General features: G+C 39.2%; 3 protein-coding genes and 1 pseudogene across 7 annotated transcripts; 2 read left to right on the forward strand and 2 right to left on the reverse strand.

The window, feature by feature from the left end:
- The first annotated feature begins 28,053 nt into the window (after nucleotides 1-28,053).
- On the forward strand, nucleotides 28,054-34,005 carry MARCKS (myristoylated alanine rich protein kinase C substrate). Its single transcript, XM_079939856.1, has 2 exons — nucleotides 28,054-28,527; nucleotides 30,326-34,005. Exons 1-2 carry the CDS (start codon nucleotides 28,426-28,428, stop codon nucleotides 31,226-31,228), a joined length of 1,005 nt encoding a protein of 334 aa, XP_079795982.1. The 5' UTR covers nucleotides 28,054-28,425; the 3' UTR covers nucleotides 31,229-34,005.
- Nucleotides 34,006-92,468: 58,463 nt separating this feature from the next.
- HDAC2 (histone deacetylase 2) lies at nucleotides 92,469-123,576 on the reverse strand. Its single transcript, XM_079938632.1, has 14 exons — nucleotides 123,263-123,576; nucleotides 112,615-112,727; nucleotides 111,500-111,617; nucleotides 109,507-109,581; nucleotides 108,894-109,032; nucleotides 106,751-106,892; nucleotides 102,872-102,964; nucleotides 102,682-102,790; nucleotides 98,856-98,996; nucleotides 98,502-98,610; nucleotides 97,713-97,843; nucleotides 96,611-96,766; nucleotides 93,912-93,969; nucleotides 92,469-92,826 (listed from the first exon to the last, which is right to left on the reverse strand). The coding sequence occupies exons 1-14, from the start codon at nucleotides 123,312-123,314 to the stop codon at nucleotides 92,796-92,798; spliced, it is 1,467 nt and encodes a 488-aa protein (XP_079794758.1). The 5' UTR covers nucleotides 123,315-123,576; the 3' UTR covers nucleotides 92,469-92,795.
- Nucleotides 123,577-182,493: 58,917 nt separating this feature from the next.
- Nucleotides 182,494-184,534, forward strand: LOC307195380 (sentrin-specific protease 2-like; annotated as a pseudogene). The gene is made up of 2 exons: nucleotides 182,494-183,033; nucleotides 183,249-184,534. The product of its transcript is annotated as a sentrin-specific protease 2-like (transcript).
- An 11,922-nt stretch (nucleotides 184,535-196,456) lies between these two features.
- HS3ST5 (heparan sulfate-glucosamine 3-sulfotransferase 5) lies at nucleotides 196,457-486,056 on the reverse strand. Of its 4 annotated transcripts, none has more exons than XM_079939649.1 (5): nucleotides 485,943-486,056; nucleotides 379,673-379,867; nucleotides 314,936-315,048; nucleotides 201,205-201,343; nucleotides 196,457-197,699 (listed from the first exon to the last, which is right to left on the reverse strand). In XM_079939649.1, the coding sequence occupies exons 4-5, from the start codon at nucleotides 201,309-201,311 to the stop codon at nucleotides 196,769-196,771; spliced, it is 1,038 nt and encodes a 345-aa protein (XP_079795775.1). In that variant the 5' UTR covers nucleotides 201,312-201,343; nucleotides 314,936-315,048; nucleotides 379,673-379,867; nucleotides 485,943-486,056; the 3' UTR covers nucleotides 196,457-196,768. The 4 variants fall into 4 exon arrangements, with proteins under 4 accessions (XP_079795775.1, XP_079795776.1, XP_079795774.1 ...); XM_079939650.1 differs by lacking the exon at nucleotides 485,943-486,056 and adding an exon at nucleotides 407,707-407,913; XM_079939648.1 differs by lacking the exon at nucleotides 485,943-486,056 and adding an exon at nucleotides 391,818-392,242.
- Between the last annotated feature and the right edge of the window lie 1,531 nt (nucleotides 486,057-487,587).

A 487,587-nucleotide genomic window follows, 5' to 3' on the forward strand; every position in this document is an offset into this window, starting at 1 on the left:
TCCTGCCAACAAGGAGCGTACAACAAAGGCAAGTAGCTGGACAACTCTATTTTATCTGTATTTACTTCCTAACCCCTGACCTCCCTCCTAAGCTTCAGTCCTGTCCTTTTAACAAGCTGCTTTAATTCCTGCCTCCTCTGCACCCACATAGTCTAATGCATTTCTCGAGCTGAAATGCCTAAAGCTGAATGCATTATTTTCCCTCTAAAATTGATTTTCCAATTTGTATAAATGGTATCACTATTTTTTATATAAATGAATGTATTTATTTATTTATGGCTGCATTGGGTCTTCGTTGCTGCACGCCAGCTTTCCTCTAGTTGCAGCGAGCAGGGGCTGCTCTTCGTTGCAGTGTGCAGGCTTCTCATTGCGGTGGCTTCTCTTGTTGCAGAGCATGGGCTCTAGGCTCACGGGCTTCAGTAGTTGTGGCACGCAGCCTCAGTAGTTGTGGCTCACAGGCTCAGGAGTTGTGGTGCCTGGGTTTAGTTGCTCCGCAGCATGTGGGATCTCCCCAGACCAGGGCTGGAACCCACGTCCCCTGCACTGGCAGGCGGATTCTTAACCACTACGCCATCAGGGAAGTCATGGTATCACTATTTTCAAAGTCATCCAAACACAAGACTTTGTAGTCAGTTTTTATTCCACCCTTTTCCTTATCCTCAAACTCAATCACATCTTCCTATTGATCCTTGCTTCATACTCTTTGGAGTCCACTCTTCTGCTCTAGTCTCACTGCCTCATGCCTTTATATCTGTGCCCAGGCGCTCACATACTCTCACGTACTCTTGCACTAGTAACAAATTTGTCTAATACCCCCAGTTTCTAGGCTGTCTCGCTACCTTGCATACTACCTGAGGAATCTTCCTAAAATACCTCTTTGATCTTGTCACTCACTTGCTCAAAAATTTTTGAGTAGTAGCCTTTGCCCTCAGAAGAATCTTGTTGCCTTAGCTTGGCATTTGCAATGTCCCATCCTCTAGTGGCTACTGTCTGTCATGTCCCCTGGCTCCCCAAAGATGTATTGTTTCCATACATGCCAGTTGTTAATGCCTTTCCACTACTTGGAATGTCTTCACCCCAACTCCACCTGTTACCACCTTGACTACTTCCAAATGTCTTTCCCTGCTCGTCAATTCACCTCTTAATTCCCTAAGCATTTATTACATGCAGCACTATATGTCCATATAACATCATATACTGTCTTATACTATTGTTATTTTTCTACATGTCTCCTATTACATATCTGTCTGTGAAATACAAGGGGATGTGCTAGGCAGTTTAAGTATTTAATGATATATAAGAACTATAGTATAAGAAAGAAACATGTACACAAGTAACATTAATATGTATCATTATGTGGTAAGTACTATAAGAAAGTTAGAAAGTAGGAAACCAGAGCAAAGAGAGATTACCTGCAACTGAGAGTATCAGGTAAAAAAAATTCATGGAGCATTAGACCTGAACCCTAAAATTAGGATAGCATTCTATGGTATCTTAGACATACTAGGTTCTCCAAGAATATGTGCTGACTGAATAACAATGAATGAAGTAATTAATGAATAATGAAAATGGACACCAAGTACAAGGTGATTTATCAGAAATTACCCACGAATTTAATGACAAAGATTAGAAAAGCTTATCTAAATGTCTCATGAGCAGTTATCAATCCAATAGACATTCCAGCCTTTTGTGTTTCCTTAAACTACAAGTCTGCCCAGATCTTGCATCACGATCTACTAGAGGTATGTGACATAGTTGTGTCATTCCAGAGGTGGGCAGTATCTGAGAGCCCGTGGAATGATGGATACAGGCATGCCTTTCCAGTGCCTGTAACTCTACGCTGCTCTTGGAAATCTCTTCTTTCCAGGGGGAGGAAGATATTCTAGTTTTAATCTTTCTGAGAGCAGGAGACCTTAAGGGCAGCTTCACAGACGTACCACTTGTCCTATTTATAATAAGTCCCATGTAGACACTTTCCATGTTACAGTTGGGGAAATAAAGGTGTCAAACATAAGGGAATTGCCCAAAGTCACAGAGCAAACCAGTAGCAAGTAGACATATCTGCAGAGGGCTGGGGTATCCTGTCCCAAGTCCAGTGGGTCACAAGAGCCCATGAGTAGTCCAATTTTGACTACTTAGAGCAGCCAGAACTAGTCCCAGGGCTTTGTTTGACAGTGGGACCTTTTGGCGACCCCAGTCTCTTTATGCATTAGCTGACTGTATCAACTCTCCTGCCCGCCATGTACTGAGCTTCCCACCTCCACAGGCACTGACATTACAGGTTCCTAAAGAGGAGGTTATAAACATTAATCAAGAGAGTGAAGTTCATGCCTGAGAATGTTATGACAATCAAAGTAACACATAAGACAGAAATTGCTTCCAGTGAATAAGGAGACATCTTTTCTCTGCATGAAGCCTCTGCCTGCAATGTAATTTCCTGTAGAGGTGGCAGCATGAAGGAAAGAGTAGAAAAGCAAACGAATATGGTTCTTTATAATGAATACACTGAAGAGGCCTTATAAAAGTAAATAAAGTCCCTATAAAACACTAGGAAATTTCTTTGAAAATAGCCCATAAACTGGCCATAAATGTTACTTCAGCCTGAAAGTCAAGGCATGAATATAATTAGGACTCACTAAAAGAATCCAGACCAAGGGTGAGGACGGGTCTAAGTACTGCACAGTGTGAAGGGAGCAACTGGAGAGTGGTCAGGTAGGAATGTTAATTGCCTCTTGAACAGACCCCTGAGGAGATTCTGCAGGCCCTCTCCATTCTTTTGAGGGGGGGGTGGGGTGAGGCCCAGGGATGGGGATGAGAAGTTAACCATAAAAATTTCACTGCTGGACTAAGTTCCTGGCTCTGTACAGTCATGAGCAGTTGTGATTATTCCCAGACTTGAAATATTTCTTTTTTTTTTAAATTTATATATTTATTTGTTTTTATTTTTAGCTGTGTTGGGTCTTCGTTGCCGTGCGCGGGCTTTCTCTAGTTGCGGCAAGCGGGGGCTTCTTTTGTTGCAGAGCACGGGCTCTAGGCACGTGGGCTCAGTAGTTGTGGCTCGCGGGCTCTAGAGCACAGGCTCAGTAGTTGTGGCACACAGGCTTAGCTGCTCCACGGCATGTGGGATATTCCAGGACCAGGGCTCGAACCCGCGTTCCCTGCATTGGCAGGCAGATTCTTAACCACTGTGCCACCAGGGAAGCCCGGAATATTTCTTGAGTATTGATAAGCCTAAAGAAATAGGAAAGGTACAGACAGTGGTTCCAAAAGTCCTTGAATTTTTATAAATCTAGTAACTACGAATTTAAAATAATTATGTTGGCTCCTCTTAATGGTATGTTTTTAAGGCATGTTTATATTAATAGCTCATGTTTCTATAGCTTTTAAGGGTCTACAAATGATTTTTACCTACATTACCTAATTTGAACCTCCCATCAAGCATGTAAGGTATTACAGTGTGTGAAAGTACAGGCTTAAGGAATTTTGATCTCTCACTAAAGAAATCTTTGGGAACCTACTTCTCCCTGATGCTATACATTGAGTGCGTGGAAAGTCTACAAGTTCTGTTGGAGAACCATGCCTGTGCAGAGTGAAATAAAAGACATAAGGTGATATATATATACGTATATACATACTCACACACACATATACATACATATATATGCATAATTTCAGTATACATGTGTATATAAGATAAACCAGTTTTTTTTACAGTAAAATGGATGTAGGAATTGTTAATATTTAGGATCCAAAAAAATCTGTGAAATTCAGCAATTCTTGTGATATTCAGTAAACATATACGTGTACTGTGGAAACAACTGGACATACGTATTAACAAACTTCAGAAATGAAACACAGACAGAAAAAGAATTCACTAAGTTCTTAATGAGAGTATCATTTATACACACATTTTTCCAAAAATGAAAAAGTACCGATCTTCAGACTTTTCACTGAATGAGAGCATGATGTATATGTGGTATGGCTTAAAGAATTACAGAGATCGCTAATAATTACTTTTATTTGTCCCTTGCTGCATTAAATGATTAATGGAGCACCCCCAGAGACACCTGGGTACAGCTTGGAGGCATGGCTACCAAGAACTAAGTCCAAAACCTACCTCTCTTACTAGGTAAGTGATTTTGAGTAAGATTCTTAACATGTTTGGGCATCAGTTTATACACCTACGAAATGAGGGTAATGATCTAAGACTTACCTCACCAAGAGGCTTGAAAGATTTTTTAAAAAAGCAATATATGTGAATGTACTTTGTAAAGTGTGAAGCAATACAGAAATATGAGTGGATTTTCTTATTTCCCTTTTTAAATTCAGCCTTCCATATTGGTAGTTTGTTTTTTTTTTAAAGTTTTATAGACTTAGCTTGTAGCAAATATTGTATGTGAGTGTGGTAATTTTTGAAGCCATAGAAAGCTGTGCTCACCGTTATAACCTCTTATTGAACATGTAGGATAATTTCTACAGTGATTGGCTGGGATCAATTTCAAAATGATCACAAGATTCTCTAAGTCCCCTATTCAAGCCCTTTTCACTGTTCCTCCCATCAAGAGATAGAGTCTATATTTTCATCTTTGAATCTGGGCTTTGCTGTATGATTTGCTTTGGCCAATGGGATATTAGAAAATATGACACAACAGAGACTTGAAAAAGGCACACTGGTGTTTGTGTTCTTTTGCTGTTGGGATCTTATGAACAAGTCCAGACCTGCTAGCCTGCTGGATGATGCCATGTGGAGAAAGGCCTAAGGCATTTCAATCGTCCAGGCCACCCAGATGAGGCCCCATACATGTGAGTGGGTGACGCCATCCTAAACCTTCCAACCTCAACCAGGCCAGCCCATCAAAAAAGGAGAAGGAATAAATGCTGTTTTCTTAAACAAGTAAGTTTTACAGTGGTTTGTTATGTAGCAAAAGCTAACTGATGCCTTGGCCTGAAGTGGTTGCCATATCTACAGAAATTTCCAGAAACTTCTCTTCAGTGACTTGTTTAGGGAATAACTATTCCTATGCTCAAAAGACCTCTAAGACTTTAAAACACTATATTTGTTTGCAGTTATCATGTTATCTGAAAAAAGTTACTCAACTAATGGAACCAAGGGACCAAGCAAATCCTTTAAGACTCAGAATCCCTAAAGATGACCCAGGAAGTAAACAGTAGTTTGGTTAAGTTTTTTAAAACCAATTGCAAACATGTTATCAGAGACCCCCTTAGCTGACATTTTTCTTCAACTAAACCCTGACATTGACACTTTACGCCACCCTCCTCGCCCACTCCTCACTTACCCTTGTCCCTAGCATAGCAAAATTCTGAGCAGCTCCCTCCAGCCTATCTAAATTTTCTTATTTCTGAATTGTGGATGATCCTGACTGACATACATTAGTGAGTGTAAATAAGAAATCCTTTTTAACAAAACAAAGCCTAAAGTATCTATAATCAGATCATATTCAGAATTATATCACAAAGTTGTAAGATTTTCTGAGTAAATGCAATGCAATAAACATGCCCCAGTGATAACTCCATGAAAAACCAAGAAGAAAAATAATAAATCACGGAATCAACAAAATAAGAAGGAATGTGGAAATATGGTTATGTTAGGATATCAGGTCTAGAGCAATAGACTGAAAACATATTATTTTCCAAAGATGATATAATTTAGATTACACTAAAAAGAAACACATGGTGGGACTTTTTAATCACACACACACCAAAAAAAATTCTTTAAGTCACCTCAACAAAATCAAAAACAGGGAATAGACAAAGGTAGTAAAATACTGAGTACATGAGACAAAATTTCAACTGGATATGGAGATATAATATAATTAAATAAGGACACATAGTTATGACAGTACAGACTATTCCCCTTGCCCAATTAGCAACCATCAATATCAAATTTATCTGGATTAAGTTCCAGGAAAATGAGTCAAATAACACTAATCAGGTTGTAATGGTGAATTAATAACCAGAGACCTATAACAGTAATAGAGGTCAATAAAGTTTTATTGTACCCTGTGGAATTGCATAAATTACTATGTCGTTCTAAAGTTTCATATCAAAAGTAACTCTATAATAACTGGACCACTGTATAAAAATATTTAGCCAGTATTTATTCAGCTCCTACTATGTGTAAATCGACGATTATAAGGAGTTTCTTTGTACAATTTGGGTTCCAAATGTTTATTTTGGTCCCGTTATTTTGAAGTTGGACCATATTTTATCCCCAAGCAGTACTATAAATGGTAAGCAGTTTCCCAAATCAGTTCACAGAAGCTCATTTATCCCCTTATGTACATTTAACTCTCATTAGTACTCCAGCTACCAGACAATGCATGACAGCATTTCAGTTGAATAAGAGATGCTGCGTTACATCCTCTGGTCTCACCTCTTCCCACAACCCAAACCACATCAAACTATCAAAGTTGCCATGAATATGCCATGTTTTAACACCTCCATCACTTTTGCACAGGCTATTTCTTTTATCTAAAATACTACCTCCAACAACCAATACCTTCACACACACACACACACACACACACACACACACACACACACACACTTAACTGTCTCGCAATCTTCAAAATATACTTCAAGGCTAGACTCAAATATCATGCTGCCTCTGTGAAGCCTTAATGGCTCCCCAAAGCTGAGTCAGACAACTATCTCAACTGTTTTTTATAAATATGTATAAAATCATTCCATTATAGCCTCTAAGAAACTGACCGATAATTTATCTGTTTATGCATTTGTTTTCCACTAGACTGTGAGCTTCTCAACACATTCTATATGTTATTCTCCTTTATCGTCTCAAGGTTCAGCACAATACCTGGAAGTTAACAGGTACATAATAAATGGTGAATAAAGAATAAATGGATGAATAAATGAATAACGGAAAGAAAACTGAAGTAAGGATCAGAGTGTCAAAATTATCCTTTCTGGTCTGCCACCAACTACCTGAGCAACCTAAGAGCAATAAGCCTTCTGAATCCAATTTCTTCTTCTGTTAAATAAGAGGGTTGGATTCAATCATCTAAAGTTCTCTCAAATGGTAGCAATAAAAAAGAAATAACATTATTTGAGCTCCTCCTAAATGTGAGACGTTGGCTCAGCGCTTTACACACACAGTAACACTAATCTTTACAACACTCTTTACAATAGTACCAGAAGTGGATACTATTTATACCCATTCTGTAGATAAGAAAAACAAGACTCAGTTTAAGTAACTTAAGGCTCCCATAGATAATGAGAATAAAGTTAGGATTCATGCCCAGGTCTGTCTGGCTCCAAAGCCCATAAGACACTGGTAACAGAGTATGTTGGCATCTTGTAGGCATATTGTAAGTGTTAAGATTATCTACTCATTTTTGCATACAAGTGGAGGATTATCTATCCACTTTCGTATACAAGATTTCCATGTCATCTAGGAATAATGATAATTCAGCCATTCTGTTCTGGGCTGCTAAGTGCATAAACCACACCAGTCATCACTGAAATCCACTTGAGATGCTGGCAATCAACTCTTCCCTACACCAAATTGAAGCTCACAGGATTTTCTCAATTCCCAGCCGAATAAAACCTCTACTAATACGTTTTATGAATGGTAAAACCTCATTAAAATGTTGATGTCATCAAAGAAGCGGGATATCTGTTTAGAGTCTCTCTGTAGTAGAGAGAAAAGATCCATCACTGAGCCCAAGGCGTAGTAAGTTTCTGAATAACAGTATTTCACTATATATATATACACATATATATATACATATATACACATATACACATATATATATATACATGCAAGTTATTATTTACACTGAGTCATTCTCTACTTTTTGGAAACAAAAGATATATGTTTTAAGAACAGGAAATATGACTTTTTCATATCCTATTATCAGCATACTATGAATTTAATGTGTAATTAGGTATTTATACCTAATCATACTTTGCTCTTTATGTTCATAAACTTAGTCCCCAAATCTCTTGAAACATGTAAAATATCTGTTCAGTATTCTTTTTCATTTGCTTTCACAATTACATGGGGTGGAAATTTTTGGAAAAATAACTACCAACATCTCTTCAGAAATTATCTCTGGAAACTGGGATTATGGGAAACTTTCACTCTTTATATTATTAATTTTTGGAATTATTTTAATTGCTACAAAGATCATGTATTGGTTTTGTAATTAGAAAAAAGCAAATATATAATCTCAATCTTTAATAATAGCCTCAACAAATTTTTATTACTTAAATTTTACTAGAAACAATCTTCACGATAAACCAGAATGTTTAGATTTAGTTTTACCCCCGGACGACTTAACAACTCTTAGCATTAGAAGATGAAGTCTGTTCAGATGTGCAGAGTATTATCTAATAACTGACCTTGAATGAGTATCTAGGGATTGACAACATCTCACCAGAATGCCATGTAGTACTAAGTCACAAAATGCCTTTAATTTAAAATCACCTCAAAAGCATACTCAAACATTTGGCAGCGGGAGTACTATGAGCCCATGAGGGAAATGCTCTAATCCTTCAACATAAGGACCCCAGGTCATGTTCTTCATTTAAGCGTGCATCACCTCTTAATCTTGACAGCAAAATCCTCACCAAAATTTTGGCAAGCACACTGGGAATGATGCTGCCAAACAGGCCTCATTACTGATCAGTCTGGTTTCCTCTCTGCTGAAACATGAAGCTATCTAACAAAAACTGATTGATGCAAATCACAAACAGATTTTCTCAGAATTTGGTTCTTTTGTTTATGAGCAGAAGGAAGAAGAATTACCCTATAGTTACCTCTGTCTGCTGACCAACACTATATATCAGATGTTGGCAAACTATGGGTCAAATCTGGCTGTCCCCAACCCCCGCCTGTTTTTATACGGCCCACAAACTAAGAAATGTCTTTTAAATTGTTGCATAAAAATCAAAAGAAGAACCATGCTTCAGGACATGTGAAAATTATATATAATTCAAATTTCAGTGTCTATAAATTAAATGTTATTGGAACACAGCCCACTCATTTGTTTAGGTATTGTCTGTGGCTGCTTTTGTGTGACAACAAAGTTGAGTAATTTCATGGCCCTCTGTAGTGGGTTCAACAGAAACAAAATATTCATGTCAGCCTGGACCCTCACAATGTGGTCTTATGCGGTAATAGGGTCTTAGTAGATCAAATTAAGTTAAGATGAGGTCATACAGGAATAGAGGAGACCCTAAGTCCAATGACTGGTGTCCTTATAAGAAGAAAAGACAAAGAAATACACGGAAGGAATCTCGTGGAGATAGAAACTGAGATTGGAGTGAGGCATTTACTAGCCCAGGAACACCAAGGATTGCCAGCAATGACCAGAAGCTCAAAAAGAGGCATGAATAGTTTCTTCCTCAGAGCCTCCAAACTGTAAGAGAATAAATTTCTGTTGTTTTCAAACACTAACAGAAATGAATTTCTGTTGTTTAGTGGTATGTTCAGTGGCAGCCTAGGAAACTAATATATCTGACCCTTTCCATAAAAATGTTGCTGATTCTTGGTACAGAAGATTGTGCCCTGGAAGAAAATTCCTACAGGCTAAGTTACCACGGGCCAACCACCGAGGACAAAACTGGGCTTAGAAAGGGCATAAAAGCACTTAGAGACAGCAGGGCAATTAGAAGAGAGGGCAGTTCTTATCACATATACTCGTATTATAGTTTTTCTTAATCCCAGAGAAGAAAAGAATACTAATCATTTATTTCAAGTGTTTATCACACACCTACGTCACAGTGCATGAATTTCAATAATGGTACTTCAACTTAGAAGTTCATGAGCACCTCATGGTTCTGTTTTCTGTGAGCATAACAGGAAGTCAATGTTTTAGTGTGTGAGGCCAATGATCAAAGGTAGGGGTTGAGGGGAGGGGTCGGTTAGCTGACTCTCACTAAAGAATGATCCACCATAACTGTACTCAAATCGGGTGCAGTGAGAATGCCATCCCTTCCAGGTTCTAGGAAGCTCTGTTGCCATCACGACAGAGTCTGACAGCAGTACTTTAAAATCTTTAAACTCAGAAGCATTAAATAGGGACTTCCCTGGTGGTCCAGTGGGTAAGACTCCATGCTCCCAACGCAGGGATCCCAGGTTCGATCCCTAGTCAGGGAACTAGATCCCACATGCATACACAACTAAGAGTTTGCATGTCGCTACTAAGAAGTCCGCGTGCTGCAACTAAGAAGTCCGCATGACACAACTAAAAGATCTCACATGCTGCAACTAAGACCCAGTGTAGCCAAAATAAATAAATAAATATATAAATAAATATTTTTAAAAACCTGGAATGTTGCAAAAAAAAGAAGCATTAAATAAATACATGTTGATTGATTTATTGAATATCCATTTTTATTTTTTTCCAGAATACCTTAACTGATTTATTTTACTATATTTTCTTTTCAATGTATATACAAAAAATGATATGTAAATAAGAAACTATGTCTATATAAGTCTAAGAAAGCTGTTTTGATATGCACACTTAAATGAAAAGCTAAGTAATGAGAATATTGTGTCAAAATTTAACTGGCAATTTTCTTTCAATCTTAATGGTACATAAAATAATGGTTCAGCTTATAACTAGTAGCATCTTAGATTCAGTGAACTAAGGTAAAAACACTCCCTGGTTTGTTACAAGAAATAAATGAGACAGTGTATGGGAGAATACCTGGCATGCAGCAATCATCCAACACATACTAATTGAATCTCATTCAGAATTGGCAGTCAGAGACTCTTAGAGATAGAAGTGACCTCAAAGGTCATTCTCCCGGAAGGGTTATTTCTTCTGCCAGTTACTCTGGTGCCAAGTGTGTCCACAGACCACTTTGAGGAGTCTCTCAAATGTAGCCATCACGACATCAACCCCCTGGCCACGTTTGCTTGGGGCAGAGCCTGGAGCAACTCCTAAACCAGGATAACCATCTGTCTCTAGGCTGGTGCTGACCTGATGCTAGAGCTCGGTACAACAGATGTGCTCTATGGGTAGTGACTGACTCTCTAGAAGATCCCCTGACTTGGGGCATTTGAGATGCATAGACTCAGCCAATAGTAGAGTGGAGAGAAATCCAGGGGACCCGCCAGACAGTAAAAGCTTTGAGCAAGAAGAAGTACAAAAAAGCAGTGCCCAACAGAAGACCTAAATAGACATTTTTCCAAAGAAGACATACAAATGGCCAATAGGCATGTGAAAAGATGCTGAACATCACCAACCAACCATCAGGGAAATGCAAATCAAACCCACAGTGAGATATCACCCCATGCTCATCAGAATGGCCATCATCAAAAGACCACAGATGACAGATGCTGGCAAAGATGTGGAAAAGGGAACCCCTGTACACTGCTGGTGGGAAGGCAAATTGGTGTAGCCACCATGGAAAACAGCATGGAGGCTCCTCAAAAAATCAAAAATAGAACTACCATATGATCCAGCAATCCCAATCCTGGGCATACATCCAAAGAAAAGGAAAACACTAATTCAAAAAGATACATGCACCCCAAGGCCCACAGCAGCACTATCCACAACAGGTAAGACATGGAAGCAACCCAAGCAACCATCAACAGATGAATGGATAAAGAAGATACGGTGCACGCACGCACGCACACACACACACACACACACACACACGTGTATATGAGTGTATATACATATATATGCGTATGGAATATCACTCAGTCATAAAAAAGAATGAAATTCTGCCATCTGCAACAACATGGATGGACCTGGAGGGTATCACACCCAGTGAAGTAAATCAGATGGACAAAGACAAACACTTTACGTTATCACCTATATGTGGAATCCCAAAAAAATAAAACAAATAAATGAATATAGCAAAACAGAAACAGATACAGAGAACAAACAGGTGGTCACCAGTGGGGAGAGGGAAGGGGGAGGGGGAAGGTAGGGGGAGGGGGATGAAGAGGTACAAACTACTATGTATAAAACAAATAAGCTACAAGGATATATTGTACAGCACAGGGAATATAGCCAATATTTTACAATAACTTTAAATGGAATATTCATTTCTATTAATTGGTAATGTCTAAAGAAGATTCAGGTTCTTAGTGAACTTCTATCATACTTGGTTACAAGAAATTCCATTACTGGTGCTCTACTGGATATAAACACCCAGTATGAGGGTAATAAAATACTTCTTTCTCAATAATCACCTAATTATTGTGCAACTTGAATTTATTCAACTCAAGACTAAATTTGTATTCTCTTGGCCTAACTATTCAAATAAAGGATGAAACATACCTAGTGAGAGAAAGATGAAACATAATATATAATTGTAATATAAAAATACCCATGGTGATGGTTATGGAAGTCTGGTAACTCTGTGCCCAGGATACCAAACAACTCAAAAGGAAACTTAAATTTCAGTTAAGAAGCCAGTTATAATTTGCCTTGCATGCCAGAGAACTTCAAAGACCTTGCTGATTCTTATACCAACCATCATGATTTTTCAAGTGGAGTAGCTGAAGGTTCAAATTTGGTTTGATGAACCCCTTGCTTCTCCTTGGCTAAGAAAGAAACAAAATTGCCAACGAGGCAAGTTACATGATGCAAATCTCTTCCAAATGTTCTTTGGCAGAGAAAACAGGGGTCAGCCAAAGAAGCATCAATTCCTCTGTGAAAAGCTGGGGCACTGGTATCCTGAGAGGGCTACTTCCACCTCCTGTCTGGGTACTAGATCCCAAGCGCTCTCATTCCAGGTATGGCTGCCTCATGAAACAGTGGAGGTTTACCTGACTGAGCTTGAGGGTTTCATGTGAGCAGCAATGAGAACAAGGAACAAATAGTAGAGATATTGAAGCTGACATGTAATTATTATAAACATTTTCGTTTTCAAAATGAAATACTTTTTTTAAAAAATAATAAATTTCCTAAAAAATAATAATAATAAATTTCCTGTCAAGAGGACCTGGACGAAAGACAGCAAAACAAAGAACAGAAATAGTATTTAATGTACTGGATCACTTTCTGCACCATGCTTTCCCAGGCTCGATTTCACCAGAGAAGAGCCACAGACACCAAAATTCAGAGCCAAAAAATTCTGTGAGACCCCTGTGTAGAGTGATATAAGAGTTTCACTAAAATACAATACTTCTTTAAGTCCCATCATTCGCTTGTGGGACACTCCACTTGGCTTCTGCATAACAGGTATCAAGGAAGGTTCATAGCTGACTCATTATCAAGGTAGGAGCCACCCCTAAAAACAAGGATGTCAGAATCCTCATCCTCACATACGGCTTCATGAAGACACCAAGACCCTCTCCAGTATTTGATGAGTATCTCCACAAGCACTGCAAATTCAGGTACCTCCTGAACCAAGACAAACCATATTTTCTTTATTTTATTTTGTGATCTTTACCTCAACTGGCCTCCACTCTGGGCAACCTGGATCCCTTCATCTTTGATCCTTTCAGTCAGTGCCTTTCCTACCCTTTCTGTATTTAGAACAAGCCAGATTTTTATCATCTACTAAATCTATATTTGACTGGATCAACATTTAAATGGGCTGCCTACACTACACATTTCAAATTTTTATTGTTACATTTGATCTAATCTAATAGGCATAACTGTATTTTACTTAAGGCCCTGTGCTTAAAAATATAGAAAAATGATACAGAGGTAGTTAAATCTTTCAGAGTTCTTCTCCTTGTGATATGGAATTAGCAATACATACCTACTTATTCTAGAGAAACTGCTGGAGAATTTTGTATAATCAAGGGATACAATACATCAGGCTTCCTCCTGACTATCCACCTGAGAAATTGTTGGGATGCATCACTAAGCCAGAATCTACCCATTTACTTCCACTTAAGTATTTGATAAGAGAACTCTAGTATCGCTTTTATTTAGTGATATTTGCAGATTTATCCTAGTGTCAAAGCACTTGATGATAGAGTCATGCTGTACTGATAATTGCTGAAACTACGACTATGCTTTTGCAACCATAATAAATAAAAGACAAATGCTAAGCTTAATTATAATGTTTTTCAATTTTATGAATGTGATGACATTTTATAGCTTTATTTTATAGGTGAAGTTTGAGATTAATATTTAAGAAATTTTGCTGAGGTTTCACTTATGTGAGGACTTTAAAGAAATATTAGTTTAAAAATAAATCCCAGAGACTTCCCTGGTGGTCCAGTGGTCAAGACTCTGTGCTTCCAATGCAGTGGGCGCAGGTTCAATCCCTGGTTGGGGAACTAAGATCCCACATGCTGCGCGGCACAGCCCAAAATAAATAAATAAACAAATCCCCAAATTCTAGCAATGTAAGTATTACTCCAATTTAAGAAATTTTAACCTTATAAGAGTCTATTGTTCCAATTTCTTATGATTCAGAGACTTATGAGATTATTTTCTTCAGTCAGATTCATTATTCAACATGAAGGTACGTTTAAATTTGGGCTAGACATCAACCCTGAATCACATGATACTGGTGGCACTGCATAGCAAGAGCACAGTTTGAATGTGATGTCTAATCTTCCATGAAGTTCTAAGATTCTTGCTCTGTAAGGGAAAGGGCACTTTTAAACGCAATTTCCAGGCCCTTGAGAGTACTTTTGCTGCTTATTTTCAGTGTGATCTAAGCAAAATCACTTCACCTTTCCAAACCTTGGTATCTTTCCCATCATTGAAATGGTACCAGTGCTTGCTTCACAGAGCCTAGACCCAAAACTAAGTTTATTTGATCGTAGAACTCTTAACTGCTACACCAAGCAGAATGAATGATGCTTCCTGCCTCCTGGTATACACACATTTCACATTTTGTAATCATGATGATGATGAAAATCACTGTGAGGATCATAATTGTTATAAATATGATTCTCGTTTAATATTTTTTTCAAAATTGGAGAAAAAAGCAAAAACTGCAAAAATAAAATTTGTATATAGATAACAAAATACTGCCCAAAGAAATTCAGTGCATAAATAAATTATTAATAGATTGCTGCTAACAAGATTTTTAATTAGCACTCAGGGAAAATAAAGAGCGAGAACCTGAAGATACTCATTACTCTACCTGGGCTTTCTATGAGAAGGGTGGGATTAAAAAAAATCTATTGCAGATTTTTCAAATTGTGGTTTTATTCTGACACCTCTCTGCTGGCTAAGCCTCAGATGAAGAGATGTGCAAGGAAGGAGGGCAAAACGCCGACTTATATTAAACAGCTCGGTTTTGTAGCATATTTCAGGAAAAGCACAGATTGAGAAAAGACAGTTATAAGAAAAGCAAAATGTGGAGATATAGCATTTGCTTAATCATGTAAAAGTCTAAACATTAACTAAAATTAACATTAATTAAGAAATATAATCCCACCTCCCTCATGAGAGCAGCTGGCTTACTGGAAGAAAAAGACAACTACCAATTCTACTACCTTCTAGCACCTTCTCTAGTCTCTAGTCAGCTTCTCTCAGAATTCCTTCAGGAATTCTGCCCAAGAGAGAAGTCAAGATATGGGTTCACTGCAAATCCTTACTTAAACGAGTACTTAATAACAGCTCTACTGATATATGTTTGCTTATTTCCCTTTTACTTCAAAATCTCTTCTGAGGTTTTCCCTGATTCCCCCTTATTCCAAGAAGAAAAAGAACCCCCGCATTTATCGAGGACTTACTAAGTGCTGGCTCCCAGGCTATATAACATGTATTATATACACATGTAATAACATGTATATATAATACATGTATTATATATACATGCAATAACAAGTATTTTACATACATGTAACAACATGTATTATCTCAAAACATTTCTCTTATCTCCTGCCTATTTTCATTCAAATCCCAACAGAAAACCTCTCACACAGTACATCTTAAAACAACAATAATACATTACCCTAAAAACTCATTAAGATATGAATTTTTATCCATATCTTGCAAAGGGCTCAGAGAACCTCAGTCAACTGTCTAAGGTCACAACATAGCTACCAAGTGTTTGAACCTGAAATTGAACCTATGTCCTCAAATACCACAGTCCCACTACACCACGGCTGCTTCACCCCAAGAGTGGCACACTCTCTAAAGACGAGTATTAATTTTAAAGACAGCCAAAAGCACAGTGAATAAAATTATATTTTGAAAGTTAATTGAACATTTTTTCATGTACCTAGAAGGTGTTAGTATTATTAAAGTCAGTGATCAAAGTGGTATACAGTTTATAGTAATAAAAATTATCATCATAAAACACAGTTATAAAATACTGAGGCAGAGTTTCTTGTGTGGCTTGTGAGGCCTGACCCAAAGAGGAATGTTCCCCAAACTGATTTAAAGATTGGCACTTGTCTGATGGGTGTTCTGACAAAGTGATCATTTCAAAGGATAGCTGCTTGTTCCTATGAGTGCTGATACAATGACAATGAAAATCAATGTTCTCAACTTCCTATTGTACCCCATGCATACTACACTATAATAATCATATGTGATATATAATATAGATAATGTAAATATAAATAATATATAATGTAATATATATATTCATACAGTGACATAAACTACATCTTAATATATTTTATGAAATCATCCTGAAGACTCATTAAGGACTTAAAAAAGAATTAAGTTGAAAGATACGGACATAAAAACATAAGTAGACGTTTGCCTATCTGGTGTCAAATAATGTTTTACTGTTTTCTACCATTAAATTGAATGAATCAAGTGAAAATCGAATTCTTTTCAAAAAAGTAGTGATGAAGTCTAAAGTCTAAAATATAACAATTCTGTCTTGCTTATTATGGGATACTCTCAAGAAACCACAATTATCATAACATGGATTTTGTAAATTCAAAAGTTGCAGATAGTTTTTGCCATCGAGTGAAAAGAATATAAAACAAATACAGGGGGAAATATTACCTGTTTTAGGCAATTAATGGACACTGTGTAGTTTAAATTCACTAAAAGTAGTTAGGACGTTTAAAGTATGGTGGGGGAAAAAAAAAGACAGGAGATCCAGCCAAGGAAATTAAGTGTTAGTGTGAGAAAATGAAATGTTACAGACATGAAAAAATATTTTCATCAGGAAGGAAAAACTGGTCTTGTCTACATAATCAGGAGGAAATGTCTATGATTTACCAGTTGCTGTTTTCTCTTCTCTCCCTCTTAGGGGGTTTTTGCCTCTTCTGGTGCAATGGTTCTTGTGGTTGGGTCAAACATACGAGACTGGAAAAGGACATGAGAAGTTCAAAGTCAGGACTCTCTCTTTGACAAAAAGGGAGATCAGTCCACCATCTCCTTGAAATCTGCTCCTTTTTCACCCCTAAGAAGAGAAGCCGGTGGAGAACTGGCTTCCTAAATTGTTTTAAATTATGAAATACCTTGAAGAAGAAGTTCTTCAACCTTCTCTCTATAAAGAATATTTAATGGGGCTATACTAACAACTTGTAATTACTAGTTCTTTGCCAGGAGGTGGATGAAACAATTACAGGGAAGCGTTTAATAAATTGTCCCTCAATGACCCAAACTACTCCTCTGCCTGGAGATTATGGGGACAGATTATAAAGTATTTTGGAAGTCAGGAAAGGAGGGTTAGATCCCAGGCAACTGAAAGTCAGTTTTTGATCAAGGGAGTTAGAGGGGAGATATTTGTGGCATAGAATGTCCTAGAGAGGGGAGAAACTACCTAGGAGGTAATTCAGGCAGAACGCATCGAAAACCTTGATTTCAATTTTAGCACTGGTTGAGAAAATACCAAAGTTGTTTGAAAGGAAAAAATCAACATAATTTGACAAAGCTGATCCATGGGGTGTTCTGAGCTGTAATAAATCATACGATGAGAATTCCAGTACTTTCCTTACTACTGAATTATTTTTATATTTTGTAAAGTCTAACAAATGGTAATTTTAAAGAGAGAAAAGGTAACATAAGGAAAAATGTGTCCAAGATGTGAAAGAGAGATGTGGAGATGGAAAGAAAAGTTTATGAGCTGGCCAAACAGACAAAGCTTCAGGCTTTGTTTTAGTTTGTTTTAGTTTTTAATTCTTTTTGTTTGTCTTTTTTTTAATCGATGTAATTGCCATATTAGCATTGTATTAGTTTGTGTACAATGTAAGGATTTAATATATGTATATATTGTGTAGAGTGGCCACTGAAACCTAAAGGGGGTCCTATATCTGGTTCTATTCTTAGCCTGGAAAGTGAGGGAGAAAAATGAGTCCAAAATGTCTCCAAGAAAGCTAAAGAAATCCTTTCAGAATGTGATGCTGGTTTGGGTGGGAAAATGATAACCTGAGTTTGAGGGAGTGGTGAGAAATAGACACACAGCAATGCCCAGTAAGGAGACAGCAGAAAATACAGATCTGGAATTTGGGGTAGCAGTTAGGACAGGTATTTCTGATTTTAATGTCACTGGCATAAAAGTAGTATTTGAAGCAATGAGAAAAAAACTCGAAATCAATTAGAAACACAGCATGATTATTCTTTTATTAAGTATTAAGGTGGAATAGGAGTGGGAAAAGGCTACACAAGGGCAGAGACAGCAGGATGGGACAGTGAGAAAGTCCCTGTTTGTCCCCGCCGACCACAAGACACTGGCTGGTCTGAGCAGCTATAGTTAGGACTTGAAGCAAATTATTTAACTCTCTTATCATTGGGAATTAACTTAATTGATGACTTAATTTACTGTGGGTATTAAATGAAACATATGTAAAATTGCTTTAAATTTTAAAACCTACAACCACAATGTAAATCAAATTCCAACTGCAGACTTAATGGAAGAATGTCCCATTGTCATCACCCCTACATTCTCTGCTGTGATTTTCTTTCTTTGCAGGAATACTTACAGTCTTCCTACAGTGGTCCTGCACCTTCTCATCTCTGATCTCACCTCCCATCTCATATCTTGATTTCCTTCCCAACTGTAACTTCCTCTTTCTAATTCTACACTCTGTTTTACCTACATTCCAATGGCTTCACTCTGCCCTCAGCCAGACTCACACTTCTGCCTCCAGAAAAGATAGAGGTGAGATCTGAGTGCAACTTAACCATGTTTTTATTTAATTACACCAATATCTGATTTGCAATAACTATATTCTGGATAGAGTTACTAAGGATGTTTCCAGGTTCAAGAATCTTATCTGTCAGATTTTGTGTGCGTGTGCGTGTGTGATTTTCTGAATGCTAATTCTCATTTTATGGACGTGGCCCTAAATACTTCTCTCACAATGCATAAATGAAGTTGAATGCCTTTTGGTTAATTTCTAGTGTCTCTTGGGCATTTTTGTAACCTCCAGGAGAACTGGAAACAGCCAGTAAAATTCTTACTTTAAGACAGCATGGTATCCAGGGAAACAGTGCCACAAGCTTTGGAAACACCAAGAGCTGGATTCAGAACCCAACCCAGCCCAGACCACTTAAAAGCAGCAAAAAATTGAACATGTTATGTAACCTCTGCAGGACTTGATTTGTGAAGACATAGGAAGCAATGGTTTCTACCTTATAAAATTACTCTGCGGATTCAGAGTAATCCTATCTCTGAATCCGCGGAGACAGGATTCTGCGGAGCTATCGTAGGGAAAGCACTATCACCCAGTGCTTGGTATAAAGTAGGTGCTTAATAAATATCGGTTGAAAAAATGAATGTCATCATCCTTCCCAATCATCCCATCAGAAAGCCTAACAGAGTGCTAAAGGCACTGAAATGTCCATCACACTGGAGGGGGCCTTAATGAAGTCTGGTTTAGCAGCAGCTTAATAAAAACTTGTCAATTTATTGGCTGCAACAAGTGATTTCTAAAGGTTAACATATCCTTTTTTAAAAACTCCATTATCATTTGGAATAAAGATAAATGTTTGATATGATTTTATACTTTAATTTCTTGAGCCATAGAATAGTTCAAGTATCTCAGGGATTTAATCTACTTTTTAATATCAGAAAGTATTTATGACTTTATTTTTATTTTTTTATAAATTTATTTTGGGCTGTGCTTGGTCTTCATTGCTGCTTGCAGGCTTTCTCTAGTTGTGGCAAGCGGGGGCTACTCTTCGTTGTGGTGTGCAGGCTTCTCATTGCGGTGGCTTCTCTTGTTGTGGAGCACGGGCTCTAGGTGCACGGGCTTCAGTAGTTGCGGCACGCCAGCTCCGTAGTTGTGGCTTGCGGGCTCTAGAGCGCAGGCTCAGTAGTTGTGGCTCACGGGCTTAGCTGCTCCACGGCATGTGGGATATTCCCAGACCAGGAATCGAACCTATGTCCCCTGCATTGGCAGGCAGATTCTTAACCACTGCACCACCAGGGAAGCCCCATGACTTTCAAATAACAATGAAAAATGAACCTTTGCATGGTTCCTATTATGTCACACTGAAAATTCAACTTTTTTTCCATGTGAATTTTCTACTCTCATTTCTGGCTGACTAGTTAGATAACTCTATAAGACTAGGAACCATATCCTTTTAATGTAAACTTTGATTGTTTTTCTTTATTTACTTGCCTGTTACCTCTGGAAACAAAGATGGGAAGGGAATTATCTCCCTCTCCCAACTCAGCTCTTTCAAAAGCTGATACGGAAAGTTTTCAGCCTGTCCCTTAGAGGGTAAATACTGCAAATTCTAGAAAATGCTACTGTAGATAAGCTTTGATTCAAAATTTCTGGAGAAAACTTTTTCTTTAAAATTTTGGGGGTTTTCCTGCTTTTTTTTTTAACCTTTCTCTAATCTAGAGTGTATCTTACCCTTTGGGACTTTTTCAAATATATAAACTCTTACTAAGTCGATCAATACGCCTGAAGAGCAGTAATTAAAAATATACTCAAGCTTCTAGTGGTTTTGTAGTAATCACCTAAGTATCCGGAGGGGATCTAACATTCCAGAAGCTTCATTCCTATTCTAGGTATTAGTCCTTGAGCCTTCAGATCAGATAATCAGTGACTCTGATGTTTCCTAACCATGAAAGAATCTTTAATTTGAGTGCAATTGGATAGTTAATAAAGAACACTAAAGCAAGTTTAAAGTTAAAATTTCAGTACATGGTACCAATTAAAAAATTAATAAAGCTCCTACTATGACAGCCCACTTTGCTGTTACAACCACTTGAGATTTTATTAGATTCCTAAAATCAGATAGCCCTCAACACACAATGGTTAACACACTAGTTGAATTTCACTTCCCAAATCTTGCTGAACATCAATTTCCAAATCTATAAAATGGGGATAATGATTCAAGTCCATGGGTTTGTTGTAAGGGTGAAACACAAGCCTAGCACAGGCTCACATGGTGCAGTGCCTAGCACCCAGCAGGTTCTCTTCCCTTTTCCATTCTGTTTATACATATCTGTACAAAATCATACAGGATTAACTGAAATGGAGTTTATAAAAGAAGACCTAGTTTACTCTATATTTTTGTGCAGATATTGACTGTATAGGCATAATACAAATTGGATAGCAACATTATTCATAATAGCCAAGAGGTGGAAACAACCTAAATGTCCATCAACAGATGAATGGATAAAGAAGATGTGGTACGTTTATATAATGGAATACTACTCAACCATAAAAAAGAACAAAATAATGCCATTTGCAACAATATGGATGCAACTACAGATAATCATACTAAGTGAAGTCAGTCAGAAAGAGAAAGACAGGGACTTCCCTAGTGGTGCAGTGGCTAAGAATCCGCCTGCCAATGCAGGAGACATGGGTTCAATCCCTGGTCCGGGAAGATCCCACATGCCATGGAGTAACTAAGTCTGTGCGCCACAACTACTGAGCCTGCGTGCCACAACTACTGAAGCCCGTGTGCCTAGAGCCCGTCTCTTGAGCTTCACAACAAGAGAAGCCACCACAATGAGAAGCCCGTGCATCGCAATGAAGAGTAGCCCCCCACTTGCCGCAACTAGAGAAAGCCCGCGTGCAGCAACAAAGACCCAAAACAGCCAAAAATAAATAAATTTTTAAAAAAAGAAAGACAAATACCATATGATATCACTTATATGTGGAATCTTAAAATATGACACAAATGAACCTATCTATGAAACAGAATCAGGGACACAGCGAATAGCCTGGTGGTTGCCAAGGGGGTGGGGGATTGGTGAGGGTTGGACTGGGAGTTTGGGATTAGCAGATGCAAACTGGTATATATAGAATGGATAAACAGCAAGGTCCTACTGTATAGCACAGTAAACTATATTCAATATCCTGTGATAAACCATAATGGAAAAGAATATGAAAAAGAATGCATATATATGTATAACTGAGTCACTTTGCTGTACAGCAGTAAGTAACACAACACTGTAAATCAACTATACTTCAATTTTAAAAAACTGGGTATAGGCTGGGAAAGTGAATAGCTGGTAATCTTAAAGAGGACTGTAATAGATACTATTTTTCACTTAAGAATTTATTTGAGAGAGAAACTCTGATATACTGGCTAAGCATCATTGGGATTTATCAACCTCAAATGGGTGCTCATTATTGCTCTAAAATCTTACTATGCCCAAAAGTCTCAATCCTATGCTTCCCCATTATTATTCCATACCTTCTATAATATAATCACACCCCGACTTCTCTTCCTCGCCCTTAGCTGATGAATTTCAAAGGCAAGTAGAAACCATCAGGAGGGAGTTCTCTCATCTTCCAGCCATGTCAATCTTGACCATCCTCTTCTTCCCCTGTTACAGGAAAGGAGTAGAGTCTTTCAAAAGTCAGTATCTCAGCATGTGCCCTACATCTCCATTCCCTCCTGCATTCTTAGGGACCTCATTCCATTCACTATTCTTTTTCTCTCTTATATCTGTAACATTTTCCTTTCTACTGGATTAATTTCCAGAGTAGTTAACTTTGCTCTAATATCTTCCGTCCAAGACAACACAAACCCAAACAAAAAACATTACACCTTCCCTTTCCAGCTACTTCCCTGTCTCTCTACACCCTCTACCCAGCCAAGCTTCATGAAGAAGGGACTATTTATGCTGTCATCTTCTTCACCTCCCATTTACTCTTTAACACACTAAATCTGCATTCCACTCTCAACATAGGATAAAAACTGCTCTGCAGCCCATAACTAGTAACTTCTGTATTCTGTATACAGAATGCTGTTCTATAACCAGCAACAGCCAATGGAAACTTTTCAGTCTTTATTTGACTTCTCAACAGCATTTGACAAAACTAACCACTCCTTCTTGAGACACTGTCTTCACTGATTTTCCAGACAGGACATTGTCCTGGTTTTCTGTCTCCTCCTTGGAGGTTCCTTCTCAGTTTTCTTTGCCAGCTAGCCTTCTTTTCTACCCAACCTCTCTCTTTTTTTCTATTCACTGATTTTTATTTTACTTTATTACTTTATGTTATATTATGTTATACTTTATTAAGGTATAATTGACAAATATCTGCCCAGCCTCTTAAGGCAGAAGGTATTTAGAGTTATTTAGGTATTTAGGTATTTCTGCACTCTCTCTGTATACTTTCATGACTTGGCTTCAGAAAATAATGACATCTGGAATGATCATATATCTATATTTGCATTCCAAATCAGTCTTTGAGCTCCAGACTCCTACACCTGCACATTTAACTTTTCTACTAGAACATTTTATAGGCACCCAAAAATATGGCCAAACCAATCTCTTGACATTCCCCCCAAACCCATTTGAACTCTTCCCTCCTCAGGGGCTTTCCTCCATCTGAATACAATTTTCCACCACTTTACCTGGTTAATGCTTACTTATCCTTTAGGTTTCCTCTTAAAATGTCACTCCTTTAAAAGGCCCTCTGAAACCCTCTTAACTAAATTAGACCATCTTATAGCACCCTACATTTCCCTTCAGAACACATATGATTATTTATAATGACTTATCTATTTGTGATCTTTTTGTTCAACTCTGATTTCTCCTTCTCTTGCTAGGTTAGGTGCACCTGACCGATTCCCTCACCTCCTCAAATCTGCTCAAAGTTTATCTTCTCAGTGAGGCCTTCCCTGACCTCCTATATAGAATTTCAACCCTGCACTCATATCCCCCTAACTTTGCCCCCACCCCAACACTTACGTACTACTAGTATTCCATATAATCTGCTTACTTACATTTATGAAAGTTTGTTTTCTCCCTACTCTAGAATGTAAGCTCCATAAAGATTTCTTGTCTCTTTTGTTCACTGATATGTTCCATATACCTAGCACATGATAGGAAATCAATAAATACCTGTTGAATGAATGACGGGCTGTGTTTGCTTTGCTCCACACTGTATTCCACATTAATCAATTTCTGTGGAATTAAAGTTCAGGTAATATAAAACCTAAGATGAAAAACGGAGCACCACACCATTAACACAGTGCGATCTTGTACTTTGTGAATGAATGAATGTTGAATGAATGCTTTCAAATGAAAAAAGTATATTTAATTTGGAATCTAGAACGTGGCCCGCATCTTTGTTATTGTTTTTTTGTTTGTTTGCTTTCTTCTAAGCACACAGTTAATCCCATCCTTTGTACTCTTTGTTCATATTCTAAGAAATTTTAAGAGATAATAACGCGAAGTGGAAGTTACATGAGAGGACAGACATGTTCATCCTCTTCCCTGGTGTCAACTGATGTCTAGTCCCTTCCTAGTACTTAGCAGGAGCCGAAGAAATAATTTAGTTATGAATAACCAACCTATCCAACGAATCTGTGCCATCAAGGGAAGGTTAGTGAGCGCCGGGAGCAGTGGAAGAAGCCGGAGATGTGGAATCATCAAGGGGGTGAGCTCTATCCCTGGCTCTACCAACTGACATAATCTGGCAACTTCCCCGGGACTGTTTCTTCATCTGGTAAGAGACTAGATGAAACTAGATAATCCAATTCACCTAAAGCAACCTACTAAAATGCAAACTCCTAGGGAATTCCTTGGCGGTCCAGTGGTTAGGGCTCCAGGCTTCCACTACAGGGAAGTGGTTCAATCCCTGGTTGGGGAACTAAGATCCTGCGAGCCACGCGGCCAGAAAAAGAAAGTAAGCTCCTGGAGGCCAAAGATTGCATTGCATCTCTCTTGTTCACTGATGGGAAAACAAGGCCTTGAGGGATACAGCAGGCCCTCGAGGAATTTGTGGAACTATCTAAAAATTCCCTTCTACTGCTAACATTTTAAGGAAAAAATAACTTTGAGGTATCCTAAATAAATCATTCTTTTTCTAGAGAAAACCATATACAGATTGTCATCCTCTTAGAAATACCCTAGTGCGTGGTGAAAAGAGAATAAATGACTGTTTCCTCCTGGTGAGATGGCTACAGGCATTTACCAGTTTTACATTTTCACTATGACCACTTGGGTTCTTTAGTCATATATATATATAATCATATTTATATACTTAGAACTTGATTTGAAACCTTTAGTTCGGGGTGTAAGAACACCGAACTCCTGAGGAACTATGTACTTACACTGTACAACTTCCTACTGGTTCCAGTCTTGTTTGGAGGTCCTTCCCAGTCGTTATGTAGTTTCCGAGACAGAGTGACCTCTTCCCATTTCCCAGCCCCTTCCTTCCTCACCTCCGCCTTCACCCGCCTCGCGCATTCGCAGCTTCCCCCCGGCTGGCCCGACGCCGGGAGAGTTTGAGGAGAGGTTGACCCAGCGCCCCCCGCCCCCGCTGCCACCCCCCGGCAGAGCCCCGCAAACCGCCTCCCCCTGCCAGTTACTGGGGACTGTCGGCTTTCCAACCTACGCTAAAAATGCGCTCTCTTATCGAAAGAAAACCAACTTTACTACCCTAAACGAGGGACCGCTCGTGGGTAATCAATCTACGTGTTTACACTTGTTTTCTAGCCCCGGAGGAGCTGAGGGAATTGATTGGCTCCGTCGAGCTCGCGACGTCCACGCCCCGCCGGGACTCCGCCCCCTCGTGCGGCCATCTGCTTCGCTGTCTGTCTCTCTGTCTCTCGCTCTGCGTCTCTTTCTCTTCCACCACCTCCCTGCCCACCCCCCGTCGGCTCCGCCCCTTCCCACTCCCCCCAGCCTGGGGCTCCGAATCCTCCATGGCCGTTGCCAAGGAGACAAGCCGATACCAGGCAAATAGGCATTCGAGAAAGAAAAAGACGGGAAAGCTACACCGCAGCCTGGTAACAAAGGAGCAATAAAAGCAGCCCCCAAATGGAGGGCTAAGAACACGTCAGGAGAAAATCCAAAAGCGAGCTAGCAATCGCCCCAAGTTTAACCGGGAGGGGGATGCAAAGGAAGGGGCATGATTCACGTTGGGGGTAGGGGGAAATCAACAGCTTAAAAGAGCTTTTGAGAATCGCCTGGATGGTGGTTTTGGATCAGCCCAGTTGGCTTTTCAAGTTGGAACGACGCTAATACAAGGGATTCGTAACCATCGCGGCGGCTGGGGTCTTGGGCCAGGCCAGCGGGCTCCCTTAGGGTGATAACAAGTTTGGCAAGATACACTTCTACGGAAACGTCTTAACGTCGGCTCTGGGGAATATGACTTCGTGATTGAATAATGACGCATCTGAAGAAGTGGACAGTGAGAAGACGAAGCTTCATGTAACGATCTGCAGCTTGGTGATTTTCAAAGCAGTACTTGAACAAAGAGTTATTGGCTTGAATCAACCGTCTTTTTCACTCAGAGTGTGACCCATTTCCCTACAATGAGCAGGAAAATAAAACTTTGAGAATTCAGAGCCAGCACCGGGAGAAGTGAACCATTCCTCCGACTGCTTCTCACCTCCATAAGCTAAAGATTATTCATTTGAGGATCACTAAATGTAAACGAGAAAAAGTAGTCTGATTTGGACACGAGTGAAAACTTTGGGAGCAAAAATGTAGGTGGTAGGAGAATGCTTATAAGGGTGTATCCTTGATTTTTGCCTCTCCCCCCTCCCCCTCCATTCTTTAAATCAGTGCGCTGTCTTTCGCGCACAAGTAGCGTCTGGTACTTCGGTGGCAAGGGGTGCAGATGGAGGTACACTGGTAGACCTTTTTTCTAACCCAAGTTAGACTTGGAGCGTTCAGGGATGTTCTTGCTATCTCTCAATATGTAATTTCTCCTTAGAACTGTTAATAGTCAATCCGGTTGTTCAGAGTTTCGTCGCGGCTGCCTCCCTCCCTTCCAGGAGCCCACTCGATTGCGTGCACATTCACACATGTTCAGGAAGAAAAGAGTCCCTCCGAAGCTGGCAGTAGGCTGAAAAAGATTCATATCGACGCGAATTGCATCCCAACTGTAAATATGGATTCGTACACTCTAGGCTGTGTCTCATTTCACCACCGAGGAAAAACTGTCATTTCATACAATGATAAAATGCAGACCTTTCCGATCTTTTGTACATGGCCCTCACTTTATATTGTTGGGGGGAAAATCACTAATTGGGAAGGGGGAGGGCGGGGGGTTGATGAGCGCCGCAGGCCAATCTCGAAATATTTTATTTCATGCCAGTGTGGGATAGAGAAGGGAGTGTGGCTTCGTCTGCGTGCTGCTTTTGCATTTTCTACATCTGGCCTACAGACCTAATTCTAACTCGCGATCTCGTTTGATGAAATTCGATCTTCTTGGTTTAAATACCTTTCAATTTGGGGCTAATTCACATTTGCAACCGTTAGAAAAACAAACCCTGTGCAGTATCTGTGAAACCAATATGGAACACAGAGACAGAAAACATGCTGCACACATATCCCCACCATTGTCTTAAAAACTCGCATACATACACACATACACAGAAACACACGGGAAAGATGGGGGAGGGGAGGGAGGGGAGGGAGACAGACACGGATATAGACCGACCAGAGTCAAAGCGAGTCAAGTTAACGCTTTCTCCGCCCCCATCCACAAGTACCACCCCTCCCGCGTTAATTAATTACAAACAAAGCAAGCCAATCAAGTAATGCATTAGTATTTTCAAGCAGAGGGAGGCGAGAGGCATGTATTTTTTAATTGATTTATTTATTTGGAGGACATTAATTCTCGGTCTGAGGCTGATTTTCAAACCGTTTGCAAAGCGCGGCTCCATTGTTCGCCGGGCGCACAGGCCCCGCCCCCTGCTTTGTGTGCGGCGCGCGGATTGGCCGGCGCGCGCGGGGGCCGCGTCAGCGCCCGCGAGCCCATTCATCTGTGCACTTGGGCGTTGGACCCCGCATCTTATTAGCAACCAGGGAGATTTCTCCATTTTCCTCTTGTCTACAGTGCGGCTACAAATCTGGGATTTTTTTATTACTTCTTTTTTTAAAAAACTACACTTGGGCTCCTTTTTTTGTGCTCGACTTTTCCACCCTTTTTCCCTCCCTCCTGCGCTGCTGCTTTTTGATCTCTTCGACTAAAATTTTTTTATCCGGAGTGTATTTAATCGGTTCTGTTCTGTCCTCTTCACCACCCCCACTCCCCCCTCCCTCCGGTGTGTGTGCCGCTGCTGCTGCCGCCGCCGCTACTGCTTGCCCCGTCGTTACACCAACCCGAAGCTCTTTGTTCCCCCCTTGGATCTGTTGAGTTTCTTTGTTGAAGAAGCCAGCATGGGTGCCCAATTCTCCAAGACCGCTGCGAAGGGAGAAGCCGCCGCGGAGAGGCCTGGAGAGGCGGCTGTGGCCTCGTCGCCTTCTAAAGCGAATGGGCAGGTAAATTCTACCTGTGGTTCTGGTTATTTCTTTGGTGTCTTTCTCTAGTCCCGACGCTTCCCCTTCCCTTCTGGTCGTGCCCGAAGCGCCTTCGGCGGAGAGGACCGTGACCAGATTCCAGTCTGAAAGTTGAATGGAAATCGATAGCTTAAATTGTCAATTTCTTATAGGTGGGGTCTCCCCCCACTCCAAACTAGTGGTTCCCGGAGAATCCTGGTGAATTCTTGTGTAGACGGGAGGAATGAATGATAAATCGTCTAAAATGGCGTGTTTGGAGCTTGGCAGAACGTGACTAGCTAGGTGCTACCCCACACCCCCGCACCCAGCCAGGTTGCATTTGTGTTTAGTGGGCACAAAGGTATTTGAGTGTCTCTCGTGTTTGTTGTCGAGACTGGGTCGCCTTCAAGATTTCTGAACTGGTGTGATTGTGTATGTGGGTAGGGAAGGGCGGGGGGAGGGCGAATAGGGATGGCGGTGGAGAAAGGCGAGGAGGGAAGAAGGGCTGTCTTATTGTATGCCGAGGCGGCGTGCCCCGGGTTCTTGGAAAGGTTGCTGGCTGGCTGGCTGGAGCTGGGCAGAAGGGTTTCACTACCTTTCGGTGGGCTTTTCCCACTGTTCTAAATCTTTATTCGTAGTTGTCTCTGGAATTACACACCCATCTGACTTTTAAATGGTCTCCCTAGTGTGGGAAGACTGTGGGTCCTTGAAGAACCTGTCCAGATGGTCAACCAGAGGCAGTTCTTGTGTTTCGGTCGAGATTGTTGCTGTGCGTGCCGCCTGGACCACTGCGGGGGCTGCCCCTGCGATGCCCGAACCCAGGAGGATGGCTACGGTTGGGTGGGCCCGAGAGGTCGGCCAAGGGTGGCTGCTTCGCAAACACCGGGCACCCACCACGCCTCTTTTCCTAGAGCAGAGGCCGTGTTGCTTCGGCGGCAAGCTCTGCCAAGAGGCTTTGAACCCGTTAAAAATGCAAAACGAGCCGCCTGGGCGCGCCCGGGCTTCGCAGAATCACTGGCGAAGGTGGGCGTGGAAGAAGAGGCGAGACCTCTGAAATAATCGGTTTCCCCCTGCCTTGTTAGTTTTATCCAGACTAGGATGCCACCTGAGCTTTGTTTGCGGACTCCGCGCTGCGCTATCCGGGCTTGGGGGCGCCTTGGCTAGCGGGCAGGGCCCGACCCGGCAGGGCGGGGTGGCCCGGCCGCCCCGCCCCTCCGCGCCCGCCTGCGCCCCGCTCCGCGCCGTGGAGCCGCAGCGCCCCCTGCCGACCCCAGGCCCTTGGCGGGCGTAGGGCCTTTGCGCGCGCAGCCCAGGCACTTCTGGCTGGAACGCTGGGATCCCCCTGGGAGTTCTTGGTGTTTTGAAGGCGCCTTTAGAGTTTAGGGAGAAAGGGGGATGTGTAACCTAGGTGCAGATCACCCGCTCCGGCTCTGTGCCTCCCTCCAAAGGGCGTTTGGCGTATCATATATTACGTGACTCCTTTATCCCAAAGCCCTTGAGGCAAAGGTTGGAATGGGTTACCCTTTGCTTTCCACGTTTCAGACTCGGCCCTTTTAAGGCCTCGGGGGCATTTATTGCGTAGTCGAGGCTTCCTCAGTTCCTTTAGACATCCCAAACAGCACTACCCCCAGGTCTTCGAGGAACTCTCCTCTGGGCATCCAATACCGCCTCCCCATGAAGGAGAAGGTCTCCAAAACCAGAGGGGCCCCGGGGGACGCCAGTCCCTCCCGGTCCTGGAGTGGGGGCGGGGATGACAGGCCCAGGCCCCCTTCAGTGACCTCCCGCTTTCTCTGCCCCGCAGGAAAATGGCCACGTGAAGGTAAACGGCGACGCTTCTCCCGCGGCCGCCGAGCCCGGCGCCAAGGAGGAGCTGCAGGCTAACGGCAGCGCCCCGGCCGCCGACAAGGAGGAGCCCGCGGCCGCCGGGAGCGGGGCGGCGTCGCCAGCCGCGGCCGAGAAAGATGAGCTGGCCGCCGCCGCCCCCGAGGCTGGGGCCAGCCCTGCGGAGAAGGAGGCCCCCGCGGAGGGCGAGGCCGTCGAGCCCGGCTCGCCCACGGCCGCGGAGGGGGAGGCCGCGTCAGCCGCCTCCTCGACGTCTTCGCCCAAGGCCGAGGACGGGGCCACGCCCTCGCCCAGCAACGAGACCCCGAAAAAAAAAAAGAAGCGCTTTTCCTTCAAGAAGTCTTTCAAGCTGAGCGGCTTCTCCTTCAAGAAGAACAAGAAGGAAGCGGGAGAGGGCGGTGAAGCCGAAGGCACCGCCGGCGCCTCCGCCGAAGGCGGCAAGGACGAGGCCGCCGGGGGCGCCGCTGCGGCCGCCGGCGAGGCTGCGGGCGCGGCCTCCGGGGAGCCGGCGGCGGCGCCGAGCGAGGAGGCGGCCGCGGGCGAGCAGGGGGCGGCGGGGGGCGACCCGCAGGAGGCCAAGCCCGAGGAGGCCGCCGTCGCGCCCGAGAAGCCGTCCGCTAGCGAGGAGGCCAAGGCCGCCGAGGAGCCCAGCAAGGCAGAGGAGAAGACCGAGGAGGCCGGGGCCAGCGCGGCCACCTGCGAGGCGCCCTCGGCCGCGGGGCCCGGCGCGCCCCCGGAGCAGGAGGCGGCCCCCGCGGAGGAGGCGGCGGCCGCTGCGGCGTCGTCAGCCTGCGCAGCTCCCTCACAGGAGGCCCAGCCCGAGTGCAGTCCAGAAGCCCCCCCAGCGGAGGCGGCAGAGTAAAAGGGCAAGATTTTTTGAGATAATCGAAGAACTTTTCTCACCCCCCCGTTTGTTTGTTGGAGTGGTGCCAGGTACTGGTTTTGGAGAACTTGTCTACAACCAGGGATTGATTTTAAAGATGTCTTTTCTTACTTTACTTTTTTTTAAGCAGCAAATTTTGTTTTTAACCACCTACCCACAGATCCCATCTCAGATCATTCTGTTACCACCATTCCAACAGGTCGAGGAGAGCTTAGTTACCTTCCTCTGCCTTGTTTCTCTTTTATTTTTATTTTTTGCATCAGTATTAATGTTTTTTGCATACTTTGCATCTTTATTCAAAAATGTAAACTTTCTTTGTCAATCTATGGACATGCCCATATATGAAGGAGATGGGTGGGTCAAAAAGGGATATCCGATGAAGTGATAGGAGCCACGATGGAGAAATTTAGTGGTGCATAGCATTGCCAAGACAATGTACCACTAGAAAGGATGGTGTAAAGGCTTAGTCTTTTTTTTTTTTTAAAGAAAAGTTATTACGATGTATTTTGTGAGGCAGGTTTACAACACTACAAGTCTTGATTAAGAAGGAAAGTGGAAAAAAAGAAAAAAACACCAATACCCAGATTTTTAAAAAGATCATAGTCTTAGGAGTTCATTTAAACCATAGGAACTTTTCACTTATCTCATGTTAGCTGTACCAGTCAGTGATTAAGTAGAACTACAAGTTGTATAGGCTTTATTGTTTATTGCTGGTTTATGACCTTAATAAAGTGTAATTATGTATTACCAGCAGGGTGTTTTTAACTGTGACTATTGTATAAAAACAAATCTTGATATCCAGAAGCACATGAAGTTTGCAACTTTCCACCCTGCCCATTTTTGTAAAACTGCAGTCATCTTGGACCTTTTAAACACAAATTTTAAACTCAACCAAGCTGTGATAAGTGGAATGGTTACTGTTTATACTGTGGTATGTTTTTGATTACAGCAGACAATGCTTTCTTTTCCAGTCGTCTTTGAGAATAAGGAAAAAATCTTCAGATGCAATGGTTTTGTGTAGCATCTTGTCTATCATGTTTTGTAAATACTGGAGAAGCTTTGACCAATTTGACTTAGAGATGGAATGTAACTTTGCTTACAAAAATTGCTATTAAACTCCTGCTTAAGGTGTTCTAATTTTCTGTGAGCACACTAAAAGCGAAAAATAAATGTGAATAAAATGTACAAATTTGTTGTGTTTCTTTATGTTTGATAAAATACTGAGACTTTGAGGTTCTAGTTTCATTTTGAAGAAGATCTCGCATGCCATCAAGAGTAAATTTTCTTGTGGTTTTTAATCTGAAGTTTTCAAACTGGGAAATTTGTAATCAGTAGTATCAGATTACGTACAGGACTATTTTACAGCATTCCATGTCAAATCTGTTACCATTTATCTGCATTTAGTTTTCATTTAAAAATTGAACAATTATTTTTATTGTAGTTAATAGCATGTCAGGATGAATCACTTAATACAAAAGTGGTATGACCCAAAGACTCTTTAAATGTCTTATGTGAAAATGTCATAAAACTACATTTTTTGTTGTTGTTGTCATGCAGATCCCAAAACAAATTTATACTGAGTGAGAGTCTATTTAATCCAAACTGCAGGTGGGTCATGAAAAGTGACCGAATGTGTTTCAAAAACCGATGGTGTATTACCTGCCATTGTAATTGCTTAGTGCTTGGCTAATTTCCAAATTATAGCTTAGAGTACGCATTATACTTAGGAAAACAAGCTTATGTAAAGAAGTAATGGTGGTGAATGGACGACTTTGTCAGTTTATGGGCCTTTAGTACTTGCCTCAATTCAATAGTTGCAAGCATTTTTTTTTTTAAATGAAAGTAGTGTGTTAGCATCTTGTTATTCAAAGGAAAAGATAGAGAATAAATTTCCTTGTATAGTAATAATCCTTACTAGTTTACCTTCTTTGCTCTTTACCATCTGTAACTGGATTTATTTTCTTCACTGGACCCTAAACTGAATGGAATTTTAAGATAAAGATGGGTATCAAATATCATTATTTCACTAAATGCAAAGAAAAGCGTTTATGCACACCTGCTTTGCTGTTTTTGAGCAGTGTGCCTTGTAGGGTTCACAATAAGTCAGTAGTGAACCACGTTTGTAATAATGTCAAATCTTAAACTCATTAGAAAAATAAGTTAGCTTTTGACATACGGTTTTAATTGGAATAATGGATTATAAATAATAGTTCATGACCTCTTTACCCTCCCCACTATTACCCTCCCCACTAATAAAATCAAATAACACTTGGAGGAGTGTGTAATTTTAGTTGGTGTTTCTTGATCTTGGAGGATGTTTGAAAGTTAAAAGTCAAGTCTGGTAACCCAAGGACCGCTGTATGGGGTCTTCCACCTTACCAACTTCTCAAATACCCACTTGGACAAGTATAGCACTTGGTATGTGGTAGGACTCAGAAAAAAAATAGATTTTAAAAAGTAACTCCTGAGTAGTCAAAAATACTATGTAGCAAACTATATTACTAGGTTTGTTGTTTTAACAGCTGGAATTTATTAAGATGCTTACTTTGACTTTAATCATTGCCTAAAACACTTTGGGTGGTATTGATGGAGTGGTGGGTTTTCCACCAAATGATTAAGTGAAATTTGACATATATCCTTTCATCCAAAGTTTTGTACATCACATTGTTTTCTAATGGAAAAATGTTAATATGGCTTTTTGTATTACTAAAATAGCTTTGAGATTAAGGAAAAATAAATAACTCTTGTACAGTTCAGTATTGTCTATTAAATCTGTTTTGGCAGTATGTATAATGGCATTTGCTATGGTTATAAAATAATTCCTCTGGATTATAATAATCATTTGATCCAATTCCTATTGCTTGTAAAATAAAGTTTTACCAGTTGATATAATCAAGCTTGCTAAAATAGGATTTTTTACAAATTTAATTTTAAAATGCAAGTTTTAGAGAAATTTTTAAAATCTTAAGTGTTGATGGTAAGTATAACTTATTCAATTTAAGGAATTTAGAAGGTATGCTTGACATCATACTTAGGATATAAAATTATATCCATTGAAGGTGAGTTACAATGCTCACAAGTCAAATAAAAATTTTAATGATAGAACTTGATAATATGTTTGAGAAACAATGTAATTTATTTATATTTCCCCTCATATGAATATAAACTTAATAAAACTGCAGTTAAGGTTAAGGATTTGGGGGAAGGGTGCTTTTTGCTTTTATATATTTTAGGTAGGTCCAACTGGGAGGGGCATGTAGTTTAACATAGCCCAAGTTAGCTTTGAAAATTAAAAAATTAGTTAAGTAACAGGGCTATTAGCTTTTATCTTTCCTTTAATCATTCACTGTGCAAATTGAGCATTTTTTTCCCTCTCCACTTCCCAGCTATATGAAAGTGCTTAAAGCAGGGTGTAGCAAACAGGAATTTTAAAATGCTTTCAGATGCTCCAGTCCCTGCTGGGTATTCAAGTTCTAGCACTCCTTTAAATTACACCCAACAATGCTATTTTAAAAATGGAAAATAAATACTTCTAAAAGATGTGAATGTTAACCATGTTTTATGTTCCTGAAAAAGTGATAAATTCCTGATCCTGAAGTACTCCTATCTATAGTTCTTCCTCTCAACTGTTCAACATCAACTTTAAAACAAACCAAAATTTCTATTCCATCATAAGATCTAGCAGCTGAAAGTACGTAAAATAATTCCTTCAAAATTTTTAGAAACTATCCTGATAATCTCAATTCTAGTGTGTTTTTTTTCTTTTAATAAATTTATTTATTTTATTTTTGGCTGCGTTGGGTCTTTGTTGCTGCGCGGGCTTTCTCTAGTTGCAGAGAGCGGGGGCTACTCTTTGTTGCACTGCGCAGGGTTCTCTCATTGCAGTGGCTTCTCTCGTTGCGGAGCATGGGCTCTAGGCGCGCGGGCTTCAGTAGTTGTGGCACGGGGCTCAGTAGTTGTGGTTCGCGGGCTCTAGAGCGCAGGCTCAGTAGTTGTGCACGGGCTTAGCTGCTCCGCGGCATATGAGATCTTCCCGGACCAGGGCTCGAATCCATGTTCCCTGCATTGGCAGGTGGATTCCTAACCGCTGCGCCACCGGGGAAGTCCTCAGTTCTAGTGTCTTGATAAAATTAGAGCATAACGCTTTTTCGTACTACTAGTAAATGCGAAATGAGAATATCTTTGTCAATTGATCCTTTTACAATTTCTCTCATTTCCAGGGAAAGGTGAAAGGCAACAGGATTACTCATCACTTAAAATTTCAATGAATATAACATTTCAGTTGAATTTGTTAAGTTGGCATTACAGATTGTCTTCCTAAGAAGTGGGCAAGTGTTCCTTAGTTTTGAAATGTGTGTTATGGACTGGATAAAGTGCTAGAATTCTGTACCTGTGTAAATTAGTGGGGGTGAGAAAAGGAAAGGGATCCTTGGGGACAGTTATAAATCAGAAGTCTAAGAAAGCCTTCAAAACAAGTCTTAATTCAAATGACACATACCTGCATTTTGGGAAAGCACCATCCAATAAAAATATAATTCTAGCCACATATGTAATTTTAAACTTTTTCAGTAACCATAATTTTTTAAAAATGAGGAACAGATTAAATTAACTTCAATAATCTATATATCCAAGATATTTGAACATGTAATAAATATAAAAATTACTGAGATAGTTTATATATTTTTTCTTACTAAGTCTTTGAAATTCAGTGATTTTAGACTAATAGCACATCTCAATTTGGACCAGCCACATTCCAAATGCTTACTGGCCACATGTGGCTACCATATTGGAGGGCACATGTCTGGAGAATTAAGGTGTGAGAGTCAAGGAATGATTAGAAGTGTTGGGCTACAGACTATTTGCAAAGTGTAGCTTTGTAATTAATTCCATGAGTTTCAAGGGCTTAGCTTTTGAGTCAACATTTGTTTCTCTACTCAACATCAAGTTTTTTCTAGATTTCAAACCATTTTAAACAGTTAATATGGCATTGATGTTACAAATAAACATGGTTAGATTCTTGAAAGAACTTGTTATGGGCTATATTGTCCCCCCCAAAATTCATGTTGAAGCTCTAACCTCCAGTACCTTAGAATGTGACTGTATTTGGAGACAGGGTCTTTAAAGAGGTGATTAAGTTCAAATAAGGGTGTTAGGGTCAGCCCTAATTTAATGTGACTGATGTCCTTAAAAGAAGAAAATAATTGGACATACTGAGAGACACCAGAGGCACATGTGTATAGAAAAAAGACCATGTGAGGACACGACAAAAGGTGGCCATCTGCAAGTCAAGGAGAGGGTCTTCAGAAGACGTCAGACCTCTCAGCTCCTTGATTTTAGACTTCTAGCCTCCAGAACTGTATTTGTTATGGCAGCCCTAGCAAACAAAAACAGGACTCCAGGGTAAGAATGGAAAGATTGTCTGTCCTTAGCTGAAGTTGTAAAGAATTTTACAGGCTTGCTTTTTCTCCTCCTTCAGTGGAAGAGAGACTACTTTCTAGCTTGAGATTTTTATCATTATTATTATTGTTTTACCCTAGAAAAGAGAAACAACAGTTTTAAAATTAGAAAGATAGATTACATCTCTATCTTAATTCTTTATTAATAAGTTGGTGGGGAAAATCTCTGAAACATGAATAGTAAAAAAATATTGTCTAAAAATACAATGTAGTGTTATGTCTGAATTTATCCATCTCTTTGTATTTTCCTTGCGATTTATTTGTGCAAGAAACTGAGTTATTTGTCCTATAATTTCCAGTGTGAATTTTGCCAATTGCACCTCATGCTGTCATTTAATACATTCCTTCCTCTTTTCTGTACTTCTTGTATTTTCTGTAAATTGATCAATAGATCTAGAGGCTTGATCAGATTCAGGTTCAAAGGACTATATCATAGGTGATGGTATATATTTCTATCAGAAGGCACATATGCCTGGTTGTTTTTCTTTTTGTGATGTTTGAAGTCATTGATCTTTGCTTAAATCCATTAATTTAACTTAGAGTTGTAAAATGGCATTACTCTAATTGTCTTTCCTTTTTCTATTATTTGTGCAGCTACTCTATAAAAAGAAACTTTCCTTTATCAACCATTTTGTTGTTCTGAGGTACATTTCTTTATGGAAAGGCAAAATAAATATTTGATTCTTTCCCTCTATTTACCAATTTTCGGAATAATGAGTTGGTTCCTTAATATCCTCCAAAGGTGACCAATGATGGTATTTGTTGTTTAATATCCTTACACATTCATCGATTTAAGCTTACTTGATATAAGCAATGTAAATGATGCTCTGATTGATTCATGGTAGATTATCTTTTAAATTTACAGAATTCAATAAATGAAATCAGTTTAAATTTTATTAAGATGCTACATGGGAATGTGCAAAACACAAATGGAACTCGATATTTACTCAAATTAATTGGATTTACATATTTAAATGTGGGCATGCCCATAAATTTTAGTTGAGGTGTCATGTCGAGAAGACTTCTGTTTACATAATTTCAAAGAAATAGGAAGCATTGCAATTTTTTCTCTTACCCAATGATTACTGCTGGGTAATCATTTTAAATGTCATCAAAATCTATGAACTTAACACTTTACTCCATGTAGTAAGAAAAATGTCTGGAAATTTACAAGATTGAGGAGCCTCAGCAATCACTAGTCATGGAGACATACATTTTAGCACTTGATGAAGCGGTACCCTAAATAGAACATGTTGGTCGGCAGGCATTACTAATTTCCCCGGCAGAATACTAAAACATCTGTGATGGAGCATAGGTCAGTGAAACTGGCAATTTTTAAAGAAAAATTATACTCATTGTAGAGCCCAGAGCCCCATATGGCAGGATTAATTGGCTGCTTTTATACAGAAATTTTGAGGAAGTTGAATTTAAGTACCGTAAGGTAATATTCTCTTTTAAGGAAACTACCAACTAGAGCTACTTATTTTAAAGTTTTTAAAAAATTGGCAAGCACTGGATGAGGCAATTGAGTATTTAAAATACATAACATTTCAACAGAGATGAGAACACAGTGAAATTATAAAGGAAAAGAAGCCTAAGGACTTGGTCAGGTCATATTACCAAATATTAATTTTTAACTAGAAAAATTAATTATCTTGACAATGTCATTTTCCTCCCATTTCTGGGGCACTATTATAGTTTTAGTATTGGAATAAACTGATACAAATAATGTCTTATTTTCTTTTTAACATATATGTTTTGATATGTTAAAAACATAAGTTATTGGTAGAAATTTTGGAATTAGAATTTTAAAAATTTTAATGAGAATTAAAAAAAATTATTGGTATATACCTTCTAAATTTAAATTTTCATTTGATCCAGAAATGAAATTTATTAGCACTCCAATGATGTATTTATTTCAAACAAAAAAATATGCAAATACTAGAGTTTCTTCTCAAAACTATAATGAAAGTTGTCATTAGTATCTCTTGAGAAAATCTATATTTTCAACATTCTTACACAGAGCACAATGATTTTTCATGTTTTTTTTTTAAATTTAATTATTTTTTTTATACAGTAGGTTCTGATTACTTACCTATTTTATACATATTAGTGTATATATGTCAACCCAATCTCCCAATTCATCCCACCACCACCCACCCACCCCCACTTTCCCCGCTTGGTGTCCATACGTTTGTTTTCTACATCTGTGTCTCTATTTCTGCTTTGCAAACTGGTTCATCTGTACCATTTTTCTAGGTTCGACATATATGCATTAATATACGATATTTGTTTTTCTTTCTGACTTACTTCACTCTGTATGACAGTCTCTAGGTCCATCCACGTCCCTACAAATAACCCAATTTCATTCCTTTTTATGGCTGAGTAATATTCCATTGTATATATGTACCACATCTTTTTCATCCATTTGTCTGTCGATGGACATTTAGGTTGCTTCCAAGACATGACTATTGTAAATACTGCTGCAATGAACATTGGGGTGCATGTATCTTTTTGAATTATGGTTTTCTCTGGGTATATGCCCAGTAGTGGGATTGCTGGGTCATATGGTAATTCTATTTATAGTTTTTTAAGAAACCTCTGTACTGTTCTCCATAGTGGCTGTATCAATTTACATTACCACCAACAGTGCAAGAGGGTTCCCTTTTCTCCACACCCTCTCCAGCATTTGTTGTTTGTAGATTTTCTGATGATGCCCATTCTAACTGGTGTGAGGTGATACCTCATTGTAGTTTTTATTTGCATTTCTCTAATGATTAGTGATGTTGAGCAGCTTTTCATGTGCCTCTTGGCCATCTGTATGTCTTCTTTGGAGAGATGTCTATTTAGGTCTTCTGCCCATTTTTGGATTGGGTTGTTTGTTTTTTTAATATTGAGCTGCATGAGCTGTTTATATATTTTGGAGATTAATCCTTTGTCCATTGATTCGTTTACAAATATTTTCTCCTATTCTGAGGGTTTTCTTTTCATCTGGTTTATAGTTTCCTTTGATGTGCAAAAGCTTTTAAGTTTCATTAGGTCCCATTTGTTTATTTTTGGTTTTATTTCCATTACTCTAGGAGGTGGGTAAAAAAGCAATCTTGCTGTGATTTATTGCAAAGTGTGTTCTTCCTATGTTTTATTCCAAGAGTTTTATAGTGCCCGGTCTTACATTTAGGTCTTTAATCTGTTTTGAGTTTATTTTTGTGTATGGTGTTAGAGAGTATTTTAATTTCATTCTTTTACATGTAATTGTCCAGTCTTCCCAACATCACTTATTGAAGAGACTATCTTCTCTCCATTATATATCCTTGCCTCCTTTGTCATAGATTAGCTAAGAATAGGTGCGTGGGTTTATCTCTGGGCTTTCTATCCTGTTCCATTGATCTATATTCCTGTTTATGTGCCAGTATCATATTGTCTTAATTACTGTAGCTTTGTAGTATAGTCTGAAGTCAGGGAGTCTGATTCCTCCAGCTCCATTTTTTTCTCTCAAGATTGCTTTGGCTATTCAGGGTCTTCTGTGTCTCCATACAAATTTTAAGATTTTTTGTTCTAGTTCTGTAAAAAACACCATTGGTAATTTGATAGGGATTGCACTGAATCTGTAGATTGCTTTGAGTAGTAGAGTCATTTTCACAATATTGATACTTCCAATCCAAGAACATGGTATATCTCTCCATCTGTTTGTGTCATCTTTGATTTCTTTCATCAGTGTCTTATAGTTTTCTGAGTACAGGTCTTTTACCTACTTAGGTAGGTTTATTCCTAGGTATTTTATTCTTTTTGCAATGGTGAATGGGATTGTTTCCTTAATTTCTCCTTCTGATCTTTTGTTGTTAGTTTACAGGAATGCAAGAGATTTCTGTGCATTAGTTTTGTATCCTGCAAGTTTACCAAATTCATTGATTAGCTCTAGTAGTTGACTGGTGGCATCTTAAGATTCTCTATGTATAGTATCATGTCATCTGCAAACAGTGATAGTTTTATGTCTTCTTTTCCAATTTGGATTCTTTTTTTTCTTTGTCTTCTCTGAATGCCGTGGCTAGGACTTCCAAATCTATGTTGAATAATAGTGGCGAGAGTGGACATCCTTGTCTTGTTCCTGATCTTAGAGGAACTGCTTTCAAGTTTTCACCATTGAGAATGATGTTTCCTGTGGGTTTGTCATATATGGCCTTTATTATGTTGAAATAAGTTCCCTCTACGCCCATTTTTTGGAGAGTTTTTATCATAAATAGGTGTTGAATTTTGTCAAAAGCTTTTTCTGCATCTATTGAGTTGATCATATGGTTTTTATTCTTCAATTTGTTAAAATGGTGTATCACACTGATTGATTTGCATATATTGAAGAATCCTTGCATCCCTGGGATAAATCCCACTTGATCATGGTGTATGAGCCTCTTAATGTGTTGTTGGACTCTGTTTGCCAGTATTTTGTTGAGGATTTTTGCATCTATATTCATCAGTGATATTGCTCTAATTTCCTTTTTTTGTAGTATCTTTGTCTAGTTTTGGTATCAGGGTGATGGTGGCCTTGTAGAATGAGTTTGGGAGTGTTCCTTCCTCTGCAATTTTTTTGAAGAGTTTGAGAAGGATGGGTGTTAGCTCTTCTCTAAAGGTTAGATAGAATTCACCTGTGAAGCCATCTGGTCCTGGACTTTTGTTTTTTGGAAAAATTTTAATCACAGTTCCAACATCATTACTTGTGATTGGTCTGTTCATATTTTCTATTTCTTCCTGGTTCAGTCTTGGAAGGTTATACCTTTCTAAGAATTTGTCCATTTCTTCCAGGTTGTCCATTTTATTGGCATAGAGTTGCTTGTAGTAGTCTCTTAGGATGCTTTGTATTTCTGCCATGTCTGTTGTAACTTCTCCTTTTTCATTTCTAATTTTATTGATTTGAGTCCTCTCCCTCTTTTTCTTGATGAGTCTGGCTAAAGGTTTATCAAATTTACTTAGCTTCTCAAAGAACCAGCTTTTAGCTTTATTGATCTTTGCTATTGTTTTCTTTGTTTCTATTTCATTTATTTCTGCTCTGATCTTTGTGATTTCTTTCCTTCTACTAACTTTGGATTTTGTTTGTTCTCCTTTCTCTAGTTCCTTTAGGTGTAAGGTTAGATTGTTTATTTGAGATTTTTCTTGTTTCTTGAGGTAGGATTGTATTGCTATAAAATTCCCTCTTCAAACTGCTTTAGCTGTATACCATAGGTTTTGGATTGTCATGCTTTTGTTGTCGTGTGTCTCTAGGTATTTTTTTATTTCCTCTTTGATTTCTTCAGTGATCTTTTGATTATTTAGTAATGTATTGTTTAGCCTCCATGTGTTTATGTTTTTTAGGTTTTTTTCCCCTGTCATTTATTTCTAATATCATAGTGTTGTGGTCGGAAAAGATGCTTGATATGATTTCAATTTTCTTAAATTTACCGAGGCTTGATTTGTGATCCAAGATGTGATCTATCCTGGAGAATGTTCCATGTGCACTTGAGAAAAAAGTGTAACCTGCTGTTTTTGAATGGAATGTCCTATAAATATCAGTTAAGTCCATCTTATTTAATGTGTCATTTAAAGCTTGTGTTTCCTTATTAATTTTCCATCTGGATAATCTGTCCATTGGTGTAGGTGAGGTGTTAAAGTCCCCCACTATTATTGTGTTACTATTTCCTCTTTTATAGCTGTTAGCATTTGCCTTTTGTATTGAGGTGCTTCTATGTTGGTTGCATACATATTTATAATTGTTATATCTTCTTCTTGGGTTGATCCCTTGATCATTATGTGGTGTCTTTCCTTGTCTCTTGTAACATTCTTTATTTTAAAGTCTATTTTATCTGATATGAGTATTGCTACTACAGCTTTCTTTTGATTTCCATTTGCATGGAATATCTTTTTCCATCCCCTCACTTTCAGTCTATATGTGTCCCTTGATCTGAAGTGGGTCTCTTGTAGACAGCATATATATGGGTCTTGTTTTTGTATCCATTCAGCAAACCTGTGTCTTTTGGTTGGAGTGTTTAATCCATTCACATTTAAGGTAATTATCAATATGTATGTTCCTGTTACAATTTCCTTAATTGTTTTGGTTTTGTCTTTGTATGTCTTTTTCTTCTCTTGTGTTTCCCACTTAGAGAAGTTCCTTTAGCATTTGTTGTAGAGCTGGTTTGGTGATGCTGAATTCTCTTAGCTTTTGCTTGTCTGTAAAGCTTTTGATTTCTCCATCAAATCTGAATGAGATCCTTGCTGAGTAGAGTAATCTTGGTTGTAGGTTCTTCCCTTTCATCACTTTAAATATATCATGCCACTCCCTCCTGGCTTGTAGAGTTTCTGCTGAGAATCAGCTGTTAACCTTATGGGAGTTCCCCTGTATATTATTTGTCATTTTTCCCTTGTTGCTTTTAATAACTTTTCTTTGCCTTTAATTTTTGTCAATTTGATTACTATGTGTCTTGGTATGTTTCTTCTCTGGGTTTATCCTGCGTGGGACTCTCTGCACTTCCTGGACTTGGGTGGCTATTTCCTTTCCCATGTTAGGGAAGTTTTCAACTATAATCTCTTCAAGTGGGTCATCTTCACTACCATTATTCTGAATTCTTTTTCTGGAAGGTTGCCTATCTCCACTTCATTTAATTGTTTTTATGGAGTTTTATCTTGTTCCTTAATCTGGTACATAGTCCTCTGCCTTTTCATTTTGTCTATCTTTCTGTAAATGTGGTTTTCACTCCACAGGCTACAGGATTGTAGTTCTTCTTGCTTCTGATGTCTGCCCTCTGGTGGATGAGGCTATCTAAGAGGCTTATGCAAGCTTCCTGATGGGAGGGACTAGTGATGTGTAGAGCTGGGTGTTGCTCTGGTGGGCACAGCTCAGTAAAACTTTAATCTATGGACTTCCCTGGTGGCACAGAGGTTAAGAATCTGCCTGCCAATGCAGAGGACATGGGTTTGATCCCTGCTCTGATCCCACATGCCACAGAGCAACTAAGCCTGTGCTCCACAACTACTGAGCCTGTGCTCTAGAGCCCACAAGCCACAACTACTGAGTCTGCTTGCTTAGAGCCCGTGCTCCGCAACAAGAGAAGCCACCACAATGTGAAGTCCGCACACCGAAACAAAGAGTAGCCCCTGCTCGCCACAACTAAAGAAAGCCTGCGCACAGCAACAAAGACCCAACACAGGCAAAAATAAATAATAAGTAAATTAATTAATTTAAAAAAACCCTTTAATCTGCTTGTCTCCTGATGGGGGGGGCTGAGTTCACTCCCTGTTGGTTGTTTGGCCTGAGGTGACCCAGCACTCAACCCTAGAAGCTCTTTGGTGGAGCTAATGGTGGACTCCAGGAGGGCTCAGGCCAAGGAGTATTTCCCAGAACTTCTGCTGCCAGTGTCCTTGTCCCTGCGGTGAGCCACAGCTGCCCCACCCCACCCCACTTCTGCAGGAAACCTTCCAACACTAGCAGGTAGGTCTGGTTCAGTCTCTTATGGCATCATTGCTCCTTCCCCCTGGGTTGGTGCACACACTACTTTGTGTGTGCCCTCCAAGAGTGGAGTCTCTGTTTCTCCCAGTCCTATCAAATCCTGCAACCAAACCCTGCTAGCCTTCACAGTCTGATTCTCTGGAAATTCCTCCTCCTGTTGCCGGACCCCCAGGTTGGGAAGCCTTATGTGGGGCTCAGAACCTTCAGTCCAGTGGGTGGACTTCTGTGGTATAGTTGTTCTCCAATTTGTGAGTCACCCACCCAGCAGTTATGGGATTTAATTTTATTGTGATTGCACCCCTCCTACCATCTCATTGCAGCTTCTCCTTTGTCTTTGGATGTGGGGTGTCTTTTTTGGTGAGTTTCAGTGTCTTCCTTTTGATGATTGTTTACCAGTTAGTTGTGATTCCAGTGCTCTCGCAAGAGGGAGTGAGCACACGTCCTTCTACTCTGCCATCTTGAACCACTCTGATTTTTCATGCTTATGAATGTTTAGTGGACAAAGAAGTATTTAGTACAGTTAGTAAAAAATATAGTCATAGTAACAGCAAATGAAGACTAGCTCTTTTGAAACATTTCTGCCATATCTTAAAACACAGAATAAACATTTATTGAGAAAATAAAAAGTTTTGATATTTTTTGGTTTAGATCAAGAAGGCTCATTACAACTAGTTGCTCATAAAGCATACGTCCTCCCTAATTTCTTACTGTCCTGCCTACCGATTTTGTTATCAAAAGTATATTTACAAGTAATACATATGTAGTCAATATATTAATTTATATACATATAATAAATTAATAATAGCAAGCATACAAATATTCTTACTATTATTAATAAGTCTAATATAAATCTAATATATATATAACTCAGGCATAAATCAGAAAGTGTGCTTGCTAATATTAATTTTTTTTTGGTGGTACGCACGCCTCTCACCGTTGTGGCCTCTCCCGTTGCGGAGCACAGGCTCCGGACGCACAAGCTCAGTGGCCATGGCTCACGGGCCCAGCCACTCCGCGGCATGTGGGATGCTCCCGGACCGGGACACGAACCCGTGTCCCCTGCATCAGCAGGCGGACTCTCAACCACTGCACCACCAGGGAAGCCCTTCAGTCTTAATTTCATCCAAGTTTGGGAGGCATTTCATGAGATGCTAGGAATGCTCGTTCCCACGTCAGGTGAGGAGTTCATTGATAGGTAACTCAATGTGCTATTACTGGACTTGGCCCTGTTAACAGCAGCCAAAAGCCTCTGGACCGACTGTCTTACTAGTGTGTTATGGTTCAGGAGATGTTTCCTGTTTGTTGCCTCTTCCCATATTTCGAGTTTTACTATCATGATCATTGATCTCATAGAACTATATATTTGCTCAATCATTTCAAATCACCTAATCATGATTAATTTTATCAGAAGCTCAGTCACACATTTGGTAGTGCAAGAAACAATAATCTTGTAAAATAGGCAGAATACAAGCAATATAGCAAGTAACATTAATAAGGACATAAATAAGAATTTAAGCTAAGAATTCCATTAGGTGAGGCCCAGTATCTCCCCAGGTCATCTGACCCAGTCTGTTCTGCATCAGTCACTAACTTTAAGGGAAATGATATATTGGCATTGTATATAAAATTCACCAAAGACATGCATGTTTGAGGCAACTAGTGGGTCATCGTAACCCCTCACAGGATTGAGAAAGGAAGGTTACCTTTTAAAGAGTGACATGGCTGGTGCCAGAAGAAGAAAAATTGATCTTTACGCTTGAGCAGGTATCTCTGCCATTGGGAAGGTCTGGTTTATCATAATGCAGATGCACAGTGCATACCAGAAGGGAGGGAGGAGGTCCAAATGGGCAGAGAAAAGAATTTCATGTTTAAAGTTTTCTTGTCTTTCCTTAAAGTATGATTTTTATTTCATCAGATATATTTAGTGGAGAGCAGGAAATTTAAAATCTATTCCTAAAAAATCTATCATTTTGACAGTGATTATATTCATTATGTGATTGAAGCTCAGAAAACAGAACTGACGACCTGCACTGAGAGAGAATGATCCAGGGTGGCTTTTATGCTAAGGCTTGAAGAGTGAAAAGGCGGCCTGAAAATATTGGTAGGCTGCAGTAAGAAGAAATTGAGAGGGGTCAATGCTGATGGTTTCTATTTTTTATGTGAAAGAGGAGGCAAGGTCATCTCTTGAATATGAATTTTTCAGGGTAAGAGGGAAGGCTTAGAGAGAATGAAAAATTTTGGCAGCATTTCCATAGGAAATGAGTAAGACAAGCAAGAACAAGTAGATGAGCCAGGTCAAAAAAAGACCTGAGCTTGCAATCCTGCCATCAACACAGTGATGAGATTTTTCTCTGCTGACTCAGATACAGAGAAAACAGATAATGAACTGATCCAGGATTGAAGATGGATGAGACAGGTGTGGGAGAAGGACAAGAGAATATGGAAGGACTCTGGTGTGAGAGATGTAAAAGCGATGGACCCTGCAATCCTGGACAGGAATTCAGAAGAAATGGGAGACAATGAGAAGTGAGCAGTGTGGAGAGGACCCAGAATGGGAGTAAGGGTGGTGAAGTTAGACAAGTAGAAGACAATTTGATTCGTGGTTTGAAGTCAAAGATTTCAAACACAGGACGATTCTGGATAAAGGTACAATCCAAGGAATGACGGACCGTGGGGTTCTGCTTCTACTGTTGGTTGTTAGAAATGTATTGCCACTGTTTTATTTGGGGGTATTACTATGTGACTGATAATGTAAATTGGATAAGTCCACTTAGAACACTGACGCATGGTTAGAGTGACCATATTTTTTAAACTAAAAACCATATCTTTTAAACTAAAAACAAATGGTTTAACAATGTCCCCTACTTTTTGGTAATTTGTTAATAATATATTTACATGAAAAGACAACACAGTATACAACATACACAGTATTTGGGTACCATGTTAGAAAACCCAGGAATCACAGTTTATGTAGACACTACAGACGTAACTTTTATTTTTTTAAAAAAACTTATTGGGCTTCCCTTGTGGTGCAGTGGTTGAGAGTCCGCCTGCCGATGCAGGGGACACGGGTTCATGTCCCGGTCTGGGAAGATCCCACATGCCGCAGAGCGGCTGGGCCCGTGAGCCATGGCCGCTGAGCTTGCGCGTCCGGAGCCTGTGCTCCGCAACGGGAGAGGCCACAACAGTGAGAGGCCCGTGTACCGAAAAAAAAAAAAAATTATTGAATTATTTACTTACTTATTTTTGGCTGTGTTGGGTCTTAGTTGCTGTGTGTGGGCTTTACTCTAGCTGTGGCGAGTGGGGGCTAATCTTTGCTGCGGTGCGTGTGCTTCTCATTGTGGTGGCTTCTCTTGCTGTGGAACACGGGCTCTAGGTGCACGGACTTCAGTAGTTGTGGCACATGGGCTCAGTAGTTGTGGCTCGCGGGCTCTGGAGCGCAGGCTCAGTAGTTGTGGCGCACGGGCTTAGTTGCTCCGTGGCATGTGAGATCTTCCCGGACCAGGGCTCAAACCCATGTCCCCTCCATTGGCAGGTGGATTCTTCACCACTGTGCCACAAGGGAAGCCCTACAGATGTAACTTTTAAAATGACAAATGACGATGCAAGAAAATTAAATACTTCCAAACATGTTTAAAATGCAAAAATTTTGAGTTAAACTGTAAAAACTTCTTGAGAGAGGAGACCCTTTATTAACTCAGTGTATTCCAATACTTCTTTTGAAACCTTGTTCCCCTCAAGCTCTACCACTGTGTAGAACTGTGCAGGTCAATAGTAAGAGATAAATAATACTTCTTGTTTATGGGTGTATTCTTTCTTGTTCTATGTCCAAAGAACAAGACTACTTCCCTGCTCAAATTCCAAATTCCTTAGGAAAACAGAAGCTGCAACAAAACCACACCAGTAATTTCCACTCACATGTCAGTTTAAAAACAACTTGGGAAAGGTCAGCCTATTCGACTTCCTTCTATTGTTGAGTTTACCCAGTTCCTGATTATATTACAGTGTGGTGGTGATTTTTAAAGGTGATTCCTTTATCTGTTTCAGTTTTCTGAGCAACATAAATTAGCCAGGAACATTCTTTTCATCCCGAATACTACACGTCTTGGGAAGAGATTCGCTGTGATAAAAGCCATTATCTCCAGTGGCCTTTGCAAGAACATCTATGACACTTGAGTGGAAACCCATTCAAGAGCTGAGGTGCAAGGGGGTCCAGGAAAGGTCACCAGTGACACAAAGAGGCCACTAGTGTGCACTGTATCTCAATTCAAAGGCCAAGGACGCTCCTGGGCAGTTTAAGCACTAACATTTACACTTATTGCAAATATGGTTTTAGCCTTCAAACTGCGGTTTCAGTTTGTTTAGACTTCTATCGCTTTGAAGTTATTAGCTTTGCCCAATTATCTGAAAATACACATTTATACCATGTAGTGGTTGAGTGAGAATGACATGTAGAAAATTGTTTCTAAGGAAGTCTTTTAGCCTATCTTTTGAAAAATTCAGAATACTGTATTATTTTTATATTTGTAATTTTATCGATTTTTGTTTTACTTTTCAACTACCAATTCTAGTCTAACATTTTCTACGCAATCTCTATGTTTTTAGTTCCTTTTAAAATGCTGCACAGACATCTCAGAGTTAAAGTGAAATTCAAAGTATTCAACATGAAAAAGGAATATCAAGGGCACCGTTTGCAAAACAGACAATCAAACAAAAAAACAGGGTGGGAGCAGTCTGGGAGGAGCTGGTGCCAGGCTAGGAACGTTTAGAGCATCATTTCTTTCTCTGATGATGAGTGTGTTAACAAGCCTGCTTTTAGACTTGCAATAACACTGCTTACCAGGAGAATGTTCTGAAGGCAATTAAGTTACATGCATCATCAGTGTTTAGAAATTTGGCTACCAAACAAGTAAGCTCAAATTGGGGATAGGAGTGGGGACCAGTGGGTAAGAGCACATGTTCTGCTCTGTTGAATTCTAATGGCATGACCTTGGGTAACCTACTAACCTCTCCGGGCCTCAGGTTCCTCACCTGTAAAATGAGAATAATGGAATTACCTCTTAGGGTTGTTGTGAGGATTAAATGAGGTAATAAAATATGTAAAAGTACAATATTACAACCAGTGCCTGGTACAGAGCAAGTGCTCAGATATCATGGGGAATTCTCTACCCAGTTTTAAAGTCAGGTTTGGTTTCTAGGCAAGCCCTTAAAATGGCAGAAGTTTTAAAAAAATGTCCTTTTCTAGAGGTGAAAAAAATAAGAAGACCAAAGAGTCTTGAATACTATGAAAGGATAGTGAAAAAGCAGAGTGATAATTAAGCATTTTGTTCATAACAATAAGGAAACAGGTTTAATTTACAGCAGGAGTGGCTAGGCTTCCAGTTTGTAGACTTCCTGCCACATTGCACTGTAAGATACTGCTGAGCTGGAAATTACAAAGCAAAGCTACTTGATTTTAGTCATCATGGTATTAATAAACTTTGAAGCTTCCCTGCATCCTTTTGATTGGATGTAGAGTGCAGTGATTTAACATAAACATACTACTACCTACAGGAAAAGAGCTGGATTCTAACACTGTTAGGACCATTTAACGGGGAGAATCATTTCATCAAGGGAGTTTTGTTAGCAATTCAGTAACTAAACTCCCTTGGTTGGGTTCCAAGACCAATGATAAGGATAGGGAGGCTGGCTTTAGAGCACAGTGTTCATGGTGATGTTTAAGGCCTAGGAATATTCCATTTGAATTACAGTGGAAAGCAACAGTGTTTGACATCTAATAATCCATTTAATTTGTTAGCAATCTCAGTTTAAATCATTGTATAGATGATCTCTGTGGCATGCTATTTTTATTACAGAATTTTGGTTTTTGTGGAGTTTGTAAAGTTTTAAGACATTAATTTTTTTTAATATTTACTATTTCATTTTTTTACACAAAATATTACAAAATTTAAAACTATTTTCTAAACCAAATTTAGTCCAGAACATATGTTTAAAAGCACTGGTAAAAAATGATATTTTAAAAAGCAAACATGGGGCTTCCCTGGTGGCACAGTGGTTGAGAGTCCACCTGCCGATTCAGGAGACACAGGTTCGTGCCCCAGTCCGGGAGGATCCCACATGCCACGGAGCGGCTGCGCCCGTGAGCCATGGCCGCTGAGCCTGTACGTCCGGAGCCTGTGCTCCGCAACAGGAGAGGCCACAACAGTGAGAGGCCCGCGTACCGAAAAAAGAAAGCAAACATGAAGAAAATCTAGAGAAAAGCTGGAATACCACATTGTCATAATGATTAAGTTTTAGCTCAAAGTGATTTTAAAGACCAGTTTATTTGCTCACCCCTCCTCCTGTTATAGACAGACTGTCTTGCTGCTCAGTCATGATGTGAATGGTCTCCTTGAATTGTATGATGCAGACCTGTATGGCCAGAGTGGTACCCTGGTAACAGATAAGAAAATAGAAGTGAAAGTACCTGCCCAGGTTCTTGAGAAGCTTGGTTTCTTATTGGCTTCTAGGGCTCTTTCCAAACTCTATAGTATTGAAATAAAATTTGACCTGCTAATTCACATAATATATCAGGACACATTGTTCAGTTAAAATCAGTAGAGATAACAAACCTGATCTAAATCTTTACAAACTCATGCTTCACAGGGGACTGAATTTTTTGGAAACAATTGAAAAATGTACCCACAAGAAGAAGATTGAACAGAGTAGAGAAAATAGTGTATAACTGTTTGGATAGCAGCAGTGTCAAACCTATTTAAAAAAATTAGCAGTCCCCTCTGGGTAGAAGGTGGGCAGGGAATCACATGGCAGAAGCCCAGGCCTGGACCCCTTTGGCAGCACAAAGCTCCACTCAACCGCCAGGTGCCGTGGTGTATCGTGATGCTCTACATGGTTTTCCATCTCACCATTTTAATTTTATGGGGTCATGGTTCAGGTGGTCTCACAGAAGCAGGGATTCTTCGGAGATCCTATAAAATATAGAAAAGAGAAGTCACTCAGGGAGAGCTGCAGGAATTGGGGGGAATTGGGAGAGTGTGTAGCCCAAGCAAGAATAAGACTAAGGCGATCACTTTTGCATTGGGGGAAATGTATCTAACTCAGGTGTTATGTCACTCACATGCTCTGGATATCAAAAGAGATAGAAGCACATGTGAATAGACACTTTCAGCTTAATTGTTTTCTATCCTGGTAAATGATTCAAACCACAGTCATTGTGATTCAACCTTCTTATATTTGCCCTTGAAGGACAGGAAGTGTCACTTACTTCTGTGGTATTCCTCACAACATAGAGCGTATGACAGGGGTAAGACAGAGTTTTATTAAATTTGTCCTGGATTACTAAGGGAAGGGAAGGGAAAGGAGAAGAAGATCCCTAGTTTTCTAGGTTGTTATTCATTCTTGCCAATATGCCATGTATGTGCCTTCTGATTTGTCAAAGCTTGTTAACTGGGTGTGAGCCTATATTTTCATTCAGTCCACAAAGACTCACTCTAAATCACAACGTATGCCAGTAGAAAAAAAAACAAAACCAAAAAAACCCAAAACAAAACAAGCCCCCAGGCTGGCTGGCATTGAAAGTGCTGGCAGACAGAAGCAGTAATCTGTTGGTAATTTTATAAGGTTTCTGTGCTGATTGCCATTTGGGCGGTGTCCACAGTCACTGATGAGGCATTCACATACTCACAGCTGCCCTGGGCGCAAGACAACATCTGCACAAAAACAGACAAGGATTATTCTGACAATTAAAAGAGCTGTTTACTGCTAATGCTATTGTCACGATCTACTACAAGAATTTCAATTAAATGAAAATCAAATGCGGCCCTCAGAGGCCATATGGCGCAGTGAGGGAAGGACCCCACTTCCACAGTCAAGAAGCCCCCATTCCTGCCCTGGCACTGCCAACGCCTCGCTATGAAAGACAATGCTCAGCTGACACGTGCCCAGGCCTAAGCCAGGGTCTTTAGACTCAGAAAGAAAGGACCTGCTGCTTCAGGAATGCAAAGAAACTGAGAAAAATAAAGCCCATCTTAGATGGAGAAGAACAGACACACCAGATAGGACAGAAAGGAAGAACCAGGCTCAAAGAGAAAAATGGTGCCAAGTAAGGTAATAATAATTCTTATTATTTAGTGCCTACAGTATGCCAAGTACTTAAAAAAGATTCTTCATATATTTATGGGAATGTGAAATGAGTTGACCACAATCCTTTCAAACTTCTTTCATGTACATCACTCAGCAGTTGTATTGCAATGCCAAGGGGCGAAGCACTTTTCAAATATTATTTCTAACTTATAAAACAAGCTTTAACCAGAAAGTATAAGTTGTGTTTGTTGAAGAAACTGACACTCAGAGGTTGAGTTACCTGGGGCCACACAGCCCGTGTGGCTCTTCCCTGTTATGAGAGATTTGGCCAAAGCTTTCAGATGACTCAAGCTGCCCAGGGTAAAGGGGGCCCAGGAAGTGGGGAGATTCCTAGTCTGAGATGTTCTCACTTGGTGGAAGACTGCCTCCTAGTCTTAAAAAAGCTCACAGTGAGAAGAGTGCTAAAAAAAGAAAGAAGAGAGGAGAAAAAGCAGGAATCTGAGAGAAGAAAGGTAACAAAGAAGGGGAAAGGTAGAAAGAAAAATATAAGAAAGTAAGAAATAAAGGGAAAAGCTAAGTCGGATCATCATAGTAAATGGGATCTAGATAAGGACTCTATTTTCTGCAAAGTCATAAAATGTCGATTCCCTATGTTTTGACACCGGGTACAGGGGCCTGTTTTCACCAGATGTGACAATTGCTTCAAAGAGAGCCTCCGACTGGGAGCAAGTGACTTTGACAAGTCAAGGAGAATCAAAATGGACACTCCACACTGCAGAAAACACATTTTTTTTAAAGGCATAGATCTACTCTATACAGTTATTTTAACAAGTTCAGGCTAGCTTTGATCATACATTATTATAACCTTGACACTAGATGTATTATAAAATTTCATGTAAAACAAGTGTTTAATGGCAGGGGGGCCATGAAACAATTCTAGGATATTAAATTATTTTCAGAGAAGCAGGATGAGCACATGAGTGTATGATTATCTTCTATGTTTGCCATTAATAGTGTCAGATTCATCCGCCTACTCACAAAGACCTGCAAATGGGATAAGTGAATATGGAATAATACGCCACAATTATAATAATAATTATATATATATATAAAATTATATATAATTATATTATTATAAATAATTATAATAATAATAATAACTAATATTTAGTAAACCCATTCTTTCTTAGCATAGCCTTCCCCAATCAATTTACTTAAAATTGTACCCCTAATATTCTCTCCTCTATCCCCATTATTTTTTTCAATAGCATTCTTGGACACTCTAAAATTTCACCTTATTTGTTATTTCCTGTCTCCCCTCAGAGAACGTAAAATTCCTGGGGCCAGGGTTGCTGTTTTGTTCACTGCTGTATCTCCAGTGCTGGGTTCAGGGCCTGCACAAGATAGAGCCTGATTAGTATTAGTTGAATGGATGCATGAACAAACCGGTGTTATATTTCAAGAAGTATACTTTTGCTTTAAATTCATTATCTTGCTTGATTGTCGTATAATTCTAAGGTAGGAAATGAGTCTTCAGAGAGTTTGAGTTAGTTGCTCAAAGTCTCACAGGTAGGAATTATCAGGTCAGAGCTTGAGGAAGGCCTTCTGATTCTAAAATCCTTAAACAAATACACTATGGAATGATAGCTCATGGGTGTGTGTGGGTGTGTGTGTGTGTGTGTGTGTGTGTGTGTGTGTGTGTGTGTGTGTGTGTGTTTGATCCCTGCAGTTAGATTGTTTAACAAGACTTTCTCATTTAAAAACTCAGTTGTATTCAACCAAAAGATGATGACAAGACAAAATGGAACAGTTAAACGATATAAATAAATGTTAAGCTTTCTCCAGTTTCTGCCAAAAAGAGAATTGCTTGTGGGAGTGAAAAAAAAAAAAGACCATAAATTTCAACATCAGTGAAATTCTCCTTTCTTCACATTTTTTCATAGTATGTTATACACATAAAAATCCAACTCACCATCTTCCCTTAAATTAAGCTAAATATGTAGGCATCATCTTTTCTCAGAGTGCTACATAGCGTCTTACATTATGAATCTTCGTTCATCACGCCCTTCAGAGTAAGAGAACATTTGATTTTCATTTCCCATCCAGACCAACTATTTTCAGCTCTCTGCTCTTAACTCCTTTCAAAGTCGGGACACACTATAAATATGTCCACTTTGGATTCTGAGATGGTGTCAAGCATTCCTGGGCCACACACTGGAGACCTAAGGGTAGAGAAATGGAAACAATAAAGTGTAAAATACAGCATGTTCGAATTATGATGGCGTTGTCCATAGAGTAGCTATTTAAGTTTTTCTTTTCTTTTTCTAGTCTCTCAAGCTGAATTTAAACTTTCCATGTATGAATTCTGCCCTGAAATCAGAGGAAACATTATGGCACCATTCAGAGCCAGGAGAACTGGATTCAAATCCCAATTCTGCCACTGGTTGGCTCTGTGGCCTTGAACAAGTCAGAACTCATTTCCTCAGCTGGGAAGTGAAGAATTGTGCCCGGCTGCTTCTGTGAAGATTGTAATTAGATAGAGCGTGTGAAGGACTTTGCAAACATTAAAGTGCTTCATAAATGTTCACAGTTTACTCAAGAAATTTTTATTACACATTGGATGGAATAAGAAAGGATAATTGAAGGGATACAGTTCTTTGTTTATTGCTTTATTCTATAATGCAGATAGGATACAATTCATATTTATGGCCATTTCAGTAAAAAGGAAAACCGATTTGTCGAAATTAACCTACATTAAACAAAATAAACCTATTATAATATTTTCTCTATGGTAAAGTCAGATTTAATTAGCAAGAAGTAATTTTTTTTCTGCAGATATATTTCTTATTTATTTTTGTATTATATTTTTATTGAATGGTTCAAAAACTAGAAGTTCAAAAATATATGCAACAAGGAGTATCCTTCCTATCTTTGTCCCCAAATTGCCCAGTGCCTACACCCCTCTAATAGGTAACCTCTATATGAGTGCCTCATATATCATTTTGGACTGTCTTTATGACTATGTAAGCTTTAGGTCTTTTTTTTTTTTTTGCAATAACATGAACTTCTTTTGGTTTAGGGTGGGAGGAGAGGCGATAGGAACTAACCCTTCTAAGCAATGCCATAATCTGCTCAGGGTTTCGGTGGCAGAATCAGGTTAGATTTAATCTATTTGATTACAAAGCTGGTATGTGGCCCAGTGTATCAGACTGGAGAGGGCTGGAGTTAGAGGTCACAGAAGTACAAAGTGAAGGTAGAAAAAACTTTAAAGGGGAGCAGGAAGAAGGTAGGAATCTATTTTGTCTCTATCCAGGGAAAGGGTCCCAGTCCAGGGGTGCCAGGAAGTGACTGATGAGTGTGTGCTCACCTGCAAAGAGGCTCCCATCCTCAGCCTGAGCTGAGGCACTGTGTGCCCTGGGCTCCCCTAATACGCGTCGCCATGGCTCACAATGAAGGCCCAAGGTCAGCAGGGGGGTGTGAGCTCACTGGACCATGTTTATTCACCTGAAGGCAGGGAGAGCAAGTGCCGCTTCCAGGAGAATTTTTCTTCCAGGTGAAACCGCACAGTCTATCTCACCCCTTTACTGTGCATGGCCTGAGACTGGAGAAAGGTCAGTAAGTGACCCTCAAATGAGAGGCTTCCTCTGCTACGGTTGCATTTTTGAGGAGCCTGCTAAGGGGTGAACACCCAGAGGAGTGCAGAACACTGGGTGCTCAGACATCTATTTCCATCACCTTGCAATACGCATTGGAAACACTTGGCCTAATGAGTAACCTCTGAGGTCAGCCTTCAGCTAATTAGCTTGGTCTTTGAGATTCTGAGATGACATATTTTGTCAGAAAGTTCTTGGAACTTGGGAAAATTTGTTTATAAATGGTTGGCCTGATTTTTTTTTTCGAACATTGTATTTTATAACATTTATAACATTATATAACATTTATAACATTTCGAACATTGTATTTTACAAACACACACATACAAATCACACACACACACAAACTATCTATTACAAACCAGCAACAGAATTGGAGGGGGGATTTGCGTCTGAGATGTGTGATTCTTCCCATCGGCCCTCAGCCACTCCAAAATAACTCAAGAAATCTAGTTTGAATTTCAAAGACGTTTCTAAAGTTGTGTTTTTGCTGCATTTTGTTATCCTAAAAATTCTTTTAACTTTTCTTGATTTTTTTCCTGTGTAATTGTTTTCACGTGCTTCTATTGTCTTAAATCTGCAAAGTAACACTCAGAAAGCTCCATTAGTTGATCTGTCCCAGAAGAGCTGCTCAACTCGAAATGTCTTGGAGTCACGGAGTCATGGCTTTGTGTTTTCTCTTCTTTTCTTTCTTCGTTAATTTTATGCTGAGCTTCACCGCATGTCCTCACCAAAAAATTGGATAAAGAGAAAGATGCCACGGACGTTCAACTTGTTTGTATCTATCAAAGCTATTTTAGGATTTAAACAATTAGTTCTATGAGGTATACATATGCAGAAGAAGAAAGAAAAATGCTAGAGTGTGCTACACAGTTAGAATTCAAAAGTTTATGATGTCTCAGCAAAACATAGAGCTTGAACAGAATCTCAAATATGATTCTTCCTTGCCTCTGAATTGTTGATCAAATATTCAATTCATGTGCAAAGTGATGTCAACACATCGATAGTCATTGCAGCACTATGTTTCCAGCAAAAGATTAGAAAAACTTAAACACCTCTAGGTGACTGTTTAACAAACTATGGTACACCATTTTCGACCCACCTGTGACCACTCTAGATCCCGGTGGGGCCGGAGAGACCCTGTCAGACCTGTTTCGTGGTCTGAGCCCCTCCCCGCCCACCTTCCATCCCTTGCCCCTTCTCAGCCCCATCCAGACCCACGGCCCTCTTGCTGTTCTCTAGCACCTCAGGGATGCTGTTACCTCAGGGCCTTGGACTCACTGTTCTCCACCTGGAATCCTTTCCCCGGAGGTCTGCCTGCTCAGAGGTCTCTTCTCCACTGAGCCCTTTTCTGAGCTCTCTTTACAAAAACAACAATGTCCTCCCCTGCAACTCCTGTACTCCCTGCTCCATCCTGTTTTATTTTGTTCCTCAACACATACATCTCTAACTTTTGTTATGTTTACTGTCTGACTCTTTCCATTAGAATATGAGATTCATGAAGGCGAGAACTTGCTTACATTGTTTCTGGGTTTTCCAGCTCCCAAATCGGGGCCTGGAGAAGCGTAAGCATCCAGTAAACACCAGTAGCAGAAGCACCACAAAGTACCCCAAGTCCAGATGCTCCCAAACAACAAAATCGATTATAATTTAAACTTTCCATCAGGTATTTGTTATTGCATAGACACTCTCATAAGCTCCAGTTCTTCATATACTCTGTGTTTACGGAATCACTTGACATAAACACTTGGATTAAACATATGGCCTGTGCGCGCACCGGGTGAGAGCCCTTACAGCACAGCCACTTGACCGTTCAGCCCCACTTCCCCATTCCATAAGTAGTATTGTTTGTCTTGTATCTACAGTCTCAATTCACAGAGTGTTTTCATTTCTCCACGGACACCAAATGTTCAAGTTGGCTCTAAAAACACTTTTATTTTCCTCCCAAATTGGTTAAACGACTGAGACGTTATAGGTTTTTCTTTTCTTTCTCTCTCTTAGTTATCTAATTTTTTTCAGGAACATCACCCTCAAGGCTATTACACATAAAATATTTTTATAAAGTCCATTGATTTGACTCATAAAATCGCACTGGCATTTCACTCAGAGGGTTGAAAACACTGTTGAAGGATTGTTGTGGCAGAATTCTTATTCTGTGGATTGAATTCATCTGTCATTCTGATTCTAAGCACTCAAGAAAGTCATGTAATATTTTACATATTTTATGTTAGATATATTATGTGCCATACATACATATATTAGATATATTAGATTCTTCTATATGTCATATGATAGTTTAAAAAGTGTTTTATTATAGAAAGTTCCAGATATATATAAAGTAGACAAAATATCAATAGTATAAGTAATGCCAGGGCTTCCCTGGTGGCGCAGTGGTTAAGAATCTGCCTGCCAATGCAGGGGACACAGGTTCGAGCCCTGGTCCGGGAAGATCCCACATGCCATGGAGCAACTAAGCCCGTGCACCACAACTACTGAGCCTGCACTCAAGAGGCCGCAAGCCACAACTACTGAGCCCACATGCTACAACTATTGAAGCCCGTGCGCCTAGAGCCCATGCTCCGTGACAAGAGAAGCCACAGCAATAAGAAGCCCGCGCACCGCAACGAAGAGTAGCCCCTGCTCGCCGCAACTAGAGAAAGCCACGCACAGCAGCAAAGAGCCCAAAAAAGCAGCCCAAAATAATCAATAAATAAATTTATATATATATGTAAAAAATAAGTAATGCCATGTATGCATCACCTAACTTTCATAATTATCAACTCCTGGCTTATCCTATTTCATCTATACCCTCACATACTTTCTCTCCTCCAGATTATTTTGAAGAAAATGCCAGACATTACATTATTTCATCTGTAAATACTTAAGTCTAGATATTTAAAAGACGAGGCCTCTTATAAGGTAATTAGAAACCTTTAAACAAATTCAATTCCTGAAGGCAAAGGGAAATTACTGATGGTCAGATTTTAACATTGGGAAAATCACAGCTTTACTGGATTTCTTTTTGTTTGCTATCTATATTAAATTTTTTTTTTTTATTTTGGACAAACCATGTAATGTCTGACTGGAAATGTCTAGAAAGGGGTAATAATCATAACTCCCTTCTATGAAAATAAAAACATAGAAGCATCAGAGAAATAGGATTTTTATTCTTTCTTTAGTTAATCTTCTGATTTTATCCTAGGATGAAAAATGTCTTACATTTCAAGTATCTATTCCTACTTCAGTTATGCCCAGGCCTGAGAAAAGACACGGTAAGAGAATCAACCACAACAGGTCTTCCTTGGCTCGCTTGTGTTTCCCTAGCTGTTATATATGCCATGTGCCTGGCAGATAGCGGAGGCTTAATAAATATTTGTTGAATGAATAAATTACTTTAACAGTGTAAGTTAAGGAATGCTTATCATAGTTGCAACTTTTTAATAAAAGGTCCAAACCACTTGAGGGTGGCAGTATCACTAGGTCTAACTGGGTGTCTACTCCAGCAGACGCCAGCCCCAGCTTCCTCTCCTCTTTCCTCCTTTCTCTTTGTTCTCTCCTCTCTTTTCTTTCAGCAATTTCATATCTCATCATTTACATTGTCTCCGTCTTTTGAAATCTTTAATAGGTTGCCTGACTTGGTATTTTGCATTCATTTTCTTATTTAAAAAAACAGTTGAAAATAATAAGAAATTGCCATAGTTGCTATCATTCATGTTTATTCCCATCAAAAGTGGAGACAGAGCTTCCCTAGTGGCACAGTGGTTGAGAGTCTGCCTGCCGATGCAGAGGACACGGGTTTGTGTCCCGGTCCGGGAAGATCCCACCTGCCGCAGAGCGGCTGGGCCTGTGAGCCATGGCCACTGAGCCTGCGCGTCCGGAGCCTGTGCTCCGCAACGGGACAGACCACAACAGTGAGAGGCCCGCGCAAAAAAAAAAAAAAAAAAAGTGGAGGCAACAGTTTGATATAATTTTCTCTCAGAATAGCCAGCTGGAAATCCATGAACTTGAGCTTGAGCTAGCTAGTTACCTTCCCTTCCTAACTGCTTATCGTGTGGACTTGGGGCTTGCTTAGACAGCTCCCACAATTGTGTACGGCAATTCTCTTTCTGTAGACATACATATCCTACTGGTTCTGCTTCTCTGGATGAACCCTGACTGATACAGGCAGTTTCCACAACATAGGTCTTAACTGGAATATTCTGTATCCCTTCTCCTTCTAAAGTTCTGTTCACTCAGTGCTTTCTTGCTTTCTTCATTGCAATTTCTGGAGCAAATCAACCCATAGCTGTCTGATGACCCTTCATATTCTAGCTGTACATTAGATACCATAGTCCTGTTAAGTCTGAAAATCATGGGAATTTAGCCCATGTCTTTTAGTTATCCCAATATTGGCATCTTCATAACTAATATTTTCTAGCAAATGAGATTTCTGGCCATTGTTTAAATAACTCCCTTGCAGGCGGTGGTCTCACTTGTAGGGTCTCCTCCTCTTTAATCTGCAGTCCTTAATGCTGCCAGTTGGGTTTTTCTAACATGTGCACTTGACCATGTCACCCCCTGGCTTGAAAAAGCACCAAACACCTTTCACAGAATCAAACATGCAGGCCAGAATGGCATTCCAGAACCTTGTTTTTGAGACTCAGGTACCAGCATAATAATGAGGCACAGCACTAAACATAGGTCAAATTGAGTATTTATATTAAATAATAAAAATGTTTGTTTTTCTGCACTTTCTCTCTCCCTGTAGAAGGTAAGGAATCTATACATTTTCCTTTAGTCAGTGTTCAACTCTTCTGCTTTTGTCTAAGGTGAGGTCTGCTGTTGAAGAGTTTACTTTCATTAGGAAGTCAGGAAGGCATATATACCTGGACAGAGAAAAGATGGATTGATGGTGGGGTTCAGATTTACCAACAAATGAGACCAGGTAGCAAGAGGAAGTTCTACCAAATTGCTCCTCCCAGCTCCCAGGTCTCCAGGCTTAAAACCCTGTGAATCACTGCTCTCTCCCAAACCGCAATATTGCGGATACTGCAAGGTTTGGGAGGAAGCTGACCAGAATGTCTGCTCCAAAGGAGATTTCCACTTTTTGCATTGCAGGCCTTTGCTGTTATCCAAAGTTGGCTAGAAGTTTTGGAGTCATGGTTAACCCTCTGCACAGCTGTTCTTTATTTTTTTTATTACCACCATAGATTCAATCACAAGAGAAAAAGGAAGTTTATTATTTCGAATAGTTTCTTTAAATCTGAAAAACCAGGAAATAAGCCTGCAGTCATAAAAACATGTAAATTCAATCATAGCACCTCAGTCAGGCAAAACATCAGGCTCGCGAGCCAAGCAATCTTAGCCCCAGTCCCTGCTCAGCCACCCTCTCCGAACACCCCATAGGATCCATGATTTAAAGCCAAACCGAGCTGAGTCACTTACTTAGCTCTGCGTGCCAGAGTGAAGAGGAATTAGTGGTGGGTGGGCTGTGGAGGGTTTCAGCTGACAGCAAAAACCCTTTCTCACATATGAATGCCAGCAAGATGGCTGCAGATCTTAGTTTTCAGACAAACGTTCTACCTGAAATAAAAAAGCGGGAAAATATTTTGGCTTCTAAAATTGACTGTTTTGTTTTGTTTGGGCCGCCCCAGGCCACATGCGGGATCTTAGTTCCCCCACCAGGGATGAACCCGCGTCCCCTGCAGTGGGAGTGCAGAGTCCTAACCACTGGACTGCCAGGGAAGTCCCAAAATTGATTGATTTTAATAATAAAGCCCTATGCTTAGATTTTTCTACAATAATATGAGATTCTCAGGGTAACTGACTTCAATTTCCTTGATGTCAATGCTCCTGACTCTGATTTCCCGGGTCACAGCATCAGGAACGAGACCACGTGGAGAAGAACGTCCTGTGGTTGCCGGCCTCCATCAGTCCCCACTGGACCCCAACCCTGCAGCGCCCTGCTCCACCTCCTGTGCTCTGACCTGGTTCCAGCATGGCGTGCATCCTCTGGAAGCATCCCGAATGCTGCTGCCGCTGTGCCCGTGCCCAACCCCATCCCCGCTCTGCTGCTTTGTGGCTGTCACTGACGTGGTCACGCTGCTGCCCCTAACCAGTTACGCAACCCTTTACCTGTCCTTGGGATTTGTTACTGCCACCCTGACGGCCATTCCTAGGGGACTCCTTTTTTTTTTTTAAACCCCACATTTGTTTATTTGTTTATTTTTTTGGCTGTGTTGGGTCTTCGTTTCTCTGCGAGGGCTTTCCCTAGTTGTGATGAGCGGGGGCCACTCTTAATCGCGGTGCGCGGGCCTCTCACTGTTGCGGCCTCTCTTGTTGCGGAGCACGGGCTCCAGACGCGCAGGCTCAGTAGTTGTGGCTCACGGGCCTAGTTGCTCCGTGGCACGTGGGATCTTCCCAGACCAGGGCTCGAACCCGTGTCCCTTGCATTGGCAGGCAGATTCTCAACCATTGCGCCACCAGGGAAGCCCGGGGACTCCTTTTTTTTGATAAACTCATAGATTTAAACAGAGTTAATGTGCTTCCATTTATTTCAGTTACTATTTTTATTGATATTCAAACGAGAGCCCCTGCAAGTTAGTTCCTGACTCCCTTTGACACAGTCAGAGAGGTGGTCAATAGTGTCATTCTTTTCACATATGACCAGATGTTAAAGATTCCTCTTGAGCAGACCTGGAGCCAGGTATTTCTCTAAGGAGCCCTCCTCCTTCAGGGTTCCTAATCTCTGTGTTAGGGATGCATGTTCCTAAGAGGTTGTTCATTGGCCTCTTCGGGAAACAAAGCTCGGAGATTAGAGATGGCCAGATGATAGATGATAGGTAGATAAACAGGTAGATGTAGACGAAATATTGCAAGTTGATACTAATGTTTCCAGTGCAAATTCTAGTTCAGGACCATAGGGCTTTGATCTGGTCTTGTCTATCTCACATCTGTATCTCCTTTCATACCCCAAATCCTGGTTCCCAGCAACACCTACATAATTACTTATTTGTTTTACCCCCACAAAACGTATCCAACAGTCTCAGAATGACAATAGCAACAATATAATTATTGAAAATTTTGAAGTTTTTTTGTTTTTGTTTTTTCCGCAGTTGCTTCTGAGCTAAGGATATATATATCCCACTTGGGATCTAGAGTTAACTCCCATGTTTTAAAGTCACTTGAAATATTTCCTCCCTGAGGGGATGTGCCATCAACCCCCAATACATAAGTTCAAATTTTCATATTGTTTTGTTTTAGTGATCATGTGAGCATTTAATTCATTGACAATATATCCTCGAGATCTTCTCATAGGGTTATATAGAGATAATAGTCTTCATTTCTTTTTATCGTATGGACGTAACCATAGCTGATTGTCCCCTTTTGATCAACATTTGAGTTGTTTCCAAAAAACAAATAGTGATCCAGTGAATAATCTTGTGCATACATCTTCCCATACTTGCCAGTGCATCTTTGGGATAGAGTAGAAACTGGAATACTAAGTCAAAAAATGGTCAGTAGAACATCTTTTGACCTGAATAATCACAGCAGTACTCCTATGCTTTAAGGATAGAATGATGCTACCTATTCCCCAAGCTCAGGGAATGGAGAGATGAGCCTTTGGCTTCTGATATAAGTTAACAGTTGTCTCTCCCAGAAGACTCATTAAGTCTTCAGACCAGTAGAATTTCTGGAAGTACATCCAAACATGCCCTGCTGGAACTAAATTCCTATTACTAGTACTCAGAACAGGTCTGGAACATCATCATGTACCCAGGTGGAAACACATCTTATACATGTATAAAAGAAATCATGGGGCTTCCCTGGTGGCACAGTGGTTGAGAGTCCACCTGCCGATGCAGGGGACACGGGTTCGTGCCCCGGTCCGGGAAGATCCCACATGCTGCGGAGCAGCTGGGCCCGTGAGCCATGGCCGCTGAGCCTGCGCGTCTGGAGCCTGTGCTCCGCAATGGAAGAGGCCACAACTGTGAGAGAGAGAAGAAATCATGAAGAGTCAAAATAGATCTCAAAATTTCTTTCCACCATACAAGTTCTAAGTATGTCACATGAAGTGACCTTTTCCTCCAACATTAGAACATATCACTCTTGGTTGAGCACCAGGTGGACAGTCTCCTGTTGGAAGCTCAGTCTAAGTAATCTGCCATTGAGAGAACTAGAAGGTACAATTACCAGCTCTTATCATTAATGGTTGAATTTGGGTAATTGAAATGCACATTTTATGAGATTCCAATGATGTCAAATATAGGCATTTTTGTTGTTGCAGCTGTTATACTTAAATAATCACAACAGTGAACTCTACTTTTCAGCTTCTTGTAAGCCAATCACTGGGCAATAGTTACAACTTCTTTAGACTACTTTCTGCTGCAAGCACACAGTCAAAAATAGAAGAGCTGCAGGGGAGAAAGAGGAATATTTTATTATTACATTGGAGAGGGAAATGCAGTCACATTTGTCACATTAAAACTGCATCTCTCTTATGCAGCTTTCTTAAACAGATATGAATATATCACATGTAGAGAGAGGTAGATACGTATTTCCATTTTATAACTAGATAGATCTTAAATTGTCTTAAATTTCAGTTGTAACTTCTACCACTTTGAAAAAGTACTGCCTTGACCATCGTCTTTGCAACAAAGGCTTCTACCACCAACAGTTCACTGGATTCCCCAAGAATCATTTCAGGACACTCCATTTAAAAGACCCATTTCTGGGGCTTCCCTGGCAGTCCCGTGGTTAGGGCTCCCCGTTTCCACTGCAGGGGGCATGGGTTCGATCCCTGGTCAGGGAACTGAGGTCCTGCATGCCGCGTGGTGAGGCCAAAAATGACGATAAAATAAAATAAAAATCATAATAAATAAATAGAAGACACCTTTCGACCAGTGTAAGAATCCAGTCGTGCCTAGTGATCCCTGAGTGATATATAGGACTAATCCTTGCCAGGTGATTGTTTCCAGAAAAAAATTCAAGTTAGAGTACCAGGTGGAAAAAAAAATGTAAAGGAAAATGTTAAGACAGGTGGGCCCAAGCCTGGGCCCTCCCTGCGGCACGTGCAAGGAGCCTGCAGAGAAATCACCTCATTGCATCTTATTTAGACCTAGAAGCAGCCTGTAAATTCCCTGGGATATAAAATTACCTGTTTAGCTTGGCCAGCTGCCCATTCCCTTTGCTTTCCCATCCTGGGCCCATTGTTTTATAAAGGTGTCCCCACCTTCCCTTCCAGGGTCACATAGGTGACATGTGAGCTCACATGGCTGGTGTGACTTGTCACAGCCCAGAGTAGAAAGTGCCAGAGCAGATAGCAGTTATCAGGTGAGAGCAGCTGAATCCACTGAACAAGTCCTTAGCAGAGGCTTTTTTTTTTTTTAATCTGAGCATTTTATCTCCCCACTCCCACTTGTTAATGAATTCTGCCTATTTGGAGTTCTGGAAAACATGAACAAAACGAGTTAAGTCAAAAGAAAGTTACCCCCTTTTGTAAAACAGTGGGAAATACCACCCAAGAGTGAAGGAGTCTTTACTTTTTGAAAGACTGTGAGCTACTGACCTTTTTGGATTCTTGATCTACGCTATCTTTTCTTCTTTCTCTCTAATACCTAAACTTATTTATCTTTTGGTACGGAAGACCACGTGATAAGGCCAGGCTGATATTCTTTCACACCCTAAAGGTCCTAAAGTTGTCTCTAGAAACAAATGTTGAGCAAAACGGTCCATGAGAAAGTTCTTATTATCTACTGTTCAGTCAAAGTAACACCATGCATAAAGTTGACCATGAAAGGTCATAAAGTAAAAGTGCACTGAAGAAATGACTCCAGAAAATCAGTACAATCTGTTCAGGGAATGGCATTTTCATAAAAAGGAAACTCACTGAATACATCTAAGAATTTGTGAAAATATTCTGAGTGTGTGCAGTAATATTTCCCTAGAAAAATGGTTTTATGTAGATTTCAATCATATTCTAACTCAAATACCTATATAAATATCAGCTTCAATATGAATTGTCACTGAGGTATTACTTTTTGCTTTTATTGCGGATTAGTCTATTAATCATGTATTAACCTTGTTTATACTTTTTAAAGATAAAATATTAGCTATTACCTTTGAAAATTGAGTTGATAATTAGACTCTGGCAATAAAATTAACCTGCAGTTGTGTCATAAAAAAAAAATTCTGAGCGGATCACAAAAGTTCTCCTAGGAACTCTCACTACCTCCCCTTCACCCCGGCAGCTCCCCAGGAAAGTAACTCTTGGTGTCGATCTTGCGATTAGAGGGATATTAATTTTTTAATGATCTTGACAGATTTGGGGAGGGCTGTACAGCTGGGTGCTCAGCGAGCAGGGGTGGCTGCTCTGCAACGTGCTGTAGGCAGGGCGGCCCAGGACCTGGAAGCTCTGACCGAATTCTGCACATTCACGCCACGGCCCCTCCCCCTCCCCCCACCCTCTCCTGCAGAACAAGTGACCTCGCTCGGATCCTGTTTGTGCTTTACTTCCTTCCTGCACCAAAGCGGTTTGCCCCTGAGCTTACCCGCTGATCCCTTTGGAGTTGCCTAGCTGGCTTTTCCTCCTTCTTGTCCTTTTCTCTTGTGCATTTGTTTTCTCACAGTGAGCACTCACTGACGCCCCGGCTCCACTGACTGAATTACAGGAAACCAGCCAAGGCATTCTCTCCTTTCTGTTCCTAGAGAGTTAGAAAGCCTGGGAATGGGTTTGGCAAGAAGGTTCCTTGTACCCTCAACCTTGCTTGCCTCCAGTGCTGCCCACTTCTTCCCAGTGACAAGCACAAAAACCTGCATGCATTGCCCTCTGGGGAGCTTCAGATTCACCTACGTCCCCCAGGCCAGAGGGCATCACCAGGAGCCTTGTTGCAGAAGGAGGGACCCAAAGGTTGTTGAAAAAGAGACCCGGAGATCCCCAGCGCAGGCTTCTCTTCCAGCTGCTTCGGTGGGGCCTGCCAGCCCCCTCCTCTACCTTTAGCCTCCTTCCTGCCAGCGCCTTTGTTTATCGGAGGCATCAAGTTCCCACTGGGAAGCCTGAAAGAGTGACTGGTGGTTCTAGCTCTTTATCTCTCAATGTCGTCTTCTTTCCTTCTCAAAGATAACTGGACGTTTGTTTGTTACTGATTTTCTTGGGATGAGGTCAGTGGACTTTATTCTCCCCAAGAATGTTTGTGCTACAGAAACACAGGTAGCAGTGCAGAAGGATGAAAGGAATCAGTTCGGGACCCCTGGCACTGGTGTCCCTCCAAACTTAGCTTCACCCAAACATGCCAAAACCATTTCCTTCCAGGCTTTTCACACTTACAGGACCCATGGTAAGTCTTTAACTTTTAGGTGAAAATGACCTTTAAAGAAATAAAAGAGAGCTTCCCTGGTGGTGCAGCGTATAAGAATCCGCCTGCCAATGCAGGGGACATGGGTTCGATCCCTGGTCCGGGAAGATCCCACATGCTGCAGAGCAACTAAGACTGCGAGCCACAACTTCTGAAGCCCGCCTGCCTAGAGCCCGCGAGCCACAACTAGAGAAAGCCCGCGTGCAGCAACGAAGACCCAACACAGCCAAAAATAAATAAATAAATAAAAATTAAAAACAAAACAAAAAAAACATGTAGCACTGTGATGTACATAATGTGATAGGAAAGTGGTACAGCTACACTGGGATGTGCTAGTGGTTTAAAAAAAAAAAGAAAAGAGCTTCAAAAGCTGAACTAAAGGAAAGAACAGCACACTGAACACTTAGCCTAAAATCGGAGTGAAAAAGCAGAAGGTCCAAAGTTATTTGATGGGTATTCTGTATCCTACCTGCTTACAACTTTATACTTGCCCACCCCAAGTCTTAAATCAGCCTCCAATCTCATTTTAAAAGGGTCATCAGGGTTACAAAACCATGTCCTCCAGTGCCCCCATCCAATTCCTATGGCCATCTGTTAAGCATCTGAGAATTTAAACATCTCTCCAGAGCAAGTATATCAGGAATTCCCAGCCCCCACTTTATATGACACCTAAATGATGACAGTAAATGAATGACAATATGTTCCATATCCCACATGGACAAGTTTGGACTTCCTCACAACATGGCAGCCTCAGGAAGGCAGGCTGCTTATATAGAAGCTGAAGTTTACAAGAGCAAGTATTCCAGCAAGCAAGTTGGAAATATCGTCACTGCCTTTTTTGAACTTGCCTTGGAAGTTACATAGCATCACAGTCAGAAAAGCCTGCCCAGTTTTAGAGGGAGGGAGCATAGCTCCCACCTCTTGATGAGAAGAGGGTAAAAGGATTTGTGGATGTACTAAACAATACTGACTGACCATCTCTTTTGTCTTGCAATTAAGTTTTTCTTACCCTGATCTTTTCCAGTTCTTCTGATTGGTCTAGCTTCAGGCGTTTTCCACATTGAAAATGTTAGCAGGTGAGGTAGCTGGTCTCCAGAGATGGCCCCTGAACCACGCCTCCCAGTATTGTGCTCCTGTGTAGCCCACTCTCACACTGAATCTGGGCTGCAACTCTGGGTGTGATTTCCCAAGAAGCCTTGCTGCTTCTACCAGGGTCTTTTGAAATGCCTATTCTGGGGAAATTCAGCCACCATGTAGGAAGTCTGACCTGAGACCACCATGCTTTGAGGAAGTCCCATGTAGTCACATGGAGGAACCGCATGAAGAGAACAAAATGCTTGGCGAGCCGCTAGAGATTTCAGCTGTCCCAGCCTGGATGGCCAGACACGTAAGTGAGGACGCCGTCTTGGATGTTCAGCCTGGTTGAGCATTTAGATGACTCCAGCTGAGCCACCATCTGACTGCAAACGCACTTGAGACTCCAAGCAAGAACCATACAGCTAGGTCTAGTCAGCCCCCAGAAGCTTGAGAGATAATAATAAATTGTCACTTTAAGCCACTAAGTTTGAGATGGCTTTTTACATAGCAGTAGAACACCAGGTTCTATTCATGCTGCCTCAGAATGTCTCCCCAATCTGGTTCTCTTAGGCAGACCTTCAGCTTCATATATTTGCTAAGGCAAAGCTTGCTGTCTGGTCAGAACAAGGACTCATGCCTTTAAAGAAGTTGTTCTTGGATGTGATACCAGACGTGCTCTCAAGGAACCATGAAATAAAGGTCAGTACAGAGAAAAAGTACCATGAGAACTTAGGAAAGAGAGGGAGAGAAATATTCCAGACTGGGACTGCTGGGTCTGAAGAGGAGGTGGTATTAAATAGGATCTTGAATGCCGAGTGGGAATTTGTGGCTTTGTTTTGTAGAAGTAGGGAGCTACTAAAGGTTTCTGAGCAGAAAGGTGATGTGATAAAAAAATTTGTTTCATGAAAATTAGTCTGAGAGCCATGTATAAAGTAAATTGCATTTAGGAGACACTAGACAGGAGTGGCCTGTGACGGTGGGGAGGCCAAGAAAAAAACTATCATGACCATCCAGGGCAGAACAACGAGCTCTTGCACTTGCCTGTGGCACTGAGCACCGGTAAAAGAAGTAGTTTTAGGGAACATTCCAGAGGTTGATATGACCCTGAAACACTACATATTTCATACATGTATCATATGTGAAATGGTAAAATTATGATACCAATTCTCCCATCCGTGAAAAAATGAAAACAAAATAAATAATTTGAAAACTTTCCTTTTGAATAAATGTGGTATTTAAAAGAGAGTACCTTTAAAAAGTAGTTTATGGGGCTTCCCTGGTGGCGCAGTGGTTGAGAGTCCGCCTGCTGATGCAGGGGACACGGGTTCGTGCCCGGGTCCGGGAAGATCCCATATGCTGCGGAGCGGCTAGGCCTGTGAGCTATGGCCGCTGAGCCTGCGCGTCCGGAGCCTGTGCTCCACAACGGGAGAGGCCACAGCAGTGAGAGGCCCGCGTACTGCAAAAAAAAAAAAAAAAAAGTTTATGTTCTGGAAAAAAAAGAGAAGGTAAATTAGATCCATAACTTTATGTGTCATCAGAGATTACACTTTTGGACATTTCTAGACAACATTTCTAATATATTCACATGGATTTACAATTCTTGTCACTTATCCATCCTTTTGGAACGTTAGCAATGAAAGAAGCCTCAAAGAACAAAGAAAAAAAATCAGTGCAACATCATTACGAGTTTTAAAACCCACATTGGAGACCTCCCTGGTGGCGCAGTGGTTAAGAATCCACCTGCCAATGCAGGAAACACGAGTTCCAGCCCTGGTCCGGGAAGATCCCACATGCCGCGGAGCAACTAAGCCCACGTGCTGCAACTACTGAGCCTGGGCGACATAGAGCCTGTGCTCCGTAACAAGAGAAGCCACCACAATGAGAAGCCCAGGCACCGCAACAAAGATTAACCCTCGCTCGCCACAACTAGAAAAAACCCGTGCGCAACAACGAAGACCCAACACAGCCAAAAAGAAAGAAAGAAAGAAAGAAGTGTATTTAAAAAAAAAAAAAAAACCCACATTGGCTGTTGGTGGCACAATGTGGTTGCTCCATTTTTTTAAAGTATGAGCTCCCTCTAGTGGCCAAAATAGTCTTTACTGCCTGATCAAATCTGCACCAGGCATTTATATTTAAATAATTTTAATGGTAAAGTTTAACTTCTAGAACTGAATTTGCACTTTAAAACTTTTCTTTGCTTTGTGCTGAGTAGGCTCCATAATATTAGCGGTGAATCTCAACATCTACTATTATTGTTACAATTTATAATTATCAGTTTTCAATAATGTGTTTATTGAGTTTCAGACCACACCAAAATGCAATTATCACCTAATTAATGTACAAGCTAATTTACTATACATGTTCCCAGGAAGTGAGGTCATCACTTATCACTCTATAAAATGTCCTCATAGATGAACCTATATCCTCTTAAAACTAGTTCAAGTTGAAACTATTCTAGAAATATATACTTCCCAACCAAATCCCATCATTCCTTACAGGGAAGGATCACCCTCAGTGGATTCCACTGAATCACCTCTCCCACTAGGGGACAGAGTCAGACAAAAGCCTCCGAGAAGAGGGATTTGGAGGGGTTGGGGGAGTGAAAAGGAAGACTAATACTGAGTGTCTGCTGTGCGTCAGGTGTTAGGTTATATGCTTTATAACTGCTGTCTCATTTGAAGCCCTAGAGGGATGTCATCCATTCCTCTCCTATTTAACACAAATTTTCCAAATTCTTGCGTCAGAATAGGGCATAGAAGAAAAGTAGACATCATCTCTGCCTTTATGGTATGCAGAGCCAAGTGGGAGGACCAAAAAGGAAGCAGATGAGTGTACTCACTGGAGAATCCTGCCGAGATAAAAGTGAGGCCTCGGTGATGGCATTGCTGCCGGCGGTTCACCTCTACCTAATGTATTGGGGGAACGTGACAGCCCCGATCAAGGTGATGCCAGGAGAAGTTAACACCAACAAAAGTAATTACGAGGCCAGCTCTGCACATGCCTCCCTCTTTGAAGCTAACAATGGCTGGAGTTGTGTGTTTGAAGCAAAAGCGTGAACACCAGAAGTGGTTTGGTAGCCAGTTATGATGAGCATAACACAGCTCGCTTTGGGAGTGAGCCTTGCGAATGGGCAGAGTGGGCAGCTTTCCCATTCAAAGGCTGCCCAGCCTTAGATCCTGACCTTAAGATCCAACCCAGCTGTCCCATCCTGGCACTATTACTCAGTGGAATTGCATCTTCTAGCCAGCTAGGACCTAAAGTGAACAGGAAAGACAAAAATTGTGTGTAGTCAAAATTACTCTCGAAAACTACCTTAAATTATCCGTAAACTGATCCATATAAACATGGTTTTGTATATACAACCCAGTATAGTGAATCTTATAAACCCTGCAGTGTAAGACCCACTGAGCTAAACTAGGAAAAGCACAAAATTAGAGCCTATAAGCAGAGGTCTGGGTGTCCAGCCCATTCCTCCTTTAAAGTCATCTGAGCCCGACCCTCTCCTCCTGATTTCCATGATGCTTATTCCTCTCATGCTGTCTTTAAAGCTACTTTGTTTTCTCCCGGTTTTATTGAGGTATAATTTACGCATAATAAAATTCACCCATTTTAAGTGTATAGTTGATGAATGTTGAAATTGTACACAGTCTTATAATCACCACCGCAATCAGATATAAAACATTTCTGTCATCCCAGCTTTCCTTGTGTCCTTTGAAGTCAACCCCCTCCTCCAAACCCTGGCCAAAGGCAACCTTTGGTCCTTTCGTTGCTAATAGCTTTGCCCTTTCTAGCATTTCATGTAAGTGGAATCCTAGAATATGTAGTCATTTTACATGGCTTCTTTCAATTAGGATAAAGTTTTTGAGGTTCCTCCCTGCTGTTCGTATCAGCAGTTTGTTCCTGTTTTTGTACTTAGTGTTGATCACTGCCCAGCTTCACAGAAGGGCAAATGACAATGAATTTTCAAAGACTCCTCTGCAGTCCAGGAAAACACAAGGTATAACAGACCTCACTGGCCTTAATGAGGAGGCCTGAGATGAGTTTAATTACTGAGCCATGCAATGCGTATCCCAAATGCTCTGTGAGATTCACAGCTTGTAAGAGACAATGTGAATATAGATGAGCGTGGACATGGCATCAATAAGACATGTCGAAGCTATTCATCACTCTGAAGTTTCATTAAAGCTGTAAAGAAACTGCTCCCTCCCTCAGGACTGGTCGGGTATCTTGCTGTGCTCCCGAGAAGGCAGCTTCTACTGACCTGAAAGAGCAGGTAAGAGAGTGGCAGTGCGTCTTTTCTTCTGCTTCCAGCTCCCTGGCTGCCTGGATCACTGCCTGGGTCATCTGTGGACCGAAGGTGACATGGTTCTCCAGGAGGCTGGAGAGCACAGGTGGATAAATGCCAAAGCCGGTAGGGACTCCCCTAGAATGAGGCAGGTGGAGGTGAGCTAAGGAGGAAAGGGAGCTTGAGGAGTGGGTCTAGGAGGAAGGGTGGGGGTTATTTATGTGGAAGGTATGGATAGTAAAGTCATGATTAATGATTCTGAGAGAGAGACAGCCAGAGAGAAACTACTGCAAGCACACCACCCAGGACAACCCAGGACCTATGTTGTCAAGGGTGTCCTCCCCATGTGCAGTGCATTTGTCAATAGGAAACTTTGTGCAAAGGTCCCAAAGCAATACCTTAGAAGTACTATCTCATCTTGCATTTAGAAAGATCTAGACATGGAAATGTGGCAGTGACTGTAGTGGGTATAATGAACCCCATTGGGAGGCCTGGGTCTTAGCTCCTGCAGTACTGGTTCTCTTCAAATAAGGCTTGAGGAATTTTCTCCCCCCTTAGGTGTTTGTTATTATCTTATTTTAAAAGTAATAATAGCTTGCACAGTACAGAAAAGAACAGTGAAAGATGAATGCCCATCAGTAGTACATTGCAGTGATTAAGAGCCCAAGATCTGGTAAAAATCCCAGCTCTGTCACTTTCTACCTTTAAGGTGACAAGCAAGTCACTTAATCACTTTGTGCCTCGATCTATGGAAAGAATAATGATAATAATAGTATTTGCCTCTATAATGTTGTGGAGGAGAAAGAATGTAAGTATATGCCATGCTTAGCCTGAAGCTGAGCAAAAGGAAGCTTTCAATAAACTATAGTTGTAATTATCATTGTTGTTTCTATTATTATTATTGTTGCTCTTGTTGTTATAATGACTGTAGCCTTATCTTCCACTTCCTATATTTAGTCTGTTAACAAATCTTCCAGTGTAAAATCTAATCTCCTCCTTGGCCCAGACCTTTATCATCTTGATTGAAAATATATACACCTGTTGGTCCCCAGCCTCATTATTTTGCATCCCAGAGCTTTGACCAAGTGTATCCAAAGGTAAGTAAGTGTGTGGTAAATATACCTGTCATTTACATTATCAGACAGCGTATTTGTTTCCTAGAATCCTGATATGAAAACACACAGCATTGCTAAAAACGTTAAATGTAATAAAACTCAATATAGCTGCACTAATCTGTGCTTTCTAAATTTACTGACAGAAGTGCAGAAAGTAGGCTGGAATGGCTTTTGTACAATTTCCGTATCACACTAACCTAAATTCAAACAGTGTGTTTAGATAAAAATATTGCTCCCTCCAAAGAGGTTCCCAACTTTGCAGAGAAAAACACTTCCGTGTGGTACGTTACTTACGCAATGAATGCCTTGCTTTCTGGAGGAGAAACGATGCAAGCACATCACAGCCATATTCTCCAGAAGTAAAGATTCTCTGGCACCAAGTCACATCCAAGGAGGGGTCCCCGAGCCATGGGACAAATGGCACCAGCAGTTTAGCACCACCAGCCACCTCGGTGGGGTCAGAAGATAGAGGGGTCCTTGTGTGATGGGTGTTGACTCCCTGTTGTGGCCAGGCTGGCTGCGATGGAGTGGTAGAAGGCAGGCAGGAGAGAAACCAGAAGCACAAATAACAGATGGCTGGCCAAAGCGCCAGGGACTTCGAAGAAAGTATTTGCCTAGGAGGCTGTTCCTTAGAGAGATATTGAGGGTTGTTAAATGTATCCTGTTGTTAGGGAAATTAGAATTGTTTTCTCTTCTTGGTTGGAAAGACCAAGAAGAAAAGCAGTACTCTTAAGAAGTACGGTTTATCAATGATAAGATTAGAAAACACGCTTCGTTCCAAAATTTACATTGAATTTCCTTCCTCATCCCATATGCAACCTTGTGGACTTAAGGTGGTAAGTCCTCAGGGTCACCTGTATACCTCTCTGTCTGCTCCCCCTGCTAAGTAGGAAGATATTTGAAGTCACATCTGTGTCTGCTTCATTTCTGGAGTGCACAGGCCAGTGTCACACACTTTGTAGGTAACCCAGTAGATACTGATTGGATTAATGTTTAATAAAATGAAGCCATCAGCTCTGGTGTTATCATCATCCTTATTTCAATTCACTGACTTTTGCACCAAGGCCAAATACATTATCATCTTTACGCTTTGTTAAAGCCATCTATGTAAAGTTGGCAGAAATTGAAATCTTCCAATAAACTAGAGTTAGCAGTAATAGTCTCTATGTATATTTTGTGTTTTCAACCCCAGATCTCAAAGCATTTTAGGAAGAAACATTACTATTACATGTTTTTTTTTGGTTTGGTTTGGTTTTTTAGTAAAAAAAGAAAAATGATCATGAAAAATGAATGCAATCTATATAATAGTCAATAAGAAGTTAGTAAATAAATTCTGGAAATTGAAGAAAAGACATACTATGCAGTCATTAAAATTATAATGTAGCTCTATATTTATTAACAATGCTATCCTTGGAAAAATTTTTATTTAAAAAAAAGCAGTTTAAAGTATGTATGATGGAATACCTTTTTTGGGTAAAACTATGTATGACTATATGTGTAAAAATATGTATGAGTGTGTGTTTGTAAATAGGAAAATAATTTCCTCTAGGGTGGGGGGGGTTTACATTTTATATATTACTATATTTTCTGTTTTTATAATAATGGAAAAGTATTACTTTACACTCACAAGATGCTAGTTTAAAAGGATATGTCGAAAAAAATATTTTTAAAGAAAATATTTTTAATTACTCAAAATCTTAAAGAAAATATTTTTAATTACTCAAAATCTCATCACCAATAATTATTCAAAAACTTTTTTATACCATTTGTATGGATTAGCTAATGTTTCGTTACAAAGTACTTCAAAACTCAGTGCCTTAAAACGCTGATCTATTATTACAGCACGTGAGTCTGTTGGACACCTGAGCACTGCCTGATCTAGGCTGAGTTTGGCTGCTGTTATGAGCCAAGTCGTGTCCTCCAAAAATTCATATTTTGAAGTGCTAACCCCTAGTGCCTCAGAATGTGACTGTATTTGGAGACAGGGCCTTTAAAGTAGCAATCAAGTTAAAATTAGGTCATTATGGTGGGCCCGAATCCAATTTGATTGGTGTCCTAACAAGAAGAGGCGATTTGGACATAGACACACATAGAGAACACCACGTGAACGTGAAGACGGCCATCTACAACCCCAGAAGAGAGGCCTTGGAAGAAACCAACCCTGCCAGCATCTGATTTCAGACTTCTAACCTCCAGAACTGTGGGAAAATAAATTTCTGTTTAAGCCACCTGGTATGTGGTACTTAGTTATGACAGCCCTGGAAACTAATACAGCAGGTATGAGTTGGGCTCCAGGTACAAGTGAGCTGGGAGCTCTGCCCTGGGCTGGGTTTGACAAGGGTACTTTAGCTGGGGCGACTCACCTCCACATGCCTAAATTCCTACTTCTGGCACCTGTGGCTAGCCCTGGGCATATCTTTCTTGTGGATGGCAGGAACACAAGAGAGAAAATGGAAATATGCAAAATCTTTTGAGCCCTAATCTTGGAGCTAGCAAACTATTGATGCTGCTTCATCCATTGACCAAAGAAATCCAAATGACTAAGCCCAGGGTAGAGAATTAATGCAATCTAGATAACTGTCAATAAGAAGTATGATGAAACTTCAAAGCTTTTGCACAGCAAAGGAAACCATAAACAAGACCAAAAGACAACCCTCAGAATGGGAGAAAATATTTGCAAATGAAGCCACTGACAAAGGATTAATCTCCAAAATTTACAAGCAGCTCATGCAGCTCAATAACAAAAAAGCAAACAACCCAAGCCAAAAATGGGCAGAAGACCTAAATAGACATTTCTCCAAAGAAGATATACAGACTGCCAACAAACACATGAAAGAATGCTCAACATCATTAATCATTAGAGAAATGCAAATCAAAACTACAATGAGATATCATCTCACACCAGTCAGAATGGCCATCATCAAAAAAATCTAGAAGCAATAAATGCTGGAGAGGGTGTGGAGAAAAGGGAACACTCTTGCACTGCTGGTGGGAATGTGAATTGGTTCAGCCACTATGGAGAACAGTATGGAGGTTCCTTAAAAAACTACAAATAGAACTACCATATGACCCAGCAATCCCACTACTGGGCATATACCCTGAGAAAACCAAAATTCAAAAAGAGTCATGTACCAAAATGTTCAATGCAGTTCTATTTACAATAGCCCGGAGATGGAAACAACCTAAGTGCCCAACATCGGATGAACGGATAAAGATGTGGCACATATATACAATGGAATATTACTCAGCCATAAAAAGAAACGAAATTGAGCTATTTGTAATGAGGTGGATAGACCTAGAGTCTGTCATACAGAGTGAAGTAAGTCAGAAAGAGAAAGACAAATACTGTATGCTAACACATATATATGGAATTTAAGAAAAAAAATGTCATGAAGAACCTAGGGGTAAGACAGGAATAAAGACGCAGACCTACTGGAGAACGGACTTGAGGACATGGGGAGGGAGAAGGGTGAGCCGTGACAGGGCGAGAGTCATGGACATATATACACTACCAAACGTAGTAAGGTAGATAGCTAGTGGGAAGCAGCCGTATGGCACAGGGATATTGGCTCAGTGCTTTGTGACAGCCTGGAGGGGTGGGATAGGGAGGGTGGGAGGGAGGGAGACACAAGAGGGAAGACATATGGGAACATATGTATATGTATAACTGATTCACTTTGTTATAAAGCAGAAACTAACACACCATTGTAAAGCAATTATACCCCAATAAAGATGTTAAAAAATAAATAAATAAATAAAAAAGAAGTATGCCTACTGTGGGAGAGAACTGCAAAGAGGCACAGCAAAGTGCTCGGATATGGAGGAGGGAAAGTGGGGCAGGGGCAACTGGGGCCAATGATGTAATCTATGTTAGTATCTTAGATGTTCACATATGTTTATATTGCAGCAGTCTTAGACCGTGTACTATATCTATATATTTCTAATTTTACTTACATTTAATCTTATTCCACATTTGAATAGGATTGTTAATTTTAAACTTTATTAGATGAAAATACACCATATTAAACACACTCTTTTTATTAATTGAGACTACAGAGGTACATAGTCAATTGCACAGTACATTAGTGAGGAAGTAGTATAAAAAAATCAGGTTGAAAATTTGTTTCTAAAACATCAGTCAATAAAATTGACACATAAATCAACCAATATAAAAGTTTAATCTAAATGGAAAGTTTATAACAGCACAGTATAATGTTTCATACATAGGGAGTACTCTATATATTTGTTGAATAGATTCTATGTAAATTTATTTTGAATGTGAAAACTGTTGCTAAAACAACACATTCAAAATGTTAAAACTCTCATTTGTTGAAACAAAGAAAAAAAATACATACAAAATACTGACAACAGTATTGACTCTAAAATGTTACAATTTGGTATCCACCATCATCTTTCTAGTTAGAAACACATGGAAGTATTTTATGGACATGTTAAAACTTTTTTATTCACTTGGATGGAAGATTGGCTAAAATTTAGCCATCCTGATAGCCATTTTTTAAAAACTATGATCCTATTTCTGCACTCCAAAAACACTTTTATGTTTATGCAAAAGGAATGCGAGAAATCTTCGAGAATTTTGTTTTCTGAAGAGTGATAAACCTCATTTTCCTAAAAGGATAAAGGATGAGAAAACTTTATTGAAGTTTCCTTTCTAAGAGAAAGTAAATCTTGGCTCCAAGTTCATTTTCCAAATCAGGAAGCAGAAATTTTTTCTTAGGATAGCATTGAACTTGAGAAATAGAAAAAATATATATTTTCCAGTGGTTAATTATTTTTATAATTTGGTTCTAAAAACATTACCACTACACATATTTCTAAAAAGATTTTAGTGTCTTATGTAATCAGGAATGCAGTCACTTAAAAAACATGTGGAAATTGCAGAGCTAAATAGCGGACATATATTTATTACATTTGGTACATGCCCATACTCTAGGGATAGCTAAATGTGTGTATAGTACTCCTTTGTCTCCTCTTAGAAACCCCTCCAGAGCTCTGTTATGAATTATATTGTTTAAATATGTCCACATTCAGTTTCGGGGAGTTATTCCCAAGCCGGTTTCAAATTGAACACATGTTGCATCTGTTTTCTGTTTGTGAATACTGAATGCTTGGCACTTTAATTGGGATATTTTTCTTTAGAATGAAATAATTTCAAATATTCGCTGAATCAAAACATCAGTTTCCTTTTCCAGTTTCCATCGTGGATTGTTGGTAGGTTTCCCAGACCTGGTCTCCTGTGCAGTAGGGAGGGACCCACCTCCCCTTTGCATGTAAGGGGGAACAGAGGAGAGAGCAGGCAATGTCCAGACCACTGGATCATCTCTTCTGCACGTCCCATGCCTCTCCAGATCCCACCTGACCTGAGGGCACATATTCAAGTACTCTGGAAGGTTTTAACCATCTCACCTTCTTCTAGTAATTTATAATCGTTTTTTCTTTGAAAACTTTAATGGGTGCAGAAGAATTTTCCCCACAGATAAATTTCTGTGAAGCTACTGGAACCTCAGCTCCCTCCCCTGCTTTGATTCAATCAAAAGGCTTTGGGGACCTCGATTTTGCGGGTATATGTGTTTAGGATAAATTAACCTGGTTGCAGGGTAGAGTATGGGACAGTGTGGATTGAAGCAGAAGGAGATTGGAGGGAAGGAAGGCAAACTAGGAAGCTGTTGGTGTTGTCCATGGGGAAAACGAGGAAGGTCACTGCAGTAGAATTGAAAGAAAACAGCACAAACTCCTGGGAAAAGCACAGACTTCAAAGTTAAAAAGGACTGGGTTTGAACCAAAGCTCAATCACGTATGAGCTCCGTGACCCCAAGCAAGGTACCCGACCCCTCTAAACCTCAGTTTCTCTACTTAGAAAATGGATGTGAAGTTAACATATATAATTCTTGTGAAGACTAAATTATAGTTTTTTAAATGCCTAGTATATAATGTTAATATGTGATTTTAAATAGACACATTTGAAAGATATTATGAAGGAAGAAACAATGAAAGTCCAATGGATTGAATACAGGAAATGAAAGAGAAAGATGTTCAAAGATCAGAAAGTATCTAGTCCACCAACACACAATTTCTCTAATTTACTGACCACAGGACATGTCTTTTTCCCCCAAAAAAATTAAGTAATTAATCAATTAAGGAATAATGAGGTTAAATAACTTGCCTTAAATCAGGCACTAATAGTGGCAGACAAGACTCCAGTTTTTGTCTTTTGCTCTCCCTCTTCCCTTCCTTTACCTTCTCTTTCTGAAAAAAATATGATCTGAAAAACTGTATATTAGACAAGGCAGAGCCAAGGCAGGCGCCTACACCTTGAGGAGCCTCAAAGTGGAGCGGCAGAGTCTGAGCAGGCTGAGGGGCATCACGTGGAGATGAGCGCCTCTTCTGCTCCTCAAGGGACAGAATGAAGTCACCCCAGGGCCCTCACTGGGCCTGGGCTGGGCTAGTCTTTCCATTTCTTAAATGCACTAGCTCTTTTCTGCCTCAGGACACTAGGCAAGGTGCCCTTTCTGTCTGGAGTCTGTAATACCCAACCCCTCACTAGACTTAATTCCTACTCATTCTTTAGATCCCAGCTGAAAAGTCACTTCCTCAGATAGACCTTCCCGATGCCCCCTCTCCCATTGTCCCCTCTCTCCCACATCCCGATCTAACTTAATTTCCTCACTGTTTCCTTCATGCCACTCCTTCTCTTTTATATAGCTAACTGACCAAAATCAGTTAGTAACTGAGTAATCAATTGTCTGCTTCTTTGCTATGCCTGCCTCTTTCATGAGACTAGAAGGTAGATTAGATTAGATTTAGGGCCAGTGCTATGAACCCTACAGTAAATACATCATTCAGGAGAGAGACTAACATAAACATACACATTTTTTTTTGAGGCGAAATTCACATAACATAAAATTGAGCATTTTAAAGTGAACAATTCAGTGGTGTTTAGTGCATTCACAGTGTTGTACAACCAACACTTGTATCTAGTTCCAAAACATTTTCAGCACCTCCAAAATGAAATCTCATACCCATTTAGCACATACTCCCCAATTCCCCCTCTGCCCTAGCCCCTGGCAACCACCAATTTGCATTCTCTTGCTAACAATTTACCTATTCTTGATATTTTATATAAATGGAATCATACAATATGGGACCCCTTGTGTCAGGCTTCTTTCACTTAGTGTAATGGTTTCAGGGTTCATCGATGTTGTAGCATGTATCAGTATTTCATTCCTATAACATTTCACTATTATATATTAGTCTGTAGTTTTTTCTTGTGTCTTCATCTGGCTTTGGTATCAGGGAAAGACTGGCTTCATAGGATGAGATAGTAAGTGTTCCTTTTCTATTTTTTGGAAGAGTTTGAGAAGTATTGGCATAAATTCTTCTTTAAATGTTTGGTGGAATTTGCCAGTGAAGCCATCTGATCCTGAACATTTTTTCTTTGTTGGGAGGTTGTTTTTTTTTTGTTTTTGTTTCTGGTTTTTAACTGATTCAATCCCCATTACTTGTTATGTCTATTGAGATCTTCTATTTCTTCTTAAGTCAGTTTTGATAATTTGTGTATTTCTAGGAATTTCTCCATTTCATCTACATTACTAAATTTCTGGCACACAATTCTTCATATTATTCTTTTATAATCCTCGTTATTTCTGTAAGTTTGTTAGCAATGTCTTCACTTCCATTGCTGATTTAATTATTTATGTATTCTCTCTCTCTCTTAGTCAGCCTAGCTAAAAGTCTGTCAATTTTGTTGATCTTTTCAAATTTGATGAAATATATGAATCTACAAATCTAAGAAGCTCAATGAACTCCAAGAATTATAAACACAAAAAATATACATTGAGACACAGTAGGGTCTCACAGTTTAGCATGAAGGCTTTCATTTTCTCAGGGTGTCACCTCAGGTCTTGTGTCTCTGAGCCCAGAGCCAATCTGGTTCATCTTCTGCAGAGGGCAAAGCTCTTCTACTGGAGAGAAGGAGTGGGTTGACTGCCAGGCTTCTCAGGGTAGGGAAAGGTATTTAGAGATCTAGTTGATCCTCTTAAAGACACCACCAATTGTCCCACTTTCATTTCCAATTAGCACTGCAGCTTTCAGTGATGCCTCCCATTCTATGCCTTTCTGGAGTTCTGACAAGGAACTGACTGCTTCCTGACTTTTACCCTTGTAGGAGTTGGTTCCAATCATCACTTTCTGTAACTTTCCAAAATAATCATTTTTCTTTTCTGCTTTAATATCCACTTCCATTCTCCTTCTGGATTTAGTTTTTGCTCCTTTTTAATATATTAGTGGTTTTAAGAAGGACCAGAGATAAACTCATATCTCATTTAATCTTTATATGTATCTGAAATTGATATTATTCCCATTTTATAAATGAGGAAACTGAGGTTCAGAGAGTTTAGGGAACTTGTAAAAGGCCACAAAGATAGTAAGTGGTGATCTTTATGCTATCTTATATAGCTTTACTAAGCATAAGTAGTCACAATTACTCCAATGTTACCTGGCTTCAGCAAGTGTTCTAAAACAAGTTTTGTTTATAGAGTTCCCTCTGTTCCCTATGGCATAAATCAAGAAGCTCATTTTCCTGGTACTCGTACCCCAAGACTAGACAGGTTCATTATTTTAACCTTTACTCATACTCAATGTTCCTAGAGACACAGGAATCTGTGTTAGGCAATTACTAGCAAAGGTTCAAGAAGCAGTAAAGAGGAAATCAAGTGGTAGTGATAGTGGCTGAGAGAGATTTGGATAGTTGTGCAGGAAGGAAGAGTGGATTTGTTTCTAGGTGGGCAAGGCAACAGTGACTCAAGTCTAGCCTACCTGAGCCCAGAGAGAGAACAGTTGATGATTTACTACTCCGTTGCACAAAACAGCTAACACCAGAGAGTCCTCTGGGAAGAGGAACAGGCCAGTTATGAGTTTATTTCCTCTCAGTTCCAAATAGAGTTTTCTTTGCCTGCACTGCAATATTAGAGCGGACTCTTCTAAATACCTCTGCTTGGTCAGCTGGCACGATACCAAGCTTTGTCAGCAGAGGGTGCTAAAGGAGGAGGGGCTTCTCTTCTCTGGTTCTGGTGTGCTCTCCTCAGCAGGTCCTTGCAGCGTGAATGGCTTCTCCAGCTCCTGGCTCCTGCATCACCAGTCAGTTCTCTAGCACTTGGCCCCATCACACAACGGTCAGCAGCATCTCCCTAGCACCTTCGAGGGAGAATTTCCGGCAGGTGTTGCAGAGTGGGTTTCCACCCAGACAATCCCCGGTGACTTCTTTGCTACCCTGAGAGCCATGCACGTTTCCCCTCCAGAGTCTGGATCTCAGTCTTGGGTTGGGGTGGTGGGCTCTTTGGACACGCTCTCTCAGCCCTAGGGGTAGTGGACTCTCCTTGTATCTGTTATTTATTGCTGTTTTTTTGGTTGGGTTTTTTGTTTTGTTTTGTTTTGTTTTTAGCACTCTCTTTATTTTTCACTAAGCAGTCCCTCATTACTCCAATCCTGTTATAATTAATGATTATATTAAACTTGTCATGTGCAAATTACACTGTGGTTTTTCTCTCCTGATTAGACTCTGGCACGGGGAATCTTTGGTCTCTGTGACCTTTATGATATTTTTCCAATAGAAATTTTTGGTATAATGAACTGGTGTAAAATTTTAAAAATGAACCTCTATGGGTAAATGTTTAGATAGGAGGGAAAGATTAAAAAAAAGAATTTCTAGTAAGTATATTCAACAACCAAGAAATATATTGCATACCTATTACGCAAAAAGACATAAAGGCATACTGTTAATTTTGGACTTGAAAGATCTTTCAACACAGGGATGGCAAAAGCATTTCATCTTTAACGCCAACTCTGATTAACTATAATGGCTATCTGGGTTGAGAAGAATTTTAAGATCAGAAAACAATGATCAATTTATGATATCTGCCACAGGCAAAAGAAAAGTGGTGGAAAAGCATGGTTATTTGTCAGCTGTTACCTGACCAGTTTTACAGATTAGTAAACTGAGGCATAGAGATTTAAATGACTTGGTCAAAGCAAAGCTATATAATATAAAGGCTAACTCCATATTTATGATTTCCAGTGCACTGCTGTTTACCTGTTGCTGCTCTAAGTGATGATGGAGTTTTGAGCAGGCCAAGTAAGAAGCACAAAAAAGCTAAAGATGAGGCTGTTTACCCTTAAATCACTTTTAGGATCTGTGGTGCATATCTGGGAAATCAGATTTATTGCCCACCATAGTAATAAACAGATCTGAAATAAAATGAACTTACAGAGTTTTCTGTCTAACTCTAGAAATAGGACGGCACTGAGTGTCATTAAATTAAGGAATCCCAATGCTTTACCATTTACTTAAAGAGATGTCATATGTTAATTTGGTTTTCAGACTGATTTTAAAAACGTACTCACCATCAAAACGGAATACCACACTGGGGGCTTCCCTGGTGGCGCAGTGGTTGAGAGTCTGCCTGACGATGCAGGGGACACGGGTTCGTGCCCCGGTCCGGGAAGATCCCACATGCCGCGGAGTGGCTGGGCCCGTGAGCCATGGCCGCTGAGCCTGCGCGTCCGGAGCCTGTGCTCCGCAATGGGAGGGGCCACAGCAGTGAGAGGCCCGCGTACCTCAAAAAAAAAAAAAAAAAAGGGAATAGCACAGAAATTGCACCTAAGCCTAGTACATGTAAACATTAACTATACAAGTAAATATGTCTAAAAATAATATTTTCTTTTTTTAATTCACCAAAAGAAAATTTATTTGCAATTGACTGATGGGGAGGATGATAGCTAGTAATAGTTCGGACTTTGGATTGTAGAGAAAATATTTTCCTGGAAATTACTGTATGTCCACTTCAGGTAGATCCTATGGAAATTCGAATTCAGCCCATTTAAGAGTATAACTTCTGCAAGGCTGATGAGATGTAGCTCTCCAGTTCTTGTACCTGGAAGGCTGTTATCCACCACAGGAGCACACAAGAGTGCCCTTAAGCAGCTCAATCCCACCTAGAATCTAATCAAAGACAACCCAAGTTTGAATTTGCCTGCTAGACTACAGAATAAGGACATTTTTGAAGTGCTTTTCTCACCTAGGGACACAGCAAAAGTGCAATTAAAAAAGGCAAAAGGAGAAACTCTTGTCTCTTAAGTCAAACATTCAGTTTATTAGTTGCCGGAACCCAATGACCTTTTGTTGGTATTTATTAAGCAGAAGCAATTTTGAGAACATTTTCTCTTTTAACTTAGGAACTGCTTCTCTGTATTTGCCTGTTTATTGAAAAGTTTTACCTGCACATCAGGCAATTAAGTATACGCCACGTTATTGGCGGTCACCCTTGAAATGTTGATTTCTGAAGAAACAAAAAAAGCTAATTAGTTAAAGGATACATGAGAGAAGCTAGAAACTTCTGCTTTATCAATAGAACCAAAATTCATAACTCAAGAGAGACTAGAGTCCTAGATTTCACTCATTACTTTGTTGAACTCACTCCTGAACACATACCATTGGTTACAAGGTGGACCTGGCAAAACACTGACTGATTTGGAATTTCATTATTCACGTTATTTTAGAAATAATTAATTTGTACATATTTCCTCAACCTTTAAACATTCGTAAATTAAATAAAGAGCAAATAACAATTTAATCAAGGAAGGACTCAGCTCTCCTTTATAATTTATTCCACCAGCACTTACTAGTAATCCTAATCACAACTCTGCAAAGTTTCATAATTTCAAAGATCAAAGAGGTTAGGTACATAGTTTAGTAACAGAAGATGTGGAACAAGAGTCCAATGTCCCTGCATATGAACTTGACTCTACTGAGATGCATTTCTTTTTTTTTTTAAAAATATTTATTTGTTTGCACCAGGTCTTAGTTGCAGCAGGCAGCCTCCTTAGTTGAGACTTGCCAGCTCCTTAGTTGCAGCACACAGTCTCCTTAGTTGCGGCATGCGAACTCTTAGTTGAGGCATGCATGTGGGATCTAGTTCCCTGACCAGGGATCGAACCCAGAATCCTTGCACTGGGAGCGTGGAGGCTTATCCACTGCGCCACCAGGGAAGTCCCTGAGATGCATTTCTTAGAAATAAATTTCAATTCTCCTTTTCTATTGTGTATTTTAAATGATTCCATTCCCAGCCAAAATAGAAAACTACTCTGGCTCTAATATTCATTTCTATTCTACTTTTGACTAGACATGTCACAAGTAACATTTACTACCAGATACACTCTACTGCGTTTTATGGATGTAAAGCTCAGGAATCAGTGTTATAATTTTTCTACCTAAAGAAAAATCCAAATCAATAAACCACATTGTAGTTTAATTCAAATAGTATTGAGTCCAATATTGCATGCAGAAGAACCTGTTAACGAGTGTTACTCTGCTTGTTAAATGGATCACCAAGTGATTACAGGAGAAAATGCACAAACAGTAGAAAAAAAATTTAAACAATGGAACATCTGCCATCTTGTGGTAAGATGGAGGAAATGCAGCTACTGTTGAGTAACTTCTAAATACTGTAACCCTTCTGAGCATTTATTTCTTCACATGAACATTGCTACGCGTGTAAATAGCCGATAACAATTTAATAGTTTCATTTTTTCCATAATCCATTCACAACCATTTTTCTTGACAGATTATCCGCGAGTAAATAGCAAGAGCATTGAGATCGCCTTAAATTTGCCAAACGTTAATAGCTTCCTTGCTAAAACCAGTTGTCCAAAGATTGCTTCTCTATCCACCATGGCCTAGTGGTTTGATGCTAGTAGGCATCGAAGTGCAACAGAAGGCTCAAAAGCAATTCATCTGATGTCTAAATAACACTTGAAGATTTAAGACTTCCCTCACAATTCTGGCCCCATCTATCTCCCTTTACCTGACATAACAACAGTAGTAGTTAACACTTGCTGAGCATTAACTGTGTATTGACTCAATCCTTACAACAACCTTAATGAGGTGAGGACTATTATCATCTTCCTCATTTTAAATTAAGAAGCAACTGAGGCACAGAGAAGTTAGTAACTTGCACAAGATTGTGGAGAAGAAAAAAGGATCTTTAAGCTGCTGAAACTTATTACTTGTGATAGCATACAAATTGACGTTTTCACTTAAAACCCTGAAGTCCATGTCCTTTATACCACAATATAAATAAGAAATGCTATGAACCCCAGGTGTAAGAGCTTCAGTAGTAATTTTACTGAAACCAGGGAAACCAGAAGATGCAGGTAAATTACTTCAATGTAAGGACTACAAAGAATCTCCTATTGACGGAATGCTAGTAGGTTTGGTACAACTACCTTATAGTACCAATGGGATTTGGAAGCTTTCACCCATGCCACAAGGAAAATGAGAAAAATTGAGAACACAGCATCTTCATTAACTTAGTTAAAGGACTGGCCCCCACTCCCTTGCTGAATTGAGGTCTTAGTTTTAAAGTGCCATTTTTTAAGAATGAAATGATACTGATGGTTGATAGCTACTATACCCTCATCGGGACCATATGATTATTCCAGATGACTTACATACCTTATTTTTTGTGTTAGGCTTTTAGCCACATGGCAAAATCTTCCTTCTCCTGGGAAGAAATGAAACTAAGATAGTCACTAATGTCCCAGCAACACTGAACTACATGAATCTGCAAGTCATTGCAAAAGATAATTTGAGAAAAGGAAAAGGAAGTTGTAAGGTTGTATAAAATTTCCATCCGTTTGACTAGAAATGATCTGTTCATAATTTTTAATTAAAAACTTACACATTAAAAAAATTGAATAAAAACCCCATGATAACGTCAATAGATGCAGAAAAAAACTTTTGATAAAATTCAACATCCATTTGATAAAAATTCTTCAGAAAGTGGGCATAGAGGGGACATACCTCAACATAATAAAGGCCATATATGACAAACCCACAGCTAGCATCATACTCAATGGTGAAAAAGCTGAAAGCATTTCCTCTAAGATCAGGAACAAGACAAGGATGCCCACTCTCACCACTTTTATTCAACATAGTTTTGGAAGTCCTAACCACAGCAATCAGAAAAGAAAAGGAGTCCAAATTGGAAAAGTAAAACTGCCACTGTTTGCAGATGACATGATACTATACATAGAAAATCCTAAAGATGCTACCAGAAAACTACTCGAGTTCATCAATGAATTTGGTAAAGTCGCTGGACAGGAAATTGATATACAGAAATCTGTTGCATTTCTATACACTAACAATGAAATATTAGAAGGAGACGCTAAGGAAATAATTCCATTTACCACTGCATCGAAAAGAATAAAATACCTAGGAATAAACCTACCTAAGGAGGCAAAAGACCTGCACTCTGAAAATTATAAGACACTGATGAAAGAAATTGAAGACGACACAAACAGATGGAAAGATATACCATGCTCTTGGATTGGAAGAATCAATATTGTTAAAATGACCATACTACCCAAGGCAATATACAGATTCAGTTCAATCTCTATCAAATTACCATCGGCATTTTTCACAGAACTAGAATAAATAACTTTAAATTTTGTATGGAAACATTAAAGACCCCAAATAGCCAAAACAATGTTGAGAAAGAAGAATGGAGCCAGAGGAGTCAGGCTCCCTGACTTCAGACTATACAACAAAGCTACAGCAATCAAAACAGTATGGTACTGGCACAAAAACAGACATATAGACCAATGGAACTGGACTGAAAGCTCAGCTAGGACAAAGGAGATAAGAATATACAATGGAGAAAAGACAGTCTCTTCAGTAAGTGATGGCGGGAAAACTGGACAGTTACATGTAAAAAAAATGAAATTACAACATGCTCTAACACCATATACAAAAATAAACCCCAAATGGATTAAAGACCTAAATGTAAGACTGGATACTATAAAACTTCTGGAGGAAAACATAGGCAGAACACTCTTTCACATAAATTGCAGCAGTATCATTTTGAATCTGCCTTCTAGAATAATGGAAACAAAAACAAATGGGACTAAATAAACTTAAAAGCTCTTGCACAGTAAAGGAAACCATAACAAAACAAAAAGACAACCTATGGACTGGGAGAAAATATATGCAAATTATAGTACTGACAAGGTATTAATTTCTGAAATATATAAACAGCTGATACAGCTCAATATCAAAAAAAAAAACCAAACAACCCAATCAAAAAATGGACAGAAAATCTAGATAGACATTTCTCCAAAGACATAGAGATAGCCAACAGGCACATGAAAAAATGCTCAACGTCACTAATTATTAGAGAATGCAAATCAAAACTACAATGAGATATCACCTCACACCCATCAAAATGGCCATCCTTAAAAGTCTACAAATAACAAATGCTGGAGTGGGTGTAGAGAAAAGGGAACACTCCTACACTGTTGGTGGGTATGTAAATTGGTACAGCCACTACGGAGAACAGTATGGAGGTTCCTTCAAAAATTAAAAATAGTTACCATATGATTCTGCAATCCCACCCCCGGGCATATATCCAGAGAAAACTCTAATTCAAAAAGATACATGCACCCCAATGTTCACTGCAGCACTATTTACAATAGCAAAGACATGGAAGTAACTTAAATATCCATCAACAGATGAATGGATAAAGAAGATGTGGTACATATATACAATGGAATATTACTCAACCATAAGAATGAAATAATTCTATTTGCAGTGGCATGGATGGACCTAGAGATTATCATACTAAGTGAAGTCAGACTGAGAAAGACAAGTATCATATGATACTTACATGCGGAATCTTAAAAAAAAAAGATACAAATGAACTTATTTACAAAACAGAAACACAGAGACGATAAATTTATGGTTACCAAAGGGGATAGTGGGGAATTAGGAGTTTGGGATTAACATATACACATTACTATATATAAAATAGAATAAACAAGGTCCTACTGTACAGCACAGTGTACTATATTCAGTATTATCTAATAACCTATAATGGAAAAGAATCTGGAAAAGGATATATATGTATAAATGAATCACTTTGCTGTACACCTGAAACTAACACATTGTAAATCAACTATACTCCAATAAAATTTTTTTAAAAATTTGTATACTCACATTGTCCAGCATTCAAATCCCCACGAAAGCAGCCAATGCTTCAATACTACCAGTTTCATGATCACCTTTCCTAGATATTTGTATAATCAAGTAATTTTGCCTATTTTTTTCATTTTACACAAAAGGTATGTCACATGTCCCAGGTCTTCCTCTTCTCACTTAATGATGTGTCTTGTTCCATATATACAGTACATAGTTCTCATTCTTGTTAGTTATGGCTGTATAGTATTCTTTCTTGTCATTCAACACATCCTATATTGAATATTTAGGCCATTTTAATCTTTTATTACTTTAAGCAATGTTTCATAATGAAGACTTCTGAAAGACATATTGCACATAAGTATATTAAATTTTCCAAAATGGCATTTTAAATCAGATTATTTGATTTTTATATATATAGAATGTCAAATTAAGCTCAAGAGGTTATACTGACTTATACAACCTACTGCAAAACACAACTTCCTTAAACTTTTGCCAACAGCTATTCTGTATAACGTGATAGGTTTAAAATTTAGGTTAAAAAATTTAGAAGTATCTTCATAGCTTTTAACTTGCATTTCCTAAATTAAGGTTAAAAATCTTTTCATACTGTAGAATTATTTGCATTTTTTCCCAGCTAACTCTCCACATCCTTCATGCCTTAAAAAAAAAACCTTTAGATATTAGCCTCTTGAACTGTAATGTTGCAATTCTGCACGCTGCCCACCCCAATTGTCATTTTTCTCAATTAGAAGTTGCTAGCCTACAGAATCTTTTAAATATCATTTCGTTTACAGTTTGGGTTCAGTGTCATATTAGAAAGGCCTAGTACTTTCTCAAAAGTCCCTTATGGTTTCTAGTACTTAGTTTCATTTTCCCTTTCCAACTAATCTGATTCTTCTGATGGAGGGCATAAAACTGTTTTTCCCATTTGGCTACCCATTATCCTAGTATCACTTAAGGAATAATCTCTCTTCCCTCATCATCTTGAAATATTTTTATCCAATATTAATTTCCAAATGTATTAGGGTATTTATACATCCTGTATTACAATCTTTTTCACTATATACCAGAACAGTAGCTTCTTTGCACTTCTATTTCTAGAAATTTTTGTTATTGCTCTTGTAAATGGGATCTTCCTTTTTCCAACAGATCTTCTGGTTGTTGTTCAGATATATTAACAGCTGCTGGTTTCTGTGTATTAATGTTGTACCCAGTCACCTGGCTGAACTTGGTTTCATACTGTTCTCTTGAGGCTTCAGTTTTATATAAATGCTTCTATTTGTAAATAGTAAAACAAAACCTAAATGTGACCAAGCAGGCTCACCTCAGTATTGAAACAAATTGTTGGTATACCCTTGTAATCGAACATTAATACAGAGCAGTTAAAATGAGCTGTACTTGTTAAACAGGGTTAGATAATTAAAATGTAAAGAAACAAGTTACAGAAGTGTACACATGCAATACCATCTGTGTTTCTCAAACACTAAATGCATGTCACTATTTCACTAACGAAAGACTGAATTCCATAATTCCTAATGTCATAAGGGTTTATATGCTGACAGATATGCAGCAAGAGTGAAAACATGGATAAGATATGGTTACTTCTGAAGAGTGGGAGGGAAATTAAATGGCAAAGTGGTAAGGAGAGCTTCTACTTCTGTGTAGTTTATTTAAAGAAAAAAGAAAACGCTTGAACCAAATATGGCTAAAGTGAAACATCTGTTAAATACAGGTGGGAGCATGGCTGCTCATTACAAAAGTCCAGGTGCTTTTGTGAATGTCTGAAGTATTTCTTAACACAGGCTTTTAGGAAACATTTTTGACTGATCTGTTGTCTAGCATTCTATAATTTTTATCTCAAAATAATCAATTTGGGCTTTGTGAAAAGAGAGATTTCACTGATTTTGGCAAGTTTCTGAAATGTTTTACTTTCTCCTTTGCATATTTTAGTAGAAATTACCCCATTTGTCTGCTCTCTACCGCTAGAATGTAAGCTATAGGAGCAGGCATTTTCCCCTTTATGTTCAGATGCATACTCAAAGCCTTAATGGGTAGACACTCAATAAATTGAACCATAAATGACTTTTAAGTGTTGATTTCCTTGATTTGGAAACCTGGGTGCAATTGTGGAACCTGGATACCATGTAAATGCAGTACAAGAACCAGGTTTTGTCTAAACAGCAGGTTTTATTTTAGCCTTAATATAAACACAGGAAAGTTCTGGTAAAACACAACCATACAATTTCTTGTCTACTTGGTTTATTGTGGGGGTTGGCAAAAGAGTCACATGTAGCTCAGTATGGAAGCTATAGTTTCCTTTTCTGATTATGGATTTCTTCTTTCAACTCAGAATCTCCATTTCCAGTTTTTGAGAATCTTTGGTTCAGCTCAAAGATAATTCCTATATCTCAATTGCATAGCTTATATCATTAATTTCAGAGATAAATTATGATAATGAGATATCAATCTTCACCAACATTGACTGGTTAACCTATAGAGGACAAGACTGAAGAACTCCTATTACATTAAGAAATAATAATTACTGTAAATACAGTAATTTCCTCAAGAAATAGTTTATGGATGTCTTTGAAGTTGCAAATCAGTATCTTCCACCTCTAGTGTATTCTATTTCTACAGAAACAGTCATGTCATTAGCCTATGAAAAAAGACTCCATGATGTAATAAACAGACAAAAGACAATCCAAGTACAATTTTTTAATAAAGATAATTACAAAAGATGGAAAAATCAGCTCAGAACGGCCAATTACTTCTTTAATAGAGCAGTTTTTTGACATAATAACACATCAGTTTTAAATACTATCACATAAAGCATGGTGGAGAAAAGAAATTTTGCTTCATAATTAGAAAACTCACAATAAAACTTGCCAAGAAAAACAAAACCGAAAAAAGCCATTTTGAAAATAAATACAGTCCATGCCAAAGTAGTATAAAATGAAGCCAGAAGTCTTCAAAAAGAAAACATTTTTCTTCCCAATATTTCCTCACTGAAAGTGATGAGACTCTCAAATTCAAGGGTTGCTGAGCTGTTCTGATTTGGCTCTGTTAAAAGAGGCAACATGAAATATTAAAAACAGCACAATCACCACTTAAATGCACCGACCAATGGATCAGTCTTCATTGAGTCTTCATTCTTGGCTCGTACCAAGAAACACGTTAAGCTGATAGTGCCTTGAGTGTTTTTGGAGTACTGACTGCCTTGATCTTTCTAGTGGTTCTACAATCTATTCCAAGTCATCCTATGAAGGCTAGCACAAAATTATGTGTGGCCAAGCTTTTTACATGCTTTCCAACAATAAACACCTCAACTATGGTTTTTAAAAAAATTATGTACGGTTTAAAAAACAAATTATGTTATGCTAGCCCAGTGCTTCTTAAATTTACCTGTCTCACAACACTAAAAAATCATGTATGCAGAAATAAGAGCACCATGAAAGACCACGAGTGCCTATATAAAAGTTAACAGCGGGCTTCCCTGGTGGCACAATGGTTAAGAATCCACCTGCCAATGCAGGGGACACGGGTTTGAGCCCTGGTGTTGGAAGATACCACATGCCACGGAGCAACTAAGCCTGTGCACCACGACTACTGAGCCTGTGCTCTAGAGCCCACGAGCCACAACTACTGAGTCCGCGCACCTGGAGCCCATGCTCTGCAACAAGACAAGCCACCGCAATGAGAAGCCCGCGCACCGCAACGAAGAGTAGCCCCCGCTCGCCCCAACTAGAGAAAACCCGTGAGCAGCAATGAAGACCCAACGCAGCCAAAAATAAATAAATTATAAAAAAAAGTTAATAGCAAAACAAGGCTCAGATAAATTATGTTCAAGAATATAAACTGATCTATATTCAGCTATAATACTGATTATTACCAGTCTTTGTAATTCTTTAAAAGCAAGCTACATAAATGGAAAATGAGAAAGTAGATGACATATAAACTAATAGTTAAGATATACTGTCTTATGCACCATTACAGACTAAAATTCAGAGCATCTCACAACAACTTACTGATATTCCAGGTTCAGTTCAGTACTTCTCAAAAGAACACATGTACACCCACCCCAACCCCAGTATGTGCTCATTATTTTTATAGTATATGAAAATTACTAGATAAAGAATATAGTTTACCCTTTGGTATCTGTTTTTTCACCACTGTTGTCCTTGGACTTATCTTCTTCTTTAACATCTAAAAACAAAAATTGGGAAAAGATTAACACCTACTTTGAAATATAAAGTGTATACATTTTATTTTAAAATATATCTTACTTAAAATATAAAAAACTGCCATATACAATCTTACTATTCATGAAATCAGTAACTAAATAAGCTTTGTGTTAGGTGCTGTACTAAGTGACAGAGGTTCAAGGTGTCAATATAACACTGTAGTCCTGCCTTTGGGAAGTTTTCTTCTATAGGATCACAGCACTACAGCCAGGATATGTGCTGTGAAGAAGTCCAGCCTACAGACGTGAGCATAGCACTGTGGGAGATTAGGAAAGCCTACGATGAAGAAGTGATGTTTGAGAGACATTCTGAAGAACGAATAGTTTTTGGGTGGGAAACAGGGAGAAGTATCTTGAACAGAGGGAAAACTTAAAAGGACTCTGAGGCAAGAAGGAATTAGGCTGGAAGGAAGAACTGAAAGACCAATGTGGCTGGAGTACTGTGAGAAGGGGACAGAATTAGATGAGGCCACAGACAAAACAGAGGGTAAATTCTATTACTTATGTAACCATTAGTTTTTTTTGTTTGTTTGTTTTGTGGTATGCAGGCCTCTCACTGTTGTGGCCTCTCCCGTTGCGGAGCACAGGCTCCGGACGTGCAGGCTCAGCGGCCATGGCTCACGGGCCCAGCCACTCCGTGGCATGTGGGATCTTCCTGGACCGGGGCACGAACCCGTGTCCCCTGCATCGTCAGGAAGACTCTCAACCACTGCGCCACCAGGGAAGCCCTAACAATTAGTTTTTAACCCTCACTATATAAGTACCAAAACTTTACCATTAAAAAAAAAATTATGAAACAGGAGGAGCAATACTACCTATTCAAGATCACTGAAACAAATTAGCCCAAATGTACCAAATTTTTTCTTTAGATAAGCAAATGAACCAAAGTTGTGAAGCACTGATTATAATACAAACACATGGCAATATGGTTACTATGACATTTGTTTAGGCTTCTGGCTTAATTTAGGATGTGCAAATTTAATAATTCAAAGTGCCAAATGGGATGGAGGAGGGAGGTAGAGAACAGAAACGTTCCTAAACTTCAGGTTTTGAACTGCAGATTTTTAAAAATGTTTTCTATGGTAATACTTCTTTTATTTGTAGGCTGCAAAATTTTAACAAATGCAAGACCCTATAAGAAGAATTTCATTACCAAATTTCATTACCGTATCAGTAACAAAAGTATTTAGGAACTACTATGAGATTAATCCACCACCCGGCCATTAAGCCAGATCAAAAAGTACTCTCATTTTTAGCTTAAATAGCAATGAAAGATAAGCACCATAGTGCACCCACTTTCCTGTTTGGAAGAAAAAGCACAGAAAAGATAAAGATTTAAAAACAGGAAGAAACACCAAAATGGAAAACAAACAAACAGAAAAACCAGACAAGACAAATTAACAGTAAGAGAAAAAAATACTAGAAAAATCCTACAACTAAAGCTAAGTCCTTCTTACCTCCATCACAGCTGGAATTTCTGGATGTCAATCAGTACACAAGAGTAGACTGGAGCCATCATTGTAATACATTGGGAAGTTAAAATTATAAAACGGTAGACAGAGAACAGTAGCGTATAGAGGAGTCAATCCACGAACAAGAACAGAACTAGATGTGTCAGACATGCTACGGATTCCTAACTCTCTAGTAAAAAAGAACATGAGAGCCAGCTTACTCACATAACTTCAATATGATAGGAAAAGGATGTTGGACCAGTATCTCTGAATCAGTTTTCCACATGCTACAGGGTCAAAATTAACAGGTCAACTAAAACCTGTGCTCATCACCTTTACTTGCATATAGGTATCAGGTATCCATCAGGAAATGCACCAAGTGCAAGAATACAGATATTCAGCACATTGCATTCTCTAGCCATAAGCAGCTCAATCTAGCAGAGATATATATCAAGTCCCTAATGAGGTGCTATAGTACAATGTGTTAAATAAAATAAAATGACCCAGGTATGTGTAAGTGCTCTGGAAACTCAGATAAAAATAACACATTCTGGTAGCAAATTCAATGCCCTAAAGCATCTATTTTCTCAACAAACTGACACAGCATTTTAAAAATTAAGACAGCAGAAAGTATTATCTCCTCCCAACCCAGTTCCCAAATCCCTTCCCATCTCTGCAGCTTTTATGTTTCCTTCATATAATTTCTGAACAAAGGCTATTCTCTGAGCCTTTTCAAAATAGTGAAACTGGTCTAAGGATAGATAATGTGACTCTTCTGTGTTTTATTCCCATCAAATAAAGTTACAGGTAGTTACAAATTATCTTAGAATTTCAGCTCTGCTCACAGGCTACATATGGATCTATAACCGCTTTGTCCTCTCTCTTACCCAATCTATATCATAGTGCAATGTTCACTATTTTAAGCCTATGTCGTCAAGAAGAGATAGTTTCCTGTAATATAAAAACAAATGTGACTAATAGCATTCAGAGAGCTCTAATTAAAAGAGCTTACTTACACGGGGGGAAGAAAAAAAGTCACCTACTTAGCACACTCACCCCCTCCAATACTTGCATCATTGACTTCAGGATCTCATAAAAATTGCAGTATAGCTCACTCTCAAAAACTTACAATTAATCAAAAAATAAATCTGACCTGTTTTTTTGTCCTCCGTTTCCTTCTTGTCTTCTTCAATTCTAGCTTTCTTTGCTCCTTTCTTATGATCAGCCACATTTCTACGACCTCCCTCTCCTTCGTCCTCAGAATCTGAGAATTCTTCATCACAAGCTATCCGTTTGTCTGATGCTCGAACTGATACATTAAAGATTTTTAATAAAAGTTTTGACAAAAGCAGTCACAGGTTTTACAATTGTTAAGTGCACCCCTCTACAAAAGAACTAGCCAGTCACCACATTTAAAAGTAAGGATAACAGATTTTAAGATTAGAACTGAATGCATGGCTTGCTAAATACTGAAAATTTAGCTTTAGGAAGAAATAATTCAAAGAAACAAAAACATTTGCAGATCTCATAAAAAAACAAACAACTTTAGAGGAAAAATACTGTTTTCCTGATAGGTAGTGGGAATGATGTCTTCAAATAAAAAGTAATCCTTATTTCAGAGCTGAGTGGAAGTAGAGAAAATAAAAAATATCATAAACACCAAGTATGTTAGAATGTCTATACCGTGATAGCATACCATTATGCTATAAACCTACGAATCATATTAAGTGGAATTAGACTGTAGAATCAAACAGAAGGTGCTTAATGTTATTCAACTCACTCTACATAAGTGCTTAATTTGTGGAAACTTTTGATCATATATGTAGTCAAATAAACTGAAATGGCTGATACTCCAATCAAGCTTTGAGACATAGGAAATTAAATCCACATAAGATTAAAAAAATGGTAAAAATAAAGACAAGTAATGATAGTGTGCTCATGAACAGGGGTCCCCAACACCCCGGACCATGGACCAGTACCAGTCTGCAGCCTGTCAGGAACCAGGCCACACAGCGGGCGAGCGAATCAGTGAAGCGCCATCTGCTGCTCCCCATCGCCTTCATTACCGCCTGAACCATCCCCACCCCGTCTGTGGAAAAACTGTCTTCCACGGAACCAGTCCCTGCTGCCAAAAAGGTTGGGGACTGCTGCTCATGAAAACATGTGAAGTCCTTGGGCCACCAAAACCTTCAATTTATAGTATTCTTTTAATAAACCAGAAAAATGTAACAATACACATCAAGGGACTATCTTACTAGAAATTCTCTTGTCTGGATCTTCTCCATCTTCATCTCCACTGTCTTCATGAACTGCATCTTCTGGAATAGCTTGCATTTGGACTCCAGGTGCATGTGGCAACATGCGTAAATTTTCAAATAAACGCTGTCTAAATTACAACATGCGCAGTTATAAGAAAAAATATTTTCTTTCAGGTTCTTTTTAAATGTAAGAGGAAACATTATGCAAAAAATTGCATCTTTTATCTAGCTTAACCTATGAATTAAAATAGTAACATTTACTGAGCACTGATACTTTACATATTATTAACCCGTTTAATCCTCAAAATTTACAGGATAGATACTAACATCCCCCATTTCAAGAATGAGGAAATATAAGCACAAAGGCAAATTAACTTGCCAAAAGTCACAGAGCTAGTGTGTGGTAAAGAGAGGACACAAACCCAGGTCTGTGTACTACAATGTCTCTCTAAACACTCTGTTCTTAGATAAAGCTTTATCAAATTGTTTCAATGAAAATAAATTTCACTTTCATACGTAAGGTAAGAAAATATAAAATTTATAGTGCCCCTTTCAATTAAAAAATCCATTTTAACTAATAGAAAATAGAAATATTTTTGAGCTATGAATCCCATACATTTTCCATTATTTTATAAAATTAATCAATAACCTTAAGGTTTCAAATACTTTTGACAAAGGAAATACCTATGTGTAAAGCTAAAATGACCTACTGCATTTGGCCCTCTAAAAACTCCTAATGCTGTATCAAGATGAAATGTTTATCAAATCAATTCAATGATGTCTTACTTTATCTTTTCCATATATTCTGGAGTGTTCTGGTTTGTCATGTTTGAAGGACTAATATGCAGTTTGAAGTCTGGTCCAAAATACTCAAAGTAATCATTATATGGCAATTCTATCAAAAACAATGAAATAAAGTTACATATTAAAAGCTCAATTTTCACACAAATCCATGCACAAAATCCAGATTCAAGTTGTGAAATATTTCCAGAGATGATGTTTAAAAGTGAATGCAAAATGAATTCATTAAGTGACTGCTCTCCTATTTACATGGTTTTGGAATTAACTGTAATCACCTAAACATCTTTCTCTATGAATTGACAGTTCATCCAATAAAGACATCAAAATAAGAACACTTACCATTGGGAATCTCACAATCAAGGGCAACAGCAGTCTCGTATGTCCAACATCGAGCAACATTGCGGATTGTGTATCCACCTCCCCCAAGCATCAGTAATGGTAAATTGAAAGTTTTTACGACTTCTACACATTTAGCATGACCTAAAACAAAGAAAATTTGGGTAACAATACATCTGCACATTGTAACAGTTGGAAAAATAAATTTTAAAAAGATAATATAAACAATACTTTACTCAACCAAAATGGCTTTAATTATGTGAAAATTTCTAGTTTAAAACTTTTATCAATAAAACACCTTTTATGCAATGATATAAAAAACACAATAAGACATAACTGGCTATGTCAGCAAGTGTCCCTGATCAAATATACAACTATATTAATATTAAAATATGAATATAACACATTTTATTAATGTGATATGAAGATATTATATTCCTGTGAGGTTACCTGGAGGAAAAAATAAGTGAGGTTGCAATGAAACATTGTATAATCTAATCTAAACTGACTTTTTGTTACCACTTTCCTCCATAGACATATACAGAAAAATTATGTAAGGCTATACAGGTTTAACTATAGGTTATCGTTAGGCAGTGGTATTATGGACATTTTTCTTAGCTTACCTAAAATTATAAAATTAATATCTATTACTATTATAAAAAACTTTAACCAATTTCTATGTGTAGAAATTTCAGTATAAAGTAAACCTAACATGAAAACAAAATATTTCCTTTGGATGTCATAGTTTAGAAATCAGTTACGAGTTACTAGTAACTTCTTATATTATCATCATCATTCAGGAACACAAGTCAATGTTTAAAGCAAGAAAAAAATTCTTCAATTATAGAAGAAATTGACGTATGTTGAATAATATTTTGGAAAAATCAAAACAGTACAAAGAAAAAACTACCTAAAATTCTCATCCAAAGATAGTTTTTTGAATATTCCTTTCCAATTCTTTTTAATTTTTAAAAGCTTAATGGTATGTTTTCTTCATGTAACTATACTGTGAGCATTTTCATTAAGTACTCTTCAGTAGTTACGTTATATGCTTTGTGACCACCTAGAGGGGTAGGATAGGGAGGGTGGGAGGAAGGGAGGTGCAAGAGGGAAGAGATATGGGGATATATGTATAACTGATTCACTTTGTTATAAAGCAGAAACTGACACACCACTGTAAAGCAATTATACTCCAATAAAGATGTTAAAAAAAAAGGGTACACAAATATGTACAAAATGTGAAATTATGTATAAGGACATAAAAAGTGTAAACACATAAACATATAACATATATAAAAACATATACGTATATAAAAACAGTTATATTATACGATTCATAACCCAACTGTTATTACTGCAATTATGAAAATTCAGGCTTCTTATAATAAAGGAAAACTGCGTATTTTTTAAAGATGAAATAAATAAATAGTTAACAGTAAAGATAGCTGGCTAAACAAAGACATTTACTTTTCTTTCATCTCAAAACCTGATAAAAATGATTATAAAGGAATTTTTTAAAGGCTAAAATTTATAAAAATGAAGAATGGGAGCGCATACAACAGTATCAATATAAAGTAAGACAGAAAGGAGACAGACAAGAGGTAAACTGACTTCAGCAGTTTGAATTGAAGCTGGCAGTGGAGAAAGCTTGGAATCAAGTTTGACATTTGGGATTGCAAATATCTTTACATGCTTTATACAACGGATATTCTATCAGTCAGTTGAAATATAGATTTATAGTAAGAGTAAAATAAAATGCTGTAGTTTGTGATTATGAAAGCTATTGCTTTTAAGTACGAAGGCATTAATAACTTTCAAAAAGTTAAGAAAACTGACAGGTTAATACACATCTTAAGAGTACATTAAGTAGATTTTAAGAAGATTGTATCCATTTTGAGGAAACAGATGGTTATCTGCACATTATTTTCAACAATAGGAAACTGCTGCTTTTTGGCCACTTTTGACCTAGCAAGAAAAGGGGCAATTATTTCAAATTGTTCAACCTAATATAAGCAGAATAGATTGATTATGTCATAATTCTAATGCTGGCTGGCATAGGAGCTATTGTAACATCAAATAAAATAGCCTTTAATACCTGTATTTAGTTATTAAATTCCATTTAGGCCAAGAGTTGTTCTGGAAAAAGTTCTACTTGAGAATTCTTCACATTTTATGAGAGAATTCAAAGCAGAACATGAACTTGTTACCTAAACGTTCACAAGGAAAACAACTCTAAAATCATGTACAATATCTGTGAAAAGTCAGAAGGCTGTTCTTCATGGAGGTAAAACGGACAGAACACTTGATCCATGTGAATATAATGTACTAATTATAAATACTGGCAATTTACTAATGAGTAAGGAGAAAACTAAGGAAATGACAAAATTGTATGGGGAAAAACAAGGTATGCAAAAGGAAATTGAATAAGCTGAAACATGCTTTAATGTTGCTGGTGATGCCATTAACACTGAATACCATGACCAAAATTCTGGTCTAAATACCAGATTTCAATTGTAAAAATGGAAATATTGGAAGGGTGTATGCATGTGTTGGGGACAAAGTGGTGGCTCCCTCTTCTTTCACAATGGAAAGTGAATATACAAGGTTAAAATGAAAAATAATAAAGCTTGGGGAATTCCCTTGTGGTCCAGTGGTTAGGACTCTACGCTCACACTGCCAAGGACCTGGGTTCAATCCCTGGTCAGGGAACTAAGATCCCACATGCTGCATGGTGCGGTCAAAAAAAAAAGAAAGAAAAGTTTATTTATGTTATTTAAAGAAAGGTAAGCACCAAAAGAATCAACAAAAATTGTTGAAAATTATGCTAAGTGTAATATGCGGAATCAAAAAAACAAATGAACAAACATAACTAAACAGACACAGTCATAGATATAGAGAACAACAGATGGTTGCCAGAGGGAAGGAGAGAAATATATGAGGGAGATTAAGAGGTACAAACACTGAGTTACAAGATAAATGAGTCACAGGTATGAAATGTACAGAGTGGGGAATACAGTCAATAGTAATATAATATTTTTATATGATGACAGATGACAACTAGACTTAGCATGGCGATCATTTTGAAATATCAAACCACATGTTGTGGACCAGGAACTAACATAGTGTTGTAGGTCAGTTATATTTCGAAAACAAACAACAAACAAACTCATAGAAAAAGAGATCAGATTTGTGATTACCAGAGGCAAGGAGTCAGGGGAGGGGAGATTAGATGAAGACAGTCAGAAGGCACAAACTTCCAGTTAAAAGATAAATAAGTATTAGGGATGAAATGTACAACATGATAAAGATAATCAACACTGCTGTATGTTATAAATGAAAGCTGTTAAAGAGAGTAAATCCTAAGAGTTTGCATCACAAAGAAAAATATACATATTTTTAATGTATTTCTTTAATGTTGTACCTATAAGAGATGAGTGTTCACTAAACCTACTGTGTTAATCATTTCATGATGCTGAAATCATGATATTGAAGTCAAATCATTACATTGTACATCTTATGCTCACATGGTGCTGTATGCCAACAACATCTCAATAAAACTGGAATAAATAATTAAACAAATAAATAAAAGTTTTAAAAAAAGAAAATCGCTGCCTTGGTTGGTATTGCAACAAGCCTTACAAAACTACTCATGTATGAATATATACATAAATTTGACAAAATAAAAGATACATACATATGACAAAAACCCATAAAAAACACATGGCTCCCTGTTAAAATAGCAGGTAAAAATTAAATGACAACTTTTATAGGAGGTTCTTAGGAAGAAAAAAAACTTTCTTCCTGGAATATCACCCTTCAAATTGCTTACCTTTGACTGTCAAATTGAAGCAACCAAGTCTATCACCGGATAGTGAGTCTGCACCACACTGTAGCACCACAGCACTAGGTTGATACATCTCCATCACTTTTGAAATAATCTATGTACAAGGTAACAAATGTTAATGTCTCTAAAAAACATTTTAGAATTCCTTTTCATTTTTGAAAATAATAATACTTACAGGCTTAAATATCTGCCCATATGATTCATCATCTATACCATCTCTCATTGGAAAATTGACAGCATAGTATTTGCCTTTTCCAGCACCAATATCCTAAAATACATAGTTAAATAGATCTCAGAGAATATATCATAATAAAAAGTTTGACATATTTAATTATTAAAATATTTTTAAAAGATTAAAAGACTAAGTAACAAAACCCAATTCTTAATTCATCTAGTAGGCTGAGAAAGGAAATAATACAGAAAAAGTACATACTACAACATTTATGGATGGCTTATAAAGCTGAAAAGAACCAATTCCACTTAATCTGTAATGATTATATTGGGGAGAAAAGAAATTTAACACAGTTAAAGGCAATTTGAAGTTAAGTATTACCCAAGAAATTTGTCATAAACAAAATACACATGACAACTTTATAGGTAAAACTGTAGGAAATATAAACTCTGAGCCAAAGAACCCTGCAGAACAATTGTCTCTAAAGTAGAATCCTTCTTGTGGCTCACAATCTGGTACGAGTTTACTTATAAGACTTTCTTGAAGTTTTAACAGTTGCAGACTAAAGCATTGAAATCTGTTCTTTAACTGGGCTTGAAATAAATTTTGTTTCTACTTGTTGAATAAGTACCACTCTAGGCATTAATACCTCCCAAAAGAAGCAAAGGAGAGAAATTGAGAGCTGGGTTCCAGCTACACACACACATGCACACACATACACACACACACACACACACACACACACACACACACACACACTTAAAATATACATACATGTACTATATACTTATTTATTTGTATATGTTATGCATGTGTATATCTATGTATGTGTATGTTCATATAGATATATACACACATAAACAGCTGACCTTTGAACAACAGCAGGGTTAGGGGTACAGACCCCCGTAGAGTTGAAAACCTGAATTTAACTTTACAGTCTGTCCTCCATCTCCATGATTCTGCATCTGCAGATCAACCAACTGTGAGTTGTTTAGCACTGCAGTAATTATTGAAAAAAATCTATATAGAAGTTCAAACCTGTGTTGTTCAAGGGTCAACTGTATATTCCTAGAAGATACGGCTGAGACATTTCTACAAAACAGTGCTTTAACTACAACATCAAAGGATTGGGGGTAACTGATTCTTACATGTTTTAAATTACAGGTGACCCTTAAACAACAGGGTTTGAATTGTGGGTCCACTTACATGCGGATTTTTTTCAATAAATGTATTGGAAAATTTTTCTGGAGATTTGCAACAACCTGAAAAAACTTGCACGTGACTACAGTCCAGAAATATTTTTAAAAATTAAGAAAAAGTTAGGTATGTTATGAATGCATAAAATACATGTAGATATACATATACAGAATATGTTAACTGACTATATTATCACGAAGGCTATTAGTATTTATGCTTTTGGGGAGTCAGAGTCATATGCAGATTTTCAACTGCACAGAAGTCAGTGCCCCGACCCTCTCATTCTTCAAGGGTCAACTGTATAATGTCTCAATATATATGAATCTTTAGAATTACTAATACAAATACATGTTCTTCCCTTATCTCTCATGGAACGATCTCAGCTTGAATCCATTTTTTTAAAAAGCATAGCTTACCCTTCAATATTAGAGTTATTATGATCCAACTTTCAATGAAAAAGCATGAAATTACACACTCACTCCTACAATTTTTCTTAAAGAATCTAAATTTTTATATAACTAAATACAAACTATACACATGTGGACAAACTTAAAGAACAGTAAACCCCTAGACTTCTGCACTGAAAACACAGATGGAATACATGTTGACACTAAGATTTCACAATACAGAAAGTTGGTCAGCACTTCTCACTCTAGCTAAAGGCTGGTAACTCAGAACTGGCCTTTGTTGGACCAAGTTTTATACCTTCCATTTCTTACTCCACAACTACTACTTTATCACACCTTTGGTTTTTTTTCTTCCACCTAGACTACTGATCTAATAAATGCAAGCATAGTTCTAACAACAATCTAAGCTTAGAGTAGCCTTCTTTTCTGATTTAGAATGAATTGTCAGGTAGAAAAGGTAATGTTTATTAAGTTATGCTTGAGTTTCACGAAAGTCCAAACACAACTACACATATAATGAAGCAGTTAATTTTAGTTTCCTAAATTTGGGGGACACCTTTATAATATGCAAAAGGAAAAAATTTTGACATTTTATACAGGGAGTATAAAATCCTAAGAAAAGAGATATTGAAAGTCATTCTCAATCTTTTTTTTTTTCATTCTCAATCTTTTTAAAACACATATTCTCCAATATTTTCTAACAACTTCAAGTACACTGTCAGAAATTAAAACAGAGGCTTCCATTTGCTATTTCTGAGATTATTAGAATTGTATTGCAAAGACACTATCTTTCTTTAAGCTTAAAGCTGGAAAGCTTTTGCTTCATTTCTACCAGAGTGCAATGGTTATACACAAACAAATTCTACTGGTTTAGAACAGTGGTTCTCAAACTTTAGTGTGCAGAAAAGAATCATCCAGAGTACCTAAAGTCTGAGAATATGTGCTTCTAAGTTCTCAGGTGATAGTGATTCTGCTCGTTTAAGGATCAATCTTTGGCAACCACTGGTCTGTAAGATAAGACCAAGTGGGGAAAGTCACTGAATGAGCTAACATGGCAAGAAAGAACTGCAAATATAAATTATTTTAAAAGCCACATAATTTAAACTGAAATAAATGAAACAAATGACCTCTTACCCACTTATAAAGTAAGGTTTCACCATCTGAATTCTTACTGAAAGAGCACAACCTTGTGATCAAATAATTAAGTCATACATTTGAAGACTACTTTAAGGTCACTCTAAACTTTTGGTTGTTAAACTATAAAGACATACCACAGATCTGAAAAACAACCTTAACAAAACAGCTTAGAACCAATGTTGAATGCCATGCCAAAAGAAATCTCCCATATAATACAGCTAAACTAAAAACAGCTGTTTAAATTTCAGAATAAACTTCAACATGTTTGTAGTTTGGTTCAAAAAACCAAACCTCTAGTATAGCAAAAACAAAAACAAAAAAACCCCACAAAACAACTTCAAGAGCACCAAATGAAAGAAGATAACAGAAATATAGAAATAAATGCACTTAATGTAATAGGCAGGCAGGATAAGCTATGATATTCTTTCTCTCCCCAAGGCGGGGGGGGGGGGGCGGTGGTGGGGGTGGCGGGGGGAGAATATACATACATTACAAATTTCAGGGTTTGAAACCCTGACCAATTAAATAAAGACCAATCATAAAAGGAGGGCAGTACAAGAACCTTAAAAAGACTCAATTATTTTATTCCACCAATCTTTATATTCAACAGCAATACAGGCTACCATCAAGTAGGTTTTGAAGATTCAAACTGAACATCAAGAAAACTGCTTCGGGCTTCCCTGGTGGCGCAGTGGTTGAGTCCGCCTGCCGATGCAGGGGACACGGGTTCGTGCCCCGGTCCGGGAAGATCCCACATGTCGCGGAGCGGCTGGGCCCGTGAGCCATGGCTGCTGAGCCTGCGCGTCCGGAGCCTGTGCTCTGCGACGGGAGAGGCCACAGCAGTGAGAGGCCCACGTACCGCAAAAAAAAAAAAAAAGAAAACTGCTTCATGCTTTGTGGATGTTCAGAAATATTTATTCAACCAAAGAAAAAAGCTCAGCAAAAGAAAGCCCTTTAAGTTCTCGTTGAATGTTTGCTTGTAGTCAGCAAAAGTGAATTCCAACAAATGTTATAGCATATAAAATCACTAATCCTTCATACAAGATTCAAATTAATGACTCAGAAAAACATTAGTTCAGGTGTAAGATTACTAACCTCCTAGGTTAATCTCATAATATTTATTCAGACAATTCAGTCTTACCCTCAAGTCTCCTGTTCCAGGAAAGTATTCCCCATATTTATGGAATGATACAGTCATTACACGATCTGTTGTATAAAAAGCTTCTTCAACACCATCACCATGATGGATATCAATATCAATATATAAGACTCTCTGATGATACCTGAAAACAAAACCTTAAGTAAGTTTCCAAAAAGGTTTTAAGACGGGAAAAACCACCATGGATTCAGGAAACCTATTTTTGAGCTCCTGCATTCCAGAATGTTTAATCCCTTCTTTTCTTTACTTCCAGCCTAAGACACCATTCAAAGAGACCATCCTGAAGTTACAGTTTGAGCCTCAGACCTTTAAATCTTCCCTTTACACCCAATCTAGGTGAGAAAATGTACTTACTCTGTGAAATCTGCCCTATTCTGCTTTAAAAACATAGTATATGTTTCTGTACATTAATAACTGAAGATTATAGCTCACTTAAGATTGTTACTTTAAAACATCTCTCTAGCATATCTTTAGTATTATAAAATAGGGTTTGCCAATCTATGGTCCATAGGCCAAATTCGGACAATGGCCTCTTTTTGTATAGCCTTTGAGATAAGCATAATTTTTAACATTTTTAAATGGCTGAAAAATACAATCAAAATAATAATTTTGTGATATGTGACAATTAAATGAAATTCAAATTTCAATGTCCATAAGTAAAGTGTTACTGAAACATGGCCATGCTCGTTTGTTCACGTATTGTCTATGGCTTCTTTTTTATTTCAACCGAATGCTTGTGACAGAAACCACAAGTGGTATTCTCATCACTTCACAGTGCTGCTTGGAGAACTACAAATTGCAGTAAAATTCGAATGCATTTTAAGAGCCACATGTATCACCATACTGGACATCTTATGACCAGTGCATACCCATGTCAAAACAAGAAAAAAGGAAAGTGAATTTCATATATCATCCTTTCAAGGCACAATGAAGTGAGGATTATTATGGAATTAAATGGCAGAGCACTGTGTTTATTTTACAATAATACCACAGCCATGTTAAAAGAATACAATACAGGCTGACATTACCGACTAAGCACTCACAAGAATATCCTCAACTCGCAGGAAAGCAACATTCAGAAACTTGGAAAATAAAAACCAGAATGTCTCATCATAGACTTTCTTAAAAAAAGAAAAAAAAAAGTGTGAACAAAGTTAAATGTCTGAGTGGCTCATAAGCTGTTTCCAATAGTCAATTAATTAAATCAAGTTTGCACTAGTTGAAGAAGTGTGTCCAGAGAAACTACATTAAACCTGTTAAGACTGTTAGCATGCAGGTAAGAACTGCTGCTCAGAGATGAAGACACAGCAACCAACATCAACAGTGAATTAAAAAACAAGGCAAATGATTTCAAGGGGTTTTGCTTGGCTCTCAATTAGTCAATTGACAGAGATCAGTTGTTTATTGAAGGAGTCAATACCTAATTTTAAGTAACTGAAAAATTAGCCTTTATAAATAGTATGCATGGAATAACTTCAGGCAAGAACATTTTCAAAGTTAAGAAAAGACCAATTTGTTACAATCTGAAGTAGAATCTGCTAAGATGTGTTATAACTAATGAGGGTAAAAAATCTAACTTTGTAAATCTCCAAAATCACAAATACCGCTATAGATATTGCTCTCAAACTGCAGTCAAGAATAACTTTAACTCCTGTAGCAACTTAGATGATTATATCCATTAGCACAAAACCCCATTCTATGTGGAAGCTAGGCAGTTAGCTGGTCTCATTCAATAGGTAAACAAATTTCCTTTAACATAGGTTTCAAATTTTTGCCTTCAAAAGTTAAAACTTACAAAATGTTAGAACATAAACTTCTCAGGTCATGTCATTTTTCATTAATTAAAACTATACCTCCAATCTAAATTGTCAAACTACTTCTAATGTTTTTTAGAAAGGTACTTAATGGAGCCTCAAACATTGATATGTACTTCTCATTCTTAATAATCCAAGGACTGGGCAAATTTCCTGTATTTTTACAATGGTTTGGAATGAATCCACAGATGATGATTCACCATTAACTATTTTCAACCCACTGTTCACTTTTATTTTTTTAAGCCATAGATTTTTATTGTTTTAAATAAAACACTTTTTCATAGGAAAAACATCAACACAAATTAACTTACTTTAGTAATTCAAGGATGGCAAGCACAATATCATTAACATAACAGAATCCTGATGCTTCTGATTTCTTAGCATGATGTAATCCTCCAGCCCAGTTAACAGCCATATCAGTTTGTTGTCGGTTTAACTTCACAGCCCCAGCTAACAAACAAGACAGGGGAGACTTTTAAATGTTTAAGATAAAAAATTAGTATAACTAAACAAAAGCCCTAGTGGAAAGAGTATGCCATGCATAAGCAAATAAGCAAGAGTATAAAACCATAAAAGGATCATTATCAAGGGCACTAACAGTTTCTCCTTAGATAACTATTTTCCTATAGTTGTGATCCGATTAAATAAGAGCACATAGATGGAAAGGAGTAGTGACAATGGTAGCTAGAAGTCTCTAAGTGAAAATGCAACTGAAGTAAAAAACTGAAAATTAAAAAAAAAAAGTTTGAGACATTAAGATCCCAAAACATGGAGGGGGGCTCAGCTAAAGAAAACTGTACTCTGCTAAACACACTTTTTGTTATTAAAATCCGCCACTATTAAAACTTGTTCTAAGCAAATAACCCAAAAGATACATACCAAGTTTAAATCAACTTTCAAATTTGACCAAATCAGGACACTTACCAACTGAACCACCAGTTGAAAGCTGACAAAACTCAAAGAGCCCATCAAACACTGGACAGTCCTCTCCGACATTAACTGTGGAAGATGGATTTCATTAATTTCAATTCATTCTGTGAATTAATGAAAGCCTTTTCTTACAAAAACTGTTTCCTACAAATAACGTTTGTTTGATGCAATCATAAAACATACACAGCACAGCAGTAATCTAAAGTTTGCAATTTTATCCAAGGCAGTTAAAGTGTTATATGTGAAATACCACCACCAATTCTTAACATGATTATTTGTGGAATATGTCTGCTTTATTAACAAGAAATCAATAGCTATCAAAATATAAAAGGTATTTGGTGTTATTTAATTAAAACATGGGCTTAAATTTTCCAGGCATTTCTCCTTAAATATACGACAGTAAATTAATCAAAATTCTAAAAACTTTAAATAAGTAACTTCAGTTGCTTTATGATTTACATTCTTTAAAACTCCTTAAGTACACAGAACACCCAAAACTTTGAAATCTATTTTAGTGACTACCAAAAAGATGTAACAGTTGGTTCCCTACGTCCATGGTTAGCATTGATCTTGAAAGATGGTAAGAATTAACTAAGCTCATGACAGCCAAGATACAGAAGAAATATTTAAGGCACAAGGAGACAACACATGCAGATATACCACACATCATGACATATTTAGTTCCTTAGTACTGAATGAAAGAGGAACTAAATATGTCGTGATGCATATAACCCATTCTCAGTTTCTCCTCATCCCTTAATTTATATCCTCTTCAAAAAAAGGGTCATTATTTTATGTAGCTTTGCACATCCTTAATTCATTGACACTATAATGAATAAATTTTAGCTTCCTGCTATTCAGATATGATCAGAATCTTAATACAATTCAGTATTATGTAAATTTTAAACCAATCCTGTTAATTCATTTACCTTAGGGCTACCCATGACTTAATCTAAGCCTGAATCCCCACTGAAAAAACAGGGACAAATAATATCTATTTATATTACAGCATTTTATTGAATCAAATGAGATAATCTATGATAGAAATGTACATGAAGTTCTATGAATTTATGAGATGTCTAGCAACTACACTTAATTTAGTATTATTGAAACTGTTCTTTTTTTTAAAAAATCATTACTGAAGTCCATCAATAGAAACATCAATGAGAATGAATTCCAGTATCAAGCTTTAAAAGACACTGTTCCAGTCATTTTAGAATGACATTTTGCATTCCATCTTCAAGCCAACCAATCTCTAATAATAAAATACCTTTTATCTACAAAAGAGAACACTATGTAGAAGAGAATCAAAAGCTCCACTAATACAACAAAGGGAAGTACAAATTATATGTACAATTGTCCCTTGGTATCCACAAAGGAGTGGTTCCAAGACCCTGAGGATACCAAAATCTGGGGATGCTCAAATCCCTTATATAGTATTTGCATACAACCCATGGAACATTCTCCCATGTATTTACATCAGCTCTAGATTACTTACAATACCTGATACAACGTAAGCATGTAGTTGTAAATTCAATGTAAACAGTTGCCTACAGGAGGCAAATTCAGTTTTGTTTTTTGGAACTTTCTGGAATAGTCCAGATTAACTAAAGCACCCAAACAGAAGACAAGAGGCATACACACCAAGCTAAGGCCAAAGTACAATCTTTTTTTTTTTTAATGCAGGGGAGTGAGGTCTCCCCACCAATATCCATTATCCCAAAGTTAACAAGGAACCAAAACAAAACGCAAAGAAGATCCAGATAGCCCTTTGGCAGTCTGGCAGACCAACAAGCTTCAAGTAGGTTTTTTGTTTTTTTTTTAAAGTAGCTTTAGTATTGTTACATGGACTTTTTAAATCAGTAAATAATTAAAACAATATTTTAGATCAGGAAAATACCTAGATTTGGATAACTAATTACAAGCTTCTAAAAGTACTCATTTATATTTATCATTACTAATATATACTTTTAACATAGAAACATACATCTCTGCATCTGCTTACTATACTCGGACATGTTATCTGGTCTTATTGAACGTAGAAATTTGATGTACTCATCGCTGTGGTATTTTGTCATTTCTTCAGCAGTGGCTTTATGGGGCCTCTGTGAAGAAAAATAAATGTCAGAATTGTGGAATTACAACTAGTAACATCAGGGTTACCAAACACAAAGTATACAAGTATACAATTTCCCCTAACAATACTCTCAAAAGAACTAGGTCTGCCAGAACAAAATAGATAAATTCCAAAGCAAATCCAAATTTATACATGTGTGTTTTAGAAAATAGAAATCAAATCCAAAGATAATTCACATTCCTTTAAAAAGGATTAGGCAGGCCTAACACCAACTATGAATTAATCACTCCTTTTATTTTAGTGGAAATAGGTCAACCCTTCTAAAGACTAATCCACGTTCATAAACTCTACTTTCTCTTATTTTCTATCACAAACCTCCTGCTCTATATCCAGTAATTTCATCAATGACACACTTCTGCCACAAGGCTTCCTAACTGAAAGTCTTATCCAACTCCTCTTCTCCAAATGTCTATAATCTGAAACAAAGAAGCTCACATATATTACCCAACATTGTTAACTGCTTCAAGTTTTTCTCTTCTCCCCAAGTGGATAAGAATTGTTGCATCTTATATCTGTTTATCTATACTCCCACATCTTCTACAAAATAGACACTTTGCTTGCTCACTAATACAGTGTTCCTATACGCCAACAAATATTGGTAGGATTAATTTTCTGCATAATTCTTTTTTAACAGTCCCAGGTCAACTCTTCAGCAGCAGACAGGTCAATAATTATCATAACAAAAATATTTAGTATGCTAAATTGAGTTGGTCTCCAGTTATGTGAAAACCTGGGGAAGGGAAACTGTTTTTTAAAATGGTTGAAGGAATAGGGGAAAAAAAAGAGGCCACAGCTCCCACACTCTCAAGTTTTCTCTGAAGAATAAAACAAAAAGAGGAGTTTCTGTTTTCTTCCACACCTTTTCATCTGCTAAATGCCCTCCAACTTTGAAAACAAAGTTTCAAAGTAGTGGTTTAAACAAACAAACAAACAAACAGTGAATATTTACCGAAAGGTATACTCACATATATTTCCATTTTTCTATACAAGCCATAATTTAGCAGCAAGTTATGGGTCATGCGGATCCTATGAGGTTTCATGGGATGACCCTGTCCGTAATAATAATTTCCAATATCACCTAAAAGAGGAAAGAGACAAAATGAACAATACAGACAAAAGAATCTTCATGAACTATTAAAATTTATGTGTCCACCATTAGACGACATTTATCACCTAAATAAGCTTTATTTGAAATCTTAAATAATAATTTTAGATTTTTCAACTTTCAAACTGTATTAGAAAACCAAGATCCTATGCACATTTTTACATACTGATGACTCCATCAATACATTATGTTTGTTCAAAGATTAAGGCAAGCAAGCTTTTCTGATTTTTAGTTTACTGAACTTTCTTATTTAGGATTAGCCCAAATAAAATACTCTTTACTCACTTACAAAAGTTTTTGTTCCTTAGAGTGATACCTGCTTTTAGTATTTACTGGCAAATTTAGATGCTTAAGGTACATTCTCTGAGTTTCACCAGTATGACTTAAAAATTTTATAGCAAATATTGCTTCTTGGATGATTCTCTGGTGTGCCAAAAATCCTTTATAGTTGGTATTATCGCGGCTACAATGTTTTATATATCCATATCACAGTCAATAAAAATTTTGGTAACTGAAATTTGGATCCTAAATAAAGTTTTGCTATGATGACATATTTATTACATTTTTCAAGGTAATAAGGATATTTTTTCTCATTCTTCACAATTAAAAAGTTATAATTCCTAACCTATCTTTTTACGATATATATTACATCCCAAGGCCTTAAAACTGACACGTAAGATTTATTTCAAATAAAATAACACCAGGGCTACCCTGGTGGCGCAGTGGTTGAGAGTCCGCCTGCTGATGCAGGCAGGTTCGTGCCCCAGTCCGGGAAGATCCCACATGCCGCGGAGCAGCTGGGCCCGTGAGCCATGGCTGCTAAGCCTGTGCGTCTGGAGCCTGTGCTCCGCAACGGGAGAGGCCCGCGTACCGCAAAAAAATAAATAAATAAACAAAATAAAAACACCAAAATCCCAGATTTTTGTCTACCAGATTTCAACAAAATTAATACTTTAAGGTAAAGATCCAGTGTTTCTATAATAAAAAGTGTTAAGGATGCCACTTAAATATATACCATTTTTCTAATGTAATGGGCAATTTTTACAACAGCCTTTATTAGAAATTACCTTCAGTACTAATTCTAGTTTTTAAATAATCAATTCTAAAATTTTGTTAGGATAGCCAAGCTGATTTTAGTGGCTTGAAGTTAATCATTTAAACATGGGTTCATATAATAAAAACTAGGGATAAAAAATGCCATTTACTCCCCTTCTAGATCAAAAAAATCTTTCAAAATCCTGCCTAAATACACACCTTTTTTTGTTTGTTTAATGAAAACTAAGAATTCAAAACCTTTTGCTTCTCTCTTCCATATTTTTGGTAACAGTCCAGGATGAACATTCACTTTTATAACATAGCCGTTTCTAATACTACTACTAATTGATTTTGTTGGTACCGCACCTCTAGTTTACTTAACTCTTCATTTTCAACACAAGCTCTCTTCTGAAAACAATTCATATATACACGTGGTCATTTAAAAGGAAACTTTGTTTTAAAGGTTTATGTTTTAATTGTTTATGTTTATAAATTATGTTTTATGTTTTAATTTTAAATTTTAACCTTTCTTAATCTGTACCAACAGTAAAGCTAAGACAATACAGACAAGTAGCAAAGCAGAGCTATGGGGACACTCCTCTGCATTTATCACAATTCAGTCTATGAACGCAGGAAACAAACTACCTCCCAAGCTATAAAGCTCCGCTCTACATCGTGGTAGTACACATAAAGTTCCTTGAAAGCAGCCTGGTCTCAATGAATTCTTAGATGTAGAAAGCCCACTAGAGACACGAAGCATCATTGAGCTAAGGTTAACGCAAGGAAGGTATTTCTAAGTTATCATCACTACCAAAGGAGATAACGAGAGTAAGAATAAAGAAACTCATCTTCACATAACTTGCATCTGCCCCTGTGTAAGAATTATCAAGATGAAATATCTCTAATATCTACCGTATCTTAAGATCAAATACTCTAGTTATGTACATACTCAGAATCCAGTGAAAAATAATCACTAATCTAATAATGGGAAAGACCACAATAATCTATAGAAGGGAAAGTACAGTTGCAATTTCTCAGCAAGAGTGCTTGATAAAAAAAGATGCTAGCAATAATTTACATTTATTGACAGCTTACTAGAAGGCACTATTCTAAGCACTTCATGTGTATTATCTGTTAATCTTCTCAACAACCCTATAATGTAGGTATTATTACTACTTTCCTATTTTATAATAGTGAAGATGGATGAGATGCAGACAGGTCAGGTGATATTGTCAAAGTCACAACAGCTAGCAATAGAGGAGCTAGATTCAAACTCAGGCAAGGCAACTCTGCCAATCTTCTTAAGTAGTAGCTACTGGGAAAGCAACGACACTTATAGAACCTAGAAAGAAATGGTAGGGGGAAGCCTGACAAGAAAAGGACATAATACAGAATACAAACATTTTAATAAAGACTTAAGATCTTTGTTGGGCTTCCCTGGTGGCACAGTGGTTAAGAATCCGCCTGCCAATGCAGGGCACACGGGTTCGATCCCTGGTCCGGGAAGATCCCACATGCCGCGCAACAACCAAGCCCATGCGCCACAACTACTAAGCCTGCATGTCCCAACTACCAAGCGTGCGTGCCACAACTACTGAAGCCTGTGCACCTAGAGCCTATGCTCTTTAACAAGAGAAGCCACTGCAATGAGAAGCCCGCGTGCACACTGCAAGGAAGAGTAGCCCCCCGTCTCTGCAACTAGAGAAAGCCCGCGTGCAGCAACAAAGACCCAATGCAGACAAAAATTAATTTTTTTTAAAAAAAGAAGAATATGCACACTACTTAAATGACACATGTCCACAAGGGCAGCCAAGCTACAGATAACTGCTATTTGGCTTATGAAGAATTCTTCCAAAATGTAAGGGGGGTCTAAAAGAACCATCCCCAACTTTTTTCCTGCTTAATCCCCTATCACAAAATTCTCTACGTGGGTGCTCTGCAGCCATCTACTTTTTCATAAAGATAAAATATGGCTTTTCTTAGTTTTAAAAACCTATGGATTTCATTCATCTGATTTAAATAGTCAGTAATGTAATTTGGGCATTTAAAATGTTACCCAAAATAGTTTAAAATGCTTTACCAATGAAATAAGCATCCAGGAAAATTAGCTCTAAGTGGCTCCTTGAATACAACAAACTTTGTCAATGTGAAGTAATTACCAAAAAGATTTAGTTATCTGCAAAATTTTCAAAGCTGCTCACTCTTCAAGAAGCTATCAGAAGAGAAGTGGTTACTAAGGTCTACAATCTCTTTTATCTAAAGTCCTCTAAAGTCCTTGAGACTAGATACATTTCAGACTTTTTCAGATTTTATAAATGTAAAATGATAAATCTGCCAGATATTATGTGATAACCTGGAGACTGGGCAGCCTTCTGTAATCAAACATTAATATTTCTGCAGCAAAAATGTATGAATATTCAGAATAAGAGGAATAAAGATGATAAACATTAATTCAGGTTAAGCTTTTGATTCCAAATGAGTTACAAAAATTTCTTTTCACCTTTCAGATAATTTTGGACTTCAGGACTATGAAATATAAAATATACCCCTGAAGAAAAGCTGACTAAAAAATGATTCAGGAAAAAACAGAGAGCTACTGTATTATTTTTGTCTTCCAGACTAGTTAGTCCACTAGCGGCTTTAACACACTGGCCACTTCTTGAAACATTCACTCTTGGCTTCCACAATACCACGTTCCTGGACTTTACTACCACCCCACAGCCACTCCTCCACCAACCTTGAAATATCAGGGGTTTCTCAAGTTCACTCATTCACTGAACAGACCAAGAACCTACTGTGTGCCAGGCAGGTGCTTGGGTATGTCAGTGAATCAAGAGTGCTGCCCTAAATCCTCTTCTCTCAGGAATAAGCCACCTAACTGCTCAATTCAGAAATTTAGGAGCCATCCTTTATTCAGTCATCACAAAGCCCCAACTCCATTTCCAATCCATCAACAAGTTCTATAGGTTTTACTCCCAAAACCTCTCTTAAATATGTCCATGTCTATCAGTTGCAATTATTGTCTTGTACGTGGACCAATATATACTCAATTCTTGCTTTCAGTGTTCACATTCTATTACGCTTTACCATTCTTTCTCCACTTTCCAGAGTTCTCTCTACTTAAGAAACCTTCAATGGCTTTCTGCTTCCTGAATATTCAAGTCCAAATCTCTTACCACAAAGTCTTGTGTGGTCTGGCCCTTTACTACTTGGCCTGGCACCCTACAGTTCCCCCATGTCTTCCTCTTGGCTTCCTTTCTGCTAAGTGTACTAGGTTCTTTCTAACTACCCAGGCTTTGAAGTTTGCAATGTCTTATGTAGGAAAACTCTTTTAAGGAGGCTGGCCCATTCTGTGCCTTCAGGCCCTCCCTTGCCCGATTTACCCTACAAAGGTCCCCTCTCTTACTATCTAACAGTCTTATTTTTTTTCTCCTTAAAGACATTTTGAAAAAATTTTTTAGATTTTTATTTTACATTGGAGTATAGTTGATTCACAACGCTGTGTTAGTTTCAAATGTACAGCAAAGTGATTCAGTTATACATATATCTATTCTTTTTCAGATTCTTTTCTCACATAGGTTATTACATAGTACTGAGCAGAGTTCCCTGGGCTATACAGTATTATACAGATTAACTATTTTATATATAGTAGTGTGTATATGTTAATCCCAAATTCCTAATTTACCCCTCCCTCCCACCTTTCCCCTTTGGTAATAACCATAAATTTGTTTCCTAAGTCTGTGAGTCTTGTTTCTGTTTTGTAAGTTCATTTGCATCATTTTTTTAGGTTCCACATATAGTAAGTTCATTTGCATCATTTTTTTAGGTTCCACGTATAAGTGATATCATATGATATTTGCCTTTCTCTGTCTGACTTACTTTACTTCGTATGATAATCTCTAAGTCCATCCACGTGGCTGCAAATGGCATTATTTCATTCTTTGTTATGGTTGAGTAATAGTCCATTGTATGTATGCACCACACCTTTATCCATTCCTCTGTCGCTGGAAATCTAGGTTGCTTCCATGTCTTGGCTGTTGTAAACAGTGCTGCAATGAACATTGGGGTGCATGTATCCTTTTTTTTTTTAAATCAATTTATTTATTTAATTTTGGCTGCATTGGGTCTTTGTTGCTGCACACGGGCTTTCTCTAGTTGCAGTGAGCGGGAGCTACTCTTTGTTGTGGTGCGCGGGCTTCTCAATGAGGTGGCTTCTCTTGTTGCGGAGCATGGACTCTAGGCGTGCGGGCTTCAGTAGTTGTGGCGCACAGGCTTAGTTGCTCCGCGGCACGTGGGATCTTTCCAGACCAGAGCTCGAACCTGTGACCCCTGCATTGGCAGGCAGATTCTTAACCACTGTGCCATCAGGGAAGTTCTGGGGTGCATGTATCTTTTTGAATTAGAGTTATCTCCAGATATATGACCAGGAGTGGGATTGCTGGATCATATGGTAGCTCTATTTTCAGTTTTTTAAGGAACCTCCACACTGTTCTCCATAGAGGCTGTACCAATTACACCTCCGCCAACAGCATAGGAGGGTTCCCTTTTTTCCACACCCTTTCCAACATTTACTTCTAATATGGTCTTATATTTTCTTCTTAGGACTTCAATCTTTTCTCTACCTGGCACAAAGTAGGGACTTTAAGTCCATTTGATATTTCTGAACCCAAAGCTGACTTCACCCTTACACTTGAACTTTTAAATCTTATCTCATCCATGTTTCAGTGCTGTTATTATTCCCTAAGAGATAACTACACTCCCTCCTCAATTCCAACTGTTTCCTTTAAGGATTTGTCAACACAAGCATTTAAAATTTTTGTTAATGGAAAGACATAATTACTAATACTTTTTTTTTTTTTTTGGTAGCAGAGAAACCTTTTTTTTATCTGTAGCCGTGGCAATAGTTCCACTCTTGGGTCACCAAAGGAAAAAAGAAAAATGTTTTAGGTACCAGATGTTGATCTCGCCTTGGACATTAAAACTAGACAATGTAGAAAAGGATTAAGTGGTGGACTGAGTCAAACGGAGATACGAATCTATTTTCATGGGGAAAATAAATAAAACGCCACTTATCCTACCTGTCTGTAACTAGAGTGGGTGTAAGAATTAGAGAGAATATTATATGAAAGTGCTCCAGCTATAAAAATATAAGGTGTTAATCATTTATTCATCAATAATGTAAAAAATGTTTGTTTGTTTATTTATTTATTTATATTTAGGCTGGTGAAAGTATAGACATCAGCAAAACAGATTCTGTCCTCATGAAGTTTATATTCTAGTGGGAAGAGAGACAAAAATTAGGTGGTATAATTGATAGGGAGAAAAGCAGTAACAGGGATTAAGGTAATAGGGAAAAGCTTCTCTGAAAAGGTGAAATCTGAAGGAAGTAAATGGTAAAAAAATATCTGGGGGAAGAGAACCCAAGTATATGAAAATCTCAGTCTTATGTTCTACTATGTTTAAATTAATGATGTGCAATTAAAACCATTGGTATTTGTGAACTGCTGCTATAATTCATTCAGCACCCTGATTTGCCTCCAAAGAAAAGGTTACCTATTTTATGGATAATAACGATTTATACTATAGCTAAGAACCCATGCAATTACGTTAAGGACTACCTAGCAAAAGGCTTTGGCATCACTGTTATAAGTAAACATCTAAGGAAATCTGTCAAGTTGGCTGCCAAGCAGAATTCTTATAATGTGCTACAGTAAACTAGGAGTATATTGGGAGACATGATCTTGGTAACTCTTTGTACAGTGTTGAGTGCTTTTCTCTGAACCACCTGTCTCCAAATAGTTTGATGTGTCCTATCAGAGAAGGGAAAAATATAACACAGAGCAATGCATGTAATCATATAAATTATGTATATATACAACCCTATCATATTGTATATACAGTAGAAGACACTAAATGTAATTGGCCTCAAGCTTAAAAGAAAGTACACTTAACATTTCTAGATAAAGTATTAATAATGTATTTAATCAGAGCCTAACAAAGCTTGGTTTGCTAATTACATTTAAGTACAGAATCACATCATTTTATTTTTTTCTCTTTCGGCCGCTCTGTGTGGTGTGTGTGATCTCAGTTCCCCGATCAGGGATAGAACCCGTGCCCCCTGCAGTGGAAGCTCAGAGCCCTAACCACCACATTGCCAGGGAATCCCCGGAAGTCGCATTATTTTAAAGCCAGAAGGGATCTAACTATATCGTTTACAGATTATTGACAATCTTGCAGTATATACTAGAAGTTCAAGATTTAGATATATGTTTTCGGAAATGAGTCATGAGTCAATAGCTGCAATAAGAGAAGTAAAAACTTCTCTTACTTGTCCTCAAAGGTTTAAGAATACTTTATCCATCAGTGCCTGAAGGTTCACTTGAAACCATCATTCCATGGGCTTCCCTGGTGGCGCAGTGGTTGAGAGTCCGCCTGCCGATGCAGGGGACGCGGGTTCGTGCCCCGGTCCGGGAGGATCCCACATGCCGCGGAGCGGCTGGGCCCGTGAGCCATAGCCGCTGGGCCTGCGCATCCAGAGCCTGTGCTCCGCAACGGGAGAGGCCACAACGGTGAGAGGCCCGCGTACCGCAAAAAAAAAAAAAGAAGAAGAAACCATCATTCCAGTGATCTAAAGGGTATGATATTGAAGACTGTAATGTGTACGGAGGAAAGAACATATGTCTTTTAGAAGCCCCTTTCATTTGCTAGACATTCTCTCTGTGTCACCAAGAGTAGTCCTAATGGTCCCAGTAAGCCTAAAGGTAGGATTCCTATGGTTACAGAATTTGCTACTTCACTCCTTTCCTCTTTATCTTTCTTCCTTCTACTTCCTTTACTAACAAGTTAAAACCAGCTATTCTAGTCTAATAGATTAAGGCCCTATTATTATTGACATCACACACTCCAAATCCAATCCATGTTGTGTATCTTAGAGTTAGTTCCCTGTGCACAAGCTGCTTTACTTGCATCCTCTTTCCTCACAATTAAAAAAAGAAAAAACTACTATCGCTACCTCTATAAGCTGACAAAATAGGGTTTTTCCGGTGATGAAAATGTAAGCTTTGGAATTAACTATGCACAGCTTAAAATACTATCACATACAAAGAATTAGCATAATAATACCCCTTCAATTTAATAACCTCTGCAAAATATTTTATTAGCCCCACGCCCATGAAAAGAACTCAAAGCATATTCCAAATGTAAGCAACTACAAATTCCATTCTAAAAATTAGTCAAGGAAGAGCCACAGACAAAAGACAGATAACCTAACCAGAGATACCCAAACATTCAGTTATACACCTGCTGTGGGCCATCAGATAATGCCGTTGTATGGTCCACTATAAAGTACTTAAGTCACAATCAAAGATTACTCTTCCTATCAAGTCTGCATCCCGCCTTTGGGACCAGTACTTGCTCCCATTTCCTCAACAAAAGCTCATCATAAACGGGCCCAGGAACAAATAGCTGATAAAACTGCAACTTAAGTGCACCTCCTGGTTCTACGGTTCAAGCCTGGTGACAAGAAGTTTCAAGCAGCTTACTTCATCAGAGCCTATCACTGTCAACAGCAACTAACAGCTCCAGGAAGAGCCTTAGCACCAGTTACCCCAAACTTTTAAAACCTTTCTTCTCTACCCAAAGCCCTGACAACAACAATCTCTAAACCTTAGAGAAACAATCTTGTTTTAAAAATTAACTTACATATAGTTATTTACTTTCCAATTTGGTCATGGAATGCAAGACCAGGCCAGTGACCCAAAATATGCGTGAATTCTTAAAGAATTAACTTTAAGAAACGTTAATAATTCACGTTAAAATTAAAATGTACTCCCATCTCCACCCCCCCATGATGGCATAATTACAAATCAATTTGTATCACACATACATGCAGTTCTCTCAAAAAATATTTTAAAAACATGGCTGTGACTACTTAGCACTAGCTACCAAATATCAAACAATTTAGATTTCTTCTGTAAGATTTTAGATTTTTCCACAAATGACACAAGTGGTTATTTTATATAAAGAGGCATTAAAATGATTCATCCTTGCTAACTGGAGAGATATACTATGGCCATTTTAAAATTAAAGTCAGATTTATTCTGACCTAGTCCTGTAAGATCTTTCCACCGCTCTAAGATTTTACGATTTACAATACATTGAATGTAGTAAACAGCTTCCAAAATTTGTATCGCTTCTCACAAATCAGATGGACTTTCAGGTCTCTGAACCTAGCTTCTTTGTTAAATTTTAGAATTTCTTCTCTGGAGAGTAACCTACTAGGCACTATTTACCAAGTTAACGTCTTTGTGCAATCTGTAGAACAGTAACGGCTCCTTTCATTGTATTTTGACTGGCCCAAGAAACAGGATTCAAGAAGACTTACTGCTCAAATTGCAAATGAGAAGAACCCCTAAAATGAAATTATCTTACTTTTATAATTTACTGTTCCACGAGTTCAAGCTTTTCTGATTATTTAGCACTTTCTGCACTGCTCCTCAAAGTTTTCCTGCACCAGGACTCCCATCGCCTAGAAACAGCCTTCGCAAGCCAAATGCCAATGCTATCTGTCCCACACCTCCAAAGCACGGTATTTCCTGATCGAACAAAGCAACAAAGAAGTGGGTGGTAACCACCTCTCAGAGAGGCAAGCCAGGACCTATCGAGCCTGATCGACAACACAAGCAGCAACAGCTCTACGATGCCCTCCCACCGTCTTATTTCCCGTGAAGCCTGACTACCTCAAACTCGAAAACCCTCATTTTTATTGAGGAAGTGAAGCCTTTTCATTTGAATGCTGAGAAAGTGGCGCTCAAAGCACCCGGCAAACAAAGGAGAGGGATGGAGCCCACGCAAAACAGGGGTGTGAGCGCGCCTCAAGGCGCACGTGAGCCCCCACCCTCAAGGGGTACTCTCCAGCACCCACCCGGGTCGAGGGGTCCGGGGAGAGGCCGGCAGCAGAGAAAGGAGAAGACGCTCGGGCCTGCCGGGGACAGAGGGGAGCGGAGGAGGGGAGAGGAGGAATGGGGGCTCGAGGGGCGGAGCTCTCGAGGCCGTGGGGCTTTGTGTGGAGTCTGGGCCGGGGTAGCTGTTTTGACCCGGGGGGAGAAATCGGGTGCAGGCGGCCGGAGCAGGGGACCCCAAACCTCCCTCCCACGGAGAGGCGGAGGGGAGAGACGCGAGGGAGAGCCGTCTGCTTCGCACCAGCACGAAGCCAGGGTAGGCCGGCGGCGGACGACACTGCGGGAAGGAGAGGGGCCGGACGGAAAAGTGGGGCGTCCACTTAGCTCCCCGCGGAGGCTGCCAGACAGTGTCGGGTCGCGAATGAGTTAAGATGCGGCCAAACGTCGGTCCCTCCTCCTGACCCCTCAGCACCAGCGACCACTCGCAACGGCTGCCGCAGAGCCAGGTGCGGCTCCGGGCCCGGCGCCGCAGCCCTGCCCGCCCACCCACCCGCCGGCCGGCCTGCCTCTCACCATCGTAGTAGTAGCAGACTTTCTTCTTGCCGCCTCCCTGACTGTACGCCATGGGCTCCCCGGCCACCGCCGCCTCCGGCTCCTCCTCTGGCTGCTTCTGCTGCTGCTGCCGCCGCGGCTCGGCGGGGAGAGAAGAGGGCTGGGGCGAAGGTGGGGGGGGGGTGGCAATGCCGCGGGGAAAGGCAGGCCGGAGGGCCGGAGGGAAGAGAGGAGGGGAGTGCCGGGAGGGCTCGGTACCGCCCGGCCGAGTGGCCGAGAGCTCGGACCGGGGGGTAGCAGCGGCGCCAACTCGCGACACTGGGGAGGGGGAGGAGGCAGCCAAACCACCTCCGGAGGCCGAGGGGAGGTGGGGCGCGTCCACTGTGACTCCACGGGGGAGGAGGGGGCACGACTAGAGAAAGAGGCTTCTTCATTTCTGGGGAAGGAGGCCTTCCAATGATGAACAACTTGCGTAGGGCGGGTACAAATACAGTCGGAAAACTATTTTTAAAAAGAGTCAGGCTTTCGCTCCGTAAGTAAAGAGAGCATGGAGCCAGGTGAACGCTCCACCCCTTCGGATCTTCGCACAGTGGTTGCGCCTATCTTGAGCCTGCGCAGTCGGCGCCTCCCCAACCGTAGCCGGGGCCGCCTAGACCCCCTCCGCGAAGTCCCACGCCGCTCCCCTCCCCCACTGTGGCTAAGCTCCCGCCCGGGCGGACCACGTGCTCCGAGCCGGGCGGGGAGAGACCACTCTCCCACCCATTCGACCGCATGGAACCCGTTGAGCTGCAGCCCACGACCCCTATACTGGGTCGTCGTGGATTTCATTTATTTTTTCATTTTCTGCTGATAATTGCTCGGAGGTTCTGACCTGTTAAGGGGACCTACTGCAGACATTAAGGAATACCTGGGTTCGAATGGGCATTTATGGAATGCATTTATGTGTTGGATAGGGTTCTGAGTGTTTGCATTAATGATGTATTTCATTGATACCTATTTGTAATAGATAACCTGTTAACTCAGTTAAGACTCCCAACAACGCTGGGATGTAAGTATTACTTCTAGTTCTTCTTTATAAATGGGGAGATTAAGGAACTTGATCCTCTCAAATGTTGATGGTCTGGAGTTTGATTTCAGTCTTTCTCCAAAATCCACACACCCTAGCTACTCCATTATGACTGCTTCTGATAGCTGGGCACTGAAAGATTGGTGCAGAAGTTCAGAGAAAGGACTTTCAAAACTCTTGGAAGTTATAAATACCTTTGTCCCTGTGTTCAACAAGTCAACAAACATTGAGCACCTACCTACTCTAAGCCAGCCACCTTGCAGGTGACTGGGGGGAGGCAGAGGCTGACAGTCCGCTACATAGAACTCTTATTCCCCTATACCATTTGCCACTTACAGTTTTCCCAAAATACACACTCTCCCTCACCCCCATTAAAAAAAAAAAGGCCTTATTGAAGCAGGAATTATTCAGAGCCACTACCAAAAATATCCTCTTTATTTTGCTATTTGACTTCAGTATCCCCAAGTAGTTCATACTTAAAGCAGCAATTTTCCTGGACCTCATCCCCAAGAAATTTAGAAAAAGTCCAGGGTAGCCTCCATCGCCCTCTACCCAAGTCTGTATTTTTAGCAAGCACCCCAGGTAACTGATGCAGTTGGTACAGGAACCAGAGTGAGAAACTTTGACTCAGAGGTAAAAATTGCATGGTATTGACCTTAAAAGTTTTACTCTATCAAGTCCAAAATCAACTTGCTGCATTCTGAGAACAGAATAAGTTAATTTAGTAGAAACTAATGTTCTTCTCAGAGCCAGCATAGTGGAATCTGAAGTGAGACTTTGTTTTCTTCTGTAACACTTCCCTGACTACTTCTTCCCCACCCCGGAGTCTGTTTTTTCAGCCCCTCACTGCCTGGATGTGACTTGTACCCCTCTAGCTCCACAGTCACCATGTTGCAGTTGCCTGTAACTTCTCTGAACTTCTCATTAGAACAGAGCGTTATGAGAGGAGCGACTGTGTCTGTCTTCCATATAAGTATATGTGTATGCCTATGACTTGGGGCAAGTCACTCGATTGTCTGAATTGCCTTATCTGTAAAATGGGGCAGTATTACTTGGAGAGTAATTCCTCATGTGAATATAGAGTACCTCAAATAAGAAAATTAATACAGAATAGTTTTTAAACAATAAAGAACTATGTGAATATAAGGGATTGTTAGGATTATTGTTATAGTACTAGTAATAATTATTATTGTTGGCATCCACAGCACCTAGCCTTGAACATGTGAAAAGAGTCCGGACATGTATTTATATATTTTGACTGGTTGAGGAACTTGTTATATTAATTATCATTTAATAATTTTATTTATTTATTTTTAGTTTTTTAATTGAAATATAGTTGATTTACAATGTTATGTTAGCTTCTGGTGTACAGCAAAGTGATTCAGTTTTATATATATATGTATACTTTTTAAAGTATAAATGTGTACCTTTTTATATTCTTTTCCATTACGGCTATTACAGGATATTGAATATAGTTCCCTGTGCTATACAGTAGGACCTTGTTGTTTATTTTATATAAAGTAGCTTGTATCTGCTAATTCCAAACTCCTAAATTATCCTTCCCCCATCCCCTTTCCCCTTTAGTAACCATAACTTTGTTTGTTATGTCTGTGAATCTGTTTCTGTTCTGTAAATAAGTCATTTGTATCATATTTTAGATTCCACATATAAGTGATATCATATGGTACTTGTCCTTCTCTTTTGATTTACTTCACTTGGTACGATAATCTCTAGGTCCATCCATGTTGCTGCAAATAGCATTATTTCACTCTTTCTTATGGCTGAGTAATATTCCGTTGTGTAATAAAAACAAAAAACTTAAAAAACTTTTTATAGATGGCCATTCTGACCAGTGCGAGGTGATGCCTCATTGTAGTTTTGATTTGCATTTCTCTGATAGTTAACGATGTTGAGCATCTTTTCATGTGCCTATTGCCCATCTGTATGTCTTTAGAGAAATGTTTATTTAGGTCTTCTGCCCATTTTCTGACTGGGTTGTTTAGTTTTTTGTTCCATTTTTGGTTAGTTTTTAGTTTTTTGTTATTGAGTTGTATGAGCTGTTTGTATATTTTGGAAATTAAGCCCTTGTTGGTTGCATCGTTTGCAAATATTTTCTCCCAGTCCGTATGTCGTCTTTTCGTTTGGTTTGTTTCCTTTGCTCTGCAAAAGCATATAAGTTTAATTAGATCCGATTGTTTATTTTTGCTTTTATTTCTGTTGCCTTGGGAGACTAACCTAAGAAAACACTGCTACAATTTATGTCACAGAATGTTTTGCCTGTGTTCTCTTCTAGGAGTTTTATAGTATCATATCTTATATTTAAGGCTTTAAGCCATTTGAGTTTATTTTTGTGTATGGTGTGAGGGAGTGTTCTAACTTCCTTGATTTATATGTGGCTGTCGAGCTTTCCCAACACCACTTGCTGAAGAGACTGTCTTTTCTCCATTTTATATTCTTGCCTCCTTTGTCAAAGATTACTCAACTGTAGGTGTGTGAGTTTATTTCTGGGATCTCTGTTCTGTTCCATGGATGCATATGTCTGTTTTAGTGCCAATACCATGCTGTTTTGATTACTGTAGATTTGTAGTATTGTCTGAAGTCTGGGATGGTTATGCCTCCAGCTTTATATTCTTTTTCCTCAGGATTACTTTGGCAATTCTAGGGGTTTTTTTGGTTTTTTGATTCTATATAAATTTTAGTATTATTTGTTCTAGTTCTGTGAAAAATGTCATGGGTAATTTGATAGAGATTGCATTAAATCTGTAGATTGCTTTGCATAGTATGGCCATTTTAACAATATAAATTCTTCCAATTAATGGCGCTCCTATGGAAGACCTGGGCTAGGTCCTGTGTAACCCCCCACACCCTGATTGCAGCTCAGACCACACTCCACCCCTGCAGGCTGTCTCCACAAGGCCAACCCCAGTCCTCTCCCCGGCCTGTCTGCTGAAGCCCGAGTTTCAGCACCCAGTCCCCACACACACCAGCAGAGGTGTTCTTGGGCTAGGGAGTGCACGGAGATGGCCAGGACCCTCTGTGCTGGTCTCTCTCTGTTCTGCCCGCTACAGTCCAGCTGCTGTGCTCTCCTCTGAGCCTCTGACGCTCCTTTTCAGTTCAGCTGATCTCCCAGCTGGTGAAGGGGGTTCCCAGGGTGAGGGAACCTTTCGTCTTTCACAGCTCCCTCCCAGGGGCGCAGGTCCACCCCAATTCCTTTCTTTTCTTTCATCCTACCTAGTTACATAAAGATCTTTCTTGCAATTTGGATTGTATGAGATCTGCCAGCATTCGGTAGGTATTCTGTGTGAATTATTCCACAGAATTTTGGTGTATTTGTGGGAGGAGGTGAGCTCCATGTCCTTCTGTTCTGCCATCTTGATCTCCACCCGATTATTTGATGATTTTAAATCAACCGAGCAAATTATTTTAGCCCTAGAAACTGGTATTGGAGAAGAAGTCTTGTCCAATGATAATTATGGTCATGAGAATTATGTGCCTAAACATCTGTAGTGAACTTTAGATCATTAGAGCTAAACCTGGAATCAGTTATTGAAACCTGTTGACAAGTTCATTTCCATATTCAAACTCGTCTCTATCAAACCTTTTTACCATTAGAAAAAGGGGAGTTTTAGACAATAATCAGAAGGAAACAAATTGAATGCATGGATAATTCATAGAATGCATAATTGAGGATAGTCTTTATTCTTAAACTATTTTTCTTTAGTTCCTGCTCTGTCTACATGGACTTATTTTTTTCAGTCTTGAAGATGTTTAGTGCTTTGAGATTATTCAATTAAATGATCTGTTAAACATAAATGGATTATTTAGAAACATGACTATTTAAAAACTGATTGCTTCAGCGTATGCTGAAAATTAAACCTTGCTATCAACCGCAGCAGATAGTTTAATTTTGGTTGCTATAAAATTATTCATATAAGCTTGTTTCTACTCTAAGAAAATTTAGATTTCTTGGCATTAAATTCTATGTAGCAATTCCATAAGGTAATACAGAAGGTAAAGTATAGTGACTAACACTAGGGTGTTATCGCAAACTAAAACAGCCTCAAGCTGAATTCTGATCTCCTTGGAAGCATGGTGCCTATTTTTACACAGTACTGTAAACTGTAGCTCATAACCTAAACAGTAGTACCAAAACAATGAAATATTATAATGCTATTTGAACTGTGTATTTGCGTAACAAAATTTAAAATCGCCCATTTTCATTAAAAATATTTTTGAGTTATAGCTTATCTACTAAATTATTCAGTTACATTAAACCTTCCAAGTCACCTCTGTTAACTTGTTAATTATTACTTTGCCCGTGAACCTCAAAACATAGTATTACTTTGATACAATCCATCTACTTGCACAAATTTTCTAGTAAAATTCTACACCCACACTGTTTCTATGGAAATCTACTTGCTAGTATCTCCTAATCACTCTACATTTGTATCTTAATTCTTCCTCTTTCATATCTCAGTTTTTTAAGCTTTCCTTCAAATCTGATAATCGGAGCACTAGAACTATACAAATGGGGGCGGAGTATGTTGTTACTCCACCCATCAAGTGGAAAGCCAAATGGTGAGGATGGTAGAGCAGGAGGATAGGGACCTGGTCCTTGAAGAACTCATTTAGTTTTGTACCAAGCCTGGACTGGCCACCTCTGGACTGCTGGTTACATGCAGGGAAAAAGCCAAAGAAAACAAACAATATTTGGTTAAACCACTGTACTCAGGATTTTGTTATACACAGCTGAATACAATAGCTCATGTAAAATATGAATTAGAAGTTAGTGGCTTCTGGTAATTTCTACTAAGAAACTATGGATTTCTGTTAGGAAACAGCTCTCCATGGGTTTCTGAATATCTTGAGAGCAGAGGTACTGAATGCCTTTTGTTCTGAACAGTCCATTCAAGGATGTTTGTATAGTGAACAGCTCTGGAAGGTAGAGACGATGACTCCCCCTGGAGCAAAGGATGGGCATGCTTACTACCCATTATAAAAGATTCAGGTTCCCTAAATTCAGGGTTCCTCTCCTTAATGCAATCCACTGCAAGTGTAGGTATCATCTGGGCCTCTTCCTCATGGCCTGTAGGAACTGGGGCCTCAGGGCAGCATCACGAAAAAATAATATCGATGCACTGGTCACTGCTATGGTCATGAATAATAACTTATCCTTTGTCTTTAACGCAGGTTTTTGTGTCTTATACTAGCATCTGTGAAACTGTGTTGGCTAGCTTGTTAGCTTGCAAATAGGGTAAAATCTCAGATCCGTCCCATTTCTTAACAGTTTTTGGTGATGAGGCTTGGATGCTGAGAGAGACATAGCTTTCTGAAAAAGGAAAGATGAAGGCCTTATCAACCAACAGAATTTGAGGAAAGTCCATGGGAATTGGTAGCAAACATATCAGCCAGATTGTATGGTCACCTGGGAATTAAATGGCCCTCCACTGTATTGGCTGTTAATGAGGAGCAAGTGAGGAGGGGGTTTCAGGATGAATACCAGAAAGTAGCTTTACAGACAGATGCCTGAACAGTGTCCTGGTTGTTATAACTTTCCCCCAGGTGTTGGAACTTCTTCACCATGTTGGAGGCACTGTCCATCTGGGATCTCAGACTTACGTTGGTTCCACTGGGGAGCCCCAATAATTATAATCAACACTTTCTTTCAAGGGACACCCTGTTCACCCCCAGGACTGTACTTCTTGTGTGGAAGCCACACATTAATTTTTCTACTTCCAAGATCACAATAATTTGTACCCCAGGCGTGGTCATAAGAGACTCAGATAATTATGGAGATCTCTCTGAAACAGGACCATCCTTAGTTACTTGGAAGGACTTCCCAGAGGGATAACTGACTCATTTATGCGCACTCTGTGATTGGTAATCCCCATGATGTGAGTCAGTTAATCAGAAAAAGTGGTAAGATATGTATCCCTGAGTTTAGCTAAAGTGATCAGTGATGCCACCCGAGCCTTAGAAGGCAGTCAGGTCTGCCTCAACTCACTGGCCAGAGTTGTTATAGATGATAGAATTGCCCTAGATGGCAGATTCTGAACTATCCCTAATACATCCAGATGTACCTGGATTAATGCCTCAGACTGAGTAGAAAGGTCAAATCAGAGCCTTAAGGAGAAAGCTGCTGGCTTTCTAAGGTACACCCTGATGGGGACTTCCCTGACGGTCCAGTGGTTAAGACTCCGCGCTTCCAATGCAGGGGGCACAGGTTCGATCCCTGGTAGGGGAACTAAGATCCTACATGCCACGCATGGCATGACCAAAAAACGCAAAATCAAGACAAAAAAACAAAACAAAAAAGATTACAAGAGACAAAGAAGGACATTATATATTAATAAAAGATTCAAAACAGCAGGAAGATATAACAGTTATAAGGTAGACCCTGATGGTTTATGGGATTTCAGGAACCTGGGGGCCACGATTGAAGTCACTACTGCAGATTGGCCTCACCCTGCCGTTTGGCTATTGGTGACAGTGCCTTAATTAAATGCTGTATGAGACAAATTGAATGACACCTTTGTCAGATTAATCATAGTGGTCAACAGAATCACATATCCATGTAAACCTTTCAGTTCTGCCAAGAACGTGGGGAGTGGATTGTTAGAAGGGGCAGGTCTGCCGTAGCTCTGAGTGTCCTTGCACATCCTTGCTGAGTACGCCAGATTGTGAGGCTTCTCCTGCGACTGAGCAGTTTCTGTGGCTGGTCACACAGACAACTAAGTAGGTCAAGGTGACCATATCATGGCTATCGTGTAACTGCCTGCTCTCAGGGGAAGGGAGACTGGCTTGCTGCTGCTTGCTCAAGAAGCCTGGATTCTTGGTCTTCAGTTCCTCTTTTGCAGTGCAACCCACTCGGTGTACGGATGTCATCCGGGTCCATCACATATTCCCCCTGTGGGGCTTGGGGGAGAGAGCAACTGACACAAATATGTTGATGCTCATGCCACTCGCTGTGCTGTGAACAGTAAAGTACTTTGTTTCTGATCCAGGAGTCTCTTGACTTGAGCCAGAGTCCATGAAACTAACAGGTTAATTTGTTACATTGCAAGAAGGAATAAAATCCCAAATGCTTCACAGTTCATAACCATATAATGCCAAAACATTGTTAACAATGAGAAATGTTTCCTTATACTGTGAGCCTATAGATATTTTACATCCAACTCGAGATGAATCCTAGATTCTTCTTTCTGATCACAGGGGAAAAACTGTGAAAATTCCCAGGAAACTGCACATTAGCTTTGGATGGGTTTAATTGGAAAACCCCATCAGATTGGTAGTTAGCAAAGAAAAGTGGATATGCTCTTGTATCATATCCCATTTGTGCTAATGTTAGTACAAAAAAGGTTGAGGTGTTAATCAAAAGCACTTGAATAGAATCACAAATTATCCAAGATTCAATATCTTCATGAGCTTGTATAGAGAATGCTGATAATCCGGGCTAGATATTACTCAGCAGCAGGGGAGGTTAGATTATGCCAACTGACGTTTTCTTCACCTTCTCTTTTTCTCTTCTAACTGACCTTGTTTTCTTTTTTTCCAGTTTTATTGATATACAATTGACATATGACCTTGTTTTCTTTCTCATCCAAACTTTCCATTGTGGTGCCTGGAGAAATTACCACACCTTCCTTAATATAACGACTTCCACCTGGGTGCACACAGTCATAGGGGCTGCGCTCTCTCCTGCTGCTAACTCTTTTTTTCTATAACAAAGTTTCATCATTTTCTAAAGCATTACACTTTTCACTGTGGACCCTGGCTTAGTTGTGCTAGTAGCAGTCTTTCTTCACAGGATGGTCAGTTGCTGTCCTGGTATAATTTAGTCACCTTGCTTTGTGGGAATAGTCTGATATTAGTTATATATTCTATCTGTTCACACAATAAATGTGTACAGTGGTTAATATATTAGTATGTTCGAAAGCATCTTTCAGGAAAAACTTTAAAAATACGATGTTAAGGCTTGAATTTTTTTTTGTCCATCAGTTGCTTTATAGTTTGCCTTTACTGCATTTCTTTTGTGATTGTAGGTTAATTAGCCAAACATTTTCATTTTCTTCCTAAGCTTAAACAACTAGTACTTGAACTAATGAGGTTCAAGAAAAGATCATGTTTAAAAATAAGACAAATAATATCTAAAGCCATTATAGCATTTTCCTAACCCTCTTCCCTAACTCTTCATGCTTATCCTCCACCATCCTCTATTTAATTTATATCTTAGCATCTATATTTTTTTCTTATGCTTATTCATATTTATCACCCTTTACAAAGTTTTAAGATCCTTGCAAACATGTGTGTTATTTCACTAGGGCTGCCATAACAAAATACCGTAGACTAGGTGGCTTAAATCATAAAAACATATTTTCTCACAATTCTGGAGGCTAGAAGTTCAAAATTAAGGTGTTGGCAGGTTTGGTTTCTTCTGAGGCCTTTCTCTTTGGCTTGCAGATGACTCCCTCTTACTGTGTCCTCACAAGGTCATCCCTTTGTGTTGTCTGTGTCCTAATCTCCTGTTCTTATAAGGACACAAGTCATATTGGATTAAGACCACTCTAAGAACCCCATTTAAACTTAATCACCTCTTTACAGGCCCTGTCTCCAAGTACAATCACACTCAGAGGTCCTGGGGGTTAGGGCTTCAACATATGACTTTTGGAGGGACACAATTCAACCCATAGTAAGAGGGAAACTTGTCTTATTTCTCTTTGGATTTTGGATGACTAATATAAATGTACACAAGTTATGTCGTAAAATTAATCCAGGCTTTGTAACATATCAAAATAGCCCCACTTATGCTATAACTACTTTATAAACTATATCAAAAGAACTTCCCTTGAAACTTCCTAGACAAGAGTGCTACATTAGTCAGGGTTCTTGGTTGCCAATTCTGGTTACCATAAGCATACAAGGAATGTATTAGAAGGGTACAAGTTGCTCACAAAGCTGATGGGAAAGCCAGAGGTACGGGCTTGGAAAATTGACAGGAATCAACCAACGTAAGACAGAACACAGCTAAATATTTCACTTGATGGGTCTGGTTATGATGTTACTTCCTCATTGGCACTGAAAACTGTCATTGATAGCACCACCATCCCCACCCCCAGCTCCAGACCCTGGAATCAGCTACCACTGGTCACACCAGAGTCACAAATTGTCCCTCCCTTCTCTGTGTGTTCACTTCAGGTTAAAAGTACTGGGCATTTCCAGTCATCAGGAATTCATGGGAGCATGTGTCTGGTGTTTTTGGTGGGAGATGGGAGCTTGGCTGCTATCAAAATAAACCAGTGGAAGACTGCCCAAATGTAAGAAGAGAGTCAAAATGCTGGTCAGCCGAGAAATGTCCACCTCAGATCTTAGCCTCTTGATACAAATGACATATAATTAACTTTGATGGTTCTTCTATGTTATTATACTGATACACAGACTCATCTTTCTTTTCATAAAGTAACTTGAAAACCTTAATTTTTATTATAAAATATTCAACTGGAAAATGAACCATTTCTGTAAAAAGTAAAGAAAAATTACTGTTAATCTCATAGACATCAGATCCAACTTAGGTCACTGTGATGGTTAATTTTATGTGTCAAGTTGGCTGGGCCACATGGTGCCCAGATATTGGGTTAAACATTATTCTGGGTGTTTCTGTGTGATGGTTAATTTAATGTGTCAACTTAATTGGGCCACAGGGTGCCTAGATATTGGGTTAAATATCATTCTGAATGTTTCTGTGAGGGCGTTTCTAGGTGGGGTTAACATTTGAATCTGTAGGTTGACTAAGGCAGGTTGACTATTCAGTTGAAGGCCTGAATAGAACATAAGACTGACCTCCTCCTGAGCAAGAAGGAATTCTGCCAGTGGATGGCCTTCAGACTTGAACTACAATATTGAACCTTCCTGGGTCTCCAGCCTGCTGAGCCACCCTGCAGATTTTGGATGTACTAGCCTCCATATTTACAGGAGCTAATTCCTTAAAATAAATCTCTTTCTATAGCTACACACACCTTATTGGTTCTGTTTCTCTGCAGAACTCTGACTAATACAATCATATTAGAATACAATAGAATGAGTACTATGTCCCTAAGAATAAGCTGTGTGCTGCATAACTGAAATCCGGTGCACAACAGCTCTTCTGTAGTAAAGCTTTCTTTAAGCTATTAGGAAACTGTAGAATTATAGAAAAAAATAACTGAATGGGTAATTTAACTTATATATTTTGCTGAGTTTCCCTCTACACTGTATTTCCAGATACAGACATTTTATTGTGCTTTGCTTTATTGTGCTTTGCAGATACTGCATTATTTACGAATTGAAAGTTTGTGGCAACCCTGCATGGAGCAAGTCTATTGGCATCATTTTTCCCAAACAGCATTTGCTCACTTCATGTCTCTTTGTTACATTTTGTTACTACTTGCAATATTTCAAACTTGTTCATTATTATAATGTTTATTATTATGATCTGTGATTGGTGATCTTTGATATTACTACTGTGACTTGCAGAAGGCTCAGATGATGGTTAACATTTTTTAGCAATAAAGTATTTTTAAATTAAGGTATTTACATTGTTTCTTTAGACATAATCCTATTGCACATTTAATAGACTACAGTATAGCATAAACATAACTTTTGTACCTACTGGGAAACCAAAAAAATTTGTGTGACTCGCTTTAGCATGGTGGTCTGGAACCAAACCCGCAATGTCTCCGTGGTATCCCTGTACTTTAAAACTACTCATAGCAGCCAATAAAGATTTTTTTCTACTCCCAATGGAAAATTATTCAGTATATTCATAATAAAGATTTACCAGAATTTAGCTTAACTCATTTTATTCTATTAAACAAAACTTTTCCATTAAATTACTTCCCTTATTACTGACTGCTTTCCATTATATTACTTATGTATACTCATTTACTAGGTAGAGTTGAAGCAGTCTTAATTATTCAACTTACTTTTATTTCTTCATTTAATTATCATTCTACTAAAGTTTTAGGATAATAAGAAACACCTAAAATTGTAGACTCCCTAAAAGTTAATCTGCAAACTCAAACTTGGTGTAATAAAATTATATTTTAAATCATTTAGAAAGTAACCTCGATGGAGTTTTCTGATTATAAAAGTGCTTGTCCTAAGTATAATACTTAATTGGTGCCTAGCAAAAATGCTAATGAATTTTTTTTTCCTTCCTTCTCCCATCCTCCTCCCTCCTTCCTTTCCTTTTCTGTTTCTTTCAGGACTATCTATACTTTCAATACTACTTTGCTAACAACATAGATATGATCCTAGAATCGTTTCTATAATGTGAATTTTTGAAGATTTTATGAATTTTGATCCCTAAAATTTTGGAATGTATTCTACTGGGAAAAAATGTAGTAAAATGATTCTACTTTTCAAATCAAAGAATGTTTGATGACAACTGTATAATTTTATGATTAATGTTCATAGGTGAAATGTTAGACAAAAGAACTGTGCAGTTGATGATAGTGGGAATATAAAGGCACTGGGGTGTACAGTGGTCCCTTCTTGGCAGTGCAGACACTTTCTTCTCACACTGTTCCTTATGATCTCTGAAACAGGTGTTCTCATGCTTCAGTGTGCATAAAAATCCCCTGGGGGACTTACTGAAAATGCCAGTTCTTTGGCCCACTGCCTAAATTTCTGAATCAGAAATAAGACAGGAATAAGACAGGGAATCTGCATTTTAGCAAACTCCTCAGAAATGATTCTGATATAGGTGACCCAAGACCCACACATTGGGAAACATTACCCATACTTGGTATCTAAATGTTTTCCTGCAGGCCATTGCAATCCACTGAGACTTTTGGCCCAATTTTTCTCATTGACCAAATCATTTAGTTAACTAGGTAAGTTAGTGGGGCCGACACCTGCCTGTTGCCACCACTGTGAAACTGACTAGGTTACTTGCAAGTAACATTTAATGCATAAAATTTTATATAGAATTTGAGTTTTATTTTATAGGAAAATAAAAAGTATAAATAGGCCAAAATTTTTAAAAACCATCTATCATCCATTTCTTTCCAGCTTGAAATATCCCTTGGTAACATTCTATTGTATATACTTCCCTACTTTTTATTTATTTTATTTATGTATTTGGTTGTGCTGGGTCTTAGTTGTGGCAGGCAGGCTCCTTAGTTGTGGCATGCATGTTGGATCTAGTTTCCTGGTCAGGGATCGAACCCAGGCCCCCTGTGTGAGCTCAGAGTCTTAACCAGTGTGCCACCAGGGAAGCCCCATTCCCTATTTTTTAAATGCATATGTATCTATGTAAGCAGGTAAGAAAATACATTATAAGATGAAAAGAGAGACTTAGTGTTTATATACTGCTTTATAAATACATACAGTTTTTAAATTTCTATATATATTCAAAACCATTTCATGAATAACATAAGATTTGTTTAACTGAAGCTCTACTAGATGATTAAATAAAAATCTTTAGCTCTCATAAAACAGTGTTTTCTTTAAATCTATGATAATAGATTTTTATGTTTTTGTCCAATATTTACCTTAAAAAGCTTTTGATATATAGTTATCTATGTTTAGGTTCATTAGAATTATATCATAAAACTGTGCCTTTATGAAGCATAGGGGAAAATTGTAGCTATGGTTTTTGTCTGTCTACCAGTGTCTCCTTCTCTCTTCTGGTTCTTTAGGTGAACTGCACCTTGTAACATCCTATTCTGCCCCCACCCCGCCACCTTGGATCATGATCCTGGAAGGGTTGTTAATCACCTTGCCTCCCTTCTCCCATCCCAGGCATGTGCTTGTGATTCAAATTGGACCAGAGTATTCCCCCAGCCATTGCTGATAAAGCAAATTAAGAGACTTATTTTATCTGCTCTTGGCTGTCTTCCCTGGCCTTAAGGAGAAGGCTGTTTGTACAAAGAGCAACTGAGAGAAATATGGAGGGAAGTAGAAAATGATAGATGATTGATGTTTAGGTAGATAGGCAGATAGATAGCTGGATGGCTGGAGGGATGGATGATAGATAGATAGATAGATAGGAAAGATTTGAATCTCTGTATCTAGCCATGCCTGAAAGTTACAACTACCTTTGGACTCCCTAGTAATAGAGGCCAATAAATTCCCATTTTTTGCTTAAACTAGTTGGTGTGGATCTCTGTCACTTATAACCGTAACAGCCTTGATAATACATGAAGAAATTTATCTTAATATCTACGTATACATTTATTTCCTATCATATGGTTCATTAATTTAAAACATAGGATTTTTGCTCTTAAGCTTACATGATTTATCGCTAGCCTCTACCTATCTAAACATCCAACTTTGCAGGAATACTGCACTTTAAGGAAAGATGTTTGTTTTAGGCACTGAAAATTTGGATTAAAGAACTAAAAAGTTTGTATGTTCTCACATTTCAAAATGTTATTCTATAATATTCTTTTAAATGCTTCTCATGTGCAATGAAAATATGGTTTCAATTATAAAAATACAAATTATTCATAGCTTTTTATGAACACATATTCTGCAAAAGACTATTTCATAATTCTGTTTGGTAGTTGCACTTTTACCTTTTGTGACAACACACCCGGTTGTATTTTCACCATCTTCTCTTAGCACTTGCATCGTTTTTGACACAATTGTTGTGCAGGAGTGTATAAAGCTAAGGAAGTAGGATTGGCATCACTTTATAAACTCAGGCTACAAATACTGTTACATCTTTTATTTTTCTACTTTCTAGTTTGAAAACTCACATGCCATATTTAACAGGAAGCATAGTGTCCCCTCCTAACATCTTTCCTCCCAAATCGTCCAAGAACTCTGAGAGATGACCAAGTTCAAAGGTTAATCCTGGCAAATAGATGGCACTGAAGTCTGCAATAGCCACAAAATGTCACAGAAAAGTTTGCATGGACTGACCACCCTGTGCTACAAAGCAATACTTGCTGGTCCAAGCCCCTGTCCAGAATCCAGGGCATCCCTCTGTACTGTATTCCCATTTTCTGAGGCTCGCTCATTGCTTCCCAAAGCACAACCAGCCTATGAACATTGCTGGATTCAGAGAATCTTCTAGGAGCAAGAAGATTGCCTGTGCCCAAGCCAGCCCTATCCCATGAACGCTTAGGCCCCTCTCTTCTTTTAGGGGGTTAGGGAGAGCTATTTACTTTGACCTAACTTTTAACTTTCAGAATAGTTACAAGGATAGTACTAGAAACTTCTGTATACTGTTTTGCCAATTATTCACATACACTTCTTTTTTCCATTTAAAAGTAGGTTGAAAACATTTCAGTGTGTATTTCCTGAGAACTAAGACATTTGCTTACATAAGCAGAGTAGCATTATGAGAATGAAGAGATATAATATTTGTAGAATACTATTATCTAATCCAGAGTCTATGTTAACATTTCTCAACTATCCCAATAATATTTTTATAGCTATTTTCACCCCCAGTGTAAGATCTAATCCAGGATCATGTGTTGCATTTAGCTGTGATGTCTCTTTAGTCGCCTTTAATCTGTAAGGCAACTTTCTCTCTGTTTCTTTTTTTTTTTTTTAATTAATTTATTTATTTTTGGCTGTGTTGGGTCTTCGTTGCTACACGTGGGTTTTCTCTGGTTGCGGCAAGCGGGGGCTACTCTTCGTTGCGGTGCACGGGCTTCTCATTGCAGTGGCTTCTCTTGTTGTGGAGCACGGGCTCTAGAGCACAGGCTCAGTAGTTGCGGCGCACGGTTTTAGTTGCTCCGCGGCATATGGGATCTTCCCAGATCAGGGCTCGAACCCTTGTCCCCTGCATTGGCAGGCGGATTCTTAACCACTGCGCCACCAGGGAAGTCCCTCTCTGTCTTTCCTGATCTTGCCATTTTTGCAGAGTACAGGCCAGTTATTTTGTACAATGCCTTTCTCTTTGTGTTTATCTGATGTTTCTCATTATTAGATTCCATTTTTTACAGATATGTCACTGCATTGAAGGTGTGTCCTTCTTAGTATATCATATCAGGAGACGCATGATATTCATTTTCCTCATCACTGGTCATGTTAACTTTGCTCACTTGGTTCAGATGGTGTCCACAGGTTTCTCCACTGTATAGTTTTTTATTCTTCCCCTTGTAAATAGTAACTTATTTGAGGGGATATACTTTGAGACTCTCCACGGGTTTGTTTAGTGTTTCTTGCAGCATAGTGGCTGAGTTCTAAGAACATGCCAAGATAACAAAGTGAAAGAACATGACATCTTTGGTGACCTTGCCTCAGAAGTCACATAACTTCACTTCTACAGCACTTTCTTGGATGAGGCAGTTACAGAAGTGTACCCCAACTCAAGGCAAGGGGATATAGAGCTCACTGCTTGATGAGTGGAATGTCAAGGTCACATTTAAGCAAAACACTAGGGATTGAAAGTGTTGGCAGCCATTTTTGCAAAATGCTGTGTGCCACACTGGGCACCACCATGCTTATTAAATCGTAGCCCTTTTCTCACAGCTATATCACCCCTCCAACTCTGTGGGCCCACTCTATTTAATTGTAGGCCTCTGTGAACCCTCTTAAGATTGGGATTCTCAGGAGAGCTCTGGCCTTAACATCCAGTGGATTTGTAGGCAGCCCAGTCTCTTTGTGTGACTCTTGCTGCCTCCAGCACAGATATCCAGCTGAAAGGTGGCACATTCCTGTAAGGCCATGTTGGCAAAGAAGAGAATGTAGCCCAAAAAAGATCCTCATCTTGCCCTCCACCCCAGAACCACTTATAAACAGTGGTTGACTTTACAACCTCCTTGTTCTTCAGTTCCCTTTCGATGCCATTTTTATACTCTGGTCCTAGGATCTGGGCATTCTAGCAATTGACTTCTTCCACTCCCCTGCTCTAAGACATCTAAATTCCATACTGTAAGATTTCTAAGGCAGGGGAAACTTTTGGAGTCAGACTCTAGTCTCTATGTTCTACTCCTTGAATGGGCTGAGACTTTTCAAATATCTTATTTGTAAGGTATTTAGTAGTTGTGGGGATGAAAATCTGGAGGAAATAGTAATCTGCCTCAATATATTGATCTAGTATGATTTAGCCAAAAAATCTATTTTTAATTAGAGAATATTATACATCTATGTACATTACAAATGGGCAAAAGAGCTAAACAGACACTTCACCTGTGAACATATACAGGTGTTAAGCACATAGAAAGATGATCAACCTTATTAGCCATTAAGGAAACATACATCAAAATCACAATAAGATACCACTACACACCCATTAGAATGGCTAAAATAAAAAAGACTGTCTATACCAAGTGTTGGCAAAGATGTGGGGCATTTGGGATTCTCATACACCACTGGTGAGAATGTAGAATGGTACAATCACTTTGGAAAACAATTTGGCAGTTTCTTTAAAAAGTTAAACATATATCTATCATACGATCCAGCCATTCCACACCTAAGTATTTATCCAAGAAAAATGAAAGAATATGTTCATACAAAGATTTGTACATGAAGGTTCATAAGGGCTTAATTTTTAATAGCCAAAAACTTGAAACAACCCAAGTGTCCATTAACAAGTAAATGGATAAACAAATTGTAGGGTGTCCATGCAATGGAATACCATTCTGCATTAAAAACGTAATGAACTATTGATATATGAAGCACCATGAATGAATCTCAAAATAATTATGATGAGTGAAAGAAGACAGACAAAAATAAATACATATTGTATAATTCCATGTATATAAAATTCTAGAAAATGCCAACTGATCTATAGTGACAGAAAGCAGATGGATGGTTGCCTAGAGATGAAAGAAGCACTGGGGAGGAGCAGAAGAGCGGGAAGGATTGCAAAGGGACAAGAGGAAACTTTTGGAAGTGATGGATATGTTCTTCATCTTGATTGTGATAGTGATTTCACAGTAGACACAGGTCAAAGGTCACTTAGATATACGCAGTTTGTTGTACACCAATTATATCTCGGTTAAGTGGAAAATAAACAGTACCATGTACTCTAATGTGTATCTCCATTACACATGCCTGTAATATGAGTATGTTTCAATTCATGGGCTTACGGAAAAAAATGATGTTTTTAAGGGACTCCTATTCCCCTTATCCTTTGATCTTTCTAGGATCTGCATTGTGATGAATTTAAGTATACTGAGGGTACTTCATCCAGAAGGGCCATAGCTACCAGTGTGAGGAAGTCTAATGGCCAGTGAAGCTGCCCCTTTGCCGCTGTTGCTGCTGTTCCTGCCGCTGGGTCCTCTTGGTGCTGGGTGAGCAGAGGCTCCAGCATCAGCCATACGCTATACCCAGAACAAGCTTCTCCTCTCAGTTTACTCCCAACCGTGCACGTGCACGCAATCTATTTCCTTTAACTCTACACAGATTATTTGCTCCATACAAATTACCAAGGACACTATGGCCTAGAAAAGCACTGCTGGTAATTGATTCTTCAATATTAAATCATCCCATAAGAGAGCCACCACCTAGATTTCCTTTTTCCTTCTAATGAAAACTTTTCCTTTTATGTTGTTTGTTTTTTGGGGTTTTTGTTTTGAGGGAAGGCTCTGACTAACTCTACAATCAATGTTTGTTGTTCTCTACAATCCTTAAAATCCTAGGTTGTAGCATCTGTCACAGATTTAAAGTGACCTCAAACTAATCTCTGAAAACAATGGATGGTTACTAGCTTTATCTTCGTATAAGTAATCCCATTAAGTTTTACAAAACAAAGGGCGGCAAACTCAAATAATATGATGGCTTCATATCTAGGGACTGAAACTGCTATTAACTGTGCAAAAGGCCATTTCTTTGCTATAAAATACTTTCCTCAAATAAGCATCACACACTCCAGGGACAGGACTTGGAAGTAGCCTTGGGACTGGTGGAAGATCAGGCTCTCTAGACCTTCAAGTGATGGGAATTCAGAGATCCTCATGAGGGAGTCCCCCAGAACCCATCCTGTCCCTGTCACCCTTCCCCAAGGGAAGTTGCTCTGTGTATGCTAAATTCAAAGCACCAAGTCAGGAGTGGTGCATAATCTAGTTAATGGGTAAGTAGAGTCCAGTGGTCAGTAGTCAAAACTCGTCAGCTCCTTAATGTTTCTACCATGAAAAACAAAAACAAACAAAGCAATAGGAGGAGTAAGAATGAGCCAGCCATTCCAGTGAGCGCTGCTCATGCTTTGGTGGGCTGCTTCCCGATGGGCTGCTTCAAGTGGCAGAAAGGAGGGAAGGAATTCCTCTCAAGTGATTGCAGGGCTGAAGATGTGTGTTTGTCACTATTTGTCATCCAAAGTTGCCTAAAACTGTAGAGACAGTGTGAACTCTGCTTCAAAAACTGCTTCATTACTGTTCCAACCACTCTTCAGGGTTCTGTGAGGGTCCATTCCTCCCCTCTGCCACACACTTACCTGCTCAGGCAGGTGCAGGAGCTGGAATCTATCTCTCATCCTCTGTCACATGTGAGAGGCTTTGCAATCGTGACTGTAAAGGGAGTTCTCAGGAGTTCCCAGGCTGCTCACGCCATGGATGCATCTTCCATTTCTGCCAATATATTTAGAAGATGATGTCAGGCAGCAGCCAGAAGAAGAGCTGGGAGAGCAATGAGCAGCTTAATAAGATGCTCTATGTGCCTGCCCTAGCCTTTCCTATCTGCAGTAGCTGTAAGCTTTTGACACCTTCAAGATGGTAAGAGGAAGCACAATCAGGCATGGGACATCTAGAAGGCATGGGGTTCTTGTGTCCTCACAGGTATTGAGTTCCATGAACTTAAGTCTTTTTACACAGATATGGAAATTGCCGTGACAGAGTTCCCCACAGGCCACCCAAAGAAGCGATTGCACAGAATGGTGGCAGTGTGGCTTCCAGCAGTTTAGATCCTGAAATTATCCAGATTTATGAAAAGGCATCAAATCCACCAAAATGCAGGAAAATCTAAATGAGGTGCAATGGATTAAACAGTCTCTAGTTAGCAGAAACCTTTGCCATGGAAGGGTTATCAAAAATCTCAGAAGAACTCGAAACTCCAAATTTAAACATTTGTGATTGTTTGTGTTCTGTGGCCCATAACACTGATGGCTAAAGTTGTGTGTAATACTTTCTATTTCATGGTACTGTATTATTCTATAAATTATAGTGTTGAAAAATCTATAAAATAGAACAAGACACTGAATCAGTTAGATACTTTGGGCTGAATGTAATTGAAATCATCACTCAAAATGGCTTAAACAATAATAACATTTATTATCCCCCTAACAGAGAATCTAGAATAAGATAGGCTTCAGCGTTGGTTGATTCAGCAGCTCATCCACTTTGTTGGAGACGAATCACTTTTTCTGCCATCACAGAGTCAGCCCCACCCTAAGGCTGGCATCAACTTGGGCAATGGGCTTCCTTTTTCTCACCCAGTAGGACATGGAAAGGCACAGTGGAGTGTAAATCCTTCTCACCAGTCTCCTTGGCTAGCCTCGGTTACAGGCCCACCCTGAACTGGTAACTGACCTTGGGAAAGACTGCACCTATTGGTTTAGAGTCTAGAGTTTCTCATCTTGAGCTAAGAATGGGTCAAATGTAGAGATATTGACTCCTTTAGGCCTTAAAACCGTCATTTATTCCTGTCCAGAAGCCACTGTCACATCTGGTTAGTCACCTCCAGCCAGAGTGGCCTGTTCCCTTTCCATGGTTCCAAAAAACACTATCATTTTCTGTATTTGTCACATCATGAAAAAGGTGAAACAGTCTGATAAGTTTGTCTATTTCCATATTATATACAGTACGCCTATATGTGGATATCCATCATGTACTTCCACAATTTGGTATCTTTAATAGAGTATTTATATATTTCATTGTTTAAGAATAGTTAATGCTTGGAAAGCACTCACCCATGTCAAGCAATACTGTATTAATTCATTTAATCTTCACAATAGGTCCATGAGGAGGTACCATTTTTACACTCATTTAACAGATGAGAAAATTGAGAGGTAGAGAGGTTAAGTAATTTGTCCAAGAAAACACAGCTAATAAGCACTGGAGCTTGTGATTGAACCCAGGTAATTTAATTCCTGAATCCTTCCTCTTACAGTTCGATTGGGGGTGCTCTGGAAGAGATAGTGGTCTAATCCAGTAAGTATTCAACTTTTGTCAATGACCCACAGTAAAAAAAATAAAACTTTTATTATGACCCAGTGCACACACACTGAAAACAAAAAATCTTAAAGCAATACTTACTTTTACCAGGGAGACAAGCATTGGGCTATTTCTATTCCATTCTATTCCATGTTCCATTCTCGAGAAAACTAGTTGTAACTCCCCAAATGAATTCTAGTCCCAATAATGGGTCGTGATCCACAGCTTTAAAAACCCTGGTAATATAATGAGATTGATTACAGTGATGATTAGATGCTAATCATTTTTGAGCCAGGGCTCTAGTTCTTCAGGAAAAGCAGGAGGTAAAGGGATAACTGTAGTTACAGTGCAAATTAATCTCAGGGTTACGAGAGCCCTGAGGGGTTTTGAGTTGTGAGTGAGTAGCTGGAGATGCAGATCTGGGAGTCAGCAGCAGATAGTTGAAAATCAATCAAAGCCATGAGGATGAGATCACTGGGGAAGAGTGTGCAAAGTGAGAAGAGACGAGGCCTGGGACAGCACCGTGAAGAGCACCACTATTTGTAAGACAAGGCTAAGAAGCTCCTGCAGCAGTGGCAGGAGAAGCAAGAGGCCAGCCGCTCCCCACCACTCAGCTTCCCTTCGTAGGGTAGAGATGCCCGGCTGGGACTGCATCCTCTATAGTCCTTCCTGCATCCAGATGTGGCCACATGACTAGTTCTCACCAATGGAATGAGGAGGAGATTTATGTCACTTCCCAATGTAATTGAATTTTTCTTTTAAAAAGAATTTTTAATTTTTCTTTTAAAAAGAATCTGTGGGGGCTTCCCTGGTGGCGCAGTGGTTGAGAGCCCGCCTGCCGATGCAGGGGACACGGGTTCGTGCCCCGGTCCGGGAGGATCCCACATGCCGCGGAGCGGCTGGGCCCGTGAGCCATGGCCGCTGAGCCTGCGCGTCCGGAGCCTGTGCTCCGCAGCGGGAGAGGCCACAACAGAGAGAGGCCCGCGTACTGCAAAAAACAAAACAAAACAAAGCAAAAGAATCTGTGCCTTCCCTGCTCCCTTACGCCTGTCTGAATGGGAAAGCTTCTTCAGCCTTAGGGGTTGGCAGAGTCATAAGATGGAAGGAGCTTAGGTCTCTGAGCTCCTCTATAGAGAAAGGTGTAGCCAGTGCAGCATATCTGCTCTGGACTGTTAACCTGGATATGAGAGAACCAGCCACTGAAAATTTGGGGCTTATTTGTTTAAGCATTTGTCTAGTGTTACCATTACTGGTACCTAATTAGCCTTCTTACATACATCCTCAACCTTCTCACCTTAAATTTCATCTTCTGCTATTCCTTCCAGGTCTAATTCTCCTGTAATCTCTGGAAGAGGCTGCTCTTTCTCCCACAGTCCAGAAACCATGGGGTTTAAACTCCTCATTGCACGTTTCAGACCACCTCACCTTTGAAATCAATGCTGTCCAACTTTTCCTAGCCAGTGCTCAGTAAACAGGGTTAGTATTGTCATTGTTATACAGTCTGCATGTGCTTAGGGAGAGGATTTAAAGATAAAAAAGAATATCAGACCCGGATCAGTGTCTATGGCAACCATAAGAAATGTATGAAGTTGTGCACATCAAATTCTCTGATTACCAAGAGGAAAACACCCATTTCCTCCCAGTCTGCCACCTCCTATTTGTCTCATTCCTTCTCTCCCTACCCACCAATTGCCTCAGCTCTACCATTGCTACAGAGGGTGTGGGCAGCAGAGGGAGATGCAGCATAAGACATCAGTGTTGAAAATCCTGCCAGGAAGGACCAAAGACCCAATGAGATCCTGTAGCCGACTTTCTAATGCTTACATAACCAAGGTATAAGGCTCCAGTTTGCTTAAACCTCTCAATGATATGATAATTTACTGATGATTCAGCTTAGAGCTTTGAAAAAAAACAAAAAACAACTCTTGTATTTCTGAAAATAGTCCTAAAATTCAGTAGTCTTCTTGCATAGCTCAAATATTACCCTGTAACTGGTGATTTAAGGTAAGCACATTTTTGCAGTCTATCTAAAAGAACTTACTTTTCCATAAAAACCGTCTGCTTCTCTGCCACTTATTAGATTTATAGCTGATTCTTTCACCGCTGACTTTCACCTTGACCTGCAGACAATAGCAGAATATGAATTCCTGGGGAAGGCCTTAAGCACTGTCTTTCTCAGACAAAGACTGAGACTCCTACCAAGAAGAACTAAGAAATGCTGCCAATCTTAATGCATATGATTAAAGTCACTACCCCACGACCCTTCTTTTCCTTTTGATTTATTTCTCTAGGTTTCCTGCACTTGCCTCTGGCAGTTACTGAACCTTGTGCCACTCAAATCGTCCATCAGATTGCAAAAATGCGCTCGTAAGATGGTGCTTTTGTGCTGTGGTGAAAACCGTCTTCACGCAGACACTCTGGGGCCCATGATGCAGCAACGGATAGAATGGATGCCAATAAAGAACCAGCAGAGCGCAGCCTTCCTGCGCAGCAGAACCCTTGTGGGAAATGGCAATGTAAACAGCTGGCCTTTTTTGAGAACAATTATTCCTTCAAGGCCCTGCGCAGGCATTCCAACAAGTGGCTCCCAGGCAGGCTTGGCATAGCTTAGGATCAGTGATAGCCAGGATTATTTTATTTCTGAGTGACTGAGAGAAGTAGTACTTGGGTGTCCCACTTCATGTGAGTTTTATTTTTTAAGAACAAAAGAGCAACAAATATAAATTACTGTTAACAGCAAAGATCATAGTTCTTTCTAAAATGAGGATCATATTTATTTATTGTTCTTCTTTTAGGTGTTTTTATATTGAAGTAGAGTTGATGTACAATATTATATAAGTTACAGGTGTACAATATAGTGATTCACAATTTTTAAAGATTATACTCCACTTCTAGTTATTACAAAATATTGGCTATACTCCTTGTGCTGTACAATACATGAGGATCACATTTAGAATGTCCCAGATGGGGATACATTGTCTGACAAGATGTCAGAATATCAGAAGATGGAAGTGTCTTAATTAAATAGTCCCTAAATAATTTAATTTCACGGGTAAGATTTTTTTAAGGGCTAAAAGAAAGCACAATCTCTAAGAGAAAGAGTCCTACCACCCGCATAATCATCATACTGTGTGTATTTTTTTTTTTTTTTGCAGTATGCGGGCCTCTCACTGTTGTGGCCTCTCCCGTTGCGGAGCACAGGCTCCGGACGCTCAGGCTAAGTGGCCATGGCTCACAGGCCCAGCCGCTCCGCGGCATGTGGGATCTTCCCGGACTGGGGCACGAACCCGTGTCCCCTGCATCGGCAAGCGGACTCTCAACCACTGTGCCACCAGGGAAGCCCCATACTGTGTGTATTTTATAGTCAGAGACGCTGCACCCCAGCCAGGGATTTTTAAAGTGTGGTTCCTGGCACAGCTGCATCAGAATCACCTGTGTTGATGATTTAAAATAAGGAGTCCCAGGCCCCAAGACTCTGGAGGTGAGACTGGGGATCTGAATTTGTAAGCGGTTGACCCGATTCGTCTGCTCACCAGTGTCTGGGAAGCCCTGCCCTCCACTCTTTCAGTAAAGGTAACAATAGTTTTAAGAGCCCTGCACCTCAGCTCTCCACTGGAGAGACTCTCCTTCCTCCCAGCTGAGGTCATCCTCAGCCTGCTACTTCTAACTGCTGGCTTCCCGCCTGCCTGCTGCCTGCCAGAGACAGGGGCTGTGGGCTCCTGTGGGCCCCACCCCCTCTTCCTCCAAGCCCAGGATTTGGTCCTTCATCTACCCTTTCCGAGGACACCCTGTTTTTCTTAAAAGGGGGCAACCATTTCAAATCTCATCTGAAACAAAACAAAAAATCACCACCACTAAGCTATACAAAAGCAGGTTTGTAGCAGCCTTCCAAGCCACTGATTCAGACCAAAGAAAAGGAGGTCAGTGGCAGCTGGGTCCTATGCCAGTGGGGCGTTCTTGTCCTTTCATGCTTAGAGAGAAATACCATCAAGCTAAGATGTCAATTTACTTCTTTTTCAAATTAAAATAATGAGAGCTATATCTTATTAAGCAAAGTACCTTTCCTCTTGCAGTTTTATTTTTGTAGCATTTACAGAAATCTATTAAAAACTTCTTACTCAGTAGTAAGGTTTAGCAATTGCTTATCGTCATGGATGAAATAACTTTGTCATAAATTTACAACCCAGAAACCCGATCTGATTTCGGCTCTAGAAAATAATTACAGGCACTCGATTTTGAATCTTGCCCATGTCTTCCGTGATTCACAACAAACAGACCACAACCTAGGAATTTAGATTCCTGGACCAGCTTCCACTTACTCCTCACCTCTTGATATTTATAGAACTGGTCGTCACTTTCCATATATTTCAGCTCCACTCTTCCAGTCTTTAGAAGAAAAAAGAAAACAGCAATAATTGTGAGAGAATCTCATCTCCTCCAAAGAATTAGTGAGGAAAGAAGAGAGGGAAGAAAGCAAATGAAATGTTAGAATTGGGGATACGTATGAAGAGCCAAATATGAGACGCGATAGCAGCTGGCAAGAGGGGAAAAGGTGGTGTAGAGAACAAATTCATTATTAGAGAACCTGTAAACTGAACAGCATGCAACCTTTTAAGAAATAAATGTTTTGTCAGTGGTGGTGGTAGTGGAAAAGACAAGGATATTAGCAGATTACAAAAAGGGACATGCCGGGCTTCCTTGGTGGCGCAGTGGTTGAGAGTCCGCCTGCCGATGCAGGGGACACGGGTTCGTGCCCTGGTCCGGGAAGATCCCACATGCCGCGGAGCGGATAGGCCCATGAGCCATGGCCGCTAGGCCTCCATGTCCGGAGCCTGTGCTCCGCAACGGGAGAGGCAAAAAAAAAAAAAAAAAAAAAGGGACATGCCAAGACTGTGAATAAATTTTAATGAAAATAGAAATGGATCACCTTCTATTGTCATATCAGAGGCCACAAAGCTATAGGAAGTAGATGCTTCACTAGAAGAATATTCTTCACAGCCTCTTTCAAAGATGACATACACCTACTTCATTCTACATTACATTTTAGACACAAAAATAAGTTAGAATGGAATCGTTCTTCACACTCACAACCTGACACCCTTAGAGACCTGAATCTTATGCCAACTTAGAGCAGAAAGCAAAATTGGAAAATGAGAGCATAAGAAAAGAGCATGAGGAAAGAAGACCAAATAGAGTCCACATAAGGACATAGAGACTTCTGGTCTGTATACGTCAACACAGTTTAGTCCCTAGTCTATGTTAATCACCATCTGTAAGTGGAGACCCCAGTCTGCATGACTCGGTGGTAAAAATTCTTTTCTCTGGCACCAGTTTTCATGGGTTTTTTTTTGTTAGGACTTTCATCTCTTTTCCTTCCTGTTATAGAGTGACATGGAAGCCCGCTAGCAGACCGCATCCATCCACATGATTCTGACAAAGTAGCCTGCATTTCCCAGTTTATACCACCTTCCTTTACGAGACTTATTTTTCATTGCGTTCCGAAGACTTAAGAACCTTGGTGATGATCGATCGGCAAAGATCCTAACAGGGTGGCAGGCAGTCTTCCAGGGAGCTTGCAATTCCACCTCCATCAGCCACAAGGTGGTTCAAACAAAACACTTGGCCACCATTGGGAAGGACCCTGTGGGCATATCTTTCTCTTTTCCATTGTGCTTCATTGCCTATTGTCACTCATAGAATATGAGCATGGCAGGATGCAGACACCACCGTCTGGTGTTCCTGCCAGTGGGAAAAGGTTGGGGTTTGAGACTAGATCCCCAATTTATGTCACTATACACCCCTCTACTGTTATCTCAGTTTTGCTACCTGGAGGGGAAAGCAGTGTTTGCTAAGAAGGAGGTAGCTGTTGCAACCCTGTGAACGTAGCCTGGGGCCATTAGGAATTCATCCATCTGTCAAGTTTGTGGAAGGAAGGAATGTGAATGGAAGCAGCAGTACAAGTGTGCCTTAGAACAGATGTTTGGATTGCCAAGTCTGTGAGGTGGTGTAGCATGGACCACGGTAGTGTTAGTACCAAGTGAGAGTGGGGCTTTGTCTTTGCAGCTGTTTCAGTTGCAGATTTGTTGCAGTGGTTTGAACAACATGGATTTTATTTTTTAAAGGGAATTTAGCAATTTGTGGAGTTTCTCCAGAATCAAGCCCTTTAATAATAGCTCCTCTACAAAAAGAAAGTTCCACTGTGAGTTTTGTTTTGTAAGAAAGCACAGCAGCATCCATTCATTATTTCGCTCTATTTAGGGATACTCCCTCTGCAGAAATTCATTTCTAGGTGTTGCGCTTTCCCTCTCTTCCTCTCTCTTGGGTGTGAGGGAAGCTTTGCAGTATGCTCCTATGAGACTTCTCAAAAGTGATAAATGAGATTTTCAATCTTCTCATTCAATAGTAACTGCCTGAAAAGCCAAGAAGTGGAGTGAGGGGGGTGGAGCTGAAGGTGACAGATTGGTGAAGAGAAGGAGAAATGAATTTGGAAAGGGAGGGAGGAACAAACCGATGAGTTGTAAAAACCAGAAAAGCAATTCTAAATTAGATTTAGAAATGGCAGAATGACAAGGTGAAGTTTTCTATAGGGAGAAAGTTGCTAGGCTGCCACATTTGAGATAGCCTGGAAGTTTTGAAAAGTGAGAATGCAAAAAAAAGCTAGAAAAGAGTGACCGTTTCATACGAGGCAGGAATTGATCAGAGTATCTGCGGAGGCAAGCTTAGGGCAGCTTCTCTGGAGACATTCACTTGATTCTGGGTTGTGATTTGATCAAAATGGCTTGTTTTGTTTATAGAGAATTAATGACACATCGGATATGTGAGTCATAGAGACCTTACTACAGGAGCTTTGGCATGAATCTTGAATTTTGCAAGACTCCTCACTTTTAGCTCTGTGCTCATGTTACTGTCTCGGTCTCTGCTGGCTCCTGAAAAGTGCCTAGAAAGGAATGATCCAAATGACACACCCACTTCAAATCTCACTGCATCCCAATGCGTCCTTCTCCTCACCCAAACCTAGATGTTGGCAAGGTTAAAGGAAAAGCAATTGGAGGGCTTCCCTGGTGGCTCAGTGGTTGGGAATCCGCCTGCCAAGGCAGGGGACACGGGTTTGAGCCCTGGGCCAGGAGGATCCCACATGCCGCGGAGCAACGAAGCCCGTGAGCCACAGCTGCTGACCCTGCGTGCCACAACTACTGAAGCCCGTGTGCCTAGAGCCCGTGCTCTGCCACAAGAGAGGCCACCGCAATGAGAAGCCTGCGCACCGCGGCGAAGAGTAGCCCCCGCTTGCCACATCCAGAGGAGGGCCCGCACGCAGCAACGAAGACCCAACACAGCCAAAAATAAAATAAATAAAAATTTTAAAAAAAAAGGAAAGAAAAGCAATTGGAAATCTCCTTTGGGACCTGATAAGGAACACTGCTGTTCAGGTTCAGTGGCTTTCTGGGCTTCCATGGGGTCTCTCCCTTTGTCTCCATCAGGAAACTGTTGATATACTTGCCTTCTCACCCCCCAAACTCTGTTGTCCTCTGGAAAGTCTGATTGCCTTTGAATCTTATAGTGCCCAGGACCAGAGAGCTAGACAAGCCTCATCTTCCCACCTAGCTCCAAGGTTTCTAGTTAGAACCAAAGGAAATAAAGTATTCAAAGGTGGTTTGTAAAGCAATACAAGCACAACCCATATATAGATAGGTATGATCATAGCATTATTCTTGAGTCTTACTCCATAGCTCCTTTTCTTGCTTTGTCTCTCTCTCTCATGTATGTATATATAACTGCATAAGTACATGAGTGCTAGGTGAGCACATTTGCAAAGTTTATGATGCCTTATTTTTAAAAAGTTCTTCTTATATCACTAAAATTTTTATAAGGTTCAGATTCCAAATAGTACCATTGTACATTTACAAATGATGCTCAACTCTTCAGTATAAACCAAGTTAAGAGCAACACATATCGAACAGAACAGGAACTGGAGAAAGTGCTTTTATAATGAGCATCTTTTTTCATCAGCCTCAGCATTCTCAGAACAAATTGAATTCAGTAATCCCCATAAGACCTAAAGATGAACTATCTTATTTTTTTAAGACAAAGATGAACTCAGTGTCAGGGTTCTTCAAGAATATGATTGCTATTTCTTTTATTATCATATATAGTACCTTTCCATTGAAAAGCCAAAGGCATTTTACAAAATTTGACAGTGATCCTCACAATGTCCCTCTGAGTCCAGTAAGCTTCATTACAAACAATAAATAATAAACTGGAGAGGAGCTTCAAGATGGCAGAAGAGTAAGACACGGAGATCACCTTCCTCCCCACAAATACATCTGAAATACATCTACACGTGGAACAACTCCTACAGAACACCCACTGAACGCTGGCAGAAGACCTCAGACCTCCCAAAAGGCAAGAAACCCCCCATGTACCTGGGTAGAGCAAAAGAAAAAAGAATAAACAGAGACAAAAGGATAGGGACGGGACCTGCACCAGTGGGAGGGAGCTGTGAAGGAGGAAAGGTTTCCACACACCAGGAAGGCCCTTCACGGGCAGAGACTGTGGGTGGCGGTGGGGGGAAGCTTCGGAGCCAAGGAGGAGGGTGCAGCAACAGGGGTGCGGAGGGCAAAGCGGAGAGATTCCCGCACAGAGGATCGGTGCCGACCAGCACTCACCAGCCCGAGAGGCTTGTTTGCTCACCTGCCGGGGCGGGCACGGTTGCGAGCTGAGGCTCGGGCTTCGGAGCTTAGATCCCAGGGAGAGGACTGGGCTTGGCGGCGTGAACACAGCCTGAAGGGGACTAGTGCGCCACAGCTGGCCGGGAGGGAGTCCGGGAAAAAGTCTGGACCTGCCGAAGTGGCAAGAGACTTTTTCTTACCTCTTTGTTTCGTGGTGCGCGAGGAAAGGGGATTAAGAGCGCTGCTTAAAGGAGCTCCAGAGACAGGCGCGAGCCGCGGCTATCAGCGCGGACCCCAGAGACGGGCATGAGACGCTAAGGCTGCTGCTGCCGCCACCAAGAAGCCTGTGTGAGAGCACAGGTCACTCTCCACACCTCCCCTCCAGGGAGCCTGTGCAGCCCGCCACTGCCAGGGCCCCGGGATCCAGGGACAACTTCCCCCGGGAGAACACACAGCGCGCCTCAGGCTGGTGCAACGTCCTGTCGGCCTCTGCCGCCGCAGGCTCGCCCCGCATCCATACCCCTCCGTCCCCCCGGCCTGAGTGAGCCAGAGCCCCCGAATCAGCTGTTCCTTTAACCCCGTCCTGTCTGGGCGGGAACAAACGCCCTCAGGCGACCTACACTCAGAGGCGGGGCCAAATCCAAAGCTGAGCCCCGGCAGCTGAGCGAACACAGAAGAGAAAGGGAAATCTCTCCCAGCAGCCTCAGGAGCAGCGGATTAAATCTCCACAATCAACTTGATGTACCCTGCATCTGTGGAATACATGAATAGACAACGAATCATCCCAAATTGAGGCGGTGGACTTCAGGAGCAACAATATATATATATTTTTCCTTTTTCTCTTTTTGTGAGTGTGTATGTGTATGCTTCTGTGTGTGATTTTTTTCTGTATAGCTTTGCTTTTACCATTTGTCCTAGGGTTCTGTGTGTCCGTTTTTGTTTTTTCAGTATAGTTATTTATTTATTTATTTATTTATTTAGCGGTACTCGGGCCTCTCACTGTTGTGGCCTCTCCCATTGCGGAGCACAGGCTCCGGACGCGCAGGCTCAGCGGCCATGGCTCACGGGCCTAGCCGCTCCGCGGCATGTGGGATCTTCCCAGACTGGGGCATGAACCTGTGTCCCCTGCATCGGCAGGTGGACTCTCAACCACTATGCCACCAGGGAAGCCCTCCAGTAGAGTTTTTAGCACTTGTTATCATTGGTGGATTTGTTTTTTGGTTTGGTTGCTCTCTTTCATTTTTTTTATTACTTTTTAAAATTTTTAAAATTTTTAATAATTATTTTTTACTTTAATAACTTTTTTTTTCTTTCTATTTTTTTTTCTCCCTTTTATTCTGAGATGAGTGGATAACAGTGTCTTGGTGCTCCGGCCGGGCATCAGGCCTGGGCCTCTGAGGTGGGAGAGCCAAGTTCAGGACACTGGTCCACAAGAGACCTCCCAGCTCCATGTAATATCAAACGGCAAAAATCTCCCAGAGATCTCCGTCTCAACGCCAAGACCCAGCTCCACTCAACAACCAGCAAGCTACAGTGCTGGACACCCTATGCCAAACAACTAGCAAGACAGGAACACAACCCCACCCATTAGCAGAGAGGCTGCATAATACAATAATAAGGTCACAGACACCCCAAAACACACCACCAGATGTGGTCCTGCCCACCAGAAAGACAAGATCCACTCTCATCCACCAGAACTCAGGCACCAGTCCCCTGCACCGGGAAGCCTACACAACCCACTGAACCAACCTTGGCCACTGGGGGCAGACACCAAAAACAACGGGAACTACGAACCTACAGCCTGCGAAAAGGAGACCCCAAACACAGCAAGTTAAGCAAAATGAGAAGACAGAGAAGGACACAGCAGATGAAGGAGCAAGGTAAAAACCCACCAAACCAAACAAATGAAGAGGAAATAGGCAGTCTACCTGAGAAAGAATGCAGAATAATGATAGTAAAGATGATATAAATCTTGAAAATAGAATGGAGAAAATACAAGAAACGTTTAACAAGGATCTAGAAGAAATAAAGAGCAAACAAACAATGAGGAACAACACAATAAATGAAATTAAAAATTCTCTAGAAGGAATCAATAGCAGAATAACTGAGGCAGAAGAACAGATAAGTGACCTGGAAGATAAAATAGTGGAAATAACTACTGCAGAGCAGAATAAAGAAAAAAGAATGAAAAGAATTGAGGACAGTCTTAGAGACCTCTGGGACAATATTAAATGCACCAACATTCGAATTATAGGGGTCCCAGAGGAAGAGAAAAAGAAAGGGACTGAGAAAATATTTGAAGAGATTATAATTGAAAACTTCCTTAATATGGGGAAAAAAAATAGTCAATCAAGTCCAGGAAGTGCAGAGAGTGCCATACAGGATAAATCCAAGGAGAAACACACCAAGACACATATTAATCAAACTATCAAAAATTAAATACAAAGAAAAAAATATTAAAAGCAGCAAGGGAAAAACAACAAATAACATACAAGGGAATCCCCATAGGGTTAACAGCTGATCTTTCAGCAGAAACTCTGCAAGCCTGAAGGGAGGGGCAGGTCACATTTAAAGTGATGAAAGGGAAAAACCTACAACCAAGATTACTCTACCCAGCAAATCTCATTCAGATTTGACGGAGAAATTAAAAGCATTACAGACAAGCGAAAACTAAGAGAATTCCACTAAGATCAGGAACAAGACAAGGTTGCCCACTCTCACCACTATTATTCAACATAGTTTTGAAAGTTCTAGCCACAGCAATCAGAGAAGAAAAAGAAATAAAAGGAATCCAAATTGGAAAATAAAAAGTAAAACTGTCACTGTTTGCAGATGACATGATACTAGACATAAAGAATCCTAAAGATGCTACCAGAAAACTACTAGAGCTAATCAATGAATTTGGTAAAGTAGCAGGATACAAAATTAATGCACTGAAATCTCTTGCATTCCTATAGACTAATGATGAAAAATCTGAAAGTGAAATTAAGGAAACACTTCCATTTGCCATTGCAACAGAAAGAATAAAATACCTAGGAATAAACCTACCTAAGGAGGTAAAAGACCTGTACTCACAAAACTATAAGACACTGATGAAAGAAATTAAAGATGATACAAATAGATGGAGAGATATACCATATTCTTGGACTGGAAGAATCAACATTGTGAAAATGACTATATTACAAAAAGCAGTCTACAGATTCAATGCAATCCCTATCAAACTACCACTGACATTTTTCAAAGAAATAGAGCAAAAAATTTCACAATTTGTATGGAAACACAAAAGACCCCAAATAGCCAAAGCAATCTTGAGAAAGAAAAACGGAGCTGGAGGAATCAGGCTCCTTGACTTCAGACTATACTACAAAGCTACAGTAATCAAGACAGTATGGTATTGGCACAAATACAGAAATATAAATCAATGGAACAGGATAGAAAGCCCAGAGATAAACCCATGCACCTATGGTCACCTTATTTTTGATAAAGGAGGCAAGAATATACAATGGAGAAAAGATATCCTCTTCAATAAGTGGAGCTTGGAAAACTGTACAGTTATATGTAAAAGAATGAAATTGGAATACTCCCTAACACTGTACACAAAAATAAACTCAAAATGGATTAAAGACCTAAATGTAAGGCCAGACACTATAAAACTCTTAGAGGAAAACATAGGCAGAACACTCTATGACATAAATCACAGCAAGATCCTTTTTGACCCACCTCCTAGAGAAATGGAAATAAAAACAAAAATAAACAAATGGGACCTAATGAAACTTAAAAGCTTTTGCACAGCAAAGGAAACCATAAACAAGATGAAAAGACAACCCTCTGAATGGGAGAAAATATTTGTAAACAAATCAACAAAGGATTAATCTCCAAAATATATAAACAGCTCATGCAGCTCAATATTAAAAAAACAAACAACCCAATCCAAAAATGGGCAGAAGACCTAAATAGACATTTCTCCAAAGAAGACATACAGATGGCCAAAAGCACATGAAAAGCTGTTCAACATCACTAATTATTAGAGAAATGCAAATCAAAACTACAATGAGGTATCACCTCACACCAGTTAGAGTGGGCATCATCAGAAAATCTACAAACAACATATGCTGGTGAGGGTGTGGAGAAAAGGGAACCCTCTTGCACTGTTGGTGGGAATGTATGTTGATACTGAATGTATGTTGATATGTATGATATCATACATATGTATGTATGTATGATACTAATGTATGTTGATACACTATGGAGAACAGTATGGAGGTTCCTTAAAAAACTAAAAATAGAACTACCATGCAACCCAGCAAACCCACTACTGGGCATATACCCTGAGAAAATCATAATTCGAAAAGAATCATGTACCACAATGTTCACTGCAGCTCTATTTACAATAGCCAGGACATGGAAGCAACCTAAGTGTCCATTGACAGATGAATGGATAAAGAAGATGTGGCACATATATACAATGGAATATTACTCAGCCATATGAAGAAATGAAATTGAGTTATTTGTAGTGAGGTGGATGGACCTAGAGTCTGTCATACAGAATGAAGTAAGTCAGAAAGAGAAAAACAAATACTGTATGCTAACACATATATATGGAATCTAAAAAAAAAAAAAAGGTCATGAAGAACCTAGGGGCAGGACGGGAATAAAGACTCAGACCTACTACAGAATGGACTTGAGGACACAGGGAGGGGGAAGGGTAAGCTATGACAAAGTGAGAGAGTGGCATGGACATATATACACTACCAAACATAAAACCGATAGCTAGTGGGAAGGAGCTGCATAACACAGGGAGATCAGCTAGGTGCTTTGTGACCACCTAGAGGCGTGGGATAGGGAGGGTGGGAGGGAGGGAGATGCAAGAGGGAAGAGATATGGGATATATGTATATGTATAGCTGATTCACTTTGTTATAAAGCAAAAACTAACACACCATTGTAAAGTAATTATACTCCAATAAAGATGTTAAAAAAAGACAATGCCAGGGGAATGGATGCAGTAGGTTTATGGTAATCAGTATTGACCTGTGTCTCAATGTGGTCTCTTAGTCCATTGGAGTATTTTCTTCTAATTCCCCTCAATACCATCAGCACATTTAATAAATATGATCTCTCTAAATAATAATAATAATAAACTGCCCTTTATTTTGAAATGTCTCCTACAGAATTTATTAGCAACATAGTGGATAGTCATGATTCATGGATTCCACAGGGAGTTTACTTCATTGGAGTTAGAGAAGATGGTAGATTCCCATGGATCTTGATTTATTGAAATTGTGTTGATTCAAGAAACTACTTGCATCAAGAACTCCAGTGCATTTGAAAAATTTCTTTCATAATTGCTAACATTTACTTTTAAATTGAAAGAAGTATAGACTATGATTACATTACATAAAATGATATGGAATGATTATCGAATTTAATGACTCAATGAAGATCTGCAAATCAGATACTGCAGCTACCTACGGGTGTGTCTTCTGACTGAGTACTCTTCATTTAGTTGTTTTACTAGAGATGCCAGTCAACTGTATGAGCTATTTAGTGACCTGGGCATGGACAGATCCTCTGAGACAATGAGCTGATCTCTCTTGGGCATTTCAAGTGGTATATTCCAAGAGAATAAAGTGTTAGCAATGGGGAGAGAAAGTGAAAGGGAGTGAGATAGAAATAGGTCAAGGGTGAGATAAAACTATACATGAGCCATGGTTACGAATGAACAGACACTTGAAGATGGAGAAAAAAAGACTAGAGAATAAAGAAGCCAGTTCATAGGAAAAGAAAATAAAGAAGGCATATGGAGAAGTGGTGGTGCTCTGTAAATTGTGGAGCACTGCAGCAAAGACATCCCGCTGCTGAGGACTCCTGAAAAATCTTGGATTAAGCCCCACCCTTCAGTTTATTCTTCCTGAGAGTTGAGCTTTGACCCTCTTCTGACTCCTCTTTCTGTATATCTGTGACATTCCCTTTTCTTTTCTTTTTTTTTTTTGTGGTACGCGAGCCTCTCGCTGCTGTGGCCTCTCCCGTTGCAGAGCACAGGCTCCAGACGCGCAGGCTCAGCGGCCATGGCTCACGGGCCCAGCCGCTCTGCGGCATGTGGGATCCTCCCGGACCAGGGCAGGAACCCGCGTCCCCTGCATCGGCAGGTGAACTCTCAACCACTGCGCCACCAGGGAAGCCCACCCTTTTCTTTATCCCATTTAGATGTTCCTAATACCCTGACTCATTTGACTTAGTTTGAGTCTTTGTTCCCGGAAACCAAAAAGTTTCTTAGGACAGTGGTCCTCCTGTCTGATATGGAGTATCAGATATATTCCTTGCTCAGTGTCCACTTCACCAGGGTATGAATGCAAGCAATAGTCATTCACTTAAAAAACAAAAAAAGGAATATAAAAAAAATTCTTCCCATGATGTCTTCCAACAATCTGAGATCAACGTCTTCTCTGTAGATGATTCTTAAGGAGGCTAATTTCATCTTTTAGCTGCCAAGCAGGACAAAGTGCCAGCCTAATAAAAAGGCACAAGGCTGAGAGTGTTGATGCAATCTCAGTGCATTCTCTTTCCAGCCAATTGTTTTCATCCTACCCAATCACATTAGCATCACAACACATACTCAAAACATACTGACAATTTATGCTCTGCTTATTCTTCTCCCCAGACACTACTTCTAGAATTGATATTTCCTTTGGCCATCTAATATTCAAGAGTCATGTAACCATCTTTCATCATCACTCTCTGACTTTGCTTAAAGCTCTTTTAAAATTATTAAGTATAGTTGTCACTATTGAACAATAAAACTAGAAGGACCCATAAAATGTTCACAATTTTCATTAATGTTTACTCTCCTTGGTATTATTTATTAAAGAATTAAATTACTATTAGCAGATGGTGATTACAGGGTATAAAATGTCAATGTCTATGGTATCAAATAAGTATATATTGTTGATAGAATTTAATTTAAGTACTCCTTGTTGATTGGTCCTTTTCCTACAGGAAAAAAAGATAACAGGGGTGCCTATTACTACATCCCATTTAGATTAAGTAATGCATTTTCCATATTCAAGAAATCCCGGTGGTGTCATGAGTTAATGGTATGGAAAGTTAGTAATTTGGGGACATATGGTCAATGTGAAAGATAACTGCCCAGGCATAAAACAGACTAAGATCTAATGGTTTAATGTCTGTAAATAGTTCTTATCTCTTTAGAGAGAACAACACTGCTGAATCATGAATAGCTGACATCCTTTACATTTCCTTGAGAAAGGGAATGGTTTGAGCATCAAGCATTTCTCGTGTTTTACTCCACCAATGACCCTTAAAATTATTTTTTAAAATTATTTTAAAATTACCTTAAAATAATTATTAAAATATCTAAAAACTATTTTTCCTTATGGATTCCTTGTTTTAAGTCTTTCAAATATATGTATTTAGTTATTAATTTACTGAAAACTTTTATTACTTCAATCTATATTTAATGGTCAATATGGGCTCCTGATTTGCATGAGAGAACAATCCTTAACATACTGACCTTATAGAATTTCAGTCAGATCAAAAAATCTTTTAGCTAGTTTGTGCAAACTTTTCTCCTAGGGTTTTTGAGATATTGAAAATAGTTAAGAAATTCCATCAATACCTTCTGATATTTCTAGGGAACTGCAGAGTGGAAACCACTGTAGTCACCATCTCTGTGGTCCCTCAGATTTCCCAGGGCAATCTTGATATCAAATATTCATTTCTAAAGTCAGGTCTGATTTGGGATTTTAATAATATGGTTGTTGTATCTGTAACCAACAGATGTTCCTCTCCTTTACCCTTGCTAAAGGAACCTTGATTTGGTAACTCTTTTCCAAGAGGCAACTGCTTTAGAGAAAGCTGACCCCATGGAAGACTCATAATTGGTTTCCTTTTCCTCATTTGCCTTTGATTGATGTGGCATGTATGCTACTTGGTTCTATGAAAGAGTACTGAGGGGAAATCTGCTAATTTAAACCAGTCATGGTTAAGTACGTGACAAAAGTTTGACCAGTGAGAAGCCTAATAGGGAAGCTTTATGAAAGGCTTTCTTCATTCTTAAAAAAAATGGAAGGAAGCAAAGATGTTTCCCTTTTCCTTGTCTTGCCTGTGGAGGTGCTGTGTAGTGATGTTATACCTGGGGCTGCTGCAGTCATTTTGTGACCATGGGGTAAGTGCTGAAACATTGACAACTGGCAGGCTAGAATGAAGAAAAAATTCTTGGCCCTGTTGATTTATTAATCAACTTTTTAAACTAACCCTGGAACTTCTCTGTTTCTGGATTCTTTATGTGATGTGGTTAAAGTCACTTTTAGCTGCATTTTTAAAAAAAGATATTTGTATTTCTTGAGGCTGGAAGTAATTCAACTTGTATACCATATAAATAATTATAATTTTAAAAATATTAACAATAAACAAATGTACTCATAGAATTTCAGAGTTGGGAGGGTCTTTAAAGTTCATCTGGTCTAACCATCTGATTATATTATGCAAACTGAAAATCTGATGGGTAACCTATAGTCACTATTAGAAAATGTTGTGAGACAGATGTAGAGAACAAACGTATGGACACCAAGGGGGGAAAGTGGCGGGATGGGGGGTGGTGGTGGTGGGATGAATGGGGAGATTGGGATTGACATATATACACTAATATGTATAAAATAGATAACTCATAAGAAGCTGCTGTATAAAATTGAATTAAATTAAATTTAAAAATTAAAAAAAAGTAAATGTTGTGAGAATTGGTTTTCACTGACACTCTAAAATGTTCACAATCACCTAAGAGATAGTATATTATCTATAAGAGGAGACCTGTTATGAACAGTTATAATGTCCTTCCCAAATTCATATGTGGTTCATACATGGATATATGAACCACATATGAATTTGGAGATAGGGCCTTTAAAGAGGTAATTAAAGTTAACTAAGGTCATGAGGATAAGGCCTTAATCCAATATGGCCTATGTTTTTATAAGAAGAGGAAGGGATACCAGGGATGCACTCACAGAGGAAGGACCATATAAGGGCGATCAACTACAAGCTAAGGAGAGAGGCCTCAGAAGACACTAAACCTGCCAACATCTTGATCTTGGACTTCGAGCCTCCAGAACTGTGAGAAAATAAATTTCAGTTGTTTAACCCGCCTAGTCTGTGGTATATTATTATGACAGCTCTAACAAACTGATATAAGATCCAAACAAAATTGCTTTAATATAAGCAAATTTATCACTTCATATAATATAGAGAGTTCCAGAGTTAGGACGTTCCCAGGGTTGATTAATTAGCAGCTCAATAATGTGAACAAGGACCCAGGCTCTTTTCATTTTCCTGCCCTGCCATCCTTAGCATATTGACTTTTAACCCTTAGGCTTGTCCATGCATGAATACAAGAGAGCTAATAGCCCCAAGTGTTACCTCTGCACACAGCTGTATAAGAAGCAGAAAAGCAGGCTTCTCCTCATGCAAATCCATTTAAGAGTGAAAAAAAACTTCTCCAGGAGTCCCATCCCACCCTCCAAAATCCTCTCCTCAGTCTTAGTCAAAATGGTATCATATGCTTTTGCCTAAGTAATCCCTTCAAGGAAAATGGGATTACTGTGATTGGTTTAGATCAATTGTGAGTCACTTTTTGGGACTGGGATGGGGCCCAGCCCTCCCCTTGAAGCAGGTAACCCCTGGGTATCTGTTAGCCAGGAACTATGGGGTAGGGATGAGTCTTGGATAGGCAACCAACAAGATCCCTTTCGTGTGCTTATTCCATGTCCTGCTTTGATCCAATTTACTAGCCTGGCATGTCTTCTGATATGTAAAATTGCCAGGGCAGGGAAGACAGGACTGCAAGTAACATCCCTTAAGACTCTCCAGCTTTCTTTGACCTTATTCCACACTTATTAAGCAGTATTCTCTTGATTAATTATGCTACCTAACTACCTTGATATCTGGTAGGAAGTGCCCTAGTTAGCTGGCTGACATAATTAGTATATTCAAGAGGTGTATCACATGTTATAAATTAATAACTTCATGTTCTGACCTCACATAGCAGTCCCATGTGTGTAATTGGAGTAATTTGTTCATCATTCATTCAGCACTTTCTTTGTGCTGGGCACCACCGCAGGTGCTAGAAATTCAAAAGTGAATAGGATGTGATTCCCACTCTGAGGGCTTCTCTCATCTTTAGGAGCTCAGTCCCAAGGGTAACTATTATAGTTACCATTTAGGGAGTGTGTGCCTGGCACTGGGTTAAGAGATTTCCATGTTTCACAGTCTTGCTCTCTGTCATCTTTCTGATCTCGTTTCTTGGAGTCCTTCCTCTCACTCACTCAGTCTGCTCCAGCCAATCTGGCCCATGAAGCCTTGAAGCAGCACTTTTGGGAACAATCCCTAACCTAGAATACTTTCCCCCAGATAATTCTCTCATCTCTTTCAGATGTTGACTCAAATGTTATATTTACGGAGAAGCTTTCCCCAATCATTCTATTTAAACTTTCAACTTCCCAATGCTTCCTATCCTCTTCCCTGCCTAATTTTTTCCCATAGAACTTATGACCATGTAACATACTATGTATTTCATATATTGCTTTTATTTATTGCCAGTCTTCCCCTACCAAAATATAAGCTCCTTGAGGGCAGGGATTTTTGTCAATATCCTTAATGTCTACAATAGTACCTGACACATGGTAGGATTCTCAATAAACATATGTATTGAATGAATGAATCATTGCCTATAAGTAGAACTGTTATTTATACAAGTTGCTCTTGATTACAAAGCTAGTAAAAAAAAGTGGTGGAACCAGGATTGAAATTCAAGTCGTTCCAGTGATAAAGTACGCTTTAAATTCTTCATATTCTTTGAGTTTCCAGATCTGCAAAGCCAGACCCTGGTACCAGACCCTGGACCATGGTAACCCTTGGAGGCTTTAATCTCCATGCAGACCTCATGGAGACAGAAATCACACCAATAATTGAAAAGGGGAAATTTAACACGAAGAATTGTTAACTTGCAAGACAGTTAACTAAAGAGAGTGAAAAAGGACTCCGAGAGGTAAAGCAGAATCTATGCCTAGGCAGAAAGAGAGTGAACAAGAAGGAACTAGAAACTTAGAGGAAGCTCCTCCCTCAACCCCAGGTTGAGCTTCAGAACCTCTGAGAAGAGGGTACATGTGGCCCGCTGGTGCTGGAGAACCTTGCTGGAGGGTGTAGGTTGACCATGCATGCTAAATCTGCCAACTGCCGAGTGGAAACGTCCCACCGGAAGAAGGAAGGAAAATCCCTGCCTCCTGTTCTGTCCTTGAAGAGTCTCTCTAGTGCCCTCTATTGGCAAAGCCTTATATGATCCAGCCAGCAATGAAGATAATTTTACAGGGACCCGCTCCACTGTCACAAGGCAGGGCAAAGAAGAGTGGATTTGGAGCTGTGAGACAATCAATTAATAACTGGCTCACCGAGTTACAAACCCTCCCTGAGGCCCTACGGCATGTAATAGTGTTTGATGCATATCTGCCCCTCCTGTTTCTCATCTCCACAGCACAAAAAATCCATTGGCTTGTAGCCTACCTTAGATGTTCTTGTATGTTTTCTTTCCACATATGATTTGAGAAATTCCTCTAGTTTTTCTTGTCAGTTCGCTCAGGACTTTCATGTAACCATATGGGGTGGCAGATGATTCAGCTGAAGAAAGTAATATTTTGGTTAATTTGGTCTACCTCTATTTTTTTTTCCCCAAACTAATTCCTTCCCAGTCTAACCATTTACAGACGGTCCCCAACATACAATGGTTTGACTTATGATTTTTCGACTTGATGCGGTTCGAAAGTGGTATGTATTCAGTAGAAATAATACTTGGAATTGTTCATTTTGACCTTTTCCCGGGCTAGTGATAGGTAGTACGATACTCTCTCACGATGCTGGGCAATGGCAATGGGCTGCAGCTCCTCAACGGCCATGAGATCATGAGGGTAAACAACCAGTACACTTAAAACCATGCTGTTTCCATACAGCCATTCTGTTTTTCACTTTCTGTACAGTATTCAATCAATTACATGAGTTATTCAACAATTTATTGTAAAATACATTTTGCGTTAGATGATCTTGCCCAACTGTAGGCTAATGTAAGTGTTCTGAGCACGTTTAAGGTAGGCTAGGCTAAGCTATGATGTTTGGTAGGTTAGGTGTATTAAGTGCTTTTTCAATTTACACTATTTTCAACTTACGATGGGTTTATTGGAACTTAACCCCACTGTTAAGTTGAGGAAGATCATTAAGATCACAGAGCTACTATCCCTGCTGTTCACACACACTGTACCTTCAGTTTGATTTTCTAGGCTCTGGAATTCATAGGCAGCCCCATTATATCCGTGCATCTCCTGCCGGGAAATAGAGACTCCTTCCCTCTGTGCATGGACATTCGGGAATTTGTACTGTCCTCCTGAATCAGTCTATGAAAAGCACCTGAAACTCCTCTCATTATTATTTTAATAAGTATCAATTTATTAAAGATTCTCTTTCCTTACTTCTCCAGATCTTTTGCCTGAACATTAGCGGCCATGCTTCTCCAATGTCTGTGGTTTTATCTTGCTGAGGGTAAGGATTCAGGATATCATTTTGAAGTCTGCTCCTTTAAAGGTAGGCCATTTATAGTTTTGTTGCCTGGGCATAATTTTAACCTTTTTGAAAGCACCAGGGCTTGTTTCAGGGGAGAGGTGAAGTACATTAGAGACAATAGCTTCTCTTATAGTCTGAACTGAACTGTGGTTTGGGTCGGTTTTCTAATTAGTTTGGATTTTCAGTCCATTAAAGGAAAGCTCTGATTACATTTTACAGCAGGTCACTAGGCAAAAATCTGCTTCATCTGCGCAGTGGCTGTGGTTCCCTTTCATTTGACTATGTCATTGGAAGATACTTACTTTGTGCTGGGCAACAGAAGCATCCCAGGGAGTGCCCCATTCTCCCAACCGCATCAAAGCACTTTATACAACATAGAGCCCTGAGGGAGGACTCTCAGGTGCACTGGCTGAAGTTCACTCATCCATTTCATTACATCCAACCTAAGTCTTGGATCTTGCAAACAGCAGGGTGGTTTCTGTATTCAGACCCCAGTGCAATGTGAATCTCCCAGAAATCTCTGGCCCATGCAGGGAAAGTTCACATCTTCCAACTTTAATAGCTAGCTGAGGAATAAGGAGGGAAATTATAGGAACAATGCAGTGCCCATTAGAAGGAAAGCATGCAGACTTCCCTGGTGGTGCAGTGGTTTGGAATCAGCCTGTCAATGCAGGGGACACAGGTTCGAGCCCTGGTCCGGGAGGATCCCACATGCCACAGGGCAACTAAGCTCATGTGCCACAGCTAACTGAGCCTGAGCTCTAGAGCCCACACGCCACAACTACTGAAACCCATGTGCCACGACTACTGAAGCCTGCACACCTAGAGCCCATGCTCCACAAGAGAAGCCACCGCAATGAGAGAAAGAGTAGCATACCACAACGAAGAGTAGCCCCTGCTCACCGCAACTAGAGAAAGCCCGCACGCAGCAACGAAGACCCAACACAGCCAAAATTAAATAAATAAATAAATAAAAATTTAAAAAAAGAAGGAAAGCATGCTTGCTTGTGCCTGTGATTTGTTATCCCGAACAGTCTTGGAATGACCAAAAAATGTGAGGGAGGGGAGAAAAATAACTAGGATTTTTAAAGTTATATACCTCTGAGCCTGGGGTTTTAGTATGGCACTCTGAAATGTTTACTGTATGCATCAGTATCAATAAAAATAATTATCTTAAAAAATCACTCCCAGCCTTAGAAAGACCTCATCCACAGGTAAAGCCAACTTGCCTTGCCTTTCAGTCCTTTGTGAATGGGATTTACCTAAATCCCTAAAAGACCAGTCCAAGAAGCCAATCTATCAGTGTTTTAAGATTTCAAAGCAAAAATATTGGCAATTTCCTGGTCAAACTAAAAAGTCCTAATGCTTTGTGGGCCAAAAAAATGTATAAAAGATATGTCTTTCCTTGACTAAAGTTCCTTACTAAACTGTGGCCTCCTTGAGGGTAGGAACTGGGTCCTACTTATGTTGGTGTCCCTAATGCCAGCACTGTACCCACCTATAGTCAGCAATCAGTTAACGACTATGGAGAAAACAAAGAAGAAGGAAGGAAGAAAAAGAAGGGAAGGAAGTGAAGGAAGGGAAAAGAAGGGAAGGGAAACTTCAATCAGTTACAGAGAGTGAATGTAAGAGAAAGAAAACACATCGAATATGAGTGAGAGATGATGGTGGAGTGTGATCCTTCAAATGCTGGAGCCATTTTTCTTTTTCTTCCACCAGTAGTCTCCTTTCTTCTTTGCGGGTATTTTTCTTGTCCTCCAAGACATTTTAAGGCCTCCCATAGCCTTTCATAGCTTTGTAGAATAATTTTTTACTGTAGTAAAAGGAGCAACATGGACACTGTGAAGTCTCCCCTGGGTTGTCCCTCACTGCATGTGCCACTTAGTCCATCACGGTGTGATCTGAGGGAAAGGCAGGCATCTTTTTGTGGTTTAATCTCTCAAAGAATTATCCTCATGAGGCACATGGGATAAATATTTGTAAAGAAATAGAAGCTTTTTAGATTAAAAAAAAAAAGCTAAGAAAGGTCAAAGTCTTATTAGAGACAATACACTTGATGCACATTGCTAAGAACAGCGTCTTTTGTGGGCAGTGCAAATGATTTTTGTCTTAATAACATTTTCATGATGTTAATTTAAAACATATTCTTAAAGCCTCAATTAAAAATGAATGCATTTCTTTGCCTGTTATGTTTTAAAAGAAACCTAATTTTAAGAATATAATTGATGATTAATTATACTGCCCTTTTTCATAGACCTGATAATAAAATACTGCACACTTTTTCCCACACTTATAAAAATAATTACAGTAGTTGATTTGAGAATAATTTTTCCTAGACCATCTCTCAAAAGCAGCGTATAACCATAAGTATATAACATTAATTAGTTAAGATTTCCTCTTAGGTGTGACTCTTCTTTGTGTGGCTTCAGAAAATAATAAATTAATCATTTTAGGTGCTAAATGTCTGCACCTTCTCCACAGCCATTGTCTTCCTGAGTTCTGTCTCGGTGAAGGACATTACCAGCCTCTCAGAGCCCACACTGAAACCTGGGAGCCACTAGTGACTCTTTTTTCCTTCTCTCATCCCCAATAATACTGGGAATTCACACTCTTATCAACCTTTGCTTGGACTGATGAGATTTTTTTTATGGCATATCCCCATCAGTTAACTGATGAGTTCAAACTCCCCAGTATATATATTTTTATAGTTGATGAAATTAAATTCATGCACTATTTATCTAATATTTTATATATTATAAATAAAATTTTAGAGGAGGTAAAATTGAACAAAACAATAATTTTTTAAATTTTATTTATTTTTTTAATTTTATTTTTCTGGCTACGACGCATGGCTTGTGGGACCTTAGTTTCCCAACCAGGGATTGATCCTGGGCCCCTGGCAGTGAAAGTGCCGAGTCCTAGCCAATGGACCACAGGGAATTCCCCAAAACAATATCTTAAAAGTTGTGTTTTTAACAGCACAAAAGCAATTTTCTCACACATTATAGAAATTTGTCAACGTACTTGAGACTTTATTATTAAACATCTGACTTTAAAAAAGTTTTTGTAAGTAAACTTTTTTATTTAACAATAACATGCAAGGAGAAAAAAAGACAAATCATGAATGTCCAGCTTCATGAATTTTCACAAAGTGAACATAGTTGTGTAATCGTGTAACTTAAATTACGAGCAGGAAATAGAACATGACCAGTGTCTCAGAAGCTCCCCTTGCACCCTCTCCTGGTCACTATTCCCTCCTCCCCCACTGCCAAGGATAATCACTAGCCTGACCTCTGACACCACAGTTGAGTTTTACTTGTTTTGAACTTTATATGGCAGCAGTCAAATAGCATATCCTCCTTGTGTCTGCCATCTCTTGCTCAATGTGAAGTTTCTGAGATTTACTCCTATTGTGAGTAACAATATTGTTACTTAAACATCTTACTACTTTTATATGATTTATCTTTTATAAATCATGTATTCACTTGGTGAGGGTGAGTTTGGTTTAAATTAGATAATATAATCCATGAATCCACTTAACTGGGCACATGTTCGCTGAAATAGGCACTTTAAAGTATGTGAGGTGAAGAGCGTCCTAACAATGTTACCAAATTAATTCGTATAGACCCTGCTAGGGCCCTAGCCCCGCCAAAGGCTCTCTGCCTGGCAGTGGGGAAGCTCTTTTTCTGTTTGGGTTTGAGCAGCCAATTACAGCACAAGTTTTATTCAGTGACCAAAGAATGGAGAAGCGGTAACTAATTCACAGGTTAACTTCTCTCCCACCCAGTGAGAGGGATTTAATTTTAGAGTAAAAACAAAGAGAGGAGAAGTGAGGCAAATGGTGGGGAGGCATATGCATTAGTCTACCGGGGAAGGGGCAGGGCTGTTTTGAGGGAGTAGGGTGCCACCCACTTTTTATCCTTTTCTGGTCCTTAATGTCTAGTCACGGCCACCAGTAGGTGTGTCGTTTAATATGTTAATGTAGTAAAATCAGCATATAATGAGACCCAGGGTCTGTTGGAGGTCAGATTCCTCACCATCTTGGTCCCAGCTGGCTCCATCTGGTTTTTTTTTTTGGTTTGTTTGTATCTTTCTTTCTTATTACTGGACGCTTTAACTTAAAGATTTATGTTAACTCCTGCTAAAGGTGAGGGTTGGAGGGTTGTGAGAAGGGACACTCCTGCTAAGGGTGGAGGTTTTGAGGAAAGACCTGGAGAAGCTCTGGCTGCAAAATCTCTTCTACAGTGTAGAACTCTCTCTACTCCTCCAGCACGATAAGCAGCATGTGTCCCTCTGGCACACAAACCAAGTGAAGGTCCCCGTATTAATCCATATATTAAATGCTATTAAGCCTTATTTTTTTCAGATGACAATATAACAAATACATATCAACAGAATTTCTGAAATTTCCTTTCTGAACCATAATGGATACACTTGTACCCCTCCTAGGGTACATTCTTCTCACTTTGGAAACCACTGATGAAATGTATATAATGGTGTCTTCCCAGCTCTTTGCTAGCCTTGTATCCCACTTGAGTCTATACTCCAAAGAGCCTAGGGTCAGATTTTTAAAGTGCATATCTAATTAAGGTATTCAAGGCTTGAAACTATTCACCTCCTCCCCACTTCCTTCCCCAGCTTTACAAGCCGCTTCCAGCCTACACTGCCAAGCTCTTCATTCCAGCCCTTCAAACCCAGCCCTTCCCTGCCAACACTCCCGGCTGTGCTTTAGTCATGCACTAAACTTTTGTTATCTTACTATAAGCCCTAACAATTCAGGCTTCCTTGCTTTTGCTCATTTGGCTTCCTTGCCTGGAAGGCACATTTGCAATTTGTCTGCGGGCAAATGCTTTTTCCTCTTTGCAACTCATCTTAAGAAACGTCTCTTCATTGGAATTTTAACAGTGGGATTTTAACTGCCATCTTGTGCAACAGGGCTCTGCCCTCAACTGCTGCCCCAGTTTCTGGTTCCAGAACCTTCTCAAAAGGTATGCTTGCATCAGACAGTGATGGCTTTCAAATGACCAAATTCACCCTGAAACCAAGTCCCCCTAAAACCGAGTTCCTCTGCCGAGTTAATCTTTATCCAAAACATTATTCCCTCTCTTGTCCAACACCTATTCACCTCAAGGTTGAAGAGTATCAAAGAAAAGGGGGGAGATTGAAACCAAGCAGAACCCTGTGGGGCTCTCCCAGGCACAAAAGCCTTTCCGTGTCCCCTGTTTCTTGTTTGTAGGAAAAAGGCTTCAGCCTCCTAGACCTTCCCTGAGTTCCAAAGGGCAGATTAGAACAGTTACTAATTAGCGGGGTGAGGGAATGCAGAAACAAAGGAATGGCAGTCGCTGCCCCATCCCTGCCCCATCCCTGCACTAGTTTAGATTAAACTGTTCAGGAAAATAGTATTATTTTATCTGTTAGGCACCACAGGCATGGTCTACAGTCTAGAGCTTCTGAAGAAGTGGTGAAGTATGGATAACCTAGAATTAAAATGAGGGGGCTATGTTCTACTTTGGTGGGAATAGGACTGAGTTGACGCCCTGCATTCAATTTGTGCTTTTCCTGGAGTTTCTTTTCTGTTCTTTCCGGAGGAGAAGGGCCGAAAAAGGGCCATTCCAGGGCGCGGCGCTGGGCTTGCCACATTTGGGAGCGCCGCCTGAAGTTGGGCGAACAGCCTCCCGCGCCGCCCTGCCGTTGGGCTGGTGGAGGCCGCAGCACTGCTAGGGTTGCATCAGTCTTCCTGTTTGCACTATTTAGTTTTGCGACCATGGCCCCGTCTTAAGTATTTCCAATTGAGAAACGAAACCTCAGGAAACCGAAACTTAACCAGCCACTCTCGCTTCTGTAATTACGCTTGCTGACCCCCCCCCCTGCAACCGTCCAACCAATCAGACGGCGACTAGTGTCTCTGTTTAAAAGTCAACCAATCGGCGACTAGTGTCTTTGTTTAAAAGTCAACCAATCAGTACCCCCCCTTGGAAAGCCCCGCAGAAAGTCCCGAACTTGTTTGTACCGGTCTATAAAAGAGCTGTACTAAACTCCGCCAGGACCTCTTAGCGTCACCGGCAACGAGTGCACGGAGGTCCAGGTTCGAACCTGCAATAAATGACCCTTGCCGTTTGGCTTTGACTCTCGACTCTGTTGGTCTTGTGGAGGGGCCTCGCGACCTTGGGCATTTCAAAAAAAAGAATTTTGGCTTTAAAAACAAAACTGCAAATTGAAATTGATAAATGTTTTAATTAAATGTCTGCAAACACTAAATTGTTGCCAACTAATCAAATGCAAATCAACTTCTAGAAAGTTGGGTATAAATTATATTTAATGTTGGATTTGTTTTCACTTAGGAATGTTTGATAGAAAGTGGGATGGGGTCTGCAAACTCAGTGCCTAGGCCTTAGGGACTATGAAGGTCTAAAAACAGCCTTTCTGGAAAAATTGGAAATTTGGGTTTTAGTGGGAAATATTCCCGTTTTAAATGTTGGCAACTTATTTTGAATTTTTTAAAAAGTATGTAGGCTTTTGTGGAAACATGGGTGGACCTTGAGGGCATTATGCTAAGCCAGATAAGTCAGACAGAGAAAGACAAATACTGTATGATATCACACCTACGTGGAATGTAAAAAAAGCTGAACTCATAGAAACAGAGAAGAGAATGACAGTTACCAGGGGCTGGAGGGTGGGAGGAACTGGGGAGATTTTGGTCAAAGGATACAAACTTACAACCAGAAGATGAATAAGTTCTGGAGATCTAAGGCACAGCATAGTGATTATAGCCAACAATACTGTATTACATGCTTTAAAGTTGTTAAGAGACTAGATCGTAGATGTTCTCACCACAAAAAAGAAATGATAATCATGTTACGTGACAAGGGTGTTAATTAACATGACAGTGGTAATCATATTGCAATATATTGAATATAACTGTATCAATATATAACAGGTTATACACCTTAAACTTGCACAATGTAATACGTCAATAATCTCTCATAGAAATAAGCATGTAGGCCAAATAAAATCTGCTATGGACCAGATTGGGCCACTAGTGTGTGAATTTGGTTTGGCTGCCTTGGATTATTGAAATAGTCTTACTGATTTTTCAGTTTTCATTCTTTCAACACATCTCATTCACAGATATCCCTTCAAACTTTCTAAATCATCAATCTCTTCATCTGCAGGTTGAGTACAAATTGCTAAACCTGACATTCAAGAACTACATCATTTTGCTCTTAATCATCTTTCCAAATTTATTTTTCATTATATCTAGTACAAGAAACCTGCATTGTAATTCAAATAAGACAAGCCAGATGAATTCCAACTCTAGATTTTTGCTGACATATCTTCCTTACCCTGGATGTCTGTATTCCTCTTTATTTATCCAATTCTTCTAGTACTTTCAAACTCACTTCATGTCGCATTCTCTGTGAATTTTTTCTTTTCCAGAGCAGTTACCTCTTTCTGTGGCATTTATTGTCCTGAGCATTCATTTGGTACATAGTTTATGCCCCTTTGTTATTTCAATGCATGTTCCTCTGCCTTTGGGTTTTGTCTCCTCAATAAATGTTTGGTGATGGTGCAAATCTAGAGTAGTGTATGCTGCTTCAAAGTCAGGAAATAAAAAAGTTAACACACCCATCAAAGAACTTACTCTTTCTTAAGAAGTCATTTATGCCCTTGAATAAAATCCTGACACCTAAATGGAGAGTCAATACATTAAAAAGATCATTAATCCAGCTGCCTGGGAGCATTCCTATGACTGATGGAACTTTGGAAAGCCAAATGTATTTGTTTGGAGTGAAAGTCTGTGACAAGAAATACAAGACATTTATTTTTATTCAGAAGCTTCTAGATATATACTTTGTCTGCTCATACCTTCTCCAGAGGGTGGTATGGATGAGATATAGCCCTGGTTTGTCAAGTTTTGTATTGGATTGAATTTTCATTTCTCAGCCATGGTTCTTAATATCATATTGGAACATGTTTTAAGGCAAGTTGTAATCTATTATTTATATTTAATAAAAACTACTCCTCAGTCCATAACAATTTCACATGTAGGGTACTGCCCCCCAAATCTTCAAGAATCTGAGGTTACGGAATCGTTCTATCTTGCATCTGAGTGTTAACACTGAGTGCCGACAGGGCCATTACTAGCATTTCTCTGACTTGGTCCTTTACAGCTTTTCCTCTGAGTGTGAAATGCTCTCATACCCCTTTGGGGCAATCTAATTATGATGTAGGCTTTTCCTTTTGTCCTCCTTGGCTCTAATATCTTCAAATGACAGCTCTTATTACCTCTGTTAGTGAGAGCAGACATATTTTCCTGCAACCAGGTTGGTTCCCCTTAATGAAGAGAAGCTTTGTCCCTTAGTATTCTCAATTGGTTTCTAAAAATAAAACCTGATACTTTCTTTAGGACAGAAGTTAAGCCAGACAGTCCACAGTTTTCTGAATCTAGAGCGTCCCAGGCCTTTATTACTGTTACCTAATTTCAGTTCCTCATGTATTTCTCCTGAATTCTTGACTGACGTCATTCCAATTAAATCACCTTGGTGTTTAAGTGCTGTGCTAAGAATTTGGCCAATCAGGACTCCTAAGAATAAGTTGACACTAATTCTGACAATGTGACCAGTAAGTGTTGATGCTGCATTCTTGTTCATTCTTTTGTTTTATGAGCAAATGAGCTTTGGGAGGGGTGCAAAGATGGTTTCCACTGCCTGCTTTCAGGAACTGATGTACTTCTGATCCCGCAAAGAGGAGTTTGAAATAAAATCAGGCAGAGTACGTTGAAAGCAGCTAGCTTGTTTACTTCCTTCATTTCGAGTTACACTGTCTTTCTTTTTCTTTCTCATCTTTAGTCTAATGGACCGTCACCAAACTGGAGTTAAGTAGCATGCAGTGTGTTCACTGTCATCATCTTTCCATCAGCTCTTTGTCTGCTTTGGGCAAGTTTTCCAAAACAATTCAGTTTTGGCAGTTTCCACCTCATTTAAGTACATTGAAAAAGCTGTGAATTACTGCCCTGAAAAGTTTTCCAAACTTCCAAGTTCACCTGCCATTTAAAACTGCTGTTTTCCTCATTTTAACTTTTATAACACTTCCTTCTACAAGGATCTCTGAAGTTATTAAAAAAGAACTCCAGTAGCATGTGGCACTCTTTTACATCTGCCTTACCTTTGGTCTTGTACATTATTAGAAGGAAAATCATTTACTTTCAAACAATTGTTTCTTGCCTAAGCTGTGAGTTTTTCCAATGTTATTTTAACCAGTTTGCTTGCAGTGGGAAAATTTTTTTTTCTAACATTCTATTTTTTATAGCATATGAAAATAGAGCAAAAAAAATATGAGTTTGGGGTAGCAAATATCCTGATTAACAGATAAATCTTGTCAGTTCTTTTTACCAGAATGGATGCAATCTTCAGGCATATTTCATGCTGAAAATGTGTGAGGTGTGGGTCCAAGAACAAACTGCATTTCTGATGAAAGGAATAACCTCTGCATAAGCTATAGGATACATTAACTTAACAGAAAAGGCACTGAGGATAACTATGAATTCAGAACTGTGCTAGGCATTGTGGAGACATGATTTACACCAAGTTAGAGTTCTAGTTGGAGGGACAAGACTTTGATGTGGACATTTAAATGACAATACGAGATAACAAGTCACAAGGAGTTAACTAGGTAGGACTGGCAAGAGTTGTTTGTGAGTCATTGGGTGAGAATGGTCAGAGATGTCTCCACGGAAGAGTTGACAACAGAGCAGAGTTTTGTGTGATGGGAGGACCCAAGGAGGCAAAAGGCAAGGAAGACGGCCTCTTGGGCGGGAACAGTGGTGGGAGTGAGGTTTAGACTCAAGAAGCAGAAGATGTGGCAGGTCCTAACGAGTACTACTGCTGTCAGCTAGGAGTAGGACCTAATTTTGAAAAAGCATTTGGGGCCACATCATGGAGGGCCTTGATTGGAAACCTAAGGAATCTGGAGTTTATCTTTAGAATAATGAGCAGTTATTGGATAAATTATTAATCTCTTTTTACTTCAGTTTACTGTAAAGTTAGGATACTAGTCATTCCTATTGCATAGGTTTGCTGTGAGACGAATTAATGTAAGTAAACATTTAGAACAGCGCTTGTCACATAAGAAACACTCAGTCAATGAGAGTGATAATTATTTTAAATGATCGTTAGTGGCATTATTACTGATCAGGAAGGAGCATTATGAATATGCTTAATAGCAACCAATCCCCTCAGCATTGAACAGGAAATGTTCCTTAGACAATCATTCCTCAACTTCATCTTTAAATTATTACATATTCCTTTGTCTATCTCTTAAAATAAATAAGTACATTAAATAAAATGGAAGATCTCTTTTCATCATCCATCATCAGGACCCTTTGCCCTGGGTTCTGCCCTGGTCCAGTAAATCTCATGCCCTTCCCAGTAGGACCAATGACACTGACATAGAATAGTTTTGAAGGATCACAACCAATTTATTTGAACCTTTGGTTTAATCCTGAAGAAAAAAGAGAAGCAGATGAGGTGTGTTGAGATATCCCTGTCCCAATCTGCTCTGTTATTCTATTTTATATCTTTTCCTCACTCCATCCCTCCACTGCGTCCTCTATTTCAGTGTCCAAAACCCTTGTATATAAAAGTACATAACGAATGAGATGGGTACAGAGGAACAGTTCCCTGGCCCTTGCACCATGTTTCCTCTCCATCCCTGGGCTCCTATGATGTGTTACACATGTGCCAGGCTCTGGGCACATACCCACTTTCCTTTCTCTTTTCCATCTACTCTCTTACTGAGTGTCAGGAGAGAAATGAAGAGGAGGAGGAAATGAGAGCATCAGAGAAAGAACCAAGAAGGGTTATAACTGAAGATAGGGGACAGAAAAGCAAGAATCGTGACGATAACAGTAAACACATTCGATGTCAGATCAGCCTTCTGGGCTGCACACAGTTCTTTAGAGCTTCCTGTGTGGTCCCTGAAGCAAACATGAAGGGAAAAATAATATTGTAAATTTATGCTGTAATTAAAAGTAATATATTACATTTATTCTAAGACCTAAAATAACTCCTCAGTAAAGGCATATGAGGATAACTTAACCAACCAGCGACAGATAAAATGGTTTTACATAAGAGTGCCAGTATTTGCAATTAAATGTATTGTTGTTCAATGGAGTCAATTATGGTGTCTTTCTCCTGGTACAGCTGGTTACTCATGATTGTGAACAACTGCCTTTGATCCTTTTAGGTAGATTGTATAGTTGCTTAAATATTCCCTAGTAGTATCCACTAATTTTTTTGAATTATAAAATTTTTTTTTTCTGTAAGCTCTTTCTTCTTTCTATTTTGGGGAAAATGTATTATTAATTTTTAAAAATTATTTTGTTCCCAGGGGCTTCCATTGTAACTTCTAGTGATGCTGTTTATTAGAAAGAAAACATCATCATGTTATGTTGTAAAAAGAAATAATAACTCTGAACCACAAAAATTACAACAACTATAAAAAATGTTGTGAATTTGTTGAAAACGGTAGTTGAAATGTTATTGGATATTTAGCTTGAGGTTCATGGTACAAAATATTGACTTGATTAAAAAGGAATTAGCTTTGTTGAGTTGGAATGACTTTAGGGAAAAGACAGGAAAATGAGAGGAGAGCTTGAGGTGATTCCCAGTGTTTCTGGGTAGAAGACTTCTTACTGGGTAATAGGTGCCCTACTGTGCTTCTCTACAAGACTCTACAGGTCAAGTCCTGCCTCACAATGGCAACTTGTTCAGCTTAATGGCACTTTCTGTCACCAAACTGACCCAGTGGCAGTGGCCTCAAACACACGTCAGTGTTCACAAAATCACTGAATTCAGAGGACTTTGGCTTAAATGGAAAATAATCTACTCTCTTAAAGAATAAAACAGTTTAAAATCAAAATTTTGTTCTATGAGAGACAGCGTGGGATAATATAATTTGGGGATTTGCAGGGTGGAGGTCACATAACCATAGGAGCTGTGTGGTTCCAGGTTGGTTATTTAACCTTTCTGAGATCCTTTTATTCATCAGTAAAACAATTACTATTTCAGAAAGTCACAGTGAAGATTAATGAAACAATAGAACTACAGTGACAAGCCTGGCCTCCGGTAGACAGTAAGTAATAATCAGTAGTGTGCTGCAGCTGGTCCTTATCAGCTCTCAAGGACTGATTGATCAATTATCAGAAATTTTGAGAGTCAGTTGTTAAACACAGTCATTGTTGAAAATTATATATATTTACAGTTAAAAAATTATATTAAAAACAAATGAAATATATATATATACTCATAACATCACTTTCTAATCAGTTTATTACATTTTATTATTATCTATGTTCTGAGCCTATTTGCATCTATTGTATCTGTAGGATGAAAACACTGTATGATGGTGTTCCACTGCACTTTTCTTCCCAACTCTGAATTCGGTGACTACATGGTGGTAACTTGAAATCATGGTGGGAATATTTGCACCTCAGATATTGGGAAAATGCTACAAATCAGGGTTTTTTTTTTTTCTCCCCTGAAGAGAGCTGGTTGTTAAATATTTATCACCACTGGTAACAAAAACCATTAGTTTTCTTCCCTTTAACGTATGTAAAGTGTCTGGCAGCATATATGGCACATAGAATGTGCTGGTGAAACACAGGTCTCCAATTTTTCTTTATTTTTTTGGCCACCGCACACGGCATGCGGGGTCTTAGTTGCCCCACCAGGGATCAAACCTGTGTCCCCTGTAGTGGCGGAAGCATAGAGTCTTAACCACTGGACTGCCAGGGAAGTCCCTCCATTGCTCTCAATTGGGGGTCAACTGACTCTTAGAAGTAGAAGGAGCCTTAGATATAATCTCATTCAATTCCCTTGGTAGACCAGAGGCAAAGTGGCCTGCCCAAGGTCATGGCTAATTAAGGACAACCCCAGAGACTCAAAGCCTTGTGTCTGACCTTGATGATTCCCAAGTTCTCTCTCCTTCCTTCCTTCAAAGCCAGAGTAATTAACCCCACCTGCAGGCTCTGTAACTGGGACATTGAGCAGGAGGAACTTAGGAGCTCTAGCTTGACATTTGGAGTTCAGCCTAAGTCCCACTTAGTCCTCATCCAGCTCTGTCCTGTGCTCCCATTTTGGTAACTCACCATGGGCCTTATTCTGGGGTCTCACTTTACTTCCTGGATTCCTGGCAACTCTGCCAAGGGACCTCACTTGCTTCCTCTGCTGGGGTCCCTGTCTTGGGACCTTGAGCTTCTATACCTAGGCCTTTGCCTTGTCCATGCCAGGCAACCTTCCTTTGTAGGGACAGCAAACCTGCCTGGAGCAGATCCTTGCTACTTGCTGTTTACCCAGCATAAGTGGATTTCAGGATTGCCTTCACACCTGGATTCACTGCTTCCAGACCTTTCCTTATGTTCTTGGTGTTAACTCTCATCTTCCTTGACAAGACCAAAGACATGGGACCCATGGTCACAATATTGCCACACTCGAGCTGCTAGCTCCCACATTTGGCCTGCTGGGCTGGGCTTCCTCCTCTCAGACCCTATCCCTGTAAGCAAATCTGCCTCTGGGTCATGTACCCTTCTAATCTCTGTTTCTCTGTGGTTGGCTAAGCCAGGGACGATCCTGTCACAAAACATGATAAAAGTAAAACTACAAAGGGAAACTAGCTCTACCAGACATTAAACATACTATAAAGCTTCTATAACTAAAGCAGTATGGTACTGGCTCTTCGGAGAAGTGGGTCGTTCCAGAACTGAGGCAGGGAAAATGCAAGATGAACCCATAACATCTTGTGATCTTATTTAGTGGGGAACGCTACAGTCTTTTTCACTAAGATCAGGCACAGGTACGTTTCTCCCAAACCATCAAAGACCACATGGTCCACCTGCTCTGTAAATTATTCCAGGTCAAATGTCCACAAACTAAGGCCCACAGATCAAATCTGGCCCTCCGCCACCTGTTTTTGTTTTTTTTGCGGTACGCGGACCTCTCACTGCTGTGGCCTCTCCTGCTGCGGAGCACAGGCTCCAGACGCGCAGGCTCAGCGGCCATGGCTCACGGGTCCAGCCGCTCCGTGGCATGTGGGATCCTCCCGGACCGGGGCACGAACCCGTGTCCCTTGCATCGGCAGGCGGACTCTCAACCACTGGGCCACCAGGGAAGACCCGCCACCTGTTTTTATGTATAAAGTTTAATTGGAACACAGTCACTCCCACTTGTTTCCTTATTGTTTATGGCTGCTTTCTGGCAGAGTTGAGTACACACAGCCCTCTGTATCCATGGATAGAGAACGCATGGATACATGCTGGGGTACAACCGTTCTACGCCATTTTATATAAGGGACTTGAGCATCCTTGGATTTTGGTTTCTGTGGGGATCCTGGAATCAATCCCCCATGGATACTAAAGGATAACTGTAGTTGCAACACAGAGACCATATGACATTGCCTAAAATATTTACTATCATTTACTATCAACCCATTATAGAAAAAATGTGCTGACACATGTTCTAGAACATGGAATGGGAAGGAAAACTTCCTCACTTCTTTTATGAAACAAGTTTGACGCTGATACATAAGCCAGTTAAAGATAGTATAAGGCAAGAGTACTGAAGACCGGTAACACTCATGAACACTGATGTAAAAATACTAACTAGAATACAGTAAGCAAAATGTTTCCCTGTAACTTCTTTGGCATTGTTTTGAATGGAACTTTAGTAATTTGGTTCAGTGCCATATATGTCTATGTTATCACTGCCGGTGGTGGTTTGGGTTTTTTGAGGTCACTGTGCTTAGTGTTGGGGAACACAGACAAAGTCTAATTGATGCCCTCACTATGCCTGTTGTCCATGGGGGAAATAAACACTAAATATTTCACTCAAAAGTGATGTTTATCAGGGTATAAATGGAGGGTGTAGGAGCAATTACCAGGCCAAGGGGTTCAAGGAAGGCAGTTCCGTTGTTGTACATTGCATAGTACACCACTGTGTCCATTTTGCCCATATGGAGCCTGGCACACATCTACAATGAATAGGAACCTTGGACTGTGCACTGCTATGCTCCTTGTGTCCAGCACTGAGCCTGGACTCTCGTTCCCTCCAGGGAAGCTCATTTCATTCTGCACTGTTGCGCTTCTTGGGTCCAGTACCAAGGCTGGCACTCAACCTCTGTGGGCAGGCACGTTGCATCACGCCCTGTCAAGCTCCTTGTGCTCAAAGCTCAGCCTGCCCTCAGCTCCTTGGAGGTGGGTGTCTTGTGCACTGTTGTTTTCCATTTGCCCAGCATTGAATCTAAGTGCTCCTTGAGGGTTGGCATCTTGTACACTGGTTCATCCTTTGTGGCAAGCAATGAGCTTAGGATAATTGCTTTCCTTGTACATTGTTCATCATGCCCACTTGTGAGCCTGGCACACAGCTCCTTGAGGGTAGGCATCTTGCATTGTGCACTGTCATGTTCCTTGTGCCTAGCATTGGGCCTGGCACATAGTTGTAACTGGAATGATTCTCAGTTGAGCCATGAAGGGTCAGCAGAGGTTACCCAGGTAAACACAGAACAGAGGATTCTGGGTAAAGGAAGTAGCCTGAAAAAGGCAGGAATGTAAGTGTTGAGATGTGTTTATACACTTTTTATTCCTACTGCCTGTTTTTTCCCTTCTGGTTTTTGGCCACCCCCAGCAAATGGGTCATGGAGACACATTTCTGGCAACCTGCCAAGACCTCTGCTTCCTGTTGGGGGCCACGTGTTTGGGGCCTCAGTTCCACTCACAGTAGGATGTGCATCCTGCTAATTTACAGTGAGATAAGTAAGACCCTAGTAACTTTCTTGGAGATGATGTGTTAGGCTCAAGAATAAGCAGAACAAGCAGCAACTTACTTGAACTTACTTTCACATTTTCCTCCTATTCTACCTGGAGAGAGATTTTTGTTATTTCATGGTTTTCTGATGAAAGATGTCTCGGGTGGGAAAATCTTCAGCAACTCTGAGAGTGTCAGAAATTTTCAAAGAGGAGGGAGAACATGCTTTGAAAGCTGAGTTAAAACGCTTCTCTCTTCTGAATGCCTTTCACAGCCTAGGGTCTGGTCTTTTCGATCTGCCTTTTGAAGTTCTGTTATCTTTCAAGCTTAATTCCTCTTGGAGTGTGACCAACTTACTAGAGAAGCTATGTTTCTCAAAAGGAATGTTGAAACCAGAGCATTTCCATGGGAATATGGGTTAGTGTTCCTGTACTTTTTCTCCCTCCTAGCACTCGCCCTGCTTGAAAGAAAGTGCATTCTCCTGCAGGCCTGTGGATCCCACGCTATTGTTTCTCAACCAAATTGACTAGGACAAGCAAAGTGAATATGCTAAAGGGATACCCCCTCCATCCTGCTGATCCTGTTGTGCCTGAGTTTAGGTCCAGGAGTCTGAGATTGTTGTCTCCCATAGGTCGAGGGGCTTACCACCATTTTCTGAGGTTTTGGGTATTAACAAAATATGTCAAAAAATACTTTTTGGAAAACTAGGGTAACCGGTTAGGATACCCTATGAAAACTGAAGCAATGAGGTTGTGCTCCTCTGGCAGTACATGGGTGCAAGTTACCCAAAGCAAGGGCAGAAATCTCAATATCCTTGTACTCCGTGTGATTTGGGGATTCTCTTCTGGGCCTCCAGTGAAGAGTTCCTAGGTCTGAGAATGGCTCCGGCAGTAGTGGATTTGGGGTTAAGGATAATCCCACTCCTTGGTCCCTAGATGGGCAGTGGTCCACACCTCTAATGTGGATGACAGGACATTGAAGGCACCAACTGGCAGACGAGACCCAGGCAGGAGTGACTCACTCTGTTTTCTACAGTGGACGCTGATGAAATACCAGCCAAAAGACCGAGATTAGATTGCTTTATTCACCGGGTGAAAAACAGACTCTACGATGCTGCCAGCTTATTTGGATTCCCATTCCAGCTGACCACAAAGCCTGTGGTAACTTCTGCTTGTAATGGAACATGGAATGTGGTTCCTTCAGGAAAGGTATTTTCGAATTCTTCATCTTCTGAACTGACAGGTTCTGGATCCTGGAACAACATGCTGAAACTGGGTAATAAATCTCCTAATGGAATAAGTGACCATCCAAAGATCAGTGACAGTAACCCGAGATCAGCCATGCAGAGTCCTGCCTTCCTTTGGTTTTACTTTGAGCTCAGAAGCCTGTAATAGAAGACCAGGTGGCCGTCGCCATAGCAAAGGCAATCTGGAGAGTTCCTTAACGTGGAAGTCTCAGGAACAGGTTGTAACAGAGATGATTTCTGAAGAGGGTGGCAAGGGTCTGAGGCGTCCCCATTGTACTGTGGAGGAGGGTGCTCTAAAAGAGGAGAGAGGGCTTCCCTGGTGGCGCAGTGGTTGAGAGTCTGCCTGCCGATGCAGGGGACATGGGTTTGTGCCCTGGTCCGGGAAGATCCCACATGCCGCGGAGCAGCTGGGCCTGTGAGCCGTGGCCGCTGAGCCTGCGCGTCCGGAGCCTGTGCTCCGCAACGGGAGAGGCCACAACAGTGAGAGGCCCGCGTACCGCAGAAAGAAAACAAAAACAAAACAAAAAAAAAGAGGAAAGAGAAATACCGAAGGTTATTAGAGTGACTTAAAGAAGGTGGTCATGGAAACTCTGTTCCTCCTGTAACTTCAACTCATCATAGTTCTCAAAGAAGTCAGATGGACACATTAAAGACCAAAGGCTGGGGGCAAGAGCAAAGTCATGGAGTCAAAACAACTCAGTTTGTTCCAAAACAATATAGAGTTGTTGAAACAAGGGGACCTCTACGGTCAATGAGAAGCGAAAAGAGGTGCTCAAAGGGGAAAACTTCTGATACAGAGAAGACAGTTGGAATCAGACTTGAAAATGAAGGTAGGAGGGGACTCCAGCTGGAACCTGACGTATCTGAAGAAGTGTCAGCCTGACTCCACCTGGGCAGTGGAAACAATGGCTTACTCAGGAGGAAGATGTCAATACTTGAGACAAAAGAAAAAAATTCCTCAAACAAAGAGAGGGATAAAAGGACATATGATCTTCTTGAACTTACAGAGGACATGGAAAAGGAAATCAGTAATGCTCTAGGTCATGGCCCACAGGATGAGATCCTAAATAGTGCTTTCAAATTCCGAATCACTCGAGGAGATATCCAGACCTTGAAGAACTATCACTGGCTCAATGATGAAGTCATTAATTTTTACATGAATCTCCTGGTGTAAAGAAATAAAAAACAAGGGTATCTAGCACTTTATGCATTCAGTACTTTCTTCTATCCAAAATTAAAGTCTGGGGGTTACCAAGCAGTGAAAAGATGGACCAAAGGGGTCAGTCTCTTTGAACAGGAACTTATTCTGGTGCCTATTCATCGGAAGGTACATTGGAGCCTGGTAGTGACAGACCTAAGAAAAATGTGTCTTAAATATCTGGATTCTATGGGACAAAAGGGCCACAGGATCTGTGAGATTCTCCTTCAGTATTTACAGGATGAAAATAAGACCAAAAGAAATATTGACCTGAATGTTTTAGAGTGGACCCACTACCACATGAAGGCACATGAGATTCCTCAGCAGTTGAATGGGAGTGATTGTGGAATGTTTACTTGTAAATATGCAGATTATATCTCTAGGGACAAACCCATCACATTTACTCAGCACCAGATGCCTCTGTTCCGGAAGAAGATGGTGTGGGAAATCCTTCATCAGCAGTTGCTGTGAGAATGCCCTGCTGTGGTCCCTCCAGCTGCTGGTGGTTCTTTCACAGATGGACGTTTCCCTATACCTCATGCATTGTGGGTTAAAAAGTCCCTGCATCACCTCTGTTCTCTCACAGGTACTGAGCTGTCAGAAGTGCATGAAGGCCCCTCTCTGCACCCTAGTCCTGACTTGGTGTGCGGAGGGCTGCTTGCAACCCTGTTTATAGCAACCCTGTTTATAAGGCCATGCCTGCTCAGAGCCCTGGACTCTCTACCCACACAAGAACAAACGCTAATTAATACTCTTTTTTTAAAGATTTTTTTCCCCTATGAATGTGGGAAACGATTTATTCTACTTTATTCTTCTGTGTGTTTGTTCACGTGTACTCATTCTCTCACTCATTTGCAAACATAATGGTCAGTGGCTGTTTTCTGCTGCTCTTTTAAAGGTAACTCTAAATTACTCATTTGAACTATTTATTTCTGAAAGGAATGTTAAGCTGCCACTCCCTGCTGGAGATCAGGAGGGAAAGCAGTGGGGAGGGGAAGGGTTAATAATTAACTTCTCTAGCGCGGTGGTGTAAGGCTCTGCCTTTCAGAGGAAGTTCCACACTACAGCATTGGCACGGTGTCGTGGCAAAGTGGAACTGTGGCCAAGGAACTCTGGCTATCCATCCAAGTGTCTTCAGAAGAGTGTCGTGGTCATCCTAAAGAGACTTCCCTTTCTGGAAATGAGGTGACTTGGCTACTCTTGAAACTGGATTTAAAGTCACTGTAAACCCTAAATCTTCATTTTCATCCCAGATCTGGTTGAGTATAAACCTCACATATGTAAGTGCTGGACTGAGCTGTTTATTTCAAAAGATACTATTCAATTTAAAGCTATTTTTCCTCACAGTTTCTTTCTATATATAAAGCCAAAATTAAGTTCGGTACTCATTAGGATTTACATCTCTCCATTCCACTGCCGCTGAAATCTGTGCAAGAAAAGTTAGCACTTGGCTCTGAGGTTGCCAGTTATACAGTAATCTATTTTGCAAATGAAAGTTTGTATTTAACTGTTTTGTTCACTAAAAACCTTACAGTGGTTGCACATATTTAATTTCAGAAAGTTTAGAGTTAGTCAGAACATATTTTGCAAGATCTAGTGCCTAATGTTGCTTTTCTGATGTAATAAAAGGTGGTCTGGAAAAAAAAAATGTCAAAAAATAAGTCAGAGTTTTTCAGGAACAGTAGTCTAATGTCATTTGGAGGTAATGTCACCAGTCCAACTGTGACCTCTTCGCCAATGTAAGCCTTGGAGCAAATGACCCTCCTTGCACCCCCTGTGATGGGTCCTACACTAAATGCATGTATCTACGATCATCCATATTGGGTGGGCTCTGAGTGGTATTGTGCATGAGAAGCTATTTTTTCAGCAAATAATGAATTTTCAAGATTCTTGATATTATTTAAATAAATAGTTATAAATTTTTCATTTGAAAAAAATTTTTTTTACTTATTTACTATGGTACAAAGTGTGAGTCTGTGGCCTTCAAGGGAAAGGGAAATGTCGATGACAATACTTGTCCTATAGTTGCTTACAATGAGAAGAAATGTTAAACAAAGACACCATTCTCTCTCTCTCTGTTTTTAATTTCCTGGCCCCACAGCATGTGGGATCTTAGTTTCCCGACCAGGGATAGAACCTGTGCCCCCTGCATTGGAAGCATGGTGTCTCAACCACTGCACTGCCAGTGAAGTCCCAAAGACACCATTCTCTTAATGATGCTGCGTTTACTAAGACAATAAAGTCAACACCTACATTTTAGAATAGAGAATAATGGTTCTCCACCTGGGCTGCTTATCTGCAACCTGAGGGGTAGGAACTGGCAGAAACAATTCTTTTGAGTCTCTGCCAGAATTAGCTGTGAGATACTGAAATAAGCAGCGCAGTGGGTTAACCATATTAGATGTTAACCATATTACCATCCTGCCCTGACAGGTGTAATTCTATTGACAGGTGGATACTCAGGTCAAGACTTTTCATGTATTCACAGCTGCTGCCTCTTCACTTGCTGAATTTTCCAAAATCATTCATGCATCAAAGTATGTTCCTAAAAGATTTGCCTGTGTCTATATGTTGTAACCATTCAACTGAGACGCAAGAATCAAGTAGATTCAGGGAATGACAATTTCAATTTGCAGGGACTTCCACTATTAGGGTAGAAATAAGTAGATCATCCATGGTCTGGTTGTTTTATTTGGACATATGGAGGCTTCATCAAATAATTAGCTTTAATCATTCTTTAATTAATATCTAATAATGATTTCCTAAATGTGTCAAAACAAATAAAAGTGGGTGTCTGTTCTACTCTGTGACTGGAGAGTTATTGTGTATACGAAGATTCCTGTTTTTTTCCAGTGTCTTTGTGGCCTATGAACGGTCTACTTCTCTTTGAGTCCACCGTATCGTGTCTGCACATTCTCAGGCTAAGATGTGTTAACATGAAAAAGAGGTAGAAGTGTAATTAAAAATGACAACAATGAGCTGTATGTACTTCTATACCATTAGTGAACTAAGCTGTTCACCTTTAACACTGTAAAACCCTAAACAGTGATATTCAGAGCACGGTTCAATGTGATGAAAGTGGCAATTAATTTATTGTTTTGGTCATTATTTTTGAAATTGGCAATTTTACTTTATGCTAAATTAAGTGTAAAATTTAACAGTTTAATAGAGAAAATTTAGAGATCCATGTCATTGAGGGGCCAGGACTCATATAGATAGCAGTTGACATCTGCGGCGTCACTGTCGTACATTATGAGACACAAAGGAGAGAAGTGATTGAAACTGTCATGCTGGTTCCTGGCATGAAAAGGTCTTTGAAGTGTAGAGTCTGAAGCTAGCCCTTGGTTCTTAGCATCTGTATCTTACAACGCATTAAAAGTATAATGGGCATTCAGGAGCCCAGCAAAAGCCTGCATTATGTCCATTGCTGGGGAATACGTCTGGCTGTATGGTGGGTTGGCCACCAGAGATCTATTTGCATAAAGGACTTTAGAATCTCCTGGGCAGAGGTCCCATTCTAAGGGAAGAAAGAGACAGGCAGACAAGCTTAATCCAGCGGTAAAGTCTCCATCATCATAAGGAAAAAGTCATTCATCTGTTCAAATTACAAAGGTTTATTGAACACCTATCATGAGATTCTGAGTTTACCATGGTGTCTGTTACTCAGATGTGTCTTCCACTCTAGCCTGGCCTTATGGAGAGGGTGGATTCTGAACACAGAGTGGAAGGGGCACCTTTTTTGGTATCTACATAGGATGGCTTTTGTACTTTTTAAAAGGGAGTATAACATAAGGGGAGACAGGATCTCCCCCCGGCCCCACCCCTTCCACACACGCACACCACGCATACCCATACATACATTGCCATAGGTCTTTGGGGAAGTGGAGATGGTGGCAATGCCAGTTGGGAAGCCACAGTGCCCAGCAGGGTTGGCTGCAGTACTGACAGACAGCCACTCCTGACTGTGCCCTGTGGTGCTGGCTGGCTGTGTGTCAGCAGAGCTAAGGAGCTGTTGAGGGTTCCTGAATGCTCTGAGAGCACGTTGCAGGGGCCAGGGCTCATGTTGGGCATGAGTCAGCCAAAGAGATGGAGAAAGAAGTAATTTCACATAAAGAGTTAAGTTTTCTCCAAATATTTCAAAGATATTGTTTGAAGGAGAAATTGGAAAGATTGAAGTAACTTTTTTTGAGGACAATCATGTAGTCACCAATTTGACCAATTTCAACAAACTCTATCCAAATTAAGGGTTTGTGTAACTGAAGTCAGCTGGTCATTCTGTGGGTATAAACACAGATAATGGTCAGTGGGTGTCTGGTCCCTTTGCAGTCCTTCCCATGACGTGACTCTTTCCCATGCAGAGCACTGGGAATATTCTGTCATGATGATTCTGGCCCCTCACCTCAAAAAACTTTTATTTTCAGTGTTGTTTCCCAGAGAGAGTTATCAATGCCATACTCTCAGAGTTTTAGTCTTGGAGGTTTGTACTTACTAATTTCACACAATTTAAAATTAGTGCCTCAAGCACAATAGATGCAGATAATAATACCAAGTAAACACATTGTGCTTAAATTTATGTTTAAATTTAAAAGTAATAAAAATGGGGCCTCCCTGGTGGTGCAGTGGTTAAGAATCCGCCTGTCAATGCAGGGGACACAGGCTCGATCTCTGGTCCGGGAAGATCCCACATGCCGCGGAGCAACTAAGCCCGTGCGCCACAACTACTGAGCCTGTGTTCTGGGGCCTGCGAGCCACAACTACTGAAGCCCACGTGCCTAGAGCCCATGCTTCGCAACTAGAGAAGCCACCACAATCAGAAGCCCGTGCACTGCAATGAAGAGTAGCCCTCGCTCGCCGCAACTAGAGAAAGCCCACGCGCAGCAACGAAGACTCAGCGCCGCCAAAAATAAATAAATAAATAATGAGAAATAACTCAGAATCTAGTGATAGGTGTTCAATTAACCTTTGTGGATTGAGTGAATGAATCACTCTTTTGTTATTAATTATACTGTTATCATATAATTATTTTCATTATTAATATTAATTATTACTGTGCTTTCAGAGAAACTTGATACAATTCCAAGGTGGAAGACTTGTGATGATCAAGCTGAAGAGTAATGTGATAATCACATGAGGATGAGACACTGTTACAGAATTGTCAAGAACCACACACACGCATGCACGCACATACACACGTGTCCACATGCACAGCACACAATGGTGGCAGGTATAATATTTTCCATGTGAGCACCTTCAAAATCCTTGAATTAGCAAGACAAATAAACATATATTTTTTACCACTGAAACTTATACTATATGTAATGACACTTTAATTAGGCAAATTGTATTCTTTTATCAAAATATTTGTTTCCAGATCGGTTAATGTGCTTCTGAAATATTAATTCATTGAATTTTTCTTTTCTTTATGTGCACTCACTGTGTTTGGCTGGACTGTGACACCTTTGGAATGTAATTTTTAGACGGCAGCTGTGCAAATTTGACAGATAATCACTAACAAAAGAATGGTTTTGATTAGTCCCATAATGAACTATTATAATTAGCTTCTTTCAACAAGCTTACAAATACAAATATGTCCATAAATATTACATGTGTACTAAATGTGTGTACATTTTAATTTTAATGCTAATTCATATTTTTATACAGACTCAATACACGTTACCATTCAAGGTTGATTAAGTACAAGAGGGTTGAAATGCAGCCAATAAAACAAGATTAGAAAGAGATTAGAAACAAATTTTAATTAGAAAATTGCCACCTCAAATCCTTTTAGGAAGTAGGTAGACATAAATAATAAATAGAACCATTTAGAGACTTTTCTTGACAAGTGGCTGGAATTCTGGAGGGCGGTATTCTAGTCACACCTCTAACTCTGGGTTTCCTAGTGACCTTTAGTAATTGTTTGGTAAATCTTTCAGAAGCTAGGAACATATTAGGTGATCAATAAATGCCTCTGAATTTCATTAAGGTCAGGAGAAAGAATCTCAGGTTGTTTTCCTCACAGGACAATTTCCAAGGCCATCTGGAAGAGATCCTGGGACCAATCTAAAATAAGGCTCCTGGCTCTGATCTTTGGAGACTTCAGATATTTTGGATCGAGGATAGATTTTATGGACTTTTAAGAAGACCGAAAATGTTTTAGTTTTTCAGCGTGAAAACAAAAATGTTAAAGATACTTTTAAATGTCACATAATCTAGACCTTGCCATAAAGTTATCTGCAATTTACCATTAAACTGTTTCTTACCCGTTGGGCTTCAGTGGAGGTGTCCCAGAAGAAATGAGACTTGCTCTGTGTTTCAATGACCAGGGAATTATCTCCTTGAGGGTCACTCTGCCTGCATTCACCTTTGGGAACTTGCAGGGGCGCTACCCTTCAGGTCCTATGCTTCAGGACTTCTGCTTGCTTTGTTTGGAAATGCCCTTTGTGACTGACGGCTATTGCCCCCTCACCCTGTGACCCTGGAGGAGAATAAGCTGATTAAACACACCAGCATTTGCTGAGTGCTCTGTTTCCCCTGATTTCTTGCACTCATTTTCTAAGGCTCCTAGAACAACTTACCACAAACTTAGCGGCTTAAAACAACAAAAACTTATTTTTTCACATTTCTGTACATTTAAAAGTCCAACACAAGTTTCCCTGGGCTAAAATTAAGGTGTTGGCAGGGCTATGTTTCCTTCCAGAGGATCTAGGGAAAACGATTTCCTTGCTTTTTCCAGCTTCTTAAAGTTGCCTATATTCCTTGGCTTGTGGCCACCTCTCTCCATCTCCAAAGCCAGCAATGCTGCATCTCTCTGAAGGTCCCCAAAGTCTAAACCCATTTTTCCATTATCATCATCTCTCTGACTGTCCCCTTTTCTCTTTCTCTCTCCTACCTTTAAGGACCCTGTGGTTACATTGGGCCCACCCAGATAATCCAGGAAGCTCTCCCCATCTCTAAGTCCTTCACTTCATCACATCTACAAAGTCCCTTTTACCATGTAAGGTAACATATTCACAGGTTCCTGAGGTTAGGATGTACATGTCTTTGGAAGGAGGGCATTATTCTGCCTATCACCCTTCTTATTATCATTATGTTTCTTCAGGAATGGAGGAAGATAAAGTTGTTTTGTGAATTATTACTATAATTGTTATAACTTTCACTGTGATAGAATCACGGTTGAGAGATGTGGTCCATATTTGCAGAATTGGCCACGATAATTTTCTGTCCTATACACACTTTTGTGTCATCCCCTCTCACGCTGACTATGGGCTTGACCATGTGGCATACTTTGGCCAATGAGAAATAACAAACAGGATGCAAACAGGTGCTTGAAGAATGCTTGCATGTTGGGATTTGCCATCTCTTGCTATTCTTTACACCCCTCTGACTACCATGAATACACCCGAGTAAGTCTACTAAGAGGTGAGACACATGTAACCCAGGCACCTTTGTCATTGAGCCAATAGTCAGTATTGGCAAGTAGCACCAATCGATCAGCTGCACAAGCCACCAACATCTAAGAGTGATCACCTTAGATCATCCAGTCACCAGCTGACCTGCCAGAAAACACAGGTGCATGAGGAAGGCCAGCAGTGTGGAGCCCAGCTGGACCAGACCAGAAGGACTGCCCGGATAAGAAACAGAATCCTGAACTAATCAGGATGTTTTGAGGGTGGTCTGTTATGCAACAGAAGTTAATTAATGCAGGAAGTGACAGGCAAAATGGAAGCCAAAGCCAAGAATAAGGTTGAATAGAAAGAAAATTCAGTTACAAGGGAAAAGTGAAAAAGAATATCCCTTAAAGAAAAACCATAGATATGAAACTTTTGGGAGAGATTCTACGCACAGGAACAGCTAAGTACATTGAGTCTAACCCCTCTTTCCTCTCCGCCTTCATGCCCTCAACTCCGTGACATTCACTGTCAAAAGCATGTTCCAGTAATCGTTTTCATCTGACGGTATGATGTTATCTTGAAAGAGCTTAAACATCCCCTAATCTGATTCTCCTATTTTATTTAATAGAAAGCTGAAGCCCAAAGAGATGAACTGACTTGCCCATTTCACTTACATTTAGCTTATATTTCCTTTGTGTTCAATGAAACAAATATATTTCCTAAACACTTTTGAAAACGTTACGGTACACGGTACTTTACTTACAGGAGAATGTTGTGTTCAGTTTCCTTCTTTTTCCTGTATCTCCCGATATAAGTCTCAGGATGAGTGGACCTATAGCCAGAAGCTTGGTGGCAAGGAGAGAGTATGACTCTTCCATGGTCAGCATACCCAGAGAACTGTCTTTGAAAGGACACCTTTGCCTCATTCCTGGAAAAAATGAGCCAGAGATGGAGGATGCCATCCACGTGGCCTTACCAAAGAAACAGGCAGTTTTGCAGTTGGTCTTAAAGATTGTTCTCTGGTGCCGTTAAAGAAAAGGTAATGTAAAGCAAAGCTGTGTGCATTTAGAAAGGTTGGAGGTGAGCCAACTCTTTGAAATGATGTTACCAATCTTCTGGGAGCAACTCACCTTCTTGGTGGCCTGTTTTTAAAGGGGGATGACATGTATGTTTAGAAACAATAAATCCTTTCACCAATAGCTCCCCAAGACCTGGTAGACTGATATGGTTCACAAATTCAGACGTGATGGAACTAGCCCGATGAGGTACCAAGCATGCTGCTGCCTCCTTGATATGATTGAAAGGCTATTGCTTTTCGACTGAGCTGACTCTAAATAACAGACACTTGTTCTTGGAATACCAATCAGGTGCTTTCTGTGGGAAATGCATATTGCTCTCAGTTCAGTTCTGCCTTTTCAATGCACCAATCCACTTCTAATCATTATGAAAGAGCACTCTTATTCCTTAAAGCTATGATAAAATGTAATTGGAAATAAATCTTTAAAAACATAAAGAAATTGTTCTTGTAAGATGTATCATAAGGTATAATTTATTAGGACCTTACCAAATGATCATATTTCGGCCTAAATTTCATTCTTGCACTAGCTGTAAAAGAAAGGTTTGCTATAAAAATTCATAAACAGATACTAGGGGGCCTGAGTAACCTACTTAAGAGGACAGACTGTTTTGAAATACTTGAAGTAACACCCATTTAGGAAAACAATATGCCAATTAAGAGGCTTTTATTTTGTAAAGATGGTGCAATTAGATATTTATTTATCAATGCACTGTTAGTATAGTTTGGTACTTTGCCTACTTGGGAATAATTGCAATGAACTTGCTTTAAAATATTTTCACCTTGTTAGCCTGAATTGCTAAGATTTTGCTGTATTTAGTCATTTTTAGAAGGAATGTTTTCAGCAAAGTTTTCTTTTCTGCTTAGACTGTGTCTGTTCTCATAAGTGGAAAATGGCTGCTGAGTGTGTGAAAAGAGTACAAAAGGCTTCAGCAGGCAGACACGATTTACGATCATTTGAAATTTTCCATCCATGGAAAATTCTCAAATTAAGCTTATGAAGACAATTCAATTTAGCAGACTGATAACTGGACAAAGCACAAGCTTATTGGCAGGACTGGATTTGGGGCTGCACTTCTCCTTGGTTCTTACCTTCCCTTAGCAGCATCCCAGGAGTTTTTCACCGGTCCTGGAGCTTGTCCTCCAGCAGGGCCCTTGTTCCAGGGGCAGCACCCCAAGCAGTGCTCTCACAAGGCTCCATCAGCTTTAGTGGAAACTGTTCTGGCAATTGCTGGTCCATCAACATAACAGGTACCAAATCTAAGATCAGATGTGATTACAATGGATTTACATGCCTTTGCTTTATCACACATCACCTAAAGACCCTGATGTCTTAGTTTTTTTCCTATACTACAGTGTAATTAGTGGGAAAAATTAATACCTTCATCAACTGAAGGTTTTTGTGAGGTGATTTCAGGTGACTAAAGATGGACTTGGAATTTGATGTCTGTCTATGGGTTTGCATGTCTCCTTTTCTCTCTGTTCCCTACTCTCTCTCTCACTCCCTTGGGACTCCTGTTCCTGTTTGTACAATTATAATGGGAATTCCCTGGCTTCCAAAATGGTGTCGTTTCAGCTTTACAATCCAGCAGAAACCTCATCGTTGCTTAAACAGTTTTTTACTCTTTGCAGCTGGAACTGTTTCACAAAACCGTATGGTGCCACCAAGCCTCTGGAAGAAATGCAAAGTTTTCAGGACGTAAAAGGAATAACTTACTAAAGAGAATCCTAGTGGATCTATTGTGATGAGCTGTAGATTCCTCTAGAGGTCGGTTGCCTGTTTGATGACAACAGGAAACATTTTCTAAGCAAGGAGGTTTGAAACCTCCAGTGGAGTGTGCTATTAAGGTCGTAGGATTTTTATTTCTACCTAGCTCAATCAGCAGTGGCTGTGACTGTTTTTTTTTGTTTTGTTTTATGTTTGTTTTTTTTTCAGTGAAATGAAACCTGCCTCTAAAAACATCCTCCTAGGCCAGGCGTCCTGTTTTAGGTATCTGTGAGGAGGCCCCAAGGTTTAAAACAACTCTCAAACTTATTTAACAACTAGAAACTGCAACACTTTTTTTTTCTGCATGTGATGAAGAAATACTTGCTTACTGAGCTAAAAGCAACAAATTATAAAAGACAGCACAAGTCAAACAGAATCTTAGAATCAACTCTGATATATACTCTTGGTAGCAGCAGCAAAGTTGAAGAAAAATTTGGACTATAAAAGATTATCACTGAAACATTTCTATTCATTACTTTAAAAAATTTCTCTATGAGTCTAGGAAAAGATTGCTATTTTTCAGTTTTACTGGTGGAATACCTAGGCTGAGTTTTTGAAACGTCAGTGTTCCAGTCGAGCATACTTTGACAGTTACTGGTATAAAACTGTATTAGCTGTAGAGTGCTCTAGGAAGATTTATAATAAAATTAATGATAATGTGTTGATTATGTCCTTGAGTGTAGTATTCAATCAGTTTACTCTGACGGTTAGCTGAGAGTTGAGGCATAGAGAAGTCTGATGCTAAGTTCCTTATGTTTGATTTCCTTCACGGCTTAAACGAGAGTGATTGACATTTAGACCCAAGACTCTCACTCCAGACTCACTGTGCAGTCAGTGAGAAGCTGGCCTCTCAGCATGTGCTGGTGTCATGCCTGTTCCATGCTGAGAAAACAGCACCAATGCTAATTGAAACGGTAGAGATGATTACCAAGGCTGAAGCTTGAGAAGCAACATATACCGACAATGAAGGGCAAAGGGCTATTTATTTAGAAAAGTTCACCATCAATCACTGGACAGGATGAACAACTCATGGAGAAAATCAACACTTAGTACAATCAAAAGGGAATCCACTGTTATTTGCTAGGCACTCTCAATGTGAACAAAACTCCCTTAAACATCTTCCACTGGATAAGCAACCATGATTGTGAAAAATCCATCTTATTATTTTTTCTGTTGATACCTCTTTCCAAGGTTTTCCGAACTATATTTAAGCATCTGTAAATGCAGAACAGTACAGGCTATCTGATGTTAGCAAGCACCCAATTTAGCATTAATTTCTCTGGTGGAAATCTGAGCCATATGTTTATGTTAGTAATAGCAACACTACGTAATTTGATCATTCCTGAGCAGGCTGATGTAGTTTCATCTCAAAGAGGGAGTTCTGAGAGTTTGCGGAGGCATCAGCAGCAGCTTTCAGTACAGAGGCTACACAAGTTTTCTAATCTTATTTTATTTAATTTCTCTATTGGTCTGACTTTGATTAGAGGTTCATATAAAACTGTGATTCTTCTATGCCTTGATTATATTAAAGTATTTCTTGTCTGTCTCCTAGCACCAGGAGCAACTGCAAGTAAGTTAATTGTTACAAGGTTGTAGCAGAGAAGCACAAGCGCTCTTTGAGGTGGCTGTTATACTAGATTTCCAGATGGTTGAGATATTTTTAAAAAATATATCCAACCTTGCTTCATATCACAAGGGTACAGAAATCAACGGAGAAGTGCATCTTTCCAAGTGCTCTCATGTGCACATAAACAGCTTTGACTTTGGGAGCCAGCAAGGGGCACATAAAACAAAATGAATAAAAAAAAATTGCACATAGAGTAATTTTAATCCATTCCATTTTTTAAATACCACAATAAATTTAATTTTCACAATAAATTAAATAGCCATATTCAGTTTACAAAATAGAATTACTTAGTGTGAAACCAGTATTTACAACTATATACACTATGTACATGACATTTCTCTTTGTTGACATAGAACACGGAAGTAAAAGGACTTGGCTTTCCGATGTGTGACTGACATGCTACAAGTGACACCATGATCCATATGAGAAAACGATAGTGCAAAATCACCACAGGAACTTTGGAACGATGTCAATTTTATGAGATAAGACATTTTTTTAAATAATAAGAAAATAGTATTTTCTGTTTTCATGGCATCAATTCAGCATCTGAATTAAAGAGTCAGCTTTCCCTTAGAAAAGAATGCATAACCGAATCCTCTACTTCCTGAAACTTCACAGCCATTGGTACATTTTCACATGTTAATCTTTTGGCTTAAATCTATGAAAATGGCAGGCGACAAATTCTGACTCAAAGGAAGACTAACTCTTTGAGAATAGCTGAAGTCACTTTCCCCCAGTACCACCACCTCTTCTTTTTGTAAATAGCATAAAAGATGCAACTATGTAGACAGCAAATTGGTTTGTTTTTTGTTTTTGTTTTTGTAAATTTTCAGTAGAAAAAGAGCTGATCTTATATTTGGTCACACACTGCGTATGTACAAGTATACATGGAAAAATGACTTGGACAGTTGTGTCTATAGGAAAAGTGCATATTTTAATCCAGACGAGACATTGTGTGTCCCCAGGCACAACACATAGTGTTGTATGACATTATTTTAGGGCCAGTTCAATGTCCTCCCAGTGATCTGGTAAAATTTTTGATTGAAAGGGTGAAAGAATTTACGCAATTTGGTAATGACAGAGGGGTCCACCTCTGGATGAATGCGCCCCTTGCTGCCCGCCAGGCACTTATTAAAGATAATGTTAAATCGCAAGCAGTAAAACCCTCTGGTAGCGTTGAAATACAAATTGTATTGACTTATCCTCGGGGGAAGATTTAGGAACTTCTCCACGAGTTGAAGTTCTGGCAGGGGTTCCGTGATGAGGCGATCTCCATCGACGATGTGAAATTGCTCAATTGGAAAGTACTTCAACCACCGTTCCAGATGTTTGGTGTAGATGCTGGTTCTTACTGCCTTGTATTTTGTGTTCACTTCGCAGGTATTAGGGTCTATAGCCAGCTTCTCAAACTTGTAATAGGTTTTATTCTTCCTCTCCTTCCCCTCTAGCACCTGAGTGTAATCAGAAATAGCTCTTGTGGTTGGCTCCCTGACAATGATCAACAACTTGATAGATGAGTTCATTTTGTAAATCCTTTCTGGAACTTCCTCCGTGATAAAATATGCTGGGCTCTTTTCAATTGTGATTTGCTGAGGGTAGGAAAAAGGCATCTTTTTCCTATACCACTCAATACCCTTGGCATAATTCTCGTCATTGTCAAAAAAGTGGATTTCTTGAGAGGCTTTGACCACTGCCGGATGGAGGTTCAGCATCTCAAGCAGGGCCCTGGTGCCTCCTTTCCTCACCCCGATGATAATGGCCTTGGGGAGCTGCTGGACCAGGTCATGAAGGCGTACCTGCTCCTTGGAAGAGTTGCCCTTCCGAAACTCGTGCAGCAAGCCACGCTTAAACTGCAGGGCGCGCAGGGGGAATTCAGCCTGACCACGGGCTCCGAACCGGCCTTCGATGGGGCAAATGGGTTGTAGCCTGTAAGCAACAGAGAGATGCTCTAAGGAGCTCACTGCAACTAATTTCTCATTTCTCTGGTTCCCCAGTGAGAGTAAGACTTAAAATGCATAAATAAAACCACTGCTCTCTGCCTACTGCAATCCACAATGAACATATGTTTGGGAAATTTTATTTTAAGCAACTCTGTATTAAATGAAGCACACATAATTGATGGAATATTTTTATTAGTGTTTCTTAAAATTCTTATTCACCAAGCTCTTAATTGACTATAGCGTGTACTGACGTTCACAGTACAGGACAGACAAGTGACACCAACCATACTAATAGCCTTTTAGCAGCCCACCAGTTAACATCATTTAGAAAATACGAAAGACGGAAGATTAGAATCTTCAGTTGGGAGGCTAAAGGGCAGCTAGGAGGCCACGTCCTGTGGGTTTCATGTAGTATTATTTTCTTGCAGCTCAGCTGCACTCATATGACTCTGAAAAATCTTTGAGATATAATCTGAAAAGAGGTCCCAGTCTCTGCCCTCGGCTATTTGCGTCATCAACCTGCAAAATTCCAATCTTGGCACTGGCTGAGCTTTCCATTATATGAGAATTTCTGCTTTTGGCCTTGGGGACAGCTAGAAGAGTACATATTTCTTCTGCTTCTCTTTCTCTTTCTATCTAAAAAGGTCAGGCTTATGTTTTTACTTTGCTGAACATAGGAGCAAACCAAATGCCAACAGCAAGTGCTGTATATCACCTACCACACCTGGGACCAGAAATCAACAAGACTCTGGCAGTGTCAGAAACCTCAGGTCCTCATTGTCAAGCCCATTTAAATCCGGGACTCAAGCTCATGAAAGAAGCAAAGCAAAGGATGGAGCCAGAAAGGAGGATTTCCACTTCAACATTGCCCTAAGCAGTGAAAAAGCACCACTGCTTTTTTTCAGAGAGAAAGTTGTGGTAACAATCACAGTGATATTAGGCTGGAGTGACTATTTAATTTGGTGTGGCCAATTTATATGGTTAGTAAATTGAATTTCCTTTGGGGTATAGTCTGCAATTGAACTGAATTCATTATAACTTTCCTAAGTTTATCTGAGAAGGTATTTTTGCTTTCTTGTTAAAGGGTATAGTATTAGTCGAAATGGCTGTTAAACCAATTCCTCCAAATGAAGCTTCTAGTTGCCCTAATAATTTGGAGTCTATGCTCCCCTCTCTGTGGCAATGAGGCTGTCTCTTGCTTTTCCCAAGAGACCCCACTGTACCTTTCTTATCTTCTGTAATGTTTACAATTAAAGGGAGAAGGGAAGAACCTCAAGGTCATGCCAAGGCATTTTGCAGAACTGAGGGGAAGGGGCTCGGCCTATGCAATGTTTAAACAGCTATCATAATGCTTAAGGAAATATAAGAAGATATTTTACCTTTTTTGTGGGTTTTTTATGATTCTAAAAACAACTTATGCTCATTGTGGAAAACATAAAAATATGGCATACTATAAAAAACAGGGTTAATCACAGTTAATATTTTAGAGAAACATGAGTTTTGTTTTCATAACTTTGTTAATAGGATTAATATGTTAGAGCTCTAAATGGAAGATATATAAGGAGCAACACATACATAGTCAAAGTATGTTTTCAATTGTGACGTTGATTGGGATGTCACAAATTCATCTTTTAGCTCTTGCTGGGCTCTGGTTGAGAATTAAACCCTAATCCCTTAAGGCATCCATTGAATGCAATGGATGGACTTCTCTCCCAGGCATCTTGAATGATGCTGTCCTTGGGAGAACTGAGGAAACAGTCAATCAAATTCTTTGCTGTAGGACTTGATTCTCTCACAGAACCCAGGCTGAGAGAGGCTGAAACAGTGTCTGCCCTGTCTGAGCTCAAAAGGAATTTCTCTACTTCTAGAAAAGGTCATTTTCCTTCTTTCCTTTATTTACCTTCTACCATGGGAGCTCATTCCCTGCAGAACAATTGCTTTTTGGACTCCCTAACTCAAGATAGGAAAAAATATCATATTATTTCCACTCTCTAAAGAGTAGGCATGGACCCCAGACTAAAAAACATGAAATTTTAGGATTGGAAGGGACAGTAGAAGTAATTGAGCTCAGCCTCCCGCCCAGAGAGCAGGGTCTTCAGTTTCTAAAGGACAGGTCTGTGTCCGCATGTGTCAATTTCAGACAATCTGCTCGAACTCGCAAGTGAGAGGTTTTGAGAAAGCCCCCCAAGCAATCCAATTCCTTATAAAAGCTACCCCATTAGAGACTAGAGACCAGGTTAACAATGAAAAGAGTTATCAACTAAATAACTAATATGTTAATGATTGTTAGATCAATTACTCAATAAAGCAAATGATTAGAAGCAAACTAAAGGTATTGGGAAGAACTTGATATAAAAGTTCCATTATGGACATAGGACAATGGTACCACCTCAAGGCTCTTCACTAATAACAAGTCCTTCTTTAGGGAACTACTCGGAGTCAGTGATAAGCTCTGGGTTATACCATTTCCCATAGTGAGTAGGAAGTTTACTTAGGAATTTTGAATTGAAAAGCATCAAAGGGGTTCATTTTATCAGTCAAAATTAATACTGGCTGAAGGAAAGCAAAGACCACTGTTATATTATTTGTTAAATATTTCTGTGATAAGATCTATAGATTAGAAAAGAAAAACTGTAAGGAAGATATTTTTATTTTAATGTGTGGCTACACTTTTATAGAAAATGGGAATTGAATTCATGGGGAGCATACATCAGTTTTTCAAGAGCAAGAATTAATTTTAAAGGAAGCTTCAAATTTCAGAAATTAACTTCTCTACCCTTTCTAATCATACCAGATGTGGGCCAGTCCAGTGGCATTCAATCTGAAGCCAGGTGACACTGCTGGACTTCTGCAGGTCTAGTACCTCTCAACTGTTGGCTTATTTAGAGCCAAACCCTAGCTCTGTAAATTTCCTCTCTGTGAACTTTCCATTGCTTTCTGGGCCATTACTCTGAGCGACAGACTCCTTGTCTGGTATGTTCAGCTCCTGGAAACCAGAGCTAATTAACATAGTTAAAACTCCCCCTGCAGCCATCTTTCCAGGGCAATGGATTCCAAACCTGATGAGCTCCTTTACAGTCTCATACATAATTTTAACTCTCTTGGTAGCACATTAATTGCCCACTTATAAAGTTCAAAATGTAGATACATAAATACATCATCACTATTTTGCTACGGCTAGAGGTCAACAACCAGATGCACACAGAGCTATAGTAAATGACATTTTTACTGTACATGGCTTTATCCCTTCTCTGAAAGCAAACAACACACACAGAATACAAATGGATCTTGATGAACACCTTGGTTTGAGCAACTTGGATCTCTTTCTTTTAAGGGCTCAATAAATCAAAATCAATACTGCAGAAAAACATGCTTCTTGGGAATCTTGAAGGAGGAAAACAAATGGATAGATTTAAAATTATGTCCTAAAGAAGTTGAAATCAAGAGACATTTAAAGTCATACAGGCATAAGTATGTGTTTAATCACCTACCTATCCAAGCTCCCAACTCTGGCGACTAGATACAGGAGACTCCCAACGGCAAGGCTTCCCAGCACCAGGAGCTTCTGTCTCAGCCATGCCTGCTGTTTGAATAGCATGGCCCTCCATCAACCTTCAGGACTTCTGCAGCCTGAGAGATGGGGATAGAAGGGGACTCATCAGCAGTCATCTCTTACTGGCTCTGTTGATTGTTACAAAGCCAAGCAGGGGTGGGAATACAGGGGATAAAGTGATGTCACACAAAGAACAGATGCCATACCAGCCTTGACAGCATTCATGGACAACAGCTATTTAGCAAAACTTACCTACCTTTCCCTGCTCTGTGTTATAAGATCAAATACTAAACCAGAGGGAAGACACTATCTAGACAGAACTTGCTGGGCAACTGTCAAAGTACACTAAAATGCATATATAATTTTAAATGCATACATAAATGCATATATATGTAAATATATATATATGTTTTTGTTGTTAATCATTCAAAGAATACTGATAAAATGAGCAACGGAGCAACCTGAGGTTTAGCAGCCAGGCAACCAGTAAACTAAAGGTTCTACTTCAGTATAATGGGATGAAGGTAGCAATTGAAATCCCCCTTCAGTAAGTTAGTATTTGGGGCATAACAATGACATGCTTTACTGATATGTTTTTTGTTTCATTTCATTCTACTTGTGAACGGAGGAAGGGGGTAAGATCAAAAGCTATGTCGTTACTTACTGAGGTCATCAGTGGTAGCTATCAGGATCTCAAATGTTTGGGGACAGTGGCTCTCAGTAACCAGATGTTTCCCTTCATCTCCTCTGCCCAGGCCTGGACTGGACTGACTGATTCTGAAAGCATGCTCCGACTAGATGCCCTGCTATGTGACCCCCTCCTGGCTCTCAATGAATTTAAACAGGGTTGGCGTATGGGCCTCGCTCTAACATCAAGACAGAAGCTTACCCGGAAGCTCTGTACTCTTATACCTGAAATAAGGCCAGCTGAGGAGTATAAGGCTTTACTAGTGCTGCTATTAAATTCTGGGGAAAAATGCAAGCTTCCGATTCAGTCTCTCTTATTAAATATAAATCCAATCCCCCTTTCAAGATAAGATTGTTTGCTTCGCATTCAAAGTCAAAATGGTAACCCCAGAAGAGGGACAACAGCAATGGGTCGTGGTTAGAGATTGTTTTGATGCAATAGTCTCTCCCTATTTGCTAAGTGAAGATTTTCTCTGTACAAAAAAGGATTATACTAGGATTGATGGGTTGATTCGTTCATTCATCAGGAAATACTGAGAACTGATAGCATTTCCAGCTATTCTACTAGGTTTATGGGGGGTCCCAAAAAAGATCCTTAAAGAGTTTTAGCCCTTGGAAAACTGATGGTGTGATTAGAGAATCATGAAACAATCAGAGAACACCACCTCATTCGTGATAATGTATGAATAACTGTTGGGAAAAGAAAATGAAGGAGATGGTCAGGTATGTGGGCTCGATGGGAATGTTTGGTGGTATGTAGTATATGATTTGCTGAGGAGGCTGTAGGAGATCATCCCAAGAGGGAGAGAGAAGAGCAGCATTCACCCAACACACAGCCCACAAATATTTATGGAACGTGACTTAGGTTTTAGATGCTGTACCGGGTGCCCCAGAGATAGTGACCAACATGGGAGGCTATAGTCTCGTGGAGAAGACAGAAACTAAACCGGTAAATGTAGGGTTCACATGTACCTACAAATTGTAATAACAGAGGAAAAGTACAGGATGCAGTGAGAAAGAATACAGGGGGAAGCTACTTCCGTCCTTCTTGAAGAAGTGACATTTGGGCTTACGCCTGGAGCACAAGGACCAAGGAGGGCTGGAGGAGGGCAAGGTGGGTTTCAGCCAGACTAACCAGTGTGTGCAAAAGTACTGCGCAGGGAAAAAGCTTGGCTAGATTGAGAAGCGAAGGAGGGTTGGTGTGGTTGGACACAGGGATTTAGCGGAGAAGAGGAAGGGCTAAGAGCAAAAGCAAAGGAGAGGAGATAGGAAAGGTCTTTGTAGGGACTGGGTGAGGCTGGGGTTCTAGCTTAGCATGGCCTGCCTTGTGTGTAGATAAAATGGGGAAGAAAAGGGGGAGAGAAAGGGAGGTTTGTTGAGACCGCCTGTGTGACAAGGACATTATCCAGGTGGTATTTCAGGAAATTGTCAGAAGAATCCTACTAGGCAGATACAGTTATTTCCATTTCAAAAACAGGTCGAGTGAAGCGCAGGCAGTTTTCTCTAACTTGCCTGTGATCACACAACTTGCAGGTAATGTGGAGGCAAAGGCAGTAACTTATGTAGCGTGACTCAGGGCTCCACTGAAAGAATCAATCTTCTCCTATCTCTGGGTCGATGTCTGAAGTCCTCAGAGCCACCTACCTTCAGCACAGGGCTCTGATCCCTGTTGAAATGCAAATACTGCAGCAAGATGTGGAACAGGGTGGCAGAAAGAAACCTGTGTTCAAGTCCCCTATTGAAATTCTCCCCTTAGTGACCTTGCAGTGGCTGTTTAGATTCTCTGAACCTTTTTTCCTTCTCTATAAAATGGGGACAATCTCTAACTTCCCCACTCCATAGGGCTATAACGAGAATGAAGTAAGGGTTCTACAAGTGACATCACTACACAAAGGCTTATTAATATGCCAGGCTAACATAAGGGATCATGTGTCATTATATCTTATTAATATGCCAGGCTAACATAAGGGATCATGTGTCATTTTATCTTAGTGTAAATGAATTTAATGTGTGCTCACAAACAGTATGAGAGTAAAAGCTAGGATGTGGTTGAAGAGGGCCAGCTACAAATGGGAGAGATGGGAAAAGCAAAGGTAAAAATGTGCTTGCCCGTGGCCTCAATGAGGGTCACTGGCCTCATATAGAAGAGCAACTTGGAGGGAGGCTGGGGATCACCTGGCATCCTCTTCTACCTAAATGTAGCACCCACGCTCCCCATTCAAAACTATACCGCATGATGCTTAGTCTGCTTTCACCAGCTCCCTGATCCACCTGTCTGTCTGCAGCTACAGCTCAGCCATTCTTCAAGGTCTGGGCCATGTCCCAGTTCCTCTAGGAAGGGCTCTCCAGCTGACGCCCTAGTCCATGGTCCACTCCCTCGTCTCCTGAATTCTTGTTCTTGTAGTTAGAACCTCAGTTAGGAGTCCAGTGTTCAGAAGTGTTGCACTAGTGTTAGCTGCTGCCTCCTGCGTGTTCCATCACACCTCCTAGCAATGGGCTAAGACCGCTGACTGAGAAATCCGAGAAGACTAACTGAAAGGCAGTCCGCCTGGAATCTGTCTGCTTTGCTCCACAGGCTGGTGGTTCCCCACGCTGAACTTGCAGAGTCTTTAGAAAACACAATCCTGCCCCCCCTTACTCAGAGATTCCAACTCAACAGGTCTGTATTAATCTTGTGTCTGTATTTTTACAGTGGAGGGAATGACGCACAAAACTCCGAATCGTTTTCTATTATCTTTTTTCTCTTTGGTCACCACGGTCAGTAAACTCTCCTTAATTTCTTCTCTCCTTGTCTTGTCCAGGCACTTAGTGCCTCCCTTGTTTCTTAACATTTGGGTGTGTCTCTGTGTTCATTTCCTATGGTCCAGACAGTCTGATTAATCTTCCTAACACAACTTATTTTGTCAGTCATCTGTTTTCAGTTGTTCACCAGATCAAGTCCAATCTCTTCCCCTTGCCAGCCCAGGCCCTTCCTTCTGAGGTCCCAGCTTGGGCAGTTGGCTTTTTCCCTCTTATTACTCACCAACACCAGCCCCATGCCTGTCAGGTCGGCCTCTTCATGGCTCCCCATACCCCTGCGCTCTCACCTCTGTGCTCTTGTCAGTTTCCTCATTGGCCTGGAATGTCTTTCCTATCTCTCCTCCTTTAATACTCCCAGATTCCACTGATATCTTCCTGGGGAGGGTGGTCCTGGTGGAGGTGGAATTTGGGGGAAAAAATCCCAACACTCTTCCCATTGGTAGGTAGTAGTGGGTCAGGTCCCTTGTGTAGATAATTATGGGACCAAAGGGTCATAGCTGGGTTTAGGGATAAAACTTGGGAGACATTTACCTGCATGGGGTGAGTGAAGCTATGAAGCCATCTCACAGCTGAATTCTGCTTGAGTGAGCGGGCAGGAAAGAGACGAAAAAAGCGACTAAGGATGTGAAGGCTGCTGGGGAAGTAGCCCAAGATTTAGGAGAATATCATGGCAAAGTTCTCCAGTTCTCTATTGCAACGCACATATCATCTGGTAAACATTAGATTATTAAACCTGACTGAATATGGGGTCATTACTTCTTCTACTGCCACTGAATGTCGCTCAGTCTCGAAGACTCCAATGCTCCACCCACAGACTCTTCCTTTGTGATAAGCCCAGTTATCACCATGAAGGTTTTCCTCTGTGGGATAAGTTGCTGCTGCCGGCCCAGCTTCTTTATGTCTGAGATGACTTAAATACACCCACTGGGGTTTTCTCTCTTTGGGAATCCTGATTTCTCCAGGCTTTTGTTTGCAGGGCTGGCCTAGCTCTTTACACTGCCTCGTCCACTTATGGAAAGTCCATTATGCCCTCCAAAGCATCTTTATGCCCACTATGGCACTGAGGAAAACTAAGATTTTTTAATTTATTTGAGACCTCAACTAATATGAGCAAGTTGTACAGGGTGAAGTACAAAGACCATTGGATTGGGAGTCAAAGCCCTTGAGTCACATTTTTGTGTAATTTTGTAACTGAAAGTTTCTGAGTTTTGGTATCCTCACCTGTAAAATTAAGATAATAATGTCTGTCTCACAGGGGTGTTACGACAGGAGCCTTGAGTAAGATACTGTGGAATAGAACTTTACATTTGGGCACTTCACAAAAATGAAGCAGAATTAGTATCTTCAGGAGGGTAATACTTTAACAAGGAAAGAATAAAATAAATGCAGTTCTCATTAATAGTGTAACTGGATTGCAAAACACTAAGTCCACTTTTATATAAATAACTTTCAATGGAAATTCCTGTTAAACATTAAAATGCTAACACACACTATAATTGCTGTTCAAAGCAAGATGGCACAATTACAAACAAACAAAAAGTGAACACTTATCTTAAGTCGAAATCTCTTGGAATTTTTGAGAAGCGAGGTGGGCCAAGGTTGCAGTTTCTAATGAGGCTCTCTGGGACACAGGAAGTGAAATCTCGTTCTGCTTTGTAATCACTCAGACCATGTGCTAAGAGAAAGTATTAGAGCAGCCGCAGAATAAACCTTGCTCAAGGAAAACCAAAGGTGGACTTCCCTGGTGGCACAGTGGTTAAGAATTCACCTGCCAATGCAGGGGACACAGGTTCGATCCCTGGTCCAGGAAGATCCCACATGCCGTGGAGCAATTAACCCCGTGCGCTACAACTACTGAGCCCATGTGCCACAGCTACTGAACCCACGTGCCACAACTACTGAAGCCCGTGCGCCTAGAGCCCGTGCTCCGCAACAAGAGAAGCCACTTCAGTGAGAAGCCCGTGCACCACAACAAAGAGTAGCCCCCTCTTGCCGCAACTAGAGGAAGCCTGTGTGCAGCAACGAAGACCCAATGCAGCCAAAAATAAACAAATTTATTTTAAAAAAAAGGAAAACCAAACGTACTTGGCAAATTTAACATTCAAGATGCCTCTTTGGTTTTCTATGACATCACGAAGTGCTCAAGCATCTGCCATAATGGAGTCTTAAAAGCTGGGAGTTGCAGGTCTTGGTCTAGGAGTACAAGTCACAAAGAAGCCATACCATCTAACCCTTACAGACAATGCTATTAAATTGGGGAGAAGGTTAACTGCTTCTCCAACCCCACAGTCCCTTCCCTTTAGCTATGCCAGCTTTAATGGATAGTTTAATAATCTTTCATCAGAGCAGTCATACTGGTAATAGGCAATTTATGTAAAATTAAAGGTTTAAAAAATTTATTATTTCTTTTTATTAAAAAAAAGTTAAAGACCTACAGTGACATTTAAGCCCTCCTTTATCTCCAGTTTTTAATCTCCCAGTCTCTTTCATTTTGTGTGCCAAGAACAGCACAATTATAGTTTCTCCAGACTATGAAAGCTTTAATAGACACGGTATCTTAGCTGAACAAAGCCGAGTATCTAAATAACAGAGTATGTGGCCAGAAACGACAAATTGTACAGACATCTGGCTGTTTCTCCAAAGCAGCACTAAGTAAAGAAAGAAATGATTCCCAAGCTGACACAAAGAAATAAGGGAATTCAAAAATAATAATAATAAAGATATGTTCAAGTGCTCTTCAAAGGCTTGTAGACACAGTTGCTGCAAGCCCCTGGTACCAGTAAAAACGATAACAGAAACAACATCAGCAAAGTTCATTAAAAACAACTGAACTTATATAGCAGAATTATTCCAAGGAAATCACAACAGTCTATTGAGTATTAGCTCATTTATCCTGGGCAACAGCCTTATGGGGTGGACAGGAACCACATTTATTGAGCCCTAGTCTCTCTGTTACTTTCTTTCACATTTATTATCTCACATAATACAACAGACCTGTGAGGTATTATCCGTTTTATTATTTTTTCTGATGGAAACCGAAGAGCAGAGAGATGAACAGATTATTTACCCAAGGGCATGTGGCTGGTAAATGCAGGAGGATTTAAATTCAGAATTATCTGACCCCAAAGAACATGGCCCCTTGATGGCAATGTCACTCCCTGAGCTTTGGATGCTCACCTGAGAGGCGCTTTTTTTTTTTTTGATTAAATTTTTCTTTCAGTTTTTTATTGAGATGTAATTGACATAGAGCACGGTATAAGTTTAAGGTGTACAGCATAATGATTTCACTTACATGCATCATGAAATGCTTATCACAGCAAGTTTAGCGAACATCCTTCATCTCACACAGATACAAAGTAAAAGAAAAAAAACTTTTTCCTTGTTATGAGAACTCAACAACTTTTATATATAATGTAGAACAGTATTAATGATATTTATCATGTTGTACATTACACCCCTAGTACTTATTTATAAGTGGAAGTTTATACCTTTTGACTGCCTTCATACAATTCCCACCCACTACACCCAACCCCTGCTTCTGGTAACCATAATCTGATCTCTTTTTCTATGAGTTTGTGTATTTGTTTTTTGAAGTACAATTGACCTACAACACTATTTCGTTCCTAATGCATATCATAGTGATTTGATATTTCTATACATTTAGAAATGATCACCGCTGGGAAACTCTTAATAAATACTTTTGCTTATTGACTGATGCGAGCAGACAAAACCACTTCAACTCTCCTCAAATTTCCTTCCATTGAATCTTACAGTAGAAGATGAGGATGTGAAACGAAAGAGTAAAAGAGGGAAACATTTTTATGGAGGGGTAAATAAAAAGGGCTATTTGGGTGTTTGAACCTAATAAAAGGAAGGGAAAATATTAATAAGTAATGATAATGAAAATAATAACGAAAGGTAACGTCTATATAGGTTATAATGTATTTTTCATATTCACTATCTGCTTATGATTAAAACCAACCAGAATCATGGGAACCCCACTTGTTTTCCCCATAATTCGAGAACTGACTCTCCTTTTGAAAGATTTTTTGGTAGAGGATCAAAATAACATTGGTTTTGACTGCCCCTTGATTCAGATTCTTATGTCCTGATCTCTGTAAGATCTTGGCTAAATCCGTTTATTGCCTTTTCATTATCACCCCGTCTCATCTTACCTCCCCCCAGCTCTTCTCAGTATCTCAGTGAATGGCTCCCCATCTGCTGACGGGGTTGCCCAACCCAGAAACCTTGGAATCCAATCATCCTTGGCTCCGCCCCGCCAGTAAAATTCTATCTCCAGAGTACTACTGGACTCTACCTAGTTCTCTGCACTGTCATTTGTGAGTGCCTTGGTTCAGGCCACACTCTCTTTCCCTCAGATTTGATGGTCTCCTAACTGGCCTGCCCACTGTTAGTTTTGTTTTCGCCTCAGTTTATTCTCCACACCGATGACAGAGTGGTCTTTCCAAACAGAAATTTGATCCTGTTGCCTTCAGGCTTAATACTCTTTAATGGGACCCTATTATCCACAGGGTTTTAAAGGCCTTTTACTTCTTTCCACCGCAATTCCTCATTACCACCACCCCTCCCCCAGCACATTCACGTACAAACTTCAGTAGACAGAACAACTTGCAGTTCTTTGGAATAGGTCATGGTCAGTTTTGCATCAGGGCCTTTCTATTGATAAATAAAGTTTCCAGAGCCTAAAAACAATAACTCTGTGCCTCATCTATCGGGTCTGGGGCACCAATAGATGGTGTCCCAGTAGGATACTAATAGCCCGCCCCAAAGAACTTCTGTGAGTAGGAAATGAGCATGTAAAGTAATTAGAACACTGTTTGACACATTGTAATACTCAATAAACATTAGCTACATCTACTAATGCTGACTTCTCTCCAGGCCTTGGATTAATTCCTATCTTTTAGATTTTAGGCTCCTTGGGAAAGTCTTTCTTTATCACATAAGGTTGGCTTACATGTTCCTTCTATGTGTCAGCACAGCATCATTTAATTCTATTGAAACCAAATTGTAATTGCCTGTGTACTGTGTGTCCCTCTAACTAGAATGTAACTTCCATGAGATTATGGACTGTGTCGTGTTTGTTATTGTATCACCAGCATTTAGGGTCTCATACTCAGTAAATAATTGCTGAATAATTGAATCAGCTAGATGAAATGAACTTTGACTATCCTAGTAGCTATGGTATCTGGATACCACATCTCTTTAAGCAGGTAAAAGTACTTTATCTTTGTTTAGTACTTTGCAGGTTTACAGAGTGCTATATGTGTATAATAACTTCATTAATATATAACCTCATTTCCCCACCCTTTTTCTTTTTGAAAGATTTTTTTTTTGATGTGACCATTTTTTTAAAAAGTCTTTATTGAGTTTGTTACAATATTGCTTCTGTTTTATGTGGGGTTTTTTTGGCTGGGAGACATGTGGGATCTTAGCTCCCTGACCAGGGGGATTGTACCCGCACCCCTTGCATTGGAAGACGAAGTCTCAATCACTGGACCGCCAGGGAAGTCGCTCCCCACCTTTTTTTTTTTTCATTGTGGCAACATTTATTTTTTATTTATTTATTTATTCCTTTTCTGGTTAGCACTTTGGGTTTTTTTTTTTTAACATCTTTATTGGGGTATAATTGCTTTACAATGGTGTGTTAGTTTCTGCTTTAAAACAAAGTGAATCAGTTATACATATACATATGTTCCCATATCTCTTCCCTCTTGCGTCTCCCTCCCTCCCAATCCCACCCCTCCAGGCGGTCACAAAGCACCGAGCCAATATCCCTGTGCCATGTGGCTGCTTCCCACTAGCTATCTACCTTACGTTTGTTAGTGTGTATATGTCCATGACTCTCTCTCGCCCTGTCACAGCTTACCCTTCCCCCTCCCCATAACCTCAAGTCCGTTCGCCAGTAGGTCTGTGTCTTTATTCCTGTCCTCCTCACCTTTTTATTTTGAAAAATTTGAATGATTACATACCCTTCATCTAGATTTACCGATTGTTAAATTTTGACATCTTTGCTTTATCTTTCTCCATATAAACATATTATTTTTACCAAACCGTTTAAGAATAAGTAAGAGATTATCAACATTTCAGCATGTTAGAAGACCCACACCTGATCCCCACAAAGTCCTGTGATATAAGTGGGGCAGTGGGCATCCTTGAGGCCTAGGAAAGTGAAATGACCTGCTCAAAGCCTCAAACCATTAAACCTGGGGTTGCTAACTGCTAGTGTCAGGCTTTTTACATTGTGCAACTCCGCCTCCCTACTAAGTTCATTTAACGTTGAAAATGTTATAGAGTTTATTGGTAGAAATAGATATATCACTCATCTTCTCTTAAACATTCAACTTGTAAATTCTGATGAGTTAGGTATCAAAAAAAAAAAAACTTTGGAAAAGTGGCTAAGGAGAAAATATTCTCAGGAGATTTCTTGTACTGTCTCCTATTTGCTTTTCTCAATTCTTTTAAAGAAAGAAAAATGGAAAAAGCTCTTTCTATACAACGTGAATAATGGCAGCATCTGAGGACGCCCATCCATTGGAGGGCGGGAGCTGGCTCGTACTTTGCAAGCTAGTTCTTAAAGCCATGATTAAGAACTACATTACAGACATTCACAATTAAAGAAGTTAAAAAACAAAGGCAATAAATATTGAAAACTCATTATTTCCTAATTATCATACTACATTTTACTATTATCTATGCTCCTGAAGTTAGGTCTATTGTGTTGTTCAGTGGAGATAATATTGTGCCTCTCTTCCTAATTCCACACTTAGTGAATTCATGTGGGTAGTTTAAAATTGGCCAGGGAGGGAGGATTTATACAACTGGTATTTACAAACACTACAAAACATCCCCCCTCCCCAAGAGCAGGTTGTGAAGTATTTACCAGAACACTACTAACCATGTCCCATTCATTTTTTCTTTTATGGATTCATTAATCACAACTTTCCTGAGTGCCCACTGAGTGTGTAGTGTGCTGCCATCACGGAAAAGGACAGTGTACCTGTCTGGCGCCTCCTCTTCCCTATTTAGCCTCCTCCTCCATTCTCCTCCCTTTCTAAAGAGATTATATTCATTTTTTTTTTGGTATGCGGGCCTCTCACTGTTGTGGCCTCTCCCGTTGCGGAGCACGGGCTCCGGACGCGCAGGCTCAGCGGCCATGACTCACGGGGGCAGCCGCTCCGCGGCATGTGGGATCTTTCCGGACCGCGGCACAAACCCATGTCCCCTACATCGGCAGGCGGACTCTCAACCACTGCGCCACCAGGGAAGCCCTTTTTTTTAATTGGAGTATGATTGCTTTACAATGTTGTGTTAGTTTCTGCTGTGTAACGAAGTGAATCAGCTATATGTATACACATATCCCCTCCCTCTTGGACCTCCCACCACCCCCCCATCCCACCCATCTAGGTCATCACAGAACACCAAGCTGAGCTCCTTGTGCTGTACTGCAGGTTCCCACTAGCTATGTATGTTACACATGGTAGTGTATCTATGACAAACCTAATCTCCCAATTCATCCCACCCTCCCCTTGCCCCTCTGTGTCCACATGTCGGTTCTCTACGTCTACGTCTCTATTCCTGCCCTTCACATAGGTTCATCTGTACCATTTTTCTAGATTCCACATATATGCGTTAATATATGGTATTTGTTTTTCTCTTTCTGGCTTACTTCACCCTGTACGACAGACTCTAGGTCCATTCACATCTCTACAAATGACCCAATTTCATTCCTTTCTATGGCTGAGTAATACTCCATTGTATATATGTACCACATCTTCTTTATCCATTCATCTGTCGATAGACACTTAGGTTGCTTCCATGTCCTGGCTATGGTAAATGGAGCTGCAATGAACACTGGGGTGCATGTGTGAGAAAATATTTGCAGATGAAGCAACGGACAAAGGATTAATCTCCAAAATATACAAACAGATCATGGAGCTCAATATCAAAAAAACAAACACCCAATTAAAAAATGAGTGGAAGACCTAAACAGACATTTCACCAAAGAAGACATACAGATGGCCAAGAGGCACATGAAAAGATGCTCAACATCACTAATCATTAGAGAAATGCAAATCAAAGCTACAATGAGGTATCACCTCACACCAGTCAGAATGGCCATCATCAAAAAATCTACAATCAATATATGCTGGACAGGGTGTGGAGAAAAGGGAACACTCTTGCACTGCTGGTGGGAATGTAAATTGGTACAGCCACTATGGAGAACAGTATGGAGGTTCCTTAAAAAACTGAAAATAGAACTACCATATGACCCAGCAATCCTACTACTGAGAAAACCATAATTCAAAAGAGACTATATTCACTTCTGAGGCCCTTGTAATCCCTTTCTTTCTATTTTCACTTTTCTAGGTCTTTGTCCTCAGCTTTCTGTGCCTGCTTCCAGTTTCTCCCTGCATCCCGCCACTATGTTCTTTAAATAACAGAACTTAAAGAGAAAGAATGCAGTGCTGTTATTCTTGGCATTGATAGCAAAAGAAAAGTACAGCTCCATGTCTTAGAAAAATCTTTTGAGTAGTTAATAAATCTGTAAAATAATTTATAATTAGTTTGTATGCAAAATGATTCTAAAAGTCTCCTTGGGCAGGCTAACATTTTCTTAAATTGCAGTATTATTAATGTGCTTCAAAGCATTCCTCTTTTTATTACCATAGACACCTCTTTTTTCGGAATCTCTTCCTTTCAGGGCCAGAAGGGCTCCACCAAATTCTGTTCTCAAGATAACTGCCTATATTGCCATTTGTCAACAAATGTTTACTGAGTGCTGCCATGTTTACTGCAGACGCCGGGAATGATGTGGGCAACAAGGGACACAGATCCTGCTTCATTACTCTCTTCGTCTTCCAGCATTCAAGGTCAACTCTTGTTAAAAGTGTAAGGAAACTGCATCCTCCCTTAAACACAGAGCCCAGATCCTCTTAGACTGGCAGTGAAAGAAGACTCCTCACAAGGGCGGGGTCTGCTGGACCTCAGAGTCTCATCTCCTGGCCCTAAGATCCACTTCCCCTGTGGAGGGTCCTTGCCTCCTGCCCAAGTATCCACAGTCAGACCACTCTCCAAAAGGCACTAGTCTTCCTTTAAAAGACTCCTCTCTTCAAAACCCCCTGCAAGTGAAGATGTTGGGATGTTTGTTTGTTGGGATGTTTAGACCAGAATCTGCCAAGGGAACAACTTGCTGCCTGACAGGGCCAGCTGCTGGCCACGTGACCTGTGTATTTGCATGGGGCTCTGTGTTTAGAAGGGCTGAATGCCTGGGTTAAGGCTCTGCTGTCACTGCCTTGAAATTCTTAATAATTTCTGAACAAGGAGCCCATTTTCATTTTATAGTGGGTCCCACAAATTATGTGTACAGTCCTGGTGCCAGACCCTCCAGCCTTCAGAGAATGGATTACTGTGGGCCTTCACAGTGGTGCCTCCTTTTTCCAGACACTTGGCTTTAAGAGAGGTGCTGTCTTAACCCCATCACGTAGGACCACAGTCCTTCATATCTTCTTACAGCACTGGGATTCCACTCCCCTTCATTTCTCCCTCTAAGTTCTGTGGTCTTCCCTGAGGCCCATCTCTTCCTTGGGTACCCAACCCTGGGAATGGTGTTGGCTTTCAGAAGGACGGTAGCTATCCACAAAGCCTTACAGTCCTAAGTACAATATCCCTAAAAGAGCATGGGCCACGCAAGGATAATGTGGTCACACACACACACACACACACACACACACACACACACACACACACTCCAGCAGAGGGGATCCCCTACCATAGATCTGTGGGGGAAATCCTCTGACTCCCACCTCTCTGCTACCTTTAAAGTAAAAACAGGAAGCTCAAACTTTGTTACTCACCTGCTCTGTGACTTTGGGTAAATCATTTACCCTCCCTGGTCTTCTGATTTTTCCTCCCAAGAAACAAAGGGTTTGGAAGGGATGAGTTTAACAATCCCTTCTGGGTCTAATCTTCTCTTACACTAAGGAATTCCATCAGATTAGCACTAAATGAGTGTTCTTATAAGGAGGGATTAATGTGTAAGGAAGTAAAGACAATTGCAGTGGGGGTGGAAATTAGTGCCTGAGGTGAATCTCAATTGTTAAGTGCTTATAAGCCCCCAGTTGTAAATAGTCTGGAATTCTTTCAAGATGGCTGCCTCACATTCCACTGCCTATCACTGTGAAAAGCAATTCTCTCATTCAAAGCCAAGAAATATCTTTGAAAAGACACCGACACTTAAGAAAGAGTCTACTGATGAGCTTTCAATCGGCCCGGATGTCAGGGAGCCCATAGGAATCGCATTCTGAAAAAATTAACCAAGGGCAGCAGAGGAAGAGTGTCACAAAGAATTCACTTTTCTTCTATTATAATGATCACATAAGACAGCTGTAAGGGGAAAGAAACAAATGAAGAAGCTACAAGAACAAGGGCATGGGAAGTGGTGTTCTGCATGTGTCAGGTCAAATGTGAAGGGACGGGTGTAGATTAAGAGGAAAATGGACACCACTTGTTAGCAGATTAAGCAGAAAATGTATCCGTCAGGATGCTCATAATTGCTCTATCAAATGGCTAAGGAAGCTATTTAGTTCTTTGTTTCTTCAGTTAACCATGAAGGGTCAATGTTAGACATGAAAAGAAAAAAGTTGATAAATTATATAGAACTGTGGAGTTTATTACTGCTCCGTGCTGGGGGCTTATCCTGGGAGTTACTGCAGGAGCAGCTTTGAGCAAATTCCAAATTTTCAAACGGGTTCTCCATTTCTTTCCTCCATTCAGCTTCTGATATCGTGCATACATAATTTCTCACAGCTACCATTATTGCATTAGTTTGAGTAGTCCTCTGGCTCTCTGCAGGATACTCATTTTGCATTTGTAATTACTAAACTTAAAAGGAATCAGTTAATTCTGTTTCTGTTTCAGGGTCTCATTTACTAGAATGAGGTCTTAAGGAAAGAGATAAGAACTGAATTTTATTTTGGCATGAAATCCCAATTAGTCTTAATCTCCGTATCTCATTGGTATATGTAACTAATGTTTGTAGAAGAAGGGTATGTATTTTCCCTCCTAAAGTTTCTTTTCACTTCATTAAATAGTTACTGGAGTTTAGTAAATTTGTCCTGCTGATAAGTTTGGAAGCAGAATCTCTCCTTCTCTAATCTTGTGTTTATAGAAAAGTGTGAGTTGGAGAGGTGACAACTATACAGGTAATTAAGATACATGGTCCAAAAAGACCATTCCAGTAATTTAGTCTCATGCAGTTAAAGAGCTCAAGTTAACTGGATAAGCTCTTCCCTCTGCCTTGTATAGCTGGTAAATTTTATAGTAATATCAGTTCTATTTGTCATACTCAGTAACAGTTGAGTATATTTATTTTAAAATCAAGTATAGTATTGGGCTTCCCTGGTGGCGCAGTGGTTGCGAGTCCGCCTGCCGATGCAGGGGACACGGGTTCGTGCCCCGGTCCGGGAAGATCCCACATGCCGCGGAGTGGCTGGGCCCGTGAGCCATGGCTGCTGAGCCTGCGTGTCCAGAGCCTGTGCTCCGCAACGGGAGAGGCCACAACAGTGAGAGCCCCGCATACCACAAAAATAAACTACCAGATAAAAAGTCAACTTTTAAATCTAATTTCCTGTCTCACAAATTTTGTTTTTGTTTTTGGTGAGGATCAAAGAAATGATGTATATAAAAAAATACCTTAATGCCACAAATAGATTAAAAGTATGGTGGTGCTTTTATCATTAACTTTTATTTCATTGTAGTTTTCATTATCCTCTGTCTGCAGCAACTTTTCCCTCCCCTTTAACCTCTATAACACCAAGTTATATATTTCTTTTATAATCTGAAGATGATGCTGATTTTACCATTAAAGTGAAGAACTAAACCATTAGCAGACTGATTGCACAGAAATGTGAATGCACCATGTTCAAATCTCAAAGTTGGACTCAGAAAATTCAACACATTTAACATAAAATTTAAGTGAATTTGTATCAGAACAACCTAAAAACTTTAGAGAAAGATTTCCTATTATCTACTTAATCATCATAAAAAGTTTTCATAAAGCTACTATCTATTTGTGTAGCACTTTGCAGTTTTTAAAGCTCTAGCTTAATCATTGTTTCATTGGAGTTTAACAGCAAAGATATGAGAGACAATAACTATTTTATTCTCTATTCTCTAAATGAGGAAGCCAATGTCTGGTCCAGGTACAGTCCTAGGTCCACTTAGCTAATGACTGGCAGAGTTCAAAATAGAATCTAGCTGTATTGACCGTCAGTATTTGTGGGAAAATTCATCCTCTTTCTATGAAGATTTGGCATTAATTTTAGTACCAGGACTAGATACTCATTCATCAGTGCAAATCTAATCCTTGGGTGCTATACGTTTTGAAAGAGTGCTAAAGTGATTTTTGTCAAAGTATAGCGCTTGGAAGAAAAGAAAGCGGTATAAAGTAATTAACAAGTGTTAATATCCTTTCTGTCTCTCTCTGGTTGGATCATCAGTTCTTCCCAGAAAAATATCCTGATTGGATGACAATACTTTCATCAAGGGTAGAAAAAGAGGACAGAAACCAGTTAATTAAATAATTCCTGAGAATAACAATCATTATGCCAATTACAAATTTAGCACATTAACTCCAATCCCTTTCTCCCAGCTACTATGTACATTTCGGGTCAGGATATTCATTCTAGTGTGATTCCTCAGCACCTCCTAGGTTAGCCATTATTTTTGTTATTACTGTTTTACAAAACATTGCTTATTTCGATTTATCTGCATTTATCAATACCATCCAAAATTCCATTATCTGAGGCCGTTGAGGTTTTTTGTTTTACTCATAGTGTCTTATTTCCTTGTTTGTTCCGTGATTCTTCATTCTGGGTTGTTCATTTTCTAAGGAACTTAATTTAACCCAGGAAGCCTGTTTTGTTTTGTTTTTTTAAAATAAAATCAGTTTAATAAATCAATTAAAAATATATGCAGTACACGTGCAACTGTCAGACACCTAAGTTTGCTTTCAAGTTTTCTCCATTATTAGGAATAATGCAACACATATCCTTGTATGTCTTCTACTACAAACAGCCACTATCTGATTCAAACATAAACTGAGTAGTAAATGATCATGTTGTAAAAAGCATGACTTTTTTTTAAATTGGAGTATAGTTGATTTACAATGTTGTGTTAGTTTCTGCTGCACAGCAAAGTGAATCAGTTATACGTGTACATATATCCACTCTTTTTTAGATTTCCTTCCCATTTAGCAGGAAGCCTGGGTTTAAGTTGAGTCTTTAAAAGGAGTTATAGATTTGCTTCTGCCAGTTGCTTGAGGGCATGATCCTCTGGGATAATGCTTGAGGTTTTTTGGACCACATCTGTACCATGAATTAGAACACCAAACTCAAGGGAGGACCTATTTGTGATTATGAATCCTCAGGAAATTTTGTCTTCTCACTCTGTGCCAAAATTGATTTCCTTGTGGAATATTAGAGTTTATTTCTAATTCATTCTTACAGTAACAGTATAGTCTTCTAGAATACTATTTTTATGAGTGTCTCTTATTAGATTCCTTGCACTGACCAGCTCCCGTGCTTTTTCTCAAAGCTAAGCCCACATAACCATCAAAGTGCAAGCTAAAGGATTCTAGGGTTTGGCAGAAATTCTCGGAGTAATATTCTCTTGGGAACTTACTAATCATTCCTCATTTTATTTCATTTTTGGGCTCCACTGATTCCCTCCTTTCAAGTAGCCTCATAGATATAGTTATATACTTACAGAGACGGACATATAGTTTAGTTACTTCACCATACATTTTAGTTATTTCAATAGTGAGTGTGATACAGGGTGCTTATTTGACCACACTGCCAGAAATGAAAGTCTCTTTTATTTTATTCCTTTCCCCTTAGGCTCATATAAATTTCTTGCCCATCTGTTTAATCAGTCACTCAGCAAGGACGAAATTTGTTCTTTTATAGACAAAGACATTTTGTGTCTTTGTTTCATCTTGTATAGTGGCTTATTTCAATTTACAAGGAAAAAATGAAATGGTTCCATTTGAAATGTATTCTGATATGATATAGTAAGGGCACAGTAGGTGGGGAAGAATTCTTCATTTCCTCCATGACCTTTGCCCCTGGTGTTCCTCCTGTGATTATGTTATGTTACAGAGCAAAATGATTTTGCAGATTGTAATTAAGGTTGCTAAACAGTTGACCTAAAAATAAGGAGATCACCCAGGTGGGCCTAATCTGATCAGAGGAGCTCTTTAAAAGCAGGGAGTTTTCTCCAGCTGGTAGCAAAAGGGATGGTTAGAGAGATTCCTAGCAAGAGAGGATTTGATGTGCTGTTGAGAGCTTAAGGTACAAGGACTTGGAGAGCAACTTCTGGGAAGTGAGAGCAACCTCTGGCCAGCAACCAGAAAGAACACAGGGACCTCATTCCTACAACCACAAGGAACTAGATTCTGTCAACCACGAATGAACTTGGAAGTAGATCCTTCCCCAGACTCTCTAGATAAGAGCCCAGTCAAACTGATGGCTTGATTTCAGCCTTGTGAGATTCTCCAGAGAGAATCCTGTTGAGCCCACCTGGACTTCTGATCTACAAAACTGTGAGTTAATAAATCGGTATTAAGTTGGGATGCTGGCAAGTCATTTGTTATGCAGCATTATAAAACCAATACAGACATATTTCCCCATCATCTGTAGCTTAAAGAAAACAAAAAAGCAGGAGTGATTTCTTTCTTCTCTTAGAATACTGAGTACCAAACAGGGAAGGCTTGCCTTCAAGAGACACGTGTACCCCTGACAATGCCAGCTCTATGCTCAAACTTTGAACAGAAAGGATGATGCAATTGAGTTTGCTATTGTCAAGAAAAGGTCAATTTAGTGAAATGTCAGATACTTTTCAGTGAAAAGGCAGATCATTATATCCGACACTAAGTCAGTACTCCGAGTTATAATGTACAAACTACTGTCTTCATATTACTCTCTTGGAAGCCGACCCCTCTGCATCTTTTTCTCAAGCTAAAGCCATGTTCCCCAACGCCCACCTCTGGAAGTGGGCTTCTTTCCCTGATGATGCTCCAGGCCTCTGCAGCAAAGTGGAACACTGTTCATTTAACTAGCTCTTGACATTCCCTCATCCCGATTTCTCCTTAATCACCTTTCCAGCTTCCTTTCATATGATATGTCCATACAGACCCTAAATTTGGCAACTATTTAGTTTCCAAATATTTAGTTTCCAAAATATACCAGATATTTTGCTAATTTCCTTCATGCCTTTCCTTCTACTCATGATGTCCTTTCTTTATGTCCACTTGTAGAAATTGTCCTTATTCTTCAATATTCAGCTCTGAGCTCACTTCCCCCAAGAACCTTTTCTAGATTCTTCCAGGCAGAATTGTATATTCCCTCTTCTGTGTTTCCAAAGTGTTCAAAATCAGGTTTTGCTCTCTGTTGTGTAAATGCCTGCTTTGCCCATGATGTTGTTAAGTTACATTAAGAAGAACTGTTCATATCAATACATTTATAAACATTTATATATATATATGTATAGATAGATAGATTTATAAACTCCCCAAAGCCTGGCACAGTTTATTAGTAGATGTCTGTGGAACTGAGGTTCCAATCTAGTGAGATAAGCAAGATAATCAGGTGATGCAACAAACTGTTCTCCTTTTCCTTTAACTATGTGAATTGGCATATTGCTCTTTACTTTCTCCTTCAATTGGATTGTGCAGACTTGGCATTTCTCCCAAACTTCTATAATACATGAGTCAACCACCACAGTCCATCCTCAATTATTTCAAAGCCAGGTTATTTCCACAACATCGTCTCCCTGTCCTGTGTCCATAATATCCTTCCTGTGACCATAATATCCTCACAATCTGATACATGTCTACATACTAAAACGTCATTCAGCTGTCTAAAAATTGTTTTTACTGAACCACTCTCTACCTCAAAACCCAGCAATGTCTGTCCATAGCCTAGAGTTGCTTTGTCCAATACTGTAGTCACTGGTCACTAGCCATTAGCACACTGCTGCAAGTGTTAAATACCCACAGATTTTAAAGACATAGTATGAAAAAAAGAATGTAAAATATTTCATTAAAATGTTTTGTATTGATTATATTGACTATATGTTGAAATGAAATGATACATTGCCTACACTGGGTAAAAGAAAATATATCACTAAAATTAATTCACTTGTTTCTTTTTACCTTTTGAAATGAGGCCACTTAAGTCTTAAAATTATGTATATGGCTTGCATTATACGCTATAGACAGTGCTGGCCAAAGGCATAAAGTCCTAGCACCTGCATTTGGCATCGTGATTCACACTTGACCTCAATCTCCTTTAACAGCCTCATCTTTCATGTCTCACACATGAAATGTCCATATGGTCAGTACTTTTTCAGATATCCTGTTCTTAGTCTTTTCCTCTGCCCATACTATTTCTTGTATGACCTTCTTTTCTTCCACTTTGCTTCAAAATCCTATCCCTTCTTCCAGGCTCATTTTAGCACCACTACCTACAAGAAATCTTTTCTGATCCCATCAAGTGAACGGATTTTTTTTTTCTAAAGAAAGGATTCTGACATGTAATTATTTGTGAATATCTTTTGTCTCCTCTATTACAAAGTACTTAGAGGGTAAGGACTGTTTAATATATCTGCACATGCCACCACAAATAGCGAAGTGACTCCCCTCAAAGACTCTCAAGGTGTGATGCATAAATGAATGGAGGAATGCTATTTAGGAAATAAGTTATAGACGTGCATATGTGTATACATTATAGACATTGTAATGTCTCTATATACATATTCATAAATATTATTTTATAATTTAATGAATAGGAAAGATCAGCATGAAGACTCCCTGAGTCTTTGGAGGAGAATATAGGATGAAAATCTGCAGAGAGGAAAAAAAAGACATTAGAACTGAAAGGGACTGGAGAGAGCATTATGCCCATTTCTCTCTTCTTACAGATGCAGAAGTTCTAGATGGAGAATTTGAGTGATCCCTGCTAGGGATGTGCGAAGTATACTGCTATATCTTTTGTGCTCAGTACAGGACCTGACACTTAGAGGTCAATAAACATTGGTCCAATGAATGAATGGATGAATAACAATGCAATGCACACCTAGGGAACTGAAACTAGACGACATATCTCCTGATTCGCAGAGTAGTAAGATTTTCACTCTGCCATGTAGAAAGGGGAAGGAAAGTTGGGAAGCAATGTTTAAAATATTCTTATCAGCCAACTTTGGCGTTATTCATTCAACAGTTTTTCTGGCAATGGCATCTAGGCATATGTGGTTATACAAGAGTAAATTACACTTCCCCTCCTGTTCAGGTGACCCCCTCCAAGTTGGTTAGGGTTTATTTATCTTGCTGCCCTTTATCTGGGCAGAAGAGTATGTGATTTCGGTAACTTTCAAAATAGCAGTGATGGATTTCATTGATTCCCCCATTCTTTCTTGTTCTGGTCCCTTCTGTACACTTATCTGTTGCTTGATATTTTACAGAGCATTTCTCCCACATATATTACATCATAAAATCCTCAAAGCAAAGTTACTAGGTATTATGAGCACCTCCACTTAGAAATGTGATACTCAGGAGGTGAACTAAGACTGGTCAAACATCATACAGCTAAGAAGGGTCAGAGCTGGATGTATCTTCTATATTATTTCCAAATAACTATACTTGCTTCCTCCATTATTTCCCATTATCACTGTGAATAAGAGTACACATTCATTATAGCTGGGGCAAGAGGTATTATCTGTGGCCAGTGGACAGAAGAGAGCCATCGGTCAACCTCAGGGGGCAGAGTTGAGCTCAGAGGCCAGGAGATCGCTGGAGAAGGAGAAAAGCAGCCTGATGAACAAAGCCTCCAACTATGAGAAGGAGCTGCAGCTGCTTCGGCAGGAGAACCGGAAGAACATGCTGCTGTCTGTGGCCACCTCCCTCCTTCTGACCCTCATCTACACCTACTGGACCCTGTGAGCCTGAGATTTCTCCAGTCAGCACAGGCTTCCCCTCAGCTCCGTGGTCACGGCCAAGCAGGCCCTTGAAGCCTCGAGAGGACCAAGGTACAAGGGCCATTTCTCCCTGACCCAGACATCAGAGCAGGGCTTCCTGTCGGCTCAGCCCCTCTCGCCTTCCATTGCTGCTGTGGGGCTTGAGTCTCCAGAAGGACTTCGTGCTGGCTTAGCCCAAGGGAAAGGCAATAAACACTACCCTGGCTGGAAAAAAAAAAAAACAAACCCAAAAATCACCAGCTAATTTCTTATTTTTCAGAATATTCTCTTCAAAACACAATTTTTGGGGTTTAGTATGTGTGGAAAGAAAATAGCTTTTCTGTTTTCAATAGTTTTATCTAATATAACAACAACTAGAACCATTGCTAAATGACTCCCCAAAACTTCATATAGGGTGTACCCTTGCTCCATTTCTGAAACTCCAGTGATGAACAGACAGCAATTGACATTTTCTTGGGAACTCTGTACAGGTGGATTCCCCCACCCGCTGCTAAAGATTAGGGGACTTACGAAAGCTTGAAGATTTTGAAATGAGGTTTAGTCTTAATGATTTTTTTTTTAAGAAGTTGAAAAGAATGCAGGGTATGATATTAAATAGGATAGATAAGTAGAACAAAATTCATAAATCTTAGCTGAGGTAGTTTACACAGGAGATCTATTCATCTCACACATTTTCCATCTGTGTAAGGCAATTTGCTTGTTATTTAGATGGGACTGACACAATCTGACAACCTGGTTTATTAGCATACTTTGTAACTAATTGTATGTAAAATGCCAGCAATATTTTTCCCACCTCTTATTTTAGCAAGGGGAATTTTTCTGAAGCTGTAAATGAATGTCCCCAAAGTTCTCTCCCTCCCCTCTTTTCTTCCTCTCTGCTCTTATCTTGAACCTACTAATGAAAACAAAATTTAGAACATCAAATATTACTGGAAAGCCTGTTGGCCACGCATATCATTGTGGGTGTGCCACCCTCTTAGCTTTAGGAAGCTTGAGTAAATGTCTACCATCCCTTTATGTTACCGCCCTGCTCCTCCCATCGCCCCCGCTTCCCTTTTGGGTGTGATGGGTAGACTGAAAAAAGTGCCAATGAAATAAAAGGAAGCAGTTCCAAAATACGTGGACTTGCATTATGAAATCCTTGTGTTAAAAAGTAGTGTTTCTTAACAGAAAGAACCTATTAAATGAACAAGAAGAAAATCATAATGAAGTCATCTTGCTAATTAACTTGGATGGAACTAACACTGCTGCAGCTAAAACTCACAACAAAACTGCCTTCTTAGTGGAATTTTGTTGAATCATAATCTCCTGTTTCTTCGGTATCCACATATCTAGCTAATTCAAGAATGTTTATATCAAACTTTCATTGTAAGTGCTAATACTGAATTATTTAGGAGAAATAAGTGACAAATACTTTCCGTGTGTGTGTGTGTGCGCGCGTGTGCGTGTGCGTGTGCGTGTGCGTGTGTGTGTGTGTGAAGTATCACTTTCATTTCAGGGGGCCTAATTATAACACTACTTTCTATTTTAGTCTTTACTTATTCTTCAGCTCTTCCAGAATTGGGTAGTTTTTAACAATGAAACAAACAGTGCTCCAGTGTCTAATTAAGATTTTCTTGTAGGATTCATAAATGTCTCATTCATTTCTTGTAGACATTAATAAATGTCTCTTTAGCTCCCCTGAACTAGAGATGTTACTCTTCACCTTGGCCTTCTAATCTGGAGACAAGTTTGTGGATCAAGTATTGAAGGGTATTGAGCAAAGAGTTTGATTAAAGCCACTGAGTCTTCAGATGCTAGTCCCATATTATTGATTCAAATGCACTTCTCTGTATAAATGCTTAGATGTGTCTTTTCAAATGTACAAAGCAATGGTCTGGAATGACCATCAGAGAAAACCATCATCTTGGCCTTCCCTGGCAAAGAAAGTAGAAAGCATCTTTGCATTCTGCCTGAATTACCTCTGTTTCTATGACAGATTTTTCTTTTTTTTCATGCTGGGGAAGAAGCAATGAGACCAGAGCACAGCCACCAGAGAGAACTCTTGCCAGTTTTCTGGTAAAGACTTGCAGGAGGTTATGCCATGCACATTTGGGGCAACGTTCTCTGAGAGGAGTGGGCTCAGTTGCACAATGACATGGCAGATGGTAAAACCATTCAGTTCCAAACTCTTGCTCAGTTAAAAACACCCTAGACTTTTCTCTTTGTTTTTCAAGATGACATGATTTAGTAGGCCAAAAAAAAAAAAAATCAGTGATGAAGAAATTAAAAGCCGGAGTCATCTCTTAGATCCTCAATCACACCTTTATAAAATTAAAGAGCTGGCCAGATAATCTCTTAGGCCCTTCCAGTTTTAAGATTCACATGCTTTTACTTGAGTGGTATCATCCATGCCTCGCTCCAGGAAGCCAAGCTGGTATGCTTTGTTTTTGCATCCCCATGCCTCCCAGCCAGTGGGTGCTCAAGAAATATTTGTTGAAGGAACGAATGAAGTGGGGCCATGAAATGCATTGTAATAGCAAGTGCCAGCTGAGTTTGTGATGAGCTCAGCATTGGGAAGACTTGCCCCAAGTCGTTCATAACATCATTGGAGAAATTAGCTTACATCAACTGAAACTTTGCAAACCCACAGCACAACAAAGAATGAGGCAGACTCTACAGATCACAAGAGCTTAGAGAAGGTCATGCAGCTCTCAGGGACAACTGGGTAGCCATTTTGGTTTTGGCAGATGGAAAAATAAAAATAATGATAAAAATCAATAAGTATGTTATGCTTGCTAAATGTCAGGCATTTCATATATATGTAATCATATTTAATCCTTATAACACCATGAGATCGATATGATTATCCACATTTTACAGATAAGTGAACTGAGCCTTGGGGAAGGTCAATAAGTGGTCCAAAGTCACACAGCCAACACATGGTGGAAGAGGAATTTGAAACCAAGACTGACTGGCTTTAAAGACCATGATCCTCCACATGCACCTAGCTGCCTAGATTAAAAGTACACTATGTCATGGGAAAACTGGGGTCTCAGGCAGAGTACTCCCTCTTATCAAGCTGTTCTCTCATCAAGCAGGTGAGTATGCACCTGTCTGCTCTTTTTGATCACCCGTCCATCCCTATAATGCCTGAGAAGATCCTCACACATGACCTCTCTTGCCCTCTGGGATTTTGTTTTCTTGGATGCTTTCTGTCTGCCCATCTCTGCTTATCTCAACCCTTGATACTTACATTTGTCCAGGCTAAGCAACCTAGCTTGGCTCTAGGGATTGGTTTTGACTTCTAGGATGTGATGACCTTAGTGCTCATTATATCCACCTTCTTCCAACCTTCTGTCTCCACCTCCTCTGCTACCTTCTGAGTCCTGTTACAGATTTGTTTTGTCATTCTCCTTTTCTGTCATATACATAGAATCTGGCTTTCCTCTCATTCTTTACCTGGGTTCTCCATCCTCCAATATCTATTCATTGTGACTTAGGGCATTTGTGATGATGACAGGGGCGTGGACAACCCAAGTACAATATGAGCAGAGATAAGGAAACAGACACAAGCTCGCCTTGTGTAGGAACCAGGAGGGAATTACTGGAGAGAGAAAAGATGGTTTGTACTAAAGCATGGAAGTGAGATTGAATGGAATACATATGAGACGATAGATCTTGTAAAAAGCCAGACGTGGGTGTGTACAGATGGTAGCATAGGAAACGGAATAGCAGCACAAATGATTGAAAAAATAAACTGTTTGTTAAAAGCTGTTTATGTAGAAGAAAAATTCAATCTTGAATAGGATTGACAGAGTGGGGAGGAAATATTAGAATAAGGACACCAGGTAGGGGGCTGATGCTGATTTATCCAGACATGAGGCACTGACAGCTTGCCCTAGAGTACACGTTGTGTGAATGGAGGAAAAGGGGTAAGTAGAGCAGGTATTTTGAAGAAAAGGCCGTTAGGACTTGGAAGAAAGACTGGATATAATATATGACATTTTAGGTTGTCTCCAGTTCTCAAAAATTCTTGTTTTTTTGGGGGTGGTAGTGTTCAAGAACAGGTGCCCAAGGAAAGGATTTAAAGTCAGTTCCAATATTTCACTAAATATTCATGTCAAATCAAACCTCATAGTGGACAGTGTTGCAACCAGCAACAACCCGATGTTTTTATAATCTCCTTTAGTATGAAGTATTCTTAGATATTGCTCTTTTATAATTTTGAAATGATGAACTGAGATTTTTCAAATAAAAATTTGTTTCTGAAGAACAAATTTTTATTTAAAATGTATATTGTAACCTTTCTTGAATGGATGTTGAAGATCAGAAAGAACTGAGCTTTTCCTCTCTCTCTCTATGGTAGATATTTTCAGGTTAAATATTCTAATAATCCTAAGTTAGTGTAATAATGGTCCAAGTTACGGTATATAATGGAATTTCCTTGAGTTGACAGTTGGAAGTAAAGATACCCAGAAGTTTCACATTTTAAAACCTTATTAAAAGGCTCACGTGATGGACAGTTAGGGTATCACCCATGATCCCTGGGACCTGATGTTCATGCCTTTGGATAAGCCCCTCCCCTTGAGCATGGGTAAGACCTATGACTTGCTTCTAACCCCTAGAATATGGCAGAGGTGATGGGGTATCACTCCTGTGGTTTTGTTACATTATATAAGACTCTGTCTTGCTAGCGGGCTTTGCTGGCTTTCAAGAAGGAAGCTGCTATGGACTCTCTGCTGAGAGAAAGTGAATGCAATCCACAGCTGCACAAGCAAGGAAACACACCCTTCCCTAGTTGAGCCTCCAGATGAGAACCAAGCTCTGGCTGACACCTTGGTTGCAGCCTTATGGGGCCGTGAGGGGAAGAAACCAGCTAAGCTGTGCCCAGGCTCCTGACCCAAGGGAATGATGAGATCATACATGTGTGCTGTTTGAGGCTGCTAAAGTTTGCAGGAGTTTGTTACACAGCCTAGAAAACTAGTTCACTTTGCTCTTTCTCTCTTACTGGTTCTACAAAACAGTGATTAGTGCTTCCATCTTCCCAGTTACCATACCAGAGGCCTAGGAGTCATTCTGGGCTTCCCCCAACTCTTATGCCCAACATCTAACATCTAATCATTCTGCACATTCCGTGAGTTCGTCTCTTCCATGCTTTACACCATCCAAAGTAGTGAAATTTGACCACACAACCCATGTCTTTCTTCAAGGCTGAAGGCTATGAGATGCTCATGTGAGCTCACTTTCAGAGAGATGGAGGGAGGCAGTAGTATGGCCAAGGACAAGGGGTAAATAAACAAAAAGACAAAATTGATGGGGTGCTGAGCTGAGGCAGGGTGTGCCAGGGCCTTTGCTCAGACCTTGGTTAATTCCACTGTCACCCAGGGTATCAGTGGCTCAGAAATGACCTCCCTTACTGCAGAGGCACTTTTACAACCTGCTCTACCAGCTCTCATCCTTTCCTGCCTGGACCAAATCTTCACTCTGACTTGTATCTTACTCCCTCTCAAATGTATCCTCTACTTTGTTCCCAGACTCACTCTCTAAAACACGAATCTTACTATCTCACGACATTTGTCACTGGTGTTCAGCGTAAATTCAAACTCCTTGGCATAGCTGCCAAAGACTTCCATAGCTGGGTTGGCCCTGCTACATCTCTGGATATGTCTCCTACGCTCCCACCACTCACTCCGTGTTTCAATGATATTGACAGTTTACCATATGGTTTCCAAGGCAAAGGCATGCTATTTTCATCTCTACATGCCTGCTGAAGTTGTTCTCACTGTGAAGAATACTCTCCCCCCATCGTTTCTTTGACTTCACCTCAACCTTTAAGATTCTGTGGAAGTGTTAAAACCCACAGGAAGCCTTTGCTCGCCTATTAAGGAGGATCATTCCAGGCCAGAATAGAGTAGAGGCTTTGTGGGGATCTGGTTGGAAAAGCATCAGAACTACTGCTAATTACTCACTTGACCCAAGGGGACATCATACTTCAGCCCATCATCAAATCTTCACCATAATTAAAAGTAAGTTCTAAAAGTTTTATATAGTTGGCCCAATGATAATGCAGTCTAGGAATCATTGAGTACATCTTCCTTTGGCTAGATGGAAGTATAATAAAGATACGCCTCTGTACTACAATAATATTAAAACTAACATCTATTTGGGTAGATGTGTGTTTTTACAATTTAATACAGAAATTTTGTTTCCCATGAAAATGTTTCTTTATAGTCAATCTCCAAATGGTTTCTGAGATGACTGGAAAGGTCACAAGTTGAGAAAGAATGAAAAGAGATTGTAGCAATTGGGCATTTGAATAACTGGAGATGAGAATTATTATGAATATATTTTTGATTCCAGAAACATACTCAACATTTGTGGGACATGAAAGAAAGTCTACTTGTGTTTAAAAACTGGGAAAAAAGTCAGAAAAATATGTGTAAGTATCAAAACTGGTCCAAGTAATTAGTAAAAAACAAAACAAAACAAAACTAACTTTATTCTTTAGTTTGGAAATTTATTAGAAATACAGGTGCCACTAGGGGGCTCCCTAATATTTCAAAATTGTTGGGAGACCTGAATATCATAGAAGGGGTAATAGAATAATGAATAAAAATGCTCTGTAACTTAAAGTATATTCCTTAGCAACATTAACATTTGCATGTTTGTATAAAGGCTGAAAATGGAACTTTATTATTTTAAGGTTTGCTAGAATTAAAAATGTATTTATGGTAAATAATTTAGAAATGCAAATGTAAATATGCACCTGACAGAGAAGTGCATAATATGCTTCGCTGAACTCAATTTCTTTGGTGTAGTAAAAGGGGAAAAAAGCACTTCATCTAGTTTCCTGATTACTTTTCTTGCTGAGTAACACAAAGTGAAAATATTAAAATGTTTTTATCACCTGAATTATTCTATCATACTAGTAGATCATTATATACTGACATGAAATAAATATCCCTCTGTAGAACATATAGATATATATGGAATTGGATATTAGATTGTTTAACTCTATGCAACAGAATATGCAGAATAAAAATTTTAAGTTGTGAATTCTAATATATTACCAGTTAGAGAAATCTATGAAAGGCTTGGTCCTGTGTAGATATACTTAAGAGAAAAGGTATCTTTTATTATAAGGATATATTTGATTTATTGTTCTCAGGCATATAAAATGCCAAACTCATTAAAAAAATTTTTCCCCAGTAACATTAAATTATATTTATGACACAAAGCATTATTACTAGGAAAGGAAAAATTGGATATTTAGCATTCTTTATACAATATATTGTGATTGGTGTTTGCGTCCACAGACTTTTAGATATGTCCAAATTATGAGCACTGCATTATGTTATTTCTTATTTGTTTCTATTCTTGTCAAATGTTGTAGCATGAATATCTGAAAATTCCACATAGAACTATATCTGAAGTGTATTCTGTGCTCTGGAAAATACGTATCCTTTGAATTGAAGTAATCAGAAGTGTTTTAGGGGGTGGTAGGTGTGGGGAATGAGAAAGGGAAGAAAATTTTCCCTAGTTTTCCTTCCTTTTTCTTTTTATCAGAGTATAGTATGCATTCTCATTCTTTTCTGTTTCCCATTTCAGACTCTTAATTCCCCACTAAAATTTCAAGTATAGATTTTTAACTAACTCTACCCCCATGAACAAAAAAGATCAGTGTCAAAATTTTGTGGGTTGACAAATAATTCATTCCTATTTTTAGGTTTATATATGTGCATTTTTTTCTATTTCTTTCCTACAAACAAAAGACAGATGCATAACTTGTGTACAACATTTACTTGTACGCCTCTTTCACTAGTCTTGAAAAAGCAGGGCAGGCTGTGAAAGGAAAGGATGGGAATTAAATGTTAACATACACTTTAGACTTTTACTAAGCAAGTAAAGAATATACTAAAACATTCAAGGTAGTAAATAAAGTTATTATGATCTCAACCTGGAAGTTTTGGGCTGTGACAATTTTTTTTCCTAGCACAACTGCTTATTTCTTTTCCTAGAAACTTACAAAACAACCCCACAAAAACGTACAATTTGGTAAGTGAAGTCAAAATCAGAAGATCAATTAATTTGTTAAATGCATACCTTTAGACAACATATTTGAAAATTCTGGGTGACCACTAAATCTGGAAACACAGGCAAACGTATAATGATTTATTGTTATTATATTACAGATAGTTGATAAATTAATATTATCCATGATTCAAGACTTCATGGCTACTCTCAAATCATTTTATCTCATTGTCTTAAGTATACGTATTTGAAAATGATATTTATATGCCTAAGCATGAGAGAAAGGCCTCTAGGAATTACTTAATGAATGTGTATGTTAAGCAGTTGAATAAACTATGAGGAGAAAAGCATTTTTCATTCTGAATAATATTTTCTGAGTTGATTTGAGCTTATCCTAGAATGAATAACTGTGTAAATCTACTGGTATGTATATTTTTGATTTCAGGGTGAAAAGTGGCTAAGTAATTTAATATCATAGGGATAACTAGCTCATCTTGCATTTAAATATATAAATATATATTATATATAATATATATATGCAGCTGTGTATATATATATATGTATATATATTTATAGGTTTTTTTCCTTAAGCAGTTATGAAGTTATGCATTGCTGATAACACAATGAACTATAATGCATGGTCTCTGACTTTACTAAGCTTGTTATCCTTTTGGAGATACTTAATCAACATATATCCAAAGATAAATAACAGTACAAGACAACAATACGTGGGATGGCAGGAGGCAGAACAGTCAAGAGTTGGTCTAGAGCCATCGTAGGCAAATATCTCTGGGTCTGCACTGGTTTTCCAGGCTGCAGGAAGGGCTGCTCTTGTAACCTCCTCAGGGAAACTCTGGAGGATCAGCCATACGCTTAGTCTGTTAGTTAAACTACAGCTCTAGCAAGCTATACCTATTTTAAGAGCTACAGATTAATTGTAACTGTTTTAAGACAGTGGCCCTAAATTGCAAAGTCCCATCTATTTAGAACATTTGTTACCTCATTTGTTACTACAAAGTAATTAACTGTCTTCTGCAAGCTTTTGCTACACATTCCTAAATTTTAATGCAGGACATTCAGCATAGAATGATCTCATCATAATAATTCCCATTCCCTTAAGGTCTATTTCCGATCATTGTTTTTTATTTAATCTCGAGGGAAAAGTGTATAGATCATGAAATCTAGAATACCTCAAAGGTCATTGAGTAATCAACAAAAAGCTAATCAATTTGCAATGTGGAGTTTTTATCACGTGCCTGTGCCTAAGGCCAACGAATCAAGCTAAGTGGATTTAGCTCTCTAAGCTACCATGGAGGGAATGACCCTTCCCCTTATCAGTTTATTAGGAATTTCTCTAATCCCAATAGCTGATTCCAAATAATCCACATATATTGGTAGGTGATGACCTCTCCTTTTCCATACTAATTTTCCATTCTAAGTGCCCAATATTAAAATCCATCCCTTACCCCCAGCTGAATCGTGAAGTGCAGCCTTGTCTAGGCAGCTGAAACCTCCACAGATTTGACCAAAAGCTGCATGATTATTACTATTCTTGGCCTTTTCTTAAACTGTTCATCAATATTTACAAGCACTGGGGCCTATGAGTAAAGCACAGCTCAGAAAATTACTTCTAAGAGGGGAAAATGTGGCTAGTTTCCTACAGGCTGAAGGAGAAGAAAGACCCCAACTTGGTGGTTTGTATCCTAATAAATTTCACCTTCTATCTTACATTATGGTTATCTTTGAATAGGATTTTCTAAAAATAAACATCCTTCTGAAATGATTTATCTTGGAACACATGGGCTGGAAATTTCTAGCTTAAGTGTATGTGTGTGCTCTGATCCATATACAACAGGCCAGTTGGTAGGTAGGTGGCATGGATCCACATCCTTTCCCACATACAAGTCCCTCTTAAACTTAAAATTCCCTTTTTCATTTTATTCCTGGATATAGGGACTCTGGGCCATTTTTTTGAGCAGAGATTGCAGATGAGGGACCAGCATCCTACCACACCTCAGTTAAAGAGGAAAATTTGATGTCTGGACATGTGTAGTCTTGTGGAAAGGAACCTTATTTCACTCATAGACAAGAGCAGTAGTATGGCTAGCAGTATTTCCCCAGAGATGGTCTGATTTAAAAAAAAATCGATATCAACTCTTGACACATTTTCATTTACATCAACGCCTGGCTTTCAGTCAGGGCACAAATCAATAGGCAGCTTTTAACATGCCCAACTATTTCTTCCTATCGGGCTCAGGCAGGCCATTTGCTGTTAACGTACCATGTTTCTTGGGGAGGAAGTTTAACTGTTTTTTCCGTGACTAATCACAGCAGCCTAAACTGTAGTATTAATCACATGACATTTCTTCATCACCACTTATAGCCAATTGACTTTTTACTTAGTGAAAGCGTTTGAAGAAGGTGACAGCTATTCTAAGGGGGTCAAGAGTCAATGGGAAGAAGAAATATTTAGTTCCAAAACATATACAGTATATGCTTCTAAAGTGGACATCATGCAAGACAGTCTTTACAGGCTTCATCACTTTGTAGGTAAGGTCTCCCAGACAAGATGGAGAATAGGATTTGTTTAAAATTAAAGTGCTAGCTAAGAGTCATAGCATTTGGATTGAAAAGAATTAATCTGTGTCTTTCTATAAACTAAGTCACATCCAGGGTCACTAGCAACTGGCACAGTGTTTTCTCTAACTCTTGAAAGTGAATTCTTTTTCTTTCTTTTTTTTTTTTTTTAAGCTGGCATGAAAACTCAGTAAGGTCTGATGCCATGTGAGATTGGCAACCTCTGCAGTATTTGTAGTCTCAATTAAGTGTAATATCTACTTCATTTACTGCAGCTACTAAGATTTCTAAATAACGAATCAAGTTCTTACATTATTCAGAAGCCACAAAGAGGTTACTAAGCCGAATAAGCAGAGACTTAACAAAAGTTTAAAACATACTTATCTAGGGCAATTCCAAAGCACAAAAGTAACATACTTTTAAAATAGATGAAAAGGTAACCTCCTATATTATATTGCATTACATTTATATTATCCACAAATAGCAATGTTATGTTTTTAGAGCAGTGCTCTCCTGGGACACTAGTCTCCTCAGATACTCCCTAAAAAAAAAAGATTATGTGGTAAAATCAGTTTGTGGACTGATGCATATGGAGTCCCATCTTGGTGATTTTCAGTGCCTATGCGTATATCAAAGGCTCCAAAAATATCATCAGTAAAGAAGACTATGTATTTACTGTAGCATTTCCTCTACTGACTAACCATTTTGATATATGTTATTGAACTCCTGGCTTAGAACAGCTGCACGCAGCCCATTGTACCTTCGGACTTTGGCATTCTGGAACATAAGCTGATTCTAGAACCTCTATATTCAGTGCTGAAATGGGAACAAATCTGTAGATCTGGGGCCTCCTGTTGTCGCTAGTTTCCCCATCTGCAGCCTTCAGAGGGGCAGACCCGGGTAGCTTGAAAAGTGGCAGCAAACCTTGATGGCAGTACTTACACACTAGGAAGCAAAAGTGAGGCACTCTGGTCTGAAGGGATTTACATGGTCTTTGCTTCCCCTTTTAGAACGCTCAGTTTATTGGATGAATGCTTGTGCCAAAAATCACACAATATAGCCTTATTTCAGACTCTATTATTGAAATCACATCATAATGCCAACATGCTGAGCTACAGCTATGGCTGTGTAAGAAATTTAAAATATGGCTTCATAAACAGGCATTTCAGAAAAGTCTCCCCTTCTGAACTGCAGCATGTGCCAGTGTGCCCTCCCCCTGATGGACAGAAATTGCTGGACCAAGACAGGTTTTTAAAACCCCAAGTACAAAGTTTTCTTGGGAAACCACACTTCCAGATGACTTTAGTTATTGTAAAGGCATTTCAAAATAAAATTCCAACTCATCTAAAGTTAAAAAGCAAAACTGTACCTTTTGGGAGAAGAGTGATTATATCTGAAAAAGGATAAAATAATTGCCAAAACCTTTGATGTCTTCCATTTCTGACTCTGTTCAGCCTCAACTACTTGCCTGAATTTTAAAGCACTCTTCTTTAGCAATGTTTACTGAAGCATGATACAGAGAACTATAAAGAATTTTAATAAGTATGAATTTATTTTAATATATATTGCAATTATATAAGAAGCACTTCAACCTCTGATTTTAGGAATATTAATTTTAGGATGAGGCTTCAGTAGGCACAAAAGAAAAAAAAAGTGAGTTAATTTATGGAAAAAATACTAAGTAAATAATAGTATAGGTGGTAGGAGGATATGGGAAAACTCATGGAAACTGACCGCAAATGGTTGACCTTTGAGAACCACAGCTCTGCAGAGTCCAGCTAACTTTGGAAAACAGTCAGCAATTCATTACTTGTTGATTGACTATATTCTTAACATCTTATCTAGTGCTCTAATTTCCAAAGCACTCCTACGTATTGTATCCCTTTTGATACTTAAAACGATCCTGAGATCCAAAAGGGAGAAGCATTTGACTTTCATTTTAAAAATGTTTAAACCATAGAGATTTTATAAGTTATAAAAATCCTATGACAAGCAAGTGACAGAGCTTGGAATTGAACTCAGTTCCTCTGATACCTAGACTGTGTGGTGAAGGAAAAAATACTAACAGCTAGGGGACTATGTGCATTCAGATTTCCCAACAGACATTTCACTTCTGTTGACTAATTATAGGTTAAAGTTGTGTCTCCAGAGAGACAAATCCATACTCATTATCTCCTTTTCTGAGCATCAGTATGTGTTTAAATCAGTGGTGCTTGACCCCAAGTCCAGGTCCCCAGCAGCCATCTTGCTCTTTGTATCTTCTCCAAATCTATTCAGTTTTGGGGTTTTCCAGAACTGGTCCTAGTTTCCTAGGCTCTCTTGGGCCCTGCAGAATCCTACACTGAACTTCATCTCCACAGCTACTCCTGGCACCACGTGGGCACAGCTGATTTTATGCTGGCCCTTCACTAGACTTTGTTTAGCTGCATGAAATATGCAGGTGCTGGTCTTGAAAAGTTAATGTAGCTTCCCCAAAGGTTGACCTGACTTTTTTCCCTCTCCTTAGAAAGTTTTGAAGAACTAGTATGTGGGATCAAATGCAAAGGAAAAGAAGAATACTTTTGGCCCAAGTTACCTAAGGACTAAAGGTATGTCACAAGACTCCTTTTTGTGGTTTTGAATATCATTCTCCTCAATTCAGGCTTAATTAAAACCTCAGTTTTTGCCACCCTTTATCCATTCACTTAAAATTGACAGATTTTGGAGCAAATACTTGTGCTCTGGGATACCTCTTATCTTTGCAATTCCTAAGAGAACTTTCAAAGCTCTGAAGAAAAAGAAAAGTAAAGGTTTGTGTCAATGACCTGGTGATTTTTTTTACGGCCTCCCAGTGAAGTGTAAACCACTCTCAGAGCTGTCAACAGTGGCGCATTATATTGAGACCAATGATTTTGATTTTGAGGTCGACAAAATAATTATGTATGAAAACTTTTGTTCAGTAGAGGGAAAAATACATTAGGAAAAAGAAGGGAGATGCGCAGATGTCTATGGATAGCTTTAGGAGAGTTGAAAAAGTCACAAAATCCCTCAGATGTCCTCCTAAATTTTAAGCCAAAGAAATTTTAGTAGAATTTTAACTAAAGTTTGTTTTAGCCAGTATCCTACTTTAGGTTAGTTACCACATAGTACAATGGTATTGTTTGGTACTGGGAGGTATGATTTTTAACTTCCTTGAGGGATTCATAATTAGTTCATTTGTTCTCTTTTATACAAAGGCAGCATCATTTTCCTATTTGATCTGATCAAAATTTATATTTGTTGTATCTGTGCTATTTTGATATAATATTGATTATATTTTTAATTTATATTCATTTGATCAGGAAATGGAACCACAATAACATATTCCCCCTGTGGAGAAATACTGCTGTCAGCTTAGAAGCAATTTTCAAGAATTAAATTTGGTGAAGAGTGTAGACTTGTTCTTTTGATCACTGTTGACCTGATTTTCCTTAGGATGAACTCTATTCATTTGCTGTAAGCACTAGCTGATCAGCTTTTAACACAAAGAGCTCAGGCAGTTTTCTATGTCAACAAATGTTTCTACATAATACTGTACACATCTCCTTCCTTATCTGGACACATCTCACATAAAACAATTAGAATATTTTAATGAAATATTCTTTTTTGTCTCACAAAACTATCTTACTAGCGAGGTCAAATTAACATTGTGTAGAAAATACAATTTCATGAAATAAGTTGCACACGTGTTCTTTTACAAATGGACTCGACTCCTTGTGGCATTAGCAAAATTTACATTGATTAACCAGTAAGCTGTAATGCTGCTTTTGATCTGAACTGAATGAATCAATTTTATTAACACTAAGTTTTCTTGACTTTGGGGTGTTTAGGATAAGTAGATATTATATTGCTTGTGGGAAAACACTACACTTGTAATTAAGCTAAGGAGGTAATTTAATGAAAAGAAGAAAATTAGGTAAAGTTTTAAGGATAATGGGATTCCTAGAAATGCAAAAACTCTCCCTACTTGAATGAAACAAATTACATTATCATCCATCATATGACTAATCTAAGAGTAGCCATCTCTCTGTTAAAATAGACCTATCGAATGAAATGATAAAATACCATCATTTCGGAGAGGGATAACAAATTAAGAAATACTATTAAGAACCCTGTGTTGAGTTGGCATTCCTTAAATGTCCCTTCAATTGAATAAACAACAACAAAAAAAGACTTACATAAAAGGCACTCACCCTTCCCCACTCATTATATGTTCTATTTGTATTTTTCTATAAATAATAGTATAGAACAAAACTACATATAATAGATATATATCCATACTTTTAACGTATCATCTAGAACTGCCTCTTTTATGAAACACATAAAAATGATGTCCTGATTTGTGGCAGCCACAGGTAAAATGACTGCCCAGAAGTGGTGTCCAAATAATACAAGAGAATATTTAGGTTGGAATTGAAACTTCCCTTTCGACAAAAATTCCTTGCTAGTTAGAGTTGAAGCTTATACCAAAATACAATTGAAGCTTATACATGAATTCAATTGTTCATGGTAATTATGAAATGTTAGGTACAATGTAAAAGTTGGAAATGAAGACAAGGTTCTGAGAAAGTATACAATCATCTATTCCTAGAAAATAATTAATGAGGAAAAACTACTTTGAGCATTATTTCTGTTGGAGAGAAGTTACCAAGTAAGATATAAGTTCTATAAGGTTGTTATGTATTTTACCAAATCTTAGTCTCTGTTACTAGTGCTAAAATTAAAAGACCAGCAGACGGCATATTAAAAATAATTCCATTAACCACATCTTAGAAATTGCACAAAAAGGCTTGTGTTAGAAATTATACTGAGAAGTAATGAGAAGCAAACATAGGTTATAATCTTCCCCAATGCTCAAATTACTGACTGAGTAATTTAAAATTGAGTAAGGAATTAAGAAGGAAACACCATATTTTCCTGGCTTTTTGTTTTCTTCCCATGAGTTTCAATTCCTGCCTTTTTGAGACGAAAAATAGAAAAACATTAAAAAAATGCATTATGACCAAGTGAGGTTTATCCCAAGAATGAAAGATTGGTTTAACATTTGAAAATCAAGTAATATAACTACGTAGTAATAGACTAAAAAAGAGAAACCATATGATCACCTCAAGAGATGCTATAAAAGCATTTGACAAACTCCAACATCTGTTCCTGATGAAAACTCTCAGCTAATAAGGAATTGAAGGGAATTTTCTCAACCTGATAAAGTTTATCTATGAAAAACCTTCAGCTAACATCATACTTAATGATGAAAGATTTAATGCTTTTCCCCCCAAATCAAGAACAAGACAAGGATGTTTGTTCTCACCATTTCTATTCATCATTGTATAGGAAGTTCTAGCCATTCCAATAAGGCAAGAAAAGAAGAGACAGATTGAAAAGGTAGAGGTAAAACTGTCACAGATGACATTATTATCTATGGAGGAAGATTGACAGAATTTATAAAAACGCTACTAGAATAAGTGGACTTAGGTTGCAAAACACAAGTTCAATTTATAAAAATCCATTATATTTCTATATACTCGCAATGATCGATATAAAATTCAATGCCGTTGCAATAGCATAAACATATGGAATATTTAGAAATAAACTTGACAAAAGATATACAAACCTGTACACCAAAAATTATAAAACAGCATATAACTGCTGAGGGCAATTAAAGAAGTCTCAGTAACAAATGGAGAGGTATACCTTGCTCATGGGTTGGAAAACCCAATATTGTGAAGCTGCCAATTCTCCTTAAATTGATTTATAAACTCAACATAATCTCAATCAAAATCTCAGTATGCTATTTTTTTTGGTAGAAATTTCCAGGGGATTCTAAAATTCATATGAAAATCCACAATGCTTACAATAATCAAAACAAATCTGAAAAATAAGATCCAAGTTGGAAGGTTAATATTACCTGATTTCAAGGCTTATTATAGAGCTATATTAATTCAGTGCAGCACTGGTATAAGGATGGGCAAATAGATTGACAGAACAGAAGAGAGTCCAGAAGTAAACCCACATATATATGGACAACTGCTTTTTGACAAGGGTACAGAGCAATTTAGTGGAGAAATCATCTTTTTAATAAGTGGTGCTGGAACAACTGGATATCTATATTCGAAAAAGAACTTGGACCCATACCTTGCACCATATGCAAATATTAACTTAAAATGGATTACTGACCTAATGTACAACCTAAAATTATAGAACTTATAGAAGAAAACATAGGAGAAAATCTTTGGGTTCCCATATAAAATTCTAGAAAATGAATTCTAATCTATAGTGACAGAAAGCAGATCAGTGTTTGCCTAGGGGAGGGAGAAGCAGCAAATTGGGATGGTTAGGAGGGTAGGAGATACGTAGATATATATAGGAAGGTATAGATAGATGGAGAGATTAATAGTCAGTCTGGGTCTAATCAGGAGAGGGAAAGAACACAGTAATTCAAACAGAGAAAGTTTAAAACACAGAAGTATTAACTATACCAGGAGACTGCAGTAACCAGGGATCGGCTAGTAAGAGGTAATAAAGACTCTATAGGAATAGCGATATAGAAGCAGCTATCACCCTGAACGCTGAGATGGAGCAAGCATCTGAGTAAAAGCCCCACTGCCACCTTCCCTCCTCCCATGGTTGAGACACAGACCTTGTTGGAAAGGGTGCAGCTTTGGCTCACTGGATAACAAAAGGAAGTTGCTGTGGTGCAGCACGGGTGCAACTTGATTGAGATCCATCCTCTACGGTGCCAGGGGGAGCTGTTCCCTGGACATGTCTCACTGGAGGCACTCAGCTATGAAAGTGCCCGAGGAAGCGCCGTGGGAAGCTTCTGGCCACGGAGGGTTGCTGGCTGCTAGGCACTGCAGGAGCTTGGCCCTGCACATGCTGTAGAAGCCTGCTCAGTGCATGAAACAGAACCTAGAAGCAAGCCTCTTTCTTCCTGGGATACCTCTCCAGCATCCTCTACTGACACAGGTCCTTTTTCACTGAGCAGGCAAAAAAGGGTGCATTTGCAGCTGAGAGGCCATAAATCAGTAACTGGCACAAAGGTATTAAAAAGAAACATGAGGACATCTTTCTGGTAGATGCTGGATATGTTCACTATCTTGATTGTGGTGACAGTTTCACAGGTATAGACATATATTGAAACTTATCAAATTGTATACTTAAAATACGTGCAGTTTATTGTATGTCAATTATACTTCATTAAAGCTGCTAAAAAAATGTATACAGCATTCCTCTACTTCTCTCCTACGAGAACTGACCCTTGCATCTATTAGAAGTTTAAAGTGGAAGGTGTTTGTATGTATGTATGTATATATTATTTTTTCACACCAAGAGACAAAATTGCTGACCATTAAGGGCTCCTTGCCTTACTCGGAGTGAAATCCTCCAGAAGCTCTACCTATAGATCCAGTCTGACTCTAGTTCAGAAGCCAATTTTTTGTTTTGCGGTACGCGGGCCTCTCACCGTTGTGGCCTCTCCCGCTGCGGAGCACAGGCTCTGGACGCGCAGGCTCAGCGGCCATGGCTCACGGGCCCAGCCGCTCCGCGGCACGCGAGATCCTCCCAGACCGGGGCACGAACCCGCGTCCCCTGCATCGGCAGGCGGACTCCCAACCACTGCGCCACCAGGGAACCCCAGAAGCCAATTTTGACTGAGGAAGCTCATCTCCACCTGCCTGTCCAGTGGGACCTGGGATTAAGTAATCCTCCCTTGCAAAATTCAGGGCCAGCCTTAACTGAGACTTGGTTTGAATGGGCATCGACTGTCCCAATGTAAGGCAGCTCTCCTCCCCTCCCTTTTCAGCCGGGTCTTAATTCCTGGTTTGATTGGCTTCCCTGGACCTCATAGCTCCCCCCTCTCTGAGGATGGCATCCGCGGCTGCTGCTGATTCAAAGATTTTGATAACACACTGGGTTACAGCAGTGTGTGCTACCTTTGCAGTCTTAGAGTGACTGCCCTTCCCCTCACCCCTGGTCTCCTGTATGTTAAAAAGCAATCTGGCATTAATTTAACTGTATTTTGTGACTACTGTATGCAGGTATTGTGTTAGTTTTTAAGGCTACAACAATGAACAATACAGACATAGTACTGTAATCCCTCATGGAGCTTACATTTTAGTAGGAACTATAGAAAGCATAAGCAAAAATCTCTCTCAACATGCAATGTCTTTTCTCAAGCGAGAATTATTGTCAGCTTCTTGAGGGCAGGGACTTGGAAATGGTGAGCTATAGTGATGCCATTTACATGTGTACCCATATACATATAGAACATTTACCCTTCTAGATGATGACCTCTTGCTAGATAAGTGCTTATTGGAGAGTTGTGTTGTTTTTCTTTTAGTCTTCTTTAATCTGTCTAAAAGTAATTAAAATTGTTTATGAAATATACAATTGTGGCCTAGAGTCTATACATTGTTTTATTTCCCTGCTCTGTCACCACTGCCATCACTAAGTGAATCTCAAGCTGGTGGCTGGGATGGCTGAGTTGGGGTGGAGAGTTGAGGCATGCATCAGTTATTCATTGAATCAATAAATAAAACATGCTTTTGAGCCTGACTCTGTGCCCAGGGCCAGGCTGGTTCTGTAAGAATGTGATTTAATTTGTCCTTATAGACATTAAATTGTAAAATGTTAAGATTAGGCAACAGAGGCCATTTGCATTGAGAATAGTGGTACTAACCCCAGGCCAAAAGGAAGCCAGAGATGAGCTGTGTGTGGGTCTCAGGGTCAAAGAAATCTCTGTGGAAAAGCTGGGCTTCACAAGATGTTCAGAAAATTAAAAAGTTGCAAGAAAGAAGGAAGGGTGGATATGAGAGAATGAAAAAAGGGCGTGAGGTGGAATGAGACACGTGAGGCTATTAGAAGTGTGGAAATAATCACATGAATGTTTTGAAAGTGAAACTTGTATTTGCACATCCCATAATGTAGTGGCGTCTATTATTTTAATAATATATGTAAAAGATATATGATGGACTAGTTTCTAACTAGTTAAAACAGCCAAACCTTTGTTTCTAAATTCTCTCCAAAGGCACAAGGCAAATCCTTATTTTCTAATAATATCACTGCAATAATTACATTTAATTAATTATTGACCTCAGAACACATAATGTACCATTCCATTTATTATCTGATTTTATTCAGTAGTTTTCTCATCCAACTCATATTCACCCCCAAATTATAGAGGACATGCAGACCTGGCCTCTTGTTTTCAGTAAGCTGTCATTTTATAATGCTTTAGAAAAAAGTATATGCATGGACCTGGAAGAAAATAATGCTATTTTAATAATGTGACATGGAAACTATGCACCCCTCAGACGATTTTGTACTGGTTTCGACAGCAGAACTAATTCAATGCTTTCTGGGCATAGTACACTAGAGAGAAATCTTTCAATGAACACTGCAATGAGATGGCCCATATTTGTACTGCAAAATAAAGCAGGAAACAGTTTTAAGTTCAAAATAGAAACATCTATAGGAAATTAGATACAAAATATTCTATAGGTACCATAGAAGGCATCCTAAATAACACTGCCACACTTTAGTGGAAGCCGTTACACATAATTCTCTCAGTCATTTACTAGTCCCTGAATAGGATGGATATCCTCCTCACACAGAGCATCTATCTTCTGGGTTCTGCTTCCCTGGGTGATAGAAATCACTGTCCATGCACTGCTCTCCCCTCCCACCCTGCTGAGGCTGGAGGAGGGGCTTCTTCCAGACAGGTCCTGGGACCAGGAACAGAATGTGAAACTTTTCAAAATGGATACACTGCACTTGTTCTTTGAAAAAAAAAAAGCACCCAGGAACCTTACTATCTCCTTGGGGTCAATACTAGGTGTCTGACTTATTTTGGAGGAAAATGACTTGTTATTAGTTTCTTTGGATTCTTCAGTTTTCAAAACTCATAAACCTTGCCATTTCCAATTACCCCAAGCCTCTGAAATTCCATTTTAAAATCTTCTGCCCTCTGACCATCACCTCCTATTCTTCCAGCTTACTGATTCCAGTCTTCCCACTCCAGAAATTTCCCGACCTCATCGAGATCCATTATTCCCGGATATTATAAGTTTGCCTCCTTCTAACCATCCTTCTCATACCCTCACTCTCTACTTACAGCTTGGATTCTATAGTTCAGCTCTATAACCATTCCTTGAAAACACTCAAGTTTCTCACCCGCCTTCCTTTTCTTCATTATATTTCACCTGTCAAAACTCCAACCATGGTGTATGTTATGGACTGAATTGTGTCCCCTCACACAAATTCATAGGTTGAGGCTCTAACCCCCAATGGGACTATATTTGGAGACAGGGCCTATAATGAGGTAATTAAGGTTAAATGAAGTCATAAGGGTGGGGCCCTGATCCCACAGAATTAGTGTTTTTATAAGAAGAGACATCAGAGCTCCCTCCCCGCCTCTCCTCTCTGTCCCTCTGTGTCTCTCTCTTTCTCTCTCAATCTGCTGTGTGAAAACACAGTGAGAAGGCAGCTGTCTGCAAGCCAGGAAGAGCGTTCTCACCAGAGACTGACTGTGCTGACACCCTCATCTCAGACTTCCAGCTTCCAGAACTGTGAGAAAGTAAATTTCTGTTGTTTAAGCCCCCCAGTCTATGGTTCTTTATTATGGCAGCTAGAGGAGACTGGTATGGTGTTAGGCAGAATAACAGCTCCCCAAAGATGTCCACAACTTAATCCCTGCAAGTGTGAATATGTTAGAGTGTATGGCAAAGGGGAACTAAAGTTGCAGATGGAATTAATGTTGCTAATAGCGGACCTTGAGATGTAGGCTTATGCTGCATTATCCGGGTGGGCCCAGGGTTACCACATGGGATGCAGAGAGGGAGAAGCAGACTTTTGGCAGCATGAGAACTTGACCAGCCAGATGCTGACTTTGAAGATGGAAGGGAGCAGTGAGCCACGAAATGTACTCTAGAAGCTGGAAAAGGCAAAGCAATGGATTCTCCCCTAGAGTCTCCAGAAGGAATGCAGCCGTGCTGACATCTCGAATTTATCCCAATGAGACCCATTTTTGACCCATTTTTGGACTTCTAGCAAAGTAAGATAATAACTTTGTGTTGTTTAAAGCCCCTAAGTTTGTGGTATGTTACAGCAGCAATAGGAAACTAATACCCATGGTTAAACCCAACGATTTACTTATTCTCTGCCAGCACCCACAGAGCTGATCATTGGAAAAATTACACAACCTTGTTAACTGGCCTCCCTTCGAATATGACTACATATCAGAACTGACCTCTTGACCTTTCCAATCAATCTTAGCACATTTTTTATAAATTCTCTTTCTCCCTCTCTAAGGTGATTACTTCATATCTTTTCTTTCCTCAAATCTCCAACACTACCTTTCCTCAATTTACTCTCAGCTTGTGTTTGTTTCTTCATAGGAAAAATGATTCTAGATGGGAAATACAGCATCTTCCCACCATTTCCCTAATCTGCTCCCATTGCTACATATGCATCTTGCCTTTCACATGGAGTGGATGAACTGTCCACGAGCCAGTCGAAAGCCAGTCTCTTCCACTGAGCCCTAGATCCCTTCCCTCTTAACTTTTCAGAGGCCTCCCTAAAGGCAGCAGCATTAACTCAGCAGCTCAGGCAAAACATGTAGACGTCTTAATTCCACTTTTCCCCTCACATGACACATCCAAATGCACAAGAAGTTTCTGTATGTCCTGAGTCCAGTGACTTCTCTCATTTCTAATGCTAAGACTCAGTCCAGTTCCCCTTCATCTCTCACCGGGATGGAGGCAATAACCTGTCCTCACTTTCCACTACTCTATAGACTTAGGGTTTTTTCTCTAAAGTGAAGATTAGATTCAGCTATCTCCTCACCATCTTCAAAAGTCTCTCCACTTCAAAAGTAAAAATTCCAGACTCTACTACGGGCTACAAAAATTTACATGACTGGACGCCTGTCTACTTTTCCATCTCATCTTCTACAGCTCCTCCCTTTGTTTACTTTAGTCATGCTGACCTTCTTTCTCCTTTCTTTTTTCTTCTGTCCGCAAATTAAACAAGTTTGTTCCTACCTCAGGGACTTTGATTTGCTTCTGCTTGAATTGATCTTCCTCCACTTCATTGGATAGCTGTCTTCTCCTCATTGATGTCTCAATTCAAATGTCGCCTCTTTTAATAAGGCTTCAGTGACCCTATCCAAACAAGCCTGAGGTTGTTCTGTTAAACTACCGGTAAAAAAACTTTCTTCATAGCATGTATCAGTACCCAAACTCTCATTCATCCCTTTATTCACTTATTGTCTGTGTGGCTCCATCAGAATACATGCAAGGCATGTATTCTTCCAATGACTTTTTATGACTAATTCTTACATACCAAATTCTACTCCAGAGTTAACTTGGTTAAAGGAAGGTCTGGGCAAGTCAGAGTCTTTTTCAAGTGATCATTTACTTGTCCTTGGAAGTAGTATGAAAATAGCATTCCTGTAACTTGCGGCAGTTCTGGCCAAAGTTGACATCATTAGAAAACAGGCTGGGCAGCTACAGCATCCATCTTTGTCTTGTTTCTGTGTTGATTCTGTGACAGGACTGATGACAGTAACAAGTATCTCAAATGAACAACATACCTGTGGGCACCTGTATTTTAATTTTTGTTCTGCCATTGCAACGATGGGCTTTGGGCTGACTCTGCATTTTTGGCTTATACATTGGTTTGATTTCTCAGATTAGAATGGAATAATCTTGATGGTGGAAACAATTTATAGTTCTTTAAATCACTACAACACCAAGTATGTAGCAGGTTCTCTATGAGTAGTTTAATTCATTGATGGATTTTTAATGCAGTCAGGAATATTAAATACTTATCTTACTGGGTCTTCCCTTTCCTCCATGCTAAACAACATATTCCACGTTCTATCTTATCCATCATGCTGTTATGTTAGCCATGAGCAGGGGAATAATCATTCCCATTTCTGATTTATAGAAGAGAATGTTACTGAAGTTTCCTTGATGGTAATGGCACAAACTCTTAAAAGATTTTCGACAGAGGCTTAGCTGGTGAAGATCCAGTGAGACCATTCAAAGACTTAGCTGTTGAAAAGCCAATGAAACTTCATAATAAATTGACCTCCTATGGCATGGGCTGCACAAACAGGAATGCTGTAAAGCTTCAATATGTCATTTGGCATTATATAAAGTCACGTATTTTCCCACTTAGAAAACTGTTTTTTAAAAATCTGATTGTGTGAAGGTAATAAGTCTATTTTGGTGTTATACATGTGATTTTCTGACCGGTACAATATTCATGCTTTGATTTTTGTCTTTCTTGAATGAATTAATCATAGTACAATATATAATCGAAGGGGTTAATATTAAGGAGATGGCAAAAACTTTAGGGAGAAAGCTAAAGTTAAAACCACACAGATAATTTTTCTTTTAATTCTATTGACCAGTTGTTTTGTTGTAATTTAGACTCTGACATAGGCAAATATACTCCTTTCAGGGCTTCCCTGGTGGTGCAGTGGTTGAGAGTCCGCCTGCCGATGCAGAGGACATGGGTTCGCGCCCCGGTCCGGGAAGATCCCACATGCCGTGGAGCGGCTGGGCCTGTGAGCCATGGCCGCTGAGCCTGCGTGTCCGGAGCCTGTGCTCCGCAACGGGAGAGGCCACAACAGTGAGAGGCCCGCGTATCGCAAAAAAAAAAAAAAAAAAAAAAAAAAAAAAAAATATATATATATATATATATATATATATATATATATATATATATATATATATATACTCCTTTCATGTTAAAAGATTATGTGAAAACAAAGGTCATTGATTCATTCATTCAGCAAATCATCTTCTCTATTACCCTTGTAGGATTTATAAATGTAAGGATGGTGTCTATATGGTTCCGTTTGTTTCTCGAGTGAGCCACAGTGCCTGTCCAAACTCAAATGCATAAATGCTATGTATAATGTGAAATCTCAGTAATTACCCATTGACAAACTATGAAGTTCAACAACCTTTTCAAGGATTTTATGCCTCCCCAAACATTTCTTCCACACATGAAAAATATATGAAAATAACACATGAATGTTAGAACGATTGTAGTTGAAGAGTGTATTCATTTCCCTGAGGATAGTAATTTATTTAAGATCCTGATTTTCAGGGTATATGCCCAGTAGTGGGATTGCTGGGTCGTATGGTAGTTCTATTTTTAGTTTTTTAAGGAACCTCCATACTGTTCTCCATAGTGGCTGTATCAATTTATATTCCCACCAACTGTGCAAGAGGGTTCCCTTTTCTCCACACCCTCTCCAGCATTTATTGTTTGTAGATTTGTTGATGATGGCCATTCTGACCGGTGTGAGGTGATACCTCACTGTAGTTTTGATTTGCATTTCTCTAATGATTAGTATGTTGAGAATCTTTTCATGTGCCTCTTGGCCATCTGTATGTCTTCTTTGGTGAAATGTCTATTTAGGCCTTCCGCCCATTTTTTAATTGGGTTGTTTGTTTTTTTGATATTGAGCACTACGAGCTGTTTGTATGTTTTGGAGATTAATCCTTTGTCCGTTGCTTCATTTGCAAATATTTTCTCACACATGCACCCCAGTGTTCATTGCAGCTCTATTTACAATAGCCAGGACATGGAAGCAACCTAAGTGTCCATTGACAGATGAATGGATAAAGAAGATGTGGCACATATATACAATGGAATATTACTCAGCCATAAAAAGAAAAAATTGAGTTATTTGTAGTGAGGTGGATGGACCTAGAGTCTGTCATACAGAGTGAAGTAAGTCAGAAAGAGAAAAATAAATACCGTATGCTAACACATATATATGGAATCTAAAAAAGAAAAAAAATGGTCGTGAAGAAACTAGGGGCAAGACGGGAATAAAGATGCAGACCTACTAGAGAATGGACTTGAGGACATGGGGAGGGGGAAGGGTAAGCTGGGACAAAGTGAGAGAGTGGCATGGACATACATACACTACCAAATGTAAAATAGATAGCTAGTGGGAAGCAGCCACATAGCACAGGGAGATCAGCTCGGTGCTCTGTGACCATCTAGAAGTGGGGATATGGAGGGTGGGAGGGAGGGAGACGCAAGACGGAAGAGATATGGGGATATATGTATATGTATAACTAATTCACTTTGTTATAAAGCAGAAACTAATACACCATTGTAAAGCAATTATCCTCCAATAAAGATGTTAAAAAAAATAAAAATAAGTACTGAGGGCAAAAAAAAAGAAAAAAGATCCTGATTTTTTTAATTAGACTGTAAAAGTCACTTATAGACACATTCAAAACAAGGAATAATGGCATTTATTTGAAGATGGGGATGAAGTGTGTGTAGTTAAGTATGTATAACATGAAGCTGGCAGTCTTAGAACCCCTCGGTTGAATCACACTATTCTCTTAAGAAGCTTAACCAATTCCCTATTAGCTGAGTCTAGTTCTGCTGTTAAGAAAAGAGTAATAACATCATAATAGCAATGATATGATGTTAACCTCTTATGGGAGGGGGAAGTGAGGTATAGACACCAGGATGAACCCACTGGTTCTAAAACCCTATTCTTTCCCTTATAGCACAATCTTTCTACAAATGCAGAAAGCATAGTGGAACTAGTTGTGATCTTTCCCCATATTATTTCAAAAGTGCAAAGAGATGCTCAGTCATATCAGAAATTGCAGTATTCAAAGGAAGTTATCTCTCCTTTTATACTTTGATTGAAATTCTGTTTAGCATTGAAGCAGGCTTCTGTGATCGAACGTGGTAAATGATAGATAGGGTTCAATAGAGTTCTGTAGTGAAGGGTAAGTATTTTAGTGTGTCTGTGACCTGATCCAAAGGCTATTTCTAGCAGTTTGTCATTTAGTACAGAGAAGGTTAGTGAGGTCATGTTGATATATGATCTTTTATGCTCTGAACTTATCACTGCAGTTGAACTGGCCCTACAATTCTCATTAACAGTGAGCAGTTATCTTTTGATACTAAAGAATAAAATAAAACAACTGCTTTACTTTATTCTCCCAACTGAACTATAAAGAAAAATCAAAGCCTAAAGTTTGAAGTATTTAGCTGGAGAAATTTAAGGCATCTTTATTTTTACCCAAGGAAGTAAAAATAGCTTTAGTATTCTCAGAAGAAAACCAAATAAGATCACATGGATGGAACTGCCGGTGAGAAGTGTCTAAATGTTAACATCATCATGATAAATATTTAGTTCCAGTAGAGAATGAGATTACTTTAAAAACTGTTCTAGCACCCTAGCACACATTTCAAAGGGAATAGAATTCTCTAAAGAAAGAAAATGCCAGAGACAGGAAAGCACTGTGGGATGGGGAAATAATGGCAACCTAGGAATTAGGACACCTGGGTTCTAGTTTCTGATCTGCCTGTGTATGTGCTAAATGATACGCAGCAAAGACCGTAACCTCTCTTGGTCGTTTTTTGCTTGGATTTCACTAACAACCTCTTAGGATGTTTTCAGGTCAGCTGACAGACCTACCAGGCCCCCAAATCCACCTGCCCCATAGACCTTTCTGATTTAGTCAGATTTGTCAGTGGCTCCAACAGCATAAGGATAAAGTTGAAATTTCTTAGCAGGGCATCCAGGTCTTTCAAGGTTGGACACTTGCTCACCTCTCTAGCCCATCTCACTCTACTCCTGCCTCCTTCCCCATCCTCTTACCATGCAGAGCTACTTAAACTACTGTTCTCATATCCAGAACTCCATTCCCCACCATTGACCCAACTAACTCTCCTGCCATGAGGTTAAGTAACAGCTTAATTCACCTTAATGGCTGCCTCTTCCAAGAAGTTTTCTTGACCTTTCCTTCGGGTTTTGGTATCATCCTTTGTTTTCTTATTTTCTCCCCATTCCTCCACCTATTAGACTAAAACTTCTTGGCAAATGGTAGTAAATGAATGCATAATGAATGAATGAGAATCAACTCTCCTTATTTCTATTATTTTTTTGGGGGGGAAGATGGAGTTGAGTCATTGGCTAATACCATCATCCTAAGAAATCAAGTCATCATTTTTACTGGAAATTAAAAAGATCTTCCCCTCCCCATTCTGGCTGAATGCTCTGGTGGAGAAAAACTGATTAATTAACTGAATTAATTTTAATTCATTAGAATATTAAGATTAATCTTGAAGGAATGGTTAGTTCCTTTCATTTTCTAAGCAAAAGAAACCTGTAATTGGCTTTAAATGATAAGTTCCTTCCTGCTTGTTCAATCAATTCCCTCCTTTCCTACCCTATCTTGGTTCCACCTGATCATGGTTTATAGCTGGGTGTCACCTATGTCTGCCAAAAACACAGAGGCAGCCTGGAACAATGGAATAAAAGATTACTCCATGCAGAATCATAAAATCTGGGTTTGAGTTCATTATTTCTTAGTGTGGCGACTTTGGGCAACAGACTGAATCTTTTGGGCTTCATTCTCCTTTTTTGTGACTTGGGATGATGCCCATCTCACAGAGTGATAAGGTAAGGCTCAAATAAGATTATATGTGCTGCGAAAGCACTCTGCAAACAATTAAATGCCAAATAAACATATCATTACTCTAAACTCAAAGCATAGTATTATTTACAACCAGCTCTCCAATCTAACTTTTTTCTAGAGATAATATACTCAGCAAAAAAAGGACTAATTTGAATTTTATCTCTTCTGCCAAATGGTTAGGATAGAAACCAGAAAAATGCCTGAAGAAAGCAGGAAGATCAGTGAATCCAGCAGCCCAGATATAATCCACAACAGATCCATGACTCTGTCTACCTGGGAATTCAGGAAGTGACATCTCTGCCCTATAGAACTACCTCTGGCCTCAGACATTTCTCTCTCTGGCCAGACAGTCACCTCTAGGAGGAGAATTGTAGGCAACAATGGCAATTCAGAGCACATCAAATGTCTCTACAGTTGTCTCATATTCTGAAAATGCCTTTGCAATCAAATCTATATATTATGCCTCAAGGACCTAGAGGAGTATGTTAATATTATCCTTGGACCAGAAAAGGAAGACAGCTAGCAATTAAGTGATTTGCCTCAGGTCATAGAGGGAATTAATGCTGCCATTAACATTCACAAAGCCTTCTCTCTGTGACAAGGAGAACTCCTTTATTCCCCTAGTTCTGGGTTTTCTGTATTATGACCAGACTTACCAGTCTTCAAGGCAGATGACCTTTAGGTACTGTTGAGGGTCTAAGGGGGCAAGTATACACTTCTTGCTGACTTAGACATTCCCACATGTCAAAAGAGGTAGGCACAATTTTCACTGTAAAAAATGACATAGAGAAAGAAGTTGATCTGTAGTTAGGCAGGACATACAAAGAAGAAATAAGAGGGCAAATTTGTGTTTTGTCTTAAGAGTATGATGTTCTTTTTAGTAGACTAGTGATTCTCAAACAGTTGCTTTCTTAAGGATGGGAGTTAACTGTATTAAAAACAATCTGTATATAAATAAAGCAGTTGTATGGGGTTATTACCACTATTTACTATTATCTTGACTACTGGTTCCCATTTTTCTAATCAAAAGTGTATGGTTAAAAAAGTAAGCAAACTTGAAATTTTAAAGTATGGAAGTAAGTATGAGCTCCCACAGGTGGGACAGGATGCATGGCTAGAATGAATTGGTAGAAAGATATATGTCTGGGCTTCCCTGGGCGCAGTGGTTGAGAGTCCGCCTGCCGATGCAGGGGACGCGGGTTCGTGCCCTGGTCCGGGAAGATCCCACATGCCGCGGAGCGGCTGGGCCCGTGAGCCATGGCCGCTGAGCCTGCGCGTCCAGAGCCTGTGCTGCGCAACGGGAGAGGCCACAACAGTGAGAGGCCCGCGTACCGCAAAAAAAAAAAAAAAAGAAAAAAAAAAGATGTATGTCTTAGGCATTAATCTCTTTCCCAGTTATTTCTAGTTCTTCTTTTAGACAGGTGGTAGGAGGGTACTGCCCCATTCCCTTTTAAGACAGGAATGATATAGGGCTTACCCTGGCCATTGAAATATGAGCAGAAATGACAGATGTTGCTTCGAAGTGAAAGCTTTAAGAGCTAGTGTGAGATGTGTCACTGATCGTTCTCTTTCTCCCATAGTGGCTGTTGTTTGACTATGTTCCAGGAGTACCTTGTCTGTTTGCCTCATACTAAACTGAGGCCAAAGGGAACAGAGGAGCACCAACCCATGCTGAGTATGTAGCTTGACAGAGAAAAAAGTTTATTTTAAACCACTTAGATTTGTGGGTTGTTTGTAACCAAAGCATAATATATACTGTCTTAACTGATACAGTTCACCTTGTTCAAAAGGAACAGATACACTAAAGGGAATAAGAGATTAGCAAGGCATACGAAAAGGTACACATTGAATGGACGTCCACACACGTAAAGGGAAAAGTAGAATGCACAGTCTCTGAGGGAAGACAAATGGAGGAGTAAAGAGATGACCTTATCTGGATGTATCAGCCAAATGCCTTCCTAACACAGATGGTAAAACTGGCATGGTGGTCAGACCACCACTGGGAGACTTTACCATTTCATATGTGTCAAAAATTCTGTTCTGCAGGGATCCCAAAAATAAACTCATGGACCTATGGTCAATTAATCTATGACAAAGGAGGCAAGCATATACAATGGAGAAAAGACAGTCTCTTCAACAAGTGGTGCTGGGAAAGGTGGACAGCCATATGTAAAACAGTGAAATTAGAACATCCCCTCAGACAATATACAGTAACAGACGCAAAATGGTTTAAAGACCTAAATGTAAGACACGAAACTAACAATCTAGAAGAGAACGTAGGCGAAACACTCTTTGACATAAATCATAGCAATATTTTCTTGGATCAGCTTTCCAAGGCAAAAGAAATAAAAGGAAAAATAAACAAATGGGACCTAATTAAACTTAAAAGCTTTTGCACAGCAAAGGAAACCATCGCAAAACAAAAAGACAAGCTACAGAGTGGAGAAAATATTTGCAAATCATACAACCAACAAGTGGTTAATATCCAAAATATACTAATGGCTCATACAACTCAATAGCATAAAAACAAACAACCCAATCAGAAAATAGACAGAAGACTTGAATAGACATTTTTTCAAAGAAGACATACGCACGGCTATCAGGCACATGAAAAGATGCTCAACATCACTGATTATTAGAGAAATGCAAATCAAAACCTGAATGAGGCATCTATCACCTCACACCTGTCAGAATGGCTATCATCAAAAAGTCTACAAATAGGCTTCCCTGGTGGTGCACTGGTTGAGAGTCTGCCTGCCGATGCAGGGGACGCGGGTTCGTGCCCTGGTCCGGGAAGATCCCACATGCCGCGGAGCAGCTGGGCCCGTGAGCCATGGCCGCTGGGCCTGCGCGTCCAGAACCTGTGCTCCGCAACGGGAGAGGCTACAACAGTAAGAGGCCCGCGTACCGCAAAAAAAAAAAAAAAAGTCTACAAATAACACATGTTGGAGAGGATGTGGAGAAAAGGGAACCCTTCTGCACTGTTGGTGGGAATGTAAATTGGTGCAGCCACTGTGGAAAACAGTATGGAGTTTCCTTAAAAAACTAAAAATAGAGCTACCATATGATCTAGCAATTCCACTCCTGGGAATATATCCAGAAAAAACAAAAACATTAATTCAAAAAGGTTCATGCATCCCAGTGTTTATTAGAGCACTATTTACAATAGCCCAGACATGAAAGCAACCTAAGTGCCCATCAACAGGTAAATTGGATTAAGACGATGTAGTGTATATACATACAATGGGATATTACTCAGCCATAAAACATAATGAAATATTGCCATTTGCATCAATGTGGATCGACCTAGAGAATATTATGCTTAGTAAAATAAAGTCAGACAAAGAAAGACAAATACTGTATGGTATCACTCATATGTGGAGTCTAAAAAATAATACAAGTAAATTATATAAAACAGACTCAGACATAGAAAACAAACCTATGGTTACCAAAGGGGAGAGGGATGGAGGGTGGGCAGGGAGGGACAAATCAGAGGTATGGGATTAACAGATACAAACTACTATACATAAAATAGATATGTAACAAGGATTTACTGTACAATATGGGGATTATACCAAATATCTTGTAATAACCTATAATGGAATATAATCTGCAAAAAAACTGAATCACTATGTTGTATACCTGAAACTAACACAACATTGTAAATCAACTATACTTCAAAAAAAAAATTTGTTCTGATAAAATGGCAGAATCTGACAAATTCTTGACTTATGCAGAAAATAAAACGACCTTTCAAAAGCAACATTCGGTTCTTCAAAAGCTGAGGAGGCTGTGAGAAGAAATGTAAATTAGAATTAAATTGGCTCAGTAAGGAAGAATTGCTTAAGGTTAAGGAAGTATCGGAAAACATGGGAAAACAAAGAACAACGAAAATAGGAAACACTGGACATAGAAATATACTCCAGCTTCTAGAGGAGTGAATACAAAAGATTTAGAGAAAAGATATTTATGATAACAAAATCATAAAATTTAAGAGGAATTGGAAATCTGGCATAATCTACTACATTACATTCCAGCAAAGTCACAATTAATCCTGAGTAGGAACCCTCAGTCCTTGCAGGATATTATACTACTCCATTAATTTATTCAACAAATATTTATTGAGCAACTACTAGGAGAGAGGAATTGTGCTAAAATGTTGAGGGTCCAAAGAGACTATAGTTCCTGCCCTGAAGGAGCTTACAGTATAGTGAAACAAACAGATAATAAACAAGCCCTCAGCTAGCACTTACTACATACTGAGTATTTGCTAGTGATTATGACAGGGACTTTGCATAATTGTTTCCCTAATTTTTACAAGCCTGCTGCATAGGGGTTACTGTCCTTTTAAACAGGAGACACTGAAGCTCAGGGAGATACAGTAATTTGGCTGTACATTTATACAATAAACAATGATTGGCTAAAATGGGACTTGAAATCAACTTTCTGTGATTTCAATATCTGTACACTTGCAACACTTTTGATGCCTTTCATATCTAACTCTAAGATTACGTGATACCATTTTTTATATTTTTGAAATGTGAATTTTAGTGTGTGTGTGTGTGCTCTAAATAGACAATGGATTCATTCCACAGGGAAAAAACATTTTTGTGTGATTACATTTTAGTCTTTTTTTTTTTTTTTTAGTTTGACTGGAAGATGATTTTAGAAACTGATGAAACATTAATGATTTATAAGCCATATTTTAAGAATCTTTCTAGTAAGTCACATGCAAAATACTAAGTTGCTTTTCAGGAAAGAGTCTAGAAATCAAATTTAACACAGGAAAAGGAATACTCTTAGGTAAAATAATAAAATCTTCTCTACAAAGATAAGCAATGATCAAGCTTGTTTTATATATTTATAGCTGAGAGTAGAAACTTTCTCCTTTTAGGAACATTTAGTTCTTTTTCTTCAGAACTTGAATTCCAAGAATTAAACATGGAAGTTTCTCACTTTTTTTTTTCAAAAGTCCCAGTAATGTCACCTGATTGGAGGAAAATTTGGCATCTGAGATTATAGCCCACCACTTAATACAAGCCAAACAGCTAAATTGATTTTAGCATTCTGGAAGAAAAATTGCACCTTTGGTGCTGAATTGCTTCCCTCTGAGTGTTGAGCCAAATATTAATGTAGATTTGAAAGGAAACAAAAAGTGTTCAAACTCTAATATACCTCAGGCTTATAAATCGGAATTCAGTCACCTTAAATTAAGTTGGATTTCTTGAAGCAAAACTACTCTTATTATTTTTGTATTATTGCTCTGACCCACAGTGTATGTATCACATAATAATGTTCTAAGTTTTTTAGCTACAACAGAAATGGAAAGCTCGGTGCCAGAGGCTTCTGTGGTAACGCTCACTCCAGTGAACACTGACACACGCCAGAGGAGCAGTCCCTTTCTAAGGACTTAAAAAGACATGAGACATTCCGCTCAGATGTCTTTCTGTAACCTGTGCATCAAGGAAAAATTTACTGTTAATTCTTTTATATTTTTGTTGCTTATTTTTATTTAAACAGTAATACATGTTCATTACAGAAAAACTGAGTTCCAGGAAAGCAAAAAAAAAAAAATTGTAATCCAATTATGAAACAAAAAACATTGGTAGCATTTTGGCTTATATCTTTCTAAACTGTTTTCTTTGTAAATAAACTAAATTTTCTTTCTATAAAAAATGCAATACTGGTTACTAATTACCTTATTTTTTTCACTTAATAACATGCTAAAATGTTAAAGAATATTTAAAAATAATTTTACATAGCTGTATAGTATTAGTGCATGGTTATTCCACTTTTTTTTAAACCAAGCATTGTATTTGAATATTTAGGTTACCTCCAGTATTTGGTTATTATAGTATCATTCCTTAAAGATATTTGCCATGGTCTTTGGAAAGAAACTGAAAGTTTATTTTTAAAAAATTGTTATTCTTTATCTGTACATTTGTTTATTTTTAGCAAAGGTTAAAAAAATAACATTTTGATGGTGGTGACTAAGAACTTAGCTAGTATTAGATCCTAGTTATGACAGCTTATCCTACCTTCTACCCACTGGGGGTCCTTCCCGGGCCCAGACTGGGGGCTAGATGCCAGGGCTTGCTGCTTTCTCCATCCTTGCTTCCCTTCTTAATGAGACTCGGGTTCTCCCCTGGCCCAGTCCAGACACCAGCCCCTGTCCCCGAGGATGAGCCCAGTTCGTGCAATGCTGAAAGAAAGTTCCAGCTGGGATCCTCTGCCACTCTGCTTAGCCAGTCTTGCTACTGACAGTTTCCAGAATGTCTGACCAGCCCTTAGAGTCATGCCTTGACTGTCTGGAGCCCTTCAGGAGTCACCTTAGCAGGATCCATGCCATCCTCCAAGGCTGACCTTTGGGGTTGTGCTTAAACATTTCACCATTTCACATAAACATTCTGTCATCTATCACACGTTATAGTGAGCCTCTACTTTTTGGAAGATCGTCTGGGCCTGGGGATATAGCTGTGAATAACACAATCTCCACCTTTATAAAAGTGGGTCTACGGTTCATAAGTCCTGGGGAATTCGGAGGAGAGACAGAACGAGAGAGAAAGCATGCATTTATTGCATCCAGTTGGAAAACTCTCTGAAATTCATTTTCAACAGGATGGTAGATTATATTTAGTAGGAAATGACTGTGGCATTAGATATTTCTAATGTCTTTAGCTCTATGTGCTTTATTTTCATGGTTTTCCCTTTTAAACTCATGATAATCCTTGTTAACATAAGCTTGGAAGAAAAAATCACCCAGGATGTTTAAACTACACTTCTGTTAACATGTATTACAGGTACGTTACCATACATAAAATCAGCTGGGCCTCCACCACCTACACATTTTCCACCTTTGGAGGAGTGTGTGTTGAACAGTAAAGTGTGGGGCACAGAAGGAAAGATACAGGGATGACTCATGGGTCATAATATTATCATCCATTACACAAGATTGTAACATTTGATTCACCGAACTCTCAATATGTGGATATCTAATTTTAGAAATTAAGTCATTAAGCAAGTGAAAACAACTTTTCCCTATTTCAGTGTCAATTGGATATGCACAGCATTTCTTTACCTTTGTAAACTGCCCAGACTCACAATTGTAAATTGAAAGAGATCTCAGAAATATTCTAGCCCAAGACTTTCATGGTAGAGATGAGAAAACTGAGCCAAGGTTAAACAGCTTGAGGTTCCTTCATGGCAGAGTTTGAATAACCAAAAACAAAAGTTTCTCTAAAAAAAGTGAACAGAACAAGGTCCATCCCCAAGAGAAAAATTTTTCAAAAAGTGTCAAGAAAAGGGAAATAAAAATTAATTAATAGTTGTCCGATTATCAAAACCAAATTTTTTAGCCTGATATTCAAGGTCTGTTTTTTGTTTCTAACTAGCACAAGTTCTCCTCTCCAGCTAAACCAATTTCTGAGCACAATTAACATTTTACCACAAGCATACAGATCCATTATACCATTCGGCATACTAATGCGCGGCTCTGACCTTCTTCACGCCCAGCTCAGAAATCCAGCCCTCGTTTTCTCCAAAGAAATGGGTCTTTCCTTGGTTATGGATTCTTGCTCACACGTAATTTGTAAGGAACACATTTACTTGCAAATACAAAATGTTCCTTTGGAAATTTAATAACTCTTTGCATTCGCTGATATTTGATGTCTGCAAAATGTTTCTTTCTCCCCCTAGGATTTTAGGACCTGGTGAGCTTGGTAGGATGCACCAGGGAGAATTTGTTACTGCTCTCTGGATTTTTTTTTCAAGTATTATGTAAGGATAGCAGCTGCCTCCCTTCTTATCTTTACTGTGGTCACCACCATGTCCTCTCTCTAAGGTGGAGATCAAAGCTGGCAGTGCCCTTAGCATCTCTTTCACCAGGAGGGAATCTGCCACAAAGAGCTTCCTCCCCTGGCTTCAAGTTGCCTCTGGAAGGCTCTCTGAACTCCCTAGCTTTGAGTTTTCCAGTTGCTGTCCCTGCTTTTTTGTCTAGCTCTTTCTGTGATTGACTTTGCCACTGAGGACCTAATACTTTAGACTCTGTCCTTCTTGATGGTGCTCTGAGGGCTGACCATCCCTGACAGTCCCAGCTCCAGAGACCCAGCGTAGGTGAGAACTGCTTCCGAACTGGAGGGAAGGAGAAACCCAGTAGTGCAGGTGGCACCAAGGATGCAGGTTAGGCCAAGCTGAAAGCCCGGGCACTGAGTCATCAATTTCTTTCATTTCTTTCAGCCCATAGTCCTTATTCTACAAGCGCTTCAATTAACCATACTCACTCCCTGTGCCCACACACATACGAGACTAAAAGAAGATATGGGTTGTTTTTTGTATATCAGACTGATATTTATATTTAGGTAAATGAGTTTTGAAAATGTTCCAGCTTATATTTTTCCACTACTGTGGCTCAGTTGTCTGGTAACCAAATCTATTCAAAATCAGCTCACCCCCTCCTTTTTAAAATCTAGTAGTACTAGCTGATGAAAAATAAACCCTGATAGTGGGGAAAAAACAACACAAAGGCTTTAACATTATTATCCTTCTTTCTTGGTACATTTGAGACAATGGAATTGAAATGTGTCTCCTCTTTCAGAAGATAAAGGGACCATATTATTAACAATCAACTACTGATTTTCAGATTTGCATTGTTTTCAGTCATTTGGCATATTTCTCTGCAGCAAATTGCTTGATGGTAGTAAGGAAAATGTCCTATAAAATAAGTAAGTAAGATGCAACATTTCAAAGCGTGGTCTATGGGGTGATTCTAGCTGTGTGAAGCAATTTGCTGGGGTGGCGACTTTCACTAGGAATTTCTTAAGCAAGGCAGCCAGGATATAAGTTTATGTGTCTTAGATTGGCACTAAACTCAGTCTGGGAAAAGTAAATAAAATGTAATTGATTTTTCTCTGGAAGATGTGATATTCAACTGAAATATGTAAAATGTAATATGGTAAATGAATTAAATGATTTTATTTTCCTTTTAAAAATAGAAAACACTGTTGAAGTTGAAATATATTCAGAAAGACTTAGTATTGTAGCTTTTCTAGCATCACATATCAAGAGTAATCTAACAGGTCCCCCTCAACTGACAACAGGACATACAATTTGGAAACTTTATGTCTTTCAATAGAACTTCCCATCCTAATGCATACAATTTTAAAGGTGAATTCTAAAGGTCATTTAAAAATGTGTCAGTATTCTCAGAAAATTAGCTGTAAAATTTAGGACAATATATCAAAAATAGTTTTAAACATATAAAAATATTTAGCAAGATCAAAAGGTATTCTCTTTCTGGCATCATCTACCTCAAAGGCGATTCTCAAGAAATTGGTAATTAGGTAGTATTTTATTCCAGTAATGGAGTCTTATACCACATATTCCTGTTTAAGGCACTAACACAATAAACGGCATAAGCGGGACCCTAAATTGAATGCCACCTGATTAATCGAATCCCACAGCGTAGAGAGAGTACTTAGTGGACGCAAGGCTGAAATGACTGCACAGCCTCAAATATATCAACTTGATGACTACCTGACTGGCCTTTCCTGCTGACTCCTTGTCAACACATGATAGCCTACTTGGCATTGTTTGACTTGCTCTAAAACGCAGAAATAGGCAAATTATCCATCTTTCTTTTGAAGTAAAAAACATGCAGCAAGGAAGCTGACAGGCACTGCTACAAGGAACCAGGAAACAAAGTCTGCGGAGAACTCTCAGAAAAATACCTACAGGAGGCCATTAAAACAACAAAGCTCTGAGGTAAAATTCTATCTAAGAAGCTTTAATCAAAGAACAGCTTGAATCTTATATTCCTGTTCTTTCTTCATCATGATGAATACCATCAGTTCCTCAGGGCACAGTAATAAGCAACATTTCAAAAACATTCCCTGGATACACAAAGAAAAAAGCGCCAAATATACATTCTGCACAAGCAAACAATTTAGTGTTGAGGGAGACGTTTAAAAAAAAGAGTAAGTGGCGCAGTGGTTGAGAGTCCGCCTGCCGATGCAGGGGACGCAGGTTCGTGCCCCGGTCCGGGAAGATTCCACATGCCGCGGAGCGGCTGGGCCCGTGAGCCATGGCCGCTGAGCCTGCGCGTCCGGAGCCCGTGCTCCGCAACGGGAGAGGCCACAACTGTGAGAGGCCCAAGTAGCGCAAAAAAAAAAAAAAAAAAAAAAAAAGAGAGTAAGAAGAAAATAAAACTGAGAGCCTTTATAAGTTTTTCATAGTGAGTCATTCATAAGTAGTAATTCAGGTCAGCCCCAGACAAACTTATGCAAAAAGTTCAATTTCACTCCTTTTTCCAGCCACTTGCATTGGGAGTGTTCCTATCTCTCATCCCTCCTGTTCAGTGTCTAATTAGAAGAGGGTCATGTAAGGGGCAGTATACTATAGGGATTAAAAGCATTTCTGTACATCTAGGCAGATTTGGGATTAAAAAAAAGTTTCTCCAGTTACTTGCTGTGTAAATTTGGGGAAGTCACTTAAGCATTCTGGGCCCTGTTTATTCATCGGTCATAAGAGGATGACAATATCCACCTTCCAGGATTATTCTGAGAATTCAGTGAGGTATCTACTGAATGCAGAAGACTAGCACAGAGTCAGGGATGGGGTACAGGTTAAATAAATGGCAGCTGTTTTTATTATTATGAACTGATTTCTATTGGGCAAACATTATGTAAATGCAACTCATCCCTCAGGCATTCCATTTTTTTTAACATCTTTATTGAAATATAATTGCTTTACAATATTGTGTTAGTTTCTGCCGTATAACAAAGTGAATCAGTTATACATATACATATGTTCCCTATCTCTTCCCTCTTGCGTCTCCCTCCCACCCTCCCTATCCCACCCCTTCAGGTGGTCACAAAGCACCGAGCTGATCTCCCTGTGCTATACGGCTGCTTCCCACTAGCTATCTATTTTACATTTGGTAGTGTATATACATCCATGCCACGCTCTCAGTTCGTCCCAGCTTACCCTTCCCCCTCCCCGTGTCCTCAAGTCCATTCTCTACATCTGCATCTTTATACCTGTCCTGCCCCTAGCTTCTTCAGAACCATTTTTTTTTTTTAGATTCCATATATATGTGTTAGCATACAGTATTTGTTTTTCTCTTTCTGACTTACTTCACTCTGTATGACAGACTCTAAGTAGGGCATTCCATTTTAAAAGGGATTTCTAGAGAACTGAAGAACTCTCAGGAATCAAAGACGTCAATTTACTTCAGGAATTTCACCACCATGATAGGCTGGTGGGTAAGTTAATTTTTGTCATGGGAGTCTTCCTTGTGCCCTTCAAATAAACAGACAGGCAGCTGTGAGCACTGAACCTGGGTCAGGAGAATTGGGTTCAAATGACAGTTCTATCACTTGCCAAATGTGTGACCTTGGGCACATCACTACTTAATCCTTCATGGCTCAGGCTTTCGCTCTGGTAAGGTAGGGATAATGATAAATCACAGGGTTATTAAGAGGATTACATGACACAAGGCATGAAAATAAATGCTGTCAATGGTCAATGCTATACAACTGTAAATTATTACCACGGTCCGTTCCTTGTCCTTGGCAAGGAACATGCCCTAAGAGTGACAGAAATGTCTTACCACTGAGAGACACGTAAGAATCTGACTAGCTAACAATAAACCAGAGAAAGGAAGGAAGGAAGAAAGGTTGATTCTAGCATTCATTTGGTTAGCAAAAGTTTGAGAACCTTCAAAATTACTTGGGGAAACAACTACAGTTATAAGCAACTAAAGGGGTGATTCTCTAAGCATTATGCTAAGTGAAAGAAGCCAGGCACACAAGTGTACATAGGCAGATGAATGGATAACAAACTGTGATGTATACATACAATAAAATATCACTCAGTCGTAAAAAGGAAGGATATTCTGACACATGCTACAACACGGTTGCACCTAGAGGACATTACGCTAAGTCAAATAAGCCAGTGACACGATGATAAATACAAGATTCTACTTGTATGAGGTACCTAAATTTATAGAGACAGAAAGTAGGATGGTGGTTTCCAGGAACTAGGGAGAGGGGAGAATGAGGAATTAGTGTTTAATGGTTACAGAGTTTTAGCTGGGAAAGATGAGAAAGTTCTGGAAATGGATGGTGGTGATGGTTGTACAACAATGTGAATGTACTTAATGCCACAGAACTGTACACTTAGAAGTAGTGAAAATGGTAAATTTTCTGTTATGTGTATTTTACCATGGTAAAAAACAAAAGAAGCCAGGCCCAAATTGTACATATTATATGACTCAATTTATGGAAAATTCTAGAACAGACAAACCTGATCCATAGTGATAGAAACAGATCAATGGTTGTAAAGGCACAGGAGTCAGCTTTCTGGGTGAAGGAATGTGCTTTATCCTGAATGAGGTAGTAGACACTGAAAATATACATTTTCAAAACTCATCGAACTGTATACCTCAAGTGGGTACATTTACAATATGTAAACTGTACTTCGTTGTGATGGTTAATTTTATGTGTCAACTTGGTTAGGCTATGGTACACAGTTGTTTGTTCAAACACCATTCTAGATGATGTTGTGAAGCTATTTTTTTAGACGTGATTAACATTCAAATCAGTAGATTTTGAGTAAAGCAGATTACCCGATAATGTGGGTGGGCCTTGTGCAATCAGTTGAAGGCTTGAAGAGAAAAGACTGAAGTTCCTAGAAGAGGAAGGAATTCTGCCTCCAGACTGCCTTTTGACTCAAGACTGCAACGTCTGTTCTTGCTGGAATTTCCAGCCTGCCTCACAGACTTCACACTTGCCAGCTCTCACACTTGTGTGAGCCAATTCCTTAAAATAAATCTCTCTAAATAAATATACACCTACCTCCTATTGGCTCTGTTTCTCTGGAGAACCCTGACCAATACACGCATAAGGCTGATTTAAAAAGAAGAAAGATTACCTAGGATTCTCTGTGAGAAAATAGATTCTTAGACTCCACCCTGGATTCACGGAATCAAACAATCTTTAGGGGAAAGACCTGAGCCTACATAGTTTTTGTTCATTTGTTTACTGAAGTACGGTTGATGTATAATATTACATAAGTTACAGGTGCTCATAATAGTGATTCACAATTTTTAAAGGTTATACTCCATTTATAGTTATAAAATATTGGCTATATTCCCTGTGCTGTACAATATATCCTTGTAGCTTATTTTATACATAGTAATTTTTTCTTTTTTTTTTTGGCGGTACGTGAAAAAGTTGACTTCCTATCTGGTAGTTAATACTCTACTTGATTTTTTTTTTTTTTTTTTTTGCGGTACGCGGACCTCTCACTGTTGTGGCCTCTCCCATTGCAGAGCACAGGCTCCGGATGCGCAGGCTCAGCGGCCATGGCTCACGGGCCCAGCCGCTCCGCAGCATGTGGGATCTTCCCGGACCAGGGCACGAACCTGTGTCCCCTGCATTGGCAGGCGGATTGTCAACCACTGCGCCACCAGGGAAGCCCTATACATAGTATTTTGTACCTCCTAATCCCTTATCCCTATCTTGTCCTTCCCTCCTTCCCTCTCCCCACTGGTAACCAGTATACTTTGTTCTCTGTATCTGTGAGTCTGCTTCTTTTTTGTTGTATTCACTAGTTTGTTGTATTTGAGCCTATGTAGTTTTGAAAAGCTCTTCTAGATGATTCTGATATGTGCTCTGCCCCCTCCTTGATTGAGCACTGGAAATATTTTTCAATAACATCTTAATATAGCTAAATAAGATTTTAAGAAATTCTTAAACATGTCAAATTTTGTGTGCATGCCTTCTTCCCCCCATGTTTCTTAGTATTTCATATAAATAGTAAAACACTTTTAAAAGGGGGCAAAATTGTAACCCCTCACCCCCTCAAGATGGAATAGAGGAACATAGTGCAACCATATGAATACTTTGAATTTTGGTCATCACTCATCTAACAAATGGTGATCAAGCGCTTATAATATGTCAGGCACTATTTAAAGGACTGCAGATACATGTAGAAGTGGACAAGCCAGACCAGATCCCTACCCTTACCGAGCTTACACTCCAGTAGGGGAGACCTTAAAGCGAAGCCAATTATGCCTATGCCCTGAATACAGGTTTTCATGAAAAAATAAAAACTGCTCCATAGGCAACAGAATAGACTGTCAGGAGGTTAAAAAACAACAAGAAACAAACCTATAGATCACAACTTGTATTTTCATGGTAAAATTTAACTGAGAGTACCAAACCAAGACTTTAGCAGCACCCTGGAGTGATTAATACAACTGCTGAGATTAAAAAGTACAGGAAAATAGAGTAAGCAATTAGCTCCAGTCCAATGTGAATGTCAGTGAGCCAATATGGACTCTTTATAGCTCCCGAGCATTGCTCTTTCAACCCTTGGTTGCTACGAATACTAGATAGTCACGTTACGTTCTGCCATGAAGAAAAACTGCTGCTAAGGTCTTGTCACTGTAGAAAAGGCTGCTGAGAACTTCTTTTTGTCTGTCATGAGCATGGCCAACTCCAGGAAAAGGAAAAGCCAAGTTTCTGGTTTGATTCTTTGTCCATTCATCATACGTTTATTAAACTGAGATTGTAATAGTATTTACCGCATAGATTTTGTGAGGGTAAATGAGAATATAAATCCCTTAGCACAATGTCTGGTCACAGCGAGCTCTTGGTAAACGGTAACTATCATCGTTGGTATATGGGTCTCATTATTGGCAAGGCAGACTTCCAGGAGCTGGGGATGCAGACGGTTGCCACAAGCCCACCACAGCAAGAATCTTAACATCTAGCAGAGTGAGGGCCCCCATATGTGAGAAGTATTTGAATTGCTACTGTAGAGATCAGTGGTGTCACTGCAAAAGAGGTCTCTGGTGGGGACGGAAGGAACAAGGGAGAGACAGGTGAGCCTCGCAGGAGGATGTTTTTGCCAGTGGTGGCTTTTGATGTAACTGCAGTTGTGCGAAGGCAGTTTTAGGAAAAAATATTTTCTGTGATCTGTGTAAAAAGCAGTTGTGATAACATTGATTAACAAAGATTTTGTATAAAACTCAAGTGTCATTTTCACTGATGCTACTAAAGCCTCACAGTATTAGATTTGATATTTAGGCTGTTATAGAATTAAAGCTGGGTGTAAAGAGTGTGATATTTTGAGACGAGAGGAGAGTCAGACAAGTTTGAGCTGCAAAGAACATTTAGAAATCACGTAGTCAACACTCATTCTGCTAATGAGAAAATCAAGCTGCACATAGGTTTGGTCTCAATGGAACACTGTATAGAGGCAATGAAATGACCACATCTGTTTGCTCTGTGCTATCCAATACAGTAGAAACTAGTCACATACGACTATTCAAATTTAAAATAATCACGATCTTTTAATCCCCTACTGTATCTTGCCCCTCCCTCCTGCCCTCTCCCCACTTCTAATCACTAATTTGTTCTCTATATCTGTGTCTGCTTCTGTTTTTTTTTTTTTTCACATTTCTGTGAAATGTTTTTAATAGTGACTAAAAGTTACTTTCCTCTCTCACTGCATAAAAATAACACAGTGCTGTACAGTAGAATGCTTTAGGACAATGAAAATCTGTATATGTGATATGGGACTACTAGTCCCATTGAGCACTTGAAGTATCCTTAGTTCATCTGAGGAACTGAATTCTTAATTTTAAGTGATCATGATCATTTTATTTTATTTATTTTTTATTGAAGTATAGTTGATTTACAGTATTATATTAGTTTCAGGTGTACTACATAGTAATTCAATACTTTTATAGATTATAGTCCATTTAAAGTTATTACAAAATAATGACTATATTTTCCTGTGCTATACAGTATATAGCACTTGTTACTTGTTACTCTACTCCTTGTTACTTATTTATTTTATACATAGTAGTTTGTATCTCTCGTATAATCCAGCAACGTATGTGCTGGGTATATATCCAAAGAAAACTAAAACACTAATTTAAAAAGATGCATGCACCCCAGTATTCGTAACAGTACTATTTACAATAGCCAAGATATGGAAGCAATCTAAGTGTCCATCAATAGATGAATGGATAAAGAAGATGTGGTACACATATACAATGGACTATTACTCAGCCATAAAAAAGAATGAAATTCTGCCACTTGTGATAATATGAATGGACCTAGGGACTATTATGCTTAGCGAAGTAAGTCAGACAAATACTCTATGTTATCACTTATATGTGGAATCTAAAAAATAAAGCAAATGAATGAATGTATATAAAAAAACAGAAGCAGGGGCTTCCCTGGTGGTGCAGTGGTTGAGAGTCCGCCTGCCGATGCAGGGGACACAGGTTCGTGCCCCGGTCCGGGAAGATCCCACATGCCGCGGAGCGGCTGGGCCTGTGAGCCATGGCCGCTGAGCCTGCGTGTCCGGAGCCTGTGCTCTGCAACGGGAGAGGCCACAACAGTGAGAGGCCCGCGTATCGCAAGAAAAAAAAAAAAAAAGGCATTTCACAATAAATAAAGAGCTTATTTCACATTATGACCAAATTTTCCAAGTGTACTTCTAAATTTACCTATGTAATTGCTAGCCTATAGAAAAATCTACCTTAGCACACAAATCTTTCACAGAAAAAATTCGCCTGGTGTCACCACAATGGCTTTACAGATGCATCAAAGTTACATGCATAATTTTGGAAATGGGGTGGAAACAACTTTAATGTTCCAACTGTCATACATTTCAGGAGCAATCTAATACAAATATCTACTCCATAGATTATCAAAGAGAAGAAGAAGGAGGTAAAGGTAATTTAAGTAGATTATATTTGAGGAGAGAATTCCTAAAATAGGAAACAAAGAAACAAATACAAGTTTTGTTCTTAAAATGTTGCAAAAGTAAACTTTAAAAAAGTTAGCCACTTTCCCTATACATTTGGGAAGTAAAAAAGTGTATTCTCCTTCCTTTGACAATAATTTTTCAAGTATAAAAATACATATAATACCAGTTCTTAAAAGATGTGTTTTAAAAGAGTATGCTGTATGGAGGGAAAATGTCCTTACACTTCTTAGGGACCACAGTTTTTATATAATGATGGAAACTGGCGGCGGGGGAGGCGGCAGGGTGTGGATGATCTGAAATTGAAAGAGAGATTTTTAAAAATATCCTTCAGGAAGCTGACATTTTAGACTTGAATATTCTATTTTAAGATTTGTTGTATAGCTACCAAAAATCTTTACCAATTTAGTTTTTCATATATATACATATATGTGTATATACGAATTATATTTATAAGTGAAATCCATGTTTGACATTTCATATATAAGCAAAATCCATAAATTTCACTTCTGCAAAATTACCTTTTGCCATTTTTCCTTCTATATTTCTCTTTCTGAGTAGTACAATTCCCTACCAGTGTTCACCATCAGCTTTGGCCTTAATCCTGTGGGCATCCAATATTCCAGTGTGCCCTTTCACCAATGCCAAGGGTGTGACTGTGGTGTGGCTTCCATTTGGAAATTCCTCTCCCATTACTATGTAGTGTGTTTTACCCCTCATCTTAATTTTTCTATATTTTATTTTACAAATATTTTGGTTCTTTATCTTATTTGCACCCTGCATTTTAAATTTCCTTTTGCATACTAATGATTCACTTTTTTCAATATTCTCATAGCTTATATCCCAGGGTAAAGGTTCTCAAACACCAGTCTATTAATTATTGTCAAAAGAGAAAATAAGGACCATGCAAGGACCATAATGTGCATGGTATGGTATAGACAGTCGATTTGTAACCAGTACATTTGCATGATTTTATGAATTCCCAGTAAAATTTCACAAAATACTCTTCATTTTACCACTTACTCCTACGATGAATTAAAATTTATTGGCAAATGTGATTTTGTTTTCATACACCCAACATATCAATTTTTGATACCCATTTATAGACCATGTTTACTGTTAAGTTTGCCATATCTTGTTATGCCATATAAATGCTGGAAATGAATCAAGATCACCCTCTTGTTCTTCTAGCAGCTGACTAGCCAGGGCAGCTAGAAAGACAGCTATTCAAAATTCAGCCAAATACCAGCAGGGCAGGCATTTTCCAAAAATGTGCTAGTGGTCACAAACAGAGAATTTTCCGTGCTGTCTGCCTATAATGTAAGAGCAACAGGAAACAGAGCAGTTTCCACGGGCTGAAGCAATGGAGATGGCCCGGCCTGATTTAAACAAGAGTTTTGGCCAGGTCCGTGGAGAAAAGGCCGACTTGTAAATAGTTTCAGGCACAGTAAATATTAAATAGGGCCTGCACCAAGGTATGCGTGTGTGCCTACTGTGAACCAAGGCTGGGTGTGGTAGTTCTGGAACACGGGCTAACTGCTGGACCTTTGGGCCCTTGTCCTATTCACCACCTAAGGCCAAGGCTCCCTTTCAGGCCACTCTGAATTTGGAGCATTTGACCTTTTTTTTTTTTTTTTTTTTTTTTTTTTGCGGTACGCGGGCCTCTCACTGCCGTGGCCTCTCCTGTTGCGGAGCACAGGCTCCGGACACGCAGGCTCAGCGGTCATGGCTCACGGGCCCAGCCGCTCCGTGGCATGTGGGATCTTCCCGGACCAGGGCACGAACCCGTGTCCCCTGTATCGGCAGGCGGACTCTCAACCACTGCACCACCAGGGAAGCCCGGAGCATTTGACTTTTGACTTTCTTCCTGATGTGACATTTTCACTATTCTCTTATTCACATTATGCCTTTGTCAACCGAATCTCCGACCAACCCTCCAATTTCATCTCTCTCCCCTAAGCCCTTTCATTGCGCTTGCTCCATGGTGGGCCTCATCCTCCTCCTAGGTACTCCCATTTCTTACCCCTTCTCCAGTTTCCTCTAGGCCCTGCATCCAGACCTGCTCCTTCTGGATTATTCTTCCCATACAGATTGCATCATTTCCCATTCAGTCTTCTGTCCATGTGGGTATGACGCTGGGTCTGGTCTCCACTGCCCTGTCCATTCCTCCATCTTTCTCCTTCAGAGCCAGCTTCTCTGAACCTCCCCAAGCTCTGAGCCTAGACCCTTCGGGTTCTAGAGGTAGAGGGAACCTTAGAGCCTCTTCAGCTCATGACTCTACTGCTCATCTGAGGGCATTGAGGCAAAGGCAGGGGATGAGGCTGTCTGCAGAGGACAGTCCTTGCCTCTGTACTGTCGTGTATCCATGTGTACGTGTGTGTGTATGCGCATGTGTAACCAAAGGTACATTCTAACTAGGTTTCTGTCCGTGTGGTGGTGTTTTTCTTATTTAACCCAAGAAAAGGATTCCAATGGTAGAAAAATCAGGCTGGAAGAAGGAAGTGGGTATCTTAATAAGCTACCAGAAAAGATATTTTAGCACATTTAGGTCAGTCAACATTGATTGAGTGCTTGTGGCATACTGGTCACTGTTTTAAGCACCAAAGGTACAAGGTAAAGTACTTCCAGGAGCTCAGTTCTAGTGGGGGCAAGGGGCACGTGCATAGATAGTTACAACATACTGTGATAAATGCAGAGTTAGAGATAGTACAGGGCGTTTTGGTGGCACAGAGGAAATGACTCTGCTTGGCATGGGGTGAGGGGATGTTCAGGGAAAGTTTCAGGGAGATGATCACGAGATGAGTCTCAAGGATGCAAAGGAATCATGAAGGCTGAAGGAAGGGCAGAGAGAGGCCAGGCAGAGGGAACAAGACGGGGTTATAAGAGACACCATGGAGAAGAGAGAAGAGAGAAAAAGAGAGAAATTAAAAACAAGTCAAGTTGGAAGATGCAATGAGCCAAGAAATTGTCAAACCCTGAAGCCGGGGGCTGGGTAGAGACTTGCACATACCAGGCTGACACGCACTGCTGACAGCAAATAGCAGCCATCTGCTATGTGCCAGGCGCTATGTGAGGAAATTTACACTTAGACTTCGTGAAATCATCACAACCCCACGAGGTGGGTATTATTATTATCATCTGTTTACACGTAAAGGAATCCCAGGCCAGGAGAGGTTAATTAACTTGCCCAAGGGCTCACTGCTGGCCTGGATCCAAGGTCTGACCCAAGGGTCTGATTCAAACACTGTATCACTTAGCCATCTCTTTCCCTCTCACGTACAGGGTCGTCTGGTTGGAGCCCACTTTGGGAGGCCCAAAATGGGAGGGAGGCCAAAGAAGGAGTCCTTTCCAGGCAGGCAGGCAGAGTCCTTTGCAAACAGCTGCACGGAAGGCAGGATCCACAGAGGAGTCCTTTGTTGCGGCTCTGATTGTAGCTCAATGGCCGTTGGCCCTGACGGACAGTAGAGTCATCAAGGAAATACCGGCCTGGGCTTTACCCCAGAGGTTCTCATTTAACTGGGGACTGAGCATTAGTTTTTGAAAGCTCGTCAGATGATTCTAACGGGCAGCCAGGGCTGTTGGAAAATGCTGCTTCTATGCAGGGCTTGGGGTACATCTCCTTATATATGCCCTATATTCATTTCCCTTTCTCCCTGTTCTCTGTCAATCTTACTTTCCCTCCAGTATCCCAAATTTTTCTGTTCATTCAGGTTCCCTTTAAACCCACATCACAGTCATTGCCTACCACTCTGACATCCATGCTTACTTTCCAAGTAAACCATCCAGGCGCAAAGGGACCAAAGATACGAGGGCTGGACAGGACGAGAAAGCTCAGAAACCCCAAGGGAAGGGATCATGTCTGTGTGTGAACTCAGTGACAGACTAGTTTCCTGTATAAGTGACAGCTAGGCTGCGGAAACGGGGTGGAAGGGGTGTGAGAGATAAGATCCAACCTGGCCAGGAGGTAAAGACCGGGAAGGTGCCACGAGCTCCTTCTTCGGAGCCCCTGTGGAAACTTCTTCCATGTTCCTACTACGCAGTGGCTGCAAACATTCCCTATACCCCTCCTGCTCCTTCCATCATTCACAGGACTACAGATTCGAGATTAGATCATGACTCGGATGCTAACCTGAGAGAAAACCTATGCATTCATTTGATTTTTTTTTTTTTTTGATGTCAGAAAAAAAAAAAAAACCTATGCATTCATTTGATTATTTATTTTTATTTGAGATGTCAGAAAAGTTAAGCCAGGTAAGAAAATAGATGAGTGAGTTGCGGGGGGTGGGTGGGGGAGGGACTGTACCCCAGAGTCAGGGACAGGATAACCACAGCACTTCCCAAGCAGGGAAAAACATAGAAATGGATAGGATGCTAAAGGCAGAAAGAAGCAGCAGGGTGCTGTTAGTGAGGTAATGAACACCATAATCCAGAGAACCCGGGCTGTCACAGACAGGCAGATGCCAGCAAATTGTCCCACTGCTCCTAGCTCGTGCTCAGCACTACACACATCTACCTTCCTCACAGACTCTTTACTTTGCCCTGCTTTTCCCCTGCCTAGAATGATCTTCCCCAGATCTCCCAGTGCTTTACTCCTTTACCCTCTTCATGTCATTATTCAAATGCCACCTTCTCTGTGAAGACTCCCCTGAACACCTTATTTATCACTGGAGCCAACACTGTATCCCCCTTCTCTGCTTTGTTTTTCCCTGTATCACTCTTTATACCATGAAGGCAGAGATATTTGTTCTTTGCTTTATTTCCAGCATCTAGAATAGACTGCCATGGTAGGTACTCAATGCATATTGGTTGAATGAATGAATCCTGCCCTGCATTACGACTGTTAGAGGAGCTGTCTGTCTAGCTCATTAGACTATAAATCTCAAAGGACAGGAACTGAACTGTATCCCCCTCGTATCTCTCACAGCACCTCCTACACAAAAGTTCACACGTATTGCTATAATGAACTGAATCGGACACTACCTTGAAATCCTTCAGCCTCTCCTGAAGAAGTCAGTTCATTTGGTTGGTGGCTACTGTGATGTGCTGCCTTTATTTTATGGTTTTGGCACTTGAGAATACAATTCAAGAAATTTATGGCAATTTAAAAGCTTTGTTTAGTTCAAGAGAAGGTCACTGTAGACAATTCCTCACTTCATTTGCATAATCCAAGTACTTCCAATCATCCTGGACACCTTCAGGGAGGGAGGCGTGGTGCCGTTTTTCATATTGGGCTCAAAATCTTTCTTCAGTTTGGTTCTTTTAATTATAATAGTTATAAAATGGTATTTATGTAGTGCCAAAAGTCCTGGTGTTTTTATGAAGAATTACTTTTGGAGAGAACATCATTCTTTAATATTTTGCCTTCTTAATCTCATTCATTCAGAAAACGTAATGTATTCTGCTGAGGAACTCTTACCAAAGTATTTTTTCTTCTAAATCTGTATGTGGATATGACAGTATAATGCATCATAGCAATCTTATTCCAATGACTTTTTGGATAATCTTATTTCAATGACTTTTTGGATAACGGCAGTATCCAAAGTAGAAACCTGAGAATTATCTCTTCTTGAATAGGTTATCTGGAAAAGATATTTTCTCCCTTAATGAAAACAATTCCCATTTCTCTGTTTCTTCGCACATATCCCATTTACAGTTTCAAAGTACAAAAGTTAATAGTATGCTGGTTTCAACTCTTGGATACTAGGAAATCATCATTGCATATGAGAAAGCCACTTATTTTAGTTAAAGTGATAAAAGAATTACGCACCTATGGATGTTACAGAGAAAAGATCTGCTGCAGTTCTAGATTTTAAACGTTAATATCTCTTTGGGGTGCCAACAACTGGGTTTTGGACTGGGTATTGCTCCACAGATATCTGCTAAATTTCTACAGTAATTAATTAATTAATTATTAAGTTGGTCATACAAAAGAGTGAGACTCAAAACAGTGGTAGGAAATGATAAGACTTTTTCCAGGTAACCATTCAAAATCCCCAACTTCTGTCTCTCCTGTAGTCTGAGAGGATGCTCCAAGGCAAGGAGAGGTGAGAGAGGTAAATCCCTCTGTCCCACCTGCTAACAAGGCAGGTACTGTTGTCACGTCACTCTGACTCGAATCCTCTGCTTGGCTTTCTTTCTTTGTCAGACTTTTATATTCGATTCTTTTATTCCTATTTCATCTCCCCCACGTTTTCCATTTCCCACTGCTAATGTCCCCTTTGGCATCCAACATTATGTCCTGGTGGCACTGACTAAAAAGATAGTTGGATCTTTGAGGGAAAAGACATTTTTAGACTTCCTTAATACCCCCAAAGAATAAGGACAGAGCACAAATGCACTTAGCTACCATTTATTAAATTCCTCCTATGGGCCAGGTACTATGCCAGATGCTCTACATACTTTGTCTCTAATCTTAAAAATAGCACTAACATTTTATAAATGAGAAAATAGAGGCTCAGAGAGGTGGGTACCTTGCCTAAAGTCACATCACTAGTAAGTGGCAGTAGCAGAATAAACATCCACATCTGATTGCTGAGCCCATACGTCCAAATGTACATTCATTCATTCATTTGACAAGTACTTATTGAGCATCTATTATAATGCAGAGTAGATTCTAGGTACTGGGGACAGGACAGAGTCACTGACTTCATAAAGTAAGAAGTTTCTACTACTGAATTGAACTTAAAAAAATATTTTCTTCACAAATTCACTTTTCAGATTTTCTTTGTTCTCCAAAAAAGGTGACTTGTATAGTATTGGCACAGTTAGAAGCAAGGTATTTGGGTTAATAAGATCTTGTCTGTAATTGCTGTTGGAGTCGCTGTTGCATAAAGTGATGGAATTTTGGGGAGGGCAGAAGGTCTTGACATTGGGAGAGGTCAGGTAAAACTTAAAAGCAGAAGCCAGAAGAGTTACGAAAAACTGGGTTGGAATGAGCCAGTAATCATTTAGGAACATCTTACATGTACTTTAACTTCTTTCTTAGCATTTCCTCCTCTAATTTATGAGGTCAAATGGCTGAAAATATCACCTATCACAACCCTTTGGGCCTAAACCATCTACGTGGCTCTTCTGGTAAACACGCAGAGCAGGAGTTTAAGGGAAACATTTCTGCAGGCTCCACTAAGAGCCAGACTGTGCACACCACAAAGATGGCAGCAGGGAGGGTGCTGTGCCACGAGAGGCATCCTTTTGTCCCAAAGGCACATCTTTGACCTACTGCCCAGATCTTCTCCCCACTCTTCTTTCAGAAGCACTTCTTTAGTCTTTACTGCAGTGACTGAGGCAGCTTTGTTTCCAACTATTGCTGAGTTTTGGTGTTGAACAGTGAGGCCATCTGGGATGCATGAACATAACTGCTTAATCTCAGCTACTCTCAGGCCAATGCGGGTAAGGAGACTATGAAGCAGGTTGGGAAAGCAGTTGGAAAAGTCCATGACAAGCTCAGAATTTTAAAACTCATTCCAACAGCATGGGGGACAAAGGGAAAAAATGGGCGAGGAAGGCAGAGGAGGCCTCTGTAGACAACTTCATCTTCTAGGTAATTCATTAGCATGAGTAATCCCATTTTTTTTTTTTTTTTTTTTTTGGTACGCGGGCCTCTCACTGTTGTGGCCTCTCCCGTTGCGAAGCACAGGCTCCAGACGCGCAGGCTCAGCGGCCATGGCTCACGGGCCCAGCCGCTCCGCGGCATGTGGGATCTTCCTGGACCGGGGCACGAACCCGTGTCCCCTGCATCGGCAGGTGGACTCTCAACCACTGCGCCACCAGGGGAGCCCCTCCATTTATCTTTGATTCTGCTCTACATGAGCAAAAAGAAAAGGTGCCCAATAAACTGAAGTTGGATTTAACTGTTGAATTTAAAATGAAAAATACAACAAGATTCCTATCCATCCAAAGATTTATACCCTATTGCTTATTTAATACATCTTGGATTCCCAGCTCCGTATTAGGTTTTGGCTTGTAGACCTTGGACCTCTTACAGAATCTGTACCCAGCTCTTTTTTTTTTTTTTGCGGTATGTGGGCCTCTCACTGTTGTGGCCTCTCCCATTTCAGAGCACGGGCTCCAGACGCGCAGGCTCAGCGGCCACGGTTCACGGGCCTAGCCATTCCGCAGCATGTGGGATCTTCCCGGACTGGGGCACGAACCCGTGTCCCCTGCATTGGCAGGCGGACTCTCAACCACTGCGCCACCAGGAAAGTCCTGTACCCAGCTCTTTTAACTACCATTTACGCAGCATCTTCAACTTGTGAGGCAAGATGCAACATTAGCAAGAACATTGCTGGGAGTCAAGAGACCAACTGGCATTTGATCGTACTGACATTAAGTGGTAGCAACAGAATTAGAATCCACATTCTATTCTAGAGCCCAAATAGCCCATTTATGCATTCATTGAACATCGACTAAGTGCAAGGTATCAGATATGTGAACATGGAAAATCATTTCACCTTTCTGGATCTCAGTTTCTGTTTTGGTAAAATGTGGGAAATAGACAAGACCAGAGTTTTCCAAGTGATGAATACAGACTACTGTTTGTGCTAGAGATGACTAAGTTATGCACGGACTTGGCATTAAGTAACACTGAACAACCTGGGGAAAGATTTTTTTCCCTTCTAATTCCTTTTTTAATCCTCCTATTTATTCTAGGAGAACAGTCTCAGTTTGATGCTACAATGTCTTTAATAGCCCCAAACAATTTCAAATATGCACAAGAAAAACCTGGCTATCAATTTCAAAGAATTTTGGCCATGTCTGGCTAGAATTTAATAACATTACTTTGTTTTGTCTGTATTTTTTATAGTTAACTTCAAATTATGGAAAGTGTACTAGTTTTCCATTTAAAATAGTGATGTAAAAGTTCCTTTTATAATAAATGATTTAATATAAAAAAGAGTTTATTTAAACGATGTATTAAATAATTGTAAAAGTGATGGGTGGATCTGGCTGAAATGAAGGTGGTATGTGACTGGCTAGAATTCGAGACACATTAGATGTTTGAGATGAATTAGAAAAGCTCTAAGGTCTGTCTACCCTCACTTGTTATAATGTTCTAAGATTCATTTGTAAAACAAATGAAGATTTAGAAGGCATTGGACATTACTAATTCTCTTCCACTCTCACCTGACACAGGGCACTAGTATCACATTCAGGTCTGCTCCAAGGGCTTAGGGAAGAGCATCTTGGACAGAGGAGCCTCAAGGGGGCTACTCTGGGATAGAGCCACCAGGGAGATGTGTGACTAATGTAAAAAACGGCAAGTTTGCTATTTGCCAAATGGGAAACAGATGAGGGTTTTGGAACCAGGCAGGTCTTTGCATTTACTAGTTGTGTGATTTTTAAGCAAGTTATTTAGTGTCTCTGGTTCAATTTCCTCATCTGTAAAATGGAGAAAGCAAGGCTGTTTAACGATTAAATAAGGTTTAACGATTAAATCAAGTAATAAATGGCAGCTATTATTTTTATTCACATGAGGACCAAAACGGGATTTTGAAAAGAGTTTCAAATTGGGTTATCTGGCTTCACTGCCTAATTAAAATGTACTCATCTACTTTACCACTGGAAACCTGTGTCTCTTCCAGCTTCCCCAACCTCTAAGAATCTCCACTTATCCAGCAACCAAGGACAGAAACCTGGGATCATTCTAAATTGCTTCCTTTCTCCAGGATTGAAATGTAATCATAGCACTGCCATGGATGGCTAAAAACAGCCCGGTGTATTAACTGAACATTTTTATCACGTAAATATAGATACTAAACTTCTTCTACAGCCTATCAGTAAATCAGTGATGAAGAAGTTATTTTTCAGATCTCAAAATTCCATATAATATTTATAGCCTCTGAATATATTTAAAGCTAAGCATACCAGGGATAGGAAAAAGTTCCATAAGCAGAGAAATAAATATGGTAAATGTGTGCAGTATAACTGTCCTACAAAGCCCAAGCATGCTTCATGCAATGCTGAGGGTTTCTGAGTGAGAGCTAAGCTGCGTTTCCCTGCAGAGGTTATTTGGAAGGTGAAGCTGAGAAGGTGAGTCTCATCTTCCTGCCCATTAGCTCCTGTCCGGTAGCCGCTGGTAGGGACAGCCAGAGTCCTCAGCGCCTTACACTCTGCCATCTCTGTGCTCTCTCTAGATGATAGTTCATCTGTTGCTTTTTACACAGGCTTACGATGCTAATGACTGCTCGAGTATTGAATTGGCTCTTAGATCCTCACGTTATCTGAATAAAATGAATACTTCCTTGCTTCACTTTTTTCAAATTTAATTTAATTTTTTTAAAATTAATTTTTGGGACTTCCCTGGTGGTACAGTGGTTAAGAATCTGCCTGCCAGTGCAGGGGATATGGGTTCCATCCCTGGTCCAGGAAGATCCCACATGCTGCGGAGCAACTGGGCCCATGAGCCACAACTACTAAGGCCGTGCTCTGGAGCCCATGAGCCACAACTACTGAGCCCGCGTGCCGCAGCTGCTAAGCCTGTGCACCTAGAGCCGGTGCTTCACAACAAGAGAAGCTACCGCAATGAGAGGCCTGCGCACTGCAACGAAGAGTAGGCCCCGCTCGCCGCAACTAGAGAAAGCCCGTGCGGAGCAACGAAGACCCAACACAACTCAAAATGAAAAAAATTAAAATTAATTTTTATTGGAGTATGGTTGCTTTACAATGTTGTGTTAGTTTCTGCTGTACAGCAAAATGAATCAGCTATATGTATACAGGTATCCCCTCTTTTCACTTTGTATCCCACTTTTTTCCTTCATTTCCTACATCCAGCTGTCTGTCAACACACATGATATTTCTTGGTTTCCATGTTGTCTCTTCCTTCTCTCACAAAATGATGTCCCGTCCTTTAATGTCCTTGTACTGCCCTGCTTTCCCTGTCATCCTTAGTTCTTAAGCTTTTTGACTTGGAGCATCACTGCCTGCTTATTTCAAAGAAGACAACTTCCGCCCTTTGTATGGAATCCTCAGAAGAGGCTATGAGAAACATGCCACCTTTATAGACATTGTACAATGGCAATTAGGGTTTAAAAAGTCCAAACAGTCCTAGTTCAAATAGGACCTACAGTTTGGGATTGGCAAATCAATGAAAGGAATTAGTAAAATGAAGTAATATCAGAAAAGGAATGCCATCCACCTTGTTTCCTTGTCTTTTTCATTAAAAACCCATTCCACGTGGAAACACTGAATGTGGTCTTGTGGCAAGCACATGTACCCTGGGAGATGGGGAAGGCAGGCAGGAAGGAGGGGCAGTAATTTCGAAGGTGGGTGGGGATAATGCAAACCTGTGAGCCAAACAGAATTTAAACCTGGCAATATTTGAAACATGTTTGTCAAGATGGATAATTACATCACTGATAAGTAAGTATGATAATCTTTTTGCCCCTACAGGTAAAGTCACAGACTAGTAAATGCCATTACAGGAAGGTATTCTGTAAAGTAAAACTATTTCAAAGTCTCAGAAGAGGGGCTAAAAGAACACCATTTAATTGATCTAGTCTTATAAACTCTATGCAAGGAATAATCCTATGTTAAGGCTTTCTGATAAGTCTATCTATTTATGGGGGATAGGGAGGGATAAGGAGGGGGAAGGGACAAGTGCTCCATAGAATGGGATTATTTCCTTTGGACTGTTTTTAGGTAAAAGTTATTCTTCCATCTCACTCACCATTTCCTATCTCATTATCACAGATTCCTCACCTAAATATATTCACAAAGAAAAAATTTCAGGTTTTTGGAGTAGGCAAGATACAAGTGGATGGTGCCACAGGGAGCAGTGCAGTAACTTAGTGTTAAGTTACACATGTGAGGTGACTACTGAGATCTCTCTTCTTCCTTCACTTATTCCAAAGTACCTGCCACTCATTATATCTGCCTCATCATCATCATCCTTCAAGTAAGGAGCGCACTTTTAGGAGTTGCTTTTTACTAGATACCTGGCTTTGGGCAAGTTACTTAACTGGTCTTTGCCTTTGTTTCCTTATCTCTAACTTTGGCATGATAACAGTACTGCCTTCACGCAACTGTTGTAAAAGTTAAATGAGTTAATATCCATAAAGTGCATAGAACAATACTCAGCACATCATAAGCATTACATAAACATCTGATGGAAAAAGTGATTATCATTGTTAACAACACCTATGTTGTATTCAGTGGGAGTTCACTGTATATAATCATTGCCCCATTCTTCAAGATTGGTGTTTCTCTTAGGCACTCTGCTCATGGCCACAGCAGAATAAGGGGTGCTTAGGTATATAGTTTTGTGGCTATTTCAATACTAGAGTTTGGCAGACAATGCAAACTCACTTGAGGCGTTCCCAGCGGCAGTGTGCTCAGCACCCTCCATTCTGTGCCCAGGTAACTTCTGACGAGGCTGATGATTTGAGTATCAGGAAAACTGCTGTTCTGTATTTTTAATCTGAAAGACTTTCATTCTGATTTGGACTATACCAAGGCAAGCATGCTGTGCCCCCAAACATTGTCAGGATACAATTGGATGACCTAAGACCAATACAGTTAATGAAATGATTACATTATTAACTGGATTTCCCACCAGTCACTGCTCAAAGATTGAAAGTTCACAAATAAAATCAAAGCCTGATGAAGGCTTTTTGCTTATATCATAAAGAAAGAAATCTGTTTCAGCCTTGGGACTATCTTTGATAAAAATGTAGAATGGTCTGGTTCAAGGACTTAAAATTAAATTCTCCAAAGATTCCTACAGTCTAACCAAACATGACCATTTAATGGTGAGAAAAATCCTTGCCCAGAGAAAGCTTTCACTCCAATATGTCTATAGGACAGAAGCAGAGAAATGGAAACTGGCTGTGACAGGCCCAGAAAACTCATGGATCATTTTAAACAAGTTCTAACCCCTCCTAGATGAAAAATGTAAAGCCTTTGGCATCAGGGAGATCTGGGCACTAAGTTCTGACACTTTCTAGCTATGTGATCTGAACCATGTTTCAGTTTCCTCATCTGTAAAATGCTGAGTTGACACCTACTTCAAAGTGGTATTGCCAGAATTAAATGGCCAACCTTTGAATAGCTCCTATGACAGTGTCTGGCATATTAAGAGCTGTTCTGTATATGTTTGTGTCTCCCTGGCTCATTGCTCTGCTGTTAATTAGGACCTGAACAGTGGGAGCCATTACCAGGTGAGGGTTCACCTGTACCCATAGAGCCTGGGCCCCTCAAACATCCTCAACTGATGCTCGTGGAAATGACTCTCACTTGCCCACTTCTTCTCCACCCCTGCTCCTCTATGCCCTGTTGGTTTTTTGTCCCTGATTTGACCCTCACTTTTTGGTATTCCTCACTGTTCACCCTGAGACTCTTGGCTTTGAACCTGACCTCATATTTTTCATACTAATTAGGTTCTGGTTTTCTGTTCATGTTCCTTCAAGTTCTGGATCAGGGTTTGCCTTTGTACTTCTGGGTTGGTCCTGATAGCACACACCAGTCCTATCTCACACATGGCTCAAAGACTGCCTCACCAAAACAAAACAAAATGACAGCTTGTTTGGATTTTCATCATCTTTTCAGAAAGAGACTTTCTTTATTACGGAAGATCTCTTCTCAAAATGGCTTAGTGTGCTTCTAGTTTCATCTCAAGTGTTATTTGCAATGGTCCTAGCAGTAGGCCTGGCCAATCTGTGTCCTGGTTTATGGTAGAGGCTGAATGGGAGAGGCCAGGTATGTGAAGCAGGCAGGGTGAAGGGCACCAAAGCAAACACATACAGCAGATGCATAAGTGAGAGTTCAGTCTTTGCTGTCTGGGGAATTGCTTGTGAGAGGGCGTGCATGTGTGGTTGTGTTATGGGAAGGCTCTGCCACGGCAGGAAAAGGGTTGTCTGCCACCAAGCCACAATTCTCTGCTCTGGGCTGACCATTTCTGACTACAGTGTCATACAGAATTTAAAGAATTTGTGGAAAGTGACTTTAAATGAGCTATTACCATTATGCCTCATTACCTCTAAACCAATGGACAGCTGAAAGGCAAGTACATCTTCCTCAGGTTGCACCGAAGTGAATTGCTATTGGAGACAGGCTAACGAAATGGGTCCAAAGCTTCATCATTTTTAGCAGACAAAATTAGTCTGATTTGGAAATAAGACTGCCTTCAGCATTTCCATTAATATTGACAAAAATAACCTGATCCAGTTATTCTGCTTCTACATATGCCTCTTCTCTTTAAAACACTGATCTACAAGAAGCAGTCTTTGATAGCAGAGAGCCTTATTCTGATGACTGATCACAAAAACAGCAAAATAGGATATTTGAGAGAACAATTTGTGAGCGCCATTAAAGGGTAACTGCTGTTTTAAAACAAAACAAAAACAAACAAAAAAGTAATCGGCTTTCTTCCTTTCTTATGGCAGAGACTAGCTGAACCTGCGGTATGCGGGCCTCTCACCGCCGTGGCGTCTCCCGTTGCGGAGCACAGGCTCCGGATGCGCAGGCTCAGCGGCCATGGCTCACGGGCCCAGCTGCTCCGCGGCATGTGGGATCTTCCCGGACCGGGGCACGAAACCGCGTCCCCTGCATCGGCAGGTGGACTCTCAACCACTGCACCACCAGGGAAGCCCTGAACCTGATTAAATTTTTAGAGACTCATATTGCTAAAGAAACCAGAAGTCTAGCCCATAAAGGCCTGCGATCATTCAATCTCTAAATTAGGCCCCAAAGAAGGTATTCTTTCTATCTCACCTCAGATATGGCTAAGGAGAATACCAGACAAGGAAGAAACTCCCAGAGGACTTACCCAAGGGGACAAGTCCCCAGGCAGGGTACAGAGTCCCAGAAGTTCCTGAGCATCAGGATTTCAGCACTGGCATGGACCACTGCTATGTGTTTCCCTTGACTTCTTCTCTAAAGGAGGACCTTTATTGTAGTTGTCCTATTCCTATGTCCATACTATGTATTGAGAGTAGGTGAGTAGAGTCAGACAAATTGACTGTTGGTTTACAGGTGGCTAGAACACAGGAGCCATCTCTGCTCCTGATGGGAAAGGTGGTACATGACTATGTGCTGGATGCAAAGACTGGCTGGGCTTTTGAAAGCACATGTGCGTCTGGCCACCCAGAGGCACACACTGGATGGGGACTGCCACAGACTATGTGTCCAGCCTTCCTTGACGTTGGATGTGGTCATATGACTGAATCCTCACGAACAGAATGTGAGGATAACAGAATGACATGCACTACTTCCATATCATTTACCTGATTGCCCTTCATTTCTGCTCCTTCATGGTAGGAGCACCAGCAGCTCCAACCATGAAGATGAAGATAATGGAAAACATTGTGGAAGGAACCTGGGTCTTGGAATAATCTCATGGAGCAGAGCTACCCTACCAGCCTGGACTGCTCACTCCAAATGGTTAGGGCAGTGAGAAATAAACTTCTATTATATGTAAGCTTCTGCGGTTTGGGATTTCTTTGGCATAGCAAATAAATCCTCCTTCATCCCAATCCATGAAGTCATGATTTCAGAACGATTCGATATATTTGATATAAGAACAAATATAAGCATCATCTCTAGAGTAATTTTAAATTTGAAAGTTCAGTTCTAGGCACCACAAAATCATTTTTCTAGATATTATAAATTCTTAGAGTCAGCAGGAGTTTTGAATCTGGGGCATATCACGCCCCCTGAAATTACATGTAGAAAAGTGCAATACGCACATAAAATTTTTCAGTTTTATCAGCTACTCAAAAGTAGTCTTGAATGAATTAAAGCACTGTTAAATATCTTGGTAATTCCGCACCATCCAGTATCAAGAACTGTATTCTTAAGATACAGTTCCCCTTTGCTGGTTAGACGAACATGTTAGCTAAATGAGAAATGACTCTATTTCTGCCAGGAGGATGCTCTGATACTCTTGGCCTAGTGTTACTTTTAGATACGAGAATTTGTATTCGGTAGGGAGTAAAGAGTGGCTAATTACGTTTTTCTTGGCTGCCATCAAGTACTCTTGTTGAAAACTAGTCTTTTGCTCATTATTGCCACCTGAATGGAAACAATTTAACAACACTTCCAATACACTGAACTGCTATAGATGCCCTGTGGAGGTTGTTGTCACCTGTACTTTTATTCATGCACACAGATCTAGATGTCACACAGCCTATGTCCCCACAACCGTAAACATAAAACACCACCAAGCTCCATCAGGCTCCAGTCCCACAGAGTACAAAATGATGGCTGTTCAGTGTTTGCCCTGTTAAAAGTTTTCTAAGATGGGTCATCTCATAAGCAAATGTACAGAGATTCAGCTGCCTTTTTGACTAAGTACATCAAAGTAAGTATTTACTTCATATATAAGAAATTATACAAGTGCCCTTTACAGAGTAGAGAATGTGGAAAGCTGTTGCAATTAGACCTTAATATGGAGGATTGGAGGGGAAAGCCCAACTTCACTTTCATTCAGGAGAGATTTTGTGAAGAATTATGAGGGTTCACAAGCTATTTGGGTATGGTGGGAGAAGGTGAGGGGGATTTGCATTCTATAATGTACAATATATATTTTAAAAAAGGCCCAGAGAAGGAGGTACTACCTGACTGTAGGGAATGAACTCCGTAGTTACAATAAAACCATGAAAGAAAGCGTTGTCGAGACATCCGGGAAGATGGCGGAAGAGTAAGACGCAGAGATCACCTTCCTCCCCACAGATGCACCAGAAATACATCTACACGTGGAACAACCCCTACAGAACACCTACTGAACGCTGGCAGAAGACCACTGACCTCCCAAAAGGCAAGAAACCCCCCACGTACCTGGGTAGGGCAAAAGAAAAAAATAAACAGAGACAAAAGGATAGGGACGGGTCCTGCACCAGCGGGAGGGAGCTGTGAAGGAGGAAAAGTGTCCACACACTAGGAAGCCCCTTCGCGGGCGGAGACTGCGGGTGGCAGAGGGGGGAAGCTTCGGAGCCGCGGAGGAGAGCACAGCAACAGGGGTGCGGAGGGCAAAGCGGAGAGATTCCAGCACAGAGGATCACGGCCGACCGGCACTCACCAGCCGAGAGGCTTGTCTGCTCACCCGCCGGGGCGGGCGGGGCTGGGAGCTGAGGCACGGGCTTCGGTTGAATCCCAGGGAGAGGACTGGGGTTGGCGGCGTGAACACAGCCTGCAGGGCGTTAGTGTACCGCGGCTAGCCGGGAAGGAGTCCGGGGAAAAGTCTGGACCTGCCGAAGAGGCAAGAGACTTTTTCTTCCCTCTTTATTTCCTGGTGCGCGAGGAGAGGGGATTAAGAACGCTGCTTAAAGGAGCTCCAGAGACGGGCGCGAGCCACGGCTAAAAGTGTGGACCCCAGAGACAGACATGAGTCGCTAAGGCTGCTGCTGCCTCCACCAAGAAGCCTGTGTGCGAGCACAGGTCACTATCCACACCCCGCTTCCGGGGAGCCTGTGCAGCCCGCCACTAACAGGGTCCCGGGATCCAGGGACAACTCCCCCGGGAGAACGCACGGCGCGCCTCAGGCTGGTGCAACGTCACTCCGGCCTCTGCCGCAGCAGGCTCACCCTGCACTCTGTGACCCTCCCTAACCCCGGCCTGAGTGAGCCAGAGCCTCCGAATCAGCGGCTCCTTTAACCCCGTCCTGTCTGAGCAAGGAACACACGCCCTCCGGCGACCTACTGGCACAGACGGGGCCAAATCCAAAGCTGAGCCCCTGGGAGCTGTGAGAACAAAGAAGAGAAAGGGAAATCCCTCCCAGCAGCCTCAGAAACAGCAGATTAAAGCTCGACAATCAACTTGATGTACCCTGCATCTGTGGAATACCTGAATAGACAACGAATCATCCCAAATTAAGGAGCCGTGTGGATGAAAGGCTCTTTGTGCTGCAGCCAGGAGTTAGTGCTGTGCCTCTGAGGTGGGAGAGCCAACTTCAGGACACTGGTCCACAAGAGGCCTCCCAGCTGCACATAATATCAAACGGCGAAAATCTCCCAGAGATCTCCATCTCAACGCCAGCACCCAGCTTCACTCAATGACCAGCAAGCTACAGTGCTGGACATCCTATGCCAAACAACTAGCAACACAGGAACACAACCCCACCCATTAGCAGAGAGGCTGCCCAAAATCATAATAAGTCTACAGACACCCCAAAACACACCACCAGATGTGGACCTGCCCACCAGAAAGACAAGATCCAGCCTCATCCACCAGAACACAGGCACTAGTACCCTCCACCAGGAAGCCTACACAACCCACTGAACCAACCTTAGCCACTGGGGACAGACACTAAAAACAACAGGAACTACGAACCTTCAGCCTGCAAAAAGGAGACCCCAAACACAGTAAGATAAGCAAAATGAAAAGACAGAAAAACACACAGCAGATGAAGGAGGAAGATAAAAACCCACCAGACCTAACAAATGAAGAGGAAATAGGCAGTCTACCTGAAAAAGAATTCAGAATAATGATAGTAAAGATGATCCAAAATCTTGGAAATAGAATAGACAAAATGCAAGAAACATTTAACAAGGACCTAGAAGAACTAAAGATGAAACAAACAATGATGAACAACACAATAAATGAAATGAAAAATACTCTAGATGGGATCAATAGCAGAATAACTGAGGTAGAAGAACGGATAAGTGACCTGGAAGATAAAATAGTGGAAATAACTACTGCAGAGCAGAATAAAGAAAAAAGAATGAAAAGAACTGAGGAGAGTCTCAGAGACCTCTGGGACAACGTTAAACGCACCAACATTCGAATTATAGGGATTCCAGAAGAAGAAGAGAAAAAGAAAGGGACTGAGAAAATATTTGAAGAGATTATAGTTGAAAACTTCCCTAATATGGGAAAGGAAATAGTTAATCAAGTCCAGGAAGCACAGAGAGTCCTATACAGGATAAATACAAGGAGAAATACGCCAAGACACATATTAATCAAACTGTCAAAAATTAAATACAAAGAAAGCATATTAAAAGCAGCAAGGGAAAAACAACAAATAACACACAAGGGAATCCCCATAAGGTTAACAGCTGATCTTTCAGCAGAAACTCTGCAAGCCAGAAGGGACTGGCAGGACATATTGAAAGTGATGAAGGAGAAAAACCTGCAACCAAGATTACTCTACCCAGCAAGGATCTCATTCAGATTTGATGGAGAAATTAAAACCTTTACAGACAAGCAAAAGCTGAGAGAGTTCAGCACCACCAAACCAGCTCTACAACAACTGCTAAAGGAACTTCTATAGGCAAGAAACACAAGAGAAGGAAAAGACCTACAATAACGAACCCCAAAAAATTAAGAAAATGGGAATGGGAACATACATATCGATAATTACCTTAAATGTAAATGGACTAAATGCTCCCACCAAAAGACACAGATTGGCTGAATGGATACAAAAATAAGACACATATATTTACTGTCTACAAGAGACCCACTTCAGACCTAGAGACACATACAGACTGAAAGTAAGGGGATGGAAAAAGGTATTTCATGCAAATGGAAACCAAAAGAAAGCTGGAGTAGCAATTCTCATATCAGACAAAATAGACTTTAAAATAAAGACTATTAGAAGAGACAGAGAACGACACTACATAATGATCAAGGGATCGATCCAAGAAGAAGATATAACAATTGTAAATATTTATGCACCCAACATAGGAGCACCTCAATACATAAGGCAAATACTAACAGCCATAAAAGGGGAAATCGACAGTAACACATTCATAGTAGGGGACTTTAACACCCCACTTTCACCAATGGACAGATCATACAATATGAAAATAAATAAGGAAACACAAGCTTTAAATGATACATTAAACAAGATGGACTTAATTGATATTTATAGGACATTCCATCCAAAAACAACAGAATACACATTTTTCTCAAGTGCTTATGGAACATTCTCCAGGGTAGATCATATCTTGGGTCACAGGTGAAGCCATGGTAAATTTAAGAAAATTGAAATCGTATCAAGGATCTTGTCCGACCACAACGCTATGAGACTAGATATCAATTACAGGGAAAGATCTCTAAAAAATACAAACACATGGAGGCTAAACAATACACTACTTAATAACGAAGTGATCACTGAAGAAATCAAAGAGGAAATCAAAAAATACCTAGAAACAAATGACAATGGAGACACGACGACTCAAAATCTATGGGATGCAGCAAAAGCAGTTCTAAGAGGGAAGTTTATAGCAATACAATCCTACCTTAAGAAACAGGAAACATCTCGAATAAACAACCTAACCTTGCACCTAAAGCAATTAGAGAAAGAAGAACAAAAAAACCCCAAAGTTAGCAGAAGGAAAGAATTCATAAAAATCAGATCAGAAATAAATGAAAAAGAAATGAAGGAAATGATAGCAAAGATCAATAAAACTAAAGGCTGGTTCTTTGAAAGGATAAGCAAAATTGATAAATCATTAGCCAGACTCATCAAGAAAAAAAGGGAGAAGACTGAAATCAATAGAATTAGAAATGAAAAAGAAGTAACAACTGACACTGCAGAAATACAAAAGATCATGAGAGATTACTACAAGCAACTCTATGCCAATAAAATGGACAACCTGGAAGAAATGGACAAATTCTTAGAAAGGCACAACCTGCCAAGACTGAATCAGGAAGAAACAGAAAATATGAACAGACCAATCACAAGCACTGAAATTGAAACTGTGATTAAAAATCTTCCAAAAAGCAAAAGCCCAGGACCGGAGGGCTTCACAGGTGAATTCTATCAAAATTTAGAGAAGAGCTAACACCTATCCTTCTCAAACTCTTCCAAAATATACCAGAGGGAGGAACACTCCCAAACTCATTCTACGAGGCCACCATCACCCTGATACCAAAACCAGACAAGGATATCACAAAGAAAGAAAACTACAGGCCAATATCACTGATGAACATAGATGCAAAAATCCTCAACAAAATACTAGCAAACAGAATCCAACAGCACATTAAACGGATCATACACCATGATCAAGTGGGGTTTATTCCAGGAATGCAAGGATTCTTCAATATACGCAAATCTATCAACGTGATACACCATATTAACAAATTGAAGGAGAAAAACCATATGATCATCTCAATAGATGCAGAGAAAGCTTTTGACAAAATTCAACACCCATTTATGATAAAAAACCTGCAGAAAGTGGGCATAGAGGGAACTTTCCTCAACATAATAAAGGCCATATATGACAAACCCACAGCCAACATCGTCCTCAATGGTGAAAAACTGAAAGCATTTCCACTAAGATCAGGAAGAAGACAAGGTTGCCCACTCTCACCACTCTTATTCAACATAGTTTTGGAAGTTTTAGCCACAGCAATCAGAGAAGAAAAGGAAATAAAAGGAACCCAAATCGGAAAAGAAGAAGTAAAGCTGTCACTATTTGCAGATGACATGATACTATACATAGAGAATCCTAAAGATGCTACCAGAAAACTACTAGAGCTAATCCGTGAATTTGGTGAAGTAGCAGGATACAAAATTAATGCACAGAAATCTCTGGCATTCCTATACACTAAGGATGAAAAATCTGAAAGTGAAATCAAGAAAACACTCCCATTTACCATTGCAACAAAAAGAATAAAATATCTAGGAATAAACCTACCTAAGGAGACAAAAGACCTGTATGCAGAAAATTATAAGACACTGATGAAAGAAATTAAAGATGATACAAATAGATGGAGAGATATACCATGTTCTTGGATTGGAAGAATCAACATTGTGAAAATGACTCTACTACCCAAAGCAATCTACAGATTCAATGCAATCCCTATCAAACTACCACTGGCATTTTTCACAGAATTAGAACAAAAAATTTCACAATTTGTATGCAAACACAAAAGACCCCGAATAGCCAAAGCAATCTTGAGAACGAAAAACGGAGCTGGAGGAATCAGGCTTCCTGACTTCAGACTATACTACAAAGCTACAGTAATCAAGACAGTATGGTACTGGCACAAAAACAGAAATACAGATCAATGGAACAGGATAGAAAGCCCAGAGGTAAACCCACGCACATATGGTCACCTTATCTTTGATAAAGGAGGCAGGAATGTACAGTGGAGAAAGGACAGCCTCTTCAATAACTGGTGCTGGGAAAACTGGACAGCTGCATGTAAAAGTATGAGATTAGATCACTCCCTAACACCATACACAAAAATAAGCTCAAAATGGATTAAAGACCTAAATGTAAGGCCAGAAACTATCAAACTCTTAGAGGAAAACATAGGCAGGACACTCTGTGACATAACTCACAGCAAGGTCCTTTTTGACCCACCTCCTAGAGAAATGGAAATAAAAACAAAAATAAACAAATGGGACCTAATGAAACTTAAAAGCTTTTGCGCAGCAAAGGAAACCATAAACGACCAAAAGACAACCCTCAGAATGGGAGAAAATATTTGCAAATGAAGCAACTGACAAAGGATTAATCTCCAAAATTTATAAGCAGCTCATGCAGCTTAATAACAAAAAAACAAACAACCCAATCCAAAAATGGGCAGAAGACCTAAATAGACATTTCTCCAAAGAAGATATACAGACTGCCAACAAACACATGAAAGAATGCTCAACATCACTAATCATTAGAGAATTGCAAATCAAAACTACAATGAGATATCATCTCACACCAGTCAGAATGGCTATCATCAAAAAATCTAGAAACAATAAATGCTGGAGAGGGTGTGGAGAAAAGGGAACCCTCTTACACTGTTGGTGGGAATGTAAATTGATACAGCCACTGTGGAGAACAGTATGGAGGTCGTTAAAAAACTACAAATAGAACTACCATATGACCCAGCAATCCCACTACTGGGCATATACCCTTAGAAAACCATAATTCAAAAAGCGTCATGTACCAGGATGTTCATTGCAGCTCTATTTGCAATGGCCCGGGGATGGAGGCAGCCTAGGTGTCCATCATCGGATGAGTGGATGGGGAGGATGTGGCACATGTGTACAGTGCAGTGTTGCTCGGCCATGGAAGGAGGCGAAATTGAGCTGTTTGTGATGAGGTGGATGGACCTGTAGTCTGTCGTGCAGGGTGGAGTAAGTCGGTGGGAGAGAGACAAATACCGTATGCTGACACATTATATGGAATTTAAGAAAAAAAAAAAGTCATGAAAAACCTGGGGTTGAAAGAGGAATAAGGACACAGACTTACTGGAGAGTGGACTTGAGGATATGGAGAGGGGGAAGGGTAAACTGTGACAAGGCAGGAGAGAGGCATGGACATGTATACACTACCAGGCGTGAGGTGGATGGCTGGTGGGAGGCAGCCGCATGGCACAGGGAGATCGGCTCGGTGCTTTGTGACAGCCTGGAGGGGTGCGATGGGGAGGGTGGGAGGGAGGGAGGCGCGGGCGGGAAGAGATATGGGAACATGTGTGTATGTGTGGCTGATTCATTTTGTTGTGAAGCTGAGGCTGACATACCGTTGTAGAGCAATTATACTCCAATAAAGATGTTAAAATGAAAAAAAAAAGAAAGCATGTCATCTGTGATCATATTTATTTATTCACTAGAAGCATGGAGAAAAAACCCCAGAAGGGACAGTCAAAGTGTCGTCTGTGAATTACACTGGAAAACTTGTGTTTTACACATTTTCAAAACTCAAAGTATTTTGCTTATTCTTGAAAGTGGGAACTCTAGTATAACTTAATATTCTTTCATCTCACATATTTCACTGCTTGTTTAAACCATGAATAAAAACCCAGAAAACACCTATTCCCTTACGCCTGTAAATTTTAAATGATGATTTTTCAAGTCATTCAAATGAAGGCTAATTCTGATCGAATCAAACACCTGAAAATGTTGATGATGAGGTACAGGCCTTACAAACCAACCATATTGAGTCAGGATTTTTAGGGGTTTTGTTTATCGTGGGCAGCATGATTTGACCCAGAGAATAGCTATCTGAAACCACGTAATAAAAATCTTTTCTATAATGGGGTTCTATTGTATTGCCTTTAAGATCAAATGTCAGTATTCTTAGATCTTTGTTGCTCAGATGTTCTCATTATGTGGGGCAGAATTCAGCAGGTGTTCGGTTGTTTATCAAGTAAAGGAGAAGGTGAGCTGGGATTAAATTGCTGTAACATAGCTTTGTTTTCGCCCCGCTGAGTCTCGCTGAATTTGGAGTAATTGTGTTGCTGCAGTAGCAATCTTGCTAAGTACAAGAGAACACAGAAAAGTTTGGCTCAGAGACTAACGGACTGCAACTACCATCTGTGGGACTGAAACTAAATGCCTCTAAAAGAAATACCCATAAACGTAACTAGCCATCTTGTTGATTAGCTTGCTGGTGGCCACGATTCCAGTGGTCTAAACGAACCAGCACAAGCTCTCTCTGGAAGCCTGTAAGTAGACGAATAACCATTTGCTTCTAAATAAGCATTTGCCCAATGAATTCCAATATACTCAAAGTCCCTTTGAAAGAAGACACAATCAAATTACATAAAATGTAGAAAGTTATATCAACACTTCGCAAACTGTAAATTAAAACAGGAAAACATAAGTTCTTGTGCCAGCTTTTATAAGGTTCTTCTTTTCCAATTCAACAACATTCTGCTCTCCTCTTGTATCCTATTCTGTGTCTGAGTTAATTGTAAGCTGGCAAGTTCACGTTTCTGTTCTTTGATTTATTCAAAAGAAAATTTTAATCTCCATTCTCAATATTAGCACATATTTTTTCTCTTTTTAATGAAAAAGAATCCATCTTTGCAAGTGCACAGTTGTGTTTCTCTCAGTGTACTCACATCGGCACAGCACATACCACTCTTAGGCTTCATTAACTATTATTAACACACCTACATTTTTAATGTCTTTACTTTTGATTCCAGAATTTTAAGTTTCTGAGGACATAATTCTTCACTAAAATCCACCTAGAGGTGGATTTCATCTAGAGGTGAAATTTTAGATAATTAAGAATTATTCTGTAACTATATGAGCTAAGCAAGAACTGGTGTTTATAAAGAATTTGAAACCCCCAAACAACTCTACAGATTTACTTTTCTCGTCTTCTCAGAATTTCATCTTGCAGCCCGAGGAAATCCAGAGGCTAAAACGCGGATTTTACTGAAAGCTTGCTAGATGAGAGGGGTTAGCACTGGTTCAGTTCTCTGCCTCTGCACACTTTCTTCCTGTGTCCTGACCTCCCAAATGCAGGCACCGATCAGTGCCCACCTCAGCTGGGAGGGATGTAGGATCTCGGTGTCGGCATCATGTAGCTTTTGCTGTTAGGTGCTTTCGTCTATGCTTTGGATTGTGATTCCAAAGTTTCTGTCTTGTCTTTATGTATTGAATCTTAGTTTTGTTAACTGAATCTGCCTGAAGACCAGGCAAATAATTTCCACACTCTTTAGTTTACCCCATGTTAGTCTAGTCTCTAGCCCCTCTTGTCCCTCTTTACAAAGAGTTGAAGTCTTGCCTATGATCCCAGCCAACGATTGAGGCCCTACACATTTGCCTGAATATTCCCAGTTGCTCTATTTAACTTTCCCATCAAAACATCCCTTTATTGCCCAATGTCTGTGTTAGCGGTAACCTGACTGCTGCCGTTCAGAGTGGCCTCCCTCTTTTAGTCTAGACTTCCTTAGAGTACATACGGCTGATGTAGCCTCTTGTATGTCCTGTGCTGGAGGGGCTGTGCCAGGCCCTGACACCCTGCATCTGCCTGCTTCAGTATAGCTAACAGAATAATGTTCAACAATTCCCCATTAAGTGACAATAGGTTGGAATATTTACATATTCTATTGGAATTCTGTTATACATCCTAATTTTCCAAATGTTGTCTCTTTCTATATCTTCACTGATATATTCTTCCTTCCCACCCATTGAAAAACTCTGGCCACTCTTAAGGGCAGGTATTGCCTGATGCTCATTTTCATATTCATGTTCTCAGCTGGGCAGACTCCCATCAGACCATATTGATGGACACATCAAGCTTTGGCCCTGGACTATCATATTCTGTGTTATCTCACTCTAGTTAACTCTTCTGCACTCAGAAGTGGCAGTATGGTGAGACAATGAGGCTAGAACAAAAATGTAAGTAATTTTCACCTCTGTTTCTTCTATTTCAAGTTCCTGGGACCCCCTTTTTGCCCTCCTTTTTCTCCTGTCGGATCAAGGACTCACCTGGAATCGGCCATAATCACTTTATTAATAGCTACTACCCCATACAACAATTCTGCAGGCTGGGCAAGATCAGGCCCATTTTGCAGATGAACAAGCCAATAATCTTGGCCTTTCTTGACTCAGAAAGGTCAAGATTATTTTCCCTTCAGCTCTTTGCTGTTCAGGTCCCTTCAAGTGGGCAACAGTGAGCAGGGAGGAATGACCTAGGAGACCCAAGGGGACTGAGCGCACATGGGGTCAGGAGGGGGTTCAGTGGGGAGCAGAGAGGATCACAGCGGGTTTTATTTCCTGGGTCAAGGGAGTGGACAGAAGCAGCAGCAAATTTAGCTGCTGGAGACTTGGTTCTTGGACTTCAGGCTATTAATAAATGCAGGTGGGGGAGGAGAGATGGAAAAATCGGCGTGGGAAAGGCTATGTCTGGAATGGTTCATCTCTTGGCCAGCTCTGACCTTTGGCAGGGAGACTAGAGAAATCTGTGGTCTTGTATCGCTGCCCGCCCCAGGGGAGGAGAGGGGAGTGGCAGCTTGCTTATTTTCTGATCCTGCTCTCCTTGGTTTCAGGACAAACCATCCAACTGGATCTATTTATAACTAAGAGGAAACCCGAAAGAGGAGCAAACCGGTAAAACTTGGATTGGACATGTTAAAGCAATATTAATGGTAAATGTGACTTGCTTACTAGATTTGACTAAAGTCCTTACGTGACTTACAGGGCCCTCTGAGGTCAGACCAGCTGCCCCATTACCAGGCCTGTTGGATTTAGCAGCTCGCTAGCCATTCTCCATTCCCCTAACCTATTCATTCTGGCTACCTGGCCTCCTTGCCTTGGGGAAGACAGAGGCAGGGACACACAAACACTTGGCAAGTTCCTGCCTTGGGTTGGTTGGTCAGGCTTCCTCTTCCTGAGGTGCACTGCACTGGGCTGTGGGCAGGGTTTGCTCCCTGTGGCTTCTGTCTAACTTTAACTCACCTGACTGCCTTACTTGAGAACACAACGCCTCTCTTTCCATCCCCTCGGCACTCCGTTTCTACTTGACTTTGCCCTCTCCTTCCCCGCTGTCGTGGTTATACATGTGTTTACTGTCTACCTCTCCCCTCTCCCACTTAGAAGGTCAGCTCCAGGAGTGCAGGCCATCTGCCATCTGGTTCGTACTCCACCTTTGACACAGCATACAGGAGAGCCCTATATGTATGAGTAGTAGATGCTCAAGAAGTATTTGTTGAACACATTTATGCTAATTATTTTATGGAATAATATCTCTCATGTTTAACATGAATGTGTTTGACTCTATTGATAATATATCTTATTTGATTTTGATGTATCATACTCTATCTCATAACTTAATAAAATATCTCCTTCATCTTCTCCCCCAATTTTAAGTGGCCTGCAGAGATAAATGTAAGATATAAATACATATAAAGAATAAAGGAAAGAAAAGAATAGGGTGGTAAAGTGAAGCCTGCGATAGATTTAGAAGACAACAATATTAGTCTTCTGTTAATCAAGCAAATAGACTCTATTCAAACCTTGGAAAGAAAGCAAAAATCCAAAACAAAAACAGAAACAAAAATGAACAAAACAAGCACATAACTCTTCAGGTCCAGTATATCATTGTGGAAAAATCTGGGTTTGAATCCAGGTCTTGTTACTTACTAGTTGTGTACTTGGGCAAATTACTTCATTTCTCAGGTTCTGACTTTCCCTTTCTGTGAAATGAATATAATTAGAGTGTCGACCTCTCAGCTGTGCTGGAGATGAAGCGAGAGCAGAGTGCTCTATCCCCAGAGGGGAGGCGCTCAGTGAGGTGGAGGACGAGGGTGAGGGGTGCCCCGCAGGGCTCTGCCACTGACGCACCAACTGCTCCACAAAGCACCGCTCCTTAGCTCTGCCTTCAAGCGCCAAAGCCACTGTGAGAGGACGCCCTGTCCGTGAAGGGACCCATTCTATCATCCACCTAGGTGACCTTATATATTTTTTGAAACTGGCAAAGATTTTATTTATTTTTTAACATCTTTATTGGTGTATAATTGCTTTACATGGGTGTGTTAGTTTCTGCTGTACAACAAAGTTAGCTATACATATACGTATATCCCCATATCCCCTCCCTCTTGCGTCTCCCTCTCACCCTCCCTTATCCCACCCCTCTAGGTGGTCACAAAGCAACGAGCTGAGCTCCCTGTGCTATGCGGCTTCTTTCCACTAGCTATCTATTTCCACTAGCTAGCTATCTATTTTACGTTTGGTAGTGTGTATATGTCCATGCCACTCTCTCACTTCGTCCCAGCTTACCCTTCCCCAGTGACTATATATATATATATATATATATATATATATATTTTTTTTTTTTTTTTGCGGTACACGGTCCTCTCACTGTTGTGGCCTCTCCCGTTGCGGAGCACAGGCTCCGGATGCGCAGGCTCAGCGGCCATGGCTCACGGGCCTAGCCGCTCCCCGGCATATGGGATCTTTGCGGACCGGGGCACGAACCCGTGTCTCCTGCATCGGCAGGCGGACTCTCAACCACTGCGCCACCAGGGAAGCCCCTTATATATTTTTAAAAGGAAAATTCCCCAAACACGATCCTTTTCAAATCTCTTTTAAACACGAATCTCACGCATTAAACTGGTTTGGGGCTTCATGTGAAATGTGAGGATAAACGCACCCTACATTTATAGATGAATTGGAAGCAGTGCTTTCACATAGTGTTCCTACACCCTTCTAAATGAATTTGCTACGCTTTACCCTGGTGCCCCAACAGGAGCTGCTCCTGAACTGAAAGGAGCTGAAAATGAAAGAATTTTCAACAGTGGAACAGGGCAGGGAAAACAGAACTTGCTTCTCCTGCTTATAATGTATAACATGTACCCTCTTAGCTCACAACAATGAGTCACCAACTTTTCCGCCAAGCAGTATATTCTCTCTCCAAGTTTGAATCTGCATATATGTAAATGCAAGGACAGGAACTTTCCTTACAGCTGGAATTCCTCCATGCTTTGCTTCCACATTCTATTCTTTGCAACATTAACCAAAAAATCTCCAAAAGGAGTTTCTCTAAAGGGAACATTCTCCCTCACCCCATTCCTGTTTCTTCAGAATTCTCAGCTGAGTTTCAGGAGGCGAGTTACTAATAATCAGATTAAGACATAAAATTCATATTCTTCTAAAGAACGTTTTTATGATTCAAAGGTATATGTTAAACCAGTGATGAACACCCATTATGGAAAAAGAAAACATGATCGAAGTGGTAAATATTTTGTAGTTGTTGTACTTAAGTTTTAAAATATGTATTTAACAGATCTCAGAGTAATTACCTTACTAATATAGTTCTGTAACGTGCTATTTAGTCATCACATTTACCTGAAATTCCATCAAATCTTAGTTATGTTTCCATTTATTATTTGTACCTCGACTTGCTCAAAGCCAGCCACTTCCTAGCAAAGTTTCCACAGATCTTCTTGTTGCCAAATCTGGTGGTTACACGTCGTCTCAGTATCCAGCTTATTTCATACCTTGGCAGCATCTGCCACCACCAGTCATTCATTCTCTTCTTCTAAAAACATTTTATCCCATTGGCCATCACGATAACCATGCTCTACATTTTCCTACCACGTCTGTGGCTGTTCCTTCTCAGTGTCCTTTGAGGCCCCTCTTATTCCATCTATATCTGAAATATGGCTTTACCTCAGGGCTCTGTTCTAAGCCTCTGTCTTCTCACTCTAAACTCTGCTTAAGCAACCTGTCCGGTGTTCACGGCTGCTGCAATCACCGTGTTATTTACATCTTCAGCTAAGATTTCTCTCCTAAACTCAAAGCTATTTATTTAGCTCTTACTGGTCTTCTGCACTTAGATAACACAGGCACTTCAAACTCAACGAGCCTTCAAGCACCAAAGCTGGAATATATACATCTTCCACCTCCACGTCCTGTTTTCTTTCCTTCGGTGACATCTATGACTGTCCATTCCATTATTTGTGCTAGGACTGTGGGTGCTATCCTAGATTTCCAAGTGAGATTTTTTTTTTTTTTTTTTTCCGGTACGCAGGCCTCGCACCACTGCGGCCTCTCCCGTTGCGGAGCACAGGCTCCGGACGCGCAGGCACAGCGGCCACGGCTCACGGGCCCAGCCGCTCCGCGGCATGTGGGATCCTCCCGGACGGGGGCACGAACCCACGTCCCCTGCATCGGCAGGCGGACTCCCAACCACTGCGCCACCAGGGAAGCCCCCAAGTGAGATATTTTTTATCCATCCTCTTCTCTTCTCCCTGTTTTCACTGCTGAGACCTGAATCCAGACTGCTGATACCTCCACCTTTTTTTTTTTTTGCGGTATGCGGGCCTCTCACTGTTGTGGCCTCTCCCGCTGCGGAGCACAGGCTCTGGACGCGCAGGCTCAGCGGCCATGGCTCACGGGCCCAGCCGCTCCGCAGCATGTGGGTCCTTCCCGGGCCGGGGCACGAACCCGTGTCCCCTGCATCGGCAGGCGGACTCTCAACCACTGTGCCACCAGGGAAGCCCCCTTCACCCTTTTTACTGTCCCAACCTCCTCTCTGGTCTTCCTGCCTCCTGTCTTGTTCCCACACAATCCATTCCTCACTCTGTACCAAGTGGTCCTTCTAATATACAAATCTGATCAAGATACTCAAATTTAAAACCATTCAATGGTTTCTCATTATCGTCAGGATAAAGTCCAAAGTCCAATCTATAAGGGCTTAATGGATTGGCATCTCCTTACCTTTTTAGCCTCACCTCTTTTTCTGGACACATTTCATTTTCTTTTCCCCATATCTAGTCTGCTAAGCTTCAGCCTTTCTGAAAATCTTCCAGTCCGCTCATACTATTTCCTCTGCCTGGTATGCTCTAGTTCTTGTACATTCGTTACCCCTCCCTCACCTGGTTAAGTCGTATGCATCTATCAGTTGTTAGTTGAGCTGTCACTTCCTCCAGGAAGTCTTCCTGAAGTGAAGGGCCTCTTCTGTGAAATCCATACTGTCTGGACTTCCCCTTCATACCGAGTCCCACCACACATTCACTGCGTGAGGACTTGTGAGCCATATCAGCTCTGTGCCCAGAGCAGTGTCTGGACTGTTTATGGTGAAATCAGGGATTGTAGGTGTACAATGTTGCATAGTGCATAGCACATAGTAGGTACTCAATACTTATTTGTGGAAGAAGTAATAAAAAGAAGAATAAAATCTAGCTGTCAGGTTCTGATTGACTTTATAGCATATCTGTTTATCCACAAAGTATGAACAACAGAATCTTTACTATATTTAGACAGAGGTTGGAAGAATACCCATCTTAAAATTTAAAAAACAACAATAACGCCACCTGATATTTATTGGGTATCACGTGTAGGCACTGTGTGAAGTGCTTCACGTGTGCTATGTCATTTGTTCTCACAGTGATCCATGGGGCAAGTTCTATTATTTCTCCACATTGCAGATGAAGGAAATAAGACTAACGGAGATTAATAATTTGGCCAAAGTCAGTTGGTAGAACCAAGATTCTATGAAACCCCCAAAGCCCTCCCCCCCAAAAAAAACCCCATTCAACAAAATGGATAAATGAGTTCATCAAAAATGTACTGAGTACTTGTTTTGTGTAAAATACCAAAAGAGATGTACACCTACAACCCCTGATTTACTCTAGTGGAAATAACCAGGGACATTGAAGGGAGAGACTGTTTTGCATTTGGCTAGTTATTACCATCAGCCTGGCAAACAACGTTCTGTGTTACATGAAAAAAACGCAATTGGGCAAACCAGAAAACTTTCCAGTTCTTCTGCATCAGTTACTGTAATTTCATTATTCAGCATAAAATGTGAATGCTCAGGTTCATTAACAGTCAAATCCAGATGCAAATGTAAATAGAGAAATATAATGGAAAACCAAATAGCAGACTTTCATTATTTGCCTTATGTTGAAATCGATGCTAATGTTCTCCACTGTAAACAAGTACTGAATTACAGAATTTTTGGCCTGAAAGAAACCTAGAAATTATTCGCTTCAATTCTCCCCAGTTATTTTTAAGCTTGGGGATCAAGGAAAATAACTAGTAAGTGTAAGAGATTACCAGGACTCTGGAAAATGTTTGGCAGTATTTATGAAACCTGAATCTATACCTATCCTGAGACAAAGCTATTCTACTCCTAGGATATTTCCAACAGAAATGTTTTCATTTTTCATCAAGTGATACATATGTTAATGCTCATACAAGCATTTTTTTGCAATAATCCCAAAATATAATCATTCTAGTGATCAATGTAGACTGGGTAAATATATATATATATATTTTTTCCTCTCACTGTTGTGGCCTCTCCCGTTGTGGAGCACAGGCTCCGGACACGCAGGCTCAGCGGCCATGGCTCACAGGCCCAGCCGCTCCGCGGCATATGGGATCCTCCCGGACCGGGGCACGAACCCGTGTCCCCTGATTGGCAGGCGGATTCTTAACCACTGCGCCACCAGGGAAGCCCAATATATGGTATATTTAAATGAAGAAATACACCATGTGGCAATGACAATAAAGTACAACTACATACAACCATGTGGCTGAATCTCGAAAACATTACGTTGAGGAAAAGATGTCATACTTTTATCATGATTTTATTTGTATAAAGTTCAAAAAAGAACCTAGGGCTTCCCTGGTGGCGCAGTGGTTGGGAGTCCGCCTGCCGATGCAGGAGACACAAGTTCGTGCCCCGGTCCGGGAAGATCCCACATGCCGCAGAGTGGCTGGGTCTGTGAGCCATGGCCGCTGAGCCTGCGCATCCAGAGCCTGTGCTCCGCAAAGGGAGAGGCCACAACAGTGACAGGTCCGCGTACCGCAAAAAAAACACACAAAAAACAAACAAAACAAAAAAGAACCTAATGTAATCTAAGATGCCACAAATCAGAAGAATGTTTACTGGGATGAGGGTGGGAGGTGGTAGCTGGAAGGAGACAGGGATGTTTGCTGGAATGCTGGTGGTTTTTGTCTCTTGATTTGAGCGCTGCTTACACACATCTGCTCACTTTGTGACCATGCATTGAGCTGTATACTTATTATGTGTGCATTTTCCCTGTATGTATACCATACTTCAGTAAAAATCCACCCCCCAGAAAAAGAAACGTTGGCACTCCCATTATCAGACTATACGTTATCAAGAAATCCTCTGGCACAATCGGAAAAATTTACAGAATGCTGTGAATCGTAATTCTGCTAAAACTAACATTTGTTTCAGTCCTATCAACAAAAATAAATACTTCAATATTGAAAACGTTTGCTAAAGAAACAAATGTGTTTGATGAGAAAGCAAAAAACGCTATTTCCTTTGGCAAGCATTTGTGGGATTGGAGGTAGCAAATGTAAAGCTTCCAAAGTGTTACTGAATTTGTTTACATGCTCAGTTTACTCAGGATTCAGAATTTGGTGGAGTTGTATTTTTTCAAAACTGTAGGGATAAAAATAATTGTAACAGAAATAAAAAGAATAAATTTCTAAAATGTTGCTATGGCTCTGTCCCAACTCCACACAGTTTACAATGCCTGGCGCGTAATAGGCATCCAAAAAATATTTGGTATGTGAATAAAAATATAGAACACTGAGTACTCTTTAGAATACATCTAATCAATCTTTGTCACATAGAGGTAAAATGAGTATTTTTTAATACCTGGTAAATAGCAAATTAACTATATTTCTTTACAATTTTAGTAGACAATAATAGAGAACAATGACTGAAAAAAATAAATCTCTATTAAAGTGCTAATTAATATTATTTACAAAGTACCTGTAAATGATAGAACATCACTAAATGATTTATGAAGCAACAAATCATTTAGGATAAAAAAGTTTTTTTATTAAAGAAAAACCTGAAACTTGTTAGAACCTTAGAAAAATGAATAAAAAATCCACCTTCCTGTCCACTACCTTTAGAGAAAAAATTAAGACAGAAGTATTACTCTCCCTGGAATTAATCATATATTAAATTTGTGTCAAGAAAACCTTAGAAAATATGAGCTTTCAGGGAAAAACACTTACAATTTATATTTTCTACTTTTAAGTCATATATTCTTACTATGACTGTAAAAATCTGTCTAAACCACCATTAACATTTTAAGAGAAAGTTCTCTACTTCTTACCAAACAGAAATAAATAATACCTGACAACAGCATTAGGGAACATAAACATAAAATTACCTGTTATTAAAAACTGAGCACATTTTTCTCAAAGAAATATATTACTCAACTGTAAAATAGTATGTTTGCCATTCACACTAATGTTTCAACATTATGGTTCAATCTTCTAAAAAGCTGACAAGGAAAATAATGGCGTAATAAACTAATTCATCATAATGTGCAAAAGAAACAGCTGGAATAAATTGTAATAACCTTTCAAAAACTAGCAGCTTTTAAAAGTATTAATTTCTACTCCAGATAATTGGAAAGGACACCTGGGTGGGTAGGCAATATTTTTTATGGGATTGCTCTGTCAGGAGCTCAGATTGTCTCTGGACTCAGCAATGATCATTTAGCACTAAATGACAGTGAATCTTGCAAATAGGTCTTCCTAGATCGCGTTTGCCATAAATTACCAAACTCAGCTCCCCTCAAGGTCAGCCATATGAGAGGGCAGGTATCAAACGGCCTTTGCCGAGACCTAGAGTGGTCCTCGGGTTTCTCATAAATGGACAATAGTTGTGTTGGCTGCCATAAAATCAACGTAATGGACTGACAACATAAATTACTGTCAAACTTTGACAACATTCGTCCCTAGAAGACAACTGAAGAATGGTTTTATATCAAAGCTGGGGAAAATGGATAACAATATGTTTTGCTGTATACTAGAACATAAATACTCTTAACCATGCTAAGTGGGGAATGAATTAATATTAGAAGACACAATATGTCTTACTTGATGCACTAAAAACAGCATCTAAGTAATATTAAAATGACACTTGCTTTTTGAAGTAACTGATATATATATATATATCATAGTAATGCAATGGACAGAGAGAGAGAGATAGGGAGAGGGGGAGAGAGAGAGAGAGAGAGAGAGAGAGAGAGAGAGAGGGAGAGAGTGTGTGTGTGTGTGTGTGTGTGTTCGTTCTAGGGAAGAAGGTTGCATTTGCCCGGCACTGGGTATTTTTATTAAACCTAAACAACTGAAAAGAATATTGATGTCTTTCTAGTTTTATTTTATCTATGTAGTCCACTGGATCCATAGGAAAGATATATTCTTCTGCTCTCACACCACCTTGGATAAGTCATTTGAATTCACTTTCTCTATGGCTTAATTTTTCCATCTATAAGTAAAATAATTATTATACAAAGACATCTTGAAGATAATGGAAATAATCCTTGGGGGAAGGCACCAAATAAACCCCAAATTACTAGAGGATCATATCAATAATGTGTGAAAATAATGTACTCTAGACATTCAATTCACTGTTTTAGAAGTCAGTTTGGTAGAAAATACAACAGCTAAACTAATAAATTGGAATTCTGGAGGTAAATTAAATATCAGCGTTTTGCTAAATTTTCTTTACTCGTCTAATTTTGCTACCATTCTGTAACTATGGTTGTTATTATTATTATTACTATTACTACTATGATATACAGTTAGAATTATTCTCTCAGGCATTTTTACAATATCATCTACTATCTCTTGGAAAGCAGGACTTCACTGTAGATTTTGCTAAAAGTAATGCTACATTGAGTAAAAGCAAGATCTTCCTTGAATCTAATGACATCTCAGACCATGATTACTGTATATAAGATCCAGTGAACTCTATCCACTTTTATAAACTATAGAAGTCCTAAACAGAATTTAAAGTTAATCTATTTTGTGCCTCTCTCTCCCGTATCTAGTCATCACCTTCTTTTATGTCTTTCTTTGCACGCTCTCTTGCATTTATTTCTTTCCTTCTAGTCCCATTGTTACTCTGTCCAGAACGTCATCACCTTAGACCGAAATTATTGCAGTAGTTTCTTTGCTCTTGTTCTCTTTCCACCAAACCATCCTCCCTGCCAAATTAATCTTTTTTAAAGCACTATTTTAATTATGTCATTCCCCTGCTCAAAATTTTTCAATGACTCCCCATCACCCGGAGGCCAAAGGCCAGAGTCTTCAGCTAGAATCGAAGCCTTTGGCTATCTGGCCTGACCTCCTTTTCCAGTTCCCCTGCACAAACCTTCAGGATAATAAATGTACTTGCTGCCTGGGCACCTCCACCACAAACACCGGCCCGGCCAGTGCCATTCATCCTCTCTGCCTAGCCAGTTGCCTTTCTTCAGAAAGGCTTTTTTTCCCACTTCAACCCATAGACAGCACCTCCAGCCATGAAATTGAAGCATTCATTTTTTGGTGTTTAACATGATTTATTTCACTGTTGCAATATTACTTAACTCAGTCTTTGTTGCTTAATAGTTATCATGTCTTTTCTCCCTAATTAATTTGTAAAGGTCTTTGAGGGCAAGGGTGTTTGAGTTCTTATTATCTGCCAATCTCCCTAGCACACACTTCTAAAAATAGTTGGCAATCAATAGATATTTGTTTAATGGATGAATGCACAATGCTGCTCTAGGCTTCTTGTAAGATTAGGATGAAAGTTATCCAGTTGTGTTTGTAACTTGTAGTATTCCAGCACAGCAATTTATGTAAATGAGACAGTTTTCCTAAATTTAATACATGTTTCAATTCTTAAGTTCTTAGTGAAATTCTAGATTATAAAGTATAAGCTGGGCACATTAGATAGTTAATGTTAACTCTGACTTTAATGTAAACATGAGCACTATTAGAAGAAACACAGACTAGTGCGTATTCATTGAATTAGTGCTAATTTTCTGGAAGTTTCTTACTAACAGAAAGCTCAGTAATTTCTAAACAAAACTAAAATCACTCTGAGAATAAATTCGGAGAAAAAAGATAATGATGCAGTACTACACAACCTAAAATATAAATCAGACATATATTATATTTTAGCTTATAATAGTCTGTAGAAAGATTATGAATTTTGGAACTTGGCAAGACCTGAGTTGGCAACTCGGTTCTGCTACTTACCAGGGGTGCCATCTTGAGTTAGTAACTCAATGCCTTGAACCTTAAATTTCTCACAAGGCAGATGAGAATATTAATATCCAATTCATTTGAAATAAAAGGAGTCCAAATTGGAAAGGAAGAAGTCAAACTGTCACTGTTTGCAGATGACATAATACTATATATAGAAAATCTTAAAAGATGCCACCAGAAAACTATTAGAACTAATAAATGAATTCAGTAAAGTACAAAATTAATATACAGAAATCTGTTGCATTTATACACATTAAAAATGAACTATCAGAAAGGGAAATCAAGAAAACAATCCCATTTACAATTACATCAAAAAGCATGAAATATCTATGAATAAATCTAACCAAAGAAGTATAAGACTTGTACTCTGAAAACTATAATACAATGATCAAAGAAGTTGCAAGATGACACAAATAGAAAGTTACCATGCTTATGCACTGGAAGAATTAATATTGTTAAAATGGGCATATTCCCCAAGGCAATCTATAGATTAAATGCAATCCTTATTGAAGCACTAAGGGCATTTTTCACAGAACTACAACAAATAATCCTAAATTTTGCATTGAAACACAAAAGACTCCAAATAGTCAAAGCAATATTGAAAAAGAGGAACAAAGCTGGAGGTATCATGTGCCTTAATTTGAAACCATACTACAAAGCTACAGTAATCAAAACAGTGTGGTACTGGCACAAAAACAGCTGCATAGATCAATGGAACAGAATTGAGAGCCCAGAAATGAATCCATACTTCTATGGTCAATCAATCTGTGACAAAGGAGGCAAGAACAAACAATGGGGAAAAGACAGCCTCTTCAATAAATGGTGCTGGGAAAACTGAATGGCTGCATGCAAAAGAATCAAACTGGATGACTTTCTCACACTATATACAAAAATAAACTCAAAATAGATTAAAAACTTAAATGTAAGACCTGAAACCATAAAACTCCTAGAAGAAAACATAGGCAATACACTCTGATACTTGGTCTTAGAAATATTTCTTTTTTTTAGATTTTTGTTTTCCTCAGGTACGGGTAACAAAAGCAAAAATAAACAAATGAGACTACATGAAACTAAAAACCTTTCACACAATGAAGGAAACTATCAACAAAATGAAAGACAGCCTACTGAATGGGAGAAGATATTTGCAAATGATATATCTGTTAAGAGGTTAATATCCAAAATATACAAAGAACGCATACAACACAACATCAAAAAAACAACAACCCAATTAAAAATTGGGCAGAGAACACAAATAGACATTTTTCCGAAGAAGACATACAGATGACCAACAGACACATGAAAAGACGACCAATATCACTAAACATCAGGGAAACGCAAATTAAAACCATTGAGATATCACCTCACACCTGTCAGAATGGCTATTACCAAAAAGACAACAAATAATAAGTGTTGACGAGGATGTGGAGAAAAGGGAACCTTTGTGCACAGTTGGTAGGAATGTAAATTGGTGCAGCCACTATGGAAAACAGTATGGAGGTTCCTCAAAAAATTAAAAACAGAACTGCCATACAATCCAGCAATTTCACTTCTGGATATTTACCTGAAGAAAACAGAAACACTAATTTGAAAAGACATATGTACGCCAATATGCATGGCAGCATTATTTGCAAAGGCAAGATATGGAAGCAACTTAAGTGTCCATCAGCGATGAATGGATAAAGAAGATGTTGTACACACACACAATGGAATATTACTCAGCAATTAAAGAAAGAAATCTTGCCATTTGCGATAACATGAATGGACCTACAGGGTATTATGCTAAATAAAATGAGCCAGGCAGAGAAAGACAATCACCATAAGATTTCACTTATATGCGGAATCTAAAAAACAAAACAAACAAACACAACAAAACAAAATGAAAACAGACTTTTAGATACACAGAAGAAACAGGGTTGCCAGAGTGGAAGGGTATGGAGGTGGGTGAAATAGGTGAAGGGGATTAAGAGGTACAAACCTCCAGTTATAAAATAAATAAGCCATGGGGATGTAATATACTGCATAAGCAATGTGGTCAATAATCTTATAATTTTGGGGACAGATGGTTACTAGACTTATTGTGAAGATCATTACATAATATATGCACATGTCAAATCACTACATAGTAAGCTTGAAATTAATACAACATTGAACATCAACTATATTTCAATAAAAAAAAACTTCAAAAGAATATCCACTTAATTTGAAAAACCTGAGATGATTAAACTCTTTTGAGCTGCTTATTAGGATAATGAATTTAAAGCCCCTAGGGCACCTAGCCCAGTACACAGCCCAGCACATTAATAAATGGTAGCTATTGTTTTGTTTTCAGAATTTTTATTTTTGACTCATTACCTCCTATCTATTATGGAGGTAACTGGCTTCCGTAATAGTTAAAGAGCATGAGTACAGGAGTCTAAAAGATTTGGGCTTGAATTGTGGTGCTACCATTTACTAGTTTACTAATCTCTTTATTAACCTCTCTGAACTCCAATTGTATAAGGATATATGGGGAAAAAAAAATCTCCTTGCAGGGACATCCTGAAGACTGAGAGATACCTATTTTAAAGTGTCCAGCATAGAGCAGGCCCTCTATGAATGTCGATAATATAATTCATATGAGTCTCCTCTGAGATGGGTACCATCCTACTATGTGTTGAGGAACACATGTGTATGAATATTTTTTAAGTAATGGAGATAGAAACATTTTTCTCTGTTATATTCCAGTACTTTTCAGAAAAACATAATTTGGTATTATAAAAATTATTCTTATAAATAATATTCAGAGAGTGACTTACAGTTTACAAAATACTTCTATAACTTAGGACAAGACCCTAAAAATATTCCCCAAATTAGCCATTTGTTGCTATATTATTGAAATCATTATCTTTGCAACCCTTTCTACCATCAAGATGCTTAATAATTAACAATAATGCTAAACTGCAAATAATAGGGAGGCTACTTCAAAAAAGTTAAATGTGTTATTGTCATAGGCCTATAGTTTTAGGAATACTTGACAGCTGAAATTGGCCAGATGAAACCGAACAATTGATGATAGCTTTTCCATATCAGCAGTAATCTTGGAAGCCTCTTCTAGGCAGGTTTTCACAAAAGACACTTACCAAAGTGGTTTCTTAATTTATCTTTTACTTCTTGAATACTGTTCTAAGTATCAGATAGGTTACTTGTTCTCATTCAGGTTAAAATACAATTTAAAAAAAATCTGGTAGGTGGTTTCTGGAACTTTGCATGTAAACAAAAGAGTAGAAAAAATGTGGGTAATTTTCTTAAATCTAAATGCATTAGGTCATATGCTGAGATTAATGATTTATTGTCTAAACTCAGTAGGAATGCAATTAAATGCTCAGAAATGGAAAGCACCTTACAGTTTTTTAAGACTGAGCTGTTTTTATTATCATAATAACTGAAGCACATGCTTAATAACTCATCAAATACACTGACTACTCTTCAACATCTACAAGGTCAAAACCAGACATCAGGTACAACTTGAGCGCCATTAATTCCTCTGAAAAACTTTTGAAGAGATTGTTTCAAGAAGCAGCAGGCTGGATCCCACTGAGGCCTGTAGGATGTTTTAGGTCAGGGGTCCCCAAATCCTGGGCCACAGGCCAGTACCGGTCCGTGGCCTGTTAGGAACCGGGCCACACAGCAGAAGGTGAGCAGTGGGCCAGCGAGCAAAGCTTCATCTGTATTTACAGCCGCTCCCCATCTCTCACATTACTGCCTGAGCTCCGCCTTCTGTCAGATCAGCGGTGGCATTGGAGTCTCATAGGAGCACGAACCCTACTGTGAACTGCGCATGCGAGGGATCTAGGTTGCGTGCTCCTTATGAGACTCTAATGCCTGATGATCTGAGGTGGAGGTGAGGTGGTGATGCTAGCACTGGGGAGCGGCTGCAAATACAGACTATCATTAGCAGAGGGGTTTGACTTCATAATAAATCAACTGCTTGCAGACATATCAAAACCCTATCAGTGAGTGGCAAGTGACAATGAAGCTGTATCTGGTGGCAGGCTTTATACTGGCAAATGAGTTGATGTACTTAAATTGTACAGCTGCATCTGGTGGCAGGCTTTAAGTCAGAATCCGACACTTATTTTAGTCCATGTGTGGCCTGCCCATTATTTTATTTATCACTTCCATCCGAGCCTCTTGCCCGCACTATGTACTTGTCTCAGTCACAGTTTTTGTAAGCCCACAAGCGAACCCTAGCCAAAAAGAGTAAAAAACAAACGTTGCTGGAGAGTTTCTTTGAAAAGGGGGAAAGACCCAATGATGAGACAGCAGAAGACTTTAAGACTGCCAACAAAAAGAAAGCTGCATTTAAAAGAAAATACCAAGAGTCCTACTTAAATTACAGGTTCATTGCAACAGGTGATTCACATTCTCCAAGCCCGCTTTGTATAATATGTGGCAACCGGCTATCCAATGAAGCCATGAAACCTTCAAAACTTTTTCGCCACATGGAGACCAAGCACCCTGCATTAAAAGACAAGACTGGAGTTTTTCAAAAGAAAAAAAAGTGAACACAAAGAACAGAAGCAATTATTGAAGGCCACCATTTCATCAAACGTGTCTGTGCTGACAGCATCATTCTTAGTGGCTAACTGCATTGCTAAAGCTAAGAAGCCCTTTACTGTTGGTGAAGAGTTGATCCTGCCTGCCGCTAAGGACATTTGTCATGAACTTATGGGAGAGGATGCCGTTCAAAAGGTGGCACGTGCTCCTCTTTTGGCTAGCACCATAACTAGAGGAATTGATGAAATAGCAGAGGATATTGAGGCACAATTGTTAGAGAGGATTAATGAGTCACCATGGTACGTAATCCAGGTCGACGAGTCTACCGATGTTGACAGCAGGGCAACAATGCTTGTTTTTGTGCCATATTTTTTTCAGGAGGATGTGCATGAGGATATGTTATGTGCACTTTTGTTGCCAACCAACACCACAGCTGCAGAACTATTCAAGTCTTTGAATGATTACATATCAGGAAAACTGAATTGGTCATTTTGTGTCGGTATATGCGTGGATGGAGCGGCTGCCATGACTGGACAGCTTTCTGGTTTCACTACTCGGGTCAAAGAGGTCGTTTCTGAATGTGAGTCTATGCACTGTGTCATCCATAGAGAAATGCTGGCTAGCTAAAAAATGTCACCTGAACTTAACAACGTTTTGCAGGATGTGATTAAAATTATCAACCACACTGAAGTACGTGCCCTTAACTCACATCTGTTTGCGCAGCTCTGTGAGGAGATGGACGCAGAGCACACACGTATTCTCTTATACACAGAAGTGAGATGGCTTTCTAAAGGCAGATCACTGGCCAGAGTTTTTGAGAGCCGCTGCAGAGATTCCTTTTAGAGAAAGTCACCACTGGCAGCACATTTCAGTGACACGGAACGGGTCGCAAAACTTGCTTACTTGTGTTACATATTCAACCTGCTCAACGAACTCAATCTGTCACTTCAGGGGAGAATGACAGCTGTATTCAAGTTAGCAGATAAAGTGGCTGCATTCAAAGCCAAACTGAAATTATGGGGGCAATGAGTGAACATTGGGATTTTTGACATGTTGTAAACATTAGCAAAGATTTTGAAAAAGACTGAGCCAGGGACTTCTTTCTCTTAGCTGGTGCATGATCAACTATTTCAGCTTTCAAAAGAGTCTGAGCATTACTTCCCAACCACAAAAGACTCCCAAACTGGGAAGGAATGGATCCATGACCCATTTGTGAATAAGCCAGGTGAATTGACTTTGTGCTAGAAGTGGATCAACTTCTTGAGATCACAAATGACGGCGGCCTTAAAAGTATGTTTGAAACAACTTCAAATCTCCACACATTCTGGATTAAAGTCAAGGCAGATGTGGCACATATATACAATGGAATATTACTCAGCCATGAAAAGAAACGAAATTGAGTTATTTGTAGTGAGGCAGATGGACCTAGAGTCTGTCATACAGAGTGAAGTAAGTCAGAAAGAGAAAAACAAATACCGTATGCTAACACATATATATGGAATCTAAGAAAAAAAAAAAGAAACCAAAAGTTTCTTCTTTCATGAAGAAACTAGAATAAAGACACAGACCTACTAGAGAATGGACTTGAGGATATAGGGAGGGGGAAGGGTAAGCTGTGACAAAGTGAGAGAGTGGCATGGACATATATACACTACCAAACGTAAAATAGATAGCTAGTGGGAAGCAGCCGCATAACACAGGGAGATCAGCTCGGTGCTTTGTGACCACCTAGAGGTGGGATAGGGAGGGTGGGAGGGAGGGAGATGCAAGAGGGAGGAGATATGGGAACATATGTATATGTATAACTGATTCACTTTGTTATAAAGCAGAAACTAACACACAATTGTAAAGCAATTATACTCCAAGAAAGATGTTAAAAAATAAATAAAGTCAAGGCAGAATATCCTGAGATTGCCACAAAAGCACTGAAATGCCTGCTTCCATTTCCAACATCCTATCTTTGTGAAGCAGGGTTTTCTGCAGTGACAGCAGCCAGAACGAGATTATAGAGTAGACTGGACATAAGCAAAACACTTTGGGTGTCACTATCTCCCATCACCCCCAGATGGGATGATCCAGTTACAAGAAAACAAGGTCAGGGTTCCCACTGATACTGCATTATGGTGAGTTGTATAATTATTTCATTATATATTACAATGTAATAATAATAGAAATGAAGTGCACATTAAATGTAATGCACTTGAATCATCCTGAAATCATCCCCCCGCCACAGCACGGTCCATGGAAAACTTGTCTTCCACGAAACTGGTCCCTGGTGCCAAAAAGGTTGGGGATCACTGTTTTAGGTACTTTGGGAGCTGGGTACATATTTTTGAACCATGTATTTAAGGACAGTATTACTCTTAATCCTCCGAATGAGAAGCTTGCCACACAACCATTCCTTATACAAGGTATCTGGTTCCATATGCAACAGTCCTGATTTCCAATGTTTTTGTCCTGTGTCTAGTCCTTGGTTTAGTGATTATGGCTATTAAAGCCAACATTGAAGGACATGATAACTGTCACTTGGTAACTGGTAACTGAACAGCATTGGGTCAGCATTGGTACTAGAGCCATCTTTTCTAGATCTGCTCCCAGAGTCCCTACACAGGCATGGTGTTTCTTCATGTTTGGTCTTTGCTTCCTTTCAATGCTTCCACCTTCTCCCCATGGCCCACTAGGAATTTCTAACCATTTGGGGATTTTTCCAATGTTTCAGTATTTATATTTACCAGGCCCATGACTATATGTTTGTAATGTTAATTTCAAAGCCATCTTACAAATAAAATATTTTGATTCTCCTGACAATGTCATGTGAGATGAGGAAACTGAGGCATGAAGAGGTTCTATGATGTGTCTGAGTCACTTGTAGTTAGTGTCAAAACGCAGTCCCTGCCTCATAACTCGGAATCGAGCCCTCACTTCACCACCATTACTACTGCATCATTTGCCTGGCTGATTAGACTTGTGTTTGAAATTCTTTCTCACCAGCTTTGTGATTTTTACAATATGTTCGTTAAACTCTCTGAATTTTAGCTTCCTTGTTGGTAAAGGGGATATAATAATATCTATTTCATGGAGTTACTTTGAGAATTAAATAAAATGCTGTATGCAGAGTAAAAAACCTAGAATAAGGTAAGTGTTCAAACATGTTAGTTCTTCCACTCCTCTCTCTTGGGTATGCTTCACATAAGGTAGTTCCTCTAGGTCCACAGAGGACTTTTGAAGTTACTCTGTAATTCAGTGGTAGGCCAGGAGAGCAGAGCATATTTAAGTATTAGTAGGGTGACAAAATTCAACTTAATCATGGATTTATCAATCATCTACTACATCCCAACACAGAGCTAAGTGCTACAGCACAAATGAAGTAGCACTAGCCGAGGAATTTTGGCAGTGAGAAGAACAAGACTGCTGATAATTTCCTAGAAAATAGAGAGATTCCAAGAGGGGCCAGTCTGCCAAGTTTAATAGAGCTCTTTGTAAATTCTCCAAAATAAGTTCAAATAAAATAAAACAATTTTAAAACTCATAAATTTTATAGTTTACTCTTAAGTAGCACATTCCACCAAACCCCAAAGTGTTATCTTTGTAGACAATGATACTGTGTCCAACCTACATTATTACATGCGGTGAGGGAGGGACCATGGAAGAGCCAGTCTCATAAGGAACCAAGGGACGAGAGGTTAAGAAGTGTGTTAGATAGTTCTGCTTTGTTTCATTACTTGAATCACCTAGATTGTAAAACATCCTAGGGTAGGAATAGCCATCTTGTATTTTCTTCATCTTTCTCCTTCAGTGCCTGGGACTAGAAATACTTGTTGAGTCAAATTTGGTTTAAACCATAAGAAAAGAGAAGAATAAATTTCATTATTATCAATATGAACTAGTCGCTAGGCACCTGTGTGAGACAGCGTGGGGAGTGAAACAGCCCAGGGTTTAGGATCAGACACTTTGGTTCTCATTCTGTCTCTTCTCTCAATCTTAGGCAGTAACCTGACCGCTCAGGGTCACAGGGTTCCAGTTTTTAGAATGGGAATTATGCCATCTATCTTCTAGTATTATTGAGAAATTAAATGAGATGAACTATTATTGTATATACAGTAACAAAGAAGTAATGATTTTTGAGTGTTTGATATGTATTACACACTATTCTAAGTGCTTTTTCTTTATTAGCTCACTGAAATTTTACAACTTAAGGAAATGGGTGTATTACTATTATTCCTATTTTGGAGATGAGAAGACAAAGACATAGAAAGTGTTGTGGTTTTTTTTTTAGTAAATTTATTTTATTTTTGGCTGCGTTGGGTCTTTGTTGCTGCTCATGGGCTTTTCTCTGGTTGTGGTGAGCGGGACCTACTCTTTGTTGCGGTGCATGGGCTTCTCATTGCTGTGGCTTCTCTTGTTGTGAAGCATGGGCTCTAGGCATGTGGGCTTCAGTAGTTGTGGCACGCAGGCTCAGTAGTTGTGGCACACAGGCTTAGTTGCTCTGCGGCATGTGGGATCTTCCCGGGCCAGGGATCAAACCCGTGTCCCCTGCATTGGCAGCCAGATTCATAACCACTGTGCCACCAGGGAAGCCCCATAGAAAGTTTTTTAAAAAACCTTGCCAAGGTCACACAGCTAGTAGTTGGCTGGGCAGCAACTCAAACTCAGGCAGCCTTGCTCTAGAGTCTGTGTTCTTGACCACGCCCCTTTGTTGCCTCGCTCCATCATGGTAGATCTTTTCAGGCCCATTTCCCCTGGTCCTGGACTCTGATACAAAAATGCAACAGATCCTGCCTCTTCAGAAATAAACAGTTACACTGAGAACACAGGATAGACGCATGAAGAAAGAAACCACCATACATGATAGAAGTTGTCAAATGCCAGAGGAGAGGTATGACTACAAGCCCTACACACATTTGAAAGGAAGGAATGAATTGGGATGGGGAGTCAGCAAGATGTTGTCATGTACGTGAAACCTGACTTAGGTCTTGGAGGAAAAACAGAACTAAAATCAGCAGAGAGGATTTGGGAAAGTTATTTCAGATAGTGGGACAGCAAAGACAAAGGCCTCTGTGCTCAGGAAACAAGATTCAGTGCCAGTGGGAAATGTTTCTATATGGGAACGCTGAGATTACAGAATCATGAGGCAGGTTTTTGTTGTTTTTTTTTTTGCGGTACGCGGGCCTCTCACTGTTGTGGCCTCTCCCATTGCTGAGCACAGGCTCCAGACGCGCAGGCTCAGCGGCCATGGCTCACGGGCGGGCCCAGCCGCTCTGCGGCATGTGGGATCTTTCCCAGACCGGGTCACAAACCCGTGTCCCCTGCATCGGCAGGCGGACTCTCAACCACTGCGCCACCAGGGAAGCCCCAGGAGGCAGTTTAAAGTCATTCTGTAGAATGTTTTAAAAGCCCACAGAGGAGAGAGGACCTCCTGCTGGAGAGCCGCCCTGCATTTATGAGTGGCTGTGTGCATATGTGCGTGCCTCCAAGTCCTGCCAAGTAGGGCTTTCAAAAGGCTGATGAGACGGCAGGTGTATAACATGAATGGGAAAGCTAGATAATGGATTGCAGGAACACACAGAAGTCTTTGGTACACATACCTACATCCAGACACCTCCAGTTATTCCAGCGATGATTATCTGGTTGGTGGATGCTCCATGGCCTCTCCACATCTACTGCTGTCCTTTTAGCTTGTTCCCTGCTCTGTTAGCACCTGGGGGTAGAGACAGAGGCAAAGTGATCTTCCCATTAGTCTTTTTTTTTTTCTCTCTACTCCTCAGTATCCGTGGTTAAAAATTTGTGTTTGAAGAAGCATATTAGGTATGATCAGAACATTTCTTTCTTTTTTTTTTTTAAAGTACTTCCAGTCTTTTTATTAAACAATTTGTTGATGAAGGACAGAGCTCACATGTGAGCCTAACCCTGGAATATGTAATTGCTAATTCCCTTTGATCAGAGACGGACTTGTAAATTGGGGGCTACCCACATGTACTTTCACGTAATGTTCTTGTTTCTGATCTGGTTGCTGAGGATTTTAGGTTGAGAGTGGTTAAATGTACTCTTTTAAAAAATGCTATATATTGGCCTTTTTACAACCATATGATGATTATTCATCATTCTTACCTTTGCTACTCCTTGAATATATTAAGCAATTGCTGCTTCCTCCTAAGTTGAATATAGATTACTAGGAGACCTGAGTAATTCTCTAGCTGCAGAGTACATGTAAGGCTCTAAAACAAAAAGTGTTGTATTGGAAAGATGAAAAAATAAATTGATGGGAAAATGAAAAAAAATTTCAACGTAACAGATTTGCAATGCCAAACTCCTTTTTAAAAAGTAATATTTCATTGTCGTTTCAGGCTATTATTAAGAACGCGTATGAAGTCTAAATAGACTGTAGGAGCCCAGTCCTAATACATCATTAACACTAATATGTATTTGATAATAGTAGACATAAAGATTATTCAGTCCAGGGCTTCCCTGGTGGCGCAGTGGTTGAGTCCGCCTGCCAATGCAGGGGAAACGGGTTTGTGTCCCGGTCCGGGAAGATCCCACATGCCGCCGAGCGGCCGGGCCCGTGAGCCATGGCCGCTGAGCCTGCGCGTCCGGAGCCTGTGCTCCGCAAGGGGAGAGGCCACAAGAGTGAGAGGCCCACGTACCACAAAAAAAAAAAAAAAAAAAAAGATTATTCAGTCCAAAATAGCTAGAATGTTCATCTTTCACTTGGGTCCACTGGATGCAAATATATTTAGAGCGCAAAGCTACACACACACACACACACACACACACACACCTCTTTCAAGAAAAGGAAAACCTTTAAAATTTTATATGTACTTGGCTAATAGCCAGCTACCAAATCTATTGTATTTCTTCTCTGATTAACATGCTTTCATTCATTATTTCCAGTTCTTCCATTTGAATCCTTGTCAACACTTCCCCTCACCACCCCAATATTGCCCAAATAGTTTTAGAGAAACCAGAGAATGAGTAAAGTTCATTCAGTTATTTCAGGACATGCCACACATCAATAATATCCACTTATTAGCCAGAAAACTGGCTCCATTGCTCAGAGAACTTCTTGGCATGTTCATACACCTGCTGAGACCTCAATATAAAATAAAACAAAACAAAGCCTCAACTACTCTTTCTCAATTTGTTTTGATAAACCAGAATTATTTCTAAAGTTCCCAAATAAACAGAAATCATTATAATTATGAATAATTAACATGCTAAACTCAAGAGGGCACTCAACATTCATTACACTGTAGAATTCGTCCCCTAAGGGTAGTACCTTCAATTAGTTCAGTTTTTACAACGGAAGAAAAATGTGACAATCAGTAATTGCAGATACTTAGTACAAGGAACAAAACAAGCTAACTTGCCTTTAAATCACACTCTCTCAGCCAGCAGAGGCCCTGCTCTCTTTTAGATTCTTAATATTTGTTCTACTTCCAGAACACAGAAAAGCAATAGATAATAGAAAAACACACTGCCTTCAAAGACGTAAGTAGATGCACTTCAGCTTTATCAGCTATTCTAATAGAGCAGCTTAAAGTAGAAGGTAAGATATCACAATAAATGGTTTTAAAACAGAATCTTTTAAAAGACGTTTTATAAAATATATCAACATATTTATTCACTCAATTTACAAACATTTATTAAGCACTTACAATGTGTCAGGGTAAATGTGCTAAATGATAGTTACATTGTAGTACAGGAACTAGCCAATATGGAGAAAAGGGAACCCTAGTAAACTGTTGGTGGAATGTAAACTGGTGTAGTCATTATGGAAAACAGTATGGAGGTTCCTCAAAAAACTAAAACTAGAACTACCATACGATCCAGCAATTCCATTCCTGGACATATATCTGAAGAAACAAAAACACTAATTCCAAAAGATATATGCACCCTAATGTTTATAGCAGCATTATTTACAGTAGCCAAGATATGAAAGCAACCTAAGTGTCCCATAAACGGATGAATGGATAAAGAAGGTGTGGTATACATACACACACAGGAATATTACTCAACCATAAGAAAGAATGAAAATTTGCCATTTGCAACAACATGGATGGACCTGGAGGGCATTATTCTTAGTGAAATAAGTCAGAGAAAGACATGATATCACTTATACGTGAAATCTAAAAAATAGAACAAATGAATGAATATAACAAAACAGACACAGACTCACAGATATAGAGAATAAACTAATGGTTACTAGTGGGAAGAAGGACAAGATGGGGTAGGAGATTAAGAGGTACAAATTACGATGTATAAAATAAATAAGATACAAGGATATATATAGCAAAGAGAATATAGCCAATATTTTATAATAACTTTAAATGGAGTATAATCTAAAAAATATTGAATCACTATGTTGTATAACTGAAACTAATATATTATAAATCAACTATAATTTAATAAAAAAATAAAGACTGAAACATAAGAAAAAGCCAATGATTTCTTTAAATAAATACACATTTTTATATACAAATTTGAATATAGCAACACATTTGTATATTCTTACAAATATAAAGTTTGAAGTATATTTATAAAATGAAGCTATTCAGTGTTATTCCTCAAATTCAACTGCAATTGAAATTGCAATACATCATTTTAATTAAAAAAATTAAATCACAAAATTATTTAGATTTTCTTCTTCCTCAGAGTCTCCTCTATAAAAATCATAAAAAATTTCAACCAAAATATATCCATTTTCTTTTGCAGTAATAAATGCTATACAATTATTAGGGGTTTTCTTAGGCACTTATAGAACTAAAATATAAGTCAAGTTGAAAATGGTTTAGCAAATAGTAACTACAGTTGTGTATGCAAGTAGACATTTTTGCTCTGGTTCAACATCAAATTGACAACCATGGCCCAAGAAAGGGTTATCTTTTATTAGCGGCCACTTTGGGGAGATACATTTTATCTTCCATTGAAGTAGAGGAAAGAACTCATTAGATATGTGGTACAAGTGGTTTCAGAGTGATAAATCTCAAGTTACCAATTCCACTTTTAATGATTAGTTGCCCGAGTCTTGTATTTAATTAAAATGGTTATATTAAATGCTTATATTTAATTTAAACATAATTAGCTAAACCTCAATATTACTGCCTCATCCGTTTTGAAATTAATTTATAAAATAGCTTAAAAAGTGCTGTAAGATTTTAATATTAAAATAAATCACGATCAGTTTGTATCTTTTGTTTGTTTCAGTTGTGAACCCACAGTGAGCTGTTTATATTAGGTATGACTGCAGGGTCTCTGGCAAGACTAACATGTAGTAGAATCAAATATTGATATGCCTTTGATGTTTCCTTTATACATGTGACATATACTTTAACCTCATAGGCAAAGATAGTCTATAGACAGGATATGATTATTTAAACTTTAAAGGGATCTAAATATAAATTAATTTTGGCCTTAATACATTTAGGAGGAGCCACTGTTTTTAGCAGATGATTCATAAGTGTGTAACAATCAGTGTAACAAAACTTCCTTTGTGTCAGTCTAATACATTCTGATTTTAACTTCTATTTAAACAGACGATATATATATATATATGTAACTTAATTAAAAGTTACATATATATATGTAACTTTTATATACATATATATATGTAACTTTTATATACATATATATATGTAACTTAATTAAAAGGTGAAGGTAACACATTTGCCTGGCCTATTAGTAACTAAAATCTGTTCTTCCCAATATTAATATCTTTTCATACCAATATATGCAGAATTTTCTAATATTTCATTAAAACCTGGGCCTTCTACTCTCCAATGAATGCTTATAGTTGGGAGAATCTGTTTCTACCATTCTCTCACATTAGCTCAAACCATCTGCACCCTTCTCCACCCCTGGCCCCGACCCTTTAGGAATTTTAATTCAGAACATAAAATCTGACTCAGCTTACACATCAAGTGAAGCTGTGTAGAATATTTCTCCTCTTTTCACACTAGTACTATTATGTGGCATTCCAGGATGCCTTCAAGCTATAGTGTACCTCAATTACCTCAAATGCCATCTGCTTCTGTTTCTTTCAGTCCTTCTCCCTGGTTCCCTAAACAATGAACAATAGATATTATTACTCAAGAGCTAGACTTAGGCTCATTCTCTGCAAAGAATGTAGGTAACATATACTAATATCCCTCCTGTTTAGATAAGACAATATGAGATTGTGATCAAAGCCAATTATGTATTGATTTACCATTTATCATTTCAACTATCAACCATTATCTTAACTCCAAACATCCTCAGAAAGTCCAAAGGATTGTAACTGTCTCAAAGTAATCACAATGGAGAGGGACTATTTGAGAAGCAGGAAGGTACATCTGCTTTGTTCATCTTGCTCAGGCCTTTAAAATACCATCTGTTTTCCATTCTTTTCTGGCTACCATCTTCCCCTAGGCTAAAAGATTTTTAAATGACTGGGGAAAAAAAAACCTTGAAAAACTAGTTTGAGATTTTAATTCAGCATTTCATCTGCCAGACAGTGAAATGCAGTTAGCCGCAGCAAGTGTTCCTAATAGATAAGGGAATTTGCTTCACATATAATTACATTGAGTCTAACGGTAGACATAGCCAACCATATCATCTTCATACTATTAGAAGTGCTAGTAAGTCTGAAAAGAATCCATTTTGAGGAGGGTCAGAGCTACTTTTATTTTACTTCAAACCAGGGTTATCATGGAATAAAACTGATAGTTCTTTTGGAGGAACAGTTTTTGGTATATAAGAAAAAAGTATTAAAGAGTAAATGAAACTGACTGTTGTGACTGGCAGTTAAGTTCAGGCATTTTGTGCGCTTTTGTGTTTGCTTTGGAATGTTAAACAGGTTGGGTTCTTTTAGAAAGAAAACATTTTATTCAGAACATTTTCCCATGAAAGCCCTCTTTGACAAAGTGTCATTTTTTGATATATTAGTACATGTATGCCCACATTTTATATTCAGAAAAGGCAAGCAATGTTTTAACAACTTTTGACAAGCATGGGGAATTAAACTACCACAGAATCGACTCTCAGTGTAATACTATAGACTCTTATATTTCCTATTTTTGTATTTCTTCATGGCAGGACACAACATTTTAATTATATAAATTTCTGGTTGAAGAAAGAGACATTGAAGATGAGTAATTAGAATAGGAAACTTCAATTCATCAATAAAATACGTTTTAAGCATAGAATTCTGAATTTGTTGAGAAACAGAGCTACAGATATAGCATGCAGTGAAATATAAATAAGTAGCAGGAGATAAGTCAAAGAATTTTCTAGAAAACTAGCCAGGAAATCTCAAGAAATTTAACTGCTTCTTCATTATACTTACAAGTTACCTACTAAATTACAAATTTCAAAACCAAACCATCCCTCATTTTTTGGCAGTGCAGGCTCTGCCTATTGGAATCTCACTTGGGTACCCACAGGTACCTCCAGTCAGCAAACTGCTTCCAATCTTGTGTCCCTGACTATGACCCTGCAGGACAGGGTTCTGGCTGCTCTCCAGCCTCATCTGTCTCCACTCCACGCTGCCCTTGTTCACTCATTCACCCAGACCTTCTTCCAATTCCTTGATTACGTCAGGTTCTTGCTCCCCTGCCTAGATCACTTGGCTAATTTCTCCTCTTCTTTTCAATCTCAGCTTGGATGTCACTTCCCTCAGGAAGATCTCTCTGACAGTCCTCTCTCTAGGTGTCCTTTCTCTAGAGCCTGTAGAACCCTGTTCTCTCCAATCCAATTCCCTGTCATATAGTGATGCCATTGTCTCTTTATTTGCAGACTGTAAGCTCCATGAAGGCTAAGACCATGTCTATCTTATTTACTGTTAAATATCTACTTCTTAGACAGGTGCTTGGAATATTCTCGATGCTCTCGAACACTCTGTTAAGCAGGTTAGTGAATCATTTGAGTGAAAATTTCATATATAACCAATGACTTTTTTTCCTTTTGGTGACAATACAAACTATTAAATATAACCACTTTTACCAAATATATTAACTTATTTGAGTCGGCAGTGTTAATGTTATTGCTCCCATTTGATTATTTGATTTAGCTGGAATAAGTTTCACATTTTAGTTCAAGAGCTTTCTCATACCACCTTTCTCTATAAAGAAAGTGCAACGTGGATAATAGCCATTGAAATGCCATTCTTGGATTTGAGTTTAAGATACAGACTTCAAATGGTAAAACGAGGGTAGATTGAAAAGGGGGAGAAAATATTTATGGAGATTAATGTATAATATCTGAAAGAGCTGAAGGTCTTGCTTTACTATCTCTCTGTTAGTATAATCTGATAACGTTTAGGGAGATGTTACAACTGGAAAAAAAAAAAAAAGAAAATTTGAGATCAATACCCATTAGTGAGTAGGGAAGTGGAGTTGGAGAAGAGGGCATCTTATGAATATTGTTATCAGATAACCAAGAGCTGTAATAATCTATATACTCTTTTTTCTTATTAGTTATCTATTTTATACATATTAGTTTACACATGTCAATCCCAATCAATCAATTCATCACACCACAACCCCCACCCCCCACCGCTTTCTCCCCTTGGTGTCCATACGTTTGTTCTCTACATCTATGTCTATATTTCTGCCCTGCAAACCGATTCATCTGTACCATTTTCTAGGTTCCACATATATGCGTTAATATACGATATTTGTTTTTCTCTTTCTGGCTTACTTCACTCTGAATGACAGTCTCTAGATCCATCCACATCTCTACAAATGACCCAATTTCATTCCTTTTTATGGCTGAGTTATATTCCATTGTATATATGTGCCATATCTTCTTTATCAATTCGTCTGTCGATGGGCATTTAGGTTGCTTCCATGACCTGGCTATTATAAATAGTGCTGCAATGAACATTGGGGTGCATGTGTCTTTTTGAATTATGGTTTTCTCTGGGAATATGCCCAGAAATTGCTGGGTCACATGGTAATTCTATTCTTAGTTCTTTAAGGAACCTCCGTACTGTTCTCCATAGTGGCTGTATCAATTTACATTCCCACCAAGAGTGCAAGAGGGTTTTCTTTTCTCCACACCCTCTCCACCATTTGCTGTTTGTAGATTTTCTGATGATGCCCACTCTAACTGAGGTGAGGTGATACCTCACTGTAGTTTTGATTTGCATTTCTCTAATAATTAGTGATGCTGAGCAGCTTTTCATGTGCTTCTTGGCCACCTGTATGTCTTCTTTGGAGAAATGTCTATTTAGGTCTTCTGCCCATTTTTGGACTGGGTTGTTTGTTTTTTTAATATTCAGCTGCATGTGCTGTTTATATATTTTGGAAATTAATCCTTTGTCCGATGATTCATTTGCAAATATTTTCTCCCACTTGGAGGGCTGTCTTTTGATCTTGTTTATGGTTTCCTTTGCTGTACAAAAGCTTTTAAGTTTCATTAGGTCCCATTTGTTTATTTTTGTTTTTATTTCCAATACTCTAGGAGGTGGATCAAAAAAGATCTTGCTGTGATTTATGTCAAAGAGTGTTCTTCCTATGTTTTCCTCTATGAGTTTTATAGTGCCCAGTCTTACATTTAGGTCTCTAATCCATTTTGAGTCTATTTTTCTGTATGGTGTTAGGGAGTGTTCTAATTTCATTCTTTTAAATGTAGCTGTCCAGCTTTCCCAGCACCACTTATTGAAGAGACTGTATTTTCTCCATTGTATATCCTTGCCTGTCATAGATTAGTTGACTATAGGTACGTGGGTTTAACTCTGGGCTTTCTCTCTTGTTCCATTGATCTATGTTTATGTTTTTGTGCCAGTACCATATTGTCTTCATTACTGTAGCTTTGTAGTATAGTCTGAAGTCAGGGAGTCTGATTCCTCCAGCTCCTTTTTTTCCCCTCAAGACTGCTTTGGCTATTTGGGGTCTTTTGTGTCTCCATACAAATTTTAAGTTTTTTTGTTCTAGTTCCGTAAAAAATGCCATTGGTAATTTGATAGGGATTGCATTGAATCTGTAGATTGCTTTGGGTAGTAGAGTCATTTTTAAAATATTGATTCTTCCAATCCAAGAACACGGTATATCTCTCCATCTGTTGGTATCATCTTTAATTATCTTACATCAGTGTCTTATAGTTTTCTGCATACAGGTCTTTTGCCTACCCAGGTAGGTTTATTCCTAGGTATTTTATTCTTTTTGTTGCAATGGTAAGTGGAAGTGTTTCCTTAATTTCTCTCTCAGATTTTTCATCATTAGTATAGAGGAATGCAAGAGATTTCTGTGCATTAACTTTGTATCCTGCAACTTTACCAAATTCATTGATTAGCTCTAGTAGTTTTCTGGTGGCATCTTTAGGATTCTCTATGTATAGTATCATGTCATCTGAAAACAGTGACAGTTTTACTTCTTCTTTTCCAATTTGGATTCCTTTTATTTCTTTTTCTTCTCTGACTGCCATGGCTAGGACTTCCAAAACTATGTTGAATAATAGTGGTGAGAGTGGACATCCTTGTCTTGTTCCTGATCTTAGAGGAAATGCTTTCAGGTTTTCAGCATTGAAATGATGTTGCTGTGGATTTGTCATATATGGCCTTTATTATGTTGAAGTAGGTTCCCTCTATGCCCACTTTCTGGAGAGTTTTTATCATAAATGGGTGTTAAATTTTGTCAAAAGCTTTTTCTGCATCTATTGAGATGATCATATGGTTTTTATTCTTCAATTTGTTAATATGGTGTATCACATTTGTGTATATTGAAGAGACCTTGCATCTCTGGGATAAATCCCACTTGATCATGGTGTATGATCCTTTTAATGTGTTGTTGGATTCTGTTAGCTAGTATGTTGTTGAGGATTTTTGCATCTATATTCATCAGTGAAATTGGTCTGTAATTTTCTTTTTTTGTAGTATCTTTGTCTGGTTTTGGTATCAGGGTCATGGTGGCCTCACAGAATGAGTTTGGGAGTGTTCCTTCCTCCACAATTTTTTGGAAGAGTTTGAGAAGGATGGGTGTTAGCTCTTCTCTAAATGTTTGATAGAATTCACCAGATTCAGCCATCTGGTCCTGGAGTTTTGTGTGTTGGAAGATTTTTAATCATAGTTTCAATTTCATTACTTGTGACTGGTCTGTTCATAGTTTGTATTTCTTCCTGGTTCAGTCTTGGAAGGTTATACCTTACTAAGAATTTGTCCATTTCTTCCAGGTTGTCCATTTTATTGGCATAGAGTTGCTTGTAGTAGTCTCTTAGGATGCTTTGTATTTCTGCAGTGTCTGTTGTAACTTCTCCTTTTTCATTTCTAATTTTATTGATTTGAGTCTTCTCCCTCTTTTTCTGGATGAGTCTGGCTAATGGTTTATCAATTTTGTTTATCTTCTCAAAGAACCAGCTTTTAGTTTTTTTGATGTTTGCTATTGTTTTCTTTGTTTCTATTTCATTTATTTCTGCTCTGATCTTTATGATTTCTTTCCTCTGCTAACTTTGGGTTTTGTTTGTTGTGCTTTCTCTAGTTCCTTTAGGTGTAAGGTTAGATTGTTTATTTGAGATTTTTCTTGTTTCTTGAGGTAGGCTTGTATAGCTGTAAACTTCCCTCTTAGAACTGCTTTTGCTGCATCCCATAGGTTTTGGATAATTGTGTTTTCATTGTTATTTGTCTCTAGGTATTTTTTGATTTCCTCTTTGATTTCTTCAGTGATCTCTTGGTTATTTATTAATGTATTGTTTAGCCTCCATGTGTTTGTGTTTTTTACTTTTTTTTTCCTGTAATTCATTTCTAATCTCATAGCATTTTGGTTAGAAAAGATGCTTGATATGATTTCAGTTTTCTTAAATTTACTGAGGCTTGATTTGTGACCCAGGATGTGATCTATCCTGGAGAATGTTCCATGCGCACTTGAGAAGAAAGTGTAATCTGCTGTTTTTGGATGGAATATCCTATAAATATCAATTAAATCTATCTGGTCTATTGTGTCATTTAAAGCTTCTGTTTCCTATTTATTTCCATTTTGTATGATCTGTCCATTGGTGTAAGTGAGGTGTTAAAGTCCCCCACTATTATTGTGTTACTGTCGATTTCCTGTTTTATAGCTGTTAGCAGTTGCCTTACGTATTGAGGTGCTCCTATGTTGGGTGCATAAATATTTATAATTGTTATATCTTCTTCTTGGATTGATCCCTTGATCATTATGTAGTGTTCTTCCTTGTCTCTTGTAACATTCTTTATTTTAAAGTCTATTTTATCTGATATGAGTATTGCTACTGCAGCTTTCTTTTGATTACCATTTGCATGGAATATCTTTTTCCATCCCCTCACTTTCAGTCTGTATGTGTCCCTAGGTTTGAAGTGGGTCTCTTATAGACAGCATATATATGGGTCTTGTTTTTGTATCCATTCAGCAAGCCTGTGTCTTTTGGTTGGAGCATGTAATCCATTCACATTTAAGGTAATTATCAATATGTATGTTCCTATTACCATTTACTTAATTTTTTGGGTTTGTTTTTGTAGGTCCTTTTCTTCTCTTATGTTTCCCACTTAGAGAAGTTCCTTTAGCATTTGTTGTAGAGCTGGTTTGGTGGTGCTGTATTCTCTTAGCTTTTGCTTGTCTGTAAAGCTTTTGATTTCCCATGAAATCTGAATGAGATCCTTGCTGGGTAGAGTAATCTTGGTTGTAGGTCCTTCCCTTTCATCACTTTAATTATATCATGCCAATCCTTTCTGGCTTGTAGAGTTTCTACTGAGAAATCAGCTGTTAACCTTATGGGAGTTCCCTTGTATGCTATTTGTCATTTTCCCCTTGTTGCTTTCAATAATTTTTCTTTGTCTTTAATTTTTGCCAATTTGATTACCATGTGTCTCGGCATGTCTCTCCTTGGGTTTATCCTGTATGGGACTTGCTGCGCTTCCTGGACTTGGGTGGCTATTTCCTTTCCCATGTTAGGGAAGTTTTCAACTATCATCTCTTCAAATATTTTCTCGGGTCCTTTCTCTCTCTCTTCTCCTTCTGGGACCCCTATAATGCGAATGTCATTGCATTTAATGTTGTCCCAGAGGTCTCTTAGGCTGTCTTCATTTCTTTTCATTCTTTTTTCTTTATTCTGTTCCACAGCAGTGAATTCCACCATTCTGTCTTCCTCATCACTTATCCGTTCTTCTGCCTCAGTTATTCTGCTATTGATTCCTTTTTGTATAGCTTTCATTTCAGTTATTGTATTGTTCATCACTGTTTGTTTGTTCTTTAATTCTTATAGGTCTTTGTTAAACATTTCTTGCATCTTCCTGATCTTTGCCTCCATTTTTCTCCGAGGTCCTGGATCATCCTCACTTTCATTATTCTGAATTCTTTTTCTGGAAAGTTGCCTATCTCCATTTCATTTAGTTGTTTTTCTGGGGTTTTATCTTGTTCCTTCATCTGGTACAGAGTCCTCTGCCTTTTCATCTTGTCTATCTTTCTGTGAGTGTGGTTTTTCTTCCACAGGCTGCAGGATTGTAATCCTTCTTGCTTCTGCCGTCTGCCCTGTCGTGGATGAGGCTATCTAAGAGGCTTGTGTAAGATTCCTGATGGGAGGGTATGGTGGTAGGTTGAGCTGGCTGTTGCTCTGGTGGGCAGAGCTCAGTAAAACTTTAATCTGCTTGACTGCTGATGGGTGGGACTTGGTTCCCGCCTTGTTGGTTGTTTGGCCTGCGGCGACCCAACACTGGAGCCTACCTAGGCTCTTTGGTGGGGCTAATGGTGGACTCTGGGAGGGCTCACACCAAGGAGTACTTCCCAGAACTTCTGCTGCCAGTGTCCTTGTCCCTTGGTGAGCCACAGCTGCCCCCTGCCTCTGCAGGAGAAACTCCAACACCAGCAGGTAGGTCTGTTTCAGTCTCCTATGGGGTCACTGCTCCTTCCCCTGGGTCCTGATGTGCACACTACTTTGTGTGTGCCCTCCAAGGATGGAGTCTCTGTTTCCCCCAGTCCTGCCGAAGTCCTGCAATCAAATCCCACTAGCCTTCAAAGTCTGATTCTCCAGAAAATCCTCCTCCCTTTGCCAGGCCCTCAGGTTGGGAAGCCTGACGTGTGGCTCAGAACCTTCACTCCAGTGGGTGGACTTCTGTGGTATAAGTGTTCGTCAGTTTGTGAGTCACTCACCCAGCAGTTACGGGATTTGATTTTGCTGTGATAGCGTCCCTCCTACGGTGTCACTGTGGCTTCTCCTTTGTCTTTGCATGTGGGGTAGTGTTTTGGTGAGTTCCAGTGTCTTTCTGTTGATGATTGTTCAGCAGGTAGTTGTGATTCTGGTGTTCTTGAAAGAGGGAGTGAGAGCATGTCCTTCTACTCTGCCATCTTGAACCAATCTGCCCAATCTATATAGTCTTGAAAGACCTTAAATTTAATGAAGCAGCTGTGGATAACTAAATTATGATTATGACAAATTCAGGGAATTGGTTCAGAGTTCCTTGCATCTGATATGCAAACAAGTAATCAAAGTGGAATTATATTAGCTCACCTCCTCAGACCACTTCTGAAATACAGGGGCCATTTATTAAGAATACTCAAAACAACAGCATGACATAACTGCTTCCATATTTCACAAATGCCTTTGGCTAAGGGGGAGGGTGGGTGAAGTTGGGCTGGGGAGGGTGGGTATGAGGGGAAGGACACAGAAGGAAGCAAAGGAGCCACCTGGAAAGAGATCAGTGTAGCTCTTCTTTTAAAAATTGCCATAGCAGCACTCTCCTTAAGTCAAGATTAAAAATGTGATGAGCTTATGGAATGTTATCATCCACAGCAAAAGTAATATAAAAATAATTTTTATTCCCACATAAATTACTTAACACAGCAGCCACTGGTTTTATAGACTAATCCTGGAACTGATGGTCCATTATGTATAAGAGATTCTTTCTCTGTATTTTCTTAGTCTTAGGCTTTCAGTATTTCTTCATCTCTTTAGTAAACTCTTATTCTTAGAAATATATTGAAATAGTTCACCAGAAACACACATAGAGTTTCTACTGGCTCTCTTCTGGGCTTCCTGGGGCCATTATGTGGGTGGTGGCTGAAAATAATCTCAAAAACAATAATAATGATGAATAAATTAAAACACGGTGTATATAGTCCCCATCAAACAAATACATTTGTTTTACTGAACTGTATTTTCATCTCAAAGACTGTTCACCCCATCATCACCTCATTCCAAAATGCTTCTTTATAGCAATTCTCATTTCAAAAGGGTGCTTCAAATTGATTCTGAGGAATTTCAGTTCTTCACACTGTTTTCTGGCTCTATGCTTTTTTTTTTAAATCAGATCAGCAGAAACAATGTGAAAATACCTGCCACAGTAATTTCAAATGTTTACCATCTACCAAATTATACATAAATGATCTATGGCTGCAATGCGGTCCTTGAGTGAAGAACTTTTTCAGGAAAGACAAACAAATGTTGTTGAAAATATAAATGGATATGTTGCAAGAAGAAGACACTTGTAGCATTTGCGGAAACTTAGAGTTTTTGTTTTTATTTTTAATCAGAACCGAGAGAACATTTCTGAAAGAACTAGTCTTGCTTTTCACAAGAGTTTTGCATTCACAGAGTGTTATATATACACACTCGCCTCCTCCTCATAGGGGTAGACATCACTCAACTAAATGCTACAGGGCTGCAACTGGCAACGCGGTCCGATAGGCAGCAAAGCATTTACTGGATGGACACGCAGGGTAAAGTGATAAAACATCTATGCCCCCACCCCATGCCAACCCCCCAAAACAAAGAAAGGTATAATTGTTGAACATGTATAGGTTTTTAAAAAAGCACAGAGAAAGGCTCTGGGCTATAAATCTATTTGTATGTCCTACATACCAATTCTGTTCTGTGGTCTTAACATACATGCTAGTCACTCTTAGGGACTGCTGTGCTCCACGAGGATTCTATTGCATCCAGAGCTGAGAATCCTGCTCGAAAGCCTCTTCTGCTCTGTGAATTAGTGACAAACTCCCTTCCCATTTCTTGTTTCAGTCACCTGTGCACATCTGCATTTCCCTCACAACCAAGGAGGCCTTTCACCAGGGCTTGAAGGTTTTGGTATATTTTCCTACTCCATTCCCCATTCTGTCCTCAGAACTGGAATGTAGTTTGAATGTGAAGTATTACAGATTTTAACATTCAGATTCAAGGAAGTAAGTATGTATCAAAATAATGTTTAAATTTATCATCTAAAAGAATAACACTTGAAGTAAGCCTTTTGCATGGGTTTGCAATTTTATAGGAAATAAAATGGTATAAAAAGAAATGGAAAAACGTATCCTTTTATTTTTTTAAGTTCAGTGTATTTCAGACTTAAGCCTATGGGAACATAATGACACAGTATTATAAACACTCCAATATTTCTAAAGGTTTGACATTTTTTTTTTTTAAGGTTTGACATTTTTAAAGACTGTGTATAATATTCAGGTGGGGCTCAAATGGATCAAACCACCCCGGCTGCTGTTTTGTAAAGCAGCATGTTCTATGGTAGCGCAGCTAAGGGCAGCAATATCCAACCTCAAAAGGCAATAAAGACCACTCTTAAATGTACCTTATTTCTAAACTATGGTGGCATATTATAGCACTCTTTGTCAGCACTTTATTGGTTTCACAAGAATAAAAACAAACACTGAGGTCTTTACTCTGAAATTCATTTCTAGAATTTATTTTACTAACAAAGGCCTTATTCCTGTGAGAGGTGTTCTAGTTATAAAAGAAGAATCTCTCTTGGTAAAGCTTATTTGCTGTTTGAAAGGCTGTATTTATTTGACATTCTTAATTTATAAATGTGCTTTAAAAGCAACAGACTCTGTAAAATCATGCTTTTCCATGATCCATATGATAAACCAAAAGAAGGAAATTTACTGAAATAAGAATAGTTTTCTGTATCTGGGCAAAACTGATGCATTTATGCATTTATATGGGAAGAAAAAAGAAACCCTAAACTTTGTTTAAACATGAAAAAAAATTGGAATAAGTCCAATTTGCATTCAGCATTGTTCTAGAGGTTATTTACCACAATTGCATATTCATTGAAGTTTTGCCGAAACATTTACTCTTACTTTTTCCTTTCTTTTATTTAAGCATACAACAATAGGCAGCTGATATCAGTGCTTCTCTTAGCTGTTTTGATTTTGTATTGTATATACATGAACTCAGGTTGCCTCAAAATAATAAAAGAAAATAAGGTAGATTTCCAAAGCAACAAAAGAACAGCCTATTTTGCTACACTGTTACTGCAGAATTGTGTCTAGGAGAATGTATGTTTAGATGTGAAAAATGGTTTATGAATCATAACGAAATCCATTTACTGATCAGCCCTGCCTATGGGTGACAAAAGGATGACAAACACAACAAAGAACATGGTAAATGGCCACCAAACCAAACAAAATCTACTCTGCAATTATTTATGCAGCAAGAGTCCACTTATTTTGGCTGCCTTCTGAATCAAGAGGGAAAGATGAATGGTGGCTGGAAAAGTGAGAACACCCCTCGTCCCCATCCTCCAACACTAGGAGGTTAACAGACTCTCCTATACAGACATCCACAAATGCTAAGAAAGGGAACTGGCGACAGGAAGAGGCCCCTTTTAGAAAGGTATCGTTGTGAAGCTTTAATTTCCCAACTTGTTTTAAGATGTTTTCCGTTTTTCAGGCTGAAATTTTTCAGAGACAGGATTCAGGAAAGCCAATTAAACATTATAGGACAATGGATAGATCAAGGTATAATTCTCTTTAGGGTAAGAAAGCTGTCTTTATATAAAGCCTGTCTCACTAGAGGGGAGAGATGAGAGAAGAAAGGCTCTTAGAGAATAAGAGTAATGAGTAGCTTTTTATAAAATGTCATGTCAAACAGGAGTCCTTCATGCATTTTTGAAAAAGAAATGAGCAATATTTACCATATATGTGACAAGCTATTTGACAGCATACATTTTGTTTCTTTTTACATATATTTAACCATTCACGGGGACTGTGTGAGTTGCCCAGAACAAAACCTTTTTGGACATGAGACATGGTTGGGGACTCAGGAGGCTGCCAACTCCAGGTTTTTGTCATTAGACTCCTAAATTCTCTCTAGAATGTAAGCTCTCTGAAGGTAGATTTTGTTCTGTTTTGTTTCTGTTTTGCTAGCTGCTTTATCTCTAGCACCCATAATCAGGCCTGGCAGTAAGTATGCAATAAATATTTGGGGTATGAACAAATGAATGTAGGCTAGCTCAGACCCCAAGTTCTCTGACTTTGGCTACTATAGGGAGTTACCAATTCACTGAGATGTTAGCATGTGTCACACATGTTGCCAAATACTAATGTTGACCTTAAACAAATAGGCTGCAGCAAAGATGGTTTTATTCAGGATCAGCAGAAAACTGCAATTCAGGGTCTGCAACCATTGCGAGCCATGTGCAAGTCCCCCCACCCGCTTCCAGGAAGGGGAGGAAAACTTTTATAAAGGAGAAAAGGAAGTTGGGAGGGCTACAGGAAATAAAGAGTCCATGGCTTTTCATTGGCTGAGTCCTTGCCAGGAAAGAGAGGAGTCTTCCTTCTTCCTGCTGGCTCTGCTATTGTTTCAGGGCGTGAGAGCTCCCCGTTCTCATCGCCCAACTCTATTTAATTGAGGTTTCTGTTTATTAATTTTTTTACACTAATCGTTTAATTCTCACAAAGGCTACGTGATAAAAGCACTATCATCTCCATTTTAGAATTAGTTGTGAAGTAGCAGAATTAAAATGAGGTACTTAAGTAACTTAAACTCTTGCAACATGTAGAAGATAGAGAAAAAAGTCACCTTAGTTTAAGTCCAAAGCTTAAACTCTTCCTTACTGTGCTAAATCCTGGCTCAGTCCTGCTTAGCCGATGACTCTGATCCATCCGTAGTCTCAGTCTTGTCTTTATTCTGATCCCTAGTCTTATCTAAACTCTGCTCTAACTCTGATCTTGGGATTTGTACTGCACCTGATACAAACTTCTCTTCAACACTCCAATGTCTCCAGTTCATCTGTGTGGGGCTGTCTTAGTCAGTTTTGGCTGCCATAACAAAATGCCATAGATTGTTGGCTTTAACAACAGAAATTTATTTTCTCACAGTTCTGGGTGCTACAAGTCTGAGATCACGGTGCTAGCACAATCATGTTCTGGTGAGACCTCTTCCTGGCTTGCAGATGGCTGTCTTCTCACTGTGTGCTCACATGGCCTTTTCTGGGTATGTGCACCTGGGGAGAGATCGCTCTCTCTTTCTCGTCTTATAAAACCACCAATACTATTGGATTAGGAGCCCACCCTTATGACCTCATTTAACCTTATCAACTCCTAAAAGCCTTATCCCCAAACACAGTCACACTGGACGCTAGGGTTTCAAAATATGAATTATAGGGGAACACAATTCAGTCCGTAGCAGGTATCCTTCTGAACGAAATAATCTGGGACAGTAACAACCAAGCATATCCTATTTTTCTGCATTTAATCACATGATTCACTGTCACACTTGCGGAAATAACTTTTTTGTCATCTTTTGGGTTCTTGTAATGTTTTGGCCTCAGTAATTTAGAGATTAAATATTCAGATCTTAGGCAAATGTGTACTGGATTTGAAGAACCGTTAAAACTCAAGTCATTTGCTGATGCAATCATCCAACAGTCATCTCTTGGGAATTCCTCGATTTTTCCAGAGTCTTCATTCTGGCCATCCCATGATCAGAGTTAGTATTATAGAGGAAAACACAGATTTGGGGGTCATATACCTGAGTGCTAAGCCTCTTTCTATGTGTATGACCTGGAGAACATGGTGCACTTCACAAAACATACATTAAAAAATTATTGTTGTTCAAAGTCTACCAAACCAAAGATACCTCTTGATTACCCAAGGGAAATTTTATAAGTATTATGTGGCCTAATATAGTTTCCAGTGGTCATCACATCTGTGTGCTGCTTTCTTTTCCCTATATGTAATTTTGAGAATCCCTGTTCTGAGTGGACAATGATCAGAGGGTCAATACAACTCTTAATTATTCCTTGAGATATTGTAAGTATTTCTTGGAACTTTCCAGTTGGATCTTAGGATCAGAAATCATATTCTGACCTAGTTATTACAAAGGTTCCTTACTACAGGGGAAAAAAAATGAAGCCTGTGACAGTCTCTCTTTGGTAACAATGGCCTTGTTTTCTGAACTGGTATTAAGCTTCTATTGGGGTGGCAGTGAATCTTGTATAAGAATACAACTACATGGCATCATGACCTGCACCAAAATCCCAAAATGCTGTTGTAGATTTGACCATTGTAGACATGACTAAACATCAAAAAGTCTTGGTGCAGCAGTGTGAGCATCTTGTTTTGACAAAAATAGACCTGACTTATGAACGTCCTTTCTTCAGGGAACTCAGGGAAGTCTAATTGTGTATGTGTGTATGTGTGTGTTGTACGCACATGCTGCCGTGAATTGCAAAGTTCCTGTGGAAGGGAGATATTTCTTTACATGTTTCATTAGCATAATTACATTTTAAGATACAATAGTGGGTTTTAAAATATGTGATTAAAAAAATTAAAATGTGTGTCTACAGTAAATGCAAAGCCATTACTTAAAACAGAATGAGAATGTGTGCAAGTCATACATATTGCAGTATTTATAGGCATTTCTTAGAAATATTGTAACAAGTTATCACCATTAGATTTTCACATAATTACTTATGGATCTAAAATAGAAATTGCTTTTTAAAGAAGAGATTGAACATCCTTAAGCTGCTATCAGGTACTAAATTTAGACAATAATGCAAAATTCAAGTAGAAAAAGTAATTCCTTTTTGCAATATTTTCTTTCATTACTGAACAAATAAAGTTTTTAGTTGTTTGGTAACGCTGTGATAATTAGTTTAATAATTTCAGTTTCTCAAAAAGACCAAGGTATATTTTTCTCTATAATTGTAGAGAAGAGTTCTAGACAAGGAGCTTGGAGATCTGAGTTCTTGCTTTGGCTCTGGCATTAAATAGCTGTGAGACTTTGGGCAGACTACTAAACCTCCTGAATTTTCCTGACTACAAAAGGAGAGGATAAGATAAGAATACATGAGCTCTGAAGTCCTTACAGGTCCTCCCAGTCTGTGATTCCAGGTGATTATTCTTATTACTAAAGCCGGTAGAATTAATCTCTATGAACAGATTAGATGGTAAAGGTAATTACAGGTGAATGTTTTTCCTCACGTGGTCACCATGGCTCATGTTGTCATTATTAAACAAAATGCTCCAGGTGACATCCTGCAGTTAATTACCCCAGACCAACAGAAGCCACATTTGATGGTTCCTTACTCTTCTCTGAAGTTTATTACTCATAATGGTTGTATGCCCCACACAAGGTGCCAACATGTCACTCTCTCACATAAGATTTACTTGATCTCCCTACTACGCTAAGCCAGCACTCTTTTTATATGGGTTTACACAAGATTAAACAAGAAGTTTCAGTCACAGCATTTAGCACAGTTGGTAGTTAGCTACATATCTATGTAATCGTATCATATCTGTCTCTTTCTTTAGGGTGTAAACTCCAAGACAACCAAGACAAGGCTAGTATTTTTTTTTTTTTAATTTGGTTTTTAGTTTTTCAAGGGAACAAATGAACATATCTTAAAGAGACAGTGCTATGGGGCTTAATAGGGAAAACAGCAGCTCCCTGCCCACTCCAGTACCATTTTCAGCTCTTCAGAAGCAGCTACTTTCAACTCTTCTAGCTGAATATTTTGGCATTTTTGACCACTTTTTGTAAATAACATGCCTATATTACTTTTGCTTGAATTCTTGTTTTAGGCATTGAATATTGATTTCCCTCTTGGAAGAGAAGGTTTTATTTAGTTCTCTTTCACTTCTCCACTATTCTTATCTCACAAATGCTTTCTGTCATCCCATTTTCCCAACACAGTTAGATCAACAGTGATTATTATGACTGTCATTAATACATTATTATTACATAGTGCCATTCTCAGCTGAGTCATGTAGTATACCATGATTGAGTCCCTTTTTGCACAAATTCTTAGTCCCGCTGAGTTAATCATTATCTTGTTTAGTTTGTTTTCAATAGTTTATCATTATTTCAACCCTAGCCCTTTCCTAATTGGGAAAATCTCTCAGTATGTACAAATACACTAGGATTCTGTCAGTTTCCTTCTTTTGGAGTAATCTCTTGGAGCTTTCTGCCTGGTTCTGTTCTAAACTAGTTGCTGCACAGATGTCATTGTGAAATTCCCAATGCTTTCTCAATGTTTCCTGATTCCTTACATCCTATGTATTCTACTTTTTTTGGTTTCTTTCTTCTTTCATGAAGTACATCCTTCAAAGGCTTTTTGAGAAAGAGTACATGTAAGTTAGAGTATTCTGAATCTTGTATAACTAAAATATGATATCGTGACATATGTCTCTCCTCACAAATAGTCAATAGTGCCAGTTGGTATAGATTCTAGATTAGAAGTAATTTTCCTTCTGAATTTTGAAGGTGCTTATTATCTTCCAGTTACCCAGTATTGCTGCTGAGAGGTCTGATATTATCCTTATACTTTTTCCAATCTATGAACTCTGCAGTTTTGCTGTGGAATTAGGTTTTTTCTTTGTCCCAAGAGTTGTAAAATTTCCTAATGAATGTAGTTTACTTTTACTCATTGTGCTGGGCACTTCATGGCCCCCTCAGATGAAAAACTCATATTCTTTAATTCTGAGAATATTCCTTTGATGATTTTTCCCCTTCATCAAAATTTTTTCTCATATTGGGGAATTCTTATTATTCAGAAGTAGGATCCTTACACTAATTAAAAAAAAAATCTTCTATTTTCCATCTCTTTACCTTTTTGCTATATGTGCTGAGATAATGCCTCAACTTTATCTTACAAGCTTTTTATTTTGTTTCTCATTTCTGCTATTATAATATTAATTTCCAGGCATATTTTTCTTTTGCTCTCTGGATAAGCCTCTTTTTTTTTTTTTTTTTTTTGCGGTACGCGGGCCTCTCACCGCTGTGGCCTCTCCCGTTGCGGAGGACAGGCTCCAGACGCGCAGGCCCAGCGGCCACGGCCCACGGGCCCAGCCGCTCCGCGGCACGTGGGATCCTCCCGGACCGGGGCACGAACCCGCGTCCCCTGCATCGGCAGGCGGACTCCCAACCACTGCGCCACCAGGGAAGCCCGGATACGCCTCTTTTATATAGCAAACTCTTCTGGTTCTACTGAGACAAATCTTGTCTTATGTCTTCATATAACCTCTGTTTCCTAAAAAGTATTACTTTCTGTTTTTGGTCTGTATGCCAAATTAGATGCCTGCCTTAAACATGTATTGATCTATTGTTGTTTACTTACATTTATGACTGAGGCGCTTGTGAATATGCAAGAAATGGGTCAATTGTACTCTGTATACTTCACGGTGATCTGGCCAGGCTATTTCCCTAAGGAATCCCTGATCTCTGTATCCTTTGGATTTTCATTTCTAGATTGATCAAATTCCCCAAAGACTCCTGAATATCCTTCCTGGAGAACTCTGATTGTCAAGATTCTCAAGTCCAGTGAGGAAGAAGGCTGTGAATCTCAACATTCCATATGTAAACTCTCACTTAAATCCATCATTTTTAGTGTGATACTGTTCTTTTTTCGCCCTGATGTTCCCAAGTCCACTAACTCTGTTTTGCCCTCATTATGGAATAAAACATCAGTCTCCCAGCTGCATGGATGAGTAAGGGGATCTGGAGGGTGACTAGTTGCTCTCGATCAATCTTCCTGTTATTAAGCTCATGTTTACTCCCCAAATCGAGACATACACGGTGAGGTCATTTCTTGAACATTTTGGGAGTGCTTTGGTGGAAACTGCATTGCTTCTAGACTTTGCCCCCCTGCTGGTTTTAACATTCAGCATTTTGGGGTTTGTTAAATTGGTTTCCATGTCTACATCTGCTCTCTAGCTTAAATGACTTATTGCTATTTTCTCTTATCCCATGCTTTTGTCCTTATAAGTGTGTGCCTTTAAAAGAATCCATTTTCGATCATATCATTAGGGGTTAAGAAGATAGTTAATACATCATAACTACCCTGCTCACCGTGGCATCCTCATCAGAGGGCATAGTGCTTTGCACTTAGGGGGTCCCTCATAAATATCTGCTACCTGAGTGAAGTAATCATCACCATGTATAATTCTTCTCATATAAATAAGCCTCTTCCAATTGAGCAAATTCTCTGGATTGGTCTTATGCAGATATCTCCAAATATTCTAAGATCTTAAATATTCTCTGTCATCTTAATGTAAAACCATGTGTGGAGCTCTTTGGTCTCTTAGAATGTAGCTTTTGTAAAGATACCTTTTGAAGCTAATATACTATCTAGACTAGAACTGAATACCAATCTCCAACAAAGACAAAGAACTTCTCTGTGGCTGATATCGCCATCTGTCCTGTTTTCCACTTAACATGTATATTAGTTGTTTGAATAGATTCTTGGATGGTGACGGTCACTTTATTGCTGCCCTTTGAGTATGGGGTCATCCTGAATAACCTCAAGTTGCAGCTGTGGCCAAAGAGAAAACGCCTTCAACTGTTGACAAATGCTCTTGGTCCAGATTTAATGGTGGTCTAATAACATTAAATATAGAAAATATAGGACAAAGGAAAAAAGCCATGGACTCACAAGATCCCCATTGCATATATCGACATTTTTTTCCTCTTAAAGGAAGTGCTTCAAAATGTATATTCAATGTACTTGTGTGTTCTGTGTTTTGCTCTGTCTCCCAAAGTTATTTTCAATCACGAAGTAATAATTATTATAAAATAAAACTGTACTTAAAATTGATCATTATTGTCACTCAATCCTGCCTTATTCCTTTTTTAATCCTACCTTATTAACACAGAATGCTATACATATGAAAATAGGCTCCTTATTTTATTAGAGAGATACTTAAACAGGTAGCTTACAAACTGTTATTTATTTTTGTTGAAATAAATATTGTATTATGGGCAGAGAAAGGTGACATAAGAATCAAATTCAATGAGACTCAATCTTGAGGCAAGTAGTTTCTAGGCTTTGAAAGTAAAACAATGGATGCTGGCTAAATGGAAGAGACTTTGTCTTTATATTTGTAGCAGCACCAGGTTGAGTGAGGAGAACCCTCAGCATACAGCCCTGCACCATCAAATGCCCACACACTCAGTGCCTGGCAGTGTCAAAAGCTGCTGCTTCACAGTTACACTGGGATGTTTGTGGAGGCGACTATTTTCTGAGGAAAAGCTTGGCTCTGTTCACTGTGGGTCCCCGGCCCACCTCTACCCTAGGTACCAGTGACCATTCTTGAGACATTCTTCCTGATTAGACTCCTTAATTTCTGAAAACAAAATTTAACTCTATTTTCATTTGGTTGATCATAAAATCATATGTATCTTGACAACAAAGGCACTGAAATTTCAAGTTCTTCCAAAGGTTGTAACCTTGAACTCTGTTGGCTAATTCTTCCTCAAGGCAAAAAGTGGTCTATAATTTTCAATACCTTATAGAAACAGATATCTATTCTTCAAGAGAGAAAAGTTTTACTGGTACTAAATTCAAAATTAAATTTTTCATGTAATGTTTAGGTTAGAAATAACAATGAATATTAAACAACGTAATAGATATTATTTTGGACAAGGGTTCTAACTCAGAGAAATATTTTTCACAGGGTTATTTTTGTCACACCTTCAGTAAGTGGAGAGCACAGTATATAACAATTTTTGAAGGCACTTCTGTTGAGATCTAATGTATGCACATAGATTTCTAAATAACTTGATGATGATGATTTTAAGTACTCATAGGGTACTTATGTGCCAACACTGTTCTAAGCACTTTACTTAGATGAACTCACCTAATCCTCCTAATTACCTTAAGAGATAGACACTTATCATTATCTCATTTTACAGATGAGGGAATTATCTCACAGAGAGGTTAATATCTTGCCCAATATCACACTGTTAAGTTGCAAGAACACAAGGCTAGAACCTGTCTATTTATGGTGTGTTCCACTTTTTTTGGCCTACCTTTTTTTTTTTTTTAATATCACTTCTTTCACCTTGGAATTTTTGAAGTAGTTGTATAATGATAAATTCAAAACTGAACTCCAGGAGCCTACTATCTTGTAATTCTAAAGTGTCAATTAAAAGATCAACAACCAGGGACTTCCCTGGTGGTGCAGTGGTTAAGAGTCCGCCTGCCAATGCCGGGGACATGGGTTCGAGCCCTGGTCTGGGAAGATCCCACATGCGCGGAGCAGCTAAGCCCGGGCGCCACAACTACTGAGCCTGTGCTCTAGAGCCTGGGAGCCACAACTACTGAGCCTGTGTGCCTAGAGCCCGTGCTCCTCAGCAAGAGAAGCCACTGCAATAAGAAGCCCGCACAGCACAACGAAGAGTAGCCCCCGCTTGCCACAACTAGAGAAAGCCTGTGTGCAGCAATAAAGACCCAGCCCAGCCAAAAAAAAAAAAAGATAAATAAAAGAGCAACACCCAGGAGCAGAGGTGACATTCCAGTTTTGAAAATTTAGGAAACTGCCTGCAGTCTGAGGGAGGGTCACAGATTATTCAGCTAGAGACTTCAGAATTATATAATTTGGGGAATATTGGTCCTCAGCTCATAGCTTTTACCATAAAGTTATAAAGAGAAAGAAATCATTCCAATGTCAATAAAACATGTGCTACCACAATCTCTCTTAAAGAAGCTCTACCATGAACTTCTATGCTATATAACATGGTTATATTATTTTTCTCCATAGTTTCCATAGAAGGCTATTATTGTCTAAGTTGTTTTTTCCTCCTCTTTTTAAAAATTTAACTTGATAGCAGCATGGATGTGCTTTTCTTTTCTTTTTTTTTTTTTCTTTTCAGATTTTATCAAGCTAACATTACAGCAGTCTTTATGAAACAGGACTAAGTGGCTAATACCCTGTTTGCCCATTCATGGAACACATTAAATCAGCAAGCTCCCATTAATCATTGATGTGTGGGACACTGGAGATCAAAGCTACCTGCTTCCCGATATCATCATATTTGGTGGAGGAACAAGCATAACAAATGACAGTTTAATATAGTAAAGGCTAAAGGAGAAATATATGTGAATATAAATATATAAATAAATATATATAGAGAGAGTGTGGTGTGTGTATGTGAGTGTGAGTGATCGGAGCTTAGAGGAAAGAAAACTATAACTCTCCTTGGAAAAGCCAGCAAGTCTTCATAAATGAAGTAGCAAGTCACAACATGGACCTGATAAGCAAAGGTATCATGGGTAAAGGGACAACCTTGCGGGACACAAAAAGCTTGGTGTGTTGGGGAACTGCAATGACTGTAGTACAAACGTGTGTGAAGTAGTGTCACACGGAGGTTAAGAAGGTAGACTCTGGCATCATTCTGCCAGATTTGATCCCTGGCACTGACCTTGGATACGTTCCTTATTAACTTCTCTGTGCTATAATTTCCTTATTTATATAACAGGGAAAATAATGGTACCTAAACTGTAGGGGTTTTGAGGGTTAAATAAAATAGTAGTATTGTAAAGCCCTTAGTATAGTGCCTAGTGCATAAGCATTCAATAACTGTTAACTGTTATTATTATTACCCCAAAGAGACAATTAATTCTTAAGTAATCAATATCACTATTAAGGGTGAAATGTCCTCCACATGTGTCTTCACACTAATAGTAACTTTAGATCATGCTTATAGATTCCTTTGGTCTAAGGTACTCTCTTCTGTAAATCAGAAGGCTATTCCTGGAAGGCAGCTTCCCAACTCAGATGTTCTGAGTGGTGTCTGAATAGCTGTTTTATCTAAGCATTCAGATCTCCTAACTTATAAATTCAGTTGATAAATAGGCCCAAAAAGTAAGTGCAAGACACCACACTGTCACTAGATACCTTACATACATATTTTAGAAGGATAAACGTTATTTTCAAGACATATAAGGTTTATCTTTTGGGGGAAGATGAATGATATTGAGAGGAACAAGTTCTCCTTTGAGCTTGGGTAACTCAGAATTCAGTCCTCTAATTCTGACTGAATTTGACTTAGACATTTTTACCCTTCCATTGGCTAAATTTGGAAATTTGAATGGAAGAAAGACTTGAATAAATTCATTTTCTAAATGCTGCCTCCTTCTAGCTGAATGCTATTAAGTGATTACAATCACTTCAATGGACACCACTTAAAGATACAAGGAAAGTTAGCAGGACATACGGTCTCTACATTCAGATCCCATATCTCACCACTTCTCATGTGAGAGTTTAAGCCATTATTAAGTGCAGAGAGCCACTAAGGAATGCCTGTTTGAATGACATGGGCAGGTTTAGGAGGACCTATTTGTCCAGAGCAGAAATTCAGCAGGACAGACCAAATTATACAGTTAGGAGATCTTTTCTAGTTCCCTAGATCAGGTCAGTTTGTTCTTAGGAACTCCTCTTTTTGCCTGTGAGTTGGGGTGGAGGTGGTGTAAACAAAGGAGTACAAAGATCTTTCCCAATCCGTCCTTCCACTAAGTGGGGCTTTTGTGAGAGAATAAGACATTATATCCTTTAAGTAACTTCTTTTAGCTTATTCTTTCCTTTGTATTTATTCATTACTTTATAATGGCACATGGAAAAGGTACTGCCCAAATTCCAGTGACAAAGCCTAAGAAGTAGGGAGTGGCCCTTTCGAAAATCTCCTCTCTTTCTAGCCTAAAACTCAAGTACTAGTATCTTTCCCAGCACCTTTTAGCCAGACTGGGGCTCTACAAAGAGACACCCCAAATTCCCTAGGAGTTGAGTGTCTATAAAGTGACAGTCGCTGGATATGGATTTTAGAATGTGTGATGACAACATGCTACTATATGAGTATATTTTGAAGTTACTAATTTGCTTAATAGTGTTTTGAAAGATACGTTTTTTTTAGAAGGGAGTTGGTATCATTACGAAGGAAAGACTAAATTCCTGGCAAATTTGTAAATGAAAAACAAAGATTAAACAAGAGGTGGGGAGAGGACTAATTGGAGAAAAAGTTCCTTTGAAGGGCAAAGGAGTAAAGAGGCAAGGTTCTTTTTTCGGTGGTTGTTATCTTGAAAAGACAAAATAATTTTAGCTGCAGGATGGAGACAGTACAACGCCCAGAACTGCAACCAGCTAGCCAAAAACCAGCCATTTTTGGTTGAAATGAGAAGTGACCTACTCTAGTTCACGGAATAATCAGGGTTAATGGAGAAAGGTAGTGGGTAGGTTTAAGGGGCAATTAGCATCTTCTTTCCCACACACCAGCAGTGCTTCTACAGCAGGTGATGTGCTAGGCTGTGTGAAGAAATTTAGGATGGCTCTGTAAGTGGACAAAATTCAATGAGTAATTACGTAAATTAAAGAAATAATTCAGCTTACTTGGAAGCATCCTATACTTATTGTGGACTTTGCTCGGCTTTGTAAATCATGTAGATTTAGAAAGGAATTTAGTAGAAATTAGAGATGGATGAAAATATCTGCTACTTAGTAGAAGTTCTTGTTTACAAGAAAGTAAATGTATCAATGAGATAATTATGGGTTGTATACCTAATTCTCATTATGGCCTATGCCTTAGGACAGCCAAACATCAGTCTATGACATATATACCCACACCCCCATTTCCCAGGAGCAGCTACCCAGACGTTTAATGCCCTCAAGCAGTGAATTGGCCTTTAAAAGGATGATTTTAGAATAGCAAACATTTTACAGACTTAAAACATCACATGTGATTTTGAATACATATCTAGGTGCTTCCAAGATTAGGGTAACTGTCCAGATATAGAACTGAGGGAATAGTGAAAGTGGTAAAAATATTAAAATCATAAAATATTCATGCCATTATTACCAAAGTAATAAAATGGGAACACAGAATATTTATATTTTAACCAAACATGTAAATAGGAACATAAAAATAGCATATCATGAAGCAAAATTAATAGGAGAAAATATCAACAAACTAAAAATTCAAGTGCAGAAGTGACTTAAAAGTTTTAGTGACGATGGCCACAAAGGATGCAGGCTCAGGATAAGGTATCAGAACAAAATAAATGTACCCACTGTTTCTGGAATTGGTTAGATCTGTATTAGGTCAGCATGGCATTTTCCAGTGTGTGAATTGGTCCTAGGAGATACTCCATTAAAAAAAGTTCTATGATCAAACACATTTGAGAAATGCTGCAAAACACATTTCTCTCTTGAAATTTTATAATGCACACAAGCAAATTAAAAGTCCTGAGAAGTGCTACAGTAAAGAAATGTTTATGTTTATTTGACACCCAGAGCTCACCACTGTAAGGTCAAATAAAAATTAAAAACAAGAGCCTTAACCCTCCCGGTTGAAGATTAGGGAGGAGATTCCCCCATCTCCCACCCCTGCCTCCTTTTACCTAGAGCATTTACTTTAGAAAATTTATCATTGTAAATACTTTCTCTTTTCTTTAAAATGTACGTAAATCTACTTGAAAACTAGATAGGCCTTTTGTCAGCTTTATGACCCAGAGACCTGGGAGCTATCTTTTTGTAAAGCACACATCAAGGAAGACAGCACCCCTCTCTCCCTCTTCTGTGGGAGGATAGGAGCCTAACTTCGGTGAACGCCTTCCTCTAATTTGCAAAGCTACCTCTTGTCATAAAGATATGAGGTATATTTTTCCTCTGGATGAAGCCAAGAAGCTAACACAGAGAGGCACCCCAATTACTAGGTAGAGTTAGGATAAACTATATGTGACAAATGGTGCTGTCAAGTCCTCTTACTTTCAGACTAGTTACTGTGTCTGTAATGGGTTGTATCTACTTGCCTATACGAGAGAGTGCAATCTCTTTCTGTTTTTGCAGTCTCTTATTGGACTATGTGTGATGCACATCACATTTAAATTTAATTCTTATTCATTAATAAAAGTGTTTTCTTTTTCTACTGCTTTTGTGGAGAGCATATCTGGATTGGTAGAAGACTTTGTTTTAATTATTTTTCTCCAACACCATACATATCTGAGCCATCACCGCCCCCCACCGCCTTTTATATGAACACCAGTGAAAAACGTGCCCATTTTGGGAATCACTGGTTTACAGTATTCCACTTAAGGTTTTTATAAAATGACTCCAAATATCTTAAGATCTCAATTACTTTAAGAATAAAAATTAAGACAGTTTGCCTGAAAAAGAGACAGAGAACCTAATTTTCTTTAGGCATCCAAGCAATCTTTCTCATCTGGGCTTCCTCATCTGAACCACACAACACAAAGAGACAATTTCTCAACTCTTTAAAGGGGGCTACATAATCCGTACCACCCTAGATACCGGGAGAGAACCGAATTGATTACATACAAGAGATCTTTAGGCAGGAGGGCTTAATTCCCTAGTGGAACTCCAGCTGAGGTGTCTGGCTGGTCTTCACCTCTTCTCAGAGTAGAACAATCTACATGCTGATGACCTTTCCTTAGATTCATAAAGGCAATTGCTGACTTGACATTTCCATTTAAATGTCTAATAAACATCTCAACTCAATACATCCAGCACTAAACTTGATCTTTCATCACAATGTTGCTCCTTGAAATATCTCCTCTGTCTCAGTTGATAATACTATTCTCCTAGTCGTCAAGTCAAAAAAATCTTGGAGTCATTCTTGACCCCTCTTTTTCATCTATACTAAAGAAATATTGTTGGCTCTACCTTCTAAATATGTCTAGAACTGGCCACTCCTCACTCCCTCTATTGCTATCAACCAGGAGTGAGACATCACCATCTCTTGCCTCTTTATCCCAACAGCTTTTCACTAGTCTCTCTACTTGTACATTGGTCTCTCCCATCCAGTCATTTTCAGCATGGCAGCCAGACTGGTCCTGGCACATTCTCTCCTTGCTGTTCAAACATGCTAGGCACCTCTCACCTTAGAGTCTCTGCCTTGGCTCTTCCCTCTGCCTGGAATATTCTCCCTCCTGGTCACATTCTTCACTTCAAGTCTTTACCCAAATGTCACCTTCTCAGTGAGTCTACTTTGACCAGTCTACTTAAAATTGCAACCCATTCCCCAATCCTTGGTGTTCCTGATGCCCCTTACTCTGCTGTTCCCCTTCCCCCATATATGTATTTCCTTCTAATATACTAGGTAATTTACTATCTTTTATGTTTACTGATATTTTCTGACTCTCCTCTCCCACCTTTGAAATATAAGTACCATGAAGGTATGGATCTTTGCATCCCAAGTTCCCAGAGAGATCCTGGCACACAGGAAGTAGGCAATGCACATTTGAACAAATTAAACAAATGGAGTTTGAAACCAGCAGCAGGTGAGATTAAGATTTGATGCATGGGAAAAAAATTCCAGTAGGCTGGTTCTCAGGTTCATGTGTAGGTTAATGATCAAGGTCACAAATTCCTCTCGTAGGAAACTGTAAGCCTAGAATACATTTCTAAACAGTCTAGCACAGCGAGGGGAAGCTGGCCTGGAGGCAGGGTAATGAAGCTGACTTTGGACGATTCAGATGGCTCTGTTTCATAAATTATTTTAGGGAATGGAAGAAAGAAAACTTGAGGGCTATGCTTTTCTTTCAAAGTCAATCTAAGAGTAACCTACTGACTAGGAGCTTGATTAACTCTCCCTAAATGAAAATGAAAACTGGGGTCATAAATCCCTACTGACAAAGTGGTATTGCAAATAATCTAAATTTTGATATTACTCTTAGGATCACAGGTGATAACTTCAATGTCTTAACAAAAAAACATGAGGAAGAGTTGAGGTATGGTCGATTCTCTCATTTTGTAATTAGAACTGGTGGTTAGCTGCCTAATTGAAAAGTTGGCTAAGGAGGGAATTTGACAAGTAATACACACTTTATGCATTTCAATTTAACTTAAAACATATGAATCATCTTTTGAAGAAGAATCAAGGTCTTTTCTTTGAGTATAGGTCTGGTGGTTGTGTTTCTTATTTTCTTCCTTGCTAAGTCACACCCATATTTCATCATCTACAAATTTCAGTTTTATTTCTTTAAAGTGAAACCTTAAAGATACTTGTGAAGAATTTTGAGTGGAGACTCCTCCTGATTTATTTTTTAAATTTAAAGGTTTTGTACTATAATTCATATTTATGCAATTAGTTTTTTATGATTCTAAAAGTATATTCAGTTTTTTATGATTCTAAAAGTATATTCTGAAGTAATTTCTTGGGTAATTTTGTATTCTAGTAATAGATACATTTTTAATCTTTCTAGATTTAAATTTTTTCTTCAGTCTTTTAGAATTGTCTTGTCCAAGCCCACTTTGATAGAATTTTTTTGCAACTTACCTTTATCAAAGTCTTTCCAAAGAATCTGACTAAATTTTCATAGAAACTACTCTTGAATTTCACATTTATAGTCCTATGTTTACTTAATATTCAATTATAGTACATAACTATACAAAATACAATTACCACAAACAGTCTGGGGGCAAACACTACTAGTTATTGATAAGTATACAACACAACTGGTGGACACAGAAATGCAAAGTGACCTAGAGAGTACCACACTGGCCATATATACTTCACATGCCTTGAGCCACATACAGGGCATTTTGTAGAGAACATGGTGAGCACTGGTGTTTGGTTCTTGCAAGCAATAATCAATTCTCCAATCCTCTGACCCCAACTAGGTGTCTTACAATTCAATTTAATTTTGACAGTAACTACCTTCTGTCGTCCCTGGTTATAAATTCAAGGATCCCCTAACCCCAGGTTCAATATTCACTAAAATGACTCACAGAATTCAGGAAAACACTATACTCATACTTATTGGTTTATTATAATGGATACAACTTAGGAACAACCAAATGGAAGAGATGCATAGGGCAAGGTATGGGGGGTGGTGATGCCGATACAGAGCTTCCATGCCCTCTCTGGTTGTGCCACCCTCCCAGCACATCACTGTGTTCACCAACCCAGAAGCTCTCTTAACCTCATTGTTCCAGAGTTTTTAATTAAAGTTTCATACAAAGGCATAATTGATTAAATCACTGCCAACTGGTGACTGGACTTATCTCTAGCCCCTCTCCCTTCCTGGACATTGAGGGGTGGGGCTGAAAGTTCTAGCCTTCTAATCACGTGGTTGGTTTTTCTAGGCCTCCCCCCTTCCCCCATATGTCATCTCATTAGCAGACAATGAGACACTCCTGTCAGGAAATTGCAATGGTTTTAAGAGCTTTGTGCCAGAATGAGAGTGGAGGGGGCAAAGACCAAATATATTTTTTAGTACATCACAAATGGTTAAGGTATTGTAGTGAGCATATATGTTTATCTGCTTTCCCTTCTGGACTGTGTACTCCTTGAGGACAGCTTCTTACAGCTGTTTTGCTTTTTTCCTCCTGATGAACAAAGGAGATACTCAAAAAATTTTAATAAAGGAGTGACTGCCTGAACGGAGCAGGTAAATTGCATTTTAGCAGTCTATAATATTGCCCAGTAATAAAAAAAGGATAGAACGAGACACTTCAGCAGAAATGAAACTATTATAGTCAATTATAATAATTCCTACAACAAAATTCTTATAAATATTGGCATGTGGGAACCCCACTATCTGGCACCAGCTTGGCCACCTATTCACTATGTATGACTGGGCAAGTCATAAACCACTCTACGTCTGAATATTCTCAACTGTAAAACACAGGAGAAATAATACCCTCTTTTATCACACAGCAGTATTGTGAGGGTTAAATAAAATAAGGTACTAAAGTACTTGTAAACTTAAAATTTTAGTCAAATAAATGTTATCAATTATATAATATTAATAAAGTCTGACTTCTGAACAGCAAAAGAATATTCATGAAAATGCATAGAAAAAAACATTAGCTATCAAGTTTAGTTAATCCGGAAAGAGGCTGAAAAGGTTGGCATTGTATACATAGCTCAACCTGAACTTCCAACTCATGAAGTTTGAGAAGGCTATAGCATAAAACCAGAAGGGACATTGTGAAGTGTGTTACGCATTACCTTGTCTTCAGTCCACTTTGGGTCTGATGCTGTAATCAATGGGAAATTTTCCTATATAAAGGCTGGAGGATACAGTATATCACATTCAACCCTTTCCAATAAGGTTATTTATTGCTGTTCAATTCACTTTTCTCTCAGGTTTTGGCAAGATTATAGAATTTATTCTCCTACATAGTGGCCAGGCAAGTAAATCACATCACATATTTCCAATGTCACAGATTTATCTCACCCTGCATCAGTGGCTTTATTTCTTTGTCCCTCAGATTATCTTAAAATTTAGCTGTCCAAGCTTCCCTTTTATAATTCTGCAATTTAGTATTATTGTTTCCTTCCTAATATTTTCTTAATAAAAAGTGTTGAAAAAATAGAGTAAGTCAACAACAAAACCAGAGACAAGGTGATAAATATTATGGATGAAACACTTGTCCTTGTAGACAAAAGGTACTGGTTGATATTAAAATAAAAATAATACTATCTCTGCCACAGGGTCTCCAAACACTTCATTAGCAACACACAAGCACAAAGAGCTGCATTAGAGCAGCCTTGTGGGCCCCCACCAAGGACAGTAAGAATGAAGATGGCTCACTCCCCCTGCTTTATGCCAGGCATTCTGAGTAAGAGTCCAAACTCCTGAGATCTGCTCAGGTTATGTTGCACTATAACTCAGTGGCTCCCACTTTTTTTTTTACTGACTTTTGTAGGCATCCCTTTTGGTAAGAAAAAACACCCCACCATTCATCTATGTCGCTTGTTTCCACTTTCAAGTGGGAAAAAACTTTGTTATGACAATATTACACCGTAACATATTATCTATATTATTACTATATTATATGGTACTATTTTATAGTATTACTATACTGTACTGTTTGTATACTTTAGTATAATTACAATATTCTATACTGTATATGTTATGCTGTACTATACTACACTATACTGTACTGTGTAATTTCTGAAGGAAAGTTTGTGCATGTATCTACTTTAGCAATAAGTTGCATGAATAATCCATCTTTGAATCACAATATATAGCATGTCTTAAAGTATAGTTACTGTAAATTATAGGCCAAAAATACTGTTTATAAAAGTAGGGATAACTAAACACTTCAGGGTTAACTAAGTATATATAATAAGTGAAATCGATAATGCTGAATTAAAACTAACAGTAACATATAATAAGGAATAGCAGCAACTGAAAACCCTGACCAACTCAAAACTACAATGCTGAAGCACTGATAACATGTTCTCTCTAAAAACTGGGGAAATTCCAGTGCTGTGTATACATTTGCAGGAGGCTTCTGAGTGCTGCCCAAGGGTCAGGTTCTTGATAAATTCTGACAATCATTAATATTCAGGTCATGAATGCCAAGTTTTAAAAAATATTAATAACTCACTATTAGTAATTAATGGCAAAGTGCTTTTCACCAGGGACACTGTTCATATTTGGGGTTGGAAATCTCTTTATCACGTGCACTGGTCTCTCGCCTATACAATTATTGTCTCTCGCTCCTCTGAACGCTAAATGCCAATGGCATCATTCAATCTTTGTGATCGTCAAAAAGATCAAGGCCAAATGCTTGCTAGTGGGGGGAGGGTGGTGTTGAGAATCATACTGCTTGTAAACACTCAACAAAGGACTGGTGCAGGGGCCAGTCTGCCTCCCACCAGGAAGAGGCCAACCTCTCATATTGCCTCGGTGACTCTGAATCTGACCAGTCACACTCTGAAGACAAGAACAGATATGTTTCTTAGCTTTGCACTGTAGGAAATAAACAGCTTGGCCTCCTATACTTATTCTGTGACTCCAGATGAGTTTTTCCTAACTTCTCTGAGCTTTAGCTTTCTCAATTTTGAGAACGGGACAATAATGTCTATTTTAACTTTTATACAATTTTATGTGAAGTGCTTCGTAAATCATGATGCAAAAAGATACTATTAATTTTTTTAGTTTTTAAAGATCAGAGATTGCCCTGGACTATATATTCAATTCTTAAATACAATGATTACAAGATACATCATAAGCTCAATAAATATTCCTGGGCAATGAATGCAATGGCAAAACAGGGAGGATAGGGTTAAAATCCATAAGCGATCACAGCAATTACTGGAGTATAAATGGCAGCCTGTAGCCCAATGACAGTAAGTCGGATTGTGGGTAGGAGAGTCAGTGGGCTATACAGATTTTAGAAGCACTTCATTATTGCCAAATTAAAATGTATAATGTTCTTTCCCATTTTCTGTATTTTCGGTAAGACTATACACTCTCCAAAGTCAATTCAATTCAATCAAGCAGTTTTATTAAACATATGCTAAATTTTGGCACTGTTTTTGCTTTGAGAATTTTTAATTATATATTTTAAATCTTCAAAAAATACTCATTTCTAGTTCCCTTTTTATTACTGAAAAAAACCTTGTCTATCTTCTCTTTTATAGCCTTCTTTTCAAAAACACCTTCCCGAAGTATAATTTTCAAGATATTTTTTTCCCTCAGACACAATTTTCTCCCTTTTAAGCTTCCTCTTCCTACATTTTCCCTTCCTGTATTCTCGCAGCTTTTCTATGTAGTATTGTCTTTCTTTTCGCCAACACACTAAGCAGTCCTAGAATAAACAATTTGGTATTCAAATTCTGGACACTCATTTTAATAAAAAGAAAGTTGTTAAGCAGAAGTTGAAAATTACTTGTTCCTGTTCCAATTTTTATTCTGAGATAAACTTGTTTATAGTAGGAACTGGCATGTGAGTATGAATTTAGGTTGGTTAGAAATAGAAATCACCTATATCAATCGACTGAATATAACTTCCAATATCCTGGAAGTCAGGAGGGGAAAGGGGAAAGCAAGAGAAGAGGGAGAGGGGATGGATGGAGAGAAAATACGAAAGCATGTCAATGTGCGTGTTGGTGAGAAGAGGCATAAAGTTCAAGTTTTTTCTCCTTTTAAGATACTGTAGAGAGAAAATTCTCAATTAATAGCATAAAGTGAACTTTTAATGTATCTTTAAAAATCCACGAAAGGCTAACATTATCATTCTAATAGCATTTTACATCATGCCCAGGTTGTTCACAGTCTGATTTTTCTGTCAAAGGCCAAGGTGGAAAAATGGATACAGCATCCGTGACAAATATGTAAATATTGTATTGTGCGTGAACCAAATGGAATAAAATGGAAAAGTTGCTAAAACGCCTAGATAAAACATTCATTACTAGTAGTAATTATAAACTAAAATTAGGAAATAAAAGTTCCATACAGGCAGAAGTGATTTTGTAGCTCCATTCATCTGTGTGCCCCTGTAGGTATATTCCACGTTTTCATCGCATAATTTGAAAGCAAAAGGCTGCTGTAGTCTTGGACCTCAATTACAGGAACAACAACAAAAAATTTTTTTTAAATCTGTGATCACAATTCATGTCTTAAGGGATTTTAGTTTATTTTCTCCATTGTAGCAGCTGCTCTGGTTTCAGAGAAAATGATAGACAAGAAAACTATTAGCACTTCTCCAGCTTAGGCAGTAGCAATGTGAACACCGACTAATATGACAGGAACTGGCTTATTTGGGGCTGCATTAAATGGCTTACTGTAAAAGTTAACTGTTGTTTCATTATATTTTCAAAAGGCAAACAGACCTCTGATATATTGCTAAGAACATGTGCTGTACTCTGTTAAGGTTTGGGCCACTTCTGTATAATTCTGATCGAGGTTTAGGAGGCACCAAGAACTGTGGCCTTTCAGAGTCACCATACACCATGGTTACTCGGACCAGTCACATTTTGATTGAGTTCCCTTAGCACTCGCGGTGATAGGTTTTTGACAACTCAGGGGCCACTTGCTACCTGCCGGGCATCTCAGTTATAGTTATAATAAAATTCCTACTTAAATTGAGCAAGGTTTACACACCAGTGTCGTCCGCCCTTTTCTCCTTGTTCTGCTCTATTCCTATACTCCATACCCCCTGGCTGCCTTCAGATACAGAAGACAGTTTTCAGTCTTCCACTCTATCCCACTATACCTTATCTCCTTCCAGCTAAACATTCTCCTCTCCTTCAGGGTGCTGCTTCCCCTGTTACAGCTCTAGGGGCCCTACTCTGAACACACTTTGTTCCAGTTGCAGTGCAGCTCTGAAAACCTAATGTGATGTTTTAGGCCTGGCTATGGGTGTGCTCAACGTAGTGTAAGAAAGGCCATCATCCTCTTTGCTCTGGAAATGTTCTTATTACAAATCAAATCTAAGGTCATATCAGCATTTTTACGCAATTACATTGCGTCTCTAATTCATAATTAAATGAATGCCTAGAATCTTTCATGTGTGTTTCTTTCAAGTTCCTCTCAATGGACTTTTATTTTTCTTTTTTTACTGGAGGATGGGATTTTACATTTGTATCCATTTCATTTTATTTCCCCAGATTTGTTCCAGTGTTATAGCCAGTACAGATCTTTCTGAGTCTTGGTTCTAGCTTCCGTGTTATAAGTTATCCCTCAGTTTCATGCCATCTGCAAATTTGATTTCTAGGATGCCACTGGTTCCTAGGAATCATTCTAGAAATGCTTTTATAATAGTAAAATTAAAGATAAAATTATACACATATTTTATGTGATGCTTATATAAATAATTTTCCTTTCTATTAACTTTAGGATTTATGAGTCTCATGAACATATTTACTAAAATTATGCCATATTCCATTAAAACAAAGACTTCATTTACTAAGATGTGTTTAACTTTATATATGTCAGAAAAAAATGTGTTAAAAACCAGTTTTCATTAATTAATTCCCAGATTATACAGAAGGACCAAAAAATTATTTCCAATTATGACACTACAGTGGTACAGAAAAGACTTGGCATAACAGGCTAAGCTAGAAGAATCAAATGGAATTCATAATAGACTGAATTCTCAGAGGCTTTGGAATTATTGAGAGAGCATGTAAGGTGATTGCTAATGGCTAAAACATAATGAATGGGAAAAAAAATACCGTCAAGTGTCATGCGCACATGTTATGTGTCCCGCATTGTTTTTCAGCCTTAAGGGAAACATGATAGAATGACATACTATAACACTTTGCAGTGGTTTTGTGAGAACTGGCAACCAGAATGTGTTATTTCAGGCATGGCTGTGGGTGTGGTCTCTAACTGCTTCTCACTGATCTCACATCAAAAGCGTTTGTGTTAATGGAGTCTCTGCTTGCTAAACGGTTAAAGTGTTTGCTTACCAGGACTTAGTAGGAGTTAGACTGGGAGTTAAAAAGCGTCTCCCCTCCAGGAGACATGGAGCTTCTTCAAATGAGGGCAGGCTTGGCCTTCTGAAAAGTTGTAGTCATGGTCACGGTTGATACAGTATTCCAAACTCCTGATATGTTTTTCCAATGGGAAGCTCCTGCCATTGGGTTAGGATATTCAGGAATACGTGGTGATGCTGATGTTTTATTGCTCTTTTTGCATTACTGTTCCAGAGTAATGAGCACCCCTCTAATTTATCACTCCTCCTCTTGAACCCAAAAAGCAAGACATCAACACTCATATTCTACAAGTTCTGGTAGGAAAAACAAAAATGGCAGTGGAGTTTTATTATTTCCTGATAACAAGTACAATTTACTGGATCAAAACTGCTTTTACTCATAGAGAACTTCTAATACTATTTAACATTTTCTGTTGTGGCCTCTCCCGTTGTGGAACACAGGCTCCAGACGCGCAGGCTCAGCGGCCATGGCTCACGGGCCCAGCCGCTCCCCGGCATGGGGGATCCTCCCGGACCAGGGCACGAACCTGAGTCCCCTGCATCGGCAGGCGGACTCTCAACCACTGCGCCACCAGGGAAGCCCTATTTAACATTTTAATAGTCTTCTAATTAATTTAGATATGTGTACTTTTGCAATTCCATCAAAGAAATCTATTTTCTCTCTATCCAAACATTTAAACTAAAGCAGTTAACTCTAAATATACTGCCTTGTGTTTCTAACACCCTTAACTTGCCCACTGCAGTAGGTCGGTATGGCCTTCATTCTAGCTAATATGTCTTTACTTTAAGCCTTTCTCTCAGGTATTCAACTTCTGGCCTGCAGATTCAAGCTTCTCCTGCAGCTTCCTCTCTTTTATTCATAACATCCCACTTTTGGATATTTCCTCTGTACACCTATTCCCAGATATCTCAAGATAAGATACAATTCCAGTTTTAAAGTACTTAGAGTCTCCTGGGGAATAAGCTCAAACATGTACAGGGCTATCTTGTTGCATAAAAGAGGCAGGTCAAACTCCTTGCCTGGCATTCAAAATCTTTCACAATTTTATCTCTACAACCTTCCAATCCATCTTCGTCCCCCACTCAGCCTCAGTTCACATATGGTGAGCTCAAGCAAATCAAATTGCTTGCGAGGGCTTCCCTGGTGGCGCAGTGGTTGAGAGTCTGCCTGCCGATGCAGGGGACACGGGTTTGTGCCCCGGTCCGGGAGGATCCCACATGCCGTGGTGCGGCTGGGTCCGTGAGCCATGGCTGCTGAGCCTGCGCGTCCGGAGCCTGTGCTCTGCAACGGAAGAGGCCACAACAGTGAGAGGCCCGCATACCGCAAAAAAAAAAAAGAAGAAAAACAATTGCTTGCGAATCTTTTTCCACGTCCCATACACCTTCCTGCGTCTTTGTTCGCCTATAAACTAAATCCCAAGTCCTTCCTCATGGGCTATAATGCTCTTCATTTTACTTACACTGTTTTTCCAGAAGCGTCCTCCCTTTTCCTGTTTTCATGCCTTTACCCACATTAATTGCTCTTCCTGGAAATGTCCCTTATTTTATTCTCGAATGACCAGCTGTCCCTCTATGAAGCTTCACCTTATCTCATCAATTGGAAGTACGTAATTTTTTCCTACTTTGAACATCTAAATGTATTCAGTTGTGCCTTCCTTATAGGATTTATCACTTTTTAAATTAAAACAAAAAAAATTTATTATTTTTTTTTTGGCTGCATTTGGTCTTTGTTGCTTCGTGCTAGCTTTCTCTAGTGGTGGCGAGCAGGGGCTACTCTTCGTTGCTGTGTACGGGCTTCTCATTGTGGTGGCTTCTCTTGTTGCGGAGCACGGGCTCTAGGTGCGCGGGCTTCAGTAGTTGTGGCGCACGGGCTTAGCTGCTCTGCAGCATGTGGGATCTTCCCAGACCAGGGGTTGAACCCGTGTCCCCCTGCACTGGCCGGCGGATTCTCAACCACTGAGGCACCAGGGAAGTCTCACTTTTTAAACTTTTAATTTGAAATGAATTTAGGCTTATAGAAAAGTTGCAGAGAGTTTCCATTATACCCTTGAATCATATTCTCCTAGATGTAAATATATCATAGAACCATAGCACAATTTTCAAAATGAAAGAATTGACATTGGTGCAATACTTATAACTCAACTGGAGAGTTTATTTGGATTTCACCAGTTTTTCCAGTAATGCACTTCTCTGGTCCAGGATCCAATTCAGGATCCCACACTGCATTGTGGTCATGCCTCGTTCATCTCCTCCAAACTGTGACACTGCCTCAGCCTTTCCTTATCTTTCATGACCTTGACCATTCACCTAATAATATGATTACAGCTATACACGTATATTTCCTCACCCTGCTACAAGTGTCTTGAAATATTTGTCACTGAGACACGTTTTTATTCCCAATAATGTCTAGCACAATGACGGGAGCTCAATAATTAATACTTACCCACATGTCAGAAACAATTAGAAAAGATAGTAACAAAATCTACATAATACTGAGCTGTGTGCTATAGTGACTCTAAGTTGTTACAAAAATTAGACAGCAAGAGTGCCAAATTGTAAGTCAGAAAACGCTCTTTGCAGATATTATATCAGAGTCCATATCTGAGCCCCCAGAGCAGAAATCATCGAAGCTCCCAGCCCGTGAGCTGATCATGGCACATGGATATCTGGTGGCAGCAGGAAGGGCAGACACAGCCTCAGTCCCAGAATCGAGCATGACTTGTCGGATCTCGCTACCAATAGACTTCATCTGTCCTGTGACAGGGGTGGGTCCTTGCACACACTACTGAGCTAAAATAATTACTCCCTCTGCCCCTTACACCTTGGTTTCTATCCAATAGCTTCCTGTTATGAAACTCAGGATAGAGAACTCTAGTTTTCTTGCCTGGGGCCCTGAGCCCTGGCTGGTTCCATTTCTGTCTCTCCCTACAAGTGACTGACCAGTGTGTCTGGTGCCTCACACCATGACACCAGCACTCATCTACCCTCTGATATCCAGTTGCCTGGATTTCCCCATTGCTATGACATGTTTGGCCCTATTGAATCTCACTCCTCTTCCATGAAGCCAGGAGAAAGCTCAGCTGACAGGTCCATGACTTTTATATGCTATCATACCCACTGGTTGTCCTCCTTAGCCATGGAAGCTTCTTTTTCTCTTTCCCACCAGCACCTCCTGCTAAGTTCCAGCACATTGCAGAACTGTGCCCATTCTCCTTATGACTCAGATGTCCTTAGTTATTTCACTTTGTTTCTAGTCTCAAATTGCTATGAAATCCACATAAAGCTATACTTCCTCATTACTGCTGTAGAGGCTGACTCTGTGTTTTTCCCATCCTGCTGAACTTGTTAGTGTTGGCTTGCTGAAGAATGCACCCATCTTCTGGGGCCACAGAAGCTTTGCTTTGTTTTGAAGGGACTGTAATCACTGACATCTGAAAGAGGGCGTTCTTTCATTTCAATTCCGTACTGCGTCTTTCACAAAGACCCAGAAATACCATTTGACAGGTTCAAGAGAATCTGAACTGATATCTATCGGGTTTTAACTGGGGCACTGCTGTATAATTTTTCATTTTCTTTGTAAGGCCTTACCACCAAGAGAAAACATGCCTAGTAGGGCCTCACAGAGGTGTTTTGACATTAGGCTTAATAAAGCATGAAGAACTCATTAATAAATAATGTTCTGCTAGGTTAAGAAATAAAGCTGAGTGAACTAGCTAGACCCTGGAGTAAATCAAATCATGCATGCAGCCATGTGACCTGTTAACCTGCAGCGGTCTCTTCACAGCTTCTGGTAGAGCCCAGTGCCACAACGCACAAGTGAACCCAGCACATGACAAAGGCAGGCACCTTTGGTTATGACACAAGCTGTCATCCTTTTTCATACTCTGTGGGTCCCCAAAAGTAAACAAACCTCTACTGATGATGATCAAGAGGCACTTCAATGATACATTTTATCTTTGCTAGAAAGAAGGTTCCACTCATCAACATGTCTACACAACAGCAGACACAATTATACCTTCTCGCCTCATAGCCTTTGTCTCATTATCTACAGGTAGTTGACAAAAAAGAGCGAGAGAATGAGTTAATGTGCACAGGCAAGCTAGTCAATTCAGCTAAAATGGTTACTGATGAACTTTTTAGTCTGACTCAGAAAACCTTTAGGAATGAACAGAAACAGAGAAAAGAATCATCCTCTCTCTCTTTTTTATTTTTTTTTTTCCTGTACGCGGGCCTGGAGCACATGCTCCAGACGCGCAGGCTCAGCGGCCATGACCCACGGGCCCAGCCGCTCCGCGGCATGCGAGACCCTCCCGGACCGGGGCACGAACCCGTGTCCCCCGCATCGGCAGGCAGACCCCCAACCACTGCGCCACCAGGGAAGCCCTCATCCTCTCTTTTTAAAAAGAAATGTATGTTCAGTGCTCCTGAAGAGTCCTTTCCTGGATTCAGAAGTTTTCATGGTTTTAGCTGGAGAGAGATTTCATGGCTGCCCAAAGTGGGTGAAAGTTCTCAGAGTGGTGGAGGGTGGGAGGGAAGCTTCGGTACTTTGGGCAGTTGTATTTCTCTTTTGGTTCTGTGGTGCTTAAGGCAGCTGCTGCTTCAAGGAAGCCATTCTGAGGATTAAAAGCTTATGGACAGCTGTCAGGTGTGGGTTCAACATGACTCACTCCAGCTGCTCAACAATCTGGAGGGACAGAACCTCCTGCCCCACACTCTTCTGATTGCCCACCTACTCCATTCACTAATGGGTTTAGCTGGAAAGCCAACCACCAGGCAAATAAGATACAAACATTTCCAGGCACTGTTATGATGAAACAACTTGTTGGGTGGGTTCAGTTTCAACTCAAAGCCTTGCCAACCATGCTCATATGTACAAATTTACACATCTTGCCAGACCTTTTATGTGGTTATGATGACAAAGCCATTAGGTTGCCATTTAAATGCTGTTCCAAAGCTGCAGATTTAAAGGCAATCATTATCCCGAGAAGGAAAGTATTCCATTAAACATTCTTACTTGAATATTTTCACAACTCCTATATACTTATGTATATGTATATGCCATATAGACACATAGTTATATAATTATATAAAGTTATCTATTTATAGTTTCTTCATTTTCAAGTTAATGGAAACAATGAAACTGAAGGAACAATCAGAGTTCAAAGTAATGCATGACAAGACTTCATTTTTGAGAAAACAAGAGAGGCCATGTGGAATAGTAGCAATGAGAAGAGTCTATACTTACTGAGACTTACAAAGTACTTTATGTGACTCATCTCCTTTGATTCCACTAGCCCTAAGTCGTTGGCAATATTATCATCTGCATTTTACATATGATGAAATTGAGACAGTGAGTTGAACGTACCCAAGATCACACGGATAGTAAGCAGCAGAACTGGGGATTTGAATTTAGGCAATATGATTCCAGAACTCACCTTCTTAATTGTTATTCTATACCACCCCTGTTATATTATCAGGAAATCCAGTCATGGATGGCTCTACCACTGAACTGGGAAAAATGGGACTTCCTTTTGTCCTCATATTAAAATGGGTTTAGGATTAGCCTAACTACTTGTTACCTTCCTGTATGATTATTCTAATAAACATTAAGTTACGTACATATAGATGGTCCCTGACTTACAGTTTTTGGACTTTACAGTGATGCAAAAGCAATATGCATTCTGTAGAAACCATACATCGAATTTTCATCTTTTCTGGGGCTAGCAATATGGTGGATACTCTCTCAAGATGCTGGGCAGAGGCAGTGAGCTCCCGGTCAGCAACGCAGTCACAATGGTAAACAACCGACACATTAACAAACATCCTGCACCCATACAACCATTCTGCTTTTCACTTTCAGTACAGTACTCAATATAGTACATGAGATATTCAATACTTTATTATAAAATAGACTTTCTGTTAGATGATTTTGCCCAACTGTAGGCTCATGTAAATGTTCTGAGCACATTTAAGGTCGGCGAGGCTAAGCTATGATGTTTGGTAGGTTAGGAGTATTAAATACATTTTCTACTTACAATGGGTTAATGGGGATGTAACCCCATCGTAAGTTAAATTTTTTAAAATTATTTTGCTTGCAATAGTGATGGTTCTCAATTGCAAGTTACAAAATTAAATTGAAAAAATTCATTTTGTTATCTGAACAACTAAGAAGTTCTAGTTTCAGCGACAAATGTCCTTGACATTTAGCCAAACATATTGGTATAAAAACTTTTCTTCATAAAGTAAACAATACTTAACACCACACTGTTGAAAATTTTGGTTCTCTTGGAAAGAACAAAACTTGGTTGAAAGGCCCCTAAGTCTTTCAGTAGATATGAAATTTTGAAGGATAGATGCTATTTCCTGATCAGCTAGGAGCAAGCTGGGATTTTGACAGTCTACTCTGAAGATATGGGAAATGCAATGCCTTGATTAGGTCTTGCATGAGGATGTATTTGATCCCTGCTAAGAATCAAGCACCTAGGGGAGACCTTCAAGATGGCGGAGGAGTAAGACGTGGAGATCATCTTCCTCCCCACAAATACATCAGAAATACATCTACAAGTGGAACAACTCCTACAGAACACCTACTGAACCCTGGCAGAAGACCTCAGACCTCCCAAAAGGCAAGAAACTCCCCACATACCTGGGTAGGGCAAAAGAAAAAAGAAAAAACAGAGACAAAAGAATAGGGACGGGACCTGCACCTCTGGGAGGGAGCTGTGAAGGAGGAAAGGTTTCCACACACTAGGAAGCCGCTTCACTGGCGGAGATGGGGGCGGGGGGAATGGCAGGGGCGGGGAAGCTTTGGAGCCATGGAAGAGAAGGCAGCAACAGGGGTGCAGAGGGCAAAGTGGAGAGATTCCCGCATGGAGGATCGGTGCCGACCAGCACTCACCAGCCCGAGAGGCTTGTCTGCTCACCCGCAGGGGTGGGCGGGGCTGGGAGCTGAGGCTCGGGCTTCGGTTGGATCCCAGGGAGAGGACTGGGGTTGGCTGTGTGATCACAGCCTGAAGGGGCTAGCGCGTCACAGTTAGCCGGGAGGGAGTCCAGGAAAAAGTGGGGAACTGCCTAAGAGGCAAGAGACCATTGTTTCGGGGTGCACGAGGAGAGGGAATTCAGAGCACCGCCTAAACGAGCTCCAGAGACGGGTGCGAGCTGTGTCTATCAGCGCAGACAGCAGAGATGGGCATGAAAACGTTAAGGCTGCTACTGCAGCCACCAAGAAGCCTGTGTGCAAGCACAGGTCACTATCCACACCTCCCCTCCCGGGAGCCTGTGCAGCCCGCCACTGCCAGGGTCCCGTGATCCAGGGACAACTTCCCGAAGAGAACACGCGGTGCGCCTCAGACTGTTGCAACATCATGTTGGCCTCTGCTGCCGCAGGCTCACCCCACATTCCATATCCCTCCCTTTCCCTGGCCTGAGTGAGCCAAAGCCGCCTATCAGCTGCTACCTTAACTCAGTCTTGTCTGGGCGGGGACAGACGCCTTCAGGCGACCTACATGCAAAGGCGGGGCCAAACCCAAAGCTGAACCCCAGGAGCTGCGCAAACAAAGAAGAGAAAGGGAAATCTCTCCCAGCAGCCACAGAAGCAGTGGATTACATCTCCACAATCAACTTGATGTACACTGCATCTGTGGAAAACCTGAATAGACAACAAATCATCCCAAATTGAGGCAGTGGACATTGGGAGGAACTGAAAACTTAGGGTATGCTTTCTGCATCTAACTTGTTTCTCGTTTTATGTTTACCTTAGTTTAGTATTTAGAGTTCATTATCATTGGTAGATTTGTTTATTGATTTCGTTGCTCTCTTCCTTTTTATTTTTAATATACAGATATATATATATATTTCCCTTTTCTGTTTTTGTGAGTGTGTATGCTTCTTTGTGTGATTTTTGTCTGTATCGCTTTGCTTTTACCATTTCTCCTAGGGTTTTGTCTGTCTTTTTTTTTTTTTTAGTATAGTTTTTAGCGCTTGCTATCATTGGTGGATTTGTATTTTGGTTTGGTTGCTCTCTTCTTTCTTTCCTTTGTTTTCTTTTTTTTATTACATTTTAATTTTTCTAATTTTTAATAATTTTTAAAACTTTTTATTTTAATTACTTTATTTTATTTTTCCTTCTTTATTTCTTTTTTTCTGAGCCGTGTGGCTGACAGGGTCTTGGTGCTCCAGCCAGGTGTCAGGCATGTACCTCTGAGGTGGGAGAGCCGAGTTCAGGACATTGGTCCACAAGAGACCTCCCGGCTCCAAGTAATATCAAATGGTGAAAGGTCTCCTAGAGATCTCCATCTCAAGGCTAAGACCCAGCTCCACTCAATGACCAGCAAGCTACAGTGTTGGATACCCTATGCCAAACAATTAGCAACACAGGAACACAACCCCACCCATTAGCAGAGAGGCTGCCTAAAATCATAATAAGGCCACAGACACCCCAAAACACAAGACCACACACGGTCCTGCCCACCAGAAAGACAAGATCCACCCTCAACCACCAGAACTAAGGCACCAGTCCCTTCCACCAAGAAGCCTACACAAACAACTAAACTAACTTGAGCCACTGGGGACAGACACCAAAAACAACAGGAACTACAAACCTGCAGCGTGTGAAAAGGAGACCCCAAACACAGTAAGTTAAGCAGTATGAGAAGACAGAGAAACACAGAGCAGATGAAGGAGCAAGGTAAAAACCCACCAGACCAAACAAATGAAGAGGAACTAGGCAGTCTACCTGAAAAAGAATTCAGAGTAATGATAGTAAAGATGATGCAAAATCTTGGAAATAGAATGGAGAAAATACAAGAAATGTTTAACAAGGAACTAGAAGAATTAAAGGGAAACCAAACAATGATGAACAACACAATAAATAAGATGAAAACTTCTCTAGAAGGAATCAATACCAGAATAACTGAGGCAGAAGAATGGATAAGTGACCTGGAAGATAAAACAGTGGAAATAACTACTGCAGAGCAGAATAAAGAAAAAAGAATGAAACAAATTGAGGACAGTCTCAGGGACAACATTAAATGCACCAACAATCAAATTATAGGGGTCCCAGAAGAAGAAGAGAAAAAGAAAGGGACTGAGAAAATATTTGAAAAGATTATAGTTGAAAACTTCCCTAATATGGGAGAGGAAATAGTCAATCAAGTCCAGGAAGCACAAAGAGTCCCATATAGGATAAATCCAAGGAGAAGCATGCCAAGACACATATTAATCAAACCATCAAAAATTAAATAAAAAGAAAAAATATTGAAAGCAGCAAGGTAAAAACAACAAAAACATACAAGGGAATCCCCATGAGGTTAACAGCTGATCTTTCAGCAGAAACTCTGCAAGCCAGAAGGGAGTGGCAGGACATATTTGAAGTGATGAAAGAGAAAAACCTACACCCAAGATTACTCTACCCAGCAAGGATCTCGTTCAGATTTGATGGAGAAATTAAAACCTTTACAGACAAGCAAAAGCTAAGAGAATTCATCACCACCAAACCAGCTTTACAACAAATACTAAAGGAACTTCTCTAGGAAGGAGACACAAGAGAAGGAAAAGACCTAGAATAATAAATGCAAAACAATTAAGAAAATGGTAATAGGAACATACATATCGATAACTACCTTAAATGTAAATGGATTAAATGCTCCAACCAAAAGACATAGACTGGCTGAATGGATACAAAAACAAGACCCATATATATGCTGTCTACAAGAGACCCACTTCAGATATAGGGACACATACAGACTGAAAGTGAGGGGATGGAAAAAGATATTCTATGCAAAAGGAAATCAAAAGAAAGCTGGAATAGCAATTCTCATATCAGACAAAATAGATTTTAAAATAAAGACTATTACAAGAGCCAAAGAAGGACACTACATAATGATCAAGGGATCAGTCCAAGAAGGAGATAAAACATTTGTAAATATTCATGCACCCAACATAGGAGCACCTCAATACATAAGGCAAAGGCTAACAGTCATAAAGGGAGAAATCAACAGTAACATGATCATAGTAGGGGACTTTAACACCCCACTTTCACCAATGGACAGATCATACAAAATGAAAATATATATGGAAACACAAGCTTTAAATGATACATTAAACAAGATGGACTTAATTGATATTTATAGGACATTCCATCCAAAAACAACAGAATACACATTTTTCTCAAGTGCTCATGGAATATTCTCCAGGATAGATCATATCTTGGGTCACAAATCAAGCCTTGGTAAATTTAAGAAAATTGAAATCGTATCAAGGATCTTTTCCGACCACAATGCTATGAGACTAGATATTAATTAAAGGAAAAGATCTGTAAAATATACAAACACATGGAGGCTAAACAATACACTACTTAATAAGCAAGAGATCACTGAGGAAATCAAAGAGGAAATCAAAAAATACCTAGAAACAAATGACAATGAAAACACGACAACCCAAAACCTATGGGATGCAGCAAAAGCAGTTCTAAGAAAGAAGTTTATAGCAATATAATCCTACCTTAAGAAGCAGGAAACATCTCAAATAAACAACCTAACCTTGCACATAAAGCAATTAGAGAAAGAAGAACAAAAAAAAAAAAAAACCAAAGTTAGCAGAAGGAAAGAAATCATAAAGATCAGATCAGAAATAAATGATAGAGAAATGAAGAAAACAATAGCAAAGATCAACAAAACTAAAAGTTGGTTCTTTGAGAAGATAAACAAAATTGTTAAACCATTAGCCAGACTCATCAGGAAAAAAACAGAGAAGAGTCAAATTAAAAGAATTAGAAATGAAAAAGGAGAAGTAACAACTGACACTGCAGAAATACAAAGGATCATGAGAGATTACTACAAGCAACTTTTTGCCAATAAAATGGACAACCTAGAAGAAATGGACAAGCTCTTAGAAAAGCACAACCTTCCAAGACTGAACCAGGAAGAAATAGAAACTATAAACAGACCAATCACAAGCACTGAAATTGAGACTGTGATTAAAAATCTTCCAACAAACAAAAGCCCAGGACCAGATGGCTTCACAGGAGAATTCTATCAAACATTTAGAGAAGACTTAACACCTATCCTCAAATTCTCCTAAAATACAGCAGAGGGAGGAACACTCCCCAACTAATTCTACAAGGCCACATCACCCTGATACCAAAACCAGACAAAGATGTCACAAAGAAAGAAAATTACCGGCCAATATTACTCATGAACATAGATGCAAAAATCCTCAACAAAATACTAGCAAACAGAATCCAACTGCACATTAAAAGGATAATACACTATGATCAACTGGGGTTTATCCCAGGAATGCAAGGATTCTTCAATATACACAAATCTATCATGTGACACACCATATTAACAAATTGAAGAATAAAAACTATATAATCATCTCAATAGATGAAAAAGCTTTCAACAAAATTCAACACATATTTATGATAAAAACCCTCCAGAAAGTAGGCAAAGAGGGGACTTACCTCAACATAATAAAGGCCATACATGACAAACACACAGCCAACCTCGTTCTCAATGGTGTAAACCAGAAACCATTTCCTCTAAAATCAGGAACAAGACAAATTTGTCCACTCTCATCCTATTATTCAACATATTTTTGGAAGTTTTAGCCACAGTAATCAGAGAAGAAAAAGAAATAAAAGGAATCCAAATTGGGAGAGATGACGTAAAACTGTCACTGTTTGCAGATGACATGATACTATATATAGAGAATCCTAAAGATGCTCCCAGAAAACTACTAGAGCTAATCAATGAATTTAGTAACATAGCAGGATACAAAATTAATGCATAGAAATCTCTTGCATTCCTATAGACTAATGATGAAAAATCTGAAAGAGAAATTAAGGAAACACTCCCATTTACCACTGCAACAGAAAGAATAAAGTACCTAGTAATAAACCTACCTAAGGAGATAAAAGACCTGTATGCAGAAAATTATAAGACACTGATGAAAGAAATTAAAGATGATACAAACAGATGGAGAGATACACCATGTTCTTGGATTAGAAGAATCACCATTGTGAAAATGACTATACTACCCAAAGCAATCTACAGATTCAATGCAATCCCTACCAAACTATCAATGGCAGTTTCCACAGAAGTAGAACAAAAAATTTCACAATTTGTATGGAAACACAAAAGACCCCAAATAGCCAAACCAATCTTGAGAAAGAAAAACGGAGCTGGAAGAATCAGGCTCCCGGACTTCACACTATATTACAAAACTACAGTAATCAAGACAGTATGGCAGTGGCACAAAAACTGAAATATAGATCAATAGAACAGGACAGAAAGCCCAGAGATAAACCCATGCACCTATGGTCAACTTACCTTTGATAAAGGAGGCAGGAATATACAGTGGAGAAAGGACAGCCTCTTCAATAAGTGGTGCTGGGAAAACTGGACAGCTACATATAAAAGAATGAAATTAGAACACTCCCTAACATCATATACAAAAATAAACTCAAAATGGATTAAAGATCTAAATGTAAGACCAGACACTATCAAACTCTTAGAGGAAAACATAGGCAGAACACTCTATGACATAAATCACAGCAAGAGCCTTTTTGACCCACCTCCTAGAGAAATGGAAATAAAAACAAAAATAAACAAATGGGACATAATGAAAGTTAAAAGATTTTGCACAGCAAAGGAAACCGTAAACCAGAGGAAAAGACAACCCTCAGAATCGGAGAAAATATTTGCAAATGAAGCAACTGACAAAGGATTAATCTCCAAAATACACAAGCAGCTCATGCAGCTCAATATCAAAAAACTAACAACCCAATCCAAAAATGGGCCGAAGACCTAAATAGACATTTCTCCAAAGAAGATATACAGATTGCCAACAAACACATGAAAGGATGCTCAACATCAGTAATCATTAGAGAAATGTAAATCAAAGCTACAATGAGGTATCACCTCACACCAGTCAGAATGGCCATCATCAAAAAATTTACAAACAATAAATGCTAGAGAGGGTGTGGAGAAAAGGGAACCCACTTGCACTGTTGGTGGGAATGTAAATTGATACAGCCACTATGGAGAACGGTATAGAGGTTCCTTTAAAAACTAAAAATAGAACTACCATATGACCCAGCAATCCCACTACTGGGCATATATCCTGAGAAAACCATAATTCAAAACCATAATTCAAAAAGAGTCATGTACCACAATGTTCATTGCAGCTCTGTTTACAATAGCCAGGACATGGAAGCAACCTAAGTGTCCAGTGACAGATGAATGGATAAAGAAGATGTGGCACATATATACAATGGAATATTACTCAGCTATAAAAAGAAATGAAATTGAGTTATTTGTAGTGAGGTGGATGGACCTAGAGTCTGTCATACACAGTGAAGTAAGTCACAAAGAGAAAAACAAATACCGTATGCTAACACGTATATATGGAAACTAAAAAAAAAATGTTTCTGATGAACCTAGGGGCAGGACAGGAATAAAGACGCAGACGTGGAGAATGGACTTGAGGACACGGGGATGGGGAAGGGTAAGCTGGGACCAAGTGAGAGAGTGGCATGGATATATATACACTACCAAATATAAAATAGATAGCTCGTGGGAAGCAGCCAAATAGCACGGGGAGATCAGCTTGGTGCTCTGTGACCACCTAGAGAGTGGGATAGGGAGGGTGGGAGGGAGGGAGATGCAAGAGGGAAGAGATATGGGGTATATGTATACGTATAGCTGATTCACTTTGTTATACAGCAGAAACTAACATACCATTGTAACACAATTACACTCCAATAAAGATGTTAAAAAAAATTTTTAAAAAAGAATCAAGCATCTAATTTTCCTATGTCTAAAGTCCAAATCATTAGGAAATATATTCTCCTGTCAACACACGAATAAAATGTTTTTGTAGTTTTTGCTTAAGCTTCTGTATGCACTGAACTTGTTTACATATGAAATACAGAAGGATAATTTATAATGGCCATGTCAATCCATATAGAAATTTGTATTTATTATTAACTCTTGTATAATCTGACTTATTTCTCTGTGCTTTACTTGTCCAAATAGATTAAAAGCTCTTTGTTGGAAGAAACTGCATTTGCTATCTCTTTGTTACCCTTTTGAAAACAATTGTACTTTCCACACTGTGATTTATTTTGCATGTCTAAACTCTAGACAAAAATGTGTAAATGCAAATACTTATTCACAATAAATGCGGTGCCCCAAGGCACTATTTCTAGCTTATAATAATTTGGGTATTATATTACATGATACTGTCTGTCAAACTATACTCCCAATCACATTACTTTTATTCTTACCAATTTACATAATGTGTGAAAAGAGAGTGAAAGGCAAAGGTATGTTCAATTTTCTCAGCCCAAGAGACAAATGAAGACACTCTTGGACCCGTAGGTTTACCTAGAAGTGAAGTCTGGCCCACTAATTCCCTTGGCTATCAGAGACCAATCACCTATGAAGTGATTAAAAATGGAAAAATAATGTTCCTTTGGGAAAAGAATATGCAAAAAATGTTGCTGCCTTCTAAACCATAAATATTCATGGGAGGGAGGAGAGAAGGAAGAGGAGAGAAATTTCCAAGGATATCACTAAGGGCTTCAGACAAAATGAATTTAATCAATCAAAAATAAGCATAAATCAGTTATTTTCAAAGATTTTTTTCTCCATTGGTAACCTGAAGTATATTAGCTTTGTATTTTCTTAAACATCTTTTTTTATTATTGTTGAAAATAAAAAACAATCTAAAATGCCTAATGCTAGAATGCTAATAATTACCCATCACATCAACAAGAACCAGATGTAGTCTTAAATTCTAATTTTTAATTAATGTTACTTATTATAGAATACTTTAATTGAACTGTGTCATGGATATTGGAACAGATAGCAGATCCAATTTTTAGCTTGGTAGTCTTATAGGATTTAGAAGTATACAAAAGCAGGAGTAAAAACTGGTTGAATTACTCATTTTCTTACTTCATTTACCATCAGACAAAACCATTAAAATCTTGCTAAGTTCACAAAGTACTCATTAAGTCTTCTGGACCCTGTGTCTTTACAGCTGTTTTCCTTATTCATCCTCATCAATCATTTAAAGTCAGGTACCTAATGTTATATATACTTTTTAATATACTTAAAATTTAAATTATGTTGGTTTAATAAATGATATGCCTGGAAATACATGTGAAAATTCTGTGCAATGAGAAACCCCAATTTTATCATTATATAAAGCCATGGTTATATCCTTCGTTTCAAGCAAATTTAGAATCCATTTATAAGAACCAAACAGGGGCTTCCCTGGTGGCACAGTGGTTGAGAGTCCGCCTGCCGATGCGGGGGACATGGGTTCATGTCCCGGTCCTGGAGGATCCCACGTGCCGCGGAGCGGCTGGGCCCGTGAGCCATGGCCGCTGAGCCCGTGCGTCCGTAACTGATATTGCTTTAATTGTTTAATTGTTTTTCGCATATGAAATTCCCTAAGCTTAGCAGAGTTTTTTTTTATACTTTGCTTTGAATATATTGTCTCTCTGCTCTATTAAATCTACTGGCGTTATTTTCCAGTGAGTTACATAATTTTCCCTTATGAGGTTTCAGAGTTCTTACATGACTCAGCATCATTTCCTAAAGACTCTGAGGAACCCAGGGCCCAGGTGTTACTTAAGCTGTTTTCTAAACTCAGTACTTTACTAAATATAACTTTCTCCTTCCACAATTTACTGAAAAATAATAATGTTGTATTACACTTGTGCCATATATACTGATTAATAGGTAAGTAATTTCGTGACTCATTATTTATTTTTCAAAGAAAAAAATCTCAAAAGATCATTAAGAAAAGCTCACTTCTGGTAGTGCTGAAGAGGTTATCAAATAACAGGCCATTTCTGGGAGCTTAGGCACACTCACTAATCAGGTGACTTTGTGAAATTCAAAGGTATGGTCAACTCTCCTTAATTTAAAGGAAACATTATTTTAATAATAAGCATTGGGAAATCTCAGGTAGAGTGATTTGCCAAAAAAAGTATGGCTTGTGATTTTTAAAGAATGGATTACTGTCCTAGTTCTACTATTAATAGGCTTCCTGGACCTACACACAACCATCTAACCTGCACGAATTACTTACCCTCTTTCGGACACATTTTTTCACACCTTTAAAATAAAGGCAGTTGGACTAGAATTTCTGGAATCATTTCCAGCTCACACAGGCTGTAATTCTATAGCGTCGGTAGTTACGGCTGTACATGGTTACCAACATGAAAATAATTCTTAAATGGCATCAGAAAATGAACTAAATTAGAAATGACTAATGTGTTGGGTTTTTTTTTAAATACATGCTCAAATTTGGAGTTCAGTCTTTATTTTTCTGGGAATCAAGTAAGAATCTTATCTAAAGTGTCCAAAACTAGATACTCTCAAAATCCAGGTTAATTCTAGAAGTTAATACATTCTAACTTGATGCTTGAGTCTTTCTGAACTAATTAGGTACTGTGTAACATTACTGATGAAGATAATGGTTACACTGATACTATAATTTAAAATTACTCCATGAATTATAAATTATCAGAACAAATGAAGGAAGTTTAAATTTAATATAACTTTTTATTCTTCATTGTTTGACCCATTTGGAAATTCCACAGCACCCTTTGGAGAACACTTGTTAATTAGACTACCTATAATAAAACCAAGCTCTAAAGCTAAAATTTAATAAACACACGCAGTTGATTAATTTGTAGAACTCTAAGGTGAGTATCTCAAGTATGAATGTCAATGTATAGAAGCTTATCAGTAAAAAAAGAAAATTTGAGCAATGGTCATTTGGTAATGACTCCATCCTCCAAGTACAATCCTCATACTCTGATTTAAAGACAACCAAAATGAACATAGAGAAACACCTGCCAGAAGAGCTGGTACAAACAGTACTGGATCTGATCCTACTCCTGTCATATCATTCCCTCCCCCTTTTACCTTTAATCCACATTTTCTTTCTTTCATACCTAATCATCGTCTATGATACTACATAATTCACTTACTTGTTAGGATTATTTTTTATTGTCTGCACGTCCTAAGAGAAGGCCATATTTTGCTCACTGATGCAGCTCAAGTCCTAGGACGGCCTGGCACTTAGTAATTATTAACCAAATACTTGGTTGACTGAATGAAGAAATGGAGTTTGCAGTGGAATAAAATGTATCCAGGTATGGGTCTTGATTCTCAGCTGAAATCACAGTACTATACATAAAAAACTCCATCAAGCCAGTATAGTTTATAAAGTTCATATTGGGCTTGGCTGGACATTTACTTCTTCTGTTATAAAAAATCAGTCTGTCATGGGATGGTGCACATTACTCGTTAAAGAGGAGCAGTTAACAAAAGAACAAAGTGAATTCCCTGAACATCAGCATGAACTTAGAAGAGCTTGTGGCTGACACCCATCGAATCTGTTTGACTTTAGCCAACTTGATGAAACTGCCATCTAGAATTTTCTTATTCAAAGGATGAGAACAATATCTTAGTAACCTACATTATAGTAATCTGTGGTTTACATAATTTGAATTTATTACAGATGCAATTATTTTAATACTAGGAGAAAAAAGATGCTATTTGAGCAATCTTTACTTCCTCAAACAAAGTAAGGAAAGTCTGAACCATATGGTTGAAGTTGAGGCCTAGTAAGAAAGAAATTAAACTGAAGAAAATGTATGTAAATTAGAAAAACTGTGCCATCTAGGGAAAAAACGTTACTGTAGAATATAATAGCTTCATTAAAAAATTTCTTTTTGCTGAAGTAATATATCATACAGGCCAATGTACTACATTTTTATTTTTGAATATATTTTCTCCTTTTATTTTGATAGGAGTGTCACATGCTGGCATACATGGCATTTCTTTACAATTTTAGGTCAGGAAAAATAAGCTTTTTCCTCTCATAATTTTTATAATGCTCTACAAAGTCTGCCATCATAAACCACTTTGCATTTATTATAAATAGGTATTACATTAGGAAAGCAATTCAAATGTATTCCATTTCACTTGTGAAGCTAAGCAGCTTTGCATTATAACTAAGTTGAGTTAATGGGACTATGCTTAAAGAATGTGTTAACCTGGAACTGAAGTTACCCACTTGTTTCCTACGCAACTTAGGAGTCTACAAAACGAAGGCAGGAACCCTGCTGCGAGCAGGATAGGAAAATTATTATAATCTGCATTCCTAAATTGAACGAGAATTTTTGCTCAGCAGAAACCTCTTGACTGAAAAAACTCTGAAATTGTATCCTGCTGTTAAGAATACCTGTTGGGGTAGGGGGGAATCCAAACATCCCACTTTTCTTCAAATCAAATAAGTGTAAGGCATACATTTACAGTCTTAGTGGAAGCTATCTTTCATTTCACAAAGAGAAGCAACTTGTAACCCTTTTTGCTGAAAACGAAAAAAAAAATTTTCATTAACCAAGTACTTAATCTTGGTTAATAGGTACTTTTAACTCTCTTTGATATCAAAATACTTTCTCTTGAAAATAAATTTCAGTATACATGTTTTGCTTTATAATACAGAAGGTGACATTCTTTTGTTTTAGTCCAGCACCTAAAATACAGATTATTGATATTTCTTGGGATGTTTTTTAGAAGTTTGCTGAACAAACTCCTATGGTAGCCCTTAAAGCCATTATTTATTCATGATTGTATACCTTTATTATGTATTACACATATTAGCATTCATATAAAGTTTTTCTTTCGTCTTAGTTAATGCCTTTGGCCCTAAGCATCACTTTTTCTGATATTAAGATTCTAACTCCTAATTTCTTTAGATTGTATTTGCCTAGTACACTTTTTTAAAAACTGTTTTTAGTACTGTTTTACCAACTAGGTAAACAGTTGGATGTGAATATGTGTACTGGGCTGTGAGGCAGTATTTTTTTTTTACTCTGGATTTTGTCAAAAAGGCATGAAATCCACTGGTATAGTTATTGACAGAGAAAATTTGTGATATCCTAAGTATTCCATTGAAGCAAAAATCCCATTAACCACAGCTGTTTTCAAACAATTAGAAACATGCCATCAGAAAAGTACCAAAGTACCAAATGGTATCAGGGAAAATGGAAGTTTGAGTTGAATGCCCAAAGAATAATTGAGAATGTGAAAAGAAATTGTTTTTATAAATCTTAAAATAATAAGTGCTAAGATAATCATGACTGCCATCATGGTATGACTGACCATAAAACTCTGAAATTCCTCATGGGATTAGGAGAGTTTTGCTTGGTGTGGTAAAGTGTGACCCGTCTCAATACCCAGCACCAGCAATTGCCATTTTGTGACTGCTACCTTCCCCCTTTCCATCCACTCCTTGCAGTCTTATATTAAAAACTAATTTTTACAGGCTTCCCACCAATACATAGGCCCAGTCTCCAGGTCCTTGTTTTCTCCATTATCCCCTCTAACCAGTTAGAGTTCAAGCACTGATAATTCTTCCTTCAAAAGATGCATTGCATCCATGTCTTTCTCTTTCCACTTCCCTTCTCACTTCTTGTCCAGACTATTGTTTTAACCACCTATCCATCCCCTCTACTCGGCCTATCCTTTCACTTTCAAATTTTTGAATAACTTTGTTTTTGTTGTATCCTGCTATCTGTAGAGACAGAATTTGGTTCAGCACTGTGATCTAAGCTGAAAATATTTTCTTAAAAAAAAAATCTATATATTTCTTTACATTTACTGACATGAAAGATACAACAAACCTATTTTGTCATAATATTTTTTAGTTTTCTATTAAAGGTTTTAAGTCTTAAAAAACTTTCATTATATGATCTTTCTTTGCTTAATATATGTATGTAACTTCTTAAGAATTTTAATGGAGTGCACATTTTCTTCTAATTTGTAACTTTATAAGTTCATATGATAACCTACATATAAAGTTTGTAACTTCATATAATAAACTTGATCTTCTATATCTTTAGAATATTCACTATTTCCCTATTATGACTGATAGAAAAAGTAGCATTTTTTCCCCTCTGTCTCCCATTCTTTGTCAACTAATGTTGAGCATTAACATGATCTTCCTTAGTGCCTTTTTTTTTTCTAGCTTATACTTTTATGACTTGATTTGTCAGGTTTAAGTGGTATCTGATTCATAGATATTGAGAATAAAGCAATCAGCTAACTTTATATACCAGTTTCTTTCTGTTGTGTCCTCCTAATTTTTGTTAGTTACTTTAGTTCTACAGGATATTATACTTTTATGCTCTATTCTGTCACCCTAATCTTCATATCTGTTTTAGATTTAGCTTTAGAATTAAATACATTCAATGCTCACGAGCAGTCCTTTTTCAGTAGTGTCTACAGTCATCTCTTGGTTTGATGGAGTTTGTCCTCTAATAGTCGCCTCAAGAAGGGCTCATGATAGCAACATTTCCTGAATTCCATTATGTTCAGAATATTTGTCTCTAGCTTTTACACCTTGAAGCCAGTCTGGCAAGTTATAAAACCCTTGGTACACACTTTCTTTTCCTATAATGATGGTGAATTCACTATCTCCCAAGGCATCCTATCTCATTGTTGGATATCTCATCTGTTACTAGGTGAGTTTCTTTTTAAGTTTTGCCAAAATCGGTCTCTTTGGAAATTTCTAGTAGAGTAGCCTACAGTCTCTTCTACGCAGAACTCTCCAAATATTTCTCTTCTCCGGGATAAAAGAAACAAGTCATTGAAGGAAAGTTCTCCAGAATACCTTTTAATAGACTTAATGATTTGTTTATTCAGTCAGTTCAAGTCATTGCATCTTCCTTGCGCTTCTTGTGCCTTCCTCATAGCACTGTTTTAAAGCAAGTCAGAGTTATCATTTTAGAGGGACCATTGGGATCATCTAGTACAAAGGCATCATTTTAGGAAGAAGAAACAGGCCCAGGGAGAGGCAAAGAGATTTTCCCAAGGTCAGTCCGCTACCAGGAAACTGAGTCTAACTTTGAACCCAGGTGATCCCCAGGCAAACGTTCTTTCCACTTCACTGAGTCCTTCAAAAATACAATGATCAATTTTTGTGTGTGTGTGGTGAGAATACTGAAGATCTCTTCTCTTAATTATGTGAGTGATGAATGTGCTAACTAACCTTATCATGGTAATCATGGTATCATGGTAATTGCATTATATGAATGTATCACATATAAATGTATCAAATCATCACGTTGTACACCTTAAGCTTACACAATGTTATACATTAATTACATTTCAATAAAGATGGAAAAAATACAATAATAAAAAACGTTTCAATGCACTTAAAGAACTCACTGTATGCCCCGTCACATAAGGGAAATTACCTAATGTCTGCTAGATGATTATCATTTCATTTCTTATTCCAGCTACGTATGAAACGATACAATATACAGGATAGCCATATCAGAGAATTTAGAGTGGGTTTGCTGTTCATTTACATAAATTGTCACTTTCATTTTCTGTTTCTTGAAACTGACAAACTTCAGATAATTGCAGATTTCATTTTCCTACTGTAAACTCTGTAAACCATCATTTTGAAATCAAATTACACAGCTTATGCTTAAAACATAAGGGCCAGATTCTATCTTCAAATATACCACCCACTCTCTAACAGCAGAATTTGGCCCTAAAAACCCATTAACAAATATTGTCATTAAACTAAAGAGCTAATTACTTTGGATTCAGACAGAATAAACAAAATCATAGGCCAACCTCAGCTGGTAGTAATAATGGTAAGACTAACCGTATGTTACACTGGAGATTTAAAGAACAAAGATGTACTAACACTAATGTAACCAAACATAGAAAATTATCTTCCAAACGGAGCAAACTATTATAGTTAGAAAATTCTTGAAAGCACATTGGAATTACATGATATAAGAAATAAAGAATATTCTAAGAAATTAATGTCATAATTCAAAATTTTCAGTGTTTAATGAGGAGGGAAACGAGAAATTTATCTACTGCAATATTCCACAAATGAAGAATTACATCTAAAAATCATTTTGATCTAATTGGAAGTACTATTCTCATATTCAAATCAGTTTAATACTACAAGATGCAAGAGCCTTGCTTTAAGGCTATTTTAAATAACCATTAGCAGGACTACTTTATAGTTCTATGAAAGTGAACTTCCCAGATAACTGAATATTTTCTCAGCTCTTAAAAAATATGTTAAAATTACTTTAATAATATATACTTTAGAAAAAGTTTTATAAATACTGAGGAGCAATAAAAATTAGCCATGATTTCATCAATCGATCATAACCATCAATAATATTATGATGTAGATCATTTCAATTTTCTTCCTATGCATCTGTAGCTTTTCTTAATCAAAATGGGACCATATCACAACATAGTTTGTAACTTGTTGTTTTCATTTACAATATATTATGAGCACTTTGCCGCATCAATTTTACTTTTGCTACATCAATTTAAATGACTTTCGAACTTCTCAAATTGAGAATAATAGACATTTTAATTATTCTGGATATCTCATAAATATCATTATTACACTGTTTCATAATAACACTAATACTCCCCAGAGATTCCTACATATTTAAATCTCCTTTCTCCTATACTGAATGGTCCCAGATGGCTCTGCTGCTCTAAAGCTCTATCTTACTTTCAGCTCTTTTTCCCTCTCTCTCAATATCAGATTTCCAGATACAGCTAACCCTGGCTGAAATAAACCTAAATTTGCTATTTTCATTTCTAGATTAATGACATGGCAGATTATCTACTGACAACTAAAATAATACATGATTTCAAATTGAATTACATTTATAAGTACCCAGGTATTTTCTTCACTTCCTCAAACTTCATCTTGGAGGAAAAATTCCTCCTACCTTTCTCCCTCAAGAAATCATTATTGCAAAACACTTGGCTAGTTTCTCCTTGTTAATAACTCATACCTGACCAGATTGATGTTTACTGCTCTTTGTATTAAGCTTTTTACCAGCAAATTTGGAAGACAAAAGAATGCTATGATACATGAGGGGACCAGACTAGATCTCAATGGTCCATTTCTGCTCTAAAACTTTATGCTTCTATGAAGTTTCTGTATTTATTCTTTTGTTGTATATTTTACTTCATGAGTATGGAGGCTGTTTCCCTCAGGTTCCCTGAAGCTACATTTTAAGTTTTCTAAAGGAAGCCACAATTTAAGATAAATAAGCCAATGATAATGAACATGACTCGCTTGAGGACACAATTCTATTCTTTCTCCACCTGCTCCTCTGCAAAGAAAAAAAAAAAGAAGACAAAAGAAAGAAAGCGTGGAAAAGTAGTTTCTATGTTTTTCTGAAATTGAAGTATTATAAAAGATCTGCACTAAAAGCTTTTGAAGTCTTATCTGGAGACTCTGTTGAACCATAAACTTGTATACTATATATTTAAGGATTTTTACTATCTTGTGTACTACAAATTTTAGAATTTTACCATCAGATGGCAATCTTATTATTGAAAACAGTTCTAACAACAAATGTACATGAAAATTCGTTGTTAGAGTTAACCCAATTCTGTAAATCTTTTATTTTGGTTACTTTAAGTGTTGCTTTATTTCATTTTATTATTTTTTAATTTTTTACTGAAGTATAGTTGATTTACAATGTTGTGTTAGCTTCTGGTGTGCAGCAAAGTGATTCAGTTTAAAATTTTTATGCTGCTTTATTTTATGCATATAACTATATTCATTTTCTTTGTGTAATACTAATAGGTAATGTGTAGCTAACTTGCATTATATGGGCACACTTCTTTTTGATTAGGGTTTATTTTTGCCTTTTGATACTTTTTGGACAAGAAAGTGTATACGATATGAATAAGTTCACACAAAGACTAACAGAAAAGAAAATAGCTATAAGCCTGAAACTCAAAGGATTTTGATTAAAAACTTCACTCTTCACTGTAAAAGTAGTATCATATTGAGCCTTTAAAAAAAATCATCACAATTTAAGGTCTGAATATGTCCGTACCAGCCTCTTCTTTTACTGAAATAAAAATGCAAACCTTTTATAAATTTAAAATTGCAAATAATAAAGATGAAGTTGCTAAATTATATATAGGAAACAGAAATAAAATAAAGTGATATTCAATGAATGTATATTTACCCTGTTATAAATATAGCACATGATTTCTAAGGTTTAATCTGCAGAGGAAAAGAGTAGCTAAAGGCATATTAAGCAGATCTGTTCTTTTCAAATCTAAGGCTGAATTTTTAAAATGAAGAGAAAAAGAAAAAACCGTCAAAAAAAATGCTTAGCCAACCCTCAGTAGTAATTCATTATTATCACCTTCTAGATACTTCTTAGAATTAGATCCATAAACATCTGAATAAGTTAAAACATTATGTGGAACAGAGAAACAGCTAAAGAGAGCAATGGCAGGACTGTCACTCTAAAAGAGAGATAGAGACATCGGGGAAATTAGCTCATCATACTGAACTTTAGAAAGGAATACTGGGGCTCCCCTGGTGGTGGAGTGGTTGAGAGTCCGCCTGCTGATGCAGGGGACACGGGTTCGTGCCCCAGTCTGGGAAGATCTCACATGCCGCGGAGCGGCTGGGCCCGTGAGCCATGGCCGCTGAGCCTGCGCGTCCAGAGCCTGTGCTCTGCAACGGGAGAGGCCACAACAGTGAGAGGCCTGCGTACCACCAAAAAAAAAAAAAAAACCCAATCCAAAAATGGGCAGAAGACCTAAACAGACATTTCTCCAAAGAAGATATACAGATCAAACACATGAAAGAATGCTCAACATCATTAATCATTAGAGAAATGTAAATCAAAACTACAATGAGATATCATCTCACACACGTCAGAATGGGTGGGAATGTAAATTGATACAGCCACTATGGAGAAAAGTATGGAGTTTCCTTAAATAACTAAAAATAGAACTCCCATACGACCCAGCAATCCCACTACTGGGCATATACCCTGAGAAAACCATAATTCAATAAGAGTCATGTACCAAAATGTTCATTGAAGCTCTATTTACAATAGCCAGGACATGGAAGCAATCTAAGTGTCCATTGACAGATGAATGGATAAAGAAGATGTGGCACATATATACAATGGAATATTACTCAGCCATAAAAAGAAACAAAATTGAGTTATTTGTAGTGAGGTGGATGGACCTAGAGTCTGTCATACAGAGTGAAGTCAGTCAGAAAGAGAAAAACAAATACCGTATGCTAACACATATATATGGAATCTAAAAAACAACAACAAAAAATGGTCATGAAGAAACTAGGACCACGATGGGAATAAAGACGCAGACCTACTAGAGAATGGACTTGAGGATACGGGGAGGGGGAAGGGTATGCTGGGACAAAGTGAGAGAGTGGTAACGTATATATGGACATATATACACTACCAAATGTAAAATAGATAGCTAGTGGGAAGCAGCCGCATAGCACAGGGAGATCAGCTCGGTACTTTGTGACCACCTAGAGGGGTGGGATAGGGAGGGTGAGAGGGAGGGAGATGGAAGGGGGGAGATATGGGGATATATGTATATGTATAACTGATTCACTTTGTTATAAAGCAGAAACTAACACACCATTGTAAAGCAATTATACTCCAATAAAGATGTTAAAAAAAAAAGAATATTGGAAAGGATTAATAATTCAATTGGGGGGGATCAAAAAAGGAGCACTAATTTAGCACTAATTTAAAATATGTCTTCCTTGTTTATTCTTGTGACTGAAGGAAACAAACCACATAAAACCCCTTTAAATGAAGTTTGAAAATTAGAAGTACATTATTTTAAATGCCAATTTCCATGTTTCTCAAAGGTCCGAGACCCACTTTCATCAGGATCTTTTGGGGGTGAGTAGCTGTAAAAATGCAGATTGCTGGACCATATCCCAGTCTAGTGAATCTAACTCTCTGTGAAATATGCCCAGGAATCAGCATTTTAAGAACCTCTCTCTCCCCTATGTCACTCTCATGCATATTAGAATTTGGGAACCACTGTATGCCATGCTTTTTTGGGTGAAACTGATTTCAGGTATCAAGATAACCACTGTGCCTTGCTTGTATTTATATTTACATGACATATAACAAGTTTTGAACTTTGTATTTTATTTACCTTTTTTTGCTGCAGAGCTACACATAGCTGGCTATTTTCCTTATATTCAACAACTGCTTTTACTTTTGTATATTTAAAAAAATATATTAAATATTCACTTTTGATGTAATTAAGAGTTACACAAGAATGTGAGTTACTTCCAAAGTTCTCTTACCTTCAAATCCTTATTCTTATTCAGAAAGTTCTGAACATATACAATGGAAATTTTCAAGAAGAATATATGCAGTGGATTCTCTGTTTAATTTTCAAGTGTTTCAGAGCTGGCCAAGGAGACTCCTGAGGTGGACACCAGAAACGCCATTGAGAAGGGAAGACAGCAATGCTGAAGCCTCTGGGTACCTGATTACCTCTGAACAGAACAGAAAAACAAATAGTTGGTCACCTGAAATTCACAGAGAATCTGCTATGGAGAAGGTTATTTTCAGTAAACTAGCACTGTTACTAAATTTAAACTTGGCCTTGGTTCGCTGCTCCCTGATTTAGCACCGTTGTTATTTAAAATTTCATATCACTGTGAAGTCAGAATTGCGTGATGCTGCTGTCTGCAGAGGATTCTGGTTGAATTCATATTGCTTTAATTGACTACTTTTCTAAACATTGCATCAAGTGGTATAATTACTAATTTTAGTTTTGATATGCAGGTGCTACATTTTGGTGCTGAATTTCTTCCTAAGTCAAGGCTGATGAGGTCTTTTGGAAATACATCCTTATGTGAGACTCTATCACATCTCATAAAAGATAAAATGTGATACTTTACTAAATCCCAATGGAATCATCTGGTACTTTTGCTATGTTTTCTTTAACATGGGTAATGATTGCCAAGATAATTAGACATAAATAAAAATTATATCCTTTGTACTCAATACGTGTTGCCTACTCAGGGAAACCAAAATTCTAGCTTCTTTGCTGCATGAGTTAAGCAGGTGTTAGTAGTAGCTAATGGAAAAAGAGAATAAAATACCCATTTTAAAAATTGGTAATTAATCATGAAAATATTCTCCCAAAGGGTAGAGGAAGCATCATGCACAGATAAATACCAAGTCAAATACAAAATAAGAGTGTAATACATATGCAAGCACAGAGCATACTGTAGAACGATAGGTTTTCACGGAAGAGCTTACTGTTTGGCCACCCAAAATCCATTTCCAACTTTCTTCTTGCTTGCTATGACTCACAGAAATAGAGAACAGAAAATCAAACGTTCACTCTCTTGGCCTCCCTTACTGCTAAGAGTGGTCATGCGATCCCATTCTGGCCCATGAACTATAAGAAGTACACTGGGTTAGAAATCCAGGCAGAAATTTGTTTTATTGATAAATAGAAAGGTTCCTTCTCTTCTCTTTACCACACAATTGCTTGCCTTGAATGAGGCCGGGATACTTGGAGGTAGAGCAGTCACCTTGTCACCGTGATGTAAAACATAACAAAAGTCCAGAGAAACTCAAAGATATCGACCCTGTTATCGATGAGCAGCTGAACCAACACTACTAACTGTTTCCTTTGGAATTGTACTTGTTTAAACCACCGGGTTTTCTGTTGCTAACAGAATCATTGTAGGTTGACGAAATGCTCAAAAAACATTTGTTAAACAGTAAGTGCCACTGCTATGCTTGTAGTGATATCTATCTTTATAAATTGCAAAGTAATCTGCAAGTTCTCATTCTATGTAGTCAAGGACAGCTTTCATTCTGACAGAGGTTGGAACTTGCCTTCTTTTGACTCCTAGGAAAGTTGTGCATGTGGGGAATAATGGGTCACAATGTGGTGGTAACTAACTAGAACAAAATGAAATGAAAAGCCTAGCTCAGAGCTAAGTTCGGAATAAAAGGGTCAAGTACTACGGTAAAAGAAAGGTTTTCATTTTTGCCTCAGTGCCAAAGCTACCACATTAGTCGAAATCTCAGTGGAAGAGTTTGAAGTTCCACCATTATTATATTACTAAGTCCTGTGGATTCTTCGTCTGAAATATTGTTCACATCCATTACTTCACTACTGGCTTCCTTTCATCAACATTTCTTACTCAATCCCAGTCTGGGTTTTCACTTTCTCTATCCTAAACTATTGCCATAGACTCTTTAACAGATTTCTTTTTCTGTTTTTCTTAAACATTCCCATATGTACTATAGTTGCCTCAAGTCTTAATTTTTTGAAATAATTTCACTGGATGCCTCTTCTGTTCAAATCACAAGAACTTTTAGTCTATTAGATTAAGAACAAGGTCTTTAACTTGGCATTTAAGACTCCTTATAACATAACTCCTAGATTTCCTATCTCCCTTCCCCAATACTCTAGGTAGTTTAGTGAGAGGATTTGTCTCCACTCCAGAGGTACACCCTGACTAGGTTAAAATAATCCATGTACCTCAATCTCTACCTACAATATTAGCGATGAGCACACAACCTTAATAGGTCAATGATCTCCATTCTGGGGTTTTCATTGCCCTATTGTGTAAATAAATAAATAAATAAATGAACTTTGTTTTTCTTGCTGGACATAAGCATATGAACATGTAGCATCTGGAACTACTAGCAACCACCTTGGGATCATCAGAGGAGAACTTGCTAGAACTCAAGTCAACACCAAGGAAATAGCTGAAAAACAGATAAAAAGGATCTGAGTTCTGAGCTTGGTGTTTCACCCTGGGACAGAGCTTTGCTTGCAGGTAGAATACCCTGAATGTCTCAGTTATGTGTGAATTTATAGATTCCTTTTTTTTTGTATTAAGCCAGTTTGGGTTGGTATCTGTTACTTGCAGCCAAAATCTTTACAGTCTGTTTATTTATATTTTTATTGTGTTCCTGCCATTTCATTCATTTCTGCTTCTCTCTCTTCCTATCTATATTCTACCTCTTTTCATGATCCAGTCCTCTTCCCCATGAAATGTCTCCAGAGTTTTCTAATCTAAACCACTTTATTTTCCACTGTATATATTGATAAGAGAGCCCATCAAAGTATATGATGCTATCATTTGATGACTCTCAAATCTTATCTTTAGCTTAACATTTTCTTCTAACTGAATAGTTGAAATCTAAACTTGAATGTCTTGAAGGTCCCTCAAACTGAATTTTTCCTAACTGGATTCATAAAAACCTTCCTCTCAAATACACCTTTCCTCCAGTGTTGCCTATTTTTGTAAACAGCACCATCAGCCATTAGTTAAACAAGCCAAAAAGCAAGGCCTTCAACCTTTAAAAAAAGGAATCAGAGTAGATTTAATCCTTCTTTTCCCCCTTAGCCCCAGTACCTGATTATCAAATGCTTTTGATTTTACTGCTTAAATAATTTTAAAATCTATCTACTTTGTCCCCTTTCTTTCTCTATCTTCCTCTTTCCTTTTCTCCTCCACTATCATCACCACTACCACCACCACCACAACCTCTAAAACCTTGTCTGTTGCCTGGAATACTGCATGGCTTTTTTCTGTCTCTCATCTCACCTTTTGTTTCTCTTCACTAAATTCTCCTCATGGCATTTAGATCTTTTAAAAACACACAACTGATCATGTCAACCCCTTGTTTAAAAGCCTTCAATGCCTTCTCATTGTTCTCAGGGTAAAGAACAAGGACTTACATCACCCAGTCCCTACCTCTTCATCCTCATATCCCTAGAGAGAAGTGACTATTTCTGTTTATAATTATCCTCATTTTTAAAATACCCTGCATTCAGCAGAGTGCTTAGCACACAGTAGGCACTCAATAAATATTTGTTGAATGAATGAACAATTTCCTTGCAATAACTCCTGAACCAAGAACCACCTTGTGTTATTATTTTTTCCTGTATATTTTATTTTTTGAATTACTTAGTACGCTGAAGGCAAAGAAATGTCCTATTTCTTTGTACTATATAGCAGAATGCTATGTAAGTAGTAGGGGTTCAGAAGACATTCAACTGTATTGATAATGATATTTCTTCTACTCTGACTCTTTCTTAAAAGGATAAGATTAAAGTGAACAAGGGGAAATATATTATTAGTCTGTCAAAAATGGAAGTAAAAAATAGGTAACTTGTTTCTGGATCCCAATTCTACAGAATCTGCATAGATTAATTATAAAGGAGCTGTTTTTCTGCATGACATGAAGAACCTTCAGATAAGCCCTGAGTTATGTGAATAAACACTCAAACATGATGTTTGCTGTTTTCACTGTCATACTTTCAAATATTTTATATTTCTTTTAAAAAATATTTTGTCTTTGAAAAATATAAGCAAAAATTCAATAGTTTCAATAATTTTAAAAATATTTATTTTTTTGGGGTTGCATTGGGTCGTAGTTGTGGGATGTGGGACCTTTTGTTGCAGTGCGTGGGCTCTTTGTTGCAGTGTGCGGGCTTCTCTCTAGTTGTGGCACGTAGGCTCATTAGTTGTGGCGCGAAGGCTCTCTAGTTGTGGTGCACGGGCTCAGTAGTTCTGGCATGTGGGCTTAGTTGCCCTGCGGCATGTGGAATCCCAGCTCCCTGACCAGGGATCAAACCGGCATCCCCTGCATTGCAAGATGGATTCTTAACCACTGGACCACCAGGGAAATCCCAATAGTTTCAATAATTAAAAGCTAAAGTCTTTTGGAGCTGAGACAAGTTATTTTGGAAAATAGTTATCCCAAGTACAAATTAATTCCTAGTTATTGGATATTTACCTGAAAGGGGCAAAAAGAACTGCAGGTATTCCAAAGTAGGGATGAAATTTTAGCCTATGCTATATACTGATATCACCTTAAATAAGATATTTCTTAGGGTAACCTATAATAAGAACATGCACTGGAGTCTAAAGGTAATGAAGCAGTGGGGCTGTAAGTGTTATTAAACCGGAGGATACAGGGATACATGTTTCTCAAAGGCTTCTGACTGTGTTAACTGTAGCCAGAAAATGCTTAAGTTGAAAAATGGTAGATAGAATTGAGGGGAGCCAGAAGGGGAGAGGCCACGAAATTTAAGAGTAGATAATGCAAATTTTGTGCCTGAATAAAATTCTTGAGCAGGCTTAAACATCTGTTTCTTAAAAACTAGTTGAAGTTGGCCTAAGGCTTACTTATATACGAGTTAATCGCCTTTGGGGTTCTATAGACTTGTTGTTTAGTTATAAATATCTTCTAGTTTTCTCAGGGTATTGAATCTGTTAGGGAGTTTGTAAAATTAAAAAAAAAAGAAAGGAAAGAAAAAAAATTGAAAAAGAAACCTCTTGCACAAAACGCATTTTAAGAATGACTACAAATAGTTTTCTTAAAAATCAGAGAGCAGGTCTTCCCTGGCGGCACAGTGGTTGAGAGTCCGCCTGCCGATGCAGAGGACATGGGTTCATGCCCCGGTCTGGGAAGATCCCACATGCCGTAGAGCAGCTGGGCCTGTGAACCATGGCCACTGAGCCTGCGCGTCCGGAGCCTGTGCTCCGCAATGGGAGAGGCCACAACAGTAAGAGGCCCGCGTACCGCAAAAAAAAAAAAATCAGAGAGCAGGCTATTTTATAATTTTTACCCAGCTATTAAAAGATATTTTAAGAAACTAGTGATTTGTAACTTAATATTCAACTGCTTTTCAAGCAAAATTCCACCAGTATATAGTCATGATTTCTTTTCTCCTGTAACTTAAACTCCAAGGGATAGGCTGAAGTGGCCTGTTTATTTTGCTTCTCTTTATGTAAATAAAAAATAAGCTTAATTGCATGAAGGAAGGACCTTATGCTCTGCCTCTTTTTACATGCTTCTTTTCTGTATGATGGGAAAAATTATTTTCAAGTATACGGTATTTCACTGGCTAAACTTTTCTGTTTTGTTAATTTCTATAGCTATTGGCAAGATTGGGTTAGTCCTTTTGCATGAAAATTGACATGTGTTCTATAATTATAGTAAAACCGTTTGCTTTTTTTTGAATTTTATTTTATTTTTTATACAGCAGGTTATTAGTTATTTATTTTATAAATATTAGTGTATATATGTCAATCCCAATCTCCCAATTCATCCCTTTTGTATTTCTTTAAAAACTGATTCCTTTAAGAGTATGAGATTGCCAATGGATGTCATAGCCATTCTATAATGCAAGTAGTGAAGTTTTAAAAAACACGTGGAGTACAGATGTTCATGAGTGCTACAAAAAGAATATAAGCTTGCCTATTTATGTATATTTTTTGTAGGTTTTTCTCAATATTTCATTGAAATGTAAAAAGTTTTATTTATCTACCTCTGGCTCAAAGATTTAGAGTACCCTATAACAGCACCTACTAGTAAAAAGCAAAATTCTCTCATAATTTTGAAAACTTCCTAAGGAAATGAGAGAAATAATATCATATGATGAGAATTAAATAAGTAAAAGCTACACATAAGACATCTGTGATTATTCCTAGATGATTGACCTTCTGTGATTATCTCAATAAAAGAAACACTGAGAGTTTGGGAACTCCCTATAGTCCATTAAGGAGATCTGGAAATAATTTCATTGCCAGGAGACAGGACTGGAAAATGACTAGAGAAGCTAAAATTGTATCACAACAGGAAGGGAATGGCTAGAGAGGGCAGTAGCTTAAGTTTTGTTTTTTCTATGTGAGAGGATCCATCTCCCACAAAATAATCCTTACACAGAATCCTAGCATTCTGTGGAACATGGATTGACCACTACTAGCTTTGAGAATGAAGAAGAGAAAATCCAGAAATCAGAAGTTGCCAGGGTGGATGAAGAGCTTGCCTCCTCCGGCAAACAGAAGTCACATCTTCAGAATATTCCTCACACTCCCCTGCGGCCTGAATGGCACATCCCTCACAACCACCCACATTTACTGGTCAGCTCCCCCAGGGACTGCTAGGTCAGAAAGAGGCACTGGACGCAAAGGACACCAACATTCTGGACACAGTAGTGGAGTGGTTCCCCATTCACGAACTGACCACCTAGTTCAGGTACTTAAGTTCCTTGTGAGTCTGACCAGAATGAGACTGCCTCCTTAAATCAAATTCTCAGGCTGGTAATGCAGAGACTCATACTCTGAGCAGTGGTAAATTCCATCAAAGCAGTATGGCTTTCATTAAGGACGTCCATCTGGTCTGCTCCTTCTTATACACTGACCTTCTTTACTCTGTGGTTCTGACATTGGCATTTCTGCAGCATTTTCATAAAAACAATCAGTAAAACACCTGTTATTCATGAATTTCTCTATTCTTTGCACTGTGGAGAAAATTAGTACAAATCATACACAATTCACATAAGGGAGCACCCACTTGTAGACACAGACACACAGTTCAACTATCAACTATCTAACTGTTTTTAGTGGAGACTTGTAATAGGTTGAAAAAACTGTGTGAATGTATATAGCTCTACTCTTAAATCACAGAATATATTTAGAAGTTCTAAAAACTTCAATGTTTATTCTTTACTCTCAACGACTTTAAACTGTATTTATTTGCTTTTGAGTAATAAGAGTTGAGAGTAGAAACTATGCCTTCAGTATTCTTCTGCCCATCTAGAATGTCTGGCTTACAGTGGATGCTTAATGCATGATGATGATCACTACATACAAAATTTTGCATCAGTGCAAAAGAGAAAAACGTTTCTAGCCTTTATTATCGTTTTCATTTATTTCTGGCACTGGCAAGACAGGAGATTTGCATTACTTTTGAGCATAGGCACGATGCATTTAGATATGCTTTCCCATCTCGGCACAAGATAAAATACATGCCATACAACAATCGGTACTGCAATTTTATGCTGAATTGAAATATTTTAGACTTTGATGGGTTCAACAGATATACACACACAGAAAAGATGGATGTCAAAAAAACAGGAAAATGTTTAGATATATCTTCAACACTGCAAACTGGGCAGTGTTATCGGTGCTGTTTTCTCAGGAAGTGAGTTACACGAACTTTATATGATGATTTTAAAAATGGGTCTACATATGCTAAAATGATTAAAGATATCTTGTGGATTTATATAAAATGAAAGTTATAAATATGGTTCAAAAACTCTTCACAACAATCAAAGACTAACTTCTTTTTGGTAGAAGGCAAGGAGGCCAACGCTTCCGAGAAACGTAGGAAATTCATGTGTTAACCCAGCATGGTGGGGTTTTTCCTCAAGTCTATTTGACAGAAAGTTGTAAGAAGCATCATTCCTTCTGCTAATTTTGTTACTGAGCCCAAGCTCGCTCTGCTCGCTGCACCACAGGCCTATACTGGGAGATGAGGTGTTGGGGCAAGAAGCATCGACTTTAATCAGAAAGCCATCAGACCAAGAAGATGGCACACTAGTGTCTCAAAAACCATCTTCCCTCTGGCTGAATTCGGGCTCCTTTTATACAGAGGAAGGGGAGGGAGGGGAGAGGGGCCCCTTGGGATGCCAATCAATGGCTGAGTGGGACTGCTAACTGTTGCTTGCTAACGGTTGCTCCCTAATGGTCACTTGCTTAGGAGAGGGGCCCCGGTTGCTTGCTAACAGCTGTGTGCCCACCCTGCTCCTATTACAATTTTATCAAGGGAAAGTTCAAATGAGCAAAAACTAACAAAAGATATTAGTACCACATTGTTATGGAAATTGCTCTGGACTAGGGCTAGGTAATGTGGTTTCTAATCCAGGCTCTACAAGGCCTGAAATACTTCATTTCTTCCTGATGGGTTTTTATTTTGCCTATCCTTATGAAAAGAATTGGACTAAACCAGGGGTTTTAAACCTTGGCTGCACTTTAGAATACTCTGAGGTTTAAAAAAATACCCATCCCCAGGCCCTATCCTCAAAGATGATGGTTCAGTTGGTCTGGGAAAGATGGAGCCTCAGAAGTTCCCCAGGTGACTGTAATATGCAACCTGAACTGAGAATCGTTGACTATATGTCCTCTAAACACTTTGACTGCCTGAGTCTGTGATTCTAGAATTTCTGGGAAAAGTCTCTCTCTCTCTCTCTCTCTCTCTCTCTCACACACACACACACACACACACACACACACACAGAGCCAAAGTCTGTTCATTAAACTGGACTCCCATTTCTAGTCTGATGGTAGTTTTCTGCACTTAGTGAGGTCTAGATTTTCAACTAACAAATGAAAACTGTGATACCCTTCATACTAATCAGGTAAAGTATTAATTCACAGGGAGGGTAAGTAGAAGGAAGAGAAGAAAAGAAACAAAATGTAAGTGCTGTCAGAATATAAGCTTTCTAAGAGGAACAGTGTACCTGCTCATCAACATTTAATAAAAGCTTTGCTAGGTGCTCATTTACATATAGAATTTTAGAGTTATAAGCTTTTAACAATTCTTCTACTTTCAACATATCTTGACAACAATAAAAAAGATAATCCTGAGAGTGGGAACACTTTAGAAATGTTGAGAGTTGGTCTAATTAAAGGAGACAAATCTATTTCAATGAAGATGCCTGATGCTTATTTACTGAATGAGTGAAATTCTCCCATGTCCTTAATATAGACCTTATGACTGGATAGATCTGATGACTGGAAAAGATCTTTCCAAAGAAAATGGTAATGGGTTTTGCTTTGCTAAAGGAAGATCCAGAGTATCTCTGATCTTAATCTTAAAGCTGGAATGGGGTTTCCTTGGGAGACAGGAATATAGCATAAGTAATACGCGTATTAAGGTTAGACCTCCATCTCCACTCTTGTACTTCTCTGTTCAGGCCACAGTGAAGAGGCTGAAGTCGTGGTTTGATGGTAGGAGTTAAGAACTGTGGCCCTATTTTGCCACCTATATTTAGGCCTGGCCTCTCTTTCTGCAGTTGCTGGGACTCTTTCTAGTCTTTGAGACATGGCAACAGGGACAGAGTGCTAAATGGTTATGTCTGAAAGGCTGCTCAATTCTTAGATCCTTCTTTCTGTTTGAAAGGGCTTAATTTCCAGAAAAAGGTAAACCCATAGTCACTAAAGTTTCTTTAATTAGATAACATTTATTCATTTGTTCATCCAATAAATATTTATGGTATGTCTTCTTTGTTTTAAACCATGGGGATATAAAGATTCTTAGATAATTTGCAAGTACACAGCATACTCATTGACTTCAGCTTACACTGTTTTAAGTCAGTTCTCAAGTTATTGCTTGACTCATTTCAATTTATTTTTAATCCCCATCTAAAAATATCTTAATAAAAGGAAATGACTCAAAATATATCAGAGTCAGAAGCAAGAATGAAAAATGTGTGTATGTGTGTTGGAGGAGGGGAAGCGGAGAGGAGATACCTGGTGGATGTCCACTGGTGCTGAAAAATAGTATTTGAAATGACTGAGATGATCCTTTGTCACTAAACACAAGACCAATGTTCCTGCTCTGATTTAAATCCTTCATGAAAAACTGGAGTAGATGCATAAATATATCTTTGTAATTTAATGTATAAAAAAGCCCACCATGTAATCTGGACTCTCTTCTCTATGTAATTATAGTCATTTTCTAAAGTGTCTAGTATGAAAACACAGAGCCATAACTCAGTTTTCAGTAATATCTTGTAAAAACAGCATCTTGGAGCTTACAATCTACTACACTGTTCTCTGTACCAAATTACCTAAACTGTTTGCTATCTGGAGACGAGTACCGATCACGCAAGCTATGAAAGTCAAAGGTGCTCTGGGTTTCCTAAGAGCGTGAGCCCAGGTGTCAGCACTGGGACCAGCCATGTTGCCAGAGGAACAAGGAAGCATGAGGGCATTTGCCCAAAGTGGTTTTGATATCAATGGGTTACACACCAAAACACTGAAAAGGCACTGAATCATCACTGAAAAGGCACACAATAAGCAGAACCGGATTACAAAAGAAAATAAATCACGGGGTGATTCATGGCATTTAAAAGAAACCTTTTCAGTTCTTTAAGCTATGCTGATATATTTAAAGAAACATCAGGGTTTTTATTTTTTAGACTACAAAGAAAATATCCTATCTCCCTATTCTTTTCGAGACGCTTTATCTGCAATTTCAATAGACAATAATTGTTTTCTAAAAACTACCCTTTTTGATAAATCTTGCTTGGACAGTTTAGTGCAGAGAAATCAAACCTTTCTTTTAGGCACTTACAAGCTTAATAAGGTCAAAAACAGATAAACACTATTAATGTTTCCCCTTTTTTTTCGCATTTTCTCCATTCTCTGCCTCTGTTACTCCTTGTACTACTTCTGAAGCAATATTCTCCCCTTTATCTATTATTATGCATTCTCTCTACAACAACCCACAGTTTTTTTTTTTCTTTTTAAATTTTTTTAAAAGCAGATAAGCACTGAGAAAGTAAACTTTTCCATTCAACTTTTCTATCAGGTGAAGTTATAATGTGGAAATTTATCCACCTGGTAAAAAGATCTCAGGTAATATCCCTTTACTATATTGATCTTGAAAAAAAAAAAAAAAAAAAGCCACATCTTTGTTGCCAGACTTTGGAGTACAGTGATGGCGCTCCATAAGAGATTTGAAAAGACATGTTGAAATGTCTCCAACCAAACTAGGCTAGAGAGGTTGCATGGGGTTGTATTATAGAGAACTAGTACCATAAGGAGAGGAGTTGGAGCACAGGGGCATGACGAGATCTGAGAAATGTAAATTAAAATATGAGTTTCTCAAAAAGATATATAATGACTACACTATGTAAATTAAATCTCCTTTCTCTTGAGATTGTAAGATCTATGGGGCAGGTGTCTTGTATCCTCAGCACCAAGTTCAACACACAGTCTAACTTCACTGTCTGATACGGTAGCTAGTAGTCACTCGTGGCTTTTTAGCACTTGAAATGTAACTAGTTCAAACTGAAATGGGCTGCAAGAAAAAACTACATGCTGGATTTTGAAGAGTTAGTGCCCCCAAAATAAGAACATAAAATATCTCATTAATAACTTTAATACTGATTTCATGTCAAAATGATAATATTTTGGATAATTTCACTAAATAAAATACATTATTACACTTAGTCCTATCTCTTTATTTTTACTTTTTAAAAAAGTGGCTACCAAAAGATGGCGGAAGAGTAAGACGCGGAGATCACCTTCCTCCCCACAGATACACCAGAAATACATCTACACGTGGAACAACTCCTACAGAACACCTACTGAACGCTGGCAGAAGACCTCATACCTCCCAAAAGGCAAGAAACCCCCCACGTACCTGGGTAGCGCAAAAGAAAAAAGAATAAACAGAGACAAAAGGATAGGGACGGGACCTGCACCAGTGGGAGGGAGCTGTGAAGGAGGAAAGATTTCCACACACTAGAAGCCTCTTCGCGGGCGGAGACTACGGGTGGCGAAGGGGGGAAAGCTTCGGAGCCGCGGAGGAGAGCACAGCAACAGGGGTGCGGAGGGCAAAGCGGAGAGATTCCCGCACAGAGGATCAGGGCAGACCGGCACTCACCAGCTCGAGAGGCTTGTCTGCTCACCCGCCATGGCGGGCGGGGGCTGGGAGCTGAGGCTCGGACATCGGTCGGAGTGCAGGATGAGGACTGGGGTTGGCGGTTAGTGGATAGTGCACCACAGCTAGCTGGGAGGGAGTCCGGGGAAAAGTCTGGACCTGCCGAAGAGGCAAGAGACTTTTTCTTCCCTCTTTGTTTCCTGGTGCGTGAGGAGAGGGGATTAAGAGCGCTGCTTAAAGGAGCTCCAGAGACGGGCGCGAGCCGCGGCTAAAAGCGCGGACCCCAGAGACGGGCATGAGACGCTAAGGCTGCTGCTGCCGCCACCAAGAAGCCTGTGTGGGAGCACAGGTCACTATCCACACACCCCTTCCGGGGAGCCTGTGCAGCCTGCCACTGCCAAGGTCCCGGGATCCACGGACAACTCCCCCGGGAGAACGCACTGCGCGCCTCAGGCTCGTGCAACGTCACGCCTCAGGCTGGCGCAACGTCACGCCGGCCTCTGCCGCCTCAGGCTCGCCCCGCCCTCCGTGCCCCTCCCCCGCCCCCACCGGCCTGAGTGAGCCAGAGCCCCCGCATCAGCGGCTCCTTTAACCCCGTCGTGTCTGAGCGAAGAACAGACACCCTCCGGCGACCTACATGCAGAGGCGGGGCCAAATCCAAAGCTGAGCCCCTGGGAGCTGAGAGAACAAAGGAGAGAAAGGGAAATCTCTCCCAGCAGCCTCAGAAACCGTGGATTAAAGCTCCACAATCAACCTCATGCACCCTGCATCTGTGGAATACATGAATAGACAATGAATCATCCCAAATTAAGAAGGTGAACTTTGACAGCAAGATTTATGATTTTTTCCCCTTTTCCTCTTTTTGTGAGTGTGTATGTGTATGCTTCTGTGTGAGATTTTGTCTGTATAGCTTTGCCTCCACCATTTGTCCTAGAGTTCTCTCCGTCCGTTTTTTTTCTTAATAATTATTTTTTTATTTTAATAACTTTATTATATTTTATGTTGCTTTATTTTATTTTACTTTATCTTTCTTTCTTTTTTTCCTTCCTTCCCTCCTTCCTTCCTCCCTCCCTCCCTCCTTTCTTTCTTTCTTTCTCTCTTTCTTTCTACTTCTACTAATTCTTTCTTTCTACTTTTTCTCCCTTTTATTCTGAGCCGTGTGGATGAAAGGCTCTTGGTGCTGCAGTCAGGAGTCAGTATTGTGCCTCTGAGGTGGGAGAGCCAACTTCAGGACACTGGTCCACAATAGACCTCCCAGCTCCACATAATATCAAACGGCGAAAATCTCCCAGAGATCTCCATCTCAACGCCAGCACCCAGCTTCACTCAACGACCAGCAAGCTACAGTGCTGGACATCCTATGCCAAACAACTAGCAACACAGGAACACAACCCCACCCATTAGCAGAGAGGGTGCCTAAAATCATAATAAGGCCACAGACACCCCAAAACACACCACCAGATGTGGACCTGCCCACCAGAAAGACAAGATCCAGCCTCATCCACCAGAACACAAGCACCAGTCCCCTCCACCAGTAAGCCTACACAACCCACTGAACCAACCTTAGCCACTGGGGACAGACAACAAAAACAACAGGAACTATGAACCTGCAGCCTGCAAAAAGGGGACCCCAAACACACTAAGATAAGCAAAATGAGAAGACAGAAAAACACACAGCAGATGAAGGAGCAAGATAAAAACCCACCAGACCTAACGAATGAAGAAGAAATAGGCAGTCTACCTGAAAAAGAATTCAGAATAATTATAGTAAAGATGATCCAAAATCTTGGAAACACAATGGACAAAATGCAAGAATCATTTAACAAGTAACAAGAAGAACTAAAGATGAAACAAACAACGATGAACAACACAATAAATGAAATTAAAAATACTCTAGAACAAATCAATACCAGAATAACTGAAGCAGAAGAACGGATAAGTGACCTGGAAGATAAAATAGTGGAAATAACTACTTCAGAGCAGAACAAAGGAAAAAGAATCAAAAGAACTGAGGACAGTCTCAGAGTCCTCTGGGACAACATTAAACGCACCAACATTCGAATTATAGGGGTTCCAGAAGAAGAAGAGAAAAAGAAAGGAACTCAGGAAATATTTGAAGAGATTATAGTTGAAAACTTCCCTAATATGGGAAAGGAAATAGTTAACCAAGTCCAGGAAGCACAGAGAGTCCCATACAGGATAAATCCAGGAGAAATACTCCAAGACACATATTAATCAAACTGTCAAAAATTAAATGCAAAGGAAACATATTAAAAGTAGCAAGGGAAGAGCAACAAATAACACAGAAGGGAATCCCCATAAGGTTAACAGCTGATCTTTCAGCAGAAACTCTGCAAGCCAGAAGGGACTGGCAGGACTTATTTAAAGTGATGAAGGAGAAAAACTTGCAACCAAGATTACTCTACCCAGCAAGGATCTCATTCAGATTTGATGGAGAAATTAAAACCTTTACAGACAAGCATAAGCTGAGAGAGTTCAGCACCACCGAACCAGCTACAACAACTGCTAAAGGAACTTCTCTAGGCAAGAAACACAAGAGAAGGAAAAGACCTACAACAACGAACCCAAAACAATTAAGAAAATGGGAATAGGAACATACATATCGATAATTACCTTAAATGTAAATGGACTAAATGCTCCCACCAAAAGACACAGATTGGCTGAATGGATACAAAAACAAGACCCATATATTTGCTGTCTACAAGAGACCCACTTCAGACCAAGAGACATATACAGACTGAAGGTGAGGGGATGGAAAAAGATATTCCATGCAAATGGAAATCAAAAGAAAACTGGAGTAGCAATTCTCATATCAGACAAAATAGACTTTAAAATAAAGACTATTACAAGAGACAAAGAAGGACACTACATAACGATCAAGGGATCGATCCAAGAAGAAGATATAACAATTGTAAATATTTATACACCCAATATAGGAGCACCTCAATACATAAGGCAAATACTAACAACCATAAAAGGGGAAATCGACAGTAACACATTCATAGTAGGGGACTTTAACACCCCACTTTCACCAATGGACAGATCATCCAAAATGAAAATAAATAAGGAAACACAAGCTTTAAATGATACATTAAACGAGATGGACTTAATTGATATTTATAGGACATTCCATCCAAAAGCAACAGAATACACATTTTTCTCAAGTGCTTATGGAACATTCTCCAGGGTAGATCATATCTTGGGTCACAGGTGAAGCCATGGTAAATTTAAGAAAATTGAAATTGTTTCAAGTATCTTTTCCGACCACAACACTATGAGACTAGATATCAATTACAGGAAAAGATCTCTAAAAAATACAAACACATGGAGGCTAAACAATACACTACTTAATAACGAAGTGATCACTGAAGAAATCAAAGAGGAAATCAAAAAATACCTAGAAACAAAAGACAATGGAGACACGATGAACCAAAATCTATGGGATGCAGCAAAAGCAGTTCTAAGAGGGAAGTTTATAGCAATACAATCCTACCTTAAGAAACACGAAACATCTAGAATAAACAACCTAACCTTGCACCTAAAGCAATTAGAGAAAGAAGAACAAAAAAACCCCCAAAGTTAGCAGAAGGAAAGAAATCATAAAAATCAGATCAGAAATAAATGAAAAAGAAATGAAGGAAATGAGAGCAAAGATCCATAAAACTAAAAGCTGGTTCTTTGAGAAGATAAACAAAATTGATAAACCATTAGCCAGACTCATCAAGCAAAAAGGGAGAAGACTAAAATCAAAAGAATTAGAAATGAAAAAGTAGAAGTAACAACTGACACTAAAGAAATACAAAAGATCATGAGAGATTACTACAAGCAACTCTATGCCAATAAAATGGACAACCTGGAAGAAATGGACAAATTCTTAGAAACACACAACCTGCCAAGACTGAATCAGGAAGAAATAGAACATTTGAACAGACCAATCGCAAGCACTGAAATTGAAACTGTGATTAAAAATCTTCCAACAAACAAAAGCCCAGGACCAGATGGCTTCACAGGCGAATTCTATCAAACATTTAGAGAAGAGCTAACACCTATCCTTCTCAAACTCTTCCAAAATATACCAGAGGGAGGAACACTCCCAAACTCATTTACGAGGCCACCATCACCTTGATACCAAAACCAGAGAAGGATGTCACAAGGAAAGAAAACTACAGGCCCATATCACTGATGAACATAGATGCAAAACTCCTCAACAAAATACTAGCGAACAGAATCCAACAGCACATTAAAAGGATCATACACCATGATCAAGTGGGGTTTATTTCAGGAATACAAGGATTCTTCAATATATGCAAAAAAATCAATGTGATAAACCATATTAACAAATTGAAGAAGAAAAACCATATGATCATCTCAATAGATGCAGAGAAAGCTTTCGAGAAAATTCAACACCCATTTATGATAAAAACCCTGCAAAAGTAGGCATAGAGGGAACTTTCCTCAACATAATAAAGGCCATATACGACAAACCCACAGCCAACATCGTCCTCAATGGTGAAAAACTGAAAGCATTTCCACTAAGATCAGGAAGAAGACAAGGTTGCCCACTCTCACCACTCTTATTCAACATAGTTTTGGAAGTTTTAGCCATAGCAATCAGAGAAGAAAAGAAAATAAAAGGAATCCAAATCGGAAAAGAAGTAAAACTGCCACTGTTTGCAGATGACATGATACTATACATGAGAATCCTAAAGATGCTACCAGAAAACTACTAGAGCTAATCATGAATTTGGTAAAGTAGCAGGCTACAAAATTAATGCACAGAAATCTCTGGCATTCCCATACACTAATGATGAAAAATCTGAAAGTGAAATCAAGAAAACACTCCCATTTACCATTGCAACAGAAAGAATAAAATATCTAGGAATAAGCCTACCTAAGGAGACAAAATACCTGTATGCAGAAAATTATAAGACACTGATGAAAGAAATTAAAGATGATACAAATAGATGGAGAGATATACCATGTTCTTGGATTGGAAGAATCAACATTGTGAAAATGACTCTACTGCCCAAAGCAATCTACAGATTCAATGCAATCCCTATCAAACTACCACTGGTATTTTTCACAGAACTAGAACAAAAAATTCCACAATTTGTATGCAAACACAAAAGACCCCGAATAGCCGAAGCAATCTTGAGAACGAAAAACGGAGCTGGAGGAATCAGGCTCCCTGACTTCAGACTATACTACAAAGCTACAGTAATCAAGACAGTATGGTACTGGCACAAAAACAGAAATACAGATCAATGGAACAGGATAGAAAGCCCAGAGATAAACCCACGCACATATGGTCACCTTATCTTTGATAAAGGAGGCAGGAATATACAGTGGAGAAAGGACAGCCTCTTCAATAAGTGGTGCTGGGAAAACTGGACAGGTACATGTAAAAGTATGAGATTAGATCACTCCCTAACACCATACACAAAAATAATCTCAAAATGAATTAAAGACCTAAATGTAAGGCCAGAAACTATCAAACTCTTAGAGGAAAACATAGGCAGAACACTCTATGACATAAATCACAGCAAGTTCCTTTTTGACCCACCTCCTAGAGAAATGGAAATAAAAACAAAAATAAACAAATGGGACCTAATGAAATGTCAAAGCTTTTGCACAGCAAAGGATACCATAAAAAGACCAAAAGACAACCCGCAGATTGGGAGAAAATATTTGCAAATGAAGCAACTGACAAAGAATTAATCTCCAAAATTTACAAGCAGTCCATGCAGCTCAATAACAAAAAAACAAACAACCCAATCCAAAAATGGGCAGAAGACCTAAATAGACATTTCTCCAAAGAAGATATACAGACTGCCAACAAACACATGAAAGAATGCTCAACATCATTTAACATTAGAGAAATGCAAATCAAAACTACAATGAGATATCATCTCACACCGGTTAGAATGGCCATCATCAAAAAATCTAGAAACAATAAATGCTGGAGAGGGTGTGGAGAAAAGGGAACACTCTTGCACTGCTGGTGGGAATGTGAATTGGTACAGCCACTATGGAGAACAGTATGGAGGTTCCTTAAAAAACTACAAATAGAACTACCACATGACCCAGCAATCCCACTACTGGGTATATACTCTGAGAAAACCATAACTGAAAAAGAGTCATGTACCAAAATGTTCATTGCAGCTGTATTTACAATAGCCCGGAGATGGAAACAACCTAAGTGCCCATCATCGGATGAATGGATAAAGAAGATGTGGCACATATATACAATGGAATATTACTCAGCCATAAAAAGAAATGAAATTGAGCTATTTGTAATGAGGTGGATAGACCTAGAATCTGTCATACAGGGTGAAAAAGTCAGAAAGAGAAAGACAAATACCGTATGCTAACGCATATATATGGCATTTAAGAAAACAAAATGTCATGAAGAACCTAGGGGTAAGACAGGAATAAAGACACAGACCTACTAGAGAACGGACTTGAGGATATGGGGAGGGGGAAGGGTGAGCTGTGACAAAGCGAGAGAGAGGCATGGACATATATACACTACCAAACGTAAGGTAGATAGCTAGTGGGAAGCAGACGCATAGCACAGGGAGATGAGCTCGGTGCTTTGTGACCGCCTGGAGGGATGGGATAGGGAGGGTGGGAGCGGGGGAGACACAAGATGGAAGAGATATGGGAACATATGTATATGTATAACTGATTCACTTTGTTATAAAGCAGAAAGTAACACACCATTGTAAAGCAATTATGCTGCAATAAAGATGTAAAAATAAATAAATTAAAAAGTGGCTACCAGAAAATTTTAAAGTCCATATATGACTCACAACATTTTTCTAGTAAGCAGCACTTGTCTAAAGAATTCAACATTATGTGTTAAATGAACAAGTGAATGAATGGATGAATGAGTGAAAGGTGTTTGCATCTAGAGCTGCCACTACCAGAAGGAACCATACCTAACTTTTAATAGGATGATACTCAAGAATAATAAGTCAACGACTATAGCAGACTTTATCAATGTTCCCAACCCTTTACCTCTTCCAACATCCATGCCCATTGCCATGTGCCTTTGTAGGCTGTCCTGATAAAAAGGGATAATCTCTTTCCCTACTCCTTTTCTTTGAGTTTGTTCATAAAACATTAGAGAGCACAATTTGTTCAAAAGCCTGAACAATGCTTTCACTATTGTGTTTTCTCATCACCACTTCTGCTACTGCCATGAGAACTTGGGCAGGCAGGAGGAGGATGGGAGACATGCAGAACTAAGCTGCCCTAGTGGAGCCCAGCCTGATCCCCAGTCACATGAGTACACAGCTGAGATCATCACATATCAACCCACTGCAGCCTAGATCAGCCAATCCCAAATGACCCACAAACCATGAACTAGATACATGCTTACTATCGCACACTGCTGAGATTTTGCACTTGTTTGTTATCCGGTCTACTTTGAGATACCTAACTGATATAGAAGTGTAGTCTTCAAAACTGAGCTTTCATTTTGAATGTAAGAATTCACAGTGGGGACCTTACAGTCACACTTGAAAATACTCCTCTCTCTAACCTCTTAGATAAAATAATTTTTGCTATGATGACATGTATGGGAACTAGGGCAGATATTCTAGTAGGAGCTGGACCAATTCATCCTAGAAGTATAACTCATTGATTATCACGGGGAGTTTTAAGGCAGGCATCAGCAGGGATGCTAAAACTTAAAAGGAATGGAGTAGCATAGCATGATTCTTATTTTTCCAAGCAAGTGCTGGATTTGTTAAAACGGTCCTTCTTATGAAGGTCCTTAGGTTTTTTGTTGTTGGGGAAAAGCTGTTAATATATGCGTACTCCCAGCTTTGTCTTATCCCTCTGCTTGATGAAGGTGGTACTGGCTTTGTCCACTAGTCATCCCCTGCTTTGCCCTCTACATGCTCCTGGGAGGGATCTCCTACTGCCTCATGGGTTCTTTGGTCTTCTGTGATGCTGAATAAGAACGACAGAAAACTGGAATTGTGGGTAGAAAAGTAAAAGGGTAAGATTAGGAGAGTAGTGTCCTTTTATAAAAGACAGAAAAGCTGTAGAAGATCAGGGATGGCACAGTGTTTTGTGAAGGACTTTTAAATAAGGGGACTCAGAGAAAGTGCGGGTAAAAGGGACCATGGATAGAAAAGGAAGGGAGATTTTAACAAACATTCCTGAAGGTTTTGTTAAGTTCTCTTCACATGATTTTAAAAATGTAGCTAGAAAATGAGTTAATTAATTACATAATTTTTTTTATAAGACCACCAGCTTCTGTGGGTCAAAGCTTCTGCCAGTGATGACCTTGTACAAAAAGTTTAATATGGAAGGAAGTCATAATGTGGTGGAGAGAATGGAAGAACACATAGACCTACAGTGATATTCACTTCCTATATCACTTACTAGCTGCATATCTGGACAGTTACTAAGCCATTCCAAAGCTCATTGTCTTGATTTATACCACGGAGAAAGTTATATACGTCATAGGTTGTTTTCAGGCTTAAATAAGACAGTGAATATCAAAATGCCTACCACGTTGCTTAGACATTTATAAACATTAGTTGAAATGTTGGGGCACAGTATTTTCTTTACAAAATTCAAAGTTTGGTCTATAGTCACTATAAAAGTTGACCTATACACTCAGGCTATGCTCCAAGTTTAGTAGCAGCAGCCGACTGCTTAAGCAGTTGCTAATCGACAAACAGCTCTGTTTTCGTTACAAGTTCCTTTTATGGAAGGCGAAAGAAGCTATGCTCAGTACCAGGCATGGTCGATGAGGAGCTTCCAAAGGAGAGTGAACTTAAATGCTGGGAAACTCAACAAACAAAGTGACGACTTATAGAGACTTTTTAAATTAAATCACTATCCTTAGTTACTTTGAGAGAAGACAGCAGAGGTATACCCGTGATCAAAATAATGTCACATATTATTTTCAGTACTGAAATTTGGAAACATGGTGCTACTGCATGGGAATTGATTGTGGCCTGATAGAATTCTAGTTTTTACTAGCAATACAACCAGTGAATCACAAGGTGGCATCTAGGTTTTAGATACTCTTCAGCATGGAAGAGCTATATAGAGCTGTGTAGAAAAGGCACTGGCAATCTGTGTTTTGAAATTGCAACACAAAATTGCTAGCTGATGCTATGTAAGCAGCAACTTGCCTAAGGCTGCAAGGAATGAACATAGGCATAAAATTAGATTAAGATAAATATGCTTTTCTGGAGACTGGAAAACACCAATACAGCATCATGCTTCTGAATTTAATGGGGGTTTAGAGAAGGACGGGAAGTAGTACGGGACCGAACCCACTGCTTTGAGACAGGGATGAATTGCAAAAATCCACCTGGTTCTTCTCGTGTACGTGTGAATAATGCTTAACAGGAAATGGCAAATCAGGATCATCATCAACAATAATGTCTTGGTATGCAGCCAGCCTACCGGCATAGACTGCTAGGCTGGAGCTCCACAGGTGAGAGGAATAGATGACAACAGCGTAGCTGAGCACATGTGGTTTGGTGAGTTGATGTGGGGACAGCCACAAGCTGCGAGGACAGATACAGTCTTGCAAGGACACCGAAACACAATTTCAGGGTACATCATGGAGGGTGGTGGACTACTGGAAAGCAAGAGCCTGATAGATTGCTCTGACACATAGCAATAAGGAAGAGTGGCCTCGTTTCCAAGGCAAACCTGGTGCAATGAGCAGACTCTCAGAATCCTAGGCTCTGCCCACACCAGTAGAAGCCATACAAGACAATTCACTATGCACACACGGGTGGGAAAGGAGTGCTGCAGGTATGTGGTATCCAAACCAGGTTAGTTACACTAGAGCCAAATCTGGAAAACACTATGTACTGTTTACTCATATAAAGGTAGGAGTTTTATGGAAAGGGCCTAGGAAAGATATTTCAGTCAAGTCTCATGACCTCCGAGAAGCTGCGGCTTAAATGATGGCATAGCACGTATCTTCAGGCTTTGAATACAGGTAAATAGAATAAGCATTTTTACAAACTGATCTAGCCTGGGAATGCTCAGTGGCTATAACTAGTGTACAGCAGTCTACAGACATAATGCTTGATACATGTGGTGTATTATATCCTCTGTTAATAAAATGTCTTAAAATAACTTTGAGGAAGAGAGCTTGCCCAACATTTAATTATTTCCATGATTACTGGCAAAGGGAAACATGTCACACAGCAATAGTCCATGAACTAAATTACCAGGGGGGGAATTACTAAAAACATGCAGGCATGGCTGAGTTTTGAATTTGTCAGATATCATCTCGTGGCGTAAGTCACAGTGTTTTCGTGGGGATGAAAAGTGATAATAGATATAGATGGGGTTTGTAAGTCATCAAGCACTGTACACACATATTGCAAGCCTTAAAGTACAATCAAGAGAACTTCAACAACAGTGTTCCAAGCAGACCTACTACAATTTGCTCTTCTACTCATTTCAGCTTTAACAGACAGTAATATAGTTTGTTTGCTAGCCTCTTAAGCTAAGGCAAGTAAAAAGCTTTAATGACGGCTTAAGCAGCATTTTTATAGCAGTGCTCCTATTAAGAGAAAAAAGGAATAAACTCTCATCCTCTTGTTGTCGTAATAGTCTTGAAAAAGCCATCTTCCCACCCCAAATCAAGTTTTATGCTGGCTAGTTTGTTTGGACTTTACACAACTTCTGAATGTACGGCTGGGTACTCTTTACCAATTTGCAGTTACTGAAAAGGACATAGGTTGTGTTCTGTTCTACTTGTGTAACAGGACCACCTTCAAAGAGGATTTCTTTTTTAGCTCGACTGTTACTTTATTTATACTGATTCCCCACCCCGCAAAACGAACCTCCCCAAACCAACAATTTGAATTCAAAGGTAAACTCTAATCTACCACAACCTAGTTTCATTTATTGTGTTAATGGGAATAAGAATAGTAAGAGCAGATTAAACAAAAATCTCTTCCAATTTTCTCTTCATTTCAATCAGAGTTCCTAACTAAAATAAAGTCATTTTTATCCATCTCTTCCTTAATCTTTTGCCTTCATCCTGGAATTGGTAATTCACTCAACTGTGGGTTATTGTTTCTCATCTTTCCAAGTGCCCTTCTGTGGCTAACCCTTTACATTTGTTAGATTGCAACAGGGCAGTTCTAAAGCTTTACTGAATTTAACGCAAGCGACCACAAGGAGAGCACTCTGTCATTTTCTAGTGGTGTCAGTTTGTACTGGAGGTACCAGCCAATCGGGCAGTGAGAGTTAACCTAATGGCCACTGACACATTAGGCTGTTTTCTACTTGTTCTTTAGTGATGAAAACAAGAAAAAATGTGCATCTTCATGAGAAATGAGAGAGATAAACCAAGAATGAGAGATAAACTTAAGAAAAGTAGAAAATAAACTTAAGGTCTGAGTCTAGTCAGAGAAACAAGGGTGACTGACAGAAATGTGACTTTGAAGAAAGCACTGGGGCTTCTATAGTGTGTAATCCACAAATTTGGTGATTCCAAAATATCAGGCCATGTTTTATAAAGAAGTTGCTGTCTCATTTAAAAGTTTGATAGTTGAAAATAAATTTAAGGAACTCCTTGGGGTTAAGCATTTTGTCTTCTAGTCATTCAGTTTTCCCAGTGCCCTTGAAAACTGCTGCATCCCATATTTGCATTTCTATATGTTATTTAATATCTATATTTTTTTCTATTATGTATACTGGATAGCTCAGTCTAGGTGAGCATAAATAACATTGAGCAGAGTCAGAAACATCAATTTTTATTATTTGTTTTTGAAGTCAAAAGAAAATTATTTTACTAACTGAATTTAAAAGCCTAAACTTGTTTTGTTAATAAATAATAATATATGAAATATGCACTATGAGATCCACCAATTATATATTCATATACATAGATGGTGATCCTTTTTGGAAATATAGTGAATAGTTGAAAATGAAACAGCAACTAATATTTGATTAGAATACAACGTTATGAAGATTGCTATAAAAACTATGTGTCTCTAAATAAGAAGCAAACACTAACAGTTTGCTACAGAAAGTTCCGTTAGCTTTTCAAGATTCACCCAGCAAATAATTCAGATATTTACCAGACAGTCTGAGAAAAGAGTGTATGATCACCAGATTGTTGTGCATTACTTCATGGTTCATTCAATCATCAAAAATTTACTGAATGTCTGCTATGGGCCCGGCATTGAGTTAGGTTGTAGGGATAAAATAACAAGGACAAGCAAACAAGGTCTCTTCTTTCATAAAGCAAGTGTCTAATAATTTTCGAAAAAGAGGCAAATTTGTAGGACAATAAAAATTGCAATAATTAAAATAAAAGTTAATAAGACAGCCCTCACTTTCCACGGTTCCAACATGTTTGAATTTCAGTACTGTGCAAAGCAAAGACTGCCTGTAATATAATATCGGCTGTTTTAGTCCCAACGCAGAATTTTCAGGCTGAAGGTACTGTTTATTCAATCACGTGTCTACCCTGATTTGTTTTTTATGTTTTTTTTTGTGAATATGCTATGTGAGAAGAACATCTGTGACACTTTTGGTGGTCCCTGCTGATAACAAGAGTGCTACCTAGCTTTTCAGAGTCTGGTCCAGACTAGCCCGTTTAATCAACGAAATACGTGAAATAATTTTCTTGTAATTTCCTCTCCTTTCTTCCTACTTAAGAAATGTATCATATACCAAAGAAGTCAACTCCTAGAAATTCATTGCCTTGTGTCTATGCTTTTTATTAATATTCTTTTAGCACAAACATGCTATTCAATAATTAACTTTTTAGGCCCAGGGGAACCTCTTACATGTTTTTCTTCTTCTATCAACTATCTATTGCTTGTACTTTCATTGTATCAACAAGTGTCTTTTACTTTATTCGGTCATGCATTCAAAGTTACAAGAAATAATTTGAGTGGCAAACGAGGTATGAAAACAGAAGCCCTTGGCACTCCTTAGGTGTACACCTCAAAGCTCCTTTTTGGTGGTGAGCACTGTCCTGTTCTGGTGCGGGCACTGTCCTGAGGTGGATGCCCCCCTTTAGAACTGAAGTACTCATTCCTCCAACATCTAAGAGTGTTGACTGCAGGCAGCTCACAGTTGCATCCCTCTCTCGGCATCGCCCTTGACTGAAGGGAACTGCCTTACCTACGGTGTGCCCCCTCCCCAGGGGTAGTGTTTATCCAGTGATTGGTCAACGTGGGATACAAAGGCTGGGACTCTTGCCTCAATGTATGACAATTCTGAGGACGCATCTAGGTTAAAAGCTCCCATGATAACCTGGGGTCACTGTTGTAACAGCTCACAGGTGACCTTCTCCACCTGTCCAATCCTGCTTCCCTCAATTCCTTATAGCTGTTATTCCACACTTCCCCAAATTCTATGTATACAAATTTCCCTTGGAATGTGTTTCCGGGGAAGTCAAAGGAGGATATAGCACCAAATAAAAACCAAAGATAACTAATATAAAAATAGATCAATATGAATCTGATTTCTAATCCTTACCCATTTTCATGATTCTTACCATTCATGTAAGGAAATATTACTTATATAATACCACATTCTACAAAATTTTATAATATGAATATTACTCATTGTTTCAGACTGAATTTTAGGAAATATTCTGAATTCCCTAAATGCTTCTCAGAAAATATTTTTTAAGGATAAAAAATTTTTATAGACCAAATACATCATTATGATGAAATGGGATGGAAGTAGACTGAATACAAATAAATACAATGTTAAGATTTGAATCCTTTCGGAGCTAACAATAAATGTGATATATTTTCAAATTTTACATTTCATTGACTAGAATATGAAGGAGATAAAAATTTAGCAGCGAAAGAGAAGAATTCACCAAGTATACGACCATAATAAAGATGTTGCCAACTCTGGTATGAAATAAGGGATAATTTGTCTTCTCTTGTGTTAAAGTTTGGCTCTTTGTTACTTTAAGTGTTAATTTTCAAAGTATAGGGTATAACTTCAGTCCAGGTAAGCAAGTGGATTATTGAAAGGACAACAATAATCCCATTGCTTAGTGTCTACATTATTGGATCTCATCGGCAGATTCACTTATCTGTTAAGAATTCCACTTGCTTACTCATGACCTTAAAGTTGAGTATTTAGAAGTATTAGCAAAGTAGAAATCTTTCTCAAGTGTTTTGAGTGAGTAAATGGAGCAGGGAACGGAAAGAATGTCTATGAAAGGACTTACTAATAGCAAAATATCAGAAGCATGAGAAAAGGGCCTGTGAAATATAATCTTCAGCAATGAGACGTGTTCCAAGAAATGCCTTTCTGATTCATTCAGTTAGCACTGGGGAGGCCCTGTAGCAGTAAGGATATGTTTTAAAAGTATAAAACGTAGTTAATTTTGCCATTGCGGTAGCATTAATGTGGGAGAGTGGTTTTAAAATTGCCTTTCAGCAGCGAAGCACTTTCTTCAAATGAAATCTTATACAGAAGCCCAATATGAAGAAGAAAGAAGAAAGAGGACTAGCTCTGTTTGAAGTCAAGGTCAGGGGCTGGGAGTTCCAGTGGTGCAGAACCCCTCAAACTCCAAGACACACTAGAGAACTCCTAGGACTCCAGGGATCAGAGTGGAAAAACCAACGGGGGTATTGGAAAAGCTCTCAACTGTGAGCACTTGAGTGTTTAAAATTTTTGTTGCCTCCCAGCATTTATTTTTCCATTTCCCCTTCCTATCAGTATTTTGGAATTCTCAGCATGTATTCTGGATAGGTTCGACACCATTCCTGACTCTGGGAATGGCCTCCAATTGGCTTAAGCCAGTCCGCATATCCAATCTCCAGGTCACACTAATAGACTTAATAGATTCAGGGTTGAATACATGATCCAACTCAGGTAATGAGAGCTGCAAGAATCAATTACAAGTTGGTCTTTTTTTTTTCTATCCTAAGAGCAAAGTGGTAGATTTGTATCTGAAAGCGCATAACCCCAGGAGCTGCTGAGTTGTTATACTGTGACAGTAATGGAGGAGGATTGCAGAATGGAGCCAGCACTGAGGAAGTGGCCCTGAGAACTGGAAACAGAGTCATTGTCCAGAATGCATTTGAGCTACGGGTCACGAGTTGCCCGAAGCCAGCCAGCCTTCTCAGCTACATGACAATAAATTTCCTTTACACTTTAAACCAACTTTTAATTGGGTTTTCTGTTATAACAGGAAAGTATCACCACTGGTATCTATTTCATCCCAATACCTAGAAGAGTCAGTCCTAGCACACAATGAGTAGCTCAGCAAATATCTGTTGACTGAGTCATGGGTTCTAATGCCCATCTTGCCCCTAACTAATTCATTTTACTCCACCAGATATTACTTCCTTTATTTGTAAAATAAGAAGGGCTGCTCAGATAGTTCTTCAAAACCCATTCCTGCTCTAACACTATGAGTCTCTCTATGCCTTTGTGCAGATTATTGCTTATGTGACTGCTTTTCAGCTAACCTGCAGAGGTTTGAGAGTTAATGAACTGATTCAATTTTGTAGAAATTTAGCCCACTGAGGATTTTTCATTAGCTGTGGGTTAAGGTAGCCCCGTTCCTCCCTCAGGTGACTGCCTGATTGTGAAATTATGGTAACCCACAGAAGAGAATCTGTACACTGGAGGACTGGGAATGTTGAATTCATGGGAATCAAAGCCGGGTTATCACTATTTGCTTGAGAGTATCCGGAACATCTGTGGAGGGGGATGGGTATAAGTTCTAGATGACTGCAAGAGAAAACTGTATTATTTGAGGATAATTGCAAGGATACCTATAATTCTTAATCAAAATTTCAGAATGCTAGGGGCCTGTGAGCAGAATGTGCTGAGAAATGGAAAGGAATGCTTTCTTTTGTAAAAAATTTAATCTATTCAATACCTATAAACTCATGCCAACTTAGGCCTGACCCCGACTGCGGCTTATGGCAAAGCACCGTCATCTTTGGAGCTTCAGAGGATAGGATGGGTGGGTGCAGAATCTCTGTCCTTTCTTTATAAGCTTTCATATTGTAGGCTGTTCCATCACAGTCACAATCTAGAGCAGATTCAATAGAAATATAATGCAAGTGAGCCATAAATGCAATTTAAAATTTTCTGGTAGCAACATAAAAAAAACAGTAACAAAAATAGGTGAAATTAATTCTAATAACTTATTTTATTTAATCCAATATATCCAAAATGTTACCATTTCAACAGGTGCTCAATGTAAAAAGTTGTTAATGAGATGTTTTATATATTTTTGGCACTAAATCTTAGAAATCTGAAATTATAACACATTTCGATTCAGATTAGTTACATTTCAAGTGCTCAATGGCCACAGGTACTCTGTATGGATCAACAAAGATCTAGAGAATGGCTCCTTCCTCCCAGGTTTTTGTTTTGTTTTGTCTGGGGTTGGGTAGGGTAGGGGGATCATAAGTACACACACTATCATCAAACACTAGTTTAAATCTGAGGGGCCAGCATGTCTCTTCTCACGAGGGATAGAAGTTTAAGATGACCCAGCATTGGGCAGGAGTGGCGGAGTGACAGGGAAGGAGAATGGGGAAGGCTGTGGGCTTGTACTAACATGTCTAAACTGGCACACCAGGTCCAGAAGTTTAGATGTGATACTCAACACAGTTAGGAGCCACGGGGAATGTTTACACAGGGGAATGACATGATTTAAGCAGTGTTTTAGGTCTTCAGTCTGCTTGGCTTCTGTCTACAGAATGTGTGGTGAGACAATGTTTCAGATAGGAATCTATTTTTTTCTCCTGGTAATTCTTTTTCCCTTTCTTCACTCAAGCAGACAGCAGAATCTCTGCTCATTGCCTCAGGGAAGGAATATAGCAAGGTGAAAAATAGAAATGTTCTCTCTGGCTTTTCTGATCCAAAGTTGCCTTAGGGCAACTTAGAGGTTGTGTGAGGTAGGTTAATAAAAGAGAATGTGGAGGTGCAGGGAAACTGTTTTGGAAAGAAACACAAAGCTAGAAGGGCAGTCCTCTGAGCAAGGAGGAAAATGGCGAGAGAGAAGAGAAGGAGAGGAGCAAAGAGAGAGAAGAGAAAAGTAAGAGAGAGGAGAGGGTTTGAGCTTGCTTCTTGGAAAACAGGTCCTCTTTGAAAGACTACCCAGAGAAGAGGCAACACTGCATGAAGAAAATGAGTGTGTGCTACAAGAAGATAGATGAGACCACAGACAACCTCGGCAAGATTTCTGTACCCAAGCGTGGGAAGGATGAAGCAGAACAATGCACGCTGTGGTGGTGGACACCTCATGGCCACCAACGAAGACCAAGGACCAGATTCTCATTTGTCTCTGCCCTACAGGATGATCTGATACTGCGGAAGACCCCGAAACGCTCAAATGAGTGTGTTTAAATTTCTTATCATCCTGGTACATTCAATATGATTTCAGAATAGAATTTGATTGGACTTTGGAAAATTGTGTAATCTTTGCTGTACATCTGAGTTTGTGATTGAGATTCATATCAACAAGGGTGCTAGGCTGAGGTAACAGCCCAGTTACCTTCCAGAGAGAGAAGTAGATGGTGTCAAGTGCTACTTAGAAGGCAGAATTGGCAGTGTTTGCTGAATGGAAGCGGTGGGCTGAGGAGAGAGAAGAATCTGGGCATATCTTAAATTCTGACCTAAGAAAACAGGGAAAAATTTGAAAACATCTACACATCTGAGATATTCACCAAATATTAGGTACTATTCTAAGCTCTTGACAGATAGTTCATTTTAACCATATAATACCCCTATGACTATTATTATCACCCCTATTTCCAGATGAGGACCCCAAGGCTCAAAGAGCTGAAGTGACTTACCCAAAGTCATAGCTGAGATGGAACAGAGGCAGGATTTCAACCCAGGCAGTCAGGGTTCACAGTCTGGTTTGTACATCTCTACTACTATCAGGTAACAAGCTAAACAAAACTCAGGATTTTATTAAAACTAACAGGAAACTTATAGAAATACCCTGCTTGAGGCAATCCTGTATTTTTGTTATCAAGGTCCTGGATACTGAGTAACTTTTGTCCAGAGTCTGTGCCTGTCTTTAATCCCTTTATGTGTATATATCCTACATGTGGGTCTCTTTTTAATAAGTTATTATAGACTTCAAATCCAAATATAAACGTTCTTGAATCCATCTTCCAATAAATTTAACAACTGAGCCACAAAATGCAGAGGCTTCCAACGGCCTTTCCTTACACACAAATAAAAGATGGCGCCCGGGTTGACTTCCTTCATCCACATGTGCCCTCCTTTGGAGAGCTGATTTGACCCTGGGGAAAAAGTACCTGAAGATTTGGCTCCTGTTTCAGATCTTGAAGACTCAGGATTCCCTGATGGGATTCTGTGTACCAACCAGTTCTCACAGAAATTTGAATTTAGATTTTAAAAAAAAGTTCCCACTTACAGTACTAACTGCACACCATCAGCAGCACGGCAACATACACTAGCAGGGCAGACCAGTGCTGTGTAAGACTTCGGGGGATGGAGGAGATGCAAGGCCAGAAGGGAAGATGAGGAAGGCATTGCAGCTATGGCCCTGGGCATGGTGATAAGCTGAGTGTCTCGTCCTTAGGCTTTAGCAGTGGGGGGACACCTGGGGACAGGGCACCCCTCGGCAGTGCCTTCTTCCCTAATTGAAGCCCTTTTTGCCCAGTCTCCTTGCCCTAGTTCTCAATCCTTGTTGGTAGGCAATTTCCCCCCAATTTAAAAACTGCTGGCTGTCCTGACCTCTTGTTATATTCCTCTAACTGCCTGGAGTCCCCAGTTTTGATGTTCTTAGCTCTGTTTTACCAAGGTTGACTTCCATTTGATAGGGTTCTTTGACTCCAACTGAATTGCCAGCTCCTGGTTATTTAAAATTATGGAGACAATAAAGTTAGTAAGACATGGGTTCTGAAGTAGAGATGATGCGGGAAACAAATACTTAGAGCAAGGCTTTGGACAAGGAAAGACTTAATAGCTTAGATTCTCATCTGGAGATAGTAAAAGTATTTTCTTATTTTACACTCCATGCACAGGCCACATCACACTGTCTGGCCAGTAGTTAGGTTAATATTAGCTATTAATATTATTATTTTTTACTGTTATTATTGATCTGAACCTTCAGATTAGCCTCAGTTTTCTTAGATCCTACTCAATACCCTTTGTAGATGAACTATTACATGTTATTAACCAATTAGTAATCAACAATGATTAGGAATCATTATTGTAGCCAGTAAAAACATGAGCAGTTAATCATTTCACAGAGGATTTTGGAGAAAAAGTTTTTGTGTCTATAATTTACGATATCATTGCCTTTCCATCAATCTCTATTTCTATATACTAAATTTAATAACTATTTATATAATTCTTTAACACTCATGTGACATCATGGTAACAGCTTTTAATGAATATGCATCATGTCTCCCCTCCTAGATTATAACTACACAAGGCAGGACTGTGTGTCTCAGTGCTTTGTGTCTCCACAGATTGTTGTTTGGCACATGGCAGAAATGCAATTAAAATCTGTTGACTGACTTGTCCTGTTAAGTAAGGGAGAAGACATGTACCACACACTGTAAAACGGGTACTCTTCTACAACTAAGTGGTTCTTCTACCAAGATAGCACTTTAGTGGTTAAGCCGCTAAACAATCAAGTTTTAACTTTAACAAGTTTTAAATCAATGTGCTTGTACCTAGAGACTGTCATACAGGATGAAGCAAGTCAGAAAGAGAAAAACACATGTCTCTTATTAACGCATATATGTGGAATCTAGAAAAATGGTATAGATGATCTTATCTGCAAAGCAGAAATAAAGACACTAACATAGACAACAAAGGAGTGTATACCAAGGGGCAAGCAGGGGGTGGGATGAACTGGGAGATTGGGATTGACATATATACACTATTGATACTATGTATAAAATAGATAACTAATGAGAACATACTGTATGGCACAGGAAACTCTACTCAGTGCTCTGTGGTGACCTAAATGAGAAGGAAATCCAAAAAAGAGGGGATATATGTCTATGTATAGTTGATTCATTTTCTGTGCAGCAGAAACTAACACAACATTGTAAAGCAACTATACTCTGATAAAAATTAATTTAAAAAATCAATGTGCTACCTCAGTGTGATTATCTTTATTTATTGAAAAGGATATTACTAAGATTTCTAGACATTTTTTGCTGGAATCCCTTAACACATAGATATAGATCTAGATAAGATACAGAACAGATATAGATACAGACATAGATATATGTCTGAGCGATGATTTAGAGCTTCAATCTGCAATGCACATGCTTCTCCAAACATCTCAAAAAGCAAGCAAAAATTCCTATTTAACAAAAAGCAACTGATGGCAATAAAATTCTATAAATTGTTTTCACTTTTTAAAAGTGGAATTTCTCATTTAGATTTCCCTATTTTTTTTTTTTTTTTTTTTTTTGCGGTACGCGGGCCTCTCACTGCCGTGGCCTCTCCCGTTGCGGAGCACAGGCTCCGGACGCACAGGCCCAGCGGCCATGGCTCACAGGCCCAGCCACTCTGCGGCATGTGGGATCCTCCCGGACCGGGGCACGAACCCGTGTCCCCTGCATCGGCAGGCGGACTCCCAACCACTGCACTACCAGGGAAGCCCCATGTCTTTTAAAAATGTTTCGTAACATGTATTTTTGATTAAGTTGTACCAACATACTTCCTCTCACTTTTAAAATGAAATGAGAAGCATTTAAAATATTGCAAATATATTAAATTTTTTCATAATATTATATATATCTAATCTTAAAATGACTGAAATAGCAAAACAGCAATGTTACTTAACAATAAAGATAAAAGTCAAAGGAATGTAGAAACTCAACTACTTAGACTGCATGAGAGACTATGAACTATTATATTCTCAGGTTAATTGATAGTGATTCAGGATCTCTTCTTGTTGAATAAGTTTTTATTGAAGAAATGCTATCAAAAATATCTTGTTCCCTTAGAAATATACTAAATATAAATGAATCTTTCTTTGATAATTGAAGATTTTGCTCTCCCTATGAATAAAACCAAAATAGTAGTAGTAGTAGTCTTGAAAATATAGACAATGTAGGAGATCTAAATAAACATATAATAGTATCAGGTTGCTATTGTTTCCAGTAAATTCCCTATATAAGTTTGCTTTCTTTTAATTATCATCAGTGTAGGTCTGGAAACAAGGGGTGGAGGGATGGCTATCTCTGTTGGACTCCAGCTGACTGAGATTTTTACAAAATACTCAAAAAATGAAACTTTTTTTTCTAGTAGACAAGCCTTTAATAATTAAATTATAATTTTCTTTCAGGACTCTGGGCCTGTCAGACATACTTTTTAGTAAAATATTTCAAGATCTTTATTAACCACTTTCACTCAGGCAATTATAACCTCCATCTTAATATTCAAAAACAGATAAAAAGACTTGGAAAAAAAAAGATTTTCAATATGCTTTCAACTCTTATATACTATCTTTCCTCATTAAATTTGGTAAAAAAAAAAAAAAAAAATTCTTCTTAGCTAGTTAAACAGTGAATTATCCAATTCTCCAGATAAGAAAAAAGCTATTTGAACTTCTAACGTATCTCCTAATCTTCAAAGCTTTGAAATTTGTTATTTTCAGGTAGCTTTCTGCCAACCTTGTTTTAGATGGAATCTCATTCCCTTTTTAAAGTTTCTATGGCTAGTTTCTAACTGAAAAAGAAAAGCAAAAATCTTGCTGATAAAGTCTGAAAATGAGGTTGTGTTCAGGTGGTCCATAAAAGTGTTTACGGACGACAATGTCGGCAGCACCCTGACCTCTCCAGGGAAGGACGAAGGGAGTGTGGGGCTCAGCCTCCATAGTCTTCTTTCAAAATTGGTCATAAGAGAAAATGGATATGGAGAGAGATTCATCCCCCATCCCATTGCCATCAAGTGTCAACAGTAATTAACTAAGTGAAATAAGCCAGACAAAGACAAATATTGCGTGGAATTATACGTGGAATCTTTAAAAAAATGTCAAACTTACAGAAACAGAGAGTAGAAAACTCGACTACTAGGGGCTTGGGGGTGGGGGAAATAAGGAGAGGTTGTAAAAGGGTACAAACTTTCCTCTATAAGATGAATACGGTCTGAGGATCTAATATAAAACATGGTGACTATAGTTGATAACACTGTATTGTATAATTGAAATTTGCTAATAGAGTAGAACTTAAATCTTCCCACTCCCCCTGCAAAGAGACAACTATGTGAGATGATGGTTATATTAATTAAATAGATGGAGGGAATCCTTTCACAATGCATACGTATATAAAAACATCACACTATACACTTTAAATATCTCACAATTTTATAAAGCTATTGAGGTATAATTTTTAAAAAACAGTAATTAAGAACAGAAAAGTAACACCCATATTCATTTGTAAGGAGAGAGATTTTTTCTAATTAAGGAGGTAAAAGCTAATAACATGGTATAGTGAAAGAATCTGAAATATATAAAGTATAAAGAAAAATATAAAGTGTTCTTATAATAGCATAGCCTGAAAAGACTCACTATCAACCTTGTATTGGGTCTCTTTCCAGACTATTTTCTAGGCATGTCTAAACAAATATTTTTTTTAAAGGATCATAATATGAATATTATTTTGTAAACTGCTTTTTTACTTAATATAGTATTGCTCTTGTTCTAAAAATAAAAATAGAGCCACATTATTACATGTATGATAGCTTCATATATAGATAATACATAAATTATTTAACTCATTCCTTATTGATTGACATTTAGATTGCTTCTGAACCTTTGCTTTTATAAACTCTAAAAACCCTAAAAACATTGTCTGCATATCATGCAATTACAGAATTATTTCAGGATGCCTTTCTGGAAGTAGTAATGTATCAAAAGGCATGCATAATCTGCATTTTGATTTATATTTATAAACTGTACTTCTAATGTACCACAGTATTCCCCCACCAATGTTATATGAAAATGTCCATTTCTTCAACCTTACTCATTATAATAAATATTATAATTCATCTTCATATTGCCCAATGGAATTGTTTTAACTTGATATTTTTATTACTAGCGAGGCTGAACATATTTTCATGTGCTTATTGCCCATTTTCATCTTTCCTGTCCTCTCAGTTTCCTAATGTGGTATTTCTTTTTCTTTCTTTCTTTTTTTTTTTTTTTACTACAGATCTGAAAGAGTTTTTCACGTTCATTCCATTCAGTAGGTATGTGTGTATCAGATATTCACTGAAAAGCTTGGGTTGGTGTTGTAAACCTGACAGTTGCAGCCTATGGGAGGCATTTCAAATCCAGTAACAGGTGTGGTCATCTATGGGGAGAGTTCGGAAAACAAGATAAATGGGTCTAGGACCCAGGAAAACCCAGGAAAAATGTCTCATTGAGAAGTTGGGTAGAAGAAGATAAGTCAGCAAAGGATACAAAGCAAAAACTGTTTACATAAGATAGAAAGGATGCCAAAAGGATATGGTGTCACGACAAGAGAAGAGAATGTATGAAAATGGAGAAAGGGGTGGATGATGTGTAATTCTGCTGAGAGGCCTAAAAGTGTCCATGGGGTTTGGTTGCCTGGAGGTCACTGGTTCTCTTAATATCAAAGCAGTTCTACTAGAAAGTGGGGGTGGTAATGGTGCAGAAGCCAACCTGGAGTGGGTTAATGAGTGAAATGGATTCTGAATGGCAGATGTAGCATGCATAAACACTCCTTTCAAGCAGCTTGGCTGTGAGAGTGGAGCGGAAAGATTGGGTAGTTGCTGGAGGAAGGTCTGGGTCAAGTATGGATATATTAGCTCACTTTGATGGAAATGATCCAGTAGAGGAGCAGCTACATTGCAGGAGAATGATAGGAGAACCCAAGGAGATAATTTTTTAAGAAATCAAGAGTCAACTGGTTCTAGCAAAGGACTGACTCTTCTGGATCTCTCTGGTCAATGTCACCAATGTCCTTCAGACCAAATCTCATGACCGTTTTCAATTCTCCTCTTATTAGATATAGTTAACACCATTGTCTACTTATTCCCTCTACTCCTTGTCTTTCATGACACCCCTCTCTTCTGGTTCTCTTCTGTCCTTTCTGAGTGTATGTTCTAACCTTTTGGGGGGGCATCTCTTCTTTGCCCACCCATTCTTGGTGCATTTCAGGATTCCACCTCTGGTTCATTTTTCTTCTCATTCTATATGTGTCCCTAGGTGATCTCTTTTAGTCTTATGGATAAAATATAATTTATATGTCAATGGCACCCACCCTGCAACCTAGTTCCAATCTCAGGAAACAGAATTTGTATCCAATTGCTTGAGAGACACCTTCACCCAAATGTCCCACAGGTACCTAAAACTCAAGGAACCCAATCTGAGCTCATCACTCTCACTTTAAGATTTGCTTTCTATCTTCTGTTCTGTTAGTTAATGACCTTGTCAACTACCAGCTGTCATATCCAGAAACCCTTGGCATATCCTACTTCTTCTCCCTCCCCACTCATATGCAAGGCTTTGCCATATTTCATTGCTAATTTGAAGGAATCATTACAGGGGAAAGGGTTGAAAATAAAGGAGATTTGATTTTCTTTTTGAAGAAAGAAGCAAGGTATTCCATTTAGATAGGGTTGAGAAATATGTTTGTGATGTGATGGTTAGAGGTAAGTGGAGGTTTGATATTGTCATGGAGAACTAAAAAAGAGAGCTGGGTAGGAAAATATAACAGGACTGACAATGTCGATATTGTGTTGGGCCCAATGAGGAGAAAGACTACTTATTGGCTTATTGGTATCCTGCCTTAACAAAATTAAAAATGAGTATTCTTATCTGGTAGTTTCTAAAGTACACTGGAAACGTTCTGATATTTACCTTGAGGATGGGTTACAGGGGAGACCAGTTTTATGGGGTCTTTGGGCTCTGCCTTATTGCTCAGGTTGTTAGTCTCAAAGGCAGAAAGCCAGCTCAGAGGTGGGTGGCATCAGCACTGTCTGTAGGGAAAGCAAGTAGTTTAATTTCTGGGTATCAGTGAGTTTACCTGCCTGAAATATCCCTTCTCTCATGTTTGTTGATGCCCTAAATTTGCCTAAAGGAAAATTCTGCTTGAATTCAGAGATAAGGTTTAAAAATTAGGGAGCATTTCACAAGAATTTGAACTTACAAAAGTTTAAAAATTGGTTTTTGAAAATAAATGGAGTCAAATATCTCTCTTCTCACTTTTAAGTTAAATGGAGAAGCATTAGTTAACTATATATAAGTCAAGTCTCATCGTGAGAGAAGCAAGAAAAACAATTACTGATTGTCATTTTCCATTTTTAAATGCAATGTGTGGGCTTCTTTTTGAAAAATTCTCAGAAATGCATCAAATTATGAGGAATAGAAAACAACATTAATACTTACCATGCAGGTTTGAGAACCATAATTTGCCAGTATTCATGTCAGTATTTTTCTGCCTCACAGACATGTCACCAAGAACCTTTTAAGATAGATGACAAGCACCAGCTTTTTTTCAAAGAAATGTTTGCTCCAATTTTTGTTGATCAAAAGTATCAAAAGGATACACAAAACGTCTGTATTTGAAATAACTTAAGTGGCCAAGCTAAGCTTCTTGTCCACGCCCAGTACTCAAATAGTAGTTCAAATATACTAGGGAAAAATTCCGTTTCAATTGTAAAAAGTATGTCTAGTTGCCTATTAGATACACTTTTTGGTACCTGTTATTCTCACGTCTGCAGAGAACAGGGGCTCCCACTTTTTAGTGCATCTTCCTTGTCTTGCCTCTAAACAAAAATGCCAGCCTCGGATCAAAGCACAGTCACATGTGTCTTGACACAAAATCTCAGACATGGCAAATGTGACACAGAATGAATTGGTCTTTCAAGAAGCATGAAAAAAATAATAAAATAACTGAAGATTTATTGGTAGATAATTTAATATTATAAAAAATGGAAGTTATAAAAATGAGTCAGTATGATAAAGTTATTTTTGCAATTAAAAATCCAGCTACTGTGCAGAATATTGAGAAAAGAGTGTCCATTTGCCCTGGCTTCAGGGTGGGGCTCTGGGCCTTGAGATGAGGGATGGTGAAGCAGACACTAGATCCCAGAGGACAGATCAGAGATTCAGATTCAGAGAAGACAAGGGAGAGTCCCTCTTCCTAGAATCAGGGTAGCAGATGTACTTCTAGCTTCTGGACTGGGCTGTTTACTTCTCTATTTATTTTTTATAAGGCAGGGGTTTGGTCAAAGGAATGACTTGCTAGATCCAGGGAACAGGCTGGACCAATCAATTAGGCCAAGCTACCATTGGACCTTAGAATTCCCGAGGGCTTGGGAGACAGGGCCATGATGAACAGAAGCCAGACAGAACATGCAATTTCTTTTTTGTACAATATCCACATCAGTATACTCTTTCACAAGTTCCAGGTCACTGCTTTCAGAAAATGTGGCTTCCTTGGACATCTTCCCTGGGAAAATTTGTGTTGCTGCCCACCCTTCCTCTAGTTCTCATGATACAAGTCCCTATGAACACAATTAAGGAATAGAGAAAAAAAATCAATTTATAAAACTTTGTCATCTGTTCCTGGGTATAGACATAGAACATTAAGTTTGTACACCCCATATAGGTCCTGAGCTTTCTACCAGACAATCAATCATGAATGTCCACTTTCCTCAATCATAGTCACTATGATTGGCCCAGGGAACCTCTCTCTCCTGGTTCTTTGACCTTGTGTGCTGTGTGGTGCAGACACTCATACCAGAACCCGAGTCCTCAGGGAGCATTCAATACCACCGTATGTGCAGCTTCCCACTCCTCCACCATCCAGGGGTGTAGGCTCACTCAACTCTCTAAGGGGGGATCTGACATAGAATGTATTCTTATTGTTGGAATAAGAAGTACTAATGGATAAAAGGATAAGAGGGAAGCTTAATCAGATCTGCCTCAGTTTCTCTCCGCCACTGCTACTCATTCTCATGACTTAGAAGAATAGAAAATAAATAGGAAGGATGGAAACAGTACACATTCCCCGAGCACTTCCCTAATATTTTTATAAACAGCAGTTAAAACTGTTTCTTTAAAACTTTTCATCCTAACCCAACTACAGGAAGAGACATGTCTGAAACAGTATGAATTCTGCTCTGACCAAGTCTCATCTTCCATTTCCCAAAGTATAAACTACAAGACACCCACAGGTAGTTGCTTGTCAAGCAACAATCCAGAAATGAGGAATTGAGCCATTACTAAGCAATTAGTCATTTCTTTGGGCAACAAGTACTGAAGGCAGCAGTTAAAAAGTTGGAGGGGGCTTCCCTGGTGGCGCAGTGGCTGAGAGTCCGCCTGCCGATGCAGGGGACATGGGTTCGTGCCCCGGTCCGGGAAGATCCCACATGCCGCGGAGCGGCTGGGCCCGTGAGCCATGGCCGCTGAGCCTGCGCGTCCGGAGCCTGTGCTCTGCAACGGGAGAGGCCACAACAGTGAGAGGCCCGCGTACAGCAAAAAAAAAAAAAAAAAAAGTTGGAGGTGTGGTAAGAAATATTTTATTATCCACTGTTAACAATTTAACTCAATTTTAACTTAAAATAAGCTGAGGAGGGAGTAAGGCATAAGGGTGGAAACTACGGGATAGATGGGTTTTAATGAGTAAGAGAGACCAAGCTGGTGCCCAAGGCAGTGTGTGATCTGGATGAAGCCCCACACCAGAGAGAGACCTGACCACGGAAGATCACTGAATATGCCAAAGAGGAGGTGGTGGGACTCTGAAGATGCCCCGCAGGCCTCACTCCAGTTCTCCAGTATCTCAAGTTGCAGAACTTACGGTCTAAGAGTTAAGAATTTTATGGACTATTATATCACTACCTTTCAACACTTAACAATTTATGATTCTAAAATTTCATTAGTTGCTCTTCTAAAACTTTCCCCGAAAGTATAAACCAGCCACATTTTTGAAAGGAAGCAGGAAATAGATTTGTTGATGTATCAAGCATGGTGTTGGGCAATATTATTATTACCTCACATAACCCAAATTCTGTGAGGAAAGAGTTATCTTCTTGTTCTTGTTTTTGTTTTTGTTTTGTTTTTTTTTTGCGGTATGCAGGCCTCTCACTGTTGTGGCCTCTCCCGTTGCGGAGCACAGGCTCCGGACGCACAGGCTCAGCGGCCATGGCTCACAGGCCCAGCCGCTCTGCGGCATGTGGGATCTTCCCCGACCAGGGCACGAACCCGTGTCTCCTGCATCGGCAGGCGGACTCTCAATCACTGCGCCACCAGGGAAGCCCTATCTTCTTGTTTGATGGGTGAAAATAAACTCACAGTGATTAACCATCTTACCTAGTATCTCAGAGCTCTGTGCAACAAAGCTCTAAGGTCGAATTCCAAAGCTCATGCTCTTTCTAATCACATCGTGATACTGCTATGAAAAACCCAACATATACATACCACCCACCAAAACAAAGACATTTCAAAGGGGACAGAGATGGCTCTAAGAGGTACATGAGCATTCTGAAATTAAAGCGAAATTTGAGTGGTTGTGTGATTTCTAGGAAGGGACAGTTTATAATTTTTATCCAACTCGCAAAGGGTTAAGCCATAAAATTTGAAGAACCACTGCACTCAGTGTATTTAGAAACTAACAGTCATATTCTCCTTCAGTCCCATATGGCATATGGCATCCTGAGCTTACTCCCAACATACTCAATTTTCTCCAGAGATTGGAGCAAGGCTGGAAACCTTAGAAAGAAGATTAAATCATAATGAAATATACAAGAGTCCATTTAGCTATGTGTGCTGTTTGGCGGCTGCCCATATAATTTCGGGCTATCAGTATACCCCAGGGGCTATTGCAGGTTCATTAATATAATTTTAGGCTGGAAGATCTTTGGAGATCATAGAGTCCAAAGTCCTCAGTTTACAGATGCTAAAACCAAGACCCAGAGGGCTAGAGTGTCTCACAGATTGTCATATAACCTTTTACTGGCTTGATAATGGACTTAATATTTACCCAGCAATCAGTCACTTTTGGCCATCATCTGTGCCTCCATGGTCAGTCGAGGGAGGGAGAAAACTGTGCTAGTGCTCAAATTGTCCCTTCCAGTTCTAGTAGTGCTCTAGCACGGCTGGATACTATTTAGTTTCTGAGTTCTAATCAGATTTGCATGGCGGCACCACAGCCGTCTGGCACCACTGTGGTCTGCAGACGATTGTCAGGAAAAGTTGACATAAGGCTGAGGATTCTTGTATTCCAAATTAATAAACCAGAAAAAAGAAGATGCACTTCTCAAATGCAGCTTAATGAGTCAGACTCTGCCAATTTTGCTAATATAAGCCAAGTTATAATGATAAAATCAGTAATTTAATTAGTCTATTGCAAATGAAAACATTCTATCTACACCGTTATTTGAAAGCTCTATGATTCTATTGATTTCCTTCTCAGTGAAAATATAAGAAGAAACATTTTTTTTCACAAGTCTGTTTTAAAATCTTTGACTTTGTGTTAAGAAGAAACTGCTAAAATAAATTGCAGTTTTAGACTGCATTATAAAATTTCATACTGGTTCAATGTGATTCATGCTCCTGGTCATTGAACATGTTCCACCTGTACTGAAATAAATTAGATATTTGAAAGAAAAACGCTGCGGAAATAGTCATTTAAATTAATTTAAACAGGCAAGGGGCTACTGTATAGTAGACAGCTCTGGAAGGGCGCCCAAGGAAGTTCTATGCCCCGTGAGTTTGGACAACTCACTTGGCCTCTCTGGACCTTAGTTTCTCTTCCTGCAAAATGTTGAAGTCTGTGTTACTTTCAAGGCTTACTCCAGCTCTAAAATTTTAAGTCTATGATTCTATCATACCATTTTATCCCTAGATATGAAGTCAAGAAACCATACAAATAACATTTCAGCTAGATCACTAGTAATGGGTTGTAATAATTAACAATGATCACAAAGGAAGTGGGAACTGAAAAAATTAAATCAGTATATTTTGGTTGAGGTCCTGTATTTAAAGAAAAAAGCTCCAAGTAGCCTTATTATAAGAGTTTACTATTAGATTCTGATTCTAGAGTCTTAGAACCAGAAGGGAATCTGAGAGGTTATCACTCAGTACAATTCACGATAGAAATTTCCCCTAAGGTATCACAAAGACATGATGTTTACCCTTTGTTTGAATATTTCTATTAACTAATGATATGAGAAAGTCTACTTCAACAGATCTAATTGTTAGAAAGTTCTTCTTTATGGTAATTAAAATCTGGCTACCAGTTGTCCTTACTTATTTATCCTACCTAGTTCTGGCGTGTAGTCTGATACTCAGTTGACCGTGAGGCTCATCTCACCACGCCTGTTTCCTGAACTTGATAGCTCTTAATATAATCTCCTAGTCCTGGATGAACAGAAAACCTAAATGATAAATATAATGAATCCAGGTCTTAGAGAAGCTTAACTTTAACACATATGCACTTTACATTTTAAAAACCAATTATGACTTCAAATTAAAGCAAAAATTTAGTTTACATGTTGCTGATTTATTATCTCTTCCCCTACAGCATATTCCAAATTTTTTTTAGTTTCACTAAATTTTCCCCCTAACTCTCTGCACATAATCTTGCCTCCTATATAACAGGGATGACTGAATCCATTCAACATGGGGTCCCAATTACTCTTTCTGACTTAAACTGAATATTTATCATAAAATAAACCTTCATTTATTTTATTCGTCTCTCCCACCTCAGAGGAAGAATTCTCTCAACACTTTGCAATCTCCATCTGATTCTCACCTGCCTACAGGAAGACCTGGCTCCAGTTCTCTTTCTCTCAAATCTCCCGTCTTTCCTGGCAGCTTATAAATATGTCCTCAACATATTAAAAAAGCAGAAGATGGCAGAGTGTTAGATGGACAGTGGATGATACTGGCGAGCCACTGAATCAACCACACCTGAAGCACATCCTAATGCTACACTTCTCTGAATATATTTTTCTTTCATTATTTGAACATATTACAGGTTCTTTAAAGTCTTTGCTAAGTCCTACATCTGGGTCATCTAGGAGTTAGTTTCTATTGAATCCTTTCTTCTTTACTATGGGCTACATTTTCCTGTTTCTTTTTTTTGTGGTACGCGGGCCTCTCACTGCCGTGGCCTCTCCCGTTGCAGAGCACAGGCTCCGGACGCGCAGGCTCAGCGGCCATGGCTCACGGGCCCAGCCGCTCCGCGGCATATGGGATCTTCCCGGACCGGGACACGAACCTGTGTCCCCTGCATCGGCAGGCGGACTCTCAACCACTGCGCCACCAGGGAAGCCCTATTTTCCTGTTTCTTTACACATATAGTAATTTTGGTTGAACACTGAATGTGATGCATGATATACTGTACAAGTTCTGGAGTCTGTTTTCTCCCTCTGAGGTATGTTGATTTTATTCTAGTAGGCAGTTAAATTATTGGCTGATCACTTTGACATTATGTAGGCTTGGTTTACCCTTTCAGGGAAGACCTATGGAAAGCTTGAGGTGTTTCTCAATCCCTTCTCACTGGGTAAGACTTAACTCTGAAACATCTCCCCTTCAAACCTTGTCATGCCTGCTTTTAAGATTTGAATAGCAGGTGTGGTCCTATCTCGTAAGGCATGGCCTTTCTAGTCTTGCACCAGATGTTGAGGAAAACAAGATGTGAAGAAGGTGTTAACATGGCTAGAATGGAAACTCAAAGTCTTCCAGCACTTCCATGCTCAACTCCAGAGCAGTCCCTCAGTGCTAAGCCTCAGGGGGGTCTCACCCTTAGCCCAGCCCTCAGCCAAGGATCCATAGGGACCTCTGGGACTCCTCTGCAAACTCCTTCCTTTCTGGGAGCATGCATAGGGCACTGTAATTACTGAGGTGATATTAGATCAATGAGCTAAATGAGGTGAAGAAGTAAGGCACGTAGATATCAGTGGAAAGAACATTCCAGGTACAGGGAACAGCAAGTACAAAAGCCTTGAAATGTTAATATGTCTGGTGCATTGTAGGACTTGCAAGGTGGCCACTGTGTGACTAGAGTGGAGTGAACTAAAAGTAGCCGAAGATATATTCAGAGACATACCAGGAGAGGGGAAGGGTGGGGGCAGACACCTTGCAGGAAAAATGGCCAGCCATTGGGGGATTCTGAGTAGAGAATAGTGACAAGATCAAAGTCAAGTTTTACAGCAATCATTCTGGCTGCTGTGGTGAGAATTAACTCTAAGGAAACAAAGACAAAGGAAAGGAGATTGAAATAATGCAAGTGAGAGAACATCATGGCAAGAACAAGTGTAATCATGGTGGAGAAGGTGGGATGCAGTTAGATGTATTTTGAAGGTGAGTCACCAGGTAATCCTGATGGATTAGATGTGACGTATAACAGAAAGAAGCTCTGTCCTGAGCAATGGGAAGAATGGCATTGCCCTCTACGGAGATGGTAAAAAACGCTGGAAGAGAACAGGAAAATCAGGATTGGTTTTGGATCTTTAAATTTGAGATGTTTATTAGAATCTAAGTGATTTAACCCGCTGTATCTGAGTCTGAAGCTCCAGGGTGAGGCCTGGGTGGGAATTATAAGGCTACTGATGGCATTTAAAGCCATAAGAATGTATTCAATCATTGAAGGAGTAAAAAGAGAAAAGAGAAGAGGACTGATAGCTGAGCCTTGTGGAACTCCAAGTTAAGGGGTTAAGGACATGAGGAAGAATAAGCAAGACCCTGAGAAAGAGGGGTCAGTGAGGAATGTGGAAGTTTAGGAGAGTATAGTCTTCTGAAAGCCAAGTGCAAACAAAAAGCATTTCAAAGAAAAGTAGAGTCATTAACTGTGTCAAATAGCAAAACATCAAGTTGGATGAGGAATAAGAATCACTGTATGTGCAACGTGAAGTTACTGGTGACCCTGAAAGAGCAGTTTCAGGGAGCAATAGGGTGAAAGCCTGATGGGAGGCGGCCCAAGAGAGGTGAGAAGAGGAACCAGAGCCAGAATATTGATGACAGTTTAGAGAAGTTCTACTCTAAAGGGGAGCAGAAAAACTGGGGTGTAGCTGGAGGGGAAGGTAGGGCAAAGAAAAAGTCAAATTAAAGATTGGAGAAATAACGGGTTTGCACACTGTGGGAATGATCTTGTAGAGGAGGACAATTTTGATGATACAGGATGAAGAGGAGAAAACTGGTGGAGCAGTGATCACGAGTAAGTACAAGGGAAGGGGATCTAGTGACCGAAAGGCAGCCTCAGATGGGAGCATGGGTGGTTCACCTCAAATAATGTGGGCACGGAGGTTAGGGCCAGGTAGTTCTCTTGGTGGACTCTTTGGAAGTTTTCTTCTGATCGCTATTTTTGAAATGAAATAGGAAAGACAAAGATCAGTTGAGAGACAATAAGGAGGATGTGCGGACGTTCAAGAAAAGAGGGTGATGGCTGGACGAGGGAAATATAACACAGCTGCTGGGCAGCACTAATGACCCCTTGCGGTTAATGATCATGAACTGAAAGAGCATCAGCATGGTTGTGTTTTCCTCTAGAAATGTTAGGCTGCAAGGGACCCTGCATAGATAGAGAGCTGTATTTATTTACTGACAGAACTGAGGGTATAAGCTAGGGAGGAATTTTGATGAGGAGCTACATAGTTAAGCTGGTAGGAGGGAATTAAAGCTGTGATAGTGCGAGGGCAGTGAGAAGGTGGTGGAGTCAATGGATTGTAGGTCCCTGAGCATTGCTCAAATTGGAGTAATAAAGGGAGCAAGATAGAAAGACAAGTAGTAGTTGGGGATGAGATACTTGAAAATAGGATTATGAAGGCGATGCGATTGTTGGTAATGAGAAGGGTTAGACTACGACCTCAGGAGTGTTTGTGCAAAGGAAAGGACAAGATCAGCTCAGATGTTGCCTTCTGCAGAAGCCTTCCCTGATTTCACCTTTCCTCTCCTCTTGCCTTCTAAGTCTCATCATACTTCATCTGCAAGTCTTTATGACTCTAGTCTACTTCGCGTTTACTGTTATTCAATAGATATGTTTTAGAGTATAAGCTCCTTGAGGTTTGGGAATGTGTCAGAGTTATCTTCCCATCCCTTAGGACCTAACGGTTCCCTGACTACACAAGTACACATAATAAGAGCATAATATATATTTGCTAAATCAATATACATATAAATATATATTTGCTAAATCAATATACATATAAATAAGAATAACAATAGTAGTAGCTAACATTGTCTCTCTGTGCCAAGCATTCTCCCACGTGCTTCATATAATGTTACTAAACTTTAACACCCTCTTGCAGAATACACGACGCTTATAATACATGTACAGTAATTCTGAGAAGAGAATGATTTAACTGACTCACATGGTAAGACTACAGTCAGGGGATGTGCATTAGGGAGCACAGGGACAGTCAGGTGGCTTCTGGCTGAGTAGGGTCAGGGTTTTTATAGAGTAGGGTAGGTGCCAGCAAACTTTTTCTATAAAAGGCCAGATAGTAAATATATTTTTTGTAGCCATATGGTCTTTGTATCAACCAGTCAACTCTGCCATTGCAGCCTGAAAGTAGCCACAGACGATCCATAAAGGAACAAGTGTGGCTCTGTTCCCACAAACTTTATTTATGAATACTGAAATTTGAATTCTGTATAGTCTTCATGTGTCACAATATAGTCTTCTTTGGATTTTTTTCAACCATTTAAAAGTGTAAATGGTCCTAGGTTGTACAAAAACTGGTGACAGGTCTTTGGCCCCAAAGCGGTAGAGTTTGCTGACTTTTGGGAGGGAGAAAAGTCCTCATGGTTTTGGCTTAGACAGCAGTTTTCAGTGTTGATAGAAACTCAGGTTGGTTATTGTTGATGTTCTCATGGCTCTTACCCTGGGGTTTTTGATATAATCCCATAACCATCTGAAAAGTATTTCCCCAAAACTGTTTATAGGCTAGTCAAAATTCACAGGGTTGGGGAGGTAGATTGCCAACAAGAAAGAAAAGGTAGCAAATGTAGAAGGCAAGTTAGGGGGACTGGAGACCCTCTATCATATCTATTTTAGTCCTTTTACAAAACCAAAGATTAGAGAAATTAAGTGACTTTCTCAAGACTACACATCTCAAAACTGACAGCTGGGTGAGAACTGTGGACCTATTTGGTCCTCATTTCCTTGGCCATCCTACTGTACAATGCTATGTAAGTCATGCTAAGGATTAATACCTTGCTCTGAATGTACCTATAACACTCGTCTGCCATGCACACAGAATGTTCTGTATGTATTTATTATTTGAATAAATTAACTCACATTTAAATACTGGCACGGTGAGAGAGCAAGTATTCAGTGCCACATTAATCAGTGGGTAACTCAGGCTTTTATGCAAGATAAGGGTACTCTACTAACCAGCCATTAAAAGGCAAAAAACACTCTTTTTGTACTAGTACAAATTCCATTTGGGTAAATTAGCCCATGATCTGCCACAGCTAAATCTCCAAAAGTTGTGAGAGTAGAGAGGAAAAAAACAAACAAAAAACCAAAACAAGTCTCAGATTGGTGAAAATTTCCAGGTGAAATACATTAAATGACCTCAACACTGCATTTTCAAGTTTCCGCTCCATAGCCCAAATTTCATAAAATACACAGCAATTTCTACAGCTAAGATTGCAGTCTAATGGGCACAAAAAAAGGCTTGTTTTCAAGCACATGCATATTTTCCCGCTTTTCTAGTTGATCCACTTAGCTCACCTTTGATGAAGTACTTGCTCTTTCCTGTATCCCTCTGTTTATGTAAGGACATAAAGAAATGAATGATGTTCAGTATGGGGTTATTTTAGACATTGTTGGAAGACATTATGATCCTTTGGCTGCATGAGGATAAATCTCCAGTTAAAGAAGGTACCCTATGAAGGGAAGGGTGCATTTGGTAAAGAATGAACATCAATGGGACCTATTTTAGCTTTTCCAGGCTGATTTTCCTTTACATCAAAGGAAAATCTGTAATCAGAATGTTTTTGGTGTTGTGTTTTCTTTTAAGACCAAGCAGAAAGATACAAAGAAATCCAGAAGAATCATAGTTTTTCATCTTGAAGTTTCAAATATTTGCAGAATCACTTTTACCCCTAATAAGGCTGATACATTATTAAAGCATATATTTTTTAAAAAAATTCTTGATTTAATTCTCTTTAATTCCATCCAGGGGTGGCTCTTTTTGCTTTTTCACATTAGGAAATATGTAGCTGCTTACAAAAGCAGTTATACAAACAGTAATAATAATTTTGACAATAATAAAGCCCTGTTTGTATAAATGCAAATCTTAGCTTTCTCCCCCTCTCTTTTTTGGTGTTGCAAATTTATCACTTTCATCTGCTGAATAAACAGATACATTCCTGGGTTATGATGTTTGTTGCACAAAACATTTCATAGGCAAAGGAAAGTAGGGAAGTTCCTGATAAGAGAATTCATTCTAAACTGCTCCATACTTGAGTACACATGTGGAAATTTCAATGACTTCAGGAAATGCCATATGCAGATATTATTCAAGGATGTTTTAAAAGGTTTAGTTCCAGAGGGATATTCCTATATCTTTTCCTGAGCAGAAATGCTCTCATTAAAGGTTGCCTTGTCTGGGTTACAGTTTTAATTATAAAGGAGAAAACGATGGCCAATATTTTTTACTCTGATATTTTAAGATATATTTTTAAATTCCCCAAACATGAGAAGGTCACCCTAATTATCCCTGATGAGAGAGGATCGTGGCTCTCATTTCTTACTTTTGGTGAAGGCCACCTGAGATGGGCTTCTGGGAGTTTGGTTAGTGTGAGAAACAATAGATGGCTAAACACAGCCACCCATGACTGTCAGCTGTTTCCTGACATTTGGGTTAAGTCATGAGGGAAGAGACCCAAAAGGGACAAGGGAGCAGGTTTACATGTGCTCCTCAATTATCCTTATGAGATTTATATAGCTCCATAAATGAACACCATACTGTAATAAAAAAATATGTCAAAATCAATACAAATCCTTTCTGTTCTTTTACCTCTTGAATTTAAGTGTTGGTAACTTAAAGTGTTATTCTTTTTCTTGTCATTATTACTCATTTCTCTGCCTCGAGGGTTGCATTTTCTGTATAATTTTGCTTGCAGATTTAACAATCTTACAAGGTTTGAGTCCAAATGAATGGAAAAATTTCCCCCCAATAAACAGTAAAATAGAACGCAATAAAATGAAAACTGAGGTGGATTTAGCAACTTGGCAGGAATGTGAAGTCTTTTTATATTCATTGAAAAAAGTGATATTTCAGTATTCTTTAAAAATCCAGTAAAATGTGAGACCATAAATTCTTCTAACAAATCTCCATGGTTTTAATTGTTTATCAGCTGTATTCAGATTCCCTGAATACCGATTGCCACTAGAAGGTTGAAGGCTGATGGCTGGCAGGGTAGAGAAAGCACATGCTTGAGGTTGAGGCGGAGATGAAATGGACAGGGAGTGATAAGAACCTCCGAGTGAATTTACATGAAAAAAGACCAAGGCTAGGGAAACACACTTTTTTCTTTGCATAAAATTTCATGCACACAGCAGATCTCAAAGGATTCCTTTTGAAAACCAGATAGAAATGTGTTCTCCACAGCAAATGACGGAATGCAGCTAACAAGATCAGTTTATCAGTAATTCACCACTCAGGAAAAACTCCAAAGCTTAGTAAAGAATCAAGCACAACTACAAAAATAACCTATTTTCATTCCGATTCTACTTTACTGCATCAATTCCATTTCTATTTCAAGAAATAGGCAGTGCACTATAGGACTGCTAATCCATACCAGACGAACTTTACTGACAAGAAATAATCTATTTTTTTAGTTAAGAATTAGACAAAGAGGGCTTCCCTGGTGGCGCAGTGGTTGAGAGTCCGCCTGCCGATGCAGGGGATGCGGGTTCGTGCCCCGGTCCGGGAAGATCCCACATGCCACGGAGCAGCTGGGCCTGTGAGCCATGGCCGCTGAGCCTGCGCGTCCGGAGCCTGTGCTCCGCAACGGGAGAGGCCACAACAGTGAGAGGCCTGCGTACCGCAAAAAAAAAAAAAAAAGAATTAAGACAAAGAAATCTGGAACTACTTAAGGATGTTAAAACTTTAGGATTCTCCCAAGTTCATATTTCTTCACAAGAGAAATCAGCGCCTTATGTCAATATTTAGATGTGTGTGCTTGGGTTTTAATCAGCATTGAATGAAAGCAAGAATGTATATGCAATGATATTGAAATGTGAAAGCACTGCTTCAAGAAATGCCCTGAAGTTGTGCTAGCTCTTAACACAGTACAAGAGGCATAAGGAGCGGCAAAGTGCACTACGGGCTTCGGCAACGGAAGTATAATTTCAACTTTAACTATAACTTGTTCTTTCTATTTAGGAAAAATAGGTGGAATCTGTGCTTTGTGTGTTATACAAGGTTCTAAATGTAGATTATGCGGTGATAGAGTATAACAAAGCTGTCCCAGATTTTTGTCGCAATTGCAGTGAGATTTAAATGATGAAGACACCAATAAAGGGTGTTCTCCATTCCGGCAGCTTCCACATTTCTATTAGCTCCTGAAGACTATTCCCATTTCATTGCTTTCTGAGAACCTCCTCATTATGGTCAGGACAGGGTCCAGTATGGCAGGATTTACCTTGAAGGAATGGGGCAGGGTAGGAGAATCAGAAAGCGAGACTGTCTTCTGCAGGGGCCGTGGTCTGGTGGGAGGGGCAGGGCTACCTTTCAGATGTTGTGAGAGAGTTGGGACAAACTGTCTCCAGTTTGCTCATTCATTCAACAAATATTTACTGAGAAATCGCTATGGAGCCAACACTAGGGTAAGTGATAGGAACACCACGGTGAATAAGCCCTGGTCCCTAACCTCAGCTAGCTTAGGGAGCAGCGAGGAAAGAGTTCCCAAAGAGAACAGGAAAGGGAAGGCAATTATAATTCAGAAAGATAAACAGGACCAAGGTAGAAGTACATGGCCCCAGAACTAGTGAAGGGCATGGAAGGACAGCCACACCAGCCCAGGAGGGCTTCTAGATATTTATGTGAACCCTGAAGAGACTGGGGGTTTTCCAGGATAGGGATGTTTGTGTTTATGTGTGTGGGTTAGAGAGAGAAAGAGAGAGAGAGAGAGAGAGAGAGAGAGAGAGAGAGAGAGACAGTACAGAGACAAAGACAGAGAGGCACACAGAGACAGACAGAGAGATGAAGAGGAAGATGCTGGAAAAAGTATTCCACACATAAAAGAAACGTGGGAGGGGAAAAGTCGTTCAGGGTGACTGCAGCATGAAGGGAAGTGGGAAGTTGAGGCAACCCAAGCAGATGCCAACTTATGAGGGCCTTTTGAGGCCGCGTTGAGGATTCTTTACTTGTTCCTGAGGACAATAGGATGCTATATTCCAGGATACAGGCAATGACATAGGTCAACGTTTGGCAGCCAATGGAGTGAAACAAGATTTAAAAGGAGCATGGTGAGCTGAGTCTGAAAGGAGACTCTGAGTCACTTTATAGAGCCTTTCAACAGATAAAAATGAGAGTTCTGGCCACAGGATGAGATTTGGGAGGTAGACTCCCTTCCATCAGGCAGCGGGAAGGGGGATCAGAGCCAGTTATCCAAATCCAGTTAGTAAAACTAGACTCAAAATCAAACTTGTTTGAATCACATAGTTGGTTATTGCTGAGTCCTCTGAATACTGAATTACTAAATGATTTCTGACATTTTCTGTCTTCCACATGGCAAATGGTATATCTCAAGTTTATTTCATTACAATGATTTTCAAAAAGTTCAAAAGTATGATATTTTTGAAGGCAGTAAATATTACACTCTATCTCTTCCCTTTTGGATGAGTCTTCAGAGATTCAATTTCAATTTGTATGCCTCTGAAGATAAACTGACCTGCTTATTCACAATTCAGCATTAAAACCAAAGTAGGGCGCCTTCAGCTGTAGACAGAGCCTTTAGGAATTATAAAAACTGGTAAGTAACAAAATCATAAAACGTCTAATCATCATCAGACTTACAATGCAATCTGTAAATGTGAGAGCTTCAGATCAATGGGTCTGTGGTTACACACTGAGGCCACTCATTTCTACTTCTTTAAGGCAATAGCCTAATAAGTTTGGCAAAGTCTTTATTAGGAACAGATTTTGAGCATGAAAATGAGAGTTCAGACATCATTTAATTGGGAATGCAGAATAAGAAATGTATTCTAGGATACATCTGATGATTTCTCCAAATAACATATTGCACCTTTGTCTCAGTGGTCCCTTCCAATATACCTCAGTGTTTCACTTATTTTATCTTACCTTATCTTTAGTCAGCAGTACAACTTATATGGGTACTAATGAGGGTAACATAATCCCTTAATTAAAATATATGATTTAAAATGAGTTGTACTTTACAAAGTATGCCAGTGTAGTCCTACCATGTTAGATCTAATTCTTGGAATGATAGTTCTGTATAATGCAGTTTTATCATGAAAGTGTTAAAAGCTTGTTCTGAAAGTAACAGAATTCCTTTGAAAGGCCACAGACGCTTTTTGGCCAGCTTCTAAAGAGACTGATAAAAATAAACTTCTTTTCTCCCTGGAGCAGCAGCCATCAGATTCCTTGCCTTCCGTGTCTATTTTCTCATCCCTTGCGGCCACCTGGAACACAGCTCACCACTGCACTGATGTTCGGGATGGCGGGCATTGGGGGGAGGGAGGGGAATCAAATGTGAAGACAGAGGTAAGCTTTTAACTCTGGTGTCAGTAAAGGAAAGAGGAAGTAGAAGATATTGCTGTTACCCCCTTTTTTCCACCTTCTTCAGGCCAGGCATGGTGTGAAGTCCCTGAGGGAACACCACAGATGTTTTAGCTTTTCTCAGTCTGGCAAAGCCTCCAGGAATACAGTGAATTGTTTATTTCAGATAGGCCCTTTGCTGTATTCAACCCAGAAAACAAGCATGACAATTAGTCTCCTCACTGAAGACATTGGGAGATGGCAGGAAATTACAAATAGGAAGTGCACCAGAGGGGAAAACTAAGCACCTTCTACAGAAAAAGCAAGGTGCTGATGAGACTTGGCATTTGGAACAACCAAAATCAAGTAAGATTTTTGAACATTTTAAAGGAGTGAACTGAGGTAGTAGCTTAAATTTGCTATGGAAAGGAATGTACATACAGCAATAATCTTTATTTTTAAAACAACATATTCAGAAACTGTATGAATACACATATATACTAAATATATATAATATTTTGAACCCCTTAAGCACCTTACATGGAGATATTAAGTGAGGAAATATTTTTTCTAAAATGAGTGGCATATTGATGTAAAAAAAAAATTGCATCTTCTTGTTTATTTTGAAAGCTACCTTTCAAAAATGTAATATGCCACCACTGGCATCTTTGAATTCACTATTCCATTCTTCAAGCAGTCTCAGAGTTGAATCCTGCACTCTTGCCATATGCCAAGGGTTAGGCCATTAATATGTAAAAGAAGCTGGTATCCAGAGAATTGACTTTATAATTGGAGAACACCAAAATAAACCTAACACTTCTCTAACAATGTTGCACCCCAGCATCCCTGTTCTCTTAGGCTATTAAGCCATGTCCAATTTTCTCGGTCTGTCAGAGGATACAGCTGCCTCCATGTGCCAGGGAAGCTTTAATTATGGGGACTTTTCCTCCCACTGGAAAGCCTCTTCCTGTGGTTTGAAAGTTTGAATTATTCAAGCCCATGTTAATACACTGGGCTGAATGCTCTGTTTGGCCCACTGAGGTGCACCTGGAACTGTTCTCTTTTCACAGATTCTATTTCTTTCTTTCCCTCTCTCTCTCTCTCCCTCCTTTTTCTATCCTTTCTCATCCACTTTGCACCTACTATTCAAGGCAAGAAACAAGGAACACTGAGCACCGAGAGACCCATGGAATCTGGCACAGCAAATCTCAGACTCTTCATGTGCAGTCACAAGAAAAAGAATCTCTCAACTAAAACTTTCTCAAGTATAAAGCTTCATTCCCTAAACCTTTCTTTTTTACAAAAAGTAATACGATTTATATACTTTGGTAGCCAGAATTTCAGGACCTTTAAATCTATTTCTCCCAAATTCATGCTGTTAATTTGGTTTTACTCCTAAAATGGAATCAACAGGAAAATTCTTAATCTTTCCTGTTGAAGCTACACAGAGTTGATACAGATAAATCCTATTTTAATACCAGATTCTAGATTTCAGTCTTTGATTAGTTTTTTAGGCTTTCCTTAAGATTCCAACCCTAATTTTCCTTTATTCTGATTTTTAGTCTAGTTTTGAGTTGTCATTGTGACTTCTTTAGAACCAAAGTCAGCGTCAAGATAATATGAGATATCCTTGGATTAAGGGTACCATGATTTCTAGACTTGGTTTGTCATTCATCATCTGCAAGGCCTCTCAGAGGCTTACTTTTCTCATACATAAAATAGGAGTAACAATACAAACACTATCTAGAACCTGCAAAAAATCAAATAGAATTATATTCAGGAAAGTTTTTTCAAAATTATAAAGTAATATATAAATTAAGATGTCCCTGCTATTATTATTTTTTCACGTCATAAAAGAAGCATCATCTTTGGTTTATACTCCTATTCATTCAATTAAATTAAAATGTTTTGGAAGTCTTTCTTCTATGTCCAATTACAAAAAGAAGCTACTGAGTTCACAATGCAGATAGTGGGATCCTCTTCCTTTCCTCCACATTGAGTCTATTGTTTTAGGAGGAAAGAAAAAGGTGGGGAAGAAAAATGTGTTCCCTGAAAACTCCTAAAGAGCTGTCCCAAGTCCTCTGGCTAATAAACCAGAGAATTTGTGAAATTTATCACCAATACTGAGAAATGCTCTTAGAAACTGTTTCAGGGTATCAAAAAATAATGTATCTCCAAAAAGAACCTCAAACATTTTTCAGCAGCAGGTGGAATATTTAGGCAAAAATAGTACATATAGAAAGAACTTATTCAAAATAACACTGCATGTACCTCTGGGATTGGAGAAGCCGATGAAGGACTCAACCAAGCCTACCAGTTGGAGGTTATTTCTATCTCTGTACAGGTCTAATCATTGGATGGTAATTACATATCTGCCTTGTTATTGACCAGGAATCTGGTCTTAAACATTCAACGTCAAGAAAAACAAAACAAAACAAAGGTGATAACCAAAAGACTTTAAAGATGATAACAAAATGGCTTTGTGCTCATACACCATTATTTAGAAAATAAAACACTCGACTGTCTAGGAAGAACTTAAACATCATTAAAGAATTTTAAAGTTTACTACCAAATCTATATTGGCTTCATTTTTCACATTAACAATGTGCTCTTCATCCACAAACCCATTCACAATTCATAGACCTGAAGGCTTTGTACTATGCTGAACCACTATTCTACAAAGGCAGTATTGTTGGTACTAACTGAAGAGTTGTCGCAAGTCATATATTTTTAAAGTTCTTTTTCTTTTTTTCTTTATGTGTGCCCTTTTTTACAATGAGAAACCAGGTATGAAGTCATTTGTTTCCAAAGAAGTTTGCTGTGAGTTGGGAAGCTAGCCTGAGCCAGGAGATCTAGTCTTACTCACAACTTGGCCCTAGAAAAATCTGTGATGGTTTCTACAGTGGGTTTCCTAACCACAACCTTGGGAGCACTGCATCTCCCAGCTCCTAAAAGCCTGAGTCTGTGACTACAGGAGCCAGGGAAAATAAAGAGCTAAAACTTCTTCCATATCAGTGTTACAAATCTTTGGAATGTTTTCCATAATAATTTGTGGGAAGTAAAATTACTACAAACTAAGAGTTTACAGCCAGAATAAATGTATTTTGTAGAGGTAAAAAGTAAATCCTCAGTTTGTCTTTTTGCAATACACACACACATACACATATATATGTATATGTATATATGAGTGTGTATGTATAACTGTATGTACATACACATACGTATATTATTGTATATTCAGATCAGAGAAGAAGAGTAGATTTGAGAGGAAAAGATACTACATTTGATAAAATTAAATTAGGGGGAAAAGAGAGAAAGAGAAAATATCCATAAGACTAAAATCCAAATTGGTCTGCAGCTCAAGTTAATCTATATACATTATTATACGACTCATTCTCTAAAGTGCTAGAATATTCTATTTGCACACCATTTTCATATATATGTTAGTTTTACAAAGTAAGATAGATCGTCTAGTAAAGATCTGAATGGTTATTAGCCAAGTATATCATATTATATGTTTAATAAAATAAAAAGAGAAGAACAAAGCATGTTTATATTCTGGTGGGAAAAACCTTTTTCTTTCCAATTAGATATATAATTGTCAATTTTCATTCTTCCCTTTTATGAACTAACCTTGCATTAACAAGCAGTGACTTACTAAACTCTTTTGCCCTCAAGCATGCAATTTTGCTTTTCACATTTTCTTGCGACTCACTTTCAATTAGGAAAAAAAAAGTAACTTTAGAAACTGAAAAAGTTGTAATGAATGATAAAAAGTCTGTCTTAATATTTATTATTATAAATAACGTTTTGAGAAGAAAAGCTACTTACATTTTTGTCTGCTAACCTTAATTCTGTGGAACTGTTAAGATCTTAGTAACATTTCACTTTTAATCCATTAAGAAGAATGAAATAAAAACTAAAGTGATATAGAGTAGTTTCTGTGTAGAAGACTTAAAGATGGCTGGAGCTGTGCTTAAAGATTTCTAATATAAATGAGAGTACTAGCCTTTTTATCCTCTTATTTAAAAAACTATTTAACATTTATTCATGGGAATTTTAGACAATTTAGAAAATACAAACAATTATAAAGAAGAAATAAAAATTACTTTTAAGCCCAATTATCCAAGATAAGCACTATTAATATTATACATTAACAATAACAATATAATTTTAACAATATTGAGTACTTACTCTGTACCCATCTCCATTCTCTATTATATATAAATAATTTAGAACAGATAATATATATAATTTTTCAAGTACAAACCCATTATTTCCATTTTGCAAATGAGGAAATTAAGGTACAGAGATGTTTAGTAACTTGCTCTGGGTCAAAGGTCACATATTTAATAAGGTGAGAAGCTGGGATTTGAAATTGGGCCCTCTGAACTATGTCAGAAACTGTGATCATAACCGCAACTCTACTACACTAGGCTTTCCTCCGTGTGTATAACATAAAAAGGGGCTGTAATGTATACACTGTTCTATAATCTGTTTTTATCCATGTAACTTACTATGAATCTCTCTTCTCACATCATTAAGTGATCCCCGACCACAACACTTGAAAAAGAAGCATTTTGACAAGTAAGAAATCTTGTAGGATGGTTGTTTCTAGCATGGTATGATTCAAGAAATCCAAACAAAGAACATTATCTTCTGACATGTATTCAACTCAAGCAAACATCACCCTCTTTAAGCAAACAGAAATTACCATAGCAGAACTGACCAATGATCTGATCAGTCCAATATCCTATTTCTGAAAATGTCCAATGCTGGCTATTTTAGTAGAAGAAATAAAATCCCCCATAAAGTACCCAATTGTGTGATACACTGCAGTAAGATGAAAATTTCCCCTTTGCCCAGTTTCTCATCTTCTTCTGACTAAAAGCTTTAGAGGGAATAGTCCTTGAAATTTTATCCTACTGAAACTAGTAATGTATGAAGATGTTATTTTAACACACACATATGCACTATAAACGTGAAGAAACAAGAGTTATTCCTGAAAGCTTAAGAAAGTTAGGAATTATTATAGCTATTTCTATAAATACATAATACATAGAGCACACATAATTAATCCATTACAATTATAAGAGAATATTGCTAGGTAATGTACAGCACCAGTGAAAGCAACTGGTAAATAGCATTCGATAAAATAATCCTTTCCTCCATTAACAATACATTGTAAAATATATTCTTTAGGGGAGGTAACCAAAGGGCAATTATTGAGTGGCAAAATTCATTGCATGTGTTTCTACACAGTGCAAATCAGAACATCAATGCAATCATACATTTTATTTTGTTTTATATATACTCAAAGTCCCATCAACCACTGATACTATATAACAGTTGGAATTTAATGTGGTTAAAAATATCACTAAGTATATTGGCATGGTAGCCAGGCAGACAGGGACATTTTAAAGAGGGTTATTTAAAAAAATTTTTTCTCTGACATTGTGCCTTTCTCTAATGAAAGAGGACTTAAGAGACTGGTATGTTCCATTTCCTGACCCTTGGAATGCTTGCTCTTAGACCCCTGAGCTGCCATGCAGATACAGACAAACAGATATAAAGAAATGTAGATATAGATACATAGATATATGACACAAGATGCAAGAGCTTTGTGAGTTCAACTAAATAGTCATCTTTGACTGGACAGATTGTAAAGGTTTCATGAGGAGAAGGCATTTACACCATTTCTATCCGCACTCTTCCAGAATCTCTCACCTGTGTCTCTTGTAGCCATCCCCGAAACAATCAGAATGTTAGATGTAGTCTGTGCCCCAAAATTTGAATAAAGTAATTCAATCCAATACTGATGGGGACCATTGCCTCATAACCTTGGGGCTTTGCTCTGACCTAGTCAGCTACTAACTGATCATCCCTACTTCCCACAATAGTACCAATCCTTAGTTCCCTAAGAAGAAAGACTGTACTTTATGAATTCTGTATTCCAAATGCCTGGCACGGTTCTTGGAACAGAGAATACATTCAATACATCCTTATTGGAACAGTACATGACACATAATAGGTCCTCAATAAATGCTGCTTGGTGGAATATTTAAATGGATGAATGAATATATTTAACCACTGACTGAGTTTCTCTATTTATTGTTATTTTATACATTTAAGTCTGGAATACACATATTTTAAAATCTATTTCATAGGAACTATCATAATACAACATTGTAGTTTCTACACTAAAAATATATTCCCTAAAGACAATTCAGTCACCAGTTTAAAAAATAACATATATTGGATACTGACCAGTACTATTTATAAATTCTTTTTGGATAGGAAACGCAATGCTGCAACTGCTTCCAAATCAGCAAAATGTACAGCCAATAAGTCCAAGAAACATGCAGATACTATATGTTCTACAAGAACAAAAACTCTAGATATTTATTTTAAAATTTAAGATAGGGCTTCCCTGGTGGCGCAGTGGTTGAGAGTCTGCCTGCCGATGCAGGGGACATGGGTTTGTGACCTGGTCTGGGAAGATCCCACATGCTGCGGAGTGTGAGCCATGGCCGCTGAGCCTGTGCGTCCGGAGCCTGTGCTCTGCAACAGGAGAGGCCACAACAGTGAGAGACCGCGTACCACAAAATAAATAAATAAATAAAATAAAATAAAATAAAATTTAAGATAATTGATGGGATGTCTTTCCATAAAATGAACACACCATCAATTATCTTCCTCCTTATTATTTTTAAGTCACCCCAGCCAGTAAGCCAGCACTGATGGAGTTAATTCACCAAACATTCTCCCTTGCTTGGTAGCTTGTTCCCACCTGAGGTAGGATGCAGAGAAACCACTCCAGGAGGTTGTTCTCCTTACAACTCTGCAGATGATAAAAGCTTAAGTCAATCCTAACCTGTGTTTGAGTTTGTCAGCTGAGGACATTAATACTTGTAATGTTATCTCCTTCTCAGAAGACCCCGAGAGCAATACTTTCTAGAACCCACCAGCTGAACTCCTTATCAAACACGTGCTACAATTACAAATTTTACACTCTGTATCATCACCTAAGTGATGAACAGAATTGAAATCAGAAAGAGTAAACAAGATATAGTTTCAACTTTTCAAACTATCTTTATGAACCTTGAAATCAAAGTTAAACATTTTACATTCAAGTAACTCTCTTGACCACCATTCTTAATTAAGCACAAAATGTCCTACGGGTAACATAGCAGTGAGTTCTGTACCTCAAATGAAAAGCAGAAGTAATAAATTTTTTTTATAATAATGATTATATAAGCTGTGAGGAACCAAAAAGTCTACGTCAGCTTATTACAGAAGAATTCTTGACCAGAGGACAGACATCAGAAGCAAGAAGAACTAGAATCCTGCAGCCTGTGGAACAAAAACCACGTTCACAGAAAGATAAACAAGATGAAAAGGCAGAGGGCTATGTACCAGATGAAGGAACAAGATAAAACCCCAGAAAAACAATTAAATGAAGTGGAGATAGGCAACCTTCCAGAAAAAGAATTCAGAATAATGATAGTGAAGATGGCCCAGGACCTCGGAAAAACAATGGAGGCAAAGATCGAGAAGATGCAAAAAATGGGTTTTTTTTGCAAAGACTTAGAAGAATTAAAGAACAAACAAAGAGAGAGGAACAATACGATAACTGAAATGAAAACTACACTAGAAGGAATCAATAGCAGAATAACTGAGGCAGAAGAATGGGTAAGTGACCTGGAAGACAGAATGGTGGAATTCACTGCTGCAGAGCAAAATAAAGAAAAAAGAATGAAAAGAAATGAAGACAGCCTAAGAGACCTCTGGGACAACATTAAACACAACAACATTCACATTATAGGGGTCCCAGAAGGAGAAGAGAGAGAGAAAGGACCCAATAAACTATTTGAAGAGATTATAGTCGAAAACATCCCTAACATGGGAAAGGAAATAGCCACCCAAGTCCAGGAAGCGCAGAGAATCCCATACAGGATAAACCCAAGGAGAAACACGCCAAGACACATAGTAATCAAATTGGCAAAAATTAAAGACAATGAAAAATTATTGAAAGCAGCAAGGGAAAAATGACAAATAACATACAAGGGAACTCCCATAAGGTTAACAGCTGATTTCTCAGCAGAAACTCTACAAGCCAGAAGGGAGTGGCATGATAAACTTAAAGTGATGAAAGGGAAGAAACTACAACCAAGATTACTCTACCCGGCAAGGATCTCATTCAGATTTGATGGAGAAATCTGTTGTTTGCTTTACAGACAAGCAAAAGCTAAGAGAATTCAGCACCACCAAACCAGCTCTACAACAAATATTAAAGGAACTTCTCCAAGTGAGAAACACAAGAGAAGCAAACGACCTACAAAACCAAACCCAAAACAATTAAGAAAATGGTCACAGGAACATACATATCGATAATTACCTTAAACGTGAATGGATTAAATGCTCCAACCAAAAGACACAGGCTTGCTGAATGGATACAAAAACAAGACCCACATATATGCTGTCTATAAGAGACCCACTTCAAACCTAGGGACACATACAGACTGAAACTGAGGGGATGGAAAAAGATATTCCAGGCAAATGGAAATCAAAAGAAAGCTGGAGTAGCAACACATATCAGATAAAATAGACTTTAAAATAAAGAATGTTGCAAGAGACAAGGAAGGACACGACATAATGATCAAGGGATCAATCCAAGAAGAAGATATAACAATTATAAATATATATGCACCCAACATAGGAGCACCTCAATACATAAGGCAACTGCTAACAGCTATAAAAGAGGAAAGCGACAGTAACACAATAATAGCGGGGTACTTCAATACCTCACTCACACCAATGGACAGATCATCCAAAATGAAAATTAATAAGGAAACAGAAGCTTTAAATGATACAATAGACCCGATAGATTTAATTGATATTTATAGGACATTCCATCCAAAAAGAGCAGATTACACTTTCTTCCCAAGTGTGCACGGAACATTCTCCAGGATAGATCACATCTTGGATCACAAAACAAGCCATAATAAATTTAAGAAAATTGAAATCATAACAAGCATCTTTTCTAACCACAATGCTATGAGATTCGAAATGAATTACAGGGAAAAAAACGTAAAACACACAAACACATGGAGGCTAAACAATACGTTACTAAATAACCAAGAGATCACTGAAGAAATCAAAGAGGAAATCAAAAAATACCTAGAGACAAATGACAATGAAAACACTATGATCCAAAACCTATGGGATGCAGCAAAATGAGTTCTACGAGGGAACATTGTACCTATACAAGCCTACCTCAAGAAACAAGAACAAGCTCAAACAAACAATCTAACCTTACACCTAAAGGAACTAGAGAAAGCAGAACAAACAAAACCCAAAGTTAGCAGAAGGAAAGAAATCATAAAGATCAGAGCAGAAATAAATGAAATAGAAACAAAGAAAACAATAGCAAAGATCAATAAAATGAAAAGATGGTTCTTTGAGAAGATAAACAAAATTGATAAGCCATTAGCCAGACTCATCAAGAAAAGAGGGAGAGGACTCCAATCAATAAAATTAGAAATGAAAAAGAGAAGTTACAACAGACACCACAGAAATACAAAGCATCCTAAGAGACTATTACAAGCAACTCTATGCCAATAAAATGGACAACGTGGAAGAAAGGGACAAATTCTTACTAATGCATGACCTTCCAAGATCGAACCAGGGAGAAATAGAAAATATGAACAGACCAATCACAAGTAATGACATTGAAACTGTGATTAAAATCTTCCAAAAAACAAAAGTCCAGGACCAGATGGCTTCACAGGCGAATTCTGACAAACATTTAGAGAAGAGCTACACCCATCGTTCTCAAACTCTTCCAAAAAATTGCAGAGGAAGGAACACTCCCACACTCATTCTATGAGGCCACCATCACCCTGGTACCAAAACCAGACAAAGATACTACAAAAAAAAGAAAATTATAGACCAAAATCACTGATGCATATAGATGCAAAAATCCTCAACAAAATACTAGCAAACAGAATACAACAACATATTAAAAGGATCATACACCATGTCCACGTGGGATTTATCCCAGGGATGCAAGGATTCTTCAGTATACATAAATTAATCAATGTGATAAATCATACTAACAAATTGAAGAATAAAAACCATATGATCATCTCAATAGATGCAGGAAAAGCTTTTGACAAAATTCAACACACATTTATGAACAAAACTCTCCAGAAACTGGACATAGAGGGAACCTACCTCAAAATAACAAAGGCGATATACGACAAACCCACAGCAAACATCATTCTCAATAGTGAAAAACTGAAAGCGTTTCCTCTAAGATCAGGAACAAGACAATGATGTCCATTCTCACCACTATTATTCAACATAATTTTGGAAGTACTAGCCACGGCAATCAGAGAAGAAAAAGAAATAAAAGGAATCCAAATGGGAAAAGAAGAAGTAAAACTGTCACTGTTTGAAGATGACATGATACTATACATGGATAACCCTAAAGATGCCACCAGAAAACTACTAGAGCTAATCAATGAATTTGGTAAAGTTGCAGGATACAAATCTAATGCACAGAAATCTCTTGCATTCCTATACACTAATGATGAAAAACTATGAAACAGAAATTAAGGAAACACTCCCATTTACCATTGCAACAAAAAGAATAAAATACCTAGGAATAAACCTACCTAGGGAGACAAAAGACCTGTATGCAGAAAACTATAAGACACTGATGAAAGAAATTAAAGATGATGGCAACAGATGGAGATATACCATGTCCTTGGATTGGAAGAATCAGTATTGTGAAAATGATTCTACTACCCAAAGCAATCTACAGATTCAATGCAATCTGTATCAAAATACCAATAGCATTTTTTATGGAACTAAAACAAAAAATCTTAAAATTTGCATGGAGACACAGAAGTCCCCAAATAGCCAAAGCAGTCTTGAGGGAAAAAAATGGAGCTGGAGGAATCAGACTCCCTGACTCCAGACTATACTACAAAGCTACAGTAATCAAGACAATATAGTACTGGCACAAAAACAGAAACAGAGATCAACGGAACAAGAGAGAAAGCCCAGAGATAAACCCATGCACCTATGGTCAACTAATCTATGACAAAGCACGCAAGGATATAAAATGGAGAAAAGACAGTCTCTTGAATAAGTTGTGCTGGAAAAACTGGACAGCTACATGGAAAACAATGAAATTAGGAAACTACCTAACACCATACATAAAAATAAACTCAAAACGGATTAGAGACCTAAATGTAAGACTGGACACTATAAAACTCTTAGAGGATACCATAGGATGAATACTTTTTTTTTTTTTTTTTTGTGGTACGCGGGCCTCTCACTGTGTGGCATCTCCCATTGCAGACACAGGCTCCAGACACACAGGCTCAGTGGCCATGGCTCATGGGCCCAGCCGCTCCATGGCATGTGGGATCTTCCCGGACCGGGGCACAAACCCATGTTCCCTGCATCAGTAGGCGGCCTCTCAACCACTGTGCCACCAGGGAAGCCCAGGAAGAACACTCTTTGACATAAATCACTGCAAGATCTTTTTTGATCCACCTCCTAGAGTAATGGAAATAAAAAGAAAAATAAACAAATGGGACCTAATGAAACTTCAAAGATTTTGCGCAGCAAAGGAAACCATAAACAAGATGAAAAGACAATGCTCAGAATGGGAGAAAATATTTGCAAGCGAATCAACAGACAAAGGATTAATCTCCTAAAATATATAAACAGCCCAGGCAGCTCAATATTAAAAAAACAAACAACCCAATCCAAAAATGGGCAGAAGACCTAAACAGACATTTCTCCAAAGAAGATATACAGATGGCCAAGAAGCACATGAAAAGCTGCTCAACATCACTAATTATTAGAGAAATGCAAATCAAAACTACAATGAGGTATCACCTCACACCAGTTAGAATGGGCATCATCAGAAAATCTGTAAACAACAAATGCTAGAGAGGGTGTGGAGAAAAGGGAACTCTGTTGCACTGTTGGTGGGAATGTAAATTGATACAGCCACTATGGAGAACAGTATGGACATTCCTTAAAAAACTAAAAATAAAAGTACCATATGATCCAGCAATTCCACTACTGGGCATATATCCAGAGAAAACCATAATTCAAAAAGAGACATGTATCACAATGTTCATTGCAGCACTATTTACAATAGCCAGGACATGGAAGCAAACTAAATGTCCAGAGAGAGATGAATGGATAAAGAAGATGTGGCACATATATACAATGGAATATTACTCAGCCATAAAAAGGAACAAAACTGAGTTATTTATAGTGAGGTGGATGGACTTAGAGACTGTCATACACAGTGAAGTAAGTCAGAAAGAGAAAAACAAATACCGTATGCTAACACATATATGTGGAATTAAAAAAAAATGGTCATGAAGAACCTAGGGGCAAGATGGGAATAAAAATGCAGACCTACTAGAGAATGGACTTTAGGATACAGGGAGGGGTAAGGGTAAGCTGGGACAAAGTGAGAGAATGGCATGGACATATATACACTACCAAACATAAAATAGATAGCTCGTGGGAAGCAGCCGCATAGCACAGGGAGATCAGCTCGGTGCTTTGGGACTACCTAGAGGGGTGGGATAGGGAGGGTGGGAGGGAGGGAGATGCAAGAGGGAAGAGATATGGGGACATATGTATAACTGATTCACTTTGTTATAAACAGAAACTAACGCACCATTGTAAAGCAACTGTACTCCAATAACGATGTTAAAAACAAACAAACAAGAAAACAAACAACAAAAAGAAAACATACAGATGGCCAACAAACACATGCAAAGATGCTCAACATCACTAATTATTAGAGAAATGCAAATCAAAACCACAATGAGGTATCACCTCACACCAGACAGAATGGCCATCACGAAAATATCTACAAGCAGTAAATGCTGGACAGGGTGTGGAGAAAAGGGAGCCCTCCTGCACTTTTGCTGGGAGTGTAAATTGATACAGCCTCTATGGAGAACAGTATGGAGGTTCCTTAAAAAACTAAAAGTAGAACTACCATATGACTCAGCAATCCCACTACTGGGCATATACCCTGAGAAAACCATAATTCAAAAAGAGACATGTATCACAATGTTCATTGCAGCACTATTTACAATAGCCAGGACATGGAAGCAAACTAAATGTCCAGAGACAGATGAATGGATAAAGAAGATGTGGCACATATATACAATGGAATATTACTCAGCCATAAAAAGGAATGAAATTGAGTTATTTGTAATGAGGTGGTTGGACCTACAGTCTGTCATACAGAGTGAAGTCAGAAAAAGAAAAACAGATACTGTATGCTAATACGCATATATAGAATCTAAAAAGAACGGTACTGATGAACCTAGTGGCAGGGAAGGAATAAAGATGCAGACATAGAGAACGGACTTGAGGACATAGGAGGGGAATGGGAAGGTGTGACGAAGTGAGAGAGTAGCACTGACATATATACACTACCAAATGTAAAATGGATGGCTAGTGGGAAGCTGTTGTATAGCACAAGGAGATCAGCTCAATGCCTGTGACGACCTAGAGGGTGGGATGAGGGGGGGCGGATATGGGGATATATGTATATGTATAGCTGATTCACTTTGTTTGCTGTACAGCAGAAACTAACACAGCATTGTAAAGCAATTATACTCCAATAAAGATGTTTTAAAAATTTAAAGAATATATAGAGTGCTTTAAATATATAAAGTACAATTTAAAAAACAAATAACAATTTAAAAATGGCCTAAGTATTTGAATAGACATTTCTCCAAAGAAGACATACACATAGCCAATTAAGACATGAAAAGAGGCTCAACAAATTCATTAGTAGTTAGAAAAATGCAACTGAAAACTATGAGACACTATTTTACTGCCACTAGAATAGCTAAAAGAAAAAGACAGACATAATAAGTGCTGGCAAGTATATGGAGAAATGAGTACCCTCATAACATTGCTGGTGGAATTGTAAATGGCGCAGCTACTTTGGAAAACAATTTGGCAATTCCTCAGTATATTAAGCATAGAGTTACCATGTGCCCTAACAATTCTACTCCTAGGTATATACTCCAAAGAAATTAAAATAAATGTACATACATATATGAAAATTCATAGTAGCACTATTTGTAATAGAAAGTGATGAACCCTAGTAACTGATAACTGATGATCACTAATAACCCTAATAAACTGATGAATGGATAAATAAAATGTGGTAACGTCATAAAATGGAATATTATTCAGCAGTGAAAAGTGAAATGCTGAATCATACTACAGCATGGATGAACCTTGAAATATTATTCAGAGTTGAAGATGTTAATCACACAAGACCACATATATGCTTCCATTTGTATGAAATGTCCAGAATAGACAAATCTATAGAGACAGAAACTAGATTAGTAGTTGCCTAGGGATGGTGGGTTGGGGAGAGGGAGGATGGAGAGTGACTCTAATGGGTACAGAATTTTATGCGAAAAGCAATTAAAGTGCTTTTTAGATTGTGGTAATGGTTGCAGAGCTCTGTGAATATACTAAAAACCACTGAACTGTACACTTCAGGTGAATTTTGTGATGTGGGAATTATACATCAGTAAAGTTGTTTTTAAAAAATAATGTTTCTTCAAAAATTGATTCTGCAAAAAATCTCTATGTTAGTAAATTATTTTTAGCTTGGTATACATAAATTAAACCATCCTGACATCTTTGTTACTGTTCCATAAAAAGTTAACTTATTTCTGAAGGTCATGCACAGGACACACTAGCATGCCCTGGGAAGTTAAAGATGTCTTTGTGTTCCCAGTCATGGAGCCACTGTCAAAGACTTGTATTCTTAGCTCACCTGAGTCAATGGCATATATAATTTTAGAAGCCCCATTCCCAGTAGCAAGTAAGGTCTAGATGAAACCTTGGTATCCTAGGTGCTGGTGTACATTTAAGGCATCTGTATCCCAAATAAGCTATAATTTTCTCTCTATTGTCTCAGCACCAGGGCTCCCCACCCCACAGTCCTTCCCCAAAATAGTAAATCTTTGGTTTCCTAATTTCTCCACTTGGGGCCCAGTTCCTTGACCTGAAGTCAATTTTAGGGACACTGACACTCTCCTTAGCTCTTATCATCCCTCCCCTGGAGGGACTGGACATACAGCTGAGCCCTTAGCTACTTCACGAGCTTCTCTTTAGAACAGGATTGGTCTCCTAGGACCGACACAGCCCTGCTATGTGCCATCATCACCATTTAAATATGCCTGCCATATATACAGTGGAATATTACTGAGCCATAAAAAGAAACGCAATTGAGCTATTTGTAATGAGGTGGATGGACCTAGAGTCTGTCACACAGAGTGAAGTAAGTCAGAAAGAGAAAGACAAATACTGTATGCTAACACATATATATGGAATTTAAGGAAATAAATGTCATGAAGAACCTAGGGGTAAGACAGGAATAAAGACACAGACCTACTAGAGAACGGACTTGAGGATATGGGGAGGGGGAAGGGTGAGCTGTGACAAAGCGAGAGAGAGGCATGGACATATATACACTACCAAACGTAAGGTAGATAGGTAGTGGGAAGCAGCCGCATAGCACAGGGAGATCAGTTCGGTGCTTTGTGACCGCCTGGAGGGGTGGGATAGGGAAGGTGGGAGGGAGGGAGACGCAAGAGGGAAGAGATATGGGAACATATGTATATGTATAACTGATTCACTTTGTTATAAAGCAGAAACTAACACACCATTGTAAAGCAATTATACCCCAATAAAGATGTTAAAAAATAAAATAAGGTACAAAGAAAAATAAATAAATAAAAAAAATAATAATAAATATGCCTCCCAAGTTTAGAAGAATGGCAGGGCAACCAAGGGCTTAGAAGAAGCTTTTTAAGGAAAAAATAGCCTTTTGGGTAACTGAACATTGATTTCCAGTGTTAAAACTACAGCATGTATTCATTAGATCTTTGTTGGCTTTGAACGTCATTGATGACTCACTACATTTGCTCAAGCTGCAAATCATACTGTCTGCTCTTCTCTCCAAGATTTGCAAATATTTGCAGTTACCCAGAAAGGTGCTGACTTATTCTTGCCATAGTGGCAGCCTACAAACTATACTTTAGGTATCAATCAGGAGGTATGCATTCAATTCATGAATGATGACCCTTGATGCCCCTAAATATATTTTTTGAGGCTCAATTAGGTCATGATAGAGATAGAAAAATCACTCATTTCTATCACTATAACCCTCAAAAAGGAGAATCAAGGTAAGAATAATCTAGCCTTGCTGAAACTCATAGAAAATTATTATTTCATGATCACTGAAACATAGCAGTGTGAAATACTATGGGAGGGTCATGTTTAAGTTTATTAATGATAGAATTTACCAAGTTTTATTTCTTTACTATAGCTATATCCAAGCACATAAGCAAAATTAAACTATCAATCACCTACTACTTAAGTAAAACCAATGAAAATAATTCAGATATATAGATGTATGGTTAAAAGAAGTTAAGGCATCTGGAAAGCAATGCAGAATAATGAAAATTCCTTATAAAAATTCTAGGGGGCAGAGATTTGGGGTACAGTATTTACCTTGAAAGAAAAAAATATTTTATTTTCTGGTAAGTTTCAACTATCAACACCAGCCAGGAATTATTGAACAAAAGTAATTTTTCACCCTTTTCTCTCATCTTTTTCTTTCCTATAGGATCCTTAGTGAGCATTTTTAGTCCTTCAATCCTTTATCTCTTAGTGTAATCATCTTATGTCTTCATTATTTGCAGTTTAAATATATTATTCCAATTCCTTCTCAATTAAGAGTAAAAATGTTAAAATCTGAATATGGATTAACAATTTTAATGTTACTATTTGGGTTTGCCTGTAATTAAAATGCTCTTAGCTTATTTTATATAACTTAAACTTGTGTAGCTATTACCGATGAATTCTTGAGACCAGTTCAGCTCCTGGGGATTGAGTGTTCTAAATCACTCAAGAAAGTTTAATTTGTTTAAACCAAGATTGACTCAATAAGCCTTTTTTAAATGCATCACTTTCTTAAATTTGTTTAAAAAACCTGACAGGCTGAATGGACTTTCTGCACTGAGGAGTTACCAGGTTTCACCAGTTCTGGCCTCATTTCTACCAAAGTTTCCAGCTCTAGCTTGTATAAAATTTTTAACAGACAAGGATTATGAAGCCTTTACTAAAAGCATTTCAGAATACCCAAAGATGTTTTTAATGATTCCAACATAAATAAGATGATTAATGCATAGTCATCCCAGATACTTATCTTTTCCCCCAAAATAAGCAAAAAACACTACCATTTTCTATCTTCACTGGTTTTCTATTGATTTAAACAAGAACTCTTAACTGGAATTCTTGTGGACTTCAGAAGATCTGAAAACCTTTAAAATTGTATGCAAAATTTAGCATATTGTGCTTGTATATTTTTCTGGGCAGAGGAATCATGGTTTTCATCTGATTTTTAAAGTTTTTCTTTTCCTTCCTTTCTTTTTTATTTCAATATGTTAAGAACAACTGGTTTCAGAGAGCACAAGAAGATCTGCAGGAAGAAGAAAGTACTTAGTGAAAACAATTTCTCTTGCAGGGGACTTCCTCACCTTTGTCCTTCTCAGGACACATTTCGTCTTACGCAGGAACAAACATCCTAAGGAATTTGGAACAACATAGCAGCTGTAAATTTGGATGTACTTAGCTGTAGTTTTACCATAACATTGATTGCTTAAGATTATTTATAAACTACAAATAATAATGCATGCAATTATTTCTAAAATACCTACAAAAGTTATCTAGCAGCTTTAATTACTGATCCTGCACCCATCTCTTAACAATTAAGATGTGGTTCTCCATACCAAGCCTTCAGGAAGACAAAGATGATAAATTTATTATTAAAAAATGGATGTCATTGAGGGAGAGTTCATAAAACCATAGGAATGACTGGCTGCAGTAGCAGTGTGATTTCTACGTGAACTTTAGAAAAGAGAAGAAATAAATCACTCAGAACTCAGTCACTGATTCCATATGTACAGTCATTTCCCCATAACTGATACAAATGTCTCTGGGAGAAATACAAAATGGCAGAAGTATTTCTGACTGACCTACACTCAACTAGCAATTACTCAAAGGTCAGTGAGGAGAAAGAATTGCATCAACTCCTGCTATTTATTAGGAAGCAATTAGAAAGAGAACAAAAGAATTAATGACTTCTTACCATATGGTGTCATATAGTAATACTTCATGATGTTTTCTTAAATGTCTACTTTAATGGAATTTTCTTAAGCATACTAGGCACACACAAACTTATGGCTATAGAAAAAAAATCCTTCCATTATGTTTAAAGAGCTACCATAGAAAGAAAGCACAAAAAGCTGGAGGGTTCTCACAAAGCTCTGTGTTTTATATATTAAGTGCTGTGAGTCTAGAATTTTTGCATTTATTTTTCATAAAAATTCTTAATGCCTCTACTCTATACATAATTTATATAAAATAAAAGCTCCCTCTAGTGGCTAAAAAGTACTATTTTTAGCTTTATTTTATATTTGAATAGCTTCCCCCACACCAGCCTCATGGTTTCTATTAACAATTCTCAATCTTTTTGGTCTCAAATTCTTTTATTTATGTAGGTTATATCTATCACTATTTACCATATTAGGGATCAAAACTGAGATGTAAAAATTATTAATTTGTTTTAAAAATACCAATAATAAACCTATTATATGCTAACACAAATAATATTTTTATAAAGAAAATAACTGTACTTTCACAAAAATTGCAAGAAGAGATAAATTGTTTTACATTTTTACAAATCTCTTTGATGCCTGGCTTAAAACTGCTGGATTCTCATAAATGCTTCTGCATTACATCTGTAGCAATACATTGTTTTGGTTGTAAGATACATATCAGGCTTCACATAGATGTGTACTTAGAAAAGGAAAGAATAATTCAAAAGCATTTTCAGATAATTGTGGTTATTTTTCTTTAATACTACACCGACATTTGACAAGTAATAGTTTCTTAAAGCTTGGCTGCATTGTGGAATCTGAAATTATATCAGTGAACTTTTGTACTCTTACATTAAAATAGTTCTATCTTTCACTTTTACCAAGCATAAATTTTAACACTGGTCATTTGGAAAATATTACACTGAACTCTACAAATCTTCCAAATGTTGACACATTTCATTATCAAAAAAATTACCACCTGTCTCATCAGAAGCATCTTTACCTATTTCAAAGCTGTCACAGTAATAGGGGCATATACATGTTTTCCAGTACTTTTATTTTGAAAGCTTGAATTTTATCATTGCCAGAAAGTATTGTCAGTTGTTCTCCTCGAAGCAAGAGCCCACCTTGCTCAGTTTTGAGAAAATGTCTGTGAAATACGCAGGAATGAATAACTGCAGTTTGTCCGCAATTCTTTCAAGTAAACATGATGTTCCATGGAAAAATGTGGCTAGTTTAGCTAGCAACTCAAACAATCCTCTTGAGCTTTTTCTCAAGAGAACTTTTGTACTTCGATATGCAGAAGTGCTTGATGCATACTGCCCATTTCATCATGTAGCCTATTTAAAAGATCACATTCGGGGCTTCCCTGGTGGCGCAGTGGTTGAGAGTCCGCTTGCCGATGCAGGGGACACGGGTTCATGCCCCGATCAGGGAAGATCCCACATGCTGTGGAGCGGCTGGGCTGGTAAGTCATGGCCGCTGAGCCTGCGCGTCCGGAGCCTGTGCTCCGCAACGGGAGAGGCCACAACAGTAAGAGGCCCGTGTATCGCAAAAAAAAAAAAAAAAAAAAAAAAAAAATCACATTCAATGGTTAAGATTTAATATAATTAATTTTTACTGCTTTATCAAGAACATTCTCAAGGAAAACTGCATCCTCCTCCTCCTCTCCCTTCTCCTTCTCTAAATGCGAGTGTGTGGCAGGGGAGAATGTAATCAGTTTGCCTTGATTTGTGCTAAGGCTTCAGAAGTTTTTCTCACCACTGACTTGCACCATCCATACGAATGTCAACACAGTGAAAAGGACAAAAAACGCCCTCATATTATTATGGAAATGATTTTGACCTCACAGACTCCCTGACAGTGACTAGAGGATCCCATGAGTCCACAGATCACATCATGAGAACCAGATTTTATATGATACATTGTACTATACTATAATATTGGAAGGGAGAGACCAGCTGATTGGCTTCTTAAAATAGTAGAAATAAACATTTAAGCTTAGAAAGTCCAAGTGACTCACTCAAGGCCACACATTGCCTGGGCAATTCCCACTGCATTCTGCCGCCATGAAAGTACTTTAAATCCTGAAATTCTTAGTCTGAATACATTTTGAAACAATTATGACTACTAAAAATGTTCAACAAAGTCCTCCTTTTCTCTTTAAGGCTCTAAATTTTATTTTAGCATTTTTATTTTGGTTTATTCAGGGACCATTTAAGGCAAAACTTTTCACGAATAGTATATAGATTATTCAAAAGCAAAGAGTTTAATCATGAGATTATAAATAGTATGTAATTTCAACCTAGAATACATCTCCGGGCCAATTTCGTATTATAACATTACTAAAAGATGTCAGTGCTTTAGTGCCTGAGATTGTTTATAATAACTTTTCAACATAATAGACTAAAAACATTCTCATCATTTCACAGGTTAGGAGAAAAAGGAGACATATAGTGTTCCTGTAGTTATAGTTGCTATAAAAACAGCTATATTTGAAAAATGCTACTTGGGTACCCAAATTAAGTGAGATGGTATTAAATGTTTTATAACCCAGGAATCCAATGAGTTTAATAGATATCTCAATCACCAAGAAAAGAAAAGCTCTAAATTTAAGGAACACACATTAGGACATAAGATCACTTCTTGGGTGATTCTTCATTTCAATATCTCCTATTCCTCCTGAAACTCTGTTCTGACCACAATTGTATGGGTGGTAGCAGCAACCAGAGGAGACTCATGGGGAAATACACATAACTGCAGTAGTAAGAACAGCATGAATATCTCATTACATTCCTGTTAAGCATGGACTCCCAAGTCATGAGTAGAGAAGATGTGGATTGGGTTTCCTTTACTGTTGATACAGAAGGTCTAATCATGCTGTCAAACTACAGTTTCTTGACTTTGTGGGCACTGAGAGGAAATTCCAAACTTTGATTCCTAAAACCTTATTATACTATGGTCCATGAGATTACCTAGGGTAGGTCTGCTGGGACATCCTCTGAGTCATTACTCATTCTACCAGTGGTTGAATAATATAAAAATCATTTCTCTTTCTCTTGTAAGACCAACACAGGATGCCGCATTTGAAATATGTGTATCACAAGTATCCTTACTTTTTTCACATAGCACTCTGTTGAAATTATAGAGATTGCTATGAACTATGATAAAACTTTTTATAAATGTCTAAGAATTTTATTATATTAAAATTTAACACAGGAACTAGGATAAAAATTGGATTCACTGATGTTGGTCTGAAATAAATTTTTGGAGAATAGTGATAAAAAATAATTTTGGTATTGAAGCCTGTGTAAAGCAATGCATAACATATGCAATTTCTACTTTGTAAAGGTAAAGGGCAGAAAGAATTTGCATTTAAATTTAAAAAGCAAATGAATTGGCATTTACTAGTGAGATGTAATTTGCTTCCTTTTAATAGATAATAAAATATTGATAGCAACATATCCAAGGAAATTTGGAATACTACTATTTTAATTAATACCAATGTGAGGTGAATTCAGATTTATTCTCAAAGATATTCTTATTGACCTGTTTTGAATTGGTTTTGATTAAAATGATTGGGCGTTTTGAGTATGTCAGTATATATAATATTACTCTTAATTGTAGTTATTAGTCAATGTGCAATATTAAGACTGATGTAGTCAAAAGTTTAATGAGTTGAGTCACAATAAGGACTGCTTAAAAATGATTGCTTTAGAAAGCAGATAACAACAGGTTAATTTGGAAAGAAACTGTTTATACACTGACATTGCTCACAGAGAGGAAATAAGTAATTAACTGAATATTCTTTATTTCAAGAATAATGTGGAAAAAGTTGTCATAGTAAATGCCTATTAAAAATTTTAAGTTGAAATTTTATATACTAATAAGCATATCTTAAGAGTACATTGAATTAAAAAAAATTCTCTTTAGAGCAAGAGTCTCTTAATATTCTTGTCCTTGTTTGACTTGCAGAGCAGGAAAGAGCCCAGTTTCACACAAACTAGATGGCTAACTGAACATTTAAGTATAAGTATAGGAAGTTAGCTCTCTCACTGTTGACTAGAGCTGTAGCTCTATGCAACGTCTCAGAGGCTCCAAACTGCCCCAGCACAGGGTCCCAGGAGGAGGCAAGACCCGGGGAAGAAGTGAGTAAACACAAAGGTTGGTGAGGTGATTCTCCTGACAGTCCCTTGCATATCAACAAAACCCTGAACTGTACATAGAGATATTCCTGCTCCCTGGGAGCTGGACACAGCTGTCCTTGATAAGCAGGTGGTCTCAGGGTCAAGCAGGCGTGAAACAAGAAAAGGATGATCTTCCCTTCAGACCAAGAACCATATTAACAAGCAACCAGGAGGCAAAAATGAGAACCAATCCCACAAAGCATCGGTCTTTAAAATGTCACACTCACCTGGGATGTGGTTAATATTATGGAATACAGAGTCCCACCTTTAGAGATTCAGATTTAGAAAAGGTAAGGCCAAGGAAGCTGGCTTTGTACAAGTAACCTAGGGGATGCCACTGAAAGTGGTTTCTTTGATCACGCTAAAGAAACACTTTCACGGAGTATGTACAAGTACCAGAAGACATGAAGTTCTGAAAAGGGCGGTATGCTTCAAATAAATGAAACTTGTAATATACTTAAAGTACAAATAGAGTTGTCCAAGACATAGATTTAAGCAGTAATAAGTGAAAACTTCTTACTATTTGGATGACTTGTCAATAAGACACACCTATACGCCTCTTCTAAAATACCACTCAGTGTAATAAATTAAATAGTAACCTCAGGTTGAAAATATTAAACTAGTCGTTTGTGTTAAACATTTTAAATTTTTTATAAGAGGACTAAAACACTGAAAACCATAGTACTACAATACATTTACCTTTGGGCCAAGATTGTGTCACATTTTGAGCAGAAAATTAAGTTTGCACTAAATATTACCTGCCAGGGCTCTTTTCCAACTTTTATTTCATAAATATAAAATATATCTAAATAAAAAGGTCTCTATATTTATTTATACTTGAGCATGCCTTTCATCAAGGTCTTAAGGGTAACATGCAGAGAACAAGACCTATGAGCCAATGGAAGATGGCAGTGAACCTGTTCCCGCTCATATATTACATTAGACAAGCAAGCAATGAATCCACGACAGAATGTCAGGGAAAAAACATTAAAGTCACCGTCTTTACAGAAGACTTAGATTTCATTGCAGACTAACATTCTTATATCTAAAATATGTTTCAAGTTTTAAATTCCCAGACAGGTGGCAAGCTCCTCTGGGGTACTCAGTACAACATCTATTATGTTACTCAATAAATGAATGAGAAATCTGCCTTTACTATATACCAATGATCAGAGAGAGGCAGTTGCATTAAAAAAAAAAAAATTGGGACTCTAGACTTTTTTTTTTTCTGAGAGATAAGAAATCAAATGATTTAGCTTATCTGTAAGTTACTTAACGACTTTAGAGTAAGGAACTCTGCCTAAAATGGCATTTCAAGCTTTCAAATTCAGTTGTATTGTAAAAGGCAGCAATTTAAAAAACTTCTTGTGTAGAAGAGACTATTTTATTTAATCACCAGTTTTTTTCTCCTCCTAGACATTCAAGAAGTGTATATTTTTATTCCTAGCCCACTTCCATCTAAGTAGGCCTTGTACACAATAAATATCTGTTGAATATATGTTTATTTAGTGATATGATTATATTCCCCACAATTTTAAATGATAGGAAAGTTTGATAAATTTTTCATCTATTTCCACACATATAAACGCACTTAAGTCCTCAAAATGCCCTGGAAAAATAAGTACAGTTTGGCAACTTTCTGGTTCACTTCCAGATTGTAAAGTTTCCAGTAGGTTGAATTATTCTGATACAACCAAAGTCATCAAGATAAGTGCTCAGGCTCAAGAATAAATATATCAAATACGCAAAGAAACAGAACTCCCAATTCTATTCATTGAAGCAAACACTGCCATTTAAAACAATCAGACAAGAATGCAGAATTATACATACCAGGCTGTTAATCACAGCACTATTTTATAATAACAAAAATCAAAAACAAAACAACAACAAAAACATTTATGTGTTTATTTCGAGGGAAGTGGTTAACCAAGATGTATAACTTTCAAATAATATAACCCTATATGATTCTAATATTCATTTACTAAGACATAAAGAGATCTACAATATCTTAAGGAAAACAGTGATATCTTGACTATGTTTCCATTTGATCTTTGTGATTATGTATTTGGGCCAAACTGATATTCAGACTAATACTAAATGCCTAGGAATATTTGGAGTTCTTGTTAATATGTTTGCAAACTAACATTATCTAATGGGACCTCTGGCAAAATCTAAAAATAATGGATAAGAGTCTCAAGCTTTTAAAAGAACTCTAATGTAAACTATTTAAAAGTTAAAAACAGATGCTTGTCAAAAGTTTCAACAAATGTGCTGAAACAACTGGATAGCCAAGTAGAAAAAAAAATAAACCTTGACCTTTACCTCACACCATACACAAAACATATTTAGACTTTAGGTCTAAATTAAAAATATAAAATATTTATATTTATAAATATAAAAGCTAAAATTATGAAACTTCTACAATAAAACAAGAAGACCCTTTAGGTAGGTAGTATTTCTTAGACTAGACACAATAAATACAAAATTAAGAAAACAAAATTGATAAATTGGACTTCATCAAAATTAGAACTTCCGGTCTTCAAAAGATATCATTAAGAAAATAAAAGGGGGCTTCCCTGGTGGTGCAGTGGTTGAGAGTCCGCCTGCCGATGCAGGGGACACGGGTTCGTGCCCCGGTCCGGGAAGATCCCACATGCCGCGGAGTGGCTGGGCCCGTGAGCCATGGCCGCTGAGCCTGCGCGTCCGGAGCCTGTGCTCCGCAACGGGAGAGGCCACAACAGTGAGAGGCCCGCGTACCGCAAAAAAAAAAAAAGAAAAGAAAAGGGCAAGCCACAGATTGAAAGAATATATTTCTAATACCTATTATGACAAATACTTGTATCTAGAAGGAAAAAAAAAAATTCTTAAAGCTGTGCAATAAGAAAATCAACCCAATTAAAAATGGCCAAAAGGGCTTCCCTGGTGGCGCAGTGGTTGAGAGTCCGCCTGCCGATGCAGAGGACACAGGCTCGTGCCCCGGTCCGGGAAGATCCCACATGCCGCGGAGCGGCTGGGCCCGTGAGCCATGGCCGCTGAGCCTGCGCGTCCGGGGCCTGTGCTCCGCAACGGGAGAGGCCACAACAGTGAGAGGCCTGCGTACCGAAAAAAAAAAAAAAAAATGGCCAAAAGAATCTACTTCATCAAAGAAAAGATACTCATACCCAATAAACACATGGAAAAATGTTCAACATTAATCATCAAGGAAATTAAATTTAAAACCACAGTGATATACCACTTTACAGTCATTAGCAGGGCAAACATTAAAAAAAAAAAAAAGACAAAAAGCTAGTAGTACTAACTCCTGATGAGGATGAGATGGAATCACTTGAAACTCTCACATGTTTCTGATGGGAATGCAACCAATGCTGGAAAACCATTTGGCAGTCTTAAAAGGTCATGGGATCTGGACATTCCAGTCCTATGTATTTATTTACCCATGAAATATAAAAACATGTCCACAAAAAGACTTGTAGAAGAATGTTCATAATATCTTTATTCACAATAATCCTAAACTGGAAACAACCCAAGTGGCCAACAACAGATGAATGGATAAACAACTGTGGTATATCCATACAATGGAATATTACTCAGCAATAAATAGAAATGAACTACTGATACAGCAACCTGGATGATTTTTTTTAATTATGTAGAGCAAACACAAATTGTACAATTTCACTTATATGAAGTTTTAGGACAGGCAACACTAATCAATAGTGATAAATATCAAATCAATAGTTTACTATGTAGAAAGTGACAAGGATTACCTGCAAAGGTACGTGGGGGAACTTCCTAGGGAAATGGAAAAAATATTCAATATCCTCATTGTGGTAGTGGTTAAATAGGTACAAAGATTTGTCAGATCTCACTAGATGTACACTTAAAAATGAATGCAGGGGCTTCCCTGATGGCGCAGTGGTTGAGAGTCCGCCTGCTGATGCGGGGGACGCGGGTTCGTGCCCCGGTCCGGGAGAATCCCGCGTGCCGCAGAGCGGCTGGGCCCGTGAGCCATGGCCGCTGGGCCTGCGTGTCCGGAGCCTGTTCTCTGCAACGGGAGAGGCCACAGCAGTGAGAGGCCCGCGTACCACACACACGCACACAAAATGAATGCGTCTTATTTTATGTAAATTATGTATCAATCAAGCAATTTAAAATAGATGCTTGGCTATGGGGATTAGAAATAAGAAAATTCCTTAGATTAGTGGTTCACAACCTTTACCTTTCATCAGAGTCACCTGGAAGCTTCTTAAAATATTTTGTTAGATTTTACCCCAAGTTTCTGATTCAGTATGTCAGAACAGCCCCAGGAATACTCATGTCTAACAAGTTCTCAGGTTAATACTGAGGTTGCTAGTCCAGAGAGCACAGTTTGAGAACGACTGCCTTTAGAGGTAGACATAACTGATTCCTAAATTGAGACATTAGATAGGTCAGTTTCAGCAAGCTACCCTTGTCACAGTAAGATACAGAGCAATTTTACAAGTTTGAGTCCATACATATGCCTTTCAATTTAGTGGGAATAACATTTAGTATTTTGAGTAATTTCCTGGAAAAAATAAAGTGAGCTTTCTTTTTGCTTTCATGGGTCCAAGGAGTCCCTGGAAATTCACAGAGAGAGTTGGTAAATCCTCTGAATTTCAGTAGAAATTTTTGTGTGCATGCTCTTTTTTTTTTCCCTAGAGAAAGGGCCAAATTTTCAGCAAATTTTCAAGTGAATATAGTCAAAAGAGATTAAGAAGCACTAAAGTAATTCTATGAATATCCTTTCCATTTTTAATTTTAATATACATGTGTTTTCTTCAAAGATAAACAGTAGGAGAACATGAACGCTTACAAATTCATTTTTTTAAATTTATGCTGAGCACTCAGAAGTTTTAGATTTAAGACTTGGCATAGATATTATGTAGGTCACTGTGAAGAGAAATGAATAAAAGTTCGACACTGAAGCTTCTGAGCATTGTAAGACTTTCTAGAAATGTAGTTTTTTCAAGTAAGATTAAAATTAATATAGTATTAATTTTATGCTATTATATCTCTACCTTTCCCCACTATTTCTGGTTGCAATGTAATTAAAACAACAAATATTAATGTAAAATTAATAACTATACTATGTGACTTGGGCAACATATGAACAATAGAGCATTTGTGGCTATGAAAGCTTTTTATTTGTGCATATAAATTCTCATGTATAGAATATGCAAGTATGGTTAGATTTCCTACCTATTTTACCATTATGTATAAGCATTTTAATGGAAATGCCACACATAATATTCGAATATAGCACATCTCTCTATTCATTGTCCATTACAACTCCCTTTATTCCTTACAAATATGAAAGAGGTATATTTTCAGTCTTATGCTTTATCTGATCTGTATCCTAGACACATATTTAGGGGGTCATTTTAGTTTCTTAACAAGGCACCAGAAACCTTGTTCCATTCAATTATTTTCATAAAATAGAAAAAAATTGCAAATAGAGCTTAGCCATCAACAGACTTAGTACACATACTTAGTATTAGTATTTCATAATAAACATGTCAAAAGGCTTCTACAACATGCGGGCTTTCCTGGTGGTGCAGTGGTTGAGAGTCCGCCTGCCGATGCAGGGGACGCGGGTTCGTGCCGTGGTCCGGGAAGATCCTACATGTCGCGGAGCGGCTGGGCCCGTGAGCCATGGCCGCTGAGCCTGCGCGTCCGGAGCCTGTGCTCCGCACCGGGAGAGGCCACAACAGTGAGAGGCCCACGTACCGGAAAAAAAAAAAAAAAAAAAAGTCTTCTACAAATATGTGATCCACTGACTGTTTTGTGACTTAGAGGTACATAGAAAACAATCTGATTGTAAAATATTATGACCACTACTAATTCTTTCATGCCCTGCTTTATGAAAAGTTCTGACTTTTATGCTTTTCAGCAGGTTATAGACTTAGATATGTTCATGGTCTAGATAATATATAGACACTAAACTCTTTAGGAGATAAAAATATTTTTTTTCTCTTAACTAAACTTTGTTTTCTCCCCCATTTTTAAATCTTTGCATAAAATCACCTTGCAGAATAATATTCTTTTCTCCCTCTTCTTGTCTGAGCTGTTGCTAACAGCTTTTAATTTGGGAAGTCTATCTCTGAGTTTTCTGCGCCTCACTGATTTCAGCTCAATTGTTTCTCTAGTCAGCAGAGCATTTCATTTCTTCTGAAGGTCACTACAGGCTGCCAAGGCTTTGAAAACATACCATCTTTTCATTCATGCTTCAATCTAACCCTGCAGTGCCATTAAGAGAAATGGAAGCAGGCATGTGACTTTTTCTATCAACAATTATTGAATTTACTGTTATATAAAGTGAATTAGGCCATCAGTGAACAAGGATCTTCCATAACGCCGCCTTTTTTCAAGGCAATAGAAATTATTTTTTGTATTTTAGTAGTTTGCTTGTGTACATATAATTATTTGTATAAATTATACCACAATGTCATCTGCTTTTGGAAGTAACTCTTCCAACCATATCACTACCAGTTGCAATAAACCAATGATGCAGGAAGCAGCCCCATTCTGACACTCATAAAATGAACACACATTGGCCATCTGTTGGAGGAGGGATGGCATTAAATGTGATGTGGGCCTGGAACACATCCAGTATTGTTTATTCTGTCACATATCAGATGAGCACTGAAATCAAATTGATGATTTTTTAATTCCAAGGGGACAAGAAATGGAGAGCAGATGAGGGAGATGATTCCAGATACATCCAAAAATATTCAAGTGACAACTTGATTCAAAAAGAAAAAAAAAAACTAATAAAAGCAAATATATTCAAGTGACATCCAAAATATTCAAGTGACAACTTGATTCAAAAAGAAAAAAAAACTAATAAAAGCAAATGATCTCAGAGGAAGAGTAATACACACCAAATATTTATATTATTGGGCTAACAGAAATCTTCCATAAATATTACTTAAGTGTTCTATAGTTAAGGCTGCTAGAAAAAATAGTTTCCTAGATGAGCAAGTTCATTGAATTATCAGCACTAGTTTTTATTTCTAAGATTTTAAAGGTAAAAAATTTTCTTCTATAGTTTAGGTAAGATAAAAATGTTTTAGATTATTGTATATGCTTAGATTAGCCTATAAGAAAGAGATGAAACTGTGAATCATGAGTTGCTATTCTTTATGTTTTTGATTTTTTAGTTCTAGGGCAATGAAATTGTTACATAGCAGTTACACTATGTCAGCTAGCTTGGGAAATAAAATGAGATTTTCCTTATAAAAGCAAATTATTTTAGGTGTTTTAATGGGAAACTCACTGAAGTTTGATTCAGAGATCTGACTTAACATCGTTGATTTTCCAATTATTAGTGAAGTGACTTTGTGCAAGTAATTTCCCAACTCTCGGTTTCCTTAAGATGTAAAAATGTCAAATGGGGAATTCATGTCCAATATCTCTGTAAAAGCCAAGGTATCATAAGACTGTAAATAATTTTATTTTCCTTTTTGTAAACTCTATAGGTCAGTCTTGGGGGAAAATGCCCTTAGGATCTCTTACGTTCTCAAGTAGAAGTGCCCCCTTCTTCCTCAAGTCAATTTTTCTTCCTGCATTACTCACAGGGCAATCTTCAACACACGTGGAGCATACAGAAGCACGCAGTCTCAGTTACTGAGCTTAAGAGTGAAAGTGCTAACAGAAATGCAAAGGAATTCTGTAACAGTCTTAAAATCTCAATAAGAAAAATATTCTTTCTTTAGGTTGTGGGCAATATTTATGGATATGATATTTGAATTGTATATTACAATGTTTTTGATTATTTCAGGTTTAATGGGAAAGACATTTCATGCATCCATCTGTTCAATTAACAAATACTCATTGAGTACCTATAGTGGTAGACTGGGCATCTACAATACCTAGTTGGGAACAAAAGTGACATGGTGCCTGTTCTCAGAGAACTTGTTTTAATTGGGGGCTGACACCAGCACAGGTAAAATATTTCTGAGTTGTCCTAAGGGCTATAAAAGGAACCTCAGAGTAATGATGGTGTCTGCGGGTGGGCTGGAACGTGGGCAGAAGTCATGGGGAAAAGTGGCTGACTAGACAGAGCGGCTAGTGACCTGAGTTCCATATCATCAAAACACATGAAAACACGCACACACCAACAAGATTCAGAAAATCGGATGTCCTCATTAACATCGCTGTTAATGCACATACTCAAATAAGAATACTTTATTAGATAAAGTGAGCTTTTCTCCACTTGAAAGTCTGAACTATGAGCTCTTACACATATAACTGGCAAGAGTTAAGCCCACTGCTGTGCAAGCAGATGCCACCCAAGCCCCCCCACCAACCCTGACCTGCCAAGGCTCATTAATCTCCACCGTTTAACACCTTACCATTCATGGCTCCCCATCCTGGGGAGTGAACTACATGCTGTCCGCTTCATGGCTTGTCCATAATATAAGATGACCAATTAGGAAAACTGCAAGGTCTACACTAGCCAAAAGCATAGTATATACTTTTTTCAAACACTCTTAGCAATGCTTTAATTCAACTTCAATCTCTTCCTCAGTGATTTCAAAATCCATGTGGATTATTTTTATAATTTATCTACCTACTCATCACTGGATTGGTTAAATTTTTATTTTTTCTCCTTCTCTCACCTATTCCCAGGATCTCTCAGACTCTTTAAACAGATTAAAAAAATAATAACTATCTGATAATAAAGAACTATCCTGGACAAAATTATAACAGTAAAATATAGGTCATAGATTCTGCCCACCGAGACTCTGCACAACATTATTTCCTGTTTCTATACCCAAATCCATTCTCTTGAGTTGCTTTCCCTGTAGCTCTGTATAGCTAACTGAATCCTATCCCATCTCCCTCCTGTAGATTACACCCTAAGCTTAGAGCATTCAGCATCTTGGTTACAAACAAGAGCTCTGATATCAGCAGCTCTGGGTTCAAATGCCCACTTAACCTCTTACTACTTGTGGGACCTTGGACAAGTAATGAACCACTTGGGGAAACAGAAGCACTTACCTTGTCAAGTGGTTATGGGGAATTAACTACTATGTAAATCTCAGTGCAATGCTTAGACCCAGCATATGCTCAGTACCTTTATAACTTCATAATCTTTTACCAAGAATGGCTAAAACACTGCTTTTATCAGCTCCTATCAGCCCAAAGAGAAACAAGATTTAGGTATTTCCTATCATCCTGGCAAGTTTTTGTTTTGCTTTGCTATAATTGTTTGCAAAAAAAACCCTAAACCAAAAACCATCCATAGTATGTATTTTAATTTTATGTTTATGTGGCTTCTTTTAAATGTGATATTTGTATGTCTCTGAAGATGCTATATACTCCAAGCTCACAGAGGAACTGAGAACTCAATCTGTTTAATTTTCTTAAACTTAATATATTTCTTTTGTATTATTATTATTTTTTGTGGTACGCGGGCCTCTCACTGTTGTGGCCTCTCCCATTGCGGAGCACAGGCTCCAGATGCGCAGGCTCAGCATGTGCAGGCTCAGCGGCCATGGCTCACGGGCCCAGCCACTCCGCGGCATGTGGGATCTTCCCGGACCGGGGCACGAACCCGTGTCCCCTGCATCAGCAGGCGGACTCTCAACCACTTGCGCCACCAGGGAAGCCCCTCTTTTGAGTTATATCAATTTGTCTCCTTTGGGTTCAAAACTGTTACTGCTGGGAGTGATTCCACAGACAAATATAGCTTAAGAGAATGATCTGCACCTTCAAGTTTTCTCTAAATTTGATTCATATGTAGTATAGCCTCTGGTCACCAGCTGTCACTGCTATTTCCAAGTCTATCCATAGTTGTGACCATGTTGATGTTCCGTGAAGGCCACTTCAAAAGACTTAGTTAAAAAACATCATCTTCTCATTTTTTATTCTATTTTTTTCTTTTTTTGGTACCCTGAATATAAATATCATGTGGGAAAGCTTACTGTTATTTTTCTGGAGAGTGCACATCTTGCTTTTATATTTAAAAATTATGTTAAAAATCATCTCATATTTTTAAGTTCTACTTCATTCTTTCTGTCGACTAGTATTCCATTGTATAGGTGTATCTTAATTTATTTCATCAGTTCTTTTCTTTCATAAATTTTTTTTTTTTTTTTTTTGGGCTGTGTTGGGTCTTCATTGCTGCACGCAGGCTTTCTCTAGTTGCGGTGAGTGGGGGCTATTCTGCATTGCGGTGCGCATGCTTCTCATTGCGGTGGCTTCTCTTGTTGTGGAGCATGGGCTCTAGGCACACGGGCTTCAGTAGCTGTGGCTTGCGGGCTCAGTAATTGTGGCTTGCGGGCTCTAGAGTGCAGGCTCAGTAGTTGTGGCACATGGGCTTAGTTGCTCCGCAGCATGTGGGATCTTCCTGGACCAGGGATTGAACCCATGTCCCCTGAAATGATAGGCGGATTCTTAACCACTGCGCCACCAGGGAAGTCCCTACTTCATCAGTTCCTATTGATGGACATACAAGTTTTTCCATCTTTTGCTTCTATGAACGATATTGCAATAAACATACTTCAGTTCCTTTGTATATTTGTGTAAGTATGTCTGTAAGTCCTGATTCTTATTTTTTGTCAATGGCTCCACCATTATCCCAATCAGAATCTCTCTCTCTCACCCTTCTTCATAATAATATATGCCACATCAAGTTTAATCAGTTCTTTATTACATCCAATCTTTTACTAGAGAGGAAGAAATGGTAGTAGTAAAAATAATAATAATAGAACTTGTTCTTGAGTACACATAAGACAGTCCCTAGAAAATCTTATAAAAATTGGTGGTGATGGGATGGTACTTTGTAGGAGACTACATTGTTCTTGGGATTTTACATGTATTATCTTTAATTCTCACAATTAGGTTTTATTATGCTCATTTCTCAGATAAGGAGATTGAGGCTCAGGTCAAATTAGGAATTTGACCAAAGTTATAAAGTAAGTACTGAGGCCAGACTATGTACCTGGATTATCTGATTCCAAAACCCATATTCTGCCCTGAAATCTACAATGTCTCATGTGTGACATCGGACATAATGCTGACTCATTATATTTTCTGAATCCTTCTGAATCTACTCAGTGTCCTACTACTATATCACTAGTTCAGGTAAATAGCCTCCTATGAAGTTTTCTTGTCTTCTGTTATTCCCCTCAAATTTCTCCTGCTCTCCACTCTCTGATAACTTCACTCCAGTACTAGTTCAATTACATCATAAGTTACTCTTTCAATCTAGTATTCATACTTTCTCACCATCTGGACTTCCCACACTTCCCACACTTGCATTTCCCACACTGATATCTCCACTGTTTGGGTAGCAATCTCAAGGTGTAGGGACTAAGTAGGTACATGTGAAATGAGGAAGGAGGCAAGGGACGTGTTGATTGGGTAGAGCTCCCAGCTCCTTATCCTCACCTTAAACAGAGCATCTTTATTTTTGTCTGCTTTATGTATGGGGGGAGGGCATATAATATTTTATTTGAAAAAAACATAACATTCCTAAAACAAAATAGGAAACCATGAATATTGTAGAAATACCAGCCCCATAGGACAGGAGGGTTTTCCTCTCTTGTTCACTGCAGTATTCCAGCACTTAGAATGGTGTCTAGAAAACACTCAATAAATATTTGTTGAAAGAATAAATAGATGAATGGATTTAATTAATTTTGGTTTACATGATGTTCTAACTGAAACTTAGGGCAAGTTAGCCAACTGCTTGCTATAAGCCTCTTCTTTTTATTTTCCTCCTGTGGAACCCACCACTCCCACCCAGGAGCATTGTGGAGATTTAAAATGTAAAGTACATAGCACTTTTTTTTTTTTAACATCTTTATTGGAGTATAATTGCTTTACAATGGTGTGTTAGTTTCTGCTTTATAACAAAGTGAATCAGTTATACATATACATATGTCCCCATATCTCTTCCCTCATAGCACTTATTGCTATTGTGCTGTAACTGAAGCATTCTAACCCTTGGGTTTATTGCTCTCTCTATATCGAAAATTATTTGTCATTTCATAATTCTTCTTCCACCTGGAATTTCTTGTTCTCTTTTCCTTTAAAATGTTTCTTCATCAGAGCCACTAATGGCTTTTCCCAGAGTCTTTCTCAATTAACTCAGAGTCTGACTATTTATCTGATTGTTTGGCATTTGTCTGTTTCTCATAGTAATGGGAGGTGGAGAAAAATAAGGCTAGTCTGGTATTTTTCGGTCACTTAATAATTTAATAATGTGGTGACTTGATAGAAGCCTTTCAGATTAATTATTAAAATCAACTTAGAACAAAGAGAAAAGCCACTTTTTTCTTACAGTCACTATGGAATCTACTTCTCTCTATGCCATTTAGATTAGTGTAATATACTTTTTTTCATTTATACAGTGCTTGGTAGTATACAGACTTTTCCCTGTCCAATTCTTGTTAGTAGTATTAACTACAAGTAATAGAATTGTTAGCCATTTCAAAATTTCTGTCACCAAAGTCAGAGGAGGAAAGCTCTCTATGCCTGCAAATGTTATTTCCCATGCAACTGAAAAATAAATGTGGTTTTAAAGAAGCAACATAATGTGTCTTTGGGAATGTGTATATATTTTCAATTTGTTTTATCTTAACCCTGAAAACTAATAAATCTATAGTCGTCAACTAGCTTCAAAGCAACTTAACCTTAATTTTAAGATACTAAAAATATGGTCTGCACAACCTTCCCTAATCAAGTTTGAAAGAGACAGATGGGCCTGCTTTTTCCTTGCACTGTGTTTATAGTTACAATCTACATTTGCTCATATAACACATTAAAAAAAAAAAAAAACAGCTGCAGAACTGACATCAGAGAAAGTGCTTCCAAATTCTAAATATATACTCTAAATTCAAAAAGGCAACAGTGCAGTGTATAAATTCCCTTTTGATAATGACTAAAATCCATTTTAGCAAAAGTAATAGACGTGAAGAAACACTACTTGTGAAAGGACAAGAATTCTGGAGGTCATTTCTGTTGAAGCTGTCAAGGTTGCCCTTGAGAAGATTCCTTGCAGCGCAGTTCCCTTTTTGCCATCTATACTTTCCAGTCTCTCTGAAGGTTTCTCTGACTTTTACCCACTAAAGAGACTAGACATACCATAGTTTTGAGATATGATGAGCATATGTAATGTCATAGACAGTATTAAACTTCCAAATACTTGCTGCTCCTGCCTGGGAGAGAACTGTATTTTCTTGGCCTCACTGATGTCAGACTTGGCCATAGGAACTGATTTGATTAATAAAATAAATACAAGTAACTTGTGTCACTTCCAGAGGGAAGCCTTGACAGCTAGCATGTCTTCCACAGTGATGTCTCCTCCCTATGCCACAAGATCAGCAATGTTCCCCACAGACGCTGCTCTGACAGAGCAGGTCACCTTGTGGCAGAGCCCTCCAACTTTCAGTGGACATGTGGTGGGAGGGAGAAATGAGCCTTTAAGGTGCGAAACCATTGAAATGGGGTCTTTTGTTACCCCAGCTCAACCGAGCCCATTGCTAACATACTTGATAAAAAGCCATACACCAGAATGAAGGGAAGCTCTTTTATACTTTAATACTAAAGCAGGACTGTTATTGGGATTAGAGAAAGATAACATATGTAAACTACCTGGCACAAATTTGATGATATGTAAAATAATTAAGGCATTCAAGGACTCATGTTCGGATGACTATTGTGTGCAGGGGGATACAGGTAAAATCAGTAATCTGTTGGTGAGTATCAATAGTACAGGAATACTTCAATTTTATGCTCAGAAAAACCTACAGTGGGTAATATGACTGGTGGCAGGAGTCACAAATTTATGGAATCAGAAAGACAGGAGTTCAGTTCCCATCTCTACTTCTTCCTAACTTTTCAGCTTTGAGCAATTTAACTTCAGCCACAATTCCTCATCTATAAAAGTTGACGAGAACCTACCTCATTGGGTTGACATTTACACACTGTTATATTTAAAATTGATAACCAACAAGACCTACTGTAAAAAATTGTTTTAGAAAGTAAATATGTGAGATGATAGATGTGTTAGTTAACTTGCGGGGGGTGGATATCCTTTCACAATGTATATGTACATCAAAACATCACCTTGTGCACTGTAACTATCTTATAATTTTATCGGTCAATTATACCTCAATAAAGCTGGAAAAAAAAGAAGAAAGTAACAGTGCATGCTAAGGTTCTAATATAGCATGTGGTATTCAATGGCAACTCAGTCAATGCAAATCTTATTATTTCTATATATTTAGTTTACACTTTCCTTCTCAATGAATGGAAAGCTAAGGTATACAAAGTTATCCAGGGTATAAAGCTATGCTGGCCTGGGGTGGGTTAAGGAGTACAGGTTTCAGTACTTTTGATCTTTATTTTGGGACAGAGGATATTTTCAAAATTTCTCAAAAGAAAAACACAGTTTTAACTTTAGGGCCAAAGCAATCTAGAAGGCTACTTTGAAGGAACACTCGTGTCACGAGGTGAGGGTTAACAAAGACATCCTGAGGAGACTCCAGCAGGAGCGCTGGAGGGGGGAAATTGACTTTTTTTCTTTTTTTAACATCTTCATTGGAGTATAATTGCTTTACAATGGTGTGTTAGTTTTGGCTTTATAACGAAGTGAATCAGTTATATATATACATATGTTCCCATATCTCTTCCCTCTTGCGTCTCCCTTCCTCCCACCCTCCCTATCTCACCCCTCTAGGTGGTCACAAACCACCTAGCTGATCTCCCTGTGCTATGTGGCTGCTTCCCACTAGCTAGCTGTTTCACGTTTGGTAGTGTATATATGTCCATGCCACTCTCTCGCTTTGTCCCAGCTTCCCCTTCCCCTTCCCCATACCCTCAAGTCCATTCTCTAGTAGGTCTGTGTCTTTACTCCCATCTTACCCCTAGGTTCTTCATGACCTTTTTAAATTTTTTTTTCTTAGATTCCATATATATGTGTTAGCATACGGTATTTGTTTTTCTCTTTCTGACTTACTTCACTCTGTATGACAGACTTTAGGTCCATCCACCTCACTACAAATAACTCAGTTTCCTTTCTTTGGAATTGACTTCTTTGTGTTTGATCTTAGCTCCTGAGAGTTTGAGATTCAAGGGGAGGAATAAAAAGGAAGGAGTCTGCATGAGATAAACATAACCTAACAGAAGAGGTACTGTGCACTGCTATAGCCATTATTGCACATAAAACGTAATTGCTTGAAAAGGCTTACCCATTCTCATTCCCTTTTAGACAACGGGGCTACCATGTCTCATGGGCACCCGAAAAATTGCAAAGTTTCTAAGATTCTGGATCATGTGAAGGGAGTTACACCTGTGTTGCTTTGAATATCTTTTCTGAAAACTCTCATTTCTCACTTGGCCCTGGAGGGACAAGTAGTTTCTGACATGGGCAGGTTTATGGTTTCAGCTCATCACTTTTATTCATCATGTACACATGGCTTTTGACATTCAATCACTGTACAACGGAACAAAATCCGTGGACCTAAGATGTTCTGATGCAACATTAGTTAGATGGCTCTGACTCCAAGTTTTATAAAATGAACACCCTTCCCCCCAAATTATTTAATCATTATGTAGGCTAGGATTTATTCTCCTGAGTTTTTTGCAGATATTTGCCATTAAAATAAACTCCCTTAAAAAAAAACAAACAGGGTATTTCTTGGTAAACTACATCTTTGTGCACTTTAGATGTCACTTGTCAGTTACTGACTTGTTTTTATGTCTTTTGCATTCTCCAGCCAGGATGCACGAAGTCTGTCAGTAGCCTCTTCATACAGTGATGTTCTGAAAGAAGACTTTCAGCCACCATAGACAAGTGCATTCAGATGGACCAGGAAGGGGACTACAGACTTGAGTAAACCCCCATTATAGCCTCCTTTCAGTCTGTGGGATCACCACTCTTATGCTTTCTAGTGATTCCAATTGCTGATAATATGTCTCGTCCAACTTAAAGGACATTATAACATAGGACAGCTTTAGTCATATGGCTAGTCAGTGAAGTACTGTCAAACTAGGAAATGATAGTTATACATGCAGAAGATGCAGAAGATACACTGGGTTCCAGGCCAATAATCTGGAGAAAGAAACATTTAAACAAAGATTTTAAAAAACTGTTTGGATTGCCTTATAGTAGGCAATGAACCTTGAATGCATCAGCCTAACCTCCCACTTTCTGAATAAACAGACTGCTAGGTTTAGCATCTGCAGATGATTTATGCTTCCTCTGTAGTAGGAGACTTAGCTTAGGGCAGAGACCCAAGTGATTTCTACAGGTCAGCTTGATGGGGTTAGTTATCTAGGCATAATTGATCAAGGGTTAAAATAAGAACCTATTTAAACCACAAAGTAGCTAGCCTAGGCTTCATAGCAAAGGCTGCTCCAGTTTAAAAATGGGTATTACAGACAAATGTTGGTAAAAATTAGGTACTGGTTCAAAAATATAGTGGGATAGAAACATGATCAAAGTGTTGTTCCTTTGTTGAGGTGGGTTGAATTGGAGGATAGTTTCATTAAGCGTTTGTAGAGAAGGAAGGCATATTCTAGATATAGCTGTTGTGTATGTGAAACACACACAGAGATGGACAGAGGCGTCTCGAGGAGTTTTGCTGCATACCAAGACTCAAATTTCTTATATACTATTTTTGGCTGTCAAAGTAGTGTTTCTTTGACTCAGCGTTAAGGCATGTTTCAAGACAAAAAGAAAACAAAACAAAACAAAAAGAAAACAAATCCACTCAGCTTTATGCAGGTATATGTGGCCTCTGTAAGCTTTGCTCAAATTATTTTCCATTTAGAGCCTCTAGACTGAGTTCAAGTACGTTCTTACTCCTTTCCCTCCCAGCCTCTTCTCTGTTCCTCTACTCTTCTTCTTTAATACCTCATATAACTATGATTTCATTCAACAAGTGTTTATTGAGCACTTACTATGTGCCAGGTAATATTTTAGCATACTTAGGGTATATTGGTAGATAAAAATTCTTCCTTTCAGTGGATTTTACATTCTAGCTGGTGGGAGGGGAGAAGTGAAAATAAATGGATCCTTATTTAATTGTAAAGTAATAATTTACTTTTTCACCTGACTCTTTGAAGCCAGAGGACTGTGTTTTGTTCACCTCTGTAGTACACAGTAGGCCTTCAACAAGTATTTGCCTAATGACTGAAAATGGAATTCTGAGTAATGACAATATTAAGAGTCAAAGCCATTTTTAAAAGAGAATATTTGGGCCTTTATTCCTCAGTACTGATTTATGAACTAGTACAGTAATTAGAGCAGTTGCTGGCAGAGTTTCCAATTTTATAGATCTAATTTTGGAAAGTTTTATAGTTGAAACATTGAGTTGTCAAACATACCCAATTTCAATGATCACAATACTTTTTTTTTTTTTTAATTTACTTTTGTTGTGTTGGGTCTTTGTTTCTATGCGAGGGCTTTCTCTAGCTGTGGCAAGCGGGGGCCACTCTTCATCGCGGTGTGCGGGCCTCTCACTATCACGGCCTCTCTTTTTTTTGCAGAGCACAGGCTCCAGACGCGCAGGCTCAGTAGTTGTGGCTCACGGGCCTAGTTGCTCCACGGCATGTGGGATCCTCCCAGACCAGGGCTCGAACCCATGTCCCCTGCATTAGCAGGCAGATTCTCAACCACTGCGCCACCAGGGTAGCCCCCGATCACAATACTTTTTAGTCAACGTCCCTGAATCCTATAAACTGTTTTCGGTGAAGGATCTTCTACTCTTGGTTGGTTTCTAAAGCACAAAATAAAAATTAGCCTCTATTTTTAACAGGACTTAAATACCAATATAGTATAAGACTCAGTAGGGCTTTAAATTTAGGGTTTTAGTGAAGCTTTGTACTTTAATATTCAAAATAACCCTTAAATGGTCTTAACTTAGATATTTATATTTAGTATCCATACAAATGTTGCTCCTTAGAATTTCCTTTTTGTAAAATCTCCCTGAAGTACAGATAAGCTCCTGAATTTTTTTTTTTTTTTCTAAATACGCTTGTTAGGATGATCAGTATTTGAGAATGAAGATGGTACACTGCCTAGTGGGGGGTCGTGAACGCAGCTGGTGGTCACATTGTCCTTGTGGATAATGATAAGTATCAAACTAGTGGGTTGGCCACATCCTTTGTGGAATCTCCACTGTTTACCTTGCTCAGGCTGTCCTGGGAAGCCCCCTTGTTCTTTAGCTTATGTCCACTAGAGGGTGAGTGGGAGAGAGGAAAAAAAACACCAAAAGACGTTTAGCAACTCTGCTAAACAGTTTGATGATGGAAGTTTTTTGGAGGATCAATTTAGGATTTCTTTATTCATATTCATCTTGTCTCTTATTACCATGGATACATAAGTTGATTTTTATGGATACAGCATTTATAAGTGGCAAGTTAAAAGATGGCAGTATATTATACTGAGTCTATTTTTACAACTTGAAAAATAAATGTCGTCCAGGTAACTTAAAGCAGCATTGTGAAAACACACTAGGCTTTCTCAGTGAAAACAGCTTCCAGACATGCAACATCATATTTTTTTGCTTCAGATTTTAGACCTTCAGTAAATATTTTTGAATTGGGTTCCATGAGTGTGAGAAAATATATTAGGTTCTTGGACTAACATTCTACTGATAATGCTGCAATAAGCTGATCTGTTTATATATCTCGAGTGATACACTTAAGTAATGAAAATAGCAAATGTCACATAAGTCAAGGACTGCTAGTTTGAGTGTTCTTCGCAGCCCTTCTTAAAGTTAGCGGCAGCTACCTATGCACTGCGGTTTGATGATGTTAGGAAGGTGGTACATGTTGCTCAAAATATTGACCATCTATTTTGATGTTTGGAATCCCACCATTATATGTTCATGCTTAGTAAAAATTACCAGATGAGGGCAAGATAGGGCAGGGGAGGGGGAATAACAGGGGCAGTGGGAGACAGGACAAGTTTCTATTCTACGAAGGAATGGATGGAAACTGCAATTAACTTTAAAATTTAGAATGTATATAAAATCCTAAATTTGATTGCATATACTTTTCAAGTACTCTACAACTCACAGTTGTATATAGGGTAAAGCACAAAAAAAGAAAGAGGGAAGGAAGCAAGGGAGGAAGGAAGGAAGGAAGGAAAGGGGAAGATCCAGAGTGTCACTATAATCAGAAATTACTAATTTACATGGTTAATTGTGTTTCTGTCTTTGGCACCCAAACACCTCCACCACCCCTGCCCCCCACACCCCCCACACTCAGACACAAAAAAAATGACACACAGTTCCAGACCGGGGACCAATGTTTGGCACTGGACTATTTCTTATTCCTTATACAATCTGCCTGTTTAAAACAACAACAACAACAAAAACACTTTTATAGTTAATGTTTTTCTTTCTTTTTGTAACCATAGACACTCTCATGTAGCACAAGCTCAATTCCAGCCAAACTCTGTGTGTGTTTTTAAATAAAGAAAACGGGTCTTCTAGTTCTGTGTTAGCAAAGTCACCTCTTTTACTGCCACTGCTAATGCTAAACATGTAATAATACTTTATTGTCATGAGCAGGAATCTGCTTCGCTAATTAAATGCAGCTGTCAGTAATTACTACTTGTCAGTGTAATCTATTTTAGGGAGCTCTACTTTAAATGATAAAAGATGGGCCTGATATTGAGAGGGTGGGACAGGCAAGGTGACTGCTTACTTCCTCAGATCAGAAACTCACTCTTTTGTGATGAATGAGTAACTTTATCTTAACTAGGTTATCCTGTATTTCTCTGGTGCATGAGTGACAAAGTTTGCAATTACATAGTTTTTCTTTTTTTTAATATCTGAAATCTAAATGTCACCACCTTTGTCACACCAACAAGTACTATGACTTTCACAGAGCTAAAAATGCGTCGTGATGGTAATCTATAAGAAAAGCGTCAACGGTGAAGTCACTGTAACCTCTACTATCAAATATTGAGCTCAGTATAAACGTACCTGCTAATTCTCACAAACTGGATTAGACACAGAAGAGGATCACTGTGAAAGGTGGGCAGGGGGAGGGGGAGTAGTAACTGTTTCTTGTAAGCATTTTTCACTGATATTCAACCAGGTTTTCTCTGGGGAAATGTTTAAACTTTAGGTTAGGTCTTTGAAATCTGCGAATGAAAAAATAAATGCATGGTGTTTGCTTGTAATATTAATTTATCTTAACTGATTCTGAAATGAACCTCAAACTCTTTAAAGCTCTACATCTGCAGGACTAAAAGCAATGTCAGGACAAGGGTAATGGCAGCCTGATTTGCTCCATGGGATAGGTGCTGGGGCTGCCACAGATGCTGGCATTGTGTCCAGGGTCTAAGGGGAGCAGACCTTTTGCCCTCACCTCCCCTTACTTCCCGTGACATTTAAAATGAATGTGGTGGCAGTGGGGCAGGGAAGCTGCAGTCTCAAGGAGAGAAGTGATGGAGTGGTGGAAGTATCAATGGAGAAAACTAAGCACAGCAGGGAGTATGAGGGAGGCTTGGCGCACAGGTGGCTTTACCCCACACAGCCTGAAAGACTTATCACACCCCTCACAGCATCCTGACTGCCTCATCCTTCTTCTCCCACCATCTGTTTTACATCCAACACTCAATAGTCCTCGTGTTGCTGGATAATTAATTGTCTTGTTATAGGTCCCAACGAATTTGGCAGCTACCCTTCTGAATACAGCACATTATTTCAATAGAATTAATAATTTGGTTGTTCATCCCAGGTGAAAAAAAAAAAAAAAGCTTTCCAGATGGAAAAATAATGAACAAAAGCAGAACCACCTAAGTGTATTTCTGAAATACAGTAGGCAAAAGACTCTAACTTGTATTCTTTTTCCCAGTACTCCTTCTTTGGGTAAGAGATGAAAGGTCTGGGGGGAATGGTATAAATTCTCCCTTTTCATGGCATAAGTGTTAACCTCCTTTACTGAGAAAATGTGAGCTATTCCAGATAGTTCTAAAAAACCAAAATGTTAAAAATTCCAAGTGATCAGCATCTCAGTCAAAGAGGATACATTGAATGGCCACTAAGCTCCTTAAAAAGTATTCAAAGGAAAAAACCAAGAAGACAAATATGGATAGTGGTGGAACCTCTGAGAGTTTCTGACTTTTATGTGTTCCTACAACCACAATTTCACTGCATCTTGAATAGCCTGTCATGTGCCAGACTCAGTCTTTTGAATCAGCTAAATGCTATTCCTGGATTATAGTAGGTGTTCAATGAATTAGCGGCCGAACGTAGGAGTGATGATTTGGAACCACGGTCATGATATTGTTTCTTGCTGCTCACACCAGCTGGTTGAAGCTGGCAAGCGACACTCAGTGTCAAGTGTTTAGACAGCAGGGACAGAGGTATACTTCCCACTTGTGGACTGGTGCTGACAGGGGTGGGGAGAACATAGACCTTGTTTTCTCATATGAGCATTGACAGGGCAACACACTCACAAAGATCTCCAGTTCCTTTCTCTGCACTACACCCCCTCCTGCATCAGGGTCCCTTTTGCCAACTTGGGTTTTAAGACCCACTTGGCTCTCTGATCGAACCACAAAAAATGTCCTTCTCCTCAAGCCGACTTTAAGTAACAAAGGCATCCTGGCACAAAGACTATAGCATGTACAGCTACCAGCATGTCTTTCCCAGCCCTGTGCTGGGTGAGGGATGAAGGTGCAGGCCTAGGCACTGGTGGCGGTTAGGACGAGTATGTGTATATGTACTTTGGGGGTTCATTAACAAATAAACCAACAATTCAATAAACTACATATAATAGAGGATCAGAAAGGTAACCCATCCTGGCTTGGAGGGAGGTGAGTAGGCTACAAAGAAGGAGAAGAGTAAGAAAACAAAAAGAAGTGGTGAGGAAGACAAGAAGTTAGACAAGCAGAGAATCCCCTTGCAGAGGGGCCGGCATGTACAATGGCTTGAAAGTGTGAAAGAGCACGCTCTATTCTTTGCTTGGAATCACCCAACTGAAGGGACCTCAGGTGGAGTGACAGGAGATGAGTCCCAGGCTGGGCCACTGAAAACAGTAAGGACTCTGAAAGTTGAGCTAGCTTGAACTCTACCCTGAAGGCAAAGGATGCTACAGGTTATTAAGCAGGGGAATTACATGATCAGGTTTGCATTCAGAAAAAATTTCAGAAGCATTGAAGAGGATGGAGACCTGAAGCTAATAAGGAAGCTAGTAATTCAGGTGAGAAGTTCTGATGGCCCGAACTAAAGTAGGAGCATTGGGGCTGGTAATAGGTAGATGTTCAAAAGGCAACACTGTCATGTCTTGGTGACAAACTAGAGGAAGAGAAGGAAAAATACAAGATGATCCCCAGTTACCTGTGTTCCTACTCTGATCCTTTAACTATTTTTCCTGGTTTCTCAGTTTTCTTGGGTATCTGGACAGATGCTGCTACCAATACAGAAGAGCAAAATAACATAAAGTATTTGAGAAGAGGTAACATTAAGAAAGTAATGGTGTGCGGGACTTTCTTGGTGGCGCAGTGGTTAAGAATCCGCCGGCTGATGCAGGCGACACGGGTTCAATCCCTGGTTGGGGAAGATCCCACAAGCCACGGAGCAACTAAGCCCGTGCGCCACAAATACTGAGACCACGCACCACAACTACCGAAGCCTGTGCACTTGGAGCCCGTGCTCTGCAACAAGGGAAGCCACCGCAATGAGAAGCCTGTGAACCGCAATGAAGAGTAGCCCCTGCTCGCCACAACTAGACAAAGCCCGCACGCAGCAACGAAGACCCAATGCAGCCAAAAATAAATAAAATAAATAAATTTATTAAAAAAAAAGAAATGATGTATGAAAATTCTTAAACTTTTTTTTGCTTGTTTGTTTTTAACATCTTTATTGGAGTATAATTGTTTTACAATGTTGTGTTAGTTTCTGCTGAACCTAGGATAGGAATAAAGATGCAGACGTAGAGAATGGACTTGAGGACACGGGAAGGGGGAAGGGTAAGCTGGGACGAAGTGAGAGAGTAGAAAATTCTTAAACTCTTGATCTTATTGTTGGTAAGTACAGAGTTGGGTGTCCCTTATTTAAAGGATGCCAGTAGTTGTAGAATTCAGAAACTCCAAAACTAAATGCTGTCTAGTAACCTTTGACTGTCTAGTCATCCATTTCAGAGTAAACGGTGTATAAAAATAAGTACTTGATTAAGAAAACATAATTCTGTCTGCAGAAAGTCAAGAAATAATCATTACAGCTAATACTTATTAAAATTTTATGATGTGCCAGATACTGCTACCAGAACAGGGCAATAATGTTCTTCATTTTACAGAGTCAGATGTCAGGGTTAAGTGCTCACTGCAGATCTAGGCTAGATTTGGGAACAGAGGAATATAACCGTAACCTGAATAAAAATGAAATGAAAATAAGTACTGCCCCTGGCTACCAATCCATCTGCCGGCCCTTCACCCCCTCGCACCCCCTTATCTGCCCTGTTTTCTGCCTCCACCTCCCTCCTTGTGTCTTTCCAGCCTGGATCCCTCACCTCTCTGCTTTCCAGGTTCTGACGCCTGAAGGAAGAAGCTCCGAGTCTCCCCCCACTTATACCATGTGCCAAGTACCACGGAGAAAAGGGTGACAAGGACACAATCCAGCACAATCCCTGCTCTTGAGAGGTACTCAGGCAGGTGGCCCATGGAACAGTCCTCGGGCCTTTTCCAGCTATTCTTAGGAGGAAGGAACCCTTCAGACCCCCAGGAACCCTGGAGCTCCCCGTAGTGAGCCTTTCTACTTATGCACACTGTGTCCGTGAGATGGAGAGCCCCTTCCCAGTGCCCTTTGGTCCTATACTATTTCATTCAGCTCAGAAAACGTGAGGCAGTTAGGAAGTTCAGGTCACAGGCGGCTGGCTCACCAGATGAAGAAATTCCACTAGCATGGATTGGTAGTTCCCTACCACTGCATACAGAGCATAAACGCAACTATTTAGCAGGATCTTGGCAACCAATTTAAATCTACTGAAAAACAGATCCAACCATTTACTAAAAATTAATATGGTCTCATTCTTTGCTTTTGTGGCCGTTGTACATACACAGGAAAATAGTGTGATAGGACAAAGCCAGGAAAGTAAACTTTATTGAAGATAAACCCCTCTTTTGTTGCAGGGAGGACACAGCGAAATAGGAAGGCGTGGGTTTCAAGGCCCAGAAATACAGGGAGGTGCCTGGGGGCTAAATGCTACTCAGAAGTCTGCTGGTGTGGCTAAGTGTAGGCTCTGGGTCAGATGACATGGGTTTGTATCATGGCTCCACCCCTCTAGTTAGAAGACATCTCTGGGCCTCAGTTTCCTTATCTGTGAAATGGAAATACTAATGACACATACCCTATTGAATGCACTGTGGGAAAGAAATGTGTTAAGACCTGTACAAAGCTTGGTACATTAGTAAATGTTAATTAAATGTTAGCTATTATCATTTATTATTTTTACAAAGATAAAGAGGTAAATAGGTATATCCATTAGGACAAAATAACATGGAGGAACATAGTTTTAAGCTTTATAAGTCTGTAAAGTGAGGATAGCCAGGTGGCTACCAGAATTAAATACATTACAGAAAAATAATCTAAGAATAAAATTAAACTTTTAAATCAAGTTACTCAAATTTAATCATCAGAGTTAGGAAATAGCTTTTTAAACCATGAACCCTATATGGTATACAAGTATAAAAGGAAAGAAATTTCTGTGCATCCTAATACTTCAACTCATGTGGTATAAAAAGATAAATATAAATAGGTCAATGCTTTTAGCAAACCTTTTGTTCTTCCCCATTAACTGTATTTGTATAAGAGGATATATCTTTCAAAGAATTATGTAAACATACATAGCTGGGCCTTGCAAGAAAAAACTGTGCAGTAGCTGTCCCAAAAGCCTCCTCTCAATTTCTATGCTTGACGCAGGCCTTTAAATCCAGTAACATTTTAATCACGCTTAACTCTAAAACACATATTTCTTCTCTTCATACCCTTCTCTCAACAGTGAGACAGTCCAGAGAACCTATGCTTTGTAATGGAGAACAACCAATTCAAGATACACACATACATAAAGACAGATTGATAAATAGATATAGAGAGAATAATGTACCCATTATGTTTAACCATTGCTGATGATACTACAGTGATATTAAAGATGATAACAGCGATATCAATTACTACTTGCTGAATCTTCACTATACATGATACTGTATGCTAGGCACTTCACATATATTATCAAATCTAGATATAGGGAAATCTAGAACTGCTATTTCCATAACCATATAACAGATAAGATTACTAAGAATTAGACAAGTTCAGTAATCTGTCCAAGATCCCACAGCTAACAAGCCATGAAGCAGGGAATCTAATGCAGCCAGCTCTGACTCCAGTACTTATAATAAATACCTTATTTATATTGAGGCGCATTCAGAATTATTGTGCTTTTTTTATTGACTTGACTTATGCTATGGCAAACAGCATTACAATGACATTTTAATATGTTCGTAAATAGTTCCCCAAACTATACTCAAATAGTAAAGTTGTTAATATTTATGATAGAAGAGTTGTGCTACCCCATTAGCAGTGTAAAGATTCTGTTAGTTAATGTTAATTATGTCTTATATGCCTTTTTTTTTAACATCTTTATTGGAGTATAATTGCTTTACAATGGTGTGTTAGTTTCGGCTTTATAACAAAGTGAATCAGCTATACATATACATATATCCCCATATCTCTTCCCTCTGTGTCTCCCTCCCTCCCACCCTCCCTACCCCACCCCTTTAGGTGGTCACAAAGCACCCAGCTGATCTCCCTGTGCTATGTGGCTGCTTCCCACTAGCTATCTATTTTACATTTGGTAGTGTACTTATATGCCTTTTTAAAATAAAAGGTACAATTACAGGCAGTTTTCCTTTTCTCAAATTCTAAATTTAAACACTTTAATCAATTTATTATTTTACTTTCCTTCGCCATCATCTTCCTTCATCTCAGGCCACTCAATCTTAAAAAGAGTATTATTCCACAGGGTTTCATAGATGGTGATGTCCTGAGGTCATCACAGCGAAGGAAAAAGCCTGTACAATATTGAATCACAATCTTAAAACTATGCAATTTTAAAGACAGGTAAAATTTCTGGACTATCAACTTCTAGAATACCCTTCATCACTTTGTGCAGTAAACATTAATTGGATGCCTACTGTATGCCAAATGGGTCAGAGCAGAATAAGTCTCATTTCACACTTTCACATTAAACTCTGATTCCTTTGGCAAGTACCATATAGGAACACGTAACACTGACCTCTATGCAAGAAGCCGACATTATAAGGATATTAATGGCAAGCATAAAACATGCAATATCAGAACCTCTGAGCTATTAAAACTACTTAAATATGGCATCAGTTCTTAAGTTACCTAATTTTAAAAAGTAGTTGAACCTAAGAAAATTGTTGAGTCCATTAAAAACTGCATTAAGCTATAGCACTGCTCTAGCATTGCTCTAGATCAGGTTATTTCTGTCCTTCATGCCAATCATCTTCCTTACAAATTCCTTAAGAATTCACTCTAACTTGAACTGTCATAAATCTCAGTTGCTAGAATGCATTTACTTTACAACTTAACTTGGTCCCCCTTTGGTTCCCTGTTTTAAGTAAACTTAAAAAAAAACACATCTGTCCAAGAGCAGCGGCACAGCACAGTGGACTGCCTGGGCGCAAAGGCCAGCTCTGCCGTTTAGCAGGTGTGGGGCTAAAGCCATTTATTTAGGCTTGCTGAGCCTCACTTCCTCACCTCCTCAATGAGGATAATAACAAAAACATCCGCTTTACCTATTTATTTTCCCTCTGGGGAGAGCAGGGCGGCTACCAGAATTAAGTGAGTTAATATTAGCAGAGTTCTTTGGACAGTGTCAGGCACATACTAGAGGTTATGATAAGTGTTTTTTAAATAAATTGTTCAAAAAAGTTTGGTACACTCCCAATTTTTTAACATCAGACTAGTTGAGCATTTAATAAGTATCATTCTCCAGATAAGGATGACGTCACAAACCGCATATGCCACAAAGCAGGACTCTCTTCCTATTGTACAAAGTTATGAGACAAAACGTAGATACATACTTAAACATACACAAGTATATAAAGTATACAAGTAGATAGAGATGTGCTCTAGATATATACACGTGCTCATATGTACATAAATATTTATACAGAAGCACATGTGTATATTGATGTAACTTACCAACCTCCCACACACAATCCAGGTAAAATGGCCTAAAGTCAAACCAACTCTGCCAACATCTCTTAATACTGACAGAGCTTTCTTTTGTAAAACTTTTCAAGAAGAGGGAAAATAATCCATTGTACCAAATGTTAGTTAAGACGTGATAATGGAACTTGCATATGAGATTTAAAGAGGTCCATTTACCCTGCCTAATACATTATGGGGATCTCCAGATATAATCTTTTACTTCTACTTTCGATAAGTGTTAGCTGCTCTGAAATGATTTTGAGTTAGATCAGTGATTTTCAAGTGTAGTTCTTAATATCTTGCTTTAATTGCACTCCTGCTGTAAAGGTTAGGATAACCTCATGACCCTCAGAAACAAATATCGGTTCTAGACTGAGCAAAATTTGTCAACAATTAAACTGGATTTCAGTGGGAAAGAAGTTATACTTTTGCTGGTTTTAAAGAATCTGTATTAAATTCACAGAGGAATTACAATGTAGGATTTTTCTAAACAGTAACAATTTAGGTCATAGTGAAAGTTTAACTAATGATTTTGGTTTTGAGGCCCCCTCACCACCAAAAAAAAGGACAGAACTTGAATGAAGATAAATCTGAGGTTTGACAATCATTTACTTAACTTGACTTGCTCTCTCCTTTCAGACTATTCACCTTTTCTTAAAACAAAACAAGCTATAATTCCGTTACCAATCAATAACTCCTCACTTAATTGCAATAATCTCAGAATATGAAATATTTGAATAAAGTATTAAATAGAAAATTTAAAAATCATGCATAAATAAAATATACAAGTATTCACATAATTTCAGTGGCACAAGAGTGTTACTGCTTACACTCTATTCCCCGTTTTAAGCATCATTTTTAGCAAGTGTCCCCTTTACTAAGGGGTTGCTATCTCCTTTTACTAGGAAGTTACCTTGAGAGTTACTTCATTCATGAATGAACATCCGTAAAATAAAAGACCACTCTGGCAGACCTACCAACAGAGTCAAAGAAAATTCTTCTCAAATAAAATTTCCATAAGGTATTACCCTTTTTCTAAAGAATCCTAAATAACCATTTTTGTTAATCTGCTCTTTTACATATAACTGCACTTGTAAGAGAGGTTACTGTTCCTGAGATTATAAAAATAAAAAGATGAGAAAAGGAGCATAATATTTGTTGCATTCTAGGAATTCGGGTTAGCTTTCTCAATGCAACAGGAACATTTGCATTTACTCATAAATGAATACTAATGACATATGCAGATCTGGCACTGCTTCATAGAAATCACACACAGAAAGCTAGAGCAGTGCACAGATAGTTCTATTTCTCCAAAGTATTCAAAGAGTGAGAAGATTAAAGTCAACATCAATTCTCTGAAGTTGAGTCATAGCTAAATGACACGATGTGTTAAGAATAATGGTGGGATTTATGGTGAAAGCGAACTTAGCTATTGAACATCTTGTATGATTTTTGAGTCAACAGCTCATGATTGACCACCTACTTTGGGCAAAATGCTGCTTCCTTAAATAAGTCACTGTTCTGCAGTTCTTTTTACATTACACAGTGTAGGAGTAAGCATCCAGCTTCCACTGGAAACCCTTCCTTGCTATTTAAAATAACACTCAGCTCAGCTTTGCATATGTGTGTACTCCTGTGCTCCTTTTTGAATGAGTGGAAATTCAGTGAGTAAGAAGATTATTCATTCAAAAACATCTGTGTATGCCTGCAAAATGGTACGGACAATGATGCAAGCACAGTCAACTCACTGTGGGCATCACCTGCTCACAAAGAAGTCAAAGGGACTTCTAAGGGAAGTGTCAAAGGGACACTAAAATTTAAGAATGAGGTCTGGCTTAACCTAGAAACCACGATCCTAGTACTTCTGCAAAACTCTGAAGAGTATGCTTGTGGTTTCCCATATTATCTCCTTTAGGCACCTATTTGAAAATATTACTTTATATTATTGATGATGTTTCTATATATTTTATTAATCCAGGAAAGAGTATTTTTTTAAATAGCCCAGAGTAATCTGGAAAGGGCCAGAGCAGTTTTCTTGTTCACTGCTAAGAGTCCCTGCATTGGAGACAGTTAAATTTAAGCAACAGTTTCCTTCCCATCATTATGTTTCTTATACTGTCTTCCTGTGTCTCCATCAGTTCACTAGTGAATGACTTCATATCCCTAAAGAAGCCTACCCTGCCGCACATTCAGTCACTTTAAGCAAGGTCCATTTGTAAACAGAGGGAGAAAGGTAAGTAGATCGCTTTCATTTCTCCTTTTAAGAGCATTACCAGGAGGAACCACTACGGCAACTTAAAAAAAAAAATCTGCTACAACATAATTGACACCAATAAAAACATTAAAAATAGTTTTGATATCCAATTTTGTAATCCCTTTTATTATCTTCAACTTTTTCTTGGAATAGAAGCTGAATATACTTGAAATAAATTGTACTGTGGAAACATTCGTCTAAAGCCCTGAAATATGTCAAAGCTACTGAGCAAAAAAGCTTTCAGAAGCACCCGCTTTAAATTACTTCTAGCAAATCAGTTCAGAAAGGAGCACCGTGAGAGAAAGAACGCCCACCCACTCTCGCTCCCACCCCAATCCGACCCTGAATGCTATTTATCCGACTAAGTTTACATAAATCAGAGAAGAGTTACAGTGCAATTAAATGTATCCACGAAGTAATATGATATAAAGCACTTTGCAAATATTAAACCTCCCCTTAAGGGATCAATGTTTTCCATGAAGAAGCTGGGGGGTGGGGGGGAGAAAAGCAGAAGGGAGGGAGGGTGAGAGAGAGAAAGAGTCCGACCCACCGGGTGAGTACTGAGGAGACCGGGATCTGAGCAGCTTCTCTTGGGTGGGTGCCCTGAAGCACTCAATGAGGGAAGCCAGAGAGCGGAGCCCACCAAGGTGAAGTGATTCCGGAGTCGTGACAGAGGTTTGCTCGCTGTGCACCTGGAACCGCCAGGTAGAGGCATCCGCAGGGGGCTGGGCGCTCCTTCCTGGCTTCCCCAAACCAAGGCGGTCGCCCAAGTCCCAGAAACAGAAGTCTCTGCGCTCCAGTTAGTAGCCACAGCGACCTCGCGCACCTCTGAGTAACAACGGTATGACCACCCACTCCACTGCATTTATCTCCTGAGTATGTGTGTGTGAGTGTGTGTGTGTGTGTGTATGTGTGTCGGGGGTGGGTGGGAAGGGCTGCGTGAACTGCGTGCACTGGGGCTACCCTGGGGCGGAGACCGGTACTTCGAGGGGTGGGGGCCGGCGGGGCGGAGAACGCACCCCACCCGCAAGTTCACCGCGCCTTTGCCTGCCCTGTGCTTGTCCTCCTTGGGCCTCGCAGCCCCCCACTCGCCCAAAGCCGTCTCGCGCTCCAAGCGACAGCCCCACAATCACCCCGGCAAGGGGCCGAGGGCGGGCCCCCAAACTCTGCTGTGCGCAGTTAACGCGTGTTTCCAACCTCCCTCAAAGACAGCCCAGAGCGCTGCGACCGGCTCGAGGAGAGACAGACAGACAGACTGACACGGACAACTCTCTCAATCTACCCCGAGAATCCTCCCTAACGTTTCCCATCTCGCACTAGTTTAACCTCGAGCCCCAGAGAACGTCTCAAAAGTCTCCTTCAGGGAGTGCCCAAGAGAACCGCGCCCCACAAAGCGCTTTGGCCGGCATCACACGGATGTCTCTCCTCGGCGACCTCCCCTCTTGTCATTTCCCCCCAAATCTACGAAGCTTCAGCCCCCTGTGCTCGAGCCCCTCCCCGGAGCGAGGCGGGCAGCGCGCCCTGCTCACCAACGTCCCCGGCGGCGGCAGCGTGGGCGGGAGCCCAGGGCGCGTGGGCCAGCAGCTGGTCGCGCCGGGCCACAGGGCGTCTCCTGCAGTCCCGTTGGCAGTTGGTGCAGTAGTTCCGGACGTCCGGGCTTCGGCTCCACGGGGAGCGAGGCGCTCGAATGCGAGCGAGCCAGCGGGGCTGTGCGTGCGCGCGTGAGAGTAAGAGGCAGGCGGGCCCTACACGCAAGCGGCGGCGGCTGCGAGGTCTGGGGCGGGGAGCCAGGAAGGGGAGGAGGCGCGCGAGAAGTAGTGGAGTTTAGGGCGCGTTTCCCGCACTTCCCCTGGAGGCTGGAGCCAGGTACGGCAGGGCGCGCTCCCGCGGCGCGGGCACGGCAGGGGCGGCCGCGGGAGCCCGAGTCCGCGCAGTGCCTGGGCCCGCAGCGCCTCTGCGGGAGGAGGTGAGCATCCTCCTCGCCCCACGCGGGCACCGGCGCGGCCCCAGTCTCTGACCGCCGAGCGGAGAACCTCCTGCGTCCTCAGTGACAGGTCCTTGGGCAGCTTGCTTCCTCCCAATTAGCCTAAAACCAACAGTCAGTGCGGCTGGGATCTTCCCTTCCGGGGTCTTGGAGCCGCCGGGGCCAAGCTGCGTGGGCGCCCGGCTCCCCGCGGCTGGTGCTGTCACGGCCGCCGCCCGGCTCCCGGCGGCTGCCTCCCGGAGACGTGCCCAGCTGTGTGCGCGTGTGTGTGTCTAAGCGAATCTCTTCCCCTCCATCACTCGGGCGCGCGGGAGGGATCGGGTCCCCGGCGACCAGCTGCGGAGTGGCTGCCAGTCCCCACCCTCCCCGCTCTCTCCCCACCCACCCCGCCCCTACTCCTCCTAGCCCTCGTCCTCCTCCCCTGCTCCTCCTCCAGCTGCCGCTCTGGAGCTCCCAAAGGCAGGGGAGAAACCGCAGCGAAAAGGGCGGGGAAGGGTGGGGAAGGAAGCGCAGGTGTCTTCAGCCGAGAGCGGGCCCGCCCACACGGGAGCAGCTTGCTGCAGGGGGAGGGCAGGGCCTTAGGCAGAGAAGGGGAAGGAGAGGATTTACGCGGAGGCCGAGGTCCTGCGGCTGAACCGCAGCGCGTCCCACCAGGAGCGCGGTGAGGAGGCCGGGTGGGCGCTCAGGGCTCCCCGGCCAACTGAAGTCGCAGCTTGGGGAACCCGCGGGGCGACCAGGGTGGCAGAACCCGGGAACACAGAAGTCGGAGAAGCTGAGACCGGTCTCTCCCGGATCAGAGGGGCCTAGACCTGGAGCTTGGGGCACACAGGTGTCCAGGGAGCTCGAGTGTGGCTCCAGCATGCCAGACGGGAGAGCTGGAGGCTGTGAGGGGTCGGGCGGCTGCGGCAGCGGCGGTTCTCAGACTGCTGTGTGCCTCCGGAGTCGCAGGGGGCGATCACCGCCTAGCTGGGAAGCGGAGATCAGGGCTTTGCCTTTTTCCTGGTTCCAGATCCCAAACCCGAGAGGCACACTGGCCTTCCCAATTCAGTCAACGTCCTACCTACCCCTTGCTCCCAGAATAGCAGTGGGGCAGTGGACCCTACGTGCTATTTCCTGTGCTCTCTGCCTGATTGAAAAGATCCCACCTAATCTGAGACTGATGTGTTGATTCTTCTTTCCTAACTCCAGTC

Source organism: Stenella coeruleoalba (genome assembly GCF_951394435.1).
Source record: "Stenella coeruleoalba genome assembly, chromosome: 12".
NCBI lineage: Eukaryota > Metazoa > Chordata > Mammalia > Artiodactyla > Delphinidae > Stenella > Stenella coeruleoalba.

What these genes read in the sequence shown, in the direction of transcription:
- MARCKS (XM_079939856.1), top strand. Translation starts at nt 28,426, where the DNA reads ATGGGTGCCCAATTCTCCAAGACCGCTGCGAAGGGAGAAGCCGCCGCG. An exon ending in CTTCTAAAGCGAATGGGCAG is followed by an intron (nt 28,528 to 30,325) that starts GTAAATTCTACC and finishes TCTGCCCCGCAG; the next exon opens with GAAAATGGCCACGTGAAGGT.
- HDAC2 (XM_079938632.1), bottom strand. Translation starts at nt 123,314, where the DNA reads ATGGCGTACAGTCAGGGAGGCGGCAAGAAGAAAGTCTGCTACTACTAC. An exon ending in ATGGGCAGATATTTAAGCCT is followed by an intron (nt 102,791 to 102,871) that starts GTAAGTATTATT and finishes CCTTGTACATAG; the next exon opens with ATTATTTCAAAAGTGATGGA. An exon ending in GAAAAAACAGATACCAAAGG is followed by an intron (nt 92,827 to 93,911) that starts GTAAACTATATT and finishes CTCTTTTAACAG; the next exon opens with AGCCAAATCAGAACAGCTCA.
- HS3ST5 (XM_079939649.1), bottom strand. Translation starts at nt 201,311, where the DNA reads ATGCTATTCAAACAGCAGGCATGGCTGAGACAGAAGCTCCTGGTGCTG. An exon ending in AGAGTTGGGAGCTTGGATAG is followed by an intron (nt 197,700 to 201,204) that starts GTAGGTGATTAA and finishes TGTTGCTTACAG; the next exon opens with GCTACAACCCATTTGCCCCA.